The following is a 480,247-nucleotide window of genomic DNA, read 5'->3' on the forward strand; positions in this document are numbered from 1 at the left end:
CAGTTGGCACATTTAATCTTTTGGCAATGCTCCTCCTTGGGATGTTTCCCTCCACATTGGCCACATTTCTCTTGCCCTTTGCAGTGTAGGGCTGTGTGTCAAAAGCGGAAACACCTGAAGCATTGGATGAAGTATATCAAAGGCTGCATTTCCACCTTTGAATACATCAAGAAAATTTTTGAAGTGAAACTTCTTTAGGCGCGTAATGGATTTTCGGGGACGGAGTAAAACCGAGTCAGGATCGACACGAAAATGCGAGTACCCCCACCACCGCTCACCGTTCACTGTCCCTCTCTCACCATATGCGCTTGTTGAGGTGGGGGAGCCGCTCACGAACGTTGTCTCTCTTCTCTTCTTTCCTCTCTCTCAGACACCAGCGAGCTGCGCCACGTCTCAGAATGCTCTCTGGCTAATGGGAAAACAATTATTATGGTGTCGATATATATCTCACCAGGTACATCGATTACTGATATCAAAGATTTTATCCACCATGTGCTTCTGCCATATACAGAGGGTGGTTCGAGGCTATTGAATAAGAATTATCACGAAATTCCTATGATCATTTCGGTAGATTTTAATGTTAATTTCGCGAGGGAAGAATCTGTAGAGTTATTGAACTTTTTCAAAAACACACTCAATTTGGATATTGTTAATGATAGGAACACTAGCACGACTAGACACGGGACAACAATCGATGCAGTTTTTGCACGATTCATTAAGGATTTAAGTGCTCACGTATATATCTCACACTTTAGTTACCATAACCCAATTATCACGACATTAGGAAATGATATTCATTAAATTGACAATGAAAATGGCACATGATTGGTAAATTGTCATTGTAATTTCTTTGTAATTTTTAATTGTAATATTGTTATTTATGTAATATTGTATACTTGTGAATAAATTGAACATTTTTGGAACTATACATTAATCGAACGTCATTCATCTATAAGAAAATATTAGAAAAAGCAAATTCATGCTTCGTCGTTGAATTATTTAACCTCTAATTTTCAAACTAACCTAAGAGAGAAAATAGAGATGATGAAATGAAAATAGAGAGAGAGGAATGCTAGAAGTTTCACTTCTGTCTTGCGTAGGCTTGACACACCCTTTTTTTTTCGGGACTTTTTGACCCTGGAACGAAATTTTGACCCTGTTTGTCGGAATGAGCTCTTTGGGGTCCTTTTTCATTACTCTAGATACACCTAGGATTGGGATTTCTGAGCTTATATTTTGACTAATTTCCTCTTTTGAGAAGTTGGTGGGGATTCTGAAAATTATCCCCGTCTTACAAATAAAGTGTGGGAAAATTTTAGCACGGTAGCCATTTTCTTCTAGCTTCTCATTGGGCTCTATTATGGAGTTGCTATAGCTGCTGAGCTAAATTGAATTTGGAACCGGCCATAAGCTACTCTTTTAATCTCCAAGATATCGTTGATGTTCAGTTTTTTAAGCGTGTCTGCTAAATGGAATTGAGGGATCGCTTTTCTAGCTGATGATTCGCTAGTTCTATCAAAGCATACCATGAAAATTTGTTTTTTTTTTGTTGTTTTTATTTTTCTCACTTACCCAACAATTTTCTCTGAGACATTGCTTTTCTTTTCACTCACTATTTTTTTACCGTTCGTCGTTTGCGATGCGGCATCGGATTTTGGCGCGCGTGTTTGGACTCCCGGTTTATGTAGTGGTTTCTTCAAACCATTTCTATTTTTCCTTGTTTCCATTGTGGATCCAAGAATTGTTGCCTTCACCTTTCCTTTTTTTAGCTTTCCGGCCATGTCGTTTGATGTTTTTTAAAGAACTTATTTTTTATACCAACCGAACCGAAGTTTCCCTGTAAAAGTTTCGATTCAGCTCGGTCTGGCAACACTGTCTGTTGCCAGAGAAAAAACCCCCAAAAAGAAAAGAAACACGTCCGTCCTCTTAGGCGCTTGAGTCGCAATATCTCTTTCACTTTCTTTGTCCAAATTCTTCACCAAATGTCTTAACAGTAGACTAAAAAAAATCTTTTTTTAAACTTGTCTCATTTGATCTTATTGATATTGCACGTGGAGATAGCCCTTGAGATGACGCAACGTTTGATATATCGCTTATATCTGGCATTCGTTAACTCAAGGTATAGTCCTATAAGTGCAGCTACTAATATTGTGCAGCCACCTGTGAAGCCGTTGCGGGTTGGTACCAATACACACGCCCTCCCAAAGCTTGCGCCCAGCAGGACGTGTGGTCTTGGTGCATGTTCCCTCCATTTGGACTCACGTGCTCCAGTTGCGGGGCCAGGTCCAGTCAGATTTTTCAAACCTTACCTCCTCTTTCTTTCTTTGGCGGAGAATATTGGGAATGGGCTGAGTTTAACTCGGTTTTCTGAACCTCATGAAAAAACCTTTGCACCTCAGGGTGCAAAAATTTCAGAGGTTACGATCTTGTCTTCGGGACTCGGCTTTAGAGGCAGTCTGTTCCTTGGATATTTCGGAGGAGAATTTTGATGTGCCAGTGCATCTTTTGGCATCTTTCTGGGCCTCAATCTATTGGAAGGTGGCTCAGTGGAAGCGCTTCCAAGGCTTTCAGGTGGGATGAAGTAGAGTCGCAAATAGCAGTAGATCTTCCTTTATCATTACTAATTTACCTTCCTCTGCCTGTATATTATGCACTGGGTTGTGCATGTATTGTCAGCATGCCCCAGATTTCTGTTAATGCCCGCTGAGAGCCGCCTTGGCGAGACTAGGTGGCTATGTCGGAAATGTTTACAAACTGATGTTTACGCTGATAATTGTCGCATTTGTGGGAGGAGGTACCAAAGCCTGCAGTATTTTTTGCAGTTAGTCTTCCAGGCGCTTCACCATCCCCCGCTAATGCACTAGTTGCCCAGGGTCGCAGTGGTGAGATAGCCTTACTGGTGCAAATCGCACATGACAGTGTCTGGCATAGGCGACACTGGCTTTGCGACAGACGGATTCTCTGTTGAGGTGCTCCTACGTTCCCATGGCTCCGAACATTCGTCCCTTGTTGAGAAAGTTGTTTGTGGCCACAGCCCACCGCAAGGATGTTGTGAAGAGCCCAAGCCAGCTGGATGAGCGCTTAGAATGTCTGCTTTGTAAATTTTTGGAAATCGAAGACTGCTCCGAGCCCATTGTGAAGTGGACGAAGCCATGACTTTTTGAAAATAGGAGATTAAAAACTCCAATTCACTTGAAGAAAATATTGTTTAACCACCTATAATAATTTCAATAAAATTATTTCGAGTTTTTCCTTAAATCCAAAATTAAAACATGGTATGATCTACTGATTTCAATAAGAATATAAAAATCTTCCATGGGAAAATGTTTGGAAAAAAATCATAGAAGACCAAAAATTAATGTAGAAAATCAGAGATTTCAACTTTGGATGAGTATTCCAAAGATATGGTAACTGCTAGATACCATTTTCTAATTTTAGTTGGTACACATACATTTCAAAAACGGTATGTACTAGAAACAATGATGGTCATCGCTGTGGATTTGCTGTGGATTATTTTTATAAATGTTGTGTAAGGTGTGGGGGTGTTCCACTCTAAGATTATTGGGTAATGATTGGTATTTGTAACTTTTGACCTAGGGCAACTCCAATGAAGGTTTGAGGTGTTCTGACTTGTGAACGTAATGACCAGCACTGAGAATTGGGATGGGTTTAATGAGAAGGTAGGAGATCCGTCGTTAAAGCAGATGAATCCAGCTTCCTGTGCCTCATGTTCTGTTTTGTGTCCCTTTCTATCGCTCGTAGAATTACTCCATGCTATTGATTTGGCGTTTAGGTTGCCCCCTATGATGGATTGGTTTGACAGTGACGCTGCGTAGGTGAATATTGGTCTTAGCTCATGTAGCCCAGCATGCTACAGTCCGAGCTGTCTTTAACCCAGGTCACTGAGATGATGGCAATATCGACTTCGTTGTTAATCAGGTACATCTTGAGAAGGTGTTTGTTGTTTGATTTTTGATGCTTTGTATATTTACTTTTAGGATTTCCATTTTTTTGTGAAGATTGGCTATTAAGCAGTTCTATTTGTGAGACGTCAATCTTTGAATTTTTGTAGTGTTGATAAAGTCCCTTAAGTCCGTGAGGAAAGTGATGATATTGGAGTTTGAATCTGGGTCGTTGTGGATATCCAGTAGGAATGAAGAGTTTTTTCCCCAGTGTGTCAAGTGTGTTTTGTGCTACACTGGAGCACGGAATAGGGGTGGGGGGTGGTAATTATGCAATTTTAGCATAAGAGTGGTATGTATTCATCTAAGATTCTGAGGTGTGGTTGTGTGTGCTATTTGGCATTTGCCAGGCCGGTTCTGGAAAGAAAGAACGGTCATCCGGGTTTGGGAATGCCCTTTAGAGGAAAGATGGGTGTTTAAGTTTTAGCTCCTGCATAGATAGGTTTTCTACCACTTTTATTTTTTGGATCTTATAGGCTTTAATTCTAGCTGGATACACCCTGCTTGTGGCAGAGTGACCGCAGTTGGCACATTTAATCTTTTGGCAATGCTCCTCCTTGGGATGTTTCCCTCCACATTGGCCACATTTCTCTTGCCCTTTGCAGTGTAGGGCTGTGTGTCAAAAGCGGAAACACCTGAAGCATTGGATGAAGTATATCAAAGGCTGCATTTCCACCTTTGAATACATCAAGAAAATTTTTTTCGGGACTTTTTGACCCTGGAACGAAATTTTGACCCTGTTTGTCGGAATGAGCTCTTTGGGGTCCTTTTTCATTACTCTAGATACACCTAGGATTGGGATTTCTGAGCTTATATTTTGACTAATTTCCTCTTTTGAGAAGTTGGTGGGGATTCTGAAAATTATCCCCGTCTTACAAATAAAGTGTGGGAAAATTTTAGCACGGTAGCCATTTTCTTCTAGCTTCTCATTGGGCTCTATTATGGAGTTGCTATAGCTGCTGAGCTAAATTGAATTTGGCACCGGCCATAAGCTACTCTTTTAATCTCCAAGATATCGTTGATGTTCAGTTTTTTAAGCGTGTCTGCTAAATGGAATTGAGGGATCGCTTTTCTAGCTGATGATTCGCTAGTTCTATCAAAGCATACCATGAAAATTTGTTTTTTTTTTTGTTGTTTTTATTTTTCTCACTTACCCAACAATTTTCTCTGAGACATTGCTTTTCTTTTCACTCACTATTTTTTTACCGTTCGTCGTTTGCGATGCGGCATCGGATTTTGGCGCGCGTGTTTGGACTCCCGGTTTATGTAGTGGTTTCTTCAAACCATTTCTATTTTTCCTTGTTTCCATTGTGGATCCAAGAATTGTTGCCTTCACCTTTCCTTTTTTTAGCTTTCCGGCCATGTCGTTTGATGTTTTTTAAAGAACTTCTTTTTTATACCGACCGAACCGAAGTTTCCCTGTAAAAGTTTCGATTCAGCTCGGTCTGGCAACACTGTCTGTTGCCAGAGAAAAAACCCCCAAAAAGAAAAGAAACACGTCCGTCCTCTTAGGCGCTTGAGTCGCAATATCTCTTTCACTTTCTTTGTCCAAATTCTTCACCAAATGTCTTAACAGTAGACAAAAAATAATACACTGAAAAGAAATTTTTTTTTAAGAAAAAAAAATCTTTTTTTAAACTTGTCTCATTTGATCTTATTGATATTGCACGTGGAGATAGCCCTTGAGATGACGCAACGTTTGATATATCGCTTATATCTGGCATTCGTTAACTCAAGGTATAGTCCTATAAGTGCAGCTACTAATATTGTGCAGCCACCTGTGAAGCCGTTGCGGGTTGGTACCAATACACACGCCCTCCCAAAGCTTGCGCCCAGCAGGACGTGTGGTCTTGGTGCCTGTTCCCTCCATTTGGACTCACGTTCTCCAGTTGCGGGGCCAGGTCCAGTCAGATTTTTCAAACCTTGCCTCCTCTTTCTTTCTTTGGCGGAGAATATTGGGAATGGGCTGAGTTTAACTCGGTTTTCTGAACCTCATGCAAAAACCTTTGCACCTCAGGGTGCAAAAATTTCAGAGGTTACGATCTTGTCTTCGGGACTCGGCTTTAGAGGCAGTCTGTTCCTTGGATATTTCGGAGGAGAATTTTGATGTGCTAGTGCATCTTTTGGCATCTTTCTGGGCCTCAATCTATTGGAAGGTGGCTCAGTGGAAGCGCTTCCAAGGCTTTCAGGTGGGATGAAGTAGAGTCGCAAATAGCAGTAGATCTTCCTTTATCATTACTAATTTACCTTCCTCTGCCTGTATATTATGCACTGGGTTGTGCATGTATTGTCAGCATGCCCCAGATTTCTGTTAATGCCCGCTGAGAGCCGCCTTGGCGAGACTAGGTGGCTATGTCGGAAATGTTTACAAACTGATGTTTACGCTGATAATTGTCGCATTTGTGGGAGGAGGTACCAAAGCCTGCAGTATTTTTTGCAGTTAGTCTTCCAGGCGCTTCACCATCCCCCGCTAATGCACTAGTTGCCCAGGGTCGCAGTGGTGAGATAGCCTTACTGGTGCAAATCGCACATGACAGTGTCTGGCATAGGCGACACTGGCTTTGCGACAGACGGATTCTCTGTTGAGGTGCTCCTACGTTCCCATGGCTCCGAACATTCGTCCCTTGTTGAGAAAGTTGTTTGTGGCCACAGCCCACCGCAAGGATGTTGTGAAGAGCCCAAGCCAGCTGGATGAGCGCTTAGAATGTCTGCTTTGTAAATTTTTGGAAATCGAAGACTGCTCCGAGCCCATTGTGAAGTGGACGAAGCCATGACTTTTTGAAAATAGGAGATTAAAAACTCCAATTCACTTGAAGAAAATATTGCTTAACCACCTATAATAATTTCAATAAAATTATTTCGAGTTTTTCCTTAAATCCAAAATTAAAACATGGTATGATCTACTGATTTCAATAAGAATATAAAAATCTTCCATGGGAAAATGTTTGGAAAAAAATCATAGAAGACCAAAAATTAATGTAGAAAATCAGAGATTTCAACTTTGGATGAGTATTCCAAATATATGGTAACTGCTAGATACCATTTTCTAATTTTAGTTGGTACACATACATTTCAAAAACGGTATGTACTAGAAACAATGATGGTCATCGCTGTGGATTTGCTGTGGATTATTTTTATAAATGTTGTGTAAGGTGTGGGGGTGTTCCACTCTAAGATTATTGGGTAATGATTGGTATTTGTAACTTTTGACCTAGGGCAACTCCAATGAAGGTTTGAGGTGTTCTGACTTGTGAACGTAATGACCAGCACTGAGAATTGGGATGGGTTTAATGAGAAGGTAGGAGATCCGTCGTTAAAGCAGATGAATCCAGCTTCCTGTGCCTCATGTTCTGTTTTGTGTCCCTTTCTATCGCTCGTAGAATTACTCCATGCTATTGATTTGGCGTTTAGGTTGCCCCCTATGATGGATTGGTTTGACAGTGACGCTGCGTAGGTGAATATTGGTCTTAGCTCATGTAGCCCAGCATGCTACAGTCCGAGCTGTCTTTAACCCAGGTCACTGAGATGATGGCAATATCGACTTCGTTGTTAATCAGGTACATCTTGAGAAGGTGTTTGTTGTTTGATTTTTGATGCTTTGTATATTTACTTTTAGGATTTCCATTTTTTTGTGAAGATTGGCTATTAAGCAGTTCTATTTGTGAGACGTCAATCTTTGAATTTTTGTAGTGTTGATAAAGTCCCTTAAGTCCGTGAGGAAAGTGATGATATTGGAGTTTTAATCTGGGTCGTTGTGGATATCCAGTAGGAATGAAGAGTTTTTTCCCCAGTGTGTCAAGTGTGTTTTGTGCTACACTGGAGCACGGAATAGGGGTGGGGGGTGGTAATTATGCAATTTTAGCATAAGAGTGGTATGTATTCATCTAAGATTCTGAGGTGTGGTTGTGTGTGCTATTTGGCATTTGCCAGGCCGGTTCTGGAAAGAAAGAACGGTCATCCGGGTTTGGGAATGCCCTTTAGAGGAAAGATGGGTGTTTAAGTTTTAGCTCCTGCATAGATAGGTTTCTACCACTTTTATTTTTTGGATCTTATAGGCTTTAATTCTAGCTGGATACACCCTGCTTATGGCAGAGTGACCGCAGTTGGCACATTTAATCTTTTGGCAATGCTCCTCCTTGGGATGTTTCCCTCCACATTGGCCACATTTCTCTTGCCCTTTGCAGTGTAGGGCTGTATGTCAAAAGCGGAAACACCTGAAGCATTGGATGAAGTATATCAAAGGCTGCATTTCCACCTTTGAATACATAAAGAAAATTTTTTTCGGGACTTTTTGACCCTGGAACGAAATTTTGACCCTGTTTGTCGGAATGAGCTGACCCTTGTCTTTGGGGTCCTTTTTCATTACTCTAGATACACCTAGGATTGGGATTTCTGAGCTTATATTTTGACTAATTTCCTCTTTTGAGAAGTTGGTGGGGATTCTGAAAATTATCCCCGTCTTACAAATAAAGTGTGGGAAAATTTTAGCACGGTAGCCATTTTCTTCTAGCTTCTCATTGGGCTCTATTATGGAGTTGCTATAGCTGCTGAGCTAAATTGAATTTGGCACCGGCCATAAGCTACTCTTTTAATCTCCAAGATATCGTTGATGTTCAGTTTTTTAAGCGTGTCTGCTAAATGGAATTGAGGGATCGCTTTTCTAGCTGATGATTCGCTAGTTCTATCAAAGCATACCATGAAAATTTGTTTTTTTTTTTTTGTTTTTATTTTTCTCACTTACCCAACAATTTTCTCTGAGACATTGCTTTTCTTTTCACTCACTATTTTTTTACCGTTCGTCGTTTGCGATGCGGCATCGGATTTTGGCGCGCGTGTTTGGACTCCCGGTTTATGTAGTGGTTTCTTCAAACCATTTCTATTTTTCCTTGTTTCCATTGTGCATCCAAGAATTGTTGCCTTCACCTTTCCTTTTTTTAGCTTTCCGGCCATGTCGTTTGATGTTTTTTAAAGAACTTCTTTTTTATACCGACCGAACCGAAGTTTCCCTGTAAAAGTTTCGATTCAGCTCGGTCTGGCAACACTGTCTGTTGCCAGAGAAAAAACCCCCAAAAAGAAAAGAAACACGTCCGTCCTCTTAGGCGCTTGAGTCGCAATATCTCTTTCACTTTCTTTGTCCAAATTCTTCACCAAATGTCTTAACAGTAGACTAAAAATAATACACTGAAAAGAAATTTTTTTTTAAGAAAAAAAAATCTTTTTTTAAACTTGTCTCATTTGATCTTATTGATATTGCACGTGGAGATAGCCCTTGAGATGACGCAACGTTTGATATATCGCTTATATCTGGCATTCGTTAACTCAAGGTATAGTCCTATAAGTGCAGCTACTAATATTGTGCAGCCACCTGTGAAGCCGTTGCGGGTTGGTACCAATACACACGCCCTCCCAAAGCTTGCGCCCAGCAGGACGTGTGGTCTTGGTGCCTGGCGCCGAATCGGCTTACGGTTCCCTCCGTTTGGACTCACGTGCTCCAGTTGCGGGGCCTGGTCCAGTCAGATTTTTGTAAACCTTGCCTCCTCTTTCTTTCTTTGGCGGAGAATATTGGGAATGGGCTGAGTTTAACTCGGTTTTCTGAACCTCATGCAAAAACCTTTGCACCTCAGGGTGCAAAAATTTCAGAGGTTACGATCTTGTCTTCGGGACTCGGCTTTAGAGGCAGTCTGTTCCTTGGATATTTCGCAGGAGAATTTTGATGTGCCAGTGCATCTTTTGGCATCTTTCTGGGCCTCAATCTATTGGAAGGTGGCTCAGTGGAAGCGCTTCCAAGGCTTTCAGGTGGGATGAAGTAGAGTCGCAAATAGCAGTAGATCTTCCTTTATCATTACTAATTTACCTTCCTCTGCCTGTATATTATGCACTGGGTTGTGCCATGTATTGTCAGCATGCCCCAGATTTCTGTTAATGCCCGCTGAGAGCCGCCTTGGCGAGACTAGGTGGCTATGTCGGAAATGTTTACAAACTGATGTTTACGCTGATAATTGTCGCATTTGTGGGAGGAGGTACCAAAGCCTGCAGTATTTTTTGCAGTTAGTCTTCCAGGCGCTTCACCATCCCCCGCTAATGCACTAGTTGCCCAGGGTCGCAGTGGTGAGATAGCCTTACTGGTGCAAATCGCACATGACAGTGTCTGGCATAGGCGACACTGGCTTCGCGACAGACGGATTCTCTGTTGAGGTGCTCCTACGTTCCCATGGCTCCGAACATTCGTCCCTTGTTGAGAAAGTTGTTTGTGGCCACAGCCCACCGCAAGGATGTTGTGAAGAGCCCAAGCCAGCTGGATGAGCGCTTAGAATGTCTGCTTTGTAAATTTTTGGAAATCGAAGACTGCTCCGAGCCCATTGTGAAGTGGACGAAGCCATGACTTTTTGAAAATAGGAGATTAAAAACTCCAATTCACTTGAAGAAAATATTGTTTAACCACCTATAATAATTTCAATAAAATTATTTCGAGTTTTTCCTTAAATCCAAAATTAAAACATGGTATGATCTACTGATTTCAATAAGAATATAAAAATCTTCCATGGGAAAATGTTTGGAAAAAAATCATAGAAGACCAAAAATTAATGTAGAAAATCAGAGATTTCAACTTTGGATGAGTATTCCAAAGATATGGTAACTGCTAGATACCATTTTCTAATTTTAGTTGGTACACATACATTTCAAAAACGGTATGTACTAGAAACAATGATGGTCATCGCTGTGGATTTGCTGTGGATTATTTTTATAAATGTTGTGTAAGGTGTGGGGGTGTTCCACTCTAAGATTATTGGGTAATGATTGGTATTTGTAACTTTTGACCTAGGGCAACTCCAATGAAGGTTTGAGGTGTTCTGACTTGTGAACGTAATGACCAGCACTGAGAATTGGGATGGGTTTAATGAGAAGGTAGGAGATCCGTCGTTAAAGCAGATGAATCCAGCTTCCTGTGCCTCATGTTCTGTTTTGTGTCCCTTTCTATCGCTCGTAGAATTACTCCATGCTATTGATTTGGCGTTTAGGTTGCCCCCTATGATGGATTGGTTTGACAGTGACGCTGCGTAGGTGAATATTGGTCTTAGCTCATGTAGCCCAGCATGCTACAGTCCGAGCTGTCTTTAACCCAGGTCACTGAGATGATGGCAATATCGACTTCGTTGTTAATCAGGTACATCTTGAGAAGGTGTTTGTTGTTTGATTTTTGATGCTTTGTATATTTACTTTTAGGATTTCCATTTTTTTGGGAAGATTGGCTATTAAGCAGTTCTATTTGTGAGACGTCAATCTTTGAATTTTTGTAGTGTTGATAAAGTCCCTTAAGTCCGTGAGGAAAGTGATGATATTGGAGTTTGAATCTGGGTCGTTGTGGATATCCAGTAGGAATGAAGAGTTTTTTCCCCAGTGTGTCAAGTGTGTTTTGTGCTACACTGGAGCACGGAATAGGGGTGGGGGGTGGTAATTATGCAATTTTAGCATAAGAGTGGTATGTATTCATCTAAGATTCTGAGGTGTGGTTGTGTGTGCTATTTGGCATTTGCCAGGCCGGTTCTGGAAAGAAAGAACGGTCATCCGGGTTTGGGAATGCCCTTTAGAGGAAAGATGGGTGTTTAAGTTTTAGCTCCTGCATAGATAGGTTTACCGTTCGTCGTTTGCGATGCGGCATCGGATTTTGGCGCGCGTGTTTAGACTCCCGGTTTATGTAGTGGTTTCTTCAAACCATTTCTATTTTTCCTTGTTTCCATTGTGGATCCAAGAATTGTTGCCTTCACCTTTCCTTTTTTTAGCTTTCCGGCCATGTCGTTTGATGTTTTTTAAAGAACTTCTTTTTTATACCGACCGAACCGAAGTTTCCCTGTAAAAGTTTCGATTCAGCTCGGTCTGGCAACACTGTCTGTTGCCAGAGAAAAAACCCCCAAAAGGAAAAGAAACACGTCCGTCCTCTTAGGCGCTTGAGTCGCAATATCTCTTTCACTTTCTTTGTCCAAATTCTTCACCAAATGTCTTAACAGTAGACAAAAAATAATACACTGAAAAGAAATTTTTTTTTAAGAAAAAAAAATCTTTTTTTAAACTTGTCTCATTTGATCTTATTGATATTGCACGTGGAGATAGCCCTTGAGATGACGCAACGTTTGATATATCGCTTATATCTGGCATTCGTTAACTCAAGGTATAGTCCTATAAGTGCAGCTACTAATATTGTGCAGCCACCTGTGAAGCCGTTGCGGGTTGGTACCAATACACACGCCCTCCCAAAGCTTGCGCCCAGCAGGACGTGTGGTCTTGGTGCCTGGCGCCGAATCGGCTTACGGTTCCCTCCGTTTGGACTCACGTGCTCCAGTTGCGGGGCCTGGTCCAGTCAGATTTTTGTAAACCTTGCCTCCTCTTTCTTTCTTTGGCGGAGAATATTGGGAATGGGCTGAGTTTAACTCGGTTTTCTGAACCTCATGCAAAAACCTTTGCACCTCAGGGTGCAAAAATTTCAGAGGTTACGATCTTGTCTTCGGGACTAGGCTTTAGAGGCAGTCTGTTCCTTGGATATTTCGGAGGAGAATTTTGATGTGCCAGTGCATCTTTTGGCATCTTTCTGGGCCTCAATCTATTGGAAGGTGGCTCAGTGGAAGCGCTTCCAAGGCTTTCAGGTGGGATGAAGTAGAGTCGCAAATAGCAGTAGATCTTCCTTTATCATTACTAATTTACCTTCCTCTGCCTGTATATTATGCACTGGGTTGTGCCATGTATTGTCAGCATGCCCCAGATTTCTGTTAATGCCCGCTGAGAGCCGCCTTGGCGAGACTAGGTGGCTATGTCGGAAATGTTTACAAACTGATGTTTACGCTGATAATTGTCGCATTTGTGGGAGGAGGTACCAAAGCCTGCAGTATTTTTTGCAGTTAGTCTTCCAGGCGCTTCACCATCCCCCGCTAATGCACTAGTTGCCCAGGGTCGCAGTGGTGAGATAGCCTTACTGGTGCAAATCGCACATGACAGTGTCTGGCATAGGCGACACTGGCTTCGCGACAGACGGATTCTCTGTTGAGGTGCTCCTACGTTCCCATGGCTCCGAACATTCGTCCCTTGTTGAGAAAGTTGTTTGTGGCCACAGCCCACCGCAAGGATGTTGTGAAGAGCCCAAGCCTGCTGGATGAGCGCTTAGAATGTCTGCTTTGTAAATTTTTGGAAATCGAAGACTGCTCCGAGCCCATTGTGAAGTGGACGAAGCCATGACTTTTTGAAAATAGGAGATTAAAAACTCCAATTTACTTGAAGAAAATATTGGTTAACCACCTATAATAATTTCAATAAAATTATTTCGAGTTTTTCCTTAAATCCAAAATTAAAACATGGTATGATCTACTGATTTCAATAAGAATATAAAAATCTTCCATGGGAAAATGTTTGTAAAAAAATCATAGAAGACCAAAAATTAATGTAGAAAATCTGAGATTTCAACTTTGGATGAGTATTCCAAAGATATGGTAATTGCTAGATACCATTTTCTAATTTTAGTTGGTACACATACATTTCAAAAACGGTATGTACTAGAAACAATGATGGTCATCGCAATTACACGGCCTACATAATTCAATATATGGTAAAATTTGATCGATTTCTTCTCTTAGGTGTACCGCGGAAACTGTGGGTGATAGAACCTATGTTTGTTCTAGACTTTGGTTCAGTGGAGCTTAAAGGTTATGGAGCAGGTGTAATTATGCGTGGAGATTTTTTGCTGTTGGCCTGTGTAATGGAAGATCAATACATACAAAAAACAGCTGAAATGCCGCGGCTAGCTCACAGCGTTTGGGGAATCGTTCCACCGAGTTTATATATACGACGTGATTGCCCGAGCCCAGAAATTCGATAAAGTTCCAAAAGGGTGAATCTCACCGGCTGCTTAGCTCAGTCGACCGACCGCTCGTCCTCCCGTCGTTTCCCAAACACCGTTGCGGGTTGGTACCAATACACACGCCCTCCCAAAGCTTGCGCCCAGCAGGACGTGTGGTCTTGGTGCATGTTCCCTCCATTTGGACTCACGTGCTCCAGTTGCGGGGCCAGGTCCAGTCAGATTTTTCAAACCTTGCCTCCTCTTCCTTTCTTTGGCGGGGAATATTGGGAATGGGCTGAGTTTAACTCGGTTTTCTGAACCTCATGCAAAAACCTTTGCACCTCAGGATGCAAAAATTTCAGAGGTTACGATCTTCTCTTCGGGACTCAGCTTTAGAGGCAGTCCTTGGAACAGTCCTTGGATATTTCGGAGGAGAATTTTGATGTGCCAGTGCATCTTTTGGCATCTTTCTGGGCCTCAATCTATTGGAAGGTGGCTCAGTGGAAGCGCTTCCAAGGCTTACAGGTGGGATGAAGTAGAGTCACAAATAGCAGTAGATCTTCCTTTATCATTACTAATTTACCTTCCTCTGCCTGTATATTATGCACTGGGTTGTGCCATGTATTGTCAGCATGCCCCAGATTTCTGTTAATGCCCGCTGAGAGCCGCCTTGGCGAGACTAGGTGGCTATGTCGGAAATGTTTACAAACTGATTTTTACGCTGATAATTGTCGCATTTGTGGGAGGAGGTACCAAAGCCTGCAGTATTTTTTGCAGTTAGTCTTCCAGGCGCTTCACCATCCCCCGCTAATGCACTAGTTGCCCAGGGTCGCAGTGGTGAGATAGCCTTACTGGTGCAAATCGCACATGACAGTGTCTGGCATAGGCGACACTGGCTTCGCGACAGACGGATTCTCTGTTGAGGTGCTCCTACGTTCCCATGGCTCCGAACATTCGTCCCTTGTTGAGAAAGTTGTTTGTGGCCACAGCCCACAGCAAGGATGTTGTGAAGAGCCCAAGCCAGCCGGATTAGCGCTTAGAATGTCTGCTTTGTAAATTTTCGGCGATTTTTCTCCCTCGAAAGGAAGCTTTGCCGTCAGCCTCAATTAAAGGATCAGTATGATGCGTTCAAAAAGAATTATTTAGATTTGGGGCATATGTCTCCAGTTCGGCCTAGTGCACGACAACCAAGCTTAGGGTTTTTTCACCTCTGGGTATTCGTTGAATGACGTGTTGATGTCTGATCCAGTTATCCCACCGAAGCTGCTGCACATGCTTCTAAGGTTCCGTTGCTATCGAGTGGCCATCACAGGAGATATTTGCAAAGTATACTGATGCGACAGAGTTTCCCCGAGGTGAGCTATCTGCAGCGCATTCTTTGGTGCAATTCCACTCAGGATGAGTTGCAGGTTTTCAAACTGGATACTCTCACTTATGGATCAGTTGGCAGAGGATGAGCTGTTTTTGTTTCCAAAGGGTGCCAAAATTGTGCTTCGCGATTGTTGGCACCTAGTGCCAAGACCTTCTACCCTATATGCACACATAGTAATTTGATCCTATCAATATGCATCAGCATTTCGCAATATAAAAAACCACTAACCGATTTTCTCACCTATAAACAATTAGTAATAAGCATAAAACTATATCCAACCTATTAACCCAGCACTAGTAGACGGCGCCAAAAGCAGAAGCAGCATATCAGCGGGAAGAATGACCGACTGACCGATGCAAGTAAAAACCAGCCAGCTAAGCCGAAATGCGCAAGCAGTACATGAACAAACAATCTGAGTCAGCAGACTCAGAGGTGGGTGACCCTGGCATTAACCTTAGTTTAGCACGTCCAGAACTTTGACCTTTCTTAGATTTAATGATGTATAATTTAGCATCTTATATAAGAGTTATTCTTCTGAAATAAAGACAGTTCCGAAATCAGAGTCAATCGTCTCGTTACTCAGTGTCTGAACCACGGCACTTAAAATCAACCTACTTCTAGTGATCCTGTGTAAAACGGTTCACAAGTAGAATCCGCGGCATACCAGTCTACTTCTAGTGTTGCTCCCGTGAAACGAACCACAAGTTGACCCCGCGTCACCTCCTTACTTCTCGTGTTGCTCCCGTGAAACGGACCACGAGTTGATCCCGCGGCATACCAGTCTACTTCGAGTGTTGCTCCCGTGAAACGGACCGCCAGTAGACCCCGCGGTACCTAACTACTCCAAGTGTTGCTCCCGTGAAACGGACCACGAGGAGACCCCGCGGCATACCAGTCTAGCTCGAGTGTTGCTCCCGTGAAACGGACTGCCAGTAGGACCGGCCGATAAGGAATCAGCCGAACCACCATACCACCCGTACCTGAGGAAAACCACCCCAGGACTTCAAGCACATCAACTCATGCCTGATCACAGCAAGCGTCTGGCCAACCCGAGCAGTCCCTTGCAGAATCCAGGTAAATTTAGTCAGGACTATTTACGGTTTTGACTACGACTCCGGGACCTACCGTTACTCCCGTGAGTTCAAGTTTGACGTAGTTGCCGCATAACGCTCTACGGACGAACAGCGATTCTTTTTCAAGTGCTCTCTAACGTGCCGGATGAAGATCGGGATTCGTTCCTAAGGCTTGATGATGTTAGAAATTTTACGAAGACTCTGGGCCTCGCTTGGGATCCTGCTCCTGATCGCTTGCTATTTTCGTTTGAAGGGCTTAAGTCAACCTCGTAGCCCACTTGGCGCATCATGTTTTCTTAAATCGGCCGGTTGTATAATATTTCTTCAGATGCTATACCGTGGGATGTTTTCCTGGGATGAAAGTCTGCCTCAAGCTCTTCACTCCGATTGGGAGATAATTTGTTGCAGCTTCACCATGGCGCAGCGTGCTGAATTCCCATGGATTTTGCGACGCCAGTATCGAGGCTTATGGTACTTGCATTTATGTACAGCAATTGTACTTGCATTTATCGAAGGGTAAAAAGTCAGAGAGTCATTTACCCTGCTCAGAGTCCCGAGTCGCACCTCTAAAAACTTTTACGGTGCTGAAACAGGAGTTATCTGAAGCAGAGTTGCTGGCTCGTTTTATGTCGGAAGTAGCTCAGTTGAAGGTCTACGATGGGAAGTATTTCAGCTGGTGCGATTCTGCTGTGGAGCTGGCCTGGATTCGGTAGGAGCCCGCTCCCTGTAATGTTTTCGTCGCCAATCGGTATTCGCCAATACAGTAGTTGACGTCTTTGAACCCGGCAGACATCCTGTCGCGTGGTGCTCTTCCCAAGAAGTTAATTGCTGATAACCTGTTGTCTCATGGTCCTGCGTTTCTTCTTTGACATCAAGATCAGTAGCCAGCAGCAGTTCCATCTAAAAGACAAACTTTTGAGCTAAGTGCAACTATTCTGCTAATCCAATCTCCGTACGTTGACGTGACAGCTGATTTAAAGTACGTCAATTCATTTCCAGCATTCTGGAGTCCCTGGTCAAGATGGATTGTCTCGAGTTGCGGTGATTAGAACCACATCTGAAACTATCAAGCGCGCAGTGCCTATTGCCCCTTAAGGATGAAGTTGAAAAGCAGTCCTCATATGGGGGGAGAATTTTGGGTCAGGCAGCTGCCACGACATAGATTAGATCACTAAAATATAATAAGTTTTTATCGCCTTAGTCGGTCGTAAGCCGACTCATTCTCGGCCGCTCGACTTCAACTGGCATATGTTTTGTAAGTTTGGTCGCCCTCTCGCTAATAGAAAGTGTAGCCCCGCAAATTTTCAAGGCGTTCTCACTCTCGCCCTTTATCTCAGTGCATACACATCATAAATTGGAGCTTTTGTCTCACTTCTAAAACAATAACGTTCTAAAAATAAATAATTTCGTATTATAATTTAGATAAAACGTCATTAAAAAATCGCAATGACCAAGCACTGGGTAAACTGGTAATGATTGGGCTTAGTCTCTTTTGAACTAAACACTATATTCAAACCTATAAAAGCCCATGAAAACTAACTTCTCGAAATATTTCAGAATCCTTTCAGCCAACATCACACCAAACAATATCTTCTACAAGTGCCGTCTTCTGGGAAATAACGGGATTCCTCTCCCCTCTTCTAGTAATAGCATACGCGGGTGACGTTGCAATCCTTTTCAGAGGAAAATACCATGAATTACTTTGTGACCTCATGTGCGCAAAACAAATTCTCGCCACTACTTTCTTCTACTGAACGACCCTCTAGTTCCTATCAGCATAGGCTTCTATACTCCTAGGTACGACAACATATAAAAACTCCTTGAAATGAAATGAACTGGCCCAAACCCGGCCCAAAAAATACAATAAGATTCTATACAGATGGGTTGAAATTAAAAAACAAAGCAGGAGGAGGAGTATACCCCGGACAATTAGGCATCAGAGCCTGTCTCATATTTCCTGATCATTGCAGCATCTTCTAGTCAAAGGAGATGTACATTAAGGAAGCACTTAAACACTTAAAAAAATATAGCATCAAAAACGGCCATCAACTATAACTCAAGAAACTCAAAAACGGTCCCAGACTGTAGGTAATCTCTACAAATGGCCCAACAGTATGTTACCTGTTTGGCCGTAACCGGTAATATTCCGCTAGACCGGAATATTCAACATTATTTTGCAGCTAAAGCTCATCTTCCAACGGGGGGAGTATGTCGGATCAAGCAGGCGCCGGAAATTTGGCCGGCCATAATTTATTGAATTTGTGTATCTATTCTTTATCTTTGTCTCTATTCTCGTCGCCCGCTTTCGTGCATTCGAACGGCCCCCTGCATCTGCCGTCATGCGCAATATTTGTCTCGCTCTCTCGCGGTATCTCTCGGTCGCTCCGAAGCATCAAGCGTTGAGCCGTGCTCCCGCGTCTATAATTCTTATTCGGTCGTCAATCCTACGCAGTCACATACATATGTCATATGTTCTATATATAAACCAAATCATTTAAATAAATTTTAATCATACGTAGAAATATAAAGTTCCTTGTTTTTTATTAAAGGCTAGATTTGGAACATTAAATAAAGCTCCTGAAAACGCTCGGCAACTGAACAGGTAATATTTATCCGCTATTGTATTCGTTTCTAATCTTCTGTCTGATTGTGACCAGCTGGTAGCTCTGGGTGACTTTAATATCCCCGAACTTATGTGGTCTAATGTTGATAGTTCACCGTCTTCGTATATAGTTCCTCGAATCGTATATACGAGTAGTACGATCCTATACGATCCTTATGAGAACTTGACTATCAAATCGATGTTCTACTAAAAATATTGGAAACAGTCCCAAGCGTCTTTAAAAAAAAGAAACGTTGTGTCATTTCCAATCTTTCAGTTATATGGAAGCTATAGGATATAGTCGACCGATCTCGTTCCGACTTATATACACCTCTCAAACGTTTACAAAGATTGATGTCGAAAGCTTTAAAACTGAGAGACTAGTTTGCGTAGAAACAGACAGACGGACATGCCTATTTCGACTCAGAAGGTGATCCTGATCAAGAATATATATACTGTTTAGGGTCGGAGATATCGTATTTACTGTGTTGCACATTTGACAAAAATTAAAATACCCTCTGTGTTTGGTCATTGATATTTTTCAATGACTTTTATCCAAAATAAAAACAAAGTAATTATTTGTTTCACCACGTTATAAAAATGTTTGTTTATTCGCATATGAAATCGAGACAGAAAGCTCCGATTTATGATGCGTATGCACTGAGATAAGAAGTACAAGTGGGCCCGCCATTTAGCATAGGACGGGCGAAAGCTCGTTAACTTAATACAACAATTAAATAAAGCCGAGCGGCCGAGAAGAGTCGGCTTGCGTCTAGCAACAGCGATTAGAAAAGGACTATATGAATGACTATATTATATATATATGTTACATTTATTTATATATGATTCGATTTATGCCGTGGCTGCTGCCTGACCCGATATACTCCCCCCAGTTGAGGCCTTTCCTTCAACTTCATCCTTAAGGGGCAGTAGGCAAAGCTTGGTCACTGCGCGCTTGGTTGTTCCAGAAGCGGTTCTAACCACCGCCACTTGGGGCACTCAATCCCGACCAGGGACTAGAGCCAGAATTCTAGCCAACGGCCACTTCATGGGGGGTAGGTTCTCGTCCTTGACTAGCACCACATCGTTAATCGCCAAGGCAGGCGCGGACGCACGCCATTTGGAGCGCTGCTGAAGAAGGCTTTTCACAACGTCCTTGCGGGCTGTGGCTACGAACGACTTTCTCTCCAGTTGTGAACCACCGCCACACACAACCCATCCAAGCCGGGTTTTCTGCAGCACCGGTAGGCCAGCTGAGAGCTGGATTTGACCAACACACAGCAGATCATAGAATAGACTGGCTCCGATAAGTAAATCGATCCGCTGCGGTCGAAAGAACTGGGGATCAGCCAAAGTGAGGTTTGACGGAATATTCCAGCTGGAGACATCCAAGCTAAAACTAGGCTAAAGGTCCGTGATGTTGGTGGCGATTGCAGCGTTGACGAGGGCCGAATATCCAGAGCAATAGGATCGTAGGAGCACATCAACAGAGAATCCATCTGCCGCGATGCCAGTGTCACCAATGCCCGACACTGCCACGTACGATTTGCGTCTACGAAGCTGATGCTGACTAGCCAGTCGTGACGTAATCACGTGCACCTGCGATCCAGAATCCAAAAGAGCCCGGCATGGAACAAAAAACCCAGAACGACTCCGAATAAGAATGTTCGCTGTGGCCAGTAAGGCTATCTCACCGCTGCGACCCTGGGCAACTAGTGCATTAGCCGTGGATGGTGAAGCGCCTATTGGCTCGGCGCACTCGGCTGCGGCTGATGTAGATGGCACAGCAGAAGGCTGGTTGCTGGAAGGCTGGAACTCCAAAAAATGCAACAGACTGTGATGCCTCCTCCCACAACTGCGACAATTATCAGCGGGGCACTCACGAAGGTGATGGCCAGTTTGGAGACATTTCCGACATAGACCTAGTCGCCTAGCCTCGCCAAGGCGGCTCTCAGAGGGCAATGATAAAAATCTTGAGCATACAGAAACTACATGGGACCACCCACCGCATAATATACAAGCAGAGGCAGGTGAATTAGTAATAATAAAGGAGGCTCTACTGTTATCTGCGACTCTACGTCTTCCCACCTGAGTGCCTGGCGCGTAAGCGGCCAAGGCCACATCCATAGCCTCCAAAGTCCTGCAACGCTGTTCCAAAAACTCTGCCATCGACTCCCAAGTAGGGATGAGATCCGAGTTTGAGGCATTTTGACCTTCCTCCCACTTGGCCTGAGTAGCTGGATCCAACCTTTGAAGAAGTACCTGAACAATGATGCAGCCGGCGATCTGAACTGTCGTCCCCAAATTTTTTAAAGCTCGCATATGGGCATTAAATTTATCGGACAGCCCTCGAAGCGCTACCACAAAGTCACCTTCCAATAGATTGAGGCCCAAAATCTCGTTCACATGAGCCTGAAATATCAACCGACGGTTAATAAATCGATTCTCCAAAAGCTGCACTGCGACATCATAATTCTCCTCGGAGATTTCCAAGGAACGGACTGCCTCTAAAGCGGAGTCAAGACAAGATCGCAACCTCTGAAACTTTTCCACCTTACTTATATAAGGATTGCAGCCTACGATCGTCGAAAAGACCGAATGAAACTCAGCCCACTCTGAATATCCTCCGCTGAAAGTAGGAAGAGGAAGAGGAGGCAAGGCTTGAAAACTCCGACTAAGCGCTGGTTCCACCTGAACACTGGAAACTCCGCTGGCAAGGGTGGAATGGGCAGCAAATCGAGCAGAGCGCAACGACGTCTCATGCTCGATTTCGCTGCTTATTTCAGCAATGTCTAACTCTTCAAGCTCCCCGTGGATGGCCTTAAAATGGAGTTCATCGCCACTATAATTGAAACGCTCAATTTAGGTAAAAACACGAACAAATTAATTTTGGCGCCAAAATTATAGTTATTGTTTATTTTATTATATTTAATTATATTTGAACGCAGCGAACACGATTTATCCCACTGTGCGCTCAGAACCGTACACTGAGTTGTGGAATGTATATATATATGAACGCTTGTGTGAGTCGAATGCACTTGCAATTGGAACGTATTTATGTATGTATGTATGTATGCTGGCGGACCGGATAACAATTGTATGTATTTTATTTATTTATATTATTAAATGATTTATGTATAAATACAAAATAATTGTAAGCTAGCAGATTGAAAATTTTTACAGATTCTAAGTATGGCTAACTAATGTTGTTTAATTCATATACGAATATGTTTCTATATAACTTTATTTAAACTCTGATACTTGGGAATTGTCATAAAAATATCGGACGTCTTTATTTCATATTTCCGAAATATCTCCAGTACTCTATCTTACCAAATAGTCCTTTAGACCGGCGATCTTTAACATGATCTATATTCGAAAGACAGTAACCCATTTAATGAAACATTTCATATTACATAAATTGTGCTAAACAATGTTTTACTCGGACGCATATACTCGGGATATACATATAACTACCTTTTCTTTTTATAAGACTATGTTATTTTTCGACGTTTTAATATCATATCATATAATGCGTCCAATCCTTCTTGTAGGCCTTCGCCAGTTATAGCACAGGTCGGTTGTATATACCAACCCTTCGATTGGAAGTTATTAAAAGCAGTCCCATTATATTTTTGGTTACGAAACCTATTGTTTGATTGGTTTTGAATATATTGGTCCAATCGAGTAGAATCGGAATAAATAATAGGTGTGCTAGAGACTTTGTTCATTGATGAGTTTTCTTCAATATTTTGAGCAAGATCCGGCGGTATATTAACCACAGATGTAGAATATTGAATATTTTTTTCTGTTGGCAATAAAGTCTCAATATATCTTTGGTTTGAGACGCTGCAGCCGATTAAATTACTGGATGGTGAGTTGGACCTTATCATCGCGTTTTTTGGAACTATACTATAAAGTTCATTTAATCCTAGAAGTTTCTCAAGTTCTTTTGTCCCGCAAGCGTTTGGCAGATCCTGCTTATTAGCCAATAGCATTACCGGAATACCCTATGAAAGAAAAATTATACATATCAATTGAAAAGTAATAATTTTCCAAAAATGTTTGTTATATAATATAGCCATAAAAATCGGAATAGACAATTTTATGTTATTTATTTCGACATTTTTACATTCGCTTGCTTCTATAAATAAATGGGTTTTGCTAAAATAGCTGGTTTTTAATGAATAACAATAAGCACACATAAAATTTAACGTCCGTAATTTTGTCAACTCTGTCAAGTTTTCAACTCTGGTGTCAAAGTCTTGAATCTATTGGCCTTGCGTATTTAAAGCAGAATTTAATAGAATTTATAATATAAAATATTTATATAGATAATAATATGCAATGTATGAGTATAAAAATATTTAATATTGCTGCCATTATGTTGGTTACCTACAATATCTACAAAGGCCTTCTTAAAGGCGCTGAGGTTTCTTATTTTTTTCATTATGTAAAAAATCATCCTTAATTTAAGGCAGTCCTGTGCAGCATACGCCCACAGCCCCTGTGGCGTACCCGAAGCTCTGGCAACGTTGGAGTTAAAGAATCAAAAGTTTAAGCTTTAGTGTTAAACGTATGTTAAGTCAGCCGTTAGGTGCCTTACGTTTTATTTATTGTTTAATACTCGAGGGAAGCACCAACTTTTTCATAGATGGAGGCTGGCCTTGCAAAAAGGTATCTGTAGCTTCAAATACTCGGTACCATCATCATTGAACATCATTGTTTTTAGTACATATAATTTTTGAAATGTATGTGTATCAACTATAATAAAAAAATTACATGAATCAGTAACCATTGATGTAGAGAGTGGACGTGTTTCTGTGCTGCTCCGCCAGCAGCTATGCAAATACAAGAAAACTCATTGAAAAAGCAAAAGAAGTGGTGTGCTCTAGAAATCTCGAAAGGACGCTTTTGGACACACATAAGTCTCGAGTTTATAGTGTCCAATAACTAACACAAAATCAAAATTTATTAAATTCAAAAATTGAAATGCCATCACGACAAACTAAACCAACTAAGCTTGAACACATTCATTTAAAGAAATAAGATCGGCCCCCTGCCTGCAGTACCTAACATAAGCAACCACAACATGCACGAAAGTAAGCTCTCTGTCCCAGAAACAGCGTAGACGATCTTCCAATGCCTATTTCTCATTCGTCGCAAACGAAGAGCGAGCAAGATCATGCTCTCCCGCTCTCCCAGGCACAAGCAGTGGAGTAATCTGGAGTGCGCAGTGCACCTCCCCAGCTCTATCATCCTCTGGTCTATCAACTCCGTTATATTTGCCTACAACGAGCACTACTACATCGATTACCACATCGTGCACATCAACTACAACAGCAACATCGGTAGCTGTTTCTCAGCCCTCATACGGAAGTTCCCAAAGCCAAGCAAAAGCCCCCACCCATTTACATACGTGATCAAAACTGCAGCGATATGGTAAACTGTCTCGCTAAGCTAATTGGAAATAACAATTTTCATATAATGCCACTGACCAAGGGCAATATACGGGAGACCAAGCTCCAAGTCTACATGGAGGAAAATCATCGCTTAGCCACGAAATACTTATACAACAACCAGAAAAAATATTACACCTACCAATTGAAGAGCAGCAAGGGCCTTCAAGTGGTCATAAAGGGTATTGAATCGTCGGTACCAATAAAAGAAATCATCGAAGCCCTTTCAAGCGCAGGTTTTAAAATTAAGGGAGCCATTAATGTCATCAACAGACAAAAGGTCCCCCAACCTATGTTCAAAGTTGAGCTGCAACCTGAAACGAAAACAACTCCTAAAAATATGATTCATCCCATATACAAACTACAGTATCTTCTGCATAGAAGAATCACGGTAGAGGAACCTCAAAAGCGCAACCAACCTCTACAGTGTTCAAACTGCCAAGAATATGGACACTCAAAGTCGTACTGCACCTTGCGTGCAGTCTGTGTGGCTTGTGGATTCCTCCATGACACTGCCAGCTGTACCATAAATAAAACCGACCATAACTCTAAGAAATGTGGCAGCTGCGGTGGAAATCATACTGCCAATTACAGGGGATGCCCAGTTTATAAAGAGCAAAAAAATCGTATGAATACAAAAAAACCCTTACAACAACGTTCGTTTGCCATTCACACTAACCACCAAACCACCACGGCATCTTTGACTACACCTGGAGTTTCTTTCTCTAGCGCTCTACGATGGCCAGGACTACTAAATGGTGTAGGTTCAGCACCACTGGAACCTGAAACTATAGGATATCCACCTCCGCCGAAATAAAGGGTATCGAAGGAATGTTGTCCACACTTATAAGTCTAATGGTCACAATGCAAAATAATATGCAGGAGCTCCTGCGAAACCAAAATCGACTAATGGAGCTTTTGTCAAACAAAAATCCAATTAGATGGCTTATTTGAGAATCTGTCTATGGAATGTTAACGGCATTTCAAAGCGCAAAAATGAACTTAAGACATTTCTTGATGATAATAATATTGATATTATGCTCCTCTCCGAAACTCATCTAACGAACAAAAACAACTTCTATCTGACGGGCTATATATTTCATGCATCAAATCATCTAGATGGGAAGGCTCATGGAGGAACTAGGATCTATATAAAGCAGCGCATAAAACACCATTCTCTCCAACGAGTTGCTACAAATTCCTTGCAGTCAACTTCAATACGAATTCAAACTGTGGGAGGTCATCTAAACCTAGCTGCAATATACTGCCCACCACGTTTCTGCATATCTGATATGGAGTTTATGCAATTCTTTGATACACTAGGCGATTGCTTTAAGGCAGGCGGCGACTACAATGCCAAGCACCCTCACTGGGGTTCTCGCCTAACCAACCCAAAGGGTAGACAACTATACAACGCTTTGATACACCCAGGAAATAAACTAGACTTTCTATCACCGGGAAAGCCTACATTCTGGCCACGGAAGAAGCCAGACCTAATTGACTTTGCGATCACTAGAAAAATTCCACAAAGCATCATTCGAGCCGAACCTTTGGATGACCTATCGTCTGACCATTCAGTTGTCCTTCTTCACCTATTTCAACATGCCGAATTACAAAATAATCAAATTTATCTCACATCAAAAGGGACAAACTGGCTTAGGTACAAAAAGTACATAAGCTCTCACATAAACATAAGACCGTCAATTAACTGTAGCAAGGACATTCAAGATGCAGTCAACCACCTGGAAGACATGACGACCTCAGCAGCAAAGCTCTCGACTCTTGCGACCACAGAAAAACCTCCATACTCCGCCACAAATTCCTATATAGAAAATCTAGTCTGGGAAAAGCGGCAGCTCCGCCGTGAATGGCATGCAGATCCCCTTCTTCAAAGAAAAGGCTAAAAACAGCGACACGAAGGCTCACAAAGGACCTACGGAGCAGAGAAGAACTTGCTCAAAAATCATACATAGAACAGCTTTCCCCAAAAAGTACCAGGTGTCCTCTATGAAAAGCCCATCCTAACTTAAAGCCGCCCATAGAAGCAGATATGCCCCTTCGAAAACCAGATGGATCTTGGGCGCGCAGCGATGAAGAAAAAGCAAGCGTCTTCGCTAGTCACCTTTGTAAAGTTTTTACTCCAAATCAAGCAGCCTCTCCTTTCATTCTTCCAGAGCTACCAATTCCAGATCCAATTCCAGCTATAGAATTTCAAACAACCGAAATCACTAAGGTCATCAAAGAGCACCTCAAGCCATATAAGTCTCCAGGGTATGACCTCATTGCGCCGTAAATGATTACGCTATCAATTATATAAAAATTCTATTTAACTCTATTACAATGCTTGGCCACTTCCCCCAACAATGGAAAAAATCCATTATAATAATGATACCGAAACCAGGGAAAAACAAAGCTTTGGCCTCTTCATATAGACCAACTTTCATGCTTATCAAAGCTTTTTGAGAAACTTCTACTGCTCCGTATCTCGCCTCATATGACTTTGAATAATATAATTCCTGAACACCAATTTGGCTTCCGAGAAAATCATGGCACCATAGAGCAGGTGAACCGTATCACATCTGAAATTCGAACCGCCTATGAACAGCGAGAATACTGTTCTGCTATATTTCTGGACATATCCCAGGCATTTGACCGAGTCTGGCTGCAAGGACTTATGTATAAAATACAACTATTACTCCCACAAAACTGTCATGAGCTGCTCAAAACATACCTGTTTAATGTAATGTTAATGTGTTCACTGTAAAACAAAAAATCTTTACAACAGAAGAGTTCGAAATTAAGGCGGGCGTACCCCAATGAAGCGTCCTAGGCCCCACCCTATATCTTCTATATACAGCAGATATCCCAACAGACCAGCGTCTAACTATGTCAACATTTGCCGATGATTCAGCCATACTAAAAAGATCTAAATGCCCGCTGGAGGCAACCAGAAGCCTCTCCTCTCACCTTGCACTAATAGAAAAGTGGATGGCGGACTGGCGTATAAAGATAAACGGTGAAAAATCTAAACACATTACCTTTACTCTCAACAGACAAAACTGCCCCGCTCCAACTCTAAACAATACCATACTCCCCTCTGTAAATGAGGTCACATATCTCGGCGTCCACCTGGACAGGCGTCTTACGTGGAAAAAACATATTGAAGCAAAACGGGACCAATTAAGACATAAATCCAGAGGGCTGCACTGGCTTATCAATCCTCGTTCCCCACTTCGACTGGAATATAAAGTACTACTCTACAATTCAGTCATAAAGCCTATCTGGAAGTATGGCTTCGAACTTTGGGGCAATGCAAGCAGTAGCAATATAGACGTTATCCAAAGGGCACAGTCTAAAGTGCTCAGAACCATCACAGGAGGTCCATGGTATATTAGCAATGAAGATATCCATAGAGACCTAGTTATACCTCTCGTCAAAGTCGAAATTTCTCAACTCCAGGAAAAATACAAAAGGAAACTCTCTACGCACCAAAATCCTCTAGCCAGATCACTAAACCAAGTTAGTCAACAATCCCGATTAAGAAGAAATGACCTTCCAGCCCGTTGACATCGGAGGTCCCATAGTAAAGATGTTTACAAAGATAAACTAATTATGTATTAGATTAAGATTTTTAAAATTGTTGTTAGTCTCTTAATAAGATAAGATCCAACAAATAAAAGATAAAAGTATGAAAAAAAAAAAACTTCCCAATTGTTACATCAAAAACTAACTTTTGTTTCATTAATTTAAGAATTTTACCAAATAAATTGTTAATTTAAGCCCATATGAATTATGGGTGTTAACAAAATTTTTTCCCAAAACAAAAAAAGAAGAAGAAAAAATGGAGAACGAAAAGTATAAAAGTGTAAAGATCTTTCTCAAAATAAAAAAAGATAAAGGAAAAATAGATAGAAAAAAAGTAAAAATATAAAAATAAAGTAGCAAAGATTTTCCTCAAAATAAAAAAAGAAAATACGAGAAAGTCCGCTAGGTGCCGCCACGCATCTAATATTATTAGATATATAGCGGATCGTATATAGTTCACCGATCCTTATGAAATTTAGCATATCGAATTATTTTGCCCAAAGAGGAACCCCCATTGAAACTCCCATCCTTCTAACTTAAACAAGAAAGGAAAGCTAACTTCGGGCGGAGTTCGGCTCCTTCGGTTTATATACCCTTGCAGTTGAGTCGCAGTCCGCTAGGTGGCGCCACGCATCTTATATTATTAGATATATAGCGGATCGTATATAGGCGAGTTATATGGCAGCTATAGGATATAGTCGACCGATCCCGGCCGTTCCGACTTATATACTGCGTGCAAAGGAAAGAAGGATGTGTGCAAAGTTTCAACTCGATAGCTCTAAAACTGAGAGACTAGTTTGCGTAGAAACAGACAGACGGACAGACGGACATGCTTATATCTACTCAGAAGGTGATCCTTATCAAGAATATATATACTTTATAGGGTCGGAGATGTCTTCTTCACTGCGTTGCACACTTTTGACCAAAATTATAATACCCTCTGCAAGGGTATAAAAATAAGAGAACCACCGCGAAGACATTCGCGAGTGGCAAGAATTATAAACAAAACAAGAAAGGAAAGCTAACTTCGGGCGGAGCCGAAGTTTATATACCCTTGCAGTTCAGTCGCAGTCCGCTAGGTGGCGCCACGCATCTTAAATTATTAGATATGTAGCGGATCGTATATAGTCGGCCGATCCTTATGAAATTTGGCATATTGAATTATTTTTCCCAAAATAGAATCTCTACCAAATCCCAACCCTCTAACTTAAAAAACACCAAAGTTATGGCATTTCCGATCAATCAGTTATATGGCAGCTATAGGATATAGTCGACCGATCCCGGCCGTTCCGACTTATATACTGCCTGCAAAGGAAAGAAGGGTGTGTGCAAAGTTTCAACTCGATAGCTTTAAAACTGAGAGACTAGTTTGCGTAGAAACGGACAGACGGACAGACGGACATGCTCATATCGACTCAGGAGGTGATCCTGATCAAGAATATATATACTTTATAGGGTCGGAGATGTCTCCTTCACTGCGTTGCACACTTTTGACCAAAATTATAATACCCTCTGCAAGGGTATAAAAATAATATAAAAAGGGTTTGTGTTGTGTTATAAAAAGAAAGAAACGCAATTACGCACTGCGGCGGTTTGTCACTGGCACATCCGCGAGTGTTAAAATATTGCCGTACATAAAGAAATAAAGAGAGCCAATGTTGTTTTGTCTAATATGGAGTTGCCTTTAAACGGCTCCCCACAAACGTAGGTCCAATGAAAGAGGATGCTTCAAGGGCCTATGGCCGTGGCAAACGGGCGATTTATTCTGAAATTTCTTAATTAGTTTCACAATATAGAATCTTAATCTAAATCTTATTCTTACCGCAGTGTGCCCTCCTACAATAAACAAAACAATGAGAAGGCACTTTTTCGGCGGCATTCACTTTTCCAAAATCAGTAGGCCCGTACTTCAAAGGGCCAAGCTATCGGATACTTAAAAAATATTAGATCCTACTGGATAACTCACTCTGTATCCTCTCCGTCTCGAACACATCTCCAAATCGTCTGGCCTCCCTGTCAGCTCCCACGAAATTCTTGCCGTTGTCACTCCGCAGTTTTCGTATTGGTCCTCTACGGCAAACGAAGTTCCTGATCGCTATTATGCAGGAATCCGTTGACAGGTCATGCGCCAGCTCCAAGTGAATCGCCCTCGTCGTCAAGCACGTGAACAGGGCGACCCAACGCTTCTCTCTGTGACGGGCAACAGGCACCAGCAGTGGCCCAAAGTAGTCAAGTCCAGTATAATTGAATGACCGTAAGGCGCCAGACCTCGCGTTCCGCCGACCTCATCTCGTCGGGAAACGATTCCAGTTGGGCCTGCCTGACTAACAGGTTCTCTGCCGCCTCACACTCCGTTGCAGTGAGTCCATATTCCTCGAGCTCGCTTCTCTGTTTGCGGCACCGCCGCGCAAACCTCAGGACCCAGGCTGTGGTCCTCACCAGGCGACTGAAGCTCGAGAATCTCTGGAACGGGATAACAAATTCATTTGATGCCACCAATGCGAACTCACTAGGCATCTTCTCCTCATTAGGTGCATCCGGAACATGCTCGGTTCCCTCCTCAGGCGATGGCCACCCGCTTGCTGGCTGCCTCAAAAATGCGGGACCGCTTAGCCACCGGGATTCCGGGATAAGGTCCGCCTTGCTCTGCGACCGCGTCGCATCATCCGCTGCGTTGTCAGCTGTGGGCACCCATCTCCACTGGGAAACCTTTGAGGACTCCAAAATCTCCGCCACTCGGTTGCCAACAAACTGCTTGTATCGGCGGTGGGTGCTGTCGATCCATTTCAGCACCGTTCTTGAGTCCATCCATAACACCGTCTCACTGATGTCCACACTGTGCTCCTCCTTGACAGTGTTCATCATTCTGGTTCCAAGGACCACTGCCTGCAGCTCCAGCCGTGGGATAGACATCATTCTCATTGGCGCATACTTCGTCTTTGCGCACACGAAGCTAATCAGCACGTTGCCATCCTTGTACGTGGCCCTCCAATAGGCCACATGCAACTCGATGGTTCGAACTGCTCCACTCCCAAAATAGTGGCGAGGACATCGGAACTGTCCCACGGCGTCCATCTCTCTGCGCCAGGCAGCAAAGGCCCTGCCTATCTCCTCAGGCAGTGGTTCGTCCCACTGGATCTTCTGCCTCCAGATCTCCCGCAGCAACAGCTTTGCTGTAATCATCAGGCAGCAAAAGAACTCCAATGGGTCGAACGTCGACATCAGCAGGCTCAAATACTCCCTCTTTGTAGGGACTCCATCTCCACTTAGAACGCTTTTTGGCACTCGAAGATACTTCACGCTGAATCTGAAGTCATCCGTTGCTACCTGCCAACGCATTCCAAGGATCTTCTGCTCAGCCTTACCTTATCCGACGCTCTTGACCTGTCCAGGTGGTCCCAACGCCGCTTCCACGATGGGTGAGCTGGATGAAAACTGGCATAATTCGAATCGAGCCTCCGCATGTATCTCCTTCACTCGGGTAGATACCGCAATAGATTCGCTCTCCGTAGCGAAACTGTCCACGTAGTCATCGACGTAATGGTGGTCGATGATGGCCTTGACCGCCCTCGGATCTGAATCCCGAAACTTTAGGGCATTCACCGTCTTAACGTAGTTCGCTGTGCTCGGCGAGCAGGCTGCTCCAAACGTCATTACGTTCATCTGGTACACATCCGGGTCTCGATCGTCGTTACCATCTCCCCAAAGGAATCGTTGGGAACATCGATCCTCGGGTCGGATCAGCACCTGGTGGAACATCTCCTTGATGTCACCGCAGACTCTGACTGCTCCTTCCCTGAAGTGGAAGAGCACGGCTGGCAAGGGCTTGTAGTGCTGAGGCCCCTTGTCCAGCGCCGAATTTAACGAGGTTGCAGCATCAAACACAAGCCGGATCTCACCGGGCTTGTTCGGGTTCTCGACACCAAAATGTGGCAAGTACCATAGCTTGTCGCTCTTCACCGCGACCTCATCCAGCTACAGCTTCCTTACATATCCTTTTGACACGTAATCCTTGATGATCCGATCGTATTCCAGCGCCAACTGCCCGTTGCGCTTCAACTTCTTCTCGACGTTGATCAGCCGTCTGTGCGCCATCTCGTAGCTCCGTGGCAGCACAGCGCGGTCGTCCTTCCAGAGCAATCCCGTCTGGTAGCGACGCCCCACTTTCACCGTGGTGTCTTCGAGGATTCTTTGGGCCCGCGCGTCGTCGTTGGCTGCAACCGGTGGCGCAAGCTTCACACCAAAGCATTCCATCTCGAAGTAGTCCTCCACCATCTTTTCCATCGTATCGTCCACTGACACGGCTAGAAGGCAGGACCTCGGTGACGGCGAAGTTGATTGTCCACTTACCGGCCCAAACACAACACATCCAATCTCGGTTGCGGCCGCATACGGTCCTTCTTTGGCAAACCGCCTCATCCTAAGTGGCAATCCCAAATGTCCATGGTCCAGTCCGATGAGCAACTTCGGCACCACGTTGCTGTAGGGCTTCATCGGCAGTCGCGAATCCATATGCACGCCCTGGACATCTCGTCGACATAACGTCTGCATCGGCAGACTCAAGCTCGATACGGCGTACACGTTCCTCAACGGGTGGCGAGTGGGCTTCCCAGCTCCACTTATCTCCAGGCTCACTACGTTGGTGGGCTCCCTGCTGGCCCTTCCTCCAAACCATTGGATGTTCAGCTGTCGCTGCCGCTGTTCGCCTTGCACTCCCAGATCCCACCGTAGCTCGTCGTCGATCATCGTGACGGAGGATCCTTTATCCAAGAGCGCGTATGTGTCCACCTGGCGACCCTGCTCCGTACAGCGTTATTAGCAGTATACGGAACAAAAGTCGGCCTCCTTCGACGTCGATGCTTAGATTCCTCTGTACGGGCTCCTCCGCTGGCTGCGGGGCCCTTCTCTCCAGGCTGTTTCTGGGGACAACCGACTGCTGGCTCCTCTCGTGGTCCCTGTAACCACCTCGGGGCGAAGACCTCCTGTCGGGGCTGCGTCTGGAAACTGCTGACTGCTGGTTTCCTCCGTTGTGGCGCCTGAAGCCACCTCGCTGCTCCGGCAGACGGTGATGCAATCTGCGGCATCCGTTGATCTGGCACTCGCCATGCACAACGCAGGATCTGGACGAATGACCACTCCGTAAGCATGTGAAGCAGAGCCGATGCCTCTTCACCATGCTCCACCTGCCCGGTGGCGAAGCTCCGATGAACTCCCTGCAGCTCGTCGTAGCATGTTGCCCTCCACAAATTGGACAACCTCCATGCCGATCATCCCGCTGCTCGCCTCCGTTCTGGTCAACGCTCGCGTGTAGAACTCGACGCCTCGGCTCCTTTCCCTCGCAATCCAAAATCGTACACTGGATGTTTGCGTACTCCTGTAGCCACGCGCTGAAGTGCGCTACAGTGGGAAAGGGCACGATCGATGCAGCATCCCTGGCCCAATCCACTCGCGTGCTCGTTGGAAGCTTTGCCACAAGCTCCTCTATGAGGGTGGGGTTCCCCAAATGCTGCTCCGCCTTCGCCGACTGCAAGAAGGCCATGAGGTTACTCACTCGGGTTGGAACGATCGGAGGGAACGATCCTCGCCAGGTGCTACTCCGAAATCGGCGGCACCTCTCGCACGCTGTTCAGCTGGCTGCGTATAAGCTGCTCCGGTCGGCCAAACCTAAAGCGCAGCTGCTCCATCACGGCGCTGACGTTCGCAGGGTGAATCAGCAGCGACTTCACTGTCTCGCGTGCTTCATCCTTCAGCGCCTTCAACAACCTCTGGTTGTTCTCCAGGTCCGTGCAGTTGTACGCTTGGGCCGTCTCCACAAATGCACAATTAAAGATGGGCCACTCCTCGGGCTGCCCTCCAAATACAGGCAAGTCCGGGCAGTAGCATAGATAGGGGGGGGATCAGGGGGATCAATCCCCCCCCCTTGGGTCTGAGAATTATAAGATGATATAATCTCAAAATTGAAAAAGAAACACATTTTTACGCGATGACTGTGCAGTACAGCATTATTATTATTATTATCGCAGATTGCGGATTATTATCGCAGTGTAAAATAAAACTTACAAAAAAACAGGATATTATTCTGAGTCATATCCCCCCCCATATCAAAAAGCTATCTACGCCACTGAGTCCGGGAGCCTCCATGGCCCATTCGCTCCTTGGATCCATTCGGCGTCATCGATGCGTAGGATGCAACATACGGCGATGAAGTTGCCGCGTTGTGGATGCTCCCGCCCGGTAGCACGAATCCATGCGCTGTCTGCGCAGCACTTCTAGCGCACATTGGATCCACAGGATGATTGCTACTCATTAGCAATGGCTGTCCACTCCAGGATGGTGGCAGCGTGCAGGCCGCACCGACGTCGCTATGTGGGACCGGCCCGACCCCGTATGTTGGGCCCTCACTGCTCGATGTGGCTAATGGCGGTCAAGCGCCATTTGCGCTTGGGCCAACTGCGATTGGCGCGCGTTCTCCAACGCCGTGATCCTTTCCAGCAGGTACAACGTGAGTGGCTGGCCCCCCTCCGGCTTCGAACTACTCCGACGCTACTGTAGTCACCGTTGTGGCTGGGCGCCGCCGTGGTTATATTCACCTGCGGCCGGTTTCCTGCTCCACCACTCGCTGACTGCTGATCCGCACGCGTTGTTGTAGGGGTGGCTTCCCCTCCGTTCAGCCGGGAACTCCTCCTGGGGGAATGCTGCATCTCCAAATGGTCCAAATATGGCGCTGCCCCAGCGCTCCAAAATGGCGGACCTGTGCCTTCTGGCCGCTGGCTGCGGCCGCTGATGCTTAGCGCTCCTTGCGCCTCCTGACCACTGGCTGCGTCTTCTCAATTGACGCTGGCTGCGTCTCCCTGTCGCTGGCTGCGACTCCGTCCGTACAGTGTTTAGCGCTGACTGCGCCCTCTGGCTGCGTCGCTGGCTGCGATTCCTCTACTCGTACGGGAACTGCGCTCTGTGCGCTCCTGGCAACTCTTTAGCTGATCGTCAAGCCGTCCTCCAGCGCAAGTTGCCATTACAGTCTTCCTAGAAAGATGTTCTTTTTTGTCTAATGTGGAGTTGCCTTTAAACGGCTTCCCACAAACGTAGGTCCAATGAAAGAAGATGCTTCAAGGGCCTATGGCCGTGGCAGACGGGCGTTTTATTCTGAAATTTCTTAATTTCATAATATAGTTTCACAATACAGAATCTTAATCTAAATCTTATTCTTACCGCAGTGTGCCCTCCTACAATAAACAAAACAATGAGAAGGCGGCATTCACTTTTCCAAAATCAGTAGGCCCGTACTTCAAAGGGCCAAGCTATCGGATACTTAAAAAATACTAGATCCTCCCAAATACTAACTCTACCTATCGATTACAATGTTTGACCGTCGACAACCACTGTGAGCATATTCGCGAGTTGCAAGAAGTATAAATCAAAAATAAAGATAAAAATGGCAACCTACTGGAAACGCAAAGAAGTGTGCAATGCACCCAAAAAAAGCTGCCCAGTGGGTTGTGTGTGCAACCGTAGCTGAGTAGGCCTACGAGCCAAAACGAAACAATACGGACCACCGCGCCCAGTGCCAAGGAAATAAAAAGGAACACAAAAAAACCCAGATTGTGTGAAGGAACTTCAGACTTTTGAGGGGGAGCCCGGGAAATGTCCTGGGTTAACAGGGCTCAAGCCATTGTTAATGACTATGAGATCATTATAGGCAAGCCCTTGTATAGGACCATCATTCTCTATATTACGCAAAAAATAAGAGGCTTTCTTCTTACAATGTAGACGATGATAATTGGTCGGAAATTAAGCGGTACGACAAGCAAGACGAATATCAACGAACCCTCGAATATCAACTAAGCCAATTGACACAAGCAGGTAGAACTCTAGAACAATTCTATAACGAGGTCAATAATCACTTTTCCTTGATTCTGAATAAATAAATTAAAACAATCAGATCATGCGCCTAACGTTTGCCTGAGGCATATTCCTTTTGCCTAGAGCTGCAAAACGTATCGGTCAGGGGAAATGCACGTATGGAACACACGAATAGGTTCACCCCATTTCTTCAACCCCGTTACCCAACAAGCGCATCACGCTATGCGCCTCAAATAGCATCCCCACGGTATTCGTCTTTGTTCCAACCACCAATAAGGGCACCAGCGGGCATGAACTTTAACGATAGCTCATCCGGTATCTCGCGAGGTTTTAATAGTTTCCAAGGACCACGACCAGCCATTAAGATGGAGTCAAACCGATCTGGCCAGTCTTATCAGTCCGGCTTTGGCGTACGCCGTGGAAACGACTCTGATGATAGGTCCCTAAATACTTCGCCCGGTTCGAATCTCTTTAGGAAAGCACACAGATTGTACCACATGACGGCGGTTCCGTCTAGCGGGGTGGCAATGCCTGAAAACGACACGCAGAATTCCGCTTGTCAGACTGCTTATGAAGACAATGAAGACCGCTTATGAAGCGGTAAGAGCCCAGGACACGAGCCTCGAGTATGATGTCCCATACCATAAGGCCGACAACGAGAACGCTAACGACGAGGCAAATTTTATGACGGACGCCTATCCAGCGTGCCATACAAAGAATACAACACGAGGAATAGCAACAAGTTAAGGTTTCTTATCGACACCGGCGCGAGTAAGTACTTTGTTAGCTAAAAACACTCCGCTCCACCCCATTACCTACTCCCTTTTACGTTCAATCTGCTGCTGGCAATGTTAAAATCACGCTTTGCTTAGTAGGACGATTCTTTGAGCCCATCGGCAATAACTCGATTACCACCTTCTACGTCCTCCCCGGCCTGAATTCCTTCGACGGTATCATCGGTGACGATACTCTCAAGGAAGCGAAAGCCCTAATTGATCGGAAAATCGATCTCCTGTTAATATCCCCTGGTATCAAACTACACCTCCTGGCAAGATATTCCTCCAATGTCCATGCTCTGATTGATGGCGATCATGATGTCGACACCAATCGAGCGCTAGACAATCTACTTAAAGAATTTGCACCAATTTTTGAACCACTTTCGTCAGGGGAAGCGGTGAATACAACTGTTAAGGCCGAAATACGTACTAGTACTCTAGACCCCATTTTCACTCCTATCATACCCAAATCAAGGCAAGTACAGGAACTCTTAGACGGAGGAATAATAAGACCATCTGTCAGCCCATATAACTCTCCGCTTTGGATTGTCCCAAAAAATCCGAAACCAAAAGGGTGTCACCTAAGTGCTATCTAGGGCGTCGCTAGGCGTAGTGCGTAGACTGCCTGTTATACAGACTTCCGCCATGCGCTGCGACTTTCTGAACCTGTCCCTGCATAAGAAGTTGTCCAGGGCTGGCCACCAGACCACAACTCCATAGAATAAGATTGGTCTGATGATCGCTGTGTATAACCATCTGACTATTTTGGGGGAAATTCCCCATTTCAGGCCTGCCTCCTTGCGGCAGGTATAGAGTGCTATTGCCGCTTTCTTAGTCCTATCTGCGGTGTTTAGCTTCCAGTCCAGTTTCCTGTCTATAGTGATGCCTAGGTCGCACTATCGCTAAGAACTAGTGATTCCCCTAGAAGTTTCGGAAGCCTTAGATTTGGTATCTTGTACTTCCTGGTGAACAGCACGAGCTCTGTCTTGGACGGATTGACTCCCAGCCCGTTCCTTTGCGCCCAGGCCGACAGAACTTTGAGCTTCCCTGTCATTAGGTCGCATAGCGTTTGCGGGTATTTCCCTATGAAGGCGATAGCAACATCGTCCGCGTACGCAATGATCTTACAGCCGCCACCCTCCAAGGATCGTAGTAGGCTATTAACCGCCACGTTCCAGAGTAGTGGTGAGAGTACACCTCCTTGCGGGGTGCCCCTCTTGACGTATCTTCGAATAGTCGAACCTCCAAGAGTAGCCTCGACACTCCTGTTGAACAGAATCTGCCGTATTAGGTCAATTGATCGGTCGTCTATTCCAAGTCCCGTAAGTGCATCAATGATTGAGCACGGCAAGATGTTGTTGAAGGCCCCTTCTATGTCTAGGAAAGCAACAAGTGCGTATTCCTTAAAGTTGATCGCTCGCTCGTTGATCGGCCCCTTTTGTAAGCATGCTGAGAGCATAAGATGTCCCTTGGGTTAATGGTTAGTTGGAGATGGAGACTCAGGAGTCTTTCCATAGTCTTAAGGAGGAAGGATGAAAGACCTTTAGGTCTGTAGTCCTTAGGGGTGCAGTGGGATGGTTTGCCCGCCTTGGGTATGAATACAACCTTCGTGCACAGCCACGCCTTTGGTACCATACCAGTAGTGAAGACTGTACTGAAGATTTTCTTGATCCATTTCCTTAGGTTAATACCGGCCCTGGATAACTGAGCCGGTATAATACCGTCCGGGCCCGGAGATTTGAAGGGTTTAAAGCTTTCTATTGCCCACTTAAGATTTCTGTCACTAAGTAGGTAGTTGAGTAGGCCCTGATGGCCCTGGTTACGCATCTCCTGGGTTGTTTCTTCCGATGAGCAACCCGGGAAGTGTGCATTGACAAGGGTCTCCAGGGATTCCTGGCTTGAGGTTGTCCACCGCCCATCCGTGTTCTTAATATAGCCTACGATGGGGGCTGTAGTAGAGAGAATCTTTCTTAGGCGGGCGGCCTTTGATGTCTCCTGGATATTGGTGCAGAAATTGGCCCAGGCAACCCTCTTTGCCTTACGCAATTCTTTGTTATACCGCCTGAGTTCAGCTTTATAGGCCTCTCACACGTCATCTGTGTTGGTACGGTGCGCGTGGTTAAAGGGCGTGGCCCTACGTGCATTTTTCTTGAAGGGGGCTAGCGACGAGGTCCACCATGGAGGCTTCTTCGATCTGCTGCTACCTAATCTTTTCTTGGGGCAGGCCCTATGGTATGCTTTTGCGCTCGTCGCAGTAAGCTTGCCTACCATGGCGTTAAGGCCCTCGTGGGACTCGATAGTCTCTGAAGGTGGTTCACCTAGGGATCTCTCGAGTATCTTTTTGTAGAGCTCCCAGTTTGCCTTCCTAGGGCTTCGAACTGCTTGCTTGGTGACGTTTACAAAATTTACGACTACCTCAATGTAGCGGTGGTCTGAAAAGGAGTGTTTGTCTAGGACTCTCCAGCTAGTGATTGCATCAGCCAGGGAGTTCGAGAATAGTGTAATGTCAAGAACCTCTCTCCTGTTCTTGACGACGAAGGTGGGTTCTGAACCTCTGTTACCCACTAGAAGCTTGGAGCTGAGGATAAAATCGAAGATTGACTCACCCCTCTCATTTGTGTCCGTGCTTCCCCACTGACTATAATGAGCGTTGGCATCGCATCCTATTAGTAGGTCGATTTTTCTCCTCTCGCTGTCTTCCACTAGCCGCCTAATAAGCGAGTGCGGTGGGGGTCCTGTTTGGTCATGACCCATATATGCCGAGCATATTCTTAGATGGCCGCCTTGGCCTTCTATCGATGCGGCTACATGATCTTCATTGCTGAAATTTGGTAGCAAGAAAATGTTAAGGCTCTTTTTTGCGAGAATGCATGCTCGCTTTTTACCTGTTACATAGCCTGAATTCCGACGTCCCCAAACCAAGAATCCTGTCTCCATGGATCCAGGGTTCTTGGATGAGGGCCACGTCAGCTCCACTCTCTGCGAGATGCCACCTTACTGTGATGGAGATTTATCTGCAGGAATGTCAGAGACATCCTTTAGATTTTCCACCACAGTAACCTCAGCCTCGGTGACGGAGCCCAGCAGTGAGTCCTCCTCCATGCCGACGCCCCCAAGAGCCCTTGCCAAGTCACTCTTCTCTGAGGTGTACCCTTCCAGAATGTCCTCCTCCACATCTGACATTCCATCTGGGCGGACCTCTTCGGTCAGTTCCTCCAAGTCTAGCTCTTGTGCGTCTGTCTCCAAGTCGATGCCTCCTGGCTTCTTCTTCGCATCCGACTTGAAGATTCTCACTGCTACGTGCTCGAACCCGTACTTAATACGGCTAACAGCACCCTCCAGGATCCTAGCAGTCTCCTCATTTAGAGTGAGTACGATCTGCCTTCTTAGTCCCACTGCTTCCTCCACCTTGGCGACTCTCCAGTCCGCCGTAGGGAGTGTGGAATTGCACATTTTGAGCATGGCCAGTATGGTAGCAGGGTCCGCCGGCTTCTCTGTCAGCCATATGCGGGCCCTCGGTTTGCTGGGGATCTTGTCCCAGTCCACCGTATATTTCTCGTTCATTGACAGAAACCGAAGAAAGTTACGCTACCATAGAAAATGAAAGGCTAGTGATAGTATGGGCATTAGATAATCTTAAATCTTATCTCTATGGCGCAGGGTCAATCAAAGTATACACCGATCACCAACCACTTACGTTCGCGTTGGGCAATCGCAACTTCAATGCGAAACTCAAGCGATGTAAGTCGCGAATTGAAGAATATGGCTGCACACTTTTGTAAAAGCCCGGTAGATCCAACATCGTCGCTGACGCTCTTTCGAGTATCACGACGCAAGTTTACTATCTTGGGTCAACCACGTGCACTCCCTCTGAAACTGACTCGTTGGTTATGCTTTTATGCTTCCCAACTGATACCACATGTGGAAACACCAATCAATGCATTTAGGAATCCACTGGTTTTTGATGAAAACCAACCTAAGTAATATTAAACGGAATATATTTAAAACCATAATTAATGGAGTAAAGATTGCCGAAACTTACCTCCTCGAATAACGCAGAGATTGGTAAAGGATTTGTCCGATTCAGAGCAGATTTCTGAGGCAATAGAAAGGGAACATCGCAGGGCCCACAGAGGTTTGAAAAAGTCACCATCCAAATTCTTGAGAAATTCTATTTTCCCAGAATGACAAGTACGATTCGTGCTTAGTTGTCATCGTGCGACTGCTGCAAACGATTCAAATATGAGCGTCATCCCAATAAACCAGAATTGCAACCGACACCCATCCCAAACTACCCATGAGAAATATTGCATATCGACGTGTTCACCTTAGAAAAACAGGATTATCTAAGTTGGAACGACAAATTTACAAAATTCGCCAAACTCTTTCCCCTACAATACAAAGCATCAATTCACCTCCGCGAAACTCTGCTAGAGGCCTTTCATTACTTTACGGTGCCTAGAATGATAGTGTCGGACAACGAAAGGGGTCTCCTTTGCCCAACGGTACTAAACTACCTTCAAACATTGGAGATCTAATTATATTATACCCCTATTCAAAAGAGCGAAGTCAACGGCCAGGTGGAAAGATTTCATTCAACCTTCTTGAAAATTTACCGGTGTTTGAAATTCGAACATCCAAATTTCACGAGTGCACAGTTAGCGCTGATCGCTGTAGACAGATACAACCACTCTGTCCATTCAGTGATAAACAAAAGCCTAGTCGACTTATTTTTAAACCGCGTATCGCGCATCAGTTATCAGGGATTATCGAACTTCAAGGAAAAAACGCTTGAGATGTTAGGGGCCTGATCGAGCGAAACCAGACTATGGCCAATATAGGACATAATATAAATATGACAGAGCCTAGACAGTACGAGTCTGGGGATAAGGTTTTCGTCGCTAATAAGCCAATTGAAACTAAAGAAAAACAACGTTTCAGACCAAAGGAGGTCCAAGAAAATCGCGGAGTAACGATAAAAACTAGATCAGGGAAAATTTTACATAAATCAGACTTGAGGAATTGAAGAGCGCTTTATAAACCATTCTTTTAAAAAAAAAAAAAAAAAAACACACACAAAAAATGTCTCTATTTTAACACTCACACAAAAACATTAAACGTAGAACAAAAATATTATAAGTATGAATAGTATATACACAAGCTTTTCTTTTCTTCTCGATCACGATGCTCCACAAGTCTCACGACGCACCCGTCGTTCCCCTGCAACAAAGAGCAGTATGGCGAATCAACGGAGTGTTCAAACTGGTACATGCACGGATGATGCAGCTAGTAGACGACACTAGCCGGGACGCGGCAACCCTGACGGACCAACGTGTTAGCCCAATAACGGGCATTACCTGGATCAAGCAGCGAAGGGAATAAACAGAGTGATGAGGCCATCATCACGCAGAGCTCGAGCAATAAACTGGCTGGGTTCAGCCTGGAAATGGATTGCAGGATCACCAGACGCGGAGGACTGGAATGCGATACTCAACTCGGAAAAGATGATCGCCGAAAACGGTGACCAACAAATTCGGATCAACACTCGACTCTTCGACGCCAGCCATAAATCAATTCAACAATTGAATGATGTGGTAGCGGATGTCAATGCGATAGACGGCGACCTTCATGCGGTTACTACCAACTGAAAGGAAGGTACGTTGTCCAGTTTAGCAACGAAATCATCACAGTCCGTTACAAAAAATTCACCGCCTATTCCGCAAATCACCCGATGGCCTTACCACCAATGCTGACCAACATAACAGTATCTGGATATCGACCTTCACTTGGATACGTCGATGACGTCAACGCCCAAAACATACAGCTGATGTCTGGCGTTTCACGAGGCGTAACCTTTTCCTTTGTCTTGGAGGCTTCACTAACAATAGTAGTCTTCTCGATACTGTTCATCATCTCGAGGAAGTTGACCTCCACCAAAGGAATACCAACCACAAGGGTTATAATCGAGGACCTGGAAAACCCAAAGAGGATGTCGACAACTGCTCACCATTCTGCCAACTGATCTGCGGGACGCAGACTTTTAGAGAGGAAGAGTTGCTCAGCACCATTCGCCCCTACTACCACTACGCCTCGAACTCGACCCCAGACTCTTAAACCCGAATCCCCAGCATAAGCAATACTCGATATTTAAGTATTGTGGGTTCAACTACACCCGGATATATCGCAAGAGTGCAACTATGTCACAAGTGTGCAACTATGCACGCTGACTAGAATGTTGCGAGAAATCTGACACACCCGCTGACACCACACACGCCGACACCGCACACGCAGACACCACATATAGAGTTGGAGTGGAAGATCGGCCGATATCGAACCGATGACCGGAGGGTCACAACTCTGGGAAGTCAGTCTATTTTGCACCACCGAACCACCTAGCTGAAACTACTCCAAATATTCCTAAAAATACTTCCCAATTGTTACATCAAAAACTAACTTTTCTTTCATTAATTAAGAACTTTGCCAAATAAATTGTTAATTTAAGTGACTCAAACAATAAATTGTATTTTCATCAATATCATTGTTTGGTCATTGAGATTTTTCAATGACTTTTCCAAAATATCCAAAATAAAAACAAAGTAATTATTTGTTTCACCACGTTATAAAAATGTTTATTTATTCGCATATGAAATCGAGACAGAAAGCTCCGATTTATGATGCGTATGCACTGAGATAAAGAGTACAAGTGGGCCCGCCTTTTAGCATAGGACGGACGAAAGCTCGTTAACTTAATACAACAATAAAATAAAGCCGAGCGGCCGAGAAGAGTCGGCTTGCGACTAACAACAGCGATTAGAAAATGACAATATGATAAACTATAATTAATACATTTGTCGGAGAGGAGGTAATTCAGTCTTTCGTTAGACATTAGACTTTAAGGTGTGACCATTGGTCGTGCGGGAATATAACAGTCCTGGTATGATGAGGACTTAGTTTGCGAACTAAGGCCGTGTGTGGCTTCGTTGTGTTGCTAGATCTGGTCCTTCTTTCTTTTTCATCTCTGCTTTGTATTGAGCTAGACGTGTGGACTTCACTGCTAACATTAATTGACAAAAGATGAGCAACAAAGGCAACGAGGAAATGTTCTCGCTGCATCAGCCAGAACATGGCATGGAACACCACCAGGGGAACGAACAATGAAATCCCGAGACCCCGCGAGGAGAAGGCTTAACTTATCCGACATCAGAAGTGGGATACGGCCCTAACCAAACTACTTCGGAACTTGGGAACAAAATCGGAACTTTCTGGAACTGGTTAAGAGGCTACAGATGCCGGCGAGTGAGTTGCAACCGACTAGCGAGATTTGCCTGCCGAAATATAATCCGGACGTTGCTGGTGTGGATGCCACGCAGTGGTGCGCTACGGTCGACATCATCTTACGAGAAAAACCATTAAGTGACAGCGCTCTTATATTAGCGTTAAGTAAAGCTTTGGAAGGCACAGCGGCGCAATGGTTATCTGAAATATGTTACCCGGGAATAACTTGGCAACAGTTCCGGCAATTGTTTGAGCAGCGATACGAGACTTCAGAGACGCCGGCCGCCGTCATTTTAAATCTTCTTAATAGCCGTCCAAGCAATGGAGAAAGCCTGCCTGTTTTTGCAAGTCGCTGTGTGACGTCACTGTGCACAAAACTTCGCAATTTGAGTTCAGAACAAATTTCCATTGCGTTGGTTCTTGGGCACATGGCTAATTTCGACCGGCGTTTGCAGCAAATGATATACACAACGCATGTTAGCAATCGACGAGAACTGCAAGCGGTGTTGCAAGTATTCTCAGCGCTAAGAGAGCGCCCTAATGCAACGAACTGGGAACCAGAGACGAAGCGAGCTAAAACTGCGGAAATCAAATGTTACCAGTGTGGAAAACTATGCCACAAAAAGCAAGACTGTATATCCGGATTCCAGATTTCGACAACTGGAAAGGAATGGCGGTCAGCGCAGCCCTGTCATGGAAGGACTAACGTAACGTGCTACAGATGTCAGGAGCCGGGACACATAGCCACTAATTGTCAAAAAAAAGTGCAGAACGCTGGATTGGGAGTCAGAACAGAAAAAAGAGTGGAGCTATGCGCTATAGTGGAGCCTCAATCGAGTATGCTGGTCAATGGTGAGAGATTTCCAATTACATTTGATTCGGGAGCTGATTAATTAAGAAAAGCGTTTCTAATAAGTTAGCTGGTAAGAGAATTCATAACGTTATTTCTTTAAAGGGGATAGGTAATGCCAATACCTATAGTACCTCAGAAGTTGAATCAAACATCATGACCAGACGAATGTATGAAAAATAATATTGTAATCGGCAGAGAAATATTGGCTCAAGGGTACAGTAGAAGTCTCCTATGATAATTTTAAAATTGTTCAATCCAAAGTTGTAGACATTTGTGAAACCATTCAACCTACTAATTTTGATAATATTGAAACGGAAATGGTCGAAAATGAAAAAGAAATTTTAATATCATTGCTAAAGCAACATTCCCTATCTTTTATTAAAGGCACTCGGCAGTCTTGCTCATTCGTTTGTAATTGTTTATATGGATGACATATTAATTGTTTCAGAAACGAAGGAAGAAGCGTATGAAAGTTTGAAACTTTTATTAGACGTTTTAGTGAAGGCAGGATTCACTTTTAACATTTCAAAGTGCTTTTTCTTGAGAACATCAGTGCGCTACCTGGGCTATGAGATACAAGCGGGGGAGATATGTCCAAATTCTAACAAAATAGAATCACTAGTGGCATTGCCTCCACCAAAGTCAGTTACTTCTTTAAGACAGTTTATTGGGCTAGCGTCTTATTTTCGTCAATTCATCCCTGGGTTTTCTCAACTGATGAAGCCTTTATATTTTCTTACATCTGAAAAGACTAGATTTGATTAGAAAACACAACATGAACAAATTCGCAGTAAAATCATAAGTAACTGCATACCGACGCCAGCTCTATCGGGTATGGTGCCATCCTTTTGCACCGCATAAACTCTAAACCCCATGTGGTTGAATACTTTAGCAAAGCAACTAGCCCCTGCAAGTCCAGATATACATCATATTAATTGGAAACGTTGGCCGTTGTGAATGCAGTAAAACATTTTCGTCACTATCTACATGGGAGAAGGTAGGGAAGGTAGGGAAGGTCTACAGGGAAGGTAATCGTATGGCACACGTTGACTTTTTATCTAAGAACCCGGTGTGTCAAAAAAATAAATCAATACCAAATAAAGTAGAAGAAAAACGAATTGACTTAATAGAAATATCGGAGAACTGGATACTGGTGGAACAACAAAAGGATCCAGAAATATCAGAAATCTTAACTAAGTTGAAGAATGACGATTTACCATTAGCATTAGTTGCCACTATGGGAAATTAGATCAAATGTTTTGTATAGAAAGATTCAAAGGAATTCAAGAACTCGTTGTTTACCTGTAGTTCTTCGTACTTTTCACTGGTCAGTTATAAATCAGGTGCTTGAGTCTATCATGCATTCAGGTTGGGAGAAAACACTTGATAAAGTGTATGATCATTACTGGTTTTCAGGTATGGCAAAATATGTTCGAAGATTCGTGGAAAACTGCATTACATGCAGAGTGTCTAAGGGTATGTCAGGAAAACCTCAAATGGAATTACACCCAATTCCAAAAATAAGCATTCCTTGGCACACTATTCACATAGATATATCGAGTAAATTGAGCGGAAAAAGCGATCGTAAGGAATATATTATTGTACAAATCGACGCTTTTAGAACTTTAGAACTTTTGATTGGTAAAGTTGGGCGACCACTAGGGTTGATGCCTATTAGTGATACCGAAGATGAAATCGACAAGATTAAATGAAGGGAGTTGGCCGCTAAGAACATGGAGGACGCCGCTAGATATGAGAAGATAAAATTTGATAAAAATAAGGCTAAAGTAATAAGGTTCTGTGTGTGGGACTTTGTGCTGCTTAAAAACAGCGAGAGACAGCAAACTAAATTAGATCCTAAGTTCAGAGGACCCTTTTTGGTGGTCGAGGTATTGGATATACACAGAACAATAGGCGTTACAAGTATCCACTCGAAAGTTTGCGAAAGTTACCGGTAGTGCAAATTCCAGAAGAGTTTGATGAAAATTACAAAGAACAATATCAGTTGGAAAAGTCTGTTGAAAAAGAAAGTGTTCGCGAAGCCATGTGATTGGCGATGGACGAGATTTGTTTTAGAAATGTGTTTGATGAATTCGTGAAGCCATGTGATTGGTGATGGACGAGAGTTGCATTAGAAATATGTTTGATGAATTCGTGAAGCCAAGTGTTGGGCGATGGACGAAAGATTTGTTTGATGAATTCGTGAAGCCAACTGTTGGGCGATGGACGAGAAATGAGATTGATGAATTCGTGAAGCCAACTGTTGGGCGATGGACGAGTAATGAGATTAATGAATTTGTGAAGCCGTGTTCTTGGGCGATGGACAATTTAATTTGTTTGAAAATGTGTGAAGCCAATGTGTTTGGTGAAGAATTTAAAAAGCGGCTTGTAAAAGTTTAGTTATGTATTTTGGATTATGAAGTAACTATTTTAACTGATTAATGTATAATTTAAAAACGATTTATTGATCTTTTGTATGGAAATGGTTTATTGGAGAACATAAGAGATATGTTAAAAATAGAAGTTTAGTTATGTTAATGAACATTATATGAAGTTAAGATTATGTGATTAAGTTCTTTGAAAGCATTAACTAAAATTATAAAGTGGAATGAAATTCAGATTATAGACACGAGGACGTGTATATGTCAGGATGGCCGTGTCGGAGAGGAGGTAATTCAGTCTTTCGTTAGACATTAGACTTCAAGGTGTGACCATTGGTCGTGCGGGAATATAACAGTCCTGGTATGATGAGGACTTAGTTTGCGAACTAAGGCCGTGTGTGGCTTCGTTGTGTTGCTAGATCTGGTCCTTCTTTCTATTTCATCTCTGCTTTAGCTAGATAGCTCTGTATTGAGCTAGACGTGTGGACTTTACTGCTAACATTATTTGACAAAAGATGAGCAACAAAGGCAACGAGGACTCGCTGCATCAGCCAGAACATGGCATGGAACACCACCAGGGGAACGAACAAAGAAATCCCGAGACCCCGCGAGGAGAAGGCTTAACTTATCCGACACATTTATATATATGTTACATTTATTTATATATGATTCGATTTATGCCGTGGCTGCTGCCTGACCCGACAATCATACCATGAATCGACTACTCATCATCAGGTGATCAATGGATCAGCTTAGCTTATATATACATAAATAGGTCATATAAATGTTCCAATATCAAATGTGTATCAATTTGATCTCACAAGAATTCCAGTATGAATCACAATATGCTTAGTTGGCATATCTAGCCTGCGCGACAGCGATATGTATGCATGACACCTTTCACCTCCCATACATATATAAACCTACTTGCAGATATGTACAAACATGTAAAATATGGGATAACGACGCAGATTTCGTCATCCTTGCCTTTGCCTCATCCTAGCATACTTTCATACTTGCGTCATCCTCTACTTTTTTCGACCAGTTTGTCGTTGGATTTTTATAGTCGTCCAATTATATTGCCTAGAATCCATCCAGTCACTCTAAGCGAAAATTAAGATTTACTGGTGTGGATTTTTGCGGCCCATTTAATTATAAGCCGGAAGTTCGGAAAAAGGACCCGTCCGGCTCTGCCTTGGCAATTAACGATGTGGTGCTAGTAAAGGTGAGAATTATTGATCTTGTCCCTGGTCGAGATGGAGTGTCTCGAACGGCGGTGACTAGAACTGCTTCTGGAACCACCAAGCGCACAGCGGTTAATAGTTGCCCATTGACGTTTAAGGATGAAGTTGAAGGCAGGCCCAAGCTGGGGGGAGAATGTCGGCTCAGGCTGCAGCTACTGTTTAAATTTATCACTAAAATATAATAAGATTAGTTTAACTTATTATTGTATCTTTACAAAGAGGATTTTTATTTTATTCAAAAGTGTGCAACGCAGCAAAAGAGGCATCTCCGACCCTATAAAGTAAATATATTCTTGATCAGGATCACCCCCTGAGTCGATATAAGTATGTCCACCATGTCTGTCAGTTTTAAAGCTATCGACTTCAAACTTTGCACACATTTTTTTTTACTTTGCAGGCAGGCAGTACTTTGCAGTCGGAACCGCCAGGATCGGTCGACTATATCCTATAGCTGCCATATAATTGATTAATCGAAAATGGCATAGCTTTGCTTTGGGACTTTCTATGATTTCCATTTTGGGAAAACTAATTAAATCTGCAAAATTTCATAAGGATCGTCCGACTATATCCATTAGCTGCCATGCAACTTAACGATCAGATATGGCGTAACCTTGATTTTTAAGCCGCTTAGGGCTGTTTCCAACATTTTACTTATAAAATAGATATGAAAGTGAAATTCTCATTAGGATCGGCCAGCTATATACAATCCGATATATATACAACCCTAGTCATAATTATTTTCACAACACACAACTATTTGCACATTCCAACTTCTTTTATTTGTTAATCTTGTTGTTGTTGAACGATTTCACTGAAACAAATGTTATTGTGTAGCTTGATCCTTGCTGAAGGGACACAAAAAGAAATGGGAAAGATAGAGGTTCATAGGAAAAATCTAAAAGCAAAAGAAAAAAAAATAATCAGTTGTCAGAAGTATTTGCACGCGTTTTCGGTGCGTAAAAATTATATTAACAAAAGTTAGTTTGATTTATTTCAGCTTAATATGATATATAATTTTAACAAAGGATTTTCTTAATTTTATCAAAATACATTAATAGTATTTAGTTACACCACCTTTGGCATCAATGACAACTTTTAGTCTTTTAGGTATTGACCTTACCAAAGTTTGGGCAAATTCAAGGGTCAATTTGGACCAAATTTCGTCAATTTCAGCGATGACTCCGTCGCGTTTTCGATTTTTATCAATGGTTCTTTGATTTTTTATAAAAGCCCAAACGTTTTCGATGATATTTAGATCTGGGCTTTGAAGGGGCCAAGGAAGAACCGACCGATTAAGCTCGTTCAAAAATTTGGTGGGAATCCTACCCTTGTGGCATGGAGCATTGTCCTGCTGAAGAATCCATTCATAAGTAGGAAAAAGTCTATTCCCTAACATAAAAGCATGGTCATTAAGGATTCGAACGTATCCGATCTGGTTTAAAGATCCTTCTATCGGTACGAGGTCTCCGAATCCATAATAGGAAAGGCATCCCCAGAACATGACTGTGCCACCACCAAAAATATTGATTGGCTGGGCTGCCAAATACTTTTGGTTTTTCTTCAAATGCCTAAAATGATGACTGTCGGACCCTCGGTACTGAAATGCAGCCTCATCCGTCCTTAAAACATTAAACCAATAGTCAAGAGGCTTCTTAATATAGTCCAATGCAAATTGCAGACGTATTGTTCGGTTGGTTGGTGTGATGTTAATCACTTTGCGGGCAACATATGTATTGAAATCAGCTTCTTTTAGCCTGCGACGAATTGTAGAATCACTTATTTGTTTACCAATTGTATTTTTTTATTCTTGGGCAATTTTTACTGGACTTGCACTTGGATTGCTCGCTACAACTCCTAGTAAGTGCTTGCATTGTCTTTGGTCCAACATACGTTTTCAGCCTGATCTTTTCTTATTTTTTAAAGTGCCAGCTTCTTTTATCTTTTTTACTAAGTAGTTTCTTAGTACATTTCTGCGCATAATTTTATACAATTTAGTGATTTCAGCTGCTGAAATACCGGCTTTAAGCTTAGTAACAATTTTAGCCCGGAGCTCAAGGGTTAACTTCCTTGATTTAGGCATTTTGTTTAGAAAAATGTAAAAGATAAATTATTATTTTTTATTGAATTTTCACCGAATTGAATTTATTAGAGCAAACGAACCGCCACTTGTCGCTGAAAACCAAATACTAATGACGAAATTGCATTGTGAAAATAATTTTGACGCACCGAAAACGTGTGCAAATACTGACAACTGATAAGCTTTTTTTCTTTTGCTTTTAGATTTGTTCTATAAACCTCTATCTTTCCCATTTCTTTTTGTGTCCCTTCAAGCTACGGGGGATCAAGCTACGCAATAACATTTGTTTCAGTGAAATCGTTCAACAACAACAAAAATAACAACTAAAAGATGTTGGGATGTGCAAATAATTGTGTGTTGTGAAAATAATTATGACTAGGGTTGTATAATAATATAAGCAGAAGTTAGGTTTTGTCTCTTATTTTTGTTTGAATAATGGACGGAAACATTGGAAAAGCCCGCCAAAGTTCTATGAAATAGAAATCATCAATTCAATTGGATAAAATTTCAGTAAAATATTTAGATGCCAATTTTATTTTCATGTGGTAGGATACAATTTTATAAAAATTCCTCGCCCCAAATGTAAATTTGTGAAAAAATGCTAAAATCTTCATCATATTTTTAAAGCTTACAATAATAAGAAAATACTAAGAATATCAGTTTTTAATAATAATTCTAACTTTAGCGCATTGAAAAATCAATGTTATACAGTCGTTTGTACTCACATTTGTATAAATTTAAAAAAACTAAATTTTTATTGTTCAAATTCAAATAATTGTAAACGGCTGATTGACAGTGAGACCGTAGACCGTGGGTGAACTGGTATGGTATTTATACCTATACCTATACCTATATATTTATTTTTGGGCGAAGCGGTATAGTTTTATCGTTATCGAAATAGTCTTTCCGTTGTCAAAAACTTTCGTTCAATTGAAAATATAAATCTAGTGTTGTGCATTTGTTTTCGTGTGAATCAAATAAGGTAAACAGAATAAAAAGCAATTTTAATAGATTTTGGTGGTATGCAAGAAACATAATTCCTCAAAATATATTTAGGTTTTACACATTTAGTTTAATTTACATCATTGTAATTTAAAAGATTTTCCATTTAAAGCTTCGGTAAACAAAAATTTGAATTTATATCTATAGAAATCAATAAATGAAAATTATAAAGACTGAGTAACTTTTACAAATTATTTTTTCCACCCTCAGTTTAAGCTTGAATTCTGGGGACAGTAGCTAACGGTATTTTTTTATATACTCAAAAAGTAGCCGCGTATACATGTATGTATGTATGTATGTAAACAATGTATCCAATAGTTTTATTTTAATTTTCAAACAACATTGGGATGTATAAAAAACGGGTTAAGATTCATAATAATTGTAAAATGCATATGGGAAACAGTTACCATAGGTGAAATATCTCCGATTGTGTGGAAAGGGCTTTGAAAATGTGCTATATGAAAATGTCACTATAGACGCTCGTCCACGTAATAGAAAAAACGCACTTGGAGTATGCGCAAGGAGACCCATTTACATATATTCTTTTCTGACTCTGATTACACCCTGAAACTACATGTAAAACTTTTTAAATATATCATTCTTTTATTAGCATATTTTTTTTTTTTTTAATTTTAAATTATTTATATTCATTTTTACACATATTTTTGAAACATTTTAATCGCATTGAGTTCTATAATAAATGTAAATTTTAATTACTGGGCCCTGCACAGTGGTCGGCTATGGAGCTGTGTCCATAAATACTCAGAAATAAAATAATTTTCATTTTTAAGTCTTTTTAAAAATTTAATTTTTTGCGAACTGATACTTTGATCCTTCATTACGATCGGCTGATTGACATAAAATGTCAAAGTCAAGGTACAGTGGGAGAAACAACTGTTGTAGCGGCGATTTATTAATAACTCTTTATGAATAACAAAAATGATTATATTTTTGTACGGGTAATTTTTTGATGAATATAAATTATTTAATTGCTTGTGCCGGCTGGCCGTGCCTCCGTGGCAGGGGTAGAGCCGGCTGGTTGAAGATCAGTGGCAGGGGTCGGCGGGAGGTTGCTGCCGCTGGTGGCCCTCGTCGCTATAGCTCCCAAGGCTCCCAAGGTTTGGGTAGTGGTGACCACCAAGGTTGGCAGCCACTGGAGAATCGAGTGGTCGCTTCGACTTGCTTCCTTCTTCCGAAGTTTACGGTGGGAGATACTTTTCTCCGTTGTTACGGCCCTTAAGGCACGATAACCAAATTCAATAAATGTGACGGCTAAAGCCGGAGTTTCATAATCGAGCTAGTGCTCTTTATTCCAAATCCAATTTAAAACTAAACTTAAGAATTGACAAAAGCTAAAGCCTGGCCTGATGCCCGTGGCAGACCGCTGACCTTGCACATTTTGCAGAAGTCATACGATCGGTGTCCACCAATCAGACAAAGCCCAAATCTTCGGAGATCCTCCGGTCGACACGTCATCTCTGAGCTTCTGCATCAAACGCAGGTTATGCTCGTTCAACCACTGTAGTAGTGGCAAACTTAGTATGTGATCGTGTCCCATGATGTTACTTAAAGGGGAGGCCGCAATACCCGGGCCTCCCCTTATTCACAGCGTAGTTGAGGTTCAGATACACGGAGTCGTTGCTCACCGCCTTCCTCTCGAAAGTACTAAGGTGGGTCCCTATTATAAATGTTGTGGGACCGTCATCGATAGTAATCCTCGTTAATTTTCGTTGACGATTATTATTCCGTCGTCCTCAATTGTAAGGGGTTCCAGGTTGCTGGGCCACGTCCGGCTTGTAGCCGCCCCGCCGGCATGTGGGACGCCTTTTTGAAAAATGTGGGCAAGTTGGTAGAAGCGCAATCAGCGACTGCTAGGATTCCATCATAACATTCCGCTACGATGTTGTCTTCTGTTTGTAGCATAGTATGGCAGTGTGCGACAAAAAAAGTAGGACTTTCGATGTTGTCTTCTGTTTGTAGCATAGTATGGCAGTGTGCGACAAAAAAAGTAGGACTTTCTTACAAATAAGCTTAACTCTTGGATACTGAACTTTGATCTTAGATACATCCATTAGGCTAACTATGGGGACCTCTGTGAGCTGTTCGTCAAAAATAGCCTTTAGGTCATTACGGTTGAAAATAATAGGGTTTATGATGTTGTTTTTAGCGAGTGTAATAGTGAGCATATAATTTGGGATTTCGGATATTAACATTCTATTTCTGGCGAGGAGTGTTTCGAACAAATGACCTGAGTCGACAAGGCCGTCCCTTTTCTCCTTGAGGATCCAATTTACTGTGTCTGTGAACAAATTAATGTGTTTCTGTGTTAACAAAAACCTGTCTATTGTTGGCCTCGATAAGCGATGCTTGATTGGTTTTAATTCTACTAAGATCATCCGCGTCGGGTGTACCCGCCACGACCTTAAGGACTAAGCCCAAAAAATTGAGGCTCCTGGCCATTCTATGGTGTATCTTAAGCTCATCCAAAATGTTCTGGGGGTGTTCGATGTCAACTTTCAGCAGCTTCCTCATGTGGGATTGTGGGAAAAATTCCAGCATTCCGACCGTGGAGTCAATTATGCTAGCATACTCGGAAAGATTTGTCGAGTGCCTGGGATGTATTTTGCATGCAAGAAGTCGGTGATTCTCGCGCTTGCGGTGGACCGCAGTATGATGGGTATAATGGCAAGCCTGTTGCGAAGCCTTATATAAGGGCGAATGTGGCAGGCCTATCTGATGTTGTCCTTATGGACCACCCTCCCCTTAATGAGAACAGATGTTCCCAGATCTGCTTCAACACGCTCTTCTGAATAAAGCGGTGTCAATTTGTTCCCTAGTCTCTTGTTGTTGCGCAGGTGTACTCTTTCACCGACTTCGAAAACTCGGTTCTGCCTCGTTTGTTTAACCCTGTCTAAGTTAGACTGCTGTGCCTTGTCAATTTTGGCTTTAATTGCCAGCTTCATCTCATAGCTGCTGGCGTGGATGACCTCCACCGGCCTAAACTCTGTGACCGAATGTACCGACTTATTGTATTCTACCGTAGACCGCAATATTACTTCTACAGTATCCTTTATTTTTTTTATCAATTTTGAGGCATCTGACAATTTCCGCCAGGGTACTGTGAAACCTCTCTACTTGGCCATTGGAGCTACTGTGTAGCGGTGGCGCATTGACGACATCGATGCTGTACTGGTTTTTCAGCAATGATGTGATTGTTTCAGAGTTAAAGGAGGCCTCATTGTCGCAAAATATGGTCTTGGTGTTAGGGTAGAAATTTACCAATTGGAGGATAGGTGCTCGTACATCTATTATTTTCCTAGAAACCAAGGGCTGTACGATAGCGAATTTGGAAAATTTGTCAATGCAGGTTAAAAAGATTTTTTTGTCTGTCGAAAAAATGTCGATATGCAACATTTCTCCAACATATGACGGGATAGGTGTAGTTCCTAATTCCTGCTTCTTGGGATGGCGGTCGTATTTAGCTTTATAGCAGACCTTACAATTTGCGACCACTTCGCTAGCTAACTTAGACATGTTCGGGAAGTAGTAATCCCGGAGAATTTGCTTTGCGTTCTCCTGTGCAGCCCTATGAGCGCGATTGTGCTCGGTGTTAGCGATTTCAAGCTGTTCGTTAGCGTTGGTGATGTCGCTGACGAAGTTTTTACAATGCCAAAACTTCGTCGCAGAAAATTCCTGCCTCAAGGCATGTTGGATACGAGCCAGTGTGGGGAAATCACAATGAATCGCGTTCACAACGTTGGCGTTGATGATTTCCTTAACAGATTCAACAAGCAAGTCCTTATTATTAAAATCAACAATATGGCGGGTTTTATTTCCGAAGATTATGAAATCCCGGCGAAGCGGTTGGCTTGCTTCATCCAAAATGATTTGGTTTCTAAAGCAATTAAGAGGTTTGTCTGTAGTTTCTATGGTGTATGAGAGCGAACGCTCATTATGCACCGTGGCCGCATCGGAATGGGCCTCAGCCTCTATGTTATTCAGGGGTGCCTCGATAGCGCGTCAGCTACCAGGTTTTGCTTCCCGGGTGTGTAAAGCACTTTCCCGTTGTTCTCATCAATAAATGCTTTCCATCGCTTAATCTTAGCGTTGATGTTTTTGTCGGATACCGCATATGTGAGGGGCTGGTGGTCTGTAAAGATCCGTACCCCCTTGTTACCGTATAGGTAGTTTTGGAGTTTGCCTATGGCCCAGACCATCGCCAATAATTCTCTTTCGTTGGTGGCGTAGTTCAGTTCGCAGTCTTTTAGTGTGCGTGAAATCATGGTAATAGGTCTTTTATTCTGGGACAGTACCGCGCCTATTCCACTCGCTGAGGCGTCGGTGGTTAAGTCAAACGGCAATTTGAAATCAGGGTATGTCAATATGACATCTTCCGATGCCAAAATGTTACGAAGGTGATCGAATGCATTTCGCTGGGTTTCATCAAACCTGACATCTACTTTTTTCGACTTATTCTTGCTGACCGTCCCGTTTTCCCCTTTGAGGATGGCGGTAAGAGGTCTAGCAATAGAGGAAAAACTTCTTTACAAAGCTCCTGTAATAACTCGCCAGGCCGAGGAAAGACCTGAGGCTAAACAGATTTCTTGGCTCTGGGAACTCTTTTATTGCCCTGACTTTTTCTGGGTCTGTTTTTGTCCCTCCTCTGGTGACAATAAATCCTAAAAATTCAACGCTCTCTGTTCGCTCTTTCAGCTTCCTGAAGTCGATTACTAATCGCTTCATCTTGATGCCATTATCGTCAGTCTCTTTTTTGTCAACCACCCAGGTAGGGCTGTTGTATGGGGATCTGGACGGCCTAATTATGCCATTTTGCAGCAGCTTATTGATTTCTTTGTTTACAAAGTCCGCTGCCCCCATAGCATAAGGGTATAACCTGGAGTGGGCAGGTTCGTCACTCGTCGTTCGAATAGTAGCGATGACCGAAATGTTAAAGGTGAGCGCCTCGTTAGAGGTCGAAAACACCTTAATTCTTTTCAGAATAATTTTTTTGAATTCGCCTTTAGCCGAATTTGGCACCACTATATCATCGATTTTTGTAAAATTGACATTCTGACAGTCAAAGAATTTGAGCTTTTCAGTGATGCTTGCGTATTTTATTACGCTGTTGCCTAGGTCCAATACTACTCCTGCCCGCGTTAGCGAATCGAAGCCTATTATAGCATCGAACGTGCTCAGTGTATCTAAGAGGAAAAATGGGACGTCTAGTCCAAAGATGGGCATTACGCACTTGTTTTTTACGTCACTGGAGCCGTGAATAAAGCTCACAGTGAAAGGGGTCTCGACCGGCATTACGTTTCTTAGCTCTTTTACGGGCTTCACGTAATTTTTTGCCGCCCCCGTGTCGATGAGAATTTTTACTGTTTTGCCAGCCAACTGTTGCTCGACGAACGGCAGTCGAGAGCGCTCCCTAAAAAATGGAGGAGGTCGTTAAGCTCGGCGGTATCGCTATCTTCCTCAATGTTGGCAACCTCAGCCTCAGCTGTGGCGGCATATTCAGTTTCCTCCTGTTGGAGCTGGGCTATATTATTGAGGCGTTGGCGTCTTTGGCCCGATTGACTCTGGGACGAGTTCTGCCTTTTGTAATTGTTATTACTTTGCGGTTTCCCCCAGTTTGTTTCTTGTCTGAATTTAGCCGTTGAGGGGTCTACCTCCATGGGCTGAACTTTATTCTGGTCTAAGGTCTCTGGATCCTTGCGCTTTGGCCAGGAATTGTCCTCATGAGGCCTACCTTGGTTTTGCTTAGGAATGAAGTGCGGATTTTTGTCCTCACCTCTCCATTGCTTTCCCTGACCTTTATTGTTGCGCCTGTTGCCCTCATTGAAAGGGGCCTTGTCTTCCATAGCTTTTGCGTAGGATGCCGCGAACGCAGTCCGTCCCTTTTCTCCTTGAGGAACCAATTTACTGTGTCTGTGAACAAATTAATGTGTTTCTGTGTTAACAAAAACCTGTCTATTGTTGGCCTCGATAAGCGATGCTTGATTGGTTTTAATTCTACTAAGATCATCCGCGTCGGGTGTACCCGCCACGACCTTAAGGACTAAGCCCAAAAAATTGAGGCTCCTGGCCATTCTATGGTGTATCTTAAGCTCATCCAAAATGTTCTGGGGGTGTTCGATGTCAACTTTCAGCAGCTTCCTCATGTGGGATTGTGGGAACAATTCCAGCATTCCGACCGTGGAGTCAATTATGCTAGCATACTCGGACAGATTTGTCGAGTGCCTGGGATGTACTTTGCATGCAAGAAGTCGGTGATTCTCGCGCTTGCGATGGACCGCAGTATGATGGGTATAATGGCAAGCCTGTGGCGAAGCCTTATATAAGGGCGAATGTGGCAGGCCTATCTGATGTTGTCCTTATGGACCACCCTCCCCTTAATGAGAACAGATGTTCCCAGATCTGCTTCAACACGCTCTTCTGAATAAAGAGGTGTCAATTTGTTCCCTAGTCTCTTGTTGTTGCGCAGGTGTACTCTTTCACCGACTTCGAAAACTCGGTTCTGCCTCGTTTGTTTAACCCTGTCTAAGTTAGACTGCTGTGCCTTGTCAATTTTGGCTTTAATTGCCAGCTTCATCTCATAGCTGCTGGCGTGGATGACCTCCACCGGCCTAAACTCTGTAACCGAATGTACCGACTTATTGTATTCTACCGTAGACCGCAATATTACTTCTACAGTATCCTTTATTTTTTTTTATCAATTTTGAGGCATCTGGCAATTTCCGCCAGGGTACTGTGAAACCTCTCTACTTGGCCATTGGAGCTACTGTGTAGCGGTGGCGCATTGACGACATCGATGCTGTACTGGTTTTTCAGCAATGATGTGATTGTTTCAGAGTTAAAGGAGGCCTCATTGTCGCAAAATATGGTCTTGGTGTTAGGGTAGAAATTTACCAATTGGAGGATAGGTGCTCGTACATCTATTATTTCCCTAGAAACCAAGGGCTGTACGATAGCGAATTTGGAAAATTTGTCAATGCAGGTTAAAAAGATTTTTTTGTCTGTCGAAAAAATGTCGATATGCAACATTTCTCCAACATATGACGGGATAGGTGTAGTTCCTAATTCCTGCTTCTTGGGATGGCGGTCGTATTTAGCTTTATAGCAGACCTTACAATTTGCGACCACTTCGCTAGCTAACTTAGACATGTTCGGGAAGTAGTAATCCCGGAGAATTTGCTTTGCGTTCTCCTGTGCAGCCCTATGAGCGCGATTGTGCTCGGTGTTAGCGATTTCAAGCTGTTCGTTAGCGTTGGTGATGTCGCTGACGAAGTTTTTACAATGCCAAAACTTCGTCGCAGAAAATTCCTGCCTCAAGGCATGTTGGATACGAGCCAGTGTGGGGAAATCACAATGAATCGCGTTCACAACGTTGGCGTTGATGATTTCCTTAACAGATTCAACAAGCGAGTCCTTATTATTAAAATCAACGATATGGCGGGTTTTATTTCTGAAGATTATGAAATCCCGGCGAAGCGGTTGGCTTGCTTCATCCAAAATGATTTGGTTTCTAAAGCAATTAAGAGGTTTGTCTGTAGTTTCTATGGTGTATGAGAGCGAACGCTCACTATGCACCGTGGCCGCATCGGAATGGGCCTCAGCCTCTATGTTATTCAGGGGTGCCTCGATAGCGCGTCAGCTACCAGGTTTTGCTTCCCGGGTGTGTAAAGCACTTTCCCGTTGTTCTCATCAATAAATGCTTTCCATCGCTTAATCTTAGCGTTGATGTTTTTGTCGGATACCGCATATGTGAGGGGCTGGTGGTCTGTAAAGATCCGTACCCCCTTGTTACCGTATAGGTAGTTTTGGAGTTTGCCTATGGCCCAGACCATCGCCAATAATTCTCTTTCGTTGGTGGCGTAGTTCAGTTCGCAGTCTTTTAGTGTGCGTGAAATCATGGTAATAGGTCTTTTATTCTGGGACAGTACCGCGCCTATTCCACTCGCTGAGGCGTCGGTGGTTAAGTCAAACGGCAATTTGAAATCAGGGTATGTCAATATGACATCTTCCGATGCCAAAATGTTACGAAGGTGATCGAATGCATTTCGCTGGGTTTCATCAAACCTGACATCTACTTTTTTCGACTTATTCTTGCTGACCGTCCCGTTTTCCCCTTTGAGGATGGCGGTAAGAGGTCTAGCAATAGAGGCAAAATTCTTTACAAAGCTCCTGTAATAACTCGCCAGGCCGAGGAAAGACCTGAGGCTAAACAGATTTCTTGGCTCTGGGAACTCTTTTATTGCCCTGACTTTTTCTGGGTCTGTTTTTGTCCCTCCTCTGGTGACAATAAATCCTAAAAATTCAACGCTCTCTTTAAAGAACTTTGTCTTTTCCCGTGCCACCCTCATGTTGGCATCGAGTAGGCGCCCAAGCACTGTGTCAAGGTGCTTGACATGATCCGTTTCATTTTCGGAAAAGATAATAACGTCGTCAACGTAGACGTAGCATATTTTGCCGATTTCTTCCCGCAGCACATCGTCGATGGCTCTTTGGAAAATACTCCCAGCGTTCTTTAGAACGAAGGGTAGTCGGCAAAATTCGAATTTCCCACCATTGACTGAGAACGAGGTCTTCTCTCGGTCCTTTTCAGCCAGGTATATTTGATGGTACCCTGACCTTAAGTCTAGGGTGGTAAAGAATTTAGCTTTCCCCAAGTTCGCTAGAATCATGGGTATGCTTGGCATGGGGTAGCGATCGGCGATTGTTCGCTCTTTCAGCTTCCTGAAGTCGATTACTAATCGCTTCTTCTTGATGCCATTATCGTCAGTCTCTTTTTTGTCAACCACCCAGGTAGGGCTGTTGTATGGGGATCTGGACGGCCTAATTATGCCATTTTGCAGCAGCTTATTGATTTCTTTGTTTACAAAGTCCGCTGCCCCCATAGCATAAGGGTATAACCTGGAGTGGGCAGGTTCGTCACTCGTCGTTCGAATAGTAGCGATGACCGAAATGTTAAAGGTGAGCGCCTCGTTAGAGGTCGAAAACACCTTAATTCTTTTCAGAATAATTTTTTTGAATTCGCCTTTAGCCGAATTTGGCACCACTATATCATCGATTTTTGTAAAATTGACATTCTGACAGTCAAAGAATTTGAGCTTTTCAGTGATGCTTGCGTATTTTATTACGCTGTTGCCTAGGTCCAATACTACTCCTGCCCGCGTTAGCGAATCGAAGCCTATTATAGCATCGAACGTGCTCAGTGTATCTAAGAGGAAAAATGGGACGTCTAGTCCAAAGATGGGCATTACGCACTTGTTTTTTACGTCACTGGAGCCGTGAATAAAGCTCACAGTGAAAGGGGTCTCGACCGGCATTACGTTTCTTAGCTCCTTTACGGGCTTCACGTAATTTTTTGCCGCCCCCGTGTCGGTGAGAATTTTTACTGTTTTGCCAGCCAACTGTCGCTCGACGAACGGCAGTCGAGAGCGCTCCCTAAAAAATGGAGGAGGTCGTTAAGCTCGGCGGTATCGCTATCTTCCTCAATGTTGGCAACCTCAGCCTCAGCTGTGGCGGCATATTCTGTTTCCTCCTGTTGGAGCTGGGCTATATTATTGACTCGTTGGCGTCTTTGGCCCGATTGACTCTGGGACGAGTTCTGCCTTTTGTAATTTTTATTACTTTGCGGTTTCCCCCAGTTTGTTTCTTGTCTGAATTTAGCCGTTGAGGGGTCTACCTCCATGGGCTGAACTTTATTCTGGTCTAAGGTCTCTGGATCCCTGCGCTTTGGCCAGGAATTGTCCTCATGAGGCCTACCTTGGTTTTGCTTAGGAATGAAGTGCGGATTTTTGTCCTCACCTCTCCATTGCTTTCCCTGACCTTTATTGTTGCGCCTGTTGCCCTCATTGAAAGGGGCCTTGTCTTCCATAGCTTTTGCGTAGGATGCCGCGAACGCAGTCCGTCCCTTTTCTCCTTGAGGATCCAATTTACTGTGTCTGTGAACAAATTAATGTGTTTCTGTGTTAACAAAAACCTGTCTATTGTTGGCCTCGATAAGCGATGCTTGATTGGTTTTAATTCTACTAAGATCATCCGCGTCGGGTGTACCCGCCACGACCTTAAGGACTAAGCCCAAAAAATTGAGGCTCCTGGCCATTCTATGGTGTATCTTAAGCTCATCCAAAATGTTCTGGGGGTGTTCGATGTCAACTTTCAGCAGCTTCCTCATGTGGGATTGTGGGAACAATTCCAGCATTCCGACCGTGGAGTCAATTATGCTAGCATACTCGGACAGATTTGTCGAGTGCCTGGGATGTACTTTGCATGCAAGAAGTCGGTGATTCTCGCGCTTGCGATGGACCGCAGTATGATGGGTATAATGGCAAGCCTGTGGCGAAGCCTTATATAAGGGCGAATGTGGCAGGCCTATCTGATGTTGTCCTTATGGACCACCCTCCCCTTAATGAGAACAGATGTTCCCAGATCTGCTTCAACACGCTCTTCTGAATAAAGAGGTGTCAATTTGTTCCCTAGTCTCTTGTTGTTGCGCAGGTGTACTCTTTCACCGACTTCGAAAACTCGGTTCTGCCTCGTTTGTTTAACCCTGTCTAAGTTAGACTGCTGTGCCTTGTCAATTTTGGCTTTAATTGCCAGCTTCATCTCATAGCTGCTGGCGTGGATGACCTCCACCGGCCTAAACTCTGTAACCGAATGTACCGACTTATTGTATTCTACCGTAGACCGCAATATTACTTCTACAGTATCCTTTATTTTTTTTTATCAATTTTGAGGCATCTGGCAATTTCCGCCAGGGTACTGTGAAACCTCTCTACTTGGCCATTGGAGCTACTGTGTAGCGGTGGCGCATTGACGACATCGATGCTGTACTGGTTTTTCAGCAATGATGTGATTGTTTCAGAGTTAAAGGAGGCCTCATTGTCGCAAAATATGGTCTTGGTGTTAGGGTAGAAATTTACCAATTGGAGGATAGGTGCTCGTACATCTATTATTTCCCTAGAAACCAAGGGCTGTACGATAGCGAATTTGGAAAATTTGTCAATGCAGGTTAAAAAGATTTTTTTGTCTGTCGAAAAAATGTCGATATGCAACATTTCTCCAACATATGACGGGATAGGTGTAGTTCCTAATTCCTGCTTCTTGGGATGGCGGTCGTATTTAGCTTTATAGCAGACCTTACAATTTGCGACCACTTCGCTAGCTAACTTAGACATGTTCGGGAAGTAGTAATCCCGGAGAATTTGCTTTGCGTTCTCCTGTGCAGCCCTATGAGCGCGATTGTGCTCGGTGTTAGCGATTTCAAGCTGTTCGTTAGCGTTGGTGATGTCGCTGACGAAGTTTTTACAATGCCAAAACTTCGTCGCAGAAAATTCCTGCCTCAAGGCATGTTGGATACGAGCCAGTGTGGGGAAATCACAATGAATCGCGTTCACAACGTTGGCGTTGATGATTTCCTTAACAGATTCAACAAGCGAGTCCTTATTATTAAAATCAACGATATGGCGGGTTTTATTTCTGAAGATTATGAAATCCCGGCGAAGCGGTTGGCTTGCTTCATCCAAAATGATTTGGTTTCTAAAGCAATTAAGAGGTTTGTCTGTAGTTTCTATGGTGTATGAGAGCGAACGCTCACTATGCACCGTGGCCGCATCGGAATGGGCCTCAGCCTCTATGTTATTCAGGGGTGCCTCGATAGCGCGTCAGCTACCAGGTTTTGCTTCCCGGGTGTGTAAAGCACTTTCCCGTTGTTCTCATCAATAAATGCTTTCCATCGCTTAATCTTAGCGTTGATGTTTTTGTCGGATACCGCATATGTGAGGGGCTGGTGGTCTGTAAAGATCCGTACCCCCTTGTTACCGTATAGGTAGTTTTGGAGTTTGCCTATGGCCCAGACCATCGCCAATAATTCTCTTTCGTTGGTGGCGTAGTTCAGTTCGCAGTCTTTTAGTGTGCGTGAAATCATGGTAATAGGTCTTTTATTCTGGGACAGTACCGCGCCTATTCCACTCGCTGAGGCGTCGGTGGTTAAGTCAAACGGCAATTTGAAATCAGGGTATGTCAATATGACATCTTCCGATGCCAAAATGTTACGAAGGTGATCGAATGCATTTCGCTGGGTTTCATCAAACCTGACATCTACTTTTTTCGACTTATTCTTGCTGACCGTCCCGTTTTCCCCTTTGAGGATGGCGGTAAGAGGTCTAGCAATAGAGGCAAAATTCTTTACAAAGCTCCTGTAATAACTCGCCAGGCCGAGGAAAGACCTGAGGCTAAACAGATTTCTTGGCTCTGGGAACTCTTTTATTGCCCTGACTTTTTCTGGGTCTGTTTTTGTCCCTCCTCTGGTGACAATAAATCCTAAAAATTCAACGCTCTCTTTAAAGAACTTTGTCTTTTCCCGTGCCACCCTCATGTTGGCATCGAGTAGGCGCCCAAGCACTGTGTCAAGGTGCTTGACATGATCCGTTTCATTTTCGGAAAAGATAATAACGTCGTCAACGTAGACGTAGCATATTTTGCCGATTTCTTCCCGCAGCACATCGTCGATGGCTCTTTGGAAAATACTCCCAGCGTTCTTTAGAACGAAGGGTAGTCGGCAAAATTCGAATTTCCCACCATTGACTGAGAACGAGGTCTTCTCTCGGTCCTTTTCAGCCAGGTATATTTGATGGTACCCTGACCTTAAGTCTAGGGTGGTAAAGAATTTAGCTTTCCCCAAGTTCGCTAGAATCATGGGTATGCTTGGCATGGGGTAGCGATCGGCGATTGTTCGCTCTTTCAGCTTCCTGAAGTCGATTACTAATCGCTTCTTCTTGATGCCATTATCGTCAGTCTCTTTTTTGTCAACCACCCAGGTAGGGCTGTTGTATGGGGATCTGGACGGCCTAATTATGCCATTTTGCAGCAGCTTATTGATTTCTTTGTTTACAAAGTCCGCTGCCCCCATAGCATAAGGGTATAACCTGGAGTGGGCAGGTTCGTCACTCGTCGTTCGAATAGTAGCGATGACCGAAATGTTAAAGGTGAGCGCCTCGTTAGAGGTCGAAAACACCTTAATTCTTTTCAGAATAATTTTTTTGAATTCGCCTTTAGCCGAATTTGGCACCACTATATCATCGATTTTTGTAAAATTGACATTCTGACAGTCAAAGAATTTGAGCTTTTCAGTGATGCTTGCGTATTTTATTACGCTGTTGCCTAGGTCCAATACTACTCCTGCCCGCGTTAGCGAATCGAAGCCTATTATAGCATCGAACGTGCTCAGTGTATCTAAGAGGAAAAATGGGACGTCTAGTCCAAAGATGGGCATTACGCACTTGTTTTTTACGTCACTGGAGCCGTGAATAAAGCTCACAGTGAAAGGGGTCTCGACCGGCATTACGTTTCTTAGCTCCTTTACGGGCTTCACGTAATTTTTTGCCGCCCCCGTGTCGGTGAGAATTTTTACTGTTTTGCCAGCCAACTGTCGCTCGACGAACGGCAGTCGAGAGCGCTCCCTAAAAAATGGAGGAGGTCGTTAAGCTCGGCGGTATCGCTATCTTCCTCAATGTTGGCAACCTCAGCCTCAGCTGTGGCGGCATATTCTGTTTCCTCCTGTTGGAGCTGGGCTATATTATTGACTCGTTGGCGTCTTTGGCCCGATTGACTCTGGGACGAGTTCTGCCTTTTGTAATTTTTATTACTTTGCGGTTTCCCCCAGTTTGTTTCTTGTCTGAATTTAGCCGTTGAGGGGTCTACCTCCATGGGCTGAACTTTATTCTGGTCTAAGGTCTCTGGATCCCTGCGCTTTGGCCAGGAATTGTCCTCATGAGGCCTACCTTGGTTTTGCTTAGGAATGAAGTGCGGATTTTTGTCCTCACCTCTCCATTGCTTTCCCTGACCTTTATTGTTGCGCCTGTTGCCCTCATTGAAAGGGGCCTTGTCTTCCATAGCTTTTGCGTAGGATGCCGCGAACGCAGTCCGTCCCTTTTCTCCTTGAGGATCCAATTTACTGTGTCTGTGAACAAATTAATGTGTTTCTGTGTTAACAAAAACCTGTCTATTGTTGGCCTCGATAAGCGATGCTTGATTGGTTTTAATTCTACTAAGATCATCCGCGTCGGGTGTACCCGCCACGACCTTAAGGACTAAGCCCAAAAAATTGAGGCTCCTGGCCATTCTATGGTGTATCTTAAGCTCATCCAAAATGTTCTGGGGGTGTTCGATGTCAACTTTCAGCAGCTTCCTCATGTGGGATTGTGGGAACAATTCCAGCATTCCGACCGTGGAGTCAATTATGCTAGCATACTCGGACAGATTTGTCGAGTGCCTGGGATGTACTTTGCATGCAAGAAGTCGGTGATTCTCGCGCTTGTGGTGGACCGCAGTATGATGGGTATAATGGCAAGCCTGTGGCGAAGCCTTATATAAGGGCGAATGTGGCAGGCCTATCTGATGTTGTCCTTATGGACCACCCTCCCCTTAATGAGAACAGATGTTCCCAGATCTGCTTCAACACGCTCTTCTGAATAAAGCGGTGTCAATTTGTTCCCTAGTCTCTTGTTGTTGCGCAGGTGTACTCTTTCACCGACTTCGAAAAATCGGTTCTGCCTCGTTTGTTTAACCCTGTCTAAGTTAGACTGCTGTGCCTTGTCAATTTTGGCTTTAATTGCCAGCTTCATCTCATAGCTGCTGGCGTGGATGACCTCCACCGGCCTAAACTCTGTAACCGAATGTACCGACTTATTGTATTCTACCGTAGACCGCAATATTACTTCTACAGTATCCTTTATTTTTTTTTTATCAATTTTGAGGCATCTGGCAATTTCCGCCAGGGTACTGTGAAACCTCTCTACTTGGCCATTGGAGCTACTGTGTAGCGGTGGCGCATTGACGACATCGATGCTGTACTGGTTTTTCAGCAATGATGTGATTGTTTCAGAGTTAAAGGAGGCCTCATTATCGCAAAATATGGTCTTGGTGTTAGGGTAGAAATTTACCAATTGGAGGATAGGTGCTCGTACATCTATTATTTCCCTAGAAACCAAGGGCTGTACGATAGCGAATTTGGAAAATTTGTCAATGCAGGTTAAAAAGATTTTTTTGTCTGTCGAAAAAATGTCGATATGCAACATTTCTCCAACATATGACGGGATAGGTGTAGTTCCTAATTCCTGCTTCTTGGGATGGCGGTCGTATTTAGCTTTATAGCAGACCTTACAATTTGCGACCACTTCGCTAGCTAACTTAGACATGTTCGGGAAGTAGTAATCCCGGAGAATTTGCTTTGCGTTCTCCTGTGCAGCCCTATGAGCGCGATTGTGCTCGGTGTTAGCTGTTCGTTAGCGTTGGTGATGTCGCTGACGAAGTTTTTACAATGCCAAAACTTCGTCGCAGAAAAGTCCTGCCTCAAGGCATGTTGGATACGAGCCGGTGTAGGGAAATCACAATGAATCGCGTTCACAACGTTGGCGTTGATGATTTCCTTAACAGATTCAACAAGCGAGTCCTTATTATTAAAATCAACGATATGGCGGGTTTTATTTCCGAAGATTATGAAATTCCGGCGAAGCGGTTGGCTTGCTTCATCCAAAATGATTTGGTTTCTAAAGCAATTAAGAGGTTTGTCTGTAGTTTCTATGGTGTATGAGAGCGAACGCTCACTATGCACCGTGGCCGCATCGGAATGGGCCTCAGCCTCTATGTTATTCAGGGGTGCCTCGATAGCGCGTCAGCTACCAGGTTTTGCTTCCCGGGTGTGTAAAGCACTTTCCCGTTGTTCTCATCAATAAATGCTTTCCATCGCTTAATCTTAGCGTTGATGTTTTTGTCGGATACCGCATATGTGAGGGGCTGGTGGTCTGTAAAGATCCGTACCCCCTTGTTACCGTATAGGTAGTTTTGGAGTTTGCCTATGGCCCAGACCATCGCCAATAATTCTCTTTCGTTGGTGGCGTAGTTCAGTTCGCAGTCTTTTAGTGTGCGTGAAATCATGGTAATAGGTCTTTTATTCTGGGACAGTACCGCGCCTATTCCACTCGCTGAGGCGTCGGTGGTTAAGTCAAACGGCAATTTGAAATCAGGGTATGTCAATATGACATCTTCCGATGCCAAAATGTTACGAAGGTGATCGAATGCATTTCGCTGGGTTTCATCAAACCTGACATCTACTTTTTTCGACTTATTCTTGCTGACCGTCCCGTTTTCCCCTTTGAGGATGGCGGTAAGAGGTCTAGCAATAGAGGAAAAAATTCTTTACAAAGCTCCTGTAATAACTCGCCAGGCCGAGGAAAGACCTGAGGCTAAACAGATTTCTTGGCTCTGGGAACTCTTTTATTGCCCTGACTTTTTCTGGGTCTGTTTTTGTCCCTCCTCTGGTGACAATAAATCCTAAAAATTCAACGCTCTCTTTAAAGAACTTTGTCTTTTCCCGTGCCACCCTCATGTTGGCATCGAGTAGGCGCCCAAGCACTGTGTCAAGGTGCTTGACATGATCCGTTTCATTTTCGGAAAAGATAATAACGTCGTCAACGTAGACGTAGCATATTTTGCCGATTTCTTCCCGCAGCACATCGTCGATGGCTCTTTGGAAAATACTCCCAGCGTTCTTTAGAACGAAGGGTAGTCGGCAAAATTCGAATTTCCCACCATTGACTGAGAACGAGGTCTTCTCTCGGTCCTTTTCAGCCAGGTATATTTGATGGTACCCTGACCTTAAGTCTAGGGTGGTAAAGAATTTAGCTTTCCCCAAGTTCGCTAGAATCATGGGTATGCTTGGCATGGGGTAGCGATCGGCGATTGTTCGCTCTTTCAGCTTCCTGAAGTCGATTACTAATCGCTTCATCTTGATGCCATTATCGTCAGTCTCTTTTTTGTCAACCACCCAGGTAGGGCTGTTGTATGGGGATCTGGACGGCCTAATTATGCCATTTTGCAGCAGCTTATTGATTTCTTTGTTTACAAAGTCCGCTGCCCCCATAGCATAAGGGTATAACCTGGAGTGGGCAGGTTCGTCACTCGTCGTTCGAATAGTAGCGATGACCGAAATGTTAAAGGTGAGCGCCTCGTTAGAGGTCGAAAACACCTTAATTCTTTTCAGAATAATTTTTTTGAATTCGCCTTTAGCCGAATTTGGCACCACTATATCATCGATTTTTGTAAAATTGACATTCTGACAGTCAAAGAATTTGAGCTTTTCAGTGATGCTTGCGTATTTTATTACGCTGTTGCCTAGGTCCAATACTACTCCTGCCCGCGTTAGCGAATCGAAGCCTATTATAGCATCGAACGTGCTCAGTGTATCTAAGAGGAAAAATGGGACGTCTAGTCCAAAGATGGGCATTACGCACTTGTTTTTGACGTCACTGGAGCCGTGAATAAAGCTCACAGTGAAAGGGGTCTCGACCGGCATTACGTTTCTTAGCTCCTTTACGGGCTTCACGTAATTTTTTGCCGCCCCCGTGTCGATGAGAATTTTTACTGTTTTGCCAGCCAACTGTCGCTCGACGAACGGCAGTCGAGAGCGCTCCCTAAAAAATGGAGGAGGTCGTTAAGCTCGGCGGTATCGCTACCTTCCTCAATGGTGGCAACCTCAGCCTCAGCTGTGGCGGCATATTCTGTTTCCTCCTGTTGGGGCTGGGCTATATTATTGACGCGTTGGCGTCTTTGGCCCGATTGACTCTGGGACGAGTTCTGCCTTTTGTAATTGTTATTACTTTGCGGTTTCCCCCAGCTTGTTTCTTGTCTGAATTTAGCCGTTGAGGGGTCTACCTCCATGGGCTGAACTTTATTCTGGTCTAAGATCTCTGGATCCCTGCGCTTTGGCCAGGAATTGTCCTCATGAGGCCTACCTTGGTTTTGCTTAGGAATGAAGTGCGGATTTTTGTCCTCACCTCTCCATTGCTTTCCCTGACCTTTATTGTTGCGCCTGTTGCCCTCATTGAAAGGGGCCTTGTCTTCCATAGCTTTCGCGTAAGATGCCGCGAACCTATTCCGTGTCCGAGTTGTGTGACATGACTATTTTGTTGGTGACGAGCGTGAGTTTCCTCTCGACCTCGTCATAGTATGCCATAAGGTCGGCATCTCCTTGCCGAACCTTAGGGACATTTTGTCCGCGTATGTGCAATCTAGTCTGTGTGGGGACGTGTTGTGGGACGTGAGGAGCGACCGAGCGGGACCGCAAATTTTGTTTTTAATGATAACAACGGCCTCGTAGTGGGCTTCGCTGCCGTCGTATTTTTTGAATACTTCGTATGCATCTAATGCAGCCTGCCTCCACGAAACGTACTCATCGTGGCTTCCATCGAACGTCGGCAGAGATTTTACTATGTCTACTTGACTCGCATTTTATTTCAGGGTTCGGCACTGCTCTTTTATAGACTTCTACCCGCGGCGCTTGCACTATCAGCGCGCTAACCTGTGTTCTAACTGCTTCTAATTCTGAGGCGAATTGACTTCTCAAACGCTCTTCCTGATCGGCGAGAGCGGTGCTGACCGCATTTGCGACAAGAGCTTGGATCATATCCGCGTTCATTTCTGGTTGATGTATGTTCCTAACTTCGGGGCGGAACCCTACTTCTTCGTTATCGTCGCTATCAATCGCCTGTTTCACTTCCCTATACTCCCAACTCATTGCTAAGGGAGCTGGGTAGGTTAGCGGTGTTTATACTGGGCAGATACGACGTGTTTAACGATTGGACACCAGGCAAAAGGTTTCGATGTGACACTTTTTTGCGCAGAAGCAGAAAAAATAAAAATTTTTGCGAAAAATACTGGATCGTTTCTGTTAAGAGGAGCCCCTTTTATAAAGGTGTAACTCCAATGAGTTTTCAAACGAAACCTTATTAGTATAGGGGCTCCTCTTAGCAAGTGATCCGGCTCGAAGGACCAAATGTTAAGAGGAGCCCCGTAAATACTCGTGATACTCCAATGAGTTCTGTTTTAAAACTGTTTTTATTTCACACACTTCTCTTACAAGAAAGATACATGAAAATCTTAAATCTATTTAAAACTACTTATCAACGGACTGCACGCTGACATGCTATGTGACCCTTTCTTAAGTGCTTCAAGTGCACCACATAAATATTTGGATAGACTGCAGGAGATCGTCTTTCAACCCATGCTGTTAATCACTTATTCACATGGGTCCGATCTCTTACATTCTATGTTTGGAATTTTTATCGTGTTCAATGCTTGAACAGTTTCTAAAACGCAAAAATGTTGGATTAATTTGTCCCAAATCACACGAGAGCGAACCAATATATGCTGGACGATAACCAACAGGTATTGGTCAATTCGACTGGGTGTATTATTAGCACAGACACACTGGATATTTTCAGTAAAAAATTCAATATAGGACAGTGGATAAAATAGTAGCGGAATACAAGGAGAAAAGCGACTGTCAACCTCTAAATGTGTATAGAGACCAACACTAATAAAGAAATAAAATATTTCTTTGTATAATTAATTCATGTAAATATTGATTGCCTTGGCGCGAGTGTGCGTTATTGGAGTTATTTAATTTCCTTTATTTCCAGTGCACTCGAAAAACTCCACATTGAACAAAATTAATTAAATCAACTTCAAGAAAACAAGTGAACGTAACTTGAGTTGTATGTTTTTTTTTTTATTTTTGTAACGTACTTAAAAAACAATCTGAACCAGAAATCGAAAATCGAGTCACTTTTATTTATTCGTAGAAAATTCCTACTGCCGGTCATAGGAATTTATATGCACTGTTTAATGACTAAGTGTGTAAGTGTAGACCTTGGCTATTGTTGGCGCTCAGCTACTTACATATTGCAACCTTCCCGTGGCAGACCGCTGACCTTGCAACGCAAGCCGCAAATTGCACATAACGGTCCAACATGCAGGCTAAGCTTTCGGGCCCGTTAGGCTGGATCCAACTTAAGGTGGACCACACAAGAGTGTGTTAATAATAGTAATGAAAATGATTAATAATAAAAATGATTAACATTAATAAAAATGGATAATTGTTGGATAAGAATTGGCCTGCTCAGCCTACGCTGAGAGTTGGTTGTTAACTTATATATATACTTTATGGGGTGGGAGAACTAGAATACTAGAATACAATTGACCATACCATACCAAAATGAGTTTTGAAATTTTTATTATTTTTGATATTAAAGCCGGTTTAGTTTTGTGGAAAGTAGACCAGTTGGGCAGACAACTAGAACTTTGAACGTGTATTTCTCGGAACTTTATCTTAAATTGGAACGAATTTCTTCAAAATTTGGCATGAATATACTTTTATCGCACAAAAATGAAATATGTATGAAAAATGGTTGGTCCAATGGTTTATAATATTTCTAAAGAATTTTTAAAATTTTTGAAGTGCAAATCGATTTTTGTTATTGGTAGCCGGTAATATACTGGAAAACTAAACTTCGTGTTCTTATGTGCGGTAGCGACATTCAACAAAATTGATCATTTAGAGTTCTTTCGTTTTCGGATGACTATTGGAGTCATTCCAATGCGTATCAACCAAGTCTCAACTTTTTTTACGCCTTCTACTTTGCTGATGCGTATTTCCATGAAAATACATCTTAAGTATATGTCGGCGCACACTAAGAGTGTGTGGAAGTTGGTATGAATGTATGGGTATGCTGTCGTGGGGAATTTCACCAGGTGCTTAATTTCATCATTATAGGAATATTACATCAGTTACTAATTGTGCTGTGATTGGTTGTGTGTATGTTGTCGCTTTAACAAGCGTCGTTTTAGCAAGGCGACAGCGTAGTGTCGCTGTCGCCGAGTGTGGTTCCGTGGTAAGCATAGAAAAAAGAAAGGACGACGCAGGCAGTTGCGTATAGATCGTCGTGTGTGCGAAACCAAACAGATGCTATTTACACCGACTTTACTAAAGCATGAAAAAGTGATTGACTCCATCTTGTTGAGTAAACTAAATCTTTTGTGATTTCCTTTAAACTCCCTACGTGCATTTCCAGCTACTTGGATGGAAAAACAGATCGAGTTCATTTTAAAAATGAATATTCCCGCTTAGTCCCTCAAGGAAGCCAACTCGGTCCGTTACTCTTTACCTTTTTTCTTAATGAATTTTGCCCATTTTTAACGAACACGCTATTAGTTATGTTCAAAGACGATCTTCAGTATAAATCCTCTTTTTTCCAAAGTAAACCTCAGTTCTAATGATTTGATGATGTAAATGATTAATAAGCTAAACATTTAAATCTTAATTATTCAAAAAAAAATCATCATATCGCTTTATTTTTCTGTAAATGTGAAACCATTGTAAATTTCCTACACCGAAGGGAAGGGAAGGGAAACCCGAAGGGAAGAAGGGAGAATAGTGTTAATATAATAATACACTGCGATTATTCAACCTACTGAACACTGAAATCTTTCAGGTAATCAAGGAATATTACCTTCACCCTTAACAAAAACAATTGTCCTGAATTATAACTCACTTAACAGCATCGCAAATGAAGTCACATATCTCGGCGTACACCTAGATAAGCGACTCATCTAAAGTAATCACTTAGAAGAATATCTAACAAATCTCGGGAAAGACATTGGCTAATAAACTTTTGTTCGGTACTATGGACATAAGGCTATATATTTTAGGGTTTAAAAGAGCACAATCTCTAATATAACTCTATTATTAAACAGTAGCACCCTGGTTACCAAGACTTATGTCCACAAAGAAAAATTTTGCAACTACAAGCCAAATATACAACCAAACGCTCTCGGCGAAACCGTAACCACACCCGCTCAGCCCTAAAAAAATATAAAATAAATATAAAGAAAGAAACTTCGGGCGGAGCGGAAGTTGGTATTTCCTTGCATTTAGGTGGTAGCTTAAATTATTATATATTTTTATATATATAAAATTGTATGTAGTTGTCCTATCCTTATGAGAATTTCACCATCAAATCAATTTCCTAATAAAAATACAAAGTCCCAACCCTCTAAATTAAAAAAACCAAAGTTATGGCTATTCTGATCAATCAGTTATATGGCAGCTGTAGGATATAGTCGACCCAAGCAGTTTCGACTTATATACTGGCTGCCAATAAAAGTAGGATGTGTGCAAAGTTTTAAGTCGACAGCTTTAAAACTAAGAGACTAGTTGCAAACTTTTAACCAAAATTATAATACCCATGGGTATTTAATACTGCATGGGTATAAAAATTGATTTTTGTGTTTGTTAGCCGCTTTATAGAAACTATTCTTTCGGTTTTGTTTATTTGTGCGCTAGCGACAATCATTAAACTTAAAAATAAATCTTTAAGTCTTTATAAATATATATATCGGGTAGCTATTGAATTTCCATAATGTCTATTTAATAAATAAACTTTAAAAAAATGTTAAAAAATGTTAAGTAAAAATGTTAGTCTTTTAATGGGTTTCCGTTTATTAGTTGTATTAGTTGTAAATGTCTCGTAATGTCTCTCGTATGTCTCGTGCATGTTTTGTTTATTTCGTCCATATGCTTGCAATATTGTAAATTGTACTGTATTCTAACAGTATTAACACGAACCTGCTTAATTATCCAATTATCTTTTGGAAGCCCACCAAAAGCTATCGCCCGAAGCACAGTTTTATAACTTTAGCTCATCGATCGAACAGAGACACTGTATTGGGTATTGTCATTGCTGATCATTGTTAAATAGTCGTATTTTATATGTTTATAAATATCTAAAATTCACAAATTTGTTAACAAATTAATTGATTTTGTCACTTAACACTTTGTTTTTTGAAATTTTAGTGACGGTGCGTGATTCAACTTAGTTTTGGCATGATCGATCCAAGTTCAAGTGAGGAAGAGGGTGAAGATGATCCCGTTATCAATGTGCCAGCTAAAGGAAGAATTATACAAACGCCCAAAGGTGTAAACTGTGTTTCAACCTTAGGTGTATCTTCTGCAGCCGGATGTAACCCTATCGCAACAGGCTCTAATAGCGATTTGACTGCCAACCATAAACAATCAAATCCTAGTACTGTTATTGGCCGCACAGACACCGGAACTTCCACGGGCGGACAATATTCTTCAAGAACCAGCCAAATTCATGGTGGCCGAGTAGATGGATCGAATCTTGAAATACCCACAAAAACCATTCCCAGGTAAGGGTTGTTCTTTAAAGTCAGTTCTTTAAAGTTTTAAATATAAATATGAATAACGCACGAATTTCAAAATGCGCGTGTTCGACTCCACTTACAAATCGATAGGTTTGGTTAGACGACTTAGACGGTTAGGATACTTAGAAAGCATTCGGAACCTTGTGATACCGTGGGCCGGTTCTGAACTTCCTTTATTCGCGGAGGACTTATGGGCTAGCTGTTCCCCCACTCTGAGGCTTTGGTGAATCTTTCTATCGTATTAGGATTTATTTCTGTCATCATTGAGATGTTGCTGAGGACCCTGTCGCCCAGGTGCTGAAGTCTGAGAAACTGCGAGGCTGGGCAGTGGCATAGAATATTCTCAACAGTTTCTTCTTCTTCTTCGTCTCTGCAGCTGTGGCAGTAGACGTTGTGGGGTAAATTCATTCGCTTAGTGTGTGTTCCCACTAGCCAGTGCCCCGTGATGACTCTTATAGCAGTGCTGATTCGGGTTCTTTCCATCCATCAAGTATTTGTGACGTTCTTGTGTTGGAGATTTTGGGCCGGAGCTGGTGGGCCAGCCGGCAGTTGAGAATACAGTGGCCTATGTGTAAGACTGTTTTGGAGCTGCTGGTGATCGAGCTGATCGATTTTATAGCCGCTTGGCTATCACTGTATATATTGACTCCTCTTTGTGTGTGACTGTCGCTTCAGCTTCAAATACGCTGCAATGATTGGGTAGTCTAAAAGAGGCTTTAATGCCTAGTTGTTCGGAGTATATGCCTCCTCCTACTTTATTTTTTAGTTCGGCATCAGTGTAGAAGCTAAGTGCGTTCTCTGGGCCTGCGGTTTGATCCTCCCACTCCTCTATATCTAGAATGAGGGTTTGGAAGGGTGTTTGTGAATACTCCCTGGGAGTACAGTAGTTTGTACTGTTGGGAATGAAAGGGTCGTTTAGTAGAATGGTGGAGTGGCCCTTGTTAAGTTGGCTCCATTGCTATGTTTCCCTTAGCCTGAATGCCGCTACTTTCGCTTGTTTTATTCCAGCTAGTCCTGGATTTGGTATGCTGAGTATGGCATTTAGAGCTTCGTTTGGGATGGATCGTAGTGCACCTCTAAGACGTACTGCTGCTTGTAGCTGGATTTTTTTTCAGCTTCTTAAGAATATTTCTATACCCTTGCAGAGGATATTATAATTTTGGTCAAAAGTGTGCAACACAGTAAAGGCAACATCTCCAACCCTATAAAGTATACACATTCTTGATCAGGATCACCTACTGAGTCGATATGAGCACGTCCTTCTGTCCGTCTATCTGTCTGTTTGTTTCTACGCAGACTAGTCTCTCAGTTTTAAAGCTATCGAGTTGAAACTTTGCACACATCCTTCTTTTGTTTAGAGGCAGTATATAAGTTGGAACTTTAGTGTTTTTTAAGCTAGAGACTCTGTACAGATTCCATTTTGGGCAAAACAATCTGAAATTTCATAACGATCGGCCGAATATATCTTACAGCTACCATATAACTGAACGATCGGAAATGTCACAACCTCGCTATTTTTAAAGATGCTTGGGGCCATCATTTTTATTAGATGGTGGAATTCTCATAAGAATTGGCCCAATTTAAACGATCCGATATATAATATATAAGTTAAAAAGATTTTATTAATATTCTTTTAAAAAAAGAAATTAATCTTTTTCACTTTTTTTTTATTTGAGTATCGGATTAGAACTGACAATTATGATTCTTATAATTAATAATTACACCTATGCGTTGCTCCATCGCTGCCGCGATCTCGGTCGCGATTGCTGCTGCTGCTGGCTGCCCTCGATGTCATTGGTAGCTGATGTTGTTGCTGTAGCTTAAGTCCATATCTTCATTGCTGATTGGTCAATGCAAGTGCATTGTGTTGTTGGTGGATGCACTTGCCATTAAGTTCAGTGTGCTTTGCCAAATATTTGGGTGTTTTCTTTCTTTTGGCTTTCCCACCATCGTAAGCATAATCAATGCTTACTCAGCGCACGTGTCTTTCGATCCGTGTGACCCTTATTGGTGCCACGGTATCATATTGCATCCGGTGCACGGTGCACACTATGCGTTTATGTAAGCTCTTTTGCAGTTGTTATTAAGAACTTATGTGCTTGGACTTAGCGTTTTATTAATATTATCTAGTGTTTGACATTTTAGGTGTTAACTCTTCCCCCTTAAACGCGGGCGTCCTTGTTCGCAACGTAGAAGAGAACGGGGTTAGGTGGGGTTGGATCCGCCGGTGTTTTTGTCGTTTTCCGGGCGGCTTCTTTTGGTCTGCACCTTCTAACTAGCATTATGATCAGACTTACGATCATTATGAGCAGGATACGAATTATACTGACGTATAATTCACGGAAGCCTCGATTGTCTTCTCTTCTTTAATTTTTTTCAGAATCTTAGTGTTATTTATGTTTAATTCTTTGATTAATTGAAGGGAGAGGACTTCGTTAATTTTAGGGTTTACCGCTGACAGTTGGAATAGCGGAGGTTCGGGGTCTACCACAGTGACGTCTTCCGTTCTGTAGATGTTTTCGCCGATCTGTACCGTGGAGTTCCTGTGCTGGATGATGAAGGATCCTTGAAGATTAAGGTTCTTTCCGTCCAAAGACACCATTCCGTTAAAGTCGTTCAGCATCAGTGTTCCTGGTAGTAATTCCTCAAAATTAGGCACATGTTGGCTGTTGATTGCCTTGCATTCCGGTGGTCTTAGGTTTAATAGAGCGCTTACGCAAGTGTCGATGCTTAAGTCTAACAGTTTATCCTTAACACAAATGGTTCTATCATTATGCGATTCACATGGTTTTGATATCGCGAATAGTTGCTTCTTACATTCTAACAAGTTTTCATATTTTATGTCATATATTATATGGGCTTTTTTTACTGCTTTGACTAATAGGGTTCTACAGGTTTCATTACTTATTATTGGGATACTTATGATATACAGAAGAGCTTTATTATTCGATGCAAGTTTGACTTTTGAAAATTCTAGTAATTCTTCCATATTAATAAACAGGTTATTTCCTTTATTAAAAATTTGTTCTAAAATATTGGTTTCTATTGTTGAGATTATAAAAGAGTTTATAATATTTGTTTTGGCCCAAGTTATTGCATGTAGTATATTATATATTTCTTCTTTTACTATTTGAATTCTATATCTGAGGATATTTGCCTCTTCATTAATTATTTCGTTTGAATTTTTAGTTATTTTTAATTAATTTAACACTTAATTTTTTATTTATTATGACCTGCTTATTAATATTTTCTAATTGTCCGTTTATTTTGTTCTTTAGTATTTCATGATCATGGTGGTCCGGTGTTCCTGCCAACCGATTTTTTTTGTCGATTTTTACATGAATTGTATCTCCTGTCTCATATTGTTTTGGCTGTATTTTATCCTGATTATGGTATTCTAAGTCGGCTACCTGTTTTTATACCCTTGCAGAGGGTATTATAATTTTGGTCAAAAGTGTGCAACGCAGTGAAGGAGACATCTCCGACCCTATAAAGTATATATATTCTTGATCAGGATCACCTCCTGAGTCGATATGAGCATGTCCGTCTGTCCGTCTGTCTGTCTGTCTGTTTCTACGCAAACTAGTCTCTCAGTTTTAAAGCTATCGAGCTGAAACTTTGCACACACCCTTCTTTCTATTGCAGGCAGTACATAAGTCGGAACGGTCGGGATCGGTCGACTATATCCTATAGCTGCCATATAACTGATTGATCGGAAATGCCATAACTTCGTTGTTTTTTAAGATAGAGGGTTGGGACTTTCCACACATGTTATATTTGATCAACATATCTTATGTACAAAATAAGGATCGGCCGACTATATCCTATAGCTGTCATACAACGATCGGAATTGGCATAACTTTGTTGTTTTTTAAGTTAGAAAGATGGGACTTGGTACAGATTCTCTTTTGGATAAAATAATCTGATTTGCCAAATTTCATAAGGATCGGCCGCCTATATACGATCCGCTATTTACCTAATAATATAAGATGCGTGGCGCCACCTAGCGGACTGCGACTGAACTGCAAGGGTATATCAACTTCGGCTCCGCCCGAAGTTAGCTTTCCTTTCTTGTTTTTTTTATTTTTTCCCTGATTTCGGTCCGCTGTTTCTCATGTCCTCTGTGGTGTTCGGAGTGGACCTCCTGAAAAACACCTCAACTGGTTTTTCCTTTATTACTGAATGGATGGACCCATTATATTCTTCGACTGATTTGAAAATTAGGTCTTCGAATGTCATACTCCCGTTGTCTTTTTTAATGCATCTCATGATTTCTGAAAGTGTTGAATGAAATCGTTCTACCTGACCATTAATGGTTGAAGCGTATGGGGCTGTTGTATGGACTGATATTTTAAGTTGATCTTCTAAAGGGAATCGAATCACTTCAGAGTTTAAAGCGCGTTCGTTGTCCATTACTACCCACTTGGGCATGCCGAATGCTATCAGCATTTCTCTCAAAGGCGCTTTAATGTCCTCGGAGGCCCTTGATTTTAATATCTTGATTTGGGCGTATTTTGAGAACTTGTCGAGACCAGTTAGAATATTATTTTTTTCTGTAATATAAATGTCTATGTGGATGATTTCTCCTGGGTACTTAGGGATGGGAGTTGGTTGGATTGCCCCCTTCAGTGGGTGTCTATCGTATTTGGATTCTCTACATGTTTGACAGGATTGGACTATTGCCTGAATTTTCTTTTGAGCTTGTGGGAAGAAGTATTTTTTAAGAATTTGTATTTTGTTTTATTTTGCGTCTCTGTGGGCTCTTTTGTGTTCTAATGTAATGATCTGATTCTGGGTTGTTTCTGATGGTACGTCTTTAACTTGATTACTAGTAAACCTAACTTTGTAAGAAGTGCGTAGGATAAATAGTTTGAATTTTTCCCATTATTTCTTCTGAAGTGTAGATACCATTGATAATTCTGGGATCTAATCGGGCTCGGAGTATATTAATGATTTCCTGTTCTGTGTAAGAAATCTTTTTTATTATATGGCGATGAAAAGTTGGAAATGGAATTTCGAAGTTATACGCATCAGTGTTTTCTTTTAATAAAAAAATTTGGTTTTTAAATGCGTTGATCGGGGCTTCTACTGAGAATATTAGATTATGTGAGGAACTTTCGTCGCTGTGGATTGTAGAGTCTGTATGGATTGAATTAACTTCTGGTCGGGCTCTGGATAGGGCGTCTGCTACTACGTTAGCTACACCGGGCTTGTATTTTATCTCGGGGCTATATTCGCCGATAATGTCTCTCCAGCGTTTAAGCTTGGCATTGTGATTATTTCCTCTATTCGAAAAGGTCAAGAGTTGGTGGTCTGTATAAATTGTCACTTGGTTTTAACTCCCACTTCTGAAATCGTATATCCCAGAAAATCGACTTCTTTTTTGAAAAAGTGATATTTGTCGATGTGTATTCTCATATTGGCTTTTTTTAATGTTAGAAACACTTTGTTCAAGTTTTTGGCATGATCGTTTTCTGTTTTGCTGAAAACGATGATGTCGTCGACGTACACATAACAGATTTTCCCTATGTGTTCTCGCAAAATGTCATCTAAAGCTCTTTGAAATATGGCTGGTGAATTTTTTAATCCAAATGGCAATCTGGTAAATTCGTATTTGCCTCCTTTTACTGCGAATGCAGTTTTTTCCATGTCTGACTCTTTAAGTGGTATTTGATGAAATCCACTTTTTAAGTCTAGTACTGAGAAGAATCTGTTGTTTCCTAATTGTGCGATTATTTCGCCTATTTCAGGAATGGGGTACCGATCGGATATTTTTACTGTTGGGACTTGTGCCAACATCAAAAATCATAATTATTTCTATTTCTATTCTCTCAGTGTAACCAGCCGCAGCGGTCCACTAATTGCCCGTTATCAGCTGCTCCATATTCTTTGTTTCTCCCGCATGCGCTTTGTTGTTCTTTTGTAGCGCATGCAGTTTGGGAGCTTTGGTGGAGCTTCTGCGCAAGCTCTTAGGTTTTAGCACTTGTAATTCGGCATTGTTGGGATCGGCCGCTGCCGTTGTTTTGGGGTTAAATTGACCCAATAAAATTATTGAAATTAAATTGTGGATTCTTTATTAATTCGGTCGCTATCAAAACGCTGATAGCTCAACAGTTACCTCATTGAGCTTTCTATAGTCAATAACTAGCCTGTATTTTTGTTTTTCATTAGAGTTGGTTTTTTTTCGGGACTACCCAAACTGGTGCATTATAGGGTGACCGTGAGGCTCTAATAATGCCATCCTGCAACATTTCTTGAATTTGTTGTTCTACTTCTTGCATAAGCGATGCCGGATATGGGTTGTGCTTTCCGTAGACAGGGGTATCGGAGGAAGTCCTAATTTCACCTACAACTCTGGTAGTGAAAGTTAGTTTCGTTTCAGGATCGGCGAAAAGGTTTTTATGGGTGTCGATAAATTTTTTGATTATTTCTCTTTAAGTTTCTGTCATATGTTCGTCTGTTGGTCCGATCTTGTTTACGGCTTGTGCCTCTAATTGATGGATTTTAATTTTCCTATTATTTTCTAACAGCAGAATATCATTTTTAACATCTATTATTGCCCCTAGTTTTTTCATAGTGTCGTTACCTAGAATTCCATGGAAGGTTTTCAGTGTATCTAATAGAAAGAATTTTAGTGGGGTATCTGATATGTTGGGAAGTTTAACTATTGTATGTTGTTTTATTTCGTTATTCCCTCCTACTGAATTTACTGTAAAGTTGTTAGTATTGGGTTTAGGGCTTGGTACTAGTTTCGCTTGAATGTAATTTTGATTTGAGCCGGTGTCAATTAAGAATTTCAGAGTTTTGCCGTTCCCGATAGTTACCTTAAAATAGGGTAAGGAGGAACGGTTTATTCTAAAAAATATAATTCTGACATATCAATGGATTCCTGTTGTTCGGATTCCGCTTGCCATGGAGCTTCTTCATCCAGCTCGTTTATTCCATTCTCTTCCGATGACTGAAAATATTCTTGTTCCTCATCTACCTCTGGTTGTATATTGAACTGGCGTTGCATTTTATTAGTATTTTGAACATTTGTGTTGCTCAGGGGTCGTTTCCCTACAAAATTGTTGTCCTGAGGTCTATTCATATCGTTAACGTGGCGTGAACGAATAGACCAGTCTCTACGTCCATGGGTGTTGGCTTTGGTTGGGGTCTGGGAGGTGGGTTGGGGTTAGAGAAAGCTTGCCCTCCTGGTTGATTTGTCTGAGTTTGGTTGAGTGGGTTAGGTCGGTTTGGTGTTGTTTCAAATATCCTTGGTGGGATTGCGGGTTTTTTTACTTGGCTTGGGTAATAGTACAGGTTTGGTTGAAAATTTGGTTTGGTCATTCGGGGTAGGGCTTGTGGCGGATACCCTCTAGTGGGTACTAAGTTATCTCTTCGGGGGTAAGTGTTTTTTGGTGTTTGGCCATTCCTAGTGTTCTGATTCTCTATTAGGTTGCAAAGATGTAATGCATGTCCTAAGTCGTGGGGTTCTTTAATAGCCAGAAGTTGGGAAAGATTGCCGTTCAGGCCTCTTACAAATGTATCCAGTGCTTTCTCTCTATACAGTGCTGTTAGTGCCTGTATAGTTTCCTGAGATGCTTCGAGATTCCCAATTTGGTTCAAAATCAAAGAAAGTTGTTGGTATACGGCTTGATAGAATTCGACTATCGAGTTGCTGCCTTGGTTAAGTGCATACAACTGATATTCTAGTGTCTTTAAGTCTCTCCTATCAGCAAAGTGTGCAGTCAGACACTTCGATATTGCCTCCCAGTCCAAAGGTGTGTTATAAGACTCGAGGACAGCATCTGCTTGACCGACGATTTTGTTCCTAATTGCTAATATTATGCCATAATATTTTTGGGGACCCCTTTTTACTGTCATAAATTTTTAAAACCCTTTCTACACTCTTCTTCCAAGACGAATATTCGGTCTTATTTCCGGAAAAGTCTCTAAGTGTCCGCACTATGTCCGGTAATTTATCTAACTCGCCAATATTGTGGGCTAGTTCCCTTTAAATTATTTGGTCTGAAAAGTTTGAAAAGTCCTTGTTTGGGTTAATGATTTCCTTTACCAACCCAGCTAGGTTCTCTTGAAGTATGTACCTAATTTTCTCTTCAATGTCTTTTTCCGTCAGTAGTTTTGAACTCGTCCTTACAGAGGACGAAGGTCCTGCAAGATTTCCCATCCTATCTACCAAGTCCTGTTCAGTCATTTTAATGAGGTTTTTGATGGATGATCGTTAGTGGTCTTATGAGGGTTAGTTGTTTGGATGTCAAACGAATTATATTTAATTTTTTCTCTTATTTTTGATTTGAACTATTAATTTTTTGTTCGTGTTTTACTCAAGGTTTCTTATGGATTTTTATGTTTTCAAATATTTCTTAACTAGCTTACATTAAAATCATTTCGGCGTGCTATCGTGACGATAGGTTCGGCTGATTCCTTTTTGCCCCACGCAGCAACGATTCCTCCTGTGTGTGGGTCTACTACGGAGCCTCCTCTATACCTGGATCACGTTCCCTCTGAACGGTACTGAAGGGATCACGGCGATAAAAGTTGGAGCCTGGTTTTTCCGCTAGGTACAATTCCTTTAGGAGTGCGTTGTAGCGTTTCTTTTTTAACGGCACTTTTGCACTTTCGAATCGCGGTGTTTGGCGTTTTCTTAATTAGTTGAAGATATAGCCGAACGTCGGGATTTTTTTTACCGATCTGAGCGAGATTCGGAACTTGTATCCTTTCGCGGTTTTTCACCAGGTCCCTGCTCGGGCGCCAGTTAAAAAGATTTTATTAATATTCTTTTAAAAAAATAAATTAATCTTTTTCACGTTTTTTTTATTTGAGTATCGGATTAGAACTGACAATTATGATTCTTATAATTAATAATTACACCTATGCGTTGCTCCATCGCTGCCGCGATCTCGGTCGCGATTGCTGCTGCTGCTGGCTGCCCTCGATGTCATTGGTAGCTGATGTTGTTGCTGTAGCTTAAGTCCATATCTTCATTGCTGATTGGTCAATGCAAGTGCATTGTGTTGTTGGTGGATGCACTTGCCATTAAGTTCAGTGAGCCTTGCCAAATATTTGGGTGTTTTCTTTCTTTTGGCTTTCCCACCATCGCAAGCATAATCAATGCTTACTCAGCGCACGTGTCTTTCGATCCGTGTGACCCTTATTGGTGCCACGGCATCATATTGCATCCGGTGCACGGTGCACTCAATGCGTTTATGTAAGCTCTTTTGCAGTTGTTATTGAGAACTTATGTGCTTGGACTTAGCGTTTTATTAATATTATCTAGTGTTTGACATTTTAGGTGTTAACTTATATAAGAATATAATCTGCAACCTACCTGCAATGGTATATCAACTTCGGCTCCACCCGAAGTTAGCTTTCCTTTCTCGTTCTTTTTGATATGGGTCTGACTATGGCCGTGTAGATCCAGTTTTCAATATCCAGCTTTTTTGAAGGTAAAGAGGGCTACAGCAGCTTTTTTTGACGTTTTTTCAATATTAGAGTTCCAATTTAGCTTCCTATCCAGAATTAGCCCGCTCATTTCCGCTTCTAAGATGACAGAGCATCTGTGGGTATTTGCCTGTGAACAGGTCTGCGACGTCGTCCGCATAAGCCACTATCCTGCAGCCTCCCTCTTCCATCTTTCATAGAATAGAGTTGATCCATACTGCCTCTACTGACGGCCCTTGTTGAGGAAGATGTGCCTAGTGAGGACGTCACTGTTCTGCAGGTTAGCAGCTGGTCAATGAGTCCCACCATGGTGTCATCTACCCCAAGAGTGTTCGGGAAAACGTTGTTGAAGTCTGAGAAAAGGCTTTCTCTATTTTGAAAGTGAGCTCGTTGAGGTCAGTCTCGGTGGATTTACTCTTTTTTTAAGCATGTTGTGCATCAGAGATTTGGGTGGGGTTAGAGTTGATAGGTCAGCAATCTTTTGGGGTCGTATAGGGCTAGGGATCTGCTCCTAATGATATTTAGGAGCCAGTTTGAGCCACTGTCTCCTGCTTGTTGGATTTGTATCGTCGGGATATCGGGATAACGCGCCGTTCGCTTCCGGTGTGTAACTTAGAAAGTGGATTTCTAGGAGTGTGCCTAGAGATCCTTCACTTGTATTGGTCCAAGTCCCGTTTTATTTTTTAAAATACCCAAGAGTTGTGGCTGATTGTGATAGAATTTTATTATGTCTTGCAGCTTGGGCTGTATTTTCGATATCTAAGCTGAAGGAGGGTCTGGAGGGTTGGTAGCTCTGTAGACCGCCAGGATGGCCTAATTCGCTTTTTTGTTTTTGTTCTTGGATATGCTTTTTTGAGAGCATTGTTGCAGGGTTGAGTCGATTCTTGCGTCAGAGTATTAAGACTAATCAACGGTTTCTGTGATTTGTGTGTGAAATTAAAATTAATTTATTAAATTTACTATGTACCTGAGGTCAGAGAAATAGGGTTTCTCTAGGACCTTTCATAGAATTACGTGGCTAAGTATCTGTTTCGATACAAGCGTGAGATCAATGGATTCCCTGCGATTTGCAATAATGAAAGTGGAATCATCTCTCTTATTTCAGAGGAAAAGGTTTCACCTAAGAATAAAGTTGAAAAGAGACTAAGCGCGGTCAGCGTGAGTGGTGGAGGAGGCCTAGATTTTGCCTTTCGCTGTTGTTCAGTTACTGAGCGTTTTCGGTAGTTTTATTTTTGTGTTCTAAATTTTGCCTATAATGAAAACAGCCACAGTTCGATTTATAGATATTGATACAATTTATTTAATTGTTTTGGCGTTTCTACAAATGATATATGTATTTACAAATGTGACTGAGTAGGGTTGACGACCGAATTAGAATGATGACGCGGGAGCGCGGCTCAACGCTTCATGCTGCGGAGCGACCGCGAGAGAGCGAGACAAACGCGCATGACGGCAGATGCAGGTGGCCGATCGAATGCACGAGAGCGGCGACGAGAATAGAGCGGGAGACGCGAACATAAATATAAAAGAAAGTGACGTCACGAATTCAATAAATTATTTCCGGCCAAACTTCTTTCCGGCGGCTGCTTGACTTGACATACTCCCCCCCTTGGAAGTTGCGCTTTCAACAGCATCATGAAGGGGCAGCAGGCACAATTTGTTGACTGCCCGCCTCTAAGCTCCGGACGCCGTCCTCAGCAGCGCCACCCGACACACTCCGTCATCTCCGACGACCATTTCCGTCTCGCGAGGCCACTTCATTGGAGGCAAGTTTTCGTCCTTCACCAGCACGATGTCATTTACTGCTATGCCTTGACCAGGGATGCGCCATTTGTTGCTGCAACAGGGATGAACTTCCATTCAATGGACTCTGAAAGGCAAAAATCCAAGACTGCTCTCTGGTGCTCGACGCTAAGAAATAGTCTCTTTAACTCGCTCAACTGATTTTTTGCTCCAATGAAATTGTTTGCGTTGTCGGACCAGTTCTGTCGAGCCTTCCTCCTGATAGAAAGGGCATGCAGAAAGGCGGCGGTGGACAGATCCCTCACCAGCTCTAAATGGACGGCCTTTGTCATAAAAAAAAAAATGAAACATTTGATGGGAGCCTTGATGCGAACCTCCGACTTATAGAAGAAAGGACCGCAAAAATCGATGCCGGTTACATCAAAGACTTGATAACCTTCCACTCTCTCCTTCGGAAGATCGCCCATTACATGCTCCAACAAACGAGGTTTCGTCCGAAAGCATTTCATACATTTATTTATCGCCTTGAACACAGTTTTTCTCCCCCAATCGGCCAATACTGAGCACGTATCATCGCCAATAACGATCGAGGTCCAGCGTGCAGGTTGTGCTCATGAAAGCTAAGGATTATGCTTCGCGTTACCGGATGGCTCCTGGGCAAAATTACTGGGTGACGACCATCGTAATCCAAGGATGAATTCTTGAGACGCCCGTCTACTCGAAGCAATCCAGACTGATCTAAAAAGGGGGATAACGAAGCCAGTGAACTGTAGGAGGCAACCATTCCCTTTGTCTGCAACGTCCTTATTTCATCACCCAAATGAGCGCGCTGAACTGCCCACAAAAGCATGCGAGTCCCCACTTTGAGATCATGAACGGTAATTCCTTTATGCCGAACCCGTCCGCCAAACTTATAGACGTACGCAAACACTCGCTGCAAAGCTGGAAAGGAGTTAACGTATTTGCATATCGCCACGAGGTCTGTATATGGCGACTTTACCAATAAAATTGAAGGGCGAAGACCTTCTGGCCGTCACAGCTCCTGTGTCTTTAACAAATAGGCCGGCCCCTGATACCATAACCTGGATCCGATCAACTCAGTAGGAAGGGCTCCACGAGACAAGATATCTGCTGGATCTTCCAACGTAGGCACATATCGCCACTCCATGGAACTCGTCAAATTTTGGATGGTTGACACGCGGTTAGCGACAAAAACATTAAACCTGGCAGGCTCATCTCGAATCCACGATAACACGGTTGAAGAGTCGCATCAACAAAAATACTTTCCTCTGTAAGCTCCTAGACTGTGAACCTCTGCCATGATTCTCGCCAACAACTCAGCTCCAGCTAGCTCCAACTTCGGCACAGTTAACGTCTTAAGAGGCGATACTTGAGACTTCGCACATAGAAGGCGGCTCTCAGCCCCTGGCGACCTGGAAACTATGTAGACACATGCTCCGTTGGCTTTAATGCTGGCGCCACAAAATCCATGAATCTCCAGGAGTGCTCCAGACGTAAGTGCCAGCCGAGGAAATTCTGTAAGTTGGGTGTGACTGAAGCTCCGGCAGATCTCCTGCCACTCGTTGTAAAAACCCTGAGGTAAGCTTTCTTCCCAAGAAAGATGCTCTCGGCACAGCTTCTACAAGAATATTTTTTCTTTAGTAACAACTGGACCAACAAGGCCCAGCGGATCGTATAACCGCGCTATTGATGATAGGACAGAACGTCGGGACGGCTTCGAAGTGGACCGAAGAGAGAAAGCAGCAGCTGATCAGTGAAAGGATCCCAAGCCCATCCTTACGTTTTCGTGAAGTTGCTGCCGTCATCAAAAGTTAGATAAGACTCCGATCCCCTTTAGGCCCGCCGTCCAACACGCTAGGGATATTGGAGCACCATTTCCGCAGCTAAAATTCGCCCTTGGACAGAAGCGCTGAAATCTGCCTTAAAATGCCAACAACCTCCTCCTTGTAGCTGCCACCAGATAAGATCATCGACGTAAGAATCTCGAAGCAAGATTACGGATCCCACTGGAAAGTCTTCCACCTCGTCTTTAGCCAATTGATGCATCGCTCGCACAGATAGATAGAACGCAGGCATTGTTCCATATGTAACAGTGTCCAATTGTTTGTTTGCAGCAGTGTATGTTTGCAGCTCCTCCAGAGGGGCATCTCTCCACAAAATGCACTGCAAGTAGCTGTCGGACGAACGGGCTGATGAGACAGTTTCCTCTCTAACGACTGGAAGCGACGTAGAGCCTGTGAGTACGAATCACCCAATAAACCGGAGTTGTGTTTAATTGGTAACCTGACTGTATACGCACCACCTTCTAACCGCACGAAGTTTTTAATAAAGTCACTCTCGCAATCCAGTTCTTCCTTTGACGCCTTCACAATCGGATCGGTGCAGGTTTCCAGTTCCCAGAACTGTAAAAGAAGTTGATCGAGCCGCTAATCTAAAGGGCCCTTTGGGCAGATCAGTCTCGACCGCTCAGCAGCCATGAAAACCTTGCCATTGTCGGGACCTCCACCACAAACAACCCAACCGAGCCGAGTTTTTTGGATGGAGGGCAAACCAGGAGACAAATAAATTTGCCCGACAAAAAGCATCTCGTAAAATAATTCAGCTCTAATTAGCAAATCAACCCACTATGGCTGGTGAAAATGAGGATCTGCTAGCTATACATTGGCGGGAATTTTGCAAGAGCTGTCGTCCAATGCAAAATTGGACTGAAGGTCAGTGATGTTGGAGGCCACGATCGCAGTTACTTGCGCCGAGTAGTCAGAGCATTGGGGTTGCCAGCTGACTTGCACAGAAAACCCATCAGTGGAAAACCCTGCGTCACCTATGACGGATACAGAAACCGGAGACCTAAGGAGATCTTCCGCAGCTGCAGCTGGTTCTTCAGCCTTGAGGTGACTAGATGGACCTGCGAACCGGAATCGAGCAGCGCTCGGCAGGGCAGTAGAACTCCGGAGCGGTTCCTGTGAGAATGGCCATCACAAATCATGCATGCGGACGAGTTGGTAATCACAAATGCAGAGTTACCTGGATGAAAGGACCTACGCCGGCCTACCGCAAGGTTTGGTGCATACGATGTCGTCGGCAAATCCATGCTCTCCAAAGTCCGGCATCTCTGCTCTAGAAAACTGGCGATGGACTCCCACTTTGGAATGGAATCCAAGGAATCCGAGTCAGCTTGCATTTCCTTCCACTTAGACTGCGTGGCATCATCAACCTTCTGCAACAGCACCTGGATAATGATGCAGCTAGCAATCTGCTTCGTCGTTCCCATGCTTGCCAGGGCTCGCATATGCGAATTAAATTTGTCCGAAAGCTCGCGAAGCCTCGTCGCCGATGCGGACTCTACGGCCCTCAGATTCATTATCTCATTAACATGAGCTTGAAAAATGAGCCTGCGATTACTAAACCTTTTGTTTAGCAGCTCCAATGCGACATCATAATTTTTGTCCGTCAGCTATAACGATCGAACAGTCTCCAATGCAGATTCACGAAGGCAGGACCGCAACCTTTGAAGCTTCTCGACCCGACTGATGAATGGGTTTGTGTCCACCATGGTCGAGAACAGTTACCGAAATTCAAGCCACTCCGCATAACCTCCACTAAAAGGTTCTGCCAAACGATGCATCAATACATCGTGATACAATTTATTTAATTGTTTTGGCGTTTCTACAAATGATGTATATATTTACATATGTGACTGAGTAGGGTTGACGACCGAATTAGAATGATGACGCGGGATCGCGGCTCAACGCTTGATGCTGCGGAGCGACCGAGAGATCCCGTGAGAGAGCGAGACAAATGCCTGCGCATGATGGCAGATGCAAGTGGCCGATCGAATGCACGAGAGCGGCGACGAGAATAGAGCGGGAGACGCGAACATAAATATAAAAGAAAGTGACGTCACGAATTCAATGAATTATTTCCGGCCAAACTTCTTTCCGGCGGCTGCTTGACTCGACAGCTGTCTTGTACTAGCTTCTCTACTAGTTCGACTGGGGGTTCCAGCCTCTCATAGGCAATGTAGAACGATAGTAACCGGATAGGAGAGATGTTTTCATCGATGACTGAACTCGCAGCCCTCCTCGATATCTGAGGCCTCTAACTCTGAAGCCAGTTCCTCCTGAGTTGAGGCTTGTTTCGCTCCATCGCCCGAGTCCGACTTTTAAAACTTTATGGTTAAGGAGCTGAAGCCGAAGATTAGCTCCTCTTGAGCAGACTCTGTGGGAGCTAGACTTTCCTTATTTATGATAAGAATCGATTGGTTTTCCGGTCCTTCCATCTCTTCCACTTGAAATCGGCGCCCTTATACACCTCCTTTAGCTCATCTACCGCAGTCCTGTACAGCTCTGCAGACCTCTTGTCATTGCACCCCACGTCTTTGCAGACAGGAGGGGGTCTTGTTTCCCGGGCCACGAGTTTTGATTTTCCGAATGGTTGGGAAATTTTTAACATTTATCGTCCAACTTTATCGTAAGTTTTTTCAAGCTAGGCTTATCGCTGATAAGGGACTTCTGGTGGATAGGGCTGCTGTGCTATGGTAGTCTAACAGTCTTATGAATTCAGATACTGACATTACTTTTTTGAAACCAAGTTGCCTATGATAAAAAAGTTTACAATTAGCAGTTAGCCACCATAATCTTTTTGCTAAGATCTAAAATCATTGCAATGCATTTGTTATGCTATTAATAGTTTTTAATAGCAGCCAAATAAATAGACGCGTTTCAAATCATATGTCAATACTTTTATTTGGGTTCAATTTAACCCTAATCTATGCTGCTCCAATCAATTCCAAATCACAGCTAACCAAAAACCAATTGCTTGCGCAGAAGCTCTACCAAAGCTTCCCAAAGCTCATGCGCTAGAAAAGTCGACGCATTCAAGAGTCCGGCACCTTTGCTCCAAGAATCGTGCCATGGACTCCCAAGACGGAAGGCTGTCGTTGTTTCCGGAGAGAGTCAATTCCCACTTGGCTTTTGTGGTAGGATCCAACTTCTGCAGGATAATCTGGATAAGCAAGCATCCTTGGATCTCGGCAGCTGATCCGGAACTCATAAGAGCCCGCATATGCCCACTTAACCGATCCGATAGCTTTCGCAAAGTAACAACAGACCCTGGGTCGACCACACGAAGCTGCAGGATCTCATTAATGTGAGACTGAAATAATAAGTAAAGTAATTTCCAGAGCTCTCACCGTATCCAGGGCTGATTCGCGCATGAGGCTCCGGAGTTTTTCCAGTTTCGTTAGGTGAGGATGGTTGTCAATTGTGGTCTTAAAAAGGACGCAGAAATCCGGCCACTCGGTATAGCCGCCTCTGAATGTTGGCATCGGCAACGGTGGCAAGGAGGGGGCTGGCTTGTATCTGTGTACATTGGCACCGTCGAGAAGTGTGGAGTGGGCAGCGATTCTCATGGAGCGCTTGGTAACCTCCACCTGAATGTCAGATCACTCCCGATCTCGCTAAAATTAAGATCCTCCAACTCTTCTTGAAGCGCGGTGAACCGCTCACGCAAACGCTTCTCCAATGACTCCAGCGCCATAATGGTGCAATCCTCAGTCTGCGCCGCCGGCTTCACCTTATGATGCAGCGCCTCCATCTCCTGGCAGGTCACCTCTGCTCTTCTCCGCAGCATCCTTTCCCGGGTTGCGGCAGCAGCTCTAATAGTCTCAGCTCCAGACTCCATTATTCAATTAAAATGCAAATTGTAAGAACAACAACAAGGGCGTTTTCTTGGGACTTTTAATGCTGATCACAATAATCAACAGGGATGAAATTACGTCGGGGTCACCAAATGTTATGATATTAATAGTTTTTAATAGTAGCCAAATAAATTGACACGTTTCGAATCAGATTTGAATACTTTTATTTGGGTTCAATTTAACCCTAATCTATGCTGCTCCAATCAATTCCAAATCACAACTAACCAAAAACCACTAGCTTGCGCAGAAGCTCTACCAAAGCTTCCCAAAGCGCATACACTACAAATAACAATAAAGCGCATGCGAAACTGGGAGACAAAACAGAGAAGAATACATGCTGATAACAACAGCTGCAGCAAAACATTTTATGATTATTTTAAATTCATTTTTTGGTGGCTGCTTGGCCTAACTGCATAAGTTGATTGAAATATGTCGATAAGAGACCGTTTTGGGGGAGTTTTCTTAAGGATTAATAGGATATAACTCTTCTTTAATTTTTTAAGGAATGGTTAGGAAATGTTTTATGAATCGGGATGTAATATCGATGGGAAGATGTTTTATTATGAAATACGGTCTTGCCCGGAAGATTTACCATTAAGATTATTGAGTGCCGCATTAAATTCAAATAATTTTATATCATCTTCCATATAATCTGGAAGAGTAGATAATGCTCTATTTATTGTGTCCCAAAAGCAGTCATCGATGTTGGACGGGGCTTCTGACTCATAGAACACAAATTCTTGCGCTCGTGTCTTTATGAGCGATTATAAATTGGGTAATGTTCTGAGCAGATTTGAGTTTTCTACCGCAAAATGTGGTAAGTGTGGCTAGTTTTTTTATATTCAATTTAAATAGAATTCTTATATGCTTGAGGTATAGCCTAAGGCAGCTGCGTTCGTGGCTGCGGACCACCAAATTAATGTTGGAAATAAGGACGTGTCCCGCTTGCCTGCCAAGCTGTTCCTCTCCCTACCATCCTCCCTTAGCTATAACCAAGAAGTCTTCATCGGAGGCCGTGTGGTGTCTTCGGTTACGGCTTCGCTGTTGCATTCCGCCTTAAGCTATGCTGCAAAGGCATCAGCCATTTCTGCTATAGCTCTGCTCAAGCAGACATTAAAGTAAGAGCAATAGAGTAAGAGCAAAAGAGAATCCAACTTGTGGTCCGTTTTACACAGGATCTCTCGAAGTAGGTTGGTTTTAAGTGCCGTACCTTGACACTGAGTAACGAACCGATCTACTCTGTATTCGCATCTGTCTTTATTGCAGAAGAAAAATTCGTATATAAGAAGCTAAATTATACAAAAACTAAGTCTAGGGAAGGTCATTTTTATGAAAGTATTCCCCCAATGCAAATGCCAATGTCACCCACCCATGTACTGCTGATTTCTGCTTCTGGAGCCGTCTACTACTGCTGGGTTATTAGGTTGGCTATTATTTCATGCTTATTGCTAATTATAACTAGGTGTGCCAATAGGTTAGTGGGTCTGATCATTGTTTATTGCGACATACTGAAGAACATTGATTAGATCAGATTACTAAGTGTAAATATAGATTAGTAGGTCTTGGCACTAGGTGCCAACATTCTCCCCCCTCCCTCCAACATTGGTAAGATACCAACAATATTTCTATCCGGCCTGTTGTCTCCTTCGCCTTGTTGTGCTCCCTCGTAACCATTCCCCAAGGACACCCCATGTAGTACTAGTTGTTTTTTCTGGTTGGTCAGTGCGCATCTTGGTCGTTTTTTGTTGCTTCTTGCTTCTTTTTGGAGATGCCTGTTACCCATGCCATGTGATGTGTCTCCCCCTACATACTTTAGAATTGGAGGTGACTTCAATTCCTTCAATTCCCATGTTTACTCGCCCTTGCACTGGGAAGTTGACACACTTAATCTTGTGGTTCAGGGTCCGTCTGCGACTTGGTCTGCCCTGACATCAGGAGCTGATTCCGGTCGCATTGGCCCCATCACAATCCATCCAGGCGCGGTATTTTTGAGTAGTGGCGGTTGTGGCCTATGGGGTTGTGTAAATTAAGGATCGGCTAAGCGCAACTGAGGTGTTATATTGCTTGGCGCTTGAATAGGGTGGGATGGTTGATGGGGCATTATTTCCGGTAGTACAACAGCGTTGATTTGTATTTGGAAATCAGTGGTAAATGATGATAGGGTCACCACTGACCTTTTTCGTGACTTTAAGTCTGTATATCTGTAAGCAGGGCTGTGGCTGAACACCCCACTCGTGATGAACTGGATCGAAGCGGCGCGGTCGACGTATTTTTCCGCATTGTTACTTGACTGGTTGCCTGTCGCTCAAGATGTTCTAACATCTGCTTCAGAGATTGTCGATTTGTTGGATCGGTGATGGCTAGTTCTAGAGATGACAGCGTGTGTGGGTCCAATCTCTCCTCAATGATGTGTATCAAGATTGGCTCCCAGTTGTCTGTTGACCCTTTGAATGCGTTGGGAGAGGCGACCGTTCGGAGCACGCAGCTTACATGAGCTGCGCAGCTGGTCCGCCGATCCCTTTGTTGTGGTGTCCGAAAAGGTCTTGGATCGCGAATTTAATCAACAGCCGTTCATTTTGGTATCGATTCTTTAGTCGTTGCCAGGCATCCTGGTAACTGGTCTGTCCGCCAATTCATGTTGAGATTAGTTTTTTTGCTTCGCCTGTTACATGATTCTACAAAGCATTCCGTAAAAATTTCGTAGAATCGTAGTCAATGTCGGTAGTCTCCGTTAAACTTTGGAATTGCTGGTGGTATTACAAACGGAGGAGCGATTGCGGGTTTTTGTGTTGATACTGAAACCGATTCTGAAGGCTTGTACAACCTGAAATCTGGCATCGGTGCGTCCATCATTTTGTAAGGTTGGTTCCAGGTCGATGAGATCATGGTATCCCGTGACGATTTCTTTCCATAGCTCCTTTATGTGTTGTCTGTTGTGTGGACAATTCCCGTCCGAAAATATGGCTTTATATATTTTGACAAGCTCTTCTAGCGCTTTGGCCTTTGTAAAATACTCATTCTCAGGAATTAGTGCTAGCTCATGAAGGGAGCTTGGCTTTATTTTTTTTAAACTGGGTCCATGAGAGAGTGAGCTGTCTTTGTCTCTCCTCGAAGTATCCTTCCTTGAGTTTCCGCTCTGCGGAGTCCTTAGTGAAGTTTCTTATTAGCCTTTGGATGGCTATGTTGCTTTCAATTTGAGTTGAGTGTGTCATCTTTGACGTTTGTTTTTTTTTTGTTGATGAGTTGAATTTACTTGCGGCTTGTGTTCAGGTTAAGATCCTATAGAAAGGTATATCATCGGGGTCACCAAATGTTCGTCCGTAGAGCGTTGTGCGGCCACTACGTCGAACTTGAACTCGCTGGCATAACGGTAGGCCCCGGAGTCGTGGTCAAAGAACGTATAAAAGTTCTGATTAAATATACCTGAATTCTGCAAGGGACTGATCGGGTTGACCAGGCGCTTGCTATGATCAGGCTGGAATTGATGTGAGATACTTGAAGTCCTGGGTTGGTTCTCCTCAAGTACATATGGTACGGGGTTTCGGCTGATTCCGTATCGGCCGATCCTACTTGTGGTCCGTTTCACGGGAGCAACACACGAAGTAAGGTGGGTAACGCGGTTCCACTTGTGGTCCGTTTCAGGGGAGCAACACTCGAAGTAAGTTGGGTAACGCGGGTTCTACTTGTGGTCCGTTTCACGGGAGCAACACTCGAAGTAGGTTTGTTTGAAGAGAGTCCTACTTGTAATCCGTTTTACACTGTATCTACTCTGGATTCGCAACTATCTTTTTTTCAGAAGAAAAGTTCTTATATAACTTAAAAAGTAACCAACATTTTTAAATTATGTGTTTGGAATTATTTTTATGATAATAAACTATGATAAAAATATTAAAAAAAAGAGGAGTGGTCTATTATTATTTTTTATTTCTTAAAATAAAATATTTTTTTTTTTTAATTATAAATTTTATTGAAAAATAATATAATTTTAAAGAAATGGGTGTGGTCCCACAATTTTTGTTCACTGGATAACTTCTAAAAGAATATTTTCCAGCTACTGTTTTTGGTCTTCGTTTTCCAACGCCACATTCCACGAATGTCCGATTGAGTCATTATAATCGTTCATCCTCTACATCAGCCGTGCTGTCAAAATCACAAGATATTAATTGAATTACCTCTGTTGGGAGATTTTGCCTTGGAGAGGCAAACCTCTGTTGGAGAGGTTAGGACCTAAAAAGTTAAATTTCAGAGAAAGTGCTCAAAAGTGCACTTTTATTTTAGCTGAGTATAAGAATAATACAATGCTCTACGACATGTAACAAATTCTAGAGGTGCAAAGTGCTTGCTCTATTTAAAAATTACATTTCACTACCGGATTTTTGTTTATTTAAGTTACAACTTACACAAGATTATTTGGACATCACAATCAATTTACAAAGTTAACGCTCACAAAAACATATTACAATATTATTGGACTCCATTCCAATAATCGTGCAGTAAAAAAAGCAGTACTTAAATTGCAGTACTTAAATTGTTAATTTTCAAGCTTTTTCCTCTTTGAACCTGAGAAAAAATTTTTCGCTTTTGCAACTTGCTTTTTTATTAGGAAAAACAGCTGACTTCAACAGCTGATTGTCAATTAGTGGCGCCATCTATTACGTTTACATTTATGAAACAGTAAAGATTGGTCATTTCTTTATACATTCCAATTAAAAAAGGAATATTTTTAACTTTTAAAAAATGGGTTTTGGCCAGAAAAAGTGGTCAAATGTCCCATAGGGCGATGCATGCACTAGAACCTTGTTCCGATGCAATTTCACCGATACCCTTCGTGGCTCATTAGCTTCCGGTGCCCAAGCCGCCGTATTAAAGACGACTTGTTCTGCCTTGACATCAGGAGCTGATTCCGGTCGCACTGGCCCTATCACAATCCATCCAAGCGCGGTATTTTTGAGTAGAGACTATTCCATGTATTGTCACTTGGGCGGTTGGTAACAGAACGGTGGGCCTATCTGTAAGCAGGGCTGTCACTGCTGGTCACCGCTGTCATAAGCAGCGTTAAGAACAAGCAGCCCCCTTCCCCATGCCCCCTTCCCCTAATCGATGCCCCGACTACGTTAGGTTTGTATGCTCATAATTAACGATCACAATATGCAAAAGAAAAGTCTCCATAAGTCGATACTTTTGAAGGAATCGAACTAGTGAATTTAAGCAATATAGTAAATAAGGATTTAGCTTCTCAACTACTCTGATTTTTAAAGCGACCGAATGAATATACGAGTTTGAATTCAGATTTTCAATTTTTATTAGGGTTTCAATTTAACCCAAAAAATGCAGCTGCTCAAATTGATGCCGAAAATACAAGTAAGAACGCCGCTTCGCAATAGAAGCAGAACAATGCAGTTGTGTATCATTTCATTGGCAAGAGGTGAGGCGGGGGAACGCACACAAATACAAGATGAGTTCGGGTGCAGCAGCTCTATAAAAAAAGCTCCCAAAGGTGCATGCGCTACAATTACCAGGAAAGCTCCAAAGAAACAAATGGAAACAAACTGCTTATAAACCCAACGCCGCTCCTCTGTTTCAGAGTTTTTTAGATAATTTTAAACTGTTCGCCTTTGGCTTCTTAGCCCAAGAGCCAGTGTATAAGATTGAACTGGCGCCAGAAACTAATCCAGAGTTTAGATGATATATAAAAGAGCCGCACAAACGAAACGGGCACACAAAGAGCAACTGTCAAGCTGCCGAGCACAGCGAATATGTTAATTTTATGTTGATGACTGTCCGAGACCAAAAACAATACAGATATCTTTACTTCAAATAATTGGTCCTTTTTTTTACCGGGCTTGACTATAAAATGTCAACGATTCGATTGTTAATGATGAGTAGCTACGTCGCACACCCCCACTACCGAATCCTCGCTGTTCTTTCGGCTATTCCTATTCCGGTCGTCATTACTGGTTTGACGCCAAGATCGCCACTCTCAAGGACTACGCCAGGAAGAATAGGTCACCAGCTGCTAGAAAGCTACGCGCTCGTGCCCCTTCTTCCGAGGCTGCTGTCCAGACAGCCACTCCATCTTTCCCATCCCAGCACCAAACTGTCTCCCATGCCAATTCACCAGCAGGTTTAGTCCCTTCTCCTTGTTTCCATAAATACCGGTGTTCTGGAGTAACGATATAAAGCTTGCCGTAGCTCCAGTGTCTATCATGGCCTTGAATTCCGTCCTTCTTTCCGAGAGGTAGCATCTCGCGATCCCCGCTTCCTTCTCTGTGGCTAAGTCCGCTGCATATTTCTCGCATACTGGCAGAATGCAGTGCTCCTTTTTCCTATCGCACTATATTATTAGCGCCCTTTATTGTTTTTTCTGGGGTTCCTGCATCCACTTGCCAAGATCTGCGCTGCGTTATCAAGTGGTCCTTGCCTATGACCTTGCATTGATGTCCACTGCTGATTCTGAGCCATTCGATGCTGTCCCTCGGCGTGCCATCTCGACATCCATCCCTGGCCCTGCTACTCCTGCTGCTTATTATGGTTCCACCCTCTGTCATGTTGGTGTTCATCGCTGATCTTGTTGACTTTTCCGTGTAGGCGGAATCTGGTGAAATCGTTCTCTCTGCCATCTTGATCCTGATGTTTTTGCCCGTTGGCTCAACCGGCTGCAGCTCTTTTCCCTGCCATCTTTCGTCTACCGCCGGCTGTCTGTGGGCCCATCGTGTCTCGGCGGCAACGCCTCCTTTTCTAGTGTCATTTTCCTGAATTTTTCTGCTACACTCCTTAAGAGATGCGCATGCGTATGGCCCTATGAACATCAAAGACTGGAGGTCCACCTTGTCCACTCGATCCAAAAATTCTAATCCCGCATCTTTTCCCGCCTTTTAAGCTTCCCATAGTCCACCTGCATCGGGACCAACTTTCGCGATTGTGGCTCCATGCTCATTCCTATTTTTAGCTTTACTACCTCCAGACTTGTTATGAGCTGCTCGGACTCGCTCATCGCTCTTTGCCACTATCAAAAAGCTGGCTTTGGTGACCCCGACGTGATCGCGCCCGAAGTCCAATCAGTTTAATTGCCCCAGAAACTGAAAAAACTACGCGATTCTAAAAATAAAACAAACAAAATTTTGTTTTCGTTTCATTTGTTCCGTCATCATTTGCGCTGAAAATTTTACGCGATGGAGTCTGGATGTGAAACAATTGGAAAGCTGCGGCGCAGAATGAGTCAGTGGAAAAACGTTTGCGTGATCGAATCACCACGCTTCAAGAAGATTTGGAGGAGCCTAATTTCACCAAAATCGATAGTGGCTGTATTGGTGATTCTCGCAGCTGGCGACTGATGTGCGTGTGTACATTCAGGTGGAGATTGCCAAGCGCTCCATGAGAATTGCTGCCCACTCCACACATCGACGGTTCCAGTATTTTACCCATGCCATTAAAGTCAGCCCCCTCCTTGCCACCGTTGCCGATGCACCGGCGACTATCCCGAGTGGCCGGATTTCTGCGCTCTTTTTAAGACCACGATTGACCAACAAGATTAATGGACAATGGAAAAGCTCCGGGGGCTCATGCCTGCGGGATTCAGCCCTGGAGACAGTGAGAGCTCTGGAAATTACTGACGCGAACTACGATGTGGCCCTTGACCTATTACGCAATCGTTTTAGTGATCGGCGTTTAATATTCCAGTCTCACATTAATGAGATCCTGCAGCTTCGTTTGGTCGAGCCGCGGTCTGTTGCTACTTTGCGGGAGCTATCGGATATGTTCAATGGGCATATGCGGGCTCTCATGAGTTACGGATCAGCTGCTGATCCCAACTTCCATAGACCGCAGCTCTCAATTGCCCAAAATTCGTTTTTGGGCTGGGTGGTTTCTGGACGCAATGGTGTACCGCGGGAAAAGAGCTTGGCAGTTTCGGTCAGCAGTTGAATTCGGCCGCTATCAAAAAGCGGTAGCGTTACAACCACTTTGAAAAATGTTTGATGCCAAACCAATTTTATACCCTTGCAGACGGTATTTTAATTTTGGTCAAAAGTGTGTAACTCACTGAAGGAGACGACTTCGACCCTTTAATCTATATATAGGCTTGATCAGGATAATCTGCTGAGTCGATATACGCATGTCCGTCTGTTCATCTGTCTGTCTGTTTCTACGCTAACTAGTCTGTCATTTTTAGAGCTATCGACTTGAAACTTTGCATACATTCTTCTTTGGTTTACAGGCAGCATATAAGTACCTTAAAGTTTAGCTGCCATGTAACTGATTGATCGGAAATGCCATAATATTCGGATCGGAATATGCCATATTTTTAAAGATGCTTGGGGCTGCTTTCAACATTTTTATTAAAAAATTGATTTGATGGTGAAATTCTCAAAGGGTTAAACCAAAGATATACAATCCGATATATATATAAAATATAAGCTGATACCTATATGCAAGGGTATATCAACTTCGGTCCGCCCGATGTTAGCTTTCCTTTTTTGTTATGGCTAATTTATATCTGGAAATCAAATTTCAGTCTTATAGTCCAAAAAATTTAGAGGAGTTATCACTATTTATATTTTAACTCTCATACTAGGTTCTTGTATTTTTAAACGAGTTATCCGATTTTCCATATACACTTCAATGGAAGATCAAGTTTGAGGTCACTTTTCCACACCCAAAAATGAAACCTTGATTTAGTACCAACTCAGAAGTTTTTTTTCGAAAAGTGAATGTCAAACTATTCCAATTCTTAATTTAGAACTAAAAAACAAAATTAAAATGGAATGATTTTTATGAATGGTATAGACATTTTATTCTACTTCTCCGAAGTTTTTAGTTTCAAAACATACAAATGTATGCAACAAAAATTTTTAGTCATGAGAATCTATAATTTGAACGATAAATTATTTATTTCTCGTTTAAGGTTCTAGCAGAGCCACTAACCGTGGCTCTGGAACATGAATATAACGCTACATCTGAATAAATATTGCCGGCCAGATTTTCTAACGGGTTCTTGACCCGACATAAAGCTTTGTATGCCGGCTAGTGATTTGAAATAATTTTTTTTGTCTTCAAAACCTGCTTCTGATAAGCAATTTAATAAGTAATTGAATTTATCATTTATCGATATGCATGAATACGGCTTAAACCCCTTGTTGTCGAAGCACTCACCATTGTTTTGTGGCAACTTCAGATTTAGTAGTCGAAATAAATGTACCGTAGCCGACAAATTGACAAAACTGGACGCTGCTGAGCTTGAATGGCGCTGCTTATTCACTAACATTTTATTAACTTTCACGGTAATAAGGAAAATTTCTATTATATTTATTTTCTATTATATATATTTTTTTCTTTTATTCATCCATCCATCTTATGTTTAATTCCATTTTTAATTCATTGTAGTCGTAGATTAGTTAGTTTCCCTCTAAGGGCGGCGGTTTCTGTTTCCTTACTAAAGATGCTCTAAAGATGCTTCAAATTGATTCGAATAAACAATGTATAAAGCGTTTTTCGTTTGCTATTGCAATTGCAATGGATTTGCTATTGCAATAGATAATTTCTTTTTTCCAGAACGAGAGATTTTAGTCACGCCGAAGGTTATGAGAAACTTTTCTTATATGGCAATTGTCTGGGTCCTGACATGGTCGCCAAATGTTAACCAAAAATGTTCTCAAAAGCTTCGCAAAACCTTTAAGAAGAGAATTTCTATAAGTTTTTCGTTCCGCTATTATTAAGCAAATTATGGTACAGTATTAAAGTTACTAGAACTTGTTCGATAGCTCTATTGACCTAGATAGATACCTCTCTTATGATATTGATGGCTGCTTATATTGATGTGTTTACAAGTTAACAATTTACATTTTTATACCCTTGCAGAGGGTATTATAATTTTGGTCAAAAGTGTGCAACGCAGTGAAGGAGACATCTCCGACCCTATAAAGTATATATATTCTTGATCAGGATCACCTCCTGAGTCGATATAAGCATGTCCGTCTGTCCGTCTGTCCGTCGGTCCGTCTGTCCGTCTGTCTGTCGGTTTCTACGCAAACTAGTCTCTCAGTTTTAGAGCTATCGAGTTGAAACTTTGCACACATCCTTATTTTCTTTGCAGGTAGTACATAAGTCGGAACGGCCGGGATCGGTCGACTATATCCTATAGCTGCCATATAACTGATTGATCGGAAATGCCATAACTTCGTTGTTTTTTAAGATAGAGGGTTGGGACTTTCCACACATGTTATATTTGACCAACATATCTTATGTAAAAAATTTCATAAGGATCGGCCGACTATATCCTATAGCTGTCATACAACGATCGGAATTGGCATAACTTTGGTTTTTTTTAAGTTAGAAAGATGGGACTTGGTACAGATTCTATTTTGGACAAAATAATCTGATTTGCTAAATTTCATAAGGATCGGCCGACTATATACGATCTTCTATATATCTAATAATATAATATGCGTGGCGCCACCTAGCGGACTGCGACTGAACTGCAAGGGTATATCAACTTCGGCTCCGCCCGAAGTTAGCTTTCCTTTCTTGTTTTTAAATGTGTTTATATACTTTAACCAATTTCTTTTGATAAGGGATAGGGATAAAAAAAACCATCACGTCTGCCAAGCGTTGTTGTCAGCCTCGGTTCATTAAATAAAAGACCAGCAGTTTAATAATACATTTTGGTTTATTTAATTTAGGTTAAACCCGTGCAACAGAATTCTACGCAGCTTTACACACTGCCGTAGTACACAGAAGTCAAGCTTGAACTGAAGCCCAAATGATACTTTGCCAAAGCAAAATCATAAAAAAAATCTGTTTAAGATAATGATTTTCTCACATTTTTTATACTCGGAATTTCCTCTGATATTTACACACATCACACATTTTAAACATTGCACCACCTTTAATTATACCTCATATTCAATATCGCTTGTACACTTGACGATAACATAATCCAGAAATCGAGGAATTCTTTTAAGTGTCTGGGGCTTGCTTGTTATGGTTTTTCGTGTAGTTCAACATAAATTCTTTTGAAAACTTTGTGGTGTGTGGTTTTTTTCCCGCATTTTTTTTAATTAATCGCCACTTGGTTTTAACCAGATATTTTTTTGGTTTCGTTGCTAATAAATAAATATAAATTACACAGTGTTACAAACAAAAAACAAAAGTGAATGAACTTTTGAAGTGACATAGTAGGAATTGTTTATTGAGTCGAGTATATCACAAAACCATGTTTGAAATATTTGTAACACCCTCAAAATCTTGATTTATGGTTAAAAACCCGATTTTTTTTGGGAAAAGCGTTATAACTTCACCAACTTTCATTATTTTTTGATGAAATTTATCTCGATTTATTCAGAATTAATGAGACAACATTGATATGTGGCATGAATGACGGAATTTTTGTAAGTTGTACCGAAAAACTGGCGTCAAAATCCGAAAAACACTAATAAAAGGCGAAAACGTCAGTTTCAGGTGTAACAATTTTGTCCTTTTTGTTTAACAAAATAGAAGATATATTTTTTTCAAAAGCTACAACATTTAACTATTGAAAAACACCGAAAATTTTGAAATTGGTTGAAAAAAACGCGTTCAGGAATTTTTAAGCGCAAAAAAGTCCCGAAAAACGGTTTTTTAACCATAAATCAAGATTTTGAGGGTGTAACAAATATTTCAAACATGGTTTTGTGATATACTCGACCCAATAAACAATTCCTACTATGTCACTTCAAAAGTTCAGAATCACTGTTATACTGTGTTATGTATATGTAAAAATTTTTTGTTTTAGATATGTTGGATATTTTTGAAAATTCAATTCCCTTGAACGTTCATTTATTAAATCAACTATACAAGAAACAAGAAAGGAAAGCTAACTTCGGGCGGAACCGAAGTTGATATACCCTTGCAGTTAAGATTATTCCATTTCCGATCGTTCAGATATATGGCGTCTATAGGATATAGCCGATCCTTATAAAATTTGGCTAATCGGATTATATTGCTCAAAGTGGAATCCGTAGAAAGTCCCATCATTCTAGCTTAAAAAAATCAAAAGTTATGCTAATTTCAATCGTTCAGTTATATGGCAGCTATAGAATATAGTTGGCCGATCCTTTTGAAATTTGGCAAATCGTATTATTTTGCCCAAGTCCCAAGAAATAGAATCTTTACCAAGTCCCATCTTTCTAACTTAAAAAACACCAAAGTTATTGCATTTTCGATAAATCAGTTATATGGCAGCTATAGGATATAGCCGACCGATCCCGTCCGTTCCGACTTATATACTACCTGCAAGGAAAAGAAGAATGTGTGCAAAGTTTCAACTCGATAGCTTTAAAACTGAGCGACTAGTTTGCATTGAAGCCGACAGACAGACGGACAGACGGACCTGCTCATATCGACTCAGGAGGTGATCTTGATCAAGAATATATTTACTTTATAGGGTCGGCGATGTCTCCTTCACTGCGTTGCACACTTTTGACCAAAATCATAATACCCTCTGCAAGGGTATAAAAATATACTGATTAGTGTAAGAGAATGTCTGAATATAATATTCTCTATCATGTTTTTATACCCTTGCAGAGGGTATTATAATTTTGGCCAAAAGTGTGTGTTACGCCAGTGCCTTTTGAAATCTACGTTCAAAAATGTAAACGCGCTTATAACCTAACCGCTAGCAATTTCTCCAAGAAAAAAATTCTTGGAAATTACTATTATGAAGTTTCGAGCGTCCTGTTTCCTTGTGATCACTAATACAATATATAATAATTTATTTTTTTTCTCAGTGGTACATCGCAAGAAACTTTAAAAGAAAGTATTGGATCGTCGAGGGCCAACTCACTGCCAAGACCATCGTCACCAACACTTTCAATAGAAAGCGACAAGCAAGAGCCTTCAGAATTCCATGTAAGTATTTCAATAAATGTGTCTTTTAAAAAATTGTATGTTCATAGTCATAGAATTCTCAATAGAAAACTTTATAACTTATGATGATGGGATTTTTAGTTTAAATAGAAATTGGATTGTTTGTAAAAGTAACGGGTGAACCGGAGAACTTAATTTCTTTCCCGAGTTTTTGGATGACTTGAAGTTTTTGGTTATTTATGCTTAGAAGCAGATATGCACTATTTGTTATTTTGGCAAAAAGAAAAGTGTTGAAATGTGCAAAATACTATTGTTCAAGCATTGATCTCTATAAAAATTCCAAAGATAGAATGTCAAGAGATCGGACCCAAGGGAATAAGTGATTAACAGCATGGTTTAAAAACGATCTCCTGCAGTCTAAAACAAATACTTATGTGATGCACTTGAAGCACTTAAGAATGGGTCACATAGCATGTCAGCGTGCAGTCCGTTGATAAGTAGTTTTCAATAGATTTAAGATTTTCATGTATCTTTCTTGTAAGAGAATTGTATGAAATATAAACAGTTTTAAAACGAAACTCATTGGAGTAACACATTATTAATATAAGAGGCTCCTCTTATCAACTATTTTTTTTACTTTCGATAAGTTGAATTAACAAACATTCTACAAAATTTCACATATTTTTTAAAAACGAATACATTTTTTTAATATTTTATAACCCTGGCATTGTGACATCAGAGAGAAATCTTTTTTCTCATGCCTCATCTGCCTTTTAATTCAAATGTATAATACAAATAAATACCACTGTATGTCTAACTACATTTACTTAGCTACATAATATATGTAGTTCGTCATAAACTTATATTTTACTCCGCGATTCGAGTCAATAAAGTTTAACGTCGATAGTTTACTTTATCCTTCGTAAACTAAGTTGTTTTTTTTGACAATTTCTGGCATAAAGTGTCATGTAGCATGATTATATAAAAATAGATTCATTAATGAATAGCGAAAAAAACTGAAGCTTAGTATAAGTTAGCATAGGGCGGAGCGGGAGCGAAGTAAAAGCTCAGTTGCGCTCTCTTGCGAATTCGCCCCGCTTCGCCGCAATCGCTGGTGAACACATTTTAGTCCTTAGATAGAATATTTTTATATATTCGCATTCGATTAAATACGCATCGATTGGTACCTCAATCGACCCGATCCGACATTTCATTCAGAAGTTATTCGAAAAATTCGATTTATTCTTCTTCTTCAAAATGAAGCCAGTTTGCGTCGGTTTGTCGGTTTGTCTGTTTGCACTATTTTTATCTTAAAAATCCTGAAAAAAATTGGAAAATGTTTGTTACTATCATATGAGCAACTTTTTGTTCTACAACTTTTTGAAATACCTTAAGCTTACGTCAAAAAATTAAAAAAACTTTGTTAATGAAAAAATGTATAACTTAATAATTAAGAAAGATATTAAAAAGAGCTTTACACCGTTGAAATGGTTTTTTAAATATCAATTTCACTTGTTTTGAGACCAAACGTATATAAAGTACAAAAAAAAACAATACACTGAAAATAAACTTTTTTTTTAAGAAAATTTTCAAAATTTGCTCGACTGATCCTTTTTATATTGCACGTGTAGATAGCTTTTGAGATGAAGCAACTTTTGATATATCGCTCATATCTGGCAAAATCCGTTAACTCAAGATATAGTCCTGTAAGTGCAGCTACCCATTTTGTACAGCCTCCTTTGAAGCTTGCATTTACTTATACATGTGTGTGTATTTGATTGGCAACTTTGCTTTTTTGGAATATATTTGGTCAATACCCTAAAAAATATGGAGTATATCTTTTCAGATTTTAGTTTATATATTTAAAAATAAAATCAAAATAAAAAAGGGCTTAAAAAGTAAAACGTAAACATTGACTCAACTTGGACTCGAACCCAGGCCCTCCGTGTTAGGAACCACGACGCTCTCCACTCGGCTAACCTCGAACTTTGTTGCTTGATGGCAACTTTTGATGTAATTCTGCTTTGTGTTTCAGTGTCTCATGTCTTAATGAGAAGAATGAGCATATAACTCTGAGCATATAATGCATATAAATAAAACTCTGCTTTACTTAAATTACAGCCACCACCGTTTTCGCCCAAATCATGGATTAAAAGCTAAAAAAAAAAAAACAGGCAAACCAACTCCGCCAATACTTTTCTAATATTTATTGTTTTATATCGCACACCCAAAATAAATTGTTACATTCAACAATTGCTTTAACTAGAAAAACTGGAAAAACGTAATTTTCAGTTTTTTTATTTTTTTATCTTTGCGCATTTATTTTAGATATAATATATTTTTATTATATGATTGATCGGATATGCCATAATTTTTTTTTTTTTTTTTATAAGTTAGAAGGATGGGACTTAGTACAGATTGCATTTTGGGCAATCTTATCCGATTTGCAAAATTTTATTAGGATAATTGGCTTAACTTTGTTGTTTTTGAAGCTAGAATGATGGGACTATCTATGGTTTCCGTTTTGGGCAATCTAATCCTATGTTTCATAAGAACCGGCCAACTATATCCTATACCTGCCATATAACTGAACGATTGGAAATGGCACAACCTTTCTATTTTTAAAGATGCTTGGGGCTGTTTCCAATATTTTTATTAGAAATTTTGTTGATGGTGAAATTCTCATAAGGATCGGACAACTATATAGGATCCGATATATATAATAATAATATAAGCTTCTGCTTAACTGCAAGGGTATTCGGCTCCGCATGAAGTTAGCTTTCCTTTCTTGTTATACCCTTGCAGAGGGTTTTATAATTTTGGTCAAAAGTGTGCAACGCAGTGAAGGAGACATCTCCGACCCTATAAAGTAAATATATTCTTAATCAGGATCACCTCCTGAGTCAATATGAGCATGTCCGTCTGTCCGTCTGTCTGTCTGTCGGTTTCTACGCAAACTAGTCTCTCAGTTTTTAAGCTATCGAGTTGAAACTTTGCACAAAAATCCTTTTTTTCCTTGCAGGTAGTATATAAGTCGGAACGGCCGGGATCGGTCGACTATATCCTTTAGCTGGCATATAACAGATTGATCGGAAATGCCATAACATTGGTGTTTTTTAAGTTGGAAATATGGGACTTGGTACGGATTCTATTTTGAACAAAATAATTTGATTTGCCAAATTTCATAAGGATCGGCCGAATATATCATATAGCTGCCATATAACTGAACGATCGGAATTGGCATAACTTTGCTGTGTTTTAAGTTAGAAAGATGGGACTTGGTACAGATTCCATTTTGGGCAAAATAATCTTATTTGACAAATTTCATAGGGATCGGCCAACTATATCCAATAGCCACCATATAACTGAACGATCAGAAATGGCACAACTGCAAGGGTATATCAACTTCGGCTCCGCCCGAAGTTAGCTTTTCTTTCTTGTTTTTTTTTTTTAAATTTATTATATAGTGGAACTCTCATAAGGATAGGCCTCTCATCTGTTAATTTGTTAAAACAATTTGGTTTCCCAAAACTACGAAACAATTTTGAATTTTAAATACATTTTTGGGCAAATTTTTAATTAAAATTTTTAAACTAACCAAATTCCAAAACCTTTGTAAATTAAAAATACGTATAACTTCAGAGCCACTGAAGCTATCGAAAAATTCTTTACGTCTTTGGAAAGGTTTTTAATTATTCCACCTTCTTGAATGCCAAAATCTATAGAGTTAAAAAAAAAGAGTTTCTTTGCTTATCCTTAGAATTAAAGTATTGCTAACTGTGTGAATCGCCTGTCCAGAGGTTACTTCCATATATATATATATATTCTATATATTATGCGTTCTGTTTTAAATAATTGAAGATCAATATATACAAAAAAACAACTGATATCATATAAAAAAACCTCTTGACGAGGTAAAGTACCGGTGACGAACCTGCATGCGAAACCCAAAATATCTGATATCAATTTTAGTGACGAAAATATGCTATATAGGTGTACAAAATTGCATATAACAAATATTTTTGTTCGGCACGTGGAAGAAAAACCAAAAAAAATCAGTCAATGCATTTTTGGCGCATTTTATTTAACGGAACGCCAAGAGTCGCGATACCCTACAATTTGGTTAGGTATATTGTTCCCGGTATCATTGGCGATCATATATTTAAAATACTCAGTGCCTCGACTATCAATTTATTTAACTATCAATTAGTTAATTATTTTCGTTGGTTTAAAATCAATAAGTTATTTTTTATTAAAAAAAAAATTATAATTCGCCGTATTACTTTAACAAAAAAATTTAAATAAAAGTAATATTTATTCAATTAATTAATAATTGTCGTTTTTTTATTGAAATTGAAATAAAAATGTATTCAATTTTAATAATTAAAAAATATTTAAATAAATAATTTTTAAATATTAAAATTTGCATCGATTTTGTTTCTTCTTAGAAAAGAAATAATTTTTGTAGAATGGAGAGTTATAAACCCAAACTTAATTCAACGACCCTCAATGATTTAAAAAGAAGATTAAATGTTAAAGTAATAAGCATTCGCCGGTTAGAGGAACGTTTTGAAGCTGGATCACTTCCTCTAGAAAATTACGAGCTTGAATGCATGCTTCAGGTTTTAAATGAGGCAATTTCTAAAGCAAATAAGTTGCAAGACCAGATCGAGCAGTTAGACAAAATGGATGCATTTGGAGCCGAGTTGGAAGAGTTAGCAATAACACCCAATGCAAGGATGATCCTTATGTATTGCCTTCAATACAGCTGAAGACTCACGCCCAGCTACTACAATTTCTACAGCTCCAACTCAAGCTAGATTTCCCAGTTTAGCATTACCAAAATTCAGTGGAAATTATTCGGAGTTCAAAAATTTTATAAGTCTTTTCGAGACCTTGGTACACAAAGATGTGAACATTCCTGTTATTGAGAAATTTAATCATTTAATTTCTTGCCTCTCTGGTGAAGCCTTTATCGCTATTTAAAAGGCAATTTATCGCTAGTCTAAAAAGAGTCTATGATAACGAATGTCTCATCTTTGCGAACCAAATAAGTCAATTGTTCAGCCTTCCGAAAATTTCCCAGCCGTCTGCGGGGTTGAGGGGTCTCATCGACACTGTGTCATCGATTTATGGATCATTATTATCCATAGGAGATGACACTAAAATTGCAAACTCTATGATTATATATTTAGTTTTGAGTAGAGTAGATCCAGTGACCAGGCAAAAATGGGAAGAGTCACTGGATTATGAGGAACTGCCGCTGTGGTCCGATTTCGAAAAGGTATTAAATCGTGGGTACCAGAATCTATCCGCTGAAGAGACTGGCAAAACAAATCAGGACCGCAAGGTTTGAGATTGTCAAGTCAGCATCTGTCTATCTAAATTGTCTGCGAAAAGGTCACACCTAGATGTCAAATCTGTGCAAGATCGCACAATAAACTTCTGCACCGATTTACAGTGACTGAAAATAACTTAGCGTTACCACCACCAACAGAAAATCCGCCTTCAGCGTTAACGAATGATGACCCTTCTACTTCACATGCTTTGCATGCGCCGGCTCTAGAAAGGGTATTGTTAGTGACGTTAATCGTAAGAGTAAAAAATTTCCATTCAAATCTCAGAGAGAGTGGACGTGTTTCTGTGCTGCTCCGCCAGCAGTTAAGCATATACCAGAAAACTCAGTGAAAAAGAAAAAGAAGTGGTGTGCTCTAGAAATCGCGAAAGGACGCTTTTGGACACACATAAGTCTCGAGCTTATAGTGTCCAATAACTAACACAAAATAACGGCCCCTCTGCCTGCAGTACCTAACACAAACACCAACAACATGAACGAAAGTAAGCTCTCTGCCCAGAAACAGAGCGTAGACGGTCTTCCAATGCCTATTTCTCATTCGTCGCAAACGAAGAGCGTGCAAGATCATGCTCTCCTGCTCTCCCAGGCACAAGCAGTGCAGTAACCTGGAGTGCGCAGTGCACCTCCCCAGCACTATCACTCTCTGGTCTATCAACTCCGTTATATTTGAAAGGACGCTTTTGGACACACATAAGTCTCGAGCTTATAGTGTCCAATAACTAACACAAAGTAACGGCCCCTCTGCCTGCAGTACCTAACACAAACCAACAACATGAACGAAAGTAAGCTCTCTGTCCCAGAAACAGAGCGTAGACGGTCTTCCAATGCCTATTTCTCATTCGTCGCAAACGAAGAGCGTGCAAGATCATGCTCTCCTGCTCTCCCAGGCACAAGCAGTGCAGTAACCTGGAGTGCGCAGTGCACCTCCCCAGCACTATCACTCTCTGGTCTATCAACTCCATTATATTTGCCTACAACGAGCACTACTACAAAAAAGTCCCCAAAAAAAAAAAGGCTAACGCTGCAAAAGCAATGAAAGTCAACAATCAAGACGAGCCGATTAATTCTCTGTGTGAAAACAGACTTGCTTTATTAAGCGAAGACCGTAATAATGAAGAAAATACGGAAGTTCCCAAAGCCAAGCAAAAGCCCCCACCCATTTACATACGTGATCAAAACTACAGCGATATGGTAAACTGTCTCGCTAAGCTAATTGGAAATAACAATTTTCATATAATGCCACTGACCAAGGGCAATATACGGGAGACCAAGCTCCAAGTCTACGCGGTGGAAAATCATCGCTTAGCCACAAAATAACTAAACGACAACCAGAAAAACTATTAAACCTACCAGTTGAAGAGCAGCAAGGGCCTTCAAGTGGTCATAAAAGGTATTGAATCGTCGGTACCAATTAAAGAAATCATCGAAGCCCTTTCAAGCGCAGGTTTTAAAATTAAGGGAGCCATTAATGTCATCAACAGACAAAAAGTCCCCCAACCTATGTTCAAAGTTGAGCTGCAACCTGAAACGAAAACAACTCCTAAAAATATGATTCATCCCATATACAAACTACAGTATCTTCTGCATAGAAGAATCACGGTAGAGGAACCTCATAAGCGCAACCAACCTCTACAGTGTTCAAACTGCCAAGAATATGGACACTCAAACTTGCGTGCAGTCTGTGTGGCTTGTGGCTTCCTCCATGACACTGCCAGCTGTACCATAAATAAAATCGACCATAACTTTAAGAAATGTGGCAAATGCGGTGGAAATCATACTGCCAATTACAGGGGATGCCCAGTTTATAAAGATCTAAAATATCGTATGAATACAAAAAAACCCTTACAAACGTTCGTTTGCCAATCACACTAACCACCAAACCACCACGGCATCTTTGACTACTCCTGGAGTTTCTTTCTCTAGCGCTCTACGATGGCCAGTGTAGGTACTAAATAGTGTAGGTTCAGTACCACTGGAACCTGAAACTATAGGATATCCTCCTCCGCCTACGGGTACAACGAGGGTAAGAGTAGGCCAAGAATCTGCAACCCCCGAAACAAAGGGTATCGAAGGAATGTTGTCCACACTTATAAGTTTAATGGTCACAATGCAAAATAATATGCAAGAGCTCATGCGCGACTAAAAGCAGGCTAAAAGCAGCTTAAAGCAGCGACACGAAGGCTCACAAAGGTTCTACGGAGCAGAGAAGAACTTGCTCAAAAATCATACATAGAACAGCTTTCCCCAAAAAGTAACAGGTGTCCTCTATGGAAAGCCCATCCTAACTTAAAGCCGCCCATAGAAGCAGATATGCCCCTTCGAAAACCAGATGGATCTTGTGCGCGCAGCGATAAAGAAAAAAAAAGCGTCTTCGCTAGACACCTTTGTAAAGTTTTTACTCCAAACAAGCAGCCTCTCCTTCCATTCTTCCAGAGCTACCAATTCCAGCTATAGAATTTCAAACAACCGAAATCACTAAGGTCATCAAAGAGCACAACTTGCTTGGAATTGGCCAATCCAATTCACAAGTAAAGAAAAAGATACACACCGTGGTAAAGTCGAGAATCAATGGTGGTGAGTTTTCGTTCGACTTTTGGATTTTAAAAACAATTTCAGGCTATCACCCTGACCAGTCAATGAACGTAAAAGATTGGACCCTACCAAAGAACTGGCCATTAGCAGACCCATATTTTTATAAACCTCATTGGAGCTGAGTGATTTTTCGAACTTTTGTCCGTTGGCCGAATAAAGCAAGGTCCGAACCATCCCATACTGCAAAAAACGCTCCTTGGATGGATAGTATCGGGAAAATATTAGGCAAATCCCTCAACTCCTCAACAAGCGCTCTCTAGCCTGAATTGCCAAAAAAAATATTATAATCAATAGACTACAATTTGAGAAAATTTTGGACATTGGAAGAAGTTCCATCTTCTAAAAAGATGTTGTCGCCAGACCAGGAGTTGTGTGAGGAAAATTATCGAAAGACTAATAGAATACTGCATTCAGGTTGATTTGAAGTCAGACTTCCATTTAAGTCGGATCCAAGCGTTTTGGGCAACTCATTCGAGATAGCCAAACGCCGTTTTCTGTCGCTAGAGAAAAGATTATCTCGAGATCCGAACTTAAAAAAAAATGTATTTGGAATTTATGAAAGAATATTAATCCCTAGGTCAAATGTCCCCTGCAAGCAATGGTGTTCTTTCTACTCCACACTACGTAACACCCCACTAGTGTGTCCTCCGGCATCAAAGTACAACGACCAAACTACGAGTCGTTTTTATACCCTTGCAGAGGGTATTATAATTTTGGTCAAAAGTGTGCAACGCATTGAAGGAGACATCTCCGACCCTATAAAGTATATATATTCTTGATCAGGATCACCTCCTGAGTCGATATAAGCATGTCCGTCTGTCTGGTTTCTGTCTGTCTGGTTTCTACGCAATCTAGTCTCTCAGTTTTAGAGCTATCAGAGCTATAGAGCAGTTTCAGTTGGTAGTTTATAAGTCGGAACGGCCGGGATCGGTCGACTATATCCTATAGCTGCCATATAACTGATTCATCGGAAGTGCCATAAGTTTGGTGTTTTTTTAAGATAGAGGGTTGGGACTTTCCACACATGTTATATTTGACCAAAATATCTTATGTACAAAAGGATCGGATCGGATTTCATAAGGATCGGCCGACCGACTATAGCTATAGCTGTTATAGAACGATCGAAATTGGCATAACTTCGTAACTTCGTTGTTTTTCAAGTTACAAGGATTGGACTTTCAATGGATTCCTCTTTTGGCAAAATAATTTGGGCCAACTTATATGATCTGCCAAATTTCATAATGATCGGCCGTCTATATCCTCTAGCTCCCATATAACTGATTGATCGGAAATGCTATAACTTCGTTGTTTTTCAAGTTAGAAGGATGGGAGTTTTAATGGATTCCTCTTTTGGCAAAATAATTCGATATGCCAAATTTCATAAGGATCGGCCGACTATATACGATCCGCTATATATCTAATAATATAAGATGCATGGCGCCACCTAACGGACTGCGACTCAACTGCAAGGGTATATAAACTTCGGCTCCGCCCGAAGTTAGCTTTCCTTTCTTGTTTTTAATCCACTTTTGAAAATTTTTTTTTTGATTTTTGGAGATGTGCAGATTTTTTAAGGTATATCTCGAGTTTTAATGAACCGATTTTATGGAATGAGCACTTATTTTAATGGTAATTGAGTTTGCTACAACTTTCATTTTATTCATTTTTCGATTCGTTGGAAATTTCAGGCGGTAAAAGCTCGAACATTTCAAAAAATTTCACTTTTTTGAGTAAATTCAACTGCAAAAATGTTTCATATCGTCCCACGAAAAATATAAATTTTTTTTTTTTTTTTTTTAAACTTTGCTTTTATTTATTGGATCTTCTCTTAATTTTGAGACTAACAATAAGTTTTCAAATCTTAACATTAACATTTAACTAACAGTAGACTAAGACTGCATTCTGGTTGCACGTTCCTCAAGACGGTCGCTGGGTGGGTAGGTCATTCCGACGAAGTCGTGATTGGTTACTCAACCTTGTTAGACCTCTCGCCAGGTGGTTAGGGTGCGACAATAGCTTGCTAAAGTACTTTTCCTTCTGTTCTGCGATCACATCTTTGACTGGAAGAATGTTTAAGTCGCGATGTATGTTTTCGTTGCGAACGTACCAAGGTGCCCCGGTGATTGTTCTCAAGATCTTCGACTGAGCTCGCTGGACTATGTCAATATTGCTATTGCTGGCATTCCCCCATAACTGGGAGCCGTACATCCATATAGGTTTAAGTACCGAGTTATACAGCAGGACTTTATATTCAAGGCAAAGGGGAGACCGAGCGTTGATAAGCCAATGAAGGCTGCTGGCTTTTAGCTTTAGGTGGGTTCTTTTAGCTTCTATGTGCCGACGCCATGTGAGTCTTCTATCGAGGTGTACTCCTAGATATGTTACCTCGTTTGCTTGCGGGAGTAGGGTGTTGTTTAGCGTAAGGGGCGGGCAGTTTTGCCTATTCAAGGTGAACGTAACGTGCTTGCATTTTTGTTCGTTTACTTTAATTCGCCAGTCTGATAGCCATTTTTCAACATCCACCAGATGAAGAGCTAGCTGCGCAGTTGCTTGCATCGGGCATTTTGAGCGGCTAAGAATAGCTGTATCATCAGCAAACGTAGATGTTGTTAATCGTGTGCTTGTCGGGATGTCTGCTGTGTAGAGAACATATAATGTTGGTCCGAGTACGCTTCCTTGAGGAACTCCAGCTCCAACAGTGAATTCGTCAGATATATCAGTGTTGCACCTCACAGCAAATTTTCTGTCGTAGAGGTAAGACTCTAAAAGCTTGTGGGTATTACAAGGGAGCATTGTCTTGATTTTGTACATTAGACCTTCTAGCCAGACTCTATCAAATGCTTGAGAGACATCTAGAAATATTGCGGTACAGTACTCGCGTTTTTCGAATGCATTCCGAATTTCTGCTGTTATCCGGTTGACCTGCTCAATTGTACCGTGCTTTTCACGAAACCCAAACTGATGTGACGGGATTCCTTCCTGGATCCTTAGGTATGTGTTTATTCGAGTCAGAATGCATTTCTCAAAGAGTTTAGATAAGCATGAAAGTAGGCTTATAGGTCTATACGACGTGGGAATTGTGTGGTCTTTTCCCGGCTTTGCTATCATTATTATAGTTGACTTTTTCCATCTCGCTGGAAAGTGGCCAAGTTTTGCGATGGCATTGAAGAGCTGGGTGATAGTGCAGACGGCGCAATATGGAAGCTCAATGATCATTTTGGGAGTTATGAGGTCGCAGCCTGGTGATTTTTTCGGATTTAGTTGGTTTTTGATGATATTAGCGATTTCGTTTGGGCGAAACTCGATTGGTTCATGTTGAAGCTGAGGCTCATATGGTAAAGTCGGCAGAGTAAAGGCACTAGTGGCCGGATTTGGTTGGAAGATATTTTTGAGGTGATTGGCAAACGTGCTGGCTCTGTCTGCATCGCTGCGCGCCCAGCCGCCTGTGGGATTTCTAATAGGCATCACTGTTTCTTTCGGTGAGCTTAGAGTTGGGTGAGCTCTCCATAGTGAGTGTTTTGTACTAGAAGTTGACAATTGCTCTATATAGCGGCGGTGGACATAAGCTTCTTCTTGCTGTAGGGCTTTAGTAAGTTGACGTGAGGCATGTCTAAAGCTTTGCTTAGTAGATGGCGATCTGTGGAATTGCCACTCGCGACGTGAACGCCGCTTTTCGAGGACGAGCTGTTCGATTTGTAGATTTGTCTTTTTATTGCTTTGTGTATTTATAGTTTGCGATGTTGAGGCTCGAGCTGCAGAGACGAGTACAGACTCAAGTGAATTAACAAAGCTGTCTACGTTGGCTTCATCGTGGAGATGAGGACTTAGCTCAATGTGTGAGCTGATATATTTTCTGTACTTAACCCAATTGGTTTTCTGTGAGGTCAATTTTAATGGTTGTTCCAATGTTCCTGGATGTCGCAGTAGAATAAACAGGACAGGCGAGTGATCAGATGAAAGATCCGATGGGCAATTGACACTTATCAGATTTTTAGGGATGTTTTTGGTAATCGCAAAGTCTATTAAATCTGGTAGTTTCCTTGGGTCTGCCGGCCAGTATGTTGGTGTGCCAGAAGAAACATAGTCGAGCTTGTTCTTGGCTTTGATAATTGCATTATAGAGCTGCTTCCCTTTTGGAGTCACGAGACGGGATCCCCAGTGTGTGTGCTTGGCATTGTAGTCTCCTGCTGCTATGAAGTGGTCTCCAAGTGTGTTGAAAAACTGCATAAACTCATCTTCAGCTATATTGAAGCGAGGGGGGCAGTATACGGCGGCTAGTGTAAGTTGGTTGCCAGTATTTAGTTGTATATTTATAGATGTGGCCTGTAGGTAGTTTTTAGCAAATTTGTTTTGATAATGGTGCTTTATGCGGCTTCTGATTAGAATTCCAGTCCCACCATGTGCTTTACCATCTGGATGATTTGTTCCGTAGAATGAATATCCTCGTAGTTGAAAATTGTATTTGTTTGTGAGGTGTGTTTCCGAAAGCAGCATTACATCGATGTGATTGTCGAGTAGGAATTGAGCTAACTCAAGTTTATGTTGCGAAACGCTGTTAGCGTTCCACGTAGATATCCGTAGGAAAGCCATTATTTGGATTGTTGTGAAACCAGCATTTGAATCAATAGATTTTGGTTTCGCATTAAATCTTGCATAGTTGTGCGCATAAACGACATAAATTCCGTCAGGCTTTGTTGTAGGCTGCATATCATAGCTTCAAAGTTGCTTTTTGGCTGCTCTGTTGGTTGATGTTGCTGAGCCGTGTTCGGTTCTTGATATGCTGATTGCAGAAATGAGCTTCTTGAGGCAGGTGTCGCCGGTCCTGATTTTAAGGCGCTTGCGTATGTCACATTTTTGTCAACGTTAATGGGTCCTAGTGAGGATCTGGCTGCAGTCGAGAAGAAGACTTCAGGGTTTGATCTGGACGCCGTGAACTGTCCATTTTGGGTGCGGGCAGCTATTCCTTTCTGGTGGATGCGACTTTTCAGCTCCTTATAGACTGGGCATCCTCTATAATTAGCAGTGTGATTGCCACCGCAGTTGCCGCACTTTTTCGAGTTGCTGTCATCTTTGCTCGCTGGGCAGTGTGCGGAGTCATGAAGCTCTCCGCAAACTACACACACCGGGCGCAGTTTACAGTATGACCTTGTATGGCCATATTCCTGGCAGTTCGCACATTGTACCGGGCCATTGCGTTTGTGCGGTTCCTCAACTGTAATTCTGCGGTGCAGCAGGTACTGAAGATTGTATATTGGGTGCACTTCGTATTTCTTCAGGAGCTTGGTTTCAGGTTCAAGCTCAACCTTAAAGAGTGGCTGCGGCTTTCTATCCCTGTTAAGGATATTAAAGACTGTCTTGGCGCTAAAACCCTTCTCCTGTAGCGCCTTTTTTATCTCTGCAGGCGTTACTTCGGGCTCTATGCCCTTAAGTACGACTTGCAGGCCCTTGCTGCTTTTTAGCTGGTACGTGTAAAAGTTCTTTTTATTCTCGGTAAGATATTTTGATAATACTCTATAGTTATCTTCAGACTTCATTTGAACTTTTGTTTCTTGAATGTTGCCCTTTACAAGGGGTATTATGTGGAAGTTATCCTTACCAATAAGCTCAATAATTTTGTTGACAAGAACATTGGAACTTTTTTCGCGTATATAGATAGGCGGAGGTTTTGGCTTCCTTTTCCCAACTTCAGTGGATTCGACCGCCTCAACCTCATCGGCGTCTGCCAAGATTTTAAATCGGTTTGAGTTAATGGGCGTTTCTTTTGCTACTAGGCTAGCATTGCCACGGGTTATTTTGCGTTTGGAATTCAGGGGGCTCAGCTTCCTTTTGATTTGGATGTAGCGATCTATGCCAGTCTGCACAGCCGGCTTAATATAGTCATTGTTTTTGTTTTTGTTTTGGTTTTCGGGCAGCGCGGACGTATTACTATTTGCGCTGCTAGCTGATGACGTCGTTAAACGCGCTGTCGATACAGTTGCGGTTGTTGTTGTTGTTACTGTTGACGTTGTCAAAGAAATTGAGGTGCTAGTTACTGCACTCTTTGGCTGCAGAGACATCGATGGTATCGAGGGGGAGCAGGAACGCGCTCTCTCGCTCTCTACGTTAAAGAATTCGGTCAAGTTGGGGGTAATTGACCGAGCTTGATCGGAGCTTGCATGGTTTTCGGTTGCTTTAAAAGAGAAGTACGCGTTGTTTCTTTGTACTGAGAGCCGTCTCTCGTCTAGCTCACGTTGACGTTGTGTGCGAACGTCGTTTGAACTCATTGCAGTCGAGGTTGATTTAGTTTGAGTTTTAAGTGTTGTGTTTTATATTAATTAATTAATTAATTAATCAATATAAACATTAGCGATTTCATCGCAAAAAGCGTCTTTTCGCGTTATTGTAGATTTCTTAGAGCAGTCACTGCACTTTTATGATTTTATTGAATATTTTTTCCCGGAGCACAATAAAAAACACGTCTGCATGCGACGACTGCAATCGAAGACTAAAAAAAAATATAAATTGTGAAGATAAGTTATGTTTGAATTTTTTTAATCAAAGCTTACACTTTTACGGCTAAAATAAGCTATTGATGATGAAAATCTATGGAAAAATTGCGGATTGTATGAATTTTTGAGTAAATTACTCAATTTGAGCATTTTTACTATTCGAACGTTTTTTCTCATTCTCATTCAATGTTACTTTGCTCAATGTATTTTGCTTGCATATAAACTCTATTAAATATCATTTATATTATTTATTGTATATTATGTATAATACATCATGTATTTATTTATCATTTATTTATAATAAATAATTCATTTTTCATTTTAAATTCTGACAAAGGAGATACCAAAAATCCCAAATGTTAATCACTGGGGGAATTGGGGATTTCCATAAATAATAAATTTTAAAAATATGTTACGTTCGAATTTTTTTATTCAAAGCTTACACTTTACTGGCAAAAACCAGCTATTGTTGATGAAAATCCACGAAAAATAATGGATTTTATAATTTTTTCGGTCAACTATGTTATATATTTCAAAAATAATTCTGGCTTCAGGTAACGTCTGAAATGGACGTGAATAACGTTTAATATATAACAATCCCTCTAGTCCTTTCATATGACGAAGATATAAAGAAAAGTGGCAGGTACATACCTTTCTCCGCAAGCCCATTTGTGAAGAATTGATTGGCATGTGGCACATACACTCTGTGGGGTCCACGGATCGTTATGATTCGGCTCAATTTTGAAGTAATGGAAGTACTTTTGTCGTAAGTCATTAGTAAATGATCGTACATTTTTACGGTCTATATGTTCACCGCACACATTGCAAAAACCGTTCGGATCGTTTACGCAGGCGAACTCGCGTTTTCTTTTACTCATTTTCCAAAACCTTACGGATAAAATTTAACGCTAGAGATGCACAATCTTGGGCACCAACACTTTTTATACCCAGCTGGATCCATTAAAAACAACTTAAATAATCTTGATAATAAATAATCATCTTTAAAATATACGGTTTGGGAAGTTTTCATATAAATAAATGATACATAATATCTTAATATATATAAATTTCGTGTCACAATGTTTGTCTTCAATGGACTCCTAAACCGCTTAACCGATTATAATAAAATTCGCACACCATGTGCTGTTCGATCCAACTTGAGAGATAGGATAGTTTAAACATCAAATAATAGTCGCGATTTTAATTTATTGCTAATTATTTGTCTGTTATTATTTGACGCCAGTTATTTGTTAACTCCAAATGATTCTAACAGATGTATCTACCTTTCGACTGTGTTGAGTAAGTAATCAATAGATGGCGCTGCAATGGTAAATCTACGAACGTGTCATATAAGCTACATTTTAACAGCATAATTACCACGTGTTGTTGACGCTATAAAGTTAATTAAATTTATTTTGTAGTGAACAAAATACCGTATAATTCAATTATTTCCACTTTTCAAATTTTTAGTGTTAGCATAGCCGGCCACGTCTTACTCAGACTGAAGTGTAAATTGAATGCATATTATAACTAGATATTGGGAACGGTAAAATAGAACTGCCACCAAATACGCGATACATTAAACTACCCGACAATTTTTGCACTGTTGTTCAGGATAAAAATTAATTGAATCAGAGTATTTTCAGAGTATAAATTTTTGAATCATGAATGGCTTAGTCAACGGGCGATTTTGGCAGCTAAAAACGTTGATGTTGACGAAATTAACTTCCAGATACAACAGTTGTTACCCGGCGATCTGATGTCTTTTAAATCAATCGATACTGTTGCTGATGAAAATGAAAGTGTAAATTTTCCGATTGAATTTTTAAATTCATTAGATATCCCTGGAATGCCACCACATAATCTTCGATTATAGATTGGCTCCCCTATTATTCTCCTCCGTAATTTGAATCCACCTCAATTATGTAACGGTACGCGTTTGGTCATCAAAAAGATCATCGGAAACATTCTTGAAGCAACCATTTTGGCTGGGAAGTTTAAAGGAAAAGTGGTCCTGCTGCCACGTATTCCGATGATACCATCAGATTCTACCATACCCTTCAAAAGGCTACAGTTTCCAATTCGTTTAGCTTTCGCCATGTCTATAAATAAATCTCAAGGTCAAACAATGTCCATTTGTGGTTTAGATTTGAAAAATCCATGTTTTTCTCATGCTTAACTATATGTGTGTTGCGTGTTCACGTGTTGGAAAACCGTCGAATCTATTTGTGTTAGGTAAAGACAGTGTTAAGAGGAGCCCCTTATATAATGGTGTTACTCCAATGAGTTCCGTTTCAAAACTGTTTTTATTTCATACACTTCTCTTACAAGAAAGATACATGAAAATCTTAAATCTATTTTAAACTACTTATCAACGGACTGCACGCTGACATGCTATGTGACCCTATTTTAAGTGCTTCAAGTGCACCTCATAAATATTAACTTAGACTGCAGGAGATCTTTTTCAAATCATGCCCATGATTACCTATTCCCATGGGTCCGATCTCTTACATTCTATCTTTGGAATTCATATCGTGTTCAATTCTTGAACAGACAGGTTAACCGAAAACATTGTGCACCGATTGGTGTTAAATTAAATTGAAAAGTTTTAGTGTCTGCCTTGCTTACCTCATTCATGAGTTTAAGCGTCACATATTATTTACTATATTATACTGCAATATACTTTATTTTATTTAAATGGTTATAAATTTAAATGGAAATAATAAATCTGATAAATTTTTATTTTGCACCTACTGATTTCTGCTTAATATCAAGTGTAAGAACATTTTAATTAATTGTGTTCAACGTACTTCCCATTCAAATCTCAGTCCAGTGAATTTGTATACCAACATCAACATTTTCGTCTTTGTTCGTAAATAATTTCATTGTACTAAAGGGTTATAGTAGTAGAAAGTCAAATAAGGAGATCACCATATTTTTTTACAAATACCATCAACAATACAAGTGCTACTTAATAGAGTTTATATGCAAGCAAAATATATAACATTGAATGAGAATGAGAAAAAACGTTCGAATAGAAAAAATGCTCAAATTGAGTGATTTACTCAAAAATTCAAAAAATCCATAATATTCCATAGCTTTTTATCATCAATAGCTTATTTTAGCCGTAAAAGTGTAAGCTTTGATTAAAAAAATTCAAACATAAGTTATCTTCACAATTTATATTTTTCGTGGGACGATATGTAAATTTTTGCAGTTGAATTTACTCAAAAAAGTACAATTTTTTGACATGTTCGAGCCTCTACCTCCTGAAATTTCCAACGAATCGAAAAATTAATAAAATAAAGTTGTAGCAAATTACCATTAAATTATAAAATTATCAATTACCAATAAAATAAGGGCTCATTCCATAAAATCGGTTCATTAGAACGCGAGATATACATACATACTTAAAAAAGTCTGCACATCTCTAAAAATCCAAAAAAAAGTTTTCAAAAGTGAATTAAAAAAAATTTTACCATAAAAAAATTTATGAAAGTCATTTTCGTGTTTACTAGACCTACATACATCAAAAAATCATAATGAGTGCTATTTATGTACATATGTACGTATGGCTGATCTGACATTTTTGGAGTTGAAGAAGTTGTTTTACAAAATGTTGCTAATAGATTGGCAATGATCCACAGTTCGCAGATAAGTTTTTAATTTTAAGCAAAGGCTGAAAAGAAATATGTTTTTGCTTAGTTTTGACAAACTTATAAAAATTCTTTGGATCTTCAGTAAACTGAGTCCGGCAGCGACGAATGTAACTCCCATAACTTTTTGCGTTATTCACGATAACGTTTGACCAAGCTAAAAAGCCTTTAGAACAATTTATATAGTTTTAGTTTAAGCCATGTGCTTTTTATATTTTATCCATCTTCCGCTACGCTTACTAGTGTGACCATCCTTCGATAACATTATATTACTATATATATATGAAAAAATAAAAATACTTAATTTATACTCTTATTACACGCTTTTTATACCCTCGCAGAGTGTATTATGATTTTGGTCAAAAGTGTGCAACGCAATGAAGGCGACATATCCGACCCTTTAAAGTATATATGTATATTCTTGAACAGGATCACATCCTGAGTCGATATGAGCATGTCCGTCTGTCCGTCTGTTTGTCGGTTTCTACACAAACTTGTCTCTCATGTTTTAGAACTATCGAGGTGAAACTTTGCACACATCCTTTTTTTCCTTGCTGGTAGTATATAAGTCGGAACGGCTGGGATCGGTCTACTATATCCTATAGCTGTCATAGTAGTGATTGATCGAAAATGCCATAACTTTGGTGTTTTCTATTTTGGGAAAAATAATCCGATTTGAGGAGTTTCATAAGGATCGGCCAACTATATCCTAAGCTGCCATATAACTGAAGGATCGGAATTGGCATAACTTTGGTGTTTTTTAAGCTAGAATGATGGGACGGATTCCTTTCTACGGATTCCATTTTGGGCAATCTAATCTGTTCTGCTAAATATTATAACGATCGGGTGACTATATCCTATAGGCGCCATATAACTGAACGATCGGAAATGTCACAACCTTAACTGCAAGGGTATATCAACTTCGGCTCCGCCCGAAGTTAGTTTTCCTTTGTTTTTTTTTTGTATTTTTTTTTTATTTTTTGTCTTAACTCAATTCCATCCGTATCTTTGAGGAGTATTTATGGATCTTCCAGATCGCGAAATATCTGGTGTCTGGATTTCTATTTTAGTCTCGTCCTCTGACCAGCGGTTTCATTATTAGATACATCACCTTCTCCCTCATTCACAATAGAGTTTTCAATTAGGTCTACAATTTCGTCTTCATTTTCTTCACAATGTAATTCATTTTCAATACTTTCATTTATAATATTCTCATTCTCACTTAATCTAACATAATTTTTTGGTTGTCTTAAATTACTTTTAGTTTTTGGAATCTCTTTGTTTTCACTTATGCTTATACTTATACAACCATGAAAATATCTTCACAGGAATTTTTTTTTCGATAAACTTCCGTGAGATTATTTCTTCATTAATCATATTTCTATATAATGCAGTCTTCTTTATAGGCAATTTGGTCTTGCACATTCTTCCAAAGAATAATTATCATGGCGCTAGATCCAAACTTTCTACTGGGGTAGCGTTGTATTCAAGGATCCTATATTAATAATCATTTACTTGTGAGCAACGTTCTAGGATATTGTTTGCTATTGCCACTTCATTTTCTGCCAATCCATTGCTGTGAGGATATTTAGGGCTTGAAACAGGAACTTTTCCTTTTAAATTTCTAATTTTAGATTTTCAGCTATATTTATTGGTATAGTTGATCTCAATATTGATATATAGCAATATCTACCATAAATGTAATATTAACTCCATTTATTTGAAAGGTTTTCGTCCACCGTTCACCACTTTGTCTGCTTTCACTTATTGTTAAGCTATTAGTTAAAACATGATCATTTGAATTTTTTTGAAAATTTTAATTTTTACCTAACCCTAGCCAATTTATTGAAGATCCAGAGGATTGTTTGTTACTCCGTTTTTTCTGCTGCTTACAATATCTCGCAAAATGTACCAATTTTCAACAAAAATGACATTTCGCCTCCTTGGTTCGACACTCGACCAGATGATTTGGGTTAAATATAGCTCCACAATTATAGCATTTGCGAGCAACAGCATTGATTGTACTGCTCTCCAACAAAAAACGTTGCTGATTTTATAAAATCGCGTTTTTTTCCGTATCAGTTTCATAGGCTTTGCACTCGTATAGCACATCCTCTAGCTTTTCTATTTTTGACTCTAGAAGCTTTAGTTGTAGCCTTTTGTCGTTTATGACAATAATGATACGATTCATTAGCATCCTTTCTTAGTACTTCTATAGAGAATCCCTAGGGGGATTCCCCCTACAAATCGAACCGCCCTAATATATATATATATCCCATCGAATATAGTTGGCCGATCCCTATGAGAATTTCACCATGAAATCAATTTTCTAATAAAAATGTTGCAAACAGCCCCAAGAATCCGTAAAAGTAGTAAAGCTGTGTCATTTCCGATCGTTCAGTTTCATGGCAGCTATAATATAATCGTCCGATCCTTTCGAAATTTGGCAGATCGGATTAGCTTGCCCAAAATGGAAACCGTAAAAAGTCTCATCTATCTTAAAAGACAGTTATAGGATATAGTCGGCATTTTTAAAATCCTTAAAAAAAAACCCAAGTTATGATATTTCCGATCAATCACTTATGGAAACAGACAGACGGACATGGTTATATAGACTCAGGATGGGATCCTTATCCAGAATATATATACTTTACTTTGTCAGAGATGTCTCCTTCATTGACTAACATTTTAATAATGTCTGGAAGCAATTAAATATACAGTTATATCAGTGCATGCCAGAAATCGGACCAATCAAATGTATTCATTAAGTTTATGAAAGTTATCCTTACGAAATCAGCGGATTTTATTTTCCACGCATGGAGACTTATTGTCGACAGAAGAAATAGTATCGCTTGAAACCTCTACAGAAGCTTGATATGGATCCTCGGGGTTGAAAGAGGTAAAGCTCTGGAAAGGGATGTTAATCTCCAAGGTATAAGGCAAGCCTTGAAACAAACCTTTGTCTTTAGGTGGAATCAATTGTAAGAGTTTTGGTGCTACGGTCGGTAATATCATGGCATCAGTCCGCACCTCGGTCTTGCCGGTGGGTTACCCTGTTGAGTGGATACTGCACTCAGAGAAAACCCAAGAATTTCGCATTTAAACTAACTACGAACGCACTTGGAAGTCGACCTAGAAAGACTTTACTTAATTCAAGAAAAAAATTCTTAATTTAAGTAAGATTTTTTCCCCTGAAGTTCGATTTGGGAAACGACAACTATTTATAATTTATAGAATTATACAATTAATAATTTCTCTTATATAAATTACACAGGCCAACAGCAAAAAATCTCCACGCATAATTTTACCTGCCCCATAACCTTTAGGCTCCCCTGAACCAAAGTCCAGAACAAACATAGTTCACCCACAGTTTCCGCGGTACACCTAAGAGAAGAAATTGATCAAATTTTACCATATATTGAATTATGTAGGCCGTGTAATGGCGATGACCATCATTGTTTCTAGTACATATCATTTTTGAAATGTATGTGTACCAACTAAAATTAAACAAGAAAGGAAAGCTAACTTCAGGCGGAGCCGAAGTTTATATACGAGTATATGAGTCGCAGTCCGCTAGGTGGCGCCACGCAGCTTATATTATTAGATATATAACGGATCGTATATAGTCGGCCGATCCTTATGAAATTTGGCATATCGAATTATTTTGCCCAAAGAGGCATCCATTGTCCCATCCTTCTAACTTGAAAAACAACGAGGTTATGGCATTTCCGATCAATCAGTTATATGGCAGCTATAGGATATAGTCGACCGATCCCGGCCGTTCCGACTTATGTACTGCCTGCAACAGAAAGAAGGGTGTGTGCAAAGATTCAACTCGATAGCTTTAAAACTGAGAGACAGACAGACAGACAGACAGACAGACGGACAGACGGACATGCTCATATCGACTCAGGAGGTGATCCTGATCAAGAATATATATACTTTATCTAAAACTGTTTCTTTGTTCAAAACGTATATATGGCAGGTTCAGCTTTGTTTGGTAAAGTTTTACAGAAGTTGGAGATAGCCATGACCTTTTGAAAATATGAGATTAAACACTTAAACAAATTTAATTGAAGAAAATATTGTTTAACCACCTATAATAAATTCAATAAAATTATTTCGAGTTTTTCCTTAAATTAAAACATGGTATGATCTACTGATTTCAATAAGAAAATGAAATTCTTCCATAGAAAAATGTTTGGGGAAAAATCATAGTAGACCAAAAATGAATGTAGAAAATCTGAGATTTCAACTTTGGATGCGTATTCCAAAGATATGGTAACTGCTAGATACCAATTTTAAATTTTAGTTGGTACACATACATTCAAAAATGATATGTACTAGAAACAATGATGGTCGTCGCCATTACACGGCCTACATAATTCAATATATGGTAAAATTTGATCAATTTCTTCTCTCTTTGATCAATTTCTTCCCTGACTTTGGTTCAGGGGAGCCTAAAGTTCATGGAGCAGGTAAAATTATGCGGGTAGGAAAAAAAAAGTTGGAAATTGTCGGCCTGTGTTATCATATAAGTTAAGGTGTCCTTCCATTGATCATCTGATGATTAGAAGTCCGTTCATATTCATGGTTTGATACAATTTATTGTTCAAGTCTTAAGCTAACAATTCATTCGTCAAGTCCTTAATTAGTGATTGGAAATAGTAGTTAAATGTAACAATTGGGAAGTAATTTTAGGAATATTTGGATTCGGCTTCGTGGTTCTGTGGTCCGGAGAAGACTGACTACCCAGAGATCGTCAGTTCGATATCGGCCGATCTCCCACTCCAACTCTATATGTGGTGTCAGCGTGTGTGGTGTCGGCGTGTGTGGTGTCAGCGGGTGTGGAGTCAGCTATCCGGTGTCAAGAGTCAGCGTAACACTTAGAGTGTGTGTCAGCTCTCCCGAAACATTCTAGTCAGCGTGGATAGTTGCACACTTGTGACATAGTTGCACTGTTGCGACATGTCCTGGTGTGGTTGAACCCACAACACTTGAATATCGAGTATTGCTTATGCTGCGGATTCGGAGTCTGGGGTCGAGTTCAGGGCGTAGTAGTAGTAGGGGGCGAATAATGCTGAGCAAAGGGAGGGGCTCGAATGTGCCGGGTGATAACTCCTCCCCCTCTAAAAGTCTGCGTCCCGCAGATCAATTAACAGAATGGTGGGCTGTTGTCGACGTCGTCTTTGTCATAACCCTCGTGGTTGGTATTCCTTCGGTGGAGGGCAGCTTCCTCCAGATGATGAACAGGATCGAGAAGACTACTATTGTTAGTGAAGCCTCCAAGACATTTTTTTTTTTTTTGAAACGCCACACATCACCTGTATGTTTTGGGCGTTGACGTCATCAACATAACCAAGGGAAGGTCTATAGCCAGTTACCGTAATGTTGGTCAGCACTGGTGGTAAGGCCATTGGGTGATTTGCGGAATAGGCGGTGAATTTTTTGTTCCGGACTGTGATGACTTCGTTGTTGAACTGGACTATGTACGTCCCTTCCAGTTGGTAGTCTCTTTCGGGTGTTGCAAGCGATCCATTATAATTGGAGAGGAATAATGTCCCATTCTTGACTAACTGCACGACCTCTTCGTTGCTCCGAAGGTATGAGCAGGATGCATGGCCACCCTTCAGGAGCCGTGGAATGCATGAGTTCTCCTCCAAAGCTATTAAATCCTCTTCTGGGCAGACTGTAATGTTGCCGATGGAGGAACAGCTGCCCACTACTGCATATGTTTCTTCTCCGTTTAGTGCGAGCTTCTATTGCTCGAGCACTATCGTTGGGAGATCGTTGACTTCCGTGAGTACAGTTTCAATTTTTTCATGATCCAGGAGGTTCGAATTCGTCACTCCCGTTTTGGCAAGTTGGCAGGTCCTCGTGATTTCCGCCACTTGGTCAGCCAGGATAATTGCGTGGAGATCGCCGTCTATCGCATTGACTCTCGCTACCACATCATTCAGTTGTTGAATTGATTTATGGCTTGCGTCGAAGAGTCGAGCGTTGATCCGAATTTGCTGGTCAACGTTTTCGGTGATCATCTTCTCCGAGTTGAGTACCGCATTCCAGTCCTCTGCATCCGGTGATCCTGCTATCCATTTCCAGGCTGAACCCAGCCAGTTTACCGCTCGAGCTCTGCGTGATGATGGCCTCATCACTCTGTTCATCCCTTCCGCTGCCTGCTCCAGGTAATGCCTCGTTATTGTGTTGACACGTTGATCCGTCAGGGTTGCCGCATCCCGGCTAGTTTCGTCTACTAGCTGCATCATCCTTGATATGTCGATGACGTGTACCAGTTTGAACATTCCGTTGATGCGCCATACTCCTCCTTGTTGCAGGGGTACGACGGGTGCGTCGTATTTGTATATGCGCGCGGCTGATGTGAGACCGATGATTGTGAGGCTTGTAGGTCATTGATCGAGAAGAAAAGAAAAGCTTGTGTATACTTATAATATCTTATTCTACGTTTAATGTTTTGTGAGAGTGTTAAAATAAAAAAAATGTTTTGTGTGTGTTTTTTTTTTTTAAAGAGAGGGTCGTAAAGCGCTCTTCAATTCCTCAAGTCTGCTTTGTGTAAGATTTTCCCTGATTTAGTTTTTATCGTCACTCCGCGATTCTCTTGGACCTCCTCTGGTCTGAAACGTTGTTTCTCTTTAGTTTTAATTTGCTTATTAGCGACGAAAACCTTATCCCCCGACTCGTACTGTTTAGGTTCGGTCCTATTTTTATTATGTCCTATATTGGCCATAGTCTGGTTTCGCTCGATCAGGCCTCTAACGTCTTCAAGTATTTTTTCCTTGAAGATTGATAATCCCTGATAATTGATGCGCGATGCGCGGTTTAAAAATAGGTCGACTGGCTTTTTGTTTGTTATTGAATGGATAGTGTTGTTGTATCTGTCTACAGCGATCAGTGCTAACTGTGCACTCGTGAAATTTGAATTTTCAAATTTCAAACACCGGAAAATTTCCAAGAAGGTTGAATGAAATCTTTCCACTTGGCCGTTAACTTCGCTCTTGTGAGTAGGGGTATAATATAATTCGATCTCCAATGCTCGGAGATAGTTTAGTACAGTCGGACAAAGGAGACCCCTTTCGTTGTCTGACACTATCATTCTAGGCACCGTAAAGTAATAAAGGGCCTCTAACAGTGTTTCGCGGAGGTGAATTGATGCCTTGGATTGTAGGGGAAAAAGTTTGGCGAATTTTGTAAATTTGTCGATACAACTTAGATAAACCCGTTTTTCTAAGGTGAACACGTCGGGGTAGTTTGGGATGGGTGTCAGTTGCAATTCTGGTTTATTGGGATGACGCTCATATTTGAATCGTTTACAGCAGTCGCACGATGACAACTGAGCACGAATCGTACTTGTCATTCTGGGAAAATAGAATTTCTCAAGAATTTGGATGGTGACTTCTTTTGGACCTCTGTGGGCCCTGCGATGTTCCCTTTCTATTGCCTCAGAAATCTGCTCTGAATCGGACAAATCCTTTACCAATCTCTGCGTTATTCGAATTTTATACAGCTTAAAATTCTCAAAGCATATGGATTGGAAGGATGGGAGGTGAGTTTCGGCAATCTTTACTCCATTAATTATGGAGGGTTTTAAATATTTTTCGAGAATGTTTACTAAATCGGACATAGTCTCGTCGTTAAGTGGACATAACCAACATGTGGGTGCTCGCATGAGTACTCAAGCTGGTTTTCATCAAAAACCAGTTGATTCCTAAACGCATTGATTGGTGCTTCTACATGAGGTATCAATTGAGAAGCATCCTCAAGCGCACTGTGAACGGTGGCCAAGAAGTCAGTTTCCACGGCGTATGCCAAAGCCGGACTGATAAGACTGGCCAGACCGATTTGATTCCATCTTAATGGCTGGTCGTGGTCCCTGGAATCTATTAAAGCCTCGTGAGTTACCGGATGAGCTATCGTTAAAGGTTGCGCCCACCGGTGCCCTCACTGGTGGTTGGAACGAAGGTGAAAACCGTGGGGCTATTGGAGGCGCATAGGGTGATGCGTTTGTTGGGTAGCGGAGTTGAAAAAATGGAGTGAACCTATTTGTGTGTTCCATACGTGCATTTCCTCTGACCGATACATTTTGCAGCTCCAGGCAAAAGGAATATGCCTCAGGCAAATTTTTCGGACCCCGGATGATCAGTAATTTAGAGGCATCGCCGTTGAGCCCTCTTACAAAAACATCCAGTGCTTTGTCCTTATACATCTCAATTAGGGCGCTGGCCACGTTAGGAGCGTGCTCTGATTGTTTTAATTTGTTTAGGATCAAGGAAAAGTGATTATTGACATCATTGTAGAATTGATCTAGAGTTCTACCTGCCTGTGACAATTGGCTCAATTGATACTCAAGGGTTCGGACGTCTCGCTTGTCGGCGTAGTGAAGCGAGAGGACCCGCTTAATTTCCGACCAATCATCGTCTTCTACATTGTAAGAAGAAAGCGCCAAATTGGCGTCACCTCTTATTTTTTGTCTAATATAAAGAATGATGGTCCTCGTCCCGACTTTCCTAATATCCTCCTTAACTGCTACAACCTGATCTAAGAGGGTGGCCGAATTTTTGCAGGGTGGCCTTGATTTCTTCCATTTCAAGAGGGAGGGGAAAATGTTTTATTCAGAAAAAATACTATAGACCTATGCCAAGGGGCCCCAAGAGAATGACGTGTAAGTCGTATAAAAATAATAAGTAAGTAAGCAATTTAATTCTTTGAACTCTTGAAATATAATTTTTAGTATTCGTAAAGGGTGGTTTTAATTTTTTGTTTTTTTTTTTTTTTCTTGCAATATAATTTTTAGTATTTGTTTTTTCCTTGCAATATAATTTTTAGTATTTGTAAATGGTGTTTGAATTTTTTAATGATTATGTTTATGTCAAAAGGAATATTCAATCTTTATCTGAATTTATTATCTTTGAGGAGGAAGGGAGGAAGCGCTTTACTCACCCTTTACAAGTATTTGTGTATCAATATTGGAGTGTTCGTGTTCGTCTTCAAATTCTTCTGATGATGAAAAAAAGAAATTTTTTTAAATATGAGGAATAGCAGAATATAATATTATTTAATTGTAATAGGGTGTAGAGTGAGCGTGCATTACGGGTGCTGTTTTGTTGCGTATATTGTATACTTTTAGTTTTCCCTTTTTGTTGCATACTTTAAGTTTCACTTTTTTGTTGCTTTCTACATTTTTACCCTTTTTTCTTGATTTTTGATTGATTTTTTCTTTTTCTTTTTCTTGGGAAAACATTTTTCAGCACTCATAATACACTTTCACTCTACTTATCTGCTCGGGCGCCAGTTAAGGTGTCCTTCCATTTATCACCTGATGATTAGAAGTCCGTTCATATTCATGGTTTGATACAATTTATTGTTCAAGTCTTAAGCTAACAATTCATTCGTCAAGTCCTTAATTAGTGATTGGAAATAGTAGTTAAATGTAACAATTGGGAAGTAATTTTAGGAATATTTGGATTCGGCATCGTGGTTCTGTGGTCCGGAGAAGACTGACTACCCAGAGTTGTGACCCTTCGATCGTTAGTTCGATATCGGCCGATCTCCCACTCCAACTCTATATGTGGTGTCAGCGTGTGTGGTGTCGGCGTGTGTGGTGTCAGCGGGTGTGGAGTCAGCTATCCGGTGTCAAGAGTCAGCGTAACACTTAGAGTGTGTGTCAGCTCTCCCGAAACATTCTAGTCAGCGTGCATAGTTGCACACTTGTGACATAGTTGCACTGTTGCGACATGTCCGGGTGTAGTTGAACCCACAACACTTGAATATCGAGTATTGCTTATGCTGCGGATTCGGGTTTAAGAGTCTGGGGTCGAGTTCAGGGCGTAGTAGTAGTATGGGGCGAATAATGCTGAGCAACGGGAGGGGCTCGAATGTGCCGGGTGTTAACTTATATAATTTATCATATCACTTAATCTTTTCATATTTATTTTAGTACTTAACTTATGTTTTTAAGTCTTTTATTGAACAGAATTTTATTGAATACGAACCCAAACCAAATTACCCTTGGTGTTTCGTAAAAACCAAGTATTTGAATAACAAAAATAAAAATTAGTAAGCAAATAAATAAAATAACAGAAATATTTGAATTCTCGAGCTCGACTCGAACCCGTTGGGCTATCCCTGACAATTTTTTGCTGGAAAAAGTTTCCCAACATTAGTTTTTGCTCCTTGCCGCTTTAAGAATCTATTTTTTGGTGCTTCATATTTTTCCCTAAGCCCCACAAAGTGATTTCATGGATGGAAACTTGTTAGCTGAATTTTTTCTCACTGTTCCTATATTGGGTGGCAATTGAAATAAGCGTCTGCATGATTGCGGGATGATCAGATTGTCAAGCGATTTTTGAAGCTTTAACATTATTAGTAGGGCATTTTTTACTTTTAGGAGACTCATTCACAAGATCGAGTCTATTGAATTGAGAATCCACCGCACTAAGTTGATCGATGATTTTGCGGAAACCCATTCTTGGTCTATCGGTCTGATATCTCAGCGGAAAATAATATCAGACACAGATGCAGTTAAGCCAGCATATTTAAAAACGTTGGCCTGGGACGATGAAATCGTTGTATTGCAAGACTTTAACGCGCAGAAAATATAATATTTCACTTTGATAAATACAGTTTCAAATACAAATACAAATACCGTCGACCACTGTTCTGAAACCATTAATACAAAGTAGAAAGCGAGACTTAGTAAAGGCGAGAGAGCTACAGAAGAGCTCAAATGTTAACAAAAAGTGCAAAAAGAAAGGAAAAAAAGAAGCAAAACTATACTTGGATTAAACAATTTTACTAAATTCGTATAATGTTCTTTTTATAAGGGCACTGCACAACGCTTGGCGATATGGGTATAGAGTTATAGTTTTAGTTCTCAGAGAGAGGGACGGCCATGAATGTATCATCGCAACAATATTGTACTCAAGCGTCTGCAATTCGTAGGCCTGGTGCAGCCGAGCCTACGACCCCGTAAAAATTATACTTGGCTGTCTTAACAACAGTTTTCCACAAGCCGCCAAAGTGGGAGAAGGGGGAAAGATAAACTTTCATTCAATGGACCCTGAAAGGCAAAAATCTAGGACTACTCTTCAATGATCGCCGCTAAGAAATTACCGTTTTAATTCTCTCAATTGATTTTTGGCTCCAACGAAATTGGTGTCGTTGTCGGACCAGGTCTGTCGAGGCTTCTTTCTGATAGAAATGAATCACCTCAGTGCATGCAGAAAGGCGACCGTGGAAAGCTCCCTCGTCAGCTCTAAGTGGACGGCCTTTGTCGTGAAACAGATGAAAACGCTGACTTATACAGGGAGAACCTCAAAAATCAATGCCGGTTACATCGAAGACTATCGATGCTTCAACAAACGAGGCTTCGTTCAAAAATATCTTACGCATTTATTTGAGCATAGTCTTTCTCCCCCCAATCGCCAACACTGAGAAAGTATCATCGCCACGATCGAGATCCAGAATGCAGGTTCTGTCCTTTAAAATTAATTATTATGCTTTGCGGATAGCTCCTTGTTCTTGAGCCGCCCGTATACTCGTATACCCGTAAGTAATCCAAACTGATCGAAAAAGGGGGATATCGCAATTGGCGGAAGCAAGATGCCGGAGGCAACCATTCCCTTTCTCTGCAGCGTCCTTATTTCATCACACAAATGATCGCGCTTAACAACACACATAAGCATGGGAGCCCCCGTCTTAGGATCATGAACGGTAATTCGTTTATGACGGACCCGTCTGGCAACCTTATAGACGTACGTAAATACTCGGTGAAGAGCTGGAAATGAATTAGAGTATTTACAGTACAGTACAGGCCGGCTCATATCGAATCCAGCATATCACAAATGACAACTGACTAGTCGCACCAACTAACATACTTCCCTTTTTAAGCGCCTAGTCTGAAAACCTCTGCCATCATTCTTACCAACAATTTAGCTTCAGCCAGCTCTAACATTGACACAGTTAACGTCTTAAGAGACGAAACACGAGACTTCGCACATCGGAGAAGGTCCTCATCCCCGGTGAGTTCAAGGCCATGAATTTCCACGAGCGTTCCAAACGTAACCGCCAGCTGCGGAAATCCGGGACGTTGGATGTGACTGAAGCTCGGGCAGATCTCCTGCCACTCCGTGTAAAAACTCCCCTTCAGCTTTGTTCCATATGTAACAGTTTCCAATTTGTATGTTCGCAGCTCATCCAGAGAAGAATCTCGCCACAAAATACACCGCAAGTAGCTGTCGGTCGAGGCCATCCTCAACAACGGTACATTTTACAAATGTCTCCAGTCAGCGCTACCGGATGCGAACGAAACCTGAGCAGGATGTGAAAAAGCTTCGGTTGAATAACAGGACCATGTCATTCAAGGTATAACCCGAAGTAGTAGCAGCGGACACATTAAACTCTACGTGTCGTCGTGGTGGTGTCCTTTTTTTTTACACAGTGATGTGGCAGAACAATCTATCAATCTCGATTCCTAGGTTAAGATACACCCTTACAATGCCGAATACTAACCGCGCAGTTCGGGCTGATAAATAAGCTTCTTCTCCAACGATTGGAAGCGACGTAGTGAGTGAGTATGATTCGTCCAGTCCACCGGAGTTGTGTTTAATTGGCACCCTGACTGAAGAGGGACCACTCTCTAACCTCACGAAGTTTGACACAAAGTGACTTCAGCAATCCAGTTCTTCCTTTGACGCCTTCGTAATTGGATCGATGAAGTTTTCCACTCCCCAGAACTGGCGAAGAAGTTGATCGAGCTTCTCATCTAAAGTGCCTTGAAGGCTGAATAGTCGCGACCGCTCAGCTGCCATAAAGACCAATTTTATCTAACGCAAAATTGGGCTGAAGTTGGGTGATGTTGGAGGCTGCGATAGCAGTTCATTGCGCCAAGTAGCCCGAGCAGTGTGATTGCAAGCAGACTTACGCATAAAACCCATCTATAGAGATCCCTGCGTCTCCTATACCGGATACTGACACCGGAGACCTTATCTTCCGCAGCTGCAGCTGGTTTGTCTTAAAGTGACTAAGTGTACCTGCGAGCAGCGTTCAGCAGGCGATAGAACACCATAGCGGTTTCGGTGCCTAGCAGCACCACATCACCAAAGCGATCCTTGGTGACAAAGGAATTGGCGGCAGAGGCCGTTGAGCGAGAAACAGCGTCGCTGGATGCGAAAAATTCGGGAGGGGGGTGTTGGTATTGGAGAGGTGCCACCGAATCAAAGGCACTTACTGCATAAATGCAGCCGTCGAACATCGCCTAAACGATCCTCAGGCGACAAACTTAGAAATCCTTAGAATCCGTCTTCAACAAATCCATACTCTCCAAAAACCGACATCATTGATCGAAGAAACTGGCGATAGACTCCTACGGTGGAATGGAATCCAAGGAACCCGAGTCACCCTGCATTTCTTTCCACTTGTACTGTGTGCGGGAGATCTGCTCCGTTGTGCCCATACTTGCCAAGACTCACTGTTGGCACCTAGTGCCAAGACCTACTACCCAATCAAGATGCATCAGCAGGTCACAATATACAAGCATCAGACCTGTTGAATTGTATAAATATAATAATCTAGAGTTACTTATATTTAAGCTAGTGTAAATAAGATATTCCGTATAGTATATAATATTATAATAAGCTATTGTGAATTAGACCTTATCGATAACGATTGTAATTATGCTTTACTTCTCCTTCTTCATTAAAAGAGCTTGAAAGAACAAGATTAACTTTTCCTTAATAAAAAACTCGAATCTCAACATGGTAGCAGAACAAGGTTAATTGAACAAGGTTAATTAAACAAGGTTTATTAAACAAGTAAAGGAAAAGTGAATAGTTTTGGTATAAAATAAAAATAAACAGTTAAAAGAAAAGTTTTAGTCCAAGTAAAGAGCTTGCGAACTCATACACACAAATCTACGAAAAAGTGGCACGACGAACGAAAAGATTCAAATTTAAGGAAAAAAATATATATACTAAAAATAAGAACATCTGCATTAAAGTGAAGCGTGTTTGAAGGCATTTAATTAAATCGATCATCATAGTAAGCAAATACTCACATACATTACAAAGGAACACGTAGATGCGAACAGATTAAAAATTTTGAAACAAAAAAACGTGACAAAGACCAAGTGAAGAACTACAACTAAAAGCGAAAGAAATATAAAAGACAATAAAAGAAAACAGAACAGCTTTAAAAGTGCTTTAGGAATTCTACACTGAATTCAAAAAACTGATCAATGCAAGGTGTTGCTATAAAAATTGAAAAAGACATAGACGAAAACAATGCAGAAATTAAAAAGGCAATAACTATGGCTGCTCAAGCAAGAATTGAAGACACCCTAATACCCGTCTTCGATGGAACAAACTTCACAAGTTGGAAACTGAGATTGATGGTTCTGCTGGAATACAAAGAATGCAAACAACAAGCAACAAGCATGAAGACCGATAAGGAAGCTGAAGCGGACTGGACTAAGAGAGACTTAAAAGCGAGGATGATGATTATGAGTACAGTCACTGACAGACAGTTGGAATACATAGGTGAATGCAAATCAGCCTATGAGATGATGAAAAAGTTTGATAGTATTTACACAACGATTTACTAGCCTATTAATAATGTAACGATAAGCATAAGCCAATATCCAACCTACTAACCGGGCACTAGTCGATGGCACCGGAAGCAGAATCAGCATTTTCAGCGGGAAGAATGACCGACTGACCGAAGCAAGCAGCCAGCGAAGCCGAAATGCGTGTGGAAAGCAGTACATGGACAAACAATCTGAGTCAGCAGATTCAGAGGTGGGTTACCCTGGAATTAACCTTAGTTTTAGCTCGTCCATAAAATTGACCTTTCTTAGATTTAATGATGTATAATTTAGCATCTTATATAAGAGTTGTCCTTCTGAAATAAAGACAGTTGCGAGATCAGAGTCAATAGTCTCGTTACTCAGTTCTGAAACTACGGCACTTAAAATTGACCTACTTCATGTGACCCTTTGTAAAACGATTCAAAAAGTAAGACTTTCTAAAAACTATCTACTTCGCGTGGCTCCAGTGTAAACGGACCACAAGTAGAATCCGCGGCATACCAGTCTACTTCAAGTGTTGCTCCCGTGAAACGGACCACAAGTAGACCCCGCATTACCTAACCACTTCGAGTGTTGCTCCCGTGAAACGGACCACGAGGAGATCCCGCGGCATACCAGTCTATTTCGAGTGTTGCTCCCATGAAACGGACCACCAGTAGACCCCGCGTTACCTAACCTTCTTCGAGTGTTGCTCCCGTGAAACGGACCGCCAGTAGGACCGGACGATAAGGAATCAGCCGAACTACCATACCACCGGTACTTGAGAAAAACCAGCCCATGACTTCAAGCACCCCACTTCAACTCCAGCCCGATCACAGTAAGCGCCTGGCCAACCCGAGCAGTCCCTAAAAATGTAGTCAGACTATTTACGGTCTTTGACTACGACTCCGGGACCTACCGCTACTCCCGCGAGTTCAAGTTTGACGTAGTTGCCGCATAACGCTCTACGGACGAACATTTGGTGACCCTGACGTGATCCTTTAGGATCACAACTTGAACACAAGCCTCAACGCAATTTAACTCAACGAAAAAAAAAAAAACAAAGAGAGATACATCGCAACAATGGGATCAGAATCAGACCCCGTAATCAAAATGCTCATTGATGAGCAAATTGAAGGCAACATAGCCATTCAAAGGCTAATAAAAAACTTCACTAAGGACTCCGCAGAGCGTAAACTCAAGGGAGCATACTTCGAGGAGAGACTCAGACAGCTCACTCACTCATGGACCCAGATTAAAAAAAAATGATGCAAACTCCATGAGCTCCATGAACAAAGGCCAAAGCGCTAGAAGAGCTTGTAAAAAAATATGAAGCAATATTTTCGGATGGAATCCCATCAGTGTCAGGCCCGTCACAAAGGCCCCGGAAAACAGGCGAAAATCTCGAGCCAAAGGCACAATCATCACGAGGAAACGAAGGAGAAGACCTTCGATTAACATCATTAAAACGAAGACATGAAGGACGATTAGACGATATGGAAGACTTTCTGTGCAACCACACCGAAGGACAGGAAGTGTCCACACACGTCAGACAACACATGAAGGAGCTATGGAAGGAAATCGTCACGGGATACCATGATCTCATCGACCTGGAACCAGCAATTAAAAATGATGGACACACCGATGACAGATCAGGTTGTACGAGTAGAATACTTTTCATTTCTGAGCGAAGAATCGCAATCAACTTCAGCATCAACACAAAAACTCGCGATTGCACCTCCGTTTGTAATACCACCAGTAGAAATTCCAAAGTTTGACGGAGACTACCGGCATTGGCTACGATTCTACGAAATTTTTACGGAATGCATCCACGATCAAGACTACAGTGATGCAGTAAAATTCCGTCATTTGGAGAATCATGTAACAGGTGAAGCAAAAAACCTAATCTCAACATGAATTGGCGGACAGACCAGTTACCAGGATGCCTGGCAACGACTAAAGAATCGATACCAAAATGAACGGCTGTTGATTAAATTCGCGATCCAAGACCTTTTCGGACACCCCAGAATAAATGGACCAGCTGCGCAGCCTACATAATACTAATACCGTGCTCCGAACGATCGCCACTCTCAACGCACTCAAGGTGTCAACAGACAACTGGGAGCCAATCTTGATACACATCATTGAGGAAAGACTGGACCTACACACGCTGTCATCTCTAGAACTACCCGTCACCGATCCAACCAATCGACAATCTCTGAAGCAGATGTTAGAAAATCTTGAGCGTCAGGCAACCAGTCAAGTAAAAATGGAGAAAAATAAATCGGCTGCTCCACTTCGATCCAGTTCATCACGATGGGTGTGTTCAGCCACAGCCCTGCTTACAGATATGCCCACCGTTCTGTTACCAACCGCCCAAGTGGCAATACATGGACCAGCCGGAACCCCTCAGAAATGTCGCACACTCCTAGATTCAGGATCACAGATTAACATAATCACCAGAAGGATGGCTGACACACTTGGACTACAATTGGAGCCATCAACCCTGAACATAGCTGCACTGGGAGGAACAACTAAAAGATCACGAAAAAAGGCTGTGGTGACCCTATCATCATTAACCACTGACTTCGAAGATCAAATCGACGTCGTTGTACTACCGGAAATAATGCCCAATCAACCATCCCACCCTATTCAAGCGCCAAGAAATATCTCACCTCAGTTGCGCTTAGCCGATCCCAGAATATTGATCTGTTGTTGGGCGCCGAAATCATCTCCCAGCTTATGAGGCCACAACAGGCATATTAAGGAGAAGGACAGCCACTACTAAAAAATACCGCGCTTGAATGGATTGTGATGGGGCCAGTGCGACCGGAATCAGCTCCTAATATCAAGGCAGAACAAGTCGTCGGTAATACGACGGCTTGGACACCGGAAGCTAACGAGCCACGACAAAGTTTGATTGTCAACTCACAACTGAAGAGCACAGAGTGGAAGGGCCAGTAACCAAGGAAATTCAAGGAGTAGAAGTCACCTCCTATCTGGCATGGGTGACATGTATCTTCAAAAGGGAGCAAGAAGCAAAGTCAAGAGAGGACCAAGAGTCCTGTATGCGCACTGACCAACCAGAAAAAAGGTAGTACTTCATGGGATGCCCAAGGAGAATGGTTACGAGGGCGCGCAACAAGGCGAAGGAGACAACAGGTCGGATAGAATTATCGTTGCTATCTTATCAATGTTGGAGATCTCACCCACATGATTCAAAAATTTTTGTATTAACATTAGGTTTTTAGTAATTAGTTTTAAGATCCAAAATATTTTCTAGCGCAAGGGTACACGTCGGTTCACTGAGACGGTCCAACAACAACGCACCAATTATTGAGTACCTCAATGGGGGGGGAGATCTCGCCGGGGCCTCCACAAATGTTCGTCCGTAGAGCGTTATGCGGTAACTATGTCAAACTTGAACTCGTGGGAGTAACGGTAGGTCCCGGAGTTGTAGTCAAAGACCGTAAATAGTCGGACTAAATTTACCTGGATTCAGCAAGGGACTGCTTGGGTTGACCAGGCGCTTACTGTGATCAGGCTGAAGTTGATGTGGGGTGCTTGAAGTCCTGGGCTGGTTTTCCTCAAGTACCGGTGGTATGGTGGTTCGGCTGATTCCTTATCGGCCGGTCCTACTAGCGGTCCGTTTCACGGGAGCAACACTCGAAGTAAGTTAGGTAACGCGGGGTCTACTGGTGGTCCGTTTCACGGGAGCAACACTCGAAATAGACTGGTATGCCGCGGGATCTCCTCGTGGTCCGTTTCACGGGAGCAACACTCGAAGTGGTTAGGTAATGCGGGGTCTACTTGTGGTCCGTTTCACGGGAGCAACACTTGAAGTAGACTGGTATGCCGCGGATTCTACTTGTGGTCCGTTCACACTGGAGCCACGCAAAGTAGAAGTAGGATCACATGAAGTAGGTCAATTTTTAGTGCCGTAGTTTCAGCACTATTGACTCTGATCTCGCAACTGTTTTTATTTCAGAAGAACAACTCTTATATAAGATGCTTAATTATACATCATTAAATCTAAGAAAGGTCAATTTTATGGACGTGCTAAAACTAAGATTAATGCCAGGGTCACCCACCTCTGAATCTGCTGACTCAGATTGTTTGTCCATGTACTGCTTTCCACTGGCTGCTTGCTTCGGTCAGTCGGTCATTCTTCCCGCTGAAAATGCTGATTCTGCTTCCGGTGCCATCGACTAGTGCCGGGTTAGTAGGTTGGATATTGGCTTATGCTTATCGTTACATTATTAATAGGCTAGTAGGTCTGATGCTTGTATATTGTGACCTGCTGATGCATCTTGATTGGGTCGTAGGTCTTGGCACTAGCTGCCAACACTCACAAATGCGAATTCAATTTATCGGAAAGCTCGTGAAGGCTCGTCGCCGAAGCGAAATCTACGGCTCTTGCTGTATTTTATTGACATGAGCTTGAAAAATGAGCCTAGTAATCGGCATTTATTCCAGCTCCAACAAACGCACAGTCTTCAAGGCAGACTCACGAAGGCTTGACCACAACTGCTGAAGCTTCTCATCCCGACTTATACATGGGTTTGTATCCCGAATGGCAAAGAATAGTGACCGGAATTCAAGATACTCCGCATAACCTCCACTAAAAGTGATGGTTCGAAATTCAAACGATGCATGCGTGGAAACGACGCATCGCAATTGGGGGCAGAAGTACCGTTGAGCTCACAGGCAACAAACTGGAGCACCGAATAATCTTTTGGTCCAGGATGCATCGTGCCTCCCTCGCCGCATCGTTGTAGTTGACGCGTGCTCCTGAAATCCGCGACGATACCTTCCAATTCCCTAAGCCGCACATTTTTCATTGCTTCCGGAAATGTCTCAAGGAGGACCGCTATCCTTGAAGATCCTCAAAAAGGTCAACAGCAACTTGACTAAAAAAAGATTGTTTTGAAAAAACAAAAAATGTTTTTATTTCGCGCACTAGTCTCAACCAAATCAAAGTTCCAATTCTCAATGGAAAATAATTCAACTAATTTTTTTCCCGAGCACAATCATGTCGGGGTTCACCAAATGTGAAGTTGCCGAGCGTTTTCGTTTATTAATGTTGAGAACTCCAGTTTTTAATAGGCGTAATTTATTTGATCAGATTTGATACAATGATTTTGGTTATATGTGTGGATATGTCTGACGGGCAGAAGCCCGAACGAACATTTGAGAACTCGGGGGCGCGGCTAATCACTTGATGCTGTAGAGAAACTGAGAGATCGCCTCTGTTGAAAACAATTCCAGGGTCATCGTGTTCAAATGAGAGAAGTTTTTCGGTCCTTCGTCGACTGAAAACATATTTAAGGTCGACAATGTGACAAAATCGGCTGAACAACGTCGCTCTTCTACGCTCTTTATTCAAATATGAGCGACGATATATGATATAGTTTCATAAAAGATAGTGAAAGGGAATGTAGTTCTTTGCCAATGCTTTACCGGCAAAGTTTCTTCCGAGTTTCATTGGGTAATGGGGTTAATTTTATAAAATGTCATGTTACTGTCTTCGAGATATTTTATAAACTTTATTTTTTCAGGACAAACATGAACGCGAAGAAGAAGAACGGAAACGTCGAATTCAACTGTATGTATTTATATCAAGATGTATTTCGTATCCGTTTAATGCAAAACAGCCCACGGATATGACGAAGCGGCAAACAAAAATTACAAAGCAGCAACTGGAAGTCATAACTCAACGGTTCCAGGTAATACGTAAATAAGTATTGTGTATCAAAAAAAATACTTACAAGCAGATTGAACTGATAAAATATTTTATTACAATTATTGGTTATTAATCGATTCCAAAAATAAGTGGTGTAAAACAAGAAAGGAAACCTAACTTCGGGCGGAGCCGAAGTTTATATACTCTTGCAGTTGAGTCGCAGTCCGCTAGGTGGCGCCACGCATCTTATATTATTAGATATATAGCGGATCGTATATAGTTGGCCGATCCTTATGAAACTTGGCAAATCGAATTATTTTGCCAAAAGAGGAATCCATTGAAACTCCCATCCTTCTAACTTGAAAAACAACGAAGTTATAGCATTTCCGATCAATCAGTTATATGACAGCTATAGGATATAGACGGCCGATCCTGATGACATTTAGCGGATCATATAAGTTGGCCCAAATTAGAATGCACAGAAAGTCCCATCCTTCTAACTTGAAAAACAACGAAGTTATAGCATTTCCGATCAATCTGTTATATGGCAGCTATAGGATATAGTTGGCCGATCCTTATAAAATTCGACAAATCAGATTGTTTTTCCCAAAATAGAATCTCTACCAATTCCCATCTCTCTAACTTAAAAAACACCAAAGTTATGGCATTTCCGATCAATCAGTTATATGGCAGCTGTAGGATATAGTCGACCGATTCCGGCCGTTCCGACTTATATACTGCCTGCAAAGGAAAGAAGGGTGTGTGCGAAGTTTCAACTCGATAGCTTTAAAACTGAGAGACTAGTTTGCGTAGAAACAGACAGACGGACAGACGGACCGACGGACAGACGGACATGCTCATATCGACTCCGGAGGTGATCCTGATCAAGAATATATATACTTTATAGGGTCGGAGAGGTCTCCTTCACTGCGTTGCAAACTTTTGACCAAAATTATAATACCCTCTGCAAGGGTATAAATATTGTTCCACTCCATTCCATTGTTCCACCACTTCCATGTAACAACAGATCTCCAAAATGGTGATATCGATATTGGAGGCTTAGGTTATTCAAAATAAATCGAGGAAGAAAAGCTAACTTAGGAAGCAGAGCGAAAATTTTTTGTTTTATTTATTTTTATTTTGAAATATCTTGAAACATAAAAAGTTGATTCGATCGTTCCTATTGCAGCTTCAAACTTGATCTGCCTGCAAGCAATCCAGGGCTTTATGAAAAATAGGAACCTTTAATACACTCCGAGTAAAATGCATAGACACTGTCAGACAAACGGTCAGACGGACATGTTTAATTTGTATACCCTTGCAGAGGGTATTATAATTTTGGTCAAAAGTGTGCAACGCAGTGAAGGAGACATCTCCGACCCTATAAAGTATATATATTCTTGATCAGGATCACCTCCTGAGTCGATATGAGCATGTCCGTCTGTCCGGGTGTCTGTTTCTACGCAAACTAGTCTCTCAGTTTTAAAGCTATCGAGTTGAAACTTTGCACACACCCTTCTTTCCTTTGCAGGCAGTACATAAGTCGGAACGGCCGGGATCGGTCGACTATATCCTATAGCTGCCATATAACTGATTGATCGGAAATGCCATAACTTTGGTGTTTTTTAAGTTAGAAAGATGGGATTTGGTACAGATTCTATTTTGGAAAAAAAAATCTGATTTGTCGAATTTCATAAGGATCGGCCGACTTTATCCTATAGCTGCCATAACTGATTGATCGGAAATGCTATAACTTCTGTAACGAACTGTGAGGTGGCATCTCTGGAAATGTCGGATGAGAGGAAAGGGTTGCACGCGGTGTCCGGCCAGATCTCGTCGGCTATTGGGTGGGTTCTGGAACACCCCCTTTCTCTCTCCTCGATGCTGCCTCGGGAATCATAAATTATATCGAATATGATGCGTGCGTGACCCCACGAACAACGTAGGTCAAACTCAGACTCCTGTGAACAGTGCTTATCAGGATCCTTCGGGGATCCCCAAGAATGTGCATGGCCTAGGCTAGCGGCAGGGCGAGGGCAAATGAAACGCGGCGAATTATGTTTTCTTACTCCATTATAAACTTCATTTTTTTATTCCTTAACAAAAGACCTTAAAATTCTAAATAACATCCTTATCCTAGCTTCCTAAATATCCTAATACTTCAATTTATGTTCCTTCTGGCTATGCGTAATAATATCTTAACGCTAAAGATTTGTGAACTTAAATGTGTATTCGATTTGATAGGGTTTGTGGACTCGCGTTTGATTTCATGACACAGGATTTTAATTGCTAAGAGACCGCTACTATAAAGTCCATGCGTGTGGTCGACTGTCTAACCGGTGAAGCCTCTTGGGCTGAAACTCGGAAAAAGAGGAAATATATTGATCGGAGAATTTCGTATCACTTCAGCTGACTTGGCATGGATCGAAGTTTACTCACTTTTTGTATCCGCGACTAGTCGTTGAAGCGCTTCCACTACTCGAGGCTGGAAGAGAAAATATGCAATTCGGGAGGCCCTTGCCTAACCCGTTAATAACGCCAACAACAATTACATACAGCCAGCAGCAGTACTCTAACGCGAAATCTCCGCCCACTACTTCTTCTTCTCCGCTTCCGGCACCGTTAGGCCATTAGCCGGTCGAGTCTCTCCGCTCTCGTGATCGACAAAGCGCTTCTTGAAAGTGCCGCAAGCGCCCTGCCCTGCTTCTTATTCTATGGCCGACGGGTAGTCCACGGCTGCTCCCCCGAGTAACGGAACGCTCCTTGAAAGCGCCGCAAGCGCTCCGCTTTCGCTCCTGCTCCTATAGGATTGCGCCTATTTCAAGGCGACTCCTCCGTTCGACGGAGTGCTCCTTAAAAGCGTCGCCAGCACTCCGTCCTTGGCTTCGCTACTCCAGGACGACGCCTACTTCACAGGTGACTCCTGTGATCGACGGGGTGCTCCTTAAAAGCGCCGCCAGTACTCCGTCCTTGGCTTCGCTACTCCAGGACGACGCCTACTTCACGGTGACTCCTGTGATCGACGGGGTGCTCCTTAAAAGCGCCGCCAGCACTCCGTCCTTGGCTTCGCTATTCCAGGATGACGCCTACTGTACGGCGGCTCCTGTGATCGACGGGGTGCTCCTCAAAAGCGCCGCCAGCACTCCGTCCTTCTTCACTACTCCAGGATGACGCCTACTTCACGGCGACCTCTGTGAGGTTAGGGCCGAACCCTATCCGAAACTCCGGCGGAGCGCCCCTTAAAGCGCCGCGAACGCTCCGACTGCTTCAGCTCAGGTCGAGCTCACTGTGATACTAGCTCCTCACTTGGTTTCGATGACCATCCTCAGCCCCGCCTCGTGGGCGGCCTGACCGCGAGATTCGCGGCGCAACTGTGACCCGCTCTGCTTCTTCTGGCCGAACGTTGCTCGCACCACGCCTCGCTGCCACTAGGGGACTAGCTCGCACGCTGGTACCCCTGACCTAGCTAAACGAAAACACCTACGTCAGGCTCGCACAACCATGACCTAGCCTTAAGACTCACCTAGCTTCTGCGACCCGCGACCTGCCTTGTCTGAGCTGCACGTATACCTCCAAATGGCCGCTTGTGGCCTTCTTTCTCTATGACTGCTGGTCCTGCGCCCGTTCCGCCAGCACGATGATTCCTCAGCGGGTAAAACTTCGCTGCAGTTCTTTGTAAATTTCTGGATAGGATCCTACTACGCGATCGGGCTGCCAGATAGGCTGAAACACCGCACCCTCCCCTCCCCCCCATGTATAAACTTCGGCTCCGCCCGAAGTTAGCTTTCCTTTCTTGTTTTTTATCCTCCTGCAAGGACGTTTTACGCAAAGTCCAATACCGATGCACAAAATCACAAATACATATGTGCAATAGTTTTTTTTTTATTTCCAATCCAACAAAATGCCTTCGCACTAGTTCGAAAAGTGTTGGAACTTTTTAAGTGTTGTTAATCTATGGAAAATTGTTATTGTTATTTGCCTTACCTATACGGGGAACCACACACGTATACGACTTTGCTCTACCCATATGACAGAGCAATCCAACAACGAAGTAGGAATGAGAGCAATGGGACTGGACATCCCTGGTTTAAAACGTTCTGTTAATTTTTATTTTGCGTACGTATAACATAGGCTAAGCAAAAGCTCTATAACATAATACTAAAGATGAAGCCCGTTGAAGCCGAGCGGAAGAGCAAAGTCAGCTTGCGACCAACAGTAGCGATAAGATAAAATAAAGAGAAGACAAACTAAATTTATTATACAAGTGAGCGGCAGTGAAGGAGACATCTCCGACCCGATAAAGTGTATATATTCTTGATCATTATCACCTTCTGAGTCGATAAAAGCATATCCATCTGTCCGTCTGTTTCTACGTAAACTAGACTCTCAGTTTAAGAGCCATTGAGTTGAAACTTTGCACACATCCTTCTAATGTTTGCAGGCAGTATCTAAGCTCCTATAGCTGCCTTATAACTGATTTATCGGAAATGCCATAACTTTGGTGTTTTTTAAGTTAGAAAGATAAGGGGAGGAGGAGTGTTCATTTCTGTAGACTCCAAATTGGCTTCTGAAGAGGTTAAATCATAAGAGTTTGGTGACATTAAATTTCTTTTTACTAAAATCAATTTGTCCGGTCAATCTTTATACGTTACCTGATCTTACATACCACCTTCGTCTGAACCCTCCCTACTGGCAACATTTGTCCGCTATTCGTTTCGTTTCTGATCATTTGTCTGATGGTAACCAGCTGGTAGCTCTGGTTCCGTAGGTCGACTGCAGGAGTTGGGTTTCGTTTCTGATCCTGATGGAATTACTCTTTCCAAAACATTGCCCATTTCTAACCCTTTATATCCATATCATCCCACTCTTGAGGTTTTAATCGAAAACAATTGCTTAATTGACCTTAAGTCTACACTTAAATCTCACAAAGTTCGTTTTTTCCGTAAGGCTGACTTATGAAATTAAATAAGTTAATTGTTGAATTTGATTGGTCCGATCTACTGGCATGCGAGGATAAAAACAATGTCTTACAAAAATTTTATTACACTTTGAATATATTTTTCGACGCTTACGTGCCGTGGAAATATTCGTCCGCTTCAACCAATCCTCCTTGGTATACAAGGCACCTTATAAATTTATAGAACATTATGAGTAGACTTTGAAATAAACAGATTATCTGGCTGTACAGTTAGTTATTCAAGATACTTAGTAGCTCGGTCCAATTTCACCGTGCATAAAGCAGCATGTTATAGGAGTTATATTCGCCGCTGCAGGATTCAGTTTCCTCAGGATCCGAAGCAATTTTATAACTTTGTAAACACTAAGCGCAAACAGGTATCTTTTCCTCCACTGCTTACGTTTGAGAACTGATTACACAGCAGTTCAATCCTTTACAAGCTCTTGGTGGAAGGCTTCGGTAGCAAAACAAATGAAACGTAACATGTTACGGGGGCCTTTTTCCGAACTTCCGGCTTATAATTAAAGGGGCCGCAAAAATCCACACCAATAACTCCTAACTTTCGTTCAGAGTGACTTGCTAGATTGCTTCTAGCCAAATATAATTGGACGACTATCAAAATTCAACGTCAAATTCTCGGGAAGAAGCCGAGCCAGAAACTTTACTTCAGATAACTCCAATTTCGTCACCCTGAAAGTTGTTAGAGGAGCGACTCGGGTCTTTGAGCAGATTAAATGACTTTAAGACCCTGTACCCCTCGATGCTGACGTCACAAAATCCATACATATCAAGTTGCCATGGCCATTTAGAAAGATCTTTGCCTTCGCTATATCAGGTCCGACAAGTCGTGTCGGATATCGGTGCCTATCGGTGAAATGAAAATAGCAAGCCATCAGTCGTAGAATACCAACGAGGCGCAGGTCTTTGTTAACTTTCTGCCATCATCATCATGTTGATAGCTACCTCCGGAAATTAGATCATTAAAATAAAAATCGTGTCGAAGAAACTCTGACGCATCGGTACATTTTGCAGATATCTCCTGTGTTAGCCAACCGATGGCTATGGAACCTTAGAAGTATGTGCAGTAACTTTGGCTGGATAACCGGACCAGACATCAAATCGTCATTCAGTGAAAACCTAGATGAGGTGGCAGCAGATCCATCAACCACCCTGAGCTTGGTTGTTGAACTGTTCGAGGGAGAGAAATCGCCGAAGAAAGATTTACCTAGCAACTCAGAGCTGCATTTCAACCCTCATAAATTAGGCGCCTGACTCGGGCCGAAATGCACCTCACAATCAAACTTCTCCTTGGCCCACTCCACAATGGGCTTGGTGCGATCTTCGAATTTCCTAAATTTACGGAGCAGACACTCTAAACGATCATCAAGCTAGGTTGGGCTCTTCAGTGGTTAGTGTAGCTGATCGGCAGAGTTGGCCCGCCAGGGGTCGCAAGCTATCCTACGGCCGACAAAAAGGGTAGCATACAAAACAGTGCTGTTGCGCCCGGTCCTTTGGCCAGCATAGCACGGAAGGTGTCGGAAAACACTGGCCTGCTACGAGGTAATGAAGGTCATGGAGCGGACCAATTGTCAATCCCTCCGCTACTGCGGTTCATTCATAAAAGGGGCTCTGGCGACCGAGTAGAAGAGTTATAACTCCCTTCGCCAGGACGAAATTTTCGGCGCATCGTTGCATGCAGCGCTCCCACATGCACAAAACTATTACCTCCCAGTCCACCTGTAGCGGAAGCCCGGGTGTAAGGGAGCTAGCACCTACACGCTAGCGTCTGTCCCACAACGGGAGGCTGAGAGGTCTGTGTCTGTGCCACAGTGGTCTGCAGTTCTTAGTCACCTGGCAGTAGGTATAAAATGCAGAAGAGCCTCATATCTAAGCTTAAAGACATCCACTCCATCCTAGAAGGAAGAGTCCCGGTGAAACCGGCGCGAACAGCCTTAATGCCCAGGCCAGTGTATACCATATGCGAGCGAGTAGGCACCGAAACAGTGAAAAGAGAGCAAAAGACCGTTCCGCCGTAAGTCTGAACGCTCGACCAGGCTGGGCAGACTGAGAGCACCCCCATCGCAAGTAAAGCTAGGAAGCTCAGGCCCAAAAGGGGGAGGATAACCCGGTGGGCAACTGCCCAGCAGCAACCAGAGCGCAGAAAAAGCAATCGCCAGCGCACAGACAGAGGAAAAAGAAAATGGAAAAAAATGTTCAAGTCGATTCGAATAAAAGTTTCGCAGATACAGCCTTGAAAAGGTGGTTGCTCGAGTTCAGGTTTAGGCAGAGCGCAAACTTTAAACGCGTTTTCTCAAAGTCGGTTGACAAGATTTTTCGGAAACTACTCAACCGATCTTGATCAAATTTTCCACAGGCCTTTGATATACGATTCTCGAGAACTTGAATTTTTTTTGTTAATAAAAACTATTTGAAAAAAAAAAGTTAAACAAATTTCACCAAAGTTTGAATTTTTTTGCAAAAAGGTGTCCCAAATATCAAATTTTTACTCTTTTTTTTTCCGTTGTTCAGTTTCTAGTTTTAGGTCTGTACTTAATGAAAATATTTGGTCTTATCATTTCGGATGACACCGTTTTTCCGAAAAGCACCGTTTTTCCGAGGGGTCACCAGAAATTACATCTCAATGGCTGACTGTTTAATATTTCTTTCTGAAAATTTTAGAAATCCTTCGAATTTATGCAAATTTATGTACATAAATATGTCACCGGCAGATAATAGGTACAACAGATAATTAAACAAGAAAGGAAAGCTAACTCGGGCGGAGCTACTTCTTTCTGAAAACTTCAGAAATTTTTCTTCAAATATGTATATTTAAGAAACTTAAAAGTTGTAATATAATTTTTCATTCTTTATATAAAATTATTGAAAATAGCCCTTTTTTTGCCGAATAAACAGTGTTGCCAACTTTTTCTTGAAAAAAGCTGTTTTTGACGTGAAAACCCATAAAATAAAGCCAAAAAAAATTTGAATGAAGCCATAAAAGAGTCAGTTTTTTTTTTAAATATATTTGTCGGGTTTAGTTAACAGTAAACTATATTAAAATATCAATTAATTCGTCAATATTTGGTGCTTGGTAAAACTCATAAGTAAAAATTCCCCGCTTCCTGTTCCATCGTTTTGATTGGCAAAGTCACAGAATCTAATTTATTGGATTGTTAAAATCCGCCTGAAGTACTTTTGTGTTTTTTTTGTCACGGCAAGGGCGCTCAAATCGGAAAGTTTCGAGGTAATTTTACATTTGCAGTAGCAAAACTCGCCTTTCGTCGGTGTCGTCTCTACGAGCCCAAGCCTTAAACTCTTCGCTTTTGAGCCACGCATCCCGATCTTTCTGTTTATAGTCTTTTGGAATTCTTAAATTTGTTATAACGTTGCTGTTAAGCTGACGATCATACGCAAAAAAATTGAAAAAACAATCATTTATCAAAATCGAAAATAATTACTTTTTTGACCATAAGTCTACAGTTAAATCTCAGAAAGTTCGTTTCTATCGTAAGGCTGACTTTACGAAATTAAATAAGTTAATTTTGGAATTTGATTGGTCTGATTTACTGGCATGCGAGGATATAAACATCGCATTACAAAAATTTTATTACACTTTGAACATATTTTTCGACGCTTGCGTGCCGTGGAAATATCCGTCCGCTTCAACGAATCCGCCTTGGTATACAAGGCACCTTATAAATTTAAAGAATAGTATGAGTAGACTTTTAAACAAACATAGATTATCTGGCTGTACAGTTAGTTATTCAAGATACTTAGTAGCTCGGTCCAATTTCACCGTGCATAACGCAGTATGTTATAGGAGTTATATTCGCCGCTGCAGTATTCAGTTTACTCAGGATCCGAAGCAGTTTTATAACTTTGTAAACACTAAGCGTAAACATGTATCTTTTCCCCCACTGCTTACGTTTGAGAACTCTTATGCGAACACCGATCAGGCAATGGCCGATCTCTTTGCACAGTTTTTTCAAACTACCTATTCACCTAGCAGCAGTTTAGCTCAGCCTTACACTTATAATATCCAATCAGCCAACCTTATATTTTGCCCATCTTTCGATCAAAGTGGTGTGTTATCGGATCTTCTTAAGGTTAAGCCCGTGTATTCGCCAGGCCCTGATGGAGTACCAGGCTGTGTTCTGAACTACTGCGCCGAGGCACTGTGCAAACCGCTTGTTAAACTCTTTAATCTATCGCTGGAAACTTCGATCTTTCCCCTTATGTGGATGGAATCCTTCATTATTCCACTGCATAAAAAAGGGAAAAAATCCGACGCTGCTAATTATAGAGGCATCTCTAAATTGTCAGCAATTCCAAAGCTTTTTGAAAAACTTATCACTCCACATTTGCAACACCTATGTAGTTCAATAATAACTCCTTGCCAGCATGGCTTCATGAAGCGCCGCTCCACCACTACCAACTTATTGCAGCTAACATCTTTTATCACGGTTGGCTTCCGGAATGGCTTACAAACAGACGTCATTTACACTGACTTCAGTAAAGCATTTGACTCTGTTAACCATTCGCTTCTTATAAGTAAACTCAGTCTTTTGGGATTCCCAACTGATCTTCTTATGTGGATTTCGAGCTACTTATCAGGGAGAACCCAACGTGTTTTCTTTAAAGATGTTACCTCGCGTTTAGTCCGCGCCACATCGGGGGTGCTCCAAGGAAGCCATCTTGGACCCCTACTTTTTACTCTGTTTATTAACGACTTGCCCCTTGCCTTAACTAATTCACTTGTACTTATGTACGCTGATGACGTTAAGCTATGCCTTCAGTATAAATTCACTAGCGCCCAGTCTAGACTTCGATCCGATTTGGATAAACTTCAAAATTGGTGTTTAGCAAATAACCTAAAGCTTAATGGATCGAAATGTAAACTTATGTCTTTTTACCGATCTAGTCCTCACCAGGCTATGTACTTTCTCTATGGGAACGCCTTAGAACGATTAACTCAGGTTAACGATCAAGGTGTCCTATTAGATTTGAAACTTAAATTTACCGACCATGTATCTACCATGGTTAATAAAGCTATGGGTGTGCTTGGTTTTATTAAAAGATGGTCAAAAGAATTTAATGACCCGTACATAACTAAAACGTTATATACATCACTGGTCCGTCCGATTCTTGAGTATGGATCGTGTGTCTGGAGTCCTCAATATGGAGTACACCAAGATCACATTGAATCTGTACAAAAAAACTTCCTTACTTTTGCGCTTAGGGGACTTAATTGGGATGCAAATCTTTACCTCCCCTCTTATCATAGTAGACTTTTACTAATCAACTTACCATCATTAACAAATCGTAGAACGATGCTGGGGGTCATGTTTCTATATAATCTTATTTATGGAAATATAGACAGCTAGCACTTACCAACACGCTTAAATTTTAACATTCCTAGTAGAAGGACCAGAAACTTTCGTCCTCTGCTCCTCAGCCATTGTAGTTCGACATATGCCCAACACGATCCCTCCAGGGTATTATGTTCGGACTACAATGGTCTCTACCACATCTTGTCACTTTGCTCTACTAACAATCTTAAATCGCTTATATTAACCGCCTTATCTGTGCAACACTCTTCCTCGTAATATCTTTCTCCTAATCCTCGCTTATCTATCTCGGATCTATTCCCGCGATTCGAGCCGTACGTTACGCGGCAGCGTCCCTCGGTCGGTTGGACGGGAGGGGGGCTGTACGTATGCAGTGGGAACCGCGCAAAAAAAAATAAAATAAAAAGCCAGAATTCCCGCTGTCCGCCTTTTTTAAATTTTTCTAGCAACTCGCCTTTATATAAAGCCAGATTTGACGAAAAAGTCGATGACGTCTCTAAGACCTCTTATCTGTTTTTTACAATGAATGTTCGCATTGGAGCCCATGTTACCACAGTAGTCTCCGCTGTTGCATCTGCTGTTGGCTGTTGGAAGGTGTCTTACAGTTCGAATGTGCCTGCCTCTGCATCTGTCTGTGATACCATTTCCCGCTGTAAAAGTCCCGCTAAAGAACTAACCCCCTTATCATCCACTCAACAGGGTAACCCAACGCACGGACCTCGGAACGAACTGTTTTCGCGGTATTATTAACCGTGGCACCAAAACCCTTTCAGGGGTTCTAAATCTGTTGGAGTCAAGCTCCCAGTATCAGTCCAATTACAGTCCAATCAGTCCAATTTTCTTTCAAGCTTACCCATCCGAATTGTAGAAGCCTACGAAGTAAGCTCCCTAGACTCTTTGTAGTCTTTACCGAAACCTGAAACTTTTAGACGTGACCGACCTCTGCGAAGAGGGGGAAGGGTTTAATCTTTATTGATTCTAATATCGCTTCTGAAGAAAGTTGCTAGGGAAGTTACTAGAGATTTCGAATATATCTGCGTTAAATTCATATTGTCTGCTCAAACGTTGTTTATTACATGTTTTTACATTCCACATTCCAACTTCCATCTTCCGAACCACCTGGCATCACTTGTCTCTGAATAGCAGATTCCAATCTAATATCCAATAGCGACCTGCTAGTAATTATTGGCTTAACTTTAATTTATTCATATATTTTATCCGATGCCAACCATTATGATTTCACGGCAAATCAACCATGTTAGAAATTCAGTTGGTCATCCAGATCTACATGGTACCACTCTTTTCAGAGCTTTGTCCCTCTCAACCCCTGAAGATCCATATCACCCCACGCTTGAGGTTTTAATTGAAACCATTTCTGGTTTTGGAAGGAATCGGATCGTTGGCGAGTGCAGACGTGTTTATTTTTATATTTTTTTTCCTATCTTCTTACAAGTAATTTAAATAAAAGAAGTGCAAGCTATAAACATCAACACACAGTGGGCGAAAAGACGCTTAGTACGATGAACTTCGTACATTTTGTGTAAATAAACAAGAAGAAAATCCAAAACATTAAGCTATGAGTGAATTCGACACTCTTTCGGTGCTCCAACGTCAGCAAGACGACCGTCGGCTCTCTCTGCAACGAAACAACGCATACCATTCATTCGTGTCAACCTAAGACAACGCGACCGCTAACCCAACAAAAACTACCCAACCGCGATCAATAACTCCAAGCCCGAGTAATCAACTTAATCCAACATCGCTAGGCAGGGCGCGCACTTGCTCTCCAGCGCTCTTGTTGGACAAACCTCATACCCCTCCCTCATGCCAACCTGCTTAGCCACGGTCACCAGTCACTACTTCTACAACAACTACAATAGTATCGACTACAATAGTACTGCTCGCGCAATACCATCTACTGCAACATCGAAATCTGCTGTTCAAGCAAATAATGCAGCACCTTACACCAGCGCGCTCTCCTCTAAACAACGTTCGGCCGTACAGACTGGCCTGGATCGGTACATACAAATAAAACGTAAGCTCAGCCCGCAGGCTTGGTAATTCTGCCAAAATAACTCGCGGCACCGCAAAACAATCCACATCATAGAAGCCCATAGAAGCAAACAGATTTGCTATTTTGGCAGATAACTCCGATGAAATACCCCCTGAACACATCGTAGGGGACAATAAAAAGCCCAAACCGCCGCCGATTTACATTAGAGAGAAAAGTTCTAATGCTCTCGTAAGCTCAATACTAAATCTAATCGGACCAGACAATTTTCACATAATTCCACTAACAAAGGGAAATATTCACGAAACAAAAGTTCAGACTAATACGGAAGTAAATTACAAAATTTTGTCGAAGTATTTAAACGACAACAATAAAAACTTCTACACGTACCAATTAAAAAGCAGTAAAGGCCAGCAAGTAGTACTTAAAGGTATTGAACCGGAAGTAACACCAGCCGAAGTTACAGGCGCAATAAAGGAAAAAGGTTTAAATGTTAAAAATGTTAAAAGTGTTACTAATATTTTGAATAGAGAAAGATAGCCTCAACCTCTGTTCAAGGTAGAACTTGAACCCAAAACCAAATCCAAGCCTCTGAAAAAAAATGAAGTGCATCCAATTTTTACTCTCCAGTTCCTACTTCACCGCAGAATAACCGTAGAAGAGCCGCATAAGAGAAATGGGCCGGTGCAGTGTAATAATTGTCAGGAATACGTCCACTCAAGGACTTTCTGCACGCTCCGTCCAGTATGCGTTGTTTGTGGAGAACTTCATGACTCCCATAAATGCCCAAAAAACAAAGAGGATCCCAGCAGCAAAAAGTGTGGAAACTGTGGAGGCAACCATACGGCTAACTACAGGGGCTGTCCAGTCTACAAGGAACTGAAAAGTCGTACACACCAAAAAGTGACCACTGCTCGCTCACACATTACACCTATGAAATCAACGCGTGATGTCTTACCCCCTACATCCGTGAAACCTTCAGCTTATAATGAGTTTACCGACAAAAGCTTTGCAGCTGCTCTAAAAATGGGCCTAAAAAGCACCGCCCCCACCAAGCCACGACCATCAGTTTCCCCTCACCAACCAGGAGAACAGTCAACGAACAAATTTCAAGAAATGATATGTAATAATCAACAAAGTATGATGGATTTCACGTCATTCATGCAGACAACTATATAAGATCTTGTGCAAAACCAGAACGTTTTGATTGAGCTGCTTGTTGCTCAAAACCAATCAAAGTAATCAATGGCTCCACTTCGTATATCACTGTGGAACGCCAACGGCGTCTCACAGCGCAATCTTGAGTTAGCTCAATTCCTTAATATGCTCCGTATGCTGTCCTTCTCGGTTTACAATATCCGAATGCCAATTCATGGACTACTTCAACTCTCTAAGCAAACAATTTATAGCAGCAAGAGACTTTAATGCCAAGCATACGCACTGGGGATCTCGACTGGTGACTCCAAAGGGAAGGCAGTTGTACAACGCAATAATAAATCCAAGCAACAAGCTAGACTGTGTGTCTCCTGGGACAACTACATATTGGCCAACAGATCCCAGAAAAGTGCCAGACTTGATAGACTTTGCAGTCACGAAAAACATTTCACGAAGCTGATATCAACTTATCCACAAACGCCCTTGAATCCGTCTTGGTCGCAGCAGTTCGCATGTCAACCCCACAAACGCAAGAAACCTCGTAAAATTATAGATACACGAACGTGGAAATAGAACAGCTTGTTCAAGCAAAGCGACGCTCACGGCGAGACTGGCAATCCAACAGATCACCTTCTGCAAAACAAAGGTTTAAAGATGCTACACGAAGACTCACAGCTGCACTGCGTCAAGAAGAAGAAAGGTCCCAAAAACATTTCATAGAGCAGTTATCCCCAACGAGGTCCAAGTTCCCACTTTGGAGAGCACACTCATCACTCAGCGCACCAATAGAACCTGCAATACCAATTAGGACATCCACAGGCAACTGGGCGCGCAGTGACGGAGAAAGAGCCGAGAGATTTGCAGAACATCTTCAAAATGTATTTCAGCCCAACACAGCATCAAACGGGATCTCACTGCCAGCAACATCAGATATCGACACATCTTCGTATGATCCAATTGTATTCAGACCACACGAGTTGCTCAAAATCATAAATGAACAAAACCTGGCAAAGACCGCACTATTCATCATATAGACCAATTAGTTTACTAACGTGTCTATCAAAACTCTTCGAAAAATGCCTCTTGGCACATATTACCCCACATCTCAGAACACACAAAAAAATCCCGACTCATCAATTCGGTTTTCAAAAAAAACATGGAACCATCGAGCAAGTCAACCGCATAACTTCAGAAATCAGAAATCGAACAAAGGGAGTACTGCACTGCGATATTTCTGGATGTATCACAAGCTTTCGACAGAGTATGGCTACAAGGTTTAATGCACAAAATAACAGAAATGCTCCCAACCAACACTCATAAACTTCTGAAGTCATACCTTTACAACAGGAAATTCTCAGTAAGATGTAATGCTTCCATGTCCGATAATTACATCATCAGTGCCGGAGTTCCTCAAGGCAGCGTGTTAGGACCAACACTCTACCTTATCTACACGGCGGACATCCCAACGAGCATGCAACTCACCACATTCACTTTTACTGATGACACAGCGATCCTAAGCCGATCGAGATGCCCCAAGCAAGCAGCGGCGCAAGTTGCTAAACACCTGGTGGCAGAGGAGAAATGGCTATTCGACTGGCGAATCAAAGTTAACGAACAAAAATGCAAACACGTAACGTTCACACTTAACAGGCAAGACTGCACCCCACTTATTCTAAACAACATAGTGGTTCCGGTAGCAAATTAAGTGACATATCTTGGCGTACACCTCGATAGACGTCTTACTTGGCGCAGCCACATTGAAGCCAAAAGAACTCATTTAAAGCTCAAAGCCAGCAACCTCCACTGGCTTATCAATAGCCGCTCGCCCCTTAGCCTGGACTATAAGGTACTCCTATACAACACAGTTCTGAAACCAATCTGGATGTACGGCTCTCAGTTGTGGGGGAATGCCAGTAACAGCAGTGTGGACATAATGCAAAGAACACAGTCAAAAATTCTCAGAACCATCACCGGGGCACCGTGGTACGTACGGAATGCAAACATTCACAGGGACATTGACATACCACTCGTCAGAGAAGAGATAACACAAATTACAACAAAGTACTACAACGGGCTATCAGTACATCAAAATCATCTCGCGAGAGCCCTCACGCAAATTTCTAGCAGTTCCCGCCTACACCGCAACGACCTTCCAATTATTAATTATTAGGACCTAATTAATTACTAGGCGCTAATTATTAGGACCATGTAGTCTCTATTCAGTTAAATTAAACTATTAGTGAAAGTATTATTTTAATATTTCCAACCTTATTGTTAGACTCATAAAGAGAAGATCCAATACATAAAATCAAGCTTATAAAAACAAAAAAAAAAAAATCTGGTTTTGGTCAGAAGTCTCCCCGCATGGCAAATAAGATTTGCTGTTTCCGTAAGGCTCATTGATATATATACAAACTCATAATAGATTCATTGATATATTTGATTGGACCAATATTTTGGCATGGACCGATAAAAAGGTCACCTTAGGATAATTTTACCATATTTGTATACCCCTGCAGTAGGTATTGTAATGTTGGTCAAAAGTGTGCAACGCAGTGAAGGAGACATCTCCGACCCCATAAAGTATATATATTTTTGGTCAGGATCTGCCCTTGAGTCGATATAAGCATGTCTGTTTCCAAGCAAACTTTTCTCTTAGTTTTGACGACTTTGCACACATCCTTTATTTGCTTGCAGGCATTATATAAGTCGGAACGCCCGGGATCGGGCGACTATACACTATAGCTGCCATATGTATATCTGATTGATCGGAAATGTCATAACTTTGGTATATTTTAAGATAGTGGGTCGAGACCTTCCACACATGTTAAATTTTGCCAAAATATCTTATCTACAAACTTTCTTCTCCGACACTATAAAGTATATATATTCTTGATCAGGATCACCTCCTGAGTCGATATGTGCATATGCGTCTGTCTTTTTCTTCGCAAACTAGTCTCTCAGTTTTAAAGCTATCGAGTAAGGATAGCTTTAAGGTGTGTAATACTATAAGAGTATTACACACCCTTCTTTCCTTTGCAGGCAGTATATAAGTCGGAACGGCCGGGATCAGTCGACTATATCCTATAGCTGCCATATAACTGATTGATCGGAAATGCCATAACTTGGTTGTTTTTCAAGTTAGAAGGATGGGAGTTTCAATGGGTTCCCTCTTTGGGAAAAATAATTCGATATGCCAAATTTCATAAGGATCGGCCAACTATATACGATCCGCTATATATCTAATAATATAAGATGCGTGGCGTCACCTAGTGGACTGCGACTCAACTGCAAGGGTATATAAACTTCGGCTCCGCCCGAAGTTAGCTTTCCTTTCTTGTTATTATTTTTTTTTCACTTATTGACTATTACAATTTTTATTGGTCATACTTCTATTTTATTCACTACTCTTTATTGATTCAAATGATCGATGCGGTTCTCCAAAAAAGACTGAAGTTCAATCATCAATAATCAAACCTTAAATTTAAAGATTTATCCCTAAACATTATTATGAATGATGACTCAAGAGAGTCGAAAAATAGGAAAATGTAATTTGTCAATTAAGTTTGAAAACTGAATTTGGCCGGAAAATGCTGTTTACATTATTGGACTTCAGGGATCGCTTAGGGGAACATTATGTTTACCTTAGCGGACATTTCGAATCGCTTCGATTTTTACAAGAATCGTTTGATGCGATCTGTGTGAAAGTGATCTGGGTGGAAATAATTTGGAGGCGTAGTCAAAAGAAAGAGCTTACGACAGATTTATTTCGGGTCTGTCAGAGTTATTTAGAAATTTTCTCTTGGCTGAAAGTTTTTTTTAAATTGGGTAATAGTCCTTGAATAATCTGCCATATAACTCCCCCCTTTCTAAATTGAATCACCCCGCTTTATTGGAACTGATGAGTATTTAATGTTCGTTTATTTACTATATGTTTGCTTAGAACTAATGAAAAATAACAAAAGCGTTGCTAGCTGCGGATGAGGCTGTCGATGAGGCGCAGAAAATGTTGTGTTTCTAGAAATGGCCTCCAGCGATATCGATACTCTCGTGAGATATCGAGCTCGATTATGCTATGGTAGCACTTAGGGTTGACACAGTACCCCCCTCCTAGAGTTCCAGTTAGGAAAGATACTTTGCTAAGAATCTGACTCGTCGTCCTAATCTTGATAACTGCTCGGGTGGCTGGGCAGTTGGCACCGTCGTTTTCTCTTGAGTCGGAGGAGATTCGTTTTGGAAGATGTATGCCGGTTTAAGTTTGTCGATAGACACCTTGTTTTCTTTTGTATGTCCTTTGAGCGTAAAGTACTTGTCGTGCTTTGCTAGCACTTCGAACGGACCCTCGTAGTTTGCTTCCAGAGGTGTTTTGACTCGATCCACTCTGACGAAGACGTGGGTACAATGGTTTAAATCCGGGTGCACAAATTCCTGCGGTGTATGATGGTGCACTGGCTTAGTGGTTGGTAGCTGAGATATGGTTTTTTGAAGAGCCTCGGCGAACTCAGACTCGGTATGTTTTTGTGTGTTTGGTGTAAAAAATCCGCCAGGGACACGTAGAGCGGTGCCATAAACCATTTCAGCTGGGCTCAGCCCGATGTCGCTTTTAACTGTTGTACGTAGGCCTAGGAGGATTAAGTGCAGGGAACTGCTCCAGTTAATAGGATCGGCGCATTTTAAGGCAGCTTTTAATGTTCTGTGCCAGCGTTCGATTATCCCGTTGGCTTGTGGGTGGTACGCCGTCGTGCCCAGGTGCTTAAAACCGCAAATTTTGGTGAGCTCTTGGAATAGTGTGGAATCAAATTGTCGGCCTAAATCCGTTGTGATGTCAAGAAGTACAGAGCGAACCAGCCCGAAATCAGTGCGTTGGCCACAGATTGTGCTGTGATGTCGACTAAGGGGATTGCTGCGGGCCATCTTGAGAAGCTATCGATACACGTGAGGCAGTATCGGTATCCGTTCGATGATGGCAGTGGGCCAACGATGTCGATGTTGATGTGTTCGAAACGCGCGTCGCTGGCGGCATATTCTCCCAGTGGCGATTTGGTGTGTCGTTGGATTTTGGCTTTTTGACTTGGGATGCAAGAGCGTACGATTTTAGCCACATCCTTCGCCATGTGGGGCCAAACATAGTGTTTGCCGACCAATTTATTCGTCGCCTTAACTCCTGAATGGCTCAGCGAATGCACGGCTTGAACCACGGTTTGGCGTAGGCATCTGGGCACGAACGGGCGTATCTGGTTATTGGCGACGTGGCAGTACAATTGCTTGTTTGAGCCTGAAAGGGAAAATTTCGTTAGTGAGATGGTATTTTCTGGATCAGAATTGATTGTAGTTCGTCGTCGTTTTCCTGTTCCAGTGCCATCTCGTCGAAGTCGATCTGTTTCATGGCTTCGATGCGTGAGAGAAGATCAGCCACGTTGTTTTCATCTCCTGTGATGTGCCGGATATCGGTACTAAATTGGCTGATGAAATCCAGATGCTTTCTCGCTGTTTTGATTGAAAGCGTACATCAGCGGCTTGTGGTCGGTGAAAATTATAAAGTTTCTGCTCTCCAATGCGAACTTGAAGTTCAAAATGGCCTGATAGATGGCAGTCAGTTCTCTATCGTAGGTGCTGTACTTCTTTTGCGTCGGTGTAAATTTCTTGGAGAACCACTGGGTTGCGGCACCCATGACGTCATTGGAGGCATCGGGGGTTAGTGTTAATTGAGAGTTAGGTGCCATGTAATTCAGCAACGTAGCGTTTGCAAGTTCGTTCTTGCAGGCGTCGAATGCGTGGTCAGCTTCTGTAGACCAGAGTTTTGGGGTTTTGTCGTTCTTTTTATTGCCTTGGATTAGCGTCTGGAGCATGTGTTGGTTATCAGCAGCACGTGGGATAAAAACGTTTAGCTAAAAGCGGTTTATTAAAGTGGCGGATGGCTTCCACTTTGGCTTCGGATTGTTTCAAACCGTGCTGGCTGATGTCATGTCCCAGGAACGTGAGTTGTGATTTACCAAATTGGCATTTTTCGAAGTTCACGGTGAGATGTGCCTTTCGAAGGCGGTCAAGGGTCGTACGGAGGTGCGTCTCGTGCTGCTCCTCGGATTCTGAAGCGATCAGAATGTCGTCGATGTATACGAAAACAAAGTCGAGACCCTGCATTACGTTGTTTATGTCCGTGGGCCGTTGGTCGAGATGAAGTGCGTTACTTTGGACTCTGCTGGCAGCCGGTTCGAGTTCATCGTTGCGAGGTCGCGGTATTCGTGAAGCAACCTAGCGTATTGGTTGCTCGTGTCGTAGGATAAACGTGGCACGTGACATATTGATTCGTGGAGCGTAGCTCGATCGATGAGTTTGCGTCGTTTCATATCGACGAGTAAGTCGAAATGTTGAAGGAAATCGGCTCCAATGATAGCGCAGTTGACGTCAGCTAATACGAAGGTCCAAACGAAGTTTCGTCCCTCCATAGGTTTGAATCTTCGTACTATTGGCGGCGAAAAGAAGCTTTGGAGTGAGCATAGTTTTAGCAATTCTGCAGGGTGGCATCACTGAAATGTCGGCGCCGGTGTCGATGAGAAATTGAGTTTTGGAGTAATTGTCGTTGATGGCGAAACGGGCAATTGTGTTGTGGTCTTCTTCAAATTTGTCCGCCGAATCCGAAGACTGTTTTAGTTTTTTGGTTCGGATGAAAACGAGCACGGTTGGCGACATTTCTTGGCGGCGTTGCCAAATTTGCTGTGGTACCAACACAAGCCTGAAGTCGGGACGCTGTTGCGATCCGTTAATGTGGATGAACTTTTCTTGCGGTAACGGTTTTTGAACAGCGCATTGATTTGTTGCTCGATGCGGTCTAGACGTTCGTCGAAAACGGTGCGTATATGATGAAAATCGCCGCCTTCCATGACTTTGTCTGTAAACTTAGCTAAATCTGCTAGGCAGGTGTCCGATGCTTGCAAGATCGCTTGCAGTTGTGTTGGTAGGCGCTGCAGCCACAGTGCTTTTAAGAAAGTTTCGTCAACTTTGTTTGCGGCGAGTGCGTTTAACTCGTTGAGCAGTTGTGTGGGGCGCTTGTCCCCAAGGTCAGTCTCCGAAATCAACTTCTAGATTTTCTTCTGCACGCTTTCGCAGAAGCGTTCCAAAATGCACGACTTTAAGTTTTCGTACTTGCCTGTGCCTGGTTGGTTGACGATGGCGTCGGCAATTCAGGACAGTACCGTTGCTTCGATTGACGCCAGGATCGTGTTGAATTTCGTGTCGTCTGCAGTTATTCCTGCCTGAACGAATTGGGCTTCGATTTGCGACAGCCATAATTCTGGGTGGTCGGTCCAAAAGGCCGGAATTTTAACCGCTACGCGGTTAATAACTGCGTCGGAACCGCGAGTAACGGTATCGTGAAAGACGTCGGCGTCGTCTTGTGTGGTGTCGTTGTTTGCCATTGTAAGCACCGGTGCTCGCGTCTATATAGTGATCACGTCGGGGTCACCAATTTAATGTTCGTTTATTTTTTTTTTATATATTTGCTTAAAACTAATGAAAAACAACAAAAGCGATGCTAGCTGCGGATGAGGCTGTCGATGTCGTGAGGCGCAGAAAATGTTGTGTTTCTAGAGATGGCCTCCAGCGATATCGATACCCTCGTGAGATATCGAGCTGCAGTGGACATATCGGACAATTTTTCTCAGGTCCGGCCCTTGGGGTGTCGGCTGAGCAGGCTGAATATTATTCGCCACAAGCACATCACTAATATACAGTGGCGAGCAAAATTGAGTGATAACACAGATAAATTCGAGGAGAATTACAGTAAAAACGAAAAAACCCGCATAAACTCAATTTTGCACGTTTCTAGATGCTTTAATTATTAAAATAATATTAATATTTTGTCCAAAGATCTTTATTTGAGATAACTTGCTGTACACGGTCAGGCATGCTCTCTACCAAATTTTCAATAATATCTTTGGGAATACGTCTCCATTCAGCTTCAACACGCTCCCAAAGGTTGCCCATGTTTGATGGAGCTGATTCGCAATGTCCGAGCCGTCTTTTCACGATTGACCAAAGATTTTACTGATTTTTTCCTGAAGAATATTTTTTATATGCAATTATGTACACCTATATAGCATATTTTCGTCACTAAAATTGATATCAGATTTTTTGGGTTTCGCTTGCAGGTTCGTCACCGGTACTTAACCTCGTCAAGAGGTTTTTTATACCCTTGCATGGGTATTATAATTTTGGTCAAAAGTGTGCAACGCAGTGAAGGAGACATCTCCGACCATATAAACTATATATATTCATGATCAGGATCACCTCCTGAGTCGATATAAGCATGTCCGTCTGTCTGTTTCTTCGCAAACTTGTCTCACAGTTTTAAAGCTATCGAGTTGAAACTTTGCACACATCCTTCTTTTGTTTGCAGACATATAATAAAAGTATATAAGTCAGAACGGCTGCCATATAACTGATTGATCGGAAATGCCATAACTTTGGTGTTTTTTTAGTTACAGGGTTAGGATTTTTCACACATGGTATATTTGGCCGTATGTACAAAATTCGTATGTACAAAATTTCATAAGGATCGGCCGACTATATCCTATAGCTGTCATAGAACGATCGGAATTGGCATTACTTTGGTGTCTTTTGAGCTTTTCGGATCCGCCCGAAGTTACCTTTCCTTCGATCATTCCAAAAATTCAAAAAGTTCAGGGTGAACAATCTTATTCGAAAAATATGTTAGAAATAATGTGATTGTTTTTTACTATGTCTCTTAGGCATTCCTAAAGGGTGAAACGCAAATAATGGCAGATGAGGCATTCCAAAATGCAGTACAAAGCTATCATGATGTGTTCTTAAAATCGGAACGGGTTTCAAAAATGGTCCAATCTGGAGCTTCATCCCAGCATGATTTTCGAGAAGTTTTTCGCAATAATATTGAAAAACGAGTCAGGTATTAAAAAACATGCATAATTTTAAAAAATTTATAAAATTTAAAGATTTTTTAAGGTCTTTACCAGAGATTGATGGTCTGAGTAAAGAAACTGTTTTAACTTCTTGGATGGCAAAATTCGACATCATATTGAAAGGCAGCGGAGAAGAGGACTCAAAACGGCCCTCACGTATGCAGCAATCATTGAACAGCGAACTAATTCTTTCCAAAGAGCAATTATTTGACATGTTTCAACAGATATTGTCAGTAAAAAAATTTGAACATCAAATTCTTTACAACGCTTTAATGGTAATTGTATAAAATGAATGTGTTGAAGTGTTATTATTTATTATTTTTTTTTTAGTTGGACTCTGCTGATGAGCAAGCAGCAGCAATTAGACGGGAATTGGATGGCAGAATGCAACGTGTTGGAGAAATGGAAAAAAATAGAAAACTTATGCCAAAATTTGTACTTAAGGAGATGGAGTCCTTATATATAGAAGAATTAAAATCTTCGATTAATCTTTTAATGGCAAACCTTGAATCGCTTCCTGTATCAAAGGGAAATATGGATAGCAAATATGGCCTTCAAAAACTAAAACGTTATAATCACAGGTTAATTTATATGTGCAAGTTGACTATGCATTTTTTAAATTTTATTTCTCTCTCCTTTTTGCTCGCGTGTTGGTTTATAGTACGCCGTCATTTTTGTAAGTTGACTTAAATTTCTATATCAATTAAACGGAATTAAATTTTTGTTAATACGAAAAAACGGAAGTTACCAACTACGCTAATTGGCGAAAATTTTACAATCAATGACATTGTGTTTTTAATTTTAAGACGTTATAATATAATAAGTGATATAGAAATCTATTAATTAAGTTTGCTTAAAATAGTTGATGATGACATTTCAGTAGTTTTGCATTTAAAAAAAAAATGCCTAAAAGAAAATTTTTAGTCACGAAAATTACACAGGCTAACAGCAAAAAATATCCACGCATAATTTCATCTGCTCCATATCCTTAGAGGTCCCCTGAAATAAAGTCCAGAACCAATATGGGTTCCATCACCCACAGTATCCGCGGTACACATAAGAGGAGAAATTTATCGAAGTTCTCATCCAAAGTTGAAATCTCCGATTTTCTGCATTTAATTTTTGTGCTTCTATGATTTTCCTCAAAATATTATCCTATGGAAGAATTTTGTTTTTTATTGAAATAAGTAGATCATACCATTTTTTAATTTTAGATTTAGGGAAAGTCTAAATAATTTGAGTGAATTAATTATAGTCAGTTAAACAATTTTTTAATTAAAAAGGAGTTTTTAATCTCATATTTTCAAAAAGTCATGGCCATGAAAATTGAAGATTTCAACTTTGGATGAATATTCCAAAGATATGGTAACTGCTAGATGAAATTTCAAAAATTATTTCTACAAAAAACAATTTTATTCAACGTAATTAGACGACCTAATAATTCAATAAATGGTAAAATTTGATCAAATTATGTTGCTAGGTGTACCGCGGAAACTGTGGGTGATGGAACCTACGATTGTTTTGGACTTTGGTTCAAGGGAGCCTAAAGGTAATGGAGCAGTTGAAATTACTAGAGAAAAAGAAAATTGGAAATTCTTGGCCTGTGTTATTATTATCCCAGTTTGCCAAAACCTTGTAAAAGATTTAGAAAATCTGAGCTCGGCCAAAAACAAACGTGTAACGAGTTTTAAGTTCAATCCGAACACAATAAAAAAACAAAAAAGGAAAGCTAACTTTCGGGCGGAGCCGAAGTTGATATACCCTTGCAGTTCAGTCGCAGTCCGCTAGGTGGCGCCACGCATCTTATATTATTAGATATATAGCGGATCGTATATAGTCGGCCGATCCTTATGAAATTTGGCATATTGAATTATTTTGCCCAAAGAGTAATCTGTACCAAGTCCCATCTTTCTAATTTAAAAAAAAGCAAAGTTATGCCAATTCCGAACGTTCTATGACAGCTATAGGATATAGTCGGCCGATCCTTATGAAATTTTGTACATAAGATATTTTGGTCAAATATAACATGTGTGGAAAGTCCCAACCCTCTAACTTAAAAAAACACCAAAGTTATGGCATTTCCGATCAATCAGTTATATGGCAGCTATAGGATATAGTCGACCGATCCCGACCGTTCCGACTTATGTACTGCCTGCAACAGAAAGAAGGGTGTGTGCAAAGTTTCAGCTCGATAGCTCTAAAACTGAGAGACTAGTTTGCGTAGAATCCGACAGACAGACGGACAGACAGACATGCATATGTCGACTCAGGGTGTGATCCTAATCAAGAATATATATACTTTATAGGGTCGGAGATGTCTCCTTCATTGCGTTGCACACTTTTGACCAAAATTATAATACCCTCTGCAATGGTATAAAAATCTCATCATTGGTCGTTAAATTTTTATCGGACTCTTATGATATCTGAAAGGAAGCGATTTTAATATCCGTAACACACTTTTAATATTAAAATTGATTTTACAAAAAATTAAGTTTATTTTAATGTTTGAAAATTTATTATTAATATTAACTGTCACACTATTAATATAAACAAGAAAGGCAAGCTAACTTCGGGCAGAGACGAAGTTGATATATCCTTGCTGTTAAAGTTGTGCCATTTCCGATCGTTCAGGTATATGGCGGTTATAGTCGGCCGACCCTTATGAAATTTAGAATAATTTAGCATAGCAATCAGATAAGATTGCCAAAAATAGAATCCGAAAAAACAACAAAGTTATGCCAATTCTGATAATTCAGTTATATGGCAGCTATAGGATATAGTCGGGTGATCCTTATGAAATCTGGCAAATCTCCGGATTACTTTGCTCAAAATGGAATCTGTACCAAGTCCCATCTTTATACCCTTGCAGAGGGTATTATAATTTTAGTCAAAAGTGTGCAACGCAGTGAAGGAGATATATCCGACATTATAAAGTATATATATTCTTAATCAGGATCACCTCCAGGTCAGGTCTGTCTGTCTGTCTGTTTCTTCGCAAACTAGTCTCTCAGTTTTAAAGCTATCGAGTTCAAACTTTGCACACATTCTTGATTTGTTTGGAGGCAATATATAAGTCGGTATAAGTATATCCTATAGCTTTCATATAATTGATTGATCGGAAATTCCATAACTTCGTTGTTTTCCAAGTTAGAAGGACTGGAGTTTGGGGCAAAATAATTCGATATGTCAAATTTCATAAGGATCGGCTGACTATATACGATCCGCTATACATACATATATCTAATAATATAAGATGCGTGTCGCCACCTAGCGGACTGCGACTCAACTGTAAGGGTATATAAACATCGGCTCCGCCCGAAGTTAGCTTTCCTTTCTTGTTCCAACTTTAAAATCACAAGCTATGCCAATTCCGATCGTTCTAGGACAGCTATAGGATAAGAGTCCCCCGACCCTTATGAAATTTTATACATAAGACATTTTTTCCAAATATAACGTGTGTGAAGTGTACCAACCCTCTAATTTAAAAAACTCCTTAAAAAAAACTTTAACTTCAAAAAGGATATAGTCAACCGATCCCGTCCATTCCGACTTAGATACTGCCTGCAAACAAAAGAAGGATGTGTGCAAAGTTTCAACTCGATAGCTTTAAAACTGAGAAACTAGTTTGCGTGGAAACAGACAGACGGACAGATGAGAATCTGTAGTAACTAATTTTACAACCAATTATTTCATGTTTATTTAAGAGAATATCCTTGATGTTCTTTAAATTTAATAGTTGCCTTGTAAATTTTTCGAAACGGAAGGATATTTTCACGGCACGCAAGAGTTGAAATACATACTCAGTCGTGGTGCGTATTAAGTAATAAAGACGGTGAAACAGTAGACCACGTGAGCTCTGGGATATTAAAGTCACCCAAATCGAAAGCGGGCAATTGTTGCCGTGGGAGGTTTTGACGAATGTGGTATATAAAAACAGATAACGTATAAAGATTGACCGGACAAAATGATTTTACTACAAAGAAATTCTTTGTCGCCAAACTCTTGTAATTTTACCTTCAGATTTGACCTTCAGCGGCTTATTTGGAGTCTACTGAAAATAACACACCTCCTCCCCTTCGCATTGTTCTATCACATCTAAAAGTGATCTACTCACTTGAAAAAATTTCGGAAATTAAGATCTCCAGCTTTAACCAAGATTCTATACTGTGAGATGCAAAAAAAGATCTATCAGAATACAGTATTCTGCGTAACCCTATAGTATTCTGATAGGTTAGTGTTAGGGAAGAAATTAGTTTATGCAGCTTAGGAAGATGAGGTGGAAGGTTGGTCAATCGCTCTAACATGTGTGAGTTTCACTTCCATCGGCTTGTTAACTTTTTTCTTTACCGTACTTGGCTGATTTTCTGTGACAAATATGTTCTCTGGTCAAAAACTGACGGAACAAATCGTTTTGGCACCTAGTGTTAAAACGACGCCAGAAACAATCTCAGCAATATCAGAGGAAAGAATGACCGACTGACCGGAGCAGCGGAAAGAATGACCGACGGATCGCCAGAAGGGCCCCCGATTGGAATCACCGATACGTAATCATACCGAAACCATAACCAAACCCCCACCACCGACTATACAAGGGGTTGCTATATATATTTCTGCCCTAGGCCATACTAAGTGTTGCCTGGCGCCATCTAACGGTTTCATTGGGAAGTATATGAAGCAGAAAACGACGCCGATGTTGGGATAGATCCGAGAAAGTTTAAGAGAAGAGTAGGAGTGAGATATCACGAGGAAGAGTGTTGCACAGGTAAGGCGTTTAGTATAAACCCAGCAGTACCAATCACCCACGAATCACCCCGGATTCACCCGTGCGTACCCTGGATCCTGAATCCCTGAATCCGCCCGGAAATCTAGAACAAGCGGCCTGGAATTTTGTACTGAAATTTTTGAAAATGTCCTCTCGGCCCGGAATTCGATTTTCAGGCATGAATCAGCCCAGAATCCGCCCTGATTTCGAATCAGGAATCAGGAGTGACAATTGTCTCGAAATCACCCCTGATTTCATTATTAATATTGAAAACTATATTTAATAATTACTCACCCTGGGATTCGAACCTTAGTGCTTTTGTATACTGGACCGACAAGCAAGCCTTTGGGACAGACTATAATATTTGATACCTCTATAAATTTACATGTTTAAAACAATCTCAATTATTAAGAATTCCCATTTAAAAAAATATTAAATATAACAGTTTATTTTGAGACTGCGATATTAAAAAAAAATTAAAGTAAACAAAAATCAACTAATATAATAATAATAAAGATTTTTCTGCTCGGAATCGAACCCACGACCTTACGATTAACAGGCAGATACCTTAAGGGGTTAGGTAGGTCTGGCGGCAAAAAAAAAATCGTTTTTTTTTTTATTTTTTTATAAAATTCTCCAGAATCTTGAGAATATTCTCCCAAATTTTCAAGTCGATTGGAATAAAAGTTTCGGAGATACAGTCCTGAAAAGGTGGACGCTCGAGGTCAGCTATAGGTAGAGCGCAAACTTTAAACGCGTTTTTCTTAAAACTGTGTTTTTGAAATCGGTTGTCAAGATTTCTCGGAAACTACTCAACCGATTTTGATAAAATTTTGCACAGACCTTCGAGATACGATTATCTAGAACTTGAACGAACGATTTTTATTTTCGTTGATTACAACTATTTAAAAAAAAAATGTTCGAAAAATTTCACAAAAGTTTGAATTTTTTGCAAAAAGGTGTCCCAAAAATCAAATTTTTGCTTGATTTTGTTTTCCTTCGATCAGTTTCTAGTTTTAGGTCTGTACTAAATATTTGGTTTTTTCATTTTAGATGATTCTGTTAGGAATTGTGCTGTCAACGCGAAAGCACCTTTTTTGCCAGGAGTCATGGCAAATGACGTCTCAATGGCTAACTGTAAAATATTTTTTTCTCAAAATTTCAGAAATTCATCTTTAAATATGTATATTTAATAATCCTAAAAGTTCCAATAAAATATTTCATTCTTTATATAAAAAAAAAATTTTTGAAAATAGGCCATTTTTTGGCCTCCCAGACCCACCTAACCCCTTAAGCATTGAACCATGGGGTTAAAGTTTTCCACGCAAACTATTTAGAATAACAAGAAAATATTAATGATTAATAACTAATATCGAATATACGTAATTTCGAACTCTACCAGCAGCAGAGGGCCGGCAGAATTACCTCGCCTATTTTGTTTTGACGTTCGAAGGGCAAACCTTATTAAATTGTTTTTCGAGCGAAATTTGACATTACGGCCGGAAAAGCCGGTGACAGGAATTTCAGTACTGCTGGGAAGAATTTAAGATTGTTAGTAGATCAAAGTGACAAGATGTGGTAGAGACCATTGTAGTCCGAACATAATACCCTGAAAGGATCATGTTGGGCATATGTCAAACTACAATGGTTAACTACTAGGAAAATTTAAATTTAAACGTTCTAAGGTGAGGACTAGATCGATAGAATGACATGAGTTTACATTTCGATCCATTAAGCTATAGGTTATTTGCTGAGCACCAATTTTGAAATTTATTGGAGATATTATTGAACTATAAAGGTGTTGCAAATGTGGATTGATAAGTTTTTCAAAAAGCTTTGGAATTGCTGACAACTTAGAAACGCCTCTATAATTTGCAGCTTCGGATTTTTTTCCTTTTTTATACAGCGGAATAAAGTAAGATTCCTTTCACATAAGAGAAAAGATCGAAGTCTGCATCGATAGAATAAACAGTTTAAGGAGCGGTTTGCACAGAGCCTCGGTTCAGTTCTTGAAAACACAGCCTTGTACTCCATCGAGGAGAAGATCCGATAACACACCACTTTGATAGTTTATATACAAAATTCTTGCATTTTCTCTAAGTGTACAAACAGGCGGGCTGAAGGACAATGCTAGATAAACTCGGCTGTTAACGTTTATCATATATTTTTTGCCTTTATGGGGTCAACATAAAATACATTTGCACGAATACAATTTATTCTTTCACTTTTCGGATATTTGGATATAAAAATTTAAACAAACATTTAAAAATATATCTAAATGATCAACTTGTAACTTATTATTTCGGTTTTGATGTTTTATTGCAAGGAAATTGATATTGCGATCTCATGGTTCCTTGTCCAAACTTGAGGGTGACTCAGAGGATGGTTCCAACCAATTGACGAAACTTGATGTTGTGCTGACGTTTCAATTAGAAGTAATTGTAATGGAAGTTAAAGGTCTTAAATCATTAGCTCCCAACCGAATCGTCTATTGTACCATGGAGGTTGAAAATGGCGAAAAGCTGCAGACTGATCAAGCAGAGGCATCCAAACCGATGTAAGTTTAATGTATATGGAATATAAAGCATTGAATATTTTATTTCTGTTTGTTGTAGGTGGGATACACAAGGGGATTTTACTACTACTCATCCTCTACCTGTCGTCAAAATCAAACTGTATACGGAAAATCCGGGAATGTTAGCTTTGGAGGATAAGGAATTAGGAAAAGTGACCCTTAAACCTACACCACTTTCATCAAAAGTTAGTTTCTTTTAATTAATTTTATGCCATTTTAACAATTTATTTTGCAGTCACCTGAATGGCATCGTATGATTATTCCCAAAAATTTACCTGACCAAGATTTACGAATTAAGATAGCATGCAGGCTTGATAAACCACTTAATATGAAACATTGCGGGTAAAAGTATGATAAAAACATTTATAGCCATTTAAACATTTTTTTTTAAATTAAGGCAACTATATGCGATCGGGAAATCTGTTTGGAAAAAATGGAAAAAGCGGTATTTTGTTTTAGTTCAAGTATCCCAATATACGTTTGCCATGTGTAGTTACAAAGAAAAAAAATCGGAGCCGTCGGAAATGATGCAACTCGATGGCTATACCGTGGATTATATTGAAGCTGCAAGTGGTAGGCATTAGTTGTCAATAACACAGGCCAACAGTAAAAAATCTCCACGCATCATTTCACCTGCTTCATAACCTTTAAGCTCCTCTGAACCAAAGTCCAGAACAAACATAGGTTCTATCACCCACAGTTTCCGCGGTACACCTAAGAGAAGAAATTAATCAAATTTTACCATATATTGAATTATGTAGGCCGTGTAATGGCGATGACCATCATTATTTCCAGTACATATCATTTTTGAAATGTATGTGTAACAAGTAAAATTAAAAAATGGTATCTAGCAGTTACCATATCTTTGGAATACTCATCCAAAGTTGAAATCTCAGATTTTCTACATTAATTTTTGGTCTTCAATGATTTTTCCCCAAACATTTTTCTATGGAAGATTTTTATTTTCTTATTGAAATCAGAAGATCATACTATATTTTAATTTTGGATTTAAGGAAAAATTCTAAATAATTTTATTGAATTTAATATAGGTGGCCAAACAATATTTTCTTCAATTAAATTGGAGTTTTTAATCTCATATTTTTAAAAAGTCATGGCTATCTAAAACTGTTTCTTTGTTCAAAACGTATCTATTGCAGGTTCAGCTGGTTTAGTAAAACTTGAAATTGTAGATAGCCATGACTTTTTCAAATATGAGATTAAAAACTCCAATTTAATTGAAGAAAATATAGTTTAACCACCTATAATAAATTCAATAAAATTATTTCGCGTTTTCCCTTAAATCCAAAATTAAAACATGGTATGATCTACTGATTTCAATAAGAAAATAAAAATCTTCCATAGGAAAATGTTTGGGGAAAAATCATAGAAGACCAAAAATTAATGTAGAAAATCTGAGATTTCAACTTTGGATGAGTATTCCAAAGATATGGTTACTGCTAGATACCATTTTTTAATTTTAGTTGGTACACATACATTTCAAAAATGATATGTACTGGAAATAATGATGGTCATCGCAATTACACGGCCTACATAATTCAATATATGGTAAAATTTGATTAATTTCTTCTCTTAGGTGTACCGCGGAAACTGTGGGTGATAAAACCTATGTTTGTTCTGGACTTTGGTTCAGGGGAGCTTAAAGGTTATGGAGCAGGTGAAATTGCGTGGAGGAAAAAAAAAGTTGGAAATTGTCGGCCTGTGTAATTTAAAAAGATTCATATAATAAAAGATAATTTTCTTTTTTTAATAGCAAATCTAATGTTTGGAATCGACTTAAACGGTGGTCGTTTTTTTTTCAACGCGGTTCGGGAAGGCGACAGTATATCATTTGCTTGTGACGATGAGAATGAGTGCAGTCTTTGGGTTATGGCAATGTATAGGGCTACAGGGCAGTCACATAAGCCAACACCTCCAGTAACACAGGATAAAAACTCAGCTATGTCTAAAATTCAAGGTGGTACGTATAGATAATATAAAATGTATATACCCTTGCAGATGGTAATATAATTGAAAGAGCTTAGCGCAGGATCTTATATGCGTATATGTCTGACTTTTCGTCAGTCCGGTGGTCTGTCTGTCTTTTTATAGGCAAACTATTCTTTCAATTTTAAAGCTTGCGACTTTAAACTTGGCACAAACAGAGTGCATGCAGTCTTTTCTTTTTATTTTATTTATTTTCAATTATATATTATATTATTTATATATGTATATAACAAATACATTGTACTAAATTTGATTAGTCGTTATTTAGTTGGCTTTAATCCAAATATAATATTGTCTTTTGGAAATGTGCTTTGGGCCGAAGTCCAAACCTTTTGGTCTTTATTTGTTGAATGATTCTTCGGGTCTGTCTTACATTTTATTTATTTCCGGCTGGGCTGCCTAAAAAGCTCGGTCTATGTATATCTATGCTCCTATATAAGGCTAGTAACAGAGGGAGCGCAGGGGTGTAGTATGCATGAGCTGTCAAGTCATGAGAATATGCTGACCATTGCGCTTGCTATAAGTGAGCAAATATGTGCGATCATATATCCACTGGCTATTTGCACGGGGCATTATGTTATGATACTTGTTATAATGACCCACGCATACTATCTGATTTATGAAATATTTATCTCATAATATAAAATGTCACTAACTGCAAGGGTATATCAACTTCGGCTCCTTTCTTTGTTTGTTGGAAGCTTAGAAAACCATAGAACAGAATTTAAATTATTTTGAAAACAAGAAAGGAAAGCTAACTTCGGGCGGAGCCGAAGTTTATATACCCTTGTAGTTGAGTCGCAGTCCGCTAGGTGGCGCCACGCATCTTATATTATTAGATATATAGCGGATCGTGTATAGGCGGCCGATCCTTATGAAATTTAGCATATTGAATTATTTTGCCCAAAGAGGAATCCATTGAAACTCCCATGCTTCTAATTTGAAAAACAACCAAGTGATGGCATTTCCGATCTATCATTTATATGGTAGCTATAGGATTAGACGGCCGATCCTTATGAAATTTGGCAGATCGGATAAATTAGAATGCATAGAAAGTCCCATCCTTCTAACTTGAAAAACAACGAAGTTATGCCATTTTCGATCAATTAGTTATATGGCAGCTATAGAATATAGTCGTTCCAACTTATATACTGCCTGCAAAGGAAAGAAGGATGTGTGCAAGTTTGAACTCGATAGCTTTAAAACTGAGAGACTAGTTTGCGTAGAAACAGACAGACGGACATGCTCATATCGACTCTGGAGGTGATCCTGATCAAGAATATACATACTTTACAGGGTCGAAGATGTCTCCTTCACTGCGTTGCACACTTTTGACCAAAATTGACCAAAAATTATAAAAAATTGTAACATTTTCAAATTAACTTACTTGTATTCACTTTCGATTATTTTAAAAGTAAATCGAAATAAAGTCGGAAAAACATTCCTACATTTTGCAATTAAAATCTGGTTTAATCTAATTAATTTCATCATCCCGTCAGACTTACTTGCAATTGGTAGTTTGAGTTTCCTAATTACCAATATAGAACGCTTTTAAGACGTTATATGCGTTAATCTGACAATTTACTTTTCATTACTTTTAGCTTTAAGATATATTGAAGCATAAAAAATTTTTAATTATTGGGTTTAAAAAAACTTTACTTTATTTGACTTTTTTTTGCTATTTTTTTTATTGTTTATATATTAGGTTATTTGGCCTCCTGGGGTAACTCCACAGCCAATTTGTGCAATTTTTTTTCAAGAAATGTATATCATTGAGATAAATCTATCTTTAGCGGGATCTATCTCTACAGAACCAATAGAGGAACCAACATCTGCGGCAGTAGTCGTTGTGGGGTGAATTCATTCGCCTAACATGTGTTCCTACTAGCCAGTGCCCCGTGATGACTCTTATAACCATGTTGATGCGGGTTCTTTCCCTTCTAAGTGCTTTTGATGTTCTTTTTTTTTAAGATTTTGGGCCAGAGTTTGCGGGGCAGCCGGCGGGCCAGGTTGGCGGGGGAGTTGGGGACGGTGTTCCAGCTGGTTTTCTTTCTTGCTTGCTTCTCTAAGTTGGAGCTTGTATGAGCTCCAGTTTTCTCTGGAGTGGTGTGATGGTGCCTATGCGCGCAAATTCGTCTGCTACGTAGTTGCCAGTGATGTCCCTGTGACCTGGTACCCAGATGACGCTTATGTCATACTGGTTTGCCATCTCGTGTAGAGATGATCTGCAGTCTGAGACTGCTTTGGAGTTGCTGGTGAGCGATGTAATAGATTTTATAACCGCTGGCTATCACTGTATATATTGACTCCTTTTTGTGTGAAGTTGTGTATGTTTGAGTATTTTAGTCCTTCCCTTATAGCTATCACTTCGGCTTAAAATACGGTATTGGGTAGTGTAAAAGAGGTTCTGATGCATAGTTGTTTGTAGTATAATCCTCCTGTTACTTTATTGTTTAGTTTGAAACCGTCAGTATAGAAGCTTAGTGCGTTCTCTGAGCCTGGGATTTGGGCTCCCCATTCTTCACTATTAGGAATGAGGGTCTGGAAAGGTGTTTGTGGATTGTGGGCTCCCTGGAAGTTGTTTAGTAGATTGGTAGAGTGGCCCAGTGGTTAAGGGTGCTCCATTGCTGGGTTTTCCTAAGCCTGATTACCGCTTTTTCTAGTTCTATTCCAGCTAGTCCTGGATTTGGTATGCTGAGTATGGCAGGGCTTCGTTTGCCTTTTTTGACATTTCTTTAATGTTGGAGTTCCAGTTTAGACTGCTATCCAAAATTAGCCCAAGGTATTTGGCGCTATTGCCTTTGGTTGTTTAGTCTTGCGGGGACGAGGGGCGGGGGTCCGTATTTCCTGCTGAAAAGAACTAACTCTGTTTTCTGCGCATTTAATCCCAGCCAGTTTCTGCTTGTTTAATCGGCTAGGGCTCGCAGAGCGTCTGTGGGTGTTTTCTGTGAACAGGATTGCGATGAAGTCCGCTTATGCCACTCTCCTGCAGCCTGTCAGGTAGCCGCGTATGTCACTGTTCTGCAGGTAGCAGCTGATTAATGAGTCCCACCAGGTGGTCATCTACTCCAAGAGTCCTCAGGGTTCTGGTTATGGTGTTCGGGAGAACGTTATTAAAGGCTCCTTCTATGTCCAGTAAGGCTACCAGGGCAAATTCCTTCTTAAAAAAGGCTTTATTTATTTTGGAAATGATCGCGTGGAGGGTCGTCTCGGTGGATTTTCCCTTTTTGTAAGTATGCTGCGAGTCTCTTTCTAGCGTCTTTAGCAGGAAATATGATCAATAAATTGTAGGGGTAGGCTTGCCCGAAGAGGACTCGCGATTTGAGCCACTGTTGTAGAATTTTGCGTATTGCAAGGGATCTGTTAATGATATTTAGGAGCCAATGTCTCCTGCTTGTTGGACTTGAGCCGGTATTATCTCATCTGGACCGGCCGATTTATAGGGTTTGAAACTTTGTATTGCCTTGTATAGGGTTATCAGGTCAATATCCAGTTTGAAGTTTGTGGGAGGGGCATTTCTTGCGCTTGTGTCAAGACTATCCACGGTTTGAGGATAGTCAGGTGGCTTAAGTGCAATAGTGTTTGACAGGATTTGGTAGTACTTGGACCAGTTGGTTTTTTTTATGATTTTGAAAAACAGCTGGTTCTAATTTTGAAGTGGGATGGGATGTTTCTATGAACCTGTGGTCTTAGAAAGAGTGTTTCTTTAGGACCTTTCAAAGGGTTACGTGGCTAAGTATCTGTTTCGATACAAGCATAGTAAGGAGCTTTGTGAGTGGTGAGCGTTAGAGTCACATCCTATAAGAAGGCCTAGGTTAAGCCTTTCGCTGTCCTGTACTACTAGCTGTACTTTTTCTACTAACTCGTCGGGGGGTTCCGGCCATTCATAGCCCATGTAGGATGACAGTGGTAGCTACTAGTAGCTTGCACTCTTAGGTCGTTAGTCCAGAAACCCTACCTCCTGCTATCCATAATTTGTGGACTAGGACTATGTCGGCTAGGACTGCTCGGCCAGATGGTGCAGTGGTGCAGCTGAGGCTGCCTTACAATTGTGGAGGCAGAATCTTATCTACAGAATCCGTAAGGACATCTGACAGCTTTCTTTATTTATGATTAAAATCTGGCGGTCATCTCCATCTCCACTTATCCCTTGGGACTTTGCCGACGGGTTTACTCCTCCGATAACCCTGGGAAAGATGCGTATTTTCGCAATCTCTGCGAAGGACCGCTGTGTGCGCAACCGCTTTGCCATTGGTCTTTTCGGCACATCCTAGAATCTTTCCCTTTTGGGATGTGCCTTTGGCTCCTGCTTCGGAGCTGGGGGTCTCGGCATCTTGCCATATTGTTTAATTACTTCTTTTACTCCATTCACCTTCTCAAACCACTTTGCGGAAGTTTTTTCTGATTTGACCCTTCCGTGGCTGTGCAGAATCTGCCCTGCAGTTCTCTTTTCGGCGTATGTGTACTTGTTTTGGCCAAGTTTGCTAGCCACATCAGGCTCGCTAACCTTTCCCGCATCTGCAGGAGGCATAAAGGCACTTGGGCCGGGAGATGGTGCCATGGTGGCGGTGGTGGGGGCTGGGTCCGCCCGGACCCTGCCTAGCTTGTTTAGCAGGTGGGTTCACTCGCCATCTGCGCCTTCTTTGATTTTTTGCCAGACTCACTCGTCATTGCCAGTGCCAGTTTTTGGAAGATCCCGACTACTTGATTGATAGGTATATTATTTGTGTTTGTTTATTCCATGCTGTGGTCCCACGGAAAAGGGACGATCCACCCCAGCGAAGGTACCCTGAGTCCTCCACTTGAGACTGGGCAGAGTTTGTATACCGAACCCCCAGCCAGGCTGACTCTCGGTACGGGTCGAGTGACACCTTAGTCGGGCCCGGTGCGATATGGTGCTTTGGGATTGGACGTGGGTTGGTATTGGAGTGTACGAGAGGGTAAGTGTGTGAGGCTACTTTTTAGAGGCGGCAACACAAGCGATTCGTCGGCATCGAGGTACCTTTAAAGGTCTTCTTCTAAGGTTGAAAAGCATAATGGCTAATTTTGAAGGATTAAAAGTGAGATTAATTAGGTTGCAAATATCTATAAACCGATTTACTTTCTCCTTCAATAAAATTTCCACCATCGAAAAATTCCCATTATAAAAAACTTAGAAAAAATCGTCAGTATAATGGATTAAAGTACTGTCGTGATCGTTGCTTAGATTATAGAATTCAGCTGTGCATACATATATTAACAAGAATTGGGCTTAGACAGCTTCCCTTTGTCGACTGTAACCTCTGCTCTAATCATAGTGAGAATTCTTTTGTTAAGGAAATTGACAATAAAATTGATAGGACTACGATTAAAACCCAGAGTAACTAATTTCCTAAGATTAGAATGTTAATAGCATTAAATGCTTTGCTTAGGTCTAGGACAACAACTGTAACATGGAAGCCACTAGATTTTTAATTGGCTATATTGTTCATTACATCATTAAAACATTAACTAGTTGAAGGGTTTTTTTTTAAAGCATACGACCTTGGAAGGAGAATATTATATATATTTATGTGATCCTCCATACAGAATTTAATCAGACTAAAAGACAAGACCTAAAGACAAGAAGTCTAGATCTTTCTTTGGAACAGAAATAAATTTTATTCTACGCCAATTATATGGAATAGTTCCGTTGTCTAAAGTAAAACTTAGTAAAAACACCAGCTTTTCAGTTGCTCAGCATGCAAAGCTTGGAGCATTCTGTAGGAGATATTGTCTAGTCCTTTTGGCGAATCTGGCTTACGGGATTTAAGAAAGACGATTACCATAAGTGCAAAGCCAGGAAAAGTAACATTAGTGCAAATCGCAGTGTTTAGAGCTAATGCTATTTGATCAATAAAAACATAATGGTCAGAGTCTGATATTGTACTTTTTGATGGTTTTACAAATCCTAAAAAGTTTTTCACAAACCTCATCCTACTTTTTTGGAACATATCTATTATTTTGATCTATTGTTTTCTTATTATTAGAGTGTATTATATGAGAAGATGAATAAAGACTGTCTAAAGTTGAAATTCGAATTTTTTACTTATTGGAGCTAAAAGTGGCAGATATTTGATCTACATCGATAAGAATTGGGAAGTGGTTACTATTTGAACGAGGAACACTTAAAATGAGGGTTGTTATTGTTAATAAAAGTAAAATCAAGAGTAGAGCTATATGAAGGATTAGGAGCCGTTCATTGTTTCAATATATCACGTGATTCATAGGGGGGTTTTGTTCATATCATGCGTTATCATTGTAGGGGGGAGGGAGGTGAATAAACCAGAAATAAGTATCACGTAATACTTGAACGGCCTCTTGATTCCAAGAATTGAAGATATATCTAAAGCAAGTCGTTTTAGGCTGTTTTCAGCAGCTTCAAGAGCTCAGTTGTCACAGTTCTGAATGTCTAATTGTTTAGTAGGACTAGGTTAGCAAGATAGAGTGTTGGTGAATTTTCTCTTTTGGAATGAATTCATGCTTCTTTAGAGCAGCTTTTCAGCTGATCATCGTGTCGTGGTTCTTGTTTTCATTATTTTTTGTTTTAAGAGTTTTCAACAACTTTGTATTGTAATTTTGTATTGTTTTGTAAAGATGGGACAGAATATTTTCTTTGCCATGTAGGTTGTGGAAAATCTAAAGTGTCATTAATGCCTACCTCATCTAAGATTTAAAGAAGGGAGGGGCATCTTATTTTTTTCTGTCCTTGATAAGTTTTTAAGGGTTATTCATTTTTAAATTACATAAGCTCTTTTACGAGCGGGACATTCAAGAGAAGTGGCTGAATGGTTTTGTTTGCAGTTAGCGTAGATCAGTTGACTAAAAAGTTGCTCTTTAGTAAGAGTAAGAGAAAAATTACTACATTTTGGTTCGGTTTGTTTGCAATTCAGAGCAAATGGTTTAATCTATAAAGACGAAATAATGTTAGTCTAAAGTGTGCATCCCAGTGAAGGAGACATCTCCTACCTAATAAAATATATATTATTCAACATGATTACCTTACCTCCATTTTTGGCAACTTTATCTTATCTTCAAAATATCATAAGGATCGGCCATCTTTTTACGATCCGAAATATATCTAATAATATAAGCTGCTACTTAACTGCAAGGGTGTATCAACTTCAGAAACGCAGTGAAGGATACATCTTCGACCGTATAAAGTATATATATTCTTGCAGGATCACCTCCTGGGTCGATAGCTGTCTGTCTGCTTCTACCCAAGCTAGTCCCTTAGTTTGAGAGCTATTCAATTGAAACTTTGTACAAAACCTTCTTTTGGCCTTTTCTCTTTCCTTTTCTTTTTACCTTTTTTCAGGCAGTATATAAGTCGGGACGGCCGGGATCGGTAGACTATATCCTATAGCTGCCATATAACTGATTGATCGGAAATGCCATAACTTCGTTGTTTTTTTAAGATAGAGGGTTGGGACTTTCCACACATGTTATATTTGATCAACATATCTTATGTACAAAATTTCATAAGGATCGGCTTACTATATCCTATAGCTGTCATACAACGATCGGAATTGGCATAACTTTGGTGTTTTTTAAGTTAGAAAGATGGGACTTGGTACAGATTCTATTTTGGATAAAATATTCTGATTTGCCAAATTTCATAAGGTTCGGCCGCCTATATACGATCCGCTATATATCTAATAATATAAGATGCGTGGCGCCACCTAGCGGACTGCGACTGAACTGCAAGGGTATATCAACTTCGGCTCCGCCCGAAGTTAGCTTTCCTTTCTTGTTTTTTTTATAATTTATTATATAATGAAACTCTCATAAGAATCGGCCTCTCATCTGTTAATTTATTTAAACAATATAATTTCCCACAACTACGAAACAATTTTGAATTTTAAAAAGGATTTTGGGCAAATTTTTTATTAAAATTTTAAAATTTACCTAATTCCAAAACCGTTTTAAATGAAAATACGTGACGAACCTACATGCAAAACCCAAAGTTCGTCACCCTTTCTTTACCTCGTCAAGAGGTTTTTTTATATTTTTTTTTTCCGAAATATTTTGAAATTGAATACTTGGTTTACGTGATTTACTTGTGTTTTCGCTAAAAGCCTACGCACTTTTATGTTTGAAATGATTGCATGGTTTTCTATTTTTTTCTAAATCTTAATTGAGGCGATCGCGGAAAAATCATAGGGCTAATTTGGACCTATATACTTGATCTATGGAGATATGCACTTTAATGTCCAAAAAAGTTAATTCACATATTTATGAACGAAAAAAATTAAAAACTGCAAATAATGATTATTTTTATTTCTTTTTTTTGGCTCAGAAAACAATGAATATTTTTGATTTTTTTTTATTCCGCTCAGAAAATATTAATTATTTTGTGATTTTTAAAATACAACTCATAATGATTATTGTCGCTGGTTGTTAGTACACTAAAAAAATGTTTTATTCAGACGCAGACAAAGCACGGAAGCATGGAATGGAGGATTTTATAAGCGCTGATCCTTGTAAATTCGATCATGCAACACTTTTTAAGACCTTACAAAATCTTACACTTGAATATCGACTTAGTGATCCGTATGCATCCCTGGTAAGTGTATTTAACTTATTCAATTTTCTGATATTATAATATCTTACTATGAAAATATCCTTATGAATTTTCGGTAATGAAGCGACAAAAACACCACGTTTTGTACCAAAGTTTTGTACGTATTCAAAGTAGAAAATTCGCATAAATGTATAACCTATTGCATATTTATCATTACTTTTTATCATTATGGGGGGCCACAATTTACAATTTTGCAATTCCAAAAGTGCTTTAGAAACCAAAAAGTTTCTAGGTTTTTAGTAACTTCTTCAAATTTTTCGGAAGGAAATTTACCAATTTTATCGTTGCACGACAAAAGGTTTTTACTTTTTTTTTAGTTTTATAAGTTAATTTATTCATGACATTAACAGATATCTTTTGTTAAATAAACATAGCTTGCAAATAACTGTTAACCGTTTTTTTGCTTACGCTCTGTTTGCAAGAGCAACCGAAACAAAGCATGCCGTTTCGGTTCCTCTCTGAGCAGCAGGCTTTGTTTTGTTTTGTTTCGGTTTTCTGTTGAACGAATTACAATGAGCAAATCATGGAACTCTCATCTACCGAACATCGCTCAATGAGAGATTTGAGTGACACTCGCACAGAGAGACTCAGTAAAAGACCGATTGACTGAAAAAGTCAGCGCAAAAAGTCTTTTCAATAATTTGTTTTCGTTTCGCTGCACAGTGGTACATGGTACATGAAAATTGACGGAAAAATTTATTAAAATTTTAAACGTTAATTTTCCAATTTCAAACTAATATATTGATTATTTTAATTTAAAAATGAATAGTTTCCTTTTAAATTCATTTATTTTGAGTTAAGCTTAACAACTAAACTTTGGACCACTTTGTTGTCCATTTTGTTAAATATAAAAAATTGATGCACTTTTTTATTAAGTTCTCGTCCCATTTTCAATAAATTTGATGAATCATTGTTTACACGAGAGATTTACAAAGCAAATTGACAAGTTGAGCCCACTAAACTTTACATACACACATACATGCACAAAAGACTTTTTGAATCGTCGAACGCAAGCAAACGGTCCTAGAATGAGCAGACCAAACGAAAACAGAAAAAAGTGAGCTTTGACTGAGCGCGAGCAAAATTTGTTTACGAGCAACTCAATCGGTTGCTCTCAGACTTTGTGCTCAAAGTCTCAGTGGCAAACACTTATTTTGAGACCGCTCGAATCGGTTAACAGTTATTTGCAAGCTATGTAAATAAAACATTCAAATGTTGTCTCGTTTGAACATTGAAAGTTACCTTTTTTTTTTTTTTATTTTTTTTTTTATTCCTATTACTCCGCTTGGGAGCTTAGGGCATCAACAAGTGCATTCCATCGGACCCTATTCTGCGCTGTTCTCTTTGCCAAGTCCCAGGTGATGTTATTGTCTGCGAGTTCGCGTACTGTTGATCGGCGCCAGGTTAGCTTGGGGCGTCCCACTCTTCTGCTTCCTTGCGGGTTCCACTCCAGGGCCATCCTAACTATGCTGTCTCGACCTTTCCTTAGTGCATGACCAATCCATTTCCATTTTTTCTTCTTTATCTGCTGCTGAATTGGTGCTTCGTTTGTGCAGCGCCACAGGTCATCATTGGTTATTCTATTTGGCCAGAATATACCACATATGATCCTAAGGCACTTATTGACGAAGGCTTGCAGCTTTAGTACCATTCTTTGCGATGTCAGCCAGGTTTCCGATCCGTACAGCAGTACGGCTTTGATGCACGCATTGAAGATACTCAGCTTTGTTTTTCTGCTGATCTGCTGGTTTCTCCATATGCGTTGCAATCTCCCGAAAGCAGATCTGGCTTTGCTCAGACGATTCTCCATGTCTTTTTCCACTCCCCCGTTTGCGGATATTACGGTGCCTAGGTATACGAAGCTGTCGACATATTCGACACTTTTCCCGCATATGGTGATCCTGCTTTGGTGGGAGTGGTGGATCCGCATCGCTTTAGTTTTTGCTGAATTAATGGAGAGTCCAACTGCTTTGGCCCGCGCTTCGAGGTCGCTGCATTTGGCTTGGATGTCGGTAAATCTATGAGCTAGGAGGCAGATGTCGTCCGCGTAGTCCAGATCCTCTAGGTGTCTGGTGAGGCTCCATGTTATGCCATGGTATGCGGTTCGATCTGCACACTTCACTCATAATCTCATCGATCACCAAGTTGAACAACAGCGGTGACAAAGGGCATCCTTGCTTGACGCCAGTGTTCGTCTGGAAGGGTGCACTGATTTTTCCATTGTGTAGTACCGCCAAATCCGCATCATCGTACATAGCTTTCACTATGTTTATGATCTTTAGCTGTACTCCCTTCCATGCAAGCGCCCGCCATATCGCTGCTATATCTACTAAGTCGCCTTCTGGAAATCGATGAACAGGAGGTACAGCGGCGCGCGCCATTCCACAGCTTGTTCGGTGTTTGCGCGTAATGTGTTCGCTTGGTCTACGCAGCTTCTGTGTGGCCTAAAGCCTCCTTGTTCATCGCGTATTGTTGGCTCGACTTTTTCCAGTAGACGTTCATTCAGTAAAGTGGCTAGCACTTTGTAGCTGGTGTTCAGCAGGGTGATTCCTCGCCAATTATTGCAATCACTGAGGTCTCCTTTCTTCGGCAATTTTACGATGATACCTTTCTTCCAGGATGGGGGGATTCGCTCGTTCTCCCATATGCTCTCGAAATGCGGGTGCAACGTTTCGGCCATTAGAAGCGTGTCAACTTGGAGCAGTTCTGCGGGTAAACCGTCCTCTCCGGCTGCTTTGTTGTTCTTCAATTTCCTGATTGCATCACGAATTTCTCTAACAGATGGTGTCCTGTGAGGAATTCTGGTGTTGGTGTTGGGTACAATACTTCTGAAGTCGTCATCTGCGCTGCTCGCATGCTCTGTGTGGCTGATTTCTAAGAAGTGTTGTCGCCATCTGCGGATCTGGGCATCATCATCGACAAGGGGTGTTCCGTTGACATCTCGTACTGGATGGTTCTGCTTTTGGTAGCTTCCAGATAGCTTACCGATTGTCTGGTATAGTGAGCGCATGTTGTTGGCGTTGGCGGCGCTCTTTGCATTTTCTGCAAACCTATCTATCAGTACTCTCTTGTCATTTCTGGCTGATTTCTTCACTAGCTTGCAGAGTTCCTTCCGGAGTTCATTCCGGACTCTGCAGTCGTGATCCGCTTTCGACTTGAGGGAATTTCTTCTACTGATAAGCTCCCATGTGCGTGTCGAGATCCAGTCTGTGCTCCTGCATTGTCGGGTGCCAAGCAAACCCTCCGCGGTGCTCCTCAGTGTGCTGCATGTGTGTTCCCAGGAGTGGTTCTGCTGTGGTGTTAGCTGTTCACGTAGCGTTGTTGCCAATCTGGTGGATATGACAGGGTCTCCAAGTCGGTGTAAGTTCAGGGGGGGTGGTCTTCTTGTGCTTCTTCTGGTGGCCGTGTGACTTCGTCTGAGCTTGATTAAAAGCTCTCCGACTAGTAGTTCATGGTCACTGTCAAATGACGCACTTCTCCTGTTCCGTACATCGCTAAGGGAGTGTCTCCATTTCCTACTTATGCACAGATGGTCGATTTGGTTGCGTGTATGCCCACTCGGTGATGTCCACGTGTACTTGTGCACTTCCTTGTGGGGGAATACAGTGCCACCAATGACTAGTTGGAATGTCTGGCATAGGTCGGCCAGCCTATCGCCATTGTTGCTACGTGTTCCCACACCGTGTCGGCCCATGATTGATTCCAATCCGTTGTTGTTGGGGCCTAATTTCGCGTTGAAATCTCTCATGAGAATTTTAATATCACCTCGTTTGCTCTTGGTGAGTGAAGATGTGAGGGCATTGTAGAAGTCGTCTTTGATGTCATCGCTGGCGTCTTCTGTCGGGGCGTAGCATTGCACGATGGTAATGTGGCTGCGTTGCATCGGAATCTAGCAGTGATGATTCTATCGGATACCGGATTCCAGGTGATAAGTGTCTGTTCGTATTGCTTTGACACGTATATTCCTACTCCATTCCTGCCCCCATCACTGGTCCCACTGTGCACTACTAGATTGCCGTGTGTTGTTGTTGTCGTCCCACTGCCTTTCCACCTCATCTCGCTTATGCCGGCAATTGCGATCTGCATTTTTTCCATTTTTTCAAACTGCGCAAGCCTGGAAGGCTCCATTAGGGTCCTCACATTCCATTGTCCAATTCGTGTCCGTTGCGAAAAGCGGAGGGTCGTCATCGGGTTGGGGGTGTGAGTGTTTTCTGATCTTGTGTTTGTTTCTGTAATCGTTATTGTTCAGTCGATCCGGTGATTAGCCGAGTGCAACCTATCTCAGAAGTGGGGCTGCCACCTAACGACATCTGGGAATGCCGGTTTTTTCGGGTCTCATGCACATAATTATAAATTGTGTGTGTTGCGGGACTTGGTACAGATTACTATTTGGGCAAAATAATTCAATATGCCAAATTTCATAAGTATCGGCCGACTATATACGATCCGCTATATATCTAATAATATAAGATGCGTGGCGCCACCTAGCGGACTGCGACTCAACTGCAAGGGTATAACAACTTCGGCTCCGCCCGAAGTGAGCTTTCCTTTCTTGTTTTTATTTATTTTATTATTTTAGTTTATTTCCTGTACTGCTCTCCCCGCGCCTAACGGAGTGAGGGGCGCTACCGTATAACGTACGCCACGAATCGCGGGGATAGATAGGACATCTACAAGGTAGAGTGTAGCTCAGATAGGGTGTTTAGAGTATATATTTAAGTGTTAGACGTAGAGCATGGGGAAAATATGTAGTAGAGAATCCGAACATAATACCCTAAAGATGAGGTGCTCAAGATTTTCTATAGCTGAGTAGGTAGCAAATAGATTTCCTTAAAAATTAAAAGTAAAATAATAAATTGCATATTTAAGTTATAACTGTGCCTTAAATTTTATATATTAAACAAATAAATAGGTGAAAAATAAACGTAATTAATAGCTCTATTAATTTGTAGCTCTATTAATAGCTCTATTAATAAAAATAGCTAATTTAATTTGCTAAACAAATTTAATTTCCAGCTATGTTATAAATATTTTAAGTAGCAATGAAAGAATAAAAAGCTACATTTTAAGTAGCTTAAAGAATAAATTGAAAATTGTTTGTACAAGCTCACACAGCTTCGTAATCTATGAACAGTTACAAATAAGCACCGTAAGTATGGACCTGAGCATCCCTATCCTAAAGGGATCATGCTGGGCATATGTCGTACTGCAATAACTAAGTATTATAGAACAAAAGTTTATAGTCCTTCAAAAAAAAAAAACGTATTCTGAGTAATACGGATGGATTGGATATGTATAAAGTTTTTGTTAATTAGGGGTCATTAAATTCTTTGCTCCATCTCTTTTGAAAACCAAGCACACCATTTTTATTAACCATGGTGGAGAAATGGTCGAAAAATGTAGTTTTAAATCTAATATGACAACCAGTTTGTTAACGTTTTAAGGCACATCCATAGAGAAAGTACAGAGGGTTAAATCAATAAAATTACATGAGCTTACATTTCGATCCATTAAACACCAAAGGTGAATCAAAACAGAATCGGTAAACTCAAAATGTATCGGTCGAATGAACTGTCTAAAAAAGCACCCCTTTATATGTTAAAAGTGCTGTGAATAGGTGTCTAATAATTTTATTTTGTGTCCCCTGTAGATTGCTTACCGTTACCAGACTGTGCTTTTTTATTAAAACTATTAAGTGGTTGTGCGTATCAAACATATTATGGGTCGGTACGTTTTTATTTTTAAGTTAATAACTATTTGTCTAATTATATTGTATAAAAATTGATGTTTAAAAATTTTAGCAAAAAACATAGCATTATTTTTATATACATCGGTCGAAGATGCTGTAAAAGACAATGCATCAAACTGTCACAAAGGCATTGGTTCGCTGAATGATAAGAAATGACATAACACTGGTTTTTCATTTATTTTTACATTTTTATTTTACTGGTTTTACCACTATATTGTACTATATTGGTTTTATTATGAAATTATAGTATCCGACATTTGCATTTTATATCCATTATATCCAATATTTCGCTTTGAGTTAGGCGCGGCTCGCTGAGGACAGGATGAGGGGAGGTGTGCGGAATAATAAGTAAGGTCCTGCTAAGGATCGGGTGTGCGTAAATTGTGTCTCGGTTAATGATTTTTCTGGTGGTCCTTCCGGCAGTAGCAGCACTTTGAGCCTAGTTGGGATCATGCTGGGGGTCGTTCTGACGGGAGCAGCACGCTGAGCATATTTTAAATACCGCGGTTATTGGCAATGAGTAAAGGACCTTGTTCGGTTATACTTCCAGACTGTCTTTAGAACAGACTGTTAAATGATTAATGTTAATGAAAGTTTCTGTCCCGATTCCGGTGATTTCTGGCGCCTTGGGGCCGCGTATGGCATGGGTAAGCCCCGTCTATTGGAGCTGGATTGGAGGTGTTAGCATTAGGTGCCAAAAAATTGCGCTCTATCAGTTTACAGAAAGATCCTTCGTCGATAAGGGCAAAAAATGCACGCTCTCATATTTAATTTGTAAAGCTCCGATATGTATCGAAAAAGTGTTTGTTTCGCCAATCTGTTAATACAGCCCACCTCCCATCCAACCGACCGAGGGACGCTGCCGCGTAACGTAAGGCTCGAATCGCGTTAATAGATCCGATATAGTTTAAGCGAAGAGTAGGAGAAAGATATCACGAGGAAGAGTGTTGCATAGATATGGCTAATATAAGCGATTTAAGATTCTTAGTGGAGCAAAGTGACAAGATGTGGCAGAGACCATTGGAGTCCGAACATAATACCCTGAACGGATCGTGTTGGGCATATGTCGAACTACAATGGCTGAGGAGTAGAGGACAAAAGTTTCTAGTCCTTCTACTAGGAACGTTAAAATTGACGCGTGTTAGTAAATGCTGGCTGTCTACATTTCCATAAATAATATTATATAGAAACATGACACCCAGCATCGTTCTACGGTTTATTAATGATGGTAAGTTGATTGATAAAAGTCTACTACCAGACACACGATCCATACTCAAGAATCGGACGGACCAATGATGTATATAACGTTTTAGTTATGTACGAGATATTAAATTTTTTCATCATCTTTTAAGGGGGCAGGATGGTTTCAGAGGCTGAAAAAAAAACAGATTTTTGCGATTTTTCAATTCAATTTTCAATTTTTTTACACGATAAATGGCCATATTTGGAGAGTATCTAGGAATTTTTATTTTTAAGAAATAATTATTATTTATCCCGTGACGGGCAGTCGGCCGGAGTCGCTTCAAAGAATTATTGTCTTGCGGTGCGTGAAGTCTGGCCTTACAGTGTTATCGGAAACAAAAAAATTGAATTGATTTACTTAAAATATTGCGAAAAATATGCGATTTTGAGTTTTTGGCGCGGTTGTAGAGTCGGAGGTACCATTTTTACACAAAAATTTGCCAATTATTGCCCGTAAAAATGGTAAAAAAAATTAAAAAAAAAAAGCGTATAAAAGATGTGTGGAAAATTTTATTTAGATCCGAGCATTACTTTTTGAGTTACGTTACGCACCGACTTGAAAAAGTTGTTTTGAGAAAAACGCGTCTAAAGTTTTAAAAGCAATTGAAAGAATATGTAGAGAAAGAAACGAGAAAATCGGTATCTCGGCGAGCTTTAGTCCGATCGACATGAAACTTTCTCAAACCATCCTGCCCCCTTAATAAAACCAAGCACACCCATAGCTTTATTGACTTTATCGTTAACCTGAGTTAATCGTTCTAAGGCATTCTCATAGAGAAAGTACATAGCCTGGTAAGGACTAGATCGATAAAATGACATGAGTTTACATTTCGATCCATTAAGCTTTATGTTATTTGCTAAACACCAATTTTGAAGTTTATCCAAATCGGATTGAAGTCTAGACTGAGCGCTAGTGAATTTATACTGAAGGCATAGCTTAACGTCATCAGCGTACATAAGTACAAGTGAATTAGTTAAGGCAAGGAGCAAGTAAACAGTGTAAAAAGTAAAGTCCCAAGACGGCTTCCTTGGGGTACCCCAGACGTTGAGCGGACTAAACGCGAGGTAACATATTTAAAAAAGACACGTTGGGTTCTCCCAGATAAGTAGCTCGAAATCCAGATAAAAAGATCAGTTGGGAATCTCAAAAGACTGATTTTACTTATGAGAATCGAATGGTTAACCGAGTCAAATGCTTTATTGAAGTCAGTGTAAATGACGTCTGTTTGTAAGCCATTCCGGAACCCATCCGTGATAAAAGATATGAGCTCCAATAAGTTGGTGTGGTGAAGCGGCGCTTCATGACGCCATGCTGGCACGGAGTTATTTTTGAACTACATAGGTGTTGCAAATGTGAAATTATAAGTTTTTTGGATTTGGAATTGCTGACAATTTAGAGATGCCTCTTTAATTTGCAGCGTCTGATTTTGTCCCTTTTTTATGCAGCGGAATAATGAAAGATTCCTTCCACATAAGGGGAAAGATCGAAGTTTCCAGCGATAGATTAAAGAGTTTAACAAGCGATTTGCACAGAGCCTCGGCGCAGTTCTTCAGAACACAGCCTTGTACTCCATCAGGGCTTGGCGAATACACGGGCTTGACCTTAAGAAGATGGGCAAAATTTAAGGTTGGCTGATTGGCTGCTGCTTGGTGAATACGTAGTTTGAAAAAACTATGCAAAGAGATCGGCCATTGCCTGATCAGTGTTCGCATACGAGTTCTCAAAGATAAGCAGTGGGGGAAAAGATACATGTTTACGCTTAGTGTTTACAAAGTTACAAAACTGCTTCGGATCCTGAGTAAACTGAATCCGGCAGCGGCGAATATAACTCCTAAACATTCTGCGTTATGCACGGTGAAATCACCGAGCTACTAGGTATCTTGAATAACTAACTATACAGCCAGATAATCTATGTTTATTTTAAAGTCTACTCATACTGTTCCTTAAATTTATAAGGAGCCTTGTATACCAATGCGAATTCGGTGAAGCGGACGAATATTTCCACAGCACGCAAGCGTCGAAAAATATGTTAAAAGTGTAATACAATTTTTGTAATGCGATGTTTATATAGTCGCATGCCAGTAAATCAGACCAATCATATTCCGAAATTAACTTATATCATTTCATAAAGTCAGCCTTACGGAAGAAACGAACTTTATGAGATTTAAGTGTAGACTTAAGGTTAAGCAATTGTTTTCGATTGAAACCTCAAGAGTGGGATGATATGGATCCTCAGGATTAGAAAGAGGCAAGTTCTGGAAAGAGTAATTCCATCAGGATCAGAAACGAAACATATGTCCAACAGTCGACCTAAAGAATTTCTAACGAGGTTAATTTGCCCGAGTGACATGTCGAACATGCCCGCAAGGAAGTCGTGGTGGAAGATAAGCTGTAAAGACGGTGAATTTTCAACATTTGACCACATAAGTTTTGGGGTATTAAAGTCACCCAGAGCTGTCAGCTGGTCACCATCATATGTTGGCGGTTCGGACGAAGGTGGTATGGAACAGTGGTATGGAACAGTATGGATTCAATGTTACCAAACTCTTGTAATTTTACCTCTTCGTAAGAGAATTTGGAGTCTACAGATAATAACACTCTTCCTCCCCTTCGCAGAATTATATCACATCTAAAAGTGGTGTACCTACTTGGAAAAACTTCGGAGCTTAAGATCTCCGGCTTTAACCAAGTTTTTGCAAATACAAAAATGTGAGATGCAAAGAAAGAACTATCAAAATAACAGTTTGGGAAGTTTACTACGTAACCCTCTAGTATTCTGATAGGTAAGTGTTAATGAAGACATTAGTTTTTTGAAACTAAGGAAGATGAGGTGAAAGGTTAGAAATTTTAATTATTAAAATAATATTAATATTAAGTCCAAACAACTTTATTTGAGATAACTTCCTGTACACAGTCCGGCATGCTTTCTACCAAATTTTCAATAATATCTTTGGGAATACGTCTCCATTCAGCTTCAACACGCTCCCAAAGGTTGCCCATGTTTGATGGAGCTGCTTCGTAATGTCCGAGCCGTCTTTTCACGATTGACCAAAGATTTTACTGATTTTTTCCTGAAGAATATTTTTTATATGCAATTATGTACACCTATATAACATATTTTCGTCACTAAAATTGGTATCAGATATTTTGGGTTTCGCTTGCAGGTTCGTCACCGGTACTTAACCTCGTCAAGAGATTTTTTATACCCTTGCAGATGGTATTATAATTTTGGTCAAAAGTGTGCAACGCAGTGAAGGAGACGTCTCCGACCCTATAAAGTATATATATTCTTGATCAGGATCACCTCCTGAGTCGATATGAGCATGTCCGTCTGTCTGTCTGTCCGTCTGTCTGTCGGTTTCTACGCAAACTAGTCTCTCAGTTTTAAAGCTATCGAGTTGAAACTTTTCACACATCCTTCTTTTGTTTGCAGGTAGTATATAAGTCGGAACGGCCGGGATCGGCCGACTATATCCTATAGCTGTCATAGAACGATCGGAATTGGCATAACTTTGGTGTTTTTTAAGTTAGAAAGATGGGACTTGGTACAGATTACTCTTTGGTCAAAATAATTCATTATGCCGAATTTCATAAGGATCGGCAGACTATTTACGATCCACTATATATTTAATAATATAAGATGCGTGGCGCCACCTAGCGGACTGCGACTGAACTGCAAGAGTATATCAACTTCGGCTCCGCCCGAAGTTAGCTTTCCTTTCTTGTTTAAATTAACAAAGTTGCTTTAATTTTTTAACGTAAGCTTAAGGTATTTCAGAAAGTTGTAGAAGAGTAGTTGCTTATATGATAGTAACAAACATCTCCAAATTTTTTTCAGGATTGCCAGGAAAAATATAGTGCGAACAGACAACCAGACAAACTGGCTTCATTTTGAAAAAGTTGTTAAAATCGAATTTTGTGAATAACTTCTGAAAGAAATGTCGGTTGAGGTACCAATCGACGCGTATTTAGCATTAGAATGCGAATATAAAAAAATATTTCCGGACTAAAATATGTCCACCAGCCCCACTTTAGTGATTCCAAATTTTTTTACTTTCACCCTAATATCTCCCAAACCAAATAACTTTTGGAAAATGTTTGGACAATAATTATCTAATTAAAACAATATTTTTCGATTGGTATATAATTCATTTAGATCAGTTTCCTACAGAAATTTTTTAATTCTTCGTCTATATATAGTGTCTCCTCGCGCACGCCAAGGCATGCAGATCGTCACCTCGTGGACTGCCGTCCACAGTGATGTCAAAATCGCAAGAAAAAACCAGAAAGGAAAGCTATCTTTGGGCGGAGCCGTATCAACTTCGACCCTTGCAGTTAGGTATCAGCTTATATTATTATATATATATCGGATCGTTTATAGCTGACCGATCCTTATGAGAATTTCATCATCGAATCAATTTTTTCAATAAAAATGTTGCAAACAGCAAAAGCATCTTTAAAAATAGCAAGGTTGTGTCATTTCCGATCATTCATGTCAGTTTTATGGCAGCTATAGGATATAGTCGACCGATCCAGGCCGTTTCGACTTATATACTACCTGCAAAGAAAATAAGGATGTGTGCAAAGTTTTAACTCGATAACCTTAAAACTGAGAGACTAGTTTGCGTAGAACATTTTTTTTGTAATTGGCTCTATCTTATTTATTTTGCATGTGCTGTTGCACAGCTTCTGGCCAATATAATTGGACGACTTTCAAAATCCAACGTCGAATTTTTTACGACGGTCAACATGCATCAGACCAAAATACACCAAAAAAGTAAACGAGGTAAGTATGCTGGGTGACGAGATCTCCCTTCCAATCTGAAGCCCCTTTATATCATCCGAAAAATGCATGCGACTTAATGTCGCTAGCAGGGACACGAATAGTAAGCACGAGTACTAAGCGAATACCCGTTGCAGTGCCGGAAACGAATTAGCGAAGATTGGATGAGCAGAACCCTTGCCCGCATTTCCAGAGTGGGTCTTTCAGATGGAACCGCTGGTGGCCACTGATCTTGAGGTCCAAGAAGAAACGCAGGACCATGACACCACCGTTAAGAGTAATTACCTCCTTGTGAAGAGCACCACGCGACAGGATGTCTGCCGGGCTCAAAGACGTAGGGTCATATCGTCATTCCATCGTTCTGGTCTCCTTCTAACTCCTAGATTGTCGAAACCCCATTGGCGACGAAAAAATCGAGAATCGAGGACAGTGCCAAAGCAGAATTGCACCAGCAAAAACATTTCCCAGCGTAAACCTAGAACTTCCGGCATAACTCCAATTTCGTCACCGTCGTTTCGTCGTTGTTAGAGGCGCGAGTCGGGTCTTTGAGCAGAGTAAATGATTTTCACTCACGCAGGTGATGGCCAATTTGTAGACATTTGCGACATAGACCGAGCCGCCTAGCTTCGCCAAGTCGTCTCTCAGGGGCATTAACTGAAATCTGGGGCATGCCGACACTACATCCGCACCGATCCGGACCACCCACCTCATAATATACAGGCAGAGGAAGGTCAATTAGTAGTGATAAAGGACATGTTAATCTGTATTGATTAATGGAAGCAAAGGGTACATAAACCGATTGCTGGTTTTTTTCCGCAACTTGCACTTGAACATATTGGAAGTGGATAAATAATGAGTTCAGAATAGGTTTGTCTGAGACTGACTTTATTAATATAAAAGTTCCATATTTATAGCTAATTTGATACATGGATATTGCTTAGGTGGTAAATTAATAGAAATATAGCAAAAACGTAATATTTTTCAATATTTTGTCGATTGCATTAAAGTGTACTGTCAGGAGTTTTTCTGTGTTTTAGTTTGTTGTTTCTGTAGTGTTTGATTCTTTAACGTTCATCATTCTTTATGTAGGCTATTACCCAATATTTTCTTGGGGTAGGTCGGAGTTAATCTTTTTGTAGTGCCTTTCGGTATTGCGATCCAAATAGACCGTCTTTGTCGCATGATGAGGATGCTCATCAGTATCAGTATGATGACTGAAATGGCCAGTGCAGTGTACGACGTGGTTTTCTGGTGGTCCAGTTGGTACGGTGCATCTTTTCCTTTTATATTGGATAACCGATGTTGTAGAATCCGCCATTCTGTGTCGTCCATACTTGGTGATTGGGTGGAACCCCGTAAGACGTATTCTGATGTTTCTTCTATTTGCCTTGTGGGCTCGGGGATATTTCCAAAACGACTGAACGAAGTTTGTACTTCAGTGGTCATAGTGCCGAACGTAGTCAGACTTATATTCACATGCGTGCTGTGCAACCAGTGGACACTTGAGGGTGTCATCTTTTGGGAACAATGGAGTTAGCCGCGTTACTGGCCTCTTGAATATTCCAGATGACGTTTTGATGTCCACTACCAGAACGAGGTTGTCTGGTCCAAGATACGTTTTGAGAACTCTTCCCATAGGCCAGCTCACTGCAGGCACATTGTCTTCCATTATGAAGTCTAGCAATCCGTCTTCGATATTTGGTTGCGCATGCTTCCACTTGTGCCGATTCTGGAGTTCTTGCAGGTACTCACACGACCAAAAAGGTGTGCTTCAGTCATAATACAAGTTCGCATCTTTTTATTAATGGTTTACCGCACGGATGGTGGTATCAGGTGGAGCAGTCAGAGGTTCTCCAATCAAGAAGTGTCCTAACGTTAAAGCTGATTCGTCAGTGGGAACTGATGACATGAAGGCGATAGGACTTGAATTGAGGATCGCCTCGACTTCAACGACCACAGTGTTGAGTTCTTCAAACGTCAAAGACGCCATGGCTGTAACTGATACAAGGAGCCGTTTTGCGGATTTCACCCGTAGGCCACCGAAGGAAGGCGTTCGTGGGGAATGAATTTGAAGTCTATTTCTTTTTTGGTGCAATGCTGAACTATGGTGTCTCTCGCATTGGTTGCGAAAATGGTGGTTTCGAGTTCTTTTAATCGAGTTCGAGCCTGCGTGACTCGCTCGGCTGGTAGATTTCCCATAATTTGACTCATTAATTTGGTACATCGTACGCAGTTTTTTACAATGCTTCTCGCCATTGTTTTGTCATTGATGATCCAGAATTGTGGCCAAGCAATGGCGCGCAAGGCTTGGGCCCCGCAATGCATGTTGGTCTCATGTATTTCTCTTAGGATCATTTTTGCAATTGTGTCATTGTATGGGCTGGATGTTTTGCGTCCTCGGATAGGTTGGAATGTTCGAGTCTGCCTACTCCTACTACTCGCCAACGGTTCAAGGAAACTCTTTTTGTCCACTGTTTTGTAATGTTTCAGCTGTTTGCACTTCGCATTAAATTCGATTTGTTGAATCGTGCGCAGGATAATTGTACGTGCCTGGCTTAATTCACCCAGACACACAGTGGGCGATTTGGTCTCGCTAGCGGCATTTAATTCAAATTTTCAAATTTAAAAACCCTTAATATTTCTTCACATATGGATAGCAAATGCTTTGATTAGATTTTTAAAAGCTTTTTAAATGCTCTACGATTAGCTGGTCATATGCTGTGAGCGGTCAAACACACCATATGATTTTGCAAAGAGCTTTACACAATTTTTTCTCTTTGCGCGCATTGAATTTGAGTTCCTCGGAAATTTACAATTTTTAGTGAATTTGTTAAAAGTGTTGCTTTTTTTTATCTTCAAGGTATATATTACAAAAAAGTCAATGTTTGTGACCGGTCTATAAATGTGTAGCTCATAAAACGTAGTGGTAATTCAGGGTATTAACAACTAGCCTGGATTAGCGTACACCTGTCTTTCGTGGAGTAGAACTTACCGGATTCAAGTGGATTCAGTCTAACTCTTTTATTAGCCGAAAGTGTGATTCAGTGCCGTCCAAAATGTGTAATATCAACTGCTATTACCTGCTAGCCTTCAAACTATGGTACTTTTTAGGAACAATGTCTGAGTATGGCACTCAGAAGTCATCCCAACGAAGAAGTTTGCTGCCATGAAAAACTTTGTATTTGGTACTGTTTTATTAAAAGCCAAATTTCAAATATTTTACCAACATTATTGAGTGGCTTTAGAATTGATCACCAATTCCACATGACCATGCTTGATGGCAAAACGTTCAGTGTTATATCGGGATCTTCTTCGCAAACATGCGGAATATGTAAGGCAACTCCTAAGAATATGAACGATCTGAATTTGGTGAAGAGCTTGTCTATTAATGAAAACCTCTTTGAATATGGGTTATCAAGTCTTCACGCCTGGATTAGGTTTTTCGACTGTGTTTTGCACATTGCATATAGAATTCCAATTCAAAAGTGGCAAGCTCGTGGTGTTGACAAAGATGTTGTCGATGAAAATAAAAGAATTATTCAGCAGAAGCTGAGGGAAGAGATTCATTTGCTGGTAGATATACCAATTGCTACTGCTGGCAGTACGAATAACAAAAACACTGCAAGGAGGTTTTTCAAACAACCAAATTTGGCTGCTCGTATAACAGGAGTAAGCTATAATTTAATACATCGTTTCAGTGAGGTCTTACGAACACTAGCATGCTGCCACGAAATAAATTCGGACGCATTCCGGTCTTACGCATTGCAAACTGCCGAATTGTTTGTAAAATCATATCCCTGGTTTTATATACCATCTTCTGTTCACAGAATTTTAATTCATGGAGCAGATATTATAAGCCATTTTTGCCTTCCAATTGGTATGATGCCCGAGGAAGCTCTTGAAGCCAGGAACAAAGTTTATTTATGGCCTTTTTTAGATAAAGTTTATTTATGAAATATGTTAATTGAAGTTTAAATAAAATAAAATTTAAAAAAAATTTTAAATTTAAAACAAAAAATTTTAATTAAAAAAAAAAAATAAAAAAAAAATTTTAAAAAAAATTTGTTAACTTAAAAAATTCTATGATTTGTTTCTGATCAGTGAAAAAAAACCGACTGAAAAAATCTATTTTAGTTTAGAAGTTATTAATTAAATGCCGCTAGCGGGACCAAATCGCCCACTGTGAGACATAGTGTCTTCGTTGGCGCTCTGTTTGCCTTATAACAGAATCTTAGCATGTAAGCGAAAATCCGTTGTAATTTGTAAAAGGAGTTGAAGTGCCTACAGTTGTATATCTCCCCTCCGAATGTGTCCTTAGCGGGCGCCATGCTGACGAACTTTGTTTATTGTTCTAAATTCGTCGATATAATGGATGGAGACTTTGTCCAGTTATCCCTTGATCCATGTAAGAAGGTCCATAGAACCACATACTGTTACTTGAGAGTTTGCACGCTGTTTTCCTCTGGACAAGTCCTGTCCTGTCACTTCTTGAATCTTGGCTATCCGATTTGCCACAAACGTGTGATAAGTGGAAGCCGTTGCATTGCTTCACCCTAAAACGACAGATTAATCAATCCAAAAGAACACAGCAACCTTGTCTAAAGACAAGCTTAAATCTTGTCTGACGTCAGTTCAGCACCTAGGACTACTGCGCACAACTCTAATCTGGGCAAGGATTGCTTCGCGGTGGGTGCCACTCTGGACTTGGAATATAGCAGTTTCACCGAGGTTTGCTTATTATTATACGTTGCTCGTACGTATATTGCTGCTCCATAGGGCCTTTCTGAGGCATCCACGAAAATGTGTAGCTCTTCCGTGACTTGAACCTTTCCGTCAAATATATGTCTTGGAATTTGCAATTTATTTGGACTTTGCAGGTCAGAACGATAGTTTTTCCAGTCTGACTGAAGTTCTAAGGGCAATTTATCATCCCAAGCCATTTTCAATTCTCAGAGGTGTTGCATGAATATCTTTGTCTTAACAACAACTGGCGCAAACAAACCTATTGGGTCAAAGATTTGTGACAACTCAGACCAAACCACTCGCTTTGTGATGACCAGAGCTTCGCTTTGATGCGTTCGTCCGCAAAAATTGTCCTTATTGGGCATCCATATGAGGCCGAGGGTATTTACACTGCATTGGTCCAAGGTCTCACACAATTTTACATCGCTCACGGTATCCTCTTTGGGTATTTCTTGCAGTAGTTCGGTATTATTCGAGCACCACTTTCGTAATTTGAAACCATGTGGTAGTAATATTTTATTCAGTTCACTTTGGATTCGAACTGCTTCTGCTACTGAGTCAGCACCCGTCACACAATCGTCTACGTGGAATTATTACGTACGTACAATATAAATTATTTAAGCATTTTGTGGCTAAGAATGGAGCTGTTTTGGTTCCATACGTGACGGTTTTAAGTCTGTAGTACTGAAGATTCTCGGATGGATGGTATGAAATAGTGATTTTTGGGTACATGTGTTGTTGGAACAAGCTTCATAAGTCCCAAGGCTTCATTCTTTCATGAAGTCTGCATACCCTTTCCGAACATCACCGGTTACTAAAAACCTTTTGATAGCAATATCTTTTAACTCCCCCAGGGCTGAAGGATGTTTGGCGAACGGTAGTTTCACAATAAATCTTCCGTCATCTGCTCTTTTAAGGGTTTCTACAAAGTTTTTCATGTACCTCTGTCGGAGACCGATGTTTCGGTTGGTTGTCCAAATCGTCTAGCTTCCAAAACCTTTCAATCAATGCGTCAGTTTCTTCACCGACGCCGACACCACAAGCTATGGCTGACTGAGTTTTGAATTTAATTCGACCTGCTACAATCCATCCAATCTTCGTGTTTTGTAGCATGGCACTATCTCTTCCGACCTTCTGCTGATTAGGAAGGAGTAGGGAGTAATAATGGTCGGTGCCGATTAGTAGATCTATCCTTCCAGGTTTATCAAACTGAGGATCTGCTAATGGACACTCTATTGGGTATGTTTAATGCACAAGGAGTAAGTGGTTGAGCTGGTTGGTCAGCTTCTATGCGCTGGCTGAAAACCCCGTGAAGAGAGCTAACGAGAATAGTTACTTTTGCTCTGCACATTTTTGGTTGTCCTCCAATGCCTTCGATGCGGATCTTTGTATCGTGGCGTTTTAGTGACAACATTGATGCTAATCTCTCAGTAATGAAATTGATCTGTGGTCCTGAGTCTTTCTGATACTGTTTTTGCGCGGAACTCCTCACATTTATATAACGGGTGATTTGGAGTGATTTAACGGGTGATTTTGTCCTTCCTGAGCTCAAGACTCTGATTCTTTTCTCTAAATTCTAGCATCGTTTGTATGGGCTGGATTTCAACTGAGTTGCCAACAGTCTGCTTAAATAGACCCCTATTAGTCACGTCAAGCTTATCGGTAAGCTTGCCTAGTCCCTAGTCCTAATGACGCAAGGGTTTCTAAATGGATGTAAAACTCCTGCATTGATGTGGCACTGTCAGAGACTGGGCTCTGATGAAGTAGTCGACGAATAACTGTATTCGCGATGCGCCGAGGGTTATCGTATGATCCGAGGGTTATGCGCCATGCATGTAAATATTTGTCCTTATTCAGCTCGATGTGGCGTATCAACCTCTTCGCATTTCCAGAAAAAGCAGTTTTAAGGCAACACATTTTCTTCACTGATGGCATGTTAGTAAAATGGACCCAACAGGAAAATAGATCATGGAATTGCTTCCATTTCATTGCATCGCCGTCAAATTTTGGAATGTTTATCCGGGGCATTTGCACATAATTGGTATTCGTCGTAGGGCTAACCCTTGCCATGAGTGCATTCTGCACTCTGCTTGCAGTTGTAGGCATGCCTGTTTGTCATATCCACTGTCTATGGGGTTTTCAAATTCCTCGTTGACTGTCAAGTGGATTTCTTGGACTTCAGCCAATAAAGATTTTAGAATGACTCCTGGGCCTCCCCCGGAGGTCTTTAACTCTCTTAAGGCCCCGTTTACGGACTCTACTAGTTCGGCTTGACGCCGACATAATCCGGGTAATCGTTTATCCATGAGGACAACGACAAGGGATTGCCCTTGAAGTGGACTTTCTCTTTGTTCTTGAGCCTCTTCCTTTCAACTCGTGCCTTGCATCAGCTTGTCACGGTTGCTATCAAAAGTGGCGTCATATTTCTCGCAACTGAGCCGGAGGTCCTCAGCATACTTGATGTAGCTTTCGGTCTTGACTTTTCCTTGGAGTTTTGAATCACTTTCAACGAATCTTTACCAAGAGAAAGGCTATTTTCTTTTGAAAGTATGATGCCTTTGGTTTTCGATTTGGAGCATCCTTTTTGTAATACCCAATTTCCTGCTGGGCATCTAGGAGGCCTTGAGCGCTCGCCTCATCAACGGCTCTATAACGATTTTAGGGGCAACATTATCCCTTTTCATCTTTTCGTTCTTCGTTTCTGACCGTTGGGAGAGTTTCATTTGCTGCTAGAGTGCTAGTAGCCGGATGCGGTCCGACTCGCTACCGAGAGTGGTCGAAGAAACTGAACCCTTTTTTTGATGGACGAAGGAAGGTGTGGTGCCCCTAACCTACCGATTAGAAGGACAGCGTCACATTTCTGTGAAGATCCTATTTCTCTCTTAGCAGGAGTCTAAGCTCAATTAAACAAACTAAGCTCAATTAAATAAACGCACTAAAAATTTCTGGCTCCAAAATTATATTTCTTATAAATTTTTCTATTTCTTTTTTATACCCATGCAGAGGGTATTATGATTTTGGTCACAAGTTTGCAACGCAGTAAAGGAGACATCTCCGACCATATAAAGTATATATATTCTTGATCAGGATCACCTCCTGAGTCGATATGAGCATGTCCGTCTTTCCGTTTCTACGCAAACTAGTCTCTCAGTTTTAAAGCTATCAAGTTGAAACTTTACACACATCCTTCTTTTCCTTGCAGGTAGTGTATAAGTCGGAAGGCCGGGATCGGTTGACAATATCCTATAGCTGCCATATAACTGATTGATCGGAAATGCGATAACTTTAGTGTTTTTTAAGTTACAGGGTTGAAACTTTTCACATATGTTATATTTAGATAAAATATTTTATCTTAATTTTGTAAGGATCGGCCGACTATATCCTGTCATAGAAGGATCGGAATTGGCATTGTATTTTAAGTTAGAAAGATTGGACTTCTATATTATAGACTTATAGATTATATTTTGTAATCTGTCCCAATTGGAAAAATAATCCGATTTGCCAAAATTTCTTAAGGATCGGGCGACTATTTTCTATACCTGCCATATAACTGAACGATCGGAAATGGCACAACCTTGATATTTTTAAAGATGCTTGGGGCTGTTTCCAACATTTTAATTCGAACATTTATTATCGAATCAATTAAATTTTCATAAGGTTTGGCCAACTATATACGATCCGATATCTAATATATATAAATCTCGCGTCACAATGTTTGTCCTTAATGGACTCCTAAACCACTTAACCGATTATAATAAAATTCGCACACCATGTGCAGTTCGATCCAACTTGAGAGATAGGATAGTTTAAATCTCAAATTGTAGTCGCAATTTTAATCAATTGCTAATTACACAGGCCAACAGCAAAAAATCTCCACGCATAATTTCACCTGCTCCATAACCTTTAAGCTCCCCTGAACCAAAGTCCAGAACAAACATAGGTTCTATCACCCACAGTTTCCGCGGTACACCTAAGAGAAGAAATTGATCAAATTTTACCTTATATTGAATTATGTAGGCCGTGAAATGGCGATGACCATCATTGTTTCTAGTAAATATGATTTTTGAAATGTATGTGTACCAACTAAAATGAATAAATGGTATCTAGCAGTTACCATATCTTTGGAATATTCATCCAAAGATGAAATCTCAGATTTTCTACATTAATTTTTGGTGTTCTATGATTTTTTTCCAAACATTTTCCCATGGAAGATTTTTATTTTCTTATTAAAATCAGTAGATCATAACATGTTTTAATTTTGGATTTAAGGAATAACACGAAATAATTTTATTGAATTTATTATAGGTGGTTAAACAATATTTTTGTCAATTAAATTGGAGTTTTTAATCTCATATTTTCTACAAGTCATGGCAATCTACAATTTCTTTAAAACTTTACTAAACCAGCTGAACCTACAATAGATACGTTTTGAAGATAGAAACAGTTTTAGATAGCCATGACTTTAAGAAAATATGAGATTAAAAACTCCAATTTAATTGACGAAAATATTGTTTAACCACCTATAATAAATTCAATAAAATTATTTCGTGTTTTTCCTTAAATCCAAAATTAAAAGCAGGGATTCACGACGCAAACGTATTGAAAGAACTCAGCAATTACCACAACAAATCGAAACAATGAATGCAGCTCAAAGAATCAGGACTGCAGAAAGTCGTGCACAAGAATCTCAAGAACACCGTGACGAACGTCTGCAACAGAATATTAAGAGAATAAGAGCGGCACGAGAACGAAACATAGATACAGTACGAGTACTAGATCTACGAAGGGAACGGATCAGCCGCTCATTAACACGTGCATCATTCGTTCGGCTTGCCTTTGAATATGCACCAGATATTAACTACTCAACGCATTCAAAAATAGCTATCGGTGGAATGGATAAAGTATGTCAATATTGTCAGGCATTGAAATTTCGGAATGAAGCAGCCGGCATGTGCTGCGCATCAGGCAAAGTTGTGCTGTTACCTCTACCCGGAGCCTTTATTATCCCTTCTTACTGGCAATTCAGATGATTCCAAATTATTTTTGCGTAAGATACGCAAATTTAATTCTTGCTTCCAAATGACGTCATTTGGGGCAACTAAAATTTTTGATCGTGCATCCGATGGACGTAATTTTGAAACTACATTCAAAATTCAAGGCCAGGTGTACCATAAAATCGGTTCACTGATGCCAATGCCTGATAACAATCCGAAATTTCTTTATGGGCTTTCAAATTTATTTTATGGGCGATTGTGAAGAGCGCGTGACGACTCGGTGCCTGCATAATTTTATTGAACAAGCATAGGAAAGAGAAATTGTGATATTATTGGAACATTTTTTAAAAGATAAACTAATTCAGTTGATCAAAAGAGTTTCGCCACGACTGCGAAATGACAATTATCAAATCGTCATAAAAGCCGACAAAGTACCATTAGGTGAACATGCTGGTAGATTCAACGCTCCAACTGTTGATGAGGTTGCCGTTATCATGGTTGGTGATCCAGTTGACAAAAGATCTATAGAAATTACACGGCGAGACAACACTGTCAGTACGATTTCGGATTTACACCGCTCATATGACGCACTACAATATCCATTGATATTTTGGCAAGGACCATCTGTGTGAAAAAGCCACAGCAACGCGTGTCCGGGTCAGCTAGTATATAATATATAATAATAAAAGCTGCTATCTAACTGCAAGGGTATACAAACTTCGGCTTCGCCCAAAATTAGCTTTCCTTTCTTGTTATATTCGTGAAATTAATAATTTTATAAATTAAATCACGTCGGGGTCACCAATGTGTTGGTGCCAGACATTGCAATGTTCGGTCATTAAGATTTTTCAATAACGTTTAATCCAATTAATTGCACTGCATTAATTATTTTTAAAATGTTATAATGTTGTCTTTTTATGGGCGCATATGAAAATGAAGTGAGACAAAAGTTCCAATTTATAATGTGCAGTTTGCGAACATAAAAAAAATTATATATATTTTATTTCTTTGCTACTTTCTTTGTTAAGAACTGGCACTGGCTGACACCTCATCACGAAAAAAATACTACCAAAAGTATTTTTAGTTTATTTTTTTCATTTAAGAAAAAATGCCTCTAGCGCCTCTAGCGCTTTGCCACTGGCCGCTACCGCACTCCGAAAAATATATCCTAAACAATTCTCTGCTTCGTTGTTCGTAGCGCCAAAGGCCTTTTTTGAATAATAAACGATCGATTAAAAATGTTTACCAATCGTCATTTTTTTCCATAATAAAGGGTGTTAAGAGGAGCCCCTTATAAAAATGGTGTTACTTTAATGAATTTCGTTTTAAAACTGTATTGCATACAATTCTCTTACAAAAAGAATACATGAAAATATGACATCTATTTAGAGCTACTTATCAACGGACTGCACGCTGACATGCTATGTGACCCTTTCTTAAGTGCTTCATGTGCACCACATAAGTATTTGTTTTAGACTGCAGGAGATCGTTTTTAAACCATGCTGTTAATCACTTATTCCCATGGGTCCGATCTCTTGACATTCTATCTTTGGAATTATTATCGTGTTCAATAATAAACCCTTTCAAAAAAAGGGTAACACTTGAAAGCTTTTCAAATCAAAATCAAATTTTAAAATCGTAACAATTATCTGTCGATATGAAAAAATTTATATTATTGCCTAACAAAATTCCATTTACCAAACCCTCCCCAAAGATGTCGATTGAATGACGCTACAGTGCCTGTAAAATTTCAGACGGCGATCAACTAAGATAAAAAGTAATAATTATGTGTTTTGATTTTTATGTGATCAAACTTATATGGGCGATTTTTAGAGGGGACCCAAAAAATTTTTTATATCAAATAAAAAAGTAAAAGACGATGCAAAATATTGGTGAAAAACGTTCATGCAACGCTCAAAATATCTGATATAAAATTAAACAACTTCTGAAACGAGGTAAAATAAAGGTGGCGAACCCGCGTTCCAAGCCCAAAATATCTTATATAAATTTTGGTGACGAACCAATTCAATATATGTATAAAATATTACACAGTAAAAATCAGGATCAACATGTTGATTTTTTTGAAGAATATGCAAAAAAGGTCGATGATTTTCAACATTCAATTTTTTTATCCTGATTAACCAGATTCTAGAAATGCTCATTTATATCTATTAATATAAACGCTACTCAACTGCAAGGGTATATCAACTTCGGCTCCGCACGAAGCAAACTTTAATTGCATGTTTTATTATGAATTTTAATAAAATTATTTTCAGGGTTGGTTTAGCCCTGGGCAGGTTTTTGTATTGGACGAATATTGCGCTCGATATGGTGTACGAGGATGTTACCGTCACTTATGTTATCTTTCGGATTTATTGGATCGTGCTGAAAAACAACATATGATAGACCCTACACTAATTCACTATTCCTTTGCATTTTGTGCAAGTCACGTACACGGAAATCGGTAATACTTAATTAAAAGGTTTATATATATGTAAATGATTTGGTATTAACATTTGTATAATTTCAGACCCGATGGGGTTGGAAGTATCACCCATGAAGAAAAAGAAAAGTTTTCTGAAATTAAAGAACGTTTGCGTCAGCTACTAGAATTTCAAATAACAAATTTTAGGTACTGCTTTCCATTTGGTCGCCCTGAAGGTGCACTTAAAGCAACATTATCTTTGCTTGAAAGAGTTTTAATGAAAGACATTGTTACCCCGGTGCCTCCCGAAGAAGTTCGTCAAATGATAAAAAAAAGTTTGGAAACAGCTGCTTTTGTAAATTATACGCGTCTTTCCAATAAGGCAAAAATTGAGGGTAAGAAACATTATTTTCAAGATTTCAATTAAACATTGAAATTATTATGTAAGCCTTAGATCGTAACGGCGCATAAGCTTAAATCGGCTATATATAGAGTTTCCTCGCGCACGCCAAGGCATGCAGGTCGTCACCTCGTGGACTTCCGTCCACAGTGATATTAATTAATCTGAAAATAGACGCAATATTATCTCCATTTCAAGTTAAAGTTAAGAAAAAGTTTTAAGTTTTTGCAAACTTTACTGGAATTAAAACACCTCGCTAGCTTCGCTTTAATAACACAGGCCGACAATTTCCAATTTTTTTTCCTCCACGCATAATTTTACCTGCTGCATATCCTTCAGGCTCCCCTGAACCAAAGTCCAAAACAAACATAGGTTCTATCACCCACAGTTTTCGCGATACACCTAAGAGAAGAAATTGATCAAATTTTACCATTTATTGAATTATGTAGGCCGTGTAAAGGCAATGACCATCATTGTTTCTAGTACATATCATTTTTGAAATGTATGTGTACCAACTAAAATTAAAAAATGGTATCTGGCAGTTACCATATCTTTGGAATACTCATCCAAAGTTGAAATCTCAGATTTTCTACATTAATTTTTGGTCTTCTATGATTTTTCCCCAAACATTTTCCTATGGAAAATTTTTATTGCTTATTGAAATCAGTAGATCATACCATGTTTTAATTTTGGGTTTAAGGAAAAACTCGAAATAATTTTATTGAATTTATTATAGGTGGTTAAACAATATTTTCTTCAATTAAATTGGAGTTTTTAATCTCATATTTTCAAAAAGTCATGGCTATCTACAACTGTTTCTTTGTTCAAAACTTATTGCAGGTTTAGCTTGTTTAGTAAAACTTTACAGAAGTTGTAGATAGCCATGACTTTTTGAAAATATGAGATAAAAACTCCAATTTAATTGAAATTCAATAAAATTATTTCGAGTTTTTTCTTAAATCAAAATTAAAACATGGTATGATCTACTGATTTCAATAAGAAAATAAAAATCTTCCTTAGAAAAATGTTTGGGGAAAAATCATAGAAGACCAAAAATTAAAGTAGAAAATCTGAGATTTCAACTTTGGATGAGTATTCCAAAGATTCCCAATACCCTTGCAGAGGGTATTATAATTTTGGTCAAAAGTGTGCAACGCAGTGAAGGAGACATCTCCGACCCTATAAAGTATATATATTCTTGATCAGGATCACCTCCTGAGTCGATATGAGCATGTCCGTCTGTCCGTCTGTCCGTCGGTCCGTCTGTCCGTCTGTCTGTCGGTTTCTACGCAAACTAGTCTCTCAGTTTTAAAGCTATCGAGTTGAAACTTTGCACACATCCTTCTTTTCCTTGCAGGTAGTACATAAGTCGGAACGGCCGGGATCGGTATAGCTGCCATATAACTGATTGATCGGATATGCCATAACTTCGTTGTTTTTTAAGATTGAGGGTTGGGACTTTCCACACATGTTTTATTTGACTAACAAATCTTATGTACAAAATTTCATAAGGATCGGCCGACTATATCCTATAGCTGTCATACAACGATCGGAATTGGCATAACTTTGGTGTTTTTTAAGTTAGAAAGATGGGACTTGGTACAGATTCTATTTTGGACAAAATAATGTGATTTGCCAAATTTCATAAGGATCGGCTGACTATATACGATATGCTATATATCCAATAATATAAGATGCGTGGCGCCACCTAGCGGACTGTGACTCAACTGCAAGGGTATATAAACTTCGGCTCCGCCCGAAGTTAGCTTTCCTTTCTTGTTTAATTTTAGTTGGTACACATACCTTTCAAAAATGATATGTACTAGAAGCAATGATGGTCATCGCCATTACACGGCCTACATAATTCAATAAATGGTAAAATTTGATCAATTTCTTCTCTTAGGTGTACCGCGGAAACTGTGGGTGATAGAACCCATATTTGTTCTGGACTTTGGTTCAGGGGAGTCTAAAGGTTATGGAGCAGGTGAAATTATGCGTGGAGATTTTTTGCTGTTGGCCTGTGTAATATATAAAAATAATGATGCAGGTAAAATTAGTGAAAACTTAGGGAAGAAGCATAAAAAAAACATTTATTAATTTTTGATAAGAACAAACCTCAACTATAATTGTATATTTTTTTGAATAAACAACTTAAACAATCCAGTAGAGAAGCAGAATAATAAGTCAAAAAAGTAATTCCTCTAAAAATAGTCCAATTTAGCTGAAGTATTTTTTTAAAGATATAAATTAGCTATGGATCTTTTTCGAAATACTTTTGTGGAACAGGCGCTTGAAACATATGCCATAGGGACTTGTCAAAAATTTGAAATAAACACGACTTGCGCTTCATAAACAGGAGTTGTAACGAACGAGGGGTTGTTGTTTTGCTTTGTTTATGCTCCTAACAAATGCCGCGGCTCGGTCGACTATATCCTATAGCTGCCATATAACTGATTGATCGGAAATGCCATAACTTTGGTGTTTTTTTAGTTAGAGGGTTGAGACTTTCCACACTTGTTATATTTGGCTAAAATATCTTGCCTACAAAATTTCATAAGGAATTGGCATAACTTTGATGTTTTTTAAGTAGAAAACATGGGACTTGGTACGGATTCTATTTTGGACAAAATAATTTGATTTGCCATATTTCATAAGGATTGGCCGAATATATCATATAGCTGCCATATAACTGAACGATCGGAATTGGCATAACTTTGCTGTTTTTTAAGTTAGAAAGATGGGACTTGGGTACAGATTCCATTTTGGGCAAAATAATCTGATTTGACGAATTTCATACGGATCGGCCAACTATATCCAATAGCCGCCATATAACTGAACGATCAGAAATGGCACAACTGCAAGGGTATATCAACTTTGGCTCCGCCCTAAGTTAGCTTTCCTTTCTTGTTTTTTAATCCTTTTGGTTTTTTTTTTCAGAAAAATTTTCGGCTCACTGCTAACTTTTCTGAAATGAAGCTAGTTTTTGTCCGTGCGTCTATCATGGCCTTAATTTATGATCCTCCGACCTAGACGACCACCTTGATAATCCTCCAACTAGCTTTGAGAGGCATCACCTCGCAATCTCTGCCTTCCTCTCTATGGCTGAGATCGCTGGGCGTTTCCCGATCCTTGGCTGCACTCTGTGCTCCTTACTTCCATTGCGCCGCACATCCTGCAGAACAATATTCCCTCGCCCAACGGCCCATGCCTCCGCACCTTGTCTTGGCGTAGATCTCTGAGTGAATTTTCCTTCAAATCCACGCGTTTTTAGTTTATTGTTCTCTCTACAAGAAGACCGAACTTTCTACATACATACACTTCACTCAGCTTCTTCTTGAGCAGCGTATATATCAAATTTTACCATCTTGAAGCTGCGTTATTTCTAGACTCGAATGCATTCACGTAGTTTGGGCGCCAGGGGTAACGAACTGATTTTCGTGTTTACGCTCGCAACAAATGCCGCGGCTAGCTCACAGAGTTTGTGGATCGTGACTGCCCGAGTCCAGAAATAACACCGAATGCTTTATGAAAAGTAATACTTTTTTTATTCTAAGTTTTTTACAAAGCTACTGCAATGGTGGATCTCACCGGATTTGACTCTTCCGCCTGATCCTCGCTGCTTCTCCGGTGGCTTCCGCTCGGCTCCGCCGTTTAACTTTCGTCCTCCCGTCGTTCCCCAGTCACCGTTCTGGGTTAATGCCAATATACAAACCTCCAAGCTGTCGCCTTGCAGGATATGTGGCCTTCGTGCCTGGCACCGGTTCGGCTAGCGGTTCCCTCAATTAGCGGTTCACGTGCTTCGGCTGCGGGGCCTATGCTGCTCCACTTCTTGCCCTTTTGCCGGGGCCGGCACCTGATCCGTGTAGGTCGCCAATTGGCACACCTCCCACGCATACACCGGGCAGGATATGCTTCCTTGGAGCCTGGCAGCCGGATGAGGTCACGAAGGGTCTTTCTATCCCTAGGCCAACCAGATGCGTCGCGCCTCCTCTAATCCAGGGGATCACTGTACATACGCCCCAGCGAGCTTGGATCAGAAGTCTTCTGACCTGACCGGGGTGTCCCTGATTGGTTTCTATTTGGGCCTGAGTTTCCGAGGTGGTCACCTCTCGCTCTGCAGAATCACACCTGTTCGTTGCAATCAGTAAGGCGTTCGCCAGACCGGTCCGTCTCTATTGCTCCGAAACCAGGTTATCTGCCGTTTCCGTGAAATAAACCAACCCGACTCGCTTCATCCCGGGCTTTAGTTACGCCAAGGATGGCGGATCCCGCCAAGGATCGCGGAGAGGGTATTATAATTTTGGTCAAAAGTGTGCAACGCAGTGAAGGAGACATCTCCGACCCTATAAATTATATATATTCTTGATCAGGATCACTTACTGAGTCGATAAAAGCATGTCCGTCTGTCTGTCTGTCTGTCTGTTTCTACGCAAACTAGTCTCTTAGTTTTAATCGAGTTGAAACTTTGCACACATCCTTCTTTTGTTTGCTGGCAGTAATAAGTGAGAACGGCCGGGATCGGTCGACTATATCCTAAAGCTGCCATATAACTGACTGATCGAAAATGCCATAACTTCGTTGTTTTTTAAGTTAGATAGTTGGGACTTATCTAAAAAATTTCATAAGGATCGTCCGACTATGTCCTATAGCTGCCATATAACTGCACGATTGGAAATGGAACAACCTCAACTGCAAGAGTATATTAACTTCGGCTCCACCCGAAGTTAGTTTTACTTTCTTGTTTTAAACTCGAGTTAAATTCGAGTACAACCGCCGGACTGACCCACATAGGATCCTTGAGCCACGGATCACAGATCTTTTCGCACTCGATCTAATTCTCGCAATTGAGACTGTAGGACTTACCCACTTAATTTCTCTAAGAACATTTTCCTGCTTGAATGTTGGACTCTCAAAGACGGTCACCCGACTCAACATTTTCAGCTTCCCTAGAAGACTCGGTCCCGATTCGATCCAGTGGCCCTCCTTATATAACGCCAGTGGCGCCCTCCTCCCTAATCCTCCTTAATCTCGCTACCCTCCGTTCATACTTCTTGCTTCGATTCCCGCCTTCGACTCATAATCTTATTACGCACCGAATTTCTTCCAGAGACCCCATCCCGGGGTCCCCACATCCCTTCACCCGGCGAACCGACTCCGAAGAAGTCGAAGACTGTCCCATCGGCCGGAAAGGTGATGGCCATCGTTTTTGGGGACTCACAAGGTGTAATCAACATCGACTACCTGGAGAATGACAAAATGGTCACAGGGTTGCCACAACACAAAACATGACAACGCACCGGCTCACACTTCCGCTCTCGCCACGGCCAAATAGGTCTAATTGGGCTACCCCATCCACCATATTAGGCCCCGTGTGACTTTTTTTTGTTTCCAAACTTCAAAAAGTCACTCGCTGGACAACGATTTGCGTCAACTGAGGAGATCATCGCCGCCACAGAGGCCTATTTTACAGACCTTGATAAAACGTATTTTTCAGACGGGTTAAAAAAGTTGGAGCATCGCTGGGTCAAGTGTATTGAGCTAAAAGGAGGATATGTTGAGGAAGAAATCTCCACTTTTCGAAAATTTTCGTTTTTCTTTTGGAGGCTAAGTACTTATCGGACCACACTCGTTTATACTCTATGGGGTCGGAGATGATTCCGTCTCCCTGTTACATACATTCAAACGACTGCAGTATTCTATTGTACTCGTATGGTATGGCACTTGTAAAGGCACTCCCGATCAATCAGGTATATGACAGCTATAAAATAAAGTCGACCAATCCGTTTCGATCCATTCCCTTTTAGGAAGGATGTGTCCAAAGTTTAAATATCTTGAAAACGGAGAGACTAGTTAGCGTAGAAAAAGACAGACTGACGGACACGCTTATATCCACTCAGGAGGTCATCCGGATCCGGAGGAGGTCATACTTTATGGGTCGAAGATGTCTTCTTCTGATTTTGAACAACATTATAATACCGTCTAAGAGAGTATAAAATGTTAATCTTTAATTTTATATAAACTATAGCCTTTTAAGTTAAAATATTTGGTACCATTAATTTTTTTTGGCAGAAAATTTTTATAAGAATTTTGCATTCATATCTCAATTTCGGTAAAAAGTGATATACGACACTTTTTAGCATTTTTATTACCAGCTCTTGGTAAAAGGCTTTGGGAAAAATTAAAGTGAAAAGCTTCCTGAGAAAGTTTTTTAAAATAATTTTTTGTAGAGAACTTTAAACAATTAGAATAATGTTAATAATTTTAATAAAAATTATCTTTCCACAGAGGATTTGCGAGGAGAAGTTATTGTACCGCCTCCAAAAAAGCTTGAGGACTTAATACATTTAGCTGAACTTTGTGTTGATTTACTGCAACAGAATGAAGAGCATTACGGGGAAGTAAGTACAGCCACATTAAAGAGATTGAATTAAGGATTAAGGATTACCCAATAAGGATTATTATATTTTTGGTTATTCATTTTAAGTACATGTGTAGAGGTCTGCATGAATAGCTTAAAACGTCATTTAGTATATTGTTGAAAGTTTATTAAATAGAATGCAGAAAAAACTCCGAGATAAAAATTAAATGGAATGAGAGAACGGGGCGCATTTGGGGGTAAATTTACTTTATTACGTTATTTATCTATACTTAATTTAAATTAGAATGTAAAAAAATAATATTGGTAAAATTATCTAGTTTAGGTGAGATAAAGAAATGTTTTTCAGTGATGTAAATGCTTGAATCAAATAAACAGGAAGATCCCGGAATGGGATCACAGATTTCTTAACTAGATGGTGGAGCAGCATCAAATCCACCTCATATGGGTGTCCGGACTTAGGGATCATGAAAAATTGCGCCGCAGACGAATCAGCAAGGGTAGACAATACCAACACACCAAAGAAATATTCAGTAGGCATCCTCTTAGACGGGTCCCAGGACATGCAGAAACCTGTTGGTCTCTGAATTAGTGTGTTGCATTCCTCTCTCGAGGGGATGGAGACATTGTAGCATTGTTTGCTTTGACATCTGTGTTAAGCTTTCCGTCCATATTCCATAATCCATATTCCAGACTCATTGCGCTACCGCTACACCCAATCCGTTTTAATTTGCCCATGATGAAATTACCCTTAGCTTGTCCATCATTCAGTTGGCATGGTTAAAAGAACCTTCGGTTTTGAGAAAGGCAATGATCACGTATTCCTTGTTGTTCCTTGCGTAAATGCGGGCTTGCCTTTTACTTGCCGTATAAGCTTTGGCAAGCCTATACTCCGACGCCTCCAATCCAAGAATTTCGTCTTCTTTGATCAAGAGTTCATAGATGAGGGCTACATCATCTCCACTCTCCACCCTCTTACTGTGGTGGAGGTTGACCTGCAGCAATGCCAGTGAGATCCATCAGATGTCACAGTAACTTCCGTTTCCACATCTATAGCATTGCTAGGATTGTCGGCCATACACCAGCCCTCGGCTTACTGGTGGCGGAGGGGTTTGTATGGACCCAATAGGGGTCCTCTGCTTTTTATAATTGCCTGCATATAGCGTACTGCTCAATTACTATTCCTTTTCAATGCTCCCTGGAAATAAGAGGTTCTCTGTCAAAAACTCCAAGGATGGTCCTACCCTTCGCTACTTTCGATCCGTGGACCGGCTGTGGTTGCTTCTTTGGGGCGCTCCATTTTCCGTCAACCTCTACCTCTTCGCACTCTCTGTGGTCTCCTTATGGAAGGTGCTTTCGGCCTTTGGACTTTTTTTTTTTTGCTAGTTGGGAGTTTGGCAGGATTTCGCTTATCATATTATTTCGGCCTGGTCCTTGGAGAATTTGGCCGGCGAATTTCCTGTTCCTGGGAGTGTTCTTCTCCCCGCCCGATTTCTATGCGCTAGCGCCCATGCAAATATACCGTACCGGTAACTGTTTTCCTGTTGTCGCACTACAAGGGTTGTAGACAGTTATGGCACACGATTGCTCTCATATTGGAATCCCTGTCACCGTTGGCTGCCAGCCAGTTGGTACCGGAATATTTAATCTTAATTGGTTAAATAAATTAAATGATGAATTGACATTGACGAAATTATTGAAGAAATAATAAGAAGCAATAAAACAATCAAAAAAATGCTTAACAAAAATGTTTAAAGGCTTTTATAAGCAAATTTGTTGGGCTTTTTAGATAATTTTTCACATTGAAAACAATTTTTATAAATCAAAAGTTGGAAACACTGAGAGGCTGTGACATAAGAATGTATCCAATGGCTACTATCCATGCAGACCTCTAATATGTACGTATAATTCTACATATATATGTATATGTACTTATGTTCTTACTTACAAAAGGACATAAATAAAACTATTCAAGTGTTTCATCCCAATATTGATGTTTAAGACCCTTTACACTTCCTATAAAACGTATTTTATTTTTTAATTTTCATCCTTTTAGTAATGATGTGTTTTTTAAGTAATTCCACATTAACTCCACATTTTTTATCTTAACCTTTTTTTCTATTTGCATCTAAAATAAATGTTGTTACACTCGGTACTCTGATTGGTTATTAGATAAATGCATATAAATTCATAAATAAGTATTGAACATTAGTCCGCAAATCAAGAAACCTGCGTGTTTTACGTAATCATTTTTTAATTTTATCATATTTAAAACCATTTTATCATGTATAGGATTTTATATATCTAGCCATGCTGCTAAAATTTTGTTAAAAGAATATTCATTTTGAACGAATACCAGTTTTTTCAACACACATAAAAATTATAATTTACAAAAAAAATTTTTTTTTTCATTTGTTTTGATGTGATGTTTGTGATTTAGGTTCAGGTCAAATACGGAAACAGTAAGGTCGTGGCTACAATCGAGTTTTGCCGAATACGAACCAATTTCCATTTCAAAGTATATATTGCAAATTTGGAATGAATTTGACCAATCCGTAAAAAAATTTTAGTGTCAGACCTATATCGTATACAATTTTGTAGATGGCATCAGTTGACCAAAAATAACATCAGTGAAATTCGCACCCTCTAAACATTCACCTTCAACAAGCACCTTCAAAAACATTTATAGGGTCGCGCCATCCAGAGTGGGCCTCTTCGTTATTTTTTTATTATTGAGAATTTCAGTTATGGCATTTCCGATCAATCAGTTATATGGCAGCTATAGGATTTAGTCGACTGATCCCGGCCAACTTAAAAACTGCCTGCAAGAAAAAGAAGGATGTGTGCAAAGTTTCAACTCGATAGCTCTAAAACTGAGAGACTAGTTTGCGTAGAAACAGACAGACGGATATAACTGATTGATCGGAAATGCTACAACTTGGTTGTTTTTCAAGTAAGAAGGATAGGACTTTCCACACATGTTATATTTAACCAAAATATCTTATGTGCAAAATTTCATAAGGATCGGCCGACTATATCATATAGCTGCCATATAACTGAACGATCGGAATTGGCATAACTTTGGTGTTTTTTAAGCTAGAATGATGGGACTTTCTACGGATTCCATTTTGGGCAATCGAATCAGATCTGCCAAATTTCATAAGGATCGGCCAACAGGGTACAATTGGCCGCCATATAAATAGCCGCCATATAAATGAACGATCAGAACCTTAACTGCAAGGGTATATCAACTTCGGCTCCGCCTGAAGTTAGCTTTCCTGTTTTGTTTTTTATAAAAATTGTTTTTATTTTGTATATATATTTTTTTAATTATTTAAAAAGGACACATAATATATAGAATATTAAAGTAACCCTCCTCTGGATAGGCAATTCACACAGTTATCAATACTTCAAATGTAAGGATAAACCGCAAAACTCTTTTTACTCCATAGATTTTGACATTAAAGAAAGTATGTTTCGATAGCTTCAGTAGTTCTAAAGTTATACATATTTTTAATTAACAACGGTTTTGGAATTTGGAACGTAAGTAAAAATTTTTGTTAAAAATGTTCCCAGTTCAATTAAAAATCCAAAGGTGTTTTGTAATTGTGAGAAACCAAATTTTTCAAATAAATAAACAGATGAGAGGCAGATCCTAATGAGAGTTTCCCAGTCTAATAATTTAAAAAAAAATCGACTCGTATTCAAGAGAAAAAAACTCCAATGTTCCCAATGATAGCTCCAATTTAAAGAAAATTTTAAATATCTTTTTATTTACCCCAAAGTTCTCCAAAATTAAAAACCTTTTTAAAAAATTTTAGTACGATTGAATATATTTTTTATTTAAAAACTAATATTAAATAATATTTCCGATTTGGGTTCATTTTTTTTGTAGTTATAAATTAAGTATTGGTAATATTTTAATTTTGGGGGTGATAGAGGGCGTGGTAAAATGTTGACACAAACTGGATATGATTGGGTATCATGGAGTCTAAGTGTCGAATCGGATAGCTCTATCCCAAAAATCCGAGCGTTCAAAAACTCTGCAAGTCAATATGGGAATCAAAATAAAAGATATATAAATCCTCTAAAATTTTCTCCGCCCACATTTCAATTTTATTTATTCAAATAAAATAAAAGTTGAAAGGACTTATTCCATATATTCAAGTTTATTGCACACACACATACGTGCACAAGCTCAAAAAAGAAATTCCCTATCAAATATACACATCCATGTATTTACAACAGCAAGCTTTACAGGTGGCTACACAAAATTGGTAGCTCCAATTACTCCACTCGAATAGGACTATATTTTGAGTTAACGAATATTTGCCAGATATGTCAAAAGTTGCGTTATCTCAAAGTTGCTCCACGAGCAACCTAAATAAGATCAAATGAGACAATTAAAAAACAAGAAAGGAAAGCTAACTTCGGGCGGAGCCGAAGTTTATATACCCTTGCAGTTGAGTGGCATATCGAATTATTTTGCCCAAAGAGGAACCCCCATTGAAACTCCCATCCTTTTAACTTGAAAAACAACGAAGTTATAGCATTTCCGATTAATCAGTTATATGGCAGCTATAGGATATAGTCGGCCGATCCTTATGAAATTCGACAAATCAGATTGTTTTTACCCTCTAACTTAAGGGGGCAAGATGGTTTCAGAGGCTGAAAAATAGCAGATTTTTGCGATTTTTTTTTTTATGTCTGAGTAAATATATTAATTCAATTTTTTTACACGATTAATGGCTATATTTGGAGAGTATCTAGGAATTTTTATTTTTAAGAAATAATTATAATTTATCCCGTGACGGGCAGTCGGCCGGAGTCGCTTCCAAAAATTGGTCTCTTGCGGTGCGTAAAGTCTGGCCTTACAGTGTTATCGGAAATAAAAAAATTGAATTGATTTACTTAAAATATTAGTTTCTTGTGCGGATGAACGAAACCATTTTGAAAAATACGCGATTTTGAATTTTTGGCGCGGTTGTAAAGTCGGAGGTACCATTTTTACATAAAAATCCGCCCATTATTGCCCGTAAAAATGGTAAAAAAAAAATTTAAAAAAAAAATCGTTCGTTCATCCGCAAGTATTTATTGTATTAAAGATGTGTGCAAAATTTTATTTAGATCCGAGCATTACTTTTTGAGTTACGTTACGCACCGACTTGAAAAAGTTGTTTTGAGAAAAACGCGTCTAAAGTTTTAAAAGCAATGGAAAGTATATGGAGAGAAAGAAACTAGAAAATCGGTATCTCAGCAAGTTTTAGTCCGATCGACATGAAACATTCACAGGATATTCCTAAGATAATGTTCTATTATATAAAAAATTTCTGAAAAAAAAATTTTTTTGAAGCCTCAAACCATCCTGCCCCCTTAAAAAACACCAAAGTTATGGCATTTCCGATCAATCAGTTATATGGCAGCTATAGAATATAGTCCACCGATCCCTGCCGTTCCGACTTATATACTGCCTGCAAGGAAAAAAAGGATGTGTGCAAAGTTTCAACTCGATAGCTCTAAAACTGAGAGACTAGTTTGCGTAGAAACAGACAGACGGACAGACGGTCAATCGGACAGACGGACAGACGGACATGCTTATATCGACTCAGGAGGTGATCCTGATCAAGAATATATACACTTTATAGGGTCGGAGATGTCTATAAAGTATATATACTGCCTTGGACACTTTTGACCAAAATTATAATACCCTCTGCAAGGGTATAAAAATGTTTTTTATGTTTTTGAAATGTTTTTGAAATGCTTCACTGCGTTGCACACTTTTGACCAAAATTATTATACCCTCTGCAAGGGTATAAAAATGTTTTTTTCTGAAAAAAAAAAGTTATTTTCAGTGTATTTTTTTTGTCTCCTATTAAGACGTTTGGTCATAAAGAAAGTGAATATAAATTTTAAAAACCTTTTCAACTGTGTAAAGCAGTTTTTATAAATAATTCACAAGCGTTCGACTGAACGTTATAATTCGCTATTTTTTTACCAAGAGAACTTAAGCCTAGCTTATCTATTGCGGCGAAGCGGGGCGAATTCACGGGAGAGCGCAAGTGAGCTTTTCTTGCGCTCCCGCTCCGCCCTAAGCTAACTTATACAAGACTTCAATACAATTCAAAACTTCAACAAAATCTTCTACATTAATTCTACACCGGCCCCGTTGAAGGCCTTCATCAGGCTTCAACCACTGGCAACCTCGCCAGATTGTGGGCTGCTCTCCTGAAGAGCGCTCCTGCACTAGTCCTGACGTCGGGGACCCTGACCCTTCCGTCCGCGCCGGCGTGAGTCTCGACGACCCTGGCGGTGATCCACTTTTGGGGCGACTGGTTGTCCTCGGCGAGCAGGACCAGATCGCCCTTCCTGGCGTCCTCCTGCTCCCGCTGCCACTTTGACCGCGCCCAAGACGTACTCCCGGGACCATCGCTGCCAAAACGTTTGCTTGATTGACAAGACAAGTCGCCATCGCCGCAAGCACGTTAGACCCTGCTGGTCCGGGGTCCGCGGTGCTGATGGGGCGATGAGCGGCCCGCCTGTCAACAGGTGCCCGGAAGTCAACGCCTCGCCGTCGCTTGGGTCCTGACTGAGGGCGCCCAGGGGCCTCAAGTTCAGGACGGCCCCAACTCCAACGAGGACGGTCTGCAGCTCCTCTGCTGTCAACTTCGCGCTGCCCACCGCTCGTAGGAGTAGGTGCTTTGCAGACTTCACACCTGCCTCCCATAGTCCGCCCATGTGCGGAGCCCGCGGCGGTATAAATGCAAATACGCATCCTTTTTTTGATGCGTATTGTCGCAGTTCATCCGGCTCGTCCTCGATTCGCTGCCGCAGTGCCTCGAAGTGGCGACTCGCTCCGACGAACCTTTGAAATGCCAATAAGAAGGAACCAGTTGATAAGTCAGATACTACTTCTAAATGAACTGCCTTGGACGCAAAACAAACAAAAATGGCAATGTAAGACTTGTAGGGTGGTCTACCACGAATTTTCAACGTCGTTTCAATAGGTCCACAGAAATCCACGCCACATATGGAGAATGGGCGGAGAGCACGAACTCGATCTAAGGGTAAATCTCCCATGATTTGAGTCATCAGATGAGGCTTGCATTTAAAACAGCATATGCATGACCGCACTATCTGACTGCAGACTTCCTGCGCGTTTACTATCCAAACGCGCTGTCGCATGAGACTCACCAGTGCTCGTGGACCCACATGAAAATTCGACTCGTGCAAGTATCGGAGATAACTCTGAAAAAATTGAGAGCGCTTCGTCAACAATACTGGAAACTTGGCATCGTACGAAATAGGAGCATTAGCTAGTCGCCCCCCGACCCGCAACAACGAAAAGGCAAGCCCAGCCTGAGAAGCTTCATGGACAAATGGATTTAGGTACACTATCAAAAGGAAGGTACACTATCAAAAGGCACTACTGAGAGGAAAATCCTTCTATCACTTCCAATAAATATGAAGTGGAGACCATTGCGGTTAATCCGACCGCATTCTTTTTTACTTCCATCTGTAACACCTCTGGTGGCGGATCAAACTGGAGACTCGTGGGCACTTACCTTCCGGCTCCGTTAAAAACGATGGACCTGTAAACCAGATTGATTCCACCGTCTTCTTTACGTCTCCACCTCTTGACACAATACCTGCCGGTTTCTGTTTAGTTGGTACATGCCGCCACGTGCTATCCTCTGACCACTCTTGAATCTCAGCAACTCTATTTGATACGAACGTTGACAACGATGATGGATGAGAACGTATCCAATGAAGACAAACTTCTGAATCTGACCAATATATACTGCGTTCGATCGGTACTGTTATAAGAGGCTTGATTTTACGGCAGAGGTCTGCGAGAAGGTACATAACTCAAGACGGGGGAGCGTCTTTGTCTTGAGCGGCGCTACTTTGGACTTTGCAGTCAACAACGAGACTTTAAAACCTTCTGCAGATTCGCAACGAATATAGACGCAGGCTCCATAGGCTCTCATCAATGCGTCAGAAAAGGCATGAATTTGAATTGGTGACTTCGGCTCACTCATCACAAATCTCGGTATTGAGATATCTTCTAACTGTGACAAGGCGAGCTGAATTTTGTTCCACACTGATTCCAAATGCAGTGGAATCGACTCATCCCAATCTATCTTTCCTTTAATAAGGATTGGGCTTAATAAGCCAAGGGGGTCGAATAGCTTTGATGTCACCGAAAGAATGTTCCGCTTAGTCGCCCTTTGACCCATGACTGACTTATCAATTTCAAATTTAAACATGTCAACTTTGGGAACCCAAGCGATTCCCAATGCCTTAGTCAGCTCTGAGTCCGAAAGGATGGCGAGTTTGAAAACCACTTACTCAATTCAAACCCAGCGTTTTGAAGAACCTGAGCTACTTCAGACTTAATTGTCTTTAGCTCCTCCACGCAACCAGCACCTGTTAACATTTCGTCGACGTAAAAGTCAGACCCAATAACTTTAGCAGCTCGAGGGAATAGCAGCTCGCGGATTCACTCAACCTCTTTAAACACCTTATGGCCAGGAATGGGGCTGGTGCAGTGCCATAAGTAACGGTGTTGAGCTTGCACAATTTCAAAGACTCAGACGGGTCTTTTCTCCACACTATTAACTGATATCGTCGATCTGTTTCATTTACCATCACTTGACGATGTCAGCTACCAGAGCGAATTTGTTTAGCCGAAATCTAAGAAGAGTTGAGTAAAGCTCTTCCTGAATTGTTGGAGCCACCATCAACAACTCATTTAAACACATCTGTGTGGATGTCTTGCAGGACGCATCAAAAAACGACTCGTAGTTTGGTAGTTGTACTTTGAGGCCGTAAGACACACTGGTGGGGAATAACGCAGTGTGGAGAAGCAAGAACGTCATTGCTTGCAGGGGACATATGGATTAGGGATTCTTATTCTTCCATAAATTCCAAATACATTTTCTTTAAGTTCGGATCTCGAGATAATCTTCTCTCGAGCGACAGAAATCGGCGTTTGGCTATCTCGAATGAGTTGCCCAAAACGCTTGGATCCGACTTAAATGGAAGTTTAACTTCAAATCGACCTGAAGGCAGTATTCTTGTAGTCTTCAACATCTTTTTAGAAGATGGAACTTCTTCCAACGACCAGAATTTTTTCAAGTTTTTGTCTATTGACTCTAATATTTCTTCTTGGCAATTCAGGCTAGAGACCGGCTGTTGAGGAGTTGAGGAATTTGCCAGATATTTTCCCGATACTGTCCATGCCCAATGGGATGGTCGGACCTTGCTTTATTTGGCCAACGGACAACATTTCGAAAAATGACTCAGCTTCAATTAGCATATCTATCCGCTGAGGTTTGTAAAAATATGGGTCTGCTAATGGCAAGTTCTTTGGTAGGGTCCAATCTTTCACGTTCACTGACTAGTCAGGGTGATCGAACGGAAACTCGCTACCATTGACTCTCGACTTCACCACGGTGTGTATCTTTTTCTTTACTTTTGAATTAGTTTGACCAATTCCAAGCAAGTTGATGCACGATTCCTCCCTACGGATCTGTAAGCGTTCAGCAAGATCTTTTGTAATAAAATTCATTTGTGACCCTGAGTCAAGTAATGCTCGGGCCAATATGTGCTCACCATTTTTTGTTCGAACGCTTACGATCGACGTTGCTAACAAAACCCTTTCTACAGACGACGCTTGCAAAGCATGTGAAGTAGAAGGGCCATAACTCGTTAACGCTGGAGGAGGATTTTGTGTGGGTGGTGGTAACGCTAAGTTATTTTCAGTCACTGTGAATCGGTGCGGAAGTTTATGGTGCGATCTAGCACAGATTTGACACCTGGTCGACTTCGCTACCGTGTGACCTTTTCGCAGACAATTCAAACATAGGGAGGCTGACTTAACAAACTGAAACCTTTGCATTACAGCAATGCGAGCGAACGGACTGCACTGGGCCAAAAAATGGTTGTTAGCGTTACAATAACTGCAAGATGGTTTGGCGTTGGTAGAAGAACAAGCCAACGAAGTTCTATTCAGTTGCTTGCTGAACCCAGTTTTTTCTTGTTGCGATAAAGGCTTCACCAGAGAGGCAAGAAATTAAATGATTAAATTTCTCAATAACAGGAATGTTCACATCTTTGTGTACCAAGGTCTCGAAAAGACTTATAAAATCTTTGAACTCCGAATAATTTTCACTGAATTTTGTTAATGCTAAACTGGAAAGTCTAGCCCGAGTTGGGGCTGCAGAAATTGCAGTAGCTGGGCGGGAGTCCTCAGCTGCATTGAAGGCATTACATATGGACATAATCCTTGCCTTGGTTGTGATTGTTAATTCTTCCAATTCGGCTCCAAATTCATCCATTTCGTCTAACTGCTCGATCTGGTCTTGCAACTCATTTGCTTTGGAAATTGTCTCATCTGAAACCTGAAGCCTATATTCTAGCTCGGTCTTTTCGAGAGGAAGTGATCCAGCTTCCAAACGTTCCTCTAACCAGCGAATGCTTTTTACTTTAATATTTAATCTTCTTTTTAAATCATGAAGGGTCGTGGAATTAATTTTGGGTTTATTAATCTCCATTCTACAATTATTTATTTTCTAAAAAGAAGCGAATTCGTTGCAATTTAAATATTTAAAAATTATTTAAAATGTAATAAATAAATACAATTTTAATATGTATATAAAATTAAATAAATTTTAATTTTAATTTCGGTACAATTTAAAATTTTTATTTTAAAGTAATTCTGTGGATTGTAATTTTTTATTTTCCTTTTAATAAAACAAAAATGATTAATTTTCAACCAACGAAAACAATAATTAATTAATTAATTGATAGTCGAATAAAATATAGTCGAGGCACTGAGTATTTATATATTTGTTGGCCAGTGATACCGAAAACAATATACCGAACCAAATTGTAGGGTATCGCGTCACTTGGCGTTCCGTTGAACAAAAGACGCCAAAATTGCATATACGTGCATACATACAGCAGCGGAAAACGGAGGGAGGCAAAAACGATAAGTTCCCCGCTGCATCTATTTGTATGTACCAATTACACAGTGTAACAGTGATTCTGAACTTTTGAAGTGACATAGTAGGAATTGTTCATTGGGTCGAGTATATCACAAAACCATTTTTGAAATATTTCTAACACCCTCAAAATCTTGATTTATGGTTAAAAAACCGTTTTTCGGGACTTGTTTGCGCTTAAAAATTCCTGAACGCGTTTTTTTCAACCGATTTCAAAATTTTTGGTGTTTTTTAATAGTGAAATGTTGTAGCTTTTGAAAAAAAAATATATCTTCGATTTTGTTAAACAAAAAGAACAAAATTTTTACATCTGAAACTGAAGTTTTCGACTTTTGTTCGTGTTTTTCGGATTTTGATGCCAGTTTTTCGGTACAACTTACAAAAATTCTGTCATTTTTGCCACATATCAATGTTGTCTTATTAATTCTGAATAAAATGAGACAAATTTCATCAAAAAATAATGAAAATTGGTGAAGTTATAACGCTTTTCCCAAATAAAGTCAATTCAACCTAGCGAGCGCTCCGGAGTAACAATGTGTATAAGAATAAGAGTATATTGCTTTCTTCTGACAAAAATTCTGACATTTATGCCACATATTAATATTGTCTCATTAATACTGAATAAAACGAGACAAATTTCATTAAAAAATAATACAAATTGTTGAAGTTATAACTCTTTTCCCAAAAAAAGTCAATAAAACCATGGGAGCACTATAAGAAGAAGAGCATATTCCTGTTTTATACACACAGGTACTCCGGAGCGCACGCAAGGTTGAATTGACTTTTTTTGGGAAAAGCGTTATAACTTTACCAATTTTCATTATTTTTTGATGAAATTTGTCTCATTTTATTAAGAATTAATGAGACAATATTAATATGTGGCATAAATGTCAGAATTTTTGTCAGAAGAAAGCAATATACTCTTATTCTTATACACATTGTTACTCCGGAGCGCTCGCTAGGTTGAATTGACTTTATTTGGGAAAAGCGTTATAACTTCACCAATTTTCATTATTTTTTGATGAAATTTGTCTCATTTTATTCAGAATTAATAAGACAACATTGATATGTGGCAAAAATGACAGAATTTTTGTAAGTTGTACCGAAAAACTGGCATCAAAATCCGAAAAACACGAACAAAAGTCGAAAACTTCAGTTTCAGATGTAAAAATGTTGTTCTTTTTGTTTAACAAAATCGAAGATATATTTTTTTTTCAAAAGCTACAACATTTCACTATTAAAAAACACCAAAAATTTTGAAATCGGTTGAAAAAAACGCGTTCAGGAATTTTTAAGCGCAAACAAGTCCCGAAAAACGGTTTTTTAACCATAAATCAAGATTTTGAGGGTGTTAGAAATATTTTAAAAATGGTTTTGTGATATACTCGACCCAATGAACAATTTCTACTATGTCACTTCAAAAGTTCATTCACTTTTGTCATTTTTGTAACACTGTGTTATTTATGCACAAATATATAAAATAATTTTTTGCCTGCACTTTATCTATTTTATTGGCAAATATTTACAATATCGAAAACCCCAGTTCGGATTTTTGATCCTTTAATCCTGCGGCTACTTCCCTAGGACAGTTGATGGAGGTGCACGACTTGGGGATGACGATGACTCCCAGTTGATAAAAATTTGATTCCCGACGCGAACTTTAAATTGTTTTTTGTTTATCGTTTTTAATTTCCTTTTTTTTAAATGTATTCTTTGTGCCACTGTCACTTGTTGCTTTATTTATAAATTACAGTAAACCAAGTCCACCCGGGGGCGCCAAAATGTTTACTGAGATTAGTTTACCTCACATTTTCGAAAAAACTAAAGGTGACTTTTTACTATAATTTTAAACGACCACGAAAAATAATTCACAAGCGTTCGACTCAACGTTATAATTCGCTATATTTTTACCAAGAGAACTTAAGCCTAGCTTATCTATTGCGGCGAAGCGGGGCGAATTCACGGGAGAGCTCAAGTGAGCTTTTCTGGCGCTACCGCTCCGCCCTAAGCTAACTTATACTAGACTTCAATATGTCGGGAAATGGTGGTCGTTTTTCTCAGCCATTTTCTATTTCACCAAGCGCAGCGAGTCGCAACGATATTCTCTTATGTCCGTTCACTTCGGATGGCTGTTCCATCATTGCGCCACGCTCAGCAGGGCTTTACTCTCCTTCCCTACCGCGCTCATTTTTAAAAATAGGCCCTCTCTCTTCATTCTCTCTTCATTTGCAATGCTCTTTTATTTCGTCTTAGACTATACACTTAACTTATAATCAATCAGTAAATAATACATTAAATTAAATCTAACTGATCTCCGACGAATACAATTCAAAACTTCAACAAAATCTTCTACATTAATTCTACAAAGATGAAGAACAAAAGTTTCTCATATTTTATAAAAAAAAACATCTAAAATTTTTTCAGGTTTGCTAAGAATCAAATAGTGCAAACAGACAAACAGAGGCTGACTGCCTTTATTTGGAAAGAGCTGTAAAAATCTCTTTCTCTCAAAATAGAAAAATAAATATTTTTTTATATAACTTCTGAACGAAATTTCGGATGGGGTCGGATGAGGTACCAATCGACGCGTCTTTAGGAGTAGAATGCGAATAAATATTATATTTGGGGACTAAAATGTCTCCACCAGCCCAAATTTAGTGATTCAAATTTGTTTTAATTTCACCCCAATTTCTCCCAAACAATAACTTTGGATTGGTATATAATTTATTCAAATCGGATGCATACAGAACATTTTTCTTCGGCTATATATAGAGTCTTCTCACGCACGCCAACGCATATAGTTCGTCACCTCGTGGACTGCCGTCCACAGTGATAACTGCTATATAACTGATTGTTCGAACATGGCAACTTAGGTGATTTTAAAATTAGATTTTTGGGACTTTCTCTTAAGGTTCGGCCGACTCTATCCTTTAGCGCTCATATAACTAATTGATCGGAATTGGCATATTTTTTGTTTTTAAGCTAGGAACTGTGGGATGGGACTTTCTACCAATTCCATTTTGGGCAACCTGTTCCGATCTGCCAAATTTTTTAAGAATCGGCCAACTATATCGTTTAGTTTTCATGTAACTGAACGATCGGAAATGGTACAACCTTGCTATTTTTAAAGATGCTTGGAAAATTGATTTGATGGTGACATTCTCATAAGGATCGGACAACTAATTACGATCCGATGTATATATAATAATACAAGCTGCTGCCTAACTGCAAGAGTACAAACGCCCGCAGTTATCTTTCCTTTCTTGTTTTTATTGTATAATTCGCGTCAAAATTAGGAAACAGATCGGAATTTTCTTTTACAACGAAAATATCTAATGCTGTGTCTATTAAAAATTTTTGAATTGAGATAATGTGGTAAACGGATTTTTCTATCAACACAGAGTTCCTGATTATCTCCTAAATCTATATAAGCATGTCCGTCTGTCCGTCTGTCTGCTGTTTCTAAGCAAACTAGTCTTCTAGTTTTAAAGCTATTCAATTGAAACATTGTACACAGAAGGGTGCAAAGGGGTTAGTCAGTTTAAGCCGCACTTTAAGCCGCCACTTCGTCAGCCATTGTGGTGCATTTACTTTCTATTGTATTCAAATCTGACTTTTAATCTTTATCGGCTTTTTCTGGCAACTCAATTAGTTCAAATCGGCTGGTAGCATTACGTTCTTTCAATCTTCTTTCTTCTATTTCTGAATTTGAGGTGTTGCTTTACTTTTGTTTTTCTATATTTGGAGATATATATGTGTTATCGTCTATTTTTATAGTAAGTTGAATGTTTAACAACGTTGGTATATCAATATATAGATCGAATTTGTTTTTGAGTGTTATCAAATTTTCTGTGTGTTTAATTATAACATCTTAAACATAAGACCAATGTTCGCGACCTAATCTTTCTTTATTTGTGTATATTAATGTTCATGTTTCATTAAAACACTCTCCTAATATTAATGCATGTTTGTAGACAATGGTTGTTTAGATACGTCTGTTTTTTGATACGAATTAAATGCCTTATCGAAGTTTTTATACCCTTGCAGAGGGTATTATAATTTTGGTCAAAAGTGTGCACCGCAGTGAAGGAGACATCTCCGACCCTATAAAGTATATATATTCTTGATCAGGATCACCGTCTGTCTGTCTGTCTGTCTGTCTGTCTGTCGGTTTCTACGCAAACTAATCTCTCAGTTTTGGAGCTATCGAGTTAAAAATTTGCACACATCCATTTTTTCTTTGCAGGTAGTATATAAGTCGGAACGGCCGGGATCGGTCGACTATATCCTATAGCTGCCATATAACTGATTGATCGGAAATGCCATAACTTTGGTGTTTTTTAAGTTAGAGGATTGAGACTTTCCACACATTATATTTGTATACGTTATATATATATATATTTATTATATATTATTTATATATTTATATATATTATATATATATTTATTACGTTATATTTGACCAAAATATCTTATGTATAAAATTTCATAAGGATCGGCCGACTATATCGGAATTGGACTAACTTTAGTGTTTTTTAAGTTAGAAAGATGGGACTTGGTACAGATTACTCTTTGGGCAAAATAATTCAATATGCCAAATTTCATAAGGATCGGCCGACTATATACGATCCGCTATATATCTAATAATATAAGATGCGTGGCGCCACCTAGCGGACTGCGACTCAACTGCAAGGGTATATCAACTTCGGCTCCGCCTGAAGTTAGCTTTCCTTTCTTGTTTTTTTTTATTTTTTTTTTATTTTATACGGATTAGTTTCTGTTCCATACTGCCACAAAAATTATAAATTTCCAGCTTATATCTATAAAGGGATTTTCATATATATATCTCTATTCTGCCTGGCTTAGCTGGCAGAGACGTCGCTAACTGCGCCGTCGCTACTGTATACTCTACATTTATATTGTTAGAATATGCTAGTGCATTTACGTGTGTGGAAGTTGAGAAGTACCATGCATACAATTCGCTATCGCGCATGCCAGTCATGACGACTAAACACTTTATGGTTCCCATTTAATTTTTGGGTGGTCAAGTTGCTTCACATTCAAAATAACTACAGTAATATATATACATACTAGCTGACCCGGCAGACTTCGTAATGCCAGCTGTTGTTTTTATACCCTTGCAGAGGGTATTATAATTTTGGTCAAAAGTATGCAACGCAGTGAAGGAGACATCTCCGACCGTAAAAAGTATATATATTCTTGATCAGGATCACCTCCTGAGTCGATATAAGCATGTCCGTCTGTCCGTCTGTCTGTCTGTCCGTCTGTCTGTCGGTTTCTACGCAAACTAGTCTCTCAGTTTTAGAGCTATCGAGTTGAAACTTTGCACACATCCTTTTTTCCTTGCAGGTAGTATATAAGTCGGAACGGCCGGGATCGGTCAACTATATCCTCTAGCTGCCATGTAACTGATTGACCGGAAATGCCATAACTTTGGTGTTTTTTAAGTTAGAGACTTTCCACACATGTTATATTTGACCAAAATATCTTGTGTACAAAATTTCATAAGGATTGGCCGACTATATCCTATAGCTGTCATAGAACGATCGAAATTGGCATAACTTTGGTGTTTTTTAAGTTAGAAAGATTGAACTTGGTACAAATTCTATTTTGGACAAAATAATTTGATTTGCCAATTTTCGTAAGGATCGGCTATCCGCTATATATCTTATAATATAAGATCATATAAAAAAACCTCTTGGCATGGTACCGGTGACGAACCTGCATGCGAAACCCAAAATATCTGATAATTATTTTAGTGACGAAAATATGCTATATAGGTGTACAAAATGGCATATAAAAAATATTCTTGTTCGGCACGTGACTGATTTTTTGTTTGTTTTTCTTGCACGTGCCGAACAAGAATATTTTTTATATGCCATTTTGTACACCTATATGGCATAGTTTCGTCACTAAAATTTATATCAGATATTTTGGGTTTCGCATGCAGGTTCGTCACCGGTACTTTACCTCGTCAAGAGGTTTTTTTATATGATATTAGTTGTTTTTTTTGTATATATTGATCTTAAATTATTTAAAACAGAACGCATAATATATATAATATATATATATGGAAGAAATCTCTGGACTGGCGATTCACACAGTTAGCAATACTTTAATTGTAAGGATAAACATCAAAACTCTTTTTTTTTTAACTCTAAAGATTTTGACATTCAAGAAGGTGGAATAATTAAAAACCTTTCCAAAGACGTAAAGAATTTTTCGATAGCTTCAGTGGCTCTGAAGTTATACGTATTTTTAATTTACAAAGGTTTTGGAATTTGGTTAGTTTAAAAATTTTAATTAAAAACTAGCAGTACCCTGCCACGTTTCGCTGTGGCATATTGTTGTTGCACGCATAAAAAATAAGTCAAACAAAAAAGAATAATTTTCAAATTAATTAAATTCTGTAATACTTGTGGGTATACAATATTCTGCAGTATACAATATTCTAGCAGTACCCTGCCACGTTTCGCTGTGGCATATTGTTGTTGCACGCATAAAAAATAAGTCAAACAAAAAAGAATAATTTTCAAATTAATTAAATTCTGTAATACTTGTGGGTATACAATATTCTTTGTTTCTCCTCCTTAATCATTCATTATTATTTCTGTATTTTAGTACATAGGTTGCTCTTCACTTAAGCACCTTGTGATACACGACATTTTTTGTTTTATTATCAGGCGCAAAAACAAACAACGCAGATGGTCTTCCGACCCGTGAACATGCCACGTATAATTGACCATGGGAAAAACATGAATGTTCTAGATTTAAACCACAAACTTTTAAGGATTGGCCTTGTGATTTGTTGATTGTCATGGCAAATGCAAGACGTATCGGAAATTGAAGTCTTTTAAATTCAAACGGCATATCGGTTGGGATCATCGGGATCCTCGGAATGAGAACTTCCTCACCTTTGAATTTTCCTATCATTATCGTAGCGTAAATTACATTGTTCATCAATTTACTAACCACCAAACGCGTACCGTTGCACAGTTTTGGTTGGTTTATTGTTTCGAAGCATGATTACTACGGAGCCAACCTTTAGGCGTAAATTGTGCGGTGGTAAGCCAGGCACGTCCAAAGAGTTTAAAAATTCAATTGGATAGTTGGTGGCTTCATCTTCATTTGTGACGCAGTCAATAGATTTGAATGAATGCATTGTTCCAATGATCTTATTTTGAATTATGTAGTTCAGGTCATCTACATCTTTATTCTTAGCCGCTAAAATTGCTCGCTCACTCAACCATTCATTATTTTTGTAGTTAGAAATAATATTTGGAAATACATTGTTTATAAGTTCGTCTTTTGATGAGACAAAATTACAGAAATTATTTGGAAATGATATTAAACCGCTCGATTCTATCTACAAAATAAAAACCAGATTCTTTAACTACATTCTATGTAAGTACAAAAATAAATACCTTAAATGTCGGATTAAAACCTCCTTCTTCGATAATGTCTGCCCCAAATGACGTCATTTGGAAACAACTATTGTATTTTCGAGTATTTGCAAGAAAGTGGCGTGATTCTTGTGTTTCGCCGCAAAGCAATGAATACAATGGCTCTTGTGGCGGAGTCAACACTGGCAATTTCACTTTACCATTAACGCAGCATAATCCAGGCGTTTCTCCGGAAAACTTTAATGCACCACAATACTCGCAAACAACGTCCATTTGCCCAATGCAAACGCTAGGATGCAAGCTGTAATCATTGCTGCAATCGTATCGAAACGCAGCTCGATTCAAATCAGCTAAATATCTGCGTCGCAAATTGAAATCTATTTGAGAAGCACGAAGTCGAGCCATACTATTGCGGCGCTGTTCACGTGCAATTTCTCGTTCTTCTTCAGTCCTTTCATATGCAATATTTTGTATTCTTCTTGCATTACGGCTTTGTCGGGAAAGATTCGACCGTCTTGGTCGCGGCATTATTAATTAAACTTCACTTCACTTCAATCCACTTGTTAATTATTTATTTAATAGAAATAGTTTTAATATTGATTTCAGCGCAACACAATCTTTTTGGTTCGTTGTTAAATTTGAGAGCCTGACTATGAATTTGACTTCGTTTGTAACTGACATTTTGACATTTGACATTTTCTTCTTAGCTGTCTGCCTAAATAAAAAAGTATGGGCCAGGGAGGAACGCTGTCGAACGGGACAAAAAGTATCCTATGTCCTTCTCCTGGCTCTAAGCTACCTCCCTACCAATTTTCACTCAAATCTGTTCTTCCGTTCTTGATTTATAAGTGGTGTAACATAAAACACGATGTTCTTTTATATATATAGATTTTCCCAAAAATGTATTTAAAATCCAAAATTGTTTCGTAGTTTTGGGAAACCAAATTGTTTTAATAAATTAACAGATGAGAGGCCTATTCTTATGAAAGTTCCACTATATAAAAAATTATAAAAAAAAACAAGAAAGGAAAGCTAACTTCAAGCGGAGCCGAAGTTGATATACCCTTGCAGTTAAGCAGAAGCTTATATTATTATTATATATATCGGATCCTATATAGTTGTCCGATCCTTATGAGAATTTCACCATCAACAAAATTTCTAATAAAAATATTGGAAACACCCCCAAGCATCTTTAAAAATAGAAAGGTTGCCATTTCCGATCGTTCAGTTATATGGCAGGTATAGGATATAGTTGGCCGATTCTTATGAAATATAGGATTAGATTAGTCCCATAGATAGTCCCATCATTCCAGCTTCAAAAACAACAAAGTTAAGCCAATTATCCTAATAAAATTTTTCAAATCGGATAAGATTGTTAAAAATAAACATGTATTATATCTGAAATAAATGCGCAAAGATAAAAAATTAAAAAAACTTTTCTAGTTAAACCAATTGTTGAATGTAACAATTTATTTTGGGTGTGCGATATAAAATAATAAATATTAGAAAAGTATTGGCGGAGTTGCTTTGCCTAGTTTTTTTTTTATAGCTTTTAATCCATAATTTGACCCTAAAACGGTGGTGGCTGTAATTTAAGTAAAGCAGACATTATTTATATGCATTATATGCTCAGTGGGGGCATATGCATATAAAGCTTTCTACTCGTAAAATTGTGCATTTGTAAGTCTTCTCATTAAGACATGAGACACTGAAACTCAAAGCAGAATTACATCAAAAGTTGCCATCAAGCAACAAAGTTCGAGGTTAGCCGAGTGGAGAGCGTCGTGGTTCCTAACACGGAGGGCCTGGGCTCGAGTCCAAGTTGAGTCAATGTTTACGTTTTACTTTTTAAGCCCTTTTTTATTTGGATTTTATTTTTAAATAAATAAACTAAAATCTGAAAAGATTTACTCCATATTTTTTAGAGTATAGACCAAATATATGCAGACCCAAAAAAGCAAAGTCGCCAATCAAATACACACACATGTATAAGTAAATGCAAGCTTCACAGGAGGCTGTACAAAATGGGTAGCTGCACTTACAGGACTGTATCTTGAGTTAACGGATTTTGCCAGATATGAGCGATATATCAAAAGTTACGTCATCTCAAAAGCTATCAATCGAGCAAATTTTTAAAAATATTTATTTTTCTTAAAAAAAAAGTTTATTTTCAGTGTATTTTTTTTTTACTATATAGGCGTTTGGTCTCAAAGAAAGTGAAATTGATATTTAAAAAACCATTTCAACGGTGTAAAGTTCTTTTTAATATCTTTCTTAGTTATAAAGTTATGAATTTTTTAATTAACAAAGTTTTTTTAATTTTTTGACGTAAGCTTAAGGTATTTCAAAAAGTTGTGGAACAATAGTTGCTCATATGACAGTAACAAATATATTCCAAATTTTTTCAGGATTTTTAAGAAAAAAATAGTGCAAACAGACAAACCGACAAACCGACAACTGGCTTCATTTTGAAAAAGAAGAAAAAATTTAATTTTTCGAATAACTTCTGAATGATGGTCAGATCGGGTCGATTGAGGTACCAATCGACGCGTATTTAGCTCTAGAATGTGAATATATAAAAATATTCTATCTGGGGACTAAAATGTGTCCCCCAGCCCCACTTTAGTGATTAAAAATTTTTTTACTTTCACCCTAATTTCTCCCAAACCAAATAACTTTTGGAATATGTTTCTACAAAAATTATCTAATTGAAACAATACCTTTCGATTGGTATATCATTCATTTAGAGCGGTTGCCTACAGAAAATTCTTCGGCTATATATAGAGTTTCCTCACGCACGCCTAGGCATGCAGGTCGTCACCTCGTGGACTTCCGTCCACAGTGATGCGTGGCGCCACCTAGCGGACTGCGATTGAACTGCAAGGGTATATAACCTTCGGCTCCGCCCGAAGTTAGCTTTCCTTTCTTGTTTTTTTGTTTCGTTCAGAAACTTCTTTTGTGACAAAATTTAAAATTTTTCAAACCTAAAAAAATTATCTGATACAGTAAGAACTGAAGATAGCTAAAATTAAGTTTCGCGGAGCTGACAAAATAAGTTAAAAAACATTACTACCAATGTCTTATTACAATTTGTGACTCTGAAATTTTTTCGCGATCGCGATTCAGTTTTGTTTAATTTCGAAATGCGACATTAAATCCCCCAAAGCGCACGCGAAGAATAATTTGATTGGATTTGAACTTTATGGAACGGTAAAAAATTTAAAATTGACCCTTTGTCGTTAGAAACAAACCTAAATTGCTTTGACAACATTGAGTGATTATAATTTAATATGAACTGTATTGAATAGCAATTGTTTAATAAATAATCATTTTCAATCCCAAAAATTAAAGAGTATAAAGGATCCGATGGAGGGAACAGTTATGGCAATTTTACTTTGACTCCAGCACAGCGTAATCCAGCAGTTTCACCAGTGTATTATAACGCCAGCTACTGATTTGTCGGCACAATAATCAATTGCCGGATCATATGCAGCTCGTTCAAGAATCACAGGAGCACTGCGTCTGCGGATTCGCTCAATTTCATTATGTCTAGCTTACTGTTGTTGTGTTTGATTTGCACGAACTCGTTGCATTCTAAGCCTATCTCCTACATTGTCCCTCACTAAAGAACGCAATTCTGACGGCAATACGACTATTTTTCTGATTTGTCTGTCTCTGGTCATCAGTGCGTTCAACAATTCAACTTACCACCTTAAAGACAAATCCTGCGGTTGAAATTGAAAAATAATTTCCACAATACACGTGATTGATTTGATGGTTTTAATTTTTCTAATTTTTTCACAATTTTTCAGTGAACACAATATTTGGTCATTGAGCCTTTTCAATGACTTTTTCCCTTTTTTCCAAAACATCAAAAAAGGGAATTATCTATTTCACAACGTTATAAAATGTTTATTTATTCGCATATGAAATGGAGTGCCAAAAAGCTCCGATTTAGAATGCGTATGCACTGAGATAGAGAGTACAAGTGGGCCCGCCTTTTAACATAGGACGGGCGAAAGCTCTTTAACTTAATGACTAAGATAAAATAAAGCCGAGCGGCCGAGAAGAGTCGGCTTGCGACTAACAACAGCGATGAGAGAATGATTATATGCTAAACTATAATTATTACATATATATATATATGTTACATTTATATTGATTCAATTTAGTAGCTGTCACACAATGTATCGCGTACCGGCGTCTACTATTATTGTAGTCTCCATTTTATTTAGAAAACGTTTGTATGGGAAATAGAAAAATGCTGTTTGAGGATTTTCCCGGCAATTATTCGAATTTTTGTCACCTTTTAAACCTTCCCTAGACCTCCACGAATAATTCAAGACCAGGATAAGATAAATCCGTTCAGCCGTTCTCGAGTTTTAGCGAGACTAACGAACATTAATTTATTTTTATATATATAGAGATAAATAGAATCTTATATAGTTGTCCGATCCTTAAAAGAATTTCACCATCGAATCGATTTTCTAACAAGAAAGGAAAGCTAACTTCGGGCGGAGCCGAAGTTGATATACCCGATGTTGAAATGCCAAAACTTTGGTGTGTTTAAGATAGAAAGATGGGACTTGTTACAGATTCCATTTTGGGCAAAATAATCCGATTTGCCGAATTTCATAAGGATCGGCCGACTATATCTTATAGCTGCCATATAATTGAACGATTGGAATTAGCATAACTTTTGTGTTTTGTGTTTTTACAATGATGGGACTTTCTACGAATTCCATTTTGGGTCCGTAAACAATATAATCCGATCTGCCAAATTTCATAGGGATCGGCCAACTATATCCAATAGCTGCCATATAACTGAACGATCGGAAATGGCACACCTGCAAGGGTTTATGAACTTCGGCTCCGCCCAAAGTTAGCTTTCCTTTCTTGCGGTTTTTGTTTTTAATAATCAAGTGTGGAGCTAAACCAACTGGATTTGCCAGCAGAGAAAGGATGCTGCAAAGAAGATTAAAAGGTCAAAGCTGCGGTGCAACCCGAAGACTCAACGTCTGCATGATCGATTCTCCACACAAATTACAGCGAATCGGGGTGTGATTTGTATTGGCTGGCTGGCACCACTCTATCCTGCTCCTATTTTCCCCCGTTGCCGATGCCAAAATTCAGTGACAGCTTTCCGAGTGTCCAAATTTTTGCGCCGTGTTTAGTTCGACGATAAACAGCGTGAGGATGGCTGACGAAGATGTAGAAGCTCAGGTGGCTCATTTCATGTCTGCGGGAGTTATGTTATGAAGTTGCCCTTGGTCTTTTGCGCAACCGCTTTAGTAATTGACGGTTACTTAGTTTTTACCCCTTTATTAATTGACCAGGCTCACGTCGCATCAAGATGCTGCCAGATCGAGATTCTTTGGAAATTATCCGACATATGCGAGCCCCCATGAGTTCAGGGTCGTCGGCAGAAATTTAAGGATGACTCCTCATTCTTATCATCTTCCAAAACCTTGACACAATGGCTAAGTGGGAAGGCTCTCTCGCAAAATGAAGTGATAAAAGCTTACCAACTTGAAAATCTATGGCTCGGTTCTGTCAACTTTGAACAGAACTAACAGAATCTCTACTTATCATTCCGCATACCTCCCCTCATCCTGGCCTTAAAGAGCCGCGCCTAATTCAGAGTGGCCCATTGGACAATCCAGAAACATAATAGTCAGGCCTTTAATAGGTTAAGCCTAACCTCGAAGTCTTGAGGTCTACCTGGATGTGCCAACTTTGGCTCATTTTTCGGCTTTTAACCCTCTGAAAGGAGGGTTGGAAGGATAAAAGATATTTATCTTACACTGCTGCAACAGCGTTTCATTCACCCAGTAGTGTTTATTGGTGACCCATGAAGTGGTCCTTATCCAGGATACTGGAGCTGATTCCTAGCATACCGGATAGCCGTGATACAGACAGCTATGGGTACGATGAAGCGAACTGTGTCAAAATTGTGCCTGTGGTGTCTCCTTAAGAACTCAGTTGAACGCCCAGCCTTCAACGGGGGAAGGATGTTGGGCCAAGCAGCCACAGACAAAACTGTTTAGAATAATCAAAACAGACTTTCAACGGTGTAAAGTTCTTTTTAATATCTTTCTTAGTTATAAAGTTATGAATTTTTTAATTAACAAAGTTTTTTTAATTTTTTGACGTAAGCTTAAGGTATTTCAAAAAGTTGTGGAACAATAGTTGCTCATATGACAGTAACAAATATATTCCAAATTTTTTCAGGATTTTTAAGAAAAAAATAGTGCAAACAGACAAACCGACAAACCGACAACTGGCTTCATTTTGAAAAAGAAGAAAAAATTTAATTTTTCGAATAACTTCTGAATGATGGTCAGATCGGGTCGATTGAGGTACCAATCGACGCGTATTTAGCTCTAGAATGTGAATATATAAAAATATTCTATCTGGGGACTAAAATGTGTCCCCCAGCCCCACTTTAGTGATTAAAAATTTTTTTACTTTCACCCTAATTTCTCCCAAACCAAATAACTTTTGGAATATGTTTCTACAAAAATTATCTAATTGAAACAATACCTTTCGATTGGTATATCATTCATTTAGAGCGGTTGCCTACAGAAAATTCTTCGGCTATATATAGAGTTTCCTCACGCACGCCTAGGCATGCAGGTCGTCACCTCGTGGACTTCCGTCCACAGTGATGCGTGGCGCCACCTAGCGGACTGCGATTGAACTGCAAGGGTATATAACCTTCGGCTCCGCCCGAAGTTAGCTTTCCTTTCTTGTTTTTTTGTTTCGTTCAGAAACTTCTTTTGTGACAAAATTTAAAATTTTTCAAACCTAAAAAAATTATCTGATACAGTAAGAACTGAAGATAGCTAAAATTAAGTTTCGCGGAGCTGACAAAATAAGTTAAAAAACATTACTACCAATGTCTTATTACAATTTGTGACTCTGAAATTTTTTCGCGATCGCGATTCAGTTTTGTTTAATTTCGAAATGCGACATTAAATCCCCCAAAGCGCACGCGAAGAATAATTTGATTAGATTTGAACTTTATGGAACGGTAAAAAATTTAAAATTGACCCTTTGTCGTTAGAAACAAACCTAAATTGCTTTGACAACATTGAGTGATTATAATTTAATATGAACTGTATTGAATAGCAATTGTTTAATAAATAATCATTTTCAATCCCAAAAATTAAAGAGTATAAAGGATCCGATGGAGGGAACAGTTATGGCAATTTTACTTTGACTCCAGCACAGCGTAATCCAGCAGTTTCACCAGTGTATTATAACGCCAGCTACTGATTTGTCGGCACAATAATCAATTGCCGGATCATATGCAGCTCGTTCAAGAATCACAGGAGCACTGCGTCTGCGGATTCGCTCAATTTCATTATGTCTAGCTTACTGTTGTTGTGTTTGATTTGCACGAACTCGTTGCATTCTAAGCCTATCTCCTACATTGTCCCTCACTAAAGAACGCAATTCTGACGGCAATACGACTATTTTTCTGATTTGTCTGTCTCTGGTCATCAGTGCGTTCAACAATTCAACTTACCACCTTAAAGACAAATCCTGCGGTTGAAATTGAAAAATAATTTCCACAATACACGTGATTGATTTGATGGTTTTAATTTTTCTAATTTTTTCACAATTTTTCAGTGAACACAATATTTGGTCATTGAGCCTTTTCAATGACTTTTTCCCTTTTTTCCAAAACATCAAAAAAGGGAATTATCTATTTCACAACGTTATAAAATGTTTATTTATTCGCATATGAAATGGAGTGCCAAAAAGCTCCGATTTAGAATGCGTATGCACTGAGATAGAGAGTACAAGTGGGCCCGCCTTTTAACATAGGACGGGCGAAAGCTCTTTAACTTAATGACTAAGATAAAATAAAGCCGAGCGGCCGAGAAGAGTCGGCTTGCGACTAACAACAGCGATGAGAGAATGATTATATGCTAAACTATAATTATTACATATATATATATATGTTACATTTATATTGATTCAATTTAGTAGCTGTCACACAATGTATCGCGTACCGGCGTCTACTATTATTGTAGTCTCCATTTTATTTAGAAAACGTTTGTATGGGAAATAGAAAAATGCTGTTTGAGGATTTTCCCGGCAATTATTCGAATTTTTGTCACCTTTTAAACCTTCCCTAGACCTCCACGAATAATTCAAGACCAGGATAAGATAAATCCGTTCAGCCGTTCTCGAGTTTTAGCGAGACTAACGAACATTAATTTATTTTTATATATATAGAGATAAATAGAATCTTATATAGTTGTCCGATCCTTAAAAGAATTTCACCATCGAATCGATTTTCTAACAAGAAAGGAAAGCTAACTTCGGGCGGAGCCGAAGTTGATATACCCGATGTTGAAATGCCAAAACTTTGGTGTGTTTAAGATAGAAAGATGGGACTTGTTACAGATTCCATTTTGGGCAAAATAATCCGATTTGCCGAATTTCATAAGGATCGGCCGACTATATCTTATAGCTGCCATATAATTGAACGATTGGAATTAGCATAACTTTTGTGTTTTGTGTTTTTACAATGATGGGACTTTCTACGAATTCCATTTTGGGTCCGTAAACAATATAATCCGATCTGCCAAATTTCATAGGGATCGGCCAACTATATCCAATAGCTGCCATATAACTGAACGATCGGAAATGGCACACCTGCAAGGGTTTATGAACTTCGGCTCCGCCCAAAGTTAGCTTTCCTTTCTTGCGGTTTTTGTTTTTAATAATCAAGTGTGGAGCTAAACCAACTGGATTTGCCAGCAGAGAAAGGATGCTGCAAAGAAGATTAAAAGGTCAAAGCTGCGGTGCAACCCGAAGACTCAACGTCTGCATGATCGATTCTCCACACAAATTACAGCGAATCGGGGTGTGATTTGTATTGGCTGGCTGGCACCACTCTATCCTGCTCCTATTTTCCCCCGTTGCCGATGCCAAAATTCAGTGACAGCTTTCCGAGTGTCCAAATTTTTGCGCCGTGTTTAGTTCGACGATAAACAGCGTGAGGATGGCTGACGAAGATGTAGAAGCTCAGGTGGCTCATTTCATGTCTGCGGGAGTTATGTTATGAAGTTGCCCTTGGTCTTTTGCGCAACCGCTTTAGTAATTGACGGTTACTTAGTTTTTACCCCTTTATTAATTGACCAGGCTCACGTCGCATCAAGATGCTGCCAGATCGAGATTCTTTGGAAATTATCCGACATATGCGAGCCCCCATGAGTTCAGGGTCGTCGGCAGAAATTTAAGGATGACTCCTCATTCTTATCATCTTCCAAAACCTTGACACAATGGCTAAGTGGGAAGGCTCTCTCGCAAAATGAAGTGATAAAAGCTTACCAACTTGAAAATCTATGGCTCGGTTCTGTCAACTTTGAACAGAACTAACAGAATCTCTACTTATCATTCCGCATACCTCCCCTCATCCTGGCCTTAAAGAGCCGCGCCTAATTCAGAGTGGCCCATTGGACAATCCAGAAACATAATAGTCAGGCCTTTAATAGGTTAAGCCTAACCTCGAAGTCTTGAGGTCTACCTGGATGTGCCAACTTTGGCTCATTTTTCGGCTTTTAACCCTCTGAAAGGAGGGTTGGAAGGATAAAAGATATTTATCTTACACTGCTGCAACAGCGTTTCATTCACCCAGTAGTGTTTATTGGTGACCCATGAAGTGGTCCTTATCCAGGATACTGGAGCTGATTCCTAGCATACCGGATAGCCGTGATACAGACAGCTATGGGTACGATGAAGCGAACTGTGTCAAAATTGTGCCTGTGGTGTCTCCTTAAGAACTCAGTTGAACGCCCAGCCTTCAACGGGGGAAGGATGTTGGGCCAAGCAGCCACAGACAAAACTGTTTAGAATAATCAAAACAGACTTTCAACGGTGTAAAGTTCTTTTTAATATCTTTCTTAGTTATAAAGTTATGAATTTTTTAATTAACAAAGTTTTTTTAATTTTTTGACGTAAGCTTAAGGTATTTCAAAAAGTTGTGGAACAATAGTTGCTCATATGACAGTAACAAATATATTCCAAATTTTTTCAGGATTTTTAAGAAAAAAATAGTGCAAACAGACAAACCGACAAACCGACAACTGGCTTCATTTTGAAAAAGAAGAAAAAATTTAATTTTTCGAATAACTTCTGAATGATGGTCAGATCGGGTCGATTGAGGTACCAATCGACGCGTATTTAGCTCTAGAATGTGAATATATAAAAATATTCTATCTGGGGACTAAAATGTGTCCCCCAGCCCCACTTTAGTGATTAAAAATTTTTTTACTTTCACCCTAATTTCTCCCAAACCAAATAACTTTTGGAATATGTTTCTACAAAAATTATCTAATTGAAACAATACCTTTCGATTGGTATATCATTCATTTAGAGCGGTTGCCTACAGAAAATTCTTCGGCTATATATAGAGTTTCCTCACGCACGCCTAGGCATGCAGGTCGTCACCTCGTGGACTTCCGTCCACAGTGATGCGTGGCGCCACCTAGCGGACTGCGATTGAACTGCAAGGGTATATAACCTTCGGCTCCGCCCGAAGTTAGCTTTCCTTTCTTGTTTTTTTGTTTCGTTCAGAAACTTCTTTTGTGACAAAATTTAAAATTTTTCAAACCTAAAAAAATTATCTGATACAGTAAGAACTGAAGATAGCTAAAATTAAGTTTCGCGGAGCTGACAAAATAAGTTAAAAAACATTACTACCAATGTCTTATTACAATTTGTGACTCTGAAATTTTTTCGCGATCGCGATTCAGTTTTGTTTAATTTCGAAATGCGACATTAAATCCCCCAAAGCGCACGCGAAGAATAATTTGATTGGATTTGAACTTTATGGAACGGTAAAAAATTTAAAATTGACCCTTTGTCGTTAGAAACAAACCTAAATTGCTTTGACAACATTGAGTGATTATAATTTAATATGAACTGTATTGAATAGCAATTGTTTAATAAATAATCATTTTCAATCCCAAAAATTAAAGAGTATAAAGGATCCGATGGAGGGAACAGTTATGGCAATTTTACTTTGACTCCAGCACAGCGTAATCCAGCAGTTTCACCAGTGTATTATAACGCCAGCTACTGATTTGTCGGCACAATAATCAATTGCCGGATCATATGCAGCTCGTTCAAGAATCACAGGAGCACTGCGTCTGCGGATTCGCTCAATTTCATTATGTCTAGCTTACTGTTGTTGTGTTTGATTTGCACGAACTCGTTGCATTCTAAGCCTATCTCCTACATTGTCCCTCACTAAAGAACGCAATTCTGACGGCAATACGACTATTTTTCTGATTTGTCTGTCTCTGGTCATCAGTGCGTTCAACAATTCAACTTACCACCTTAAAGACAAATCCTGCGGTTGAAATTGAAAAATAATTTCCACAATACACGTGATTGATTTGATGGTTTTAATTTTTCTAATTTTTTCACAATTTTTCAGTGAACACAATATTTGGTCATTGAGCCTTTTCAATGACTTTTTCCCTTTTTTCCAAAACATCAAAAAAGGGAATTATCTATTTCACAACGTTATAAAATGTTTATTTATTCGCATATGAAATGGAGTGCCAAAAAGCTCCGATTTAGAATGCGTATGCACTGAGATAGAGAGTACAAGTGGGCCCGCCTTTTAACATAGGACGGGCGAAAGCTCTTTAACTTAATGACTAAGATAAAATAAAGCCGAGCGGCCGAGAAGAGTCGGCTTGCGACTAACAACAGCGATGAGAGAATGATTATATGCTAAACTATAATTATTACATATATATATATATGTTACATTTATATTGATTCAATTTAGTAGCTGTCACACAATGTATCGCGTACCGGCGTCTACTATTATTGTAGTCTCCATTTTATTTAGAAAACGTTTGTATGGGAAATAGAAAAATGCTGTTTGAGGATTTTCCCGGCAATTATTCGAATTTTTGTCACCTTTTAAACCTTCCCTAGACCTCCACGAATAATTCAAGACCAGGATAAGATAAATCCGTTCAGCCGTTCTCGAGTTTTAGCGAGACTAACGAACATTAATTTATTTTTATATATATAGAGATAAATAGAATCTTATATAGTTGTCCGATCCTTAAAAGAATTTCACCATCGAATCGATTTTCTAACAAGAAAGGAAAGCTAACTTCGGGCGGAGCCGAAGTTGATATACCCGATGTTGAAATGCCAAAACTTTGGTGTGTTTAAGATAGAAAGATGGGACTTGTTACAGATTCCATTTTGGGCAAAATAATCCGATTTGCCGAATTTCATAAGGATCGGCCGACTATATCTTATAGCTGCCATATAATTGAACGATTGGAATTAGCATAACTTTTGTGTTTTGTGTTTTTACAATGATGGGACTTTCTACGAATTCCATTTTGGGTCCGTAAACAATATAATCCGATCTGCCAAATTTCATAGGGATCGGCCAACTATATCCAATAGCTGCCATATAACTGAACGATCGGAAATGGCACACCTGCAAGGGTTTATGAACTTCGGCTCCGCCCAAAGTTAGCTTTCCTTTCTTGCGGTTTTTGTTTTTAATAATCAAGTGTGGAGCTAAACCAACTGGATTTGCCAGCAGAGAAAGGATGCTGCAAAGAAGATTAAAAGGTCAAAGCTGCGGTGCAACCCGAAGACTCAACGTCTGCATGATCGATTCTCCACACAAATTACAGCGAATCGGGGTGTGATTTGTATTGGCTGGCTGGCACCACTCTATCCTGCTCCTATTTTCCCCCGTTGCCGATGCCAAAATTCAGTGACAGCTTTCCGAGTGTCCAAATTTTTGCGCCGTGTTTAGTTCGACGATAAACAGCGTGAGGATGGCTGACGAAGATGTAGAAGCTCAGGTGGCTCATTTCATGTCTGCGGGAGTTATGTTATGAAGTTGCCCTTGGTCTTTTGCGCAACCGCTTTAGTAATTGACGGTTACTTAGTTTTTACCCCTTTATTAATTGACCAGGCTCACGTCGCATCAAGATGCTGCCAGATCGAGATTCTTTGGAAATTATCCGACATATGCGAGCCCCCATGAGTTCAGGGTCGTCGGCAGAAATTTAAGGATGACTCCTCATTCTTATCATCTTCCAAAACCTTGACACAATGGCTAAGTGGGAAGGCTCTCTCGCAAAATGAAGTGATAAAAGCTTACCAACTTGAAAATCTATGGCTCGGTTCTGTCAACTTTGAACAGAACTAACAGAATCTCTACTTATCATTCCGCATACCTCCCCTCATCCTGGCCTTAACGAGCCGCGCCTAATTCAGAGTGGCCCATTGGACAATCCAGAAACATAATAGTCAGGCCTTTAATAGGTTAAGCCTAACCTCGAAGTCTTGAGGTCTACCTGGATGTGCCAACTTTGGCTCATTTTTCGGCTTTTAACCATCTGAAAGGGGGGTTGGAAGGATAAAAGATATTTATCTTACACTGCTGCAACAGCGTTTCATTCACCCAGTAGTGTTTATTGGTGACCCATGAAGTGGTCCTTATCCAGGATACTGGAGCTGATTCCTAGCATACCGGATAGCCGTGATACAGACAGCTATGGGTACGATGAAGCGAACTGTGTCAAAATTGTGCCTGTGGTGTCTCCTTAAGAACTCAGTTGAACGCCCAGCCTTCAACGGGGGAAGGATGTTGGGCCAAGCAGCCACAGACAAAACTGTTTAGAATAATCAAAACAGACTCTGAAATGAGCAGCGGTGGTTTTATAAAATTTTTTTTATTCTGTTTGTTTCTTCTCAGTTATTTTTAGCGCATGCGCTTTTGAGAGCTTTTGTAGAGCTGCTGCATACTATCTCATCTTGAATTTGTATGTATCCGTTGAATGAAGGAGAATTGCATTGCTAGGAGCTTCCTTTGCTAAACATTAACTACATTGATTTGAGCGGCTGCTGTTAAGTTGAGCCCTCGAATAAATATTGAAATTTAAACTGCGCCCTTTTATCGATTCGGGGGGTTGTAGGTGTGCTTAAAATTAGTGAAATACAATTTAAACTCGTCTCTTTAATTTAAATAAAACTTTTTCGTCATCATAGCCTACCTTTCACGACTAATCCAGATCCAGATCCAGATGGAATTGTTCTTTCTGGATCTCTTTTTCTAACTCTGAGGATCTTATGGGGATCTGTGATGGCAGCATATTTCCATGATGTAATTATTATATTCTGTAATAACTACTGTTCTTTTTTTTGTCATCTTTTCTTGATTTTGATATTGTATATTGAATAGATTCCTAAATGAACATAAAAATCGTGCCTGACGCGGAAAAATATACCGGTTATATTCGCCGCTACCGGACTCAGTTTATTCAGTCTTCAAAGCAAATTTATATCTTTGCAAATAAAAAGCGTTTTCTGCTTACGTTTAAAAACTTATTAGTCCAGTTTTTGCAAACAATGAATTTCCCTGCAACCATTCCGTGTCAGCATTACACTTGTAATATCCAAATAGCCAAATTTGTTTTTTGACAAATTTTTTTTTCCTTCACCAGTCCCTGGCGAAGTACTAGGCTGTGTTAGTACTGTGAACCAAAATTTAGGGGTGTCAGTGGCATGTTTGCTGGAATTACAAGCTTTATATTCAAATGCATGCCCTATCCAGCATGGGCAGCACTATACAAAGTGCAAACTGAATTATAGAATTGGTCACAACTCACAAAATCATTTCACTGATGGTTTAACAAATTTGACCCTTTGTCAAATCAACCCCGTTATAAACACCCCATTTTGAGGTTCTCAAATGACTAATGACTAATAAACTTTTAATGCAACCAAATTAAAAATCTAGATTATACAAAAAGTTTTTAAAATTAGGATCCTCATTGTATTATTTTGAATATATGTCCGTCTGTAGCCACATTATTATCCTAAAAAAAACTGTGCTATAAATCACATGTATCCCAATACAAACAGAATTTTTGAAGTGATCCCTAAGCATTAGAGAATGCTCTTCTTTTGTTACTACTAAACGTAAGTTCACGTATTTTCCTCCTTCCCTTACTTTTAATAGTATTTCTTCCTCTTCACCTATGGGTATTGCTAATCGCTTTGCCCCGTTCTGCCAATCCACATGCTCTGTTGATAATAATAATTTATCTTCCAATTACCCGTACGTTTTACTAAATATTAAGAATCTATATAAATTAATTGTAATGATGTGTTCGCTTATTCATCACATGAAAACTCATATTTATCGGGACCTGACAATGTACCCAGCTGCATACTAAAATATTATTGTAGGACCCTTAGGACTTTTCTATTTAATCTATTGGTTGAGCTATCGTCCTTACCCGGGAGGTGGAATGAGTCTTATTCTATTCTTTTTTTATAAAAAAGGTTCAAAAGATAACACCACTACCGTGGTATTGCATAGCTTTCCGACATTGCATAGATTCTCCTACAAAAACTGTCACTGTTAGGTTTTAATTCTAAGTGGCAATATTCTAAAGTGGATTGGCTTCTATTTAGTACGCAGAAAGTTTTATTTTTAAACTCCAAATCCAAAATGACCCCATATCGTACCCCATATCTTTTCGATTCCTCTTGGGAATCATGTCCTAGAGCGTGTGTCATGGATAAATCATAGGGTTCTTTTTCAATCATCGTTTAACGACCACATTTCTGTGACCGTGAATAAAACCGTGTTAGCCTTCATTAAACAATGGTCTAATGAGATTGATGATCCTTTTTCAACCAAAAATATTTAAGTATTTCTGCTTCGACTTATACTCGAATACTGTTCCTGCGTTTGGAATGCGCAATATTCCGTTCATAAACACTCATTCGAATCTGTGAAAAAGAAAGTTATTTTATTTAGAACCTGTGCTGGGGTCGTGTTTTTCCATATGTTGCTTCATGGTCTGGTTGAAAACCATTTTGAATCAATTGCACTTTACAATACCAAACAAGACAACCAAGTACTTTTGACTTCTGCGGCTCCCTGCGCATCCGTCAATCAAATTACGCTAAACATGATCCGTTTCGTATTCTATGGAAAAACAGTCATAACTTATCCCATCTCCTATCACCAAAATTATCCCTAAATTTTATATAATAAAATTTAAAATTTATGAATGTAAAAAAATTTATCCTTAATCTAATTAAAGTTAGCAGCTCTTTGTTAAATAAAGAAATTAATGATAATAATATTAATAACACAGGCCGACAATTTCCAATTTTTCCTTCACGCATAATTTTACCTGCTTCATAACCTAAAAGTGTTTCTTTGTTCAAAACGTATCTATTGCAGGTTCAGCTTGTTTAGTAAAGCTTTACAGAAGTTGTAGATAGCCATGACTTTTTAAAAATAAGAGATAAAAACTCCAATTTAATTGAAATTCAATAAAATTATTTCGAGTTTTTCCTTAAATCAAAATTAAAACATGGTATGATCTATTGGTTTCAATAAGAAAATAAAAATCTTCCTTAGAAAAATGTTTGGGGAAAAATCATAGAAGACCAAAAATTAATGTAGAAAATCTGAGATCCCAACTTTGGATGACTATTCCAAAGATATGGTAACTGCTAGATACCATTTTTTAATTTTAGTTGGTACACATACATTTCAAAAATAATATGTACTAGAAAGAAATTACACGGCCTACATAATTCAATATATGGTAAAATTTGATCAATTTCTTCTCTTAGGTGTACTGCGGAAACTGTGGGTGATAGAACCTACATATGTTTGCTCTGGACTTTGGTTCAGGGGAGCTTAAAGGTTATGGAGCAGGTGAAATTATGCGAGGAGATTTTTTGCTGTTGGCCTGTGTAATTAATAACAAGAAAGGAAAGCTAACTTCGGGCGGAGCCGAATACCCTTGCAGTTATATACCCTTGCAGTTGAGTCGCAGTCCGCTAGGTGGCGCCACGCATCTTATATTATTAGAGATATAACGGATCGCATATAGTCGGCCGATCCTTATGAAATTTTGCATATCGAATTATTTTGCCCAAAGAGGCATCCATGGCAGCTATAGGATATAGACGGCCGATCTTTATGAAATTAGGCAGATCGAATAAGTTGGCCCAAATAAGAATCCGTAGAAAGTCCCATCCTTCTAACTTAAAAAAACGAAGTTATGGCATTTCCGATCAATCAGTTATATAGTCGACCGATCCCGGCCGTTCCGACTTATGTACTGCCTGGAACAGAAAGAAGGGTGTGTGCAAACTTTCAACTCGATAGCTTTAAAACTGAGAGACTAGTTTGCGTAGAAACAGACAGACAGACAGACAGACAGACAGACAGACAGACAGACAGACAGACAGACAGACAGACAGACAGACAGACAGACAGACAGACAGACAGACAGACAGACAGACAGACAGACAGACAGACAGACAGACAGACAGACAGACAGACAGACAGACAGACAGACAGACAGACAGACAGACAGACAGACAGACAGACAGACAGACAGACAGACAGACAGACAGACAGACAGACAGACAGACAGACAGACAGACAGACAGACAGACAGACAGACAGACAGACAGACAGACAGACAGACAGACAGACAGACAGACAGACAGACAGACAGACAGACAGACAGACAGACAGACAGACAGACAGACAGACAGACAGACAGACAGACAGACAGACAGACAGACAGACAGACAGACAGACAGACAGACAGACAGACAGACAGACAGACAGACAGACAGACAGACAGACAGACAGACAGACAGACAGACAGACAGACAGACAGACAGACAGACAGACAGACAGACAGACAGACAGACAGACAGACAGACAGACAGACAGACAGACAGACAGACAGACAGACAGACAGACAGACAGACAGACAGACAGACAGACAGACAGACAGACAGACAGACAGACAGACAGACAGACAGACAGACAGACAGACAGACAGACAGACAGACAGACAGACAGACAGACAGACAGACAGACAGACAGACAGACAGACAGACAGACAGACAGACAGACAGACAGACAGACAGACAGACAGACAGACAGACAGACAGACAGACAGACAGACAGACAGACAGACAGACAGACAGACAGACAGACAGACAGACAGACAGACAGACAGACAGACAGACAGACAGACAGACAGACAGACAGACAGACAGACAGACAGACAGACAGACAGACAGACAGACAGACAGACAGACAGACAGACAGACAGACAGACAGACAGACAGACAGACAGACAGACAGACAGACAGACAGACAGACAGACAGACAGACAGACAGACAGACAGACAGACAGACAGACAGACAGACAGACAGACAGACAGACAGACAGACAGACAGACAGACAGACAGACAGACAGACAGACAGACAGACAGACAGACAGACAGACAGACAGACAGACAGACAGACAGACAGACAGACAGACAGACAGACAGACAGACAGACAGACAGACAGACAGACAGACAGACAGACAGACAGACAGACAGACAGACAGACAGACAGACAGACAGACAGACAGACAGACAGACAGACAGACAGACAGACAGACAGACAGACAGACAGACAGACAGACAGACAGACAGACAGACAGACAGACAGACAGACAGACAGACAGACAGACAGACAGACAGACAGACAGACAGACAGACAGACAGACAGACAGACAGACAGACAGACAGACAGACAGACAGACAGACAGACAGACAGACAGACAGACAGACAGACAGACAGACAGACAGACAGACAGACAGACAGACAGACAGACAGACAGACAGACAGACAGACAGACAGACAGACAGACAGACAGACAGACAGACAGACAGACAGACAGACAGACAGACAGACAGACAGACAGACAGACAGACAGACAGACAGACAGACAGACAGACAGACAGACAGACAGACAGACAGACAGACAGACAGACAGACAGACAGACAGACAGACAGACAGACAGACAGACAGACAGACAGACAGACAGACAGACAGACAGACAGACAGACAGACAGACAGACAGACAGACAGACAGACAGACAGACAGACAGACAGACAGACAGACAGACAGACAGACAGACAGACAGACAGACAGACAGACAGACAGACAGACAGACAGACAGACAGACAGACAGACAGACAGACAGACAGACAGACAGACAGACAGACAGACAGACAGACAGACAGACAGACAGACAGACAGACAGACAGACAGACAGACAGACAGACAGACAGACAGACAGACAGACAGACAGACAGACAGACAGACAGACAGACAGACAGACAGACAGACAGACAGACAGACAGACAGACAGACAGACAGACAGACAGACAGACAGACAGACAGACAGACAGACAGACAGACAGACAGACAGACAGACAGACAGACAGACAGACAGACAGACAGACAGACAGACAGACAGACAGACAGACAGACAGACAGACAGACAGACAGACAGACAGACAGACAGACAGACAGACAGACAGACAGACAGACAGACAGACAGACAGACAGACAGACAGACAGACAGACAGACAGACAGACAGACAGACAGACAGACAGACAGACAGACAGACAGACAGACAGACAGACAGACAGACAGACAGACAGACAGACAGACAGACAGACAGACAGACAGACAGACAGACAGACAGACAGACAGACAGACAGACAGACAGACAGACAGACAGACAGACAGACAGACAGACAGACAGACAGACAGACAGACAGACAGACAGACAGACAGACAGACAGACAGACAGACAGACAGACAGACAGACAGACAGACAGACAGACAGACAGACAGACAGACAGACAGACAGACAGACAGACAGACAGACAGACAGACAGACAGACAGACAGACAGACAGACAGACAGACAGACAGACAGACAGACAGACAGACAGACAGACAGACAGACAGACAGACAGACAGACAGACAGACAGACAGACAGACAGACAGACAGACAGACAGACAGACAGACAGACAGACAGACAGACAGACAGACAGACAGACAGACAGACAGACAGACAGACAGACAGACAGACAGACAGACAGACAGACAGACAGACAGACAGACAGACAGACAGACAGACAGACAGACAGACAGACAGACAGACAGACAGACAGACAGACAGACAGACAGACAGACAGACAGACAGACAGACAGACAGACAGACAGACAGACAGACAGACAGACAGACAGACAGACAGACAGACAGACAGACAGACAGACAGACAGACAGACAGACAGACAGACAGACAGACAGACAGACAGACAGACAGACAGACAGACAGACAGACAGACAGACAGACAGACAGACAGACAGACAGACAGACAGACAGACAGACAGACAGACAGACAGACAGACAGACAGACAGACAGACAGACAGACAGACAGACAGACAGACAGACAGACAGACAGACAGACAGACAGACAGACAGACAGACAGACAGACAGACAGACAGACAGACAGACAGACAGACAGACAGACAGACAGACAGACAGACAGACAGACAGACAGACAGACAGACAGACAGACAGACAGACAGACAGACAGACAGACAGACAGACAGACAGACAGACAGACAGACAGACAGACAGACAGACAGACAGACAGACAGACAGACAGACAGACAGACAGACAGACAGACAGACAGACAGACAGACAGACAGACAGACAGACAGACAGACAGACAGACAGACAGACAGACAGACAGACAGACAGACAGACAGACAGACAGACAGACAGACAGACAGACAGACAGACAGACAGACAGACAGACAGACAGACAGACAGACAGACAGACAGACAGACAGACAGACAGACAGACAGACAGACAGACAGACAGACAGACAGACAGACAGACAGACAGACAGACAGACAGACAGACAGACAGACAGACAGACAGACAGACAGACAGACAGACAGACAGACAGACAGACAGACAGACAGACAGACAGACAGACAGACAGACAGACAGACAGACAGACAGACAGACAGACAGACAGACAGACAGACAGACAGACAGACAGACAGACAGACAGACAGACAGACAGACAGACAGACAGACAGACAGACAGACAGACAGACAGACAGACAGACAGACAGACAGACAGACAGACAGACAGACAGACAGACAGACAGACAGACAGACAGACAGACAGACAGACAGACAGACAGACAGACAGACAGACAGACAGACAGACAGACAGACAGACAGACAGACAGACAGACAGACAGACAGACAGACAGACAGACAGACAGACAGACAGACAGACAGACAGACAGACAGACAGACAGACAGACAGACAGACAGACAGACAGACAGACAGACAGACAGACAGACAGACAGACAGACAGACAGACAGACAGACAGACAGACAGACAGACAGACAGACAGACAGACAGACAGACAGACAGACAGACAGACAGACAGACAGACAGACAGACAGACAGACAGACAGACAGACAGACAGACAGACAGACAGACAGACAGACAGACAGACAGACAGACAGACAGACAGACAGACAGACAGACAGACAGACAGACAGACAGACAGACAGACAGACAGACAGACAGACAGACAGACAGACAGACAGACAGACAGACAGACAGACAGACAGACAGACAGACAGACAGACAGACAGACAGACAGACAGACAGACAGACAGACAGACAGACAGACAGACAGACAGACAGACAGACAGACAGACAGACAGACAGACAGACAGACAGACAGACAGACAGACAGACAGACAGACAGACAGACAGACAGACAGACAGACAGACAGACAGACAGACAGACAGACAGACAGACAGACAGACAGACAGACAGACAGACAGACAGACAGACAGACAGACAGACAGACAGACAGACAGACAGACAGACAGACAGACAGACAGACAGACAGACAGACAGACAGACAGACAGACAGACAGACAGACAGACAGACAGACAGACAGACAGACAGACAGACAGACAGACAGACAGACAGACAGACAGACAGACAGACAGACAGACAGACAGACAGACAGACAGACAGACAGACAGACAGACAGACAGACAGACAGACAGACAGACAGACAGACAGACAGACAGACAGACAGACAGACAGACAGACAGACAGACAGACAGACAGACAGACAGACAGACAGACAGACAGACAGACAGACAGACAGACAGACAGACAGACAGACAGACAGACAGACAGACAGACAGACAGACAGACAGACAGACAGACAGACAGACAGACAGACAGACAGACAGACAGACAGACAGACAGACAGACAGACAGACAGACAGACAGACAGACAGACAGACAGACAGACAGACAGACAGACAGACAGACAGACAGACAGACAGACAGACAGACAGACAGACAGACAGACAGACAGACAGACAGACAGACAGACAGACAGACAGACAGACAGACAGACAGACAGACAGACAGACAGACAGACAGACAGACAGACAGACAGACAGACAGACAGACAGACAGACAGACAGACAGACAGACAGACAGACAGACAGACAGACAGACAGACAGACAGACAGACAGACAGACAGACAGACAGACAGACAGACAGACAGACAGACAGACAGACAGACAGACAGACAGACAGACAGACAGACAGACAGACAGACAGACAGACAGACAGACAGACAGACAGACAGACAGACAGACAGACAGACAGACAGACAGACAGACAGACAGACAGACAGACAGACAGACAGACAGACAGACAGACAGACAGACAGACAGACAGACAGACAGACAGACAGACAGACAGACAGACAGACAGACAGACAGACAGACAGACAGACAGACAGACAGACAGACAGACAGACAGACAGACAGACAGACAGACAGACAGACAGACAGACAGACAGACAGACAGACAGACAGACAGACAGACAGACAGACAGACAGACAGACAGACAGACAGACAGACAGACAGACAGACAGACAGACAGACAGACAGACAGACAGACAGACAGACAGACAGACAGACAGACAGACAGACAGACAGACAGACAGACAGACAGACAGACAGACAGACAGACAGACAGACAGACAGACAGACAGACAGACAGACAGACAGACAGACAGACAGACAGACAGACAGACAGACAGACAGACAGACAGACAGACAGACAGACAGACAGACAGACAGACAGACAGACAGACAGACAGACAGACAGACAGACAGACAGACAGACAGACAGACAGACAGACAGACAGACAGACAGACAGACAGACAGACAGACAGACAGACAGACAGACAGACAGACAGACAGACAGACAGACAGACAGACAGACAGACAGACAGACAGACAGACAGACAGACAGACAGACAGACAGACAGACAGACAGACAGACAGACAGACAGACAGACAGACAGACAGACAGACAGACAGACAGACAGACAGACAGACAGACAGACAGACAGACAGACAGACAGACAGACAGACAGACAGACAGACAGACAGACAGACAGACAGACAGACAGACAGACAGACAGACAGACAGACAGACAGACAGACAGACAGACAGACAGACAGACAGACAGACAGACAGACAGACAGACAGACAGACAGACAGACAGACAGACAGACAGACAGACAGACAGACAGACAGACAGACAGACAGACAGACAGACAGACAGACAGACAGACAGACAGACAGACAGACAGACAGACAGACAGACAGACAGACAGACAGACAGACAGACAGACAGACAGACAGACAGACAGACAGACAGACAGACAGACAGACAGACAGACAGACAGACAGACAGACAGACAGACAGACAGACAGACAGACAGACAGACAGACAGACAGACAGACAGACAGACAGACAGACAGACAGACAGACAGACAGACAGACAGACAGACAGACAGACAGACAGACAGACAGACAGACAGACAGACAGACAGACAGACAGACAGACAGACAGACAGACAGACAGACAGACAGACAGACAGACAGACAGACAGACAGACAGACAGACAGACAGACAGACAGACAGACAGACAGACAGACAGACAGACAGACAGACAGACAGACAGACAGACAGACAGACAGACAGACAGACAGACAGACAGACAGACAGACAGACAGACAGACAGACAGACAGACAGACAGACAGACAGACAGACAGACAGACAGACAGACAGACAGACAGACAGACAGACAGACAGACAGACAGACAGACAGACAGACAGACAGACAGACAGACAGACAGACAGACAGACAGACAGACAGACAGACAGACAGACAGACAGACAGACAGACAGACAGACAGACAGACAGACAGACAGACAGACAGACAGACAGACAGACAGACAGACAGACAGACAGACAGACAGACAGACAGACAGACAGACAGACAGACAGACAGACAGACAGACAGACAGACAGACAGACAGACAGACAGACAGACAGACAGACAGACAGACAGACAGACAGACAGACAGACAGACAGACAGACAGACAGACAGACAGACAGACAGACAGACAGACAGACAGACAGACAGACAGACAGACAGACAGACAGACAGACAGACAGACAGACAGACAGACAGACAGACAGACAGACAGACAGACAGACAGACAGACAGACAGACAGACAGACAGACAGACAGACAGACAGACAGACAGACAGACAGACAGACAGACAGACAGACAGACAGACAGACAGACAGACAGACAGACAGACAGACAGACAGACAGACAGACAGACAGACAGACAGACAGACAGACAGACAGACAGACAGACAGACAGACAGACAGACAGACAGACAGACAGACAGACAGACAGACAGACAGACAGACAGACAGACAGACAGACAGACAGACAGACAGACAGACAGACAGACAGACAGACAGACAGACAGACAGACAGACAGACAGACAGACAGACAGACAGACAGACAGACAGACAGACAGACAGACAGACAGACAGACAGACAGACAGACAGACAGACAGACAGACAGACAGACAGACAGACAGACAGACAGACAGACAGACAGACAGACAGACAGACAGACAGACAGACAGACAGACAGACAGACAGACAGACAGACAGACAGACAGACAGACAGACAGACAGACAGACAGACAGACAGACAGACAGACAGACAGACAGACAGACAGACAGACAGACAGACAGACAGACAGACAGACAGACAGACAGACAGACAGACAGACAGACAGACAGACAGACAGACAGACAGACAGACAGACAGACAGACAGACAGACAGACAGACAGACAGACAGACAGACAGACAGACAGACAGACAGACAGACAGACAGACAGACAGACAGACAGACAGACAGACAGACAGACAGACAGACAGACAGACAGACAGACAGACAGACAGACAGACAGACAGACAGACAGACAGACAGACAGACAGACAGACAGACAGACAGACAGACAGACAGACAGACAGACAGACAGACAGACAGACAGACAGACAGACAGACAGACAGACAGACAGACAGACAGACAGACAGACAGACAGACAGACAGACAGACAGACAGACGGACATGTCACATCGACTCAGGAGGTGATCCTGATCAAGAATATATATACATTATAGGGTCGGAGATGTTTCCTTCACTGCGTTGAACACTTTTGACCAAAATTATAATTATAAATAAATTTTTATAATAAATTATAAAGCAAATTTATATCTTTGCAAATAAAAAGCGTTTTCTGCTTACGTTTAAAAACTTATTAGTCCAGTTTTTGCAAACAATGAATTTCCCTGCAACCATTCCGTGTCAGCATTACACTTGTAATATCCAAATAGCCAAATTTGTTTTTTGACAAATTTTTTTTTCCTTCACCAGTCCCTGGCGAAGTACTAGGCTGTGTTAGTACTGTGAACCAAAATTTAGGGGTGTCAGTGGCATGTTTGCTGGAATTACAAGCTTTATATTCAAATGCATGCCCTATCCAGCATGGGCAGCACTATACAAAGTGCAAACTGAATTATAGAATTGGTCACAACTCACAAAATCATTTCACTGATGGTTTAACAAATTTGACCCTTTGTCAAATCAACCCCGTTATAAACACCCCATTTTGAGGTTCTCAAATGACTAATGACTAATAAACTTTTAATGCAACCAAATTAAAAATCTAGATTATACAAAAAGTTTTTAAAATTAGGATCCTCATTGTATTATTTTGAATATATGTCCGTCTGTAGCCACATTATTATCCTAAAAAAAACTGTGCTATAAATCACATGTATCCCAATACAAACAGAATTTTTGAAGTGATCCCTAAGCATTAGAGAATGCTCTTCTTTTGTTACTACTAAACGTAAGTTCACGTATTTTCCTCCTTCCCTTACTTTTAATAGTATTTCTTCCTCTTCACCTATGGGTATTGCTAATCGCTTTGCCCCGTTCTGCCAATCCACATGCTCTGTTGATAATAATAATTTATCTTCCAATTACCCGTACGTTTTACTAAATATTAAGAATCTATATAAATTAATTGTAATGATGTGTTCGCTTATTCATCACATGAAAACTCATATTTATCGGGACCTGACAATGTACCCAGCTGCATACTAAAATATTATTGTAGGACCCTTAGGACTTTTCTATTTAATCTATTGGTTGAGCTATCGTCCTTACCCGGGAGGTGGAATGAGTCTTATTCTATTCTTTTTTTATAAAAAAGGTTCAAAAGATAACACCACTACCGTGGTATTGCATAGCTTTCCGACATTGCATAGATTCTCCTACAAAAACTGCCACTGTTAGGTTTTAATTCTAAGTGACAATATTCTAAAGTGGATTGGCTTCTATTTAGTACGCAGAAAGTTTTATTTTTAAACTCCAAATCCAAAATGACCCCATATCGTACCCCATATCTTTTCGATTCCTCTTGGGAATCATGTCCTAGAGCGTGTGTCATGGATAAATCATAGGGTTCTTTTTCAATCATCGTTTAACGACCACATTTCTGTGACCGTGAATAAAACAGTGTTAGCCTTCATTAAACAATGGTCTAATGAGATTGATGATCCTTTTTCAACCAAAAATATTTAAGTATTTCTGCTTCGACTTATACTCGAATACTGTTCCTGCGTTTGGAATGCGCAATATTCCGTTCATAAACACTCATTCGAATCTGTGAAAAAGAAAGTTATTTTATTTAGAACCTGTGCTGGGGTCGTGTTTTTCCATATGTTGCGTCATGGTCTGGTTGAAAACCATTTTGAATCAATTGCACTTTACAATACCAAACAAGACAACCAAGTACTTTTGACTTCTGCGGCTCCCTGCGCATCCGTCAATCAAATTACGCTAAACATGATCCGTTTCGTATTCTATGGAAAAACAGTCATAACTTATCCCACCTCCTATCACCAAAATTATCCCTAAATTTTATATAATAAAATTTAAAATTTATGAATGTAAAAAAATTTATCCTTAATCTAATTAAAGTTAGCAGCTCTTTGTTAAATAAAGAAATTAATGATAATAATATTAATAACACAGGCCGACAATTTCCAATTTTTCCTTCACGCATAATTTTACCTGCTTCATAACCTAAAAGTGTTTCTTTGTTCAAAACGTATCTATTGCAGGTTCAGCTTGTTTAGTAAAGCTTTACAGAAGTTGTAGATAGCCATGACTTTTTAAAAATAAGAGATAAAAACTCCAATTTAATTGAAATTCAATAAAATTATTTCGAGTTTTTCCTTAAATCAAAATTAAAACATGGTATGATCTATTGGTTTCAATAAGAAAATAAAAATCTTCCTTAGAAAAATGTTTGGGGAAAAATCATAGAAGACCAAAAATTAATGTAGAAAATCTGAGATCCCAACTTTGGATGACTATTCCAAAGATATGGTAACTGCTAGATACCATTTTTTAATTTTAGTTGGTACACATACATTTCAAAAATAATATATACTAGAAAGAAATTACACGGCCTAAATAATTCAATATATGGTAAAATTTGATCAATTTCTTCTCTTAGGTGTACTGCGGAAACTGTGGGTGATAGAACCTACATATGTTTGCTCTGGACTTTGGTTCAGGGGAGCTTAAAGGTTATGGAGCAGGTGAAATTATGCGAGGAGATTTTTTGCTGTTGGCCTGTGTAATTAATAACAAGAAAGGAAAGCTAACTTCGGGCGGAGCCGAATACCCTTGCAGTTATATACCCTTGCAGTTGAGTCGCAGTCCGCTAGGTGGCGCCACGCATCTTATATTATTAGAGATATAACGGATCGCATATAGTCGGCCGATCCTTATGAAATTTTGCATATCGAATTATTTTGCCCAAAGAGGCATCCATGGCAGCTATAGGATATAGACGGCCGATCTTTATGAAATTAGGCAGATCGAATAAGTTGGCCCAAATAAGAATCCGTAGAAAGTCCCATCCTTCTAACTTAAAACAACGAAGTTATGGCATTTCCGATCAATCAGTTATATAGTCGACCGATCCCGGCCGTTCCGACTTATGTACTGCCTGGAACAGAAAGAAGGGTGTGTGCAAACTTTCAACTCGATAGCTTTAAAACTGAGAGACTAGTTTGCGTAGAAACAGACAGACAGACAGACAGACAGACAGACAGACAGACAGACAGACAGACAGACAGACAGAAAGACAGACAGACAGACAGACAGACGGACAGACGGACATGTCATATCGACTCAGGAGGTGATCCTGATCAAGAATATATATACATTATAGGGTCGGAGATGTTTCCTTCACTGCGTTGAACACTTTTGACCAAAATTATAATACCCTCTGCAAGGGTATAAAAATAAAAAAAACGTTTCGCTTGAGAAAGTGGTTTTCCAAAAAAATTAAAAATATTATGCGTGCGTTGCCACCATGTTCCCAGCTTTATACATATTATAAGTCTGCAAGAATGAATTCAAAATGTTCGATTATTCGAGAACAAAATATGAATATAATACAAGCTATGAGATATAGTCGGTTCTTATAAAAATTGGTATGTTTTGGATGAAGTTTACCCATAAAAAAATCCGTAGAAAATCCCATCTTTCTAACTGAAAAACACCAAAGTTATATATAAAGGTAATAGTCGACCGACCCCGACCGTTTCAACTGCCAGAAAATAAAAAGAATGCAAAGTTTGAAGTCGATAGCTTTAAAAATGATAGACTAGTTCACTTAGAAAAAACAGACAGACTGGCAGTCTCGGGAGATGGACTTAGGAGATGACCCTGATCGGGAATATACATATGTATGTGTATGTCCTCTTTTGGTTCGGTGATGTCTCCTTCACTTTCACTCTTTTGACTAATATTATATTAACAAGGATAGGACTCAGGAAGATATATTTATATATATATATTTTTTTAAATTGAACATTTTTTATTTAATGTTCTCTTAATTATGATACTAACAATAAGTTTACAATAACATTAAAATTGAACTAACAGTAAACTAACACAGCATTCTGGTTTTGCTTCCCTCAAGTCGGTCGCTGGGTGGGTAAGTCATTGCGACGAAGGCGTGATTGGTTGCTCAACCTTGTAAGACCCCTCGCCAGGTGGTTAGGGAGCGACAATAGCTTTGTAAAGTACTTTTCCTTGTGTTCTGCGAAGTGATCGCTGGTAGAATGTTTAAGTCGCGATGTATATTTTCGTTGCGAACGTATCACGGTGCCCCGGTGATTCTTCTCAAGATCTTCGACTGAGCTCGCTGGACTATGTCAATATTGCTATTGTTCGCAATCCCATAACTGGGAGCCGTGCATCGATATAGGGTTTAGTACAGAGTTATACAGCAGGACTTTGTATTCAAGGCGGAAGGCAGACCGAGCGTTAGTATGCCAATGGAGGCTGCTGGCTTTTAGCTTTAGGGATGTTCTTTTGGCTTCAATGTGCAGGCGCCACAGATATGACACTTCGTTTGCTTGCGGAAGTGGAGTGTTTTTTAAAGTAAGCGGAAGGCAGTTTTGCCTGTTCAGGGTGAACGTAACGTGCTTGCATTGTTGTTCGTTCACTTTAATTCGCCATTTTTCTACATCGACTAGATGTGAAGCAAGCTGCGTAGTGGCTCGCATCGGGCAATTTGAGCGGCTAAAAATATGTAACCAAACGTAGGTGTTGTTAGTCGTGTGCTTGTCTGAATAACTGCTGTGTAGAGGACATATAATGTTGGCCCTAGCACGCTGCCTTGAGGAACTCTAGCTCCTATAGTGAAATCATCAGTTGTATCAGTGTTACACCTCACGTAAAGGTAAGACTCTAAAAGATTGTGGGTGTGTAGGGAAGCCTTGTCTTGTACATTAGACTTTCTAGCCAGACTCTATCAAATGCTTGAGAGACGTCTAAAAATACGGCAGTGCAGTACTCTAGTTTTTCGAACGCGTTCCGAATTTCTTGATTTCTTGAATTGACGGGATTCCTTTCTTTATTCTTATGTATGAGTTTATCCGAGTTAATACACATTTTTCAAAGAGCAAGAATTTTCAAAGATAAGCAAGTAAATAGACTTATAAGTCTGTACGACGTAGGGACTGTGTGGTCTTTTACTGGCTTTGCTATCATTATTATAATTGGCTTTTTTCATCTCGCTGGAAAATGGCGAAGTTTTGCGATGGCATGGAACAGCTGGGTGATAGTGCAAACGGTACCAATGATCATTTTGGGAACTATGAGGGCGCAGCCCGGTGATTTTTTCTGATTCAGTTGATTTTTTTATGATGTTAGCGAATTTGTTTGGGCGAAATTCAATTGGCTCATGTGGAAGCTGAGGCTCATATGGTAAAGTCGGCAAAGTAAACGCACTAGTGGCTGGATTTGGTTGGAAGACATTTTTAAGGTGGTTGACAAACGTGGTGGCTCTGTCTGCATTACTGCGCGCCCAGCCGCCTGTGGGATTTCTAATAGGCATAGTTTCGTTCGGTGAGCTCTGAGTTGGGTGAGCCATAAGCTTCAGCTTCCTTTAAGGCCTAGTAAATTGGCGAGAGGAATGGCTTGGCAGATGGGGAAGAGAGATATAAAAATAATAAATTAGTAAGGACTCCTTACTAAGGTGAATCATTTATGATCGAGTTCGAGTACAGAGTCGAACAGACGGACATATATGTATATGTACATGCATCCGTACATAAACACATACATACACATAAGAATTAAATACCCTGAAGTACCAGAAAATCACGAAGGAAAATATTCCCCAGCGTTAGATAGAGACATACTGAGAAAAGAATGAGAGGCAACATCTTTAAAAACAATAGAAAATGCAAAGACAGTCGATGAGAGAAAAAATGCTCTCAGCTAAGTAAGTGAGCGAAGAGGGAGAGTATGATCACATATTCTTGTGATTCAAAATATTTTGCGCGTGAAACTTTAACCCAATGGTTCAATGGTTATGTCTGCCTGTTAATCTTAGGGTCGTGGGTTCGATTGCCACCAGAAAAATATAAATTATGAGTTTTGTTTATGTTTACTTTTAGTTTTTTTTTAATGTCGCAATCTAATATAAAATGTTAAATTTATTCTTTTTTTTAAATGGGGACTTGATATTATTCTTTGATTCTTTGATAGCTTAGAGGCTTGCATGTTGGTCCATTAAAGAAAAGCACGCAGGTTCAAATCCCAGTCCAGTCGAAAGTATGTAAATCTCGTACAATGTAGTTTGTTTATGATATTTGTAAAATGTTTCTTAACATTTTTAGTTAGTTTACAATTTGCGAAAACAATTTAATACATTAAATCATTGGTGTGATGGGTTTCTAAAAATCGCCAATTATTTTTTTTTTCAAAATGTCTTGAAGAACTTCCTACTTTCCTTTAGCAAAAAATAACCAAAGAGTTCTTTGCAAAGAATACCTAAAACCTTTCCTATGATTTCTTTGCAAGAATTCCTGGGGAAATTCCCTACCCAGTTAGGGAAAAAATTCTCCAGGTCGCCGATGCATAGGACATTCCATACAAAAATTCCTTAACAATTCCTTTTCATATCCAGCACAAGGAAAATCCTTATGTATTGTGAGCAGGTAATGGAGAGTTCCCCAATGAAATCCCCAACACTGGTACTGCAGGAGCTTAATAGTATAATATTCTCTATATAAGGCAATCGACAAAACATTCATATTTTTTGTCGGGAGGCACGACTATTTTCATTCTTTCATAAATCTTGTGAGTAAAATTACATATATAATAAACAATGGATTTATATAATTTTATAATAATTAAAATAAGTTAAAAAATACATGTAAAAACAAGACAGGAAAGCTAACTTCGGGCGGAGCCGAAGTTGATATACCCTTGCAGTTGTGCCATTTCCGATCGTTCAGTTATATGGCGGCTATTGGATTTAGTTGGCCGATCCCTATAAAATTTGGCAAATTAGATTATTTTGTCCAAAATAGAATCTGTAACAAGTCACATCTTTCTAACTTTAAAAACACCAAAGTTATGCCATTCCGATCGTTCTATGACAGCTATAGAATATAGTCGGTCGATCCTTATGAAATTTTAAACAGAAGATATTTTGGTCAAATATAACATGTGTGGAAAGTCCCAACCCTCTAACTTAAAAAACACCAAAGTTATGGCATTTTCGATCAATCAATTATATAGCAGCTATAGGATATAGTCGACCGATCCCGGCCGTTCCGACTTATGTACTACGTGCAAGAAAAAGAAAGAAGTGTGAGACTAGTTTGCGTAGAAACCGACAGACAGACGGACATGCTCATATCGACTCAGGAGGTGATCCTGATCAAGATTATATATACTTTATAGGGTCGGAGATAGGAGACATCTCTCCTTCACTGCGTTGCACACTTTTGACCAAAATTATAATACCCTCTGCAAGGGTATAAAAAACTAACCTCGTGCGGATCCGAAGTTTATATACCATTGCAGTTGAATGACGGTTTATATTGTATATGTATACCGGAAATATCTAATATAGTTTGTCAATCCTTATTAAAATTCTACTAGCAGACCAATAAGAAATTATTTGAACAAAAATATACCGAGTTAAAAATAATACTACCTGAGAGACTCAGTCGGGCCTTTCGGCGAAAGCAGCATTTTGCAATCGCCTGGTGCGCGACTTTTCTTCATGAAATCAACTTAATTTTAAAATTTATGGTTAGTTGTATTGAGATACTAACATCAAAGAATGGGTCATTATTTAATGAACAATATTATTTCTATTATAATTTTGTGTTGTTATATAGAGCAGAAACCAAATTTCGGTGTAATTAGTGTGCTTCGAGTGTCGGTTAAAATAATTTAAGTCGAAACGGTCATATTGGGTTCATAATAATGCGTCGTATTTGTTTATTATTGTGAAATGGTAAGTTTGTTTCATTTTTTATAAAATTATTCCTATTTTAATTATTTTATAACGATCAAGGTAATGTTTTTATGAAACATATTTTCAGTTCTGGCAGTAGTAGGATTTGGAACGTCTTGAAGGAAATCTTAAAGGAAGAGGCCGATATTGATCGAATTTATTTCTGGTTTTGATGCAATTAACTTTCTGATGCAAATAACTTTCTGATGCAATTTAGCTTTCTGAATTTTAACAATCAATTAACTTAACTGATGCAAGAAAATAAAAATTTGTATGTTCCAAAAGCCCTATTTAAATGAAATACCTATTTTGTTCATTAATATTTATACCCTTGCAGAGTGTATTATAATTTTGGTCAAAAGTGTGCAACGCAGTGAAGGAGTCATCTCCGACCCTATAAAGTATATATATTCTTGATCAGGATCACCTCCTGAGTCGATATGCGCAGTCTCTGAGTTTTAAAGCTATCGAGTAAGGGTGCACACACCCTTCTTTGCTTTGCAGGCAGTATATACATACATAAGTCGGAGCCGGGATCGGTCGACTATATCCTATTGCTGCTATATAACTGATTGATCAGAAATGCCATAACTTGGTTGTTTTTCAAGTTAGAAGGATGGGAGTTTCAGTGGATTCCTTTTTGGGCAAAATAATTTGGTATGCCAAATTTCATAAGGATCGGCCGCCTCTATATGATCCTCTATATATCTTATAATATAAGATGCGTGTCGCCACCTAGAGGACTGCGACTAAACTGCAAGGGTATATAAACTTTGGCTCCGCCCGAAGTTAGCTTTCCTTTCTTGTTTTATTTATTTTCAGCTTTTATTAAATTTTGATTTCTTATATTTTCAGTTTTAGCTCTTTATAATTTTAATTGTATTTTATAATAAAACAAGAAAGGAAAGCTAACTTCGGGCGGAGCCGAAGTTGATATACCCTTGCAGTTCAGTCGCAGTCCGCTAGGTGGCGCCACGCATTTTAAATTATTAGATATATAGCGGATCGTATATAGTCGGCCGATCCTTATGAAATTTGGCATATTGAATTATGTTGCCCAAACAGTAATCTGTACCAAGTCCTTGTACCATCCCCGCTTTCTAACTTAAAAAACACCAAAGTTATGCCAATTCCGATCGTTGTATGACAGCTATAGGATATAGTCGGCCGATCTTTATTTTGTACATAAGATATTTTGGTCAAATATAACATGTGTGGAAAGTCCCAACCCTCTATCTTAAAAAGCAACGAAGTTATGGCATTTCCGATCAATCAGTTATATGGCAGCTATAGGATATAGTCGACCGATCCCGGCGGTTCCGACTTATGTACTACCTGCAAGGAAAAGAAGGATGTGTGCAAAGTTTCAACTCGATAGCTCTAAAACTGAGAGACTAGTTTGCGTAGAAACCGACAGACAGACGGACAGACGGACATGCTCATATAGACTCAGGAGGTGATCCTGATCAAGAATATATATACTTTATAGGGTCGGAGATGTCTCCTTCACTGCGTTGCACACTTTTGACCAAAATTATAATACCCTCTGCAAGGGTATAAAAATTGTATATGGCGTTTTCAGATTGACTAATAAAAAGAAAAACAATAATAAAAGCAAAAAAACTCTCTTCTTTCATAAAAATTTTCCTGTCGCCTGTAGGTCGCTTTTTTGAGAGCAGTGTTGCTTATGGGTTGCATCCTGTATGCATATTTTTCAGCCGCGAGGCGCTTGCGATTTGATGCAAGTGCTGAATTTCCTGTCCACGCTAATGTAATTTTGAATGATACTTTTCCTATGTAGGGAGGCAGCGGCGACTGGGTAGTTCTCTTCCTCAATAAGGTGGGTTATGAAAGTTATGCCATTTCCGATCTTTCAGTTATATGGCAGCTATAGGAATTGATATTGATTTATTCTGCATGCAAAGAAAAGATAGATGTGTACAATGATTAAAGTCGACATCCTAAAAATTAATAAACTAATATAAGCTGACAGATGTTACCCAAGTAATCATATGTATATACTTTATGAGGTTGAAGATGTTTCCTTCCTTCCGTTGCACACATTTGAGCAAATTCTGCAAGAATAAAATTTAGCATAATAATAATACACATTTTGTGAGAAAATATATGTTTATTATTAGCGATTTTTACATGTTCCTAATTTCATTTTTAACATTTACCAATTTTTTGACAATTTACATTTACCCAATACTCGATTTATTTAGCTCCGCAGACATGATAAAATGGATAAAAATAAAATGCGTAAGGAAGACGATGATGTTTCAGATCAACGGGATATCACCGATGTTGATTTCACCGCAAATACTGGTCTAATTAATACATCTGAACAGGCAACTGATGAATTTGTTAAGGGATCGTCATTTCGTTACTGTATGCCAACACACGCGGTATTTACTTCGCCTGTACCAACGGCACGTATCGTTGACAAAAAATTTGTTTTACAAATATTTGATAAAGGGTTCAGCCTGTCTTAGGTTATTTAAATATTTTCTCCGTTGGTAAACACTAGAAAAACATTTAAAGTCTGTCCAAAAATGGAATATATAATTTATCTCATGGCATTTTGAAATTGTGACAAACAATATTTTTTCTTAGTTGTGTTTCATTTCATGGATCACGAAATTTCCACATATATTCAATTTTCTGCATCATAAAAGATAATTTTGATGCATTACACAGGCTTCAATTTATTTTCTTATTATTTCATAAAAAATATTTTAAAACCGGCATGATAACCTCTGTAAATAAAAACCAAACATATAAAATATTTATTGGGACAAGCATGTGTCTGAAAAAATTAAACATAGCTTAAATTAAACAAATTTTTAAATTTATTAAAATTTAAAAAAAAATTAAGCATCATTTTGACAAAGGTTTTAGCATCACAAACTTACATTTATATCTTATAAACTCATAAGGAAATGTGAAAAATGTACTGTATATTGACGGGTAAATTTTGAAGTTTAAAATTGCATATTTTTTTACAAAAAATGTACTTCAGGGGAAAAACGTGTTTTTAGCTAAAAGAGTGAGGGACAAAAATTTAAGTCAGGCTTCTTTCCACCACCATGAACTCAGATCGAAAAAATGCCCGATATTACATGGATATGCCAACCATCTCGGATGAAAGCACTTATGTATGTACAGCAAGACCATCAAATCAATTTTTTAATAAATATGTTGGAAACACCCCCAAACATTTTTAACAATAGCAAGTTCGGATTTGTTTGCCCAAATGGAATCCGTAGAAAGTGTCATCATTCTAACTTGAAAAGCAGCTGCTAAATTTCATAAGGATCAGCCGACTAAATCCTATAGCTGTCATGTAACTGAACGTTCGGAAATGGCACAACCTTGCTATTTTTAAAGATGCTTCCGGCTGTTTCCAACATTTTTATTAGAAAATTGATTTGATGTTGAAGTTCTCATAAGTTCTCAACTATATACGATCCGATATATATCAAATAATATAAGCTGCTACCAAACTGCAAGGGTATATCAACTTCGGATCCACCCGATATAAGCTTTCCTCTCTTGTATTGTTTCTAATTTTTAATGATATGGAGAAGTGATAGCAGAAAACACAGGGTATTAATTTGTACCTGTATACTTGGTCTAAGGCTATACATATGCAGTAAAATATCCTAAAAAATACATTCTAACAAAACTTGATAAGGAAACTTGTAGGTGGCGCTTAAATCACTTACTAGGAATGCTGATATTGGTACCACTATTTTTAAAGGTTACCAATAATCTAACCTACTAAGACAATAAGAAGAAAAGTCTCATTTATGCGGGAAAAAAATAAAATCATGGGACTAACTTTTCTTAGGGATCGGAGAAACTAGGCCAGATTCCTTTTTGCGATATAACAAAGAAATATGTAATAGGTAAATAAAAAAAAAATTAAATTTATTTTTGAATGAATATTAAAGGTATTATGTTGTGAAAGGTTTAGTTGCATATGTTTTGGAATAGACAATTCAAAAAATTTTGTAGGGAAGCACAAAGAAAAGTACTCTCATAAAATTTGCTGTATTAGGCGACGGGGAGCGAAAGGAGGAGTGGAAAAATGTTGGCACAAACTTGACCTGTGTGGGTATTCTAGGAGTGTATATGCTAAATCTGATTGCTCTTTTTCTTTGTCTTTGAGATCCAGGTGTTTTTTTCTGCTAATTATGGCAGCTAAAGAATATAGTTGACCGATCCCGACCGTTCCGAACTATATGCTGCGTGCTATGGAAAGTTGGATGTGTGCAAAGTTTCAAGTCGGTAGCTTCAAAACTAAGAAAAAAGTTTGCAAATCAGGCTAATGTTTAAGTTGCAAAAAAAATTAATATTCTGTCTTTTATTACATTATTTAATATGAATAAATGCTATATTATTGTAACAACACAAAGTCCCTATAGTTACACCTAATTTTATGTTGATTATAATAATTAAAATTGTCTTTTTATTCTTTGAAATCTCAATTGGGTTAGTGTACCTATTAATGTGCTCATGTGTGTATTAATATAAATTGGGCAAAAAAAGTACAGGTTGAGTTGTCGAGTGGCTGAGCAACGCCTTCGGTTCCAAAGTACAGACCGGTCTTGAATAGCGATTATATATATATGAAGACTAGATATACGTAAATAATAAATCCACTGTTTGGAATGACATATGCCCCAAGAAATATGGAAGCTAAAGAAATATAACAGCTAAAAGTACACGAAAAGTACCAAGGGGTCAAAATTTTGTCACATAATGCTTATAAACATAATGCAAACAAGAAAAGAAAGCTAGATTTGGGCGGAGCCGAAGTTTATATACTTTTGAACTTAAGTAGCGGATTATATTATTAGATATATAACGGATCGTATATACTTGGCCGATTCTTATGGGAATTTTAATCAAATCAATTTTTTAATAAAAATGTTGGGAACAGCCCCAGCGCCTTTAAAAAAAAGAAAGGTTATGTCATTCGAATGATCGAATCAGTGTGCCCAATATGGAACCCGTATAGGATAGAATCTCTATAAATTCCTATCCTTTTAACGTAAAAAAACGCAAAAGTTAAGGCATTCCCGATCAATCAGTTATATAGCAGCTATAGGATATAGTCGACCGATCCCGGCCATTCCGACTTATACACTGCCTGCAAACAAAAGAAGGTGCAATGTTTCAACTCGATAGCTTTAAAACTGAGAGACTAGTTTACGTAGAAACAGACAGTCAGACGGACATGGTCATATGTCCGGACTCAGGGGAGGAATAGAATCAAGAAAAACTATATTTTATAGTGTCAGAGATTTATAGTGTCTCCTTCACTGCTTAGCACACTTTTACCAAATTTTTCATTTTACCAAATCAGTTATATGGCAGCTATAGGATGTTTCTTCCAAACAGCTTGGACTTTACAAATTTTTCTCTAAACTAATTTATGTAATTTTCGAAATAATATTTCTGCGGCCCATTTAAATATGGAACTTTTTAAATTTATAAATTTTAAAATTTATAATTTATTTTTCATATTTTTATAATATGATTTGCCATTATATTTGCCATATAACTGATTGATCGGAAATGCCCTAACTTTTGCGTTTTTTCACGTTAGAGGGTAGGAATTTGTAAATTTTTTATACGACTTTGATTTAAAAAAAAACACTTATTTTCTAATCAACCAATCTCAAACGGATCGGTCAATTCGTTTTTAGATATCTTGATAGCCAGTTGAAAGAAAGTGGATTCGATTCCAATCATAGCGTTAAAACTTTTTTCGGCATCGAATAGTTAAATATCTTTTTATGCACATATGTATTCTTCATAAATTATAAACTCAATTTATAAAACAATTTTATATTTTTCGAAAAAAAAAGGTGTTTTCTACACGTATCATGAATCCCCTAGTTATATGTATACTAACGTTTTCCTATGTATCCTGCATCCAGATAGATTTTTGCTTCTGAAATATACATAACATTTAATTTTATTTTTAGAAAAAGAATGCAAAGCTTTTTATTTCATCATTTTGTCAAGAAATGGCTGTGTTAAACTTCGTCAAATATTTTGTGCCTTCGTGAATCATTATGAATATATTCATTTAAAAGTTACTTGTTTAAAAAATTTTTATCAAATATTTTATACGTTATAATATTTAATATGTTATTAATAAAATATTTACATAATATTATTTTGACCAAGAAAGGAAAATAATTTTGGGAGGAGCTAAAGTTGATATACCCTTGCACCAAAATTATAATACCCTCTGCAATGGTATAAAAACGCTAATGCTAACATTGAATATTATTTTTGCCATTAATTTTTTAATAAATTTTCAAGATAAGCTATTGAAAGTTGAAAAGGTGCCAAATATTTAATTTCTTGCATTACCTGTTATATTGTTGATATACATACATACATGTATGTGCCATATGAGCCAATGTATACATCTAAGTCTTTTGTTTCATCTTATATATAACTATATCTTTAACTTTAATAACCATAAAATTTCGTTTAGGCATTTGCTTGGTTTAGTGACTTACTAGTTGAACACGCGGAAATATTTTGGTCCCTTTTTGCTGTTGATATGGATCGAGTTTTATCTGACCAGGCTCCTGATACATGGGACTCATTTCCTTTGTTTCAAATTTTAAATGATTATCTAAGGGCTGATGGTAAGTTATTTATAATATTAAATAGAGTAGTTACTTATAAGTATTAAATATATTACACCACTTCAGTATATCCTTAAATAATACGGACTTTACACAGACTTTAAAATTTCCGCTTTTTGTAATAAGAGCACCAATTTTAACCAATCAAAATGAAAAATATTAATTATGAAATGTCAAATATAATTTGTAGAACCCGATTTGTGATCGTTGTTACGTGTTTGTTCTGTGAATTGTTTTCGTAATGTCAATTTCCAACTTTTTTTTCCTCCACGCATAATTTTACCTGCTCTATAACCTTTAGGCTCCCCTGAACCAAAGTCCAGAACAAACATAGGTTCTATCACCCACAGTTTCCGCTGTACACTTAAGAGAAGAAATTGATCAAATTTTACCATTTATTGAATTATGTAGGCCGTGTAATGGCGATGACCATTATGTTTCTAGTACATATCATTTTTGAAATGTATGTGTACAAACTAAAATTAAAAAACGTTATATAGCAGTTACCATATATTTGGATACTCATCCAAAGTTGAAATCTCCGATATTAATTTTTGGTCTTCTATGATTTTTACCCAACCATTTACGTATGTTTTTCATATTTTCAAAAAGTCATGGCTATCTACAATTTCTGTAAAGCTTTACTAAACAAGCTGAACCTGCAATAGATACGTTTTGAACATAGAAACAGTTTAAGATAGCCTTGACTTTTTGAAAATATGAGATTAAAATCCAATTTAATTGACGAAAATATAGTTTAACAAACTATAATAAATTTAATAAAATTGTTTCGAGTTTTCCCCTTAATCCAAAATTAGAACATAGTATGATCTACTGATTTCAATAAGAAAATAAAAATCTTCCATAGAAAAATGTTAGGAAAAACATCATAGAAGACCAAAAATTAATGTAGAAAATCTGAGATTTAAACTTTGGGTGAGTATTCCAAAGATATGGTAACTGCCAGATACCATTTTTTAATTTTAGTTGATACACATACATTTTAAAAATGATATGTACTAGAAACATAATGTTAATCGCCATTACACGTCCTACATAATCCAATATATGGTAAAATTTGATCAATTTCTTCTCTTAGGTGTACCGCGGAAACTGTGGGTGATAGAACCTATGTTTGTTCTGGACATTGGTTCAGGGGAGCTTAAAGGTTATGGAGCAGGTGAAATAATGCGTGGCGATTTTTTACTGTTGGCCTGTGTTATCTGTGTATTATGGAGTATATTTAATTTTAAGTTACCATCTGAGCTTGCCGAACTAATAATGTATATTTAATCTTTGCAAAATAATTAAGAGCACAGAAAAAAAACGAAGAACCCAGTGCACTGGAGGAATCAGAATATAAATGTCTATAACATTTCTAAAAATCTATCGAGTGGAAAATATCACCTGATCTAGAGCACCTGATCTAAAAAAAAAGGCACACAAACGTAAAGGTCTCGTGCAATGCACAGAAATATGCATACTTACTACTCTGGTGAGCATTCGTTACCGCACATTCGCACCGCACAGATCATGCGTATTTAAAGCCCATGGCGGAATACTACATGTCAGACTTTTCGGTGAAAGCAGAATTTTCCAGTCACCTGACATGCCTATTTTTCTGCATGAAAACAGAAACCGAGGAGATTGGTTCTCTTTTCAAAGCAAGTGCTCCAAAAAAAGAGGAGTTAGAAAATTTTCATCTCGCATGCGACTTTTTTTTTTAGTGGGATTTTTAATTTAGAAAAAATTTAAAATGTTGAAAACAAAGTATTAGTTATCTTAATTTTACAATTCATGGTCATTTGAGGTACTATTGCTCATTATTTAATGAGCAATATTATTTCCATCTTAAATTTTTGTTTTTACGTTGGCTGAGAGCAGCAACAAAATGTCGCGTAATTGATGTGCATCAAGGGTAATTTTCCTATTTTAATAGGAATCAAGTATGATCAATTATGTAATATTTTTATGGAACTTAACTTCTGGAAGTAGAAGGTATTTTAACGTCTTGAAGGAAATGAACCTCGGCAGCATAGGATTGGCCAGAGTGAGAGGCCAAAATTTATTGAATTTATTGAAGATTTGAAGCAATGTATATTTACTTAGAAATTAACAATTTTTAGGTTTTAAAAGCCCTGTATAAATTATAATTTTGGTCAAAAGTGTGCTACGCAGTGAAGGAGAAATCTCCGACCCTATAAAGTATTATATGCTTGATCAGGATCAACTACTGAGTCGATATGAGCATGTCCGTCTGTCTGTCTGTTTCTACGCAAACTTGTCTCTTTTAAAGCTATCGAGTTGAAACTTCGCACACAAGCTTATTTTGTTTGCAGGCAGTATATAAGTCGAAACGGCCGGGATCGGTCGACTATATCCTATAGCTGCCATATAACTGATTGATAGGAAATGCCATAACTATGGTGTTTATTAAGTTAGAGGGTTGGGACTTTTTACACATGTTTTATTTGCCAAAAACATTTTGTTCACAACAACTCTTAAGATGGGACTTGGCACAGACTTCATTTTGGGAAAAGTAATCCTCTCTGCCATATTTCATAAGGATCGTCCGACTGTCTCCTATAGCTGCCATATAACTGAACGATCGGAAATGCTACAACCTTGAATTTTAGAAACCCACAACCTTTTTATTAGAAAATTGATTTGATGGCAAATTTCTTATAAGGATCGGAAAAATGTATGCATGTACACAGCTGACCAAAATAATAAGTACACAGATATAGTGTTTATTTTTTTCGATATAACTCGATTTTTATGCAATGCACACCCGCCATTTTTTTTATATTGATAAGATACAATGTTACACAATTTCTAAAACAAGAATGAAATATGGGAACCTCGTGTATTCAATACTAAGCTTAATTTTCTGCTGGGTGGGCGATTTTGGTCTGGTCAAAATAATAAGTACACCTGTGTATTTGATAAATTTTAAAGGATTAAAGCTAGATTCGAGTTAAGATATGTTGGTTTTTATTATTTCCTAGCATATTTAAGTATATCCCAGGAAAAAAAAATTCTATAGTTGGGCAAAAAAAAGAGTTGTACTTCAGAAAAAAGAAAAATAGCTTTAATTCTGCAAAAGGAAGGATAAAATCTTCGGGAAATCGCTAAAAGACTTGGGCAGTCATTCAAGGTTCAATTCGAAACTCGAGGTCGGAAGAAGAAATCCTGTCAAACGACCGACACCCGAATCCTAAGTTTTTACTGCTCATCCATTGCTGCTCATATTGACCATGAAATATCGTCTAGATCAGTTCGTCGAAGACTTACTAATGCTGGCTTACAACGACGCATAGCCAGAAAAGTTACTCTCCTTCGAGGGAATAATTTAAAGATGAGGAAACAGTTAGCCCAAAATCATTTGGCATGATCTGGAACAGAGGGTTCCAAAAAGTGGAATAATGTCCTATGGAGCGACGAAACAAAAATAAATCTATTTGGTAACGACTCCAGAAAGAATGTACGACGACCCAAAGGCAAAGAATTCGACGCCCGGTACTCGAAATAGACCGTTAAACATGGAAGCGGAAACATTATGATTTGGGACTGCTTTTCTTTGCATGGAGTCGTCCCGATTCATCGGATTACCGATACTATGATCCGATTTGGGTATAAAAATATATTGTCTGACATTATGCTGAGGAAGACATGCCCTTGAGTTGGGTCTTTCTACAGGACAACGACCCAAAACACACATCAAAGCTGGTCAAGGCTTAGTTCACCGAAAACAAGGTGGACATTATGAAGTGGCCAAGTCAAACTGCAGACTTAAACCCAATAGAAAACCTATGGGGAGAGCTTAATCGTCGGATTGGCACAAACAAATTTCAAAATATAGAAGAATTGCAGCAAAGACAAGGTACGAGAGTTGTTTGGAGACGTGCCGTAAATTAAATGCCCAGCATGCCGAAACGGATAACAAAAGTTATACAAAATATGGGGGGATATACTGGGTATTAGCATAAGATTACTATAAAAAGAAAAAAATTGAGAAAATGTTTTTTATTTTTAAGTTAGAGGCGTTGAAGAATTGCTGTACTTATTTTTTTGACCAACCCTTTTTTATGTTTTTTAGGTTTAATCGACAATAAATTCTACAGATTTCGTGAAATATTCTTATGTTAAGTATTTTTATAATCAACATTATGCCAGAAAACTAGAAGAAATTAGAATTGGTTCGTTACGGTTATCAAAAAAGATTTACGTGACATAGAAGAAATCTTATGAGCGTGTACTTATTATTTGGCCAGCTGTGTATATATGTAATTCAGTACCTCGTTAGGCATGAGACTTTAAGGTTTGACCATGGGTCGGACTGGTATGATGGGGACTTAGTTTGCCAGCTGAGGCTGTGTGTGGCGTTGTTAGATTTGATGTCTCTCTTCGCGCCTTCCGAGCTTTAGCGTGGTGTACAGTTGAGGACTGCTAAGTGGTTAACTATTATGAGCAACAAAGGCAACCAAGACTCCCTGCATCAGCCAGGACACAATATGGAACAACAACAAGCAATCGATAAAGCGACTAATAAGAACATGCATGGAGAAGTCTTCAATTCTCTGACATCAGAAGTAGGATTCGGCCCTAAACAAACTTCTTCTAGGGTTGTATTCGCGCAGTTAGAACAACAAAACCAGAACTTTCTGGAACTGGATGAGAGGCTACAGATGCCAGCGAATGAGTTGCAACAAACAAACGAGGTATGCCTGCCGAAAATACAATCCGGACGTTGCTGGCGAGGATGCCACGCAGTGATGCGCTACGGTCGACATCTTACGAGAAAAACCATAAGGTGAAAGCACTCTAGCGTTAAGTAAATCTTTGGAAGGCACAGCGGCGCAATGGTTATCTTAAATATATCTATAATATAAACATTTGGCAACAGTTCTTACAATTTTTTAAATTTTAAATCTTTATAGTCGTCCAAGCAACGGGGAAAGCCTGCCTGTTTTAGCAAGTCGCAGTGTGACGCCACTGTGCACAAAATTGCATAATTTCAATTCTGAACAAATTTCCAAAAGGATAATTTAATCGATTCACAATAATTCTCAAATGTGTGCCTTATTCAGTGCAGCACAAACCAAATTGAAAATTATTGCATTTATACCGGATCGATGTGCTTCTGCAGCAATCGAAAACTGTGTCTACCAAACGTAATGCGAGAAAAAGCTTGACTGTGCATTCTCTCATTTGTAAACTCTTGACGTATGTATAAGTATCCTTCCGAAGTAAGGCGTCAGCTTGCTAAGGATGGAATTACTGGTCTTCCATTGAAATCCCAGATATTTCGGCGGGATTTTTATTATCATGATGTTATGTGTGATTTCAAATCCACTAAAAATGGTTTTCAGTTTAAGGTATTAAATTACAGGAATCCTATACAACGTTTCGCTTGAGAAAGTTGTTTTTCAACCATACGGCCTTATTGGCGGGTATCCTTGAAGAGGACTGCGAGGCCTTCTTGACATTTGACGTTGGTAGCAGTTTCACAAAAATGCTTGATCTAGCAGGGGCTCCTTCCTTTGTTCATAATTTTTGTTTTTTTCGGATTAAACGCGCAAGTTTGGTTTGGCATATTAAGGGGGAGCTTATGAGTTCTCAATTCAACAGCTTTCAACTTTTGAGTGAGTCTCATAAGCGTAATGAATCTGATACTGGGGATGTTTCAGCTCCATGAAACCAGATCACAGGATCGCTCCAGATCGCTGGAAAACCTAATCCATCATGCAATTATTTCCTTTACCACCCCAAGAGCAGGAACGGGAAAAATATTAAAGTCATATACATATTTGTCTCACGGCTTTCCCATGATACCTCGGAAATTATATCAAAGCCAAATCAAATGCCGCTATAAGAGTTGGAAGAAATCTGATGAACATGTTATAATCTTGAGTGAAACTAGATAAAAACCGGAGATCTTAAGTTCCAAACTTTTTCCAGATAGGTCATTTTTAGACTAGGGTCGGTCGCAAAGAGGAGGAGTAGTCTTAAAATCTAAAGACTATGAAAGTTTGGTGATTTCAAATTTCTCTTCGTTTCAATCATTATGTCTACTCAATCAATGTTCCATACCAGTTGTGACGCGAACTAGGCGTGAGTGTCTTTAAAAGAACACGTTGGGTTCTTCCAGATAATAACTTGAAGTCAAAATTAGGAGATCAGCTGGGCATACAGAGTTTACCTAAAAGAAGATGTTAACAGAGTCAAATGCTTTGCTAAAGTCGAGTTAATTTTTCTATTTTATAAGCCATTCCGGAATATTTTTATAACCAAAGATGTTTGATCTAATAAGTTGGTAGTGGTGGAGCGGTGCTTCATAAAGCCATGCTGGCACGTTGATATTATTGAACGAAAAATGTGTTGCAAATGTGGAGTGATTAGTTTAGCAAAAAGCTTTGTAATTGCAGGCAGTGGAAAATATAAGTTATAGAATATTATAACCGGTGCAGCATCTTATGAGCTTCTAAGTATCTTGAATAATTTATTGTACACCCAGTTATTTTTATTTATTTAAGAGAATATTTTTAATGTTTTTAAAATTTAATAGGTGCCACATTTTCCCAACGCGCAAGAATCTAAAGCTTTATAAAATTTATACGTGGGGCATTAGTATTCTTGAAGGTAAGTGTTAGGGAAAAAATAGTTTTTTGAAACTATGTGGAACATTAGATAGCCATGACCTTTTGAAAATAGTAGAAAATAGAAAATAGCGAAACATATGCCCAGACTGACCGTCTGCTTGCGCTTAGGAAAAAGAAAGACTCAGAAGATCTGGTCCGATAATGCCGGGAAATTGGGCATTAGAAAGCCGGATTTGGAAATGGATTTTTTTTTTGTTCCGAAATGTACCGAGTGACACTAAGGACCGGTGCTGAAGTTATAGCGATATGTGATTATATAGATATGTGATGAATTGGACACCCACTTTTCGAATTCCAATTTGGCGTGTGACATAAATTCTACATAAACATCTTACAAATATCTGCGGAGAATACTTATCTAAACATTCTGGAGCGTAGGGAAAACGGCATACGGCAAATAAATCTCACTGGATACTAGGGCCAATGTGTAATATGTCATTATGTGCCACTCCATTGACGTCCTTAAATGACCTGTCCAATACGACCCTGTTGAATTTCCTCCAACTAGAAGATAGAAGAGAGTTTAGAAGGGACTCTAATAGAAGAGAGTTTCTGAATCGAAGTACATCGAAGTACGATAAGTACAAGTGAATTAGTTAAGGCAAGGGGCAAGTCGTTTATAAACGTAAAAACTAAGGGTCCAAGATGGCTTCCTTGGAGCACCCCAGATGTGGCGCGGAAAAAACGCGAAGTAACATCTTCAAAGAAGACACGTTGGGTTCTCCCAGATAAGTAGCTCGAAATCCAGATAAGAAGATCGGTTGGGAATCTCAAAAGATTGAGCTTACTTATAAGAAGCGAATGGTCAAATGCTTTACTGAAGTCAGTGTTAATGACGTCTATTTGTAAGCCATTCCGGAATCCATCCGTGATAAAAGATGTTAGCTGCAATAAGTTGGTAGTGGTGAAGGGGCGCTCCATGAAGCCATGCTACAATAATAACGGAGTTATTATTGAACTACATAGGTGTTGTAAGTGTGGAGTGATAAGTTTTTCAATAAGCTTTGGAATTGCTGACAATTTAGAGATTTCCCTTTCCTCTTTTTTAAGCAGCGGAATAATGAAAGATTCCTTCCTTCTGGGGGAAAGATCGAAGTTTCCAGCGATAGATTAAAGAGTTTAACGAGCGATTTGCACATAGCCTCGGCGCAGTTCTTCAGAACACAGCCTGGTACTCCATCAGGGCTTGGCAAATACATGGTCTTGACCTTAAGAAGATACCGGTAACACACCACTTTGATCGAAAGATGGGCAAAATATAAGGTTGGCTGATTGGATATTAAAGGTGTAAGGCTGAGCTGAACTGCTGCTTGGTGAATATTTAGTTTGAAAAAACTGTGCAAAGAGATCGGTCATTGCCTGATCAGGGTTCGCATAAGAGTTCTCAAACGGAAGCAGTGGGGGATTCATGTTTACGCTTAGTGTTATAAGTGTTATAAAATTTCTTGGGATCCTGAGTAAACTGAATCCGGCAGCGGTGAATGTAACTCCTACAACATAGCAGCCGACTAAATTCACGCGTTTCAAATCAGGTTTTCAATATTTTTATTTTGCGTTATGCACGGTGAAATTGGACCGAGCTACTAAGTATCCTGAATAACTAACTGTACAGCCAGATACTCTATGTTTATTTAAAAGTCTACTCATACTGTTCCATAAATTTATGATGTACCTTGTATACCAAGGCGTGCCGTGGCGCAGACGTCGAAAAATGTTTAAAGTATAATAAAATTTTTGTAAAGCGATGTTTAAATCCTCGCATGCCAGTAAATTAGACCAATCAAATTCCGAAATTAACTTATTTAATTTCATAAAGTCAGCCTTACGAAAGAAACGAACTTTATGAGATTTAAGTGTAGACTTAAGGTCAATTATGCAATTTTTTTCGATTGAAACCTCAAGAGTGGGATGATATGGATCCTCAGGGTTAGAAAGGGGCAAAGTTCTGAAAAGAGTAATTCCATCAGGATCAGAAACGAAGCATAAGTCCAACAGCCGACCTAAAGGCATTTACATTTATTTTTGTGCTGCTATGATTTTTTCCCTAAACATTTTCTTATGGAAGAATTATTTTTTCTTATTCAAAATAAGTATATGATACAATGTTTTTATTTTGGTAAGGAAAACTAGTTAAACAATATTTTCTTCAATTAAATAAGAGTCTCATGTTTAATTTTATTTATTCTCATGCTTATTATAATGCTTATGACCTAACATTCTTCCCGGCCATTTAAGTGGTGTTCAACCCTCGACTGAATTCAATCGACTAAACGAAGTTTGTACTTCAGTGGTCATAGTGCCGAAAGTAGACAAGCTTATATTAACATTGCGGGCTGTGCAACCGGTGGGCAAATTCTGCATACCAGTCACCTTTATGTTGCATGTTGTAAACTCCATTGCATGAAGTTCCATTGAGTCCTTGGTAGTGAAGATCCATTGGTTACATTGATGAGTCCTTAACCATACCATGCTGGAGTGCACATGATTGCTGTGACATTCTGTTCCAGTCTTGTTAATAAATAACTGGAATTTGCATCACCTATCTACATTCTGTGCCGTTAAGTGATTGAAACAAATATTCGATCTTACGACATGGGAGTGATAGGGTGTGAATTGAGGATCGCCCCCACCTTAAACGACCACCGTGTTGAGTTCTTAAAACGTCAAAGCCGCCGTAATACAAGCAGCCGTTTTGTGGACTTCACCGCAGCTTCCCAAAGGCCACCGAATGATGGGGGAATAAATTAGAATAAATTCTCTTTTGTTGCAATGTTGAACTACGATTCGTTCCATTATCGCGATGAATGGTCTGGAACCGGCGGAGAGCGGCCAAATAGGCATTTGTTGGGAGATCGTTAATTTGGGCTTGAATCTGGTACATCGCACGCCGTTGTGTACGATGCTTCTTGCATCAGCATCGCCAATCCGCAAATAAAGGGTAAAGTGTCAAATTAAAGAAATAAATAACATGTCTATTCATTGCGAACGGGAGTGATTCTTGGGTCGATACATTGACGACGCGCTAAAACTACAAATTAACAAACAAAAAAAAGCAATAACCAATATTTAAATTAAATACATATATTTGCAAAACGTAATTTAGTGATATTACGGTACAAATGCATGTGTTGTTTTAATTTTCTTTCTTTCTCTCTCTTCTTGGGTTCTACTTGTTCTTCTGCTCTAATTGTGCCCTACCAACAACAACATGTGGTAAATGCTCACCTTAAGAGTGGTAAGCTAAACGATTCTAATAAAGAGAGAGGGCAAGGAGAGAGTTGCTCACTATTCAAAATAACTAAGTGACTGAGTAACAGTTGTTTGCAAGTCAAGAGAATCATCACGATTTAAAAAAAAAAAGAAAAGAAAAAATTACTGAGACACATAAGCGAAAAAGTAACTGAGTAGTTTGTTGCACGTCAAGAAAATTATTGATGAAAACAGAAATAAATAAAATCCTTAACTGGGCAACAGTACGTTGTAAGTTGAAAGAAAACAAAAAACCCTATTAAATAGAGAATTAATCTGTTTGTACAAAGGCAGTTAGCCTTGTAATAAGCTGACATAGTCAGTAGCAGTTTGCCGAAATAATGAATACATGAAATTTTGGTTTTCGTTTCACTTGCAAAATTCGAAGACAAAGGGAAATGGGTAAGAATTTAATCAAACCTTTCCTGTGTGAAACCATTGAAAAATCACTGTTACGAAACGAGTGGGAAAGATAGATTCGCGCATTTCTAATATATATCGATGCTGAAGAGATTGAAACACCTACCAGGAAAAAAAATAAGTTGCTTCTTTTGGGAGGCGTGCAATTGCAAACGGTTGCTTTCTCCTTATCCGATGCTTTGGTAGACCCGGTTAATAACAAAGAAGTCGAGGTTTTTTTGGTGCTGGTGGAAAAGCTAAATGATTATTTCTCACCGAAAAAAAACTCAACCTTCGAACGGCATATTTTTAGGAACCTTTCTCCTTTGGAAGGTAAGAATTTTGTAAAATGGTTACATCAGAAAATGTAGAAATGCAATTTCGGCTCTACTAAGGCCGAAATTGAAGAGATCTGTTAAATGATAAAATCATAGACCTGAAGCTACTAGAGAAAGAGCATAGATCAGACCTTGGCTGAAGCTTGTAGAGTAGAAGAAGAAATTATTAAGGGGGCAGGATGGTTTGAGGCTTCAAAAAAAATTTTTTTTCAGAAATTTTTTATATAATAGAACATTATCTTAGGAATATCCTGTGAAAGTTTCATGTCGATCGGACTAAAACTTGCTGAGATACCGATTTTCTAGTTTCTTTCTCTCCATATACTTTCCATTGCTTTTAAAACTTTAGACGCGTTTTTCTCAAAACAACTTTTTCAAGTCGGTGCGTAACGTAACTCAAAAAGTAATGCTCGGATCTAAATAAAATTTTGCACACATCTTTAATACAATAAATACTTGCGGATGAACGAACGCTTTTTTTTTTTAATTTTTTTTTTTACCATTTTTACCGGCAATAATGGGCGGATTTTTATGTAAAAATGGTACCTCCGACTTTACAACCGCGCCAAAAATTCAAAATCGCATATTTTTCAAAATGGTTTCGTTCATCCGCACAAGAAACTAATATTTTAAGTAAATCAATTCAATTTTTTTATTTCCGATAACACTGTAAGGCCAGACTTTACGCACCGCAAGAGACCAATTTTTGGAAGCGACTCCGGCCGACTGCCCGTCACGGGATAAATTATAATTATTTCTTAAAAATAAAAATTCCTAGATACTCTCCAAATATAGCCATTAATCGTGTAAAAAAATGGAATTGATATATTTACTCAGACATAAAAAAAAAAAATCGCAAAAATCTGCTATTTTTCAGCCTCTGAAACGCCCCCTTAAGCAATCACAATCAATGATTTCTAAGTTGGAAAGAGATAACAATAAATAAAATACCATTTCCAAAACCGATTAAGGGTACAGAATGCGGTAAATGTGGTCGAATGGGTCACTCTGAAGATAATTTGACCTGCCCTGCGTGACAAGTAAAATACAACAAATGCTTGCGGTTCGGGCTTTTCGCCCGCAAATGAAGAACGAATCTCAAACGCAAGTCCACACAGCCAAACAACGGTGGCACAAAGCGATCACGGATAAATGTGCGGCAAGCGCAAGATGAATGCGCTTCTTCCGGAATAAAACCGACCAAGGAAGAATGATTCCGGATTTTCAGCGATGATGAAAGTGATGAACTGATAGAGTGTTCAATAGGAGGGCAGCTTTTGCCCCTTTTTATTGACTCAGGCTCGCGTTTTAATCTGATTAGCCAAGCTGAATGGTTATCAATGAAAGTAAACAAAGCCGAAGTTTTCAACATCAGATCCAACTCGGAGAGACAATTTCGGGGTTATGCATCAAAACAATTGCTCCCATATTAACAGGCCCAGATAAAGAGATCATTGCTTCATTTTATGTAAATAAAAGTGGAAAACAATCGTTACTGGGACGAGAAACAGCGATTCAATAGAACGTCTTAGCATTGGGATTACAGGTTAGCCGAGCTGAGTGCATTACTCCAATTCTCAAGTGGAAAGGAGTAACAGTCAAGATATTAATTGAGGCCCTAGCATTAGGCCCATACAACAGCCAATGAGACGTATACCGGCTGCCATCGAAGCAACGGGACTGTCTAAACTACAGGAGCCTCTAACCAGTGACATAATAGAGCCAGTGGTCGGTCACAGCCCTTGAAGCTCGCCTATCGTAATAGCTTTTAAAAAGAAATGGCTACATCCGGTTGTGGTTGGATGCGGATGGCCAATGGAGCGGTGATGAGGGAACACTACCCACTGCCTACTTTTGAATCGTTTATGACAAAGTTGAAAGATGCTACATACTTTTCAAGGCTAGATTTGAAAGATTTATATCATCAATTAGAACTGGATGAGGAAAGCCGACAGATAACAACATTTATAACCCCAAGGGGTTTGTTCCGCTACAAACGATTAATGTTCGGAATAAATTCAGGCCCCGAGATATTCCAACGACGGCTTGAAGAGTTATTGTCACCATGCCCTAACGTTCTTAATTATTTAGATTATGTCATCATTTTTAGATCAAATGAAGATGAGCATAATGAGACCAGGAAAGTCCGGGAAATATTCAAGAATAATAATGTGGTACTGAATGGCTCAAAATAGGTTTGGAAAACACACCGGCTAAGATTTCTATGCCACATTCTATCAGACAAGGGAATCAGTGTCGATCCCGAGAAAGTATATGTTATCACTTCGTTCCGAGTCCCGAGAAATAAGGAGGAGACGAGAAGCTTCCTAGGTCTGGTCACTTACGTCGGGAAGTTTATTCCGGATGTAGCCGGAGAGGAATTTGTTGGGAAAAGACGCTAAAAATGTCTGCGGCCCCAAAGAGAAAGAAGCGTTCAAAGATTTGAAAACTCGTCTGACTTTCATACTTTAATGTAAAACATCGAACACGTCTGATTGCAGATGCAAGCCCGGTAGCGCTGGAAGCAGTACTGCTACAATTCACAGAAGGAAGCGAACCCCAGATCATTTATTTTGCCAGCCGAAGATTGTCTGATGTGGAGAAGCGGTACTCACAAAACGAAAAAGAAAGCTTGTCACTGGTATGGGCGGTAGAAAATTGTTATTACTACTTAGCCGGTTTAGAGTTTGAGTTGGTAACCGACCACAAGCCGCTCGAGACAATATTTAAGCGATCATCAAAACCACCAGCTCGCATGTGGCTTCTGCGACTGCAGACTTGTAAATTCAAAGTTATTTATAAAGCTGGGAAGGTCAAACATCTCAGACACTTTGTCTCGTCTGTGTAACATATCATCGACAAGGATTTCGAGTCAAGACCCGAATATAGCAATTTTCGTATACTGAGATAATTATATATCCTACTGAGAGGAAACCGTTTAATTATTCCGACTTCTCTGCGGGAAAAAGTCCTAAAACTAGCCCATGAAGGCCATCCAGGCGAATCCGCAATGAAGCGTTGGCTTCGCTCCAAAGTTTGGTGGCCTGGCATAGATCGTGCGGCTGAAAAGTTTGTAAAGTCTCGCAGAGATTCCCTTCTAGTCTCACAAGACAACAATCCAGCACCGATGAGTAGAACACCGTTTCCAACGGGTCCTTGGATATGCGTGGTTTCCGATTTATTGGGTCCCTTGCTAAATGGCGAATTCGTACTCGTTTTCATAGATTACACAGTGTTACAAAAAAAAAAAAAGTGAATGAACTTTTGAAGTGACATAGTAGGAATTGTTTATTGGGTCGAGTATATCACAAAACCATGTTTGAAATATTTGTAAGACCCTCAAAATCTTGATTTATGGTTAAAAAACCGTTTTTCGGGAATTCTTTGCGCTTTAAAATTCCTGGACACGTTTTTTTCAACCGATTTCAAAATTTTCGGTGTTTTTCAATAGTTAAATTTTGTAGCTTTTGAAAAAAAAAATGTATCTTTGATTTTGTTAAACAAAAAGGACAAAATTTTTACACCTGAAACTGAAGTTTTCGACTTTTATTCGAGTTTTTCGGATTTTGACGCCAGTTTTCCGGTACAATTTACAAAAATTTTGTCATTTTTGCCACATATCAATGTTGTGTCATTAATTCTGAATAAAACGAGACAAATTTCATCAAAAAATAATGAAAATTGGTGAAGTTATAACGCTTTTCCCAAAAAAAAAACTCAATTCAACCTTGCGTGCGCTCCGGAGTACCTGTGTGTATAAGACAGGAATATGCTCTTCTTCGTATAGTGCTGCCATGGTTTTATTGACTTTTTTTAGGAAAAGCGTTATAACTTAAACAATTTGTATTATTTTTTAATGAAATTTGTCTCGTTTTATTCAGTATTAATGAGACAATATTAATATGTGGCATAAATGACAGAATTTTTGTCAGATGAAAGCAATATACTCTTATTCTTATACACATTGTTACTCCGGAGCGCTCGCTAGGTTGAATTGACTTTTTTTGGGAAAAGCGTTATAACTTCACCAATTTTCATTATTTTTTGATGAAATTTGTCTCGTTTTATTCAGAATTAATGAGACAACATTGATATGTGACAAAAATGACAGAATTTTTGTAAATTGTACCGAAAAACTGGCGTCAAAATCCGAAAAATACGAATAAAAGTCGAAAACTTCAGTTTTAGGTGTAAAAATGTTGTCCTTTTTGTTTAACAAAATCAAAGATATATTTTTTTTTCAAAAGCTACAACATTTAACTATTGAAAAACGCCGAAAATTTTGAAATCGGTTAAAAAAAACGCGTCCAGGAATTTTTAAGCGCAAAGAAGTCCCGAAAAACGGTTTTTTAACCATAAATCAAGATTTTGAGGGTGTTACAAATATTTCAAACATGGTTTTGTGATATACTCGACCCAATAAACAATTCCTACTATGTCACTTCAAAAGTTCAAAATCACTGTTACACTGCGTTATTACTCGCGATACATGGAGTTTAAATTCCTCCGTTCTATAACTTCAACGACCATTATCGATGTAATGAAAGAAATTTTGAAGAATGAAGACATCAGACTTGGTTTTCCCAATTACTTACGGACGGACAATGGACGGCAGTACATCAGTAGTGAGTTTAAAGAATATTGCATGGTTTGTGGCATAGAGCGGATTAGAACTCCGCCTTACTGGCCTCAGGCAAACAGTAAGGTTGAAAACATAAACAGATCGCTAGTGAAGCGATTAAAGATAGCATACCAACATAAAAATAACTATAAAGAGGAGATACAGAAATTTGTGTTGATGTACAATGTAACCCCACATAGCAGCACAGGTTCTGCTCTTACGCAGTTAATGTTTAATAGGCTGATCCGTTATAAGATGCCAGGGGTTTAGGATTTGACTGCATTGCAAAACAGAAGGGGAAAGAAACAGCTGATAAAAAGATAGGGGCAAAGTAAATTGATATAAAAGTAGGTGACAAGGTACTAAAATAAAATGTTGTCTTCCCACATAAACTAACGCCAAACCTTGACCCTACCGAATACGATGTTATAGAGAGAAAAGTAAACGTAGCTACAGTGTCAAAAGATGGTATACGTTTCATCAGGAATATTAGCCACTTAAAGAAGATACCAATAAGGAGCCCGTCGGACAGTAGCTCCGATCCAGATTTTTTTCCACAGGTACATGTGACTCCACCAGAAGAGATGACAAACACAGAACAAACGGAACACCAGCCAGCACAGACAGTCGGGATGGAACCACCAAGCTGGTGGTTGAACCAAGGATTGAAATTAAAGCTGGTAAAAAAAGGAGGGATGTGGGAACCGGTGGCGAAGAGCGAAGGCGATGTCGGTAGCAGCGACGTCAGCGCCGACGTCAACGATTGATTTCTGCCCGCGATCTCTTTATGTTCTTGAAGTCTAACACGTGCGGTTGATGGACCAGCATCGCCGGTTCGCAACTAAAGTGTAAAGTGTTAAATTAAAGAAATAAATAACATATCTATTCATTGCGAACGGGGATGATTCTTGAGTCAATGCATGTTGGTCTCATGTAGTTCTTTAAAGATAATTTTGGCCAATTGTGTAATTTTAGGGGAGCAAAACTGGATGTTTTGCATCATAGGACTGATTTGAATGTTCCAGTCAGCCTCCTACTTGAATTAACCCATCCGATCCAAAGATGGGAGCCAATGATACAAGGGAACCTTTTGTCCACTGTTTTGCTGAATCGTGCGCATGATAATGGTGCGTGCTTGGCTTAGATCACCTAGATATAGTGCATTTTTGGCGCTCTGTTAGCTTTACAACAGAACCGCAGAATGTACGCAACAATCCATTGCAATTTGTAAAAAGAATTACGGTGCCTACAGTTGTATATGTCTAATCTAAATGTGTCCTTAGCCGCCGCCATTGTGACGAATATTGTTTTTATACCCTTGCTGAGGGTATTTTGGTCAAAAGTGTACAATGCAATGAAGCAGACATCTCCGACCCTATAATATATATATATATATATTCTTATTATATATATATATATATATATGGACTATCTATATAATATATATATATTCTTGATCACCTCCTTTGTCTATATAAGCATGTCCGTCTGTCCGTCTTGAAACTTTGCACACATCCTTCTTTTGTTTGCAGGCAGGCCGGGATCGGACGATTATATCATATAGCTGCCATATACCTGATTGATCGGAAATGTCAAAGCGTCATTAGGGTTACGTTATAGGGTTGGGACTTTACACACATGTTACATTTGGCCAAAATCGTATTATCCACAATTGTCTACAAAATTTCATAAGAATCGGCCAATAACTTTGGTGTTTTTTAAGTTACTTGGCACTCGTTAAGCAATCATCTACATTTTCTGTCATTTTTGAATGTTGCAGACCCAAACCGGTAGTTGCCTCGTGATCAGATTGGTATATGATTTAGGCATTTTGTTGCCAGAAATGGGGCTGTTTTGGTTCCATATGTGACTATTTACAAAAAATGTGTGTCAACTGTTTCAATACCAACCAAAAGCAATGGCACGAATTGTTTCAAGTACAACTAAAAGCATAACACCCTGTTGAACCTGGAACCCACAAGCCTTCATTCCCCAGCTTTCGGTAACAAAAATTACCACTTTTCTACGGCAGCAAAGGTAGCGGTCCAGGAAAATAATGGACAGGTAGAAAAATTTCGAGCCCAGCTAGACTCAACTATAGTCGTTAACTCTCTCCATGGGGATTTCAGCCAGCGCATATAAGCCTTTGTTCTTCCTTGTTCTTTGTTAGAAGAACAATTTACATTTATATAACGCGTGATTTGGAGCGGTGAAATAGTAACACAGTGAATGTCTTTCTGACGTACTAGATGCGCACGCCTGATTTTTTGACTCTTTTTTGAAATTATTCTTTGATCTAGGAATTCCAGCATCGTTTGTAGGGGCTGTATCTCTACTGAGTTCCTAATTGTCTGCTCAAATAGGCTCTATTAGTCATGTCAAGCTTATCAGTAAGCAAGCATAAGCTAACTTATTTGCTGTAGGGCATAGGTGCATTCTGCACCTCTGCTTGCACTGTCTATTGTGTTTTCCACTTTCTCATAGTCTGTCAAGTTGACTTCTTGGACTTGAGCTAATAAAGATTTTAATAGGTCTCCTGAGGGTAAGGTACCGTCTACGGTTTCTATTTACGGACTCTACTAGTTCTCCTTGGCGTCAACATAACCCGGCTAATCGTTTATCCATGGGGACAACGACACGGGATTGCTCTTGAACTTGATTTTCTACTGGTTTTTGAGCCTCTACCTTCCGACTCGTGCCTGAAATTAGCTTGTCACTGTTGCTTTCGAAAGTGGCGCATATTCCTCGCAACTGATCCGTAGGTCCTCTGCATACTTGAAGTTGTTTTCGGTCCTGGCCGTTACTTAAATTTTTGCATCATTTTCAAAGAATTTGTCCCAAGCCTCTTCGAGAATGGATAGTTTCGTTAGAAAGTGATGCCTTTCATTTTCAATTCTGCACATCCTTTTTTTAATTCCGGATGCATCTTGAGTTTTTCGTTTCTGACCGTTGGGAGTGATTTATTTGCTGCTAGCGTGCTAGTAGTTGGATGCGCTTTGTCTTGCTACCGAGAGTGGTCGAAGAAACTGAACCCTTTTTTTGATGAACTAAGTGTAGTCCCTTAATATAACGATTAGGGGACAGCGTCACTCTGTTATGAATACTTTTTTAGTAGGAGTCTTCCTGAATTCTGCATTCTTTATTCGTTCCTTTCTGTTCCTGTTCGATTGGTGATCCTGAGCTTGCGGGATCACGCCGGGACCAAAATGTTAATCTTTAATGATTAAGGGAAGCAAAGGGTCCATAAACCAATTGCTGGTTTGTTGCCGCATCTTGCATTTAATCAAATTGGACGTGGAAAATAAATGAGTTCAGAATAAGTTTGTCTGAGACTGACTTTATTAATATAAAAGTTCAATATTTATAGCTAATTTGGTACATGTAAATTGCTTAGGTGGTAAATTCATGGAAATATAGCAAAACATAAAAATTATGAAATTAACAATTTAAAAGTGTGGATCGTGTTACAATATTTTATCGATTGCACGTCAGCAGCTCTTGCTGCCGTTTCAGTTTGTTGTTGATATAGTGTTTGTTTCTTTAAGTCATCGTTCTTTATGTAGGCTATGATCTTATATTTTCTTTATTATGTGTTTACTGAGATTAGTTTACCTCACACTTTTGAAAAAACTAAAAGTGGCTGTTTACTATAATTATAATCGCCGCAAGCACGTTAGGCTCTGCTGGTCCGGGATCCGCGGTGCAACGAGGACGGTCTGCAGCTCCTCTGCGGTCAATCTCGCGTTGCCCACCGCTCGTAGGTGTAGGTGCTTTGCAGATTTGACACCTGCCTCCCATAGTCCGCCCATGTCCGGAGCCCGCGGCGGTATGAACGCAAATACGCATCCTTTTTTTGATGCGTTTTGTCGCAGTTCGTCCGCCTCGTCATCGATTCGCTGCCGCAGTGCCGCGAAGTGGCGAATCGCTCCGACGAAGTTCGTCGCGTTGTCGCAGTGCACGATCTGCGGACATCCTCGGCGCCCAACGAACTTTTGAAATGCCAATAAAAAGGAATCAGTTGATAAGTCAGATACTACTTTTAAATGAACTGCCTTGGACGCAAAACAAACAAAAATGTAGGACTTGTAGGGTGGCCTACTTCGAATTTTCAATGTCATTTCAATAGGGCCAAAGAAATCCACGCCACATATGCACGGATTAGATCTAAGGGTAAATCTCCCATGATTTGAGTCATCAGATGAGGCTTGCATTTAAAACAGCGTATGCATGACCGCACTATCTGACTGCAGACTTAATGCGCGTTTACTATCCAAACGCTTTGTCGCATGAGACTCACCAGTGCTCGTGGACCCACATGAAAATTCGACTCGTGCAAGTATCGGAGATAACTCTGGACAAATTGAGACCGCTTCGTCAACAATAATGGAAACTTCGCATCGTACGAAATAGGAGCATTAGCTACTCGCCCCCCGACCCGCAACAACGAAAAGGCAAGCCCAGCCTGAGAAGCTTCATGGACAAATGGATTTAGGTACACTATCAAAAGGAAGGTACACTATCATAAGGAACTACTAATTTTTTTATTTTTTAGCAGTTTTAAGTGAGAGGAAAATCCTTCTATCACTTCCAATAAATATGAAGTGGAGACCATTGCGGTTAATCCGACCGCATTCTTTTTTACTTCCATCTGCAACACCTCTGGTGACGGATCAAACTGGGGACTCGTTGGCCACTTATCTACCGGCTCCGTTAAAAACGATTGTTCAAGCATTGAACTCGATAAGAATTCCAAACATAGAATGTAGGAGATCGGACCCATGGGAATAAGTGGTTAACAACATGGTTTGAAAGACGATCTCCTGCAGTCTAACCAAATATTTATGTGGTGCACTTGCAGCACTTAAGAAAGGGTCACATAGCATGTCAGCGTGCAATCCGTTGATAAGTAGTTTTAAATAGATTTAAGATTTTCATGTATGTTTCTTGTAAGAGAAGTGTAAGAAATAAAAACAGTTTTTAAACGGAACTCATTGGAGTAACACGATTATTTACGGGGCTCCTCTTAACATTTGGTCCATCGAGACACCCTGACGTTTTTCCCCCTGTGGTAAGAGACTCAGGTTTAAAAAACTGGCACCTATAAGTGGCTGTAGAAACAAATTAAAATTCTCAGCCCAGGGTAGCTAAAAAATAAGGCTGCGATCTGGGTAAAAAAGAGCCCAGTTTAAATATCGTAGTCCTCTGTTGTTTCCCCCAAGTGGTAAGGAACACAGAGAATAAAATAATATAAATGGCAATGAGCATAATTGAATAGAATGGAAAAACAAAAATAAATAAATATTTCCTTCTATCGTGTTTTTTCTTGAACGACACCGTAATAATAAAAATATATATAAAAATATATAAAATATAAAAATTGTGTGTTGGCGTATCCGAGGCCCTACATCGGAAAAGTTTAAAAGAAGAGTGAACGTGTAAAAGTTTAAAAGAAGAGTAAATTGTGGACAAACAAACTTAAAAAAAAAAAAAAAATTTAAATCGGAAAAAATAAAAAAAAACATTAGCATAAGCAACAGCAACAGTGACGCAGAAGCAACATCCACAGCGACACCAACATCAAGAGAAACATCAGCTAAAGCAGCAATAAGCACCCCAAGCAGAAGCAACATCCGAGCAACATCCGAAGCAATATCGGCCGAAACAACAGCTTCAACAGCAACATCAGCCAGCAGCAGTGACAACACCCCAAGAAGAAGCAGCATCAACAGCGCAGCGACAACAAAATCACCAAACCAACAGCAAAAATTATATTCATCGGCAAGTTTGGTGTTTTAGTTTTATAACTTTTTAGTTTTATAACTTAAATATAATTTAAATTAAAAAAAAAAATCCAATATGTCGACAAAAGAAAAAATTGCTATTATAGAAGACCACCCGGCATGTAGATGCGCTTCTCGCAAAAAATTCTTATTTAGAAGAGGATAGGGAATCACTTAAAAACATCGAGCTTAGAGCCTGTACGAACCATAATCATTTGGTTCAACTTGGTGCTGTAGAGCACGAATATTTTACTAAAAATCATTTCGATAGCATACTATCAAAATTCAAGTCCGCTAGGGAAAAATTAAAAAAATTATTGGCCAGGATGAGCTATTTTCTAGGCTTGAGGGTGCCATAAAGAATCTCGAGGATTACCTCGAGCAAACTTATATCGAAATCCAGGAAAGGAAAGCTGATAAGAATTAAAAAATTAAAAATGTTTCTCAGCAGAGTAGAAACAGTGTCCGATTTAATAAATATTGAAGGGCTTAAAAATAAATATATGCCCAAAATAATAGAGCTCAAGGAAGATGTTGAAATACACATGGAGCTCATGAATAATAAAATCGAAGTAAGTCGATTAAAAAAGGTAGAAGGTAGTAGCCCTAAAATGGACGAACTACCTACCCTACCAAAAAATGAGGTACCCAGTTTCTTTGGAGACTCCAAAGATTGGGACCATTTTTATGAGCTATTCACGGAGCTTGTGCATTCAAGAATGGATTTAAGCCCATCCTTGAAGCTAAGCTACCTTAAAAGTGCTCTAAAAGGGGAAGCACGAAATGTGATCTCCCATTTATTGCTTGGCTCAGGCAATAAGTATGATGCAGCCTGGGAGTTGCTCATAAAAAGGTATGAGAATCGTAGAAAAATATTTTCAGACCAATTTAATCGCCTGATTGATCTTCAAAAATAAATTTGGACTCATACAGGCATTTAAAAAATACAATTGATTCTATAAATGGGTCAATTTATATGATGCGTCTCAAAGCAAATCTGACCGAAGAATCAGATTGCATTTTTGCGCATATTATTATAAAGAAATTTACTATTGAGGCTCTGCAACAATATGAGGGCCAAGTAAAAAAGTCAAATGACATTCAAAACTTAAAAGATGTCATAGAATTTTTAGATCAACGGCTTAGTTCGTTGACATCAGTTGGAAATGAGTTGCCAACTAGAAAAATAATAAACAAGAAAGGAAAGCTAACTTCGGGCGGAGCCGAAGTTGATATACCCTTGCAGTTCCGTCGCAGTCCGCTAGGTGGCGCCACCCATCTTATTTTATTAGATATATAGCGGATCGTATATAGCCGGCCGATCCTTATGAAAATTGGCAGATCAGATTGTTTTTCCCAAAATAGAATCCAAATCCCATCTTTCTAACTTACAAAACACCAAAGTTATGCCAATTTCGATCGTTCTATGGCAGCTATAGGATATAGTCCTTTTGAAATTTTGTACATAAGATATTTTGGTCAAACATAATTTGTGTGGAAAGTCCCAATCCTCTAACTTAAAAAACACCAAAGTTATGGCATTTCCGATCAATCAGTTATGTGGCAGCTATAGGATATAGTCGACCGATCCCGGCCGTTCCGACTTATATACTGCCGGCAAAGGAAAGAAGGATGTGTGCAAAGTTTCAACTCGATAGCTTTAAAACTGAGAGACTAGTTTGCGTAGAAACAGACAGACGGACATGCTCATATCGACTCAGGAGGTGATCCTGATCAAGAATATATATACTTTATAGGGTCGGAGATGTCTCCTTCACTGCGTTGCACACTTTAGACCAAAATTATAATACCCTCTGCAAGGGTATTAAAATAATCACACAAATAACCAAGCATGCCCGATGTGCAAAATGCCCGGGTATCAATTAATTTTTTGCTATAAATTTAAAGCATTAAGTCCTCAAGAAAAAACGAATATGGTTAAAAAATTGAATTGGTGCTACAGATGTTTAAAGCACAGTTCAAACTCAAAATGTCCAAGCGAGCTAGTATGCTCGTATTGTCAAAAATTACACCATAGCATGTTGCATTTTAAAAAAGAGAATGTAAATACATGCATGACCTCTGAACCAGCGTTGTTGGCCACGGCGTACGTTTAGATTAAAGGTCAAGATGGTGAATTCGGGAAATTTAGAGCATTGATTGACAATGGGTCACAAAGCACTCTAATTTCTGAAGAAGCGGCACAAAAACTTAAGTTGCCAAAAATAAAAGCACACACTGAAATAAGTGGAGTGTCAGCAACAAATTTTACTGCCGGAGATAACCAAAAAGGGTATGCTTCTTGGGCAAAATCTATCTTTGGATGGACAGTGTCCGGATGCACGAAATCCAGGGGTAGTAAGTCAATTGTAGCAACCAGTATCGAGCTCAAACAAATGGACCGATATTGGGAGGTAGAAGAAGAGGATAGCAATGACTTAGAAACAGAAATAGGTAAAACGAATTTTAAAAAAGTTACTAAAAAAGATTCGGATGACTATTTACATAATTTGCAACAAAGATACAAATGGAAAAGAAATTCTTCGAATATACATAAAGGTCAAATAGTTACATTAAAAGATGATAGTTGCCATCCAGCGAGGTGGCCTCTAGGAAAGTCAAGAAGCATTAGCTTCGGCTTATATAGGAGAAATAAACGAGATTCCGAGAATTGCTTGGGACCCTCTAAAGCCTCCTGTTATGAATCATACAGCAGAAATAGCTCACCTGGCCAAACAAATAGAAGATTTGAAAGCACAAAATTTAAGTTTGAGAAATATCGGATATAGGACATAGCTCCTTAATTTTGGTAATGATAATCATAAATTTACTGATTATATCCAAGCACTTTCGTGGCCCCTTGTAGGATGTTCAAACATTAAGTTGAACATGGGAGCTAATATAATATGAAATGTTAAAGTATTTAAAAATATTAAATAGAATTATATAATTAACAACATATTTTTATCGAATTATATTAATAACAATTTTCTAATACTGGAGAAAAGAAATTTATAAAAACAAAAGTACATATATACATATACAGTCCGCTATCTAGTGTTATCAAAGGACAATATAATGAATCTAAAAAATATATAAAATGTACACCTTTTTTGTGGCCCTTTGCAGAATGTTCAAGCATTGAACACGGTAAGAATTCCAAACATAGAATGTAGGAGATCGGACCCATGGGAATAAGTGATTAACAGCATGGTTTGAAAGACGATCTCCTGCAGTCTAACCAAATATTTATGTGGTGCACTTGAAGCACTTAAGAAAGGGTCACATAGCATGTCAGCGTGCAATCTGTTGATAAGTAGTTTTAAATAGATTTACGATTTTCATGTATGTTTCTTGTAAGAGAAGTGTAAGAAATAAAAACAGTTTTGAAACGGAACTCATTTTAGTAACACCATTATTTAAGGGGCTCCTCTTAACAACGATGGACCTGTAAACCAGATCGATTCCACCGTCTTCTTTAAGTCTCCACCTCTTGACACAATATCTGCCGGGTTCTGTTTAGTTGGTACATGCCGCCACGTGCTATCCTCTGACCACTCTTGAATCTCAGCAACTCTATTTGATACGAACGTTGACAACGATGATGGATGGGAACGTATCCAATGAAGACAAACTTCTGAATCTGACCAATATATACTGCGTTCGATCGGTACTGTTATAAGAGGCTTGATTTTACGGCAGAGGTCTGCGAGAAGGTTCATAACTCAAGACGGGGGAGCGTCTTTGTCTTGAGCGGCGCTACTTTGGACTTTGCAGTCAACAACGAGACTTTAAAACCTTCTCCAGGCTCCATAGGCTCTCATCGATGCGTCAGAAAAGGCATGAATTCGAATTGGTGACTTCGGCTCACTCAATTCTCGGTATTGAGATATCTTCTAACTGTGACAAGGCGAGCTGAATTTTGTTCCACGCTGATTCCAAATGCAGTGGAATCGACTCATCCCAATCTAGCTTATTAAGCCAAAGCTCCTGCAACAGGATCTTTCCTCTAATAAGGATTGGGCTTAATAAGCGAAGGGGGTCGAATAGCTTTGATGTCACCGAAAGAATGTTCCGCTTAGTCGCCCTTTGACCCATGACTGACTTATCAATTTCAAATTTAAACATGTCATCTTTGGGAACCCAAGCGATTCCCAATGCCTTAGTCAGCTCTGAGTCCGAAAGGATGCAGTAACTTCAGGAGAGTTTGAAAACCACTTACTCAATTCAAACCCAGCGTTTACCCTGAGCTACTTCAGACTTAATTGTCTTTAGCTCCTCCACGCAACCAGCACCTGTTAACATGTCGTCGACGTAAAAGTCAGACCCAATAACTTTATCAGCTCGAGGGAATGTATTTTTCGCGGATTCACTTAACCTCTTTAAACACCTTATGGCCAGGAATGGGGCTGGTGCAGTGCCATAAATAAATAAGTTCAGCTTGCACAATTTCAAGGACTCCGATGGATCTTTTTAACTTTTGAGAAAGAGTTGAGGAATTTGCCAGATATTTTCCCGATACTATCCATCCAAGAAGCGTTTTTTGCAGTATGGGATGGTTCGGACCTTGCTTTATTTGGCCAACGGACAAAAGTTTGAAAAATGACTAATTAATTAATTGATAGTCGAATAAAATATAGTCGAGGCACTGAGTGTTTATATATATTTGTTCGCCAGTAATACCGAAAACAATATACCGAACCAAATTGTAGGGTATCGCGTCACTTGGCGTTCCGTTGAACAAAAGGCGCCAAAATTGCATATACGTGCGTACATACAGTAGCGGATAAGGGAGGGAGGCGAAAACGATAAGTTCATCTATTTGTATGTACCAATTATTTATGCACAAAGGGGCGGTGATAACGCATGATATGAACAAAACCCCCCTATCAAACACGTGATATATTGAAACATATATATATTTATTGTTTTTTAAATGTTCACAACACTACCGTTGCAAGCAAGTTTTTATTTTTCTTTTCAATGTATTTTTTGTGTCACTGTCACTTGTTGCTTTATTTCTAAATTATAGTTAACCAAGTCCACCCGGGGGCGCCAAAAAGTTTACTGAGATTAGTTTACCTCACACTTTCGAAAAAACTAAAAGTGGCTGTTTACTATAATTTTTTACAACGACGAAAAAGAAGACACAAGCGTTCGACTCAATGTTATAATTCGCTATATTTTCACCAAAAGAACTTAAGCCTAGCTTATCTATTGCGGCGAAGCGGGGCGAATTCGCCAGAGAGCGCAACTGAGCTTTTATTTCGCTCCCGCTCCGCCCTATGCTAACTTAGACTAGACTTCAATTTTTTCTCGACTTTTACTTATGCTACTAATCTAATCTAATTATTCTACATAATGCATTTTTGTGTCTTTTTGTTTTTAGTTGTGTATATATTTGTGTTTATTATGATTTAATATGAATTGCTTATGACCTAACAGGTTCCAGAGTGAACCGCCTGAAAATCGGCCTGCAAATTATTTGTCCGTCTAAATCAGTTTTTTTAAACTTTATAGAGTCAGAATTCGTGAAACCGAACACTAAAAATGAGTCGGTTTTGTTTTTCAAATTAAATGTGGTCAATGTGTAGCTCGTAAGCAGTAAAAGTAATTCCCAAAATATAATTTCCAAAAAAAATTTATTATGCTAGTTATTGACATAAACAATTTCTTGACATTTTTTTTTCGTTTCGCTATATCTCATAATCTATTCGCTCAAATGGAATGAAATTTTCACAGCTTTTTACTATTTTGTCGTAGTTTATAATGAAATTTTTGTCAAAGCGAATTCTTTTTTATTTTTTTATTTATAAATGTTTATTTAAACAAAGTTTTTGCAAAATATCGTTCTGGAGCATCAAAAATTCTGAAAAAAATTATAAATATTCTATAGGTCTTATTTATTAACATATAAAAATTTCAAAGTGTGCGGATTTTTTGTTCAGAAGATACGATAGTTTGAACTTAGCGCTGCACGCGTAGCGTCTTTGAGTGCAAGCGCTAGCACACACTACTTCCAGGGTGGTCATGAAATTAAGAGTTTTTGTTTAGTGCTAGCGCTCGCACTCAAAGACGCTACGCGTGCAGCGCTAAGTTCAAACTATCGTATCTTCTGAACAAAAAATCCGCACACTTTGAAATTTTTATATGTTAATAAATAAGACCTATAGAATATTTATAATTTTTTTCAGAATTTTTGATGCTCCAGAACGATATTTTGCAAAAACTTTGTTTAAATAAACATTTATAAATAAAAAAATAAAAAAGAATTCGCTTTGACAAAAATTTCATTATAAACTACGACAAAATAGTAAAAAGCTGTGAAAATTTCATTCCATTTGAGCGAATAGATTATGAGATATAGCGAAACGAAAAAAAAATGTCAAGAAATTGTTTATGTCAATAACTAGCATAATAAATTTTTTTTGGAAATTATATTTTGGGAATTACTTTTACTGCTTACGAGCTACACATTGACCACATTTAATTTGAAAAACAAAACCGACTCATTTTTAGTGATCGGTTTCACGAATTCTGACTCTATACTAATAACTTTACTTATAACTTACTAAAAACTTTATACTATAAGATGTTGCTTTATCTTCCGGCCCAAGCACCAGAAAACGTTTTTTATCGAATGAATGTAAATAATACAGAAAAACTACTTGGTTAAAAATCATTATCTTTCAAAAAATAAATTTTGTTCAATGAATCGGAGAGGAGGTAATTCAGTCTCTCGTTAGACATTAGACTTTAAGGTGTGACCATTGGTCGTGCGGGAATATATCAGTCCTGGTATGATGAGGACTCAGTTTGCGAACTAAGGCCGTGTGTGGCTTCGTTGTGTTGCTAGATCTGGTCCTTCTTTCTTTTTCATCTCTGCTTCGTATTGAGCTAGACGTGTGGACTTTACTGCTAATATTATTTGACGAAAGATGAGCAACAAAGGCAACGAGGACTCGCTGCTTCAGCCAGAACATGGCATGGAACATCACCAGGGGAACGAACAAAGAAATCCCGAGACCCCGCGAGGAGAAGGCTTAACTTATCCGACATCAGAAGTGGGATACGGCCCTTACCAAACTACTTCTAGAGACGTATTCGCTCTGTTAGAACAACAAAATCGGAACTTTCTGGAACTGGTTAAGAGGCTACAGATGCCGGCGAGTGAGTTGCAACCGACTAGCGAGATTTGCCTGCCGAAATATAATCCGGACGTTGCTGGTGTTAATGCCACGCAGTGGTGCGCTACGGTCGACATCATCTTACGAGAAAAATCATTAAGTGACAGCGCTCTTATATTAGCGTTAAGTACAGCTTTGGAAGGCAGAGCGGCGCAATGGTTATCTCAAATATGTTAACCGGGAATAACTTGGCAACAGTTCCGGCAATTGTTTGAGCAGCGATACGAGACTTCAGAGACGCCAGCCGCCGTCATTTTAAATCTTCTTAATAGCCGTCCAAGCAATGGCGAAAGCCTGCCTGTTTTTGCAAGTCGCTGTGTGACGTCACTGTGCACAAAACTTCGCAATTTGAGTTCAGAACCAATTTCCATTGCGTTGGTTCTTGGGCACATGGCTAATTTCGACCGGCGTTTGCAGCAAATGATACACACAACGCATGTTAGCAATCGACGAGAACTGCAAGCGGTGTTGCAAGTATTCTCAGCGCTAAGAGAGCGCCCTAATGCAACGAACTGGGAACCAGAGAGGAAGCGAGCTAAAACTGCGGAAATCAAATGTTACCAGTGTGGAAAACTAGGCCACAAAAAGCAAGACTGTATATCCGGATCCCAGGTTTCGACAACTGGAAAGGGGTGGCGGTCAGCGCAGCCCCGTCATGGAAGGACTATCGTAACGTGCTACAGATGTCAGGAGCCGGGACACATAGCCACTAATTGTCAAAAAAAAAGTGCAGAACGCTGGGTTGGGAGTCAGAACAAAAAAAAGAGTGGAGCTATGCGCTATAGTGGAGCCTCAAACGAGTATGCTGGTCAATGGTGAGAGATTTCCAATTACATTTGATTCGGGAGCGTTTCTAATAGGATTTCTAATAAGTTAGCTGGTAAGAGAATTCATAACGTTATTCCTTTAAAGGGGATAGGTAATGCCAATACCTATAGTACCTCACAAGTTGAATCAAACATCATGACCAGACGAATGTATGAAAAATAATATTGTAATCGGCAGAGAAATATTGGCTCAAGGGTTTACAGTAGAAGTCTCCTATGATAATTTTAAAATTGTTCAATCTAAAGTTGTAGACATTTGTGAAACCATTCAACCTACTAATTTTGATAATGTTGAAACGGAAATGGTCGAAAATGAAAAAGAAATTTTAATGTCATTGCTAAAGCAACATTCCCTATCTTTTATTAAAGGCACTCGGCAGTCTTGCTCATTCGTTTGTAATTGTTTATATGGATGACATATTAATTGTTTCAGAAACGAAGGAAGAAGCGTATGAACGTTTGAAACTTGTATTAGACGTTTTAGTGAAGGCAGGATTCAATTTTAACATTTCAAAGTGTTTTTTCTTGAGAACTTCAGTGCGCTACCTGGGCTATGAGATAGGGTTTTCTCAACTGATGAAGCCTTTATATATTCTCACATCTGAAAAGATTAGATTTGATTGGCAAACTCAACATGAACAAATTCGCAGTAAAATCATAAGTGTGTTAACAAATAAGCCTGTTTTGATTATTTTTGAGCCTCAATTTCTCATAAAACTGTATACCGACGCCAGCTTTATCGGGTATGGTGCCATCCTTTTGCACCGCATAAACTCTAAACCCCATGTGGTTGAATACTTTAGCAGAGCAACTAGCCTCTGCGAGTCCAGATATACATCATATTAATTGGAAACGTTGGCCGTTGTGAATGCAGTAAAACATTTTCGGCACTATTTACATGGGAGGAAATTCGTAATTTTTACTGACTGCAACTCAATCAAATCTTCTCAAAATGAAGTCGAGTTGTCACTTAGGATTTATCGATGGTGGGAGTTCCTACAAACATTTGAATTCGAAGTAGAATACAGGGAAGGTAAACGTATGGCACACGTTGTCTTTTTATCTAGGAACCCGGTGTGTCAAAAAAATAAAACAATACCAAATAGAGTAGAAGAAAAACGAATTGACTTAATAGAAATATCGAAGAACTGGATATTGGTGGAACAACAAAAGGATCCAGAAATATCAGAAATCTTAACTTAGTTGAAGAATGACGATTTACCATTAGCATTAGTTGCCACTATGGGAAATTAGATCAAATGTTTTGTATAGAAAGATTCAAAGGAATTCAAGAACTCGTTGTTTACCTGTAGTTCTTCGTACTTTTCACTGGTCAGTTATAAATCAGGTGCTTGAGTCTATCATGCATTCAGGTTGGGAGAAAACACTTGATAAAGTGTATGATCATTACTGGTTTTCAGGTATGGCAAAATATGTTCGAAGATTCGTGGAAAACTGCATTACATGCAGAGTGTCTAAGGGTACGTCAGGAAAACCTCAAATGGAATTACACCCAATTCAAAAAATAAGCATTTCTTGGCACACTATTCACATAGATATATCGGGTAAATTGAGCGGAAAAAGCGATCGTAAGGAATATATTATTGTACAAATCGACGCTTTTACAAAATACGTTTATCTATATCACTCCTTTTCCTTGGATGCTAATACTTGTATAAACGCAATGAAATCTTCGATTGCCATTTTTGGCGTACCAACACGTTTAATTGCCGATCAGGGGCGCAGTTTCACGGGCACAAAGTTTGTGCAATTTTGTTCTTGCCAAAAAATACAATTACATCTAATTGGAACGGAAGTCGAGCCAACGGTCAAGTTGAATGGGTCATGAGTACACTGAAGAATCTTTTGACGGCTGTTGAGACAAGCTCTAGATCGTGGCAGGATGCATTAGGGGATGTACAGTTAGCTCTTAACTGTACAGTTAATCGTAGCACTAAGTGTAGTCCTTTAGAACTTTTGATTGGTAAAGTTGGGCGACCACTAGGGTTGATACGTATTAGTGATACCGAAGATGAAATTGACAAGATTAAATCAAGGGAGTTGGCCACTAAGAACTTGGAGGACGCCGCTAGATATGAGAAGATGAAATTTGATAAAAATAAGGCTAAAGTAACAAGATTCTGTTTGGTGGACTTTGTGCTGCTCAAAAACAGCGAGAGACAGCAAACTAAATTAGATCCTAAGTTCAGAGGACCCTTTTTGGTGGTCGAGGTATTGGACGGAGACCGATACGTTTTAAAGTCTACACAGAACAATAGGCGTTACAAGTATCCACACAAAAGTTTGCGAAAGTTACCTGTAGTGCAAATTCCAGAAGAGCTTGATGTAAATTACAAAGAACAATATCAGTTGGAAAAGTCTGTTGAAAAAGAAAGTGTTCGTGAAGCCATGTGATTGGCGATGGACGAGAGTTGCTTTAGAAATGTGTTTGATGAATTTGTGAAGCCATGTGATTGGTGATGAACGAGAGTTGCTTTAGAGATATGTTTGATGAATTCGTGAAGCCATGTGATTGGTGATGGACGAGAGTTGCATTAGAAATATGTTTGATGAATTCGTGAAGCCAAGTGTTGGGCGATGGACGAAAAATTTGTTTGATGAATTCGTGAAGCCAACTGTTGGGCGATGGACGAGTAATGAGATTAATGAATTTGTGAAGCCGTATTCTTGGGCGATGGACAATTTAATTTGTTTGGAAATGTGTGAAGCCAATGTGTTTGGCGAAGAATTTAAAAATCGGCTTTTAAAAGTTTAGTTATGTATTTTGGATTACGAAGTAAGTATTTTAACTGATTAATGTATAATTTGAAAACGATTTATTGATCTTTTGTATGGAAATGGTTTATTAGAGAACATAAGAGATATGTTAAAAATAGAAGTTTAGTTATGTTGATGGACATTAAATGAAGTTAAGATTATGTGATTAAGTTCTTTGAAAGCATTTAATAAAATTATAAAGGGGAATGAAATTCAGATGTTGATTATAGACACGAGGACGTGTATATGTCAGGATGGCCGTGTCGGAGAGGAGGTAATTCAGTCTCTCGTTAAACATTAGACTTTAAGGTGTGACCATTGGTCGTGCGGGAATATATCAGTCCTGGTATGATGAGGACTTAGTTTGCGAACTAAGGCCATGTGTGGCTTCGTTGTGTTGCTAGATCTGGTTCTTCTTTCTTTTTCATCTCTGCTTCGTATTGAGCTAGACGTGTGGACTTTACTGCTAACATTATTTGACGAAAGATGAGCAACAAAGGCAACGAGGACTCGCTGCTTCAGCCAGAACATGGCATGGAACACCACCAGGGGAACGAACAAAAAAATCCCGAGACCCCGCGAGGAGAAGGCTTAACTTATCCGACAAATATTTATTTTATTTTCCATGATGACTTTTTATCAGTGAATTTTATCACAACTTTATTAAATGTGAATTAATTCAACAATCAAGACTACCTTGTGATTTTTATTCATATTACAGATCATATATTTCATAATTCATAATCTTTGAACAAAATCAGCTCGTTGTTCTAACATTAATTTTTCGTTTTTGTTTGAGTTTTGATTTATGGTTTTTGTTTATCCCTTTTTATACCCTTGCAGAGGGTATTATAATTTTGTTAAAAGTGTGCAAGTGTGCAAGTGTGTTATTGTATGTATAGTGAATAATAATAATAACACTAATTAATTAAGTAATATTCCTATATGGAAACGGAGTATGGAAATGCCTGAAACAGCACACAAAATACCTGCACTATATCTCCAAAACATAATGGAAGAATCAATATTTGGAACCATTAAGCAGAAATTCAAAAAGAAGACAATACACCTCTACTCGATTTTGTTAACTGCTGGACCTGTCACACAGTCATCAAGTACTCATCCAGTCACAATTTCTTTAAAATACTTCGTCAATAATTGAAACTAAATTCATCAACCCTTTAAAAACTGAAGACAAAAAAACATATAAATAATCGACTCATCGCCATGGCGAGGCACATAGTCGCTCAAATACGCCGGGGTAAAAATGTTGATCTTTTTCGGATCCTGCTGGATTCTAGCTCGGTTTATCTTATCTGTTTTTCTTTGTACAGTTTATTACTCAGAAAGACAGAGTTTTGGAATCTAGGGAACTACTGAGGACAATCATCCATTAGGCCAGAGTACTTGGCAAGGATTAAAGTTTACTCACCCCTTTTATCCGCGACGAGCTGTTGAAGCTAAAAGGTAAAAATGTATTGGGAAGGCTTTCGCCAATCCCACAGATAGCAACAATACAATTTACATTGAGCTAAAAGATGCACTCGCTTTTTCCAAGCTCTAAGCTGGTTGACTATACCGCGAGACCGCGAGGGTCACGCATCATTCGCGCCATTCTTACTGCATACGTACACCTCACCTTTCGTCCAACCGACCGTTGGACGCTGCCGCATAACGTACGGCTCGAATCGCGGGAATAGATCCAAGAAAGTTTAAGAAAGGAATTGGAGTAAGATATCACGAGGAAGAGTGTTGCATAGAAAGTATAAGGTATTCAAGATTGTTAGTGGAGCAAAGTGACAAGATGTGGTAGAGACCATTGTAGTCCAAACATTAAACCCTGAACGGATCGTGTTGGGCATATGTCGAACTAGAATGGCTGAGGAGTAGAGGATGAAAGTCCTTCTACTAGGAACTTATAATTTTAGCGTGTTAGTAAATGCTGGCTGCCTACATTATCATAAATAAGATTATACAATGATGGTAAGTTGATTAATGAAAGTCTACTATGATAAAAGGGGAGGTGAAGATTTGCATCCCAATTAAGTCCCATAAGGGCGAAAGTCAGGAACTTTTTTTATACAGATTCAATGTGATCTCGGTGTGGGCTCCAGACACACGATCAATACTCAAGAATCGGACGGACCAATGATGTATATAAAGTTATTGTTATGTACTGGTCATTAAATTTTTTTTGAGCATCTTTTTATAAAACCAAACAACTCCATAGCTTTATGGAGTTGGTGGACATATGGCCGGTTAATTTGAGTTTCAAATCTAATAGGACACCCAGATCGTTAACCTTCCAGGATGGCTTTCTTGGGGCACCCCAGATGGAAACCCAGACTAAACGCGAGGTAACATCTTTATAGAAGACACGTAGGGTTTTCCAGATAAGTGGCTAGAAATTCAGATAAGGAGATCAGTTGGGAATCCCAAAAGACTGAAATCCCAAATGCTTCATAGAAGTCAGTGTAACATCACTCTTTTCCTTCACTTCATAGCGAACGGTCGTGATTATTTTTTGCGCTTGCGATAAATTCTATTTTTGCCAAACGCGGTTTTGAAACCTTAATTTAATCACTTGGTTTTCATTACTAATATTGTGTCTTAATATTAAATTTATTCCCGTATCGCTACGCGCTTGTGCAGTGCCATATTTGGGTGAGCATTTAATAAAATTAAAAAGTCGCAATCCAAATATAGCTCTGCTTCTTTTTTACTCTCTGCCTTGTTAATTTTTGCAGGTCATTCTGCTCTTATCTTTTTGCGCGCATTTCTTTACACTTGCGCTCTCCCGTAGCTCTCTTCACTAACTCCCTCCTCTACCTACCTTTTATTAACCTTACTTGGTACAGTGGTTGAAGGCTAATTTGCTTAAAATAAAAACAAAAAAAATAAATAATAATAATAGAAAATTTAAAAATTATAAATTCATTTTTGCTAATTTGTAATTTTTTATAAATGGAAAACAATGTTGTCTGCTCATTAAAATTGTGCAATATGCCAATATCTTCGTCCCAGGCCAGCATCTATTGTTGGCTGTGCGAAAGTGTCTCACATGCCAAATGTGCTGGCCTTACTGCATCTGTCTCGGATGCCATATCCCGCCGTGTTAGCCTCCATTATTGCTGCAGTGGGTGCCGAGCTGTCCAAGATGAAATGATATCATTCATGCGACAGACCAAGAGTGGGTTTAAAGATTTGATCGTTGGTTTCCGAAAAATCAACGATCAACTCAGTGTGCTGGATGTTCAATTCAACAGCCTTCAGCTGTTGAATGAATCTCCTAAGCGGAAAAAATCTGCTACTAGGGAAGTTGCAGCTCCAGTAATCGCGGAACAGCTGGATCCTCCCGCAATAATGCAGCCGCTCATTTCCCTTGCTACTCCAAGAGCAGGGACGGTAAATGAAAAGTCAGCACCCGAATTTACCGTAGCAGAGCATAACTTGTCTGCTTTGTCTTCCATGGCATCACTCCAAGTGATTCCCAGGAATACCCTTGAATTAACCCCCATAGCTTCCACTAGAAATGGTAACCCGCCGCCCGGAACCCCGGAACGGACTGATGCCGCGGTATTACCGACCGTGGCACCAAAACCATTACAGGTAATACCACCTGTTAGACAAATATTTGTCTCACGGCTAGCTCCCGATACCTCGGAGATTGATATCTCGGCTTATATCAAAGCCAAAACCAAGGCCGTTATTAGAGTGGAAGTCATTAGGAAATTTAAATACTCCTACTCGAGGCGCATGTCATCCTTCATGATACGTGTGCCAGTGCCGATGTTTGTGACAATATGTTCGCCTGGCTTCTCTCCAGAGGACATATTTGTACAAGAGCATCAGCCGAGTAAGGTAAAGAGAAAAAATTCGAAGCCTGCTGGAGTCAAGCTCCCAACATCTGTCCAATCCGTCTCTTTAAAAAACTAACATGTTCTATCAATCTTACCTATCAGAACTGTCGGGGCCTACGTTGCAAGCTCCCTAGACTTTAATCTGATAGTCTTTCCTTTGCGTCCCATATTATAGTCTTTACTGAAACTTGGTTAAAGCCGGAGATCTTTTGCTCCGAAGTTTTTCCAAGTAGGTACACCACTTTTAGACGTGACCGACCTCTGCGAAGAGGAGGAGTCTTAATTTCTATTGACTCCAATTTCGTTTCTGAAGAGGTAAAGTTACCGCAGTTTCATGATTTCGAATTTATTTACGTTAAAGTCATATTGTCTGCTCAATCATTGTTTATTACATGTTCTTACATTCCACCATCTTCCGAGCCGCCTACATACTGGCATCACTTGTCGGCTATACAGGCTGTTACCAATCTTATGTCAGACATTGACCTTCTGGTAGTTATTGGCGACTTTACTTTACCAGAACTCAAATGGTCAATTACTGAAAATGTAACTTTCCTATCACTTTCCACCCATCATGATTTCACGGCGGGCATCTTTGACTTGTCCCTAGGCCAGATCAACCATGTGAGAAATTCGTTAGGTCGGCTTCTTGACTTATGTTTTGTATCTGATCCAGATAGTACCACACTTTCCAGAGCTTTGCCCCTCTCAACCCCTGAAGATCCATACCACCCTACGCTTGAAGTTTCAATTGAAACCAATTCTGGTGTCAATCAGAAGCCTTCCTGCGTATCAAAGAAGATTCGTTGTTTTCGTAAGGCTGATTTTCGTAAACTTAATTTATTAATTGATACTTTTGACTGGTCCGATATTCTGGCATGCACTGATATAAATATCATCCTAGATAAATTTTATTTGACATTAAATTCATTTTTTGACTTAAGTGTGCCGTGGAAATATCCGTCCGCTACAAGTAATCCTCCTTTGTTTACAAGGTGCCTAACAAAATTAAAAACAAATAAAGACAGTCTTTTAAATAAATACAAAAGAGCCTGTAGCAGCATAGATTTCTGAAGATACTTAATAGCTCGGCTTAATTTCATCGTGCATAACGCCGAATGTTATACAAATTATATTCGCCGCTGTCGGATTCAGTTCACTCAGGATCCAAAGCAGTTTTATAATTTCCTTCCTTCCTTTCCTTCAGTATATTTTCCTTCCATACTTACGTATCAAAATTTATCAGCGACTTCGGATCAGGCCATTGCGGATTTATTCGCAAAATTTTTCCAAACAAAGTATTAACCTCCTAAAACTTCAGATCAGCCATACGCTTACAACATTCAACCAACTAATCGTATATTTGTTCCATTTCTTCCTGAAAACAATATATTATTGGATCTTCAAAAGGTAAAACCAGTTTATTAGCCAGGCCCCGACGGAGTACCAGGCTGTGTGCTAAAATACTGTGCTAGGGCTCTGTGCAAACCTCTTCAAAAACTTTTTAACTTATCTTTGGAATCTTCGATTTTCCCCTTTAAATGGAAGGAATCTTTCATAATTCTTCTGCACAAAAAGGGGAAAAAATCCGATGCTGCCAACTACAGAGGCATCTCAAAATTGTCAGCGATTCCAAAGTTATTCGAAAAATTAATAACTCATAATTTGCAACACCTATGCTTATCAATAATATTTCCATGTCAGCATGGTTTCATTAAGCGTCGCTCTACCACCACTAATTTATTGGAGTTGACATCCTTTGTTTTAGATGGCTTCCAAAAGGGACTTCAAACTAATGTTATTTACACAGACTTTAGTAAAGCATTTGATTCAGTTAATCACTCACTCTTGTTGAGTAAACTAAATCTTTTGGGATTCTCAACCGACCTCATTACGTGGATCTCCAGCTATTTAAATGGAAGAACACAGAGAATCTTATTTAAAAATCAATACTCCCGCTTAGTCCGTGCCACATCTGGTGTCCCTCAAGGAAGCCATCTTGGCCCATTACTAGTCACTCTTTTTATAAATGACTTGCGCCCATCCATAACGAACGCGCTGGTACTAATGTACGCAGACGATGTTAAGCTTTGTCTGCAATATAAGTTCCCGTCTGCCCAAAACAGACTCCAGTCGGATCTCGACAATTTTCAAAAATGGTGTTTAGCTAATGACTTAATACTTAACGGAACAAAATGCAAACTTATGTCTTTTTATCGTACTAGTCCTAACCAGGCTTCGTACTATCTCTCTGGGATTGCCTTAGAAAAATTAACTCAGGTTAATGATCTTGGTGTCCTTTTAGACATAAAACTTAAATTTTCCGATCATATTTCTTCAATGGTTAATAAGGCTAAAGGTGTTGTCGGTTTTATTAAAAGATGGGCTAAAGAATTTAACGACCCTTATATTACTAAAAGCTTATTTATATCCTTGGTCCGCCCGATACTGGAGTACGGTTCATGTGTCTGGTGTCCCCAATACGGTGTTCATCAAGACCGCATAGAATCCGTACAAAAGAACTTCTTATTATTTGCTCTTAGGAGACTTAACTGGGACGCAAATCTTCACCTACCTTCGTACAATAGTAGACTCCTACTAATAAACTTACCCTCCTTAAAAAATCGTAGAACAATGCTGGGTGTCGTTTTCCTACACAACCTTATTAATGGTGATGTAGATAGCCAGCACTTACTAACACGCTTACAGTTTAACGTTCCGAATAGAAGGACCAGAAACTTTAGTCCTTTATTCTTAAGCCATTGTAGATCGACATATGCACAGCATGATCCCCTTAGGATTTTATGTTCGAACTACAATGGTCTGTATAATATTATTTCTCTTTCTTCCTGTCAAATTTGAAAACCTCTATTTTAAATTACCTACAAGAGCATACTAATTCTTCCTCGTTTTCTTTATAATCCTTCTATTTAAACTTATATACTATACTCATTATACTCACTCGAATTTATTCCCGCGATTCGAGCCGTACGTTATGCGGCAGGCGCCCCTCGGTCGGTTGGGCGGGAGGTGGGCTGTACGTATGCAGTGGGAACCGCGCGAAAAAAAAAAAAAAACATCCGTGACAAAGGATGTTAGCTCCAATAAGATGGCTGGCTGGCAAAAAGCTTTGGAATTGCTGAAAATTTAGAGATGCGTCTATAATTTGCAGCGTTGGATTTTTTCCCTTTTTTATGGAGCGGAACAATGTAACATTCCTTCCACATAAGGAGAAAGCTCGAAGTCTCCAGCGGCAAAGGCGGGAGATTAAATTTAAAATTGAAACAAATCATCATTAAAAGAAATTGAAATGATTAGCTCTGAATAAGAATTTATGGCACTAAATTATTATATTTGATTGCCACCTAGAAAAGCTCCGCAATGGATTTGTTTAAAAAAAATTGTTGTGAACCACCCTTAACAATTAGGGGGATGAAAAATAGATGTTGTCCGATCTTCAGCCTTAACGAATATTCCCACAAAATTTTTGGAAAATCGCTTGAGCCATTTCGGAGGAGTAGTGCTACTAACATGAGAATTTTATATACTAGATTAAAACACAAAAATTTTTTTTTTTTTGGTGTTCTCTTTCGTGCCCCCACAATACCAAAAAAATTAGGTCAATATTATATCATATAAAAAAACTTCTTGACGAGGTAAAATAACGGGAAAATATATCTGATAAAAATATATCTGATATCAATTTTTGTGACGAAAATTTGCTGTATAGGTGTAAAAAATTGCACATAAACAATATTCTTATTCGACACGGGTCTGCTTTTTTGTTTGTTTTTCTTGCATTTGTCGAACACGTCCGGCGACGTGCAGGTTCGTTGGGCCCATCGAAGATGGAAATTCCTGTAAAAATGTTGCTTCTAGCGTTGCAAGTGTAGACAGGTGGTGGTTGTGTGGTGCATGTGCCGTTACATTTAAACTAAATAGAAGTAGAAATTACCCTAAATAAATGTCTCTAGCAAAATCTTAATTCTAATTTTAATTGATCCAACGCATTGAGACTTCTCACATCCTAGTTCGTGATTGCTTTTCTCGGGGTCTTTGGCCAAATTCGGGTCGCTGCGTGGCGTGCGGAGTGGAAGAATAGGATCGGTAATTCTGTGAGATCAAGTGGTTTATGAGTTCATGCCACACCGGCACAAGGATAAGTGAGTCCCAAGTTTGGCTGCTTGGGTAAACTGTTGCTTTAGCCGACTCTGCTTATGGCTCTGTTACTTCTTCAGTTCGAGGTTAGGTTGCCACGTGTACTCGGCCTTTTACACTCGATCTCTTTCCACTCCTTTTTACCCACTTCCTTTCTTCCCGACCCAGTGGCGTATGACTCAGATATGATATGATATGACTCAGAATAATATCCTGTTTTTTTGTAAGTTTTATTTTACACTGCGATAATAATCCGCAATATGCGATAATAATAATAATAATGCTGCACTGCACAGTCATCGCTTAAAAATGTGTTTTTTTTTTAATTTTGAGATTATATCATCTTATAATTCTCAGACCCAAGGGGGGGGATTGATCCCCCTGATCCCCCCCCTATCTACGCTACTGTCCCGACCGGTTGCCTTTGTTTCAGCATGTGGCAACTTGCCACATCGATGGAAAAGCGCGAACACGCTACGCGACATGCGCGAGTCTAACATGCCGGTGATAATCACATTACAGGTTGCTTTCTCACTGTAACGCAAATATGTCTCACTGAGCTATTCACTATCTATCCACTATATTTACCTTTAAGCAACGTTAATATTCCCAACTAATCCTGCGGCCGGGTCAGGGCACGAAGGCCCTACCTACCCCATAGGACAAGCCCCCGGTTGCGTTCGCCACTCGCCTCCAAAATACCTGCGTGTCTACGCTCCGCAGGAACTATGGCCGACCAGAGGTTTGGCGTCGCGTCTCCTTTAACTCCAGGTGATACGCTATGCGTACGCCCCAGCGCCTGGATCAGGATTCTATTGACTTTACCGGGGTGTCCCTGTTTGGTTTCACTGTTGGGCTTTAGTTCCCGAGCTGGCTACCCCTTGCTTCCCCAGGATCACACCTGGTCTAAACGGTCAGGAATCGACAAGACGGACGCCAGGCCGATCCGTTGCTATCGCTATGACACCAGGATACCTGTCGTGTCCGGGAATAAGCCAACCCGACTCGATTTACCCTTGGGCCGCGGATCCTTGATCCTTTTCCCACTTGCTCCTTGACTCGATGACTCGCGTACAGCCGCCGGACTTACCCACAGGGGGTCCTTAAGCCATGGGTCACAGATCTTTGCGTACTCGCTCCAAATCCCGGACTTGAGACTGTCGGACTTACCCACGGGGGGTCCTTAAGCCAATACTCCTATACTTTCTCGCTTGAATGTTAGACTTACCCACGGGGGCCTTTCACTCAACTCTTCCAGCTTCCCTAGAAGACTCGGCCTCGATTTGCTTCAGTGGCCCTCCTTATATAGCGCCTGAGACGCCCGTTAATCCTTGCAAATCTTGCTTCCTGCCGTTAATCCTTCGTTCCTCTTTTCTCGCCGTTAACTTTCTCCAATTCCTGTCGCATTTCTATTGGCGGGATCTCTTTGTTTCCGCCCCCTTTGCCCGCTTGGGAATCCGATTCACATTGTTATTATTCAGAACACCGGACTTTGTCCGGATCCCCCGCGCTCCGCCCCTTTGCGCATTTCAAATGCATTTCTGCGTTTCTGCATTTTCTAAACGCAGCAACCACGGCAGCGCGGACCGCTTCGTTCCCCGCCGTCCCCGCTCTCTCTTGAGCGCCGCCGCGACGGCCCGCTCGGGACCGTGCTAGCTTGCCTGTCCAAAATGCCATAACTTTGCTGTTTTTAAATTAAAGGGTTAGGACTTTCCACACATGGTTTATTTACCTAAAAAATCTATTATCAACAAAATTTCATAAGGATCGGCCGACTATATCCTATAGCTGTCATATAACGATCGGAATTGGCATAACTTTGGTTTTTTTTTAACAAGAAAGATGGGACTTGGTACAGATTCCATTTTGGGCAAAATAATATGATTTGCCAAATTTCATATGGATCGGCCGACTATCTGCCATCTAACTGAACAATCGGAATTGGCATAACTTTGGTGTTTTGTAAGCTAGAATGATGGGACTTTTTACGGATTTCATTTTGGGCAATCTATATTCGATAGCCGCCATATAACTAAACAATCGGAAATGTCACAACCTTAACTGCAAGGGTATATCAACTTCGGCTCCGCCCGAAGTTAGCTTTCCTTCCTTGTTATACCCTTGCAGAGGGTATTATAATTTTGGTCAAAAGTGTGCAACGCAGTGAAGGAGACATCTCCGACCCTATAAAGTATATATATTCTTGATCAGGATCACCTCCTGAGTCGATATGAGCATGTCGGAACGGCCGGGATCGGTGGTCTATATCCTATAGCTGCCATATAACTGATTGATCGGAAATGCCATAACTTTGGTGTTAAGTTTTAAGTTAGAGGGTTGGGACTTTTCACACATGTTCTATTTGACCAAAATATCTTATGTACAAAATTTCATAAGGATCGGCCGACTATATCATATAGCTGTCATAGAACGATCGGAATTGGCATAACTTTGGTGTTTTTTAAGTAAGAAAGATGGGACTTGGTTCAGATTACTCTTTGGGCAAAATAATTCAATATGCCAAATTTCATAAGGATCGACCGACTATATACGATCCGCTATATATCTAATAATATAAGATGTGTGGCGCCACCTAGCGGACTGCGACTCAACTGCAAGGGTATATCAACTTCGGCTCCGCCCGACGTTAGCTTTCCTTTCTTGTTTTTATTTAAATTTTACTCTCATTTTTTTTTCTGGTTTTTTTTATTTTTCTTTGTATATATTCTGCCTTCTTCCTAATAATTATATTTCCCTAGTACACATCTATCTTTTCTTCTTCATCCTCATAACACCTAAATTTCCATATTATATGTGTATTGATATATATTTTTATACCCTTGCATAGGGTATTATAATTTTCGTCAAAAGTGTGCAACGCAGTGAAGGAGACATCTCCGACCCTATAAAGTATATATAGAGTATATATAGTATATATAAATAATGTATATTCTTGATCAGGATCACCTCCAGAGTCGATATAAGCATGTCCGTCTGTCCGTCTGTCTGTTTCTACGCAAACTAGTCTCTCAGTTTTATAGCTATCGAGTTGAAACTTTGCACACATCCTTCTTTTGTTTGCAGGCAGTATATAAGTCGGAACGGGATCGGTCGACTATATCCTATAGCTGCCATATAACTGATTGATCGGATATGCCATAACTTTGGTGTTTTTCAAGTTAGAGAGTTGGGACTTTCCACACATGTTATATTTAGCCAAAATATCGTATGTACAAAATTTTATAAGGATCGGCCGACTATATCCTATATCTGGCACTCCTCAATTTTTTTATTATCGGCTGGCATCTGCAACTAGTGGGCTCTCTATATTTCAGTCATTTCAGCGCCATATGGTCCGTGATTGCGTCCAATTGGTACCCCTCCAGGGATGGTTTCATCTGCCGAATTGCTCATATTATGGCTAGGCACTCTTTCTCAGTCGCCTAGTAATTTTGCGCCTATCAGCGTTCGAAGCTGCTAAAAAATTTTGGCTCCTCCAATTGTTCCAGGATAAATCCAGGTTTATCCGTGGCATCGGGTGCGCATCTTTTACCGATTTGGTGTTTATTTGTCGGAAGTCCACGCACATTCTCCATTGACCCGTCTTTTTCTTTACCATAACGATGTGTAACGATGAGCTGTAAGCGCTATTTGAAGGCTCGATGCATCCCTTTTACAGCAGCTGTTCTACCTTTGCATTGATCTTACCCTGTATTTTAGAGCTCTTTGGATAATATCTTTGTTTTATGGGGATGTCGCCTTTCATCGTGATCCTGTGCTGCGTTACGTTTGAACAACCCCTTTGGTTTGTGAACGCCACTAGCTCTTCCTCGATGAACGTTTTGCCCCGCTCGCTCACCCATTCCTCCGAGGATCCAGTTATAGCTATCGACAGCCTATCCCCCAGGCATCTGCTCCATCTTTCTTTCCTCGGGATCGTGACTTGGTGGCCTGCGTAGTTTATTGTTGTGCAAAATTCTGCAAGGAAATCCCATCCTAGCACCGCGCTGCCTCCAATGCCTGGAAACACCGTCGAGTTCAAATTTTTTCTCTTGTTGCCAAAGCTTACTGTCGTCTGGAGTACTATTTGCGTTTCTGTGTGGCTCCTATTAACCAACTTTACCAGTCTCTCCCAGCAGATTCGGCTGTCTCTGACTTTGGCTTGCTGCCCATTGCTGACTCGCCTGCTGTTGCCTTGGGTCTACCGCCCAATTTTGGTTCGGCAGTTGCTGTCGAATTTGGCGTCGATGCTCAGGCTGCCATCTCTGCCTCCATCCATGTCCTGGGGGCTTTGTTGTTCTGGTGGGTTCTGGAGCAGTTCCTCCGTTAGCCACCTCCTGTCTACAGCCGGCTGATCCCAGCGTGCTTCTGCAGAGGCTTGCCTACTTAAAACCTCTTTGCCAAGGACAGCTCCTTAAACTCCATGGCTAGACTCATCCCTTCTTCGAGCGATGCGCATGCGTATGTCCTCATAAACATTTTCATGCGCGGCATGCAGTGTCCACCAGCCTTTCTACCACCTTGTGGATTTTCCTAGTGACTTCATTAGAGTCTAAAGGTCCACCATATATTCCTTGAACGGTTCTCTCCGTTAAGCAATCACGTAGTTTGAGCGCCAGGTGTAACGAACTGTTTTTGCTGATTTTGTGCTCGTAACAAATGCCGCGGCAAGCTCACAGAGTTTGTGGATCGTTCCACCAAATTTATAGATTCGACGTTATTGCCCGAGCCCAGAAATAACACAAGGTGCTTCGTTTCACAAATATCCCCTGTTGAGCTATTAATAGTTTTTAATAGCAGCCGAATAACTATACGCGTTTCAAATTATAGTTTCAATATATTTATTTTGGGCTCAATTTAACCCTAATATATGCGGCTCCAATCAACTCCAAATCACAACAAACGCCAAACCAAGAGCTTGCGCAGAAGCTCAACTAAAGCTCAACTAAACCAAAGCGCATACGCTACAAATACCAATAAAGCGCATGCGAAACTGGGGACAAAACAGAGACGAAACATGCTGATAACAACAGCTGCAGCTTAGCATATTATAATTATTTTATATGCATTCTTTGGTGGCTGCTTGGCCCAACATCCTCCCCCCATTGAAGGGTGGGCCTTCAATAACAATGTCGGAAGGGGCAGCAGTCACATTATTGCAGAGGTTATTCCATGGGTTGTCCTCCCTACCACAGAGCGCCGACACATCCCGTGATAGTCCACCGTGGCCAGAAAACACCCAGCCAAATCGAGTGTTCTGAGCAATTGGGAGCCCGTGACCTAACTGGATTTGGCCAGCCGAAAACAGGTCAAAGAATAAGCCGGCTCCAATCAGCAGGTCCACTCGCTGCGTTTTGTGGAAGTTGGGGTCAGCTAGGTCCATATTGTCAGGAATCTTCCAGCCCGAAGCATCTATGTCCTGGCTAGGCTGATAGTCCGTTATATGTGAAGCTACAACAGCCTCAATTTCCACTGAATATGTGCTAAGGCGGGACTTTAAGCACACATTAACGGATGCTCCATCTGTTTCAAATCCAGCGCCGCCGAAACCGGCCACCGTTGTGGAGCATTTGGAGCGGCCAAACTGAAGTTCATTCGCCAGCCGCGACGAGATGAGATATACTTGTGAACCGGAATCCAATAACGCTCGGCAAGGCAGGAAGTCTCCAGATCGACCACGAACGAGTACATTTGCTGTTGGCAGGAGCACTAGCTCAGCATTGCGATCCTGGTTCATAACAGGGTTGATTGAGCGGGATGGGTTCCCACCAGCAACTGCACCGATGGGACGTGAGATTCGTGCGGGTGAAACCTGCCCGAGAGGGTGCAACAGAATATGTTGACGGTGATTGCACGTCAAGCAGCGGGAAGCTGAGCATCCGCTAGCGAGATGGCCATCCTCCAGACAAACAAAACATCGAGTCAGACGCCGCACTTCGTCGTACCGTTCCTCAATTGGCAAAGCACTGAACTTTGGACAAGCAGGAAGCTCGTGCGCCGAAACACCACACAGGGCGCATAGAACAGGACTGGCGTTAATAACCATGCACGAGGATCGGTTATTTGACGATCTACCTCGGCCTACTTGGTTAACTGGTGAATACGCCAAAGAAAAGTCAACGCTTTCGAGAGTCCGGCACCTTTGCTCTAAGAATCGTGCCATAGACTCCCAAGATGGAAGGATGTCATCAGTGCTTCCTGCCAGAGAGTCTTCCCATTTGGCCTTTGTAGCGGGGTCCAGCTTTTCGAAGATGTTCTGGATGAGGAGGCACCCTTGAATTTCGGCGGACGTCCCGGAACCCATGAGGGCCCGCATATGTCCATTAAATCGGTCGGATCACTCCCGAAGAGTAGCAACGGATCCCGGCTCAACCACCCTTAGCTGCAGGATCTCGTTGATGTGAGCCTGGAAGATTAACCGACGGTTGCTGAAACGGTTGCGCAAAAGGTCAAGGGCAACATCATAGTTAGCGTCGGTAATCTCTAGCGCCCTCACAGTCTCCACGGCTGAGTCCCGCAGGCAGGAAATGAGCCACCTGAGCTTCTCCATCTTGGTCAAGTGCGGGTGACTGTCGATGGTTGTCCTAAATAGGGCGCAGAAATCCAGCCACTCGGCATAGCCGCCGCTGAATGTTGGCATCGGCAACGGTGGCAAGGAGGAGGCTGGCTTGTATGGCATTGGCGATACACTGGCACCGTCGAGAAGTGTGGAGTGGGCAGAGATTCTCATGGAGCGCTTGGCAACCTCCACCTGAATTTCCACTTGCACATCAGTCGCCAGCTGCGAGAATTTCCAATACAGATCACTCCCGATCTCGCTAAAATGAAGCTCCTCCAATTCTTCTTGAAGCGAGGTGAACCGCTCACGCAAACGCTTCTCCACTGACTCCAGCGCCATAATGGTACAATCCTCAGTCCGCGCCGCAGCCTTCACTTTATGATGCAGCGCCTCCATCTCCTGGCAGGTCACCTCTGCTCTTCTCCGCAGCATCCTTTCCCGGTTTGCGGCACCAGCTCCAATAGTCTCAACTCCAGACTCCATTATTCGATTAAAATGCAACTTGTAACAACAACAAGGGCGTTTTCTTGGGACTTTTAATGTTGATCACAATAATCAACCGGGATGAAATCACGTCGGGGTCACCAAATGTTGAGCTATTAATAGTTTTTAATAGCAGCCGAATAACTATACGCGTTTCAAATTATAGTTTCAATATATTTATTTTGGGCTCAATTTAACCCTAATATATGCGGCTCCAATCAACTCTAAATCACAACAAACGCCAAACCAAGAGCTTGCGCAGAAGCTCAACTAAAGCTCCCCAAAGCGCATACGCTACAAATACCAATAAAGCGCATGCGAAACTGGGGACAAAACAGAGACGAAACATGCTGATAACAACAGCTGCAGCTTAGCATATTATAATTATTTTATATGCATTCTTTGGTGGCTGCTTGGCCCAACATCCCCTTTATTTGTATAATGGTTACAAAGGGTGAATCTCACCGGATGCTCGGCTCTGCCGATCGACCGCTCGTCCTCCCGTCGTTACCCGGTCACCGTTCCGAAATGGTGCCAAGACACCCAATACACGATTTGAAAAAATTGTTTTGAGAAAAACGTATCTAAAGTTTTAAAAGCAATTGAAAGTATATGAATAGAAAGAAACTAGGAATTCGGTATCTCAGCAAGTTTTAGTCCGATCGACATGAAACTTTCACAGGATATTCCTGAGATAATGCTCTATTATATAACATTTCTGGAAAAATATTTTTTTTTAAGTCTCAAACCATCCTGCCCCCTTAAAAAACCAGTTTCTGAACGCGTTTGTTCAAACCGATTTCAAATTTGTCGGTGGTTTTCAATAGTTTAAGATTGTAGCTTTTGAAAAAAATAGATCCTCAATTTTTTTAAACAAAAAGGACATCATTTTTACACAAGAAACTGAAATTTTAGGATTTTTTTCGTGTTTTTCGGATTTTGACGCCAGTTTTTCGGAACTAATTCTGTCATTTATGCCACATATCAATGTTGTCTCATTAATACTGAATAAAACGAGACAAATTTCATTACAAAATTATGAAAATTGTTGAAGTTATAACGCCTTTCTCAAAAAAAGTCAATTCAACTTATTATATAATCACACGGAGAGTGTGAGTACCTCCCTCTTCGCTCACTTACTTTACTGAGAGCATTTTTTCTCTCATTAACTGTCCTTGCATTTTCTATTGTTTTTAAAGATGTTGCATCTCACTCTTTTTTCAGTGTTTCCCTCTCTAACGCTAAGGAATATTTTCCTTAGTGATTTTCTGGTACTGCAGGGACCAAGCTTCTCAGGTGGCTGCACTAAATTGGTACCTGCACTTATAGGACTATATCTTGAGTTATCGAATTTTGCCAGATATAAGCGATATATCAAAAGTTGCGACATCTCAGGGGTATCTCCACATGCAATATAAATAAGATCAAATGAGTCAAGTTCGAAAAATAATTTTTATACCTTTGCAGAATTTTGGTCAAAAGTGGGCAACGCAGTAAAGGACACATCTCCGACCCTATAAAGCCTACTATATCCTACTATATCCTATATCTTTCATAGAATGATTGGAATGGGCATAACTTTGGTGTTTTTAAAGTTAGAAAAAAGGGACTTGGTATAGATTATATTTTGGGCAAAATAATCGGATTATCCAAATTATCCAAAGGATCGGCCGACTATATCCTATAGACGCCATGAACTAAACGATCGGAAATGGAACAACGGCTCCGTTGCCGTTGCCATTCCAGGCTCCGCCTGAAGTTAGTTTTCCTTTCTTGTTATACCCTTGCAGAGGGTATTATAATTTTGGTCAAAAGTGTGCAAAGCAGTGAAGGAGACATCTCCGACCCTATAAAGTATATATATTCTTGATCAGGATCACCTCCTGAGTCGATATAAGCATGTCCGTCTGTCAAACCGTCTTCATTTCGAAAAAGCTGTAAAAACCTTATTTCTTGAATAACTTCTGAAAGAAATGTCGGATCGGTTCGGTTGAGGTACCAATATTCTATCTGGGTACCTCAGCACCACCAGCCCCAATTTATTGATTCCAAATTTTTTTACTTTCACTTGGCTGGCGGGTTCACCATCGTTATTTTACCTCGTCAAGAGACTTTTTTTTAGCGCTCGTGTCGACTGGAAAGTTTCTGTAGCGGTGAAAAAAAGAAGTTTCAAATTGTTTGGAATTTTTTTTTCGGAGCGTGGTCTCGGCTTGTGGCACTCGGCCACAGTCGACAAAGCGCTTGCAGCGATTAAAAAAAAGATCAAAATAGTTTGGATCGAATTTTTTTGTTTTTTTTGAGTGCTCGTCTCGTTACTCAGTGTCTGAACTGCGGCACTTAAAATTAAGCTACTTCGAGTGATCCTGTGTAAAACGGTTCACAAGTAGTGAAATAGACCATAGGTTGACCCCGCGTTACCCAACCTACTTATTGTGTTCCTCCCTTGGGGCACCCCCGATGTGGCGCGGACTAATCGCGAGGTAACATCTTTAAAGAAAACACGTTGGGTTCTCCCTGATAAGTAGCTCGAAATCCAGATAAGAAGATCAGTTGGGAATCCCAAAAGACTGAGTTTACTTATAAGAAGCGAATGGTTAACAGAGTCCAATGCTTTACTGAAGTCAGTGTATATGACGTCTGTTTGTAAGCCATTCCGGAAGCCATCCGTGATAAAAGATGTTAGCTGCAATAAGTTGGTAGTGGTGGAGCGGCGCTTCATGAAGCCATGCTGGCACGGAGTTATTATTGAACGACATAGGTGTTGCAAATGTGGAGTGATAAGTTTTTCAAAAAGCTTTGGAATTGCTGACAATTTAGAGATGCCTCTATAATTAGCAGCGTCGTATTTTTTTCCTTTTTTATGCAGCGGAATAATGAAGGATTCCTTCCACATAAGGGGAAAGATCGAAGTTTCCAGCGATAGATTAAAGAGTTTAACAAGCGGTTTGCACAGTGCCTCGGCGCAGTAGTTCAGAACACAGCCTGGTACTCCATCAGGGCCTGGCGAATACACGGGCTTAACCTTAAGAAGATCCGATAACACACCACTTTGATCGAAAGATGGGCAAAATATAAGGTTGGCTGATTGGATATTATAAGTGTAAGGCTGAGCTAAACTGCTGCTAGGTGAATAGATAGTTTGAAAAAACTGTGCAAAGAGATCGGCCATTGCCTGATCGGTGTTCGCATAAGAGTTCTCAAACGTAAGCAGTGGGGGAAAAGATACATGTTTACGCTTATTGTTTACAAAGTTATAAAACTGCTTCGGATCCTGAGTAAACTGAATCCTGCAGCGGCGAATATAACTCCTATAACATTCTGCGTTATGCACGGTGAAATTGGACCGAGCTACTAAGTATCTAGAATAACTAACTGTACAGCCAGATAATCTATGTTTGTTTAAAAGTCTACTCATACTATTCTTTAAATTTATAAGGTGCCTTGTATGTTATACCAAGGCGGATTCGTCAAAAAATATGTTCAAAGTGTAATACAATTTTTGTAATGCGATGTTTATATCCTCGCATGCCAGTAAATCAGACCAATCAAATTCCAAAATTAACTTATTTAATTTCATAAAGTCAGCCTTACGAAAGAAACGAACTTTCTGAGATTTAACTGTAGACTTAAGGTCAAAAAAGTAATTATTTTCGATTGAAACCTCAAGAGTGGGATGATATGGATCCTCAGGGTTAGAAAGGGGCAAAGTTCTGGAAAGAGTAATTCCATCAGGATCAGAAACGAAACATAAGTCCAACAGCCGACCTAAAGAATTTCTAACGTGGTTAATTTGCCCGAGTGACATGTCGAACATGCCCTCATGGAAGTCATGGTGGGAGTTAAGCTGTAAAGACGGTGAATTATCAACATTTGACCACATAAGTTCTGGGAGATTAAAGTCACCCAGAGCTATCAGCTGGTCACCATCAGACAGACGATCGAAAATCAAACGAATAGCGGGCAAATGTTGCCAGTATGTTGGCGGTTCGGACGAAGGTGGTATCTACAAATTGTTTGGAATTTTTTTTTTTTTGAGTGCGGTTGCGGTCAGTGGCCAGAAAATAAAAAGTTCTTAACTTTTAAAAAATAGTTAAAACTTCTAAAAATAGTAGTAAATAAAGTTCTTTAGCTGTAAGTTATATACAAATAAAATGTTCCTAACTTTTAAAAATAGTTAATACTACTAAAGATAGCAAAAAGCAACTAAATAAAAAAAAAGCAAAAAGCAATTAAATAGGATCGTTAGCGCCAATTTAAAAAAAAAATATTTAAAAAAAATTTCTTGTGAGTGTATTTTTTTATTACGATTCACACATTTAATGTTCAAGAAAGATACATATTTAAAACGTTTCTAACAAAATATGGTGTCACACTTAGTAATTTGATCCAATCAGCATCAGTATGTTGCAATATACAAACCGACTAACCTATTAGCAATAAGCATAAAACAATATCCAACCTAATAACCCAGCACTAGTTTACGGCAGCGGGAAGAATGACCGACGGACCCAAGCAAGCGAAACCAGTTAGCTAAGCCGAAATACATGCACAAGAAATACATGAACAAGCTATCTGAGACAGCAGACTCAGAGGTGGGTGACCCTGGCATTAACATTAGTTTAAACAAGTCCATAACATTGACCTTCCTTAGATTTAATTATGTATAATTTAGCATCTTATATAAGAATTGTTCTTCTGGAATAAAGATAGTTGCGAAATCAGAGTGAATCGTCTCGTTACTCAGTGTCTGAACTACGGCACTTAAAATTAAGCTACTTCGAGTGATCCTGTGTAAAACGGTTCACAAGTAGGACTCTCTAAAAGCTATCTACTTCGCGTGGCTCCAGTGTAAACGGACCACTAGTAGAACCCGCGGCATACCAGTCTACTTCGAGTGTTGCTCCCGTGAAATAGACCACAGGTTGACACCGCGTTACCCAACCTACTTATTGTGTTCCTCCCATGAAACGGACCACAAGGAGAACCCGCGGCATACCAGGCTACTTCGAGTGTTGCTCCCGTGAAGCGGACCACAAGTAGGACCGGCCAATAAGGAATCGCGTTTTTTAAATTCAAAGATATTTTTAATTTGTTAAAGTAACCTTAAGTAATTTAAAAAATCGTGAAACAAATGTTGCTCAAATTTTAGTAATAAACATTTTTAAAAAAATTTCGGGCGTAGCCGAAGTTAATATACCCTTGCAGTTAGGCAGAAGCTTGTATTATTATATATGTATATATCGGGTCGAATGTAGTTCGCCGACCCTTTTAAGTTAGTTGTTTGAGACTTTCTACACATGTTCCTATAGACGCCATGAACTAAACGATCGGAAATGGAACAACGGCTCCATTTCCGTTGCCATTCCAGGCTCCGCCTGAAGTTAGTTTTCCATTCTTGATATACCCTTGCAGAGGGTATTATAATTTTGGTCAAAAGTGTGCAAAGCAGTGAAAGAGACATCTCCGACCCTATAAAGTATATATATTCTTGATCAGGATCACCTCCTGAGTCGATATAAGCATGTCCGTCTGTTCGTCTGTCAAACTGTCTTCATTTGGAAAAAGCTGTAAAAACCCTATTTCTTGAATAACTTCTGAAAGAAATGTCGGATCGGTTCGGTTGAGGTACCAATATTCTATCTGGGGACTAAAATGTCTCCACCAGCCCCAATTTATTGATTCAAAATTTTTTTACTTTCACCCCAATTTCTCGCAAACCAAACGACTTTTGGAAATGGTTTGCACAAAAATTATCTTATTAAAACAATACCTTTCGATTGGTGTAAAATTCATTCAGATCGGATGCCTTCAGAAAATGTTTAATTCTTCGGCTAGGTCGACCCCTCGTGGACTACCGTCCACAGTTATTCAGCGCAACGGCTCGAACTATATATTTGTGCATACCGTTGCGTTGATTGTTGATATATAAAAAATAAATTTTTGTTTATTTTAATCGGGAATTAAAACATATAATTTGCATATATTGCATTATTTCTTCACGAAAATTGATATTAGATATTTCAGGCGTGGCTGGCGGGTTCACCATCGTTATTTTACCTCGTCAAGAGACTTTTTTTTAGCGCTCGTGTCGACTGGAAAGTTTCTGTAGCGGTGAAAAAAAGAAGTTTCAAATTGTTTGGAATTTTTTTTTCGGAGCGTGGTCTCGGCGTGGTCGACAAAGCGCTTGCAGCGATTAAAAAAAAGATCCAAATTGTTTGGAATTTTTTTTTTTTTTTTGAGTGCGGTTGCGGTCAGTGGCCAGAAAATAAAAAGTTCTTAACTTTTAAAAAATAGTTAAAACTTCTAAAAATAGTAGTAAATAAAGTTCTTTAGCTGCAAGTTATATACAAATAAAATGTTCCTAACTTTTAAAAATAGTTAATACTACTAAAGATAGCAAAAAGCAACTAAATAAAAAAAAAGCAAAAAGCAATTAAATAGGATCGTTAGCGCCAATTTAAAAAAAAAATATTTAAAAAAAATTTCTTGTGAGTGTATTTTTTTATTACGATTCACACATTTAATGTTCAAGAAAGATACATATTTAAAACGTTTCTAACAAAATATGGTGTCACACTTAGTAATTTGATCCAATCAGCATCAGTATGTTGCAATATACAAACCCACTAACGTATTAGCAATAAGCATAAAACAATATCCAACCTAATAACCAAGCACTAGTTTACGGCAGCGGGAAGAATGACCGACTGACCCAAGCAAGCGAAACCAGTTAGCTAAGCCGAAATACATGCACAAGAAATACATGAACAAGCTATCTGAGACAGCAGACTCAGAGGTGGGTGACCCTGGCATTAACATTAGTTTTAGCAAGTCCATAACATTGACCTTCCTTAGATTTAATTATGTATAATTTAGCATCTTATATAAGAATTGTTCTTCTGGAATAAAGATAGTTGCGAAATCAGAGTGAATCGTCTCGTTACTCAGTGTCTGAACTGCGGCACTTAAAATTAAGCTACTTCGAGTGATTCTGTGTAAAACGGTTCACAAGTAGGACTCTCTTAAGGGGGCATGCGCACTTGGAGGGCCAAAAAATAGGCATTTTTTCCGAATTTTTTTCTCGTAAACTATTGAATTTTTTTGAAATATCGTTTTATTATGTGAAAGTACATTATTTTAACTTAAATTTGAAAAAAAAAAAGTAGAAAATATTTAGGGGTTTCAAAGTTATGCCCCGTCGAAGTGAGGTCCATCCGAAAAAGGCGAGTTGCGGTGACCAACACTGTGAAAAACTGGATAGTCTGAAATCAAAAAATGAAACGGATTTACATTTATTAAAAGAAAATCTAGTACTTAATCGAAGGATATTAAAAAAAAAAATATTTGACAAAATGGCGACCTTTCAAAGTTGAAAAATCGTTTTTCGTCAAAAAAATCGGTAGTTTTTCAGCTGTAAAAAAAAAATTTTTGCATAAAAAAAAAAATCCTTCGATTAAGTACTAGATTATTATGTAATAAAAGAGCATGCTAAATTTCAAGACAATCGGGTCACTAGTTTTCGAGTAAGAGTGGTCACCGACTTTGAAAACGTAGTTTTGAGAAAAACGTGTTTAAAGTTTCAACTCACCATTACGCTTACCGGACGCCCCTCCCTTTCAACATGTGTATCTCACTGAATTTTCACCGGATCATTGTGGACACATTTCTAAATGTATATACTTTAACAAAATGCAAAAAAAAAAAATTCGATTTTTTGAAATTTACAAGTGCGCATGCCCCCTTAAAGCTATCTACTTCGTGGGCTCCACTAGTTGTTAAGAGGAGCCCCGTAAATATTCGTGATACTCCAATGAGTTCCTTTTTAAAAACTGTTTTCATTTCTCACAATTCTCTTACAAGAAACATACATGAAAATCTTAAATCTATTTAAAACTACTTATCAACGGACTGCTCGCTGACATGCTATGTGACCCTTTCTTAAGTGCTTCAAGTGCAGCACATAAACATTTGGTTAGACTGCAGGAGATCGTCTTTCAAACCATGCTGTTAATCACTTATTCACATGGGTCCGATCTCCTACATTCTATGTTTGGAATTCTTATCGTGTTCAATGCTTGACCATTCTGCAAAGGGCCACAAAAAAGGTGTACATTTTGTATATTTTTAAATTTGTTTTCTTCAATATTAGAAAATTTTTATTATTATAATTGTTCGATGACAATATGTCGTTAATTATATCATTCTATTACATATTTTTAAATATTTTAACATTGTTTAAGTTATTTTATTAGCTCCCATGTTCAACTTAATGTTTGAACATCCTGCAAGGGGCCACAAAAGTGCTTGACTTGTGTTTACATTTTTAAATGAATTATTATTTTTGTTCGACTTTTTCGTGTACTGTAATATATATTTTTTTAATTTTTGTTATTAGTGGACATCTTGAAAACTTTATTTATTCGATTTTCTAGTGGACTGTAATTTTTACTTATTTTGTTTCTTATTATTTTTAGATATATGTAGCTTTTCGTTTTTTTTTTAATTGATTACTTAATTAAATGTATGAAACTATTACATTATATAATAAACATATAAAAAAACATTTTTTTTTTTAAACATTCGGCATTGGGGTTGGCAATGCTATAGCCATCAATTGTCTTCTCGACTTTAATTTTCTTACATAGGATACAATCAGTACAGTTATGATTATCATTATTAAAATTAACGAGCTATGACCTGACACATGATGAAAGTCGATATTTTTCAATTCTAAATTTTTTGCTTTCAAATCTTCTATTTGTTTGGCCAGGTGAGCTATTTCTGCTGTATGATTCATAACAGGAGGCTTTAGAGGGTCCCAAGCTATTTTCGGAATCTCTTTTATTTCTCCTATATAAGCCGAAGCTAATGCTTCTTGACTTTCCTAGAGGCCACCTCGCTGGATGACAACTATCATCTTTTTTAGTACATTTTTTAAAATTAGTTTTACCTATTTCTGTTTTTATGTCATTGCTATCCTCTTCTTCTACCTTCCAATATCGGTCCATTTGTTTCAGCACGATACTGGTTGCTACGATTGAATTACTACCCCTGGATTTCGTGCATCCTGACACTGTCCATCCAAAGATAGTTTTTTGCCCAAGAAGCATACCCTTTTTGGTTATCTCCGGCAGTAAAATTTGTGGATATAAATCCGCACCAATTACCAGGTCAATTCGACCAGGTTTGTTGAAATTGCGATCCGCTAAATAGAATCCTTTCCAATCCGACTTATTTATAAAAATTTTATTTGTGGGAAGACTTTTCATTAATTTTGGCAAAACAATTGCGTTTGTGCTCACTTCTTTTGAATATTTAGAATTATTCTTGATTGTCAATTTTAATTTGAGATTTGAAACACAGGCACCTGTTGCAGATATTCCACTTATTTCAGTGTGCGCTTTTATTTTTGGCAACTTAAGTTTTTGTGCCGCTTCTTCAGAAATTAGAGTGCTTTGTGACCCATTGTCAATCAATGCTCTAAATTTCCCGAATTTACCATCTTGACCTTTAATCTGAACATACGCCGTGGCCAACAACGCTGGTTCAGAGGTCATGCATGTATTTACATTCTCTTTGTTAAAATGTAACATGCTATGATGTAGTTTTTGACAATACGAGCATACTAGCTCGCTTGGACATTTTGAGTTTGAACTGTGCTTCAAACATCTGTAGCACCAATTCAATTTTTTAACCATATTCGTTTTTTCCTGAGGACTTAATGCTTTAAATTTATAGCAAAAACTTAATTGATGCCCGGACATTTTGCACATCGGGCATGCTTGGTTGTTTGTGTGATTATTTTTATACCCTTGCAGAGGGTATTATAATTTTGGTCAAAAGTGTGCAACGCAGTGAAGGAGACATCTCCGACCCTATAAAGTATATATATTCCTGATCAGGATCACCTCCTGAGTCGATATGAGCATGTCCGTCTGTCCGTCGGTCCGTCTGTCCGTCTGTCTGTTTCTACGCAAACTAGTCTCTCAGTTTTAAAGCTATCGAGTTGAAACTTTGCACACACCCTTCTTTCCTTTGCAGGCAGTATATAAGTCGGAACGGCCGGGATCGGTCGACTATATCCTATAGCTGCCATATAACTGATTGATCGGAAATGCCATAACTTTGGTGTTTTTTAAGTTAGAGGGTTGGGAGTTTCTACACATGTTATATTTGACCAGAATATCTTATGTACAAAATTTCGTAAGGATCGGCCGACTATATCCTATAGCTGTCATAGAACGATCGGAATTGGCATAACTTTGGTGTTTTTTAAGTTAGAAAGATGGGATTTGGTAGAGATTCTATTTTGGGAAAAACAATCTGATTTGTCGGATTTCATAAGGATCGGCCAACTATATCCTATAGCTGCCATATAACTGATTGATCGGAAATGCTATAACTTCGTTGTTTTTCAAGTTAGAAGGATGGGACTTTCTGTGCATTCTAATTTGGGCCAACTTATATGATCTGCTAAATGTCATCAGGATCGGCCGTCTATATCCTATAGCTGTCATATAACTGATTGATCGGAAATGCTATAACTTCGTTGTTTTTCAAGTTAGAAGGATGGGAGTTTCAATGGATTCCTCTTTTGGCAAAAAAATTCGATTTTCCAAGTTTCATAAGGATCGGCCAACTATATACGATCCGCTATATATCTAATAATATAAGATGGGTGGCGCCACCTAGCGGACTGCGACTCAGCTGCAAGGGTATATAAACTTCGGCTCCGCCCGAAGTTAGCTTTCCTTTCTTGTTTATTATTTTTCTAGTTGGCAACTCATTTCCAACTGATGTCAACGAACTAAGCCGTTGATCTAAAAATTCTATGACATCTTTCAAGTTTTGAATGTCATTTGACTTTTTACTTGGCCCTCATATTGTTGCAGAGCCTCAATATTAAATTTCTTTATAATAATATGCGCAAAAATGCAATCTGATTCTTCGGTCAGATTTGCTTTGAGACGCATCATGTAAATTGATTCATTTATAGAATCAATTGTATTTTTTAAATGCCTATATGAGTCCAAATTTATTTTTGGAAGATCAATCAGGCGATTCAATTGGTCTGAAAATATTTTTCTATTATTCTCATACCTTTTTATGAGCAACTCCCAGGCTGCATCATAATTATTGCCTGAGCCAAGCAATAAATGGGAGACCACATTTCGTGCTTCCCCTTTTAGAGCACTTTTAAGGTAGCTTAGCTTCAAGGATGGGCTTAAATCCATTCTTGAATGCACAAGCTCCTTGAATAATTCATAAAAATGGTCCCAATCTTTGGAGTTTCCAAAGAAACTGGGAACCTCAATTTTTGGTAGGGTAGGTAGTTCGTCCATTTTAGGATTACTACCTTCTACCTTTTCTAATCGACCCACTTCGATTTTATCATTCATGAGCTCAATGTGTATTTCCACATCCTCTCTGAGCTCTTTTATTTTGGGCATATATTTATTATTAAGCCCTTCAATATTTATTAAATCGGACACTGTTTCTACTTTGCTGAGAAACATTTTTAATTTTTTAACTCTTATCGGAAAGGTTTCAGCTTTTCTTTCCTGGATTTCTATATAAGTTTGCTCGAGGTAATCCTCGAGATTCTTTATGGCACCCTCAAGCCTAGAAAATAACTCATCCTGGCCAATAATTTTTTTAATTTTTTCCTTAGCGGACTTGAATTTTGATAGCATGCTATCTTTTTTTTAGTAAAATATTCGTGCTCTACAGCACCAAGTTGAACCAAATGATTATGGTTCGTACAGGCTCTAAGCTCGATGTTTTTAAGTGATTCCTTATCCTCTTCTTAATAAGAATTTTTTGCGAGAAGCGCATCTATTTGCCGGGTGAGACGCACCTGGTCTTCTATAATAGCGATTTTTTCCTTTGTAGACATATTGGATTTTTTTTTTTTTTTTTAATTATATTTAAGTTATAAAACTAAAAAGTTATAAAACTAAAAGACCAAACTTGCCGATGAATATAATTTCTGATGCTTTGGTGATTTCCTTGTCGCTGCGCTGTTGATGCTGCTTCTCCTTGGGATGTTGTCACTGTTGCTGGCTGATGTTGCTGTTGAACTTGGTGTCGCTGCGGATGTTGCTTCTGCGTCACTGGTGCTGTTGCTTCGGCTGATATTGCTCCTGATGTGCTCCTGCTTGGGGTGTTCACTGCTGCTGTGACTGATGTTTCCTCTGCTAGTCACGGCTGATGCTGATACTGATGCTGATGTTGTTTTTTTTTTTTATGTTTTCCGATTTAATAATTATATTTATATTTTTTATATAATATATATATTTTTTCATTTAATTTTTGTAGGATTTTTTTTTTTTTTTGGTTTGGTTGTATGTAAGTATTCACAATTACTTTTTAACTTTTCCGATGTATGCCTCGGATACGCCAACACACAAATTTTATTTTTTATATATATTTATATATATTTTAATATATATATATTTTTTGTATTATTCCGGTGTCGTTTCGGAACAACCACGATAGAAGAAAACAAAAATATTTATTAATTTTTGTTTTTCCTTTCTATTTAATTATGCTCATTGGCATTTATATTATTTTATTCTCTGTGTTCCTTACCTCTTGATATTTATATACGATATTTAAACTGAGCTCTTTTTTACCCAGATCGCAGCCTTATTTTTTAGCTACCCTGGGCTGAGAATTTTAATTTTTTCAACAGCCACTTCTAGGTGCCAGTTTTTTAAGACCTGAGTCTCTTACCACAGGGGGGAAAACGTCAGGGTGTCTCGATGGACCAAATGTTAAGAGGAGCCCCGTAAATATTCGTGATACTCCAATGAGTTCCTTTTTAAAACTGTTTTTATTTCTCACAATTCTCTTACAAGAAACATACATGAAAATCTTAAATCTATTTAAAACTACTTATCAACGGACTGCTCGCTGACATGCTATGTGACCCTTTCTTAAGTGCTTCAAGTGCAGCACATAAACATTTGGTTAGACTGCAGGAGATCGTCTTTCAAACCATGCTGTTAATCACTTATTCACATGGGTCCGATCTCCTACATTCTATGTTTGGAATTCTTATCGTGTTCAATGCTTGAACACTAGTAGAACCCGCGGCATACCAGTCTACTTCGAGTGTTGCTCCCGTGAAATAGACCACAGGTTGACAACCTACTTACCCAACCTACTTATTGTGTTCCTCCCATGAAACGGACCACAAGGAGAACCTGCGACATACCAGGCTACTTCGAGTGTTGCTCCCGTGAAACGGACCACAAGTAGGACCGGCCAATAAGGAATCGCGTTTTTTAAATTCAAAGATATTTTTAATTTGTTAAAGTAACCTTAAGTAATTTAAAAAATCGTGAAACAAATGTTGCTCAAATTTTAGTAATAAACATTTTTAGAAAAATTTCGGGCGTAGCCGAAGTTAATATACCCTTGCAGTTAGGCAGAAGCTTGTATTATTATATATGTATATATCGGGTCGAATGTAGTTCGCCGACCCTTTTAAGTTAGTTGTTTGAGACTTTCTAAACATGTTCCTATAGACGCCATGAACTAAACGATCGGAAATGGAACAACGGCTCCATTTCCGTTGCCATTCCAGGCTCCGCCTGAAGTTAGTTTTCCATTCTTGTTATACCCTTGCAGAGGGTATTATAATTTTGGTCAAAAGTGTGCAAAGCAGTGAAAGAGACATCTCCGACCCTATAAAGTATATATATTCTTGATCAGGATCACCTCCTGAGTCGATATAAGCATGTCCGTCTGTTCGTCTGTCAAACTGTCTTCATTTGGAAAAAGCTGTAAAAACCCTATTTCTTGAATAACTTCTAAAAGAAATGTCGGATCGGTTCGGTTGAGGTACCAATATTCTATCTGGGGACTAAAATGTCTCCACCAGCCCCAATTTATTGATTCAAAATTTTTTTACTTTCACCTCAATTTCTCGCAAACCAAACGACTTTTGGAAATGGTTTGCACAAAAATTATCTTATTAAAACAATACCTTTCGATTGGTGTAAAATTCATTCAGATCGGATGCCTTCAGAAAATGTTTAATTCTTCGGCTAGGTCGACCCCTCGTGGACTACCGTCCACAGTTATTCAGCGCAACGGCTCGAACTATATATTTGTGCATACCGTTGCGTTGATTGTTGATATATAAAAAATAAATTTTTGTTTATTTTAATCGGGAATTAAAACATATAATTTGCATATATTGCATTATTTCTTCACGAAAATTGATATTAGATATTTCAGGCGTGGCTGGCGGGTTCACCATCGTTATTTTACCTCGTCAAGAGACTTTTTTTTAGCGCTCGTGTCGACTGGAAAGTTTCTGTAGCGGTGAAAAAAAGAAGTTTCAAATTGTTTGGAATTTTTTTTTCGGAGCGTGGTCTCGGCGTGGTCGACAAAGCGCTTGCAGCGATTAAAAAAAAGATCCAAATTGTTTGGAATTTTTTTTTTTTATACCCTTGCAGAGGGTATTATAATTTTGGTCAAAAGTGTGCAACGCAGTGAAGGAGACATCTCCGACCCTATAAAGTATATATATTCTTGATCAGGATCACCTCCTGAGTCGATATGAGCATGTCCGTCTGTCCGTCTGTCCGTCTGTCTGTTTCTACGCAAACTAGTCTCTCAGTTTTAAAGCTATCGAGTTGAAACTTTGCACACACCCTTCTTTCCTTTGCAGGCAGTATATAAGTCGGAACGGCCGGGATCGGTCGACTATATCCTATAGCTGCCATATAACTGATTGATCGGAAATGCCATAACTTTGGTGTTTTTTAAGTTAGAGGGTTGGGAGTTTCTACACATGTTATATTTGACCAAAATATCTTATGTACAAAATTTCGTAAGGATCGGCCGACTATATCCTATAGCTGTCATAGAACGATCGAAATTGGCATAACTTTGGTGTTTTTTAAGTTAGAAAGATGGGATTTGGTACAGATTCTATTTTGGGGAAAACAATCTGATCTGCCAATTTTCATAAGGATCGGCCGACTATAAACGATCCGCTATATATCTAATAAAATAAGATGGGTGGCGCCACCTAGCGGACTGCGACTGAACTGCAAGGGTATATCAACTTCGGCTCCGCCCGAAGTTAGCTTTCCTTTCTTGTTTTTGAGTGCGGTTGCGGTCAGTGGCCAGAAAATAAAAAGTTCTTAACTTTTAAAAAATAGTTAAAACTTCTAAAAATAGTAGTAAATAAAGTTCTTTAGCTGCAAGTTATATACAAATAAAATGTTCCTAACTTTTAAAAATAGTCAATACTACTAAAGATAGCAAAAAGCAACTATATAAAAAAAAAGCAAAAAGCAATTAAATAGGATCGTTAGCGCCAATTGAAAAAAAAAAAATATTTAAAAAAAAATTCTTGTGAGTGTATTTTTTTCTTACGATTCACACATTTAATGTTCAAGAAAGATACACATTTAAAACGTTTCTAACAAAATATGGTGTCACACTTAGTAATTTGATCCAATCAGCATCAGTATGTTGCAATATACAAACCCACTAACGTATTAGCAATAAGCATAAAACAATATCCAACCTAATAACCCAGCACTAGTTTACGGCAGCGGGAAGAATGACCGACTGACCCAAGCAAGCGAAACCAGTTAGCTAAGCCGAAATACATGCACAAGAAATACATGAACAAGCTATCTGAGACAGCAGACTCAGAGGTGGGTGACCCTGGCATTAACATTAGTTTTAGCAAGTCCATAACATTGACCTTCCTTAGATTTAATTATGTATAATTTAGCATCTTATATAAGAATTGTTCTTCTGGAATAAAGATAGTTGCGAAATCAGAGTGAATCGTCTCGTTACTCAGTGTCTGAACTGCGGCACTTAAAATTAAGCTACTTCGAGTGATCCTGTGTAAAACGGTTCACAAGTAGGACTCTCTTAAAGCTATCTACTTCGTGGGCTCCAGTGTAAACGGACCACTAGTTGTTAAGAGGAGCCCCGTAAATATTCGTGATACTCCAATGAGTTCCTTTTTAAAAACTGTTTTTATTTCTCACAATTCTCTTACAAGAAACATACATGAAAATCTTAAATCTATTTAAAACTACTTATCAACGGACTGCTCGCTGACATGCTATGTGACCCTTTCTTAAGTGCTTCAAGTGCAGCACATAAACATTTGGTTAGACTGCAGGAGATCGTCTTTCAAACCATGCTGTTAATCACTTATTCACATGGGTCCGATCTCCTACATTCTATGTTTGGAATTCTTATCGTGTTCAATGCTTGAACATTCTGCAAAGGGCCACAAAAAAGGTGTACATTTTGTATATTTTTAAATTTGTTTTCTTCAATATTAGAAAATTATTATTATTATAATTGTTCGATGACAATATGTCGTTAATTATATCATTCTATTACATATTTTTAAATATTTTAACATTGTTTAAGTTATTTTATTAGCTCCCATGTTCAACTTAATGTTTGAACATCCTGCAAGGGGCCACAAAAGTGCTTGACTTGTGTTTACATTTTTAAATGAATTATTATTTTTGTTCGACTTTTTCGTGTACTGTAATATATATTTTTTTAATTTTTGTTATTAGTGGACATCTTGAAAACTTTATTTATTCGATTTTCTAGTGGACTGTAATTTTTACTTATTTTGTTTCTTATTATTTTTAGATATATGTAGCTTTTCGTTTTTTTTTTAATTGATTACTTAATTAAATGTATGAAACTATTACATTATATAATAAACATATAAAAAAACATTTTTTTTTTTAAACATTCGGCATTGGGGTTGGCAATGCTATAGCCATCAATTGTCTTCTCGACTTTAATTTTCTTACATAGGATACAATCAGTACAGTTATGATTATCATTATTAAAATTAACGAGCTATGACCTGACACATGATGAAAGTCGATATTTTTCAATTCTAAATTTTTTGCTTTCAAATCTTCTATTTGTTTGGCCAGGTGAGCTATTTCTGCTGTATGATTCATAACAGGAGGCTTTAGAGGGTCCCAAGCTATTTTCGGAATCTCTTTTATTTCTCCTATATAAGCCGAAGCTAATGCTTCTTGACTTTCCTAGAGGCCACCTCGCTGGATGACAACTATCATCTTTTTTAGTACATTTTTTAAAATTAGTTTTACCTATTTCTGTTTTTATGTCATTGCTATCCTCTTCTTCTACCTTCCAATATCGGTCCATTTGTTTCAGCACGATACTGGTTGCTACGATTGAATTACTACCCCTGGATTTCGTGCATCCTGACACTGTCCATCCAAAGATAGTTTTTTGCCCAAGAAGCATACCCTTTTTGGTTATCTCCGGCAGTAAAATTTGTGGATATAAATCCGCACCAATTACCAGGTCAATTCGACCAGGTTTGTTGAAATTGCGATCCGCTAAATAGAATCCTTTCCAATCCGACTTATTTATAAAAATTTTATTTGTGGGAAGACTTTTCATTAATTTTGGCAAAACAATTGCGTTTGTGCTCACTTCTTTTGAATATTTAGAATTATTCTTGATTGTCAATTTTAATTTGAGATTTGAAACACAGGCACCTGTTGCTGATATTCCACTTATTTCAGCGTGCGCTTTTATTTTTGGCAACTTAAGTTTTTGTGCCGCTTCTTCAGAAATTAGAGTGCTTTGTGACCCATTGTCAATCAATGCTCTAAATTTCCCGAATTTACCATCTTGACCTTTAATCTGAACATACGCCGTGGCCAACAACGCTGGTTCAGAGGTCATGCATGTATTTACATTCTCTTTGTTAAAATGTAACATGCTATGATGTAGTTTTTGACAATACGAGCATACTAGCTCGCTTGGACATTTTGAGTTTGAACTGTGCTTCAAACATCTGTAGCACCAATTCAATTTTTTAACCATATTCGTTTTTTCCTGAGGACTTAATGCTTTAAATTTATAGCAAAAACTTAATTGATGCCCGGACATTTTGCACATCGGGCATGCTTGGTTGTTTGTGTGATTATTTTTTATTATTTTTCTAGTTGGTAACTCATTTCCAACTGATGTCAACGAACTAAGCCGTTGATCTAAAAATTCTATGACATCTTTCAAGTTTTGAATGTCATTTGACTTTTTTACTTGGCCCTCATATTGTTGCAGAGCCTCAATATTAAATTTCTTTATAATAATATGCGCAAAAATGCAATCTGATTCTTCGGTCAGATTTGCTTTGAGACGCATCATGTAAATTGATTCATTTATAGAATCAATTGTATTTTTTAAATGCCTATATGAGTCCAAATTTATTTTTGGAAGATCAATCAGGCGATTCAATTGGTCTGAAAATATTTTTCTATTATTCTCATACCTTTTTATGAGCAACTCCCAGGCTGCATCATAATTATTGCCTGAGCCAAGCAATAAATGGGACACCACATTTCGTGCTTCCCCTTTTAGAGCACTTTTAAGGTAGCTTAGCTTCAAGGATGGGCTTAAATCCATTCTTGAATGCACAAGCTCCTTGAATAATTCATAAAAATGGTCCCAATCTTTGGAGTTTCCAAAGAAACTGGGAACCTCAATTTTTGGTAGGGTAGGTAGTTCGTCCATTTTAGGATTACTACCTTCTACCTTTTCTAATCGACCCACTTCGATTTTATCATTCATAAGCTCAATGTGTATTTCCACATCCTCTCTGAGCTCTTTTATTTTGGGCATATATTTATTATTAAGCCCTTCAATATTTATTAAATCGGACACTGTTTCTACTTTGCTGAGAAACATTTTTAATTTTTTAACTCTTATCGGAAAGGTTTCAGCTTTTCTTTCCTGGATTTCTATATAAGTTTGCTCGAGGTAATCCTCGAGATTCTTTATGGCACCCTCAAGCCTAGAAAATAACTCATCCTGGCCAACAATTTTTTTAATTTTTTCCTTAGCGGACTTGAATTTTGATAGCATGCTATCTTTTTTTTAGTAAAATAGTAGTAAAATAAATTTAGTAAAATAAATTTAGTAAAATGCTCTACAGCACCAAGTTGAACCAAATGATTATGGTTCGTACAGGCTCTAAGCTCGATGTTTTTAAGTGATTCCTTATCCTCTTCTTAATAAGAATTTTTTGCGAGAAGCGCATCTATTTGCCGGGTGAGACGCACCTGGTCTTCTATAATAGCGATTTTTTCCTTTGTAGACATATTGGACTTTTTTTTTTTTTTTTAATTATATTTAAGTTATAAAACTAAAAAGTTATAAATCTAAAAGACCAAACTTGCCGATGAATATAATTTCTGATGCTTTGGTGATTTCCTTGTCGCTGCGCTGTTGATGCTGCTTCTCCTTGGGATGTTGTCACTGTTGCTGGCTGATGTTGCTGTTGAACTTGGTGTCGCTGCGGATGTTGCTTCTGCGTCACTGGTGCTGTTGCTTCGGCTGATATTGCTCCTGATGTGCTCCTGCTTGGGGTGTTCACTGCTGCTGTGACTGATGTTTCCTCTGCTAGTCACGGCTGATGCTGATACTGATGCTGATGTTGTTTTTTTTTTTTATGTTTTCCGATTTAATAATTATATTTATATTTTTTATATAATATATATATTTTTTCATTTAATTTTTGTAGGATTTTTTTTTTTTTTTTTGGTTTGGTTGTATGTAAGTATTCACAATTACTTTTTAACTTTTCCGATGTATGCCTCGGATACGCCAACACACAAATTTTATTTTTTATATATATTTATATATATTTTAATATATATATATTTTTTGTATTATTCCGGTGTCGTTTCGGAACAACCACGATAGAAGAAAACAAAAATATTTATTAATTTTTGTTTTTCCTTTCTATTTAATTATGCTCATTGGCATTTATATTATTTTATTCTCTGTGTTCCTTACCTCTTGATATTTATATACGATATTTAAACTGAGCTCTTTTTTACCCAGATCGCAGCCTTATTTTTTAGCTACCCTGGGCTGAGAATTTTAATTTTTTCAACAGCCACTTCTAGGTGCCAGTTTTTTAAAACCTGAGTCTCTTACCACAGGGGGGAAAACGTCAGGGTGTCTCGATGGACCAAATGTTAAGAGGAGCCCCGTAAATATTCGTGATACTCCAATGAGTTCCTTTTTAAAAACTGTTTTTATTTCTCACAATTCTCTTACAAGAAACATACATGAAAATCTTAAATCTATTTAAAACTACTTATCAACGGACTGCTCGCTGACATGCTATGTGACCCTTTCTTAAGTGCTTCAAGTGCAGCACATAAACATTTGGTTAGACTGCAGGAGATCGTCTTTCAAACCATGCTGTTAATCACTTATTCACATGGGTCCGATCTCCTACATTCTATGTTTGGAATTCTTATCGTGTTCAATGCTTGAACACTAGTAGAACCCGCGGCATACCAGTCTACTTCGAGTGTTGCTCCCGTGAAATAGACCACAGGTTGACAACCTACTTACCCAACCTACTTATTGTGTTCCTCCCATGAAACGGACCACAAGGAGAACCTGCGGCATACCAGGCTACTTCGAGTGTTGCTCCCGTGAAACGGACCACAAGTAGGACCGGCCAATAAGGAATCGCGTTTTTTAAATTCAAAGATATTTTTAATTTGTTAAAGTAACCTTAAGTAATTTAAAAAATCGTGAAACAAATGTTGCTCAAATTTTAGTAATAAACATTTTTAAAAAAATTTCGGGCGTAGCCGAAGTTAATATACCCTTGCAGTTAGGCAGAAGCTTGTATTATTATATATGTATATATCGGGTCGAATGTAGTTCGCCGACCCTTTTAAGTTAGTTGTTTGAGACTTTCTAAACATGTTCCTATAGACGCCATGAACTAAACGATCGGAAATGGAACAACGGCTCCATTTCCGTTGCCATTCCAGGCTCCGCCTGAAGTTAGTTTTCCATTCTTGTTATACCCTTGCAGAGGGTATTATAATTTTGGTCAAAAGTGTGCAAAGCAGTGAAAGAGACATCTCCGACCCTATAAAGTATATATATTCTTGATCAGGATCACCTCCTGAGTCGATATAAGCATGTCCGTCTGTTCGTCTGTCAAACTGTCTTCATTTGGAAAAAGCTGTAAAAACCCTATTTCGTGAATAACTTCTGAAAGAAATGTCGGATCGGTTCGGTTGAGGTACCAATATTCTATCTGGGGACTAAAATGTCTCCACCAGCCCCAATTTATTGATTCAAAATTTTTTTACTTTCACCCCAATATCTCGCAAACCAAACGACTTTTGGAAATGGTTTGCACAAAAATTATCTTATTAAAACAATACCTTTCGATTGGTGTAAAATTCATTCAGATCGGATGCCTTCAGAAAATGTTTAATTCTTCGGCTAGGTCGACCCCTCGTGGACTACCGTCCACAGTTATTCAGCGCAACGGCTCGAACTATATATTTGTGCATACCGTTGCGTTGATTGTTGATATATAAAAAATAAATTTTTGTTTATTTTAATCGGGAATTAAAACATATAATTTGCATATATTGCATTATTTCTTCACGAAAATTGATATTAGATATTTCAGGCGTGGCTGGCGGGTTCACCATCGTTATTTTACCTCGTCAAGAGACTTTTTTTTAGCGCTCGTGTCGACTGGAAAGTTTCTGTAGCGGTGAAAAAAAGAAGTTTCAAATTGTTTGGAATTTTTTTTTCGGAGCGTGGTCTCGGCGTGGTCGACAAAGCGCTTGCAGCGATTAAAAAAAAGATCCAAATTGTTTGGAATTTTTTTTTTTTTTTGAGTGCGGTTGCGGTCAGTGGCCAGAAAATAAAAAGTTCTTAACTTTTAAAAAATAGTTAAAACTTCTAAAAATAGTAGTAAATAAAGTTCTTTAGCTGCAAGTTATATACAAATAAAATGTTCCTAACTTTTAAAAATAGTCAATACTACTAAAGATAGCAAAAAGCAACTAAATAAAAAAAAAGCAAAAAGCAATTAAATAAAATCGTTAGCGCCAATTGAAAAAAAAAAAAATATTTAAAAAAAAATTCTTGTGAGTGTATTTTTTTCTTACGATTCACACATTTAATGTTCAAGAAAGATACACATTTAAAACGTTTCTAACAAAATATGGTGTCACACTTAGTAATTTGATCCAATCAGCATCAGTATGTTGCAATATACAAACCCACTAACGTATTAGCAATAAGCATAAAACAATATCCAACCTAATAACCCAGCACTAGTTTACGGCAGCGGGAAGAATGACCGACTGACCCAAGCAAGCGAAACCAGTTAGCTAAGCCGAAATACATGCACAAGAAATACATGAACAAGCTATTTGAGACAGCAGACTCAGAGGTGGGTGACCCTGGCATTAACATTAGTTTTAGCAAGTCCATAACATTGACCTTCCTTAGATTTAATTATGTATAATTTAGCATCTTATATAAGAATTGTTCTTCTGGAATAAAGATAGTTGCGAAATCAGAGTGAATCGTCTCGTTACTCAGTGTCTGAACTGCGGCACTTAAAATTAAGCTACTTCGAGTGATCCTGTGTAAAACGGTTCACAAGTAGGACTCTCTTAAAGCTATCTACTTCGTGGGCTCCAGTGTAAACGGACCACTAGTTGTTAAGAGGAGCCCCGTAAATATTCGTGATACTCCAATGAGTTCCTTTTTAAAAACTGTTTTTATTTCTCACAATTCTCTTACAAGAAACATACATGAAAATCTTAAATCTATTTAAAACTACTTATCAACGGACTGCTCGCTGACATGCTATGTGACCCTTTCTTAAGTGCTTCAAGTGCAGCACATAAACATTTGGTTAGACTGCAGGAGATCGTCTTTCAAACCATGCTGTTAATCACTTATTCACATGGGTCCGATCTCCTACATTCTATGTTTGGAATTCTTATCGTGTTCAATGCTTGAACACTAGTAGAACCCGCGGCATACCAGTCTACTTCGAGTGTTGCTCCCGTGAAATAGACCACAGGTTGACAACCTACTTACCCAACCTACTTATTGTGTTCCTCCCATGAAACGGACCACAAGGAGAACCTGCGGCATACCAGGCTACTTCGAGTGTTGCTCCCGTGAAACGGACCACAAGTAGGACCGGCCAATAAGGAATCGCGTTTTTTAAATTCAAAGATATTTTTAATTTGTTAAAGTAACCTTAAGTAATTTAAAAAATCGTGAAACAAATGTTGCTCAAATTTTAGTAATAAACATTTTTTTTTTTTTTTTTTTTTTTTTTTTTTTTTGATATTAAGTTACTTCCCAGCTCAACGAGGGGGAAGATTTCCTTGGCCGTCCCGTGAAGACGGGTAAACGCCAACGCCTATGTGTGAAATTAAGAACTTCGAGAAACTTGTTAAAGATTTGCAAACAAATTATTTATACATTGATGTTGATGGTATAAACATATGTATATAGTGATGATACATGAAACGATAAACGATTGTTTAGAGTGACCATATGATTATGAGGGTGAATTGTTATGTTAGTGCATTATGATACTTAAATCCAATATTCCGATAGTTAGTTAAATAAAGTAAATGTATCTTATAGATCTATCTTTGCCATTTCGATAAAATCAGTTATTGCATTGTATTTTTCAATGGGTTCTTGTTTGAAAAATTGATAGATGTCATTATATTTAAGCAGAAGCGGGAATTTTCGACGGATATTATTGTATTTTGAACATTTCAGGAGAATGTGAGAGATGTCTTCTATGGTGTTGAGGTTGCAATCACAGTTGGGGCTGTCATACACTTTTAGTTTGAATAGAGTGTATCTATCAAAAGAATGGCCACTGAGGATCCTGTTAATTTGCTTAACTTGTAATCTATTGAGATTGCAGTGTTTGGAACTATACCATGGCTTATGTGTGACATAAGGAAATAGATTGCAATAACCCCTGTTCTTTTCTAAACAGAAGGCATTATAATCGCGTTCCCATTCAATTTTAATTATATTATAAATATGGTTAATAGCATCGTTGATCTCATATTTAAAATTGATAAGTGTTCCTGAGCTGTTGGCGTTTTTCGCTGCATTGTCAGCTATTTCGTTTCCCTTAATATTAACATGACTAGGAACGTGATGGAGTTGAAGGTACAGCATACTTTGATTGGAGTTAACTTTTTTTAAGATTTCAGACCCTATGCGATTAGAAGAATGGCAATTCTTGAGGGTTTGTAAAGCACCCAAGCTATCAGACAGGATAGCTACCTTGACCAGTTGTTGTTCAATTGCAAACTCAATGGCTTTCTCTAGGGCTGTAAGTTCTGCAGTGAGCGAGGATAATTTTTTGTTCATATAAAAACTCTTCGTTGTGTTGCTATTTATATGGTAAAAAGCACTCCCAGTGAAATTATCTTTAACAGAACCGTCGGTAAAAATAACGTCATAACTTTTGTCAGAGAGAATACGAAGTTTTTCTTTCATTAAATTGCTCACCAAGTCAGGGTTAGAAGAATTTTTGTTACTACATACACCTTTGAAAAAATCAATGTCAAATGTTAGAATCCTAGGCTTATGAGTGAAGGAGTCAACATGTGTTATGGAATCATATATATCTTTAAATTCTAGGTAGGTCTTTATATAGCTAGTGTTCTTAGCGGAAAAATTGTTTTTTAAAAGAGAGGCAGCCGGAAGGTTAAAGGCAAAAATTTTTGCTAACTCTTTAGCTGTCGCAAACTTCATCCTGTATGCTGGAGGAAGTTCACTTGCCATGTGATAAATAATGTTAACCGGGGTTGATTTAATAAGTCCAAGAGATTTTCTAAGATATAAATTTGCATGAACCTGAACAGCAGATGAAACAGTCTTAGAAATATTAGCAAAAGATGAGCAGGCATACTCATATTTTGGTCTAACAAAAGCTTTAAAAAGGTTAATGGCTTTGCCGGGATGAATGCCAAAACGGCAACCACTTAACATATTTAAAAACATGTTAGTTTGATTGGCTTTTGAAAGCGTGTGTCTAATATGTTTGATGGTTGAGTTATTTGTACAGATAGTTCTCCCTAAATAACAAACATGATCAACTTCCTTAATTAATAAATTATTACACATTATACCTAGTGTACGTCTTTTATTGTTAAAATGTATCACAGACGATTTCAACGGGTTAAAAGTAAGGTTAATAGTATCACAGATATTGTTAAAGTTATTGACCTTTTGTTCAAGTATGTTCCTTGCGTCCGAGAAGTTTTTGCTGTAGGAGATAAGGAAAAAATCGTCCGCGTACTGAAAAATGAGGCTTTGGTGGTCGCTTATAGAATGAAGAACAGCAGTGTAGAGATTAAAGAGGATGGGACTTAAACAGCTTCCTTGACTGACTCCTTTGCTAACCGTAACTTCGGTTTTACCCATGACAAGTATCCTTTTCTTTAAGAATTCAATGATAAAATTGATGTATCGGTGGTTAAATCCAAGATCACAAAGGACTTTACAGAGGATTGAGATGTTAACGCAATCAAAGGCTTTGCTCAAGTCTAGGACTGCAGCTACAACATGAAAGCCCTTGGCTTTCAGATTGGCAACGTTGTTTATGACATCATTTATACAGTGTGCTGTCGAATGATTTCTTCTGAACGCATAGGATCGGTCAGGAAGGAGGCTATTGATTGCAATGTGTTCTTCTAGCTTGTTTTTTACAAGGCTTTCCATACACTTGAATACGACACTAAGTAGACAAATAGGTCTGTTATTGGTGATCACTGAGGAATCTAGATTTTTTTTAGGCACTGGAACGATTTTGATTCTACGCCACACTTCTGGTATTTTGCCTTCGTTGAAGATATCGTTTAGCATGGACGTAAACTTGTCAACTTGCTCGGGGGGTAGGGAGAGTAGCATATTATAGGATATTTTATCTAGACCCTTAGAAGAATGCGGGTTTCGGGATTTCAAAAAACACAAAACATCACAAGGAGAGAAATATATTTTGTTTATAGTTTCGAGCTCGATTTGTGGGAAATCATAATAAATACAGCCTGTGGTGTCCGGGGATGTTGAGACGTGTTGTAGGAAGGTAAGATGATCCTCATCATCAAAGAGTTTTGAGGTCGTTTTGACTTGCTTGTATGCTTTTAAGGACTTAATTTTTTGCCAGAACTCCTTTGAGGACTGGGGGTTAGATAGTGAGTCAGATAACATGTTCATGTTAATTTTGCGTACTTTGTAAAAATAATTGTTTAGTTTTTTGTTATATTTTCGAAATAATTCAGCGTCTGAAATAAGCTTTGTTTTATAGTATTTTTGCCTACTGGCATTTCTCAGTCTGAAAAGTTTCTCACAAGTTTCGTCCCAATATTTTTTGGGTATATATTTATTACGTTCGTCAAGAAGAATCGTATTTTTTTCCATAATGTCTTTAGTTAAGCTACAAAGGTTATCAATAGAGGTAATATTAATTTTTGAGAAATCCTCAAGAACTTTGGGTTGTATGGTTCTGAGGACATTTGTGGAAGCGGACCAGTTTGAAATCTCAATTGTTATGGGGAAATGGTTGCTATTCGATATTTTTGAGTTGGACGCGGACCAGTTAGCGGAGAAGGTATTTTTGTTTATAAAAGTTACATCGGGTACGGAGCTATATGTTGGATTAGGGGAATATGTATGGGATCCATTATTGATGCAGCAGAAACCAGTTGATAAAAGGATTTGCTCTAATGCTTGTCCTTTACTGTCCTGTATAGAACTGCCCCAGATGGGTGACTTGGCATTAAGATCGCCCCCTACAAGTGAGGGATCCTTGAGTCTGGCGGCAGTAGACAGAATGTCCTTGCAGCCTGCTTTAAAATCGTTTACATTCGTATTGGGAGGACAGTAAACGCTGAAAATATTAAGATTACGTTTTAAGTTTTTAGTAGTAATAGCTATGGTCTCAACGTTGTTGGTATCGAAGGTTAGAATTTTGTATTTAATATATTTCCTAACGTAAATGCCTACGCCTCCATAACCGTCACAGCGAGGTTTGCAGATAAAATTATAATTAGCTAGGTTACACATGGAATTATTAATAACCCAAATTTCTGATAAAATGGCTATGTCTATGTTGTTATTAATTAAAAAAAGTTCCAGGAGTTGTTTGTTGTTTTGTGACGTTAGACTTTGAATATTATATTGTAGGATTTTAATTGGTTTGAATTATAAGAAAAAACACAAAGAAAAGAAAACGCATTAATTTAACCTAAAAATAAAAAAATTTTTACTATAATTATTTAAAATCACAAAACAATGAACAAATGTCTATTTAAGTATTTAAGTTGAAAGGTTAATTTTTTTTAGGTCAATCTCTGTGTTAGTTTTTGCTATTTTTGTTTTAATGGATTCTAGAAATGATCTTATATTAACTGGGGTTTCTGAGTTGTTCGCCAAAAGAAACGAAGCAATTTCGGATGAAATATTAATAAGACTGTTTTCGGCCGTTTCTAAAGCTGAGTTATGATAAACACTAGTTGAAGATGGAATAGCTAATTGACTGGGAGAAGGGGTATTCTTCAGGGAAACGAACCTTTCCTCAAGAGCGATTTCGTGCTCCTTAATTACTTTTCTCCAATCAGCAATCGTTCCTTGTGAGTTCTTAGATTCATTTACTCTGTGTTGTACATTTTTTGCAATTTTGTTGTATGGAAGGAGTCTGTGAATAGACTCAGCGGCCAATTTTGCATTATCCTGCAATACTGGGATTGCAGAACTTCTGGGGGTTTGAAGTACAGGAAAATCCTTAGCATTAAAAATCTCAGGGGGGGAAGGAGTGAGTTTGTCAAATAGGGCTGGATATCTGATTCTAACCTCTACTCTTGAGAGATTCTGCGATGTCATACATTTTTGAATGGCAAATGCTTTCTTCCTCGCTGGGCATTCCAGGGAGGTTGCAGTGTGGGGATGATTACAATTAACACACTTGATCGTCGTGCATACCTCTTCTCTGGGATGAGGGAGAGAGCAGTTGCGACACTTTTCTTCAGTCTGTTTGCAGTGTTGAGCAAAATGTCCAAACCGAAAACACCTGAAGCACTGACTAAAAGGTATGTATGTTTCCACTTTCACTTTGGTGTAAAGAAAGTTGATCTCCTCGGGGATTTGAGAGCCTTCGAAAATTATTTTAACCCTGGACGTGGGAACAAATTCTTTATTCTCATTTTTTCTATTAACTCTAATAATTTCGTGAATAGGAACAGGGGAAATAATAAATTCTTTTAACTCATCTAATGTGAATTTTGTGGGAATTTGAAAAATAATTCCAGTTTTAAAAATGAAGTGTTTTAATATTTTGGGGTCATATCCCTCTTTTTTTAAATCAGAATTAATAAGCTCATTAGCAGCTTTAGCTGTTTTACATTCTGCCTTACAACGCCCGAAGCCAATTTTATTTACTTTAACAATGTCTTTAAGTTTAAGCTTAAAAATTGAAGCATTCAGTTCTAAAGCATTTATGGGTTTTCGGTTCTCGTCTTCATTAGTGTGTTTGTCAATATAGACGATGTATGGCCCTTTATGACTATTATTATATGTCAACGGTACTTGCTTTGGAGTATCAGAAATATCATTGTCAATGTGATAGGATAGGTCCGGGTCGGTAAAAATGGTCTGTGGAGCAGGTTGGCTGCAGGTGGTGTGGTTCTTCTCTGAAGACTCTAAGATGTCCATTTCCTCCAGGTCTATTTTTTCAAGGTCCATTTTTGCTGATGCCGAATCGTTCGGTTTTCTTTTTTTAAACGATTGTGATAATTTTTTAGTGGATGCCGCATCAGAGCTCAGGGTCTTGCCCCTGGCTGAGTGGGCCATTTTTGAATTAAGGGGACGGACCCCCGTTATAGGATGATTCGCTTCACTTGTAGTTTTATTTATTTTTTTTTTTTTTTTTTAGGTACTAGCTATGACAGTTACTAAAATAAATAATTTTAATTTTGCACTTCACTTTTTTTTTTTTTTTTTTGGATAAGTTCACCAGATTTAGGGTTTTGCCGAGAGGTGTTGCCTGGACCAGGTCTTGATTCAGACTCGAATAAACATTTTTAAAAAAATTTAAAAGAAACAAGAAGGGAAAACTAACTTCGGGCGTAGCCGAAGTTAATATACCCTTACAGTTAGGCAGAAGCTTGTATTATTATATATGTATATATCGGGTCGAATGTAGTTCGCCGACTCTTATGAGAATCTTACCATCAAATCAATTTCCTAATAAAAAAGTTGGAAACAGTCCCAAGCTTCTTTGAAAATAGCAAGCTCACGTCATTGCCGATCGTTAAGCTACATGGCAGCTATAGTATATTGTCGGCCGATCCTTATAAAATTTGGCAGATCGGATTAGGCTGCTCAAAATGGTCCCATCTATCTAGCTTGAGAACAAACAAAGTTATGCCAATTCCGATCATTTAGTTATATTATAGCTATAGGATACAAGGGAAAGAAGGCTTTGTACGAAGTTTCAAGTTGATAGTTTTAGAACTAGTTTACTAGAGAGACTAGCTTGCAAGAATATGTATACTTTATATGTATACTTTTGACCAAAATTATAATACCCTCAGCAAGGGTATAAAATAAGGCAAACGCGCATGGGACTTTCTCAGCGAAAAAACTAGACAAACTTGACAAACTTCAAATACCAAACGGGTATTTGAGAGCAGAATGTGTATATAATATTGTTTGGTGTCACCAATGTCCGAACTATCTCCAATTTGGTGACTCAAAATTGTTTCATATTCACACAAATTTCTCCCAAACCGTTTGGCTTTTGAAAAATGTTTAAATGAATGGAAACAATACCTTTCATTTGGTATATTATTCACTTAGATCGAACGCACACACGAACGAATGAATTTGCTGGCTCCCGGAGGCCCCAGAGAGAATCTTACACTCATTTTTACTCTCATAATCTTATTGAACTTTTTTGGTTGTTCAGTCGCAGAGAAGCGCATCATCAAGAAGGTTCTCCTGCGGTTAAACTGATCCTTATATGTATGCGTGCTCACACATTCACATACACGGTTTCATGTGTGTGCGTTCGACTTTGTAACTTTTCAGGCATGCTACTCTAAGAAAATTGGGGTGCTTATGTTTTATATTTGTTATGGAATACAATTAAGTGGTACCTTTAAAAATATTTTTTTTTTTTTATATATACATATATATATATACACAGCTGGCCAAAATAAAAAGTACACGCTCATAAGATTTCTTCTATGTCACGTAAATCTTTTTTGATAACCGTAACGAACCAATTCTAATTTCTTTTAGTTTTCTGGCATAATGTTGATTATAAAAATACTTAACATAAGAATATTTCACTAAATCTGTAGAATTTATTGTCGATTAAACCTAAAAAACATAAAAAAGGGTTGGTCAAAAAAATAAGTACAGCAATTCTTTGCCTTTGGGTCGTCGCACATTCTTTCTGGAGTCGTTACCAAATAGATTTATTTTTGTTTCGTCGCTCCATAGGACATTATTCCATGAGCAGAATGAGCAGTAAAAATTTAAGATTCGGGTGTCGGTCGTTTGACAGGATTTCTTCTTCCGACCTCGAGTTGCGAATTGAACCTTGAATTTTAGGGCATTCTGGACCAAACATAATGACTGCCCAAGTCTTTTAGCGATTTCCCGAAGATTCTATCCTTCCTTTTGCAAAATTAAAGCGATTTTTCTTTTTTCTGAAGTACAACTCTTTTTTTTGTCCAACTATAGAATTTTTTTTTCCTGGGATACACTTAAATATGCTAGGATATAATAAAAACCAACATATGTATATTAACTCGAATCTAGCATTGCATAAAAATCGAGTTATATCGAAACAAATAAACACTATATCTGTGTACTTATTATTTTGGCCAGCTGTGTATATACATAAAGATCAGTTTAACCGCAGAAGAACCTTCTTGATGATGCGCTTCTCTGCGACTGAACAACTAAAATAGTTCAATGAGATTATGAGCGTAAAAATAGGCGTAAGAATGAGAGTAAGATTTTCTCTGGGGCCTGTCGCAAGAAATTTTTGCGACAGCACAATTCCTGACAGAATCATCTGAAATTAAAAAACCAAAAATTTTCCTTTAGTACAGACATAAAACTAGAAACTGAACGAATGAAAAAAAATCAAGTAAAAATTGGATTTTTGGGAACTTTTTGCAAAAAAATTCAAATTTTGATAAGATTTTTTTTTAAGTAGTTGTACTCAACGAAAAATAAAATCATTCGTTCAAGTTCTAGATAATCGTATCTCGAAGGTCTGTGCAAAATTGTATCAAGATCTTATCAAGATTTTATCAAGATTTTATGAGTAGTTTCCGAGAAATCTTGACAACCGACTTCGAATACACAGTTTTGAGAAAAACGCGCTTAAAGTTTGCGCTCTGCCTATACCTGACCTCGAGCGTCCACCTTTTCAGGGCTGTATCTCCGAAAGTTTTACTCCGATATTCTTAAGATTCTGTAGACTTTTATAAAAAAAATAAAAAAAAAAAATTTTTTTTTTGTAGCCAAACCCATCTAACCTCTTAACTGAAAGAGTATATAATCTTCAGATTCGACGAAGTTAACTTTTCTTTCTTGTTTTTATTTTTGTAAGGTAAAAACAAACATAATTTTATGGTTTACCATAACGTTGAACGATTTCTTTTCCATTGTCAATTGAAACAGAAATTTGTATTTTTTTTTTAGATAATTTGCGTAATGGACGTTTTCATCAACACCTGCGGGATACTTTTGCACCTTTGGTTGTACGGTACGTCGACCTAATGGAATCTTCAATAGCTCAATCGATTCATAAAGGATTTGAGAAAGAACGCTGGGAAAGCAAAGGGTGAATATATTATTATTAAAAGTAAAATTTTATTTACCTTTAAAGTAAGATTTAAAAAAATGAGCTATTAGTTATATGATGATTACGTAATTGGATAAGTATTTCTAAAATTATAAATTATAAGAAACTAAAAAAAAAACACTAAGTATAGGTCATTATTGGTTTAAAAGGAATTTGGCATAGTCGATGAACCTACAAAACCTTACGTATATAACATATACTTTCGTTTTTTTTTTATTAACAGAGCTTTCTGTTTAATCGAAATAATTTACATTTATTTTCTGCATTTGAATGCAGTCTCTGTGTTAAAAATATATTTCTATTCCCTAAAAATTTAGGATTAACGCTGCTTTGAATCCAGCAGCATTAAACAATGCTGCACAAGCGCTTAATTCAGCGGCCCTCAACCCATCAACTTTACTCAGCAGCAAGAAAGATCTTGTCAATTTTTATGTTCCGAGGTTACCAAGGCAATCAGTTTCGACAGCAGCCACCGATGAAATGAGGTTTTTAAATAAAATCAAATTATATTTAAAAGTAGATTTCTCGAATGTTCTTACATTTGGTTTTGCCTTTTACGTTCCGCCAATTCCATGCATAGCCAAAATTCTGCAATTTGCATTTTTCTGCATTTGCATCTCACAAGTTAGTACATTTTCGCCAAAGTTTATATAATACAGCCGAATTATAGATTATTATGCAGTTCATTATTTGAAAATAAAGGTTACTTCACACGTAGTTCTGTTAGATTCATTATTTATATTATATGTTTGGTTATTTTTACAACATTTAAATTAATATCTTCTTCCATTAATTTTTATTACCGATCCATACAAAAATAAATAAATACCAAACATAAATAAATGTTGTATTCTGTTGGTTTAATGACAATGAAAAATGTTTAATATATTTTAAGTTTAATATAATATATATAACAAGAAAGGAAAGCTAACTTTGGGCGGAACTCAGTCGCAGTCCGCTAGGTGGCGCCACGCAACTTAAATTATTAGATATGTAGCGGATCGTATATAGTCGGCCGATCCTTATGAAATTTGGCATATTGAATTATTTTTCCCAAAATAGAATCTGTACCAAATCCCATCTTTCTTACTTAAAAAACACCAAAGTTATGCCAATTTCGATCGTTCTATGACAGCTATAGGATATAGTCAGCCGATCCTTATAAAATTTTGTACATAAGATATTTTGGTCAAATATAACGAATGTCTCAACCCTCTAACTTATAAAACACCAAACTTATGGCATTTCCGATCAATCAGTTATATGGCAGCTATAGGATATAGTCGACCGATTCCGGCCGTTCCGACTTATGTACTGCCTGCAAAGTTTTAATAGTTTTAAAACTGAGAGACTAGTTGGCGTAGAAACAGACAGACGGACATGCTAATATTGACTCAGGAGGTGATCCTGATCAAGAATATATAACTTTATAGGGTCGGAGATGTCTCCTTCACTGCGATGCACACTTTTGACCAAAATCATAATACCCTTTGCAAAGGTATAAAAACGAACTTTGAGCGATCCACGTGAAATTTTTTTTATTCGAATAAATTTATTACATCCTTCCATCCTAAAAAGTCAATTTAATTTTATTTTATATAGTCATATATACCGACTTATACGACTGACAGACTAGACAGACCGACAGGCGGACATGCTACCCAGCCATGCGTCTCCGGAGGCGATCCTTATTATTAATATATATACTTTATATGCCGAAGGTCGCCTTCACTGCGTTCCACACGGGTAAACAAAATTATTATACGCTCTACATGGTATTACATGAAAGGACGGCTGTTGTTGTGTTTCCCTACTATATAATCGCAGACTATATGGTAATCTTCTTTTTCACCCGTACACAATAAATACAGAAGGGAACCAAAATGAAAAAAAGGCCTTTTCTGAGGTTGTAGAAAAATGCTTTGAGCCTTTGTAGACGCTCTCTTGTTCCTTGTGCAATATTGACCTGTAGCATGGGAAGTAAGGGTACCAAAAAAAAAATGTACTGTGAGCAGGTTATTAGTTGGAATTTTTCTCCAAGAGTGGTGATCACAAAATGATCATAAACTATCACACTGGGGGAGGGAGGGGGTCGAAGCCCATTGTCACGTGATATTATCCTCCTTTCACAAAAGGTGTTTTGTTCGTATCATGTGTATCATTGTAGGGGGGGAGGGAGGTGAATAAACCAGAAATAAGTATCACGTAATACTTGAAAAACTCGCATTTTTTAGCAGTGCCACTTAGATTTATTATTGACGAAGTAGAAAGAGCGACAAGAGTTAAGCTACAACCTCTGTGATAGAGAGTAGACGTTCTGATCAGCCACGTCTAAGAGAAGACGCCAAAAAAGAAATATGTGAGTAAGGCTGGACGTCGTGATGAATAACAAACTTCAAAGTAACAAAGATGTGCCATAGGGGCCGATGCTGAATCCTAGAACCGCCACTGGCCTTAATTCATTATTTAGCGCGAACGTTTTGTGATATCTTCAAATTTCTTGTTAAAGTCTTCTTTAATTTTTTTTGCTCTGCAGAAGCTTTGGCTAGCAAGAGCGATAAAAAAAAATTTTTGTAGATATAAGTGTCTGAACTACATTCATTAGTAAATTTATTTCTTGGTCCAAGCCTCAGTTGTTTAAGAGGTACTGTTTGCAACTTCACTACATTATTAATAGGACACTCAAAAAAATAAGTTGTGAAAAGCATATTGCACCAACATAAAATCTAGGGTAGTCTCGTCCACAAAATTAAGCCCGGTAACAAATTGAAAAATTTTTAGTGAAACAGTGGCGTTTAACGAGTCAAGTATTGTTAACCCTTTGAAGGTACAAGGATTTCATTTTGCTTACTTTAAAAATAGATCGAATTTATCTTTATAACACAGTTGGACAAAAAAATTTTGTTTTTTATTCCACGCATAATTTCACTTGCCATATTCTTTAGGCTCTCCTAGAAAAAAAGTTCCGTACAAAAATAGGTTCCATCACCCACAGTTTTTACGTATACATAAAATAATAAATTTATCGAATATTACGGAATATTGATATATTTAGTATGTTAAATTGTGATGAAAACAGGTTAATTTGAAGCCTTATCGCTTCAAAGCTCGTCAGTTAATGTGAAAGCTTTTTGACCGCTGTCTGTATCTTGACCGCCTATCGACCTAAGCGACCTGCCAAATCTTTCTGATCCATGAGCCACTTCAATGATGAATGAGCAGGGAACTCTATACTTCAATATACGCTCTACATTTTTTTACACCTTTGACTACTGTTTCTCGGATATAGACCATAACCAATGACGAATCCTAAATATTTAACTTCGCGCATGCAAAAGTTAGACTTAGCGAAGTATATTGTCAAATTAGCTTTCCTTAGACATTTCCGCGGCTTCTTGAAGAAGCTACATGCGCAACATAAAGTCTTCAGATAGGATAAGGAGATCGCGCAAATAAACAAAAATCTTTTATGAAAGTAAGCCGGAATCACCTGGCGCTTTAATCTATAAAGTGCCTTTATATTGGTAAAAGAGCCTGGTCGGAACTGTGAACGCGGTGTACTGCCAAGAGTTTTGTTCCAGTGGGATCTGCCAAAAAGCGTGTTTCATGGCTAAGCCGGTTATATAACGTGCTGGTGGTAACCGGCTCAGAATTTCCTCAATATGTGATAGGGAATAAGAAATTTTTATAGTTTATTTACTACTCTGGATTCAAGGCAAAGCCGTCTTTTTTTCCACTTTTTACAATTACGGTGTTACTACTCCACGGGCTTTTCGATTCCTCTATGATACCTAATTCCAAGATTATATTTATTTATTTGCTCAATGCCCCTGCTTTACTGGATTTGCTTCGATGCTACGTCGATGACGTGCTTAATAAGATAATATGACCCAAGTCGCCCTATAAAATAAAGGAATTTTTGCGATGACCTTATCGAGGTTGTTTTGTTGTTCCGGTGACAAAAGGTGCATGCTGACAAAAGGTTACTGATGCTGAATCTACTGAACTTACTGAATCTAGCAATGCAACACCGTTAATGACATCTATCATCGAAGTTAAAAAAATAGAGAGGAAACTAACTCTTTCCTGGTTTTAGTAATATTCTTCCTGTTGGCACCTATTGCCAAGATCTACTACCCTATATGCACACTAGTAATTTGATCTAATCAAGATGCATCAGCATGTCACAATATACAAGCATCAGACCCACTAACCTATTGGCACACTTAGTAATAATTAGCGATAAGCATAAATATCCAACCTACTAACCCGGCACTAGTAACTACTAGACATCTGCATGAGTGGCAAAAAACCCTCATTCAAATGCACAATGCTAAAAATGAGTTGAGTGAATTTGAGAGCAAAGCCAACATGATATGAGAGGGTTGGATCACTTACGCCTACTCACTTGCACAATCATTTGGTAGAAGAGAGACGTTTCATTCAAATGATTCGAGTTGTAAATGTAAATAAAAGGAAATAAAAACAAATTAAATGCAGCAAATTTATATCTAGTTTAAATTGGAATGCAAAAACATTATTTTGTTAATATTTTCAAAGTTAGTGGCTATTTGACAACGCTTCTCTGTTATCAAATTTCTTACGTTTGAAAAGGTCCGTTCCGAAGCCGCGCTGCTCGCTGGAATACAAAATATTTTGCAGCTTATTTTGTGCATTAGCGGAAAAAATTGCTTATTTAAATGCCTTATTTAAAAACATTAAAATCAGGAGTGTATGCAACCTTAATATTGGAATATCCAGAAATTTCTTGTTCCACCTTGTATTGTCTCAAATTTGAGCACATCGAAATAATCGGCAAATTCATCATCTATTAACTGGGCTTCATTATTGTTGAGGTCAGAATTGTCTTGAAGAAATTGACTCATAATAATTTTGCAATCATTAATAATGGTCTCTTTCTCAGTTTGTGAGAATTGAATTAGTTTTTTAGTTGGGGGAAAAAGGAACAAAGCTATGTTATGGTATTTTGACAAATTTGGAGTGCCCGAATGATAAGAAACAACTCGAAGGATTCGGGTATACATGACATTGACATATTTCTCATTTCACTTATCGTTTCGTTCATTCCCTGTCATTTCGTATGACGTCTCAAATTATGAGAGGAACCTTAGCTTACATTCATACAATTTCATTTCATTTCCAACATTCCACTCACTCCATTCTATTCGATTCGAATGTACTCTATTAGACGTATGTTATGAATGTAATCATGCAGATGTCTAGTAACTACTAACCGCAGCAAGCAAAAACTAGCTAGCTAAGCCGAAATGCGAGTACAAGCAGTACATGAACAAACAATCAGAGTCAGCAGACTCAGAGGTGGGTGACCCTGGCATTAACATTAGTTGTAGCACGTCCATAACATTGACCTTTCTTAGATTTAATAATGTATAATTTAGCATCTTATATAAGAATTGTTCTTCTGAAATAAAGATATTTGCGAAATCAGAGTGAATCGTCTCGTTACTCAGTGTTTGAACTACGGCACTTAAAATTAACCTACTTCGAGTGATCCTGTGTAAAACGGTTCACAAGTTAGGACTCTCAAAAGACTATCTTCATTCGAGTGGCTCCTGTGTAAACGGACCACAAGTAGAACCGGCGGCATACCAGTCTATTTCGAGTGTTGCTCCCGTGAAACGGACCACGAGTAGACCCCGCGTTATATAACCTACTTCGAGTGGCTCCTGTGTAAACGGACCACAAGTAGAACCCGTGGCATACCAGTCTACTTCGAGTGTTGCTCCAATGAAACGGACCACGAGTAGACCCCGCGTCATCCAACCTACTGGTGTTCCTTTGTAAACGGACCACAAGTGAAAACCCACGGCATACCAGTCTACTTCGAGTGTTGTTTCCGTGAAACGGACCACGAGTCGACCCCGCCCTACCCAACCTACTTCGAGTGTTTGCTCCCGTGAAACGGACCACAAGTAGGACCGGCCGATACGGAATCAGCTGAACCACCATACCACCTGTACTTGAGGAGAATCCGTCCAGGACCTCAAGTACCCCACATCAACTCCAGCCTGATCACAGCAAGAACCTGGTCAAACGACTGCTTGTTCCTTGCAGAATTCAGGTAAATTAGTCAGATTTTATACATTCTTTGACTCCGGGACCTACCGTTATTCCCGCGAGTTCAAGTTTGACGTAGTGGCCGTATAACGCTCTACGGACGAACACTTCCAAAATAACTTCAACCATTTCAACCATTTCAATATTTTAATGATAGCAGTTTTGAAAAGGCAGATTCGGTAGTTGTGAAAATAGTGAGAAAAGTTTGGGATCTAAAAAAACTGAACACGCTGACGTAGATATATCCGTCAACAAAAAATTTTAAAGTTTTAAATCTAAAACTCATGAATACGCCGACTTAAAAATATACGTCAATAAAAACGGAAAAATTAAAGGGCCAAAAAAAATCAAAGAAAATCAAATAAAAACAACAAAGGAAAGCTAACTTCAGGCGGAGCCGATGTTTATATACCCTTGCAGTTGAGTTGCAGTCCGCTAGGTGGCGCCACGCATCTTATATTATTAGATATATAGCGGATCGTATATAGTTGGCCGATCCTTACTTGTTTAGTATGTTACAATGCACGCTTTTATAGTTATAGGAAGGAGAAAGAGATCTTGGTTTATTTATAATTGTCTCGCTCTAAAAAATAGAGAATAAGAAAATATGTATATTCATTTTTCTGTTTCTTCTTCAACTTCAAAAAATTCAGTCACAAATAAAGTTCCAAAGCATACACACGTTGTTTTGTTTTTGTCGCTTCGAATTCTGCCGCTCAAGAGGTTATGGGTCCAGGCATTGGAGAATTCAAGTTATTCGGTGTGTGACTCGATATTAAGAACAATATGTGCTCTTTATCAAATTGATAAGTTAAAGGAGACGAACTATGTTTGTGGAGTGTTACGTCTGGAGAGCTAACTGAAACGAATGTTCCAGAAGGGCAACAGTTTGCGGCCTTGGACAGTAAGGCGTTGGCAACAATAACATTGAGTGTAAAGACATCTCAATTGGCCTACATCAAGAATTGCTTGATCAAGAATAGCCTACATCAAGAATATTTTTTGACGTTTGTGTGCCGTGGAAATATCCGTCCACTTCAACGAATCCGCCTTGGTATACAGGGCATCTTAACAACTTAAAGAATAGTATGAGTAGACTTTTAAATAAACATATATTATCTGGCTGTACAGTTAGTTATTCTAAATACTTAGTAGCCCGGTCCAATTTCACCGGGCATAACGCAGAATGTTATAGGAGTTATATTCGCCGCTGCAGGATTCAGTTTACTCAGGATCCGAAGCAGTTTTATAACTTTGTAAACACTAAGCGTAAACATGTATCTTTTCCCCCACTGCTTACGTTTGAGAACTCTTATGCGAACACTGATCAGGCAATGCGAATTATAGAGGCATCTCTAAATTGTCAGCAATTCCAAAGCTTTTTGAAAAACTTATCACTCCACATTTGCAACACCTATATAATTCAATAATAACTCCGTGCCAGCATGGATTCATAAAGCGCCGCCCCACCACTACCAACTTATTGGAGCTAACATCTTTTATCACGGATGGCTTCCGGAATGGCTTACAAACCGACGTCATTTACACTGACTTCAGTAAAGCATTGGACTCTGTTAACCATTCGCTTCTTATAAGTAAACTCAGTCGTTTGGGATTCCAAACTGATCTTCTTATCTGGATTTCGAGCTACTTATCTGGGAGAACCCAACGTGTTTTCTTTAAAGATGTTACCTCGCGTTTAGTCCGCGCCACATCTGGGGTGCCCCAAGGAAGCCATATTGGACCCCTACTTTTTACACTGTTTATTAATGACTTGCCCCTTGCCTTAACTAATTCACTTGTACTTATGTACGCTGATGATGTAAAGCTATGCCTTCAGTATAAATTCACTAGCGCCCAGTCTAGACTTCAATTCGATTTGGATAAACTTCAAAATTGGTGTTTAGCAAATAACCTAAAGCTTAATGGATCGAAATGTAAACTTATGTCTTTTTACCATAGCTTGCAAATAACTGTTAACCGTTTTTTTGCTTACGCTCTATTTGCGAGAGCAACCGAAACAAAGCATGCCGTTTCGGTTCCTCTCTGAGCAGTAGGCTTTGTTTTGTTTTGTTTCGGTTTTCTGTTGAACGAATTACAATGAGCAAATCATGAAACTCTCATCTACCGAACATCGCTCAATGAGAGATTTGAGTGACACTCGCACAGAGAGACTCAGTAAAAGACCGATTGACTGAAAAGGTCAGCGCAAAAAGTCTTTTCAATAATTTGTTTTCGTTTTGCTGCAGAGTGGCACATGGTACATGAAATTTGACGAAAAAACTTATTAAAATTTTAAACGTGAATTTTCCAATTTCAAACTAATATATTGATTATTTTAATTAAAAAACAAGAAAGGAAAGCTAACTTCGGGCGGAGCCGAAGTTGATATACCCTTGCAGTTCAGTCGCAGTCCGCTAGGTGGCGCCACCCATCTTATTTTATTAGATATATAGCGGATCGTTTATAGTCGGCCGATCCTTATGAAAATTGGCAGATCAGATTGTTTTCCCCAAAATAGAATCTGTACCAAATCCCATCTTTCTAATTTAAAAAACACCAAAGTTATGCCAATTTTGATCGTTCTATGACAGCTATAGGATATAGTCGGCCGATCCTTATGAAATTTTGTACATAAGATATTTTGGTCAAACATAACATGTGTGGAAAGTCCCAACCCTCTAACTTAAAAAACACCTTTTTTATTAAGTTCTCGTCCCATTTTCAATAAATTTGATGAATCACGGTTTACACGAGAGATTTACAAAGCAAATTGAAGTTGAGCCCACTAAACTTCACATACACACATACATGCACAAAAGACTTTTTGAATCGTCGAACGCAAGCAAACGGTCCTAGAATGAGCAGACCAAACGAAAACAGAAAAAAGTGTGCTTTGACTGAGCGAGAGCAAAATTTGTATACGAGCAACTCAATCGGTTGCTTTCAGACTTTTTGCTCAAAGTCTCAGTGACAAACACTTATTTTAAGATCGCTCGAATCGGTTAACAGTTATTTGCAAGCTATGCTTTTTACCGATCTAGTCCTCACCAGGCTATGTACTTTCTCTGTGGGAACACCTTAGAACGATTAACTCAGGGTAACGATCTAGGTGTCCTATTAGATTTGAAACTTAAATTTACCGACCATATATCTACCATGGTTAATAAAGCTATGGGTGTGCTTGGTTTTATTAAAAGATGGTCAAAAGAATTTAATGACCCGTACATAACTAAAACGTTATATACATCACTGGTCCGTCCGATTCTTGAGTATGGATCGTGTGTCTGGAGTCCTCAATATGGAGTACACCAAAATCACATTGAATCTGTACAAAAAAAATTCCTTACTTTTGCGCTTAGGGGACTTAATTGGGATGCAAATCTTTACCTCCCCTCTTATCGTAGTAGACTTTTACTAATCAACTTACCATCATTAACAAACCGTAGAACGATGCTGGGTGTCATGTTTCTATACAATCTTATTTATGGAAATATAGACAGCCAGCATTTACTTGCACGCTTAAATTTTAACGTTCCTAGTAGAAGGACTAGAAACTTTCGTCCTCTACTCCTCAGCCATTGTAATTCGCCCAACACGATCCCTTCAGGGTATTATGTTCGCACTACAATGGTCTATACCACATCTTGTCACCTTGCTCTTCTAACAATCTTAAATCGCTTATATTAACCGCCTTATCTGTGCAACACTCTTCCTCGTGATACCTTTCTCCTACTTTTCGCTTAACTATCTCGGATCTATTCCCGCGATTCGAGCCGTACGTCACGCGGCAGCGTCCCTCGGTCGGTTAGACGGCAGGTGGGCTGTACGTGGGGCAACCGCGCAAAAAAAATTATTGGCCAAACTTATTCTTAAAAATAAAAGAATTAATAAAATATTTTAGAATCTGCAACAAAATTTAATATAACGAACATCCTTTTTCAATTTCAATAGGGAAAGCTCCTATTCCAACTAAAGAAGGTGAAAAAGAAAAGAAATAAACTGTTATTCTATTAGTAGTTTTTAATAGCAGCCGAATAAATAGACGCGTTTCAATTAAGATTTTCAATATTTTATTTGGGTTCAATTTAACCCTAACACAGTGTAACAGTGTTTTTGAACTTTTGAAGTGACATAGTAGGAATTGTTTATTGGGTCGAGTACATCACAAAACCATGTTTGAAATATTTGTAACACCCTCAAAATCTTGATTTATGGTTAAAAAACCGTTTTTCGGGACTTCTTTGCGCTTAAAAATTCCTGGACGCGTTTTTTTCAACCGATTTCAAAATTTTCGGTGTTTTTCAATAGTTAAATGTTGTAGCTTTTGAAAAAAAAATATATCTTTGATTTTGTTAAACAAAAAGGACAACATTTTTACACCTAAAACTGAAGTTTTCGACTTTTATTCGTGTTTTTCGGATTTTGACGCCAGTTTTTCGGTACAATTTACAAAAATTCCGTCATACTCATTAATTCTGAATAAGACGAGACAAATTTCATCAAAAAATAATGAAAATTGGTGAAGTTATAACGCTTTTCCCAAAAAAAGTCAATTCAACCTAGCGATCGCTCCGGAGTAACAATGTGTATAAGAATAAGAGAATATTGCTTTCATCTGACAAAAATTCTGTCATTTATGCCACATATAAATATTGTCTCATTAATACTGATTAAAACGAGACAATTTCATTAAAAATAATAAAAATTGTTGAAGTTATAACGCTTTTCCCAAAAAAAGTGAGGGATATACTCGACCCAATAAACAATTCCTACTATGTCACTTCAAAAGTTCATTCACTTTTGTTTTTTTTGTAACACTGTGTAATCTATGCTGCTCCAACCAAATCACAACAAACACAAACATAACCAAGAGCTTGCGCAGATGCCCTACCAAAGCTCCCCAAAGCGCTTACGCTACAAATAACAATAATGCGCATACGAAACTTGGAGACAAAACAGACAAGAATACATTCTGAAAGAAATTCTCTTTTAGTGATGTTATTGTGCCGAATAATCTTCAGCCAACTCAGCCGACAATTATGCAGCCGCTTAGATCTCTGGCCACCCCACGGGCCGGACCTGAGAAAAATTTTGCTTCCGAATATATAATTGTCTGATATATCCTCTGTGGCACCGCTTCAAGAGATATCACCAGACCCAATAATTTAAACCCCTTCACCTTCAAGAGTCAACAAACAGGGTAATCAACCGTCCGGAAGCCGGTACGAACTGATGCCGCAGTATTATTTACGGCGGCACAAAAACCCTTGCAGGTGAACCCACCATCAAAACATATTTTTGTTTCCCGGCTTGCCCCTGATACTTCTGAGATTGATATCTTGGCTTACGTCAAAGCCTAAACAAAAGCCGACATAAAGGTGGTGGATATTACAAACTTTAAATATTCATACACCAGGCACACGTCATCTTTCAAAATACGTGTACGCATGCAGATGTTCAAGACAATTTCTTCCGCCAGCTTTTGGCCAGAGAACATTTTCGTCCAAGATCATCTACCAAGTACGGTGAAAAAAAAATTACCAAACCTGTGGGAGTGGAACTCCTACTCCTAAACTGTTAAAGCCATTGACCAACCTTCCACCTCATCTTCCTCAGCTTCAAAAAACTAATGTCTTCACTAACACGTAGCTATCAGAATAATATAAGGTTAGTAAAGTTTCTAAAGTTTCGTAGTAAACTTTCCAAACTGTATTTTGATAAATATCAAAAATAAAGTAATGGAGTTACTTCAACAATTTCCCCAAGACAAGGTAATTATGACCGATAATGGACCGAGTTTTCCTTCTGCGCAATACAAATCATTTTCAATCCAACTCAATGGATTAACCTTACATTTCATTCTTACATTCCCAAAACACAGTACCTTCAACAGGAACTCTTGACTTTAACAGAACAAGCTCGCTGTATAAAAAATGAATTTAATCGAATGGACTATTCTGAAATAGTAATATTCCGCTCGATAATATAATTCTTATATATTTGCATTCCACAACAAACGAAAATCGCTTTGATATCCTTTTATTATAAAATAAGGCATGAAATAATCCCTCAATTATTGAAAGATATACAAACCAAAAATGTAAGAATCCCATAATGAAAACAGGAGAAAAAAAAAAAAAAAACAGGAGAACTTAAATTTACCGACCACCATGGTTAATAAAGCTATGCGTGGGCTTGGTTTTATTAAAAGATGGTCAAATTAAAAAATGGAATTTATTGACCCGTGCATAACTAAAACGTTATATGCATCATTGGTCCGTTCGATTCTTGAGTATGGATCGTGTGTCTGGAGTCCTCAATACGGAGTACACCGAGATCACATAGAATCTGTTCAAAAAAACTTCCTGACTTTCACTCTTAAGAGACTTACTTGGAATGAAAATCTTCGACTCCCCTCTTATCATAGTAGACTTTTATTAATCAACAATCCGTCATTAACATATGCCCAACACGATCCGTTCAGGGTATTATGATCGGACTACAACGGTCTCTACCACATATTGTCACTTTGATCTACTAACAATCTTGAATACCTTATACTATCTATGCAACACTCTTCCTCGTGATATCTGACTCCAATTCTTCTCTTAAACTTTCTCGGATCTATCCCCGCGATTCGAGTTGTATTAAAAACAGTTTTGTAACGAAACTCTTTGGAGTAACACCTATTTATTATTGGGGCTCCTCTTAACATCTACTCTTACGAAAACATCACTTACGATTAATTACATTTGATCTGCAAATTGTAATTGACACTATTAAGTGTCAATTATCATACTATTATCATATTTATTACTAAAATACTATTACTATTCAAACAGTGACGACATCATAGAAATAATAAACAAGAGAGGAAAGCTAACTTCGGGCGGAGCCGAAGTTGATATACCCTTGCAGTTGAGTCGCAGTCCGCTAGGTGGCGCCACGCATCTTATATTATGAGATATATAGCGGATCGTATATAGTCGGCCGATCCTTATGAAATTTGGCATATTGAATTATTTTTCCCAAAGAGTAATCTGTACCAAGTCCCATCTTTCTAGCTTAAAAAACATCAATGTTATGCCAATTCCGATCGATCTATGGCAGCTATAGGATATAGTCGGCCGATCCTTATGAAATTTTGTACATAAAATATTTTGTCCCAACCCTCTAACTTACCCTCTAAAAACACCAAAGTTATGGCATTTCCGATCAATCAGTTATATGGCAGCTATAGGATATAGTCGACCGATCCCGGCCGTTCCGACTTATATACTGCCTGCAAAGGAACGAAGGATGTGTGCAAAGTTTTAACTCGATAGCTCTAAAACTGAGAGACTAGTTTGCGTATAAACAGACAGACGGACAGACGGACATGCTCATATCGACTCAGGAGGTGATCCTGATCAAGAATATATATACTTTATAGGGTCGGAGATGTCTCCTTCACTGCGTTGCACACTTTTGACCAAAATTATAATACCCTCTGCAAGGGTATAATAACTCGTATCTCTCTTTGGGTAATACAAACATTTTAAGCATAGATATAAATTTTGGTGTCGAAAAAATGCTATATAGGTGTACAAAATTGCACATAAAAAATATTCTAACCCGGCACGTGCCTGACTTTTTTTTGTACACCTATGTAGCTGAGTCTACACCACAACACAAACTTAAAAAACACAATTTGCCTCCAAACATACAACAGCACATGGTTTAAATTAAAATATATGCAATATATTTTAATATATTTAACCTATAATATATTTTTAATATATTTAACCCGAACATACGTTCGTTAAAAAAAAATTTCGAAAAGATCGCGTCCGTTCGCTCGAAAAAGTGAAGCAGGGGGGCATCACTATCACTATGAGTAATGTAATTTTTCTGTATGTGATTCATAATAGTAAAAAAAATATTATATTAATATTGTGTTATGTATGTGTAAATATTAAAAAAATGTTGGAAAGCGAAAGATAATCTACTTTCTCAAAGTTTTATAAAGTTGAAATTCATTAAATATTTATTGATAAATAATTTTATTTTGTTTGTACGTTAACAATGGGGTGGTGAATGTTTGTTAAAGATGAGACTCGCCGTCCATATGCTTACCCTTTTCGGCCTCTTCCTTGGGATTGCCTTTACGAGCTTGGAGGTCCTTCCGTATGCTCACACCTGTTGGTTTCTTTTAGATATGGGCCAAACTGGTTGGGTTGGCTACGTCCAAGGCTACGACCAACTTTATTGCATTTAATTTTTTTGATTTTACTGCTACACCAAACGGAATTTGTTCCCTACTCTATCTTAAGTGGATGATACAAAAATTTTCAACAACGAACGAAGGAGAATTTAAAATATATTTATAATTATTAGTTTACTTCACTTGATTTTGGTCTTGAAATTTTTGGTACTTGCTCAGATTAAACCCTTGTCTTTAGTGAAGTAAGCCCGGTAATTTCAAATTGTGCATTGGGTGCAAAAGAAAAAGAGACTACATTGCATAGGAAAATAGAGTCAAAAGTGGGATGATATGGATCCATAGGATTAAAAAATGAAAAAATTCTGGAAAAAGTAATTCCATTAGGATCAAAAGAATTTCTAACATGGTAAAAGCAAAAAAAAGCAAGTGAATGTTAAGCAATAAAGACAGTGAATTATCAACAATGTCAGCAATTTCAATCGAGAGATATTAATCTCAGAAGTGTCAGGGTCAAGCCGGGAAACTAATATATGTTTCGATGGTGGAATCACCTGTAAGACTACTAAACTGTGAATCAATCGCAAAGAGTTTTTGCGAAGAGATTTTGCGAAAATCGCTAATTCTTAAACTCTTAACGCTAAACTCTTAATCCCACGCTTAGTCTGTCGCATAATTGCACTCATTTCGACCTGAGTAGCACGACAACCGTCACAGAAAAAGTGGAGACGATACCTACGAGAAATGAAATCTGAAACTGAGGCCGTGAACCCGGCTCTTAGCGTGTACAACGTTTTCATAGAGCCAGCAGTAGATCGTTGGCTGGGATTATGAAATCACAAAAATTATCACAGAATATAATCGCACAGACAAGCTTTATACAGACAAGCATTATAATTTAGTTTTTTTATACCCTTGCAGAGGGTATTAGAAGTTTGGTCCAAAGCGTGCAACGCAGTGAAGGAGACATCTCCGACCCTATAAAGTATATATAGTGATCATGATCACCTCCTGAATCGATATAAGCATGTCCGTCTGTCTGTTTCTACGCAAACTAGTCTCTCAGTTTTAAAGCTATCGAGTTGAAACTTTGCACACATCCATTGTACCGCGGAAACGAAAAAGGGCGTGAGATAAGTAAGAGTTAGTAAATGTGAGAAAAATAAAGACAAGAATATCTAGGAAGAATATTAACACAGATACGGATTTTTGAATAAATAAAATTGGTTTTTGTATATGTAACATATAAATAAACAACTGTATTAAATAAGGGTTAGGTTAGACGGCTGGCTGTCACCTCGCGAGAAGGCAACCGCCACACTTAGATTCGGTCTCTAGTGACACCGTGGGTCGGATCTAAATTTTCTTTATTCGCAGAGTAAGGTCTTATGGTCTAGCAGTTCCCCCACCCTGAGGCTTTGGTAAATTCTATTTGGTTTGGTAAATTCCGATAGTTTTTTGTTCTGTTGGGATCTATTTCTGACCTCATTGAGATGTTATTGAGAAACTTTTCACCCAGACGTTTAAGTCTGAATGACTGCAGGGCTGGGTAGTGGCATAGAAGATTCTCGACAGTTTCTTCTTTTCGTCGTCTACAGCTGCGGCAGTAGTCGTTGTGGGGTGAATTCATTCGTCTAGCATGTGTTTTCACTAGCCACTAATGCGGGTTATTTCCATCCTAAGTAGTTGTAATGTTCTTTTTTTTTGTTGGCCAGCCGACAGTTGGGGACGGTGTGCTAGCTGAGCTAGTTTCCTTTCTTGTTGGCTTCTCTAAGTTGGAGCTTGAATGAGGCTTTTGGTACACCGGTACCCTCTAGCTCTCCCTGTGGGTGTGTTGGTGCCTATGCGCGCCAATTCGTTTTCTATGCGGTTGCCTATGATGTCCCTATGACCTGGGACCCAGACAACGCTAATGTCATACTGGCTTGCCATTTCGTGGAGAGATCATACCTGCACTCCATACAGGGATAGAATTTTCCTAAGCCTCGCAGCTTGGGCTGTCCGAGAAAAAGAAGTTCCATGAGGAGCGCTTCGCTTTACGAATGGCCTTTTCATAGGCCAAAAAGACCTTGTATTCGGTCCCGACTGTCTCCTCTTTTCCGGCTTCAGCCCCATTGAACAAGGCTGTTGGCATCTAGTGCCAAGACCTTCTACCTTTTACTTACACTTAGTAATCTGATCTAATCAATGTTCATCCGCATGTCGCAATTCCCAATAATCAGAATCACTAACTTATTGTCACACCTAGTAATAATTAGCATGTAATATTTAGCAATAAGCATGAAACAACATCCAACCTAATAACCTCGCACTAGTAGACGGCGCCAGAAGCAGAAATCATTAGTATCAGCGGGAAGAATGACCGATTGATCAAAGCAAGCAAAGCCAGCTCGATAAGCCGAAATGCATGTTCAAGCAATCTGAGTCAGCTGACTCAGATGTGGGTGACATTGGCAATAACATTGGGGGAACACGTTCATAATATTGACTTTCCCTAGACTTAGTTTATGTATAATTTAGCATCTTATATAAGAATTGTTCTTCTGAAATAAAAATAGTTCCGAATACAGAGTAAATCGGTTCGTTACCCAGTGTCAAGTTACGGCGCTTAAAATTAACCTATTTCTATTGTGTAAACGGACAAAAAGTAGACCTTCGGTATCGAATCTACTTGCTCTCGTGAAACGGACCACAAGTAGGAATCAGCTGAAACCCCGTCCCATCTGTACTTAAGGAGAACCAACCCAGGACTTCAAGTATCTCTCATCAGCTCCAGTCTGATCACAGCAAGCGCCTGGTCAACCCGAGCAGTCCCTTTCAAAATACAATTAAATTTAGTCAGACTTTTATACGTTCTTTGACTACGACTCTGGGACCTACCATTATGCCCACCAATTCAAATTCGACGTAGTGGCCGCACAACGCTTTAAGGACGAACTTGGTGACCCCGACGCGACACTTTGCTATAGGATCACAACCTGAACTCCCGTGAAAAGGACTTCAAGTAGGATCGGCCGATACGGAATCAGCCGAAACCCCGTACCATCTGTACTTTAGGAGAACCAACGCAGGACCCAGGAAGTATCTCACAACCACTCCAACCTGATCACAGCAAGCGCCTGGTTAACCCGATCAGTCCCTTGCAAAATCCAGAAACATCAATTCAGAACTTTTATACGTTCTTCGACTGTGACTCCGGGACCTACCGTTATGCCCGCGGGTTCCAATTCTACGTAGTGGCCTCACAATGCTCTACGAACGAACAAGGGCTCTGCTGAGGGCATTGTTACAGGCTTGAGGGAATTCTTGCGCCAGATTGTTAAGACTTTCCACGGTTAGAGGATAGTCAGGTGGCTTTGGAGAAATGGTGCTTAATAGGATTTTGGGTATACTTGCTCCAGTTTTTTTAGGGTTTTGAAAAACTTCTAGTTCTGTGTTTTGAAAACTAAGGGAGATTTCTATGTACCTGTGGTCGGAGAAAGAGTGTTTCTCTAGGACCGTCCATAAAGGACAATTGACAGCTTTCCCTTCACCATTGTGATCTCCGCCTCTTCGGAGATATCTTCGTAGATGACCCGACTCTCATCCATCCTGCGCATCGGTGCTGCATTCGTCTTTGACATCTGAGACCTCTACCTCTGAGGCCAGTTCCTCCTGGATAGTGCCTGGGTTCGCCCATCATTCGAGTCCGTCTTATAGATCATTATGGTTATGGAGCTAAAATTAAATTTTAGCTTCCCATGAGCAGCCTCTATAGGAGCTAAACAATCTTTGTTTATGATAAGGATCGCCTGATTGGTCGGCCCTTCCATCTCCTCCACCTTCGCCTCACGCCAGTCCGTCGTAGGAAGATGTGGGTTACATCTTTGTAGCATAGTAAGGATCTGGCTTGGTTCCTTTATAAAGGCCGGGATCCAAGTTCCAGGCTCTGGGTCTACTGGCCAGCTCAGCGCAACAAGTTTGGCGTTCTCGTAGACCTCTTTTAGCTCGTCTACCACCGTCTTATATAGCTCCGCACTTTTACACTGCCTTGGAACAACCCCGCGTCTTTCCAGACATGGGGGCCTGGTTCCTTGGCCAGGAGCTCAAAACATTTTACTGCTACAGCTGCTTCTCCGGGGCGGGGTCGCCCGGACCCTGCCTAACTTGCTTGGCCGGACGGGTGGGCTCACTCGGCATCTGCACCGCCTTCGTTATATTCTTATCACATTATAGTCTTTACAAAAACTTGGTAAAAGCCGGAGATAGATCACTGAGTGTAAACTTCTTTAGACTCCAAATTTGATAATAAAGAGGTAAATGTGACATAAAATTTTTTCGCATAAAATCATTTTGTCGGGTCAATCTTTATTGTTAGCTGTTCCTATATCCTTTATCCGAACCGCCCACATACTGGCAACTTTTGTTCGCTATTCGATTCGTTTCTAATATTCTGTCTGATTGTGACCAGTTGGTAACACTGGATGAATTTAAATCCCAGAACTCATTTGGTCTAATGTTTAAAATTTACCATCTGTTCAGTTACCGAGCGTTTTCGGGAGCTATATTTAATGTTCGAAATATTGGTTTTAGTAAAAACAAGCACAGTTCAATTTAATACAATTTATTTAGAATGTTTTGTCTTTATACAAAGTTGTTTATGGATAGATGCGACTGCGAGGGGGTGAATACCGAATTAGAATACAAAACGGGAGCGCGGCTCAACGCTTGATGCTGCGGAGCGATCGAGAGAGCCCGGGAGAGAGCGAGACAAACGCAAGTGCATGACGGCAAATTCAGGTGGCCGATCGAATGGACGAGAGCGGGCGATGCAAACATAAGTACAAAAGAGAGTGACGTCACGAACTCAATAAATTATTGCCGGCCAAACTTCTTTCCGGCGGCTGCTTGACCCGACATACTCCCCCCGTTGGAAGATGGGCTTTCAACAGCATCATGAAGGGGCAGCAGACACAATTTGTTGACTGCCCGTCTCGTAGCTCCGGACGCCGTCCTCAGCAGCGCCTCCGTCATCTCCGATGACCATTTCCGTCACCCTCGCTAGGGGCCACTTCATTGGAGGCAAGTTTTCGTCCTTCACCAGCACGATGTCATTTACTGCTATGCCTTGACCAGGGATGCTCCATTAGGACCGTTGCTGCAACAGGGTTAAATACTCTTCCTTCCATCTGGACCAGAAACACTGCTGAAGAAAGACGACGCGTTGCCAAGCATATAGCCGATTTATGTTGAGTTTCGTCAAGTCTGGCTCACTGAAACTAGAAGGAGGCCCTCCGTGCAGAAAATGATTAGGAGTCAGGACATCCAGATCAGCAGGATTTTCAGAGATAGGGACTAATGGCCTCGAATTAATCACTGCAGCAATATTGTACACCAGCGTCTGCAAATCGTCGGCCTTTAGTACAGCCGAGCCCACGACTGTATAAAAATGATACTTGGCGGTCTTAACAGCAGCTTCCCACAAGCCGCCAAAGGGGGGAGAACGGGGAGGGATAAACTTCCACTCGATGGATCTGGAAGGCAAAAATCCAAGACAGCTCTCTGGTGCTCGCCGCTAAGAAATAGTCTCTTTAATTCGATCAACTGATTTTTGGCTCCAACGAAATTGGTGGCGTTGTCGGACTAGATCTGTCGAGGCTTCTTCCTGATAGAAATAAATCTCCTCAGTGCCTGCAGAAAGGCGGCGGTGGACAAATCCCTCACCAGCTCTAAATGGACGGCCTTTGTCGTGAAACAAATGAAGACGCTAATTTAACATTTTAAGGGAACCTTGTTGCAAACCTCCGACTTATAGGAGAAAGGACCGCAAAAATCGATGCCGGTTACATCGAAGACTTGATAACCTTCTACTCTCTCCTTCGGAAGATCGCCCATTACATGCTCCAACAAACGAGGTTTCATCCGAAAGCATCTCACACATTTATTTGTCGCCTTGAGCACAGTTTTTGTCCCCCCAATCGGCCAATACTGAGAACGTATCATCGCCAATAACGATCCAGGTCCAGAGCAGGTTGCGCTCATGAAAGCTAAGGATTATGCTTCGCGTTACCGGATGGCTCCTGGGCAAAATTACTGGGTGACGACCATCGTAATCCAAGGATGAATTCTTGAGACGCCCGTCTACTCCAAGCAATCCAAACTGATCCAAAAAGGGGGATAACGAAGCCAGCGAATTGGAGGAGGCAACCATTCCCTTTGTCTGCAACGTCCTTATTTCCTCACCCAAATGAGCGCGCTGAACTGCCAACAAAAGCATGCGAATACCCGCCTTGAGATCATGAACGGTAATTCCTTTATGCCCAACTCGTCTGCCAAACTTATAGACATAAGCAAAAACTCGCTGAAGAGCTGGAAAGGAGTTAACGTACTTGCATGTCGCCACGATGTCTGCATATGGCGAGTTCACCAACAAAACTGAAGGGCGAAGTTCTAACGCTGGCTTCTCGACTACTACCGTCACAGGCCAGTGCTCCTGTGTCTTTAACAGATAGGGCGGACCCTGACACCATAGTCTGGATCCGATCAACTCAGTAGGAAGGGCTCCACGAGACAAGATATCTGCTGGATTTTCCAACGTAGGCACATATCGCCACTCCATGGAACTCTTCAGATTTTGGATGGTTGACACGCGGTTAGCGACAAAAACAATAAACCTGGCAGGTTCATCTCGAATCCACGATAACACGGTTGAAGAGTCGCATCAACAAAAATACTTTCCTCTGTAAGCGCCTAGACTATGAACCTCTGCCATCATTCTCGCCAACAACTCAGCTCCAGCCAGCTCCAACTTCGGCACAGTTAACGTCTTACGAGGCGATACTCAAGATTTCGCACATAGAAGGCGGCTCTCAGCCGCTGGCGACCTGGAAACTATACACATGCCCAAGAAAGATGCTCTCGGCACAGCTTCGGCAAGAATATTTTTGCTTTAGTAACCACTGGACCAACAAGGCCCAGCGGATCGTATAACCGCGCTATTGATGACAGGACAGAACGTCGAGACGGCTTCCAAGTGGACTGAAGAGAAGAAAACGAAAGCAGCAGCTGATCTGTGAAAGGATCCCAAGCCAATCCTAACGTTTTTGTAAAGTTACTGCCGTCATCAAAACTTAGATAAGACTCCCGATCCTCTTTAGGCACGCCGTCCAACACGCTAGAGATATTGGAACACCATTTCCGCAGCTGAAATTCGCCCTTGGACAAAAGCGCTGATATCTGCCCTAAAATGCCAACAACCTCCTCCTTGGAGCTGCCACCAGAAATGAGATCATCAACGTAAAAATCTCGAAACAAGATTTCGGATCCCACTGGAAAGTCTTCCACCTCGTCCTTAGCATCGCTCGTACGGATAGATAGGACGCAGACTTTGTTCCATATGTAACAGTGTCCAATTTATATGTTTGTAGCTCCTCCAGAGGGGAATCTCGCCACAGAATGCACTGCAAGAAGCTGTCAGACGACGCCATCCTCACACAACGGTACATCTTACAAATGTCGCCAGTCAGCGCTACCGGATGCGAACGAAACCTCAGCAGGATGTGAAAAAGCTTAAGTTGGATGACCGGCCCAGCCATTAATATGTCATTCAAAGAATAACCGGAGGTGGTAACAGCGGAACCGTCGAACACCACTCTAAGTTTCGTCGTGATGCTGTCCTTCTTTAGCACATAGTGATGTGGCAGAAAATATTTGCAGTCTCCTAGGTTAAGATACTCCTAGGTTAAGACCTAGGTTATGACCTAGGTTAAGATACTCCTTTATGAAGGCCGAAAACTGAGTGCGCAGTTCGGGCTGATGAGACAGTTTCCTCTCTAACGACTGGAAGCGACGTAGAGCCTGTGAGTACGAATCACCCAATAAACCGGAGTTGTGTTTAATTGGTAACCTGACTGTATAGGCACCACCTTCTAACCGCACGAAGTTTTGAACAAAGTGACTCTCGCAATCCAGTTCTTCCTTTGACGCCTTCACTATTGGATCGGTGCAGGTTTCCACTTCCCAGAACTGTCGAAGAAGTTGATCGAGCCGCTCATCTAAATGCCCCTTTGGGCAGATCAGTCCCGACCGCTCAGCAGCCATGAGAACCTTGCCATTGTCAGGACCTCCGCCTCCACAAACAACCCAACCGAGCCGAGTTTTTTGGATTGAGGGCAAACCAGGAGACAAATGAATTTGCCTGACACAAAGCAGTTCGTAAAATAATCCAGCTCCAATTAGCAAGTCAACTCGCTGCGGCTGGTGAAAATGAGGATCTGCTGGCTTTACATTGGCAGGAATTTTCCAAGAGCTGACGTCTAATCCAAATTGGGCTGAAGGTCAGTGATGTTGGAGGCTACGATCGCAGTTACTTGCGCCGAGTAGTCAGAGCATTGGGGTTGCCAGCTGACTTGCACAGAAAACCCATCAGTGGAAAACCCTGCGTCACTTATGACGGATACAGAAACCGGAGACCTAAGGAGATCTTCCGCAGCTGCAGCTGGTTCTTCAGCCTTGAGGTGACTAGATGGACCTGCGAACCGGAATCGAGCAGCGCTCGGCAGGGCAGTAGAACTCCGGAGCGGTTCCTGTGAGAATGGCCATCACAAATCATGCATGCGGACGAGTTGGTAATCACAAATGCAGAGTTACCTGGATGAAAGGACCGGCCGGCCTACCGCAAGGTTTGGTGCATACGATGTCGTCGGCAAATCCATGCTCTCCAAAGTCCGGCATCTCTGCTCTAGAAAACTGGCGATGGACTCCCACTTTGGAATGGAATCCAAGGAATCCGAGTCAGCTTGCATTTCCTTCCACTTAGACTGCGTGGCATCATCAACCTTCTGCAACAGCACCTGGATAATGATGCAGCTAGCAATCTGCTTCGTCGTTCCCATGCTTGCCAGGGCTCGCATATGCGAATTAAATTTGTCCGAAAGCTCGCGAAGCCTCGTCGCCGATGCGGACTCTACGGCCCTCAGATTCATTATCTCATTAACATGAGCTTGAAAAATGAGCCTGCGATTACTAAACCATTTGTTTAGCAGCTCCAATGCGACATCATAATTTTTGTCCGTCAGCTATAACGATCGAACAGTCTCCAAGGCAGATTCACGAAGGCAGGACCGCAACCGTTGAAGCTTCTCGACCCGACTGATGAATGGGTTTGTGTCCACCATGGTCGGGAACAGTGACCGAAATTCAAGCCACTCCGCATAACCTCCACTAAAAGTGGAAAGTGGCAGTGGCGGCAAAGCCTGAAAGGTTCTGCCAAACGATGGATCGAAATTGGTGGCAGAAGATGCGTTGATCAGCGTCGAACTCGCCGGCAACAAACTGGAGTGCCTCATAATCTCCTGATCAAGGATGAAGCGTGCCTCCCTCGCCGCATCGTTGAAGTTGACGCGCAGCTCGCTCCTGAGTTCTGCAACATCCATCTCGGACAGCTCCTTATGTGTGCTCTTGAAATCCGTAACGATTCCCTCCAATTGAGGGAGCTGAGCCGCACATTTAACATCGTCTCCGGAAATGTCTCCACTGATTTCAAGGAGGACAACAATCCTTGAAGATCCTCAAAAAGGACAGCTGCACTTTAGCTCAGGAATACTTTCCTTCCCGGAGAGGCACAATCGAAAAACGGATTCATTTTCGCACCAAAAAATGTATTTTATTTTGTTTATTTATTGTCAGCTCACGACCCACTGTGCCACTTCTATATAACGGGGTAATATATGTATGAGCGATTGTAGCACTCTGCAAACAGCGTATGTATGTATGTACCCAGATGCTAATATTTCGCGCACAAATCACAAACCGAATAATGTTTTTTAATTTGTTTATGTTTATATGTTTTAAGCCGCGCAGCTCAAATTTTCAACGGAAAATAATTTAACAACTTATTTTCCTATGTACAATCACGTCGGGGTTCACCAAATGTTCAGTTACCGAGCGTTTTCGGAAGCTATATTCAACGTTCTAAATATTGGCTTTAGTAAAAACAAGCACAGTTCAATTTCATACAATTTATTTAGAATGTTTTGTCTTTATACAAAGTTGTTTATGGGTAGATGCGACTGCGAGGGGGTGAATACCGAATTAGAATACAAAACGGGAGCGCGGCTCAACGCTTGATGCTGCGGAGCGATCAAGAGAGCCCGGGAGAGAGCGAGACAAACGCAAGTGCATGAAAGCAGATGCTGGTGGCCGATCGAATGCACGAGAGCGGGCGATGCGAACATAAGTACAAAAGAGAGTGACGTCACGAACTCAATAAATTATTGCCGGCCAAACTTCTTTCCGGCGGCTGCTTGACCCGACACCATCTTTATTGCGTAACAAGCACAACGACTTCCCCGCGGTCATGTATGACATTTTCCTGGGTAAAATTAAATAAGTAATAAATTCGGTCGGCTCTTGGACTTTTGTTTCGTTTCAGATCCGGATGGAATTACTCTTTCCACAACTTTTCCCCTTTCTAATTCTATCATCCCATTCTTGAGGTTTTGATCAAAACCAATTCAAAGAGCATAAAAAATAAATTCTTAAATAAACATAAAGTAACTGGGTGTACAATTAGTGATTCAAGATACTTAGTAACTATTATTTCCCCGGGGAGGCGGTCAATTCTTTCAATAATCACTGTCAATCAGAAAACTTTAAGACCTTAGAAAATTGGGAAAACTAGGACTAAGAGGGGCGTTAGATATTTTAAACACGACATGGATAGTTGACGATTTCGAGGACTCGGTTGTGAGGATATATTTGTAGATTTTTGTCCATTTCATATATAAATCTTTTTTTATATTAAAACAAAAAACAAAATAAATCTGGCAGATTTCTTTAACCCAATGATTAGTATGTAGCACGTTGAAATTTATTTAAATCTTGAATTCAGATGATGCTGACTAAGTTAAATTAAATAGGACAGAAAATCCGTAGTCATGTACTTTATTGATATAATTTTTAAAAAAAATCCATTATTGATTTAAGCTTCCTAAATATGAATTTTATGCTTCCTAAATAAAAATTCATTTTTATTAGAACACATAAACGCTTAAATATAAAGCAATAATTTGTAAATTGATTTCCATAATTATATATTTCTAATACAATGCTTTCTGTTTAGAAATGGGTGTGCCACTTCCGAGGATTTATTTTGGAAACTTGACGCCTTGCAGTCTTTTATAAGAGATCTACACTGGCCCGACGCGGATTTTCGACAGCATTTAGAGCAGCGATTGAAAATGATGGCAGTTGATATGATTGAGCAATGCATCCATCGAACAGATTCATCATTTCAATCATGGTTAAAAAAAAATATTGCTTTTATATCAACTGATTATATTATACCTTCTGAAATGTGCGCTATGGTCAATGTGATATTAGACGCTAAAAACCAAAGCTTTAAATTAACTACCATTGAAGGCATTGATTTGGTAAGTCATTAAGTTTTACTGCAACCTCACCACTAATCAATTTATTAAACATAATATTTTGTATGTCTAGTATAAATTCCACGCGAAAATTGATGATCAAATTGACAAAGCGAATGTAGCCATGACACAAGGTCTATGCGGTAAACTTATGTCAGTGCTAGAGTCGACTCTGTCAAAATTAGCTCGATACGATGAAGGTAGCCTAATTGGATCAATTCTTAGTTTCACAAACGTTTCAAGCTCAGGAAAAGATCTCGGACAAGGATATGTGAATTTCTTTAGAAATAACATGGATCAAATTCGTGGAAAGATTGGAGATGATTTATGGACACTTAATTTTTTTGAACAATGGTATTCACAACAGATTAATATGCTCTGTAATTGGCTATCGGAACGGTTAGATCATGCCTTACACTATGTTCAAGTATCATCTATATCTCACATCGTTAAGGTATGTAATAGGGAAAAAATTAACAATGTTATAGATTTATAAATTTACATTGACCTATTGGCATATTATTGGAATACAGACGTTGATTTTGTTGGCCTAAAGTTTATTATTGAAGATGTAGTGTCGTAATTTATATTGAAATATCACAGTTAAATAACATTTACATTTTTTATAAATAGCAAAGATTTTTTCCTTTTTAGATGTAACCTCCTAAACTAATACCTCCTAAAATTTTTAACAAAAAGGCTAACAACTTACTTATCAACGCCAATAATATTGCACGTGCCGAATATGTTTAATTTAGTATGTATAATTTTTTATAATAATATTGGATTTTTTTCATCACCAAAATTGATGTGAGATATTTTGGACGTGACATACATGTATATCACCTTCTGATATCGCAGAGATTGTTTGAGTGAGCTTACAATTTGGTTATATATTTGGCTTTTAGTTGCGCAATTTTTTTTTTTTATTAACGGGATGTGAAGATCTCTGTGGATATAAGTGTTGCGGATGGATCTAGGAGCTTTTGTCATAATCCTTAGAACTTTTGATTGTGTTTTTTAAATCAGCAATATATTGATATTTTATTCGTTGTCACAAAGCTCACATCCACATTTCCAAACAAGCTTTATGACCGTGTTGTAGCACATGATCATTGTACTCCATGAGAGTACTGGGTTAATTTAATTATTAGGTAAATGTTATTATTAGGTAATTATTATTATTAGGTATTATTAGGCAATGTTGTTCATGGGTGTTAGGTTTTATTGTTCGAGTTTTGATTCTATATGCTTCCTTTAAATGAGTTGCCTATCTAAGTGTACGCCAAGATATGTGACTTAGAAGGTATGATTTTAAATTTTAGGTAAATAGGAGCATAATATTGTAAATGAGGCCATACAGAAACCTGGGAGATGTCTAGAAAGATAACAGAGCAATAGTTCCTCTTTAATGCCGTTCGGATTTTGGAGGTTATTGATTGACTTGTTCATTTAATGGAAAACGATTGACACCGAAAACGTAGCACTTTTATTTATTTTCTTCTAAATTATATTGGAAGAGATGAACTTATTTGTTAAGTTCAAAGTAAGTAAACATACAACATTTACAAAGGCAGTGTATGGGGAAGACAGTTCTACGTTAACTCATTGCTCAAATGGTCCAAACAACAGCTATTCTTTGACTATAAGAAAAAATTGAGAGTTGTTTTCGAACTCTTTGCATACTACTTTGCATACTTTGAAGAATTAGTTTCTCCAAGAGCTTTAATAAGCATGAGAGGAGACAAATAGGTCTTTATGAAGAAGCAATTGTTTTATGTCTTCCTGGCTTCGGGATTATGACATTAATTGACTTTTTCAATTGTTGGGGAAAATGATACAATTTCATGATGGCATTCAAAAGTTTGCTGATGTAACTCATTGGGCTTGCGTGTAGCTTTTAATAGTTTTTAACAGGCGGCTGCTTGCTGATCACCTGCTGGCTGGTCGAATACGGCGCTTTTCTCTAACTAGGTGCTTAATAAAACTATTGGTATGTTTTCTGCGAGCTTTTTCAACTTTGAAAATAAAAGTTGACAATTAACTTTTTGACAATTGACCTTTGAAATTTGAAACTATTTGAAAGTAGTTTCAAGTAGTTGACTATTTTATAAATAACAAGAAAGGAAAGCTAACTTCGGGCGGAGCCGAAGCTGATATACCCTTGCAGTTAAGGTTGTGCCATTTCCGATCGTTCAGTTATATGGCGGCTATTGGATATAGTTGGCCGATCCCGAAATACAATCTGTACCAAGTCCCAACCCTCGAACTTAAAAAACACCAACGTTATGGCATTTCCGATCAATCAGTTATATGTTCGAGCGATCCCGGCCGTTCCGACTTATGTACTACATGCAAAAAAAAGAAGGATGTGTGAAAAGTTTCAACTCGATAGCTCTAAAACTGAGAGACTAGTTTGCGTAGAAACCGACAGACAGACAGACGGACATGCTTATATCGTCTCAGGAGGTGATCCTGATCAAGAATATATATACTTTATAGGGTCGGAGATGTCTCCATCACTGCGTTGCACACTTTTGACCAAAATTATAATACCCTCTGCAAGGGTATAAAAATATAAAAATACCTGAAATTTTCGATTTTTTTGGATATTTATTAAAAAAATAATTAACCAATTAAAATTATTTGTACCATTTTTTATTATTTTACATTTAAAAAAAAATAAGTTTTGCCCCTGTTTAGTTACTGAGCGTTTTCGGTAGCTTTATTTTTGTGTTCTAAATATTGCCATTAATAAAAACAAGCACAGTTCGATTTATAGATATATATACAATTTATTTAATTGTTTTGGCGTTTCTACAAATGATATATTTACATATGTGACTGAGTAGGGTTGACGACCGAATTTGAATAATGACGGGGGAGAGCGGCTCAACGCTTGATGCTGCAGAGCGACCGAGAGATACCGCGAGAGAGAGAGACAACGATAGCGCATGACGGTAGATTCAGGTGACCGATCGAATGCACAAGAGCGGGCGACGCGAATAGAGACAAAGATAAAGAAAAGATTAACAAATTCAATAAATTATTGCCGGTAAAAACTTTCCGGCGGCTGCTTGACCCGACAGTCCCTTTTTCCCGTTTTTTTTAAACAAATTTATATTTTATTCTAATTATGTGTGTATATGTGTAATTATGTGTGTATATTGGTATCATGACCGTATGCCCGTTGCTTATAGCACCTCAGTAGGTATTCCAAATGAAGAATACTCGTGGACTCCCTTGCACGCTTTTGATACAAATTATTTAAAAAGCAAATGGTATACAAAAAAAAACCTCATTCGGCTTCACAAATAAAGCTAGTGAATGCTTTATTTGAACGTACAAATTAAAATAAAGTATTCAAAATTGATCTTGTTCTGCTCATACCAAAAAAGATTCGACTTGTGCCAACACAGTTTTAGTGAGAACTAAAACTAAAAACGATAGCCGCCCGACCTGCTCGGGAAAACAAGGTTTGCAATTTGATTAGTAAGTTTCGGAGTAAACAATTTAAACAATCCAGAAGAGAAGCAGAATGAAAGGTCTAATGTATAGCTCCCCTATAAATGGTCCGATTTGGGTAAATCCGATTTGTTTTGTAGTTATACATTAGGTATTGGAATAGTTTGACGTTAAAACTTTTTCAAAAATTTTTCTTAAACATTTTCTTGATCAAACGCTACTGAAAAGTTCCACATTCAAAGGCAGGTAGAAGGTAGGGACATGGCAAAATTTCAACACAAACTGGATCTGCGTGGGTATTATAGAAGTCTCAGCATCTTAGATTTCTATCTTTTATAGTCTCTGAGATCCACCGATTCATACAAACGGACATGGCTATATCGACTAGGCTGTGGATGCTGATCAAGAATATATATACTGCATGGGGTCGGAGATGATGCCCTTTCCCTATTACATACATTAAAATTCGAATACAATATTCGCAATATACATTAGTAGAGAGTATATTGCATTAGAATAGTTTGGCATTAAAACTATTCAAAAAAAACTTTTCTGAGTCAATATCCACGTGTTCAAATATACAACAAGCTAGTATGGGAATCAAAATTTAAATGTGTAACATATAACTCCTCTTAATTTTAGACGATTTTTCTGAAATTTTTTCCAAGTATAAGTTAGCCATAGAAAAACTTTGATTTAAAAATAGTATAGTAACAAATTTTATAAAAGTTTACGTGAAAAATCTTATAGTCTCAGATCCATACTTTTTAACGAACAGGCGGACTTGCCTTTATCATTTTGGCTGTTAACTCTAATCAAGAATATATATTGCAAGAATATACTTTATGGGGTCGGATGTTTCCTTCGTTCTGTTACATACATTCACAAGAATGCAATATTGCCTTGTTCTCTACGAGGTACCGGATAAAAAAATACACTATTTAAGTGTCTATTTCGTTTTTCTTTCCATAAAAGACATTTTCGTACAGATTTTTTTAAATGTTAGCAGCTAATTCCACCGTTAAGACAAATAAGATAATATAGATCGTTTTTCATTCATACTTAATTCTTGTCAAATTCTGGATATTATCCACATAATCGCAGAAAATAGTTATCATATGAGACGTAAACCTGGCCTTCAACTCAACTTCTGAGAAATCTAGCTCTGCTACAGGAATCTTCCGTAGAATACCGAATAATCGTTAATTACTTTCTCTCCTAATGACTTAATAAATACTAATAAATACGGTACTTCTACTTTCGTGTTCAAATTAGCTAGAAACTTCGATTAGCTTTAGAAACTTAACAGGTGACAAAAATTCTAGTCAAACTTCCAAACTCTTCAATGCGATTGTTAATCTCATTGTAAGTAAACCAAATAACATCAAAGTAACGCTAAGCGTCCGAGCATTAAGAATACTATGGCGCTATATTCCTTAATGTATCTCAAACCTTCTACCTAGTGTGGCTTCATGGTCTGATGGATAAAATCAATAGGAATGTGCCTAAATATGCCCTACATACAAGCAAAATATTCAATCCACATTATCTCTTCACCATCTAGTATGATTTCATAAAGTGCCTCTCTACCACCACAAACTTTTTGGAACTATCGTGCTTTGTTATAGCACGTAGATTGTAGATAGCTGCCGAAATTGTATGCGTTATGAGTTTTATTCTAAAAATCATTATTTTATGAGTTTCATTTTTTGTTAAAAAAAATTATTATTATTTTATGAGTACTAAAATAACTCATGACTTCATCAATGAATCATTATTCATTGATAAAAAAATCAAACTAAATAAGAAAGGAAAGTTAACTTCGAGCCAAGTTGACACACCGTTTAGATTAGATAAATATCGAATTGGATATAGTTGGCCGATTCTTATGAGAATTTTACCATCAATTCAATTTTCTAATAAAAATATTGGAAAAAGCACCAAGCATCTTTAAAAATACAAAGGTTGTGTCATTTCCCTTCAGTTATATGGCTTCTATAGGATATACTCGTCCGATCCTTATGAAATTTGGAACATCAGATTAGTTAGCCCAAAATAAATGCTACATAAAGTCCTTTTTCTTGCTTAAAAAGTTTTTTGCGTGCGTGCAAAGTTTGAATTCTTCTGATATGATAGCCTTATTGGCGACCATTTCCCTCCTATTTTCTTCATCTACGTTTGAAATGTTCGTCCCTGTTGATTGAATTTTGACCAGGACTTTGGTCAAGATTTGTGCCAAGAACGGTGGTCCGGTGTACCAGAGTTTTAAATCTCATAATTTCGCTGCAGTACACCCTCTGGAAAGGATGTCTGCGGGGCTTTCCGTTGATGCCATAACTTTGGATCTGTTATTTCCTGAATCTGGGTGACTCGGTTTGCTACAAACGTTTGGAAAGAGGAAGCAGTGGAGTTGCTCTATTTTAATACTATTTTTAATTAACACCATAAATATATTGCTTCTAGCTTTATGTTTAGATCGGTTTTAGCTTTTTTAGCGACTTTTAGCGACCACAATAAAAAGTCATGTCTGAATGCTTGCCATTGATGGGTGGGTTCAGAGACTAATGCCGGGTCCCAGTCAATTTTTCACAACTGTTGCATTATTATCTTTGCCGTCGTCATAACCGGATAAAACAATTCTATAGGATCAAAGATTTTCGCAAGTTTTGAACACACTATCCTCTTAGGGACGATTCCTGTTCCTGAAACTTGCGGTCGTCTGACGTAAATACATATTGGTACGATCGGAACCGTAACAGAATGAATAGCAATTCACTTTGAACTGTTAGTCCAATCCTTAAGAGATTATTCAATTATACAATCAATTTTCCACTTGTTGTCGTTGCCGATGCGTCTAATACAAAACGAAGTTTGGTGGTACCACTATCAGGTTTTAGTACACAATGGTGTGGTACGACATAAGGGTTTGGTGTCAGTTGTTTAGTCGTCAATATTATATGTGCCTTAACTCCTCGTATAGATCCATAAACTGTACGTTGTTGGAGAGCAGGCTCTCGTTGGAGTCTCCTTTTCAACTCGTAAAAACGCCGGTATGCCATTGGAAGGGATTTTTTGAATGTTTGTGGATCTTCTTTAAATGGTAATCTCACACTTAGTCTTTTTTCGGCCCTTCTTTCTATATTGCAATGAAATGCTGTTCTCATAACTTCTCGTCAGTTGTAAATGCATTCGGGTTATTTTCCAGTGTGCCTAATTTCAAAAATCAAGCAGTTTCTCTATCCTTAGTTCTTCCCAACTGTTGCTGGTCCAACCACAATTCAACCTAACGGCGTCCATTGCAAACAATCCTGCCGTAAGTTTATTTTTTGTGGCTCAATTAGTCGCGGGAAATATTCCGCACCAAGCAGCAAATCGATACCGTGTGCTGCAAAAAGTGGGATCTGTTGAAGTTTCTGTTGAAATTTTTTTCGGGCGCTGAATTGGTTCAGACGGTATAACCTCCGGTCGTATATATGCCACTACCTGTATTTTGAAATTCGTAGTTAATGAAAACATGTTTAATACTGCTCGGGCGTTCGCTCGTTGTATCCCTCCTATTCCTGTAATGTTCATTTCCCAGTTCCTGGGAAATAAATTTCACGTATGATCCTGGTGAGTGATTTTGATGAACGAAAACCAGTAGTGGCGGTTGTCCTTTGGTAGCGTAACTTGGCTGGATACTTGCTGCTCTAGGTGTTCAAGCATTTGTTTTAATGATTGCCGACTGGTTGGGTTCGTAATGACGAGTTCTACACATGATTGCGTATGTGAAGCTAATTTCTTATCAAAAACGTGTATCAGGATTTTGTTGGTACATTGTTCTGAGCACAGTATCATGTAAACTACGTAGCTGATCAACTGATCCATTTGTCTTAGGATATGGAAACAAAGTTGCAAGCGTCGATTTGATTAGAATTCTCTCGTTTTGATACCATGTTTTTAATCGCTGCCAGGCATCTTGAACTGTCATGTCCCCCAATTGTTGTGGAGATTAAGTTCTTGGCCTCTCCAGTTACATGGTTTTCCAAATACCGGAATTTTATAGCATCGCTATAATCTTGATTGTGGACCAGTTCTACGAAGATGGCGTAGAATCGGCGCCATTGCGATAGACTTCTTCAAATTTGGATGTAGACTGGTGGCATTACGTAGATGCCGCAGTGAGTTTTTGCGTTGATACTGAATTCGATTGTGACTCTTCGCTCTGAAATGAAGAATAGAATCTTCTCATACAACTTGAAATCTATCATCGGTATGTCCAATTTTTTTATGTTTTCCATAGTATCGTCACGATACCCCGTGACATAGTATGATGTGTGTGGACAATTCTTTTCCTTTAGTGTGGTTGCTCAAAAAATTCGATCGTCTAATCGCCCTTCATGGCTTTGTGTTAGTAATGCAATTTGAAAGTCTTCATTACCTTCCGATCCATTTCCTCGTGATTGTGCCTTATGCTTGAGGTTTTCATCCGTTTCCGTTTTCCGTGAACGCCATGCTGGGCCTGGCCCTGATGATATTCCATCCGAGAATATGTCTTTTAGCGCCTTGGCCTTTGTAAAATACTCGTTCTCAGAACATAGTAATTGGGTCCACGAGTGGGTGAACTGCCTTAGTCGCCCATCGAAGAACCAGTCTTTAAGACTCCGCTCTTCTGAATCTTTTGAAAGTTTCTTATCTGCGTATGGATAGCTATACTGCTTTCAAGTTGCTCATCAATGACCATCTGTATTACAGGGTCTGATCGGATCCCATGGTTGGTTTTTTAAATGGTTTAATGGTCGAACTCCCGTGTGGGTTGTGTTTAGGTTGTGATCCATTAGAAAAGGGGATCATGTCGGGGTCGCCAAATGTTCGTCTGTTTGAGGGGATTTGAGGTCCTTGTTGACGAGCCTCAGGTGTGTTGGGGGTAGTGGTTCGGTTAAAGGTTCCTCCGGTGGTCCTTCTGGCGGTCTTTCTGGCGGGAACAACACACGGAGATGATTACTGAGTAACGAGCCAATCAACCCATTTCCTTCCTCTGTTGCGTATACGCAACATCACTCTTCAATAAATTCGTATGTACGGTGTGTGTGAGGTATTGCTATAAATTTGTTTTTGTTTGAAAGGTATATCCTTTAGCTTCCTCACCCTTAATATCTCAACCACCTCCAAAACGCACACGAAGACGCACACTTGTATATATATAGCCACATGTTTTTCAGAAAAAATTTGACTTAAGCCGAGATGTTGGTCTATTCCTAGTGGTTAGAATGCCACAGGAGCACATCTTGGCTGGGCGTAAGATGCAACTAAAATGACAAGGGGATATTTCAGTAGGAATAGGATGCCCCAATCTGTCGGCGCTAACATTATGCAGTTCGGGCGATGTGGCGTATGGAGCCGCGGCCATAAATATTTCTATTTAGTTGTCGTATTGCTACAAAATTTTTCCCATATTTAAAAAATAAATATTATAAATATATTTTATAAACACTGGATAATATCGTACGCTACTATAGGAATGATCGACCCCCAATAAAAATTTAATAGGAACAATATTTTTAAATATATGGTTTATAAACCCCAGACTATATGTTTGGTGCAGCTTTAAATATGCTTAGCAAATTTTTTTTAAATCGGATAACTAAATCATATAGCTGTCATAGAAAAGATGAACTATTTTGTGTTTTATTATATTTCAGTTAAATCTTATACTTTTAAAACTCTTCCCCCATCCAATCCCCAAGCTTTACACCTACTAAAATAATACCATATCAAAAAATTACCATATCATTTATTAAATTGATATTTGCACAGCCATCAAAGAATCAATATAATTATGTGGCAAAATGTGACTTTGAAAAAAAAGAAATGTGACTTTGAAAAAAAAAGAATGTTGAATTTTTTTAATCAAAGCTTACACTTTTACGAATAAAATAAGCTATTGATGATGAAAATCTATGGAAAATTATGGATTTTATGAATTTTTGAGTAAATCACTCAATTTGAGCATTTTTACTATTCGAACGTTTTTTCTCATTCTCATTCAATGTTATGTTTTTTGCTTGCATATAAACTATTTGTAGTATATATTGTATATTATGTGTTATACATCATGTATTTATACATGTATTTATTTATGTATAAATATATTATGTATATTTATGTATTTGTTTATGTATTTATACATAATGATAAATAAATATAAATAAATCTATATATATAAAAGAAAGTCGTGTTAGTTACACCACTTATAACTCAAGAACGGCAGAACAGATTTGGCTGAAAATTGGTGGGGAGGTAGCTTAGAGCCAGGAGACGGACAAAGGATTCTTTTTATCCCGTTCGACAGCGTTCCCGTGTGACTTGACATGTGGTATAACAAAAAATAATCAGACTTGGAATAACAAAACGCAAATGACAGCTATGTAATTGACGTTATCATGGAAGCAGCAGAAAGGCGTGGAGTCAGGCTTGAAGATCAACTGCAATAGATTTAATTCGCTCGCAAAGACATGAACACGATAGGGCAAGGTCTGTTGAATTCCGTACACAGATAACAGTAGATCGAAATCAGCAATTTCTTGCATTTCGATATGATCCAGCTGTTGATTATAGCTCCAGTCGCCATGTCGTCATTGGCCAGATGAGCCATGTCTGCACTTGCTGCCAGGCTCTGAAATTCAATAATGAAACGAAAGAAATGTGTTGTTCTGGCGGGAAAATCAAATTGCGTCAACTTGAAACACCACCAGAGCCACTGCGAACTCTGCTTGCTGGAACCACTGCTGAATCGAAGCATTTCCTATTAAATATTAGGAAATATAATTCTTGCTTCCAAATGACGTCATTTGGTTCGTAAATTGTAACTGACGAATTCATGCCAACTTTCAAAATCAAAGGGCAAATATATCACAAAGCTGGCGCCCTGCTCCCGTTCCCAGACAGTGAACATAAATTTCTTCAAATGTACTTCAACATCTGGTATGGGAATAGAACTGCGAGCATGTACACTCCTTGATTGGGATGAATGTACCAAGGCACACAAAAAAGTGTGTCTTTCGTGTTCTTCATTTCTTGATCGTCGAACCACAATACGCCACAGAGAAGCGTGGCAGGGTACAGCTAGTGATAAATAAATACATGATGCATAATACATAATATACAATACATAATACAAATGCTATTTAATAGAGTTTATATGCAAGCGAAATACAGAACATTGAATGAGAATGAGATCATTCAATGATCATTCAATGATCATTCAATGAGATCATTGAATGAGAATGAGATGATTCTCATTCAATGTTATGTATTTCGGTTGCATATAAACTCTATTAAATAGCATTTGTATTATGTATTGTATATTATGTATTATGCATCAAAACGTTCGAATAGTAAAAATGCTCAAATTGAGTGATTTACTCAAAAATTAATAAAATCCATTATTTTCCATAGATTTTCATCATCAATAGCTTATTTTAGCCGTAAAAGTGTAAGCTTTGATTAAAGAAATTCAAACATAACTTATCAATTTATATTTTTCGTGGGACGATATGTATATTTTTTTAGTTGAATTTACTCAAAAAAGTGCAATTTTTTTACATGTTCGAGCCTCTACCGCCAAAAATTTCCAACGAGTCGAAAAGTTGTAGCAAACTCAATTACCATTAAAATAAGTGCTCATTCCAAAAAAATGGTTCATTAGAAGGCGAGATATACCTAAAAAGTCTGCAAACTACGTAAATTGTAATTATTTTCTGATCTTCTTCTGATCTTTCTTTAATTTCACAAGCCGACAAATTCCAATTTTTTTTTTCCTTCACGAAAAATTTCAAAGCTCCAAAACATTTAGGGTCCCTTAAACCAAAGTCCAGAACAAACATAGGTTCCATCACCCACAGTTTCCGCGGTACACCTAAGTGAAGAAATTGGTAAAATTTTACCACATATTGAATTATGTAGGCCGTATAATTGCGTTGACCAACATTGTTTTAAGTTCATATCATTTTTGAAATGTATGTGTACCAACTTATTTACCATATCTTTGGAATACTCATTGTAAGTATTCCCAAAGTTGAAATCTCCGATTTTGTACATTAATTTTTTTGTCTTCTATGATTTTTCTCCAAACATTTTCCTATGGATGATTTTTATTTTCTTATTAAAATCAGTAGATCATACCATGTTTTAAATTTGGATTTAAGGCAAAACTCGAAATAACTTTCATGAATTTTTTATTGTTTGTTAAACAATATTTTCTTTAAATAAATAGGAGTTTTTAATCTCATATTTTCAAAAAGTCATGGCTGTCTAAAACTGTTTCTATGTTCAAAACGTATCCCTAAAGGTTATGGAGAGGGTGAAATTATGCGTGGAGATTTTTGCTGTTGGTGTTATTGGCCTCTGACGGAAACACTCTGTGGTGGGGACATTTTAGGCCCCAGATAGAATATTTTTCTTTACTCGCATTCTACTCCTAAAAACGGGTCGATTGGTTTCTCAACCGACATTGATAAGAAGTTATTTAAGAAATTCGATTTTTAGAGCTCTTTCCAAATGAAGGCAGTTTGTCCCTCTGTTCATCCTTTTTCACTATTTTATTCTTGGCAATCCTGAAAAAAATTAGAGATGTTTATTACTAAAATATGAGAAACTTTTTGTTCTACAACTATATAAAATACCTTAATTAAAAAAAATTTTAAAATTTGGTAATTATAAAATGCATAACTTCATAATCAATAAAGGTATCAAGCATGCCTTACACCGTTGAAAATTTTTTTAAATATCAATTCACATTCCATGAGACCAAACGTCTTAATAGTAGACCAAAAAAATACACTGAAAAGATATTTTTTATTCTGAAAACTCAAGATATAGTCCTATAAGTGGAGCTAACAATTTTTTGCAGCCACCTGTGAAGCTTGGTGTTACGTACTCATACATATGTACATATATGAATGTGTATATTTGATGGGGAATTTATTTTTTGAGCTTGGGCTTAGCAAAAATCAGGCACGTGCCGGGTAAGGATATTATTTGTATGCCATTTTTTACACCTATGTATATAGCATTTTTTCGTCACCAAAATTGATATAAGAGATATTGGGTTTGGCATACGGGTTCGTCACCGGTATTTTCCTTGTCAAGAGGATTTTTTTTATTCATTTTTTTATTCATTTTTTTATTCATTTTTTTATTAATTTTTTTATTAATTTTTTTATTCATTTTTTTATTCATTTTTTTATTCATTTTTTTATTCATCTTTTTATTCATTTTTTTATTCATTTTTTTATTCATTTTTTTATTCATTTTTTTATTCATTTTTTTATTCATTTTTTTATTCATTTTTTTATTCATTTTTTTATTTATTTTTTTATTTATTTTTTTTATTGATTTTTTTATTGATTTTTTTATTGATTTTTTTATTGATTTTTTATGAATTTGATTATTTTTCATATATTCATATATTTCATGTATTTTTCATACAGAAAATATATTCCGACTTTGAATTACAAGGAGTCTTAGAAGATAAATTAAATTCAAAAGCATATCAAGCAGTAGCCCTTCGGATGGCAACTGAGGAAGCAACATGTGCACTAACAATGCCTGATGTTAGTGAAGGCGATGAGTAAGTTTTTTTTATTGAAATTTAAGTATGAAATATATACATTCTTTTTTACGTAGAATATGCGATGACTTTCGAGAAGTAGATGAAGAAGACAATGGAGATGAGTCAACTACAAATAAAGCCTTACCAAAATCTAAAGTGGCTGCCGCGCAAGCCGCTGCTGTCACTAACGTTGTAGCTGGACGAGTTGGAAATTTATTGGGTAAAGGCATCGGTGGACTGAGCTCGAAATTAGGATCCGGAAGTTGGTTTTAGTTATTGCGAATGTTTATGAAGTTGTCCACAAAGCTTAAACTTATTTTATATCAAAAACTTTAATAGAAATAAATAAAATGTTTTTAATTTGGTCAAAATATAAAATAAATTTATTCAAATTTAAATTAAAAAATTAATTAAAAATATATATTATTATTATCAAAAATTGTAATTTATAAAATTAAAAAGTTATTTGTATAAAAGTTATTATGGTGGGTTACATTTTTCATCAGATTCGTTTAAATATTCGAAACATATTTGTTATATAAAAAAACATATATTATTAATACCTATAATCTATGTAATCTACTAAAAAATGGAATAAAATGACATCCCAAAGTCCAGTGTCATGAACTGATTAAATTTATTGTTAATTTGTTAACTTAGATTCCAATTAAAATAGGTAAACGTGTTCAAAATGGTTAGTGTATTTGGGAGCTACGTCAAACATTTTGAACAGCCACTCACAAGGTGACGAGGTGGTAGGAGGCAGGAGGCAACTATATATATCCAAAGAATTACAATTTTTGGTAAATTTGTAGGTTTTGGGTGATATTACACAAAAACAAAAAAAAACAATCGGCACGGGTATTGGCTTAAATGAGAGATATAATCATAATATTTAATGTTTAAATTTTAAACTAAACCAAACCAAAAAGGTAAGCTAACTTCGGGTTCGAAGTTGAAATACTCATGCAGTTAAGTTGCAGCTTATATTCTATTATATATATCGATATATTCTATGATTTATATCGAAAATATCGGCTATAGTTGACCGATCCTTTTGAGAATTGTATTATAATAATAATTTCTTTTAATAAAAATTTCGAAAAACGTTCCAACTTTCTATCTTCAAAAAAAGATTGAATAGTACATGTGGTTCCATTTCCCATCGTTCTGTTTTATGGCAGTTATAGGATATAGTTAACCAATCCTCATAAAATTTGGTAGATCGGATAAGTTGGTTCAAAGTAGAATCTAAAGAATTTCCTATGCTTTTAGCTTAAAAAACACTTAATTTATGGCATTCCTTATCAATCAATTATATGAAGGCTATAGGGTATACATACATCGGGTGACTTATCTCATACTGCCTGCAAAAAAAAGAAATAAGTGGGCAAAGTTTAATCCTAAGAAACTAATTTTAGACAGGCAGTTGAACAAACTGACAGACAGGCAAACTTGCTTACATTGACTCAAGTGGAGATACTTATCAAGAATATATATACTTTATAGGGTCAAAGATGTCTGTATCACTGTGTTGCAGAATTTTGACCAAAATTTCGTTGATTTGCAATGCCCGAAATGGCCAAATTAAAGTCAACAAGAAAGGAAAGCTAAATTCAGGTGGAGCCAATGTTGATATACCCTTGCACTTAGGTAGAAGCTTATATTATTATATATATATCGGATCGTATATAGTTTGTCCACCCATGTAAGAATTTCAATGTAAAACCAATTTTCTAATAAAAATGTTGAAAATAGCCCAAGCACCTTAAAAATAGCAAGGTTATGCCATTTCCGATCGTTCAATTACATGGCAGCTATAAGACATAGACGGCTGATCCTTATAATATTGTATATACAGTAGGGAGCAAAATTGAGTACATGTTGAAAATTTGATGTTTAGGTGCTCATAACACATAAACGCGAAAGTAAATGGTAACACCTTTTTTTTCTAAGATTATATATCTTATTCATAACAAAATGGCATATTTATTTTAACCATTAAAAAAGCCGTTTACTAGATATAAATTAAAATCAGTAGCAACATGCAATATACTCATTTTATCATTTTATCACCAAAACAAAAAGAAAATTTTAGATCAATGAAGAAACTTTCTTTGACGTGTCGCTCTCTGAGTTATGATGGTGAAAGGTGACTTATTATTACAGGGGTTTCTTTAATAAAAGCAACAATACAGTTCGAATCACGTCAGGTTCTAAACTGAGTATATGCATGTTGCTACTGATTTTAATTTATATCTAGTAAACGGCTTTTTTAATGGTTAAAATAAATATGCCATTTTGTTATGAATAAGATATATAATCTTAGAAAAAAAAGGTGTTACCATTTACTTTCGCGTTTATGTGTTATGAGCACTTAAACATCAAATTTTCAACATGTACTCAATTTTGCTCCCTACTGTATATGTGGGATTTGAATCTGTAGGGCAGCATCAATTGCCTTAATCAGCTTTACTGATGAGTAGCAATTAACATATCGATATACCGATATCCAGTAGCCATGTTCCAAGCCAAGTCGAACCGAAAGCGTCGTGAGAAAGGAAAAAAGCAAGACTAACACTTAAGAACATTTTACCGATTTATCATATCCATCTATTCTCTATAATAAACCATTTAAATAAATTTAATTGCTCCATAATCATTAAGAATGGAAAGCCGGTAAGAACATAAAGGGCGGAAAGCCGGAAAAACTTAAGATAGAAGAGTGACTGAAAATTTAAAAGCTGAAGACAAGAAGATCAATTCCGATAATTTCATCATCTTGTAAAAGAGAGTGCGAATGAAGATACGTATTTGTGTGTGTATCTAGTGGCGTAGAAACAAACGCGCAAAAGCGTCAAGTTCGGCGAGCGACAGGAGGAAAGCGACGAGAAGAAACGGCGTCGGTGGCGCCAAGCGACAAGTTCAAAGAAGCGAACAAAAAGAGGTTAGCGGCAGCAGCGGATATGCAACGGGAAACGCAAATGCAAAAAGCGTCGGTATTGATAAGGGAAGATTAGCGGGTTGTTCTAAAATATGGACGATAGTTTAGATCAGGGACGTTTCCGTTGCAGTTGTCTCTAAAAGCTCGGATGCATGCTGTCACTTTCGACTGCGCACACAATAAAAGAGAGTGAATTTTATTGTGTCTGCAGTCAAAAGCGACAGCCGAGTCTACGCCAATTTAAAATCGGTACTTACCATCGTGGGAGATAAGCTAAGCAGCCATCAGATAAGACGATTAGAATATTGATAACACAGGCCAACAGCAAAAAATCTCCACACCATAACCTTTAAGCCTTAAATCAAGGAAAAAAAAAGTGGGAAATTGTCGGCCTGTGTAATTGATAATGAAAAGGATGCATAAGGTAGTCGTTTCAATGTTAACCAATTTGAGTTACGATAGCCCAGCAGTATGGTATCAGTCGTAGGTAGAGTCCAGAAGATCAACAATTGTACGGAACCGGGGAGCAATAGGATCATACCAAAGGATAAGACCCAGATATCACATAAAAGGTTTCCGAAATTAAATAGTGAAAAAAATATAATTATTATCAATCAACTTTCGATATCTTTCTGTTGTTTTTGAATATCAAAATCAAAATAATGTCAGTCCGGCGTAATCCTGAAAATAGTTGAAGGTTGGCCGTTGAGTCAGTGCAATGCTCCATATGCAATGATGCCAAGATAGAAACTCCGTGTCAACACCGCTTTCATCGAACGTGGTTACTGCAAAATGAAACGTGTTCAAATTGTCGACATCCATGCTTATCTTCGCAGCTCAATAATAGCACGCGAGGAGCACAAGACACTACCTTAGAAGTTCCGAGGGTTCAATTTAAACTCGCGAACAGGTGCCGTTCCTAGAGCTCATCCGCATACCAGACCTACCACAAGGTCAACCACAACCGTATCCAATAATTTTCCGAGCTCCACCTCGCAAGCTCAGCGTTCACCACGTGCTGGAGGTTCGCAAAGGGCGACTAGAATTTTCAGAAGGGAAAATTCAGGAACTCATAACAAATGCTTTAGAAGCATACCAAACCCAACTCTTTTCGACATTATCAAAACAAATAAGTCTGGCAAGGCAAAACCTTAACATACCTACTTACCTACGGCAGCCGAACTATTGCAAAGTCAGTTTTTCGATAATCATGTGTCAGGTAACCATAATATATCCGACAATCGTTCACTGGAGAATCGTAGAGAGAACCACACCATCCGACCTGACCAAATTTCAAGCTTAATTGTCACTGGAAGCTACAAATTTTCGGCTCACCAAAAGACATTTCCGTAGAAGTTTTATTTATCGAGTGAATACTTTAACACGTCGCTCATTAAATGGAAACTTTGATCTTTTGTATCAGTACGCGAATTTGTTGTTTGTAAGCCCAGTTTTAACCTTCTTTTGGTGATGCCATAGGAGTTAAAAGGAGATTAATAGGCGATTACTCTGAACTCAGTTAAGGGATTGGTTGGTCTTTAACCAACGATCAGATCAGGACATTCGAGCCGGGATGCGTAGAAGAAGGCAGGGAAATAGTGAATGTTTTGACGATTTTCTAAAGATCCTTCTAAAGAACCCTAAAGATCCTTGCAAGGAAACCAACCACAGATTTTGGCGATTCGAAATGAGAATCGAACGAAATGCTGTAATTGTGACACGTTAGGTCATCGATTCAAAGATTGCCCACAGAGTCATCGAATATTTTGCTACGGGTGTGTCGCGATAAATATTTATAAGCCTACTTGCCCAAAATGCTCCCAAAAATCAGGAAACTTCCAGGCGGACAACCGTGCCTATCCGAGGCCGGATGACCGACTGTAGACTCGGACGAGGAGAAGTATATATCTAATGAAAGCATAGTAATTCCTGACCACCCAAAACAGACACCGTACAATTCCCATGACCGACATACAATGAAATCAAAAGAAGAATATTTACAAACGATAGTTGTAGGACAAACAAAAGTCGCGCAGCAGCACGACTACGAGAATTCTGGAGATCAAAACATGGCTACATTAGTTTGCAAATCTAGTCGTGTTCAATAAACCGTACTTAGCGTTGCTAGATAGTGGTGCGAATAAGAGCGTAGTCGGCGGAGCATTAGCTAAAAATATTGTTTCAGGAATATATTAATACAATTAGGGTCATGGCCACGTACGAACCGCAGATGGAACAAAACAACCCACCTTCGGCACGATCACAATTAAGATTAAATATTACAACATTGAGGCAGAAATTGAGTTCTTAATAGTACCATCGATCACACTGGAAGTTATTTGTGGAATAGACTTCTGGAAAATATTTGGAATTTCTGTTTCCTTAGGAAGCCGAGTAAACGAATTAAGCTTTGTGGAAGATTCTTCCAAACTTAAGTTATCACCTGTGGATCGATCCAGACTCAAAGGTGTAATAGATTTCTTTCCGTCATCTGACAGAGATGGTCTTGGCATGACGAACTTATTCGAACACTCGATTGATACCGGCAATGCCAAGCCAATCAAACAGAGGCTTTACCCGTTATCACCATCGCGTGAAAAACTTATGTGCGCTGAGATCGACAGGATGATTGAATTAGGAGTAATTGAAGAAGCTCCTGCATCATCATGGTCATCTCCGATTGTATTAATAGTCAAGCCAGATAAAGTCAGGTTTTGTCTTGATTCTAGAAAGGTAAACGAGGTCACGATAAAAGACTCATACCTGATTCCAAATCTAGAGCGATTGTTAAGCCAGTTCACTGCATTTCAAAACTTGATTTGAAAGATGCCTTTTGGCAAATCAATTTATACCCTCAGTCCCGACCTAAAACGGCATTCACCGTTCCGAATAGGTCATTATACCAATTTTGACGTATGCCTTTCAGACTGTGCAACGACCCTCAGACAATGTGTCGTTTGATAGACCAAGTCATTCCATATCAAATGAAATCTCACGTGTTCTTCTATTTGGGATGACCTCCTTATCATGTCACCAAGTTTCGACGAGCATTTAAAGCACTTATCAGAGGTGGCGACGCGATTACGCCACGCAGGCCTTACAATCATTATTAAGAAGAGCCAATTTTGCCTTTGAAAAGTCGAATACCTGGGTTATGTAGTGTGTGAAGGAACACTGCAAGTGAACCCAGAAAAGGTCAGTGCTGTATCTCAGTTTCCTATCCCCAAAACCAAACAACAACTAAGACGCTTTCTTGGTATATGTGGCTGGTACCGTCAATTCATATCCTAGTATTCAACAATTACAGCCCCACTTACAGATTAGCTTCGCGGAAAGATCTTTAGCTGGAACGAGGACGCTCAGAAAGCTTTTGACGAAGTCAAATCTAAGCTTTGTGTTGCGCCTTTCCTAATTCATCCTGATTACGAAAAGCCATTTATCATCCAATGCGATGCGTCAATGTGCGAAGTTGGAGGAGTACTAGCACAATGCGTTGAATTGTGGAACGAACGTCCAATCGCATAAATGTCCCAAAAATTGAATGGAGCTCAACGTAACTATACGGTTACCGAATTAGAGTGTCTGGTCGTTGTATTTGCCATTAAGAAGTTTCGTATGTATGTAGAACGGCATAATTTCACATTTGTTACCGATCATTCAGTCCTGCGATGGCTGATGGCTAATACCGACCTCAGCGGGAGACTTTCCCGGTGGGCGATTAAGCTAAAATTTCACTGCGAAACATAAACTGTTAAGAGGAGCCCCTTGTAATAGTGATGTTACTCCAATGAGTTCCGTTTTGAAACTGTTTTTATTTCATACACTTCTCTTACAAGAAAGATACACAAGATCAACTGACTGCACGCTGACATGTTATGTGACCCTTTCTTCAGTGCTTCAAGTGCACCACATAAGTATTTGTTTAGATTGCAGGAGATCGATTTTAAACCATCCTGTTGATTACTTATTCCCATGGGTCCGATTCTATCTTTGCAATTTTTATCATGTTCAATGCTTGAATATAAAAAAAGAAGATAAATTCGAATAATGTAAAAAAACTTTAGTCGATATTTAGTAGTCGATAAACATTAGTCGAACAAAAAAGTCGATAACAGATCGCTGTTACAGCCCTTTAAAGCTGTTAAGGCGAACTATCTGGCAACTCCGTATTGTGCCAACCGAGTGGGACTTGGACTAGCAGCGAAACATTGGCTTGTTATGCCAGGTTGTTATGCCAGGATTAGCGTATTCTTAAGTAGAATTTAATTCTTTTTTTTCTTTTGATAATTATATTGGATCGAACCAAGACTCATCCTCTTTTCCTGTTGAGCATTGAATAATTGTTGGCAATAATTGTTGTTGTGTACTCCATCAAAACTCCATAATTTAATTTGAATTTAATCCGTTCACTAAAACATCCTGCGCTCTTGTCTACGGGCCTGCGGACTTCGAGGGATGGTTGCGTGAGTAAATATTTCAACTTAAACATGTAACAATGCTGCTATAGGAAAGCGTATGAATATTTAATCCATATCACAATGATTGGTTAGACTTTGTTCTACTTTAACTCTTAATTTATGTATATATATATTTCTTTATCGAAAAACATATTTTATTACATTCCAATTTATTAGTTATTTGACAATAAAGCAGTGTTAAGACCATTTAGTAGAATTATGAACAATTAGGAGTAAGGGCTTAGGTTAAGCATACAGTCAGAAGAAGCAGCAACCATGTTTTTGCAATGAAATTGGATATTTGAAATTAAGTAAAATTATAGTTTTATGGGCACCTGAGCTGAACGATTTCACCATATATGGGTAAGGGCAGCAACAATTCGATGTTGATTCTCTACAGGTAGAGCGGGCCAAGCACAAGAACCTCACCACCTTAGTTCTTCAATAGCAAGGTTTCCTGTCTCGAATTCATATCCTTCCAAAGGACTGTAGCCCCCTTCCCAACTCTGTCTACAAATTTGTATTGTGTGGCGGTGATGCTGATTAGGAAGTAACCGACCATTTGCCTCTTCCCTGAGCTAAGTTGTAAGTTTTATTTTACACTGCGAAAATAATCCGCAATCTGCGATAATAATAATAATAATAATGCTGTACTGCACAGTCATCGCGTAAAAATGTGTTTCTTTTTCAATTTTGAGATTATATCATCTTATAATTCTCAGACCCAAGGGGGGGGGGGGGGATTGATCCCCCTGATCCCCCCCTATCTACGCTACTGAATAGCGATTACCTTGTCTTTGCCAGGTATGATTAGTCCCCAGTAATTTATCTTTGAAGAAACTTACATTTATCGTACGGCAGGGTTAGGTAACTTTCTTTCAATATGTTAAGGATAGTCGTCGAATTCCTTCGCCGAACGTTTTACTAGGTATTATAACGTCACCGACAACGTAGCCGACTCCAAAATGCATCCGATTTTATGCATAGTGTCCATAGAGCGTGACCAATTCCGTGTACTTTTGGGACGATTCACGGGCTTTAGTTTGATTATACATTGGGATTCTATCCTGATACACATTATTGAAGAAAAATTAGATTCCCATACGCTATCATGTGTAGAAATCGCCAATCACAAACCCAACCAGTCGACAATCATTAAAACAAATTCTTGAACACCTAGAGCGGCAAGCAACCACCCAAGTTACGCTACAAAAGACAACGGCCAATAATAGGTTTCGTTCATCGGCTCAAGCATCGGTTGAAAAATGTGGCATATTCATCCACGGCAATCATCGACTTCAAAACTGCATAAAATTTTTGGACATGACTCCGTGTGATAGGACACAAAGAATAACAAGCATAAACGCCTGCAAAAATTGTCTAACCGTATACCATACAAACAATGCATTCAAATCTAGGTTCTCATGTCATGTTTGTAATAAGAATCATCACACAATGCTGCATTATACACCTACGCCAATAAGCGCATTCAATACCTGCCAACTTTCAACACCATATGTATTACTCGCGACCGCTCAATTAGAAGTCCAAGGTCCTACCGACGCACGACTTAAATGCCGCGCAGTATTCGATTCCGGATCACAAGTAAATTTAATTTTCCAGGAACTGGAAAATTAACTCGGAATACGGACGCCGTTAGGATGGAAACAAATCCACCCAGTTGCAGTTTTAGCATTAGCAACAGCTATGGAAGAACCAAGAATCGGAAACCTGCTCGAACAGTTTTGAAACTTAGGGAACCCAAAGGCCGAGAAGTTATGCGAACAGCATTTCATGGAAAATATCGCAAATAGGTCAGACAAAAGATTAAGTGTGCGGCTACCATTTAAGGAAGATCCACAAGCACTGGGAAATTCCCTTTAAATAGCATATCGGTGTTTCTACACATTGAAAAGGAGACTTCAACGATCCTGAGCTCCAGAGACAATACATAGAATTTATTAATCAATACAAGAACTAATGGTATATGTCTAGATTAACAACCAAATAATTAACTAAAAACCTGACAGTAGTACCACCAAAGTTAGGGTTTAATTTGACGCATCAGCAACGATTACAAGTGGAAAGAGTTTAAACAATGTCCTACGGATTGGGCCAACAGTTCAAAGCGAATTGCTAATGAAAAGGGATAAACTAATGAACCTGTTGGGAGAAGCAAAATTCAAACTAAGAAAATGGTGCGCGAACCACCCAGCATTACTAGCAGACATTCCGGAAGAAGACCAAGAAATGGTTCTCGCCTTCAGTAACTTTACCGAACAAAACGGTCAAGATGCTCGGAATTTTTTGGGATCCACCCGGAGAATATTAGCCACCCACCCCTGTTAATATTAACCACTATGGCTCATTCAATACGATGTTGCAAATAATAGGAAAAATGCTGCGATTCATTTTTAATTGCCACAAGCCAGAGAAGAAAAGGACTGGACCATTTCACCAGAAGAATTGAATAAGGCATAAAAAATTGCGTAAAACGCGTACCTGCATGAATTACAGAAGCAGGTGTATGCGACTCATTAAAATGACTAGAGGCCTCACCAATGTCACAATATAATGTGTCCAAGCTTCCAACCTCAAGAAGAGGCAAAATTTTCTGAAGTACCTCCTGCTCATCCCAAGAGGCCTTCGGCTCAAGGTTTGCGGCAAAATATTTCGCAAAAAGTTCAGAAATGCCCTTAACGGAGTTAGCTACCAAACCTCCATAAGACATGGAAGAAGGTATAACAGAGGATGATTTTTACCCGTTCACAAATATTATTTACTTGGGAGAGGCCCATGCTAAAAATATCATCCAAAACAACGATTTCATGCGATTGGTGAACATTGCTGGGTAACATGCATGGGACTCCGGGTCCCAAGTCCTAACAATAGAGCTCAAGTTGAAGTCGCCAGCAACCATTAGAGCAGTAGGGTCCTCCATACTACCACAGACACTGGCGATATTTTCCATATGCGCTTGATAAGTACTGAATGCGCTGTTTGGTGGGATATACGATGCAATGATGATGAAAGGGCCCTGAATGCCCTGGATTGAGACGGCTAGCTGGTCCAGTATAGGGTCGCCAACCTTAAGGCTAACCACTGTGGCCAACATGGATCGGCGGATAGCGATAATCACACCACCTCCTCGCTCACAATGGGTGCTGGATGAATCACGGTCTTTTCTAAATACTTGAAACAAGTTGGGTTCAAAGAACTCGGAGGATCTAAAGTTGCTATTGAGCCATGTTTCCAGGAGAAAGATTACATCAAAATCACAGACTGAAGAATTCAAAAGCACCATGCGGGATTTGGTCCGCATTCCAGATATATTTTGGAAGAAAACTTTTAAGCTCTTATTAGAGCCCAAGGCAGCAAGATCCAGGCAGTCCACTGTAGGAATTGGGCGGCAGTGTGGTATATTTGAAGGCACTGGCAGGGTCCTGATGCTAGAGGCCACATATCCCAAACGCATAGCTTCCAAGATAAGCAACGTGGACACACATAAATTTTCCTTAATCTCCAGATTGGACCTATGAATGTCCAGTCGCCCTGCGAATCCAGTGGCAGGTAAAGATAAAGATATAGAGCTAATATAGTTTTAAGCATCCACGAGTAGCGATACTCTACGCTCCAGACCAAGATGTAAACAAACATTTCCTCCAGACGCCGAAAAGTGAGCACGAGTGGTCAGTCTCACAGTGGACAACCCATCCAAGAAAGATAAGATAAACAGAGAGGGGCTCACAATAAGACGATAACGAACCAGTTGTTGTTGCTGGAGGTCCACAAGCGAAGATAATATGCAAACAGCCCATCTTGGGATCAGCTGCTGTTGTTGGAGCAAACAGTGCATTGACGGGAGCAGAATAACGTAGAAAGTGTCATCAACAGTTTCCATAACTGCCAGCGCCGAATGTTGTTGGCGGCTCAGGAGAGGGAGAATATGATGACCGGTCGAAGAATATGAAGAGGGAAAAATAACGGCTCCAGTGGCGCCGCTTACTGGGAGTTTTTTGACGCTCCAGGGTTTGATCGAGGGAGTCTCGCAGGGAGGTAATAACCTTAGCAGGCTCTCTATGAAGAAAACGAGTGACTTTTACCGACATGGGCCAAAAATCAACATTGAAGACAGCGGGGAAATGTTGCTCGGGAACTCCCAATTTAAAGTTGACGAATTTTAGAGCGTTGATATCAGCATCTTTTTTAACCAATCTAGCACAGGCTATCTCACTGGGGTCCAGGTGCAACTTATCAGCGACAAATTTGCACAGTGCCTCCGGTTGGATAGCCATTGCAAATTTACCAATGTGCAGGTATTTTAAGGTGGGAAGAACTTGGAGCTGCGCACAGCTGGGTGCATGTCCAACAATGCGCCTGTTTGAGTTATTCCTCTTATTTCTTGGGACAGCCACTTTTGACCCAGTGGGGATCTGGGCCAATGAAGACTTTTTATTTTCAGCATTAGTAGGGGGTGTCACTCTCTGAGACCCCTCTGAAGCAGCCATGGGTCCAGACGAACTTTCAAGGGCATGATCCAATTTTGCATTTAGTAAGTCTTGGCACTAGGTGCCAAATTTCCAGAAGGCTCCAGATCGACCACGAACGAGTACATTGGCTGTTGGCAGGAGCACTAGCTCAGCATTGCGATCCTGGGTCACAACAGTGTTAATTGAGCGGGATGGGTTCGCACCAGCAACTGCACCGATGGGACGTGAGACTCGTGCGGGTGAAACCTGCCCGCGAGGGTGCAACAGAATGACGGTGATTGCACGTCGAGCAGCGGGAAGCTGAGCATCAGCGAGCGAGATGGCCATCCGCTAGACAAACAAAACAGCGAGTCAGACGCCGCACTTCGTCGTACCGTTCCTCAATTGGCAAAGCACTGAACTTTGAAACACCACACAGGGCAATAGAGCAGGACTGGCGTTAATAACCATGCACGAGGATCGGTTATTGGACGATCTACCTCGGCCTACTTGGTTAACTGGTGAATACGCCGCCAAAGAAAAGTCAACGCTTTCGAGAGTCCGGCACCTTTGCTCTAAGAATCGTGCCATAGACTCCCAAGATTGAAGGCTGTCATTAGTGCCAGAGAGTTTTCCCATTTAGCCTTTGTAGCAGGGTCCAGCTTTTGGAAGATGATCTGGATGAGGAGGCACCCTTGAATTTCGGCGGACGTCCCGGAACTCATAAGGGCCCGCATATGTCCATTGAATCGGTCGGATAACTCCCGAAGAGTAGCAACGGATCCCGGCTCAACCACCCTTAGCTGCAGCATCTCGTTGATGTGAGCCTGGAAGATTAACCGACGGTTGCTGAAACGACAAAAGGTCAAGGGCAACATCATAGTTAGCGTTGGTAATCTCAAGCGCCCTCACAGTCTCCAGGGATGAGTCCCGCAGGCAGGAAGTTAGCCACCTGAGCTTCTCCATCTTGGTCAAGTGCGGGTGACTAGGGCGTAGAAATCCGGCCACTCGGCATAGCCGCCGCTAAATATAGGCATTGGCAACGGGGGCAATGAGGGAGCAGGCCTGTATGGAGCGGTTGAAATCCCAGCAGCACTGGTACCAAAAGCGTAGAGTGAGCAGCAACTCTCAAAGAACGCTTGGCCACCTCCACCTGGATGTCAACGTGCACGTCCGTATGCACGCACGGACGCAGCAGATGCATTAGCTTTAGCTCCCGTTTCCATTGTGCAATTAAATTAAAATGCAACTTTGTGACAACAAAAAACAACAACGGTGTTTTAGTGGCACTTTTAATGCTGATCACGATAATTAAACGGGATGCGATCGCGTCGGGGTCACCAAATGTTGAGCTAATAATAGTTTTTAATAGCAGCCGAATAATTACACGCGTTTCAAATTATATTTTCAATGTATTTATTTTGGGTTCAATTTAACCCTAATATATGCGGCTCCAATCAACTCCAAATCACAACAAACGCAAAACCAAGAACTTGCGCAGAAGCTCAACCAAAACTCCCCAAAGCGCATACGCTACAAATAACAATAAAGTGCTTGCGAAACTGGAAGACATAACAGAGACGAAAACATGCTGATAAGAACAGCTGCAGCTTAGCATATTATAATTATTTTATATGCATTCTTTGGTGGCTGCTTGGCCAAACAGAACCCAATAACTGGTTCCCTTGATTGGCCCTGGTTTACATTCATTTACCCGATATATTGATAGTGCCGCCATTGTACACGGTAATTGGTGGGCGTCCGGGCCAAAAAGCGTTTGTTTAAATTCGCATACCTCCTTTCCATTAGTCCCGCTGATACACTGATGTAGGTGTTCTTGACTGATCGCAAAGTGGTGTTTTCGGTGGTCATCTATCGCCAGATATCTTGCTTCCGTCTTTGTTATCTCCAGGCCTTCTTTAGTTGCTTGTGGGATTGGCTCCATCCGATATACAGTGAATTCGTCTTCCTCCACCAACAGAATGCTCGAGTGGGACATTCACAAGTTCTCGGTTTTTTGTACCTGAGTGGTCGCCAGTCGATACAAGTCTCGAGCTGTTTCACCTGTGATGGGTAATCGTCTTCCCGGTGGGAGGTGGGTTTGTATTTTTGTAATAAACTGTTTTACTTGTTCCACCGAGACCAATGCAGGGCTTAATTTCCCTTTAAAACGAAGTTTCTTATGGCGCAGTATGAGTTTGGCGGAGGAGGCCTAGCCTAGAAAAACAGTAACGTAACGTTAAACGGATCTCCGTCTTCTTCTCCTTCGTAAAGTGAGAGGATATAAACATTTCTCCTCACTCTCTTTCTCTGTTTCTTATTATCTCTTATTTGAAGAACTGCGACCGTCAGATGATTTTGAAATTGTAATTCATATCTTCAGTTTTCATTGTCACTATCAATTTTTTCAATATTAAATAATATTTAATAATTTTAAGTTTCAATTTTCAATTTCAGTTTTCAATATCAATTTTCAATTTAAATTTTCAATTTAAATTTTCAATTTAAATTTTCAATTTAAATTTTCAATTTCAATTTTCAATTTTCAATTTCAATTTCAATTTCAATTTCAATTTTCAATTTAAATTTCAATTTCAATTTTCAATTTCAATTTTCAATTTTCAATTTTCAATTTTCAATTTTCAATTTTCAATTTTCAATTTCAATTTTCAATTTCAATTTTCAATTTTCAATTTCAATTTTCAATTTTCAATTTTCAATTTCAATTTTCAATTTCAATTTCAATTTTCAATTTCAATTTTCAATTTCAATTTTCAATTTCAATTTCAATTTCAATTTTCAAATTCAATTTTCAACTCCAATTTCCATTTTCAATTCCAATTCATTTTCAAAATCAATTTTCAATTTCAATGTTCAATTTTAATTTTCAATTGCATTTCATCTGTTTTCGCACTATTTCTCAGTTTTTATTTTATTTTGTGATATTTTTGTCCTGTGATATTTTGACGTACTGATTAGATTTATATACCTAGAATAAGTAAAAGTAACAGAAAAAATCAATTTTGTATAAATGTTTTAAATTATTGTTGTAAATCATTTTTCGCCTTTATTCACTCCTGCTTCTCCTTCATAGGAGATCTCGTCATGCCTGCTAAACATGCCAAAGGAACTTTGTTCCTCACGGGTGTCCCTAAACACACACTGGTTTTTTTTTTTTTTGATTGGTTTCCTCTTTGCTATTGATGATTGGTAGCACCGCCAGTCGGTGTATGGCCCGTATTGTATTACCGGAAGTTGTTCGTATTTCTGCAACTCGGATCTCCCCGTCCGTTCCAGGATGGACTGCTATAATGCGTCCGAGGGGAAAATTCAACGGAGCAATGTTGTCTTCCTTTATTATGTCGAGATCACAAATCTTTACCGTCTTTCAACTTCTTGTCCAGTTTGACCGATTCTGTAATAATGCAGGTACGCGGGGGTCCAGCGCAATTCTTTTTGTAATTGTTCGAGAAGCTTCCACCGATTGAGTAACCCTGTGCGACGCCTTGATTGGTAAATATTGGGTTATGCCTTTAGCGGTTTCCCAAGAAGGAAATGTCTTGGCGTTAATTCCGTGAGATCCCTTGGGCTGGAAGAGACAGATATCAACGGGGAAGAATTCCGAATGGCTTCAATCTCGGTCACTATGGTTTCAAGTTCTTCATGGGTTAATGTGGCGGTGTATAGCGTTCGTTTCAGTAAATGTATTGCTGATTTTTCTGCGGCTTCCCACTGGACTCCGAAATGGGGCGCCCTAGGTGGTATAAACTTCAATTCTATGCTTAGATTCGTGCAGTTCTTGTGTATCATTGCTTGTGCATCATCGGCGAATATTATATTGCTTCCATTATTTCTGATAATTCGTTGAAGGCTCCAACAAAATTGGTCGCGTTGTCACTATAGATTTTAAATGGCAGTCCTCATCGTCTACAAAATCTCTTTAAAGCTGCCAGGAAGGCTTGGGTAGTCAAATCTATTACTACATCAAGGTGTACGGCTCTGTTGAAAACAAACAAAACACTGCTAGATTCACCTTATGTTGTCGGTTCTCTCGGATTTTATAGTGAATCCAAAAACGCCCGCAGTAATCCACTCCGCAATTTTTTATGCCTCATTCAATTCTTCTGGTGAAATGGTCCAGTCCTTTTCTTCTCTGGCTTGTGGCAATTAAAAATGAATCGCAGCATTCTTCCTATTATTTGCAACATCGTATTGAATGAGCCATAGTGGTTAATATTAACAGGGGTGGTTAAAATAACATGGTGGCTAATATTCTCCGGGTGGATCCCAAAAAATTCCAAGCATCTTGACCGTTTTGTTCGGTAAAGTTACTGAAGGCGAGAATCATTTCTTGGTCTTCTTCCGGAATGTCTGCTAGTAATGCTGGGTGGTTCGCGCACCATTTTCTTAGTTTGAATTTTGCTTCTCCCAACAGGTTCATTAGTTTATACCTTTTACTTAATGCTTCACTGATGGTGTGACCTCCGGTGAGACAGTCATCTACGAAACAACCCTGTCGAAGTGCCTTGGACCAGATGCTAGCTCACGTGCTAGTTCTGTCAAATATTGAAAACATCGGGTGGAGAGGTATGGAGCTGTTTCTGTACCATATGTGACAGTTTTCAGTTGATAATATTTTAATGGTTCCACAGGCTTCCGTCTCCATAATACAATTTGAAACTTGCGGTCGTCTGGGTGTATCATATTCTGTCGGTACATTTTCTCTACGTTTGATGTGAAAACATATTGGTACGATCGGAACCGTAACAGAATGGATAGCCATTCGCTTTGAACTGTTTACCCAATCCGTAGGACATTATTTAAACTCTTTCCACTTGTAGACGTTGCTGATGCGTCAAATAAAACCCTAAGTTTGGTGGTACTACTGTCAGGTTTTAGCACACAATGATGTGGAATGACATAATGGTTTGATGTTAATTAGTAGACGCACACTTAATCTTTTGACTGCCCTTTTTCGATATTTTCCATGAAATGCTGTTCGCATAACTCGTCCGTGGTAAGGGCCTTTTGGTTTCCTTCTAGGGTGTCTAACTTCCAAAACTGTTGGAAGTTAGCCAATATGGCGGACGAATTTTCAAAAAATTCGTGGAAAAATTCGTCCGCCATATTGGATCCGCCATATTGAATTTTGAAAATCTGACTTTAAATTCGTAATCAGCGACCCCAAAAACCCCTAAGTACCCAGTTTCATGAAAATCCAAAAATTTTTCAAAAATTCGTCCGCCATATTGGATCCGGCATATTGAATTTTTAAAATCTGACTTCAAATTCGTAATCAGCGACCCCAAAAACCCTTGGGTACCCAGTTTCATGAAAATCCAATAAATTAAAAAAAAAGTCGCATACCTCCAAAAACGTAAAACTTTTTTGAGGTTAGGAAGAAACGTACACGTGCAGGACCAAAATGGACTTCAGATTCGTGTTCAGCGGTCCAAAATACATGGGGATAGGGTACTCTGATCTCCCAACCCGGACACTTTTTTTTTTCTGTGTGGCTGTGTAATAGGTCGATGTCTTTTGTAGCGTTGCCGCTGCCCGGTATCTTGCTAGCTGGTATGTCCTCCAAATGTTGTGGAGATTAAGTTCTTGGCCTCTCCAACCACATGGTGCTCCAAATGCCGGAATTTTACCGCATCGCTTTACCCTTGATTATAGACCATTTCCGTGAAGATGTCGTAGAACCGGGGCTGCTTCAGATAATCTCCGTCAAATTTTGGAATGTCGACTGGCGGCATTACAAATGGAGATGCGATCGCGAGTTTTTGTGTTGATATTGAAGCCGATTGTGATTCTTCGCTCAGAAACGAAAATTATTCTGCTCGTATAACCTGAAATCAGCCATCGGTGTATCCATAATTTTTAAGGATGGTTTGAGGACTATGAGATCGTGGCATCCCGTCACGATTTCCTTCCATAGCTTCCTCATGTGTTGTCTGATGTGTGCGGACACTTCCCGTCCTTCGGTGCGTTTGCACAGAAAGTCTTCTATATCGTTTTGATGATGTTAATCGAAGGTCTTATCCTTCGTTTCCACGTGATTGTGCCTTTGGCTTGAGATTTTCGCTTGTTTTCCGAGGAGTTTGGAGATTTTAATCTCATATTTTCAATAGGTCATGGCTATCTAAAACTGTTTCTATGTTCAAAACGTATCTATTGCAGGTTCAGCTGGTTTAGTAAAGCTCTACAGAAATTGTAGATAGCCATGACTTTTTGAAAATATGAGATTAAAAACTCCAATTTAATTGACGAAAATATTGTTTAACCACCTATAATAAATTCAATAAAATTATTTCGCGTTTTCTACTGATGATCTACTGATTTCAATAAGAAAATAAAAATCTTCCATAGAAAAATGTTTGGGGAAAAATCATAGACCAAAAACTTATGTAGAAAATCTGAGATTTCAACTTTGGATGAGTATTCCAAAGATATGGTAACTGCTAGATACCATTTTTTAATTTGGGTTGGTACACATACATTTCAAAAATGATATTTACTAAAAACAATGATGGTCATCTTTATTAAACGGCCTACATAATTCAATATATGGTAAAATTTGATCAATATCTTCTCTTAGGTGTACCGCGGAAACTGTGGGTCATAGAACCTATGTTTGTTCTGGACTTTGGTTCAGGGGGGCTTAAAGGATATGGAGCAGGTGAAATTATGAGTGGAGATTTTTTGTTGTTGGCCTATGCGATTAAAACGATGTTTATTAGATATCGAACCTCTACTTGTGGTTTACACAGGAGCCACTCGAAGAAGTTTCGATGACGAAAGTTCTGCTTGTGGTCCGTTTACACTGAAGCCACTTGAAGTAAATAGTTTTAAGAGAGTCCTACATGTGGTCCGTTTCACACAGGAGCAACACTCGAAGTTGATTAATTTTAAGTGCCATAGTCTAACACTTAGTACCGAGACGATTCACTCTGATTTCGCAACTATCTTTATTTCAGAAGAACAATTCTTCTATAAGATGGTAAACATAAGGAAGGTCAATGTTATGAACGTATTCCCCCAATTTTAATGCCAATGTCACCCAAATCGGGATCTGCTAACTCAGATTGCTTATTCATGAATTTCGGATTAGCTAGCTGGCTTTGCTTTCTTCGGTCAGTCGGTCATTCTTCCCGCTGATACTGTTGATTTCTGCTTCTGGCGCCTTCTACTAGTGCTGGGCTACTAGGTTAAATATTGTTTCATGCTTATTGCTTATTATTACTAGGTGTGCCAATAGGTTAGTGGGTCTGATTATTGTGTATTGCGACATGCTGATGAACATTGATTAGATCAGATTACTAAGTATGAATATAGGGTAGTAGGCACTAGATGCCAACACGCGGGTCGAAGTGCAAATGGTAGACGAAGTGGTTGAACAAAGCACGGAATGTTGGACGTGAGAGACATTTTCGTTTAATTGGCAAAGCAAGAAGAATTCTCGTTTACGACCTTTGTAATTTTATAGACTCCGTGGTTTGATAGATGTGAATCGAGTGTGATCTCACGGATGCTTGCGACGAAACACTGGGTGTATTCTATTATTCTATTTCTTTCATTATATTTCGGGCAGGCGGTTGATTCGTGTAGTACGGTTGCAATGAGGATATCTGGGCTTGCGTTGTGGTTCCCAGGCACTTTGAAAAATAATAAGACTTTCTGACAGTTGAAAAATTTTATCAACAGTTTCATCTTTTCGTGATACATAGGCTTAGTTGTTGGCATTTGACATGAATTCGTGAATTATTTCTTTATCGTACTGGTTGGATGACATATAACCTCGTTGGTGGCCCACAATGCCAAAATGCCAAAATATTCCGAAATGGGCCTGTTAATTGAGATTATTTTATCTTGTCGCGAAAACGAAAGGAAACAAAGGTGGCTGTAGAATTAAATTAAATTGCAAAAAAAACGAACGAAAACGAAAATGCGTGCACTCTTTTCAACATTATAAATTCGATTATATTCAATCAACAAAAACTTAAGCCTAGCTTATCTAGTGCGGCGAAGCGGTGCGAATTCATGGGAGAGCGCAAGTGAGAGCTTCACTTGCGCTCCCGCTCCGCCCTAAACTAACTTATACTAGACTTCATAAAATTCCACTTAATTATCTACATTAATTATACAGGGCCGGTAGAAGAAATATAGTGATTCGATATTTTTCTCTTTGAATCGTAGTCGTTAATTCCTTTGATGATTTGAGTGAAACTTTTTGTATTTGGAAACATACCTTTTTTTTGGTAATATTTTGTAAAAGCAATCTTGTCCGACTTGGAGCATCGGAGGCGCTATTAGGGCAAGAAAATCATTTTTAAACTTGGCCGAAAACTCTGACCAGTTTTGAAAACTTCCTTGTTAAAATCTACCTAGTGGCGGGCAGCACCAAACATCTTTTGCTGTACGGTGAATAGAATTTTACTATCCATCCGGTCAAATTCTTTTCGAAGGGTTTCTACGAGTTTAACGAATTGATCGGCATCAAGTGAGTTTTTAGACGATAGATTCTGTAAGAAGGGCAACAGTATCACTTATACTTTGTAGATGATACTTAGCATAGTATCCGGTTGTTGTATCGTTGGGGGGTTCCCTGTGTATGTCTGGTATTCGGTCCTGCGTATCCTTCAGACCAGGCATCGTAGATCTCCTTTCCTGAATTTCCAAAATGGGTAGATGCGGGGTTTGAGAGTATGATTAAATCGTATTTTGCCGTGTCACAAAGAAATAGGTGTGATCCGTTGACGTAGGCATATTTGCATTTGCAGGTAGGAGCGAAATTTTTAATTGACCGAGGTTCATTGCCATAAACATGTGGTGTGCATTGTACTTGGACGCGTTGTAACCAGTTTAACGTATTGCATGAGACGTATACACCTTGGTCGTTATACGTAGTGTCGCGAGACTGAGACGAGTTAACTTGCTGGCGAGATGATGCACCTCTTTCATTATATCGAGTTCCGTGTAACGAAATTAGGTTCGTTTTCGTTGTTCTGGCTTCACTATCTATACCCAAATTGTTAGGGCGTATGTTGTCGTGTGCCCCTGTCGTTGCAATGGGTGATGAAATTTCCGGTGGATGAAATGTTCGTTCGCGTAACTCTTGCACGGTTCTCTCTAATTCCCTAATTCTATTTTGCAACGTTAGATTTTCAGCACTAACGTATTCTTCGTCGTTGAAATCGACACTGTCCAAACGGTTTAGTAGGTCTTCTCTATTCACTGACGTTGATAATCCGGCCTGCCTGCATCTGTGATGAAGCGCTCTTTTCCATACCTTACCAGGCATTTTTTTTTGCGCAACTTGTGAAATTGAAACCACTTGTGAAATTGTAACCATTTATACTTGCGAAACCGGTGAGCTTCGCCCATATTGGTGATTGGTGTAGTTTGTCAGGATAGCAGGCAGGTGGGTATTACTATAGTAAAATTTATTTAAATCCGACCGAATTAGAATAATAGACGTGGGAGCGGGGCTCAACGCTTGATGCTGCGGAGCGACCGAGAGATACCGCGAGAGAGCGAGGCAACGATAGCGCATGACGGTAGATGCAGGTGGCCGATCGAATGCACAAGAGCGGGCGACGCGAAAAGAGATAAATATAAAGAAAAGATTAACAAATTTAATAAATTTTTGCCGGCCAAACTTTCCGGCGGCTGCTTGACCCAACAGACTCCACCCGTTGGAAGATGAGTTTTAGACAGTATCATGAAGGGGCAGCAGGCACAATTTGTTGATTGCCTGCCTTGTAGCTCCGGACGCCGTCCTCAGCAGCGCACCCGACACTCACCGTCATCGTCGTCATCATCCTCGCTGTTACTGCAGCTGGGCGATTGCATCTCGGTAGCCATTTCGCTGCCAAAGTCCAAAAGTGGCTTCACATCCACACTGGGTAACATATGACCTATCAGCCACCTACTAGCCACCACTGTGCAGATTCCGGCCAGACGCTTCTCCGTGCGCTGCTCGAAGTGTCGACGGTGCCTGTAATATTTCTCCTTCCTCCGAGTTTTTTGGATGGAGTTCAAGAAGCAAATCAACTGGCTGAGGCTGGTGAAAATGAGGGTCCGCTAGCTCTACATTGGCGGAAATGGCACAGAACAACCATCTGTAGATAATCCTGCGCCTCCTATTCCGGATACAGGCGCGGGAGACCTTACACAGGCCAGCCTTGAAGTGACTAGTTGCACCTGCGAGCCAGAATCAAGCAGCGCTCAGCAGGGACGTAGATCTCCGGAGCGATTCCTAACCAGAACTATGATGTCTGCGTCCACACGCACGGAAGCTTGACTCATTGCAATGCCTAGATAGGTGCCCAGATCTAAGGCACTTACGGTATAAATCCAATCGCCTAACTTCGCCTAAACGATCCTCAGGCGACAAGCTTAAAAACCTTAGGCAGGAGTTTATCACGTGAGAATGGCCATCACAGATCAAGCATGCGGAAGAGTTTGTAATCACAAATGCAGAGTTACCTGGATGAATGGGTCTACGTCGTCCTACCGCAAAGTTTGGTGCATATGTTGTCGTCGTCAAATCCATGCTCTCAAAAGTCCGGCATCTTCTGGCGAGTCCAAGAAATCTGGCGATAGACTCCCACGTTGGAATGGAATCCAAGGAATCCGAGTCAGCTTGCATTTCCTTCCACTTCGACTGCATGGCATCATCAACATTCTGCGACAGCACTTGGATTATGATGCAGCTAGCACTCTGCTTCGTTGTGACCATGCTTGACAGGGCTCACATATGCGAATTAGATGCGATGCAGATTCTACGGTTCTTAGATGCATTATCTCATTAACAAGAGCTTGAAAAATAAGCCTGCGATTACCAAACCTTTTGTTTAGCAGCTCCAATGCGACATCATAATTTTTGTCCGTCAGCTATAACGATCAAACCGTCTCCAAGGCAGATTCACGAAGGCAGAACCGCAACCGTTGAAGCTTCTCGACCCGTCTTATGAATGGGTTTGTGCCCACCATGGTCGAGAATAGTGACCGAAATTCAAGCCACTCCGCATAACCTCCACTAAAAGTGGAAAGTGGCAGTGGCGACAAAGCCTGGAAAGATCTGCCGAACGACGCATCAAAATTGGTGGCAGCACTACCGTTGATCAGCGTTGAACTCGCCGGCAACAAACTGGAGCGCCGCATTATCTCCTGGTCCGGATGAATCGTGCCTTCCTCGCCACATCTTTGAAGTTGACGCGCAGTTCGCTCCTGAGTTCTGAAACATCCAGCTCGGACAGCTCCTTGCTCTTGACATCCGCGACGATGCCTTCCAATTCGCTAAGCTGCACATTTATCATCGCCTCAGGAAATTTCTCCACTGCTTTCAAGAAGGACAGCAATCCTTAAAGGTCCTCAAAAAGGACAACTGCACCTTAGCTCAGAAATTCTTTTCTTCCCGGAGAGGCACAATCGAAGAACGGATTAATTTTCGCAACAAAAATATTTTAATTTGTTTATTTATTGTCAGCTCACGACCCACTGTACAACTTCTATATAACTGGGCAATATATAATATGTATGAGCGATTGTAGCACTCTGCAAACAGCGTATGTATGTACGTCAACAGATGTTAATGTTGCGCGCACAAATCAAAAACCGAATTATATTTTTTAATGTTTTAATTTGTTTATGTTTATATATTTTAAGCTGCGCAGCTCAAATTTTCAATGAAAAATAATTGAAAAAATTTTTTTTTTAAGCATAATCTAAGCATAATCTAAGCAAAAACGTCGTTCAGTTACCGTGCGTTTTCAAGAGCTTCATTCATTTAATGTTCCAAATCTAGACTTTAATTGTTATTACGATAGTTTTAATGCCCTTCCTCAATATAAGCTCTCATTTTATATTTTAATACAAACATAACTTTTTAGAATAATTTAAAGCTAATAATTTTTTTGTTTCTGAAAGTTCTTTGCTAATGTATCTGCACGCATCTGTTTAGTTTAAAGATACTTTAAAATAGTCTGCCCTTTCTTAACTACATCTCCTACAAAGTGATACCTTATATCTTATACCTTATATCTATGTGTTTTGATCTTGAATGATGTACTGGACTCTTTGCCAACTGTTGAGCGCTTAAATTGTCAGTATGCATAACTGGATGATGTTTTATATTTCGCAACGGATCTCCAAAATAAGTCGTCTCAATGAAATTGCTCCTTGCATGCGGATGATAAAGCCATGTATTCGGCTTCTGTAGTACTGAGAGCTACGCTTCATTGTTTTTCAGATTTCCCAGATATTGGGAAATCCTCAGTCAAGTGGCTAAAGGCTCATTGCTTATTTTGTAATGCAATTTAAGGTCTTTTGTCGATGCCAAATATCTGAGTATATGATTTACTCCTGTCCAATGCTCAATATGCGGATCCTTAATTTAGATACTGAATGTAAAATTACAATAAAAATTTTCTGTAGGCATCCAAATTAAGGCGATTGTCCTGAAAACAATCCTGAAAAAAATTGGAAATGTGAGTTACTAAAAGTCAAGTCTCAATCTAGCTTTCTTTGCGTTCGGACGTTTATTTTCTGCTAATGTCGCCGCTCGTTTGTTCGAAGTGCAGTGGGGAAGTTACTGCTACGCAGCTTCGAGGGTGTGAGGCCGTTCGGTGCTCATCGATTTGCCGCCGTGCCTATCACACCGCTTGTGTTGATTTACCCTCTGAGGCTATAAAACTTCTATTAAACATTCCAAACTTACTGTGGCAATGTGATAGTTGCGTCATTGGAAACGACTCTCATTCAAAAATTGATGAGCTTAATATTAAGGTTTTGGATCTTGTTTTGAACATTATATTCTACTAATGCTGAAAATAAAAAGTCTTCATTGGCCCAGATCCCCACTGGGTCAAAAGTGGCTGTCCCAATAAATAAGAGAAATAACTCAAACAGGCGCATTGTTGGACATGCACCCAGCTGTGCGCAGCTCCAAATTCTTCCCACCTTAAAATACCTGCACATTGGTAAATTTGCAACGGCTACCCAACCGGAGGCACTGTGCAAATTTGTCGCTGATAAGTTGCACCTGGACCCCAGTGAGATAGCCTGTGCTAGATTGGTTAAAAAAGATGCTGATATCAACGCTCTAAAATTCGCCAACTTTAAATTGGGAGTTCCCGAGCAACATTTCCCCGCTGTCTTCAATGTTGATTTTTGGCCCATGTCGGTAAAAGTCACTCGTTTTCTTCATAGAGAGCCTGCTAAGGTTATTACCTCCCTGCGAGACTCCCTCGAACAAACCCTGGAGCGTCAAAAAACCCCCAGTAAGCGGCGCCACTGGAGCCGTTATTTTTCCCTCTTCATATTCTTCGACCGGTCATCATATTCTCCCTCTCCTGAGCCGCCAACAACATTCGGCGCTGGCAGTTATGGAAACTGTTGATGACACTTTCTACGTTATTCTGCTCCCGTCAATGCACTGTTTGCTCCAACAACAGCAGCTGATCCCAAGATGGGCTGTTTGCATATTATCTTCGCTTGTGGACCTCCAGCAACAACAACTGGTTCGTTATCGTCTTATTGTGAGCCCCTCTCTGTTTATCTTATCTTTCTTGGATGGGTTGTCCACTGTGAGACTGACCACTCGTGCTCACTTTTCGGCGTCTGGAGGAAATGTTTGTTTACATCTTGGTCTGGAGCGTAGAGTATCGCTACTCGTGGATGCTTAAAACTATATTAGCTCTATATCTTTATCTTTACCTGCCACTGGATTCGCAGGGCGACTGGACATTCATAGGTCCAATCTGGAGATTAAGGAAAATTTATGTGTGTCCACGTTGCTTATCTTGGAAGCTATGCGTTTGGGATATGTGGCCTCTAGCATCAGGACCCTGCCAGTGCCTTCAAATATACCACACTGCCGCCCAATTCCTACAGTGGACTGCCTGGATCTTGCTGCCTTGGGCTCTAATAAGAGCTTAAAAGTTTTCTTCCAAAATATATCTGGAATGCGGACCAAATCCCGCATGGTGCTTTTGAATTCTTCAGTCTGTGATTTTGATGTAATCTTTCTCCTGGAAACATGGCTCAATAGCAACTTTAGATCCTCCGAGTTCTTTGAACCCAACTTGTTTCAAGTATTTAGAAAAGACCGTGATTCATCCAGCACCCATTGTGAGCGAGGAGGTGGTGTGATTATCGCTATCCGCCGATCCATGTTGGCCACAGTGGTTAGCCTTAAGGTTGGCGACCCTATACTGGACCAGCTAGCCATCTCAATCCAGGGCATTCAGGGCCCTTTCATCATCATTGCATCGTATATCCCACCAAACAGCGCATTCAGTACTTATCAAGCGCATATGGAAAATATCGCCAGTGTCTGTGGTAGTATGGAGGACCCTACTGCTCTAATGGTTGCTGGCGACTTCAACTTGAGCTCTATTGTTTGGACTTGGGACCCGGAGTCCCATGCATGTTACCCAGCAATGTTCACCAATCGCATGAAATCGTTGTTTTGGATGATATTTTTAGCATGGGCCTCTCCCAAGTAAATAATATTTGTGAACGGGAAAAAATCATCCTATGATATATCTTCTTCCATGTCTTATGGAGGTTTGGCAGCTAACTCCGTTAAGGGCATTTCTGAACTTTTTGCGAAATATTTTGCCGCAAACCTTGAGCCGAAGGTCTCTTGGGATGAGCAGGAGGTACTTCAGAAAATTTTGCCTCTTCGTGAGGTTGGAAGCTTGGACACATTAGATTGTGACATTGTTGCCTCTAGTCATTTTAATGAGTCAAATACACCTGACTTAGATGGTATCTCCCCATTCTTCTCTTCTGTTCTCTTTATCACTATCATCGGGTAAGTTTGCTTTTCGATGGAAAATTACCTCGATCACGCCCATTCATAAAGGTGGCACCAGGGCAGACGTCACTAACTATCGGCCTATCGCCAAGAAATGTAATATTGCCAAGTTACTTGAGCGTATAGTCACCATAAAGCTAACAGTTTTGATTCGAAACTTTATTTCTCACAATCAACATGGATTCTTCTCGGTTTTCTCTAAGCACTGCCTGGAAGCCTTTGAACGCCGATGTCAGGTCGATGCCATTTATACGGACTTCTCTAAAGCCTTTGATAAAGTTTGCCACGCAGCCCTACTTGCTAAATTGTTCAGATTAGGTGTTCATTTCTCCATGTTAAGTTGGTTGGAGTCTTATTTGGCAGACTGACCATGCCACGTTCCCATTGGTGATGCCACCTCGAGTCCCTTTATTGCCTCATCTGGCCTTCCGCAAGGTAGTTCTTTGGGGCCGCTCCTATTCATCATATTTATTAATGACATCTCCTCTTGCTTCCTTTATTCGAAGTTTTTGTTATGCGCGGATGACCTTAAAGTGTATAAGGCCATTAGCTGCATTAGCGATAGCTATCTTCTGCAGGATGATTTGCGCCGAGTCTCTTCTTGGTTTTCCAGCCATTTAGATTTTATAATGACTAAGGCGTATGCCATGTTGGGTTTTGTGAAGCGGCACACAGACCAATTCAAGAGCCCATACGCGAAGCTCAGTGTTTACGTCGCATTAACATTCATCAATAACATTGTATCTAGCAGCATTGATTGCCCCATGTTATTGGGGCTTATAAACTTCAATGTGCCCCAGAGGGATCTTCTCTCGTTTGCTCCCTTTCGGATTGCTTGTCGTAGGGCCAATTATCTTTTGAACGAGCCTATTAATAGAGCATTATCATTTCTTAATACATTACCGCCTAGCCTCCGAACTAAGTGGGGCTCAGACAAACAAGCGTTTAGGGTCTTATTGGTTAAGCATTTCTTAAGTAGTATGTAAGTTAGATTGTATATTAGCCATGTAAGATTAAAATAATCAATGGCGAAAGAGAAATAAATAAATAAATAATTTTTGGCAAAATATGAGGAACATTTATTATAAATTTTTTTTAAAATACCTTCATTTTACGTTAAAAAATTAAAAAAACGTTGTTAATTAAAAATTGCATAACTTCATATTCAAGGAAGATATTAAACCAAAATCTATATTAAGTTTTGTGACGAAAATGTTCTTATTCTTAATATATTCTATATATATATATATATATATATATATATTTATATATATTTCTTCAATTATTTAAAAAATAGCACATAATATATGAATATTAAAGTAACCTAGGGGGGCCTCATAGCCTAGTGGTTAGTGTACTAGCTCGCTAAGCGTGAGGTCGTGGGTTCGAGCCCCACTCGTGTCAAGTGCATGGCCCTGCAAGTTTTTCGGCGCTCGCGCATATGATGTAAGTAGCGAAAAGCTCTCGTTGGATTCTCGCTATTTATAATTATGTGCATGAGACCCGAAAAACCGGCATTCCCAGATGTCGTTAGGTGGCAAGCCCACTTCTGAGATAGGTTGCACTCGGCTAATCACCGGATCGACTGAACAATAACGATTACAGAAACAAACACATGATTAGAAAAAAACACCCACACCCCCAGCCCGATGACGACCCGCCGCTTTTCGCAACGGACACGAATTGGACAATGGAATGTGAGGACCCTAATGGAGCCATCCAGAATTGCGCAGTTTGAATAAGGAGATGGGCATAGTTAGGATTGGAACCCTGGAGTGGAACCCGCAAGGAAGAAGAAGAGTGGGACGCCCCAAAGCTAACCTGGCGCCGATCTACAATACGCGAACTCGCAGACGTCACCTGGGGACTTGGCAAAGAGAACAGCGGGTCCGGTGGAATACACATGTGGATGCCCTAAGCTCCCAAGCGGAGTAATAGGAATAAAAAAAAAGTAACCTCTGTACACGCAATTCACAGAGTTAGCAATACGTTAAATGTAAGTATAAACACCAAAAATATTTTTAACCAGAAAGGAAAATAACCAGAAAGGAGGAGAAAGGAAAAATAACGTGCGGAGCCGAAGTAGATATACCCTCGCAGTTAAGCAGCGGCTTATATTATTATTATATATATCGGATGGTACATAGTTGTCCGATCATTATGAGAATTTCAACATCAAATAAATTTCATAATAAAAATATTGGAAACAGCCCCAAGCATCTTCAAAAATAGCAAGGTTGTGCCATTCCCGATCGTGCAATTATATGGCAGGTATAGGATATAGTAGGCCGATCCTTATGAAAGATCGGATTAGATTGTCCAAAACGGAATACGTAAAAAGTCCCATCATTCTATTCCGATAGTTCAGTTATATAAGAGCTATAGGATATAGTCGGCCGATCCTAATAACATTTTGCAAATCGGATAAGATTACCAAAAATGCAATCTGTACTAAGTCCCATCTTTCTAACTAAAAAAACACCAAAGTTAGGCTAATTCCGATCGTTCTACGACAGCTAAAGGATATAGTCGGCCGATCTTTATGAATTTTGTACTTAAGATATTTTGACCAAATATAACATGTGTGAAAAGTCCCAACCCTGCAACTAAAAAAACACCAAAGTTATGGCATTTCCGATCAATCAGTTATATGGCAGCTATAGGATATAGTCGACCGAAAGACAAATAAAGTAAAAGTTGAAAGAATTTAGACAATATTTTCAAGATTATTTCGCACATACATGCACAGGCTCAAAAAAAATATCAAACTTAGCAGTATTGAAATTCCTGGCACAAATTTCGTTCGAAAAACAAAAACCATTCAATAAGATTTTCTCTTCGAACGTCAAAACAAAGAAGGCGAAGTAATTCTGCCGTCGCTCTGCTGCTGCTAGAGTTCGAAATTACGCATATTCGATATTAGTTATTAATCACTAATATTTTCTTGTCATTCTAAATATTTTGCGCGGAAAACTTTTACCATGGTTCAATGATTGAGGTATCTGCCTGTTAATCGTAAGGTCGTGGGTTCGATTACAAGCAGAAAAATCTTTATTATGAGTTTTTAAAAGGGTATTCTTAATAATTGAGATTGTTTTAAACATGCAAATTTGTAGAGGTATATTATAGTCTGTCAAAAAGTAAGCGCTATTCCTTGAAAGTTTAGAGGCTTGCATGTCGGTCCAGTTTACAAAAACACTAAGGCTCGAATCCCAGGGTGAGTAATTATTAAATATAGTTTTCAATATTAATAATGTAATGTAACTTAACATATTAATTTAGTTTACAACATAAATTAACAGCAGTTTTTAAGGTATACATTAAAAATAATGATTATCAAATTAGGAGATTGTAAGGGTAAATTTTTTTTCTTTGATTTTGGGTCATGAAGGCGACCTGATTTAGCCGCGATTTTCAGCGCGGAATCATGCTTTTTTTTTTGGGGCTGATTACGCTCGGAAATTAAGGTCTGAATCAGGGGTGATTTCGAGACAATTTTTACGCCGGAATCCGGGTTCCAAATCCGGGCGGATTCTGGGATGATTCATGCCTGAAATCGAATTCCGGGCCGAGAGGACATTTTAAAAAATTTCAGTACAAAATTCCGGGCCGCTTGTTCTAGATTTCCGGGCGGATTCTGGGGAGATCCGGGTGAATCCAGGGTGATTGGTGCTAGGCAGGCAACAAAAAAATTATGAGCTTTAAATTATTCTAAAAAGTTAAGTTTGTATTAAAATATAAAATGAAAGCTTACATTGAGGAAGGATATTGAAACTATCGTAATAACACTGTCGGGTTAAGCAGCCGCCGGAAAGTTTGGCCGGCCATAATTTATTGAATTTGTTTACCACTGCATACGTACAGCCCACCTCCCGTCCAACCGACCGAGAGACGCTACCGCGTAAAGTACGGCTCGAATCGCGGGAATAGATCCGAGATAGTTAAGCGAAAAGTAGGAGAAAGATATCCAGAGGAAGAGTGTTGCACAGATAAGGCGGTTAATATAAGCGATTTAAGATTGTTAGTAGAGCAAGGTGACAAGATGTGGTAGAGACGATTGTAGTCCGAACATAATACCCTGAACGGATCGAATAATACCCTGAATGTTATCTTGGTGTACTCCATATTGAGGACTCCAGACACACGACCCATACTCAAGAATCGGACGGACCAGTGATGTACATAACGTTTTAGTTATGTAAGGGTCATTAAATTCTTTTGACCATCCTTTAATAAAACCAAGCACACCCATAGCTTTATTAACCATGGCAGATATATGGTCGGTAAATTTAAGTTTCAAATCTAATAGGACACCTAGATCGTTAACCTGAATTAATCGTTCTAAGGCATTCCCATAGAGAAAGTACATAGCCTGGTGAGGACTAGATCGGTAAAAAGACATAAGTTTACATTTCGATCCATTAAGCTATAGGTTATTTGCTAAACACCAATTTTGAAGTTTATCCAAATCGGATTGAAGTCTAGATTGGGCGCTAGTGAATTTATACTGAAGGCATAGCTTAACATCATCAGCGTACATAAGTACAAGTGAATTAGTTAAGGCAAGGGGCAAGTGGTTAATAAACAATGTAAAAAGTAGGGGTCCAAGATGGCTTCCTTGGGGCACCCCCGATGTGGCGCGAACTAAACGCGAGGTAACATCTTTAAAGAAAACACGTTGGGTTCTCCCTGATAAGTAGCTCGAAATCCACATAAGAAGATCAGTTGGGAATCCCAAAAGACTGAGTTTACTTATAAGAAGCGAATGGTTAACAGAGTCAAATGCTTTACTGAAGTCAGTGTAAATGACGTGTGTTTGTAAGCCATTCCGAAAGCCATCCGTGATAAAAGATGTTAGCTCCAATAAGTTGGTAGTGGTGGAGCGGCGCTTCATGAAGCCATGCTGGCACGGAGTTATTATTGAACTACATAGGTGTTGCAAAAGTGGAGTGATAAATTTTTCAAAAAGCTTTGGAATTGCTGACAATTTATAGATACCGCTATAATTTGCAGCGTCGGATTTTTTCCCTTTTTTTGCAGCGGAATAATGAAGGATTCCTTCCACATAAGGGGAAAGATCGAAGTTTCCAGCGATAGATTAAAGAGTTTAACGAGCGGTTTGCACAGAGCCTCGGCGCAGTTCTTCAGAACACAGCCTGGTACTCCATCAGGGCCTGGCGAATACATGGGCTAGACCTTAAGAAGATCCGATAACACACCACTTTGATAGAAAGATGGGCAAAATATAAGGTTGGCTGATTGGATATTATAAGTGTAAGGCTGAGCTGAGCTGCTGCTAGATGAATACGTAGTTTGAAAAAACTGTGCAAAGAGATCGGCCATTGCCTGATCAGTGTTCGCATAAGAGTTCTCAAACGTAAGCAGTGGGGGAAAAGATACATGTTTACGCTTAGTGTTTACAAAGTTATAAAACTGCTTCGGATCCTGAGTAAACTGAATCCTGCAGCGGCGAATATAACTCCTATAACATTCTGCGTTATGCACGGTGAAATTGGACCGGGCTACTAAGTATCTAGAATAACTAACTGTACAGCCAGATAGTCTATGTTTATTCAAAAGTCTACTCATACTATTCTTTAAGTTGTTAAGATGCCTCGTATACCAAGGCGGATTCGTTGAAGCGGACGGATATTTCCACGGCACAAAAACGTCAAAAAATAAGTTTACAGTGAAATAAAATTTTTGTAATGCTAAGTTTATATCATCGCATGCCAGTAAATCAGACCAATCAAATTCCGAAATTAACTTATTTAATTTCATAAAGTCAGCCTTACGAAAGAAACGATCTTTATGAGATTTAAGTATAGAGTTAAGGTCAATTAAGGAGTTGTTTTCAATTGAAAGCTCAAGAGTGGGATGATATGGATCCTCAAGGTCAGAAAGGGGCAAAGTTCTGGAAAGAGTAATTCCATCAGGATCAGAAACGAAACATAAGTCCAGCAGCCGACCTAAAGAATTTCTAACGTGGTTAATTTGCCCGAGTGACATGTCAAACATGCCCACAGAGAAGTCGTGGTGGGAGTTAAGCTGTAAAGACGGTGAATTTTCAACATTTGACCATATAAGTTCTGGGATATTAAAGTCACCCAGAGCTATCAGCTGGTCACCATCAGACAGACGATCGAAAACCAAACGAATAGCGGACAAATGTTGCCAGTATGTTGGCGGTTCGGACGAATGTGGTATGTAAGAACAGGTAACATACAAAAATTGATCGGACAAAGTAATTTTGATGCAAAGGAATTCAATGTCAAGGAATTCAAGGAATTCAATGTCACCAAACTCTTGTGATTTTACCTCTTCAGAAGCGAGTTTGGAGTCTGCAGAGATTAACACTCCTCCTTCTCTTCGCAGAGTTCTATCACATCTGTGTACCTACTAGGAAAAACTTCGGAGCTTAAGATCTCCGGCTTTAACCAAGTTTCTGTAAATACAATAATGTGAGATGCAAAGAAAGAACTATCAGAATACAGTTTGGGAAGTTTACTACGTAACCCTCTTGTATTCTGATAGGTAAGTGTTAGAGAAGACATTAGTTTTTTAAAACTGAGGAAGATGAAGTGGAAGGTTGGTCAGTGGCCGTAACATGTGGGAGTTTTACCCACAGGTTTGGTCATTTTTGTTTTTTTTTCTTTTTTTTTTTTTTCTCCGTACTTGGCTGATGTTCTTTCTTAATTTTTGTCTCTATTCGCGTCGCCCACACACGTGCATTCGATCGATTTCAAAATTTGCTTATTTGATCTTATTTATATTGCACGTGGAGATAGCGTTTGAGATGACGCAACTTTTGCAATATCGTTTATATCTAGCAAAATTCGTTAACTCAAGATATAGTCCTATAAGTGCAGCTACCAATTTTGTGCAGCCACCTGTGAAGCTGGCTGTTACTTACACATGTGTGTATTTGATTGGCAACTTTGCTTTTTGGAGTCTGCATATATTTGGGCAATACCCTAAAAAATATTTATTTAAAAAAACTTTTCAGCTTTTAGTTTATTTATTTAAAAATAAAATCCAAATAAAAAAGGGCTTAAAAAATAAAATATAAACATTGGCTAACCTAGGACTCGAAGTCAGGCCCTCCGTGTTAGGAACCATAACCCTCTTCACTCGGCTAACTTCAAAGTTTGATGCTTGATGGCAAATTTTGATGTTATTCTGCTTTGTGTTTCAGTGTCTCATGTCTTAATAAGAAGACTCACAAATGCACAATTTTACGAGTAAAAAACGTTATATGCATATGCCCCCACTGAACATATAATACATATAAATAAAACACTGCTTTACTTAAATTACAGCCACTACCGTTTTTGGGTCATATCATGGATTAAAAACAAATTGGGCAAAGCAACTCCGCCAATACTTTTCTAATATTTATTATTTTATATCGCACGCCCAAAATAAAGTGTAACATTCAACAATTTGTTTAAAAAGAAAAACTGGAAAACCTTTTTTTTTAATTTTAAAAATTTTCTGTAGGCAACCGATCTAAATGAATAATATACCAATCGAAAGGTATTGTTTCAATTAGATATTAAGTTGCATTGTATTCAATTAGATAATAAAAAATTTTGAATATAACAGTTTTGTTGCAGCCCAGGATGTGACAATGTCCAAAAACAAACTTCTAATAGCACGCTTTTAATTATTATAATATTTATTTAATCAAATTACACGAGCTTTAAAAAATCTTGTTCGTCTTTACGCTTCTTCTGTGACTAACTATTTGATATAACATTTTCCATTTCGCTTGTTCTGCTACTAACTCGTTCGTTATTTTACCATATGTTGTCGTGTTGGCGCTAACATTCTCCCCCCCATAAACGCCTGCAGGGGTTTATCCATTCTTCACGTCCAACACTGCTATTTTGGTTGCTGGTCGCACCATAGTTCCATAGTAAGTCTTCACTGTAGCCGAGCGTACTTGTCCATCCTTGGCTGTGGCTGCGCCGATTATACGCCCATTCGGCCAAAGGTTCCTAGGAAGGCTCTCATCCGCGAGTATAACAACATCTCCGATTGCTAATGGTGGACGCTTTGGGAACCATTTTGAGCGACGAGTAATTATGGGAATGTACTCCTTGACCCATCGTTTCCAGAAAAGATCTGCCACCTCATTGGCCTGGTGCCAGCGTTTCCTTGCATCCGAGTCCTTGGTGACGATTGGCTTGTACCCGTCTGCGGATCCTAACAATAAATGATTTGGAGTGAGGGCATCATCATCTTTTGCGTCTAAGGATACGAATGTTAGAGGACGGAAATTGATAATGTACTTAGCGTTCATCAAGGCGTTTCTTAGGCTTTCGTCGTTAAAACTGTAATTAGGAGAGATGCTTTTCAATACGGTTTTGATTGATCGTACGTATTAAGCGCTCCCAAGCTCCCCCCATGTGTGGAGCGCCTGAAGGATTAAAATTCCATTTAATTTCGTCGTATTTAATGGTTAGGTTATTGAAGTCTATTGAAGTTCTTCCGCTCTTCCTTAACACCTTTCTCAGTTGCCTTGAAATTGGTTCCATTATCCGAGTATATTTCTCTTGGAGTTCCTCGTCGGGCCATAAAGTTTGCGAGGCACATTACACATGAGCTTGTATAGAGGCTATACGCTTTCTCTAAATGTACGGCGCGTATAGTGAGGCACGTAAATATCACGCCCCACCTTTTCTTCTTGTGTCGGCCTACGTTGACCGCGATGGGACCAAAGAAGTCCACTCCAGTATAAGTGAATGGTCTTTGAAAGCTGGCGATCCTGGCTGCAGGCAATAAGGCCATCTGCGGCACTATTGGAGCTGCTGTATTGTTTTTACATTTCTGGCACCCTTTTCGAACGGACTTGTATACCACGCGTAACTGGGGTATAAAGAACTGACTCCTGATTATGTTTATAGTTCCCTCATGCAGCAAATGGTGGTTGCTCTCGTGAAAGTGCTTGACAAGGAGATATGTAACCGGGTGGTGTTTTGGTAGTACTATTTGGTCGTCGTTCGGGTTTATAGTTTGTGACCATCCTTGGGTGCGAATTATGCCGCAATCGTCTAGGTAGATGTTTAACCCAATAAGCGCGCTGGTCCTTTGAATGTTGTTGTCTTTTTGGAGAGAATCTAATTCGTCCTTGAATGCTTCGTTTTGGGATACTTTATAAAGTAGGTTATTTCCTTGCATAATTATTTCATCTGACAACGTTTTGGTGATGGTTTCTCCTCGACATTTCGCTTTCAGGTTTTTTACGTACATGATGAACGTTGCTATGGCTCGATAAAGTCGTTTCCAGATTGAGAATGATTCAATGTTTTGTTTTAGAAGCACAGGTCTGTATACTTTGGTTACTAAAACTACCTTTTTGAGCTCGTTATTATCGTTTTCCGGTGGAAGACTTGGTTGATGATTTGGCCACTGGTCTTTGGGCATTTTCAGGAATGCCGGTCCGCTTGTCCACTGCTCCAGGTTTGGTTTGGCGATAAATTTCGAAGCCATATCCGCAACGTTTTTATGTGTTGAAATCCAGCGCCACTGTGCAGCGCTCGTTGTTTCCATAATCTTACCAATTCTATGCATCACGAAAGCATGGAATTTCCGTGGATCCATAGTCAACCATGACAGGACGGTCTTGGAGTCTGTCCAAAAGGTGCATTCGCCAATGTTCAAGTTCCGTGTGAGTTGTGTTTTATGAGCCAGGCGGACGCCGGCTACGGCGGCGAGCAGTTACATTCGTGGTATCGAAAGCGGTTTCAAGGGAGCAACTTTACTTTTAGCAATGACTAGATTTGTCGTGATGTCAAATCCTTTGATCACGCGAAAGTAGCACACAGCTGCATATCCGTATTCGCTCGCATCGACGAAGGTATGTAGTTCGACGCTATCGGCGGTATGCAGAAATGGGGAGTAATGTCGTGGAATATGTACAGACTTAGCTTGTGATAGTATTTTTAGCCATTTTGTCCAGCAACTCTGTGAAGGTTCCGGTAATTCGTCGTCCCATCCGATCCCTGATCGCCTTCTTGTAGAAGAATTTTAAGTCCAATAGTATAGAATGACAAAAATCCTACGGGGTCATAAATTGACATTAGAACCTGTAGAGCTTCCCTTTTAGTGGGGCGGACCGTCTCACTTAGTACGTTCCTTTTTAGTTTTGCGAATCTGAAAATATATTTAAATGTATCACTCTCCGGGTCTCAAAACATATGCAAGACTTTCAAAGTGTCTCCTAAGTCCTTTCTAGGCTGTGTTGGGGCTGACTCTTCATTTAATGCGTGTAAGACTTCGGGTGAATTGGAAGTCCAGTTTCTGATGTGGAAACCCCCAGCTGAATGTATTAGTTTGACCGCCTTCTTTAGCTTCCTCTTCGTCGTTTAGACTGTCTATATAATCGTCGACGTAATGAGCTCGGGTGGGGGCTTCATAGGCTCTTGGATACTGCATCTTGTAGTCCTCCGCATTTTTGTCCCTGACGTAATGAGCTATACAAGGGGCGCAAGATATTCCGAACGACATTGCTCTCATTACGTATTCCTTTGGACTTTATTCTTAACTGTTGGAACATTTCTGCTATATCACCGCAGACCGCTATTTTGCCGACTTTGAATGCCATCAAAACGTCGGACAGTGGATGTAAAAGATCCGGACCAGTAAGCATGAAGTCATTTAAGGAGACGCCATGAGATTTAGCTGCTGCATCCCAAACCAGTCGAATCTTACTGGGTTTGTTGGAGTTATGGGCTATGAAAATTGGAAGGTACCAAATACGGTTGTGATAGACTTCTTCATTTTTTAACTCGATGACGTAGCCTTTTTCCAGCAGATTGTTGACTTGCTCCCGAATTTTTACTCGTAGATCTGGTTCCTTCTCTATTTTAGCTTTCAGACAATTTAGGCGTTTTAGTGCGTTTGTGTAGCTTTCAGGAAGTACCGTATCTTTATGGCGCCAAAGCAGGCCGATTTCGTACAGTCCGTCGATTTTTACGCACGTCTCCTGCATAATTTTGAAAGCTTTTTCATCATCTTTAGAGCGAAGTGTCCTTGGAATTACGGGTTCTACGTTGAAGCTTTCTTTAACGGCCTTATCAATTTCAGTCCAGTTGCATTGACAGTGGTGCATAGAAAAATGTTTATTGTCTTTTCCGGACCCTTGCACACTCCAGCCGAGCATGCACTTGGATGCGATGGGATCATTCCACCTTCCTTCTTTTATTTTCCGCGAAACGGCTAACTTCCAATTGTCTATTTCAATCAGCAACATTGGTTCAGCATCCGTATATGATGCGGTCGGTAATCTTTGCAGGTAAGTGTATTTATTAGTTAACTCCTTGATGTCCAGCGTTTGCTTTGGTAATCCTAAATTTTGTACTGTATGTATGTTGTTTAACCAATAGGTTCTGTTGGTGCCCATGCTAGAGACTTTTATGTTAAAACGAACGGATTCGTTCTCCCTTCTTGTCGTTTGATTCGTCCACTGCATGCAGATGGGATCCAGAGTACCTTGGATGTTTAACTTTTTGAAGAGTTTTTCGTCTATAAGTGTGACCGATGACCCTTCATCTAGAAATGCAAATTTATCAATATAGGAGTTATGAGTGTACATTATGATCGGAACGATACGAAAATATTGTTCCCCTCCGGGTGAATTAGTTCAGTGCGAAGAGACGATGTTAGGATTCGCATGGCCTTTGTGCAGCATCCTCCGATCCCACACAACTGAGTTGAAAAGCACCTGCGACCATGACTCTTCAAGCATTTGAAGCAAAGCTTGTATTCCCTAACCATTTCCTGCTTCTTTTCGTAAGGGAGCTTTTGGAATGCCTCGGATTCAGTGATAGGATGGAATATACTGTTGCAGGCGTTGCAATGGGTAGCTTCCCTTTGCGAAGCGTTGTACCTTGGTGGATTGTACTCCGAGTTTTCTTGGGCATCCATGCTGTACTGGACGTGGGTGTGTACGTTGCTGGCCCTGGAGTAAATTGATGGCGTCACTGTGGATGCTGCTTCAGCGATTGTGTAGAGCCAGTCGCTGAACGACTTAACCAATGCAGCGCTTGAGTCTTTTGGGAGCATAGCCCAGGTCAGTTTGTAATGGCTGGGAAGTTTGTCTACTAACTCTCTCAACAGCATGGGATTGTTTAGGTGGTCATTAAGCTGACAAGCCTCCATTGTAGCACAAATATTTCGTACTGCTAAGGTATAATCTATGAGAGTGTCAAGTCGTTCCTTATTGATAGAGATTCGCTTTTTCAATTAATCTCTCTAGTATCTATTCGGAACGTCCGAAGAACGTCTTGAGCGTGTTTATGACGTCAGGGACCATAACTGGAAGCAGAAGCTTATCTCTTACTAGTTCGAGTGCCTTTCCCTTGAGGCATTTTTGGAGTCGTAGCATATTTTCGACATTTGAAAACCCAGCTACAGTGGTGCTATTTTCAAATGCACTGAGGAACGCAGGCCAGTCATCCGGATTGCCGTTGAATGTCGGTAGATCGGGTGACAGTATTTGACGTGCTGACAGCTGGGTCTTGTAGACCCGAATGATGTGGTCAGAGCGGCTCCACTTAGCTGAGCTAGCATATTGTACTTTTGTTCAATGTAGCTTTGATCGGCCTGCCGCTTTTCCTCTAGCATTTGTAGCATTAGAGTATTGTTTTGTATCAAAATATGTTCATTGGCACGTTCAGCTTGTAAAGAAGTCGGCAGTTGCTTGTGCTGTTTTTTCACAGCAACGGTCGAGTGTCCCGATGTCGGAGCGATGTTGGTACGGTCTAGCGAAACGGTTCTTTGCGAAGCTACGCTTTGGACAGCGGCTGTGTCGGCGTCAGTCACCGCAGTTGGGTCAGGTGGCTGTTTACTGCAGGAGACGCACTTCCATCCTTTTGTATTCTGGGTGTTCTCGTCTCGAACGCAGCCAAAGTGGTATCAAATATCGCAATGCACCCATATAATGTCTTTGCCGGTACTACTCATGCACTGCATTCTGTTTGGTTGTATTCACGGGATATCATGGTTATTACTTCTGTTCTTCTTGCTTCTTGTCTTTGTTGTATCTATGCCTGTTTTGATCCTTATTAGACAAGAAAGAACTGAGCTGTATTTTTGTTTACGTTAATTGCGCAGCAAAGTTTGTGACTACTCGCTTATATTAAACTTCGACGCCTGTGTGTATGTGGTCCGAAGATGCAGGGGAACTTCTCCGCGTAATAGATACGTACGCGGCAATAAACCAAAGATCACAAACGGGGAGTTTGAGTAAGATTTTTAAAGAATGTTGGAGCCCAGGATGTGAGATTGTCCAAAAAACAAGTTCTAATAGCACGCTTTTAATTATTATAATATTTATTTAATCAAATTACACGAGCTTTAAAAAAACTTGTTCGACTTTACGCTTCTTCTGTGACTAACTATTTGAGATGACATTTTCCAATTCGCTTGTTCTGCTACTAACTCGTTCGTTATTTTACCATATGTTGTCGTGTTGGCGTTAACAAGTTTATTTTGAGACTGCGATATTAAAAAATATTAAAGTAAACAAAAATCAACCCATAATAAAGATTTTTCTGCTTGGAATCGAACCCACGACCTTACGATTAACAGATACCTTAATCATTGGGGTTAAAGTTTTCCGCGCAAAATATTTAGAATGACAAGAAAAGGGTTTTTTGAGCTTGTTCATGTATGTGTGGAATAAACTTGAAAACAGATGATATATATATATATATCAGCTGTCATATGTTTATGCTGCGGCATGCTTGATATACCCTGCTTAACTGCAAGGGTATATCAACTTCAGCTCCGCTTAAAGCTAGCTTTGCTTTCTTGTTTTTTTTTTTGTGATAATCTATTATTATTGAAATTTGCGTATTCAAATATTATATGCAAAAGTAACATAGACAGTTATGCTATATATTCACATGAATGTAAGGATGTAGCAAGTGTATACACACTAAAAATGTGTTCCTTGTTTCTCGCCTATTTGTTGATATCTTGTCCTCTTGACATTTTATTCCACTTCGTTTCTGGCATCGAGAGCGTGTGGTTTATAAAATCTTTATTGTGTGTTTTATTTATTCATTGAGGGTTTCTGGTTAATATTTAATTGTATTACTTATTTATTAACAAAACCAACAGGTTATGGGCCCAGACACAACTACAGTGAATAAGTAAAGCATACATATATACATTTAATCAATTCGCGAGTTTTTTTTTCTGGAAACGCTTTGACAAATTAGCCGTAAATCACCACGTAGCGGCATGACGGTGTTAAAAGATAGTGCTACTGTTGAGAAACGTTATTGCTGTAAGAAGTTGCTGGAAATTGTGGCTGTGAAATTTGCTTTTGTGTGATAGAATCTTACAATGGATAAAGGGAAAAGAAATATCAAACCGTTTGACGGTGAGAAATATTCAATATGGAAGTTTAGAATGAGAGCGTTGCTAGAAGAGCATGAACTTCTGAAGGTTATAGATGAAACGCATGAAAAAGTGACTGATGAGATAAAAAAGGCAGAACGAAATTCAAAAGGTTTAATAATTGAATACCTAAGTGATGCATTTCTATCTTTCACTAACAGTGGGGGAACTGCTAAGCAGATTTTTGCAAATTTAGATGCAATTTACGAGAGAAGAAGCTTGGCATCACAACTATCTCTGCGAAAGAAACTTTTAGCCATGGAGTTAAAAGGAGCAAAATTAGATGATATGGATAAAATTTCCCATTTAATTCTAACTCTTCCACCCAGTTATGATGGAGTTATAACGGCAATAGAGACTCTATCAGAAGATAACTTGACATTGGGTTTTGTAAAAACACGACTTCTGGACCAGGAAATAAAGCTTCGGAATATTAGTAAGGATACGAGTATCAAAGTCTTGCAAGCAGTAGGTAACAAGGAGTTCAAAGATGCAAAATTTAACAATAATCCAATGCAAAAGTTTAAGAAAAAATTGTTCCAGCCAAGTTTCAAACCGAAACCAAAATGTTTTCATTGTGGTAAGCCAGGACATTTAAAGAAGGATTGTTTCTATTTGAAAAGACAGCCAAATCAGAATACTAACGAAAACAAAAGAAAGGACGGGCAGGCTCAGATGGCAAGAGCAGCAGCAACCCAACCAGAGCGTAGTTTTGCCTTCATGTTAAGAAATGCAACTTCCAATTCAAATACAAACGAGGCTGAGTTTATACTAAACTCAGGAGCATCAGACCACCTAATAAATGACACAGCATTGTTCTCCAAATATGACCATTTGCAATCAAATGTGCCCATCGAGATTGCCAAACGCGAAGAGTTTATCTACGCTACAGCCAAAGGAGTTGTCAATATTACCAGCTGCGGAAACCAAATCACCTTGCAAAACGTTTTGTATTGCAAGGATAATCCACACAACCTACTATCGGTAAAGAAAATGCAGGATGCAGTTATGACCATTGAATTTAATCCTGGAGGTGTAAAAGTATCCAAGGATGGTAAATTGGTTTTTAATGGAATCTGTGAGTTCAATGTACCTATTATAAAATTTCAATTAAACAGTAAAGTATTTATGTCTAAAATTTCAAATAGTGCTGAGTATCGATTATGGCATGAAAGATTAGGTCACATAAGCGTAGGAAAATTTTTAGAAATAAAGCGAAATAGTCTTTTTGAAGATACTAATATTTTAAGCAATATTGATTTAAATCATGAATTATGCGAGGCTTGTATAAATGGTAAGCAATCTAGAATAAAGTTTCAAAAATTTAAAAATAAGGAAAATATTACACGACCTTTGTTTGTTGTCCATTTCGATGTTTGTGGCGCAATAACACCCACTACCATTGATAATAAGAACTACTATGTAGTTTTTTATGTAGTTTTAAAAACTTATAAGTCGGATGTGTTTTTCTGTTTCAAGGACTTTGTAGCGAAGAGCGAGGCTCACTTAAATTTAAAAATTGTGAATTTGTATATCGTTAATGGAAGGGAATATCTTTCTGGTGAAATGCGTGATTTCTGTGTTGAAAAAGGCATATGATAGCTGATCATTAACGGTAATATCTGAAGATTTTTGGTTCGACGGTATATGCATTGAATAAAGTACAAAAAAGAAAGTTTGACGAAAGGTCAATTAAAGCTATACTTGTTGGATATGAACCAAATGGTTATAAATTATGGAATGAGGAATCGAGGAAATTTATGATAGCAAGAGATGTTGTGGTGGATGAAATTAACATGCTAAAATCAAGAGTTTTACATGGAAAAGATTCGGATGTTCAAAGTATTACTGTTGAACAAAATAATGAATCTTTAACTAAGGAGAATGAAGAGTTGGATTTTCCTTTGGTGGAAAATAATGAATCTGTTGATTCTGAGTTAAATGAGCAACTCAATGAAAATTCCACATATCTTGAGAATGCCGATCTAGTCGTTGAAACTGGTGATAAATTAAAAGAAAATAAAAAGGAAGAAGAAATCAGACGCAGTGAAAGAATTAAAAGTAAACCCAAATTATCATATCGATTTTTAGAAAGATGTCTTATGAATACTCAAACATGCTTAGATGATATTCCTAATACCTTTGAAGAGATTAAGTTTCGTGAGGACAGATCTTTCTGGGAAAATGCTATACAGGATGAACTTAAATCTCATTTTCAAAATAATACTTGGACCTTAGTGCATAAGCCAGATAATAAAAACATAGTTGATTGCAAATGGGTTTTTAGTATTAAAAAAGATGAGTTTGGGAACTTAGTAAAGTACAAAGCTAGACTTGTAGCGCAGGGTTTCACTCAAAAATATATGACTGATTACGATGAGACATTTGCACCAAATGCACGAATTTCCCATTTTAGATTTTTGTTGGCACTTTCAAATCAATATGATTTAATGGTTCATCATATGGATGTAAAAACCACATTTTTAAATGGAACTCTAAAGGATGAAATCTACATGAATGTTCCAAAAGGCCTGAATCATTCTTATGAGAAGAAAGTGTGTAAGCTTAATAAAGCTATACAAGGTGTGTGTCAAAAGTTTCCGAACTTTTCAAAAAGAAAAAAAACTACAAAATAGTTTGGAATGAAACTTTGCATTTATTCAAAATAGTCTCCCTCCGACTCAATACAACGATTTGCACGATTTAAAAGTGATTCGAATGAGTGTTTTAGCTCGTCAACCGGGATGGCCTAGAGTATGTCGGTCGTCGCCTTTTCAATGGACTTTATGTCATCAAAATATCTTCCTTTCATGGCCAATTTTAATTTTCCGAATAGGAAAAAGTCACACGGAAAAAGTCACAAAATTAGGATCTTTTCGTGCTTCAATAACGACGACTTTCGAATGCTGAATGCGAAGCGCCTTTTCGTGCTCTTTGAGTGTGTGTGGAACAAACCGTGCACAAAACTTCCGCATACCCAAATGCTCAATCAAAATGCGATGAATAGACTTATAGGATATCTCCAACTCCATTTCCATGAATCTCAAAGAAGATTTTGGTTCTTTTTTGACAAAATCACGAACAATTTGAATGTTTTCATCAATAACAGCACTTTTCGGACGGCCCGAATGTTCGTCGTCTTCCAGGCTTTCACGACCATTTTTAAAACGATTAAACCACTCGTAAGTTGAGGTACGGGATAGACAATCATCACCATAAACTTGTTTCATAAATTTATGAGTCTCGGTGAAAGTTTTACCGAGTTTAAAACAAAACTTAATAACCGCTCTTTGCTCCATGATTTTTCGTCGACCAACTAACACAAGGTACTGTCACTTAAAACGCAATAATTCCAATTCAACTGTTCCAAATGTCTTGAAATTTGCAGGGGAAAATCGGTGAATAATGTATCTTTCAAATGCATATACTCACACAAAGATGGCGGCACCAGAAAATGCCCTGGCAGAAAAGTTCGGAAACTTTTGACACACACCTTGTATATGGCCTTAAGCAATCTGCTAGATGTTGGTTCGAAGTCTTTGAAAGTGTATTGAAGGATGTTGGATTTTAAAACTTAGGAGTTGATAGGTGTATTTATATTTTGGATAAGGAAGATATTTCGAGAAACATATATCCTGTTATATGTGGATGTCAAAATTTAAATCTTATCTTTATGATAAGTTTCAAATGACCGACTTACGGGAAATTAGACACTTTATTGGCATAAAAATTGACAGATCTAATGGAGAGATTTGTCTTAGTCAATCAGCATATATTAAAAGAGTATTGAGAAAATGTAATATGGATTGTAATTCAGTTAGTACTCCCCTCCCAAGTATGTTGGACTATACGGCTCTGCAATCGGAAGAACTATGTGATGCACCGTGTAGAAATTTGGTTGGTTGTTTGATGTACATAATGTTATGTACACGGCCTGACTTAAGTACTTCAATAAGTATTCTAAGCAGGTATGCAAACAACAACAATAAGGAACTATTGCATAGCCTTGAGAAAGTTCTTAGATATCTGAAGGGAACTGTTAATCTCAAGCTTAGATTCAAGAAAGAAACTAATTTTAATAGTATTCTTACAGGATATGTAGATTCCGATTGGGCTGGAAATGAAACTGACAGAAGAAGTACCACTGGGTGTTTATTTAAAATGTTTTTCAAAGTTGTTTGATTTCATGGAGTACCATGAAGCAAAAGTCGGTTGCTGCTTCATCTACTGAAGCTGAATACGTGGCCTTGTTTGAAGGTGTAAGAGAAGCTCTTTGGCCTAAATCACTAATAAATGAGATTAATCTAAAATTAAATGTTCCTATAGAGATTTTGGAAGACAACCAGGGTTGTATAAGTATTGCAAATAATCCTACTTGCCATAAGAGAACAAAGCACATAGACATTAAATATAATTTTACAAGAGAGCAAATTGAAAGAAAACTAATTTATGTAAAGAATATTCCCACAGATCTGCAACTAGCCGATATACTGACGAAGCCATTACCAACTGCACGGTTTATTTCCCTGCGAAGCCAGCTGGGACTTGCTGAGTAAATCAACAACAACAAAAAAAATTTTTTTTTGTTATTAATTCCAAACTTGTGGATCTTATTTTGTTATCTAAAACTTATGTTACTTATGTTAATATTTTTTTTTGGTCTAGTTGGGTTTTTACTGGGTTTCCCCAACTCTTGCAGCAAATGCTGGACCTAATGTATCCCCAGAATTAAATGAAAATATGAAGATTTGAAAGAAATGAAGATACTAATTAAAATTAAAGCACAAACTCATGTCAAGAATCGAAGTGATAATCAATGTAACTTTTGAGGCGGCGTATTGAAATTTGCGTATTCAAATATGCAAAAGTAACATAGACAGTTATGCTGTATATTCACTTGAATGTAAGGATGTAGCAGGTGTATACACACTAAAAATGTGTTCCTTGTTTCTCGCCTATTTGTTGATATCTTGTCCTCTTGACATTTTACTTCACTTCTTTCTGGCCAAAGTTTCAACTCGATAGCTCTAAAACTGAGAGACTAGTTTGCGTAGAAACAGACAGACGGAAAGACGGTCAGACGGACAGACGGACATGCTTATAGCGACTCAGGAGGTGATCCTGATCAAGAATATATATATTTTATGGGGTCGGAGATGTCTCCTTCACTGCGATGCACACTTTTGACCAAAATTATAATACCCTCTGCAAGGGTATAAAAACAGTTTTGGTGTTTATCCTTACATTTTAAGGGGGCAGGATGGTTTGAGAATTAAAAAAAAAAATTTTTTCAAAAATTTTTTACATAATAGAAAATTATCTCAGGAATATCCTGTGCATGTTTCATGTCGATCAGACTAAAGCTCGCTGAGATACCGATTTTCTAGTTACTTTCTCTCCATATACTTTCAAACAACCTTGTTGAGCTATCAGCGTTTTGATAGCGGCCGAATTAACAAGACGAGGTTCAATTTTAATATTCAATTTATTATGGGTCAATTTAACCCCAAAACTAATTCCGCGGCCGATTCAAAACAATGCCGAAAAACAAGTGCATAAAACCTAAGAGCTTGCGCAGAAGCTCCACCAAAGCTCCCAAAGTGCATACGCTACAAATAACAATAAAGCACATGCGAAACTGGGAGACAAAACAGAGAAGAATACATGCTGATAACAACAGCTGCAGCTAAGCATTTTATGATTATTTTAAATTAATTTTTTTGTGGCTGCTTGGTCCAACATCCTCCCCCCATTGAAGGGTGGGCCTTCAATAACACTGTTGGAAGGGTCAGCAGTCACATCATTGCAGTGGTTTTTCCGTGGGTTGTCTTCCCTAGCATAGAGCGCCGACACATCCCGTGATAGTTCACCGCGTCCAGAAACCACCCAGCCAAATCGAGTATTCTGAGCAATGAGGAGCCCGTGACCTAATTGGATTTGGCCAGCCGACAATAGGTCAAAGAATAAGCTGGCTCCAATCAACAGGTCCACTTGTTGCGTTTTGTGGAAGTTGGGGTCAGCTAGATCCATATTGCCAGGAATCTTCCAGCCCGAAGCATCTATGTCCTGGCTAGGCTGATAGTCCGTTATATGTGAAGCTACAACATCCTCAATTTCCACTGAATTTGTGCTAAGGCGGGAAGCACACATTAACGGATGCTCCATCCGTTTCAAACCCAGCGGTTTGTGGAGCATTCGGAGCGGCCAAGCTGAAGTTCATTCGCCAGCCGCGACGAGATGAATCCAGTTAAACCTGAATCCAATTAAACTCGGCAAGGCAAGAAGGCTCCAGATCGAACACGAGCGAGTACATTGGCTGTTGGCAGGAGCACTAGCTCAGCATTGCGATCCTGGTTCATAACAGGGTTGATTGAGCGGTATGGATTCGCAACAGAAACGGAACCGATAGGACGGGAGAATCGTGCAGGTGAAATCTGCCCGCGAGGGTGCAACAAAATATGATGACGGTGATTGCACGTCGAGCAGCGGGAAGCTGAGCATCCGCGAGCGAGATGGCCATCCTCCAGACAAACAAAACAGCGAGCCAGACGCCGCACTTCGTCGTACCGCTCCTCAATTGGCAAAGCACTAAACTTTGAACAAGAAAGTAGCTCGTGAACCGAAATACCACACAGGGCGCATAGAGCAGGACGGGCGTTAATAACCATGCACGAAGATCGGTTATTCGAAGATCTACCTCGGCCCACTTGGTTAGCTGGTGGATACGCAGCCAACGAAAAATCTACGCATTCAAGAGTCCGGCACCTTTGCTCCAAGAATCGTGCCATGGACTCCCAAGACGGAAGGCTGTCGTTGCTTCCGGCGAGAGTGTCTTCCCATTTGGCCTTTGTGGCAGGATCCAACTTCTGCAGGATAATCTGAATAAGCAAGCATTAATGTGAGACTGAAATATTAAACGCCGATGACTAAAACGATTGCGCAATAGGTCAAGGGCCACATCGTAGTTCGCGTCAGTAATTTCCAGAGCTCTCACCGTATCCAAGGCTGACTCGCGCAGGCATGAAATGAACCACCGGAGCTTTTAGGTGAGGATGGCTGTCAATCGTGGTCTTAAATAGGGCGCAGAAATCCGGCCTCTCGGCATAGCCGCCGCTGAATGTTGGCATCGGCAACGGTGGCAATGAGGGGGCTGGCTTGTATGGCATTGGCGATACACTGGCACCGTCGAGAAGTGTGGAGTGGGCAGCGATTCTCATGGAGCGCTTGGCAACCTCCACCTGAATTTCCACTTGCACATCAGTCGCCAGCTTCGAGAATCTACAATACAGATCACTCCCGATCTCGCTAAAATTAAGTTCCTAAAACTCTTCTTGAAGCATGGTGAACCGCTCACGCAAACGCTTCTCCACTGACTCCAGCGCCATAATGGTACAATCCTCAGTCCGCGCCGCAGCCTTCACTTTATGATGCAGCGCCTCCATCTCCTGGCAGGTCACCTCTGCTCTTCTCCTGAGCATCCTTTCCCGGTTTGCGGCACCAGCTCCAATAGTCTCAGCTCCAGACTCCATTATTCGATTAAAATGCAACTTGTAACAACAACAACAAGGGCGTTTTCTTGGGACTTTTAATGCTGATCACAATAATCAGCCGGGATAAGATCACGTCGGGGTCACCAATGTTGAGCTATCAGAGTTGTGATAGCGGCCGAATTAACAAGACGAGGTTCAATTTTAATATTCAATTTATTATGGGTCAATTTAACCCCAAAAAAAATTCCGCGGCCGATCCAAAACAATGCCGAAAAACAAGTGCATAAAACCTAAGAGCTTGCGCAGAAGCTCCACCAAAGCTCCCAAAGTGCATACGCTACAAATAACAATAAAGCACATGCTAAACTGGGAGACAAAACAGAGAAGAATACATGCTGATAACAACAGCTGCAGCTAAGCATTTTATGATTATTTTAAATTCATTTTTTGGTGGCTACTTGGCCCAACAAACTTTTTCAAGTCGGCGCGTAACGTAACTCAAAAAGTAAAGCTCGGATCTAAATACAATTTTTCATACATCTTTTATACAATAAATACTTGCGGATGAACGAACGTTTTTTTTTTAATTTGTTTTTACCAATTTTATGGGCAATAATGGGCTAATTTTTATGTAAAAATGGTACCTCCGACTTTAAAAACGCGCCAAAAATTAAAAATCGCATATTTTTTAAAATGCTTTTGTTCATCCGCACAAGAAACTAATATTTTAAATCAATTCAATTTTTTTTATTTCCGACAACACTGTAAGGCCAGACTTTACGCACCGCAAGATAATAATTTTTTGAAGCGACTCCGGCCGATTGGCCGTCACGGGATAAATAATTATTATTTCTTAAAAATAAAAATTCCTTGATACTCTCCAAATATAGCCATTTATCTCACTCAGAAATTAAAAAAAAATTTCAAAAATCTGCTTTTTTCAGCCTCTGAAACCATCCTGCCCCCTTAAGAATTGCTAACTGTGTGAACCTGCATGCAAGGAAGCGATTTCATTGGAGCTTTAAATTATTCTAAAAAGTTAAGTTTGTATTAAAATATAAAATGAGAGCTTACATTGAGGAAGGGTATTGAAACTATCGTAATAACACTGTCGGGTCAAGCAGCCGCCGAAAGTTTGGCCGGCAATAATTTATTGAATTTGTTTATCTTTTCTTAATCTTTGTCTCTATTCGCGTCGCCCGCACTCGTGCATTCGAGTCCGTAGGCTGATAGTCCGTTATATGTGAAGCTACAACATCCTCAATTTCCACTGAATTTGTGCTAAGGCGGGAAGCACACATTAACGGATGCTCCATCCGTTTCAAACCCAGCGGTTTGTGGAGCATTCGGAGCGGCCAAGCTGAAGTTCATTCGCCAGCCGCGACGAGATGAATCCAGTTAAACCTGAATCCAATTAAACTCGGCAAGGCAAGAAGGCTCCAGATCGACCACGAGCGAGTACATTGGCTGTTGGCAGGAGCACTAGCTCAGCATTGCGATCCTGGTTCATAACAGGGTTGATTGAGCGGTATGGATTCGCAACAGAAACGGAACCGATAGGACGGGAGAATCGTGCAGGTGAAATCTGCCCGCGAGGGTGCAACAAAATATGATGACGGTGATTGCACGTCGAGCAGCGGGAAGCTCAGCATCCGCGAGCGAGATGGCCATCCTCCAGACAAACAAAACAGCGAGCCAGACGCCGCACTTCGTCGTTCCGCTCCTCAATTGGCAAAGCACTAAACTTTGAACAAGATAGTAGCTCGTGAACCGAAATACCACACAGGGCGCATAGAGCAGGACGGGCGTTAATAACCATGCACGAAGATCGGTTATTCGAAGATCTACCTCGGCCCACTTGGTTATCTGGTGGATACGCAGCCAACGAAAAATCGACGCATTCAAGAGTCCGGCACCTTTGCTCCAAGAATCGTGCCATGGACTCCCAAGACGGAAGGCTGTCGTTGCTTCCGGCGAGAGTGTCTTCCCATTTGGCCTTTGTGGCAGGATCCAACTTCTGCAGGATAATCTGAATAAGCAAGCATTAATGTGAGACTGAAATATTAAACGCCGATTACTAAAACGATTGCGCAATAGGTCAAGGGCCACATCGTAGTTCGCGTCAGTAATTTCCAGAGCTCTCACCGTATCCAAGGCTGACTCGCGCAGGCATGAAATGAACCACCGGAGCTTTTAGGTGAGGATGGCTGTCAATCGTGGTCTTAAATAGGGCGCAGAAATCCGGCCACTCGGCATAGCCGCCGCTGAATGTTGGCATCGGCAACGGTGGCAATGAGGGGGCTGGCTTGTATGGCATTGGCGATACACTGGCACCGTCGAGAAGTGTGGAGTGGGCAGCGATTCTCATGGAGCGCTTGGCAACCTCCACCTGAATTTCCACTTGCACATCAGTCGCCAGCTGCGAGAATCTACAATACAGATCACTCCCGATCTCGCTAAAATTAAGTTCCTAAAACTCTTCTTGAAGCATGGTGAACCGCTCACGCAAACGCTTCTCCACTGACTCCAGCGCCATAATGGTACAATCCTCAGTCCGCGCCGCAGCCTTCACTTTATGATGCAGCGCCTCCATCTCCTGGCAGGTCACCTCTGCTCTTCTCCTGAGCATCCTTTCCTGGTTTGCGGCACCAGCTCCAATAGTCTCAGCTCCAGACTCCATTATTCGATTAAAATGCAACTTGTAACAACAACAACAAGGGCGTTTTCTTGGGACTTTTAATGCTGATCACAATAATCAGCCGGGATAAGATCACGTCGGGGTCACCAATGTTGAGCTATCAGAGTTGTGATAGCGGCCGAATTGACAAGACGAGGTTCAATTTTAATATTCAATTTATTATGGGTCAATTTAACCCCAAAACAAATTCCGCGGCCGATCCAAAACAATGCCGAAAAACAAGTGCATAAAACCTAAGAGCTTGCGCAGAAGCTCCACCAAAGCTCCCAAAGTGCATACGCTACAAATAACAATAAAGCACATGCGAAACTGGGAGACAAAACAGAGAAGAATACATGCTGATAACAACAGCTGCAGCTAAGCATTTTATGATTATTTTAAATTCATTTTTTGGTGGCTACTTGGCCCAACAAACTTTTTCAAGTCGGCGCATAACGTAACTCAAAAAGTAAAGCTCGGATCTAAATACAATTTTTCATACATCTTTTATACAATAAATACTTGCGGATGAACGAACGTTTTTTTTTAAATTTGTTTTTACCAATTTTATGGGCAATAATGGGCTAATTTTTATGTACGTTTACGCACCGCAAGATAATAATTTTTTGAAGCGACTCCGGCCGATTGGCCGTCACGGGATAAATAATTATTATTTCTTAAAAATAAAAATTCCTTGATACTCTCCAAATATAGCCATTTATCTCACTCAGAAATTAAAAAAAAATTTCAAAAATCTGCTTTTTTCAGCCTCTGAAACCATCCTGCCCCCTTAAGAATTGCTAACTGTGTGAACCTGCATGCAAGGAAGCGATTTCATTGGAGCTTTAAATTATTCTAAAAAGTTAAGTTTGTATTAAAATATAAAATGAGAGCTTACATTGAGGAAGGGTATTGAAACTATCGTAATAACACTGTCGGGTCAAGCAGCCGCCGAAAGTTTGGCCGGCAATAATTTATTGAATTTGTTTATCTTTTCTTAATCTTTGTCTCTATTCGCGTCGCCCGCACTCGTGCATTCGAGTCCGTAGGCTGATAGTCTGTTATATGTGAAGCTACAACATCCTCAATTTCCACTGAATTTGTGCTAAGGCGGGAAGCACACATTAACGGATGCTCCATCCGTTTCAAACCCAGCGGTTTGTGGAGCATTCGGAGCGGCCAAGCTGAAGTTCATTCGCCAGCCGCGACGAGATGAATCCAGTTAAACCTGAATCCAATTAAACTCGGCAAGGCAAGAAGGCTCCAGATCGACCACGAGCGAGTACATTGGCTGTTGGCAGGAGCACTAGCTCAGCATTGCGATCCTGGTTCATAACAGGGTTGATTGAGCGGTATGGATTCGCAACAGAAACGGAACCGATAGGACGGGAGAATCGTGCAGGTGAAATCTGCCCGCGAGGGTGCAACAAAATATGATGACGGTGATTGCACGTCGAGCAGCGGGAAGCTCAGCATCCGCGAGCGAGATGGCCATCCTCCAGACAAACAAAACAGCGAGCCAGACGCCGCACTTCGTCGTACCGCTCCTCAATTGGCAAAGCACTAAACTTTGAACAAGAAAGTAGCTCGTGAACCGAAATACCACACAGGGCGCATAGAGCAGGACGGGCGTTAATAACCATGCACGAAGATCGGTTATTCGAAGATCTACCTCGGCCCACTTGGTTAGCTGGTGGATACGCAGCCAACGAAAAATCTACGCATTCAAGAGTCCGGCACCTTTGCTCCAAGAATCGTGCCATGGACTCCCAAGACGGAAGGCTGTCGTTGCTTCCGGCGAGAGTGTCTTCCCATTTGGCCTTTGTGGCAGGATCCAACTTCTGCAGGATAATCTGAATAAGCAAGCATTAATGTGAGACTGAAATATTAAACGCCGATTACTAAAACGATTGCGCAATAGGTCAAGGGCCACATCGTAGTTCGCGTCAGTAATTTCCAGAGCTCTCACCGTATCCAAGGCTGACTCGCGCAGGCATGAAATGAACCACCGGAGCTTTTAGGTGAGGATGGCTGTCAATCGTGGTCTTAAATAGGGCGCAGAAATCCGGCCACTCGGCATAGCCGCCGCTGAATGTTGGCATCGGCAACGGTGGCAATGAGGGGGGGCTTGTATGGCATTGGCGATACACTGGCACCGTCGAGAAGTGAGGAGTGGGCAGCGATTCTCATGGAGCGCTTGGCAACCTCCACCTGAATTTCCACTTGCACATCAGTCGCCAGCTGCGAGAATCTACAATACAGATCACTCCCGATCTCGCTAAAATTAAGTTCCTAAAACTCTTCTTGAAGCATGGTGAACCGCTCACGCAAACGCTTCTCCACTGACTCCAGCGCCATAATGGTACAATCCTCAGTCCGCGCCGCAGCCTTCACTTTATGATGCAGCGCCTCCATCTCCTGGCAGGTCACCTCTGCTCTTCTCCTGAGCATCCTTTCCCGGTTTGCGGCACCAGCTCCAATAGTCTCAGCTCCAGACTCCATTATTCGATTAAAATGCAACTTGTAACAACAACAACAAGGGCGTTTTCTTGGGACTTTTAATGCTGATCACAATAATCAGCCGGGATAAGATCACGTCGGGGTCACCAATGTTGAGCTATCAGAGTTGTGATAGCGGCCGAATTAACAAGACGAGGTTCAATTTTAATATTCAATTTATTATGGGTCAATTTAACCCCAAAACAAATTCCGCGGCCGATCCAAAACAATGCCGAAAAACAAGTGCATAAAACCTAAGAGCTTGCGCAGAAGCTCCACCAAAGCTCCCAAAGTGCATACGCTACAAATAACAATAAAGCACATGCGAAACTGGGAGACAAAACAGAGAAGAATACATGCTGATAACAACAGCTGCAGCTAAGCATTTTATGATTATTTTAAATTCATTTTTTGGTGGCTACTTGGCCCAACAAACTTTTTCAAGTCGGCGCGTAACGTAACTCAAAAAGTAAAGCTCGGATCTAAATACAATTTTTCATACATCTTTTATACAATAAATACTTGCGGATGAACGAACGTTTTTTTTTTAATTTGTTTTTACCAATTTTATGGGCAATAATGGGCTAATTTTTATGTAAAAATGGTACCTCCGACTTTAAAAACGCGCCAAAAATTAAAAATCGCATATTTTTTAAAATGCTTTTGTTCATCCGCACAAGAAACTAATATTTTAAATCAATTCATTTTTTTTTATTTCCGACAACACTGTAAGGCCAGACTTTACGCACCGCAAGATAATAATTTTTTGAAGCGACTCCGGCCGATTGGCCGTCACGGGATAAATAATTATTATTTCTTAAAAATAAAAATTCCTTGATACTCTCCAAATATAGCCATTTATCTCACTCAGAAATTAAAAAAAAATTTCAAAAATCTGCTTTTTTCAGCCTCTGAAACCATCCTGCCCCCTTAAGAATTGCTAACTGTGTGAACCTGCATGCAAGGAAGCGATTTCATTGGAGCTTTAAATTATTCTAAAAAGTTAAGTTTGTATTAAAATATAAAATGAGAGCTTACATTGAGGAAGGGTATTGAAACTATCGTAATAACACTGTCGGGTCAAGCAGCCGCCGAAAGTTTGGCCGGCAATAATTTATTGAATTTGTTTATCTTTTCTTAATCTTTGTCTCTATTCGCGTCGCCCGCACTCGTGCATTCGAGTCCGTAGGCTGATAGTCCGTTATATGTGAAGCTACAACATCCTCAATTTCCACTGAATTTGTGCTAAGGCGGGAAGCACACATTAACGGATGCTCCATCCGTTTCAAACCCAGCGGTTTGTGGAGCATTCGGAGCGGCCAAGCTGAAGTTCATTCGCCAGCCGCGACGAGATGAATCCAGTTAAACCTGAATCCAATTAAACTCGGCAAGGCAAGAAGGCTCCAGATCGACCACGAGCGAGTACATTGGCTGTTGGCAGGAGCACTAGCTCAGCATTGCGATCCTGGTTCATAACAGGGTTGATTGAGCGGTATGGATTCGCAACAGAAACGGAACCGATAGGACGGGAGAATCGTGCAGGTAAAATCTGCCCGCGAGGGTGCAACAAAATATGATGACGGTGATTGCACGTCGAGCAGCGGGAAGCTCAGCATCCGCGAGCGAGATGGCCATCCTCCAGACAAACAAAACAGCGAGCCAGACGCCGCACTTCGTCGTACCGCTCCTCAATTGGCAAAGCACTAAACTTTGAACAAGAAAGTAGCTCGTGAACCGAAATACCACACAGGGCGCATAGAGCAGGACGGGCGTTAATAACCATGCACGAAGATCGGTTATTCGAAGATCTACCTCGGCCCACTTGGTTAGCTGGTGGATACGCAGCCAACGAAAAATCTACGCATTCAAGAGTCCGGCACCTTTGCTCCAAGAATCGTGCCATGGACTCCCAAGACGGAAGGCTGTCGTTGCTTCCGGCGAGAGTGTCTTCCCATTTGGCCTTTGTGGCAGGATCCAACTTCTGCAGGATAATCTGAATAAGCAAGCATTAATGTGAGACTGAAATATTAAACGCCGATTACTAAAACGATTGCGCAATAGGTCAAGGGCCACATCGTAGTTCGCGTCAGTAATTTCCAGAGCTCTCACCGTATCCAAGGCTGACTCGCGCAGGCATGAAATGAACCACCGGAGCTTTTAGGTGAGGATGGCTGTCAATCGTGGTCTTAAATAGGGCGCAGAAATCCGGCCACTCGGCATAGCCGCCGCTGAATGTTGGCATCGGCAACGGTGGCAATGAGGGGGCTGGCTTGTATGGCATTGGCGATACACTGGCACCGTCGAGAAGTGTGGAGTGGGCAGCGATTCTCATGGAGCGCTTGGCAACCTCCACCAGAATTTCCACTTGCACATCAGTCGCCAGCTGCGAGAATCTACAATACAGATCACTCCCGATCTCGCTAAAATTAAGTTCCTAAAACTCTTCTTGAAGCATGGTGAACCGCTCACGCAAACGCTTCTCCACTGACTCCAGCGCCATAATGGTACAATCCTCAGTCCGCGCCGCAGCCTTCACTTTATGATGCAGCGCCTCCATCTCCTGGCAGGTCACCTCTGCTCTTCTCCTGAGCATCCTTTCCCGGTTTGCGGCACCAGCTCCAATAGTCTCAGCTCCAGACTCCATTATTCGATTAAAATGCAACTTGTAACAACAACAACAAGGGCGTTTTCTTGGGACTTTTAATGCTGATCACAATAATCAGCCGGGATAAGATCACGTCGGGGTCACCAATGTTGAGCTATCAGAGTTGTGATAGCGGCCGAATTAACAAGACGAGGTTCAATTTTAATATTCAATTTATTATGGGTCAATTTAACCCCAAAACAAATTCCGCGGCCGATCCAAAACAATGCCGAAAAACAAGTGCATAAAACCTAAGAGCTTGCGCAGAAGCTCCACCAAAGCTCCCAAAGTGCATACGCTACAAATAACAATAAAGCACATGCGAAACTGGGAGACAAAACAGAGAAGAATACATGCTGATAACAACAGCTGCAGCTAAGCATTTTATGATTATTTTAAATTCATTTTTTGGTGGCTACTTGGCCCAACAAACTTTTTCAAGTCGGCGCGTAACGTAACTCAAAAAGTAAAGCTCGGATCTAAATACAATTTTTCATACATCTTTTATACAATAAATACTTGCGGATGAACGAACGTTTTTTTTTAAATTTGTTTTTACCAATTTTATGGGCAATAATGGGCTAATTTTTATGTACGTTTACGCACCGCAAGATAATAATTTTTTGAAGCGACTCCGGCCGATTGGCCGTCACGGGATAAATAATTATTATTTCTTAAAAATAAAAATTCCTTGATACTCTCCAAATATAGCCATTTATCTCACTCAGAAATTAAAAAAAAATTTCAAAAATCTGCTTTTTTCAGCCTCTGAAACCATCCTGCCCCCTTAAGAATTGCTAACTGTGTGAACCTGCATGCAAGGAAGCGATTTCATTGGAGCTTTAAATTATTCTAAAAAGTTAAGTTTGTATTAAAATATAAAATGAGAGCTTACATTGAGGAAGGGTATTGAAACTATCGTAATAACACTGTCGGGTCAAGCAGCCGCCGAAAGTTTGGCCGGCAATAATTTATTGAATTTGTTTATCTTTTCTTAATCTTTGTCTCTATTCGCGTCGCCCGCACTCGTGCATTCGAGTCCGTAGGCTGATAGTCCGTTATATGTGAAGCTACAACATCCTCAATTTCCACTGAATTTGTGCTAAGGCGGGAAGCACACATTAACGGATGCTCCATCCGTTTCAAACCCAGCGGTTTGTGGAGCATTCGGAGCGGCCAAGCTGAAGTTCATTCGCCAGCCGCGACGAGATGAATCCAGTTAAACCTGAATCCAATTAAACTCGGCAAGGCAAGAAGGCTCCAGATCGACCACGAGCGAGTACATTGGCTGTTGGCAGGAGCACTAGCTCAGCATTGCGATCCTGGTTCATAACAGGGTTGATTGAGCGGTATGGATTCGCAACAGAAACGGAACCGATAGGACGGGAGAATCGTGCAGGTGAAATCTGCCCGCGAGGGTGCAACAAAATATGATGACGGTGATTGCACGTCGAGCAGCGGGAAGCTCAGCATCCGCGAGCGAGATGGCCATCCTCCAGACAAACAAAACAGCGAGCCAGACGCCGCACTTCGTCGTACCGCTCCTCAATTGGCAAAGCACTAAACTTTGAACAAGAAAGTAGCTCGTGAACCGAAATACCACACAGGGCGCATAGAGCAGGACGGGCGTTAATAACCATGCACGAAGATCGGTTATTCGAAGATCTACCTCGGCCCACTTGGTTAGCTGGTGGATACGCAGCCAACGAAAAATCTACGCATTCAAGAGTCCGGCACCTTTGCTCCAAGAATCGTGCCCTGGACTCCCAAGACGGAAGGCTGTCGTTGCTTCCGGCGAGAGTGTCTTCCCATTTGGCCTTTGTGGCAGGATCCAACTTCAGCAGGATAATCTGAATAAGCAAGCATTAATGTGAGACTGAAATATTAAACGCCGATTACTAAAACGATTGCGCAATAGGTCAAGGGCCACATCGTAGTTCGCGTCAGTAATTTCCAGAGCTCTCACCGTATCCAAGGCTGACTCGCGCAGGCATGAAATGAACCACCGGAGCTTTTAGGTGAGGATGGCTATCAATCGTGGTCTTAAATAGGGCGCAGAAATCCGGCCACTCGGCATAGCCGCCGCTGAATGTTGGCATCGGCAACGGTGGCAATGAGGGGGCTGGCTTGTATGGCATTGGCGATACACTGGCACCGTCGAGAAGTGTGGAGTGGGCAGCGATTCTCATGGAGCGCTTGGCAACCTCCACCTGAATTTCCACTTGCACATCAGTCACCAGCTGCGAGAATCTACAATACAGATCACTCCCGATCTCGCTAAAATTAAGTTCCTAAAACTCTTCTTGAAGCATGGTGAACCGCTCACGCAAACGCTTCTCCACTGACTCCAGCGCCATAATGGTACAATCCTCAGTCCGCGCCGCAGCCTTCACTTTATGATGCAGCGCCTCCATCTCCTGGCAGGTCACCTCTGCTCTTCTCCTGAGCATCCTTTCCCGGTTTGCGGCACCAGCTCCAATAGTCTCAGCTCCAGACTCCATTATTCGATTAAAATGCAACTTGTAACAACAACAACAAGGGCGTTTTCTTGGGACTTTTAATGCTGATCACAATAATCAGCCGGGATAAGATCACGTCGGGGTCACCAATGTTGAGCTATCAGAGTTGTGATAGCGGCCGAATTAACAAGACGAGGTTCAATTTTAATATTCAATTTATTATGGGTCAATTTAACCCCAAAACAAATTCCGCGGCCGATCCAAAACAATGCCGAAAAACAAGTGCATAAAACCTAAGAGCTTGCGCAGAAGCTCCACCAAAGCTCCCAAAGTGCATACGCTACAAATAACAATAAAGCACATGCGAAACTGGGAGACAAAACAGAGAAGAATACATGCTGATAACAACAGCTGCAGCTAAGCATTTTATGATTATTTTAAATTCATTTTTTGGTGGCTACTTGGCCCAACAAACTTTTTCAAGTCGGCGCGTAACGTAACTCAAAAAGTAAAGCTCGGATCTAAATACAATTTTTCATACATCTTTTATACAATAAATACTTGCGGATGAACGAACGTTTTTTTTTAAATTTGTTTTTACCAATTTTATGGGCAATAATGGGCTAATTTTTATGTACGTTTACGCACCGCAAGATAATAATTTTTTGAAGCGACTCCGGCCGATTGGCCGTCACGGGATAGATAATTATTATTTCTTAAAAATAAAAATTCTTTGATACTCTCCAAATATAGCCATTTATCTCACTCAGAAATTAAAAAAAAATTTCAAAAATCTGCTTTTTTCAGCCTCTGAAACCATCCTGCCCCCTTAAGAATTGCTAACTGTGTGAACCTGCATGCAAGGAAGCGATTTCATTGGAGCTTTAAATTATTCTAAAAAGTTAAGTTTGTATTAAAATATAAAATGAGAGCTTACATTGAGGAAGGGTATTGAAACTATCGTAATAACACTGTCGGGTCAAGCAGCCGCCGAAAGTTTGGCCGGCAATAATTTATTGAATTTGTTTATCTTTTCTTAATCTTTGTCTCTATTCGTGTCGCCCGCACTCGTGCATTCGAGTCCGTAGGCTGATAGTCCGTTATATGTGAAGCTACAACATCCTCAATTTTCACTGAATTTGTGCTAAGGCGGGAAGCACACATTAACGGATGCTCCATCCGTTTCAAACCCAGCGGTTTGTGGAGCATTCGGAGCGGCCAAGCTGAAGTTCATTCGCCAGCCGCGACGAGATGAATCCAGTTAAACCTGAATCCAATTAAACTCGGCAAGGCAAGAAGGCTCCAGATCGACCACGAGCGAGTACATTGGCTGTTGGCAGGAGCACTAGCTCAGCATTGCGATCCTGGTTCATAACAGGGTTGATTGAGCGGTATGGATTCGCAACAGAAACGGAACCGATAGGACGGGAGAATCGTGCAGGTGAAATCTGCCCGCGAGGGTGCAACAAAATATGATGACGGTGATTGCACGTCGAGCAGCGGGAAGCTCAGCATCCGCGAGCGAGATGGCCATCCTCCAGACAAACAAAACAGCGAGCCAGACGCCGCACTTCGTCGTACCGCTCCTCAATTGGCAAAGCACTAAACTTTGAACAAGAAAGTAGCTCGTGAACCGAAATACCACACAGGGCGCATAGAGCAGGACGGGCGTTAATAACCATGCACGAAGATCGGTTATTCGAAGATCTACCTCGGCCCACTTGGTTAGCTGGTGGATACGCAGCCAACGAAAAATCTACGCATTCAAGAGTCCGGCACCTTTGCTCCAAGAATCGTGCCATGGACTCCCAAGACGGAAGGCTGTCGTTGCTTCCGGCGAGAGTGTCTTCCCATTTGGCCTTTGTGGCAGGATCCAACTTCTGCAGGATAATCTGAATAAGCAAGCATTAATGTGAGACTGAAATATTAAACGCCGATTACTAAAACGATTGCGCAATAGGTCAAGGGCCACATCGTAGTTCGCGTCAGTAATTTCCAGAGCTCTCACCGTATCCAAGGCTGACTCGCGCAGGCATGAAATGAACCACCGGAGCTTTTAGGTGAGGATGGCTGTCAATCGTGGTCTTAAATAGGGCGCAGAAATCCGGCCACTCGGCATAGCCGCCGCTGAATGTTGGCATCGGCAACGGTGGCAATGAGGGGGGGCTTGTATGGCATTGGCGATACACTGGCACCGTCGAGAAGTGAGGAGTGGGCAGCGATTCTCATGGAGCGCTTGGCAACCTCCACCTGAATTTCCACTTGCACATCAGTCGCCAGCTGCGAGAATCTACAATACAGATCACTCCCGATCTCGCTAAAATTAAGTTCCTAAAACTCTTCTTGAAGCATGGTGAACCGCTCACGCAAACGCTTCTCCACTGACTCCAGCGCCATAATGGTACAATCCTCAGTCCGCGCCGCAGCCTTCACTTTATGATGCAGCGCCTCCATCTCCTGGCAGGTCACCTCTGCTCTTCTCCTGAGCATCCTTTCCCGGTTTGCGGCACCAGCTCCAATAGTCTCAGCTCCAGACTCCATTATTCGATTAAAATGCAACTTGTAACAACAACAACAAGGGCGTTTTCTTGGGACTTTTAATGCTGATCACAATAATCAGCCGGGATAAGATCACGTCGGGGTCACCAATGTTGAGCTATCAGAGTTGTGATAGCGGCCGAATTAACAAGACGAGGTTCAATTTTAATATTCAATTTATTATGGGTCAATTTAACCCCAAAACAAATTCCGCGGCCGATCCAAAACAATGCCGAAAAACAAGTGCATAAAACCTAAGAGCTTGCGCAGAAGCTCCACCAAAGCTCCCAAAGTGCATACGCTACAAATAACAATAAAGCACATGCGAAACTGGGAGACAAAACAGAGAAGAATACATGCTGATAACAACAGCTGCAGCTAAGCATTTTATGATTATTTTAAATTCATTTTTTGGTGGCTACTTGGCCCAACAAACTTTTTCAAGTCGGCGCGTAACGTAACTCAAAAAGTAAAGCTCGGATCTAAATACAATTTTTCATACATCTTTTATACAATAAATACTTGCGGATGAACGAACGTTTTTTTTTAAATTTGTTTTTACCAATTTTATGGGCAATAATGGGCTAATTTTTATGTACGTTTACGCACCGCAAGATAATAATTTTTTGAAGCGACTCCGGCCGATTGGCCGTCACGGGATAAATAATTATTATTTCTTAAAAATAAAAATTCCTTGATACAAATATAGCCATTTATCTCACTCAGAAATTAAAAAAAAATTTCAAAAATCTGCTTTTTTCAGCCTCTGAAACCATCCTGCTCCCTTAAGGGGGCATGCGCACTTGTAATTTTCAAAAAATCGAATTTTTTTTTTTTGCATTTTCTTAAAGTATATACATTTAGAAATGTGTCCACAAAATTTTGAAATGATCCTGTGAAAATTCAGTGAGTTACACATGTTGAAAGGGAGGGGCGTCCGGTAAGCGTAATGGTGAGTTGAAACTTTAAACACGTTTTTCTCAAAACTACGTTTTTGAAGTCGGTGACCACTCTTACTCGAAAACTAGTGACCCGATTGTCTTGAAATTTAGCATGCTCTTTTATTACATAATAATCTAGTACTTAATCGAAGGAATAATTTTTTTATGCAAAACTTTTTTTTTACAGCTGAAAAACTACCGCTTTTTTTTAACGAAAAACGATTTTTCAACTTTGATAGGTCGCCATTTTTTCAAATATTTTTTTTTTTTAATATCCTTCGATTAAGTACTAGATAAACTTTTGATAAATGTAAATCCGTTTCATTTTTTGATTTCAAACGATCCAGATTTTCACAGTGTTGGTCACCGCAACTCGTCTTTTTCGGACGGACCTCACTTCGACGGTGCATAACTTTGAAACCCCTAAATATTTTTTAATTTTTTTTTTTTCAAATTTAAGTTAAAATAATGTACTTTCACATTATAAAACGATATTTCAAAAAAATTCCATAGTTTACGAGAAAAAAATTCCGAAAAAATGCCTATTTTTTGGCCCTCCAACTGCGCATGCCCCCTTAAGAATTGCTAACTGTGTGAACCTGCATGCAAGGAAGCGATTTCATTGGAGCTTTAAATTATTCTAAAAAGTTAAGTTTGTATTAAAATATAAAATGAGAGCTTACATTGAGGAAGGGTATTGAAACTATCGTAATAACACTGTCGGGTCAAGCAGCCGCCGAAAGTTTGGCCGGCAATAATTTATTGAATTTGTTTATCTTTTCTTAATCTTTGTCTCTATTCGCGTCGCCCGCACTCGTGCATTCGAACGATTTCAAAATTTGCTTATTTGATCTTATTTATATTGCACGTGGAGATAGCGTTTGAGATGACGCAACTTTTGAAATATCGTTTATATCCAGCAAAATTCGTTAACTCAAGATATAGTCCTATAAGTGCAGCTACCAATTTTGTGCAGCCACCTGTGAAGCTGGCTGTTACTTACACATGTGTGTATTTGATTGGCAACTTTGCTTTTTGGAGTCTGCATATATTTGGGCAATACCCTAAAAAATATTTATTTAAAAAAACTTTTCAGCTTTTAGTTTATTTATTTAAAAATAAAATCCAAATAAAAAAGGGCTTAAAAAATAAAATATAAACATTGGCTAACCTAGGACTCGAAGTCAGGCCCTCCGTGTTAGGAACCATAACCCTCTTCACTCGGCTAACCTCAAATTTTGATGCTTGATGGCAAATTTTGATGTTATTCTGCTTTGTGTTTCAGTGTCTCATATCTTAGTAAGAAGACTCACAAATGCAAAATTTTACGAGTAAAAAACGATATATGCATATGCCCCCACTGAACATATAATGCATATAAATAAAACACTGCTTGACTTAAATTACAGCCACTACCGTTTTTAGGTCATATCATGGATTAAAAACAAATTGGGCAAAGCAACTCCGCCAATACTTTTCTAATATTTATTATTTTATATCGCACACGCAAAATAAAGTGTTACATTTAACAATTTGATTAACTAGAAAAACTGGAAACCCTTTTTTTTTTTTAATTTTTTAATTTTAAAAATTTTCTGTAAGCAACCTAAATGAATTATATACCAATCGAAAGGTATTGTTTCGATTAGATATTCAGTTGCATTGTACTCAATTAGATAATAAAAAATTTTGAATATAACAGTTTATTTTGAGACTGCGATATTAAAAAAAATTAAAGTAAACAAAAATCAACCCACAATAAAGATTTTTCTGCTTGGAATCGAACCCACGACCTTACGATTAACTGATACCTTAATCATTGAATTATGGGGTCAAAGTTTTCCGCGCAAAATATTTAGAATGAAAAGAAAATATTAGTGATTATATTGATTACTTAACTTCTACTTCGATTCAGCGCGACCTTCACAACTTTGGCTTACACAAAAACAATCGAAAATTATAACATGAAAAGTTGACTTAGAACAAATACTTGGTAGGATTCTAAACTTTAGTGGAGTACATAAAGAATTTATATAAAAGGCAATATTTCTATTGTGGAAAGAGTGGAACTACAAGTTCCAAATAATTTTAGCCAAATGACTTATTAGTAGAGACGTTGAATGGAACTCTTTTGTTTCGCTGAAAAACTGAAAAATGCTAAAAGTCCACTGGAAAAATGGTCATGGTACGTCTCCAGATCAGATTAGTGCTTCGATCTGGGTCAGCCTTCACCTGCCGTTGCGCTTCGGCTTCCTTTTTAGCAGGTTGAAGTTACCGTACTAAATGTGATTGTCAGTGAGGAACGTGCCTTTCCTCACGTACGGCACGTAAAAGGCTCGGAACACCTTATGAGACTTATCCGGTATGAGTAAGGGCAAGCTCTTCATCACAGACCAATCCTTCGACCGCTTCGAGTAGTTGGGCTCCAACGCCGTGTATTTACCGTCATCGAAGTCCACAAGAAAGTCACAGCGATCGTAATCAAAATACATATGCTCGTTTTCTTGGTTGAGATCGTTAAAGTATGGATGCACCAGCTTGGTGGCATTGGTTCCATTCACGTAATACGCCGGAAGCATGCCACGGAACTCGGACTTCAGGAAGCGCAGTCGAAAGTTCTGCGCTGGAAAGAAAAAGCTGCCTGGAATTTGATTTTGAACATTAGCGAGTTTAAACGAAAAAAGATGCGCTGGTACACATCTACGGTGATGGCGCCACAAAGAGAGATCAGTGGATAGACCGGGAACAAGAACCACTCCTCCTTATGGAGCTGCACAAAGAATACCAATAGCCTAAGATAGAGCGGAGCTAGCGATATGTAGTGGGGAAAATTGAGCGTAGACTTTGACTTCGCCGGCACAATCAGGTAGTCCATTACCAGCATGATGGGCAGCTGGAGAGCTAGAAGCCATATTATGTTAAAGTTGAGAAATCCATTGACGATGTAGTAGCTCAGTGGTTCGGTGCCAAATATATTCGGTCCATGGCTAGTGAAAACATTGTACCATACAATGTTGAATGGAGCGAAGGTTAGCTTGCCAAAGTAACTAGTGTCAATGGCGATCATAGGCAGGGCCACCACGGCGCCCGATATCAGAGTCCACTGCACGAACGTCTTCCACTCCCGTCGCCTAATCACCAGCTCCAGCACCAGGGGCACGCCAATCAGGGCAGCAAACGGCCAGCCTAACAAGGCGGATATTGCGGTCAAGAAAATATCCAGTTTGTAGTGGGTCTGCCACCAGGCGGCCAGAGCAGCGCACCCAAAGTACATAGAGAAGGAGGACGGCAAGAGTGCGGTGCTGGACACGAACGTTCCCACACTGAAGAGCTGGAATATTAGCCACAGCCGACCGATATATATGCCAAACTCCCGGCAAATGAGTTATACATGTACCGTTCCATCACGGCACAAGCGAATCCTAGCATGCATCGCACCATGTAGAAAATTAGTATGGGGTTCGGATTGAAGATCTTCTGGTAAAAGTAGCCGGGTAGGCCCTGGAGGAGCAGATAAGTGTAGGATTGCAGGCCGAATTGTGGACTGTACTCCCACGTCTGCAACCCATGACCGTTGATGATGTAGTGTAGAGGCTCCCAGTAGTTGAAGGTCTCGTCACAGTCCGCAATGTAGGCCCAAATGGCACTGCAGAGCCGGACGCTTACAAAAGACTTGAAGGCATTGTTCACACTCGGCATAATTGGGTTCGGGTTGGGCTTTTCCTGGATATTGCTCCCCGGTTGCTTGCTATTCCGCTTTTTAGCATCTTTATCTTTCTTATTGCCGGCCTCCTTGTCGCTCTTGCCGTTGATGCCCAAACGCTTGGGCGGCTTCTTGGTAAGCACCTGGTTGTCTGCTTTGTTGGCTATGTAACGAGCCCGCGCTGCTGGAGGCGCCATGACACGGGTCCTGGCTCAGGAAGTGGCGATGTGGTAGGATGCTTGAAGACTTTAGTAATTTGTGGATGTGTAAATTTCATAGGTAATATTAATAACTAATATCGTAATATCGCTAATATCGCGTAATTTCGAACTCTAGCAGCAGCAGAGCGACGGCAGAATTACTTCGCCTACTTTGTTTTGGCGTTCGAAGAGCAAACCTTATTGAATTGTTTTTGTTTTTCGAACAAAGTTTGACATTCGGGCCGGAAAAGTCGGGGCCAGGAATTTCAGTACTGCTGGGTAGTAATAGTTGCTCATTAGTAAGAAACATCACCAATTTTTTTCAAGATTTCCAGAAAAAAATAGTTCAAACAGAAAACCAGACAAACTGCCTTCATTTGGAAAAAGCTGTAAAAATCGAATCTATAATCGAATATAACTTCTGAAAAAAATGTCGGATCGGGTTGAGGTACCAATCGACGTGTATTGAGGAATAAGAATGTATAAAAACATCTGGGGACTCAAATGTATTTATATGTATGTATTTATAAATTGCAGAGGGTATTATAATTTTGGTCAAAAGTGTGCAACGCAGTGAAGGAGACATCTCCGACCCTATAAAGTATATATATTCTTGATCAGGATCACCTTCTGAGTCAATATAAGCATGTCCGTCGATCCGTCTGTCCGCCTATCTGTCTGTCCGTCTGTCTGTCGGTTTCTACGCAAACTAGTCTCTCAGTTTAAAAGCTATCGAATTGAAACTTTGCACACATCCTTGTTTTCCTTGCAGGTAGTATATAAGTCGAAACTTTTTCTTATAGTTGCCATATAACTGATTGATTGGAAATGCCATAACTTTGTTATTTTATAACTTAGAGGTTTTTATTTTGGCCAAAATATCTTATCTACAAAATTTCATAAGGCCGACTATATCCTATAGCTGTCATAGAACGATCGGAATTGGCATAGCTTTGGTGTTTTTTAGGTTAGAAGGATGGGACATGGTACAGATTTTGGGCAAAGTAATCCGATTTGCTAAATTTCATAAGGATCGGCCGACTATATCCTGTAGCTGCCATATAACTGAACGATCGGAAATGGCACAACCTTTGTATTTTTAAAGATGCTTGGGGCTGTTTCCAACATTTTTATTATAAAATTGATTTGATGGTGAAATTCTTATAAGGATCTGGCAACTATATACGATCCGATTTATATATATAATATATGCTGCTACTTAACTGCAAGGGATAAGCAAGCATATCCAGTTTGTGTCAAAATGTTGCCCTGCCCCCTTTCACCTCCAAAATTAAAATTTTACCAATGCCTAATTTATAACTACAAAACAAAATTCAGCCTAATTGAAAATATTTTTTAATATTAGTTTTTAAATATAAAGGTATATATTCAATCATACCAAAAAGTTATAGAAAAGTAATTAAGTCTTGGAGAAATTTGGGGGAATTAAAAAGAAATTTAAAATTTTTAATAATTGGATCTATCATTGGGAACATAGGAGTTTTTTGTTTCGTCTGATCTAATTTACTAATCACTAATCCTAATTCTCTTGAATACGAGTCTAATGGTGACTCAATTATCCCGATCAGACATTCTGGTCAGAACAAAAAAAAAACATGTCCCTCTATCAGTCTGTCTGCCTATTTTTTTTTGTCCGAACTAGTCTGTCAGTTTTAAAGCTATCGAATTTAAACTATACACACATCCTTCTTTATTTTCTCGGCTGAGCTAAGATTGGTTGACATACAAGTGAACGATCCAAAATTCCACAACATTGGTAGTTTTGAAAATAAAAGCTTGGGACCTTACCAAATTTTTTTTTTTATAATTTATTACCACGGTTTCCATATATATTTCTGGCCTATGCCATTGTTAAGAGGAGCCCCGTAAATATTCGTGATACTCCAATGAGTTCCTTTTTAAAACTGTTTTTATTTCTCACAATTCTCTTACAAGAAACATACATGAAAATCTTAAATCTATTTAAAACTACTTATCAACGGACTGCTCGCTGACATGCTATGTGACCCTTTCTTAAGTGCTTCAAGTGCACCACATAAATATTTGGATAGACTGCAGGAGATCGTCTTTCAAACCATGCTGTTAATCACTTATTCACATGGGTCCGATCTCCTACATTCTATGTTTGGAATTCTTATCGTGTTCAATGCTTGAACATTCTGCAAAGGGCCACAAAAAAGGTGTACATTTTATATATATTAAATTCATGATATTGTCCATTGATAACGCTAGATAGCGGACTATATATGTATATGTGTATTTCTGCTTTTGTATTAAATTTACAAATTTCTTTTTTCAATATTAAAAAATATTATTATTATGATTATTCGATAACAATATGTTGTTAATTATATCATTCTATTACATATTTTTAAATAGTTTAACATTGTTTAAGTTATTTTATTAGCTCCCATGTTCAACTTAATGTTTGAACATCCTGCAAGGGGCCACAAAAGTGCTTGACTTGTGTTTACATTTTTAAATTAATTATTATTTCTGTTCGATTTCTTAGTGGACTGTAATATTATATATATTTTTAATTTTTTGATTTTAGTGGACATCTTGAAAACTTTTTTCATTCGATATTTTAGTGGACTGTAATATTATATATATTTTAATTTTTTCTTTAGATATAGCTTTTTCTTTTTTATTTGATTGATCACTTAATCATATATATAAAACCATTACATTATACAATAATCATATAAAAAACACATTTTTTTTTTTATACATTCGGCATTGGGGTTGGCAATGCTATAGCCATCAATTGTCTTCTCGACTTTAATTTTCTTACATAGGATATAATCAGTACAGTTATGATTATCATTATTAAAATTAACGAGCTATGACCTGACACATGATGAAAGTCGATATTTTTCAATTCTAAATGTTGTGCTTTCAAGTCTTCTATTTGTTTGGCCAGGTAAGCTATTTCTGCTGTATGGTTCATAACAGGAGGCTTTAGAGGGTCCCAAGCTATTTTCGGAATCTCGTTTATTTCTCCTATATAAGCCGAAGCTAATGCTTCTTGACTTTCCGTTTTGCAGCAGTTGTACACTAAATATTCCGCGTCAATTTGAGCTAGAATAGTTTGATTCTCTGCTCTAACTGGAATAGAAATAACCCTATATAGTTTAGACGCATGTCGACCAAACAGAGGTATTTTCGCATTAATAATTAGTTTTTTGTCTACGAACAACCCTCTTGCGGTAAGTAAAGTGTACACATCTTTTAATTCTGTACCTGATCTTTTCCCTGGAAGAATCAAATTTTCGGATATGACGTCCTTAATTCTAGCTATTTCATTTTTAAGCTGACTTTGGCGTAAAATGTTGGTATTAAGCCTTCCATGGTTGATATCAATTAACAGGCTTATGATTCCTGCTTGAATTTTTTCGCATTCATCGATCAGCCTACTCAATTCCTTCGTTACCATAAAGAATTTAATAGACTCTTTGTATACGTAATACGACTCTTGCAGTATTACAGTCATATTTTCTATTCTTTTGTTCATACTTCTGAAGTGTGTATTGACTTCTTCCGTAGTTTTCTTTAGAATATTGGTAGTAGAATCGACTAACGAAGTTTGTTTTTTACTTAATTCTTTTAAACTTTCTTGATTGTTCAACAAATTTTTCATATTTTCTTCCATTTGAACTCGATCATCTTCATCCATTACTCCAAACAAAATATGGTATAAAGAACCTATAAATTCAAACGGTGCCCGCCTTTGCCTCGATTTATTATGAGTCATGAAGAGTTTATTATTTTCCTCCAACTCCAAAATCTGTTTAAGGGTGTTCTCTAAAATAAGGTTGCACTGATCCTCAAACCCATGAAGTTTTTCACAGACTAATCTCATCTTGGTGATTATGTTTTTCCCTTTATGGATCATCTCGAAATATGCTTCCATATCGTAGTATATCACTAAATTCCATGAGGATGAAACCACTTCTATGTCTCCCATCGGATCTAAATATATGGACGAAGATTTGGGAATTTCTTCAAAACCATATTTTGAATCTCTGATTGCCGGGACTGCGTTTGTCAGCTGACAGCATAATGAAAGCATTATTAAGGCCAGCATCACTCCCAGCTTAGAAAATCTAGAACTTCTCGCTTTGGGCGGGTTGGATCTACTTTGACGTTCTTCTGCGTCATCTAGATCATTTACACCATCTAGGAGGCATATTTTATTTAATGGTCTGGTTACCACGTTCTCTTGCACCCTAAGCTTAACAACTCTAACTTTTTCGTCCTTTCCTTTATGGACTTCCTCAACCTTTGCTAGAGGCCACCTCGCTGGATGGCAACTATCATCTTTTAAAATAACTACTTGACCTTTTTTTATATTTGAAGAATTTCTTTTCCATTTATATCTTTGCTGCAAGGTATTCAAATAATCATCCTTCCATTTATTCCAAAAGTCTCTTTTTATTTTTTGGATGAATCTCCATCTATCTAAATTATTAATCTTCCCAATTTCCTCATTGGGTTCGATTGCATCTAATAGCGGTCTTCCAATTAAGAAATGACCAGGAGTTAGCACCTCATTATCATCTACATCTTCGCTGGATGAGTACAAAGGTCTGGAATTTAATACTGCTTCTATCTGGCAAAGCAATGTAGACATTTCTTCAAATGTTAGTACATTGTCCCCAATTACTCGTTTTAAATGGTATTTCATTGATTTTACTCCTGCTTCCCAGCTCCCTCCAAAATGGGGGCTTGCCGGGGGAATAAAGTGCCACTGGATCCTTTCCTTCTGTAACTGCGATGCTATTTTACTATTTTCCCTAATGGCCTTTTCCAATTCCTCATCTAACTTTCTTGATGCTCCTACAAAATTTGTTCCATTGTCTGAATATATGTTGGCACATTTTCCTCTTCTAGCAAGAAACCGCTTAAATGCTGCTAGAAAGGCATCAGACGTTAAGTCACTAACCACTTCTAAGTGGATAGCCTTTGTGGCCATGCAAACAAATACCGTAATATATCCTTTAAATGTTTTTTGACCGCGGTTTTTGGAGCATCTTATAAGGTATGGCCCTGCATAATCGATTCCCGTATTCAAGAAAGGATACGACATGTTTACCCTGTAATCAGGCAGATTTCCCATTATTTGTTCTACGGTGATTTTTCGATACCTTGAACATTTTACACATTCTCGCAGTTGCTTTTTTATTATATTTTTTCACCCAATTACCCAATATTTGCGTTGAACATAGTTTCTCATTAAATTTATACCTCCATGAAGCGTATTTATATGAGCATCCCTTATTATCAAGGTCGAAATATTACCTTTGTCTAAAAATATAGGATGCTTAACTTCAAAGGCCGCTTTAGAGTTTTGCAGTCTTCCACCTACCCGAAGAATTCCATTAATATCTAAAAACGGGTTAAGACCTATTATTTTACTGCTAATTTCAATTTCTTTACCTGTTCTTAGGTATTTTATTTCTTTGTTAAATTGAAACTCCTGTTGTTTTTTAATTATAATCATTTCAGCTTCTTTTAATTCTTTTGCTGTTAAAAACTTTGGGTTAGAGTTTGTTCTTGTTTTCATCCTTAAAAATCGTATTACGTAAGCTATTACTCGTGTTAATTTATGTATGCAGGAGAACTTTTGCATCAATTCGTAAATCGCGTCATCTTTGGTTTTTACTAGTGTATTTAATATTAAGGATTCCTCCATGATTGGCGACTGTGGCCATTGGCTTTTTGGATCAGTCAACCATTTGGGCCCTCTCCACCAAAGATTGCAATTTACCAATTGATCCGCGCTAACTCCTCTTGACGCTAGGTCTGCTGGATTATCCTCGGATCTTATATGATTCCATTCAGCATTTTTTAATTCCCGAATTTCATCTGTTCTACGCCTGATAAATTTTATCTTATTTAACCCATTCTTAATCCATGCTAGCATTATGGTTGAATCACTCCATGCATATAGCTCTACTTTGTAATTTTTCATGGCTTCCATTATGCGCATCATTAACTTACTGAGCAAATGTGCTGCGCATAATTCTAATTTTGGAATTGTTTTTCTATTTTTGATCGGATTCACCTTACTTTTGCTAGCGATTATGATTACTTCCGATCCTACCTTGGCATATACTACTGCCGCATAAGCTTTTTCTGAAGCGTCTGCAAAGCCATGAATTTGAATACATAATTCTGATTTAAAATTAATCCATCTAGGGGCTCTTATTTGTCCCAACGCCTCTAATCCTGATTTGTATTCTTCCCATTCCTTACGATCTTCATTCACTAGCTCTTGATCCCAATTGATTCCTGCTGTCCACAATTTTTGTATAAAGATTTTTCCCACAATCGTTACCGGTGCCAACCAGCCTAATGGATCAAATATTTTTGATAGTGTGGACAAGACGAATCTTTTGGTTAACATTTTAGGTTCAGAACAACAAACTGTAAATTTAAACTCGTCCTTAATAGGGTCCCATTGTAGCCCTAAGGTTTTTACAAATTCATCTTCTCTGATGCTAACTATTTTATTATCTCCCGAATTTTCTACCATTTCTAATATTTTTGCGTTATTTGAAACCCACTTTCTCAAATTAAACCCAGAGTTTGCTAGTTCTTTAGAGATTAATTCAACTATGGTTGTGGCATCTTCTATTGAATTCGCTCCTGTCATGAGGACGTCCATATAAAAATCATTTTTTATTATTTCCCCAATCATTTTGTTTTGACAATTTTCACCCACATCTGCTAATACTCTAGTTGCTAAATATGGGGCGGAAGCGGTACCATAAGTAACCGTAGTTAGTTTGTAGGTTTTAACTGTTGTTTTAGGGTCTTCCCTCCACAATATATATTGAAATTTCTGATCTTTATGATTTATTTTAATTTGTCGGTACATTTTCTCAATGTCCGATGATACCACGTATTCCCACTTACGCCAATTTACAATTATATCGAAAATATCTTTTTTAACTCTTGGTCCAACCCACATAATATCATTTAGGCTTTTTTTATTACTAGTTTTGGCTGAAGCATCAAAAACTACTCTTAATTTTGTTGTGAGACTGGATTCTCTGATAACAGCTTGATGAGGAAGGTAATATTTTCCTTCATCATTTACTTCTACCATATGTCCTAAGTCCTAATATTCTTTCATAAATTTTGAATATTCAATTCGAAGTTTTTCATTTTTTTGTAATCTCTTTTCTAAGTTTATGAAACGAGCCATTGCTTGATTTTTCGAATCCCCTAATGTTGTATCTTCTTTAAAAGGTAAAGCAACAATATATTTTCCATTCGGATCTTTTTTAGTACATTTCTTAAAAATCGTTTCACATGTTTCTGTTTCTAAGTCATTGTTATCCTCTTCTTCTACCTCCCAATATCGGTCCATTTGTTTGAGCTCGATACTGGTTGCTACAATTGACTTACTACCCCTGGATTTCGTGCATCCGGACACTGTCCATCCAAAGATCGTTTTTTGCCCAAGAAGCATACCCTTTTTGGTTATCTCTGGCAGTAAAATTTGTGGATATAAATCCGCACCAATTACCAGGTCAATTCGACCAGTTTTGTCGAAATTGGGATCCTCTAAATAGAATCCTTTCCAATCCGACTTATTTATGAAAATTGTGTTTGTGGGAAGACATTTCATTAGTTTTGGCAAAACAATTGCGTTTGTGCTCATTTCTTTTGAATATTTAATATTATTTTTAATTGTCAATTTTAATTTGTGATTTGAAACACAGGCACCTGTTGCTGACACTCCACTTATTTCAGTGTGTGCTTTTATTTTCGGCAACTTAAGTTTTTGTGCCGCTTCTTCAGAAATTAGAGTGCTTTGTGACCCATTGTCAATTAATGCTCTAAATTTCCCGAATTCACCATCTTGACCTTTAATCTGAACATACGCCGTGGCCAACAACGCTGGTTCAGAGGTCACGCATGTATTTACATTCTCTTTTTTAAAATGTAACATGCTATGGTGTAGTTTTTGACAATACGAGCATACTAGCTCGCTTGGACATTTTGACTTTGAACTGTGCTTTAAACATCTGTGGCACCAATTCAATTTTTTAACCATATTCGTTCTTTCCTGAGGACTTAATACTTTAAATTTATAGCAAAAACTTAATTGATGCCCGGGCCTTTTGCACATCGGGCATGCTTGGTTATTTGTGTGATTATTTGTGTGATTATTTTTTATTATTTTTCTAGTTGGCAACTCATTTCCAACTGATGTCAACGAACTAAGCCGTTGATCTAAAAATTCTATGACATCTTTCAAGTTTTGAATGTCATTTGACTTTTTTACTTGGCCCTCATATTGTTGCAGAGCCTCAATATTAAATTTCTTTATAATAATATGCGCAAAAATGCAATCTGATTCTTCGGTCAGATTTGCTTTGAGACGCATCATATAAATTGATTCATTTATAGAATCAATTGTATTTTTTAAATGCCTATATGAGTCCAAATTTATTTTTGGAAGATCAATCAGGCGATTTAATTGGTCTGAAAATATTTTTCTATTATTTTCATACCTTTTTATGAGCAACTCCCAGGCTGCATCATAATTATTGCCTGAGCCAAGCAATAAATGGGAGACCACATTTCGTGCTTCCCCTTTTAGAGCACTTTTAAGGTAGCTTAGCTTCAAGGATGGGCTTAAATCCATTCTTGAATGCACAAGCTCCTTGAATAATTCATAAAAATGGTCCCAATCTTTGGAGTTTCCAAAGAAACTGGGAACCTCAATTTTTGGTAGGGTAGGTAGTTCGTCCATTTTAGGATTACTACCTTCTACCTTTTCTAATCGACCCACTTCGATTTTATTATTCATGAGCTCAATGTGTATTTCCACATCTTCTCTGAGCTCTTTTATTTTGGGCATATCTTTATTATTAAGCCCTTCAATATTTATTAGATCGGAAACCGTTTCTACTCTGCTGAGAAACATTTTTAATTTTTTAATCCTTATTGGAAAGGTTTCAGCTTTCCTTTCCTGGATTTCGATATAAGTTTGCTCGAGGTAATCCTCGAGATTCTTTATGGCACCCTCAAGCCTAGAAAATAGCTCATCCTGGCCAATAATTTTTTTAATTTTTTCCTTAGCGGACTTGAATTTTGATAGCATGCTATAAAAATGATTTTTTGTAAAATATTCGTGCTCTACAGCACCAAGTTGAACCAAATGATTATGGCTCTAAGTTCGATGTTTTTCAGTGAATCCCTATCCTCTTCTAAATAGGAATTTTTTGAGAGAAGCGCATCTACTTGCCGGGTGAGACGCACATGGTCTTCTATAATCGCGATTTTTTCCTTTGTAGACATATTAGATTTTGTTTTTTTTTTTTAAATTATATTTAAGTTGTAAAATTAAAAAGTTATAAAACTAAAAGACCAAACTTGCCGATGAATATAATTTCTGATGGTTTGGTGATGTCGCTGCGCTGTTGATGCTGCTTCTCCTTGGGATGTTGTCACTGTTGCTGGCTGATGCTGCTGTTGAACTTGGTGTCGCTGCGGATGTTGCTTCTGCGTCACTGGTGCTGTTGCTTCGGCTGATATCGCTCCTGATGTGCTCCTGCTTGGGGTGTTCACTGCTGCTGTGACTGATGTTTCCTCTGCTAGTCACGGCTGATGCTGATACTGATGTTTTTTTTTTTTTTTTTTGATGTTTTCCGATTTAATAATTATATTTATATTTTTTATATAATATATATATTTTTTCATTTAATTTTTGTAGGTTTTTTTTTTGTTTTTAAGTTCGGTTGTATTGTAAGTTTTCACAATTACTTTTTAACTTTTCCGATGTAGGCCTCGGATACGCCAACAGACAAATTTTATTTTTTATATATATTTTAATATATATATATATTTTATTTTTTTTTTTTTTTAAGTTTGGTTGTCCACAATCAAGTAATCACAATTACTTTTTAACTTTTCCGATGTAGGCCTCGGATACGCCAACACACAAATTTTATTTTTTATATATATTTTAATATATATATATTTTTTGTATTATTCCGGTGTCGTTTCGGAACAACCACGATAGAAGGAAACAAAAATATTTATTAATTTTTGTTTTTCCTTTCTATTTAATTATGCTCATTGGCATTTATATTATTTTATTCTCTGTGTTCCTTACCTCTTGGGGGGAAACAACAGAGTACTACGATATTTAAACTGAGCTCTTTTTTACCCAGATCGCAGCCTTATTTTTTAGCTACCCTGGGCTGAGAATTTTAATTTTTTCAACAGCCACTTCTAGGTGCCAGTTTTTTAAAACCTGAGTCTCTTACCACAGGGGGGAAAACGTCAGGGTGTCTCGATGGACCAAATGTTAAGAGGAGCCCCGTAAATATTCGTGATACTCCAATGAGTTCCTTTTTAAAACTGTTTTTATTTCTCACAATTCTCTTACAAGAAACATACATGAAAATCTTAAATCTATTTAAAACTACTTATCAACGGACTGCTCGCTGACATGCTATGTGACCCTTTCTTAAGTGCTTCAAGTGCACCACATAAATATTTGGATAGACTGCAGGAGATCGTCTTTCAAACCATGCTGTTAATCACTTATTCACATGGGTCCGATCTCCTACATTCTATGTTTGGAATTCTTATCGTGTTCAATGCTTGAACAGCCATACTAAGTGTTGCCTGGCGCTATCGCAATATGGGAAAATATTATGGGAAATTTTTGGCATAAACTCTAGTTTTAAAGAAATTTTTTATACCCTTGAAGTGGGTATTATAATTTTGAAGGAGACATCTCCGACCCTATAAAGTATATATATTCTTGATCAGGATCACCTCCTTGAGTCGATATAAGCATGTCCGTCTGTCTGTCGGTTTCTACGCAAACTTCTACGCAAAACAAGTATAAATTTTTGTTACAAGTAAATGCGGGGCGCATTATCCAGCGAGTTCGAACTCCATCCATGACTCTAACGCGGGCTCGTCTAACCTCACCATCCGTTCCAGCAAAGGTCTCCTCCACGACGCCTTTCTGTCAGTCTTGACCCGGAACGGCTTGATCGCAACCGAAGACGAAGTCTCCTCGTTGAATCGGCTTCTCTCTGCGTCACCACTTCTATCTTCGTGTCAGCGTGGGTAGGTACTCCAAGACCCACCTCTTCCAGAAGCGGTTCCTCAACATCCTTGCCACGCGCCACTGCTTCCGCATAGCTTCTTCCTTAACGAGGCCTCCATCCAGGCCGGGGTATCCGGTGGGCAAGCTGCTCCCTTGATTAGGTCGTTTGGCATAAGAGCGGCTTCCTGGTCCGCACTCACTGGCAAATAGGTGAGCGGACGAGAATTAACAATATTCTCCGCCTCTATTAGGAAACTCTCCAGTACGTGCTCCTTCGGCGCCACTTCCTTCACTGGGTTCGCTGGGCAATTAAAGATCCATTCGATGGATTCGAAGATCTCTGCAAATCTCTTGGCCTCTCTGTCCGCTCCAACGAAGTTCTTGCCGTTGTCGCTGCGCAGTCTATGTACAGGCCCTCAACGGCAGATGAAATTCCTGATTACAATTATGCAGGAATCCAGTTCCAAATGAATCGCCTTGGTCGTGAGGCACGTAAACAAGGCCACCCACCGTTTATCTTGGTGGCGAGCAACGATCACTAGCAGTGGTCCAAAGTAGTCGAGGCCCGTGCTCTTAAACGGCCAGTCATTGGCCTCCAAACGATCCTCTGACAGGGTCCCATAATGGGCGGCATCAGCCGTGCTCTGTGCAGCTTACACTCGCTGCATCTCGAGATCACACTGCGAAGCACTCTTCACAGTCTCGTAATCCAGAACCTGGTCCGGATTTCTGTCATCGTAGCATCCACGTTTTGATGCTTCATCCTCACACGGACATCGCGCGCAATCATCTCCGTGAGACCATGCCGGTGGGAGAGCATCACTGGCCTCTTGGCGCTGTACGGTATACATAGCGCCGCATCAATCCTACCATACGCTCGCAGGACTCCATTGTCATCTAGGTATTGCGCCAGTCCACATATGTCGCTTCCTTTAGCGACATCCAGGCCATTCTCTGCGGCCTGCATCTCGTCGGGGAACGCCTTACGTTGTGCTATACGGACTAAGAAGTCCTCAGCTGCTTCACACTCAGCTGCAGTGAGACCGTAGTTCTCAAGCTCATCTCGTTGTCCACGGCATCGACGTGTGAACCTTAGGACCCAGGCCGTAGTCCTCCACAATCGCCTGTAGCTTGAGAACCTCTTTAGCGATATAAACTTGTCACTCGCGCCAACGATCACAAACTCACTCGGCATCTCCTCTTCATCTTCTGCATCCGCTTCGTCGGTGGGTGGAGTTCCCGGCCAGCTGCCCGCTGGTCTCCTCCGGAATGCTGGTCCTCTTAGCCAGCGTGTCTCCTCGCTCAGGTCTACGCTATGTTGCGCCCGAGTCGCATCATTCGCCACGTTGTCGGCGGGCGGTAGCCATCTCCATTGGGCCACATTCGTTGACTCCAGAATCTCGGCTACTCTGTGTTCCCTACGAACTGCTTGTAGCGCCTGTGCGTGCTGCCAATCCAACGCAGCACTGTCTTCGAGTCCGTCCATAGCACAATCTCTGCAATGGGCACACTATGGTCCTGCCTGACTGTGTCCATCAATCTCGTCCCTAGAACTGCTGCCTGCAGCTCCAACCGCACACTTCGTCTTCGTCTTTGCGCACACGAATCTCACTTGCATGTCGCCGTCCTCATACGTAATGCTCCAGTAGGCCACTGCCGCGAATGCCGACTGACTCGCATCCACAAACACGTGCATCTCGATAGTCTTCACCAGCCCAGATCCAAAATAGTGACGTGGGCTCCGAAAACGTTCCACTTTATCCATTTCCGTACGCCAATCCATAAAGGCGTTGTACATCTCAGCCGGTAGTGGCTCATCCCATGGGATCCTCCTTCTCCGGACCTCTCGCAACAATAACTTCGCTGTTATCATCAGGCAACACAGAAATCCAAAGGGGTCAAACGTTGACATGACCATACTCAAGAATTCCTTTTTTGTGGCAATTCTCTTCCCATCGGACACGATGGTGCAACTTTGTGGTACTTCCCTCGAAACCTAAAGTCGTCCGTGGCTAGCTGCCACCGCATTCCCAAAATCTTTTGGTCGGCCTCACCCCATCCAATAATCTGGGCGTGATTACTGGGTCCGAGCATCCTCTCTACTGTAGGCGAACTAGACGAAAACTTGCAAAGCTCGAAACCGCCTTCTGCATGTATCTCCTTCACTCTGGTAGATACTTCGATAGCTTCGCTCTCTGTGGCGAAGCTGTCCACATAGTCATCCACGTAGTGTCCACGTAGCTCTGGGATCCGAATCCAGGAATCGCTTGGAATTCACTCTTCTCGATCTCGAAGTAGTCCTCGACGATCCGTTCCACATTTTCGTCCAACGACGTGGCTAGCAGACAAGACCTCGGTGATGCCGTGTCTTGTCGTCCTTCTACAGGCCCAAAAGCAACCCATCCTAATGCGGTTGCGGCCGCGTAAGGTCCCTCTCTGGCAAACCGTCTCGTTCACAATGGCAATCCTAAATGCCCATGGTCCAATCCAATAAGCACCTTCAGCACTGCATTATCGTAGGGCTTCATTGGTAATCGAGCGTCCTTATTCACGCTCCTAATATCTCTTCCGTGCAGGCTCTGCATCGGCAAACTTAAATTCGAAATGGCATACACGTTTCTCAGCACATGTGGGGGGGGACTTGCCTGCTCCACTAATCTGCAGACGTACCCCGTTGGTAGGCTCTCTTGTGGCCCTGCCTCCGAACCATTGAATATTCAGCTGACGATGTACTCCTTGTACACCTAGCTCTGCAACCAGCTCGTTGTCGACCATCGTCAGCTCAAATTCCTTTCCGGCGTCGCAAGAGCATCCACGGATGGCGCTGCTCGCTTATTTAATCGGACGCCTTCCCTCGGTCCGACTGCCTGTCGGACCCGGTAGTAGCTTCTCCAATTGCCGCCTCGCTGTGACGGTCTCCTAAAGCCTTCATTGCTTGCCTCATGAAGAAGACGGTGATGCTTCCTCCTGCATCCATTCACGGGTCACGGGTCACACTTTGCAAGCACATAAAGCATAAACGATGTCATCTTGCGAGCCTTCACCTCTCTGTAGGTGTGGCTCCAATAAATCGTTGGCAGTCCCGAACTGCATGTTATCCAAGACCTCCACATAATGGACAATTCCTGAGGCAGCTCTCCTGTTGCTCATCCGGCTCATGGTCGATGCTGGCATAAAGCAATCGACGCCTTTGCTCCTTTCCATCAATGTCCGCCACCATGCAGACCACATTCGCTAGTTCCGTCAACTACGAACTAAAGTCCACAATAGTCGGAATGGGCTACATAGTTGCAGCGTGCCTTGGCCATTCCACTCGTTTACTGATCGGGAGCTTGGTCGTAAGGTCTTCCATCAGGGTAGGGTTACCCAGATGCTACTCTGCCTTCGCTGACTGTAAAAAGGCCTGCAGCTTACTCACATGTGTGGCGAATGCGACAAGCTTTCAAAGATTGTGTTCCGTAATTGCGGGCACATCTCGAACGCTGTTGAGCTGGCAAGGTATTAGTTGCTCCGGTCGTGCATATCTGAAACGCAGCTGCTCCATCACTGCATTCAAATTGCTGGGGTGAATCAGCAACGACTTCACCGTATCAAGCGAGTCATCTTTTAACGCCTTCAGTATTCTTTGGTTGTTCTCCAAGTCCGTACAACCATACGCTTGCGTCGTTTCCGTAAACGCGCAAAAGAAGATGGGCCCATTCTCTGGCTTCCCACCGAACGTAGGCAGCTCAGGAAGCTTTCGTGGCGCCAAGCTTGTAGTTCCTCCAATACTCGTCGCCCAAGCACCGTCTTCAGGAGAAGGCGCTCGTACCGATGTTCCGCCGGCCACTTCATTGTGTAGCCCGAAACCATGCGCTGGAACCGTAGTGCCGGTAGCGCAAAATGGCGATGCGTGAGTATTCCTCGTGGTACAGTCATGCGAAACTGTACACAGTACCATTTGAGATTCGCTCCAAGATGGAGGTCTTCCTGACGCCGCATGAAAAACACTTGTTGGGTTAGGTACGGCCAGGCCGATTGCATATGGCGGCTGACGTACCCCAACCTCACTCGACATAACTGGGTCTGTGCGCTCCATATTAGCGCTGCGAGCGCGTTCCAAATCCTTCTCCAGCTCGGCGATCCTCTCCAAGAGGTCGGCCACCTTCGGTTTCTTGGCGGCTCCAGATGCTGCCGGCTGAGCAGATGACGCCGGGGCTTCACAGCTTCAGCCGCCATCTTGCGACGTCCTTGCACTCGGTTGCGGGACCAATACGCTGCCATCTACTTGCGTCACAATATCCTGTCCCTCGTTTAGTCGAGGGCTCTTGGGCGAATGCTGCATCATGTCGTCCAGGCACTTTGCGCTGCCTGCGCAAGATCGACCCTCTCACCAGGGTGCAACTCAAAATCAATATCGCCAGTCGCCTGACTGCGAATAAAAGCTTCTGTCGTCACTCGGGTGGGAGTTGCGTTTAACATACGGCGGCGATGGGGCGACCCGCCGCCTTATACACAAGCCAAAGTGTATAAGCGTGCATGTATGTATGCAAGTATGTATGTTTTTAATCGGTGTGTTGTTGCTTTTTGAATCAGTGTTTTTTTTTTAAATTGGTCCATTATACGGTAGCATTTTGGCAAATGATTTTTAATATAACCAATGCATTGAAACCTGCTGATTTATAGAGCTTGAAACTGTTTATTGCCACTAATCACGCACCATAGAGACTTCTCATTTCATACAACGAAAATGGACGCAAAAATTTCTTGCGACAAAGTAGAGAATACTTTGAAAAACAATAAAACCATTTTTATTCATAAATACACATCAGACAAAGCCGCAAATTGCACATAACGGTCCAATTTGGTGGCTAAGCATTTGGGCCCGTTATGCTGGAACCAACTTAAGGTGGACCACACAAGAGTGTGTTAATAATAGTAGTGAAAATGATTAATAATAAAAATGATTAACATTAATAACGATTAATATTAATGAAGGGGATAAGAATTGGCCTGCTCAGCCTACGCTGGGAGTTGGTTGTTAACTACTCCCCCTTAAATTGGACGCCGCCCTTGGTGACAGTCAATTCGTCCATGGACCTTTGTAACTGGGATACCTCTAGTTTGCGCCTGCAGAGTTGTTATAGTGTGAGGCTAACGGCGACTCCCGCGGCGAACCAAATCTTCGGGGATCCTCCGGCCGACACGTCATCTCTGAGCTCCTGCATCAAACGCAGATTATGCTCGTTCAACCGCTGTAGTAGTGGCAAACTTAGTATGTGCTCGTGTCCCGTGATGTTAGAGGGGAGGCCGCAATACCCGGGCTCTTATTCACAGCGTAGTTGAGATTCAGATACACGGAGTCGTTGCTCACCGTCTTCCTCTCGAAAGTGATAAGGTGGGTCCCTACTATAGATGTTGTGGGCCCGTCATCGATAGTAATCCTCATTAATTTTTCGTTGACGATTATTACTCTGTCGTCCACAATTGTAAGGGGTTCCAGGTTGCTGGGCCGCGTCCGGCATATAGCCGCCCTGCCTGCATGTAACCGCCTGGCGCAAGTGTCGTGGGACGCCTTTTTGCAAAATGTGGCCAAGTTGGAAGAAGCGCAATCGGAGACTGCTAGGATTCCATCATAACATTCCGCCACGATGTTGTCTTCTGTTTGTAGCATAGTATGGTAGTGTGCGACAGGGAAGAGCAGGACTTTCTTACAAATAAGCTTAACTCTAGGATACTGAACTATGAACATGGATAATGACATTAGATTGGAAAATTTTAATCTTAGATACATCCATAAGGCTAACAATGGGGACCTCTATGAGCTGTTCGTCAAAAATAGCCTTTAGGTCATTATGGTTGAAAATAATAGGGTTTATGATATTGTTTTTAGCGAGTTTAATAGTGAGCATACAATTTTGGATTTCGGATATTAGCATTCTATTTCTGGTAAGGAGTGTTTTGAACAAATGACCTGAGTCGACAAGCCCGTCCCTTTTCTCCTGGAGGATCTTTTTTACTGTGTCTGTGAACAAATTAATGTGTTTCTGTGTCTCTGTGTTAAAATAACAACCTGTCTATTGTTGGCCTCGATAAGCGATGCTTGATTAGTTTTAATTCTGCTAAGATCATCCGCGTCGGGTGTACCCGCCACGACCTTAAGGACTGAAACCAAAAAAATGAGGCTCCTGGCCATTCTATGGTGCATCTTAAGCTCATCCAAAATGTTCTGGGCATGTTCGATGTCAACTTTCAGCAGCTTCCTCATGTGGGATTGTGGGAACAATTCCAGCATTCCGACCATGGAGTCAATTATGCTAACATACTCGGACAGATTTGTCGAGTGCCTGGGATGTATTTTGCATGCGAGAAGTTGGTGATTTGCGCGCTTGCGGTGGACAGCAGTATGATGAATATAATGGCAAGCCTGTGGGAATTATAGCGAATTTTCGCGTTTTATTATAAGTGCGAATGAGGTAGGCCTATCTGATGTTGTCCTTATGGACCACCCTCCCCCTAATAAGAACAGATGTTCCCAGATCTGCTTCTACACGCTCTTCTGAATAAAGCGCAGGTCTGAGTTGTTGCGCAGGTGTACTCTTTCACCGACTTCGAAAACTCGGTTCTGCCTCGAAGGATTAACCCTGTTAAAGTTAGACTGCTGTGCCTTGTCAATTTTGGCTTTAATTGCCAGCTTCATCTCATCGCTGCTGGCGTGGATGACTTCCACTGGCCTAAACTCTGTGACCGAATGTAGCGACTTATTGTATTCTACCGTAGACCGCAATATTAGTTCCACAGTATCCTCGATTTTTTTTATCAATTTTGAGGCATCTGGCAATTTCTGCCAGGGTACTGTGAAACCTCTCTACTTGGCCATTGGAGCTACTGTGTAGCGGTGTCGCATTGACGACATCGATGCTGTACTGGTTTTTCAGCAATGATGTGATTGTTTCAGAGTTAAAGGAGGCCTCATTATCGCAAAATATGGTCTTGGTGTTAGGGTAGAAATTGACCAATTGGAGGATACGTGCTCGTACATCTATTATTGCCCTAGAAACCAAGGGCTGTACGATAGCGAATTTGGAAAATTTGTCAATGCAGGTTAAGAAGATTTTTTTGTCGGTCGAAAAAATGTCGATATGCAACATTTCTCCAACATATGATGGGATAGGTGTAGTTCCTAATTCCTGCTTCTTGGGATGGCGGTCGTATTTAGCTTTATTGCTGACCTTACAATTTGCGACCACTGCGCTAGCTAATTTAGACATGTTCGGGAAGTAGTAATCCCAGAGAATTTGCTTTGCGTTCTCCTGTGCAGCCCTATGAGCGCGATTGTGCTCGGTGTTAGCGATTTCAAGCTGTTCGTTAGCGTTGGTGATGTCGCTGACGAAGTTTTTACAATGCCAAAACTTTGTCGCAGAAAATTCCTGCCTCAAGGCATGTTGGATACGAGCCAGTGTAGAGAAATCACAGTGAATTGCGTTCACAACGTTGGCGTTGATGATTTCCTGATTGAACAGATTCAACAAGCGAGTCCTTATTATTAAAATCAACGATATGGCGGGTTTTATTTCCGAAGATTATGAAATCCCGCCGAAGCGGTTGTCTTGCTTCTTCCAAAATGATTTGGTTTCTAAACCAGTTAAGAGGTTTGTCTGTAGTTTCTATGGTGTATGAGAGCGAACGCTCACTTTGCACCGTGGCCACATCGGACTGGGCCTCAGCCTCTAGGTTATTCAGGGGTTGCCTCGGTAGCGCGTCAGCTACCAGGTTTTGCTTCCCGGGTGTGTAAAGCACTTTCCTGTTGTTCTCATCAATAAATGCTTTCCATCGTTTAATCTTAGCGTTGGTGTTTTTGTCGGATACCGCATATGTGAGGGGCTGGTGGTCTGTAAAGATCCGTACCTCCTTGTTGCCGTACAGGTAGTTTTGGAGTTTGCCTATTGCCCAGACTATCGCCAATAATTCTCTTTCGTTAGTGGCGTAGTTCAGTTCGCAGTCTTTTAGCGTGCGTGAAATGATGGTAATAGGTCTTTTATTCTGGGACAGTACAGCACCTATTCCACTCGCAATAGAGGCAAAATTCTTTACAAAGCTCCTGTAATAGCTCGCCAGGCCGAGGAAAGACCTGAGGCTAAACAGATTTCTGGCTCTGGGAACTCTTTTATTGCCCTGACTTTTTCTGGGTCGGTTTTTGTCCCTCCTCTGGTAACAATAAATCCTAAAAATTCAACGCTCTCTTAAAAGAACTTTGTCTTTTCCCGTACCACCCTCATGTTGGCATCGAGTAGGCGCCCAAGCACTGTGTCAAGGTGCTTGACATGATCCGTTTCACTTTCGGAAAAGATAATAACGTCGTCAACGTAGACGTAGCATATTTTGCCGATTTCTTCCCGCAGCACATCGTCGATGGCTCTTTGGAAAATACTCCCAGCGTTCTTTAGACCGAAGGGTAGTCGGCAAAATTCGTATTTCCCACCATTAACTGAGAACGAGGTCTTCTCTCGGTCCTTTTCAGCCAGGTATATTTGATGGTACCCTGACCTTAAACCTAGGGTGGTAAAGAATTTAGCTTTCCCCAAGTTCGGTAGAATCATGGGTATGCTTGGCATGGGGAAGCGATCGGCGATTGTTCGCTCGTTCAGCTTCCTGAAGTCGATTACTAATCGCTTCTTCTTGATGCCATTATCGTCAGTCCCTTTTTTGTCAACCACCCAGGTAGGGCTGTTGTGTGGAGATCTGGACGGCCTAATTATGCCATTTTGCAGCAGCTCTTTGATTTCTTTGTTTAAAAAGTCCGCAGGCCCCATAGGATAGGGGTATAACCTGGAGTAGACAGGTTCGTCACTCGTCGTTCGAATAGTAGCGATGACCGAAGCGCCTCGTTAGAGGTCGAAAACACCTTAATTCTTTTCAGAATAATTTTTTTGAATTCGGCTTTAGCCGAACTTGGCACCTCTATATAATCGATTTTTGTCAAATTGACATTCTGACAGTCAAAAAATTTGAGCTTTTCAGTGACGCTTGCGTATTTTATTACGCTGTTGCCTAGGTCCAATGCTACTCCTGCTCGCGTTAGCGAATCGAAGCCTATTATAGCATCGAACGTGCTCAGTGTATCCAAGAGGATAAATGGGACGTCTAGTCCACAGATGCGCATTACGCACTTGTTTTTGACGTCACTGGAGCTGTGAGTAGAGCTCACAGTGAAAGAGGTCTCGACCGGCATTACGTTTCTTAGCTCCTTTACGGGGTTCATGTAACTTTTTGCCGCCCCCGTGTCGATGAGAATTTTTACTGTTTTGCCAGCCAACTGTCGCTCGACGAACGGCAGTCGAGAGCGCTCCCTAAAAAATGGAGGAGGTCGTTAAGCTCGGCGGTATCACTACCTTCCTCAATGGTGGCAACCTCAGCCTCAGCTGTGGCGGCATATTCTGTTTCCTCATGTTGGGGCTGGGCTATATTATTGACGCGTTGGCGTCTTTGGCCCGATTGCCTCTGGGACGAGTTCTTTTGCAATTGTTATTACTTTGCGGTTTCCCCCAGCTTGCTTCTTGTCTAAATTTAGCCGTTGAGGGGTCTTCCTCCATGGGCTGAACTTTATTCTGGTCTAAGGTCTCCGAATCCCTGCGCTTTGGCCAGGAATTGTCCTCATGAGGCCTACCTTGGTTTTGCTTAGGAATGAAGTGCGGATTTTTTTCCTCACGTCTCCATTGCTTTCCTGACCTTTATTGTTGCGCCTGTTGCCCTCATTGAAAGGGCCTTGTCTTCCATAGCCTTCGCGTAAGATGCCGCGAACGCACTTCTTTCGGAGCTGTTCTCGGCTTCTCGCGCTAACGCTAGTGCAGACGGAAGGTCTTTAGGTTGTGCTGGTAGCACGAGTGACCTGAGTCGTCTTTTAAGCCCTGCAATGAATGCATGAATGGCGTCATCCCTAACCTCCTTATTTAGGATAGTAGCCGTGTCCGAATTGTGTGACATGACTATTTTGTGTGAGTTTCCTCTTGACCTCGTCATAGTATGCCATAAGGTCGGCATCTCCTTGCCGAACCATTTCCAAATTTTGCCGTACCACTCTTAGGGACGTTTTGTCCGCGTATGTGCAATCTTGTCTGGCTAGAATTGCATCGAAATTCAGCACGGTGTTGTGGGACGTGAGGAGTGACCGAGCGGGACCGCAAATTTTGTTTTTAATGATAACAACGGCCTCGTAGTGGGCTTCGCTGCCGTCGTATTTTATGAATACTTCATCTGATACAGCCTGCCTCCACGAAACGTACTCATCGTGGCTTCCATTGAACGTCGGCAGAGATTTTACTATGTCTAATTTGACATCGCATTTTATTTCAGGGTTCGGTACTGCTCTTTTATAGACTTCTACCCGCGGCGCATGCACAATCTGCGCGCTAACCTGTGTTCTAACCGCTTCTGATTCTGAGGCGAATTGGCTTCTCAAACGCTCTTCCTGATCGGCGAGAGCGGTGCTGACCCCATTTGCGACAAACGCTTGGATCATGTCCGCGTTCATTTCTGGTAGATGTATGTTCCTAACTTCGGGGCGGAACCCTACTTCTTCGTTATCGTCGCTACCTACTTCTTCGTTATCGTCGCTGTCAATTTCCTGTTTCACTTCCTTATACTCCCAACTCATTGGCAGCTAAGGTGGGTAGGCAGGTGGGCTGGGTAGGTTAGCGGTGTTTATACTGGGCAAATACGAGGTATTTAACGATTGGACACAAGGCAAAAGGTTTCGATGGGCCACTTTTTTGCGATATAAGAGCCGAAAAAAATGTAGCGAAATATAATGGATCGTTACCTAAAACGCAAAAATGTTGGATTAATTTGTCCTAAAGCACACGAGAGCGAACCAACAGGTATTGGTCAATTCGACTGGGTGTATAATTAGCACAGACACACTGGATAACTTCAGTACAAAATTCAATATATGCACAGTGGATAAAATAGTAGCAAAATACAAGGAGAAAAGCGACTGGCAACCTCTAAATGTGTATAGAGACCAACACTAATAAAGAAATAAAATATTTCTTTGCATAATTAATTCATGTAAATATTGATTGCCTTGGCACCAGTGTGCGTTATTGGATTTATTTAATTTCCTTTATTTCCAATGCACTCGAAAAACTTCACATGGAACAAAGTACGTAACTTGAGTTGAATGTTTTTTTGAAGTGAAACTTCTTATACGACGCCGGAAAATGTTGCGTTAAACGTTTAACGCTCCAGTGGAGGGGGAATAGCGTTGAACGCTTAACGCAACTCGGAAGGAGATGAGGAAAAGAGAAAGATAGAGTGCGAGAGAGAGTGAATGAGAGTAAGGTATCGCCAGGCGCATGCGCTGCTATGGCGATACACGTAGCGCGTAACAGCTGCCTAGACTAATATTAGTGCCTATGCGTGAGTGCATCAAGCGTCCTATGTGTCGAAAATTCTTTTTCTTATTCTTATCTCGTATTTTGTTATTAAAGTGTTTCCCATAATTAATTCGTGTTCTATATAATATTGACGCACTACTTGTAGTATTAGTACAGTGAATAGTGATTCAAACAAACAATAAAATGAGTGACAGTGAAAATACGCATAACACAGCGGATTCCAGGTTATGTGGTGGTACGTTTCTCTTGAATATTTCAATTGTCCATAACAGATGCACCTTGTGGATCATATCATCTTGAAATTAATATCAATTGGATTGGCAAAAATTTTAATGGTTTGATTTTGAATTGATTTTACAGCGGAAAAAGACAGTGCAGCCGGTGTTTTAAGAGGAGGGAACAGAGCCCAATATTATCGTGAATACCGAGCACGAAAGAAAGCAGAACGGGAAAAGGAGGAATTGGAGATGATAGCTGGCGGTCAATCGAGGAAGAGGAAAACAGCTGCGGAATATCAGAGAGAGTACCGAGAGCGTAAAAAAACAAAACGTGAAGGTACATTCAGTGATTCAACGTCTGCTGTTCAATCTCTGCGGGAGCATTTATAACTACTGATACATCAACGATCGTCAATTCACCAATAACTGCTGGGCCTTCAACGCGTGTGGATAGATCAACGATGACTGGACCTCCGATCAATGTTGATCCATCAATGATTTTCATTAGAAATGATCAATGGAAGAAATGATCCGACGACAAAAGGATGTACGACTATTGATGCGGTATTTGCGAGAAATATAGATAAAATAGATGTAAGACATTTCATATCGTATTTTAGTTATCATAATCCAATTGTAAATATTATAGATATGAATCCGTCAGAACCCAGAGATGATCATTGATTTGGACTTTGCTTTATAATAAATTTATAAAATGTGAATTGAAGAAAGTGTTGGTCACTCCACCTTATTTTTATCCTTTCCCTCCCGCTATTTTTCTTTTATACGAAATAATATGCATTTTTTGGAATATCGCTAAGAAGTTTCACATCTTTCGCGCGTAGGGACTCCACGCACACAATTTTTTTTTATATTTTTGTAACGTACTCAAAAACAATCTGAACCAGAAATCGAAAATCGAGTCACTTTTATTTATTCGTAGGAAATTCCTATTGTCGGGCATAGGAATTTATATGCACTGTTATATGTGTATGTGTGTAAGTGTAGACCTTGGCTATTGTTGGCGCTCAGCTACTTACATATTGTATAACTTCAGGGGTAGAGTTCGAATATTAATAGTAATATTAATTCGTTGGGCGTCAATTATTTAGTTGCCTGTGCCGGCTGGCTGTGCCTCCGTGGCAGGAGTAGAGCCGGCTGGTTGAATATCCGTGGCGGGGGTCGGCGGTAGGTTGCTGCCGCTGGTGGCCCTCGTCGCTATAGCTCCCAAGGCTCCCAAGGTTTGGTTAGTGGTGACCACCACGGTTGGCAGCCACTGAAGAGTCGAGTGATCGCTTCGACTTCCTTCCTTCTTCCGAAGTTTACGGTGGGAGATACTTTTCTCCGTTGTTACGGCCCTTAAGGCACGATAACCAATTTCAATAAGTAGGATAAATGTGACGGCTAAAGCCGGAGTTTCATAATCGAGCTAGTGCTAGTTCGGGCCCGTTAGGCTGGAACCAACTTAGGGTGGACTACACAAGAGTGTGTTAATAATTGTAGTGAAAATGATTAATAATAAAAATAATTAAAATTAATAACGATTAATATTAATGAAGGGGATACGAATTGGCCTGCTCAGCCTACGCTGGGAGTATATATATATTATATGTATATATTCAACAATTTGGTTTCCCACAACTACGAAACAATTTTGGATTTTTAATAAAATTTTGGGCAAATTTTTAATTAAAATTTTTAAACTAACGTTCCAAATTCTAAAACCTTTTGTACACCTATATAGCATATTTTCGGCACCAAAATATTCATCAAATATTTTGAATTGGATGAATATAATTCAGGTCTCTGCAATATCTGAACTTTTAATCTCAAACAATAAATACAGACAGACATGTTAAAATATTT

At 39.9% G+C, this 480,247-nt stretch overlaps 2 protein-coding genes, 3 long non-coding RNA genes and 1 pseudogene across 12 annotated transcripts; 3 read left to right on the forward strand and 3 right to left on the reverse strand.

The window, feature by feature from the left end:
• Window positions 1-51,188: 51,188 nt before the first annotated feature.
• LOC6501769 (calcium-dependent secretion activator) lies at window positions 51,189-390,060 on the forward strand. 7 transcript variants are annotated; one of them, XM_014903839.3, is made up of 25 exons: window positions 51,191-51,324; window positions 74,041-74,396; window positions 104,079-104,199; window positions 142,383-142,550; window positions 164,726-164,901; window positions 164,958-165,189; window positions 165,245-165,495; window positions 165,576-165,590; window positions 172,003-172,233; window positions 172,292-172,436; window positions 172,487-172,593; window positions 172,649-172,824; window positions 174,023-174,229; window positions 182,703-182,839; window positions 206,646-206,833; window positions 206,900-207,189; window positions 213,480-213,592; window positions 267,534-267,740; window positions 271,829-271,985; window positions 350,495-350,636; window positions 350,975-351,142; window positions 376,061-376,370; window positions 376,441-376,821; window positions 389,303-389,442; window positions 389,499-390,060. In XM_014903839.3, the coding sequence occupies exons 2-25, from the start codon at window positions 74,071-74,073 to the stop codon at window positions 389,695-389,697; spliced, it is 4,587 nt and encodes a 1,528-aa protein (XP_014759325.1). In that variant the 5' UTR covers window positions 51,191-51,324; window positions 74,041-74,070; the 3' UTR covers window positions 389,698-390,060. The 7 variants fall into 7 exon arrangements, with proteins under 7 accessions (XP_001967198.3, XP_014759324.1, XP_014759325.1 ...); XM_014903838.3 differs by lacking the exon at window positions 376,441-376,821 and having other exon boundaries at window positions 51,190-51,324; XM_014903840.3 differs by lacking the exon at window positions 165,576-165,590.
• Window positions 118,594-122,802, reverse strand: LOC123257760. Its single transcript, XR_006507863.1, has 2 exons — window positions 119,971-122,802; window positions 118,594-119,913 (listed from the first exon to the last, which is right to left on the reverse strand). It is a non-coding gene; the product is annotated as an uncharacterized LOC123257760 (long non-coding RNA).
• Window positions 264,835-265,609, forward strand: LOC116656351. Of its 2 annotated transcripts, none has more exons than XR_004311312.2 (2): window positions 264,835-265,308; window positions 265,369-265,609. It is a non-coding gene; the product is annotated as an uncharacterized LOC116656351 (long non-coding RNA). The 2 variants fall into 2 exon arrangements; XR_004311311.2 differs by having other exon boundaries at window positions 265,397-265,609.
• A 36,318-nt stretch (window positions 390,061-426,378) lies between the features above and the next one.
• On the reverse strand, window positions 426,379-428,283 carry LOC123257775. The gene is made up of 3 exons (XM_044717756.1): window positions 427,827-428,283; window positions 426,694-427,674; window positions 426,379-426,596 (listed from the first exon to the last, which is right to left on the reverse strand). Exons 1-3 carry the CDS (start codon window positions 428,281-428,283, stop codon window positions 426,379-426,381), a joined length of 1,656 nt encoding a protein of 551 aa, XP_044573691.1.
• A 1,715-nt stretch (window positions 428,284-429,998) lies between these two features.
• LOC116656352 lies at window positions 429,999-430,553 on the forward strand. Its single transcript, XR_004311313.2, has 2 exons — window positions 429,999-430,173; window positions 430,249-430,553. It is a non-coding gene; the product is annotated as an uncharacterized LOC116656352 (long non-coding RNA).
• A 23,096-nt stretch (window positions 430,554-453,649) lies between these two features.
• On the reverse strand, window positions 453,650-455,772 carry LOC6501760 (annotated as a pseudogene).
• Between the last annotated feature and the right edge of the window lie 24,475 nt (window positions 455,773-480,247).

Source organism: Drosophila ananassae (genome assembly GCF_017639315.1).
Source record: "Drosophila ananassae strain 14024-0371.13 chromosome 4 unlocalized genomic scaffold, ASM1763931v2 tig00000061, whole genome shotgun sequence".
NCBI classification, from domain to species: domain Eukaryota; kingdom Metazoa; phylum Arthropoda; class Insecta; order Diptera; family Drosophilidae; genus Drosophila; species Drosophila ananassae.

Excerpts from the sequence above, each read along its gene's own strand:
- LOC6501769 (XM_014903839.3), top strand. The coding sequence starts at position 74,071 with ATGATCGATCCAAGTTCAAGTGAGGAAGAGGGTGAAGATGATCCCGTT. Across the intron at positions 182,840-206,645 it reads GTGATCCGTATGCATCCCTG|GGTTGGTTTAGCCCTGGGCA; the intron begins GTAAGTGTATTT and ends AATTATTTTCAG. Across the intron at positions 389,443-389,498 it reads GATGTTAGTGAAGGCGATGA|AATATGCGATGACTTTCGAG; the intron begins GTAAGTTTTTTT and ends TTTTTTACGTAG.
- LOC123257775 (XM_044717756.1), bottom strand. The coding sequence starts at position 428,283 with ATGGAGGCTTGTCAGCTTAATGACCACCTAAACAATCCCATGCTGTTG. Across the intron at positions 427,675-427,826 it reads GTGCTTTTCAACTCAGTTGT|ATGAAGGGTCATCGGTCACA; the intron begins GTGGGATCGGAG and ends TTGCATTTCTAG. Across the intron at positions 426,597-426,693 it reads CGGCAAAATAGCGGTCTGCG|CTCATTACGTCAGGGACAAA; the intron begins GTGATATAGCAG and ends CCCCTTGTATAG.